Source organism: Carassius gibelio, chromosome B19, assembly GCF_023724105.1.
Source record: "Carassius gibelio isolate Cgi1373 ecotype wild population from Czech Republic chromosome B19, carGib1.2-hapl.c, whole genome shotgun sequence".
NCBI lineage: Eukaryota > Metazoa > Chordata > Actinopteri > Cypriniformes > Cyprinidae > Carassius > Carassius gibelio.
The window spans coordinates 20,928,247-21,409,831 of NC_068414.1; the positions used below are offsets into that span (position 1 = coordinate 20,928,247).

The 481,585-nt window shown below is 36.8% G+C and overlaps 4 protein-coding genes and 2 long non-coding RNA genes across 21 annotated transcripts; 3 read left to right on the top strand and 3 right to left on the bottom strand.

Annotated features, from left to right (window-relative positions):
- Positions 1 to 19,190: 19,190 nt before the first annotated feature.
- Positions 19,191 to 36,958, bottom strand: LOC127979371 (stromal membrane-associated protein 2). 4 transcript variants are annotated; one of them, XM_052584788.1, is made up of 11 exons: positions 36,720 to 36,958; positions 36,370 to 36,610; positions 24,999 to 25,132; positions 24,827 to 24,912; positions 24,599 to 24,677; positions 24,454 to 24,531; positions 24,004 to 24,076; positions 23,796 to 23,923; positions 23,503 to 23,674; positions 23,117 to 23,415; positions 19,191 to 22,228 (listed from the first exon to the last, which is right to left on the bottom strand). In XM_052584788.1, exons 2-11 carry the CDS (start codon positions 36,470 to 36,472, stop codon positions 22,103 to 22,105), a joined length of 1,278 nt encoding a protein of 425 aa, XP_052440748.1. In that variant the 5' UTR covers positions 36,473 to 36,610; positions 36,720 to 36,958; the 3' UTR covers positions 19,191 to 22,102. The 4 variants fall into 4 exon arrangements, with proteins under 4 accessions (XP_052440748.1, XP_052440750.1, XP_052440749.1 ...); XM_052584790.1 differs by having other exon boundaries at positions 24,454 to 24,513; positions 36,370 to 36,957; XM_052584789.1 differs by having other exon boundaries at positions 23,802 to 23,923; positions 36,370 to 36,957.
- Positions 36,959 to 38,174: 1,216 nt separating this feature from the next.
- On the top strand, positions 38,175 to 59,309 carry LOC127979364 (collagen alpha-2(IX) chain-like). Its single transcript, XM_052584772.1, has 32 exons — positions 38,175 to 38,495; positions 39,928 to 40,002; positions 40,997 to 41,032; positions 41,125 to 41,187; positions 41,811 to 41,864; positions 42,631 to 42,666; positions 42,874 to 42,897; positions 43,263 to 43,316; positions 43,515 to 43,568; positions 43,907 to 43,957; positions 44,931 to 44,987; positions 45,268 to 45,321; positions 49,557 to 49,610; positions 49,779 to 49,832; positions 50,598 to 50,651; positions 50,749 to 50,802; positions 50,898 to 50,951; positions 51,041 to 51,094; positions 51,396 to 51,449; positions 51,923 to 51,967; positions 52,109 to 52,162; positions 52,246 to 52,299; positions 52,384 to 52,437; positions 52,599 to 52,670; positions 53,061 to 53,096; positions 53,207 to 53,251; positions 53,343 to 53,375; positions 54,487 to 54,633; positions 55,131 to 55,185; positions 57,666 to 57,854; positions 57,952 to 58,029; positions 58,112 to 59,309. The coding sequence occupies exons 1-32, from the start codon at positions 38,424 to 38,426 to the stop codon at positions 58,315 to 58,317; spliced, it is 2,076 nt and encodes a 691-aa protein (XP_052440732.1). The 5' UTR covers positions 38,175 to 38,423; the 3' UTR covers positions 58,318 to 59,309.
- A 1,153-nt stretch (positions 59,310 to 60,462) lies between these two features.
- On the bottom strand, positions 60,463 to 125,001 carry LOC127979353 (collagen alpha-1(XVI) chain). Of its 8 annotated transcripts, none has more exons than XM_052584729.1 (70): positions 124,669 to 125,001; positions 119,214 to 119,307; positions 115,284 to 115,352; positions 114,096 to 114,213; positions 107,590 to 107,713; positions 105,123 to 105,404; positions 104,520 to 104,600; positions 102,627 to 102,701; positions 99,072 to 99,104; positions 96,647 to 96,703; positions 96,202 to 96,237; positions 95,483 to 95,527; positions 95,304 to 95,342; positions 95,148 to 95,210; positions 94,366 to 94,410; positions 94,136 to 94,231; positions 92,946 to 92,984; positions 92,763 to 92,807; positions 92,469 to 92,504; positions 91,982 to 92,107; positions 91,193 to 91,228; positions 90,035 to 90,070; positions 89,825 to 89,935; positions 89,402 to 89,446; positions 88,870 to 88,905; positions 88,706 to 88,750; positions 87,977 to 88,018; positions 87,767 to 87,898; positions 87,591 to 87,626; positions 87,409 to 87,516; positions 87,015 to 87,137; positions 86,641 to 86,694; positions 86,509 to 86,550; positions 86,344 to 86,379; positions 85,581 to 85,634; positions 85,416 to 85,484; positions 85,063 to 85,116; positions 84,590 to 84,616; positions 83,473 to 83,529; positions 83,282 to 83,323; positions 83,000 to 83,071; positions 82,017 to 82,070; positions 80,332 to 80,373; positions 78,628 to 78,744; positions 78,391 to 78,438; positions 77,224 to 77,301; positions 75,414 to 75,458; positions 74,680 to 74,724; positions 72,966 to 73,019; positions 72,829 to 72,882; positions 72,666 to 72,719; positions 72,130 to 72,174; positions 71,698 to 71,751; positions 71,352 to 71,387; positions 71,091 to 71,153; positions 70,747 to 70,818; positions 70,573 to 70,626; positions 70,360 to 70,404; positions 70,103 to 70,147; positions 69,621 to 69,674; positions 69,034 to 69,087; positions 68,423 to 68,473; positions 68,246 to 68,335; positions 68,109 to 68,144; positions 67,564 to 67,608; positions 64,028 to 64,225; positions 63,610 to 63,673; positions 62,636 to 62,812; positions 62,466 to 62,543; positions 60,463 to 62,382 (listed from the first exon to the last, which is right to left on the bottom strand). In XM_052584729.1, the coding sequence occupies exons 2-70, from the start codon at positions 119,287 to 119,289 to the stop codon at positions 62,186 to 62,188; spliced, it is 4,791 nt and encodes a 1,596-aa protein (XP_052440689.1). In that variant the 5' UTR covers positions 119,290 to 119,307; positions 124,669 to 125,001; the 3' UTR covers positions 60,463 to 62,185. The 8 variants fall into 8 exon arrangements, with proteins under 8 accessions (XP_052440689.1, XP_052440688.1, XP_052440690.1 ...); XM_052584728.1 differs by having other exon boundaries at positions 96,647 to 96,694; positions 104,502 to 104,600; positions 124,669 to 124,996; XM_052584730.1 differs by having other exon boundaries at positions 96,647 to 96,694; positions 124,669 to 124,995.
- Positions 125,002 to 169,736: 44,735 nt separating this feature from the next.
- On the bottom strand, positions 169,737 to 444,482 carry LOC127979355 (adhesion G protein-coupled receptor B2). 6 transcript variants are annotated; one of them, XM_052584742.1, is made up of 33 exons: positions 443,791 to 444,482; positions 366,035 to 366,863; positions 300,906 to 300,986; positions 299,033 to 299,218; positions 284,967 to 285,131; positions 284,217 to 284,381; positions 280,921 to 281,022; positions 278,499 to 278,605; positions 275,917 to 276,111; positions 275,256 to 275,324; positions 266,725 to 266,833; positions 266,445 to 266,591; positions 261,735 to 261,810; positions 259,236 to 259,338; positions 256,085 to 256,128; positions 235,676 to 235,805; positions 220,777 to 220,880; positions 218,698 to 218,800; positions 215,126 to 215,276; positions 210,254 to 210,323; positions 207,727 to 207,793; positions 201,444 to 201,529; positions 197,798 to 197,896; positions 194,962 to 195,133; positions 191,296 to 191,388; positions 188,494 to 188,533; positions 188,369 to 188,383; positions 185,952 to 186,697; positions 181,719 to 181,754; positions 179,576 to 179,689; positions 174,071 to 174,123; positions 172,253 to 172,306; positions 169,737 to 170,467 (listed from the first exon to the last, which is right to left on the bottom strand). In XM_052584742.1, the coding sequence occupies exons 2-33, from the start codon at positions 366,846 to 366,848 to the stop codon at positions 170,416 to 170,418; spliced, it is 4,548 nt and encodes a 1,515-aa protein (XP_052440702.1). In that variant the 5' UTR covers positions 366,849 to 366,863; positions 443,791 to 444,482; the 3' UTR covers positions 169,737 to 170,415. The 6 variants fall into 6 exon arrangements, with proteins under 6 accessions (XP_052440702.1, XP_052440700.1, XP_052440699.1 ...); XM_052584740.1 differs by lacking the exon at positions 174,071 to 174,123 and having other exon boundaries at positions 191,308 to 191,388; XM_052584739.1 differs by lacking the exon at positions 174,071 to 174,123.
- On the top strand, positions 423,238 to 424,327 carry LOC127979396 (uncharacterized). The gene is made up of 3 exons (XR_008158786.1): positions 423,238 to 423,360; positions 423,834 to 424,073; positions 424,233 to 424,327. It is a non-coding gene; the product is annotated as an uncharacterized LOC127979396 (long non-coding RNA).
- Positions 424,411 to 426,013, top strand: LOC127979394 (uncharacterized). The gene is made up of 3 exons (XR_008158784.1): positions 424,411 to 424,461; positions 424,590 to 424,654; positions 425,361 to 426,013. It is a non-coding gene; the product is annotated as an uncharacterized LOC127979394 (long non-coding RNA).
- Positions 444,483 to 481,585: the final 37,103 nt, after the last annotated feature.

A 481,585-nucleotide genomic window follows, 5' to 3' on the forward strand; every position in this document is an offset into this window, starting at 1 on the left:
TTGTGTCTGTTACTCACAGTGCACAAGTCATTTAACCGTTCCCTCACACCACAGGAGCGAGAGAAGTTTTCTCTTAGTATCTCATTGCCTGGCAAAGCTTCTCCTCCCCTCACCCTGTCAGGGAATCTGGCTTGCATTCTGACATTAATGCATCGAGGGGTGTAATTCCAATTTGTTCCAAAGCAACTATTAATTTGCCCATTTCAGGGCCGTGCAGGAGGAACCCCTGTAAGGCCACTGAACCATGAAAGACATTATCTGAAGGGCTCTGTTTCTTTCGTTCTGTTTTTTTGAAGGCAAAGGATTTCTATTGATGCGCATTGATGACACGTCGCCGGTTTCTGCAGCGGTTCGCCCCGGACCCCCTGAAGCTGAGCGCTCAGCATGCAGCGTGCTGAGTGTGTCATTAGGGTTGTAATAATTGCAGCGGGTGTGCTTATGTCAGAGTGGCCTTCTCGTTCAAGACCCCCATGCCCCCTTCTACAATCTGATTACAGCCTCTGCATAATAAAGAGGCCCCTGATGTTGAAGCCATGTTTGCTCTGCATGCATATGTTTAAGCCATGAGAACAAAAAAAACTACCATGTGTAAAAGTATGCGATTACTTTGCTAGATTATGCAATAGTAATATAAATACCAGCTGAAGCAACTTCTCAAAATGACAGTCTGAAGCAAGACATTTTCAATCATTTCTATGGCAGTTCCTTGGTGAGTGCAAGACAACTGTGATATCACAGGTTTAAAAAAAAAGAAAATAATAATAAATAAATTAAATAGTGAAGTACTGCTTGCTAATAAATAGAGGGGCTAATTTATAAATGCTAACCTGCCAAACATATCTAAATATATGCAGATATAGACACATTTCTATTGTTATTATTATAACATTAAAGCTGCTGTAGGTAACTTTTGTAAAAATATATTTTTTACAGATTTGTTAAACCTGTCATGATGTCCTGACAGTAGAATATGAGACAGATAATCTGTGAAAAAATCAAGCTCCTCTGGCTCCTCCCAGTGCTCCTATTGCCATTTGCAGTTAAAGACCACTCCCGGTAAGAAATCAACCAATCAGAGCTGCGGTCCGTAACTTTGTTTGTGTTCAGAATGTAGAAAAATGTATATAATAAGCGAGTACACCATGAATCCATTTTCCAAACCGTGTTTTTAGCTTGTCCTGAATCACTAGGGTACACCTATAATAAGTGTTTATATTCGGACTATTTTAGATTGCTTCGGGGATACCGCGGCGGAGTAACCCAGTACCTTTGTGATTCTTCATAGACATAAACAGAGAGAAGTAGTTCCGGCTACGATGTTCTTCCGCAAGACGCAAGCAGTTCTGTTTATTAACCGCTAGAGCGTCAAAAGTTACCGACTGCAGCTTTAACCAAAATAAAATACTATATATTTCAGCTAGTTGCTATGGCAAAATTTCTCACAATTTATTTTAACAGTAGTACTAATATAAATATACAAAATCATATACACAATCAGCAGGAGATCAAATAAATTTTCCTAATATATTACTGTGGTTAACTTTTGTTTTGGATGTGATGTGATCGGTCTGAAGATCTGTGTAAGATCTTGCCTCATGGGGTAAGGATGATCATGAGAATAGTGAGGGATCACCCCAGAACTACACGGGAGGAGCTTGTTAATGATTTTTAGGCAGTTGGGACCACAGTCACCAAACAAAACAAGGCACATGTACAGGCACGTTTAAAGTTTGCCAGTTAACATGTAAATGATTCAGAGAAGACTTGGGAGAAAGTGGTGTGGTCAGATGTCACCAAAACTGAGCTCTTTGGCATTATCTTGACCCACCATGTTTAGATGGAGAGAAATGCTGACTATGACCCCAAGAACGCCATCCCTACAGTCAAGCACGGAGGTGGAAACATTATGCTTTGGGGCTGTTGTTCTGCTAAGGGTACAGGAAGACTTCACCGCATTGAGGGGCAAATGAACGGGGCCATGTACTGTAAAATCTCGGAGGAGCACCTCCTTCCCTCAGCCAGCCACACTAAAGATGGGTCTGGATGGGTCTCCAAGGTTTACAGTGACCTAAAACATACCGCCAAGGCAACAAAGGAGTGGTACATTCTCAAGAAGAAGCAGATTAGGGTCATGGAGTGTTCTATTCAATCTCCAGACCTCAATCCTGAAGAAAATCTGTGGAGGGAGCTGAAACTTCAAGTTGCCAAATGACAACCAAGAACTCTTAAGGATTTAGAGAGGATCTGTAAAGAGGATTGGATCAAAATCCCTCCTGAGATGTGTGCAAACCTGGTGACCTAGTACAAAAACTTACCTCTTACTCCTGTGAATGCCAACAAGGGTTTCTGCACCAAGTACTATGTCATGTGTTGCTCGGGGATCAAATACTTATTTCATTCACTGAAATGCAAATCAATTTCTAACCTTTATAGGATGTTTTTTGTTTTTTTGTTTTTTTTTTGATGTATGGTTGGTATTCTGTCTCTGTCTGTTTAAATAAACCTACCTGAAATAAAAAAATAAAAAGTTACAGACATTACATTGGGCAAACTTAAAAAATCAGCAGGGGATCAAATTATTATTTATTATTTTCCCCACTATATATATATATATATATATATATATATATATATATATATATATATATATATATATATATAGTGGGGAAAATAATAAATAATAATTTGATAATAAACCTATTTTTTTATTTCAGGTAGGTTTATTTAAACAGTTTATTTATTTAAGTATATTCATAAAATGTATTAAAGTATTAATATTATACTATATATTTAAATGATAGTTTTTTAGATAGTTTTTTGATAGGCCTTAACACTTATTTTTGTAAATAAGTTTTAATTAAAAACTACACAGTCTATCTCTGTTTGTTTTTCTTTTTTTTCTGATCTCTTCCTGACCCCACACACAAACACAAAGTTTTCCCATTAAAATGAGCCGCCATCTGCTAATAACACTGATCTTTGCTCTGAAAGCCTCCACATCATTCTCAGTCTATCAGTCTGCTTCGAATATTTCTGCTGTTTGCTGAGGGAATTAGGACAGTAAAGATTCACTTATGAGGCAGCACGACATTTCGATTGGAGCTCTGAATATCCACAGTTGCTCTCGCTCCTTGTCCCTGGGTTTTAATTGCTCCGGATAACGCTTAAAATAACATCACCTTGGTATCCAAGCACCATGTGGATGACCTTTTCCAGACGATGTAGTGCTGTGACATAGTCATTTTCCAGCCCTTAATGTACTCAGAGAGTACTCTATTTGGAGGGAACGTTCACAGGGTGCTAATCTCTACCTCTCAACACCTCGTTCCACACGCAGTCATTAGGAGAGGGGGGGTCTTAAAAGGGTTCCTGACACACTGGAGTTAGACATGTTAATAACTCTCATTTCAAACTGACTGTGGGAAACACTGTATTGAAGATGACAGTGTAAAATGTAATGTGATTTTCTGTTCTTTAAGGTTTGTAGAGGTTCGGCCTTACATTAAGAAGGTTCTCTCTGTTAAAGCAGATATGACAGCAATAGGAGTGTTTTTAAGCTATTATGTAATTGTGGCTTTGTAAGATGCAAGAAATATAGATTACATCAGTGTTGAATTATTCTGCCACAAGTGAAGTGTACCTCCAAGTCAGACATTCGTTATTAGGACATGGTGCGCATTCACAGATGTCTATGTGTAGATTGAAAAATACATACCATTTCAAGACTATACATTAGAGATCAGTAGTGCTGTCAAACGATTAAATGCATCCAGAATAAAAGTTTTTGTTTACATATGCATTTACTGTATATTTATTAAGCATATACAAAGACACACACATTCAGTATATATTTTGAAGATATTTACATGTATATATTTATGTCATTTGTATTATTTGATTTTTTTATGTTTACAATTATTAATTAAAAATAATTAAAATAAATAATTAATATTTTTGTAAAAATATTTTATATATAAACATTACACATCCATATATTATGCAAACAAAAACTTTGATTTTGGATGTGATTAATCGCGATAAAACAGCATTATATATCAGAGTTTTCTTAGTGTTTATATAATGTTTATGTGTATAATAGTCACACAACAGTAAACGTGTCCTTCTTTCATCTTTGGGGATGATCCTGTTTGCAGTGTAAATGAGTTTGCTTGCGGGTGTTGAATGCTGACCTGAAGGGAAGAACATCCTGTGGAAATCTGAGTTTATGAAAATGTTTGAAAACTCTGACACTTTATGCACCATCCATTGGCAATTATACTTCATTATAATGACGTACTGTATCCTTAAATAACCTACGAAATCTAGATATCATTCAAAAGCAGTGACTAAATATTTTTCATGGCTGCGTTTATTTGGTCAAGATTGCATTTATTAGTGAAATGATTCTTCATAAATCATTCTGATCATTCAATATGCTGATTATCAATATTTGATATTTGTTGTATTTGAAATCTTTTTTTTTTTTTGTCAGAATTCTTTGACGAAAGGTTTAAAAAGAACAGATTTATTTGATACTGAAATCTTTTATAACATTGTCTTTACAGCCACATTTGATCAATGCATCTTTGCTTATGAAATACATAAATAAATACAAATTGAACAGTAGTGTATATAAAATGTTGAACATTATTTCTACGTCTCTATACAAGTACATGATAAATCTATGTTTGCATGTTTACTTTTTCTTGATGTTGCTTGTTTGGGTTACAGCTCGGTTGCATTCTAAACACTTCAAATGTACATGTGCACATTTGCCAAATTAATGGATGTAAAATATACCGATGCTTTTAAAGGGTCATAAATGAATTCAAAGTGAATTACTGAGGTCACTTACAAATCCCTTTCTGAGGTCACACACTGAGATGGCAATAATTGTGGTCATTAATAATGTAACCGATGATGTCGTCTCTGACACAAATCTTTCATTATTGATAATGCAAATGTGATTTTTAATGCCTTGACTTAACCACTATTCTCTATAAAATATTGCTAACACAAGGAAAGTAAGTGTAAGTAAGAAGACTAGCAATGGCATTGCTCTCACAGGTCATCATAAAGACGCAGGTAAGGTCATCCATGAGGTTCTCATATACGACAGATTCTGATTAATCAACAATGACATTTAGTATTGAAATATTCTGCATAATTATGATGGATTGTGTATTTGACCATTATCCGTGGCAACAAGTGCTCTAAACTGTTAGTTTAGTTTCTCTCTTGTATCACCAGTGTCTCTTATAATGAAATATGGGATTACATACAGTGATTTCAACATATATGCACAAAGGACATCTGAGGTGGACATCAGTCAGACAGGGTTATTAAATACTAACACTGTAGCAGTAAAGCATCTCCTCAAATCCCCTCATTGTTGTTCTATCTCATGACCCTGGCTTGTAGTCAAGACGGCAAGGTTTCTGCTGTCCTTGGTCCCTGTAAAATTTACGCCCATATAAAAAGGTAAATACCCTGCGAAGTCTTACTGATATAAGCTACTGATCGTCTCCCTATTACAGTTTTATGGACTGTGTAATTTAGATGGACCCAGCATGGCTTCCTAGAACTCCTTTTGCTCCTCCCAGTCCTCTGCGGAGTCTTTACAGATTGCTGATCTCAAATGCATTATCTCTTACGACACTACACACAGTTTATAGGAGGACATGCATGAAGTCTATTACTGTTTAATCTTAAATGAATGAATAACATTTCCTAGAATTTCCAACTGGGGTACAGATAGGGACTTTTAACTGTAGTGGATATATATTTATTAATCATGAGGTGTCTGTTCCCTACAGGTGCATCAGAATTGTGATAAGAGGTCTTTATACAGCGGCATCCGTGACTTTTTCAAAGCAATAGTGGGAAATGTTGTGATTGCTGTATATCCTTGACTTTAAGTTGGAAAAATAGCCAACTGAGTGTTCCTTTAACACATGACTTTTCCATAAATAATAATAATAATAATTATTATTAATTATATATATATATATATATATATATATATATATATATATATAATCCTTTTTGTTGCTAACTTTTGTTAACAATGCAAGAAAAAAATTGTGACTCAAATGAAATGAATAGAAGATAATATATTTAGTTTTATCTCTTCAGATCAACATTTCTTTAAAATCCTCTTGTCTCTGAACATTTTAGAAATGCAAGAAAATTTGTGGAAAGCACTATGCCGATGTTACACGTCCTGTAGAGGACAGATTGAAAAATGAGTTTTTAACTGTGTGATTAGTCAATAATGGTGGTCAGTCATTGACTGTTAGGCTGTCCATAATTGTCTCAAGCAGGAAACATTGTCTTCTTTGTGTCTCATAAGACAACCGTCTCTCAAGACTCTCATGAGTACAGGAGTCGATTTTCTCCCAAAAGCAAGGACAGAGTTTTCTCACATTTGAGACAGCACTACATAAAACTACACCTTAGCCTCCTTCAGGCCACAGCTGACCGTGCAGCAGTGACACTAGTGAACAGCTCAAGGAGACAACTTCCTTCATGGAAACAAGTTTTTTTTACAAAAGGCACACACAATTCATAAATACACTGGATATTCTTTGAGGTTCAAACTACCAAAAACAATCTTAAGCAAAAGTAGTTTATTGTTTTACAATGATTGATCTGATTTGTATTGTACTGTAAATTAAAAAAAGTGTCAACGGTGAAAATAAATTATGTTTTAAGGACAGATATTCTTATGCAAGTAGTTGCAGATTTAGTTGAAGTCGGATTGTTTTTTAATTTTTCTGTTGTTGTTGTTTTTTTTTCAGTTGGGTTTTAAAACCTTATTTGAATTGCTAATATAGTTTTTGGCAAAAATACAATCTTAGTCAGACGAAACAAGCAAATCATTGAGTAACAAACTGAGGCTGTACGCTGCTGCTTATCTTTAAGCTGAGAGGCACTCACTTTATGCAGAGATGGTATCCTGCTGAGCTCACAATGTGCTGCAAATGCCAGATCTAATGCATTCTGCATCTGTGCCGCATACGACGTAACATTATGCTACTTGCCTCTCATGCTCTCCCTCCTTGTCGTCCATTAAAGCTGTGAGGGGAACATCACTACTCGGGGAAGCATGTAGTGAAGATACCATATGTCAATAATAGAGCCTTTTTTTTTTCTTTTTTTTTTGCATGTGACATGGCTATTTAAATATAAATATATAAACCCTGTTCTTTTTAAACTCAATTTTAACTCAGTAACTCTGGGGTCCAGGTATACAGCACGATGGTTCTAGACTGTTTATGGAAAATTCAAAAGAAAATGTTAATAGTACAAATGCTTAAAAAAAAAAAATCTGAAAAGTGCTCCACATTATAATTTAATTGAAAGTGTTTATTTTCAGGTTTATATATAGGGCTGGGATAAATGATTATTTTTTAAACGATTAATCTAGTGATTCTTTTTTCGATGCATCGTTTAATCTAACGATTAATTTTTTCAGACCGATTCGATTTCGATTATCTCCCCATTAATTGACTACTAAAAATTTATACATGTTGATTTACATATTTGAATGAAAAAAAAACATGAATTCCTTAACATTGCAATATATGTTTATTGCTCTTAAAATTAAAAAAATAAAAGACTGACTAAGAATGCATTACTTCGCACTTGTATAGAGATAGCATTCAATAAAACCTTGAAGCCTTGAAAACACATAGCTTACTGAAACAAGCTTACTGAACACAGGGCCTAGCTTACATTTAAAAAAGTTATTCTTTCAGATGAAAATAACAACAACTTGATGTCTAGCATTCAATAAAAAAGGTCACCCAAAATACTTGTTTAGAGCAATTGAAAGAATACAGTAACCAATGTAAACTTGAGGGCTTAAAGCTAATACAGAGTGCTTTTCCAAAAAAAAAAAAAACACTAACTAAAAAACAGTGGGAGCCAGCAGCCTATCATGGAGAAAAAAAAATCTCAGAATGCTCCACGTGAAACTTTGGTGTTTCGCCCTTTTTCTATCATGTTTAATGATTTTGATTAATACGCACAAGGGAGAGAGAGAGCAAGAAGCGCTCGTGTTGTTGGAAGACTGTGAGTGCCCACTCAGCCGGGGCTCTCTTGTACGTGCCCTGTCAGGCACAGCAGTCATTCTATTCTACATCACTCACCAATCAAATAAGGCTTTGACAGCCGCCAAAAAAAAAGATCAATGCAGAAATCCCCTGGATTGGTTATATAACGTTGGACAGAATGTTGATCCGGCCATCGCGTATATTCAGCGCACATAAGGTAAACGTTTTGCAAACGTTTTTTAGAGAAATAAAAACAGATCGACGAATCGATGCGCATATTTTGCGTCTACGTATTTTTTGCGTCGACGTCATCGATGACCTCAACGCATTGTCCCAGCCCTACTCTAAATGTTATATAAACATAGGTAGAAAAAAATACATTTACAGATATTTTAACAATCTGCTTTGGCTTATAATAACAAAACATTTCATTTAGCATTATTTAATCTTAAACAATTAGATAAAAATATTTATTTAAATAAATACTTTTATAACTTTGGCAACAAAAAGTTGAAAACCTGAATCAGTAGTTCTATTTTTTCATTTTTTGTTTTCAGTTCAAACATTTGTTTGTTGTAAATATTCAACACAAACAAATAATAAATATTTATTGAACACCAAATCAGCATTTTCTAAGACTGGAGTAGCAGCTAAAATAAATTAAATTACATTACAAAACATTTGTAATAATATTTTGCAATATTACTGCTTTTATTGTATCTTTGATCAAATAAATGCAGCCTTGAGCAAAGGACACTTACAAAAACATTTTAAGAATCTTATCGACCCCAAACATTTTAATTTTTAGTTTAATAGTGTGGTACAGTATAAGTCTTTAACTTATGCACTTACAAGTAACTCTGCTTTAAAGTTGCTTTCAAAATCCACCTTCAAAATGTCTCAGAATTTAAGGGGGAACGACTGTCTGGCAGTGTACATGGTTCATACAGTATGTGTACATGTTCCACCGAGAGAAAACGCATTATGCTTTCAATTGCGGATAGTATGAGCATTGAGATGTTGAAACGTTTCCCAAGACTCCTCAGGCCTATATTTGCAGGAATGCTCCATTATAAATGGCCGTGGTGTTCTAACGCTCCCCATGACCTGCCAAGGATAAAGAATCTGTTTACTGTAAATTGCACCCAACTCCCCCCCAAATACCATCTGCCACTTAGAAGGCCGCTGTGTTAGCGCTGGCTAAAAATAGACCTTCTGATTGGCTCCTAAAGGGAAAGAGGCCCACATTACCCAAAACGCTTCTGGATTTGATGGATAACCCGAAAGAACATTGGCATGGGGTCGCCCTCACTGAAGCCGCCTCCATCCAAATCACTTAGCTAATTTTGTTATCCGGGATGAACGGGAAAACAGAAGATAAGCGAATGACAGAAAGAGAACTTTTTTTAATCTCTACAGCGCTCTCTAGGGTGGGTTTGCCAGTCCAGCCACCTGTAATTGGCTTATACTGCCTTCTCTCCAACTCTTGTCACTGTGATTTGCCAGTTTGGTGATATGAGGAGACAGAAGTGCTGCTTCTGTGTCTCTTTGTGTTTGACTTTATGGGCTCTGGTAAAATGTAACAGAGAGCAGAAATGCAGAGGGCGATTCAAACACCATGGCTCCCTGCAGTAATGGCACAAAACACACTGGCGTTTATGAGCGAAGTGAGAGCGCTGCAGTCTTCTTATTTCCTACGAGACTCACTCCCCTACAACATCCATTTACACTCGTCATAATGACTATTTCAATAAATACCCAGATAAAGTCTGTAGGTGTAGCCGTGCTAGCAACTGAGTACTAGAGGAACTCAATATTTGCCAATCCATGCCATCTATGCTGCTACACCTCATCGAATTCCCTAGACATTATGGATAAAACCAAATGCACCATTCACGATGTCCAGAACAACGTATTTTCCCTTAATCGTGAAATAAAGCACATTAACCTCTGTCCAAAACAACACAACTTTAAACTAAGACGAACAAAATACTTTCAAGATAAATCAGACTCCTGCCGCATCTGTAATGGACTGCAGATGGCGGCCGTATCTTCGGCATGGAGATGTGTTTAAAGGTCACCAGTGGTTTTACAAGAGCCGTTAATGTTGCCGCTGCGTTTGAGTGAATTGGCCGATCTGTCAGAGAAGGGCTTGTTTATGAGTGCTTGGTTGCCCCCTCCTGTCCTGCAAGTGCACAGAGCTCATTCCAGCGGCCGTAAAAGTCCACAATTGCTCCGATTCATCAAAGAATTAGCAGGAATGTGACGGCTCTGCCGAGGTGCTCTTAACTGATCCAGGTGCAGATAGCAAGAGGGGGCACGTAAGGTGTTCAAATTAGCAGGAATCTTGACATGACAATAACAGAAAATAGTACAGCAGCACTGGATGATGAAACTAAGCACACTGGAAGATATACTGTAGCATAGATACTGTTCGGAAAAGTTTGGGATCAGTAATACTTGTTTGACATTTGATGAATAAATACAGTAAACCTAATATTATGAAATATTATTGTAATTTAGTTTTCTGCTTGAATATATTTTAAAATGCAATTTCTGCGATGGAAAAGCTGAATTTTTAGCATTATTACTCCAGTCTTCAGTCACATGATCATTCAGAAATCATTATAATATGCTGCTTTGGCACTCAAGAAAAAAAAAAACTGAGCAAACATTGAATTTTTTTGTGGAAAGTTTGCTAAATTGTTGCATGATTAAAAAAAAAAAAACATCAAAAGAACTGAGGCGATTTGAAAAACAATCATTTTGTACTGTCACTTTAGATCAATTCAGTGCATCCTTGATGAGTAAATGTATGACTGATATTATAATCAAACATATTACTGGCCTAGAAGCAAATTGAAAAGCTTGAGATAGAGATAAATGTTTTTGGAGTACAGGAACACTCTGGCACTCTTCTAAAGTCAGTTTAACATCATTACTTTAAATAAAATCACAGCACATAGTTCTTGTTCTAGTTACCTCCTTAGAAAGTCATGGTAAGCATTTTAATAAAAAGTACATTCACTTGTACCTTAAATAGGTTATGAAAGTTTCCTAAATGTGTATTCTCAAAGGATTTGCATTAATGCACTAGCACAGTTCACTTCATTTAACAAAGTTATCCATAACCTGCAAACCAATTAAAGTTTGTTGTGTTTTTTTTTTCTTTTTTCTTTCTTTTTTTTTTTTAAATCTTAAATCAACCTGTTGCACTGATATTTATCCATGGAAACAGCATTGGGCGTTCTGGTTGAAAATACTTTATTTTGAACAATAGCAGCTTGTTCACTAAAGGGCTCATTCACCTGAAAATTACAATTCTGAAGTAATTTATTCTAAGAAAGTTGGTAGCCAAACAGTTTTGGTGACTATATAACATATAATATTCTCAGATTTCTAAAAATATCTTATGTTGGGCAGAAGAAAGTAAGTCATACTGTTTTGGAGCAGTGAGTAAATGATAAAAGAATAGTAATTTTTTTTTTTCCGGATGAACTATCACTTAAATAATATCACACAAGCAAATGTGCTGTTCCTACAGATAAACAGAGAAAAATTGTTAAACTGTGGGATACTGCATTGATAAAACTGTTCGATCTAAGCAACTGAGTACTCACATTTTAAATGAAAGTTACCAGATACAGTATTTTGTTTATTTTTCTAACAAAACCACAGCAGAACCAATGCGTGTCTCTCTAGTGGTGTTTGGTTCTTAAGGGGGGGGGGGGGGGGGGGTGAAATGCTATTTCATGCATACTGAGTTTTTTACACTGTTAAAGAGTTGGATTCCCATGCTAAACATGGACAAAGTTTCAAAAATTAAGTTGTACGTTTGAAGGAGTATTTTTGTTCCCAAAATACTCCTTCCGGTTTGCCACAAGTTTCGGAAAGTTTTTTTCGAGTCTGGCTCTGTGTGACGTTAGATGGAGCGGAATTTCCTTATATGGGTCTTAAGGCACTTCTCCCTGAATAGCGCGCGCTCCCGTATAGCAGAGCAATGAGAGCACAGACATTCACTGATCAGAGCGAGAGCGTCGCGAAATGTCACAAAAGAAGTGTGTTTTTGGTTGCCAGGGCAAGACAACCCTGCACAGATTACCAAAAGAGAAACAGCATTAAGGGACCCGTGGATGGAGTTTATTTTTACAGAGCATCAACGGAGCTGTGCAAGTGTTTTTGTTTGTTCCCTGCATTTCGAAGATGCTTGTTTTACAAACAACGCCCAGTTTGACGCCGGATTTGCATATCGTTTATTTCTTAAGGATGATGCAATCCCAACGAAAAAGGGTCACGATCGTGTGTTGGAACTAGGGATGTCAACGATTAATCGATGATCGATTAATTGTCGATAAGAGATGCAATCGATTAAGGCTATGGATGGTCGGTTAACCGATTCAATGTTGGGCTGCGTGCGGCTCATGCGGACTCAACACGTGCGAGCGGCTGTGAGTGACGGTGACGATATATAAAAGCATCATCATTCATTCACAATGTACAAATTAAGCTTTTAATGTGATTTAAACTTTAAAGTACATTAAAATAGAAACAACATAAAAGTTCTTCAACATTAAATGCAATAGAAATGTAGTTACTAATCATTTCATCAGATAACTGTTTTATATCGTGCGCTTTGCAGGGCTGCGGGACACAGTGACAGGACAGGTAGTCTATTCATTCCTACAACTTGTTAATTCATTCCTACGAATTATTAATGTGGCAATTGTCCATGTTTCATTAATTTTGTTCCCTAAATAACCCATGATTTAAGTGAAATAAGGGAACAAATTAATAAATCGAATGAATTCTTAATTCATGAAATCTTTAATTTCCCTTCCCATGTTTACCACAGTAAGAGATGCGAAAACAGTTATTAAAAGCGAAAGATAATAAAATAAACCTGGGAAATTAGAGGGTTAGACTATGAAGATTTAGGAAAAGAAACAATGCCTAAATATACTGAATTTGTGGAAATTCGTGACCAACCGGCAAACCAGAACAAAGCCGCGTAAATGAAGACTATGGGGTCCAAAAGCATGGTCGCGATCTAACATTTTCCAGTTTACCTATTATTCCTCTAATAAACGAAGCTTTTATACCACACTTGTCATAATCAGATCTTATCATTTCTAAATAAATAATTGCTGGATTCAAAACAGCGATTAATAGGCGCTGTGACCGACACATTCCTGGAGCATTCAGTTTAAATAGACCGTAGTATACCGGTCCACTCTGCTGTTATGCCAAGGACGTTTTTGCTCATATGAAGAGGATCATCTTTTCCGTCTATATGCGAATGCGTGTTAAGTACAAGCCTAGTTTACATTATAAATAATAGTTTAACATTCAAATACATTGCGAATATGGAAACATTTAGATTTGTGCCGAATGAGACATGAGCAATAACCTCCAAATAAATCTAGCCAAAGCCGAGTTCGCTCATCCTCGTCTGCACGCAGGCACTGTCACGATCTAATGCGCTGTATGCCGGATTTTTTAAAATCTGACATTTTCTAGGACAGAATCCAGCAGGATCAAATTAATGTGAGCAACTGTGTTTTGGTGCAGCAGCGCCGATGTAGTTCACTTAATGTGCAGCGCAGTCACACGCGCTCCACATTTCGGATAATGTTATACAATAATGTCAGTTGAAAACATTGCAATTGTGCTTTAAAATACAACGAGCACCACAAAACCATTTAAAGATGCGCGTTCAGCGTTCTCCTTCCGGGATTGGAAACTGTTAACAAAGTAAAATGACCTCAAAAGTATGGCGCGCTCTCTTCATTTTATCAAATGATCATAATCGCATCTATTCATTTTATAATCCTGCTACTAGCATTTTATTCAGACTAAAACCTCTTTAATTCAAGTGAGAAAGCGTTTTGTGTGTGTGTGTGGCTTTTGCACATCCTGTCATACCGCTGACTGCGTGCCTGCAATAGACGCATTTTGCAGTATTATGGTTAACGATTAATCGATTAATTGATCGTTAATTTAAACGACGATCGATCATGGAAATAATCGAAATTTGACATCCCTGGTTGGAACCGCATGCGGTGAGTAAAACTGCTTCAAATATCTCTGCCTCCTTGTTAGTGTGTCCCCTCCCATGCCGGAGACCCGGGTTCGAGCCCCGCTCGGAGCGAGTCGTTGCTGCTCCTGCTCTCGTTCAGTTTCAGCCTCGGGATCTGATTCTGGATCATAAATAAACGGCTGAATCTGACTGTAAGCCATGGTTTGTTTTGGATGATGGTTTTTCCCTCACGGTAATGTCACAGCTTCCACATGCTCTCAACGCAAAATCCTACTGGCACTCGTGATTCTTTAGCTCCACCCACACGTCACGCCTCCAGCCGGTCGTGTTTTTCCGGGAAAAATCGGTACAGACTATCTTTCTCTTATGAATATAATAAAACTAAAGACTTTTTGGAGTTATGAAGGATGCAGTACTACTCTATAGGTACTCAAGATTAACAGGATATTGAGTGAAAAAGAGCATTTCACCCCCCCTTTAAAGGAATCAGGGTTTTTGAATGAATCGTTTGAGCGAATGATTCGATGACTCTTGTCTAAATACCCACAATTTGCAGTCTTGTCAACTTGAAAGCACATGCATGCAACAGAAAGTGTGTACACAAAACAAAATGCCAAACCCTTAAAACACGCGAGACCTTTAGCTGAGATCTTGCCAGATGTCACAGAAACCTTTGCAACGTGAGTTAAGAATAATAATTAGATATTACATATGCTCCTATTGTTCTCTTAATTTGTAAGTCGCTTTTATCCAAAGCGTCTGCTAAATGATTAATGTAAATATAATATATCATTTGGTAGTAAAACATAAAGTGTGAATGTTTTGTACAGTGTTTACAACTGCCTTTTATTGCTTAATTCAAAGCACCACAATCACAAAAGTGTGTAATCTGACTACTGAATAGACATTTCGAAGTTCATTTTAAAATTCAAAGTATTACAATCCAATTTCTTTGCAAGACTATAAGTGTGTCTTACGCCCACCTGAACACTTGGGCCAAATGCGGGAAATATATCATGCAAGTAGACATAGTGTGGGTATTGGTTAAATAAATGAATCAACAACTCACTCATTAAGACCGTCCCTTGTCAACCTTACAAGCGTACCGTTGTAACCTGCAGAAAGAATAACTAAAAAAAAATGCCTCCACTAATGAACAGACTGGCAGCCTGTCTAAAACAAACCCAGGAAAGCGAACTGTTTTATGGAGACGCGTTGAACTGAGTTAACATTACATGATGTGTTATATTGTCAATAATAAGCTGGAGGTCATATGAGTGAGCAATATTTTTTAAATGAAAGCGGTGCTGTTCAGAGAAAGGGAGGCATATTTCGGCGGTCTTGAAGCATTAGGATCCTCTGGAGCTCAGACGACTGTCTATCAGCATCTCATTGCAGTGGTGGGGCTTGTGTTGGATGATTCTGCTTGACTGGCACGCAAAGCCCATCAGTCTCACATCTGAATTGCCCACGATAAGGCTTCATTACCATAAGTTTATTTTCTCCTATTGAGGTGGGCTGTCTGAAACAAAGGCCAGTTGATTATTTCGCTTGATCATTGTACCATTCAAGGCGACCGATTGCAAACGGAAGGGAAACAATGGGTCTTTCCCAGAGGATCCCGGAGGCTGACATGCATACAGTAACAGGACTGGTGACACTGACGCGAGATCAGTACGGCCAGGCCTGACAGTACACCCATGGGACGCACAAGAGCTCAGAGACACTGGATCTGAGCCTGTCAAGGCTGTCTATGGGTTTGAATGGCTGCAGTCCACCGAGGGTTTTGCATTTTAGCAGTCCATCACTGTCAGCAACGTATTTGGCTGCTGGACAACAATATGATTTGTATTATTTGTAATATTATTTGTTACTAATACACTTATGTGTATTGACAAGAAATGGGCGTTTTATGATCATTATACATCACATTAAATTGCCTCAAATTGTTATAAATGCTTTCCGAACTTGTCTTGAATGATGGTGCTTCCAATAGGTGTCTTAACCCTTAACTTAACTTACTGTAAGTGGTTAATACATGCATTTCTAAGACATCTAAATTATCAATGTGATCAAAACTTTGCAGAAAAACCTATTGCATACAGTCTACTACATGCCTTCTGCCCCCTGACTGACAGTTTATACTTCATTAGCGAGTAAAAGACCAATTAGCATTATTCTAAATCTGTCCCACTTCAACTTTTGGTACATGTGACTTTTTGCTGAGTTATTTCTTTTTTATTAACTTTTACTTGTATATTGTTAGTAATATTCCAAGATACATTGGACTGCATATACTGTAAATAACCTTCCTTGATTATCTGCTTTTACAAAAAAAATAAAAAAAAAAAAAATAATAATAATAATAATAATAATAATAATTATTATTATTATTATTATTATTATTATTTTAATTATATATATATTATGCAAGTAGTCTGCTATGCTGTTCAGAATCAGAATTTAAATTATTTTTTATTTTATCTTTTTTTTTTTTTAGCTTCATATTCTCACTGTATCATATAGGTCACAAAAGCACGATCAATCAAACATGATACAAAGTTTAATACAAAAGCAAACTTTTTTTTTTTTGGAGGTTTGAATGGTTTCAAACCGTTTAATTCACAAGGCTAACTATCTTAAACAGCAATATTAGCTTGGTAAAACAGCTTTAAACTAGTATTGCTAGTCAAGAGAGCACTCGCTAGTCTAGCAGCTTGGTCTAAACTGGCCTTTTTAAAGGTCTGCTTGAAAAGGGTTCAGTCCAAATGATTAATATAACCAATTCTAAGCAATGCTTTCATGGTAGTATGTTGGACCAGAGCTGTATATGCATAGAGGATTATGGTACATGAAAATGGGCTTTGAATGGTACAATAGCAACACAGCTAAGAAGGAGAGAAAACGTGGGATTACATGTTGTTTTCTGCCCCTTAATGTGATTTTCTTAATGACAGTTTTACCTTTTTATGCACTTCAGTGAGGACAGTGGCGAGGTTGAGATTAGAGAGAATGCATTTTGCCCCAAAAGCCGATTAGCCTGATTTGAAACAGAGCCAAATTGAGTCTATTCTATTCTCATTCACAAAGACTGGGCAACAAAACGTTAAATATTCAGAGCAAGGCTTTGTGTTACCTAACGTTCTGTGTCTGTTTTCATATTACAGTTGAGCAGATTGTCATAAACCCTCAATACATTCAATGCCTTTAAAGGGAAATCATTAAAAGATGTAGGCTACACTATGGATGGTGGAATTCCATTTGCATTTACAAAACTTAAATTATAAAAGGGAATTTGGTGCCAATTAAACATTTAGCCTCAGTTAGGTGCTTAGAGGTTACCCTTTTTTTAATTCTCTCAAACAATGTAGAATTTGAATTCTGTTGATTTTGACTGCCATCTGGTGGTTTTGCAGGAACACTTTACTCAAATTCTAGGCACTGTTAAACTTCCAGGTAGTTCTACACAGTAAGGTCTGACATCTCAGCGTACTTTGCAATGAAAATATAGTTCTAGGTAGGTCAGAAATAGCCTGGAGATATATTTTGGGTCAAAATGCCGTAGTAGTCTCGTCTTATTTGGTTCAGAGTGTCACCAAATGAGCCTCAGACCCTCACATTTTCTTCTTGTTTCTCAACTGATGCCACATTCTGTGTGCAACATCACTATTAATGTTTGGATATAGCCCTGACCACTGACCACCAAACGTAAATACAGTGCATAGGTAGTTAGGCTACCTAAATTTGCCTGGAAATGATAGAGGAACACCCTCTTTCTCCATTTTTCCAGAAGAATGGCAACACTTGAAAAGCTAATGTTTTGATTTCACAGTAGCCTAGGCCCACAGCTAAATGAGTAGTTCATTGTGTTGTGAAGCACAAGACGTCGTTATAGCAAAGAGGAGAAATGGAGAAGAGATGGACAGAGATAACCGACAGCTGAAGCTAAATGGCAGTATTTTAAAAGACTTCTACTCCAAAGTACTCCATGATTCTTATCAGGAAAAAGTGATTAAAAAGCCTACATTTGAAAGCCAAATGGACGACAAACTCTTACCTTCTTCTACTAATTTCCAACCGACAGAACGTGTCCTGCCCCCTGGTGGTTCTTCTTGCAATAGCAACTATTGAATTTAACTCTGCAGAGCAAAAGTGGGTGTCTATGACATTGTGGGTGTTTTAAAACTGCTGGGTGTTTCTAAATCATGCAATCAAAATGATCCCCTTTACTCAACCCAACCCCTAAACCTACCGTCACAATGACGTCAATAATCAGGTATCATGGTTTTATGAAACCCTGATCATGTAACTCCCATTACTTTCCGGCAGAGACCTATCCTTGAATTTTCAATTCTAAAGCTAAAACTAAAGCTACCTACACTATGTGGACAAAAGTATTGGGACACTCCCTTCTTTAGAACTGAAAAGGGCTCTTCCAAAACAGTGGCAACAAAGATGGAAAGATAATTTATGTATTTAAAAAATTGCATTTCCATCTCTGTTGCATGTTTTGAAAATGTCTAAAATGACTGTTACCCATAAATACAAGTCACTGTTGTTGTTTTTTTCTTTAGTTTTTGGCTCAAGGTCTGCATTTAAAGTCACAACAGAGGCATTAGGACTCTGCTTTCTGCAGACCAGTCAAATTCTTCTCGATCAGTCATTTCTTTTTTAACCTTATCTTATAGTTACTGTCATGTTAGAATTAAAAAAATAAAAATAAATGTCCTGTCTAAACTGTTGCCATAAAATTAGAAACAGTTCACTAGAATGTCATTATATGCTTTAATATTAGATTTTTTAATCTTGGAACTTCCTAAAGTAGTCAACCCTGTTCATTAGAAGGGGGTGCCCTAGTACTTTTGTCCATAAACAAATGATGGACAAATTCTCCACACAGGCAATCACTGCTCTTACTAAAACACTTCATTCACTAATTAACATTCTAACATAAAAAGTTGAATGAGTATATTCCACACCTCCCAAAGAGTTTTTTTTTTTTTCTAGTGTGTGGATGATGATTGTTATTTTATTAATTAATTGCATTTGTGCCACTAAAGAAAATGCACCATATAAAATCACATTGCAACGCTTAATTGCTGTCGAGATGTTTATTTATCATCTTATTTCACATTCAAGCCTTTGTAATATATTTCTGAAAAGGAACTTCGCAAGTAACCGACATACTGTATCTACACATCCACTGTGAGCCACAATGATGGGATCACTTCAGCATAACAGAAACTTACATGAAGTTACATCTTCTCACGTGAGAGTTCATAGAGGAAGAATCTTCAAGACCTCCACAACGTAATGTGGCCAAGATGATGTTTTAGCACCGTTTCACCTAAATTATCGATGAAAACCATTACACAGCTGTTGGAGTCTCTTCCTTGAGTCTGCAAGCGTGTGTGAAAACAAGCCCTCCATATTCCAAAAAGGAAACATTTGATGCATATTAAGAAAACAGCGGTTTTAACATTTATCTCTAGCTTAAAACAAAAGCATTTATTTTATGTATTGAATGAAATGTGCACTGTATACGTAGCAGTTGCATTTTATATAAGACTTCTAGAATGATTTCTTCTCTACAGATTACCGGTGTGCCAAAATTATATATCAAATTCTAAACAGGACCCCAGATTGCACTACATCATTCTTTAAATGACCCGATACTAATCACTCAAACCAGACTGATACATTCAAGTGGAAGGTTGAAAACTGAAAGCAGATGCACTGACGAGATGAATTTAATCAGCAGCAATACTTTTCAGCCCACTGATACAGTCTGACTTCAGTGTGAACGTCTAATGATTGCGGTTTTGGAATGTCTAGCATGCACACAGAGTGATTGTTGTCTAATAATCAAACTTTCTCCATGAACGATTCATGCATACAAGCTGCTATTGCAAAGTGCCATTATCGCAATAGTTTTAAATTAAAGATAAAACCTTAAGACCATATACAGAGGGTAATGTCTCGTTATATCACAAACATGGTTCACGTGTGCCTAATTATGACATAGGAATGGTACCATTTAATCAGCTAATAAACAAACCAAACATTCAAAACCTAAAAAATGCAGTGCAGTTTAAAATTTAAACATTTTGCACAATAAAAAGAACGGCATTCAGCAACAAATGATGTGATACAAACAACCACTGTACATAACAGATGATCACTTATTGGCCAGTAGAGGACAGTGATGTGCAAGACCACAATGACTGAGTGGTTTCAACCCACATATTCACCAAGGTATAAAAAGCATCAGTAATAATAATAGCAAACACATTTTTTTCACATTCAGGTCTACAGTAAAACCAGCAACCAAATATTGTAGAATGTTGAGAAGCCTGGAGCAGTGAACTTCTTTACAAATCACTGTCATTAAGAAAAAAGAACGCTTCCTGGGTAGAACATTTTAAGTCTCTGTGGCTATGACCTGAAAATAAACACAAAAGCCCAGACATGTTTAATGCATGTACATACAACTGTTTAACCCTGAACAAATACACAAACCAGTCTAAGATTGATTTCTGGTCTTGTTGGTATCCAAGCCAGGCTAGCTGCTGTAAGTGCCCTTAAATAGACTAAACCTGTCTGAAACCAGTAAAACAGACCAGCAAACCATCCAAGGCTGTTTATCAGCCGTTTCAGAGGGATCCTAGCTTCTTCTTTTCACATGCTCTAGTTTAAAATAAGATGGTTGCATTTGGTTACTTCAGAAGCAGGTGTTAGGTTCAAACACATGGACTTTGAATGAACTTCACACAGTGGCCATGGTAAACTGCTCTCCGGGCAGCAGTCAGAGTGAAACATTCATTTGGTCTCGGTCCAAACTGCAGCCTCAGTGTCCCAAAATGTTGTTCTCTCCGCCAGAGGCGACCCTGCACTCAGTAACGAGGAGAAAAGCAGTGCACAATACAATCAATGGTGCCATTATACTCTTGAGGTCAAACCGCAATGCTGTGAAACGACAAACAGCAGCACGGATCCATCTAGAACGGACTGTTCTAAAGATCTGTGCCGACTGCTGAGCGTTAATAAATCTTTGGCTGAATGTGAATGTCCTGCTATGAGATGGATGCGAGAACCCTCATCCCCCAAGTCTTTATTTCTCCTGAGTTGAGAGCGAATGTGACAGAAAGCAAAGTCAAAGTGGCTTAGTTGTACCCTGTGCGTTAGAAAGTCGACCATACAAGAGTATCATTGCCGAGCCTGATAGCACAGACACAAAATGGACATTTTCCTCAGCAGTATCAAAGTTTAAGATACTTACGGTCTTAAATGGCTTCTAGCTGTACATTTATGACTGCAAACATGCTTATGATGAGACATAGACTGTTATACACACACACACACACATATATAGATATATATATGATAAAAGTGTTGAAGACATGAAACAAGCTTTGTTAACTGAAACTAAAGATGCTGTCGCATTAGCGTGATTTTGGAGAAAAGCTGTGGGCAAAAAGAGCAATTGTATATCATCAACAGTGAAGTGTGAAGCACAGCTCACACAGAAGTCACACCAAGCAGGTTCCTGTTGGTCAGCGTGGTAAATTCACAAGCAAAATCTGCAAAGGGAACTCAATCGCCCACAAACTCCAGATTCCTAACCAGATTTTGCATGTGAAAATTTGCCTAGAAACGCTAAATGTGCTCGCATCTTAAAGCGGATCAGAGAGAGAACAGAAAACCAAATCTTCAAGCAGATGCAGCAAAAACACATCAATCTAAAACCTCAAAGCTGACATTCGGCTGAGAGGCGAATACACACTCTACATGGCGAATGACACTTCTGTTCTCTCTCTGAGTATGGGACTGTTTGAAGGAAAGCATGAGAATCTGGCTCTGAGAATGAGGGAGGTAGAGACTTCATCTAATCGACTCCCCAAAGTGTTAGCTCCTACAATCTGTTCCCCTTCTGCTGTCAGTCAGTCGTGGTGCCAACCGAGCCCAACCAATACAGACACGCTGTCCCACTCTCATTCTCTCTATGACATCACTTCCACACGTGCGACCCGAGCATTGGATTTGAACCGGGAGCAGCCGCCCCTCCCATGGGCTGCCCGTATCCCATCATGTTACTGGCACCGTAGAAATTGATTCCCGCCATGTGTTGAGTCATCTGTGAGAGAGACAACAGAAACGGTTATTACAGGCAATTAACAGAAAACAACAATAACACTGCCATTTGGTAGATTTCATTTCGTTCTCCTTCATGTTGTTCCAGTGGAACACCAAAAGAGAAACCCTATACCAGTTGTTTTTGTCAATACAGAACAATTAACGGGGACTGAAGCTTTCAAGGAAGCCCTCATGTTCCACAGGGAACTAGGAGACATAAAGAAAAGAGTGAAAAAAAAGTCTCAGAAATGCATTGTAAAAGAGCATCTGCATCTCCATGAGCCACACAACAGCTTCATTTGAGGAACAGATGACATTTAAATGACTATTAACTCAAAAAGTATGTTAACATTTATATGAGTAAGAACAATAATGCTCAAAAATTGGGTGTTTGACTTTTTTTCTTCATATTTGCCAGAAGTCTCATGCTCACTAAGGCTGCAATTATCATCATTTATAAATACAGTAAAAATAAGTATTATTTTGTGGAATATTATTACAATTGCTGTGTATTTTAACCTTTTAAATCATTCCTGTGATGGGAAAGCTGTGCTCAAAAAACATTTCATATTATTCTCAATTGAAAACTACGGTCTACATTCATGATAAATACATGGGAAAAAACTAAATCAAACAAAAAAATAAACAGCACATTCAGTACAGTCCACAGAAGAAAGTAAGTCATACATGACTGGAACAACATGAGGGTGAGTAAATGATGATTGAAACCTAATTAGAAATTTTAAAACGGGTGTTCGTGCAGTAACCAACCCAAAAATGGATTTGAGTTAAACATACATAAAAATGTGTTGGGCTACCACTGTGAACAAAGCGTAGAATATTTGCTGTTTCAAGTCAGCATGGTAATTGTGATTTCAGAGCTTGTCACCTGGCTGATGTTCCACTGCAGCTGTTGGGCCTGCTGTGCTCCATATGCCTGCGGAGGAACTGCTGCCACGCTTCCCATCATCCCGTTCTGCATTCCCATTACGCCCCCCTGCACCCCTGCCATGTACGGAGGTGCAGCTGCCACTCCGGTGTGCGGCATGACACCTGCCTGTCCCAGTATGTTCATCTGTGGAGCCATCATAGGCCCCATCACGCCCTGCTGGGCACCCAGGGCCTGGTATTGGCCGTATCCTGCAGCAGGGACATAGCCCATCTGGGGTGCTCCCATGTACATGCCAGCTAAAACAGAAACCGATAAACATGCATAAACAGCACAAAGGGACAGAAACCATTTCAAATATGCCTTCAGCCTGAATCTAATCTCACCATGAGCAGCCATGTTTGTTTGTGGTGCTGTACTGCTATACAGGGACAAGATTGAGTCCTTAGACATCTTTTTTCCGCTGTCCTCACTTTTGGAGGGAGGATCCAGAAACAGGCTGAGGTTTTCGGGCGCTGATGCTGCTACCCGTCCAGTAGGCATGGATCCTGAGCTAGGCTACAGTGGAGAAAAAAAAAAAAAAAACTTAAACTACTTGGTTGCATTATATGCATGAAACACTCAAATGATAGTTAAAGGACAGTGAGAATGACATGAAAACTCTGGGCTGTTTGAGACCCTTTACCGTGCTCCTGGAGGAGTTTGAGGTGCTTACGGCAGCAGGCAGAGAGCTGAAGAGGTCGAGGGCGGGACTGACTTCAGTGCTCGGTTTGCCATTGGACACGGTAGCTTGAGGAGCAGGGGCATCTGAGAAAGAACGTTTTTTAACACCAGGCATCTAGATTGTGATTGTACTGATGTGTATGGTGTGTTTGTTAGCTTCTTACCTAGTCCTAGTAAGTCATTAACGGACTGTGACTGCTTTGGACTGTTTTTGAATGGTTGTGACTCGTCTTTTTTCTAAAAGACAAACAAACATCATCATGTGTTAACGATGGAAACACCATTTTGTTATTTAAATGAGAGTCGTTCAATCAAGATGTCAATTTGAAAGTCAATTTGGAAGGCTCCTTTAGAAATTTCTAATGGGATTTTAAAATGAACATGTTTTGTGGTTGTGTTCAGTTTATGTATATGGGTATGCAGTGTATGGTTAGAACAAAGCATGAACGTCTCTTCCAATATTATTAACCACAATTGTACTCGGAAATCAAATACTGCTATTCTAAAAACCCAAATAGGAATTCCTAAAGGAATGCATTTTCAATTATTATTTGTATAGTTTATTATAATAAAAATAATACAATTAAAATAAGTCCACAAATGCAGAAACTCACCAGCTTCATCTTTTCAAAAACAACAGGAGCCTCTTTCGTCACTGTCTCACTCTTTTCTTTCTGACAATGTAAAGAAAACTAATTTGATTATTTTACAAAATCAATTTCTAATTACAATTTTTAATTACAACATTTCAGGACTTACCCTGAAGGACTGGATGTCAATGCATTTATCCATATATTTCTTCTTATCATATTTGTCACGGATAAAAATCTCAGCCGCTCTGTAAGGTGTAGCTTAAGGAAACCTTTAACAGGAGGGGAGAAGAAGCTTTAACGTTGCACACACACACACACACACACACACACACACACACACACACACACACACACACACACACACACTGTATATACAGTCAGTGTTAAAGGATACTGGTCTGTCTCAGGGCGCTGGAAGCACTTTGGTAAAAAGGCCTCGTATAGTCGCCGAGCTTTGGCATTCCCCATCTCCTGAACAGACTGAGCACAACACAAACTCATCCATATCAATCAGCCATACACACAGATCACACATAAAAGCAGAAACCTTGATCCACAAAGCTTACCTGTATCTGCTCATGAGTCCACTGGTCCAGGTTTACAGATTTAACTCGTGATATGTGAACGCCAAGATTCCGATGGATTCCTGCACAGCGGATACAAATGAAGATTCCAAGATTCCAGGAAGCCCATCTGGGACCTGATGGACAAAGAAAACTACAGTTTAATCTATTTTTAATGATAAAAATAGTCTAATTAATACTGAAATTCAGGAATTTAATTCAAAAGATCATTACATCTTAAAAAACTAAAATTTTTATCAATCATTGTAGAAGAGCGATTCATTTCCCGGAATGCTCTAATTTATTCAAAAAGTTCTTTGTCACAAAAATTTGACACCAACATTAATTTTTGCAGATGGTGTCACATATCCTTTAAAATTCAACAGGTTCCTCTTCCGGTCATTCCAATACAACTTCCTGTGGGGTGTGGCCAATTCAATTCAAATGCCATTCTGTAGATTGAAAGTGAGCCAGTTCTCAAAATCTGAATTCAGCCCAACCCTGACTGAAGCCATTTAATGAGTCAGTGAAGGAGAGAATGGACAGAAAAACACAGACAGAAGGGAGCGGGAGATAGAGGGAGCCTGCTGAGGAGTGATATTTACATTCTCCTGCTTGGCATTAGAAGAGAAAATAAGCAGCTTCACGCACTGCAATGACTAATCCAGTTTGGGCAGTCATGTGGACACACTGGCACAACGCTGATAACACACACCCACCAGCCCCTGCAGCATCTGTAGTCCTTCCCACTGCTCTTAAATTACAGGTGTATGAAGACACACAGTCATGATAAAGCCCACACTACCTTCAACAAACTCATCTGAATCAGAACCATGCCTCAAGGTGCATATATACGTGCTGTTATCACCATTTTTTTCTACTTCAAACACGTTATGTAACTGTACTCTCTCGAGACATGAGCAAGCTTCAAAGACGATGGCTAAGACAAACATTGAGCTTTTCTTCTGACGCGATATCAGTTTTGGCCAGTAGGTGGCAGGACTACATTAAGTTACAGTTCTGGCTGGTCTCCTGATGTGATGTCACAGAGGATTGTTGTGGCAACAGTTCTGCTTAATTGCTTAGAGTTCTCTGGAACAAGCCCACAGCCTTCTGGGACGGTCATACCTGCTGTTCACACAGCGCACCTGCTGTGCTTATATTCATCTGAGTGGATCTAATCTGACGCATAATAGACAGTTTGCCTCTAACCTTGAGTAAGCATCAATACGACACGCCCATGGGCCGTCCTCTGACAGTCTCGTGCGTACTGCATACAGAACTCAAAAGCACTTTTAAAAATAACAAACTCCAATCAGATTCTGAGGGTTGTGTGGAAGTAACTGGATTTGACAAAGTTTGCTTTGCATTAAATCTTTGGAAAAAAAAAATATATATATTTTGAGTAGGAAAAGAAACAGAATCATTTTAACGATTCTGTTTGTTCAGCAATTCTATGGAATTATTCTTTTAGTAGTTTTATTAGAAAAATAAACAACAGTTTTATTTAGTAAGAATGAATAAAATTCATCAAAAGAAAGAGTAAAAACTTTCATATTTCTAAAAATTGTATATTTTAATAATTAGCATTATAATATATATATATTTTTAATTCTGTTCTTTTGAACTTCCTATTCATCAAAAATAATCTTTTAAAAATGTACAATAGTTTCCACCCAAAATGTTTACCAGCACAACTGTTTCCAATAATAATAATAATAATAATAATAATAATAATAATAATGTGTCTTTGCACCAAATCAGCATATTAATGTTTTCTGAAAGATTGTGTTATACTGAAGATGTAGTAGCTTCTGAAAATTACATTTTGCCATCACAGGAATATATTAAATATATTAAAGTAGAAAACTGTTATTATTAATTATATATATATATATATATATATATATATATATATATATATATATATATATATATATATATATATATATATATATATATATATATATATATATATATATAATATATGTTATAATATTAACAATAATGTGTTACACTATTTTCAGGTGTCCTTGTTACAGTGTAATTATATATTTAAGTACCGGGCAATATTATTTAACTACATGCATCTACTATATGGTTAGGGTTATGCTTGCATGTATATGCATAATTAAGTGTTTTTTTTAATAGTAAGTACATGTAAAGTGTAACAAGGACACCTTAAAATAAAGTGGTATTTAAATTTTTTTGAACAGCGAACAATATGATAGCATATTTTATTCATGAATATCTGTAAAATATTACTGAAAAAAACAGTGTATATTTTTGTCTACATATTATGAATATAGTAAGTGATTCAATGAAAAAGATTCAACTCATGAGAGTCATTTGTTTAGGAAATTGACTATATTGGTTGAATCAATTGAAAAGAACCTTAAAAATAAATTAAATATTCACAAACAGGACTGCAAAATGAATTTTCTAAGTTATATATGTGAAATAAGTTCTTCAAATAAATGAACTAACAAAAGCACCACTGGACTTCTGATTGAGCCATATAACTAACGAACATACATTCATTTATTTATTGCACTATTCTATTATTGTGCTGTTATCTGATGCTATTTCAGATGCACTCACTCCTAAACAGCACATAAAACAAATAAACTGTGGATGGGAGCTTTAAATGTCATTCAGATGGTCTCTTCCTGTTTAAGTGGGCGGAAGTGGACCAGTCTGTATTCTGGAAATCAATGGAGAGGCTAAAAGCGGACCATCTAACCTTGTTTGTTTTCAGTTTCTTTGTACCAGAAAAAACTTGGGAAAGCCAAAATCCAATCATGAAATCGGAGCTCTGATATTTATTCCGCTATAAATGTGTTGATTTGGCCCTTAGAGGAGCACCAGGGCTTGGGTTTACGTCTGCAGTATGCTCACGGTCATCTGAGATTTGGCACAGGCTCTAATGTGAGATGGCCCTGTGCCAGAGGAAAGGGATATTCCCAACGGGACGCATGCTGGTTCACTGCAGCTGTATAAAACACAATTTTGATGAGCTCTTGTGTGCTGTGGGCCTCTTTAGATTACCTATTCATCCTCCACCTACAAATATTCCTCCTCTCTCTCCGTCTCCCGCTGAACCCTGCATGGCTAAGGGGTAATCAGCTTGAGCGGTATTACTGGAGGACGTCAGCTCAAGCACAGAGAGAGAGAGAGAGAGAGAGAGAGAGAGAGAGAGAGAGAGAGAGAGAGAGAGAGAGAGTTTTCATGTGGGATGGAGGACGGACTGAAGAACATGTGCGGCTGTGATAAACAGACATGTGGAGTCAGGCAGGTTTCAGGGTGAAGCACAAAAGAGATGCAGAACTGAACAGATAGATTCGCACAAGCAGATCACACTTATTAGCGTGTTAGAGCGAGAGTCTGAGAAAGGACACACGCCAAGCCACCTGTTTACTAGTGGTACTTGCTAAACCAAACTTCACCATGCTTGTACTCACAGTTTGGGATTTGAACCCAGTGGGAAAATAGACAAGATTCCTTGAATAGGCAGCTTATAGATGAGATGTGTGTTGTTTTCTTTATAATTATTATTATTTATTTTTTATGGTAGGCACAATAGTACAGAGGCAATGCAAGGCAAGTTTATTTGTATAGCACATTTCATACACAATGGTAATTCAAGTGCTTTACATAAAAGGAAGTAAAACTATCATTAAAAATAAATGAATTTAAAACAGTTAAGAATAGAAAATGATTATATATAAAATCGAGTGCAAGGTAGCACAGTGCTTATTCAATAAATGCACAGCTAAACAGATGAGTTTTAAGTCTGGAATTAAACGTGACTAATGTTTTAACACATCTGATATCTTCTGGAAGCTGGTTCTAACTGTGAAGGGCATAATAGCTAAAAGCGGACTCCCCTTGTTTTGTGTATTTCTAACTGACTCGATCCTAATGATCTGAGTGGATCCTGAGTGGAATGAGCATCACAGCTCAATATTCCCTAAATGACCACCACAAGAATCTTCTGTTTTATTAAACGGTGTCCAGTAGCTGGCTAACAGACAAGATTTTATCCCCATATATTTGTTGATAAATACAGGACAAGTATATAAATAAATATAAAAAAACGTATGTTGTACTTGATTTATAAATACATTAAAACATGAAATAGAACACATTATGTACTTTAAATACATTTTTAACCGGCAGCCATATCACCCTGGAGCCCAAGACCGGTTGCCCACTGAAGTTAAGCAGAGCTGAGCCTGGTCAGTACAGGGATGGGACACCTCCTGAGAAAACTAGGTTGCTGCTGGAAGAGGTGCTAGTGAGGCCAGCAGGGGGTGTGTGGGTCCTAGCATCCCAGTGTAGTGATGGGGACACTATACTGTCAACATGCACCATCCTTCGGATGAGACGTTAAACCGAGGTCCTGACTCTCTGTGGTCAGTAAAAATACCAGGATGTCTTTCGAAAAGAGTAGAGGTGTGACCTCGGCATCCTGGCTAAATTCGCCCATTGGCCTCTGACCATCATGGCCTCCCAACAATTCCCACATCCACTCTGTCTCCTCTCCACCAGTAAGCTGGAGTGTGGTGGGCGTTCTGGCGCACTATGGCTGCCGTCACATCATCCAGGTGGATGCTGCACACTGGTGGTGGTACCCCGACAATGTAAAGTGCTTTGCGTGCCTAGAAAAGCGCTATATAAATGTAAGGAATTATTAATAATAATAATAATAATAATAATAATAATAATTATTATTATTATTATTATTATTATTATTTTTATTATTATTATATTATTATTATTATTATTATTATTATATTTAACATATGAATATTATGGGACCAAATTAAATTATATATTCTGCATTCTTACTAATTTTATACATTTATTACAAATAATCATATTTACACACTACTTTTTTATTTTTAATGTAACAAAAAAGTATCTTATGCTAACCGAGCCTGTGTTTATTTTATCAAAATAACAGCAAATCGCGTAAAATATTATCATAAAATTACAAATAATCATTTTTGGTTTTATTAGATTTACATTTATATGTAATTTATTCCTGTGATGAATTTTCACCAGCCTTTACTCCAGTCTTCTATTATTGTCACACGATCCTTCAGAAATTATTCTAATAGGCTGATTTGCTGCTCAAGAAATTTTATTATTGTTATTTTCATCAATGGAGATTTTTTAAATGTATTAGAAAATTACATGAAGTATTCTTTGACAAATAAAAAGTTCAAAAGAAAAACTTTTTCAAAACCTAAACCTTTGAACGGTACTGTATAGTGTAAAATGTTGCTAAAATGGTATGTACTGTAGGCAGATCAAATCAGAGCTACTGGCAGACACCGTTTTTAATATGGAGCCCTGCATTTCCTTGACACAGACTGTTGATCTACAAGAAAGAGTGAACATCTTCCCTCCAGCTCGACAGGAGTCTTTTGTACAGTGTCTGTGTGGAAATGTACAGGGCCGCAAAGCTGTCGTAATGTTGCTGTTAAAGTTACATTAAGATGCTGTGATCTACAATGTGTTCCTCTGACAGACAGCACTCTAGTCTGCCAAAAGAGGGATGCAACAACACACACGCGCGGGAGCGCTCCTGAACCAAACAACAAGAAAGAAGAAACAGAAAACATGGACTTTGGTTGGCCCTGCTGTCAGAGGATGTGTACCAAACAAACATGGGGCCTAACACACAGATAGTGGACATTCTCTTGAATACATAGAAACTAGACAGACCTGTTCAGGATGCATTAGGTGCATTAGTCTCACATCTCAAAACAAGAATCTGAGAAGCTCTAAATGGATCGGCACTAAGAAAAGCATTATGGGGGAATCACAGACCGGGCTGTGAACTAAAGACCCAGTTTCTCCAAATGGCTTGAGGGATTGCTGGTCTGTAACGCTGCCAGTTTTTCTGGGAACCTTAGGGCTTCTCCTATCGCAAAATAACCAGAGGACATGAACTGACTCTGGCACTCTCAGAGCAGATGGGCTTCTTGTTTTATTCAGGATAAAAATTCATTGAAGACAGGCCTTGTTCTTAATTATGTAGACATGAAGTCTGCAGTCTGACTCTCATGCTAATCTCCAAAACCGACGGGACACTTGGAGAACGGGGCCGGTTGTAGCTCTGTTATGATGTCTCTCATTAATTGTAGGACGTCTGCAACACCTAAATATACAACATTACTAACACCAGTTTTTGAACCAAGTGTTAACTCCATATATACCAAATACCATTTTATAAGTGTGCCAAAGCAGTGACCACACAGGTCAGACCCTGGGAATGTGCAGACTACAGGAACTAAAGTTCACATTTCCAGACGCTCTATTTAAATGAGGGCTGCCAAAGGCAATGTGTTATCTTGTCAAAATCATGGTGAATGTGATCTGCAAACATTATTGTGGTCCGAAATTACTGATGCAGATTCTAAAGAAGCCTGCATATACTTCTCCTATAATTTATATATTCATCCTAATTTTGTGAAGATAGATCATATTAAAGGAATAGTTTAATATTTTTTTAGTGCTAAAGGGAAAACCAAAAAAGAAAATCACCCTCATAATTTAACATGTTGTTCCAAACCTGTATGAGTTTCTGTCTTCTGTTGAACACACGCAAAAAAAGACATTTCGAAGAACCAAAATGATGACAGCATCTTCTTTGGATTTTCTTTTAACATTAAAAGTTCGTTGCGTATTTACTTTAATTTCTTGATTGTTTATTTAGCCTCTTAACCAATGTTCCTGGGGTTGCACTTTATTTTACAGCACGTGTACTAACATGTAATTATAGTGTACTTACAGTGTATTTATCTAAGAAAGTTCTGGTAACACAAGGTAACTACAATGGGGTAGGGTTAGATTTAGGGGTAGGTTCAGGGTTAGTACCTAGTTATTACCTAGTTATTGTAATTACTATAATAAGTACATAGTATGTACATGAGGAACAGGACTGTAAAATAAAGTGCTACCGTTCCTGGACTGTAGAGAGTACTAAATACTTACAGTGAAGTGAAGAGCATCATGTGGCAACCATGTGAATAAAAGCCTTTCATTCATTCCTGAGTTGTGCATCAGCTTCTAAAATAACAACTGTATAACTCAAAACTAAATGTTACAAAGAGATAGTGATGCTTCTAGCACATGATGCACGGAATCAACATCTGATATAGCCTATTAAAAATGATCAGAAACATCAAAGAAATGTCTTTGCAAATACATTCAAATGGTATCCTTGTATGTTCTTGTTTATTAGATGCCATTACAACCATTTTCTCACTGGTTTCATTTTCTCACAACAACTAGTTTGTTTAGTTCATGAATTTAGAGCTAAGAGTTGCTGAATGCATCACACTAGAGAATATACATTTTTACAGAACTCAGAAAACGTACCAATTAATTCAATTCACTGCAGTTTCCAGCTAAAATGGCCACTAGTGACAGTAAAACACTTAACATTTTTTACTATTACAACAATTTGTAATTATAGTTCTGATTATTTTGTGTGGTTTCTTTCCCAATAAAACACATAACCAACTCCATTTGATTGGCTTTTCTGAAGTAAAATTGCTCGGGAGCTCACCTAGTACAGCACAAGCCACGATAAAAGAGGTCAAACACTTATGAAAGCAAGCTGAAACAACATGGTGAATATGTTTTTATCTTTATGTTTTTAAGTTTGCTTTTGTTAACACTTGGTTATGTTGGGTTTGAGGTGCTATGCATTTTGTGTTATTTTCAAATGCGAAATATCATTCTAGTGACAATTTACATCTAGTGAGGTTGAACATTTTATTTTGAAAGCGTAGCAAAATGCAAAAGCAAAAAATTTTGAAGACTAAGACACATTTTTCCAATGAGCCCGTGTTGGAACAGAAGTACACTGGCTCCACGGTGAGAGACTGAAAGGGTCTATAAGGGACAGCCATCGTGTCCCCCAGCACCACATCCTCATTCCACTCCAGCCTCCACAGCGATATCTCCATGACAACGGCAGAACAAGAGAATGCAAATGAGCCTCATACCAAGGTGTTCTGGGAGAAAAAGTCACATGTGAAACCACTTCCGCTCTTTGATTTCCGTTTCATTCAGCTGTTTAAACAAAGACTGTCTCCCACATACAAGCAAACTGCCACTAAACAACGAAATAAAGGAACTGAAAGGACCACACACACAATGAGAAAGGATGTAAGTGTAAACGATGACAGACATGAAGATAAGAAACAGTCCTTTAATGAGAGATGCACACAGTTCCAGCTGTTCCAGCAGCTCAACGAATCCATCGTTAAATGCCGGCATCAGTTGAACTCTAGAGATTATTATATCCAGGGGTGCACATAATCTCATAAGAGAACCTGGAGATTTGGTTTGGTCCTCACACTGCATATAGAGAGACCCATTAAATGCTACAATAAAAAATGAATTAATAATAGTTATAATATTATTACACTTTATTTAGTTTTTTAAAAATTAAATAATAGTAAATAAACTAAATAATAGTGTGATAATATCATTAAAAATAAAAAAGGAGTCCTAGTATTAAATATAAATGCATTTATTTTATTGTAAATAAACTTAAAAATAAAATGTTTACTACTTTGTTTTGTATCTTTAAGAAGAATCGCTTTATGTATTCCCCAATTTTAAGTCGCTTTGGAAAAAAGCGTCTAAAAATAAATAAACAAAAGCGTTTCCATCATATTCAAACTTAAAATCAGCAGGCTTTTATTTTGGCGGGTTGCCGGCAAGTAAGTATACACGCTTCTGGATTTAGCGCTGCTGCTGATTAAAGCGCGTCAGTGGATGAATGTCACAGTTTTGTATTGTGCTTTGAAACGGTAGGCCTAGATTTATGCTTTCAGGTTGAGAATAAAACTTATATAGTACAGTTTGTGATCCAAAATGGTAACTGTGCATTAACAGCTGTCAACCATGTATGTACGCAAATGCGCTGTCAGAACATGTTTATATTACGAATTTTTTATTTTGATCATGCATAAGGACCTGCGGACCACTTATGTGCACCCCTGATTATAGCTACTTGTATAACCTCCATGATTGCAGCTCAACTTTAAATTACAGACTGCTGAAAGTGAGCTTCAGCCATAACAGGAAAAAACAAGTACCTAGTTACCACCACACAATGTTGCTAACATAACACGCTTAAAGGAAGCCATCAAAGGAAATCTATACTGTACTTAAACTCCGTTACTGCAGCTTCCTACAACAACAACAACACAATAGCTGCGTCTATTTCTGAATGTGCTTACAATCATTTACCATGGACAAAAATGTGAATTTTGTGCCCTGCAGACAAAACACATGGCAGGGCGGTACCAACACAATACTCTGTCTATCACATGCCACTCTTCAACAATAACAACGATCTTCCCTATGATGCACAACTCTTGTGTGCTGTGGAAACTGTGTAGCCTGTAAAAAGAAACAGGATGATTTCCACACCTTAAACTCTTCAGCACAAGTTGCTCATTAGGTCTTTGAACCACCTGCCCTATTCAGAAGTGTAAAGGCATAGTATCACTACGGCAAAGTGCTATACAGAGAAGCAGTAATGAGTTCAAAAAGCACAAAATGTCAGTTAACCATTAAACACAACTTCCGCCACAGTTGAAACACAAAATACAGCTTGTTTGTTTCTGTGTGATTACATGTGAAAATGACTCTTGCATTGATAATCTAACCTGTTAGCCTTGCTTGACCTCTGCAAGCTGCTGTTTACAAGAATGGATTTTACTGCTTGTAGGATCATTTCCTTTTTTTCAAAGCGAGGAAATGGTGTGGCTGTACTTCCCATGCTTCTCCTCCTACCCCAGGGTAACAATGTTTAGACATATTTGTGTTTCGGAGTATGAAAAAGGGAACAGACATGTTAACCAACCAAGTGGCACTTTCAAAGCAAGAAGTGGAGCATTCAAACAAGCTCAGTACAAGGCAGTACAAGACAGGGAGGGCTGGGAACACAGATTACATCTGACCAATAGCAGCCGGCCACTCAGAACAAGAAGAAGGGCAGAACTGTGTCCCATTAGGGCTGGAGGTCAAACAGGGAAGTCTGCCAACATAAAGTGTTTGAAAGCAGAATCACAGAAGCAGCATAGTTTGGCTAGCACAACTGTTTATGTGTGTACTGTGATTTGTGCAATGTTGTGCAACACAAGATAATGTGAAATTTAACCACAACAGCAATATCCTCTTAGTGCAATCTCAAGCTGAAAACAAAATGTTATTTCAACTCTTTATCCCATGGTCCAATCAATACAGTGGTTATTTAGAAAAAATAAACAAGCAAATAAATAAATAAATCCTGTATCCATTAAGAAAAAAAAAAAAAAGGTTGTGCTGATGCACGAATTAGTTGCAAAAACAGCTGTATTGCACAAGGCCTATTACTTTGACTAGTGTTTTCTTTTGCTTAAAATTGTACCTTGTAGCTGACAAAGTGAGAAGATAAATGCAAAAATCTGCTTTGTTGTTTTGTATGCATGCGCAAAACAACAGGATTTTTTCTGTTGTCTCTTAGTAGACAAGACAAAAAAAATGTCGAGTAACATTTGTTTATGCACCACACCTGAACAGATATTATGTGCATGCGGAAAAATCACACCAGACAAATGGCGATTCATTAACTTGAATCGGTTATTTCAAACAGTTCTTTTCAAACAATTAGTATGAAAACAGGAATTTTCATATTTGGACTTTGTCATCACGTGGTACTTTTTTATGCTATAAAACATTTTAATAAGGCCATAGAGGCATATTCCTGGTTATAATTTTTTTTTTAATTATGTTTTGTTAAATAAATGTGTATATAATTTCATGTGTCCCAATTCAGTCCAGCCAACCAGCTCATAAAAAAAAATATTTTATAGAACGTAAATAATTGCCATTTACTAATGAAGAAATATAATAAGAAAAGTTTTATAAAATACTATTTTTTTAAAAACAACTCGTTTCATATCCTTGTAGATCTACAAGGATATGAAACAAGTTGTTTTAAAAAATAACATTTTACAAAACAGTTCAGCTCTCGTTTAACTTAATGTCAATTTAGTAGCATATCTCTCTCATTACCCTACTGTTGGATATGTCAAGAGACAGTTATTAAAGTGAGCGAGCTGTTTCTGGCTTAAAACTGTCTTACAAGCCTTTCAGGAAACATACAAACCCAGACCGGTTCAACCGATTCATCAAAAAGATCCGATTCATCATCATCACACCCAACCCAACTGATGTAAAACACACAGGGCCTAACCCAAACCTCTCTCACACACACAAACACTGACCATAAACTCAGTTTCTAACTATTTATTTTGTATTTGTTTAATGCAAAGATAAAGTGAAATATGAATCTTACCTTTGGCGTTACAATCAGCGCAAAACTTGTTTTCCTCCAGCGCGAGAAGAGATGTGAGAACAGTCTGATAGCGGTCAATGTCTTTGACTGATTTACCCGTCATCTTCAGAAATCAGTCTCTCACTGATATACCTACTCCGTATTCAATAGTCCAACGCCGCTGAGAAGATGTTCAGATGTCTGTCCGTTAATGAAACACACCGGGAAGTGGATCGCTGTCTGTCACAACCGGCTGCTGCTGCTGCAGATGAAGAGACAAACACACACTAACGTTACTGTACTGCTGGCTTCCGCTAATCATACCAGGAAGAGGAAAATGCATTGAACCACTGCTCATATAAAAACAACACCATATTCCTCGCTGTACATTCGCTGGTCCTTAACAGCCAACTTTCCACCCGCAGTATCAGAGACACATATCGAGTAACCTAACGTTATTACTCTCGCTTAGTCACAGCACTGCATCTGTTGTGCCTACTTCCGGTCGCCAGACATGTGCTGTTTAAAAACATTCAGAGTGTAAAAGACGGCACAACTAAATCCGTCTTTTCATAGACAACTGCGGTCGTGATGTTCGCTGCTCAATGACGTGAATTACAACCTCTTTGTGTAATTTCAAGAATATGGGAAATTGCGCCACCCTGCGGGGAAAAACGACACTGCGAACACAGTGTAACATTCATTCATGGTCGTGTTGTCACGCAGGCATGATGTATTAAGGATAATTAGTAGCTTACTAACAAGTCAAAAGTTAAATTAATCGAATACCCCTCCCCCCCCTTCAATGGTTTTGTATTACTTTCAAACGAAGTAGGGCAGGCTATACAGATTTTAGCAAAAAGGTTGAAAATGTGTTCCCAGTGTATTTTTTATTATTATTATGATCACTGTTTTTTTTTATTGATTCATGTGTTAAAATTAATGAAATAAAAAGATTGTGACAATGATTGTGTTCAGTGATTTTTAGTGTTTACATTTAGTTTAACAGCCCATTACAGATTATTAAAGGATAGATCCCACTGTTAAAGTTCATTCTATATCAGTGTTGTTATCGCTAACAAAAACTGCAGCTAAACACTAGTACAAACATTTTTTTTTGTTAATTGAAATAAAATACAGTACACTTATAAAATTAGATAAGATTTTAAATGCTGCTTAATGAAATAAGAAATCTAATGTCAAGTTACTAAAAAAAAAAAAAAAAAAAAAAAAAAAAAAAAACTGAAAAGAAAAATTCACAAATAGTAGCCTACATAGAAATGTTTAAAACAAATAGATTCAATGACAAAAACATGCAACAAAAATACTAATATTTAAACTAACAATAAAATAGTTGTCATTAGACTTTGTGGACCACTGCTAGTATGCCAGTTGGGTACTGACTTTACGCATTCATTAAAAATCACAAAACTAAATAAAGTATAAAAACACACACGCACAACACACACACACACACACACACACACCGAGTTCAGCTGGTTAACTGTCATATGCAAAAAAAAAAAAAAAGCTGAATGTGTTGTACATTTTATGGCTGCATGTCTAAACTTCCTAATGCAGAACTTAGTATCTGTTTATATAGCCTCAAAAAAAAAAAAAAAAACTGACTGTACACAAACTCAATGACTGGATGTCCAACGTACATATTTAACAATCAACTGAGGTTTTCAGTAATGGGAGGGTGAGAAACATGCAAATGCTGTGTCCAGTCAGCTTTCTAGATCTCTGCTGGATGCATGGACAATCATCAGAAGTCTCCGCCTCCTGCGCTTGTGATGGCTACTCAGGTCTGTCCGGTCCTCAGTGTGCTGGGTTCCCTGAGCTCCCTGAGTTCTCAGGGGCTGGCTGTAGGGCTGGGTTACACCTCTTTCATTCCTCCCCTCAGGACCCTGCCACTGTGTTTTTCTTCCCTGTCCTGGGCAGCACGCACACTTACATACACACACCTTTCTTTTGCCTGGATCCACCATCCTGGGCTGAGAAGCCAGGAGAGAGGGTGGCAAGGTTCGGAGGAAGCGCTGGGACGATTGGTTTTTGAATAGCGATTCTTCACCATGGATAGATTCTTCATCATCTTCAGGAGCCTGGTCCTGTTGCAGGTGCTCTGCCTGGCCTTTTCACAAGTGGTGAGTTTGGCTGCGGTTATCTACTTTTTCTTGCTGCTGGATGATCTTGAGAATGGGATCATGCATCTTGGAGAACATCCGATGGAATGAAATGGGATTCATTGTCAATTGGACTGGATTGCCATTCAAAAGTCAAAATGCCAACAGATAAAGTTCATTTTGATGTAATTTTGGTGCAATTGGTTCATTAGTTTGCTAGATTACCTGCATATTAGAGACTTTTGATCCTCAGAGTTGCAAGACTTTTTTGATCTTCTGAAAGTTTACCCAAGTGGATAATATTGAATTTTACAACATGCAGAAACATGAGGCCTGGTATTTATCAATAGACTATCTTCAGTCAGCATTATCATTTGATTCTGAAAGCTTAAACAATTCAGTTCAGTAAATGAAATGAATAAATGGAAAGCTGCTGAATAAAATATGAAGCTGAAAGTGAACATGAGACAGATAAACAGAGAGAGGAGAAGGCAGAAAAGGAGAGACTACAAAGAGGCCATTGAAAATACCAGAATCTGCTATTCAAACAGACAGGACCTGAAACTGTTCTCAGCAGAATAACACATACTTGTCAGATTTAGAAGGACCACCTCAGCCCAAAGCTTGCATGCAGCTCATATGAATAAAATCCAATAGATGAAAAGAATGTGCATTGGAAAAACAAATGTATCTTTGATGCTGAATGGGGGAGAGAGGAGGGGGGGTTTCTGTGTAAACATTCCCAGCCTCTCTTTTCCCAGCCCAAATACCCGATTGCACAGCCTCTACTTTTAATTTATTTTTCATCATAAGCCTTGTTCTATCTATCAAATTTGAGCATGTAAACATGTCTGAGGCAGTGTTGTTATCGATAACTAATACCAACAAAAGACTTTTTGAGTAACTGATATAAAGCTCAAATGAAATACATTTCAAAAATACAGAAATGTGGCCTAAGCATCGAAGACTAACGAAAAATGAAAAACTGAGATTAACAACAACAACAACAACAACAACAAAATCACATTAACAAAAGCATGTAGAAATGACTAAAATTTAAATTAAAAAGCTAATATATCAAAATATGAATAAATACTATTAAAGTATATTAAATAATAGTAAAATAATACTAGTCTGAGGTCACAAGAAGCATTCTCAAACAATATAGGCTGTATTTGTTTGTTTATTATCCACACTTAGACTTGCATGCTAGAGGAATTCACCTAATTTTGTAAATTGCCAGAAATGCAGCTAATTACCTTATGAATATTAATGAATAATATGACAACATGAATTAATTCTTAACATAACGTTTTAGAATAAATTGCATACATTTGGCTAGTTATGAGAAAGTTATATACAGAATTCTGTTTGGAAGCATCTGTCTGTGCGTTTCAGTAAACAGTCTTTAGTGAGGATTGAACTGAAACTGTATTAATGTGTTTTATTTTAGACCGGTCCACCTGGACCGCAGGGCCCCCCTGGTCCCCCTGGCCCCGCTGGAACTCCTGGTGCCGACGGCATTGATGTGAGTATTGGAGCCGCCTGGCTGCAGCACAGGTCGAGCTGGTACAAAGACAGGCATTGTGCACCTTGTCATGAGCCCTATATTCATCTGCACTACCAAAATCTTGCCAACAGAGGGCGCAAGAAATAAAAACAATCACACAAGAGGGTTCTGTTAGAGGCTGCCTCTTTCCCATACTGAGAGATTGCTACTAGATGTTGGTTATTTGATACAGTTGTGGCCGAGGCTGGATTCAGTATAAAGAAACTCAGGATAAAAAGGTCTGACTGATCCATTGCATGTCAAAAACAGAAACAGGATCCCCATGTTTCTCCATAAGCTCGATTATTTCAGGATATTTAGATTTTGTAGTTATAAATAGTGATAAATGCATAAATACAATTAATCAACACATTATTATAGTGGTTAATGTATATATATATATATATATATATATATATATATATATATATATATATATATATATTTTATACACACACACAATATATATATACTCAGTATATATAAATACACATATGGATGTAATGATTAACCCTGAGCTGGTAGAAAAATGATTAAAATATGTGACGATTATATATATATATATATATATATATATATATATATATATATATATATATATATATATATATATATATATATATATATATATATATATATATATATATATATATATATATATATATATACAGTACACGTACATATATTACGTAAAACAAATGTTTTTTACTTTGGATGCGATTAATTGCAATAAATCGTTTGACAGCACTACTGAAAATACTTTAAATCTAACCATATAAAGAGTTTAGGATGGAGAAGAATCTTGTTTGTTGGTGGAGTTATATGTGTCCTTTTTTACATTTTATTTTTACATATTTCTTTGACATATTAATAGCATATACTATAGACCAATAGATATTTTATTTTATTTTATTTTATTTTATTTTATTTTATCCCAGTTCTCATTGCTCATGTTTTCCCCCTTGATTTACAGGGTGAAAAGGGTCCTCCTGGACCTCCTGGACCAGTGGTAACCACAGATGATATTTATATATTTACACAACCATTCAAAAGTCACACTCAAAAAACTGAGGTGTTTGTCATGTGTGAACCACTTTACAGGGTCAAAAGGGAGAGCCAGGCGAGCCTGGTCCTGATGGATCTCCAGGGGAGGATGGCATTGATGTAAGTGACACCCATAATGAATGAATTACAGTTATGGACTTTCATGAGGTTATAGATCAGTCATAATTTAGTTGGGGGTGAAAAAAAAAAATTGTCATTTGGAGGTGAATAATTATGTACATTTCAGCAACCTCTCATTTAGTTCTCATTTAATAAAAAAACAAAGCAACAGTGGAGCTAAATCTCATTTTGAATAATTACATTTGTTTTATAATGAACAATGGCATTTGAAATCATGTTCTGGTGAAGGTTATTCACACCTTCTCTCTTCAGTGCTGGCATGAGACTGAGAAAGGAGATGTTAGTCCTAGACTTTCTCAGTCACATGCTAGGAAGCAAACATTCCTAATTGGATTTTCTGGTTAATCCGCTCTGGAATGCCAATCCCTGTTTTTGTCTCCCACTAGATTGTGAATCTGAGGAACTATGTATTTTGAAAATGTTTTGGTACTGAATGAGAAAATGCACATGGATCTTCACATATTACTGTAAATGTTCTGCTTATAAATGACCTGCTTAACTCTTCGCATCACCTTAGAGATGACCCAGTGAATGATTCCATATAAATAATTACTGCCTGAGTATTTTTCAGAAGGCTTGTTTTTCTCTTTCTCTTTCTCCAGGGTTTGATTGGGGCTAAGGGTGAGAGGGGCCCTCGTGGTAATCCTGGACCAAAGGTCAGGAAATAATATTTTCTTTTCTTTAAGGATGCAGAGTGCACACACATTCACGCGGATCATCATTTGGCCAACAAACATACATAACATATCAGTTAATGTTTAACCAATGATAATAGAGGGCAAAGACTGAAAACAATTTTATGAATAACATGAATATCATGTCTGCATATTGAGAATATTCTGAATAACATAAAGGGCCCTACGCAAGGCACAGCGTGTTTGCTATTTCCAGTCTGGCGCCGCTCGCATCGTTTAATTAGCAAATGCATTTGCGCCCATTTGTGCGTCCATGGTCCAAAAAAGAGGTGTGTTCAGGCACATTGCTGGCGCATTGCTATAAGGAGCTGAAAATAGACTGCGCCATAGACCAACTCAAACCTGGTCTAAAGTCTGAAGTCAATGGCGCAATATTTTTTGTTATTTAAAGAGTGTGTTGGTAGAAAATGCGCCTCTGAGCGGGTCCACAGTGCGCACTGACTTTGCTTTTTACACAAAGGTATGCGCATCACACAAACATGCCAAATATTAAAAACAAAAAAATTACAGTGTAAAAGAATATTATTGTGTAGGCTAAATAAATATAATGGATAGTCATTGCATGTGTTAGAATTAGGCTACTTATTTGCACCTGCGCAGTGCGCTTTACACTTCGCGTTTTGATTGTTAAAATAGGGCCCATAATCTTTTCAGGCACTGTTATTCTAAAAGTGTATGAAGAATGGAATGCATCTAATTTCGCATTATGTTTTATTGATGTTCACAGGGTCGGCCAGGGCCAGGTGGACCACCAGGGCGACCTGTAAGTGTAAAAAATATGTTATGAATTTGTTGAACAAAAAAATAATGGTGTAAGACCTCCACTTGCCGTTACTCCTACTATTCAACAGGTGATGTTGTAGTACAAAAATAAATTTGAGTATTTCTATAGATGCTGTATACTATATTCTAGTATTAATGCACTACATTCAAGATCTGTTGCTAATAATTTCCTTCTTTTTACGTCTAGGGACCTGGACTGCCTGGACTTCCTGTAAGTAACCCAGTTCATAATCTAGCTTACTTCCTTAATTTGCTTCCTTTGCCTTTCCTATTTTACTTATTTTATTTAGGGCCCAAGCACTCAAGGTTGGCTATATAAGGCCAAATTAATTTGTTTTTCTCCCATGCCGTTTCAGTGAGAATGATTGGTGTACTTTATCTGTTTGCTTAAAAAACATTTTGCATGTACTAAAGGCTTTTGAAGAGCAAGTCTTACGAAATCTTTTGAATCCTTATGGGATCTTAGCCCACTGAGGTTTTGTCTGTTCTTAGATACAACAGCATGCACTTATTAGTGCATTAGAGTAATAAACAAGTATCTAATTTCTAATTTCACTGTTCATTATCTCATTACAGGGAGCAGCAGGCCCCATTGGGCTTCCTGGACAAATTGGGCCTACTGGGCAAAAGGTGGGTCTCACTCAAATATATTTGTTCATAATAACATGGCATTATATAAATCTTTCATGGTTAAGAATGCTGCTCATACTTACTAACTAAGACTGTAGTTTTGAATATTTTAATTATAAAAAAATTGGCAAAATGCCAATGTAATTAAAAGGATCACTGAACTGCTGCCTCCTTGCACTCAAATCTCTCATCCCATAGGGTGACATGGGAAGTCCTGGAGCTCCAGGATTACCCGGACCTTCAGGAAAGCCAGTAAGTCACAGAATGTTTCATTTACTTCACTTTAAAATGTAGTCTTCTCAAGTCATACCACAGAATCCAATTCTCTGTATAAAACTGTAGGGCTGATAATAAATCAGCGTCAGGACAGTGTAAAATGACATCTCATCTCATAACTATTGCAATTCTGGCTGTACGTTTTATTTCATTTTCTGCTTTATTTCATTTCATTTGAAGGCATCCATTTGGGATCTGCTTCAGAACTGTATTACTTCATAATAAACTCTCCAAAACATAGCCTTTTCTTCCCAGGCACCTGTATTTATATAATCTTTTTCAGTTTTCCTTATCTCATTTGGTGTCATTTTCAGGGTCCACCAGGAAAGTTTTTGGGTTTAGAGGAAGGCAGTGCTGACTTCCAGGTAAGGTGATAGTTTCTCTCCAAAACCATGATGTGCCGCAGCTAAATTCCAAAGTATATCTCTGGAAATAAAATAAAACAAAACCATTAGTCAGCTTGAAAAAGAACGATAACATTGATTGCATGCAATAAATAAATAAATAGTATTTGGAGGTACAGTTTTATAAGGGAATAAATCATCTGCATGTGATCAAACAGCAGCATTGTACAAATTTGCAAACTGTAGGACTGCCAAATAAAACTACTGAAAACAACTTCTTAATGCATTTAATTGGTCTTTTTTCACTTGTTATTTTTTTTTTCCCCAGTAAAATATATATTTAAAAAATCCTTGAAATCCCTCAAATCTTTTTACTTTTTCCCAGTAAAACCATATAAACATCCTTAAAATAAGATACATTTTCTTATAAACGTGTTAGGATGATAATAACAATGCTTAAAATAATACGATGCATTTACTTCTTTCTTTTTATATTTGTCCACTATATTTTTAAACAGCCCTTCTCTGTATTTGGTTTCTCTCAGAGTTTGCCCCGTTAGACCTTACACACCCCTTATTGATCTCAGTGTTCATAGATTTTCCTAATGAGCTTCATTAAATGGATGCCATCAAAGGCTTCTGCCCATTAGCACCTCTCTGGATCAAGAAGCAGAGCGGGTCCCATGGCTGTGATCTGCAGCCAGCCTGCCAGGAGTCTGCTCTGCACTGGGGGATCACGTGGCAGACTGGCTGACTGCTTCTCCTCCGGCCTGTGGTGCCCAGCTGGAGCCCTGTTCTGTCTGGATCAATCCTTATCATCCATTTACTGTAATTAGAGGGCTGGTGGTCTGAGATTTTGTAAAAAAAAAAAATAAAAAAAATTTAAGGGGCTTTTTCGCTCAGCTGAACAGATATGACAGCGATTTTTTTTTTTACCTGTGTGAGGTGGAATGTTGCACATTTTTTAATCTGATGTTGCTGATGTGTGTTGTAGTGTCCAACCAACTGTCCACCTGGGCCGAAAGGTCCTCAGGGCCTACAGGGAGTGAAGGTCAGTAATTTAACATTTTGTATTTTTCTCAGATTTCTTTGTTGTGAATTAATGTGACTCAAGCCTTTGGTTAAAAGGCATTTCAAAGGCCTGCAACCACTTTCCGCATGACTGCATTCGCAAAACAAGATTAAAGTGTTACTTAAGCAAATCCTTCCATTATGACTGCACAAGTGTTTTGCATCATAGTTGTGTACATGAAATGATGGATTGACCAATCAACATTTCCAAAACATTTTACAAAATGTAATGATTCATCATGACATTATTTTTCTCACAGGGACATAAAGGTCGCGCTGGGGTATTAGGAGATCCAGGAAGCATCGGAAAAGTGGTATGTTTTTCTTTATGATGATGTTTGTAATAATAATAATAATAATAATAATAATAACAACAATAAAAATGGCACTTTACAATTATTGCACAATACTGCTTAACTACACTAGCTAACATGAACTAACAATTTGCCTCTAATGCATTAATCCTAATGTAATTTTAATGTAATTTTAACATTAACTAATACATTATTAAAAAACAAAAGTTGTATTGTTTTTGCGCAATGAATCAAAGCTAGGATAAACAAACAATTAAAATTTATAGTTTTATTAAAAAACATGAACAAAGATTAAGAAATACTGTAACAAATGAAATGCTCATTGTTGGTTATTATTAGTCACTACATTACACTACACTACATATTTCACTAATCAACAAATGGAACCTTGTTGTAAATTGTTACAACAACATTATTATTATTGTTATTATTACTACTGCTACTACTACTAATAATAATGATAATGATTATATGTAAATTAAAAATGTTGATTGGAACATTCTGTTGTTATTTTGTTGCCTGACTTAACACTAAACATTGTCAATGCTCTATTCATGTAAAAGTCATGTACGGAGAATGTCTCGGTTACATGTGTAACTCTCACTCCCTGAAAGAGGGAATGGAGTTGTCACGTTGGGACCGCTGAAAGGGAATCTCGCCTGAGAGACCAATCCACTTTGAGTGTAACTAAACGAGCCAATTGATATGCGGAATTAGCATCTTTCTGCCACACAGCACGGGTATAAGAGGCAGCAGGTGCACTGCATTCATTCATGTTTTTGCTGAGGAGCCGAGCCGAGTTGAGTCTGCGACCCTGCCGCTCAGCAGTGTTACATGACATGACAAAAATAGGAATCCCTACCAAGGTGCCACTGGTGCTGCCCTCCCAGTGCCCTTTGTAGTCCTCCTAAACTTTTTTATAAGGCAGATGATAGGATCAGGCTCTACACTGAAAAGGTCGACTACTGCTGTTTCTTGAACAAACCAAATGACTTGGATAACACTGGAAAGTGCGCCCTTCCTAGAGAGGGTTGAGTGACATTTACTCATGTGGAGTAACCCAGAAGGGTTCTATTGCATATGGAAGTCTCTGAGATGACACTCTGCTGCATCATCAAGAGACTGCAGAGCGTCTCATAGGCCAAGGTGATGGCATCCACTATCCAGTGGGCCATCCTCTGCTTGGAGACAGCTTTCCCCTTCTGCTGTCCTCCGTAACAGACAAAGAGCTTCTCTGAAGTCCTAAAGCTCTGAATTCTATCCACGTACTGTCACAGTGCATGTACAGGGCAGAGCAAAGCCAGGGCTGGGTCTGGCTCCTCCAAGGGGCAGCACTTGCAGGTTAACCAGAATAGAGAGGTAGGAACCTTGAGCACATAGCACATAGCAACGTCTCAGCGTTGCACTGGAGTCAGCTGGCCCAAACTCAAGGCACGATTCGTTGAATGAAAATGCCTACAGGTGCTCCACCCTCTTGAAATGGAGCCACTAACAGGACCTGCTCCTCGTCCACCCTGATCTTGCGTCTGTGCAAGTAGGCTCACTGTGTGCCAGTGCATCCGTGCTGAGCATTGCCCTCGGTTAGTGAGTAGAACCACTGGCAGTGGGTGGTTTCTGGAGATACAAACAGGTCTACCTGAGTAACTCCAATCTGTCTCCAGATCAGCTGAACAGCCTGGAGGTGGAGTCTCCAGCTCGCTAGAAGTGTAACTCAAGACTGCCTGATTGAACACTCCTGGGATTTGGATGGCATGAAGGGAGAGGAGGAGGAGGCAGGCAAGTTACAACATGCAATGTGAGCAAAAACCACCATGCCAGTTGATATACACAACAGTCGCAGTATTGTCTGTGTGGATCAGTACATCCCTGCCCCGAAAGGCACCCTCTGAGGTGGTTCATGGCAAGTTGAACTGCCAGTATCTTGAGGCAATTGATATCCCAATGCAGTTGGGGACCCCTCGACACACCTGACATTGTATGTGGCTCCTCAGCCAGTGGCAGAGGCATCTGCTAAAACCACTGCATGCCTAGATACCTGTTCCAGTGGCACTACTGCGGGAAGGAATGAAGGATCAGACCACGGGCTGAAGGTTCTGTGACAGGCCGGTGTATTCTGAACCCGGTGAGAGCTGCGTAGCCATGCCCACCTCAGCACTTGGCCATGGAGCCAGTGCTGAAGCAGTCTCATATGGAGCAGACCGAGTGTAACAACTGCAGCGGGTGCAGCCAAATGCCCCAGGAGCCTCTGAAACAATCCCAGTGAGACTGCTGTCCTGCCTGATAAAGTCTTGAGGTAGTTCAGCACGACAGCACGTTTCAGGGTAAAGCGTGATGTCTGGTTGACCGAATCCAGCTCCATTCCAAGAAAAGAGAACATCTGCATTGGCAAGAGTTTGCTCTTTTCCCAGGTGTCTAAGCACCACGTCCCTGTGTGTGCACAACTGATCTCAAGATTGTGCGAGTATGAGCCAGTATTCAAGAGAGTTGAGGATGCAAAAACCCTGTTCTCTCAAGGGATCAAGGGCCAACTCTGTGACTTTGGTGAAGACACGGTGTGACAGAGACAGATCTTGTACTGATATCCCTGACCCTCGAAGGTCAAACACAGATGGATGCACTCAAAAATGCATTTCTGTGTCAACATTTTGAACCCACCACTCTTCTTGGGCACAATGAAGTAAAGACTGTAAAACCCAGTCCTCATATCAGCTGGAGGGACTGGCTTTATTGCATCTTTCGCCAGCAGGACTGCAATTTCCGCATGCAAGACAGATTTTGCTGATGTAAACCAGATGCCCCTGAACTCGGGGGCATGCCGGGTGAATTGAATCACGTATCCGAGTCTGATGGTCTGGCATTTGACGGCTTGATGCAGGGTCTTGAGGTTCACAGCACCTACCTGATTCCACGAATGGGCAGAGGGAGTGCTCTTGGGCAACCCACTGCTGCCGGCTGGCAAAAAGGGAGGAGGGAAGTGATCTTGTGATGCACAGTCAACCACTCTCCTCCTCTTGGGACCCAGAAACTGAGGAAACTCTCTCTTTCTGAAGTTCTGGGTACCACTGGCTGCTGGGCCAGCGGCGTAACAAAAACAAAAAGAAACATTCCAAAAGATGCAATCACCCGTGTTGCTCTTGTAGGGATTGCTCTTTTAGTGCTGAAGCATACATGAGAGCTGATCACTGCATACTCCTGGTGTGGCTGACTGAACATCGGATGATTCCCACAAGACTGTGACCACTGGTACTGTCTGCTGTAATGCCAGCACTCTTTTTCTGCAATCACTCGAAGAGAAGAGCAGTAATGCACCACCACTCAGCTCTGAAGCAGAAAGATGAATGAATGCAGTGCAACTGCTGCCTCTTATACCCGCGCTGTGGTGTGTGGCAGCCAGATGCGAATTCCGCATGCCAGTGTCCAATGGCTTGTTTAGTTACACTCAAAGTGGATTGGTCTCTCTGACAATATTCCCATTTGTCGGTACTGATATGACGTCGAAAGTGACTGACTGAAAGAGAACTAAATGGTATGTACACTGTGTAACCACAGAGGGACGCTTGTGAGCACCTTTCTGAATGATAAAATGACATGAAATGCGTCCCCTTACAGCTTTACACTTCATTAATCGCATATCATAGTTTGTGACACGCAGAGAACAACAAACATAGTGATTGATTGGTAAGGATTAATAAACAATGCTTATTATTAAGCATCCAGATCATGCTTTGAGTTGCCCCAGCATCTCTCCCCTAACACAGCGTCCATCAGCAGAGCAGGATTATGTGTTAATGATGCCCCTCAAGGCATATAACTGCCTCTAATCTGAGGGTGAGTCACAGACAGAACACATTGACCCAGATGAAAGGAAAAAGTGTGCCGGCAGGTACTGAGAAGCTACTGCGCTGTGAATTAATCACATTTAATGAGCCCCACAAGGACATTAGAATGGACTACAGGGTCAGAGTGGATTTACCCATAATGCACAGCACGACTGTCCAAGCTCAAGTCTTTGGGAAGTGTTGACTTTAATATTGATTATCAAATTCATAACTTGCATATCTGAAGTGCATAACCAAAATTGCTGTATATATTAAAAATAATATTAGCAAAAACAACAACAACAACAACAACAACAAACTTCAGAATGACAAACCACATAACATCCCAAAATAAAAGTACACACATTTTTCTTTAGAATGAAAGTATCTGTTTCATCCTTGTATTCTTGTCCTTAGGGTGGAAAGGGTGAAGTGGGCATCTCCGGTGAACAAGGAATACCAGGCCCTCCAGTAATGTATTTATTTCTGTTTTGGTTTGACTTTATATATATTTTAGAATTTAAGCCTCTGTTGCTGTTACATCATGGCAAGTAATTGTACCAGTACCTTTTTTGAAGGTCCTTTAGGAAATCACCTGTGGAATAAAATATCTGCTTCTCTCTACCACAATAACTTTAGGGTCCACAGGGTCTGAGAGGGTATCCAGGAATGGTGGGGCCCAAAGGCGAGACGGTGAGTCATAGTTCTCAAAATATTACTCTTTATCTTTTTATGGATACCCTAAATATGATCTTGACTAGTCTGAGGAGATATATAAAGAGATAAAGAGCGAGTGACAGCATCCATTTTGCTACTGTTAATTGAAACTGAAAAAATATATATTTTTAAATAAGCTGTAATAAAGTAAACTATAAATGTTACATGAAAAACTTACAGAAAAAAAACTAATTAGAAATGAAACTGAAATCATTAGAAATGTAACTGAAATAAATAAGCTGAACAGATATATTAAAAACCACAAAATTATTAAAATGTAAAAAATAAATAAAGGCTGAAATTATATTTGCATAATATCATAATATATAAATAATAATAATAAAATAACTCAGGGAAACAGTCGATCTGTCGCAGAGTGGAAGACATGACTATGAATAATACACATTTCACATACCTGTAACTGAGAATGGGCATTTTTGGTCCATTAAATATGTGGCTAATTTTATTACTCAGTCTTTGTGTGTGAGATGAGATAATAATTTTGCCAGCCATTTTTAAATATATGTGCATATAGCTTATTTTGCTTCTCCACAGAATTGTGCATACGGGTTGATTTGCATGTGGTTTATTATATTATGTAAAACACCCAGTGGAACATAAACAAATAATGCACAACTTTAATTGCATTTGTAGGACAACAAATCTCCTCTTACATGAATTTTTGTTATTTTGTTTTACAATCTGTAAAAGCCTAAAAGTGATTCACAACCTCTTTGACAGGGACCACGTGGTTATAAAGGAATTTTAGGACCAATCGGAATCCCTGGACGCCCTGTAAGTCTGCAAGTCATGTTTGAATACATTTCATATTCATAACAGAAAAAAAAAAAAAAACAAAAAAAAAAAATGATAATCTCATTGTGCATTGCAGGGTGAAGAGGGACCCCAAGGACCACCTGGAGAGCCTGGTGACAAAGGCGACATGGTAAGTATTAGTAATATGATTCACATCTATTCAACCCATCATTAAATTGTCCTTCTACATGTTAATTTATCAAACTTTTGCTGTTATTCTTGTAGGGAGAGCGTGGAGTACGAGGGCCTCAGGGAGTGGTCGGAAAGAAGGGAGAGAACGTAAGTTAAAAGCTAGCTAATTTAAATGCAATTTAACATACGTCTCCTAAATTTATGCTCTTAATCTTGTGATTAATGTTCATTGTCAGGGTCTTCCAGGAATTGATGGAAAAGATGGTAATCCTGGCATCCCAGGAATAAAGGTATGGATGGCTCTTTTTCAGCGCTTAAATCAATTCCCACAGCAGCCATCATTTTTCAGGAAGACACATGACATGTGTAAAGTATAATGCACATTTAGACAGAGTGAGCAAGTCTTCTTTCATCCTTAACTGGCTTATTTTATCAATGTCAGTGACTGGTTAACTTTTCATGATCCTGCTAATTATACACCCAATTACTTGTCAATAAAAAAAAAAATAAATAAATAAATAAAATAATATATATATATATATATATATATATATATATAATGAATACTGTACTGTCCTGTAATATTTTTAGGGAGCCACAGGACAAAATGGAAGACCTGGAGCCCCTGGTCTTCAGGGAGACGCTGTAAGTAGAATTAAATTTTTTCATTATCCTTTCCATATCATATACACAGTAACTGTCAGAATTAGATGTGCTAGGAACCCTTTGCCATCTTCTTCACATCTGTCCATTGTGTCCCCCTTGTTAAATGAGGATAATTAAAGATAAAAAGTAAAAGTTTAGTGTATTTTCTGCCTACAGTCTGAGTGTGACATTCTTGCCCCGACTATTTTGGAGCCTAAACCACCTTGAAATTGCTTCTACTATTAACTATTCATCATCATCAAACATGACTCTCCTGGTGACTTGGGGTAATGGAGCATGCTGGTTATGATACAAAACATCACAACGTACCTGCGCAAGCCATAATACAGGCACCCTCACTAACAGGATGAGTTATTGCAGCCTTGTTCTGATATCAGCACAGAGGACAGACATGAAGGTGGTCTGCAGGGGTCACTCTATTCATTCTTCATGCAATTCTTCATATTTTTTAGGGTTTGCCTGGAATGCCTGGAGCCAAGGGTGAAATTGGAGTTAAGGTGAGATCATGTAGTTATTTTCTGAATGCCTACATGGTTTTTCTGGAACCATAGTTTTTGGATGTCTGTTGATATTATACTATCCATAATTGATTAATTCTGCTCTTTCATAAATGTATTTGTTTTTATTTTTGAGTTTAGGGTGAGACAGGACCCAGAGGCTTGACGGGAATGCAAGGTCTTCCAGGACCTCAAGTATGTCATATCATTCAAGGTCAGTTTTACGCATAATCCAAAAACTTTTCTGGCTTCTCATTATGTTTCCTGTTTTTTTTCAGGGAGAGCCCGGTCCTCCAGGTGAAGCTGGCATGGAGGGAGTCCCAGGACCAAAGGTCATTGGCCATCCTCATTGACAATCCTTTCATTAACACCGAAGGAAATGATCTTTTCTTAAATTTTCACTTCATGTCCAATAGGGGGATAGGGGCGAAAGAGGACCAGTTGGGCCTCCTGGTATTGTTGGCTTGCCTGTAAGTTTCTTTATGATCTTTCAGACTTTTATTTACAGATATTTATTTTTCTGCTATAATCAGGTCAAAGAAACCCTTTTTCTTAGGAAAATATGGGATCCGCACACATGGGATCTGTCTATTTCAATCCTTCACTTCACTCTTCTTTGTTGTACCTGCAGGGCAGTAAGGGGGAGAGGGGACCCATGGGTGTCCCAGGTGCTCAGGGTCTAACTGGTACTAAGGGTGACAAGGTTTGTGACCATATAAACACAGTGACTAATGGTAACTATATTCTTGTTTAAACTGATAGAATGTTGAGGTTTGACCACATGGGGGCAGTCTTCACTCGTGATTGGACTCTTTTCACTAGAGGACATCTATGCACTTAGATAATCCATGTCCATGTTTCCAAATAATACCCCTCAATTCAGTATGACATATCCTCTTTAATGTTTGTTGTCCTTTAATCTACACTATCCTTGCCATTTAAAACATTGAATATTGGTGTAAAAAGCCAGTTGATTTAATGTGCTCGGATAGTTTACAGTAAAATAAGATATTACCAGCAATAAATTCCCGGTGTCTCACCCATTAGGGCTGAAACTGAGAGATATCTGATGTACAATTGCCTCTCTTCACAGGGATTCCAGGGCAAAGTGGGATCAAAGGGAGACGTTGTGAGTACACCCTCAGAAAGATATGTACACATATTTATGGAGTGAAATAGAAAAGATAAAAGCTAACGACTGAAGGTGACATTGATGGATCTCACCTGCTTCTTTCACAGGGTGATCCTGGTGTAGAGGGATTGGCTGGGGAGAAAGGAGAGAAGGTAAATAAGGCTGTAGTCGGATACATTTATTTAATAGAGTGGTTCCAGAGGACTTCTGTTCATCTTTAAATTACATCTCTCCATCTGACAGGGACAATCTGGGGAGCCCGGACCTAAGGGACAGGTAAGGACAGCTTGAAGAACATAGATAATGTTAGGTGAAACACTTAATTTAGTTACTAGATCCAACTTTTGTAGTTTGGTTTACAATGGTGAAGGACAAGACACAAGTTAACTATGTCAGCTTAAAAAAAAAAAAAAAATACTTTATGCCATCCCAGTTTTATGAGCACATTTAAACATGCCCTCTTACATGTAAACTTTTGCCCAAACCTATGGTGTGAGACAGAGACTACTTTTTCGTCCTACAAATGGAAGACGATGAACAGGGCATGTTTACAGCCTTGCTATTGTTAATTAAAATTAATTATTAAAAAAATATATTTTTTTTGTAAACTGAAATAAAGCTGAGATAAATGAAATATAATTAGTATGTAAAAAAGAAAATATGAAACTGAAATAAAATTGAAATAAAAAAGTCAGAATACTACAATTAAGACTAAAATGTAAATAAATGAAATCTAAAAAGAAATATGAAACTGATAAAAATGCCAAAGCACATACAAATAACTAATATGTACTGTAAACTGAAAAAATAATAATAAATATAGTCAATAATACAATTATTAAATATTAAACAAAACCTATTTAAATATATTAACAGAAACAGCATAACAATAATGCTAAAATAACCTTGGTTTGTGAGTCATGTTAAGGAAACCTGTTTGGAAACAATAAACTCATCAATATGAGGTTGCTCAGACTTATTATTCCTCTGCCCAAAATTCTGGCATGCAACAAGGTTTGTGCTACGAGACTCTTGGCTGACTATAAAATGTGCAAAAGCAATTTTTTTAATCATTAATAATCATTATTGGTAACACCTTAGTATAGGGTCCAATTCGCACTATTAAATAGCATTATTAGCATGTCTATTATTAACATATTGGCTGTTTGATAGTACTTATAAAGCACATATTCTGCATGAAAATATTCTACATCCTTAATCCTATCCAATACCTAAACTTAAAAACTACCTTACTAACTATTAATTAGCAGCTAATTAAGAATTTATTGAGGCTAAAGTCTTAGTTAATGGTTTGTTAATATTGAGAATCTGACCTTAAAATAAAGTGTTTCTTTGCATATTTAATAACTGCCTCCTTTATCAACAGCAAGGTGTGACCGGTGATCAAGGGCACAACGGCCCGACCGGAGATCCCGGTAAACCAGGAGACCAGGGTCCTGCAGGCTTACCTGGTCCACGTGGCCTACACGGAGAAAGAGGAGTTCCAGGGATGCCAGGAATACAAGGACGACCTGTGAGTGTTGAACAGCACCAACAATCCCCAATAATCATTTCCGACCTACATTCCCCCAACAAACAATTCAGTTTGCCGGAGAGCAGCATTTTTGCCTCCGATACAACAAAGCCAAAGTTGCACCAGCCAGACAGGTTGCAGTAGCATGCAGCGTTAGAAAAACCCTTGCAGAAAATAGTAAGAACTCTTACTGGTTAGGAACATTGACTTTCTCTTTCACACTATTGAAGGCATAGTTCACCTGAAAATGAAATAATTTAGTCTTTAATTATACATGTATAAATCTCAATTTCATAAACCCTTATGACTGGTTTTGTGATCCAGGGTCACATATGGAAACGAGGAGCTTGGGCATTTTTCTAAATAACTTATTTTGTGTCCTACACATGAAAGAAATTCAGACAGGTTTGGAATGAGAATAGATGATGAAAATGTTTTATTTATTGGGTGTGAATAGGCGGAGAGTGTTTTCCTCATTTTTATGATTTTGTTTTAAGGGTCGTGATGCTACAGATCAGCACATCGTTGACGTGGTCCTGAAGATGCTTCAAGGTGAGTAACAATCATTGTTCTTTCAGTAAACGGTTGCGATCCAGATTGGCTGCAATCAGTGTGTCAGGAAGAGGGCAGCTGTAATCTAGCTAAATCCACACAGTACTTTTCATCCGCTGAAATGTATTAACGTGCATCATCACTCCTCAGGGACAGCTCTCCTGCCAAACACTGCGGACTGAGTCTGCAGCTATTTATCTGCTGTTCAGAATTGACTTGCACAGAGTTCTGTTTTCTCTGGGATTGTCATTCTCTGCTCTCTGGCCTTCTATTTTGCAAGAGAAAGATGGCCTGAACAGGCCAATGATAACCTCTGTTGGCTCCCACCATTTCACAATGTAATCTCTCAACCTTTCAGCCTGAGATTGCAAACATACCTTCGCTTATACATACCCCCACACTCACCTGAACCGAGGGGAAGCATTCCTCTCTCGTTCCCCATTGGAAAATAGATTAGATGTGGGGATTTGGTCACTGTGACAACTGGTCAACCGATGAATGTCCACCTCTGGATTGTTATCTTAATGATATTTACCCAATGCTGCAGGACACCCGGTGAGAAGTGACTGTGTGCTAGGCTAAGCTTCAACACTATTTGCTGGCATTCTTTTCGGGGCCGGCCACTTCCGTCCCACATTTTTGTATTCCGCTGTGCTGCTCTTTCACTGCTGTTCTATGTAAACATGAGCTAGATGGATGTGCTTGACTTCTGCGATCACGTTTAACCTCTTTTGCAGTTTTGTGCATGAGGGGCTGTTCACATAGAATACGTTTTTCCATTTCACTCCCAGTGTGATTCGTAGAATGAATGTATGCACAGAAAACGCACGTACGCCTCTCTTTCAGATGTGAAATCTATGAATAGCAAATGATCTTGAACTTGCGCGCAACTGAATGGTTTCAGCTTTCTGCCTCGACTCCCAATGAATGTCATTAATATGTAAAAGATCGCCAGTCATCATCCAAATCCTTTAATTTAGAACGGCGATCTGCAAGAACAGCTTACATTTCCAAAAATCTGCAGTACTCTCACAAGAAAAAGTGTGTAAGTATGCTCAGATACTGAAATGATGCTATTATTACGTTTCCACGTCAAAGGGAGGTTTTACAAATGTGACCTGGACCACAAAACCATTCATGAGGGGCAATTTTTTAAATAAATTTATAAATAATCTGAAAGCTGAATAAATAGGCTTTCTGTTGATGTGTGGTTTGTTAGGATTAGACAATATTTTGCGATATACAACTATATGAAAATCTTGAATCTGATGGTGCAAAAAATTAAAATATTGAGAAAATCACCTTTAAAGTTGTCCAAATTAAGTTCTTACCAATGCATATTACTAATCAAAAATTTATCTTTGATATATTTACAGTAGGAAATAATAATAAAAAAATCTTCATGGAACATGATCTTTACTTAATATCCAATGATTTTTGGCATAGAAGAAAAATCAATAATTCTGACCTATACAATGTATTTTTGGCTATTGCTACCCCAGCGACTAAAGATCTGTTATGTGGTCCAGGATCACAAATATGAGTGTTGGCGTGGATCCAAGCATGCACACTCTAAGATCAAATCTGTGCGTATGCACTCTTTATGAATGAGGCCCCATGTCTTTCGCAACATCTTCAACTTTTAGATCAACTTTAAAAAAGGACCAGCATTTTCCCCACATTTCACTGCCCATGTCTTACAGTTTTTTTCTTTTTTTTTTTTTTAAACAAATACACGTCATGTGTGAATGGCCCTCAACGCAGCAATCTAAGCTCAATTTAAAAGAACCCATTTTTACATTTCATTGTTTTTCTATTTAAACATGCAGTAGATGGATGTGTTTGACTGCTGTGCTTGAGCCTCGCTCTTATGCAGCTTCTCACGCATGACGAGCTTCAGACCGAATGCGTTTTTCCATTTCAGTGTACTACTTTTCTGTTGTTTTTCAATGTAAACACGTGCCAGATGAATGTTTGATCACTGCTCCCATCTTGAGCATGACATCACATTATAAAAACATGCCACTCAAGTAAAAAAAAAAGTACATTGAAAAGCATATCAAGTCCTTGCGTTTTTCCCCATTTTTAGATTCTAGACCTTGATTTGTTTTCTAATGCCACTGCTCTGCATCTCAAGTTTTTACATTTCACTGAGCTTCTTTTCCATAGTTTTTCTATTTAAGTTTGCGATCAATGGACATTTTTGACTGCATTGCTCATGTCTTTCTCAGTATTGCACAAAACATGGCATTCTAAAAATGCAATGTGCAAGTTAAAAGAGTGTGCATTAAAAAAAAAAAAGAAGGAAAAAAACGTGTCCATGGCTTTGCAGCATCTTATGGACATGATGTTCTAAAAACACAGCATTTATTCTAAAAGAAGTTCATCTGTAAAAACTTGTTTCTTTTCCTTTCAGACACAAAACATATTCTGGGTGAATGACCAACTTATCTAAACCGAATCATTTATTCTTCTGACAGAGAAGTTAGCTGCGGTAGCGGTGAGCTCTAAGAGAGCTGTGCTGGGTGGAGCAGGTGTGATGGGCCCTCCAGGTCCTCCAGGACCACCTGGACCTCCAGGACCTCAGGGTCCTCATGGACTGCCAGGCGGCCGTGGCATTCCTGGCATGATCGGGGGCCCAGGCCAGATAGGAAACACTGGTCTTAAAGGTTAAACAAACCTTCTAAATATAGATGCTGCTCTTGAGAAAATATTGTCAGTCAGCCTCATTACTTTAAACATCATCCTCATGCTTCTATTTTGCAGGGAAGAGGGGTGCAAAGGGAGAGAGAGGAGATCCTGGACGACCACATCCTGGCCAACCGGGACCACCTGGACTGCCAGGTAAGCTCAAAGTCCACCTGTATAGTCCAAGTTGTCCAAAGGCGAACTGGTTTCCTCAGCAGCCAATCCTGTTTTCTCACAGGTCCTCCAGGTCTTGACGGTGTGGCTCGTGACGGTAGGCCAGGCGAGCGAGGACCCCAGGGTGCAGCGGGTGAGCCAGGCCGTCCTGGAAAAGTTGGTCTTCCCGGTCTTCCTGGATATTGTGAAGCAGCTGCATGTTTGGCAGCATCTGCCTACACTTCTCCCAGATTACAAGAGGCGGGAACAGTAAAGGGCCCATCCACTTAAAGCAAGCCCTCTACTGTGGCATAAGAACATCTGGGAGAGAAAGAAAGTGTCAGAAAGAAAGAAAGAAAGGGGGAGAAGCATGGAAAGAGGAGCACACAGGCCTTCTCTTCAATGGGCACACTATGAGGAGGGAGGGAGCAGCTGCTGCTTGATATTGTGAACTTTTAGTATGTATTAGGATTGTTTATATATGATTTAACATCTACGGGAAGGAAGTGTTAAGTTGGCAATGTCAGCCGCTGCTGCTCTCTCCAACCTCACAGTACAAAGAGATGTGAGAACATTGCCAGTGACATCATTGAGGACATTATCACCATGCACCCTGGACTAGAAGAACTGTGAGAATGACATTTGAAACAAAGGTGCCGTTTTTGTTTTTAAAATATTATTTGTTTCATGCATCTGATCCAAACACCTTAAAGATAAAGGATGATGGTGAGAATTTTACATGCCAGGAAATTCCCCTATAATTGAACCAATAAAAAGTATTCAAAGCTACTTTATTAATAGATTCATTTACCTCGTTCTTCAGTGAACATCTTCCCCGGCTTGAGCTGATACTTCATGTGTACATTATGTCCCCGTTTGTATTGTGCCTGTCTCCGCCGTGAAGCAATGCCTTTGATCTGCTCTTGTGAGATGGTGACGTGCTCCCATTAACTTTATCCTCGGTTCCATGCTGTAAATCTTTGTAAATGTGTATTAATTTTGTATGGACAGGGTAGGTTTAGAATATAAAACAGATCCAGAGTTAATGAATTTAATCAACATTCAGGATCAAACTCCAAACAATGCTCAGACTTTCTGGTCAATTAAAAACCTGTATGCCACTTTGAACATTCTGTGTGTTATGTGCTTAGAGAAGAACTGATTATCTTCATTAACAGACTATTTATTGTTCTCTTTTGGTTCGTCTGTAAACACTCAAGTTTTATTACCTGGTTGTTCAGATTTACCCCAATCAATAAAGAGGAACGTTTTGTAAAACTCAATGTTCTTCTGCATCGTGAACATCTGAGAGGAACAACGATTTTAACTTTTGAAGAGGCACTCCCAAATGTCTGAATCGACTTTGCTTGACTATTCTCAAGTTGCGATCATCCCTGTTTCTTGTTCACCTTTTCGTTCCCATTTTCTTACTTCCAGTCAATTTTGCTTTGAATATGCTTTGATACAGAACTCTGTGAACAGCCACTCTTTTCAGTAATGACCTTCTGTGACTTACTCTCTTTGTGGAGTGTCAATGATTTTCTTCTGGACCATTGCTAAGTCAGCATTCTTCTTCATTATTGTCGTTTTTAAAAAACAAGAAATACTCAGAATTTATATTGTAGGGATGGTAATTTATTGAAACTAAAATGTAAATATTCTAATATTTTTAGATACTGGATTTTTGACTTTGATGATCTGTAAGCTCTAATCATCATCATCAAAAAAAAAAAAAAAAAAAAAAAAAACTTTTAAAATGTATTACTTTATATATATTGATTCTAGGATATATAAATATATATTTCACTTTTTGAAATAAGTTACAAAAAAGTTCAGATACTTGAATAATTTAGTTATTATTTAACTGATGAACTGAGATGAGGAATGGGAAGGTCTATCGCATTGCGATGCTGGATGAAAAAAATACCTTAAGTTGAGTATAAAATCAACACACTAGACCAGGGGTTTTTCAATTTTAGGATTATGAATTAGGATCATCCTCATGTGAGGGACCCCATCCTAAAATGTAAAAGCTAAGTAAGTATAAAATATTATTTGGTTGCCTAGACCCAAGTTTGAAAACTGCATCAGATGGTAGAAAACCATAAGTACACCATTTGGGACACAGCTCATGTTTCTCACATTATACTGCTGATTCATATTCTGATCACTATAGGTTACAACATTTTCGCCCCTTTGCAGTATAAGCAATCTTATTTATATTTCCAAACCACCATCCCCACCATCATATATGCTGTTATTCACAAAGTGCTGACAATTTACTGGAAACTCTGTACCCCTGGGCTCAATACTAAGTATTTCAAGACATTTCAGTCATCCTTTGTGAATACAAAACTGTTCCTATTATTACAAACTGAAGATAGATACATAGATATGTTGTTTAGGGACTGACAAATGAACATGTCCATGGAGAACTCTGCTTTCAAAACTTTTATTGCTTCTCTTAAGTTTCTTCAAAGAAAAATTTGCACACAAATGACTTTACTTACAAATAGCGCTATGATGAGATGCATGATGATGGGGGAGATTTTTTTTTTTAAAGCTTGGATAAAAAGAGGTTGAAAGGCCGATCTGTAATTGACATGCTCGTAACGTTCACTTCATGAAAGCTGCATAATTTGAGAAATGTGAATGGCTCTGCTAAGAAACTTTTCAGCTATCCTCCCAATGCAGATATAGAGTCTTTCTCACTGTCTTCACTCTCACTCACAAACACACACACAGACCAAGGGAGCAACAACGAGAGGATAAAGTGCAGAGTGAAAAAGCATCAGACTGGCTGATGCAGCAGAGAATCAGTGAGATGCTGTTTCTGTTATAGATGACTGAGCGATGTTTAGGACAACTAGCAAAGCCTATTTGAGATTAGAGTGTTCTAGAAGCACATGATGGTTCAGCTGCAAGTGGTACAGTATATCAATGGAAATTCAAGTTTAAGAGTCCAGAGTGGTGGAGGAGGAGATGTCATCACAGAACTCATCGAGAGATAGGTGTCACTGAAATGTTCCTATAAAAATAAAATCTCTTTCCGTCCCATGATACATCACAAAATTGCTTTCTAACCCAAAATTGCATATAAAACCTACCTTTACAAAACATCAATTTGTTTAGAGCTTATACAATTATTCCAAAATATCTGAGACGACCATAAAAAGGGCTGCCATGCTGATATCAATTGTTTTTTTTTTAAGTACAAAAAGTCATTACATAAATATGAATATGTACAACACAAGCCCTTGGGGATGTTCATTTCGAATAATTAAAATAGTTAATTAGGTAACTGTGTCTATGCCTAATGATAACCTAAACTATTTAATATTAAACGGCTCACACTGTGGAAGGAATTATTCACTGGAAACAGATGGATATTTATGCCACATTGTCTTTGCTAAAGCAGTTAAATAGCAAAATTAGCAGCTGCCAAAACAACCCCCTCACAAAGATATTATTAAAGAAACATTCCAGATTCAACACAAGCCTGTAGGCATTTTCTGTAGGAAATCTTTTTGGTTCATACCTTATTTAAAAAAAAAAAAAAAATATATATATATATATATTTTTTTTTTCAGAAACTGAGGTATGAGTCAAAATAATTCCTGCATGAATCAACAGCATGCCATGGATAATTTTAACTTGTATTTAATTCAGAATATTGCTTTAATATTTAATAAAGAACCTTGAAGACTGGTGTGAAGTATCGGATGGAAACCAAAATATTTTATAGGGGCTGCAGCAGAAATCAAAAATGTTGATTGCTGAATAAATCTGGGCAACAATAATGACCATCAACAACTTGAATGTCCAGGGATCTGGATGTAAAACACAAACTCAAAAATGATGCAAGTGGAATTATGGGCATGGGTTAAGGCATTCAAGTTCGGGATGTTGCACCAAGTTTTAGTGGTGTAAGTTAATGCTTAGCCATTCTTTACTGGTTCATCAGCAGATGATAACTTATAAATGTCCCCATTGATGGTGAACCAGTGTTTCGGCATTGCATCAAGCGGAAAGGAAATGACATTAATCCTTTGGTTCTCCATGGATCTTCTCAGAAGCCTTAGCAGGTACAGGTAGGTAACTGTGAGAATGTCAATCAATGGGTACCTTCCTCCATCTTTAATTTCTCTTAGACCACTTTCTAGTACATGGGACCTTTGGGAGCTGGGCCCTTGGGATTGTACTCCACAGGCATACTCATACAGTCAGATGGGTGACAACGGCCATCCTTGCCCTTCACTCCAGATGGGCCTGGAGGTCCAGGAACACCGGGGATGCCCTGCTGACCAGAAGGACCTGGTGGTCCCATCTTACCGTAACCAGGAGGACCAGGAACACCTGAGAGAAACAGAAGGAAATGATAATAGAATAAATACCACAAAGTTGACAAAATGACTTCCACTTTAAAATTGGAGTCAGACCTGGAGCACCCGGAGGGCCACTGTCTCCCATCTCTCCTACACCCTTATCTCCTTTCTCTCCCTTTACACCAGGGGCACCTGGGGACACATATGAAAGCATCCATGTGGAAGACTGGGCAAATGGAACATCAGACTGCTGTAGGAAACATTATGACATTAGTTCCTCTTACCGGGTGGACCCATGGGTCCTTGTCTTCCTTCGCGGCCAATCTGCCCGGGCCGGCCCGGTATACCTGCGGGACCTGGCATACCTGGATTACCATCTTTCCCTGGGGGTCCTGGTCGACCAGGGGATGCAACCATCTCCACAGGCATCTGCATTCGGGACATGTAGTAGCCCATACGCTCTGCAGGAAAATCTTTTTCTTTTACAACTGATTTTAACGTGTATTTTAACTTGTATTTAACTCTGATTATTGCTTTAAAAGATAATAAATGGCCTTAAAGACTGATGTGAAGTTTTGTGGTGGGCTGAAGAAGAAATTAAAGGGGTAGTTCTCCCAAAACTGAAAATTTGATGTTTATCTGCTTACCCCATTGCATCCAAGATGTAGGTGACTTTGTTTCTTCAGTAGAACACAAACCAAGATTTTTAACCATTGCAGCCTATCACTCTTATAATGTATACAGCTTATGGCTAAAACATACAATAAAAAAAATAAATAAAAAAAATAAAATCCATACACAAACAAAACCAAATTAAACCCTGTGGCTTGTGACAATACATTGATGTGTAAAGTCACAAAATAATCGGTCTGTGCAAGAGGCGTCTTCTTCTTCTTCTTGCTTTATGGCAGATCGCAGACTTATAAGGCTCTCAACTGAACCATTAGATGCGTTTACATGGACAAGTATTGCTTCCATCAGATTTAATTCATTCTGATTGATGAATCCGAAACATAATGTTTACATGAACGCTGAATAAAGTGATCGGGTTGACATATGCGTTTACATGTCAATAGCTTTTAATAGCTAATAATAGGACATCTTGGATGCCCTGGGGGTAAGCATGTAAACATAAAATTTTCATTTTTGGGTGAACTATCCCTTTAAATCATCTTAAAACACTTTTTCTGTGGAATAAACCATTTAGAAATTAAGTTTTAGTGCTTCCAGATAGGTCTGGTTAAAAAAGTTCTCTCACCGTCAAAGATCTTTATGACCTGCTGCCTGATGAAGGATTTTAAGTCATCATAGTTTACAACAGCCTGGAAAAAATACATACAATGTGAAGTTTAAATAATCATATGTATATATATATATATATATATATATATATATATATATATATATATATATATATATATATATATATATATATATATATATATATATATATACTGTTCTACAAAACAAGATATATTTTCCATCATCCTAATTTATTTATTAAAGGCTCATGTTAAAGATATGGTGGATAAGGAACATAAAAAAACAAACAAACATTGATTCTTAAAGTAGATACAGTTCTACATGATGCTATAGTTGCCATTAACTGTTTCTGTCAGTTAATAAACTCTCTTAACCAGGCTGTGTAGTGTGTATCATCAGTGAAATAGCCTCACATCATTCCCTGGGATTCCTGGTGGTCCGCTGGCACCAGCTGGTCCAGGTGAACCAGGGCTTCCCCTCTCGCCACGAGGTCCGACTGGTCCTATGATCCCTTCTGGTCCTTTGGAGCCAAAACCAAAGCCTCCTCCTGGTGGGCCCGGACGTCCGCGCTCTCCCGGGGGTCCCCTTTGCCCTGCAACTCCTGCTTCGCCCTGGATAGGATCAAAAGAACAGCTGTGATTTACTACACAGGTGATTCTAGGACAATGACCATGGGCTACTCAATGATCCCTGTAATAGCACCGCATAATAGGCTTTATATAGAAATGCATGCTCAGCACTACAGTATACAGTACACAAAATAAAATCTTCACGGTCCATGCCATCTACTTCTTTAATGCTATGGGTGACATGTATGAATACAGTGAATGCTAATGTTTTGGCTTATAGTTTCATTCTTGTTTGCATTCAGATGTGATTTTCTACTTCCTGAAAAGTCCTCTGCTGATTACGTGCAGTATGTTTTTATAACTATTCTTGTAAATTATCTATTGATTAATCAATGCTGTCCAGTCAGGGTAGACTGCAGACGGCTGAGGGGTAGCTTTAATGGCTTGTATTGTAGCTTGTCTTTGCTTTGAAAACTCTGGGGGGGGGGGGGGGGGGGGTCGATGTGACAATACAATGTATTGTATATGCATGGTTCTTTATGTACAACGTATCTTACAATGCATTTTAAGGTTCTGTTCCAATGCACCTTCACTTTTATTCAGATTTAATGAAAAAATTCCATTGTTTCCTTAAATAGGTCCATATTAACCATGTAAACTAACTTCAGCTTACAGTATGCATACAATCGTACAGATATAATAGTAATAATTAGGGATGCACCGAAATTTCGGCCACCGAAAATTTTCGGCCGAAAATGGCCTTTTCGGTTTTCGGCCGATAGACTTTTATCACCGAAACAACACGGCCGAAATGTTGTGATGACGCAAACAGAAACCGCGACCTGCACGTGCACCTGCATAGCAAAGACCACGAGCTCCCCGCGACATTCACTTAACACCAGTGAGAACATTCTCTCTCTTCGTATTCCTTTATTCGCAGCACTAAAGCGTCTCCTAACAAAGAGATTAAGACGGACCACGAAGTAAAAACAAAGAAAAGTACAGTCTTATAGAGTCTGTTAGCACACGTCTCACTGAGATCTTTTCGGATCCTCTGCACTTCATCGCGAATGTGCTTGATCCGCGTTATAAAGACCATTACTTGGATGCGGAAATAAGGCAGCGCGCACGAGAAATGATCCAGGCCGCGCTGGATGCGGAGAACTCGTGTGGAGACGGAGAAGCGCCAAGTGCAGGAGACAGACAGATCAGAGCGCAGAAAAGACGCGTCTCTGCACCAGATGAGTGGCATGCACCATCGCTGTCTGATATGTTCAGTGGAAGTCTGCAAGAAAGTGCCTCAAATAATAATAATACGTTGGCTATTTTGTTCTTATACACACACACAAACATATATACATACATAATATCAGATTGTAGCCATATTTATGCTAGATTTTCTGCTAGATTTCTGCTTTAATTTGATAAAAAATGTTTATTTATGCCCTGTCCCTATTTAAATACACTCTCTCAAATATTTCTCAAATGTCAGGCAGATGACAAGCTCAACTGCTCAATAGCTAGATGGTTATCTGTCTGAAGTCCCCATCCCCAGAAGTGATAACAGTCTTGCCAACTGGAGAAGTAATGCACTTTCTAGTCCTACATAGAAAAATTTCAAATGCACTTCACCTAAATGCACTTTGTTTTTATGAGAGAACTGTTCATTTTAAAACCTTTCTGCAGGCCAGTAGGCCTGTACATTATTATTAAATATACACATGAGTGGGATACATTTTTAGTTTGAATTTTATTTTATACTGTGCATTGTTGCAATGTGCTTAATAAATATTTGCATCATTTGTAATTATGTATTTTTATGTTTTTTTTTTTAAAATAAGTTATGTAATTGTAATTATCTTTGAAACTTTAATATTAATTTATGCAATTGCAATGTCTTAATTTTAGTAAAGTTAGTACACGGTCATAGCAATAAATGCAATGGTACTAATAATTGGCATAATTTCTTTCGGTGTTTCGGTTTCGGTTTTCGGCCTTGGTTTTCTCTTTTTCGGATTTCGGTTTCGGCCAAGAATTTTCATTTCGGTGCATCCCTAGTAATAATACAATAGTAAACTTATTTTACTGTTGTTAGCCCCAGTTTAATGGTTTTTTTTTCTTCTGAATTTATGATATGGCCTGAAAAGAAAAATGCATAAATAAATCTTCAGAAGCACTTCTGGATATTAAATATATATATTTTTTTTCATTTACCAAATCGCACTATTGAATTCAACATAGCTGAGCAGTGATATTTTAGAATTATTACTATGCTATTATTATATTTTATAGTTTTATTTAAGTTTTAGTAGTTTTGTTTTTTATTACTTAATTGTATCTTTTTTATACAATGAAATGAAATATATATATATATATATATATATATATATATATATATATATATATATTTATTTATTTATTTCAGTTTTCGCAACTTTAGTACGTACAGCTATAAAGATATTTTATTTACTTGCAAAGTTAGCATTTCTAACATTCATTTGTTCCATCTAATATCAAATTATTATTATATTTAATTCAAGAAATAATAATAATAGATTTTTTTTAACTAAAATTCATTCCTTATTTAGAAAATGGCCTTAAAAAAAAAAAAGAAAAAAAAAAAAAGGCTTCTTTCTCTTTGCACTTCATATCTACTTTTTTTGTGGATATATATTTAGTCATTGCAGTGTATTGTTATGCTTTTAGTTTACTTATATAAATTACAGTGTTGCGTAATTTTATTGGTTAGAATGCTAATTAATGCTAAAAGTTACATAAAAAAAAAAACTGCCCCCAAATATCTTCAATGTAGCTAGCAACTTTTTGCTCTCGGATTGTAAAGTAGGATATTTTTAATACTTAACAGTTTCAAGTAGCATACCCAACACTAATGTTGCACTTGTAGCAGTCTATATAGAGCAAGTCATCTGTTTACACATTAAAGGGCTTCTGCTAATGGGTCGGGGGAAAAGCACAGCTCTTATCTCATTCACTCCTAAACTTCAGTGTCTGACAATGCTGCCCTGTCTATGACAGATAGAGGCTCTTCTATGGCTTTATTATGGAGCATAATGGTGTCACTATGTAAGCTGAGAGTGGTGTTCAAACAGGCTACTGTGGCAGATGAGGGAAGAAAAAATAAAAGAGTGAAGGCAAAGTGAGGTTAGATAACAAGCTCTTGTGATTGCAGATGGACCCACCTGACAACTTCATTGAACAAATGTAAGCAAAAACTAACAGGATGTGTTGAGCACACTTCGATGGGAGGGGAAAACTCACTCTTATGCCTGAATAAGATGTATCCAAATGCATGTGAAAAGATGTCAGCGTTCAATGATGCAAAGACATTATAACAGAGATGTGAGAACAATGCATCTCACCTTCTGTCCCGATGGACCAGATTCTCCTGGCAGGCCTGGGGCTCCCTGCAGTTACAAATAATTACAGGAGTGAAAACTGGGACAAATAGTAGAAGTTTTGCAGTAATAATCAACGGGTCTATATGAAAACACATTGCTATATCAACCAAAATTTGGTCTTATTTTGATTATGAATGTTTCAATATAATTGGTTTAACTGGATTTTAATAATCCAATTAAGACAAAATTCCCGTTTCAAGAATTCCAAATATGACAGCTGGGAGTTATCTTTGTTATTCAGAAGTCTGTGTTGTGTGAACACCTAATTGAACATAAATAAATAAAGAAAATAAAGAAAATGATGTGAGCCAAATTATACATTTTTTATCTGTGCATGTAAAAGTAATATGAATAATAATAATAATAATAAAGTGCATATAAAATTAATTTATTTGAATTTAATCTTTTTTGAGACTCTTTGGAATTAAGGTTTAATCCGACAGATTTTGAAGTTGCATATTGTGCATAAACATTGTATACAGGAGCAAATCAAAGGAGATACTTACATCTTTACCTGCTGCTCCGTCACTTCCTGGTTCACCCTACAGAAAATAAGACAAGGACAGAAAAAGGTTTAAAAGAATAATTTAATTAGACACTATAAATATTTACTTATAAAAATAAACCAACTTTAGGTACTAACCATCAGCCCTGGATGTCCTGGGAGCCCTGGTGGGCCAGGTAACCCAGACTGTCCTCTCTCTCCTGCCTCACCTTTTTCTCCCTTAATGCCCTGGTTAAGAACAAGAAGATACAGTAAAGAATCCAACAGTTAAAAACATCACTGAGAAATTATTTGTTTTAGAAGACTTTTGCTCACCACTCCAGGTGGCCCAATTGGTCCTGGTGGTCCTGAAGATCCAGCAGCACCCTAGAAATTTCCAGTTTAGTTAAGTGTGTTAATAAGTGTTCATTTATCATATTCTCAAGTGGTTTATTTGTACACTATCATTTAAAAATTTGAGGTCAGTAAAATTTCTTATCAAAAAATTAATACTTTTATTGAGCAAGGATGCATTAAACAGATTAAAAGACAAAGGCATTTAAAATGTTACAAAATATTTATATCTCAAATAAATTATTTTAGAAATTTTTGCTTTTTCTACTCATCAAAGAGTCCTAAAATAACAACTGTTTTGTAAAATTTTTTTTTTTCAACACACCAAATAAGCATAATTGAATGATTTCTGAAGGATCATGTGACACTCAATACTGGAATAATGACCGCTGGAAATTCTAAATACATAGACAAATTCAATTAGAATATGGATATTTTAAATTGTAAAACTGTTTCACAATATTGCTGTTCTCTTTGTCAAATTCTTTGAACTTCTGTCAAATATATAAATAAAAAAATCCTATACCAACCCCAAACTGTTGAGTGGTAATGTAAAAAAAAAGAGTAGATTACAATATATTTTAAATACTCACCATATGTCCTGGAGCTCCAGGTGGTCCTTGTGGTCCAGAAGGACCAGGATCTCCCTTCGATGTGAGTAAAAAAGTTTTTACTTATCAAGACGTTGCAGATTGCAATTTAAAGCACAATGTGAATACTGTAAGTTCTCAACATTGCCATAAAGGAAACCATGTTATATTATATTATAGACATAAGTGTTAACTGTCTTCTAACTAATGGAGCAACCGTTTAAAGAGAATATTCCTGAATGCATTAGATATTATAAGTATGTCTCTTCATCTCAACTCTGTGGATGGTAGATTGCATTGGCTTGGCACCCAAAAGAGCCAACTCTATCTCACTTATGAGTACTGAGGTTTGTTACTGCCACAGTAACATGACAACACATATTAGGTTTGTACAATGGGATCAATCTTTAGTGATATATTGGCCAAGCATTTTCATCCTTCTTGCTTACGAAGTATGGTAATGGTCTAAGGGTGCAGAAAGCTATTTTCAAAGCACTCTTTCATTATCTGAAATCTATAGAGCCTTTGTAAGGAAATCTATAGCACATTTAAAGGTTCAGTGGAAACATATCTAACAGAAGACAGCTTACCTCTAGACCAGGCCTTCCTGCTGCTCCAGCAGGTCCCTGAGGTCCTCTATCTCCCTACAGATAACAATGAAGAGTGGGTGATGTAGATTAAAAGATAAAGAGATATGTAAAAATACAGACTGTTGTGTGCAATTTCTACTTTGCTGGTAGTGCCAAATGGATTTGGAAAAATAATGATTGTTTCCAAAAAGTTTTCCCATTGTTTGGGATAGCAATGGTCTTGTTCCAAACTTACACCACAGACTGAGCTCAGAGTTTGCATGTAGAGTAATTCAAACACATGCACAGAACAATGTGCAAATGCAGTTACTTTTGTAGTTGTCTTTGCTCATTAAGAGAAAGCATTTGAACATCAAAAACATCACAGGCATCAGCTTTAAAGACAGGATCAATGGACATAGTCATTTTTTATTCATTTATGCACTACACATTTCAAATAGAAATAATGACAAGGCTATGAAACCCAAAGAAAAGCCTCGTACTTTCATTCCTGGGAGACCCGTGTGTCCTTTGATGCCCTTGAAACCCTGGAATGAGAAACAGTTATTCAAAAAAGCCTTTTCCAATCAGAGAAAAGTCAAGTCAAGCTCCTCCTTGGAGATGCCTAGTTAAAGTAGACTTTGTTCTTTGTAACAGTCTTTGTTCCAACTGTTGATTTTGGTATTCATGTGTCACTGATAAAATCTACAAAGAACTTGGAAAGTGAAAACGAAGAAATAAAATATGGCTCGGTTAATACCGGCATTCCCCTGGATCCAGCAGGGCCAGGCACTCCTGGTTCACCCTGTTTAATTGCAAGAATAAAACACAGTTAGAAAAAGTAAAAACAGAAAATTAGATAGAAACATAAGAATGATATATTATAAGTATATATTATACACATTATACATTATATACTGTGTGTGTGTGTGTGTGTGTGTGTGTATATAAAGTATTTTTTATCTTCTCTGACCCTTAAACCTGGTTTTCCATCTTTGCCATCAAGTCCTTCCATCCCAGGAGGCCCCTTTAAACAGACAAAATACAAAACAATATGATTACTTTGTGAAAGTTTTAATTGTGTACGGACACTAGAGGCTGAATGTCTGCTATAAAAGGTGTCTATCCAGAGGATTCTGAGACTCACAGGCATGCCTGGGGACCCGGGAGATCCTGGGGGACCTGTAGGTCCCTGTGGGCCCTGAACTCCAGCACCACCCTAAGGGAGTAGATAAAGTAAGGGTGAGTGCATGATAGAGAAGAATCTAAAATCCACAAGTCAAGCAATTTAATGACTACAGCATGGTATGTCAGAGCGCTTGTTTGTGAAAGTGACCATAAGTGATAAAGCATATGAATGCAAATGATGAGTCATTTATCAAATGTCATTGCTCATGTAAGGATGTATTTCCAGCATAAGCGAGGAATGTCACTATGTTGTATAATTTCATTTATCAATGCATGCTCAGGCATTATAGTACTGTCACTTGCCTTCTCAGCTTGTGGCCCTGGAGGGCCCGGAGAACCCGCTTTTCCTGGGAAACCTGGAGGACCCTGGAGACATGAAGGCAACAGTAAGACATCAGGCTTGTTCCATTAGCGTATTCAGAGAAATGAGGCTTATTTCAGAATTAAAGTCATAATTAATTGCATTTTGGAATCCATTTCACTTCTATAATGTGATGTTTTATTGCTGGAATTAGGAAGGGGAAGTTATGACAGAAAGATGACTGATAATGACTGAAGACCCACCGGTTGTCCTGGGAATCCTTGAGATCCTTGGAAGCCCTGTAAACAAAAGATGCAAGAACTGTTGTTATGCGCACTGCATATTGCAATCACAAGAACAAAATGAAGATGTTCCACCTGGGAATTTACTGAGTAAATACACAATTTTATAAATATTTATTTTCCAGAAAAAAAAAAAAAAAACGGGTATATTTTTAGCACACTTCTAAGACACAAACAGAACATCTTGTTTAAACTAGTGTGATATCAACGAATAAGGTATCACAAGAATGTGATATCAAGAGATATGACATATATAGAAACATTAGAGAACAATAATTGTCAATTTATCAGTAACATGCTTTCATACCTGATCTCCCTTTGGTCCCACGGGTCCCGCTGTTCCAGCTTCCCCTTTAGGACCCTGCAAGTCAAGCAAACATACACCAAAAACTGTTTTTAGAACAATGTTGAATCTTCGTAAGAAATACAATCAAAGGAAAGAACAAAAAAAAAAAAAGGTTTTCACAATGAATCTATAAAACGTTTGAAGCTTGTTTGTTTGATCTGAGAGCTATTACTCACAAAAAGAATACAAAAAGGAATCTGGCTTATAACATATATACCGTGCATGATTATCAGCCAGCCATCCAAGATGAACATAAGGGTTTGTTTTGAAAAACCCAGTGATAAAAGACAAAATAGTGAAGTGCAGTCGAGGGTCATGACTTCAGGTAATATATAGAGTCTATATACGTGAAGCAGAAAAAAATAAAGGCATTAAGACTGGATGTTTACTCACTGCAGGGCCCACTGGTCCTTGATAACCTGGAGATCCCGGTGGACCCTATAAATAAAAAATTGCAAAGTTTCAAAAACTGTTTACCAGGTCATTACAAGATTTCCTGTGTGAATGCTGCTGTGTGGCTTGAACCCCTAAAGGAGAGGCAAAATAAAAGGTTGAGGTGGTTTGGAAAGTGTGTATTTTTGTGCAAAAAGTATATCTTTCGATAGTTTGGGGTCAGTACGTGTTTTTTTTTTTTTTTTTTTTTTTTTAAGAATACTTGCCTTCAGCAAAGACACTTTAAATTGATCAAAATTACACTTTTATTTTGTTACAAAATCTTATATTCTAAATAAATGCAGCTCCTTGTTTTCTGTTTTAAAATATTTTCTGTTGTATTCTTTCATAAAATCACTGTTTTTACTGTATTTTGATCAAGTACAATTATTAAAGACAAGTGTCGACAAAGTGTTGACATAAAATAGCCAGATCCCATTAATATTGGACGATCTGGATACTAGAAGTTTAAGACTGTTTAAAGAGGACATTCTTACCGAATCTCCTTTCTGCCCTGAGGTTCCCGGACTACCACGCTCTCCTTTAAGGCCCTGGAAAAACAGCATAATGATTTTAACCCGACAATCAAACATTCACAAAACGTAAATATATGCTTTTTCAGCATCTGGTCAGTTGGACAAGGTGTTTAACACCACTTACTGGAAGTCCAGGTGGTCCATTGGTCCCAGGATAGCCAGGATTTCCTGGTGGACCCTTTGTGAAAATAATAAACGTACCTCAATAATTTAGCAAACTGTCATGGACTCCTTTTTAGTATATATTCTTGAATTACTCACCTGTTCACCTTTCTGTCCTGGAAGTCCATCTGTCCCTCTTTGACCTTGTTGACCCTATGTTTAAAAAAAGACATTAGCGACACAGGCAGCAAAAATGCAAATGAAAGCATTTTATATCTATTTTATAGCTATATCTGTTCTGGAGAAAACTTGTTTTTACAGCCCTCCATTTCACATCATTGTGATATTAACAGCAAAAAAAATAGTTAATACACCTGCCAAAGCCTGGCATTTATTTTCTAAGCGAGGGCTGAAAGTAAGGGAATGAATTAATGAATCCTTCTTTCCTGCCATCTGTATTCCAGGAACAGAGAGATGATGCAGAATTATTGTTTCTATTGTTTTTACGTTTATAGTCATGGAACAAAACATGCCTATTAGCTACTGCATGCATAATGAAAAAGAGAATGGACCTAAGCTGAATCTCATATCGGATAATCCCTCAGTAAATGCATTCTGAGTAGATACAACATTTAACGGTTTACAGATTTTACTTAATCGATTCGATACATTTCCCTAAATGAAGGACATTGCTCTTTAAGCAGTTAACAGAGATCGCAACAGTAACAAAATAATATTCCCAGACAGACTGTTCTCATACTAATAATATTTGACTTTTTCTAAATGCATTGACATTCGTTAAAATCGACAGAAAGAAAAAAAATAAGTACATTTTAAAACATTCTTTATTTATTTTATTTTACTTTTTGAGGATTTTTCAGCATGGTCAAGGACAAATGGATTTCAACATCATAAAGTCTTTCCCTTAAGAAAAATACAACTGCACAAAAAAATACAAATTAATTTAAGAGTTGCCGGCAGCAGTTTTGAAGTCTCAGATCTGCTTCATGGGTGTTAAATCATCAAGTGCATTGCAATGTCTAGCAGGGGGATTTGATCTCACTGGTTTAACTTTAATTTAATTTAAGTATCATTAATGAACGCAGTCTGTTCTAAACTTGCAGCACAGGTTTAGCCAGACCACTCCAACAAACAAAGTTGTGTAATTGTCACAGAGTCAGTGTTTAGACTCTTCAGGAACTTAATAATAACTCACTTACAGTTGCCTCTGCACATTAAATGGAAATAGAAGAGGGAGTATTTGGCTTCATCTTTAAATAAAAAGGAAAAAAGAAAAAAAGTATCCCTCCACTGGCTGTCTCTTTTGCAAATGTCCTTCTGTTGGTTTCCTGAATCTTGCTGACGGCACAGTCTCCACAGCGGTTCGGTTATATATCATTCTATTAGTGGATCAATTCCACAGAAAATTTCAGCTTGGAAAACACTGGCTTACTGTAAATCTTTATTTTCAGTTTTTCCGTGCTAATAGGAAAATAAAAAAAACTGCACAAAATCTATGCTGCTGAGTTTGTTGTTTCAAACAGACTCGATTGAAGCAAATTAAAGAAAGTCAGATAGAGCTCACAAAGCATAAAGCTGGACAACAATAAAATAGAAATCAATTCTTGCTCAGACTCAATTCATCAGTAAGCCCAAACCTCTGCTAAAACATGCCGTTCAAGGCGTTGCAAAAGAACCTGTCAGCAGCACAGACACAATGGCTATGGAGAGATAATTGAACAAGCACCACAGCTTTATTTCTCTGTTATGACATTCATCGGGCGCACGAGAGAAGATGGGCTGGTTTTCTGAGGTAATTAAACATCTACATTGTTTGTCTGAGCTGATCGTGAGTTGGCATGCTTTGACTTACAGATAGTCCAGGAGGCCCTTGAGGACCAGGGAAACCAATATTGCCCTGTAAAAGAATGATAATAAGAGAGCAACAGTTAGAAATCTATTCATCTATAATGGACAAAAACAAGAACCAAACAAACAAAAGCAATCTTGTCACACATGCATCTCAAACATCCTCTTTATTTTGTTCATAGTCATGCAACATGTTTTACTTGGTTTTGAATACTTGGTACTAATAAAGTGTGACAAAACAAAAAGGTTTAATTTCTTTCAAAAAATTTAGATAAAAATCTTCCCCTGCCAGGCAAAAAGTGTTAACTCTCATTTCCTTGTTGAAATTAGGTTAGGCGCTTGTTGGAAACCATTGTGCAATTCTGAGCCAAAACAGTAGGGGCCTCTCTAACCTCACAGCAAAGAGTAAGAAATACCACTGTCCTCCCTTATTGGTCCATTCTTACTGAAAACACTGAACCTAAAAGAAACTGGTTCGTGCAAACTAACACTGCATTGTGGGGTTAAATGTTAGTGACTAGATGAAGGCATGCAGAACAGTTCACTGCTTGCTGTACTTCTGAAACAAGTGCTCAGTATCGGTTTGTCTCTATATGATACAGACTGTACTCTGAAAGCCATCTGGGGTTACTGTCACCCAGTCTCAGTTTATAAGAAAAGAGGGCTAAAAAGGCAATCCTGCCAGAAATGACCTTTTAGAAGACAATCTGAGGCATAACAGGCAAAGTAGAAACTTACCGGGGTTCCAGGAAGACCAGGAGGTCCTCGTTCACCTCTAGGACCCTACAATGAACAGAGACAAGGATAATGTTATATAGCATACAGCATTATAACTATATACTGTGTGTGTGTGTGTGTGTGTGTGTGTGTATATACACACACACACGCACACATGCACATCAGTGATTTGAATCACGATTAATTGCATGGTTTTCTGCAGTTAATAATTTTCCATTTAAAAGTACTGCTATATGAGCAACAGTGCAATAACATTTGGTTTTCAAACACTTTAAACAAATAAGGTGCTTTTTTTACAGAAGTATTTCTTTTTCATAGTAGCAGTTAAAATATTTCTTGTAAATCTCTTCTTGTACAACTTAAAACATTAATGCAATCAAATTAAATATAAAACAAGTAATTTGCCATTGCCTGGGTGTTAACCTTTTTATAGAAAGATTTTATAGTTTGTTATAGAAAAACAAGTTATGCTCAGAGTCCAGAGCCTCGATCATAACATTATAACAGGCATCTTCCTGTCCCATCGCAGCAGAGTACACCGCGGGACAACACATGATGGGTGAGTGCAGGTGGGTAGAGACTCGTGGATGTGCGGGATGCAGGAGAATAAGGGTGTGCTCACACTAGACAATCTTAACTGTTTCCGAGTGCGTTTGACCCCCAAAGCCTGGTTCGTTCGACTAGTGTGATTGCTCCGTGTTGCACTCGGGCATGGTTCATTTAGCCGTCCCTGGCTCGGCTGGAAGAGGTGGGCCAGAGCACGGTTCAGTTATATAGTAAATAGATCACCCCTCCTGTGACCCATGGGTTGTCTGTTTATTCAGAGCCAGTGAGTAAACAGACAAGTTCAGAGCGGTTCAGAGCCAGTGACTTTCATTAAAAAAATAAATAAATAAATAAATAAATTAATCTTAATCAATTAAGAATGTACATTTGTTAATTTGATGCGATTAACTATGAAAAAAATGTGTTACAGTTTACTTATAGCAGTACAATGAACAGCTGACATAGTTTGTTTTTGATAAATTTTGCCAGCCTAAACAGATTTAAAGCCACAAAAGAACAGCTGTGATTACTGAGTGAAAAACCCAGTTGTTTCATTACTGAATAAATCCATGGTATTGAAGGAGTGGGGTGAACAAATCAATCAGTGACCCATTCATGAACAAATCAGTTACTTCAATATTCATTTCTATGCCCATGTAAAACCCATTCATCTCATAGCGTTATTTATGCTATTCGAAGTGCAGTGTAAATGCATTCACACCAACTTTAAAGAGTCTGTGTAAATATACCTACATGCCACTTCAGATGGCCACACTGTAGCTGTATGTGGTGCAGGTTCTATGTTGAATAAAAATGTTTGTTTTGATTCTGTTCTGAAATAAATAGTGGCTGACGACGATGACGAAGACCAGGCTGAAGTCTCTGCCAACTGGTTGCATCAGCAGTGGACTGAATGAACATGAAGTAATCCTACTATGCCTAGCGCCCACATACTTGTCTTCCAGCAAATCAGTTAGGAAAACTGGACAAACATTACATCACCTAATTAATATTCATGAGCCGAGAAGATAAGGTTTTATAAATGTGTCCACCACCTTTTCAGATTATTCCTAAGCCTCCGATAACATAAATCTGGGATAGAACTGGGGGCAGAATAATAGAATTTGAGTGTGCTATATATATATTGGCTTATAATATCATTATAGTATTGTGTTGTTAGCTTTGCAACAGTTAGGATGCAGCAGAGCTCTTGTATCCTCTCGAACAGGCACTGGTAATAATGAAACTCAGCAAGGTCTCTCACCGGCTCTCCTTTGACCCCTGGGTTCCCTGGGAATCCAGGAATCCCTTGTGCACCAACGCACTGCCCACCGTTACCCGTCTAAAAGAATTGAGAAGACATGAAGGGTGGCAATCAGGAAATGCTTAGACAATTCGAAGAGAAACACAAATAATAGCATTTTCTATACCATGACAGTAGCTCCCCTCATGTAAAATATTTACAAAAATGTATTTGAAATGCATTTATTTTGTGGTAAGCGTAATATGAATATATTTACATATTTATGTGCTTATTTAAAATACCCTGCAATTGTACTTTTAGTATACTAAACTGGCATACATAAAGGCAGCTGAATTGAAACAACTAATTTTGTTCTTGATGCACTTAAATTGTGCAGAAGTAGTGCTGAAGTCCAGTATATTTGATTTTACTAAACTGGAAATATTGCAAGCATACTTCAGGTACATTTGCATATAATCTTGCATATACAGACTGAAGACTGATATTATACAGAGCTTGTACAATGCTTATTAATAGTAATATTAGGCATGATATTAAGAAATGTGCATTGTGCAATAAAGAAATACTCCAAATAAAGTTTAATTGTAATTGTATATTAGTATGTTTAAGTGATTTGTAAATAAATGTTAATGAATTTGAAGTATACTTAGTATGAAATTTTTTTTTTTAGTTAAATACATATAAATCAAATATAAATATTAAAAACCTTTGTATAATGCCCTGAATCATTTTTTTTTTTTTTTTAAGTAAAATATTTAGTTAAATGATGTTGTTCATTGTTTTAGACTCATTTATACAGTGTTTTTAATCGTTTAATTCAAGCTGCAACATTTCACCAAATGTTAACTTTACAGTATTAGTATTAATTTAAAATTAATTTTAATTGATCAAATTGAAATGTATTGGTATTTTGAACCTGGTCATCATAATTAAGATCATTCAAAGATTATTTTTGTGCCAGATAGATACAGCTGAATGCAGAATAAAAAAAAAAGAAAAAAAAATGTGATGTGATATATTTATTAACTAAAATAGCTTGAATGTAAATAGCTATGACTGTAGTTTAACTGTTTAACATTATGAGTTAGCTTGTAGCTTGGGATGCTTTCCTATCACTGTTTTATGCAAGTGTAAAAGGAGCGTTAACCAATCGGCCCACAAACTTACAGGCACACTTGGTGTTTCCTCTCTCTGTGGTCTCTGTGTCTCTAGACACTGTAAAGTTGATCATAGAAATTCAGTAGGTTTAGTACTATATGTTCTAGCATGTTCAGAACTACTGTAGAAATCAAACAGCATGCCAAACAGAAAGCATAAAACAAGTGAACACATCAATGTTATCAACACAAACCCACACCCTGTCTAATACCAATTACATCATCATCCATCATTCATCCCTCTCACCCCTTCGCATCCTTCTGAGGGTACAACCCCAGGCTTGCCCTGATCTCCCTTCTCGCCCTTAGCACCAACCACGCCAGGCACACCTGGTAGACCTGTGGAGCAATCGCCACAGCCCTCCTACAGTGAAGCATACACATGACACAAACACATGTGTACTCACTGCAAGAAGCAAATGAACAATAAAACACAGCATCTGCATGCAATTATACAGTAAGTGAATAGTGTTACTGCATTAAAGAGTAAGGAAGTACAGACAGACTGAGGAAGGAACGGGATATTTTGCTAACAGTAAAAACTGTGCTCTCACATTCCAGCTTGATAGAGTAGGAATGCAAGATTCCAAATAATAAATTACCTCAGCTTAAAGAATGTCTCAGACTTTAAAGAAGGTTTCAAAGCCAAAACACTAGGGTTTGCAAAATAAATGATTTTCCAACTCTAAACCAACTCTGACTCGAACAGCAAACATTTATCATTAAGACAAGGGTAAAAAAAGACTTAAAAAAGATTATGTAAAAAATTATGTTTTATGTGTCTTATTATATATATATATATATATATATATATATATATATATATATATATATATATATATATATATATATATATATATATATATATATATATATATCTGACAAAACATCTAAATAAAGTTTTAAACATCTTTAATGCACCTGCCAATTTTTATTTGTATTTTTTTTCAACATCAAACATGATAACATGTTCTAAAACCTTTAATGCTCTAAAATAATTGGTTAGCTCAAACTAATTTATGGCACGAATTATTGTAATTATGCTGCAAAAAATTATATATTAAAACAGCATAAAGCAGGATACAAAGTTTAGTTCAAACATTTGGGGTCAGTAAGAATTTATTTATTTTTAAAATATTTTTTATTTCGCATAAATTTAGCAAAATATTTTTATTTAGCATGAATGCGTTATTGTTTCCACAAAAATATCAAGCAGCACAATTGTTATCGCTGATAATAATAAGAAATGCTTCTTCTGCACCAAATTAATATATTAGAATGATTTCTGAAGCATCATGTGACAATGAAGACTGGAGCAATGGCTGCTGGCTGCTGAAAATTCAGCTTTGGAATTAATTATGTTTTCAAATTTTATTTAAGTAAAAAAAAAATATATATTTCTTTTATGTAATATTTTAAAACATGTCATTTTACTGCATTTTTGATCAAATAAATGCAACACTGTTTAGCATTTGAGACTACAAATTCTTATCAATCCCAAACTTTTGAATGATAGTTTGAATAAATAAATATATTTTTAATAGATTTGCCATGTAAGAATCATAAACTATGTATATACATTAATATGGGTATATACTGTATGTATATGAAATGTGTCAGGTACTCGATTTTATGCAATATGCAACAGTGGGTTTCCTGCTCTATCTCTCTATCCACCACGGGGTTCTTGGCCTCAAAAAGACCCCGCACTAAAAATTCCATCTTCCAAATGAAAATGCATGCATTGCATAGATGACTTGCTGTTGTACGTGTACAATATTGGCGGCAGAATAGAAAAATGAACATTTATTCACATCAATGCTAATGTGTATGTTTCTGTATGCATTGTATTACCAGATAATACCAGTGTTCCCTCGCACATGCATACTAATAATGTCATAGAGAGAGAGATAAGCTGAACACATGCAGTTAATACAGACACGTTGCTTACCTTGTCTGTGGAAGCTGAATCCTGAGGCAGAAAAACTGGAGGCTGAAGATGGAGGAGACAGTCAGACATATTGACTGCATCAAAAACTCTTTTTCTCTTCACAACAACTTAATGATTACCAACAGAAGTTCAGAAGAAAGTGACAATGGTGACACAAAGCAATGTAGTAAACTAAAAGTTATTTTAAAAAGCACTGCTTTGAAAGTAAAGTTATGATCTCATTATGTCACGAATAACAAAAATCTCATTTAAATAATGGAACTATTTTGCATGAAATTATTCAGAAAAAAACTCCTGAATTTAACATGATAAATGATTTCACGTTATGCTACAATTAGTTATTGTGCTGTCATTTCAAAACAGTGTACTGACTAATTGCATCCATAAACATGTAAATTAAAATATAATAAATTACGGTTAAAAATATTGTGCTGTTACTTTCAAACCCTACTTTAAAAAGCATTCGTTTCAGAGCACAAAAGACTTTCAGAAGGATAAAAAATGTAAAACATAAATAAATACTTAATCATTCACCACCCACAATGTGATATGAAACCCTAACGAGTAATGTAACGAGTGCCCAGAGTATTTTAAAGCATTTTTAAAAATTCAACTCAAATTCCATTTAAACTCAAACCAAAATATTTTTATATGCACTTGGCCCTTTTTGTATAGAGGCCTGAAATATTACTCTAACTACGGTTAAAGCAGAGAACTTGACCGAATATGAAAGCGGCTCTCAGATGATCTTAAAGGAAGATACTGATGTGCTTCAAGTACATCATTTCCTCTCACTACTGGCTGGTTTGGGCTCTTCACATCTCAGTAAAGTGGGATCATTCCACCTTACGCCATCTAATTAATCTACTGTTATTATGGTTTTAATATGGAAATTGGTCACCATTTGCACTTTTAGTTTTTTAAAAGAACCCTTTTAATTTCCTAATGTTATTCGTAACTTATTTAATTGAACTATTTAGTGTTTTTGGCGCTTTAGAACATATTTTGTGTATTAATAAACTAGCTTTGGGATTAAGAAGTTCACGGGATCTGTTTATTCGAAAGTCGGTGAACGAGAGTTAAAAGAATAACATGGTTTAGATCTGATTGTGCTCTGGAAGAACTCGGTGGTCGGAGTCTGCTGATAGAAGTGGAGCAAAGCGGCCCGGGACTGAAGTCCAGCCAAATTTCCGCTGCAGGCTGGAAGCCCGGAGCTCTGATTTCAGGATGGGCCTTTAGCCAGCTGAGAAAATATGCGTGCGGAGAGACGGGGCCATTAATGCCAAAATCCTACTTTCAACCAACGATCTAATGGCTCTTTCTGTACGGAACATCACTCACAGTAATGGCCGCCCTAACCGTAACTCAACACAATGGCAGTGTTTACCATCACACAAAGCCTCGGAGACTGTGAGTTAACTCTGAAAGGGTAATAGGACCTTGGCGGCCATAAAGGACAAAAGAGATGCCTCACGGAACGCTGAGACAAGATCCTTGCGTGCTTACTGGTTCCTTTTAGTGTTATAAAAAAGTTGCTGTTGTCTTCGTGAATCACCTCCGTCTCCCCGCACCACGTTAAAGGAGGCCCGACCCGCTCCCCTTCTAACACAGAAGTCGGCCAACTGGGCTCCTTGCTCTGAGTTTATATACTGTAATAAAGCTCCTCCCCCTGTCTGGTTACTCACTGCTTGGCCGGGTGGACCCGGTTTCCCTGGTATGCCATCGTTGCCAGGGATACCCTGTAAGAAGGAACTGAGGTTGAATCGATTCAGGCTCTGGCCACAATCTGGACACCTCCTTCTCCAGCGGGGCAGAGGGAAAGTAGCCAAAGCCCTGGACCCTCTCCTGGTTTGTGTTCCAGCTCGGAGTAGACATTTAAATCTTTTCCTTGCCTTTCTCTGTCTATTTTAATTTTTTTTTTTTTATCTCAGCTCTTCTGAGGCTTGGGAAATCAACACAACACCAGGTTAAAGACCACTCAGTGCTCACGGTGAGATCATACAGAAGGAAATCTGCCAGTTTATCAGGGTGATTTAAATGATGATGGGCTTAAATACCATCATAGTTCCCATTGTGTATTTAAAACATAACTTATAAAGATATCAAATGGACTTGAATGAAATACAGCGACCTCACAGTGAGCTTCTGGATGGTTTTTAAAAAAGAAAAAAGCAGCATGATCCCCAACTACTTATTCAATTAATGTATTAAGATTACATTTAATTCATATTTTTGCGCAGTATTAATGCTTTAGATTTACAATCTACATTAAAATGTACATTTACTTTACATTAACTTTTAAAAGCGCAGGCATTAACAAAGCACATCCCACTGCACTATCCAAAAATCCCAGAAGCCCCTTTAAAGCGTGCACATTTAACAGCAATCTTTTTAATATAGCGCTCTTTTACAAACTAATTTACAATTGCATGACATTACATTTACATTACATTACATTTAATTGATGGCAGCTTTATGTATTAAAGATTATTTGACATATGTTTTAAATGTAAACATTATTGGTGCATTATTATAAAATATGCTTTAGTTCAAGCCCAGAGTTACCCATGCAGGCCTTCCCGATTCAGAAGAACCACAAAGAGAGCAGGATGGAGGAACAGAGAGAAAAAGCAGAGGTACAACCTGATGCCATCTGTTTCATACTCACCTGTGGGCCGGGGATTCCTGTAAAGCCTTGGGGCCCTGGGGGACCTGGAGGGCCTGGTGGTCCAGGAGGCCCCTAATGCATATTAAGGACATTGGTAAAGTCAGAAGATGGTCATTCATTACTCATTAAAAGAGTCACAATCACTCTCAGATTTCTTTTTTATGTCTCTATAAGTACAGTGTGGCACCGAAACCCTATTGCAATTGTTATGTTATTAGTTTTTTATTTTATTTTTAATTTAAGCAGCAGAAGAGAGATAAAGAGTGAAAAGGGATGTGAGACCTGAGGACCAGGCTGCCACCTGCTCTCACCACCTGGGACCCCCTGCAAGAAAAGAGTAATCAAATGCAGCACTGTGAATCACATCACATTTAAAAGGTTGTGTTTAATAGCCCAAATTCTTTGAGTGTTTATGTGTCAGAGTGTGCTAATGTTCTCCTGATTATCAACAATGAAATAAAGCATTAGCTCACAGGTCCGCCAGCTCCAGAGAACATGTTATTCAAACAGTTGCACTCTCCTGGTTCACCCTATGATGCAAAAAAAAAAAAAAAAAAAAAAATGTATGTTTTTTATGTTGCAAGGAGTTTCCTTATTGGAACAAATTATTTGTTTAAATTAAATATATTAAATTTACACAAAAGAGAGCATAACAACTCAGCAAAACTAAGATATAGAACATTTCTGAATATGATACAGAATGTATTTGTTTCTAATAACCATTTTTTCGTTTTTGACAATAACTAAATAACCTTTTAGACTACAAAAAATAAATAAGCATTATATTTTTATTATTAATAAATGAATGCATAGTAATGTATTAAAATAAAATAGTTATAATATAACGCTCTAATGTAATGACATTTGACAATGGAGAAGTATAAATAGCTAAAAAAAATCAATCGTTTTTTTAGTATTATTATGCTGTTAAACTAAATTGAAATAATATGTGTGTGTGGACCATGGGTATTGTAGTTAACCAAAAATGAAACTAAAAAAAAAAAAAAATATATATATATATATATATATATATACACACACACACACACACACACACACACGCACACACACACACACACACACACAAGCATGTTACATTGTGTCTGATGTAGAATTCTATCCTGGCACTCAACAGGAATGACAGAGCACTTCATCACACTTAGGAAGAATATGCATCATTTGATATCAGCTGCCGCTTTCCTCTGTGTTTAGACAAATTAGTCAGGGAGACAACAGAGGACATTAAAGAATGAAGCATTTCCAGGGCTTTTCTATCGAGGTCTCCCTCACACACACTTCCTTTCTCTTTGATACTCTGTGATGTTGTCACATTACAGATGACAGCTGTTTTATTCACCAATTAATAGCCCTGTTTTAGCTCGAGGGCATTTTTTGACTTTTTCAGCACTGTTGAACTCTTCTGTCAGACTTATGCGTCTGTTTGTGTCTCCAGGGTGGACACATCACAGTACGTACAGACGGTCGCTCTAAACATTACTCCTCCTATTCATCGTTCCCTCCACACACGCATTCTCACAGCTTCGGGGAACTAAGAAATCGCCTCCCCAGCTCACTCATCCAGACACTTACCTTGTCACCCTTAGGCCCAGTGGAACCCTGGAAGACAAGGAGAAACACACACACACACAAAGGCTCAGTTAGACAGTGTTATTGTGTGTAACTCTCCAGGGCCAGCAATAAGAGTGTGGATCAGGGAGGAGCAGCGCCAGGTGACGTGATGCAAGCAGACAATGTGTTGCTGTTAGGGATCCAGGCTCTGTCTGTGGCATTGCTCCTCAAGCTCTCTGCGACAAAGCCTCAAGTAAATAACATCCGATGCGAGAACAGACAATGGTAACTTTGTTTTTTTTAATGAGATGAGCTCTGGCAAGACAACACACTCTCACTGCTTTTGTCTCTGCAGTTTAGGAAAGTTCATTTGATGCCATCTCTAGACGGCAGAGCAATGAACAACGGACAATATGCTTGGGTGAATTTGTTAATGACAGATCGCATGTCTTAATATGGGAATAAGCTAAAGAGTTGAGAAAAGCATGACTTACAGGACTTCCATCCTGACCCGGTATCCCAGGCAATCCTTGTGTACCATCTCTACCCTGTGACGCAGAATATATAAATCATTTAGTGCAAGTGCAAGACAAAAAATAAATAAATAAAAATATGTGTTCACTCATTACACTCCCTATTTTCGATGAATTGAAATAATAAACATGACTATGGATAACAGTATACTTAATATGAAATATGCACTGCATCATTTATTATGCAAAAGACATAATCTACATCCATTATGGCATTCAGATATAAAATGTAATGAATAGAGCAAGAATATAAAAACGGCTGCCCCTATGACTGGGAACAAGATTTTTGTCCATGTTTTATCTCAAGTTCTTACCTGGGGTCCAACTTGTCCCATTCCCATTGGCCCCTGTGGCCCTGGTGGTCCCATTTCTCCCTTTGGACCCTATTGATATCATGAAATACATTGGAACAGCAGTGAGGTTTGATCCATTGTGTCTTTTGGACTGAGGAGTACTGTGTTATTGCATTGGTGATCTACCCTTTGTCCCTCTGGTCCAATTGGCCCTGCGGGTCCTTGACGTCCTTCTGGACCCTGTAAGATATACACATGACGGTTTTCATACTTGGTTTCTATATTGAGGGGGTTGTTTTATTTATTATTTAGATTTGTTATTGTGTATCATATACTACTGTTCAAAAGGGTTAGTAAGATTATTTTTTACTTCTTTTTTTTTTAACCTTTTTATTCAGCAAGAATGCTGTAAATTGATCAAAAGACACAGTAAAGACATTTATAATGTCTTAAGATTAACATAACAAATAAATGCTGTTCTTTTGAACTTTCTATTTACCAATAAGTTCTGAAAAAAAAAAATCCAGCACTATTTCAACAGCGATAATAACAAGAAATGCTTCTTAAGCAGCAAATCAGCATATTATAATGATTTCTGAATGATCACGTGACAATGAAAACTGGAGTAATGATGCTAAAAATTCAGCTTTGCCTTCATAGGGATTAAGTACAATATATTCAAATAGAAAAGTTATTTTAAATTCTAATGGTATTATACAACATGACTGTTTTACTGTATTTTTAACCAAATACATGCATATTGGGCTTCAATTTCAAACTTCAAAAACATTTTAAACTCTATACCGACATGAACTTGTGAACAGTGGTGTATGTACCAGATAAAAGTGGACAAGTAAAAATACGGACAATTCAAAGCGAACAACATCTGCAAATTTGCACACTCAGAGGGCCAAATCCATGTGTGAACACAATACTTTTGTGCACTTACAGCAACTCCGGGAAAACCTCTAGGTCCCTGCTCACCCTGAGTGAGAATATCAAAACATTACAAAGAGCTGTTGCATTTAAATAAATATTTAAATGAACATTTCTCTAAAAAATAGTATTAAATGAAAACTGATTTTCTGAGGGATTACAATAGCTGTTCATTCACCTGCAGTCCTGGAAGGCCAATACCTGAAGGCCCAGCATCGCCCTAATAATAAATAAACATAAGCATCACTCCACAGTCAATCTTATCACTCTCGCACACATGCATGCACATTAGTCAGGTGTGTAACTTTACCTGACTGCCTTTGAGCCCTGGAGGTCCCTGAATACCAGGTGGGCCTGGCCGTCCCTATAGAATAAAGATAATATTGTATGATGTGCCCATTTTACACAAGCAGTTCCATTTTTTTAACTCACATAAGCAACCAAAATATAATGTGAATATTTAATTGATATTTCATATTGTTGATCAATGAATTGATCTGTATTGATATCGATTTATCTTTATAACTCTAGCAATCAGTATTAACCATAGAAGTTAACAGCCCTATTTTATTTTCATTTAGCATCTGCTAAGCCAAAATCACAAGTTCAGTTGCTTAGAAAAGTGAACTTCTCCTCGACAAATTGGAGTTAGGATTTGGTTTGTTTTTACAGAAAAACTCGTACCTGTTTGCCTTCTCGCCCCTCGCCTGGCAAACCTGGCTCTCCTCTCTCTCCCTTGGGTCCTGGTAACCCAATAACATTGCCATTTCCTTCAGGGAGTGATGGGCAGCTGACACACGCATCTCCCTGGCGATGTAGACACAGATGCAATGAGAAAAGACAGAAAGCTTTCAAATTGCAAGTGAGCAGGAATCTAGATGGTCAACCATGCTTATATCTGGTAGTTTTTTGCCTGCAATTTAAACACAGTCATATGTAGATGTAATTTATATATAATAAAAGATGTAATTTATTATATCAACATTATGAATGATTGTTAAACCATCCCATGATGGTGCATAATTTACTGCAATGTAATTAATATATGCCCGCATGATTAATTTTTAATTGCAGTGACCTTTTCTCCTTTTAGTCCATTATGGCCATTCCTGCCTGGTTCTCCTTGAGGTCCTTGGGGTCCAGGAGTCCCATCCACACCTGGGTCTCCTTGTAAACCCTGATCACCCTACAAACATAAAAATCATATTTAATGGCTAGAAAAAACCCTATTGCAGAGTAAAAAAAAAAAAAACACCTTACCTTTTCTCCTTTGAAACCTTGAAGACCTGGTGGCCCCTGTTGAGACATCCATTTTGAAAACAAGGTCAGTGTGTTTTGGGCTCCTCAGATGAAACATTTATACACTGATACACTAGAAGCAACACACCACTCTTGGCTTCTCTTATATAAAGTGATCAGAAAATAGTCAGGCTTACCTGTTTGCCCTCTACTCCTTCTCCTGGTGGGCCTGGAGGTCCTGGAAGGCCACGTTCCCCTGTGATCTTTATCGTAGATGGGCCACTTCCAAACTCAGAGCTTGTGCCTTGGCACACGCCACATGATTCTCCCTTAAATAAAAGGCACATTAAAGACATCCACGGTTTCAGTGAATTAGAGAAAAGTACGGAGTGAAAACATTCACTTACCTTTTCACCTTTTGGACCAGTTGCCCCTATACCAGGAACACCCTGTTAAAAAATGACACCACTGGTGAAAATGCACTCTGTCTGTCTGTATATATATATATATATATATATATATATATATATATATATATATTATTTTTTTTTTTTAAACCTGACAGTTTCCTGGCAGTTCACACTAAATTCAGTTAGACATTCGGTCCCACTTTATATTAGGTGGCCTTAACTACTATGTACTTACATAAAAAAAATAAGTACAATGTACTTATTGTGTTCATATTGTATTGTAAAACACTTTTGCTGCTATTGAGGTGGGATAGGGGTAAGGTTAGGGAGAGGGTTGGAGGTATGGGTAAGTTTAAGGGTGGGTTAAGGTGTAAAGTATGGGTCAACAGTGTAATTATAAATGTAATTACAGAAATTAAATACAGATGTAATTACATGTAGTTTATATATATATATATATATATATATATATATATATATATATATATATATATATATATATATATATATATATAAGTACAATGTAAAAACGTGTATGTACACAATAAGTACATTGTACTAAATTATTAATTAAAATGTAAGTACATAGTAGTTAAGGCCACTTAATATAAAGTGGGTCCAGACATTCTTATTATTATCATTATATTTGCCTCTCAACTGTGGTATTTGTGTGTCTCCTGGTGCTGTGAGGTTGCAATCAGAATAACAAGAGTTGAGCTTAATCACCTTCTCTCCTTTATTTCCACTTGATCCTTTTGGACCAGGTTTGCCCTAAAAAACATCAGCATTTGCACATCAATCTAATGCTGAGGTCAGTCATGAATCACAGATGCAAGTTAAAAACTCAAATAATATACAAGAATAATGATAATAAAAAAATGATTGCTTACAGTTTTCCCATCGTTTCCTTTGCTGCCTGCATTACCCTATAACCAGATATGTTTTACACATGAATGTACAATGTATATACACACACACACACACTAGAGACATCCACAGTGGCAACAAAAAGTATTGGACACATAAGACACACTTAAAATGGCATTGAAAAAATGCACTCTAACTTTTCTCAGAGATAACTTTTAGCAATTACTTTTAACCATCTAGTCCCAAGGTCATTTTTAATGGATGTATGAAGTCAGTTTCTATCCACAGAGCTGCCCTAGAGAGCAACTACAGGTGTAGTTCATCACATTAAGTACAGAGGTGTTCCACTAAATTTGACAACCGACTTATTTTTGTGAAATTCTTTGTTTCAATTACCTAAAATAATGACATCCATGAATTTAAGTGTCCAAATACTTTCCAGGGTCACTGAACATGCATATATATATATACCTTTTTATAACAGTGTGTGACCTTAAAACCATTTGAAAATGTAGAAATTCATCATCCTATCGAATACATTTCCATTAGGTTTACCTTTTCCCCTTTTAGTCCAGCAAAGCCACTTGGACCTGGCTCTCCCTGTGCATGCAAATCAAGTAAAAAGAAATAAAAGAAAAAGAAAAGCAGAGCATATCAGTGAATATTCTCTTGTTTAACAGACATGAAATGAAAGCCTTGGCTGCTTAATTCCCCAATCTGTCATTAGAATCATTTTTTAAAAGCATTTGTGCCCGAGGCTTATTTCTGAGCCGAATGTGTATACAGATCAGGGATGTCTGCGGTTATGCATGAGCCAATATATGCATCCCTGCACACTCATACACAACCACTGAAGTGGATATCACAAACTGTTTGCATTGTAATTTACTACACTTCAGGACTTGTGGGAGAAAGCGATGCAGAAGTTTTTAAATGCTGTGTGCTGGATATCAATGTGCATCTCTCCATCACGTTCACCTGCTCTCCTTTCTGCCCAACACCTGGAGCTCCTTTCTCTCCCTTTTGAGCCCGACTCAAAATGCCCGCTGGAATCTCTCCAATGGTAGGGCAACCAGAACACGGTTCACCCTAAGAGAACAAAGTTAATTTTGCTTCAGAACTTCTCCCAGTGTCAAGCAATGCACAAACAGTGTACAGATCTTTCTTGCCAACACTTGGCCGACTCACCTTTTCGCCTCTGGCCCCATCTACTCCTGGCTCTCCCTGTTAATGAATCACAATGCGAAAGACAGTTTGTAAAAATGGCTCAAACCCTAGATGACATTTTTAGTGACTCAGCACTCTTGAATTAAAAAAAAAAAAAAAACTGGCGGTAGTTTAGTCTGGAATACACCGCAGTGTGCTGTAGCTGTCACAACACAGCTGCTGACTTTTAAGAAAAAGCTCTGCAAGAGGAAGCAGCTATTAACATAAAATTAAAAGTCATATTGTGTATTTTGGATTGGTTAATGGTTTTCCAGATACAGATTAAAAAAAGAGCAAAAAACCAAACAAAAAAAACTTCAGTTACTTCCCAGTGCCTTTTGTCCAAAATAAGTTAAAAATGGTCCATTATTTTATTTATTTTTTTATTTTTTTTATCATATGAAGTATTTCTTGATTTAAAAATAAAATGTAAACATTGTTGCATCATATTGTAAACTCTCTTCTTTTTCCAGAAACAAAACAAACTGAAAACTAAGTAGCAACAACGGGTCATTACAGTAGTTTGTGATGTAACAAAGATGAATGGATGACCACATTACGCCCACATGTACATATCAGTGACAGATATTCAGTGTCCTGGCCTGGCCAGTAATAAAATAATGAAGAGGAAGTTGGATACATACTAGCAGTCTGTAGGTTTTTTTTTTTTTAATTTCTCATGTAAAGAGGGTATTTACACTTAAGACTGAAATGTACAGTAGCAAAAACAACCCAATTAATTCTAAGGGTCAGAGAAAGGGTGGAAAATGGTAATGTAAGCTAAATTATGACTACTTTTAGTGAAATAACATCATCATAACATCATAAGTGGACCTCAGGGGAACAAAATAAGATCATAAAAAGAACTACACACACACACATTTTAAAATCTGAGAAAAAAGAAAAAGAAAAAAAAAGTGAAATGTGAAGCTGGCTTCGTGATGTTAAAGTAGCTTTTTTTTTTTTCACCAGATAGAGTGACTAGTAAATGCCTGGTTTATTAGCCATTTAATTTGTATTTTTATAACAGCCCACTTTGTGCTACTATATGTATGGTAGATAATTAATAATTTTACATATGTGTGTGTGTGTTCGTGCTTCTATGCAGTAAGAAACAGTAAGTAAACACTAAAAACGTACCTTCTGTCCTGCTTTGCCATCCAGTCCAGCAAGGCCCTATGTAAATAGAGGCATGCAAGTATCAGAATCAGTCTCTCTAATCATGACACTAACATCATCCTAGCGGACCGCAGCTTCACTGTAAATGTCCCACATTTGCACACTGTCACTTTCTGCATCCCACGCTCTCGCTCTCTGTCCTATAACTACTGTAGGTATGAGGAATAGATTGTGACGGTATTGGAAATCATTACAGAGAAGCGCATTATGGTATGCTGCATAGAATCAGTTTTGTCTGAATTTTTCCCTCTTGCTCTGAAGAAGAGAGAGGAGAAATTTGACTAGGATAAACCGTAGTCATTGAGTCGAATGAAATCTGACACAGAAAGTGGTCTAAACTTTAGTGGGGGGTGCTGGTGGATTTTATGGATGATAGGAGAGACCTGAATGTTCCTGAAGCTATAATGAAGCACGATAGAAGATCTGTTCCAACTGTGAGAGGGTAGTGGTATGGCAACAGCATTTTTCATTCAACACAACAACAGCAGGCGAAAAAAGTTCTCGCTGATTGTTGGCATATTTCATTGAGCTTGGCAAACACAAATATGGCGGGCCAACTGAGGTGAACAGCATTGTCAGCTGGATATTTCGCAATGATTAAGTGTCTACCAGGCACAGATTTGAGTATTGGAAGATAAAAGTAGTTTCAGGATACTACACAGATACATTTAATCAAACATGCTAAACTGTTTTTAGCTTTTTTTGTGATAAACAAGCAGTTTGTGGAGTTGGTTTGGAGAATGAACTCACAGGTGGTCCCTGTTCTCCTTTGCCTGGGGGTCCTGGTTCTCCTTTAGGCCCCTGCTTGCTCTGAACAGCCACAGTATTGCCAGTGGGGTCAAGAGACACCACTGGACATGGTTCACATGAATCTCCCTGAACACGCACACACACACACACACACACACACACAAAAAAAAAAAACATACAATAAATTGTTCCTCTAAAATTGAAAACTGGTTAAAAACTAGCACTCGACTCGGACCCAACCCTATAGTATATAAATAATGCTTAAATACTTAATAATAAAATAACTTTCGTATTATTAGTGAAAGTCATTTGGGTTTGGAACAACATGAGATTAAGCAAATAATGAAACTGTCCCTTTAAAAATAAAATAATTAAAGCAATAACAGTCAAGAATCTGCACTGTGACTTCCTTTGAATTCTGAGGAGACTCATAACAAGCAACAGTTATGTTCATGCAGAATCTGAAACTCAGACTGCTCAGACTTACCTTCTCGCCTTTAGGACCCCAAGGACCTCTCGGACCCTGTCAGTAAAAAAAGCCATGTCATTGGGTATGCATGAAGATTAGAAGCGCAGGAGAAACTCATTGAGTTGCAAATGCTAGTTATGTGCTGATAGCACCAGTGGTAATAAAACTGATTATAGTGCTGATGATAGTAAACACATTTTGTCCCTCACAGTGATCAAGAGAGTGATAGAAAATCAGGATAATTGGCATCTTCTGTCTTAGAAATTCAGCACGTCATCGTTGCACTCTGACATCCCTTTATAGGTCACTTACAGGTTCTCCAGGCTTTCCATCTTCACCATGTATCCCAGAATCCCCCTAGAAATGGAGAGAATGTTATTAGATGTAACACTACACAGCACACACACAAAAGCTAATAGTACATTTTCATTACAGATGAAACACATTTAATAATTCTCTTCACTTTGTGGGTTATAGCAGAAAAACATAACATACTTTCTCTCCTTTAGATCCTGGAGTTCCACCAGGGGGCCCCTGTGAGATAAAAACAATTCTTTAGGAAGTACAAAAAGAGACAAAATAGAACACTAGCACACTCTATAATGCCCAGTATACAATACACTGTGTATGTTGAACACTCCACAGTATGCAACAATAGATGCTTTAACACCATTAGAATACAAAATGTACAGTATATCACATGACATCCAATTGTATGTTAATTATTAATTTATATTATATACATGCCATTGTTCAAAAGGTTGGGGTCGGTGAGATTTTTTATGTGTCTTATGCTCACCAAAGCTGCAATTATTTAATCAAAAACAGTAAAAACTGTAATATTGTGAAACACATTTAGAATTTAAAATAACTGTTTTTTTTATTTTTTTATTTCAGTATTATGTAAAATGTAAATGTATGTAAAACATAACTTATTCCAGTGTGGCAAAGTCGTCAGTCTCAAATGATCCTTCACAAATTATTCTAATATGCTGATTTATTATTACATTTCTTGGTATTACTTTTATTGAAAGTAGCTCTTTAATATTCTTGTGGACACTGTGATACATTTTTTTCATGATTTTTTTTTTGTTGGATTAATGGAAAGTAATATATATATATATATATATATATATATATATATATATATATATATATATTTTTTTTTTTTTTTTTTTATAAATATTTTGTAACATTATTTGTAACAAATTTTACACTGTCAATTTATGCTGAATAAACATTAATTAAAACTTTTGAACACTAGTGTACACCTCAAAGTATCTCAAAATCATATTTATTAGGCTTTTATTAATTTTATTAGACATTTTTATTAAGCATTCATTCATTCATTAATTTTATTAACTATTATTTAATTTTGGTGTACAATATTTTAAGTCAGTCTGATCAAATAATAAGTGACAAAATATAATTTTCAATGAATTGTGATCACTGAAAAAAAAGAAAAAAAGACAGCAACAGTTTTCCTCTGATAAATTTGCAGTTGCAGCTTCAATTTTTTCAGCACTGTTTTTGGACGTTGGCTCTATATTCTAGCCAATAAACTCAAAGACAATACATTAGAGAATGCATCTAAAACCTAACAACTTTAAAATGTATTAAAACCTCAATTTGGAATCTTAAAAAATGGTCTAGAAAGAATGCATTTAAATGAGGAATCTTCCTACTGGTGGTCCTGGCTTTCCAACTCCAGGTGGTCCAGGAGGTCCTGGGCGGCCTGGTTCTCCTGCAAGCCCCTCTGGACCAACTATACCAGGAACTCCCTGTGAATTAATCAACACTGAGAAACACTTGCGATGCACAACACGCACTAAAGATAATGACACCACCAAAACTAGTTCATTTATAGTATCCCAGAAAAACATGAAATAATCCCAAGAGGATTGGTCCGTTTTACCTTTTGTCCTTTAGGGCCCACCACACAAATAGGATTAGCTCGACCCTGTGACAGCCAAGACCGATAAAAGATCATTAGCTTGAGTTCATCTCAAACGCCGGCATTAGCACTATCACACTGCTTATATAGCAACCCTCCAACAGGAATCAAACAAGTCAGTTCACCGATGACTGAAGGCTTAGATAGATAAACAGTTTAAAAGCAAATTCCAAATATCCATTAGTCGGCTCGGCCATATTCACTATCCCCTTAGCATCCTTTGTATACGGAATAGAAAAGATTAAGCATAATGCGACCCGACTATCCATTTAAAAGAATCAATGAGGCTGCATTGATTTGTGGCTCTTTGTTGGCTTATGTAATCTATGCAGCATTAAGAAGATTTAACACCCAAACAGATATCTAATGAGAAGAAAAGGCAGCACTGAGTATATGGGTAAGAGTCTAATGCATAATGCTTTGAGTGCTGTGAATATATGGAGCCACTTTAAACAACATAAAAGGAAAGAGACTCCTGCATCCTTTTAAATTTAAAATGTGTGCACAGAGACATATTATGCATGCTATTCAATTGCTTTTTGAATACACTCCTGCAGCGAGACGATTAAATATATCAACACGTCTGAAGGAGACTCAAGAGGGCACTGGAATATATATATATATATATATATATATATATATATATATATATATATATATATATATATATATATACATATATATATATAAAGTACATAAAGTATGATCATCTTTGACTTGCACATCAAATGCTAGCCACTTACATTTGTGCCTGGATTTCCGGGCAAACCTGTGGCTCCGACTTCTCCTTTCTGTCCTTTGTCGCCCTGAGAATGCGTATGAGAGTGACAGACAGAAATGGAGATAAGCAAGCGGCAAGCTCTAATGCACTTATTAACAGTCATACCATCTTCCTTTACCTTCACTCCTATAGCTTCTCCCCAGTTGGCAGCCAGACCCTGAAACGTACGAGAATGAGAAATGGGTGAATCAATAGCCCGGAATAGTATCAAGATATCCCCTCTGCTTCAGTGAAGCCTGTTGAACACAAATTCGATCGCAAACCTCTCTCTAAGACAAGGGTGGCGCACACACTTACCGACTCTCCCCTCTCTCCTTTTTCCCCTTTAGCACCTTCTAGGCACTGAAACACAGATACAGCATGTCACCAAAGGTTCTAATTCACATTTAAGCTGCAGTAGGTAAGTTTTGTAAAATATAGTTTTTTACATATTTGTTAAACCTGTCATTATGTCCTGACAGTAGAATATGAGACAGATAATCTGTGAAAAAATCAAGCTCCTCTGGCTCCTCTCAGTGGTTCTATTGCCATTTGCAGAAAGTCATCCGCTCCCGGTAAGAAACAACCAATCAGAGCCGAGGTCCGTAACTTTGTTTGTGTTCAAAATTGTATATAATAAGCGAGTACACCATGAATCCATTTTCCAAACCGTGTTTTTGGCTTGTCCTGAATCACTAGGGTACACCTATAATAAGTGTTTATATTCGGACTATTTTAGATTGCTTCGGGGATACCGCGGCGGAGTAACCCAGTACCTTTGTGATTCTTCATAGACATAAACAGAGAGAAGTAGCTCTGGCTACGATGTTCTTCCGCAAGATGCAAGCAGTTCTGTTTATTAACCACTAGAGCGTCAAAAGTTCCCTACCGCAGCTTTAAGTGGAGGCCAAAATATTAGATGAAAGAGGAAACCTGGAAGTGTTTTTTTAAGTATTTATTTTAAAGAGGACAGGTAGTTCAGAACTTCAGATGACCAGTTTAAGGTCATTTTCCAGGCAAAAACCACATTGACTCACTCGTCCAGGAACTCCAGCACCAGTACAGTCCAAACCCTGAGAGGTAAAACAAAATATATTTTTTAACAATTTAAGGAATAATACCACATATAAACATGTGCATTAACATCCCTGACAAACTGTATACAAGCAACAGTCTTGCTTTTTAAATGTTCTGTATCAGCCTCCCTCCCCGCCATCCTCTAGAATCTTAATATCATCTTGAGGCTGGGCTTTTCATTTAAGTTATTAATGTATTAAGAGATTACGCCAATAAAAATGAAACTTTTGAGTAGTCGGCCAAGCTGGATCACTGGCACAGAAGCTAGCTCCTAATGAGGCATTTGTATAAGATGCCAAAATAAACAGCGCTGCAGTCATTTATTCCCAGCAAGCCTGGACTGAGAGTGGGATTTAGCGCACAAACATACTTATTTGGTGTGATTCAGTGTTTGACATTTCTTACCCGTTCTCCCTTCTCTCCTTTGAGGCCTGACTGACCCGCATAGCCCTCCTGAATAACCTGCAATAAAATGAAGAATTCAATGTACTCCATGTATATAGCACAGTGTCATATGAACCCTATGTTGAAAAGACCAGCTTGGATTGAGCCGGTAAGCAAAAAACATTTTTACTGTGCCAAGATTTCAATCTTGTACATGCAAATATGAAACAGAGCATGTGATGTGATAAAAGCACTCATCAACTGTCCGAAAATATCTAGCACTGGACGAAAAAAAACAAACAAACTAATATTTCTGAATGCATTTTGTGCATTAACACTAGTGCATTGATAGCTGCTTCTCATAATGCTCTTGTAAATGTTCCTTCAAAGCATCCTCTGACTTCTGGCCAACCTTTAAACATTCATTCCCAACATGTATCATGGATCCTTGCCAGATTTTTCAAAGACATAAATGCATCTCTTTCCAAGGGCGTGATAACGCAGCACTCATGCACACTCATGCATGCAAATCCTGCTGCCTTCCTACACGGACATTAAACATGCTGCACACACGAAAAGCTGACCGGGAATACCCACACTTGATTCCTCATTGAGCAGTACACAACCTGCGCACTGGAAAACAGAGAAAACCAGGTTGTTCCTATCCATGACATGTCTGCACGATGATTTTTGAAACAGTACTTCGCTCCACTCTTTTTTAAACCAGCTTTTCTTTTGATGTTGTTACATGTGTTGGCCTCCTGGTGGCAGTGCAACATAACATTAATTGGCATGGGAGTGCAGAATCGGGGGCGCGCGCACGAGGACCACGACTGCGTGTCATTTCAGCTTGCCGCAGCCCTCTCACGGGAGACAAAGATCAATAGGAACAGAACACTCCTTACGGCAGTGTTCATCAACGCCTGCTGCAAAGCTATAAGCAAGGGGACACGCAAAGTCAAATACTTATAAATAGCTGTTAGTTTTTAGCGGAAGAGCACAATTAAAACAAAATCCACCACCCGTCGAGTCCTGCTCAGCCAACAGGCGGTTAACGTGCATTGATGTGGTGAGGTAAGAGAGAAGGAGAGGAAGGGGCCCGGCTCTGAGAACGGTTGGCTGACGCGCTGGGCTGATTCATTCTTTCCAGAGGTGCACACAGAAGAAAGCTACATGATGAAAATCAACTCTTTGAGATTTTCACGCACTCGCTCTGTTCGCATGAATGAATGGATTTATGTGCGATCCTATATTCTATTGTTAGAGACCACATCGTTTCAACAGAGTCTTTGTCTATGACCAATTGTGCGCTCAGTGCTGTGGTGGAATATACTGGGTTTAATACAATTTAAGCTCAAACAGCAGCATTAGAGGCATTATATGGCCACATATAATATCAGACATTTTCATTACAAAGCAAACAATCTAGGTTACAGTGAGACACTTACTATATAGTGAATAGGGCTGATCCATAAACATTAAAATAGTCACTGTTCTTTACATATGTGTTTAAAACCTTCAAAATTGTCCCTGTTTACTTCCACAGTTAGTTCCTCATTGCAGTCTTGATTTGTGCTTTTATGTTGTTTCTAGAAAATGGAGGAAGATCAGCTTTTTAATGATTTACAAAATGTGAAATTGATCCCATGACAAAACTGGACACCTGGGGTTGTGTGGTCTTCACAGATGCACAAGGCCCTAAATCCAAATCAGCTTTATGTCTATGTCTAAAATCTATGTGTGCGTGTTCAGCTAATGATTAGATTTTATTTCAGCTTTAGTGGCTAAAAACGTTTCCATCCAACATTGCAATTTTTAATAGTTACGTTTTATTTTAGTTTAATAGTTATAGTTTAACACTGGTTCGCAACAATTTGAGACACGGCCGTTGACCCATTGTTAACTCTGTGAATTAAATGAACACCAAAAAAACAAAAAGAGTCCCACTCACATCCCACTCAAATACTGACATTTTCAGGCTTTGCATTTCATAAAAAAAAAGGTAATAACCTTTTTTTTTCTATGAGTCAAAATATAAGTTGAGTGTTGAGTGGGTGCAGAGAGTGGAAAAGGTGACAAACAGACAAGAGTTTTATGTGGGAAACATGGGTGTTATTCACATATTGTGCTAGAGAATCACATATGCCCACCAAATACAAGTCCCTCTAAATCCAGGTGGTGTAATTTTGCACAATATGCTCTGTTATCAGAAGTAAATGATCTCATGGGTTTGTCAGGGTTAGTGTCAATGTTCTTCCCATTGCAACTCAGCACACAGCAATTTACTTACCAATTACACAGTGAATTTCTACAGCTATTGGGTGAAATCTGCTGGGACCACAATTCTTTTTTGTCATTTTTGAAGCCTTATAATCGGGATTACCTGTTGCTGTTCATGGCAAATATAAATATTTGATTTTATGTTTACTTAATTCAAATAACTTACTTTTTCTGCCAATTCCTTGGATCCAGGAATTTCCTGTAGAACATAAAAAAACTAATAAATGGACAATGTAAGAAATGTTAATGTTATAAACTTAAAAAAGACACAATGAATCCAAAGTAGATACAGATCTAATGCCCATGTTTTCAGCAAACATGAAGATAAATCACATGAGGAATCCTCCTAAATAGGGTCTAGAAATGCCTCTTTACATATTATGCCATCTCTAACTTTGCATGCTTACCTAACAATGTTCTGCTGACTTGTTGTTGGCATATTCAAGTTTTCAAGCTTTATGTAGAATTGTTTGTATTGTCATTTTACAGTTACAGAGTTTTATCAGTATGATCAACAGTGACTTTTAAACTCTTGAAAGAGAGAAAATGGGGAGGAGAACTGGCAGGAACGAAAAGGGGGAAGTGCAGTGAGGAGGGACATGATTTGAAAGAGAACATCGGGGAAAGGCAGAAAAACAAAAGATGTGTAGAGCAGATATGCAAGTAAATCCTCGAGTCATGTCCAAGCAAAGAGAGCAAACACAGAATCGGTAAGGCTAATCAGACTGGAAAGGCAATGAAAAGGAAGGAAAATCATAAAAGCAAGAGTATGACAGAAAAGTGCTCAGTACCAAATCTCCGGTCATACCCGGAGATCCAGGTTAGAAATTGCTGAAAGCACATGCACGCATGCATGCACACAAAATTCTAAAAACAGGGTTCCACAGAGAACACGAAATGGACATGTTGTCCATATAGCTACAGGCTTTCACAGGATGGAAGAGAATTGTGATGACCTGTTCCAAAAACCCTGGTGGAATGAGCACATGAATAATGCAGGAAACTTTGTTTAGCTGCAACCAATTTCTCCCTCCCGGTGAGCTCGACAGAAAAACGGATGTGATGACAGAAGAATGCTGTGCTTTTAAGGGATTTTAATGCGGGGTGGATTAAGGATCTGTGATGGAGGAAGGGGTTAATCCAGAAGTAGACTAATGTTGGCAGCGTCCAACACAGCCTGGAACTCATTACAGTCTGTCGTAAAACACAGACTGCTGTACAAGACAGTAACCTGGGTCAGGGGAAAACATGCAAGCCCTTGTGAATTTTCTTATTTTTTTACATTTTTTTGGCCTGTCTGCGCATATGTATCTTCAACAGATAAATAAAGAAAAGGGACGGAAGTATGACTGTGTCGATCTCACAGCTGTGGAGCCGTCTGATCAAGACTGTATAAGGAAGAATTCCACAAATTTACAAACACATTAACAAAATTACCATAATTTGTGCATGATCTCATGTACACGACACGTCAGCAAAACATGGCAGTTTCTTTATAAGTAATGCAACTGAAAGTATACTGAAGACATATGCTACATAAAAAAAAGAAAAGAAAAAAAGATTTATTTTAAAAAAAGTTAATATATTTTTTTAAATAATCAAAAATATATTTTAATTTTGCATACACTGGAAAATTTAAGTCAGAAGATTTTTTATGAATATAATAAATTAAATAAATTAAATTAAATACATTTAATTTAGACCAAAATAATCATTTATTTGAGAAGAAAAATAACAATTAGACAGTAAGACATTATAAAGATACCTTTCATATAATATATAAATAATTTTTTGTTTAACCCATTTCAATTTTAATTATAAATCAGGGTTTGAATAAATAAATCAGTGTTATTGGGCTAAGAAAAACAAACTTATTTCATTACATATATTTAATGTAAGTTTATTTCTCAAACAAATTCATCTCATTGTAAAGATGTTTGCCTGAAAGTAAAATAACAATAATTTTAAATAATTCATGCAGTGCATAAATTGTGCATTGCTGTCTAAATTCAGGCAATTGCTCAATTTGTCTGGCAAGGTCAAACATTCATTTGTTAGTTCTGCAAACATTTTATCAGAGGGATTAAATGAGCAAATACTGAGACAGGAAGTGGCATTAAGCACAAAAAGTGATACATCTAATGTGTACCAATGGAGCTAATTCCTCTGTCACTATGACAGCTAAGATAAAGAGAGCATTTACACAACGAAACCATTTTAAATCATTTCCACCTCAAATCGCCCACTGTTCTCGTGAGAGAATTTATCCACACAAAGCTGGAGTTGAATGTTGGGGTACGTGTGACTGTGTGTTGATGTAACAAACTGCTTTGAGTGCGTTTGGCTCCAATACAGAGCCCTCTGGATGTAATTATGTCGCATGTGTGAGTGTATATGAAACAATACACGTGGCAAGCGGAGAAGATATGTGACCAGTTGGAGACCAGCTGAAGTACCTTCACCAACCAGCTTTTTATTAGCCTCGCTAATGATCATGACTCACTGCTGCCAGGAGAAACAACAAGAGCAGCCCACACTAACATCACAAATCCTCTTTTCCACAGAGGACAAGTTACTCCCCCCATATACACAGCTAGCATTAGCAGTGAAAATAGCATCCAAATATCTGGTTTAAGTAGAAGTCATTGTTATCTGGAAAAGACTTAGGGTTATTCTTGGGGAAGGCTAAGACACAGAAATGCAAAAAGATGTGATTTTTCAGCAGTCAAATTGTGTTGCTCTACTCCATGCAACATTGATGGATTTTTGTTTATAGTGTTTGGTTGGCTCACAGTGGGATTGTTTTAAAGGGATTGCTCACCCAAAAATTAAAACTCTATAATTTACTTGCCCCATTTTCCTCGATGATTGTTCTTTTTCCATGAAACACGCAGGAGGTATTTAGCCAAATGCCATGATTTTCTCTTTTCCCATAAAATGAAGGTTGATAATAGCAGGCTGCTGTCAAGTAATAAATAAAAAAAGTTTATATATATATATATATTCGAAACGTTGAATATAATATAGTATAATTTAATATAATTTAAATATTTTAAAATATTAAGACATTATATAATGTATTCAATAATTTAATTCATTTTTTTGTGATTTTAATATAGGTCACACTTTATTTTAATGTATAATTAGTATATTCACCTAAGGAGACTGGCAAAGCTATTTTAGGAAGATTATTTCTTTGGGCTTTTGGAGGCTTGCACACAGGAATATGTTCGGTTCGCACCATCTTTTAATTGCTGGTTAATGTGCACAAATGCATTTGATGGATGTCTTTGGTTATCGCATATTTATGTTGCGTTTTAAAATAGAGTGTTGAATAAAAAAATATGGCTTGTTAAAAAACGCATCTTGAGGCTTCTTCAATACGTTCCATTCCATTGCATTCTTTCTGCTTTTGAACACAAGGATGCATGCTCTGTCTACGCCCCCTTAATAGCTCCCACTGAGAGCAAGTACGTGTGTGTCATCAAACACTTCAAACCATCTCAAGATCAGGATCCCACATTGGATAACTAACAACCCCTCTCTCAATTTCTGTGAGATCTTTTAATTAGAGGCCCTTTCAGAGACACTTTCAGTGGCTCATTTTCAAGTGCAGTATCAAGGGCTTTTTTTGCAAATGAATGAGTCAATGGACTGTATTTCAGCATTTCTTCAAATGATTTGCAAAAGATTAGACATTTTTACAGTCAAATGAATGTACCTGAGTGAAGGGATTAGGCGCAAACTCCACCTGGTTCTCTGCGGCTCGTCGACTCTTGGGAGCATCCGGTGGGCACTACAGAAGCACAAAGAGCACAGGTCAAACTGAATTAGGTATAATATAAACGTTAGATTATTATTATTATTTTTACTTTGCAAATAAAATAAAAAGTAATAATAAAAATAAAAATAAAAACACTAACACGAAAACAGCACTGGATTTGATTTAATTTATATTTTATAAAATCCTTCTCATGCACATGTCCTGGTATTGATATAAATGTGTTCTTTCCAGACATCTACAACATAAGACATCTTTTCTTCTGCATCTCAAGATGCAATCGCTGACTCCTCTGCTCTTAAAAAGCCACGTTAGAGCAAATCCATTCAAGGGGGAAATAGTTGCCCTTGTTTCCATTTTAAACACTGCTTGCAGGGAGCTTTGAGCATTCGCCCCAAAACAACAGAACACAAAGAACTTTGCTGGCTTACATTCAGACACACACACACACACACACACACACACACACTATGGTAATCATGTTGATGTTTTAGTCAGATGGTTTTAATATCATTCATACCTTACCTCACAAATACGTAACTAATATGTAAAGGGAATAATATATATATTTTTTTCAGATAAAAAAAAACGGTACTTCTTGCAAGTCACTAATCTGATCCAAAATTGCATCAAATCTCAAAATGCCAGCTCAGAGTTGGCAAGTTTCGCAGGTGACATTTCCTGATCTCTACCTTCTTTACTATTCCAGGCTGTGGGTGGCTGTATGCTTTTCATACAGGCTGAAGTTATCTGCAAGGGACGCATTCCTGCGAGTCTTTTCGATTCAGCAAGCCTTGCCAAAGCTCTGATCAATTCAGAGAGGAGAGACGCACCAAATTCCAAATCCTCAAATAAAGCAGCACTCCCACATTGATGACTCAAGCGCTGTTCCTCCACCACAGCCGTCCCGATGGAGCTTGATCCATCAAGTACAACTACAACAATGATTTTTTTTGACAGAAAGAAGGCATCCATTTCCTCAGCAAAACATGAGCTTTGCCTCCACTGTGATCACTGAAAACATGTGCGAATGTTTCATCAGCTAGGGTGAAATATTACTTGACAATACTGGGAAAAACACTCACCCTCTCAAAAATTCTTCTACCTAAGCTTGAACTGTGGTAGGTTCAAACCTCCAAGCTAAAATTATATAGTTATTCGTGTAATATACATGCATGGGACCATAACATTGTTAACGTACTCACTGTTAACTAATTTCACAGCTATTTCGATGCGAAGTGCTTCGCTTTTAAATAAATCGTTAGCCTCAAAATGTGAATTGTATTTTCTCTCCCTGTCTCACTTTCTATTCGTCCAGATTTAAACATGTTTTCATTTTCATTTACATCAAATTATTTCATGTTTTTTTATTTTATTTCAAATACCGAAAATTATTTAAAATAGTTTGTGAGTAAATTTTTTTAAGGTGAACTATTCCTTTGTCTGAACAAACAACTTAATGTAGTTCAATCGTTTATTTTTATTTTTTTATGTTGATAATGTTAGACTAGCTAATTACTGGACATCGAATAACAGAAGTGAATTGATTCCTTTTTCTTTTTTTCTTTTTTTTAAAATACAACATTTTCTACTTTTTCTTAAAATATTTGTTCATTTCCAGCAAACACTATCCAAATAAGTGTCTTTTTTGTTATGTAGATCTTAAACCCTGCTCTCTACAGTATGTACAGCAATGCCATAAAAAACTATTTGACAGCCCGTAGTGGATGAATACTCATAAATGAATTCACTAGACGAAACGTGTTTGAAACTTCGCATAATGCCATGAATAAAAGCATTTTACAGTGTTTTTACCAGTTCAGACTTTATTACCCGAGCTCCAGGTATCTCACAGCAGGCCTCCTGCATAGCCAGAGAGGGGTCACAATACACCATCACTTGCTGGATGTCAATCTGAAGAAAGATGAAGAGAGAAAGCATATTAAAAGCAGAGCAAGAACAAAGAAAATCTGCTTTTTAAGTGCTGGACCCCCCACTGCTTTACATATGACCACTTACATGATCATTTTGCTAAGTGGTTGGATAACTAACTAAATAATTAGTAATGGATGAAGCTCTATTAGGCAAGCATGGGCTGTTCTTTTCATCTTTTTTTTTTTTTTTCGAGCTGAGAGCTCAGTAGCATTAGCCCTGAAGAGAAGTGCCTGTAGTCTTCCTGTCTCTCATACATCCACAGACACACCCCTGCCACAATTCCCAGGCAGACTGGATGCCAGGGGCAAAACCTGCGGGAAGCCTGCTTATAGGAAACATCTACTTCCGACTTCTCTATTAGCAGTGTAGTGCTCAATTATGAGAGGAGACGGAAGCTTCTGCAGTCTTCATCTAATTGACATCCTTATACGACAAGTCTCTTCCTCTGTAAAAGGTTCACAATACGGCCTCAATATTTGTAGGATCAGCAGAGGTCCTCACCTCCACAGGGCCAGCATCAGTTGCCCTCATACCCAGCAGTGTGTGTCCATTAATGGGTAACTGGCCACGGAGCTCCAGGGGCTTGTTCTCAATGGAGCTGCAGTCCACGTGCAGGGAGGCAGCACCTCTCTGCAGACTCAGAGCCACTTTATGCCAGCGCATGTCCTTCAGGGATTCCACACCGTCTCCTTCGAACACACACCCCACCATGGACCCTTCAGGGTCAGCTCCTCTCGCCCGCAGGGCCAGGTTACCATCTGGACCATTCCAGTCCAGTGACAACTAAAGGAGTGTGATGAACATGGAAAAAGAGAGTTTTATTTAGAAAATGTGATTATGTTGAGGCTGCAGTACAGGGTCCAAAATTAACATTTTGTCATTAGTATATATATATATATATATATATATATATATATATATATATATATATATATATATATATATGTTGTTATTATTTCATGTTTCAAATATTTTTATTAGAGCACATATTCACATCGTTATATTATCTACATCATACACAAGAGTATAATGTATATCCACATAAAAATATGTGCAGTTAGGACCTACTGTCCTCTTTTTGTTTTTAGAACATACAACAATGATAAAAGAAGAACAGAATCAACAGATAGACATACAGAGTACTGAAAAAAACACACCTAAATAATCCCTCTTCCCCACCCTACCCAGCCATGTCCTTCCATCTAAATACTACTATATTATAGTTAGAGGGAAACATTAATTTCCACTGCCTGATGTGAGATCAGAGGTGACCACACTTTTTCAAAGTGTGGGAGTTTATCCATAAGAATATATTTTATTCTCTCTAAGTGGAGAGTGTTAGTAAGATCACTAAGCCATATCTTTGTGGAGGGTGTTTCTTTATTTTTCAATGCATGAGAAGTAGTTTCTTTGTGGTGATGAGACTATAGGACAGGAAGCATCGTTGGTAGTTGTTTAACCTTTTATATCGTCTGAAATTCCTAAAATAATAATGAGTGGATTAGGCTCCAATTGTATTCTGAGTATCCTAGAAATTAAACTGAAGATATTAAACCAAAAGATCTTAACCTTGGGACACAGGACAGCTGTTAAGCAACGTGTCTTCTGCAATAAGGCAGATAGAGGGGATATCTCAAGGTATATTTTGTGTAATCTTTCCTTAGAATAGTGAAGACGATGTAGAATCTTAAAGTGAATTAGGCAGTGTCTAGCATTTTTAGAACATCGATGAGTATGTGTATGTAACATCGACCATTTTGTTTTTATGGAAGTGGAGATCACTGGACTTATATACTGCAAAGTGTCATGTTGTTATTATTTCATAACAATACATTTTTTAGCTGTATATCATGGCAAAAGTACATATAATCTTTTAAGATTAAGATGCTTGTCATAAGGCAAATCTTTTGAAATTCTCTCTCTCTCTCTCTCTCTCTCTCTCTCTCTCTCTCTCTCTATATATATATACAGTATATACATATATGTACATATATATAAATATATATATATATTTTTTTTACTATTTCTTTGACTAGTTTTATTTGCCAATGTCACATTTCTCAGATAATTCTCGCAAAGTGTTAGTATTGGTGTAGCATAATCAAAAACTTGCTTTAAAATTAAATATGTTTTACTAAGTATTCAAGAGCTCTTTCGCATAAACCTATAGTATATTTAAGTCAGAAATGAAAAAAAAAACTCATATATAAAACATATAAAGCAGCATGGCTAGATAACATGAACTATGAAAAAATGTTCAAAAACGTTGTTAATGATAAAGTTCAACATTTGCTAATACATTATTAAGTTCTAAAGTTGTATCTATTAGCATTATTTAATATATCCGAGGCGACATGAACTAACAATGAACAAATGTTTGTGAACCAACATAAAAAAAAGATGAATAAATGCAGTAACAAATGAATTGCTCATTAGTTCATTTTAGTGAATACAGTAAAAAATTGACCTTACTGTTTATTGTTACCATTGAATTTAAAGGAATCAATATAAATGTGATTCAATGACCCACTCACATGTTTTGATACCTGAATGAATCAGTGTTTTGAACAAATTGATTGAGTTAATGATTCAATGACTCATTCACACTTGTTTCAGTCCTGAATTAATCATGCTTTATTGCATTGATTAAATGAATGAATTCAATGACTCACTTACTGTATAAACAGTAACTTGTCTGCACCAACTGGTGTAAAACTGTAATTTCCTTAAAGAGTAACTAAAAATCTTCACCATTTTTTCAAGAATTTCAGTAATTATTGCAATTTTATCAGCTTATATTCATGTTATGGGTAAGTGTGCTGCTATAAGCACTACTCAGTCTGTCAATTTTTTTCCAATATTTTAAAAATAATCAGCAGTTAGGATTTTATGATTTATAATGCAGCTCTTTAATTAGTAGTTCCCAAAGATACAGATCTATGGACTTGAGCGGACAGTGGACACACACCTGAGGATAGCCGTGTTCATCTGATATCTGGAACAGGTAGATGTTATCATTCAAAGATTTCTTCTTCAGAAGCAGGGTGAAGACCAGGGTGAACTCCTCTGGAAGTCCATGAGGAAACACTTGACTGAGAAGACAAGTGTGCGGTAAGACTGCAGTACACGTACAAACAGATGAATGTGGAGCAGCTGGTTGTAAGAGTAAAGCAACAGTCTGAATGCTATCAGAAGAGGGAGTATCTATGTATTAATGGTGCTGTGGATACAGATATATGGATAACCCCTGACACTAATTTTGAAAAGAAATGCAGCTCAGCAAACCTCATCTTCATTCTCAACTTCTATCTCTCTGTAGATAAACAGTTTGCCTGCCTCTTGGTGGGTCAAGGGCAGGCAAACTCCAGGAATGTGTTTACCATCCCAGATCTACACACACACAGACTCTGTACTGGAGTTTATTCACACACAAGTCATGGAGCAACGAGAAGCTGATCATAAACACATAAACATGCATACATAACACACACAACAATGATCGGGTAACGTGTTTGTATCTAAAATGAGATGACAATGATTTATAACAGAGACCGTGAATCCAAAGTAATAGAGGAGGCTAGTGAAGCTACCCTCCTCGAGGAAAAAATGAAATCAGGACTAAACACTAGCACGAGAGAGTGTGTGTGTGAGAGAGGGAGAGAGAGAGAGAGAGAGAGAGAGAGAGAGAGAGAGAGAGAGAGAGAGAGGGAGATTGTACAGGATGAAACTGAGGTATATATTCGTTTCCAAGATTTCTTGTTGATATTGATAATCAAAACTACTTCACTGAAAGGGCCATCATAAATCAAAGATTATTCTTATTTTTTTTAATTATAATTAATAAATTGAATTATTATTCAATATTAGAGTCCCATATAGCAGATCTATATATTGAGAAAAGAGTACATTATTTTTTGTTGGAAAGTAACTAGGAAAGTTCAGTCATTATTATCAATGCCATTTATGGAATTATAGAATTTCGATTGCAGAAATGTATTTATTTTGTTTCATACTATGTGCGACCTAAACAGCCTCATCTGTATAGTGTGTACTATAAAACTGTAGTGTTTTTAGCCAAGTTTAGCGTGTCATGTTGCTCTGTGATGATTATCTCAAGAATAAACTTTGTTTTTAAGTGTTTGGGCATGTTTTAATTGGATTCATCTGCTGAAAGTAAACAATTTTTATATTCTGTTCATATTTCAGTACTGTTACAAATAGCTTTCACACCTTTGACATGTAGTGTGTTTAAAACAATGTCACTTTGAATTCAACGGACCAATCAGAATCTAATAAGTAATATTTTTATACAGACATCTTTGTGTTTATATTAGCAACATTGTATAGGAGCTAATACTGCACCACTCTCCATCAAGCAGTTTTTAATGGACAAATAGCCAACTTGTGTATTTGTGAGTAAGATACACAACCATTCACATATTTTTTTAATGTTATGCATCATGAATTCCATGAGTTCCCTTGTTTTCCCTTACCAAAAAGACATTTATTCACTCCTCATAAATATACTGTACTTAACATGACATTTATGAAAACTTATTATTTATTAATATTGTAAATTCTAAGTATATCTGAGCTATATTCCTAGAATCCTGTTTTCATTGTTATACGTTAGAGGGCGCTAGTACACATCTTCTGTACAGAAAAAAAAAAAAAAAAAAAAAAAAAACACGAGATACTAACACATGTACTGTAACACGATCATCTGCCATGAAACAGCATCAAAGCTGTAATGTTATGGAATAAAATGAAAGATGAAGAGGTAATAATTACAGTCAAGCTTTGGGGTGTTGATTGACTCCATCTACATTTTGATTATCACTATGAATCCAATTCATAGTCTTTGTAAAGTGTTTAAAAAATAATGCATGATGTTAGAATAAAATGTTTTTTTTTTTTTTTTTTTTTTTTACAAGCAGATACCCTGATCTTTCTTTGGATGTTTTTTTATGTTCAGATATTCATACAACAAAATATTTACACATTAAAACATAAATAGGGACATTGTAGTATACTTCAAGTATGATGTAAAGTTCACTTAAAGAAAACTGATATTTGTTTACTTGCTATATAAAGTATACTTAGAAATATACTTGAACTTTACTTAAGTATATTTAATAAAATAAACTTGAAGTATACTACTTTTCGTAAGGGTTCACAAATGACAAAATGTTTATTTGAGCATATAATTATTTCTGAATGATAATGTGACACACTGATGATTAATGTAAGAGCTACTGAAAATTCAATGCAGAAATTCAGCCTTGGTGAGCATAAAAGACTACTTACCAACCCCAAACTTATTTGAGTGGTATTGTATTTAAATAAAACTAAGGGCCATTATATAGTCAACGTGAGCAACACAAGCAAGCAACGCGAGTGACGCGCTACCTTTCATAGTCTAAACAGTGGACACAAGCGTCACGGGCAATGCATGTATGCAACACACCACTCATGCAACAGGGGGTAGTAGAGTTGGATCACGTGATATTCAGATCAAAATGGCAACTGAAAAGGAGTGCATTCTATTGCTGATTTTACATCGGCGGCAACAAAGGCAGAGCAGAGATAGGTGGTGGTGTGTTTTCCCTTTAAATCGAAGAAGAGATCAGGATGGGGAGTTTGTGTCTCTGGGGCTTCCCATGTGAAGCCTGGACGAGGAGAGACATGCCCAGTACTTTAGGATGTTGAAACTTAGCTGCCCCGCACCACTTCTGCACGACACCTTCCACTTTTTTGTGGGCCTTAGTGAATTTGTCATGGGCACTTTTCCAGTCCGTTTTCAACTTATCTAAGGGTTTTCCCATCACGGTTGGAACCTCTCGCCAGGCATTTTCCAATGCTATTTTATTGGAGTGTAATTGCGATGAATGTATACAGAGTCAATCTTTCGTTCGTTATCTCTCTCGGCTCGGTGTTCATCTTCAGTTCTCTCTTCACAGCAGTTCAGTCAGTGTACTGTTTGAGTACATGAATTATTCCGGGATATTGGTTTGTTTGAACTCAGAGGCAGTGTCAGCCAGGTTAATAAAGTTCACAGCTTAAGTCACTTGTGGATTAATGCTTATTGGAGATGTGAATCATTTAAAATGATTCAGTTCGATTTGGTGAACTGGTTCAAGAAGATCCGGTTACATCGAATGATTCGTTCGTGAACCGGATATCATTAAACTGCAGTGCTTTGCTCACAACAGAAATGGAAGAGAAGACAATGCTGAATAAAGTCGTAGTTTTTGCTATTTTTGGACCAAAATGTATTTTCGATGCTTCAAAAAATTCTAACTGACCCTCTGATGTCACATGGACTACTTTGATGATGTTTTTCTTACTTTTCTGGACATTAACAGTATACCGTTCACACACTTTCAATCGAGGGACAGAAAGCTCTCGGACTAAATCTAAAATATCTTAAACTGTGTTCCGAAGATGAACGGAGGTCTTACGGGTTTGGAACGACATGAGGGTGAGTCATTAATGACATAATTTTCATTTTTGTGTGAACTATCCATTTAAAGTACACCCTGTAATTCGAACTATGCATAATATCCCTTACGAAAAAATAACAATGGTTTTATTATAGTAAAACTGTAGTAATCCATGTTTTTTTGGCATGTTGACTACCATTTGTAGAACCACAGATTTACTACAAATACCATAGTTAAACTATGTTTAATATAATAAAACCATGGTTAATTCGTGGTTACCATGGTTTAACTATAGTAACCATGGTTTTTTTGGTTTTATTTGTAGTAAAACTATGGTTAATTTCCGTAAGGGATACTTGAATTAATGTACAATATTGCAATGTCGCCCCCACTGACAATGCATAGTACTGCGTGCATCGACGTGTCGTGTATCAAAAACTAGGATGATACATTTGGCTATGCACCGACGCATAATGGTGGCCGAAGCGATGCGTAGCCTTGCGGATGCGTACCGATGCGTTGACTATTTAACGGCCCTGATATGCTTGAGACCTTTCATCTTCTCTCTCTCTCTCTCTCTCTCTCTCTCTATATATATATATATATATACACTAGGGGTGTAATGGTACACAGAAGTCACGGGTAGGTACATCGTTTTTTTTGGGTCATGGTTCGAAAATGCCCTCACCTATGTTAATTGTAAAGTTCAAAGCTTTTAAATAGCATTTATTTGGTGTCAAGTGAGCAGTTTTAATTAATTAGCTAATTACTTAGAAAAATCACAAAGCATCATTATCAGTATCAGCCACAGCAAACTGCTGATTATCAGTTATTCTTATCAGCCCCCAAATTTTTTTACACTTCTTTTTGGACACAAATACAATAACCTGAGTAAACACACTCAAACCTGCACCCTCCGTCTCGCTCCAAGGTAAGGTGAAATTCAAGATAAAGGAAAGCAAGAGTTAGACAGTTCTATTACAAGCCAAGTCTAAACTAAGAGAATGACTAACACAGAGGTGGCCTAATAATTTAAACCCCATCTGCTGCTATCAAGTATCAGAGACCAGCTGACAAGACTTTACATTAAACTTTATCTCATAGAAAGAGAATGTCGGAGACCATTTATGGAGGAAGAATCCTGTTTTTTCTCCCTTTCAGCAGTAAGCCGGCCAGGCTCTCGCTCTCTGGCTGAGATGAGATTTAGAGCAGGAGAAAAAAGAGCTCAGGTTTCAAATGGGGAAAGCACCTGGGGCTCTGGAAAACCCATTCTTAGAGAGGAACTCCCTGATGATGGGGGGATTTGAGTATGTCTGGGTGTATGTGTATCTTTGCCTTTCATTGAAAAGTTTCAGAAGGTCAAACTGTACAACTTCCAAGTAAAACACAACTATTATTGCAGCTAAAGGAGGTAAATGATAGAATAAGAAAGCATTTTAATAAAAAAAATTTTTTAAATCTGACATTTGTGTATTAACAAGTAAGACCACATTTTGTACCATTGTTCTGATCCTGATCCCTGAAAATAAGTGTTCTCAAGAGACCTCCAACCTAACATCTGGATCCAGATCCCTAACCTTTAAGTAACATTACTTGCAATGCACCATTAGCACCAAGATAAGCTGTGTCAGATCCTCGTGTTTATTTACAACTGCCAAGCAGCTCTCTCTAAAGGGAATGTCAGCCAGAGAACAGCCATCATTTCAAGACGGGGAGATAAACAGCTGCTCAAGCACTATTAGTGACAATAGATCACATGTCCAAACATCTGAAAACAAATGGGTAACTATCCAGGAGGGAGGGAGATAAAGACAACACATTATCTCGTCCATTATGTCCATTATAGCATAATAACGGAGTTTATGCCACTCATAAGTTCTACAGGTTTCAAACTCTCAGTCTTTAGCCCTTTTGGAATTAATTTGTTTTCTAGGTGATGTTTGAATTGCAATTGAACAGATAATTCAGTTTTTAACAATTTTCAAAAATCATGTTCAATTCTGAGTAAAGCAATTGTTCATTTTTAGTTAATTTTCATTCTCCCTATTTTCGAATTAGCGGCAGTTATGCACATATTTCAGATCTGAAAAGCTATTATGAGATCCACAAGTTGTACAATAAGCCTGTACAATAAGAAATCCCGTAACCTTCTCAGAAAAAAAGTAGTCCTGTGCGAATAGGGCTTTTGAAGACTTCCATTTGTGTGTGTGTGAATTCATGACATAGAGTATACGCTGCAGATTGAGGACAGGGCAGGTAAAAAAAACAAAAAAAAAAAAACAACAAAAGAGTATAAAATGGTTATACAGTCCAGAGAGCTTCAATATTACTGCTCTGACCTATTTGACTCAAATGCCATAATTTCTGTTAAGTCTACATGAAAAAAGCATAACAGGAAATTCTAATAAGGAAGCTGTGCAATGCTGTGCAAAGCAATGCAAAATGACTTTCATCCCAACATACAGTAACAGATGAAATAGAACCGTTAGCTTATTTCATTGTCATGTTTCGTCTATGCACGGCTCAGTAAAAGCATTGTCATAAAATGGATTGTTACTCTGGCTTGAGCTCTCACCAAAAGCACTTAAAGTTATTGTTAATAAAACATTTAACAGCGTTTCTGTGTAAAAGCACAAAGCAGAGTGTAATCCGCTGAAATGTTTATTTGCAGCGAGACAGACGTGACTTAAGGAGGAAGTCAAATTATCTCTAGTGACATTATTGCGTTCCTTCATGATGCTAGCATTCTTTAAATGTAAGCCCAAATAACAGTCAACGGACAGGAATTTGAGACTTGTAGTGACCTGCCAGAATACTTCTAGAAGTTCTGCAATTCTGTCTTATTGTACTGTATGTTTTATTGCTTTTAGATACAGGATGAACAGGCTCCATCATCTGAGAGAAAGCTAAAATGTAGTTTTTTTTCTATAATTGACCATGAAGGGTCACAGAGAATTATGGAAAAGAATCCCTCTCTAATAGATACCAAGACAAACAAAAGGGGAAAGGTAAAAAAAATAAAATAAATTACTCTGTAGGTTGGATGAGTTGTACTTTTCCAAGGCGAAGGATGACAGGCCCTCTCGGGTTTCGGATCTTCTTGACCTCGCTGTTCTTCAACAGGGAGAAACTGCGTGCCAGATTGAAACCTGCAGATCATGCAATCAATCCATTTAACCACCCCTCAGGCTAATAAATCAGTGAGCTGCTTGTTGACATGTCCTATGCTGTGTATCAACTCTGCTGTGGCAATTTTCAATTCATGTAAAGCCAAAGGAGGGACCTTAACACTGGGAACATTTATATCTTTCAGCTCATGTACAGAGGCTGTTCCTTAAACTGCCTTAATGGGCAGTTGAGCTTTAATTAAGTGTATTAAAAGGCTTGAATGATTTCAAATGGCAGTACATTCACATAATTATGTAGAGTGAACTTTTTCCCATTTCTTTTGGCTATACTATGCAAAATAATAGGCCAATATGAAGTGCTTTGCGTACAAAGCTCAAGAAAATAGAAGCCAGCTTTGATTATGATGAGAAATGTTTCTTTGGCACCGAATTAGAATATTAGAATGATTTCTTAAGGACTGTGTGACACTAAAGACTGGAGTAAATGGCGGCTCAAAATTCAGCTTTGACATCACACATTTTGGAGCCCCTAAGGGGACATGATGATGCAAATTAAAAAAAGTAAAAAAATGTGTGCTTCCTCCAGAAACTTTGCGTATGCTCGTAAAACCTTTGTGATGGAAGTAATATGAGGTGGAGAGAAAAAAACCTCAGAGAATGAAAAAGCATTTTCCTACCATCTCATATTTTTTGCCACCTTAGAATAATAATAATAAAAAAACTTCATTTTAGAAGTTGTAATATTACTTTACAGTTTTTGTCTACTCATTTACAGTAGCTCAAACCAGTGAACAATAACTTAAATGTTGGTCTGTTGCTCACACAAAGCTATCATATTAAAACACTTGGCATGTAGCGTACATGTAATATGGACTAGTTTTATTGTCTTTTTTAGAACTTGAAAACCTTCCATCACTATTCTTTTCAGTTTATGGAAAAGAGCAGGTTGGACATTCGACTAAATATCTTTCTTTCCTCAGAAGATCAAGAACATCATGTGGTATTGAATAACCTGAGATGAGTAAATGATGACAGATGATGATCGTTTTCATGTTTTTAAGGGAGGGAGGTCTTTTAGCAGCAGTATTTACCTGTAAGGTTGTTTCTGACCGTTTGAGGAAACTTCCATTCTTCTACCTGTATGGACGGACAGCTGACACCTGTAGAAACAGAGAAGCAGTCAAGTTGCAGCAGATTTTGTCCTGCCACCAGTGAAAGGTTTTGCATAAAACAACTTGTACACCCGATCATGAGGAGTCCTGTCAAAACTTGGTCCTGAACATGAGGTGAGCAAGTTGAGGTGATCAAAGATGGTCTGAAGGGAGACAGACACCATCTAAGATATAAATGGGGCTAAAAATAACATGCTCTTGTCTGGAAGAATCACTCTCCCAATCTCACTGCCTGCTGGCAAAGACAGGTGGTCTGACACACTTTCGACTGATGGACAACGTTTGAAAAACACCTAACTTTAAAAAGGTTCAGCCAAAGTACAGTACATCCTATGGTATGATATCCTGTTGAATTCCAACAGTTTGAACTTTTAGCAAGGATGTCACATATCTTCTTTGGCTCACTTGGTGATCGGTGTGTATGCATAAACAAATATACTCAAACTGAATAACAAAGGAAATCTTATCTTGACAACAAATGATCACCATCCATTTTTACTGACAACTGTCATAACTTTTGCCAATAACTATTGTACAACTTGACGTAAACAACTTTTTGAAGAACACGTTGCATTTAAAATCCACTCAAAATATAATTTTGATTCTGTCTATATCTTTCCATGTCTTTTATTTATGATCCACAAACCCTGAAAAGTTCAGTGTAGGACAACGCATTTGAAAAAGAAGACTTTGTCTTTGTGAAGAAGCATGTCAAAGGCGCCTGAGAGAAGAAAAGTTTTTAATCAGCATGGTTTGATTGGCTCAAAGACACGTACATCAGTCAACATGCATTAGCAAGTTACTGCTCTGTATCGAAACTGTCACGTCGATGTTTCAGAGATCAGATGAGTAGGAGAAACTCAAGAAACAACAGAGAGAAGCAGCTCAGAGCTGTCTTGTTGAGCTTCTACTGGCGGAGGGGAGCTGGTGATGGGGTTTCTAACTCGTATTCTTCCCCTGTCAAGTTACAAAGAGTCTTTTTAAATCTACAACACCTGGATCTCTCCTCAGCTAACTCAGCAGATACAGATAGGGAGGAAATGTCTCCAACAAAAACTTCTCTGACAGATAAAGAATTCATTTTGAATTGTTCTCGCATTTTCACTTTTTTGAAATCAGAGAGACTCGGCTAAATCCCTTTTCTTCTCGGTTCTACAAAGCCCCTCTGCTTTCACACGGCAAAAAGGCGGGATTAAGATGCGGAGATGTCAGGGAGGAGATGGGAAAGCTGGAGGCGGCTCTCGCTCCCGAGGCAATGATGGAAAGTTGAATGCAAGGGGAGGAGAGGTGCATTTCAAACGCATGGAGAACAGACACGTCATCATGCAACGCAGACAGGGCTACAGTTTGAAGTGGAGAGAAGATTTCTGAGGTTTTCGGCTAATTCTTTTAATTTAGGGATACGTACCTGTACGGGTTGCTTCACCAGAGGTTCTTAGAAATAAAAAGTCCTTTGCTTGCCAGAAGAACGAAACCTTCATTTTAAAAATGGCAGAAGAAAAAAGTTCTTCACCTTGCCTGGATTCAGTCAAAACGTCTCCTCATTAACATTCACATTATCCTGAAAGCTCATAAAAATGATATACTGCATCCTACTCTTGTTCAGAATCACTACCGCATCCTCTGCTCTATATGTCCCTGATTGAATATTATTTATTGCATGTTTTTAGGTGTCAGAGTTGGCCTGGAGAAACTCATTAAGGAGAAAGTCAATTGGGTAAAGTCATCCTAGAGACCTACCATCCACCCTGTGAAACAAACCCAGGATAATTGGAGCTGGTGGAACGTGTGGAAAGGTTTTTTGGTGGGTTTGTTTGTCAGCTTGTTCAATCATGCATCACTTCTGAGCACAACATGGTGATGAAATGTCAAATGATGCAATCAGACCAGAAATGCACAAGAGAGAAGTCATATGAAAGTCACATAAAAATGTCTGAATATGATATTTACGAATATAGTATTTCCAAACATGCACAAATTAAGTAAAGTGCATTAATTTTGATCTAATGTTGACTTTAAAAATTTACCATGTGTCATCAATTAAATCTCATTCTTAACTAACTGTGGAATATCTGAAAAATAGGTTTAGGCATAAACATACTGTAGGATAGCAGTATAATCATACTCTTAAACTATGCAAGGTTTTTGTCATGAGAAGCACTAATGGGAACAAGGCTCATATTTACACATATCAGTAGAAGAGTGGCTACATTCAGTCAGACTTGCATTATTATTATAATAATAAGATAAAACAGGATTTTTTTGGACGCCCAGCTTGAAAAGAGTCTAACAAGCAAAGGCGCAAAAACAACATGTTCTAAGAGTTTAAAGTGATGAATGATAGAGGACAAGCCCTTACAAAGTTTCAACTGGAGATTCTGCCTCTAAACAAGCAGAACTTCACGTTTCCCAAAATAATTAGAGAACGAGTCAGTTTTGTATGAAGCCAATAGCCAGTAAGCCATTAGTTACAGTACGATGGTCTTCAAAACTCCTGAAACTTTTTTTAAAATGAGCTTAATTACAATGAGAAAACTAAATGTCATTCAAAAAAAGAAAGAAAGAAAAAAGTCTAGTCTCACTGCAATACTGTGGGACCCCCACTTTACTCAGTTCTGCTGTATGAGAACGTAAGGTGGAAAGATGGAAAGGTCCCAAATTTCCATAAGCATATTGTTGGGACACAGCCCTGGCAGTCTAGAGAAAAAGTCATGGCATCACTCTTTAAACACTGAGCCATTTTCCACTGTTCCATGTTCTTTTAGGATATTCAATCCCTTCTTTTTATTTTACGTATATACAGACCTTTTAAAAGTACAAAATGCACTTTGTAAGAAAATGTAATGTAAGAAAAGAAGCAACAATTACTTTGGGTTAACTTAAATTTGTTTATTCTCCTCTGACTAGTCTCCTCTATAAGCACAGACATTCAGCACACAGCAGATGTATTCACAGAAGGCTTCACTAAGCCGAAGCCTAGTGCATTTAGCTAACCAATGATATGTAGTTGGGATTGAATTCAGATTGAACACACACACACACACAATATATATATATATATATATATATATATATATATATATATATATATATATATATATATATATATATATATATATATATTCATGTCGTTCAAAACACATGACTTCATTTCTTTCACGAAACATAAAAAGACATTTTAAAGAATCGTGCTAGTTGCAATTATGATGATGACATTCAATCTTCAATATGTAGAAAAACAACAAAGTATCATAAAAGTGGCCCTACAACTTGAATTCCAAATCTTATAGAGCCAACAAAAAATGATTAATACCTGCTTGTTATGGGTAAGTTCTTTAAGAGAAGCAGTAACACGATTTCTGATCTTTGGCTGACAAACCTGAAAATCTGAATGAATTATCCGTACATCAAACTGGTTCTCAAGTTCAACAGATTTATTCATTTATTCGCAGTGGTTCTCAAGTTCAGTGGATAACCACTTTGATCCCTATATAACAAAACTATGGTTTGATTGGTAAGGACTTGAGACATAGTTCACAAGTTGTATTAAACACTTTTATAGTGCTTTTGAAGCATTATGCTTTCTGAAGTTTGAAATTGTCTCCATGGGGACTAAGAATAAGGCCCAGAACATTTCTTCAAAATGTCTCCTTTTACATTCTATGGAATGACATGAGGATGAGTAAATGATGACAGGATTTTCATTTTTTGGCTGAACTTCCCCTTCAGTGATTATTTAAATATTCATAATGTTATGTTGGCAGTAGTATGAATTAAACATACAGATTCTTAGCTGTTTGAACTAGCCTTTGACTAAGTCATCCTTTGATTTGGAGAACAGGCCCTTACCTTCAGCTAATGCCAGATGACCCCCGTGAACCAAGCAGATGGTGAGAAGCACCAGAGAGGAGCAGACGACCCTCATGACTCCCTCCTTCAGCTCCTAACCATGATAAAAAAGAATAAGTGAACAGGTGAGAAGGAAACAGCAGACAGAGACGAGTGTAAATAATCAGGAAACAGGTGTGTTATGAAATATTGTTATTCGCTTTTTTTCTTCTTTTTTTTATAATTTAATACTATACATCTGCTATAAAAAGAGTTTCTAAATGAATGCTGGAAAGTGTAAAGAGAGCATGAGGGAGCAGTCACAATCAATACAGTGGTTAAAGGAAAGATTAATAATGGTGCCTATTAGGTTGGATGGGTGATTTTTTTAGAGTATAAATTGTGCTAATGATCCAAAGAATTTCCAATAAAGCTTTGTAACCCATGACGTTTGATGATCATCATTACTGTGTCCATCTGTCCCTCTCAGTAACAGTTCCATCTCTCACATACACAGCAACACAATGGTTCGCCACATTGAATGCTAAATATACACTGTAAACTACCTGACACTTATATATATCTAGCTAGTTGTTTTTTTTTTGGTAAAAATATAAATGGTGTAATAATTAAATCAAGGGAGAATTGTTAAAACATACAGCTGATATTAAAAGTAAATATTCTTGTTTGCTGTAAACCGACCGACCCTGTCAATTTAGGACGACTCAACCTTTTTTTTTTTTTTTTTGCTTTTAGTCCAACCGACTTGCCGGTTGTACATTTGCATTAAGACCAACCAATTTTTTTTATATATTTTTTTTACTCTTCAAACAACTAATACAAAAGCAATAAAATAATAAGTATTGTAAATATATAAATTGCCTAGGCCTACATACAAACGAAGGCTACGTTCTTTCTTAAAAAAAAAAAAAAAAAAAAAAAACGTGACGTCATCTGTGTTTACACGGATGTCGCACTATGGCCTGTGCGTTCGCTTCGTCTCATTAACTGTCAGAGTCAACGGTTCGCACTTGGTAATGATGGCTGCGGCTGCAGTAAACAAAATGTTCGCAGTCACTGTTCAAAGTCATATGGGTTCGGTCACCATAATACATCTAAAAATTTCATTAAAACATCTTGACACTGCTTTAACTTGGCTCGAAGTTCTGGAAAAACTGTGGCCAGATCTTTTCCCATCCCTTCTCTCGTCTAGTCTAAAACTTCGAAAATCTATTGCATGAATCGATTGGACCAACCAACACAAGTTTCGAAAACGAAAATAGGAAATTGATTTTAACTGACTTCTATCGGAGCATGTCCATCAACTGCAGCTTCGGACAAACACGCATAACAGCAAATAATACTTCTGCACAGTGTTTCTCTTTTTACCACAGAAGTGTGAATTCTGCCGGTATTCAGATTTGGGCTAGAATCGCCTACGTATGCGATTTTTTTGTTGTTGTTGACATTTCTAATTGTAAACACAGCCATGTTGAAGCCAGCAGTAAATGTTTTGCATTATGGCAGTCCACTCTGCTTATTGTTTTTCGAGAATGTTGCACTCCTGTTTGCCATTGTGCACGTAACTTCACGCCAATAAATCATCAGAAATATTGGTCTTTACCAATATATTGCATCTTTACATTCGTCCTGCCTGTTGTCCGTGGACTTACCTATATTTGGTGTTATCTGCTGTATAAAATGCATCTAGACATGCAAAATAAATTTTACAGTCGATTTAATGAACACTTGTTACTCAAATCAAACAGGATTTTTTTCAAAGTGACGACCCAAGAAAGCAAAGTAAACGGTCTCTCATTTGTAGGTTGCATTGACACCTAGCGGTGGATGCAAGTAAAACAGTATAACAGTACCTAATTTTTTTCTTCTCATCTGAAATTCATGCAATAAACATGTTTTTGACAAAGATTTCAATTTGTTTGTGGTCTATATAGCCTGCATCAAAATGAGGTTTGCAATGATGCGCCGGAGGCACGCAGTCAGTGACGTCACGATATGCTAATTTGTTTAAATTCATACCTATGTAATCACCATCAAAAAATAGACCTACCTACCGACCCTTTAAAAAAAAAAATTACTGTACTGCAAACCAAAATATTTTTAAGGATGGACTTAAAGTAAAAGCTTGGAGGTTGGAGTTTAGATTTTTTTTTATGTTTTTGAAATTAGTTTTGTATAATCACCAAGGATGCATTTATTTGATTGGAAATACAGTAAAACAGTAATATTATGTAACATTATTACAATTTAAAACGACTAATTTATTCCTGTGATGCAAAGCTTAATTTTCAGCATCATTAATTCAGTCTACAGTGTCACACGATCCTTCAGAAATCATTCTAATATGCTCATCTGAGGCTCAAGAAACATGTATTTTATTATCAGTGTTGAAAACAGTTGTGTTCCTTAACGTTTAAGTGTATTTTTCAGGATTCTTTGATGAATAAAAAATTCTAAATAACTTTATCATGTCTTTGCATGTCACTTTTTGATCAAATAACTGCATCCTTGCAGAAAAAAAAAACAAAAACTGTTTCTTATGTGTACTGATGTATTATGTGTATCATGTCAGTGCATATGGAGGGATTCAGCACCTTTAATTGCTTGTATTGTAAAGGAATTATTCTAAATGGCTCAGATATATTTACATGTGTTCACAGAACTAACACCACCTTGCTCCCCTGTTTACAGTCATGCTGCTCACTCAAAATGACCCTCACTGGCATGTCTGGACATGAACCTGTCGGAGTGATGCATTAGTCAGAAAGCCTGAGGGGGCAGGTCTACTCCTCATCCTTTTATGGCTTTCTTGTAAATTTCAGCTCATTGGTGATGTGTGTGCAGGCAACACCTAATCTGCATCCTCCAACTGAGGTCATGGAACCTGTAGGCTCTGTACCAGATGAGACCAAAAGTGAAGTGAAGGTTTCATGTGCAATAATCCCACCCCAGAATATACACTACAACCCGAAGATGAGAAACGCTCTAACTTCTCTCACCGTCCTTCCACATGTCTGTTTGTATCATTCCGATTCAGTTATTTACAAAGCTCCAGCTCGCTTCTCACCGCAAAATCAACAGTGTTCTTGTAAACAAGACAACATCCATTCCAGGTAAGCGAGGCGGTGATACTCCATTACCTGTATTCAATGCCTCTGGGCAATTTCTCATTACCATTCACTTCCACGCACAGGAAAAGGAATGAAAATTAAAGCTTGTGCTTGTTTTGTTCCCTTTTCACTTTGTTTGCTGTGCAGCGAGAACAGCTGGACCACGCAGATAAAGGAAAGAGTCTCCCTTGCGTTCTGCCTTGGCTCAGTGCCCAGCAATCTGAAGTGAATGTCTATAGTCGAAATGACAAAAGCACTAGTTAGTGAATCAAGTATGTGGGCTACAAACGCACAGGGCTGACAATTCACAGTGTTTCAATGAAAGATTGATAGTTACAATCAATCTACGCATGCAAAAACAATAATTCGGGCCCATCTAAGAGAATGGCTAATAAACAAGCGCTTTAATTAGCTATTGTTCAAATGTCTACAGTCATTTTGTTTTGCAGACCGCTGACAGGAAGGAGGCTGTGAAGAGGGAACGTAGTGTGTTGTTTTCATGTCAGAGTCTGAGAGTTCAGGGAAAGAGGGAGCGCTAAACTTCCTCTCTGTCTTCAGAGCGGTGCAAACAAGAAACAAGCCGCATTTTTATGCCTATTTCACATATTTAGTGCTGTCAGTTAATCGCTGGGTTATAAAGATCTCTTAAAATCACTATTTTGGGAAGGCAGGGTGCTAGTAATGTCACTGGTGTGAAGGCCTAATCATATGACGTCATAAACAATGTAAAAGTTCAACAGTAAGTTAGACTGAACCTGGTGCATATACCCAATTTTCGACAGGACACAGCATTTGGTTACAAGAACCTGAGAGCTAGAGAGACACATCAAACACAGGCAGAGAGCAATCCAGAGGGATTTATAATGGGGTCTGTGGCATTTGTAATCATGTCTGTGGCACTGTTTAGCCTTCAATTACAGCTGTTTTGCAATCATTCTCCTCCAAAGGATTTTTTTTTTCTTTGCTACAGCATCTTTCTTTTCATTTAAGGCAGAGACTGTTTGCTTGAAGCTTGGTTTATCAAAGTAGACCTAATTATTTATGGGAAATGTGGCAAATCCAGCAACGGGAATAGTCTGTGTGTGAAAGTTATGCAGCAAACGTCTCTTCATCTCGTCTTCCCCTGCATTAGCAGCAGATGGTTTTATCATCAGATAGAGCATGCATTTTTTTTTCACTCCCACGAGCTGTTTTTTTTTTTTTTAATCCCAGTGTATACCCTTGGCAGACAGTATGCTGAAAAGGTTTGGAAAGAGATTATCAATGAACGGTCTGTGTTTAAAAGCATTTCCAGGGGGCTGCATTAAAGAAGTGTCCTGATTATACTTTGAAAGTTGCATCATTGCTGACAAGCATAATATGAAATGTGTAAATAATATTAATAACAATAAAACAGAAATATCTGAGAGAAGTTTAAGATTGCACAGCTGCAGGGTGCAGATGCATCCCCTCCTCTTCATGCTGACAGCATAACAGGGATGTGATCATATTCCAAACGACGTCACTGTGACACGCAGCTGTCCAGATGCGCGCGTGGAAAGAGCAGCGCGTATTCTGTCCTATTAGCCTACTATAAAATATACTGCAGTGATTTGCATAAAGGTAGAGGCAAATTAAATTTACGTAATATTGTTATTAAATATAATATAACTAAGAGAAACATTAACCCCCCCCCCCATTTATGCTGTTTTAATGGTCCCCTTTTTGTCCCTTTTTTACATTTAACCAGTTCCTCTTTGTTTAAATAGCAAAATACAATTGTTACAATAAATGAACATTTCTCTTTTTATCGTTTGTTTTTGTTAATACAAACACAATACAGATAGCCTATGCAGTAAATTCTAAAACGCAGTGATCTGAACACACGGAGCGCGCGAGTTATAACGCTCTACCGCTGGGGGGCCAAGATCAGGGCAACAAGTCAAAAAGTTTTAACCACAAACCAAAGTGGTAAAAAGTGATAAAAGAAAAAAACATTTGCACTAATTGCATGGGCAATCCGACAGCACGTTACACATTAAAACTGTAATGAAATATGCACCGAAAAACTATTTGAAGAGCACATTTGAATGAAGGAAATAAATTAAATCGGCTATAATATAGGAAAAAACATTCCTGTATTCCCAATAGCATTAACTGATGCTTATATGCATATGCTACAGTATATTGACTAATAAATTATTTCTAAACTATAGCCTAAAATAGGCAAAATATGTCCAGTTTCAGTTGCCTAAATAATAATTAATGGAAACTTAATCTATATAGGCTATCTCCGAGGAGTTTGCAAGGATCCTCGCCGCCGTAAAGACTCCCGATATGTCAGAACCAAAAATACATAATTTTACCTTCTGTGATCGTTAATCCAATGAATTATGGCCACATTAATCCAATGAAAACTCTTTTCAGTGTAATCCAGTTTGCTGAAAGAGCTTCCAAGAGTCGTCTCTTGCGTGGACAAAGTTTTTGCTTGGGAGTTCTCCTTCTCCGACTCCTTTCTCCCCTCCCCTCAGAGCTGTTTTAATAAACTTTCCCCTCACTGTCGTTCATCAATGGGAGAATCTCCAAGATTCGCTTGATGACATCATCAGCTGCTCCGGCGGAGTATGGAAACGCGCCGCGGGCTTTTCTTTCCGTTGCTGCCTCCCACAAGTCCTGCTTTGTTTGATTCCTCCTTTTCAACTATGATTCCACGAGTGAAGAACTTGTCTGAGGTCATGCTAATGCAGACAACGCCGTGGGTAAGACGGGTCATACAGTATGTGACTGAATACCAAAGGCAAAATATGACAAACTACTGCAGCAGTTTTGATGGTAACCATGGTTAAACGGCAATGGGTCGTCTGGTCCTTGTTCTGTTGTTTCAACTTTGGCGGTAAACCATGTGGATTGAATTATCCGCGTTTCCTGTAACTGTACGTTTTTAATAATTGAATCTAGATTACTCTTTTAAATATTCACTATCCATTACTTCATCAAAGAACAATGCAGTGTACACATATCCACACAATATTGGTGAAGCAGTAGGTTAATAATACTCAGAAGACGCTGCATCCAACCACTGGACAGTTTGAATTCTCATTCCATGGGAACTGTGGAGTCATCAAATTCAAAAAGTGTAATAATTTAAAGAATCTTTTTCCATTATAAAGAACATTCTGGGGAACGGAAAGGATATTGCAGTTTGATTGTGGAACTGTCAATGCCAGAGCTTTATCTAAGGGTGACATTTATTAGGCATTAATAATCAATTAGATAAACAATTCATAAATTAACAAACTAAAGCAAGCCACAGTATGAAATTATTTATTTATTTATTTGAAATATGATTATATTACAGACCTAAATAATAATCCTATTATTGCCAGTTATTAAGTTATTCTATTGGTACAGTTCTGGTAAAGGTTAATCAGCACATATAAAATGTGTCCTGATCACTAACGTTTTGCCCATTAGATTAGCTGTATTCTTCTCATAAATGTACATACTCCTTGCATAATCTGTAAGATTTTTAGCATTTTTCTGTTTATTATATTTTTAGTATAGCCTTGAAGAAGTTGCACATAATATTCCCCAAGACTTAATAAATGTATTTTCGTAAATATATTCTTCTTCTTCTTCCTTAATAAATTGAATATTTGCAGCCTTTTGTGACGTTTCCCTCAACTGTAGTGGAGAAGAACTTGAAAATGCAAAGCATGCTGGGAAAGAAATTATTTATTAGTAATGGCTTGATAATGTCAGCTTTAACAACCCAATAGATTTCATTGAAAAAGTTCAATATTGAAGGCTTCTAAACTACTTTCTCATGAGGCTTTTGTCATCTTCTCCAGCTATTTGCATGGAGGGCATAACCTTTGACTTAACCCACTGCATGCCTGCAGCAGTGACAGGAACATCTGGAAAAAATGTGCTTGGCTATCCATGTGCCTCAAGTCTTCCGGACCATAGCAAACATAAGGTATGCAGTCCAAAATCTAGAAATCAGGATGTAACAGAGCATTGGACTGGAGATATCCATAATGTATTGTACTGTAGTTCAGCCCAGTGAGTGATAAGTGCCAGATATTAAATACGAATGCTGCAGCATTGAGTTTTTTAGTTATCCTCACTATATGAAGTCAGACATTCCCCTCTGTGATTTTGCTGTGCTGTTTGGAACGATGATGGACAATCTTGATGTCATCTTGTAAAATATGGATGAGATGATATAAACAATGTTGTAAAAAACACACCCAGGGGGATGCAAACAAGCAGCAGTGGTGCTGGCGCACAGCCAATACATGTTTCATCTGCAGTTAGACCATTAAATAATATGACAGAGAGGAATAGCATTCATATTCAGTCAGGGTTCTACATATCAAAGTTTTTATGATTCCCTGTCTGGCTTTGGCATCGGCTTCCAGCCATGTTCTGTAAAGCAGTAGAGAAAGATATGGGAATAGCTTCCCTCACAGAGGACTCTATGTACGCGAAAGCTTCAAAAATATCCAGAGTTGTCTTCAAATATTTGTAGAACATATCCGTATAGAATGGTGTAAATATAACTAAACTAATATCTGATAACTGTCTTAAAACACTGCTTGCATTGTTTTTAATGCTTTTGAATGGTAGTGTATTATTTTTAATATTTTATTTATTCAGTTGAGATTTGTTGAACATTCAAATTGATCCATGACATTTTATTGGAATGAGAAATGTAATTGGATAAAGAGATAAAAAAGGTCAGGCACAAATTATTCTATGAGGGGTTTGATGGGTTCCAGCTTGATATTCATGATGCTATTTCTAACATTTCTGAAAACTTTTGTGACAGAAAAGTCATTTAGTCTAAGTGTGGCTAATCAACCTCCAGTGAAGAGAAAAGGCTATGAGGAATGTCCTTTTTCCACTTTTTCCACAAGCCTAGGGCACACTGTCAGACTGAATATAGTCTGCATTCATAGTGGGTTGTGTATTCCTGAATTTGAATTGAGGTAGAAAACTTAAGGAAGCAGAATTACAATGAACTAAAGTCATAAAAATGTTTACCTGGAAAAGGAAGGTTATTTAAGGTCTTATCTAAATCAAATCTTGAAGTTGGAAAGTTTTATAGACGTTACAGCCAGTCAGGCAAACAAGAACAGTTTGAAATTTAATTTATAGAAAGCTGCATTGAATCTACAGTACATTCATTTACATTTCACAATTTTTGAGATCAGTGCAGCATATGGGCAATTTAGTAAACTGCTAACAAAAAAAAATTCAAATGCACACTCTAGCCAGAGACCATCTCACACACACACACACACACACACACACACACACACATATATATATATATATATATATATATATATATATATATATATATATATATAAAAGAAAAAAAAAATCTCCACCAAATGCTCTTGGTGGATTCTCAGATAGTATCACACAGAGAAGACAGTGCTCAAGGACTGGGCACACCTACCCAACCACACAATTGGATTTGATTTCAAGGTTCAGCAGAGAGTGACAGATATGAATCATCTAATCTATGAGCTTGAACACCGGCCCTTAGACACATATGAGAGCCTTGTGGAGAGATGCTACATCTGTTTACTTCTGCAACCTCCCTTCATATTTAAAAATTAAAGTACATACTGAATTTCCAGATACAAAAAAAAAAAAAAAAAAAAAAAAAAATACATTTCTGGTGACAACATACATTTATTAAAGTCTTCTATATGAGTGTCAGGTAATTTTGTGTGTCATTACTGTGAAAGCAAATGAGTAAAAGCATTCATTAGTGGAATCTCGTTTATAAGGACAGACTGTCAATAAGTCGTTTTTCACAGCCCTATAAAAAAGCCAAAAACTGTTTTTCATAATGAAGGCAGTGTAGTTTCTACTGTTACACACATTTCCAGCACCAAAAGGAAGTTCTGGCACAGAAAAAATGGGCTCTGCACCAGCCCCTAAAATCTGCTGAACCAGGAACCACTAACGCCACAGGCCAAGGGGCGGATAATCAAGTTTGCTTTAAAAACAGCAACCTAATTTGACAAAGACTGACACAAAACAAGGCTCCTTTCTTTTTTCTATATCCTTATTAATAGGTGTGGTGTTCAAAAGAAAGAAATCTGCTAGATATGTGGATGCATGTTAAAGTGTTTCTTCTCAGTGTTTGACAATATGGCCGACACTTCTGCCACGTCCAATGCCAAAACATTTTTAAAAACATGGCCAACTGACACATATTCAGAGACTTCCCATTTAGGCAGTGAGCAATGGAAAAAAAAAGGGGGAGATGATTATGGAACTTGCTGAGACAGGAGAATATAGTGATGAGTCATGACCACAACAGCCAATGGAGTTTGGAGCACTTACAAATGTTTTTTTAATATATTACATATGGCTGGAAACTCAAACAGTGTCCACAACTGAACCATTGATATATGACATTTTAAAGTTTTATGCTATGGATCAAATTTGAACTAAATTATTTAAATATGAATGTATTGGATAATCTGATTGGAGTTCAAACTGGGTCAGTTATTATAGCAATATAGATTCTGTTCTAATATGTTCTATTTTATTAGTTGTAGATCAAACAGCAGACCTTGCAGAAACCTGGAGTAGATAGATGGGATAGACAGCCTTTTTGGGAATTCCTTGCACACTCACAATTCCAAGTTTTTCCAGACATCCTTCCAAACATACACCGCAAAGCTGATCCTAACACGAATCCTGACTCTTTATGCCAAATGCATTTTCCAGTCAAGATGTAAAACAGTCTTCATTCTTCACAGTCTGTTTTCACTTTTCTTCCAACTTTCATTTTGACATCAACCCCGCAACCATTTTACTAACATAATTTAGCTCCACAAACAACTTCATGCAAACTTTCAAGGACTTTTAAAAGGGCTGTTGTTCTAGGTATGATGATCTTTCAAACTTTTGGAATGCTTTTATTGTGGGATCTCTCTTCCTGAGCACAAAGACGATAATGACCGAATTTAGAGAGAATATAACCACTCTGAATGCCAAAAGTACAGAGATAAACAAATAGTTAGAAACTAGAATTGAAAACAGCATAGAGGAATTGAGTCCCAAATGTGCCACTTTTTCAGCAATATCCTAAATTCGTATAGCTTAAAGTGGGGGTGGAATGCTATTTCATGCATACTGAGTTTTTTACACTGTTAAAGAGTTGGATTTCCATGCTAAACATGGACAAAGTTTCAAAAATTAAGTTGTACGTTTGAAGGAGTATTTCTGTTACAAAAATACTTCTTCCGGTTTGTCACAAGTTTCGGAAAGTTATTTTCGAGTATGGCTCTGTGTGACGTTAGATGGAGCGGAATTTCCTTATATGGGTCCTGACGCACTTCTGCCGGAAGAGCGCGCGCTCCCGTATAGCAGAGCACTTAGAGCACAACAGACTTCACTGATCAGAGCGAGAGCATCGCGAAATGTCACAAAAGGAGTGTGTTTTTGGTTGCCAGGGCAAGACAACCCTGCACAGATTACCAAAGAAAAAACAGCATTAAGGGACCAGTGGATGGAGTTTATTTTTACAGAGCATCAACGGAGTTGCGAAATTGTTTGTTCCCTGCATTTCGAAAATGCTTGTTTTACAAACAAGGCCCAATTTGACGACGGATTTGCGTATCGTTTATTTCTTAAGGATGATGCAATCCCAACGAAAAAGGGTCAGGATTGTGTGTTGGAACCGCAGGCGGTGAGTAAAACTGCTTAAAATATCTCTGCCTCCTTGTTAGTGCGTCCGCCTCCCATCGGAGACCCGGGTTCGAGCACCGCTGGGAGCGAGTCGTTGCTGCTGCTGCTCTCGTTCAGTTTCAGCCTCGGGATCTGATTCTGGATCATAAATAAATGGCTGAATCTGACTGTAAGCCATGGTTTGTTTTGGATGATGTTTTTTTCCTCACGGTAATGTCACAGCTTCCAAACGCTCTCTATGCAAAAGCCTACTGGCGCTCGTGATTCTTTAGCTCCGCCCACACGTCACGCCTCTAGGCGCTCGTGTTTTTCCGGGAAAAATCGGTACAGACTATTTTTCTCTTATGAATATAATAAAACTAAAGACTTTCTGGAGTTATGAAGGATGCAGTACTACTCTATAGGTGCTCAAGATTAACAGGATATTGAGTGAAAACGAGCATTTCACCCCCCTTTTAAGTAGATACTGTTGCCATGTTCTGAATAATGTGGCTGTTTTTGGCTCAAGTAATCACAGCCTTTCTGATTCAGAGTGCATAAAGTGTCCAACATTACACAAGTTTCTTCAGTTAATTAAGAGCCATGTCATTCCAAATAGTAAGACCATCGTTCATCTTCAGAACACAAATTAAGAAATTTTTTATGAAATCCGAGAGCTTTCTGATCCTGCATAGACAGCAACAGAACTATACCACGTTCAAGGTCCAAAAAGTTAGTAAGGACGTCAATAAAATAGTCAATTTGACATCAGTGGTTCAACCTTGATTTTATGAAGCTACTGTAAGAGAAAACTTTTTGTGTGCAAAGAAAACAAAAATAATGACTTTATTCAGTGTTTTTTTTTCTTCCATCTCAGTCTTTAGTCTTTTCCTTGTGCACAAAAAAAGTATTCTTGTAGCTTAATATAATTACGGTCACATCATGGACTATTTTAACAATTTCCTTACTACTTTTCTGAGCCTTGAAAATGGCAGTTCTGTTGCTGTCTATGCAGGGGCAGAAAGTTCTTGTAATCCCCTTTAAGGAATCAGACTCTGCATCCAAAACCATGCTACCTAAGATGTTTAAGCTAAATGGATTCTTGAATGAATGAATAAACAAACAAAAACATACATTTGATAATTAGGTTACATAATAATTGTGGCTACAAAATGAATAGTGCCCAAAATATATCACTCTGATGAAGATTAGTGCACAGGTCGAATCAGTTAAAAAATGCAACGTAATTTATTATTTTTTTTTTTAGCATTTTGTAAAAATGACTTTTGCAGATCGAACCAAAATCAGTGCATGCAATGTCAGGTGCAGTAGATTTCTTTAAAGGACTACAAAGAATGACATGCATGACTAACTGCACTTTTGACTCAGTGACATTGGATTTTCAGAAACCATTTATTATTTAAATTAAACCTTTATAGAAAGTAAACAAATAACACAAAACAATTCTCTGCTTCCAGCACTAGTAGCCTGGACTGGGAATTAATCAATTTTATTTGATGTAAAATGAGAAGAGATCTGGCACTAAAATATTAAGTCTCAACAAAGAAAATGTACCTGCCTTCCACGCTTCTAAAATGTTTGGCCACGTTTTCTTGATTAGATGATACAATTGCTTTGGTTCACTCTGAGTAAAAAAATAAAAAAATAAATAAAAAACTCTGTGGTGGACAGTACTATATACATTATCTTCCATCTGAGCTGCATTTGAGGTGTCTCTTACCACACACCAACTACGCTTTCCAGCAAAACACTAAAACTTGGCTGAAGTGGACTTCTGATGTGGCTCTTTAATTAGCTTGAAGCAGCATAAGCACTAAATCATCTTAAAAAGCAAACCTGCACTTGAAAGAGTTGCTTTGATGCGCCTGAAATATATACCGATGCTTTTGGCTGCCCATGTAATTGAGTTTTAGGGCTGAAGTCATTTGAATGCAATATACAGTACAAACACGCCAAGGGCTATGCGGTATGTAGGTAGCTCATAATCAGATACCTGCATACACACAAAGACATGCTGACAACACAAATTTGATCAAAAGAAAAACAATACAACTGAAAAATGCAAAACATACATAGATATGAAATCAAAAAGACAGTATTTTCTTCTCACTAGAGTCATCCATCCCTGTCCACTGGTCTATAAAACATGCAGTTAGTGTCAAACCAAATCAATAAGAGCATGCCTCAGTGAGTCCAGCATAAATATCCCTCCCCTATGTCCTCTGCCCTGTTCGTTCTGCTCTTATTCCATTACAGTGGCCTAGGCCTGGCGGTGGTGAGCCTTGTGAGAGGATGGTTTTGATAAACACTCAGAATGGAAGACCTGATGAAAGGTGACTTTTCCCAGACCAATGAGCCTTGGGCCCTAAAGGAATGTAATTTTTGATAAATATTTAAATGCAAATGGACGGCAGAAATGTACTCTTTGCTTTTATCATTTTGTCAGGCAGAGCTTCTTGTGTTCTGCTTTTGCTCGGGGTTCGGGGTCTCTCTGGAATAACAGTGGTTGACCTGAAGTGCTTTAGCTCAGTTCACCAATAAATCAAGTAAAGTGAAAGCACTGAAGCGCTCAAGGCTCCTTGTTTTTATGGCACTTGTGCCAAAGAATGGACTCAGGCAAGCTCATGCTTGACAAAGGAATAGTTCATCCTTAAATTAAAATTATGTCATTAACTGTCCTTATGTAGTTTCAGAAAGTTAAGAATGAGATGAGAGGTCATTTTTTCCAAGCAATTACAATGAATGGGAAAGGGAAATAACTGAGGCTTTTATTAAGCTTCAGAAAGCACTCAAACGTACTACCAGTGTAAAAAAAGTGGCCCATATGACTCATCTGTTTTTTGAAGAATCACAAGCTTTGTATGAAAACAGGCAGAAATTCAAATGGTTATTCAAAGAAAATGTAGCTAGTGAATCATTGATCCAGTTCACAAAAATTAATGATTCGCTCACAATTCAGACTTATCTGGCTGTCAAGTTCAACTCAATAATCCATAGCAGTAAATGACTCCCCCCACCCACATGCAGCTATTTTATGGAAGAAAAATTATGACATATGTCTTTGAAACACACACAAACACACACACACACACACACACACACACACACACACACACACACACACTGATTAGCACTAACTGAAACAATAACGCATTGCATTAACAGTGCTTGCATTTTAATGCCTTGTATTTCCAGGGCTTGCCTTTTTAGGTCCTGAAATTTAAAAAAGTTGTTTATTCAAGCTGTGCATATTTAAATCCAAAATATTTCACATACATTTTTATAATTAAAAATTCGATAATTCATATTCACCCTCCAAAATTCACTTCCAAAATATTCAGTCTGTTTAAAAATACGATGTATAATAATCGACATCATTGTATTTGATCATACATCATTTTATTTCACTTTTCAAATTCACTTCCACAAATTCAGTGGTTAAAGGGGTCATATGATGCTGCTAAAAAGAACATTATTTGGTGTAATGAGTCTATGACGTGTTTATGCGGTTATTATTGTCCACGTACTGTACATTTTTGTTTCCCCCCCCCCCCCCCCCCTCCTTCTGAAACGAATTCACTTTTACAAAGCTCATCATTCTGAAAAGTGAGGTGTGCTCTGATTGGCCATCTATCCAGTGCATTGTGATTGGCCGAACACCTCAAGCGTGTGATGGTAATGATGGTAACATACTGTCATGCCCTGTCAGACCGGAGTGACATAAACATAAAACCCAATATAAACGTGATATAAACATGATTTCTGCTGGCGGATTCTACGAAGGAGAGTCCGTTGGGCTTGCAGCAACCACATGAGATGACCCCGGGCTGGACTCGTCCACAGTCAAAGCCGATCCGGAGATCTACAGTGCAGTTTTAGGAGGGTGTGGACGAGTCTTTTATAAAGAATATCTCTTTGGATTTGAGACTTTAGTCTTTTTCAACTTGCACAGATCTTCTTTATACACCAAGAGTTTGTAACATTCCAAAGATAAAGGAAAAATCGCACCATATGACCCCTTTAAAATTCAATAAAGAATTCATCATTGCACATTCGGGATCTGCAGGAATAGCAGTAGAGCACTAATGCATGATCTCAAACTGCTGTCAGGCACTAACCAGCAGGTGGCGCAAGCGGCTGTTGATGAAGACCAAACAACAGGTGGATTAAGACATTCATTCACAAAAACTGATTTGCAGAAATGGAGCAAGCACTAAGTAGAAGATTTGATTATCGGGCCAATATCAGCATGTGGAAAAGCTGATTGTTTATGTCAACATCTTCGCTGTTTCCTATAAACTACATAAGCAGCTTTCTCTACCACAAAAGAGATCACAATGCTATTTTGCCCAACACCAATGTTCAGGTCTAACATTACATCTGAGAAAGACATATATTGCTTTTTTATTTTTAAACAGAGTGAATAATTTGTAAGTGAATTCTGGAAGGTGAATAAGAATTATTACAGTTTTAATTATGAAAAATTTTGAATTGAAATATTTACAGTTTAAATAAAGAACTTTGTTAAATTACAGGAGCTAAAAATGCATGCCCCAGAAATACAAGGCATTAAAATGAAAGCACTGTTAATGCAATGTATTATTATTATTATTATTTTTCAGTTATTGCTATTCAATGTGCTTTTTAGTTTCAAAGACATATTACTTTTCTTCCTTACTATTGGCACCAAAAGACTTTAAATACAGTACATGGGTCATATTGGCCATTTTTATGACACTTTTATAGTGCCTTTGTGTCTTTTTTGAAGCTTGAAAGCTCCATTCACCATTCATTGTATGAAACTGCTACCTCACTAGCAATTGTTTTCAGTGCTTTCACTATTTCTTCCTTCCCATGTTTTTCTTGCATCCTACTATTGTGAAAAATGTTTGAAACTTTGTACTGCCAGCACTTCTCGTGTTATAGCTGCCAAGATGAATCGCTGGCTGTATTTGGATAAAAGTGTCTGCTAAATGAATAAATGTAAATAATCAAAACCAGACTTTTCTCTTTCGAATTCCACAAAAGAAAAGAAGAACTTTTGAATGACACGAGGATGAAAACAATAACAGAATTTCCTTTTTGGGTGAATGATTAGATTAAAAGTTTATAGACTAAACAATGATTTTATTTGTCTCATATAGGGACGGTTTGACAAAAAAATAAAAAGCATTCGAGCCTAGACATCATACTTGTGTGTAAAGGAAGAAAAACTTTGCAGCTGGCAGGAAAGTGACAGAGAGACAGCGAGAGCAGGAGACAGGCAACGAGAGACACAAAGAGGAGCCTTGGGTGATGAGGGCTGATGGGGCAACATGAATGCTCACATCCTCTCTGCATTAGTGTCTGCAGTGGGACTGCGCCAAATGGCAGATGTGGAAAGATCAGTGTGCTGGGAAATTATGCAAATGAAAAGGTGAAGGCTATAACTCACGGATTGATTTAATGCTAAATTATGTGCGGGAATACATGAATGGACTTTGATAAAGCAAGATGCATTCAAAGGTTTTAGCTGAGAGTGTCTTTCTCTGAATTCTTAAAGATCCATTGCACTTGCATCACCCCTAACGTCACGGACACCCACTCTCTTTCTTTTGTTTTACTGTGTGCATTAGTCGACTCCTAAATGATTGCTGCAGTGTTAGGGACAATGTAACACTTAACATTAAATGAGATGTTGCAGACTAGATTAATGCTAGTCATTTTCTTTTATTGCATAAACAGTAGTAGATCTGAAGGAAGTCTGATTGCAGGTGGATCTGGGACACGGGGACCTATATAAGATGCAATGATGCCCTAGTTCCAAAGCAGACACAACAGACACACCTGTCAGCTACTGATCAAAGCTCAATGTAATCACTCTGACATAAGCATACGCTATTGTTGCATTTCCAAAGAATTAGCTGTTGAGTCCCATCTTGAAGAAAAAAAAAAAAAAGCTAGCCCCCTGCTGGTAAATATACATAACCACACTATTCTGATTTCTAACAGTTTGCAAGCTGCAATTATGATACATGAATTTGCAACTGTGATATACAGTAGTCAGAATTATTAGATATTAAGTCACATCATGAGACAGTCAGCTGTGAGATATAGTCGCGATTATGAGATAAAAAGTTCCTTTTGAAGATCAATAGAAAGTCATACTTAGGATACAGTATAAATTCATTTTGTGACAAAGTTGCAATTGTGAGATATGAAGTCATAATTCTGAGATATTGTTACATTGAGACATAACTGAAATTTGTTTTTATTTAATATATTATGACATGAGCAATTGTGAGATACAGTCATAATTATTAAGTCAATACTGCAATTATAATAAATAAAGATGCATTTGTGACATAAATAATAACAAAGTATAGTTATAACTGTGATATAAATTTGCAACAGTGAGATTTAGAAATGATTATGAGATAAGTCACAATGTGATATAAAGTCACAGTTATGACAAAGTTGCTATTATGAGATATACAGTTGCAACTCATAAATAGTCAGATAAATAGTGTGAGATAAAAAGTTGCAGTTATGAGATATGAAGTTGCAACTTTGATATATACTGTAGTCATAATTATGAGATATTAGGTCACATTGTGAGATATAAAGCTGCAGTTAAGAGATATACATCTTAATTGTGAACAGAGTTAGTGAAAAAAAAACATATATATATATATATATATATATATATATATATATATATATATATATATTTATATATATATATATATAGAGAGAGAGAGAGAGAGAGAGAGAGAGAGAGAGAGAGAGAGAGAGAGAGACAGGAACATGCTTCCATATTAATATTATAGTAGTTTTGAGACATGAATGCTAATGCTATTGGTAATATATTTTACAGGCCATCTTGGAGCAGCACATAATAAGGGAAGGAAGCAAGAACAGGAAGAGAGAGCACATGTGTTCCAGATGTTGTTAGCTTGACTCATTCTTATCACAAGAAGAATTTAAACACAAGACACTGTCTGTCACCAAGCTGCTTCACACCACGCTGTCCGCCCCAGACCCTCATGAAAATACGCTCCGTCTGTCTGTGGAACCCAACCCCTGATTTATGAGGCTGTTGTTCTGTTCATTTTCCCGGTGCACCACCAGTTCCAGCGCGAGCGGATTTATGCACTTTATATCTAGATAGAATCCGGGATGCGCACAGGATCAAGGTATTATTGATCGTCTCCCAGCCATTGATCCTATTGAGTGGATAGTTAAGCAGTCGTCCCCTGTGTGGCTCTCGAGATGAACTCGAGTACAAGCTTTATTGAGGAGAGTGGGTGGTCCGCTGTCAAGGGCACCGGCTGAGACTTGAACATTGTAGGAGGTTTAAAAACAACTGTCTTCTCTGAATAAGAAGGAGTTTCTTTAGCTTTGCAACATCCACTCACCAAAAAATACAAGGGAATGTTACAAATGGCAACTTCCAATGTATTTTCATACACACACATGCATGGATCCGATCCTTGACCGGACACATGTAATCATTGGTGTTTCTGCAGCTACTCTCATTTGTAGCCCACTGCTCTGTGGAGGCTTGATCACATTTGACTTTATGATGTTGTATGTGCTCAGCAGGGGGACCTTATTATCTCTGTAACACATTGCTCTATTTTTGTGATCGTGCCTTAACATCCTCTCTCGTTCTTTATCCCTCTCTCGCTCTCCCTCCCTCTCTTGTATCGGAGGGGGTGTGGGTACACGAATAGGATTGCAAGCGCTCAGAAGGGCCTCTGAAGACTTTATGTCCTATGATCTCAGCGTGTATTCCAAACAAGCTAAAGAAGCATAGAGAAAGCAAGTGTGTGGGTTTAGACGAGGGGAGGGAGGACGTGGCAAGCATGAGTGTGTAAACAAACATACGCTTTAACCCTCAGCCAAATGCGCAGGGAGACTCAGCTGAAATGAGAGATCCACAGGGTGACAAGATGATTCTCGAGAGGTTGTGTGCAGATGTTGTTGTCCACAGACACTGGAGAATTTCTGAGTGGTGTGGATTTCAGAGTTTTAAGTGAAAGTGTTTCTCTGCCAGTTGTGACACTTTTGACAAAAGAAAATAATGATTGTTTAAACAAAAAAAAACAAAAACAAAAAAAAAGTTTGTAACAGTAACTGTCTGATATTACACAACAAACGTCTAGTCGCGTCTCAAACTCGCATACCATTAAGACGGCCAGATAGATTTCAGAATTTTGGCTTTTTTTTAATGGGCTAACTATCAAAAAGACATTTAATGCAAATTATGTATTTCCATGGTTTAAAATACAGAAATAAATACACAAATTGGAAGAGATTATATGACAGAGTGATTTGTCTCACCTCATTTAAGAGCTCCAAAATCACATTTACTGTTTGATTATATATATATATATATATATATATATATATATATATATATATATATAATCTAACATAAGCATAAACATTTTGTGTCATATTTATGAATTATTCCAGTTCTTGGATTACAGAGTTCAATGTTTAAACCAAGAACCTTACCAATCCAAAGCTTTAATCACAAAGCTACAAAATAAATGTATAAAGAGTATTTATCATTAGGTACTATACTCAATATGGAAAACCCTTTTTTAGAATTGTGCTCAGTCTTAATGAGCCCTCAAGAGAAGTGAGAAAAAAAAAAACCCTTCTACTTAAAATTTAGACAACAGCCATTCTAGTATAAAACTTTGTAATCGATGAACCATGTTAACCCTCATAAATAAGTAATGTGACCACAATATTTTTATTCATAGAGAGCAAAGGCTTTTTTTGTTACTCTATGTCAGCAGGGGATTTTTAAATTATATATTCTTTAGTCCTAGTCAATTTTCCTGTGTTCCTGCGACTGCTTAATGCATCCAGTGACCAAGTGGCCAATTAATAACGATCATTTTAACAGCTTTTTAGCTTTATAATAGGTTTGAAATGTGTTGTTTATTAAACTGTCACATAAAGACCAAATTTGGCTAATCCTAAATCCTCTCTCACTGTTCATTCTCAAGGAGCCATTGGGGAGGTAGACATTTTGTGCTGTGTGCGCTAGGCAATTAATTTTGGATTCTAGCTTTACCTACAGTATGTAGCTGACACTGCTTTTAAAATGAGTTTCATGAAGTCTCAAATCAGGTTAAAGTATCTTGGCTACTGTAGCACTGTAACACGTAGCATGCGCAGTGAAGGATCAGAGGTATGGGGACTTCTGAAACTGCAGCCTTGAATCTCTGTGCAGCTGTCTGCAGCCTAGATCCGCCTCTCTAGATTAGTGAGGCAACTGAGATGCCTCTTTTCAATTTTTCATGATGTTTACACAGTTTAGTGTTCTTCAGGGAAAGATCAAGGCGATGCTTCCTGTCGTAAGATAGAAATATTTATCACCTAATTTTTGTCTTCCTCTTATGGGTGAGGAAGGATCGAAAAAGAGACCAACTCAAAGAAATACAGAACATCATTTTTAAAAGCTCTACTTAGATCTAGCTGATTCAGCTGTTAAGTTAACCTTAGTCAGTTACCTACTGTAACTTACCATCTGCCTTATTAGTGCACTTCTATAAAGTGTGTACCACTTTATTCATTGCTCTGCATAATTTAGAGAGAATATGCATAGCTTTAAAGCTGAAGTGTGATTTTTTTTTTTCATGCTAAAATGCTTTCATATTATCCCAGCTGGATATCCATGTGTAGGGAGAGACAGGAGCTGGGTGTAACATATCTGTTTAACCATTTAGAAACTAGCTACTGTACAAGAATGAAATCACATCATACGGTACTTTGGCACCAATTTAAAGGGTAGTTCACCCAAAAATGAAAATCCTGTCATTAATTACTCACCCCCAGGTCGTTCCAAACATGTAAGACTTTCATTTATCTTTAGAACATCTTCAAAAATTAAGATTTTTTTTTGCTGAAATCCAAGAGCTTTCTAAACCCTGCATTGACAGCAATGTAAATGACACATTCAAGGCCCAGAAAGGTAGTAACAACATTATTAAAATAGTTTGGAATGACATGAGGGTGAGGAAGTAATGACAGAATTTGGTTGAGCTACCCTTTAAAAGGATTTACAAGTAAAAAACTATTTTGATGTAAAATCAACTTTTCACTTCCAAGATTAAATTTGATTTGTGAATATTTAAGTGAATGTTATATACAGATCTGATGTCAGAAAATAAGCAGATACATTTGTTTAACTCAAAACTTTAGCTAAAATAAAAAAAAAAGACACGTGACACAATTCACGAGTTCACCCTTACATATAATCTGAAGGCGAATAGTAGGCATATTTTGGCATGCTGTCCTGGGGGAGGGGTCCGGGCCCGGAGCACAGCCCGAACCCAAATAACTCCCCCTATCCCCAATTTGGGATAAATAGATTAGAAGTGAGGAGTTGGGGTGGAGGAGGGATGCCGAAAAAACTGTCGTGGGACAGGAGGTAGGAAGACTGGATATATATACGCTTGTGTGCTATTTAAGATGATTAGCTAAATGAGATGCACCTGTGCCAAATTGGATGATTATCTGATTGTGCTCCTCCCGAACCTTGTTAATAAAACCACATTTGTCAGAGCAACTAACATGCACACACTTTTAATTCATTGCCAATGTTTTTAATACTTTTTTCAGCCATTTTTAATTGTTTTTTTCTTGCTTGTTCAAAACAAAATACAATAAATAAAAAATGCATGCACAAAAATGCCATCCACTCGGCACACTAACAACAGCTATTTGTGCTTGATATTAAGTTAGACTTAAAATTTAAAATTAAATTCAAGTTTGAGTTAAATAGTGTAAAATGCACCTTACTGCCCTTTAATTCAGCAAAAAGTTTTCCCTGAAAAGTCATGACCAATCACAATCAACAGCACTATCTCAACAAAATGTGCGTTTAGGGCGGGGCTAACTGTTTGGCTGAGCAATGACCAATAGGGGGAGACATTATATTCTGTTTGGCTCTTCCACTGTTATAAGGATTAAACACTTCACATTTAACTTTTTAACCAAAGTTAAAAACAGTCCAGTCCTCTATGGTCTCTTTAAGTTTCATTACATATTCTGATACAATACCAGAACTCTGCTTAGCTTCTGGTTCATGTCTCCCTATGAAGGATGTGAGGTATGTCTGGACTTTGGATGACCTCTCTTCTCAGTTCTGTTTTGAATAATGATTTATTTATTGAAAATGGTGTTAAAATGCCCCACCATTAGCAGACTTGGCTTTCATAGAATAATGCTAAACTGCGGGAGGTGATTAGCATTCACCCGACTGACAACTTTCCCCTATAGCATATGCTTTCTGACTGTCTCTTTCTTTCTGTTGCCATTTTTTCCCTTCCTCTGCAGTCCTTCCTTATCAGCCAATGTTTAAAATGATAATTGACATTCTCCGACAAGATCAGCAGCGGAAGAAGGAAATAAGGCCATTTAGACCGCAGTCTATTCAAAAAAACACCTGTTGTTCCTCCAGTAATTACACTGCGGTTGAAAAGATCACCATTGCTCATTGAATTCATATCAGATTAAATTGAAGTGGCAGCTGAACTGTCCTTGCTGTTCATCTTCAGTGAAACTCTTCTAATTTAGTTAGCTATTCTTTCGGTCAAGCTTGCTTTTGTTCTCTGTATTCTTATATATATGACCTTTTATGCATTCTCTCAGCTTTTATCATTTACTCCTTTCTATACCCCATTCTCTGTCTCTCTGTTTTCAGATGGTCCACTTTGGTGCATCATTTTCATCATCTGATTGTTTTTCTGTCTTCCCTTCCACTCATCTTTTTAGTGGTGCACGTAGTGTTTTATGTGCTCAGACTGCATGATTGTGATGTTCCATAGCAAACCATCAAACAAAGAGAGATCTGTAATGTGTTTTCCCATGTTGCAGTTCTCCCATACACCACTTGGAGGCAACGTTTACATGGTGGAGCACGTGCGTTCGCCCATCCAACGACTGGATCAGTTCTCTTTGGTCAGCCACACTACGCAGCCAGAAACCCCTAAATCAGGCCAGATGAAAACAGATGCTGGATGGAAATGTCACAAGTGTATCTCGAAACTGCCAGCGCATTAACCTTCTTACCCAGAGTGCCCTGCTCCCCTGAGGCCTTTTCTGAACTCCATTGATTAAAACACTAGCAGGGTATGAGACAAAAGTGCGAGAGAGAGAGAGCGAGAGAGAGAAAAAAGAGTCAAAGTAAGCAAACAAGATCTCACCTTGCTGTCAAAGGAATGAGACAGAAAGGAGGAGGAAGACCTATTTCTGGAAAAAAAATTAAATAAAAGAGTAAGATACTTACTTTATTTAGTCTGTTACCAGCCCTGGTGCTAAAACATGAGCAAAAAAAAACAACAAAAAAAAAAAACAACAAGTGTGGTTTGCATACAGGTTGTTGCATAGGGAAAGAAACAGGAAAAAAGAGGACTGAAATAACCTGATTTTCATTATCATACGCTGAGATTTGTGATGAAATATCTGACAACGCACGTGATTTAACAGGAAGCCTGGTGTCTGAAACCATCATAAATCTTGATGTGTTTTCCTCTGCCGTCAAATTCTTCCTCCCTCCCACATGCACCAAGCAGCGGCTCTGATCTTCAGACCTCTGGCTCCTCTTAGTAATTGAAGCTTCTCCTAAGCAAAACGCATAGAAAGATGTTTTGATATGCACTCCTTTATAATAACTCTCTTGAAACTGTAATTCAGCGTAAATGCTTCTGCAAGGCAGTGGCGGAGTTTCATTTGAACATCAAACATCCTAAAGAGCTTATATAGATCTTAGTCAAGGCAGACATACTGAATTTTATACTAATGAAATCGAGGCTGTGAGGGATTGGCTACAGCTTTTAAAATGGTATGTACAGTATGAGAGTAATATATCATATATTTTTCAATCCCTTTTTAATATTCAAACGTTGTTGAAATAATAACATTTGCGTAACACTTTAGAAAAATGGTCCATTAGTTAATGTTAGTCAATTTATAAATTAACATGAACAAACAATGAACAATACATGTATTACTGTATTTATTAATATCCTTTAATGTTAGTTAATGAAAATACAGTTATCCATTTAGTTCATGCTAATTCACAGTGTATTAACTAATGTTAACAAGCACAACTTTTGACTTGAATAATGCATTAATAAATGTAGAAATTAACATTAACTAAGATTAATAAATGCTGTAGAAGGATTGTATTTGCTTAGATCATGTTAACTAAAGTAGTTAACTAACATTAACTAATGGACCATTATTCTAAAGTGTTACCAACATTTGTTTAAGCCAACTTTAAACACCTATATACACCCATATTAGATAGCATTTTAGAATATTTAATCACGGCAATAAAATATTCAAGAAAATATCACTCATACATATTCAGACAAACAGCACATTTGTATGCAGCAGTTCAATAATCATTAGATTAAAGGGGTAATATGATGCAATTTAAAAGTTTTCTTGGTGCATAAAGAAGATCTGTAAAGTTGCAAATACTAAAGTCTCAAATCCAAATAGATATTCTTTATAAAGGTTAAGTCAACCACACTTACCTAAAACAGCTCGTTCTAACACGCCCCCACGTGTCTACATCATGATGTGGGAAGATTAGCATAACACTGCCCAAATGTTCACACAAAGAAAGAAGGCATAATTTTGATTCTCACTGTAGTATTGTTGTGGCCACTTCTGTTGTTGAGATGATGTGTGTTTCATTACGAAAATGAAACTACTTTGTTTGGCCTTCCAAAAGAGGACAATATCTGCTTCGTCATACCTAGAGCTGATCCGTGTTGGTCACTGAGGAAATACATCAACTTCGTGCTGTGGATCATCGGATTTGGTTTTGAGTTTTGAGCAGTGTAGAGTCCAGACATGGTTTTATGTTTATCTAGCACAATACGCAATGCAACGTGTAAATAGACAGTATAAGTCATTATAATCAGTAATTAAGTCCCCACTGGATGCAACAAAAATGCCTCGTTTATAATGGTTTTTATTGCGTGAAATAGAGAAGATGCGCAAATCCAGTTCATTTTCAGCGTTTATTGGCGCATCTTCTCTATTAACAACGGCTCTGTGTAGTAACAGCTGCTCTATGTAAAATCACGCACCTGATGGAATTAACCGCTGATTAGAGAACCGGCTTTACTGACGAGATGCGCATTAACGATCGACCGATCGTGATCGGAGCACCCCTACTTTAAACGCATAAGCACTTTGTACCAAATACACAACATAATGTACTTTTTAGCAACGTCATATGACCCCCTTTAAAAGTGTAAAGACTGAGTAAAATTAGATTGAAATAATTTAGACATTGACAATTACATTATGTAAGTCAATAAAATGGTAAGGAAAAAATGCCCCAGAGAAAAAAGTCTCAGAGCAACATGCAGTATTAGGTTTGTGAATAAATGAGCATTTTTGAACAAATCAGTTGAAAGAATGATTCAATAATTCAATTAGGGTGTTTTGTGGGCACCTATAGGCTACTGGTATTAAATTGTTGCTAAATTTACAGTTGCAAAATTTCAGTCATTTCTATAGGAATCTGAAAGTTCTGCACATAGATTTTTCTTTGTGTTCAAGTTAGTCATACACGCATACAGAAATTGTCTGTTTATACTTGTAGTTCGGTTTTCTTGGTTCTTTTAAACCAGATTAGAAATTAAATGTAAAAAAGAAGTACTCTTAGTTTTTACACTCATTTTAAACACAGAACTTAAGGATGCAAAACAAAAGGCATAAGGATGGTCACAACCTGATTGTATTCAAATTGGGTTGCATAAAATCTACTAAGTGTAAACACATCTTAAAAGTGAGTTCTGCGTGAGTGGTGCAACATGCTTCGCTATACTATTGATAATGGACAACAGGCCTTTTTGGCCTGCCAATTTCAGTGAATTTTTGTTATTGTGATCAACCCTTATTAATGAGAAAAATGAGACTGAAATTTATCATGGTACATTTGTATAGGTTAATAATTAGGTATCATAAAAGCTGTATTATTGGTTTTCAGTGAGTTTCATGTTATAAAAGTGCACTGATAAACATTTAACCCTGTTTTGGAGGTAAATTGATGACCAGAGCTGTCAGCGTTCTGTCTTGTCATTCTGTGGCTCTGTGACAGTGTGTCATGCAGAGCAGATGTGCGTGAGCTGCTGCAGGTTGAGCTGACTTTAGCACAAGCACAGCAGGGCCCCGCGGGCATTGCTAGCGGTGAATGGACAGGAAAGAATACAGCCCCAGGGAGGGTGTCTGCTGATGGGCATTCTTCATTGTCTGAGTATGGCTCTGTCACCGGGCTATGGTCAGAGAGTTCGGCATTACAGAGTTACATGAATGCTAGTACTGCAGTGCAGCAATAGTGCCTGTTTACCTGAACTGTTTCCTTACTTAGTTTTATAACCACTGTATAAAAAAAGAAAAAAAAAAAGAAAAGAAAAAAAAACTGTTTATTTGATAACTCCTTTAAGGGAATACTGACAAATAATAGTAGATATGATATAATATAAATAGCATTAAAGTACTGTACCATGGCACAATAATGGTACTGTAGTATACTTTAATAAATGGGTAGTTTATATTTAATACTTCAAGATGTGTTATATGTGGGCTATACTCAATCTAAAACTACTTGAATTAATATACATGACAATTTTATTAAATTCCTATTAATTTGGAGTCTACTACATATGTACTTGTACTGTATGTGTATACTGTACTTGTTTATGAAACAAAAATATAAAAATACAGACACAGATATGACAGAGAGGGTTTATTATTGTTATTATTATTGAAAGATGTCTCTTATGCTTACCAAGCCTGCATTTGATTTTAGCATCCGTTATGTTGAAAACCATGCTATTATAAAAAAGTTTTTTTTTTAAACCTAAAAATTCTGGAGAGCAGCTTTTATTTTAAGTTGAAATATTTTGTAACATTATAACTTGTAAATGAAATAGTTTTTTCTTTGAACAGTATACTGTATATTGGGTATATGGTGGTATATGGTAAGACTGTATTAACAATTAAATACCCATGTTACTGTCAGATTACCATAAAACAAAACAAAATCAGGACACCGAATTCTTGAAACTCACAAAAACAATTGTGAAATAATTCACAATTGGGCACATATAATCTTAGATGACAGCACTTGACACTGCTTTGTTTTTTTCTTGGTCCTTTTCTTTATTTTCTCCCGTTCTCTCCTTTCTCATAACTAATGTCTCATCTTCATCAGCTGTCATGCATTGTCATACTCAAATTTCTCTCTTTTCAGGTCTCTCTCTCTTTTTCCCATCAACATTATTGGATCGCTGGCTCTCAGCCACAGTATTAAGCCATAGAGTCCCCCCGGCACTGGAATACAAGGTTTGTCTGCTTGACACTCTATTCCAGGCTTTTGCAGATGTTGAAGCGCTCAGTGTTGAGGGTCTTATGCTGGATGTACATTACCCATGCAGACTGTTAAAAGTTTACAGCTCGATCTACACAATGAACAAATAATAACCCGTTGAACAAATACGAAGCGTAAAATCCCTATAAAGATAAGACCTAAAATCCAGGTTAACAACTAATCCCCTCTCAACTCCGTGACCGGTGAGCTTAAAGCAATGACATACTAATAAATCCCCCAACAGCAAGCGTTGTTTATGTTGGGGGCAATTATGTCAGGCATATATGTAAACCACCAGCACCGTGATAAATTAGATGCTGTGAATAGGTGTCCAAGAATGACACTTTCACCGCCCTTCAGCGCACAACAGCAGCGCTGATGCAGAGCACAACAAGCTTCTGTCACTCGCCGTCAACTGGCTACTTATGGGTGAGGAGGGAGTGGGGTAATTGGGTAAGAGAAAGGGAGAAAGGGACTGGTGGTATAACGAGCACAGGGTGTGGGATATAAATAAGCCTCATTTTGTTTCAGTTTATTTTTGTGCGATTTAATTCCTGGCTCTGCCGAGATGTCTGCAGAGTGACTTATATCCCATCTGGAGGAGGAAAACAGAGTGGGATCCAGGCTTCTGGAGAAATAGAAGAATGACAGATAGAGAAAGAGTTGGCAGTCGGGACACGACGCCATCCACCACAGCTATCAAGGTTAATTCTCTGGCCATTCCAAATCGGACGGATTGTTCCCAATGTGGATTAAGCCATGGACACAATGTGCCCGCTGTATCTCGCTCAGAAGAAAGTAGATGGTAATAAAAGTTTGTTTTAAGGTAGCAGCCCATCTCACACCACGAGTACAGCTTGTGAAGGACTCGCTCTAGTGCTCCTTAATGTTGTACGGCGGCCGTGGCTGCAAGTATAGCTGTGGCACATCGATGCAGGAGAGCATCACTTACTCTGATGGGAAAATCCAGCCAGTGTCACTTGAGGTAAAGAATGCAATAGATCTCAGCAAAACAAATCTAGAAAATTTATCAAAGGGATGAGAGTGAGCTACTTGTGATTCTGTTGTTGCACTAGCGGAGTAATATTAATAGTCAGCCATGTAGAAAACGAATAAAGTAGGAAGAGAAGTTAAAACTATGACTATCTTAGAAATTGTCCATCACCACCCATTATCTCCAGGAGATAGATGTCACGCAGATATGACAGAGAGGCTGATTTAATTTGGTCAACTGCTAACCATGAGTGATGACAACTGCAAGCACATTGGCATTCCTGGTGAAGAGGACTGACTGATGACCCACACAAACTGATGACTGATGGGACACAGAGAGATTTGTTAACACCGAACAGTATTTTACTGAAGGTAATTATAAAACCCAGTGATCCTAGAGAGCATTATTGCTTTCAAAATGCTGTAACATGTCACTTAAAGATGCACAATAAGTCAGAGTGCCACATGTTATTCAACCATTTAAGTCTGGTTGAAGAAAGATGTGGTTTATAGCAGTGATTGCCAACATGCATATTTCAGAGGATTAAATTAATCAATCTGTAATTCCTTGTAACATTAATTTTATATTTTATAAATATTGATTTTATTTATTTATTAATAACAAAGGTCCTGTAACAGCCCTCTGAATGTGTCTTTGCTCTGGCCACCTTATAATTTTGCCCTTGGCCTTAAGAATTCAAGCCAAAATATTTAATTTTTTTCTGATGAGAAATAGTGTGCCTCTTAAATAGGGTCTAGCAATTCCAGTGGAAATTATAAAAGCATTTCGAATACCAAAACTTAAAGAATGTCTCGATTGTAGTTTTATGATTGATGCCAAGTGATTAAAACATAAGATACAGCCCAGTACCTGCTTAACATCTTCTGAGCTTTAATCAGTTTTTAATCAGGCACTTGTTTTAGAGAGAAGCAAAAAGTTATTCACACAGTGGGATTAAAGACAGCAATTCATTTTCCATAATTGTGATAATAACTCTCTTTCACAGCAGCTTACACACCGGTATCACTGAAGTAGATGATTCAACCCTCGAAATAGACCAAGTACTTTTCACTTAAAGCTGAAAAGGATCAGAAATGGACCACCCGAATGACATGATACCCTTGTCTGTTTGTGTATGGAGTGTGTGTATGTGTGCTGTATCCATGTGACTGCTGAAGTGGAACGGTAGTGAATAAGAAAAGAGAAAGGTCACTCCCAGCCTCTCTGTAGAAAGCATCTAACTCTCACTCTCTGAAAGACTGTGAGTGATGTCTTCGCCCCAGCCCAGTGACCATGCTCAAAAGAATGAACATACTCACACATTCAAAGACACACTCACATATGAAATTTATATCCTTGAGTCTCTTAGTCCGTGGTGATTACAGACTAGATATAAAAGTTGCTCTATGTCAATGTTTATATTAGGGATTGGCATGAGTATTTAAGTATGCAAATGTGAAAGCAACAATCGAACATGAAAACGATGATTGTGTGATCTGATTGTACAGATAAAAATGATAATTTTGCCATCACGATCATAGCCCAATCCCATCACTTATTCAATTAATAATTTTACTGGGTATTCTAAAGGAAACCAAAATCCTTAGTTTATATGATTGACAGAAGACGCCAGCCATTATCCCATACTGTCCCTCACACACAAAACAGCAGCATACATCCGCAGACAATAGAGGAAATACAGAATATGAAACATTCAGACATAAATTATATTCTTTTTCACTGGCTGTAATTATGTTATGTTGGTCATAACCATAGGAAAGCAAGATAAATAATTTAAGTGTGTTTGTGTGTGTGTGTGTGTGTGTGTGTGTGTGTGTGTTTTGGTGTATTGAACTCAAATCATTCATATTATTCTGAAGTGCAGTTAATTGATTTTAGTTAATAATTCAGTTATGCAGATTCATTATTATAAATATTTCAGTATCAGTATTTCCTCATCTCATTCAGTGATATCAGTATTTCCTCATCTATCCATCTGTGTGAGACAACATAAGGCATTCTATTCATTCATATATATATATGGATGAGTAAAATGCCTTATGTTGTATTGCAAGTCTTGTGAAGATCCATGGAGAGATATGATGATAGATAAATGATAGATGATGATAGAGCACAATTTTCCAGTTTTCGGTTTCTCTTTCCGCGCTGACAACATTCTGTCAGTTTCTGTGTGAGAATTCTCTTGACATTGTGCTGATGCTGAAAACATACACTGACTGAATACTCACTACACTGTCAACACAAACTGATTCAGCTTCACTTGTTAAATGACATCATGGACAATCAGTCCTAAAAATCGAAAAGATTGAAAGATTTATATATATATATATATATATATATATATATATATACAGTATATGTATATGTGGAGGTGTTAGGGAATAAAAAACAAAACAAAATAAAATAAATCATAATTTAAACAGAATGCGAGCTATTTATGCACCAGTACAATTCTGGTCTGCTAAACAAATGGTGCAGATCAGGTGCATTTGTAACTTCCCATTGGTTCAGTGCAACCAAGAAATGAGCATCCCAATAAAATGTAGCACAATGTGATCATCTGCTTGAAGATCCTTATATCCACAAAGTGCAGATCTCATCAAGCATGTCCGGACAATCATATATGATAAAGCATAACGACATCTCATTTCGTAATTAAAAGGCCATTTTCTTTATCTCCATGACTTCTAGGATGAAATGTAGCACTCTAGTCTCAATCAGGGGAATGGCACTTGATGAGCAGAGATACTTGGTCTACGGATGAATCCGTGAAGCCGCATTAGAGAGGCCATGTTCATTATCATTAGAGTCTCGCACCGCTGTGGTCTGCTTTGCTCCAGTTCCTCCTTTTCGCGAAAGCAATTCGCTCCCCATATCTGAGCCATATTAGAACAAAAGAGGCAATCAGGATAGAGGAGAAGAAAAGCCCAATTTTCTCCTGGCTAATTAAAGTAAAGGAAGACAAGATGAAGGGCAGTGCCCCCGGCATCCCTGTGCAAACTGAAGGACCCTTAAAGGCTGCTCTTTTATGTGTCTGGAAATTGGGCGCCACTTTTTTTTCAAAGACAAATCTCCAGAGAAAAAGAAAGAAAGGGGATTAGAGAGACAGAGGAGGTGTTCACGTCTTTTGATAGCAAGACAGGAGACCTTCTACATCTATACATTATAGAAGCATGAAAACAATTACAAGAGTGATATATTACATTCTGAAAGAAACCTGACTTCAAATCAACTGACTGTGGAAATGTTTTGAATGGAAATTATATGCAGTACAATTATAAGGGGGCTTTAACGGCAGAGCTTTTGCCACAAAACCAAGTCTGTTCTGAACAATTGGAATGAACGCAATCTGCGTTTCTCAGAAATTCACAGTGTGACCCATGTTGATGAGAATATACTGCAAAAAAGTCATATGCTTAAAATAAAAATATTTAATTTTTTTTTTTTTTTTTTTTTTTGTCCCAGAGTAATATATGAATAAACTTCTCTAAAATTCAGTAATTGCTTTGTGTTTATGACAAGCAAATTTGACTGGTATTAAGTCTTCTAATTTTATATTATACTAAACAAAAATCAACCAAATTTATTGAGGTTTGTTCTAAAAAAAAAATAAAAAAAATAAAATAAAGATCCCTATGGATAATGTCTGGTCCAAACATTTCATATTATTAATATATGTTACATATATTTGATATCTTAATTTAAATTAAGATTGAAAATGGACTTGCTATGTATTGAAAAATATAATAAGATCTACAAATATAATGTAGAAATTATGAACAAGTGTCTATGGTTTCGTCTACATGTTTGCATAACAATGCACCTTCATGTTCAACCCTGCAACTGTAAGCATGCATGCAGATGTTTCTGAAGATGTTCTGACATTTAAATGTATTCAGTTGTTTATTTGTGGAAATGCTGAATTACTACATTTTATGCTACTGTAGGGAGCCACTTCTGTTTTCCATGGCAACTGGCAGAGCCCACACTATCACTGACATTATCTGCTCTCACACAGTCACAGAGCTGCAGCTAAAGAGATTTAGATGTGTCGCCTTGTTCCCTTGGTAAAGGAGCCTATAATGCTAGACTGCAGAAATGTACTCGGCAAACTACTCTCAAAAGAATCACCACATTTCATCAGATTTTAATTATTTATTCAATACAGGAGGCACATTTTCATAGAGAAGCATGCTGAAAATACTGTAATTGATGCTTATAGGATTACAAAAAAGTGAAGAGAGAAGAATAAAGTGAGGTAATTATATAGGCATTAAATGTAAACAGAACCATGATGGTTCAGCGACTGCCATTACGGTGCCTTCAAAATTTTACCATCATTGGCTCACCCTCTTGTCATTTCAAACATGTAAGGTTTTCATCCTTCTTTTTATACTTTAACAGTATGTCTGCCGGACTGACAATTCAAAAGACAAGATGGTGAGTATATGAGATCTATTTTTCATGTAAACTATCCCTTTAAGAAGATTCTTGGTTTGATTTTTGATGCTCAGGATTGGGTTGACTTTTTGTCATTCCTTAGTAGATACAGTATGAAAGGCTCTCATCTTTAAAAGTGGAATAATTCATAAGCATTAATGCTGGAGTGTGTGTGGGGAGAAGTCTGACCCTACGGAATAAGTGGTGGCAGATGATAAATGATGGAGTAAAAGTGCAGCAGTATAATGAAGACACAACAAACAGAAAGAAAAATGAACTGAATGAATAGAATGAGCAGAGTTCAAATGATAGTGTAAAAATATATGAGGCAAGGGAAAAGTTTACAAAGCAAAAGGTCAAGTTTTTGTTTTCCAGTAAACATATCAAAACATCTAAATTTACCTCAGGCAAAATAAAACCTTTTTCCAAGGAAAAAGTATGAATATGAAAAGGTAAAAATATGAATATGAAAAAAATGACTTCATGATATCTTCTCTCACAACATATTATTAGTTCTTCTTGTTTTAAAGGTTCACTCACATTACGACATTTTAGAGCAACTGAAAAAAAAAAAAACACATTAAAAAATTCAGCCATAATTAATCTTTTTTACAAACCAAAGCATTCAAAAACAGGGAGGTTACTGATATAAAGTGAGCTGTGTTCAGAGGGTCTTGTAATCACAACATTGCAGCCCCCATGAGTCAAGTTCAAGTTTAAGTTCAAGTTGAGCTTTATTTGTCATTGTTTCATGTGTGGAAATACAGTGGAACGAAATATTGTGCCTCGCAGATGAATTAAACAATGAATTAAGACAGTATAAACCTATACACACCTAACCTACTGACAGATTTTGACTATACATATACTATATATAAATGTTTACCTATACATAAGCTAAAAAAATACAGACTTTACAAATGCTTCACATAATTACTGTACCTATACACAACTAACCTGCTGACAGATTTTGACTAAAAAATATCATATATAAATGTTGACCTATACATAAACAAAAAAAATACAAACTATACATATGCTACACATAAACACTACCTACCGTCCTGTTTCAGAGGAGGACGGGGTGATTTGAGTTTAGGGCTCTTACAGTCTGGGGGAAAAAGCTGTTGAGCAGTCTAGTGAAGCGGGCTCTGTTGCTCTGGTACTGTCTTCCCGAAGGTGGGAGCTGGAAGAGACTGTGGGAGGGATGGGTGGGGTCCTTCACGATACTGTTGGATTCGCTGGAGCATCGTGTGAGGAAAATGTCCAGGATGGAGGGGAGAGGGGCAACGATGATCTTTGCAGCTGTGTTCACTTTCCGCTGGAGGGTCTTGCGGTCTGCTGCACTACAGTTCCCGTACCAAACAGTGATGCAGCTGGTCAGCATATTGCCCCTGTAGAATGTGGTTAGGATGGGTGGAGAGAGACTTACCCTTTTAAGCTGGCGGACAACCTGTAGGTGTTTGAGTGATATAGTGTTGGTGGTCCAGGTGAGGTCCTCTGTGATGAGCACTCCCAGGAATTTAGTGCTGCTGACTCTCTCCACAGTCGAGCAGTCAAGTCAGAGTTTCTCCTGAAGTCCATCACAACCTCCTTTGTCTTCTCCACATTGAGGGACAGGTTGTTAGTGCCACACCATTAAGCCGGCTTTGGCACTTCCTCTCTGTAGTGCGATTCATCACTGTTGCTGATGAGACCTTCCACAGATGTGTCATCCGCGAACTTGATGATGTGGTTGGAGCAGGGCCGTAGCTTGGGTTTGTGGGGCCCCGGTGCAGGATATACTGGTGGGCCCTGTTTGAAATTGTGTTCATGCAGTTCAATTGGTAGAGCATTGTGCTATCAAGCGTAAGGTTGGGGGTTCGATTGCCCCTGGAACACATGATAGGTAAACATTTATAGCCTGAATGCATTGTAAGTCGCTTTGGATAAAAGCGTCTGCTAAATGCATACATTTAATTTAATTTAATTTAAATTGTTTAATTTGTATGTTTGTTCTATGTATTTATTTGTGCTATTTACACAATATTTAAGTTTTTTTTTTCAAGTTTGTAGGTGTCCAGGTAAAGAAACCAAATAATCAAATGTAAAATAGCACTGCATAGTCTTCAATGTAAAATAAAATATGAAGTCAAACCAAAATTTATTCAGACACCTTCAACATTTTTTACATTATCAGTTTATTTGCTATAGTTTAGAAATTGGTAATATAAAATAACAAAGTTAAACGGTGCCATAACAAATTCATCTTGATAAATTTGATAGAAAGGTATGTAATGGATTACAATCAACCAAAACTTCAGACACCTGTTAGTTTGACAATATTTACACAACTATCGATACTTTGTTGAACATTTACTAAGCAATGCTTAATTTTGTTCAGTTTGTGTTGTCAAAAGATTGCATTAGCAGTTAAAAAAATAAATAAAAATAAAATAAATGGTCCCACCTAGTGATCAACTGTAAAAAAATAAAAGAAATCCCTCTTCCCAACAGGGAAAACCTCCAGCAATCAAGAATTTCTCACACACACAAACACTATAATTTGCTGTTATACTCCATATAACTCCATATACAAGCCAGAAACTAAGCCTTTTTTTTTTTTTTTTTTTTGCATAGGCCTATCTAAAGGGTTAATGGACCACTTAGTGATCAACTGTAAATATAACAAATTTGACCTCTCCCCAAAAGGGTAACCCACAAACAATCAAGAATGCATGATTAAATGGTGTCATGGCTTTGCAGTGAAAAACTGTCATTATAATGAAAATCAAGGGGGCAAAAACAGCCACCAACAATAAATGGGGGAGACAAAATTAAAACCTAATGCTGCAAAAAAAAAAAAAAAAAAAAAAAAAAAAATTCAGGCATAAAAGCCAATCTTATGACTAATCTTTGACATGCCCAAGAATGTGATAAAAGGTGAAAAAAAAATGTCCAGTCCACAATCACTTTTTATATTGAAAATATGTCATTTTTTTGTGGTTAACCAGCATATGATGTTTTTTTTTAACAGGGTGGACAAAAACACATGACAAAATAACAGATTTTTATGGAAAAATAAGAGTAAGGGCAGTAAGGACAACAGTGCAACCTGTACCAGTCGGAGAAATGAATGGTATGGAGAGGGATGTGGTGACAAAGAAAGATGAGGGGGGAAGAGCGAAGAGGAAAGCAGAGGGCAGAACCAGCAGGAGAGAGCAGGAGAAAAGGGAAAAAGCAATGGATAGATGGGGTGGATTGTGTGCAAAAGTGTGATGCTGAGTTTGGCTGGCTTACAGACCCTCTCCATAATTCATCTGAGTTCTCTTCCTGGCTGAGCCTACAGGCTGTCTGCCACTCAACCCAAGAGCATCTTTTAATTAATGTGAGGTGGGGACTCAGAAATCCCCAAAACCCTCAGTTTCTCCTGGATAAGCCTGCAAGGGCTCTCTCTTTTGTCAGCTATTTTCCTAAGACACCCTGTTTTAATGTTTGTATGAGTAATAATGATGATCTGTGTGTGGCACATGCAGTTTCCCAAGTGTGTGTTCCATGTTCATACAAGCCTCATTTATAAATGACCATTCTATTCTTATGAACAATTAAGTACAATTAAAAGTCCATTTAAAGGCCCTATTAAAATCAAATTGGAGTTTTGTGGCTTTTAGTTCATGTCTATTAACTTTTGAGGTCATCTATAGTACCATTCAAAAGTTCAGTTTTAGTAAGATTTTAAGCAAGGACGCATTAAACTTATGGACAGTGGCAGTAAAGACATTTCGGTCACACTTTATTTTAGGGTCCAATTCTCACTATTAACTAACCATTAACTATGACTTTTGCCTCAATTAACCCCTTATTTGCGGCTTATTAATAGTTTATAAAGTAGTTGTTAAGTTTAGGGTATTGGGTAGGATTATGGATGTCATGCATTATATGTACTTTATAAGCACTAATAAACAGCCAATATGTTAATAATAGACATGCTAATAAGCAAGTAGTTATTAGTGTGAATTGGACCCTATACTAAAGTGTTACCCTTTAAGGTTCTTCAAAGAATCCTGAAAAAATAAGAAAGTATCACGGTTACCACAGAAACGTTACTGTTTTCATCAAGGATAATCATAAGAAATGTTTCTTGAGCACCAAATCAACATATTAGAAAGTTTTCTAAAGGATCATGTGATAATGAAGACTGCAGTAATAATGAGTGATGAAAATTCAGCTTTGCCATCACATAAATAAATTCTATTTCAAAATGTATTCATATGGAAAACAGTTATGTTATAAAATATATTACTGATTTTACTGAAATGTTGTTCATATAAATGCATTTAAAATGCATTGCTCTTCCAGGAAAATCGATTGAAAATCTTGATGACTCATTCTGCAATACAAAGATATTTCTCCAATGGAATTCTCTCCAGAATAAGAATGCCCTACCCCCAGATACCATGGTATCTCCATCAGGGTCAACTCAAAATTGAATCACGCTGAATCAAGAATCACTTTAAAATCAAATCATGCACGCAAGAATCGAAATTGATTCATGAGATCGGTTGAGCCTCCTGCTTCTAATAGGTGGGTGGTTATTCTCCTAGGTAGCTTGCTGAAATATAATGATGGATTCAGAGCTCTGGTCCATTTGACTTGATTGTGTCCAATCAAATAATCTGGCTCCGGGGCCGTGTGATTGGAGCAAATCAGTCAGTCATTAGCCAGGCAATCAGCTCAAATGCCTCCTTTCCCATGGGATCCCCACATCGGCCATTCTGAGAGGGAGTAAGGATGGGAAAGAAGGGGAGCAGAAAACAACAGCCCTGTTCAATCACAGCGCTAATCAGATTTCTATTTACCTTCTATGTCTCTTCTTTTTTACTCTTTCACACTGAAATGTCTCCACATCTGGGTGCTCTTCTCTTCTCTTCTCTTCTCTTCTCTTCTCTTCTCTTCTCTTCTCTTGTGATGTATGGCCCCTGTCAGAGATGGAATCAATGGGATGGTGGTTGTTTTAATTTAGCAGAGCGCTGAGAGGATACTGATTCTGGCAGTCAGAGAAGAGGAATGGCAGTGGCCTTTCACCATCTGTTTTTACTTTCCCTCCCTGTTTCACGCATTGATCAACATCCAGCACTCGCAGCGCCTGCTTAACCTGCTTGGTGTAGGTGGCAACGCACAAACTACTGCCATCTTTGGCACTGGTGCTCATTAACACCGTTAATCTGTGTGTTTATGTAGAAGACTTCAAGGTAAGGCTTGATACGGATCCACTTTTAGCTTGACACCGTCTCACACCGAACCTATCCTCGTCATTTTCATCATCTTGATTAATGTTATTCATTCCTCTCTATACTGTGTGACTGCAGGGCGCCTGTCTGGAAATTCATCCACTGGTAATAGCAATGACAGATAACAGCAGGAATAAAGAGGGACGGAGTCTATATGCTCATAAACTGCAAAAGATTGTACAGCTATAAATTAAGACTGCAGTCATAACTTATCATTCTGACCATCAAAGCTAGTGAGCTCCCTCAACAGGCAGCATTTTAATGCATCATAACAATGCTCCTGAATGTAATTATGCTGCCTACTTTTAGCCTAATTTTAAATCAGCACTGCATTCTTCATGCAGAAGGCTATTCCAGAATGAAATATGACAAATGCAGTGAAAAAATAAATCAATGACCATAATGCAATTATTATTATTCTAACAATACAGTATATATATATATATATATATATATATATATATATATATATATATATATATATATATATATATATATATATATATATATATATATATATATATATATATATATATTCTGCCTTCTACCAAGATTTACAAATAAGTAGTAATTGGATTTTTTTTTCCCAAAATCCCCCAAAGTGTATATATGCATGTTTATGAGAGTATTATATTTATTTCCTGAGGCCTGTATTAAAATTAACAGATGAGGAAATTGTCTAGATTTGTCTGCATGGATTTTCTGCCTCTGTAGAATGTTTCAAATCAATCACTTAGGCAGCATCCTAGATGACATGGATCTTCATATGTAGGCACCAGGAAGAGAAGCAGCTCACTAGCTCTTGAAAGAGTGTTTAATTGCTGTTTAAATAGTTGACAGGGGCCTTGTGATGTAAATTTGATATCGGCACACCGTGTGAGGAAGAGAGCAATGAGGAAACAGGAATGGCGAAGGGTTAATGGAAGCATGCATGGAGACTCCCTGTGGTCCTGGAGAGCTCTTCCTGTGTAGCCCACGGGCAAGAGATGAAGAAAAAGCATTAACCGTTCTCTCAGTCTTTCACATGGGATCTGCCTCATTTACAGCCACGTACATCGTTCCTAAAAATGACACGAACCAAAGAGCCGAAATGAGGAACAAAGAACCTGAGATGGAGGGTGATAAAAGGAAAGGTGAGGCACATATGGGGATTTTCAAGCATGTTTTATATAGTGCGCAACTGCCGAGAGTGTGGGAAACGGATCTCTCCTGGGCTCTTTAAGGATAATAGGACCATCTTCAACCTGCCACGTTTCCTCTTCACACATACTTTTTCATCGACTCATACATTCTCTCTCACTCTATTCTCTTTCGCTCTAATAGGCCAATCTGTCCTTCTCTTGCTCGGCCGCCTGGACTGCTCTTTGAGTCGCGAGTAGTTTTGATGAGAGAGGCCACTGACCCTGAACTGATCTGAGACACACTCTAGTTGACTGGTCATTTCCCGGCCTGTACTGGGAAAAGGTGACAGGGGTCGATCTGTCTGCTTCATGACCAGTGCGGGACAATACACAGCCCTCACCTTATAACCATGGACTTTAATCTGTAGCTTACGGTGAGGCAAAGGTTAATTGATCCAGAGCTGGGATTGCAGCTCCGTCAGCAGAGGAGAACTGTGCCAATAAATAATCCTAAGCAAGCCATTTGTCATCATTTCTAAAAGGTCAAAATGTCCCTCCTTCCTCTCAGGGTGGATAACTAAATAAAATAGAATTCTTTATTATTTTAAATAAGTTATGTGTTTTAAGTTAAAATCCCTTCAGCAGACCTTGACCTCTTGGCTCATTGATCAGTATGCATGTGTGATTGTGCCGCATTCAACATTTTTTGAGAAATGCGTTGAAGGTAATGGCCCAATGGGAGAGATGTTTGATATGCTACTGACCGTATGGTGATTTATTCTCTCATAGACAAAGTATTGAAGATGGACAGGGAGGGGAGCGGAGGGGTATAGTCTGACATTTCAAGCTCAATGGCCGCTACAGGCGAAAAAATTTCATAATCCTCAGCCTACGGAATCTGTCAAAGTCAAGAAGAGTTTTCAGAAAGGTGGAGAAAGTTACGCAATAATCTGTTCATTAGCTAAACACCATCTCTCCATATTGTTCCTAACTCTATTTTGTGACCACGCATATACCCACATATGGTTTCAGTTGGACATCTTACATAAATATACACACACATATTTCAATACAATATCAAAAACTTTGCTGCCAGTTGTGAAACTTGATTCATCATTAAATTCTGTGATCTCTCTATAGGCTACAGAAAGTAAAGCCCAAGACACACTGCAGATGATGATACCTTACTTGCATGCTATGACTCGCATTACTATAGAAGAATAGAAAATCATCAGCATGCTAGAGTGGTAGTAGAGACAAAAAATAAATAAATAATAATAATTAATCACACTTTAGCAGTTGTAGTTTTTATGTTATAGCATTTTTATGTTTTAGCGCCATGTCGCATTGATTTCATACCACATTTTTATTGGCTGGTCAGTGGTTCGTAGCACTGTGCGATGATATAAAAAAACAGTTGGTTATGTCTGTGAAGGTAAACAGCTGGAAAATAATTTGCATGGTTATATTAGATCTGTGTATTCAGAGTCGCTCATGCTAAAGGTGTTCCCCATAGTGTTCGACGCAGCTCGAGTTCCTGAAGAGGAAAAAAGAAAATATCAGTCAAAAGAAAAGTGTATGTCAGCAGTTGTAGGCGGGGCCTGCAAAGTGTGATGTCACATTCTATGGATTGTTCTGAGACATTGCTTATGACTTATGGATATTTAAAAACACATTTATGTTCAAACAACGTGTAAAAGTGAATTTTGCATAACTGGCACCCTTTACACAATATTTACAATATAAAAAAATAGGAGAATGAATGACTAAATGAATAAACAAACTAATAAATGAATAAGATCTATAACGTATATATGCTGTTTTTCCTCAATGCAGTATTTACAATATTTAAAAATGCAGGAGAGGACTTAGTAAAAAAAAAAGACTAGTGTAAATTTCAGAGTGTTGTTATAGCAGACAAAAGTGTTCCAGAGAGAAAGAGAGAGAGAGAGAGAGAGAGAGAGAGAGAGAGAGAGGAGACAGGGTTTTAAAGATGGAAACTAAAATCCATCTTTATATGAAAAGAGAAATAAGGCATATGAAAAGAGAAATAAAGACTAAAAAGAAAGATAGACAAAAGCTAAAGGGAAGGTTAAGACAGCATGATTCAAACAACTGTCACCTTCTATCCTTAGATGATAGTTTCACATTAATATTGAATTTAATTTAATGCAAAACACTTAAAATATCCAAAAGGAGATGTGCAGGTTGCAGCTAAATTTCTCCTAACCTGCACTCGCCTTTCTGGTATCTTCAGCTGTTATATATTGCAGTGGTTACTTTGAGTAATTTTAATATCACAGTCTTCTGAAGAATGAAAAAAATTTGAAGCTGCACTCAAAGGGCCCTTTGAAATGGCATCATTAAATGGTTATAGCCCGAGGCACTCACTTTACAAGAGTATTCATTGTTAGCCTCCTGTGAATGGGAATCTACTACGGATTTACAGTGCACTTGATCACTACATTGCTGACTTCTAAGATAGTTCTTACGAAAGCACACATACAAAAAAACCTGGTGATCATCACAAGTGCCAATAACCGTAATCCTGCCATTTTCAAGAGCGACTTACAGTGGGGAATTATGCGCAAGCAGAGAATCACTAATGGATTTCTTGAAGGAACATACATGGCTTAAACCAGCACTTTTCCAGGTAAGGAGGGAAGTAAACAGGTTTAACTGGTGTTCACCTATTACCTATGACTTGTTCTCGAATCCTGACCTGACACTGCATGCATGGAAATAACTCCTGCAAACCAAATACTATTTTCTAAATCTAGCAGATTCATTGGTGACCATTAGTTTACTGTTCTGATTCAAATTTAATATAAAAATAATCACCCCCCCCCATCAAAAAAACAAAACAAAACAAAGAGTACTTGCATGTTGTTGCTGTTCTTCACACAGTCTTGACATAGATTTACAGCAGGCTATATGCTTCACACAAGGGCAAAAAGTACAGTATATAGCATATATGTCTTTAATCAGATGCACATTTATTTTGTAAAAATCTGATTTATAGGATAACCTGTGATGCTTATGTCTAAGCTGAAGCTTTTTGTTAACCATAGATCTTGTTAGCCTCTGTTCTCATTATCATGTTCAAACAGTGCCAGGCAGAGAGGTTCCTAAAGTTCTGACTTAAATTACACCATCCACATGGAATCCACATGGAATCCATTGAACTGAACATTGAAAACACACTGCTTAAGAACCCCACTCAAATCTTACTTTAAATATTTGTCTTTGTCTTCTTTTTAAAATTGTGAATAATTGGAGCTTGTCCAATCTCAACTAATACAAGTTTTGAGATTTGTAGTACTGAAGGCTGAAAACTGTTCCATCTCTCAGGTTTGCAGTACAAACAAACAAACAGACAAACAAACAAAAAATAAAAATACTCTCATCATTTACTTACCCTCGTACGTCCCATATATATATGACTTTCTTTCTTCCGTGGAACACAGAAACTATTAGCAAAGCAATCCATCTCAGTGAGTCCATATACAAAGCAGGTGAATGGGTCCCTCAAAGTTGACACTTCAAAAACCCTGGTAATCCGTATGCCTCCAGTTGATGAATCAGTGTCTTCTGAAGTGGAACAATTTTGAACTTCCAGAAAACTGTCAGCACATTGTGAACCTTGTGAAAAATGATGACAATTATGACAAGTCCGTGGTTTTCCCGCAGAATTGAGCTACTTTTATAATGTTGTTTTCTGAGTCAAGCGAAACCTGATTTTGATAACCATTTTCCCTCGGAATTCGAATGGGTTCATTTTGAGTATCAATTATGTTGTCTTTTGCAGACCTGGCAACCCTATTGATTGGAAGCACAGATGACCATCACTTCGCACAAGGGTTTCAAAACTTGATCACGCTTCACACTTTGGAATTCTATTATATGGTTTTGGAAACCATATCTTGGTGTCAGGACTCGTCATGTCCACATTAGTTTTCATTTTCAGCATGGGTAAAGAGGGGAAAAGTGTCATCACAGCAACACCTGCTGCCGTGAGACCACACAAATGAGGAAAAGCTGCAGAGGTTTTCTTAGGATCTCACACTCCCCAGCTTAACCTTGACTTTCAGCAGGAAGCAAACCAGCCGCCCTGTTTCAATATATCAAAACCACAGGGCCTGAATTTATGCTTATAAATTAGGCTTAATAAAGCAAAGTGTCACTGCTCTGTTTTTTGTTTTTGTTTTTTTTGTTCAGCTGATGAGAGAATCAACTGTGCCATCAACCATGGCTGGCCTTCTGAATAACATTAATGTTCCACAGGAATGATTTTGTGAGGACCGCCGATGTGACACTGTGATAAAATGGCAGAGAGAACAGATGCCATTACGTTATGAGTCTGAAATACCGAGACATTCAGTGGGATAACTGAAGAAGCCGCAAGAGAGTAATTGATACAATTACTGAGGTACTCTTGGGTTTATATCTGCACACTGTAGGAGATACAGAAGATTACAACAGTGGAAATGATAGCGTGACTATGACAAAGATGCACATCATATGTCTCTCAGCCAAGTCTGAAAACTGTTATTTGCGTTCAACCATAAGCTGATGCTTGTGCGTTGTCTGTGTGCTCAGGTTCCATTGCTAGACATCTGTGGATGCCCTGTTGTTTCTTCTGCCACCACTAGCTCCAGTCAGGGGAGCGGCTTGCTTGGCATCCAAAGATAGCTCTGAATGGGCCAAGCCCTCAGGCTCCCAGTCCCTGCCTGACTGCCTGAAAGTCACTGTGAATTATGCATCAAATTTCTGAGATTTGCCCTTCTCCTCTATGCAAAAATAACAGTGGAGAGTGCTCAGAGGCAGACCTACACAATGTTCAGTGAAAATTAGAGACACAAAGAAAAAGGTTTTGAAGACAAGAAAAAAAAAAAATGATGAGCAGAAGCAAAGTAACCAAAGTGTGTGCATGTGCATATACAGTATATGGTCACAATGACACAAGATTATGCTTTACAAAGATAATATGGTAGACTTTTTAAAATGAGGATGCTTAGTGAGCATTATATAGCAGTATAATAATAATAATAGTAATAATAATAATAATAATATTATATATATATATATGTGTGTGTGTGTGTGTGTGTGTGTGTGTGTGTAGGGAAAATGTTATTGTAATTTTAAATAACTTGTCTGTTTTAATTTGTTATACAATACAATAAATACAATCTGTTCCTGTGATGGCAAAACTGAATTTTCAGCAGTCATTTCTACAGTCTTCAGTGTCACAATATCTTTCAGAGATTTTTTTAATGTGCTGCACTGGTGCACAAATATTTCTTGATATCTTACTTCCTAATATTTTGTGGAAACGCAATACATATTTTTCAGTATTCTGATGAATAGAAAGTTCAAAAGAACAGCATTTATTTTAAATATATATATTTTTTGTAACATTGTTAAGGTCTTAACTATTATTTATGATCAATGTAATCCATCATCGCAAAATAAAGGTATTCATTTCTTTAAATAAATACAGATCTCAATGCATCTTCCACCTTTGTGACCACTAAATAACAAATGCTCAGAAAACATCACAGAGGACATAAAAGTAACGGACACTGTGGTGCTGTTTAATGTAAGATATCTGAGTTGTTGTTTGTTCCAGATTTGTTCGCTGAGGCACTTACTTCCTTTTTTAGAAAAAGCAGAATGCATTTATTTTGTCTCTTGTATGAAAGCTGAGCTGTAAAAATAAAATAAAAATAAAACACGCAAAAAAATTCCTGTTAGAGGAGCACAAGAAAAAACCCTGGCCTTATTTAAGAAGACAGCTAATTTGTTTTGGCCTCTTAAAGTTATGGTTGGGTCACTTAGACAAGCATGGAATCCAGACAGCATCATTAAAAAATCATGGTTTTTGTTGCAGAAGAGAAATGCACATTCATTGTCTTCCTCAAAAAAACATTCCACTAAAACGTGGACTACTAGAACAATGAGTACCACGGGCTTTGAATATCTTTAACACAAAACAACTGCCATGATTATGCTTCGAAAACATTGTGATTGTTCATTGCAAAGCAGTGTGTGAAGGGATTCAATGCGAGTTCCCTTGAATACTTAAATCTATTCAAATTCTTGCTCAAAGGGAAATGTATGGATCCAGCAGAGCGTACATACCATTACTATCCTCTGATGAGTACATATACACACATCGTGCCTGCATAACACAAAGCTTTTTTCCTGTCGACAGCATGTGAGCATACTGGTATGGATGTGTTTTTGTCTTGCCATCGGGATGGAACTGGTGCTGCTCTTGCTGGGTGAAGTATGTGCCGTTCCCTGAGGCAGAGTGGTCCTGAAAGCATATTCTTTCATCCAGGGCCACCCTTCAGGCATCCAGAAGAGGAAAATCATCTAGTTAATGCCAGGATGAAATCCTTCCACACATGAAACATGCATTTTCTGCATGTTTGGGGGGATGCCTTGCATCCCAGCTGCTTCAAAAGACAGAGGAGAAATGCTGCTTCTGAGGGCTGAGAGGACATTTTGCATGCCTGTAGGGATCACATTACATTATTCATATACAGTATATAGAAGACCGGGGCTAGTTGTCACATTTTTACTCCAGTGAGTTTTTCCAGATTATTTATGTTTTCATTTATTTTAAACCAATATGCCTTCTCTGAAAGCACATCAAATCACAAATTGTGGCTACAAACAAGAAAAAAAGAAAAAATATAACAACAACAACAACAACAAAAACAGTCCCAATGGTGGGACTATAGTTGTCACAATGGAACCTGCCATTAGTAAGGTTTATTATCACATATATTTGCACATATAGAGAAAAAGAAAAAAGAAAAGTCAGACCAGCCAGTATCAAGTATAGGCTATTGCATAGATTTAATAAAATATAATAAAAACATGTAATAAAGCAGCTAGACTTTTAAACAAATATAATTTTGAACTATTAATAAAACAGTAAAAACTTGTGCCAACTTATCCATATCTTGACATTTAAAATAAATATCTTTGTCCTCAGAACATAATTCAAACTTTAATTTTTATTCTACTTTCATTATAAAATATCTGACTGAAAACCTTATATGAGGGCCAGAAATTCCCTTCGTTGTTTTCCTGCAGTTATACGTTGCTTTGTATAATAGCGTCTGCTAAATAAATAAATGTATGTAAATGTAAAATTCATTTTGTTGAAAAAGCTGTAGCTGGATACAGCTAAATGAAAAAGAAAAAGAAAAAAAAAATCAATGCAGTCTGCGAAGGTACTCACAAATAAATGGTGACCATGGGCTTTAAAAATATGACTCAGAAACCTTATTGAAGACATAACATGATCTTTCCAATGTCATGGTATCTAAAGAAAACAGTGCCAGGTGAGTTAATGCCTCAATTTGCCTCATTTGATAGAGGTCAAAACCCTAAATAACAAAAAAATAGCAAAATGGCTCTCAAGGCCCGATTTCGGTTAAATTAGATGTGAAAAACTGACACTGAGCGAAAAGCTACACCTTAAGGAATAACAAGCTAACAGGACATTCCTCTTGAAGCTTCGTTTGGAGAGGCCATGGCTGCTATTAGCAGACAACTGTGCAGGAGGCAGAGTAGAACATCTCATTACATGAACACAAACCTTCCACTGCTGAAGAGAGCAACCTTTCCACTCGTCCCACTCCCACATAGTCATGGAGAGCCCCAAAGACCATGTTCAAAGCCAACGCATTAGATCACTCGCAGGTATTGCACATCGAATTGATAGCACAGAGGCTTGATGTGCTTCAAGTGGCTGCCCATTGGACAGTAAGCCAATTGCATTTACGGTGAAGCAATCGACCAAAGCGGCCCTCAGCGGAGAAGCGATGCACAAGCTCTTGCAGTTCAACTGTAGAGACGAGGGGATAAAGCTGGCAATCTTTGTGCTTTCCAAGGGGCCTCTGAATATTTGCATTTGTGCACAACAGAGAATTCACAGTGATTATCTTCTTCCAGAAAACAATCAGGGACAAATATGGTCTGATGACAAGCATTGGAATAATCTGACGAGCTCTTATCAGGAGACAGACCGTTTGAAATGGACCGCTGGCTAATTGCCATTGTTCTGGAACAGAGCTCTGATCACTGGGCTAAATTGTGGCGACCTCAAGGAAGATTTATTCCGTCAGTATCGCCAAGGCCTTGATTGTTTCTTTTCTCCCAGGTTATTTTCTTTACAATAAATTGATTGCGAAACCACAGCATCAAGCATCATGATTACAGCCTCCTTTCACAATAACTGATGATTAAAACCAGTATGAATTTTAATAATGAGACAAGTCAGTTGGGTTTCGTACCTGTGGGCATACAGAGCACACAGTAGACACCTGCATATTTACTACCAAAAAGACAAGAAGCTTCAAAGTATTCAGACCTTCATTACCACAGAAATCTTGGTACAACCAATCATACCTGAACAATATCCTTCTGAGCTGACAGCAGAAGTTTCAAGACTCTGTAAATATAATAAAAGGATTTAGAGAACAACAACAACAAAACACCTGTTTTTGAAGTTTTGTACCCTAGTTAAAAAAGTCATATTTAAAAAAAAATATATTTCACATTAAGTATAGTTTTAAAATTTATTTTTAAAACTTATTTCACATTACGTATAGTTCAAATCTATTAACATGTTTACTGACATATAGCTCATTAAAAAAAATCAATAATTAATATCAAGCCTAATGTCACTATTGTTTTAATTTTACTATTGATGAGGAGTGTATGACCTTTGAATAATATCAGTCTTTAAATGCAAGATATTTAAAGTGATACGGAGGTATACTTTTGATATACTTCAATCAGATATACTTCAGTATATATTTATTTGGAATTCAACTCTACTTTTGCAAAATTAGAGTGCGTTTAGTACAAAATTAGTTGTTCCAATTTATCAGACTTTTAAATATTATACTTAGCATGCAACAAATGTGTTTCAAATACTTTTTAGTATGTTCACCAAAGAATATTTCAGTAAACAGTTCCTAAAAGAACCATTATTTTCTTACTGAGGAGAATATTTAATTAATTTAAGGAAGCTTTGTCCACTTGTGCAGGAGAAAAGTTCTAAGAATGTTAATGGTTCTTCATGGAACCACAGATAGCAATGAAGAAAGAATATTTATTTATATATATATATATATATATATATATATATATATATATATATATATATATGTGTGTGTGTGTGTGTGTGTGTGTGTGTGTGTGTGGAGAAATCAACATTTATACAGCATAATATGAATTTTGGAGGGAGAAAAAAAAGTGTTACAACCCACCCCATGTACTTTGACAGCAGCATTGAGGGATAAGCTTTCAAAACAACTTTAATTTGCAGCAGATAAAAGTGGAAAATGTATATCAAAGTTAAAGATTAATAGTGCAAACAACAGTGGATTACAAAGTAAAATATGTGACAGCCATTCTCTCCTAATTGGGTTTTACCAATGGGATTATGACACACGAGGAGGAAAAAACCCTTCGAGGGCATTCATCAGTTTGAAAATTTATTTTCATATAAAAAGACACTCTATGAAAACAGTAGAGGACTACTTTGTACAATCTTATGTATAAAAAAAACTTAAACGGTGCAAGGAGGATTCTCTGTGATAGCCATCTTCTTGAGCCAATGGGATTGTGTGTGCTGGAAGGGGGAGGATCCAAAAGTTTCAAACATGTCAAGCCATGAAGAAAACATCCTGCAGATCAGGAAAATCCAAGCAAACATCTTCAATCTTCAATACATCCACACTCAGCTGTTCATTTTTTTTCTACGTGAAGATCATCCTCCTCACAATGCACATATTCAAAATACATATCTCATAAATTGTATGTGACTGTAAGGCCATTCTCAATACCCCGCCCCCCACCTCCTTTTTTTAAAGAGCAATACATAAATCTGTTCAAAACATAGTTAGTTTAGTGGGATTCTGGAGCGTAATTCTCCAGCTTCAGTAAGAAGGACTCTGTAAACATCTATGAAAAACCCAACACTCATATACAGAGAAGGAAATAGAGTGGAATGACAAAAGGTTGAAACAGTCGATGTCTGCATCAGACAAAAGAGCAACAAAAACCAAACAGGCACTGTAAACGAAGCAGGGTTTGCGTACAGCTGCGTGGTTGCGAACTTTATAACAAAACAGTCGAATCATCTGTGTGGTTTATCATACTGATCTTTTCAGTCAAGGTTACAGTTCCCTCACTTCCTTTCACCAAATCCTTTATCTACAGTCCAAACATTCCAAATTTTAAAATTCATATTATAAATATTTAGTTCCGGTTCTCAAACTTGATTAGCTTGTGTTCCAAGAGTGCTGTACAGTCCAGCTGGCTTTGTACTTTTCCAGTTTTTGTATCTTAGCTTTCTTTAGGAATTTAATTAATTAGTGGGTAAAAAAAAAAAGGGGGTAACATTTTTCGGAAAGAAAACTTCTTGTTTACTGAACTGTTAAAAGTAATATCACAAACACACTACAGTATTGAATATCCATTGAATATTCAGTCTTTCTTGACTGCGGGTGAGAAGGGAGACGAAAAACTAGTTTGAATTGCTGCGTTTGGACATATATTTCATGGGGACCAAGGCAGCCCATGTTCCCTATTAGAGCAGATTACTTGCAAAGGTTGAAATGGCATGCTCTAGTCTTGCCATCTGTGCCTATATGATATGCTGACTTCAGGGATCTTTGAGCAGATGAAATTTGTGCCAAGTAAGAAAATGTCAGAACAAATCATTATTCCCCCAAGATAATTACCACAACTCTCTCTTCCCCCTTCGCCATCTCGTTTTCGCTTTGCGAGTCTCCATGTGGAGTTACATCAGCCAACACAACTAATGAACGGGTTATAAAGAGAAGCGGGTTAGCAAAGATGACCTCTGCAGTCTGCTTAGCATTAAACCAACTGTCAAACTCTACAGTCGAAGTGCAGAACTAAATCCGAATCATTTCAGAATAACTGGCGGAGTCACTGGTCTTCAAACGTAAACATCACAAAGAAGTACTTTTTGCAAGAGCAGACATGTAGCGCAATATTAAGATGGAGACGAAATGTGGAAACTTAGCACCACCTTTGTGTTGGTTCAAAATGGAAACGTTCTCAGCTGGAAGTGTGTCTCTTACTGGATAAGCCCATTCTGGAACACCAAAGCTTCTTATGACTGGAATGTGGATTCTTTTGGTTGTTTTGTGTAAGATGGAGCAAAAATGCTTCCCTGGTGTGAGAACGAATGCAAATTTGACAATGAATCGCACATACTGTATAGCACACTTTTTTTTTTTCTGTTAAGCATTTTGCAAAACTTAAAACACAATCACACAGCAGTATGACCTACTTTCGCCCATAAAATGATACCTGAAGTTTCGGTTTATATATATATATATATATATATATATATATATATATATATATATATATATATATATATATATATATAATAAAAAGATGGACAAGCAATCTAACAGAAAAAAAGTACAGTTCATCTGATGCAGAGGGGAAAAAAAGCAGAGGATGGCACATATTAACGAATACTTGCAAAACTTCCCCTCCCTCTTCCCCGAAAAACAAAGCAAGAAAAAGGGAAACTGAACTTGAATCATCCAAGGAATGAGAAGACAGAAAGGAGGAAAAAAACCCTAAGGGGTCATTAAACTGTGTGCGAATCATCAGTACTGATTTTCTTTTCTCTATAAAAAGAAGGGTGCATTTAAATTCCCAAATCATCAAACGGGAGAAAGAGGATCCTTTCTGGATTAAAATCAAGACATTTCAGAAACAGTGTTTTTTTTTTTTTTGTTTTTTTTAACCATACTCTCCTGGCCCCACGCTTTCATTTAATGTCTCTGTGTGAAAATATAGAATAGAGCACTCTTCATCTCTGGTCTGTCCTCACACCTGTAAACAAGTACAGAATCCTTTAGAACACGTCTTGCTGAAGATCACTGACAGCGCGAGTACGTAAGAGGGTTTAGTTGTCTCTCAGTTTGCTGTAGGTGTGTGTTCTCTTCACACTTCAGTCTGGAAGTCTCCTTCGGATGTGTCAGGTGTGTTGGCAGAGGATGTGTCCCAGGGTTTACCGCGTAACTCCAGTCTGTCCTTATGTTCGCTGGAGCCACACGTCTGCTCAGGGATCATGGTCTTAAAGCTGTCCCAGGATCGCTGGTCATCTGTGGTGGACTTGTCCTGAATAAGCACATACACAGAAGAAAATTCAAATTAAATCCAGAGCATAAACACTGCTTACCTCCTTTAACCTAAACCATTCTCTGACAAAAAGTGTCCCTGCTGAAAAACCAGGTAAGGCTGGTTTTAGCTGCTCATCCAGACTGGTCGTATCAGGCTGGTTTTAGAGTTTGACCACTTTTTTAGCTGGTCAGGCTGGCCTTGGCTAAAACCAGCTTGGTCGGGCTGGAAGACAGCTAAAATCAGCTACTTCCAGCTTAAACCAGGTTTTATGCTGTTTTTTTTTTTTCAGCAGCGATATTAAGCCTAATTTCTACATTTTTTTTTTTTCTATTTCAAATAAATGCTGATCAAAGTTTCTATTCATCAAAAAAATCCCTAAATAACTGAATCAATAAATTAAGCAGCTCAACTGTTTTCAACATTGGTAATAGATATTTTTGGGTATTACAAATATAAAACATGAACATTAATATACATTTATACATTTTAACAATACATTTAATTTTACAATGCTAGTATCACAATATTACTCTTATCTACAGTATTCTGGTAGAAACCATCACAACCATGGTCATTTTTAGACATGCAAAGAGCATCAGACTGAAAAACAAAATTGTATTTAATCTGGAATGTTACTAATGGAAATGTGCTCTGGCATGTGTAATTCACATTTAATGTGTCTGAATGCATATTTCAACAGCAGCATAAAGACTAAATGGCTTTATCGTCTTGCTACATTATTACTTGTCTATACAACATATGGAGCGACCCACTCATCAGCATTAGTGGTGGTCTGTGCTGCGTTTTATGCCCGGCTATTCCAGGTGTTCATTACTTCAGATGGCCAGAAAACATACACTCTCCATCCCATTGAGGCTAATGGTGTATCCAACAGCTATAAGGCCTTTTAATGGAAGGTAAATTGCATTATACAGTAGGGATTAATCTAATCACACAGGGACTGATAAAAATTGAGAGCCTAGCCACTCGAAGGAGCTCTATTGAGACCTAACAAATTTATCTTGCAGTTCCCCTCCTCTCAAATCTATACCCGGCTTCCCCAAAAACGAGATGTATGAACCTGCATATTTTGAAACGTTTGAGGCGATCAATTCAAGGGTTGCCGTCAGCTCATCACCCGCTGATTGCATGCGTGACGGATCGGGAAGATTGGAAAACCCCATGTAAATGACTCGTCTGAGGTATGACTGAGCATAAGTTTCTCTGCCTTCCTCTTGTCTGTGTTTGTAAAGGAGGAGGCTTAAACTAAAGCTGTGTGGGTGGGTTTACCATGGAAATGGAAATATGAACACAAACACACATATGTGCAAACTCACAGGTGCACATTACGACAATATTTAGAGTAGAGAGCAAACTGGACATCTTTTCTTTTGGCTCTCATTCACAACCTAAAAAATAAATACATCTTGAGTTTGTAGGCTCATGTAAGCAAGTTTCCATCCACAAGGGGGCGATAGCAGCCTGATTATAATTCATCCAATTTAACTGTCTGACAGTTGGTAAAATGGATACAAAAAGCATAATCTGGCAGCCAATTTGCATGCTAAACGCTGAAGAAGGAACATTTTGTCGAGCAGAAGTGTTGTTAATGCTGAAGAGGAGAGCGACTTTATTCCTAAGAGAATGCTAACGCGATTGTGCTGCTTTTGAGTATTTCTTTTCCCCTCCATCTCTCTTCCTCCCGATCACTTCGCTCCCAACAACCCTCCTTCACTTCCTTTAGCTTTCTCCATCTTTCCTTGTCAGGCCTTTTCTACTTACACTCGAAGAATTCTTTTCACCTCCGGCAGACGAAATGCTCCATCGCTTTTCCCTCTGTTGCAATAAAAAATGAGGATGGGAGGAAAGAAAAATAAAGGAAGAGAGACACACACAGAGAGAGAGAGAGAGAGAGAGAGAGAGAGAGAGAGAGAGACAGACAGAGCGAGAGAGTGAAAGAGAGAAAAGGAGGGGGATCACAGTCACTGAACATGTCTGGGGGGAAGCGATGTTTGTTTGAATTTTTGTTACCTTGATGGAAGAATCTATGGATTCAATTTGGGAGGCAAGTGCACTCCTCTCCTATATATTTCTTTTGCACAAAGACAGACAGAGACAACTTAAATGGCTAAAGCACTATGCTCATGAGAGGCGACTGCTGACTTCAGCAGATATGAACCACGTCGAGCATGTCTGTACTGAAACACTGCGGTAGAGGAAGAGGAAACTTAGCACTGCATGCTAAAGAGAAGGCAGTTCTGTGATGATTTGCAGGAAGAAAAATGGACATGCAGACATAAACACTTTATTAAACCTGCTGCCTACCATCTAAGGCAGTATGCTAACTGAAACAGAACCTTATTAGTGATCTTTGAACCGCTGTATACAGTATAACTCTACATGTGGTGACTTAGCATGTCGTTAAGAATAAGCATGTTGCTAAAATAGCTAATCTGAAAAAGATTTCAGTGCCAAATTAAGTACATACATTTTCTTATTCTTTTTGACTCCACGTTTATCATTTTAACATGCTGCTAAGCTAACACCACAGTAAAATAGCTCATTTAAACTCATTTAATTTAATTGAATTTTCATTATTCTGGATAGATTTTGGTATTTTAACATGTTGCTATGCTAACAGTTGACTATAATAACTATTTTTGGTCAACTAATTTCAGTAAAATATTTATAAACTAAACTAATTAAACTAATTAATTATTTTGGGTACAATTTATCATTTTAACATGTTGCTTTGCTAACAACACAATAATATATAAACTATTATGAGATTTGATTTATTGCTTCGCAAGGGATATGTATCATGCTGCCTCAGAAATGATCCAAAATGATAAATATAAGGAGGACCTTACCATTCGATTTGATTTCACATAGGGAGTGCCCCCAAAATCCCCTTAAAATGCTGTCTTGGTAGGCAGCTCGCTACATTTTTGAGCTTTTCTGTCATTACTCATTTTGTAGCTAGTCCCTATGGAGGAGTCTCATAGATGTTAACAATGGATGTCACTCCCTCACCCTCCCTTCTCTTCCTCTCTTTTCTGAAAGTAGTGATGGGCAGGAATTACATCAGCAAGAATACATACAGTCTGCATGACCCTAGACCACTGATGAGATAACAGGAAAATGATAGTAGGCCTACTGTATTATTCAAATCACTCCCTTTTTTACCCAAGAAAAAAAAATCACCAATGAATGTTTTTACAAAGTTAAACAACTGTATAACCTCTTCTACACATAGACACTCTTTGGATTTGACGAGAACTATTAATATGGGTGCGGAGACAGCAAGGAAGGTACAGCAGCACAGCAGTGACCACAACCTACAGTCTGTGTCCACTACACAAATGAGAATGCACAGGTCAGCGAAGAAGTCAGCTGTTGCACAATGAAGCAAAGGAAAGATGTGAAAGGAGCAGTGTCTACAGCAGCAGGGCAGCGGGAGAGAGCAAGTTTAGTCGCTGTGGGAGTTCTGCACTGGTCTAGAAGTTTCTATGGAGACTATAGGGTGGAAAGGACAAAAAGAAACACTCTCTGTGACTCTATGGCTCAAACACGGATGAGATTTTTTTTTCTTTCTGTTACCTTTTCTCTGTTTGTCGCCCCTTGGGTCTGCTGACTGCCTGGCTACAGTCAAACTATGACAGAAAACATGTAGGTTCAAACCAAAGAAAGACAAAGACAGGCAGCAGTGCATTATGAAAAAAAAAAGCAACAATACACAAAATAAGCAATAACGAAAAGATAAAAATGTATAGTGGATCGAGTAAAACAGTGTGGGTATGCAACACAGAACAAGAAGCAGGATAAAACAAAAAGGCCTTTGTCAGAGATGAGTGTCTGGGGCGAATTCACTAAACAATTTTAATTTTGCCATTTTGGGAGCGGTTATTCATCAAAAGATAATCAAATGATAGAGAAGAGCATTTTAACTGGCTATATATCTAATTTTAGCATTTTAAAGCCAGTTCAAGCGTCTGGATCGGAGCAATGTACTAAAGTACGCCAGATAGCAGTAGTCCACCACACCGTCCACAATTTGACAATGAAAACCTTTTCAAAAGATACAATAATGTCATGCAAATTACACTGACCGCATTTTTTAGCTGTTTGCATTACATTTTAATTAGCATAATTGTATACCTGATTTGCATAATTGCTTTAATGAATGTGCTGAAACAACACAGGCAGAATTGTGCAATTTTAGTCAGTTCTCCCCTCTACATTTATACACAAAATATATATTCAGTGAGCTTTGGGGTCTCCCACCCAGAATAAAAGGCCAGAATTATGGGATAATGTCCAGATTAGGCTGTTTGTTTCTTAACTCCTGGAGCGTTAAATATAATCGGATAACCACAATAAATGTTGATATATACGGTCACCTTCAGTGCATACATGATCTCTGAGTTTCCTCCATTATAAAGTCATACATTATGTATAAAGGATAATGCGCTAAAAGCCTTATCTGGTCTCTCTGCTATGACAGCCATTGCTGAGTTATACTGCATTATGTCAGCTCTGCTAATAGTCTGTAATCTATTCTACTCAGTTCAATGTTAGAAAAAAACACAAAAGGGCAAAATAGACACAAAACTGTCAAAAGAATGAATATTATCCCTTCTATGCAATGATTCATATATAAGCTGAACTACAATACAGCAAGAAGAGAGTCCTACATGGTGAAATCCGCAGACATGTCTCACTAATTATGTCTTAATTGGCACAGACTGCAAATTAGCATTTTTTTGCCGTGTGTGTATGTGTATGAGTGTGTAAGAGTCCCAACCCTAGCTTTAAGCCTCTTCATTAAGCTGTTTGATGGTGCATCTGTGTCAAGTTCGGTCAACACCATACTCCGTAAAGAAAATATCATTTTGGGCCTAATTTTGTGTGGACAAAAGGCAAATACAAGATGGCAAAAAATTGGTTATTCGATAAATACCCGAGAGGAATAAAGCTCTAGTAAATGAGGAAACCATTATGGGAAAAAATCGACAAGGGTGAAAACATACTTCGTCTTCACTGTAGCAAACAGTCTCAAAAACCTGAACTTCACAGTTGGGCTAACAATAATTCAACTCAACTGCAGGGAAACAGTTTCAACGAGGCATAACCAAACACGCTAAGAATAGGTAAACACTCACAGATGCACACTAATGCATACTTATAATCACACACACTGTGTGAGTACTGATAGCTGTTCAGAGCTTAACCTTTAAAGCATGACAATTACAATTTTAGATTCATGAGACCACTCTACGACTGATACTATATATTATCAGTGCTATAGAGTTCTGAAAGTTTTAATGAGCCATTTATACTAGAAAGCAGTTTGAATAGTGCTTGTTGATAGGGGTCACAGAATGTAATCATGCTTTGGATTAAACTTTCTAATTGCAGATAAAGGCCTTTAACACCTAGCTGTAATTTAAGTAGGTGAATTGACACATATTTTAGCTGCAATTATATATATATATATATATATATATATATATATATATATATATATATTTTTTTTTTTTTTTAAATAGCAATTTTTCCAGAGTTAGCCATAACGTATTTTACTTGAAGACTTTAGTATATTCTTGTCTCTGCACTTAAATATTTCCTTTTAAAAAGCTGCAGTTGTAATTCTTCCCAGGGTTGTGACAAAAAAAAAAAAAAAAAAAAAAAGACAATAAAATATGATTTTGTATGTAAAAACATTTCATAGTTTATTGTGAAATTGAATGCATTTACTATTACACTGTGATATATATATGGCAATAATAATAATAATAACAATAATAATAATAATAATAATAATAATAATAATAATAATCTTCCCTTAATCCTCCTCCTTCCAAAGTTCAGTGTTTTTTTCCCCCAAACTGTATCACCATTTAAAAGAAGAAAAATTCATAGACGTTTAGTAAATTATTTAAAGCATCAGTCATGTCCATTGCATGCATTATGTGGGTTATGTGCCTTAATTTAATACTTTAGGTTGAGGGTTTGTTCAAGTATTACATTATTGCTTACTTGGTGCATGTATTCATGATGTTTACGCTTTCGTAAAAAAGTCAGTGGGTGTAAGAGCAGAAGTTTTCAACTTATACATATTTCAAGAGCCAGACTGTTGCCTTCCTCTGCTCTCAAGTTTCCCGCTGTGTTCATTTGTAGGATCCCCATTAGCATGAATAGATTGAACACAGGCTAGCAGTCCTTCATCCATTTGGGACCATATGGGGTGCCTCCGCTACAGCTATCAGCCCAGCCAGCATCTTCACTTAGAGGTTAACTTCCTTTCAAACTGCATCAAGCTCCATTCGCACTAACACAAGCAATTTAACGGACTGCAAGTGACTAAGGCGCCACCACTGTCCCTATAGAAAAAGAAGATGAAGAGAACCCGTGGTACAAACGAGAGATTGAAGTCAGCGTATGTAGGAGGGAAATAGAGAGAGAAAGACGATTAGAAGAAATGGACAGTGTCTGGAAGGGGCCATTTGGATGTGTTAGAGACCCCACTAAGCTCACTTTCCTCACAAGCTGTTAGAATGATCCAATGGGATAAAAGGAAATTCTAGAATAAGACAGTAGAGAAAAATGGCTTAGATTTTTCCCGAATGTGCACTCATCTCTTTAACGGCCCCCACACACACACACCAGACGCACTTCTAATATCATCAGCATCACATTGCCGCTGGAGAAGTATGTGTTTACTTACCGTGTACAATAGGGTTATTTGCACTTTAATGCAGATTTGTGGCCAAATTAAGTTTTATGCGTTTATGATCTTTTAAAACACATTTTGATAAATTTAACTGAAAGTTTTTGTGGTTTATAAGGGTTTATATGTATGGGTTGGTTTAAAATAAAAGTTTAAAGGGTTTAAAACAGCACTGGTACTATTACAAGCACGATGTCAACGCAAGGCTGTGTGATTTACAACAGTACACCACAACATTGCAGGGAATGTTCCACGCTGAGTTAACACAATCTAATGTTAAAAAAAACAACAAACACCTAACATTTAGTCCTCTACACCTCCTAGACTCCACAAAGTGAGGGTTTACACTGCACCAATGAGCGCCTTCATAAATCAGGGGCTGGGAATACTGGGTCTGGCTGACATGCTTACGTTGGCTCTCTTTGTAAACGAAGCTCATTCTCCGTGTTAAAGGCTCAGATTGTCGTGGTGGAGGTGGAGGAGGAACCTGTGAAGTCGGCCGGATTGTTAGAGGGGTTTAGAGACCACTGGCATGGCAGTTTTTTTTTATATTGTTTTAGCACAGATTTGTTGTTATGATGTTATAGTTTTTGAGGTAGATGTGGTTTCATGAGGTAGAGTGGTTTTAGGGAAAGCTGTGTAATGTTGAATGGTTATGAATCCAGCAGGATCCTGTAAAGTGCACTTATGTTTTTTTTTAGATTACATTTATCACCATGCATTGAAAACCACTTCTTTATGAAGGAATTATGAATAATACGTGGAAAACCACTCTCGCGTTGGTCTTGACCTAAAGAAGAAATCCAAATAATTGATTGTCTTAGGCACTGAGTTATTATAATAATTTCAAATGTGCAATTTCATTTTTTCAAACTCTCGGGCACACCATTATCTCTGTACTTACAGCATTGTCAACATAATCAAACCTGTGGAATGAAATCAACAGAATTTTATGCTGTAAGCTGGAAACTTTTCCATTGGGCATCGAAAGGCGAATGCTAAAAGCATCACGACTCATCATCAGTACTGTCAGAAGAACTCTGTAGTGTCATTTGAAACGCATTTAGAAAGCATTCGATCCTCTATAATGTGAGAACATGAACCTCTAATCTAATGCTTGTCTGAAGTAATCCAGTAGTGTTGTGTCAAGACTTTTTTGACTGGGGTGGCTCATGTAGGTTAGAGACTCATTGTCTAGAAAAATACTACATGTATCTTCACTGATAACTTAAGAGATAGCTTGAATTTTGGAGTAACCAATCAAATCACTCCAGTGGCCAGGACCACCCCAGGACATGCCTCTAGTTAAAAGTAATGCAGTACAAGGATCTAATGGGCTGGAATAGTAGGCTGCAGACAGAATGATCCAAATGAAAAGTGAGTGAGCATGTGGCAAATGCCACCAAAGTATACACTTGTCGCAAATTGCAGGCAGGTAATTTTCCACAGGGCATTTGTTTTGAAATCTTAATGACAAAAGCCTCTGGACGCTGGCGCGTGGATGTTTGCAATGCTTCTTCCGCTAATAGAACATTAAATATTCAGCAGTCTAGCTAATGCAAAGATGAACAGTCAGCTCTTTCCAGGGGAAGCAGATAGGAGACAGTGCTGCAGTGGGCAGGTGTACTTTGAGAAGCTTAATGGGAAGAGACTAAATATGATCCAACTATTAATATTGTATTAATTAGCTTACAAAACACAAGGCTTGGAGAAATGGAAAGTAGTGCATGTGCTGATAAAGATGAGTTTTTCAAACACCAGGTGCATTTCAAACGACCTTTTTTTTCTAACTTAAATTCAAGTATTACAATACAAACTCTTCATTCCCCATTCTTTCTTTCTTTCTTTTTTTTTTTTAAAGGGATAGTTCACCCAAAAATGAAAATTTTGTCTTCATTTATCACCCTCATGTCGTTCCAAACATGTACATTTATGCTTTTCTTTCTTCTGTGAAACATAAGATATTTATAAAAAAAAAAACAACAACAAAAAGTTATTGCCCATACATTTAAGTCCTACAGATTTAAAACAACATGAGAGTGAATAAATGATGATAGAATTTCATTTTTCATTTATCATATCCATTTTATTAAAAGGAATTAACGACATTAATACACCATTAAAACAGGAATTTCCTCCAGTAACAAATTATTTACAGAATTATTATCAGTAATTAATGTGTAAGATAACTATTTAGAGTTCCAGTTACAATTGCAGCATTGCATGTGTGAGCATAGTATTACTTTAGCGAGTTTATGACGCAATTACGCAGGAATTTTAGAAAACACATGGCGGGTTTATTTCACTTGAAGTGAAGGATTTGACTGTGTCAGGGATGGGTATTAGTGTGGGCTCACAGGTTAGAGGGGTCTTACCTTAAAGGAGGACATGGCAGGGTCCCTGTTATACCTGTCTATGGTGTGGAACTTGGTGGAGTGGTTGAGTTCATGGTAGAGCTCTGAGTGTCTTTTACGAGTGTGCATCACTTTCTGTAAGGAAGGGGAAAACAACAAAAACAAACAAAAAGAAACAAAAGCAAAAATAAGAAAGGGCAGGCCAGGGAAGAGCTGGGTCAGTGGCTACTGGTGTTAAACTGCAAAACTAGGGTCACTTTGAACACGCATCCTCTCGGAGGGTGGTGTTCTGGTTGTGTAGTAAAACGGATCGGTTTTGATGACTATTAAACAATGGTAAAGCTCTCTGGTCAGTATCATTTCATACTGACAGATACTTCCACCAATTGGAGGTGGTTGGAAGCTGGCTGGGCTGTTTTGTAGTCACAGCTGGTGTTCACGCAGAGCTGACATGGAGCTCCAACCCTGCGAATGTGAGCGTCCATGTACTTGGGTTGATTTCTGAGAAATAATGGAATTTGGAGTATTTTGCCTTTTTTTATAAATGGTTACTGCATATAACCAAGACTCGTTTATTTTAGGGCTGCCAAAGTTAAGTATATGAATTTATAAAATGTTTACATTTTATGGCATTTAATGTAGCACATACACCTGTTTAACTTCATTATGCTCAGTGTGATTTTTTCTTGTCAAAATATGATTACTTGGACACAAAGACAACAATCCAGCCTGACCACAAAAATAGTGCTACAAATGCCAAACCAGCAAACATATCATGGTTGTAAGACTGACTGCTTTTTTTCTCACCAGAGCAATACCTATTTTAGTTAAATCTTATTTAATTTTTGTTTTCGAGAGGAATTTAATGAATTAAAACTACACGGACTAAAATAGTATGCATTTACAATGATATTTCAGCTAATTAAATTTTTGAAATGAATCCTTGTGACAAAAACAAATGATTATCTAAATCATTTAAACTTATTTTAATCTACAGTCAACCTTAAATGTTTATCAGGACAGGAGGGAGATCTCATGCAGCACTGACTAGGATGGGAAAGGTTATGGAGCTCTAAAAGCATCTGAATGCGTTAGTAACAAGACATACCTCTGTTTGAGAAGAAGCCTCCATACTGGAGAGCAAATATCCAGTCATAACTTAAGCTTTCAAATATAATTGAAGAGACACTTGTTTAAAAGCACACTAGTGGGTTCTGGAGAAAATGTATTGGGATGTTTTAGACTGGAGATTTGCTGGATCCTGCCAGTTGATCATTCCATGGAGGTGCCCCCCAGGCTGCCTCAGTCATACACGTGCAGTCTCTACTCGTCTCATTATGCCGTCTATCTCTTTCACACACAATAATGCCATTCACTCAACACTTACAGAGCTCTACACTGGTTCAGTGTTTCTGCAGCCTTGATACTTCTGTACTCGGAAACATATTCTACTTGTGTCATTAGACACCACATTTTGTGAAGACATGTCAAATATGTCATATGGTAAACAGGGTGACCAGATTTCTAAAATGCTAAATTGATTTCTGAATTTACTGACCATTGCTACGTAGTACCTAACCTATATTTGAACTGCAGCAATGCTGTAAATAACAACTATTCATCAACTTTACATCTATTTGTACTTTACGCCAATACTGTTTACATTAACTTTAAATCTAATGTCAAACTCATGACATTGGCCCACCTTAACACCCATGGTTTAGGCCAAACATTGACTCAACTGATCTTCTACAGCTCAGTCAGGACAGTACTAAATAAATAACATACCATTGTTATAATCCCTCCTGTGTTGTTATATTCATTAACATCTTTCATATTCCACCAGGGGGATGTAAACTTTTGAGCAGAACCACACAAAGGCATATACACACTCAATTAAGTTAATGCATGTATCTCAAATGGCAATATTTGGTCACCCTATTTTTAAGCAATGCAGTAAAGCCTAAAAAAAACAAGGCATGTGAAACACTAAGCAGTTTTGCCATGGATAGGTCTGTTGCTAATACTAAATGCATGATGGGGGAAACAAGCACCAGAGCAGCAACTATCACTTGCTCCTGTATGAGTCCAGTGAAAAATCTCTAGATAATGTTGGACAGAAGCACAAACAATAGCCTGAGGATAGATGGGGATGGGGTCTTACCTCAAAGTCCAGCTCAGAGTACCGTACTCTTTTCCTCTGGGGGAAGGGGGAGGGGGAGAGAAGACACCATCAATCACAACTGCACATCTTTCAGCCCCAAGTAAACTGGCGCCCATGACACAACTGCCTCATGCAGGTGCAGTGAGCATATAATACCCCTCAGCGGACTGAAGTGCTTTTCCAGTGGCTGTTTTATGTTTGGATTGAAACCGAACTTCACCGTAAACACAGGAAAGGTGTATTTGCCATTCAACAACAAATGTGTGCATGGTGGGCATCTTACAGCATAAGAAAAGTGCAAAAACAATGTCTATGTAAAAAAATAAATAAATACATTAATGTGTACTTTTCAAATCATACCTGAAACTGGTTTCATCTACTACAGTATATTAAATGACATAATTTTTAGGATATTTAACTAGCATCTTTATGTAGGTCAAAGAAAAAATCAAACAGGCCAGATTGGGCCACTGGTTGGATAGGCCTTGGATAGGATTTTCCTGCATAAAACAGCATAAGTGATGATGATATGAGCCTTTGATGTATTAAATAAATAAATAAAGACTCTGTCTGCATATAATGTAAACAGCAGAAGCGGTGGTATGTTTAAAAAATGGCATAATATTTTATAAATGTCTCGAGTCTGTAAACATCTCTAATCCTCTGTAAACACCAAAACCACTTGCTCGGTAGGAACTTGCTTAGTTTTGACAAAATTTGTTTGTACTTCTGCAGTTTGCACAGTAGTATGCAGGGTCTCAAATTAACTTAATGCTCCTCTTGGTCCAACAGGCAGTAAATGTTTGTTATAGGCCCATGAATCTGTATTTTCATTACTTTTTTATTAAAGAACAACTTAACAGATTGTCAACCGGCTTTGTGTTGTTGCAGTGTTGGTAGAATAAATGAACAATGGGTAGGCTACTCTTTCTGCATATGTTACCTGCACATAGTTTCTTTTCCCTATTCCAAAGGTAAAAACCTGTTTGAAAATCCTTTATGAACATATATTTGTCCATGGGATTCCTTAGCTACCTCTACCTCTGAGCACATTAATGATCTAATATTGCATTGCCATTGTCACTGTAGCAAAATCAGCCAATCTGTATCTCAATGACATGACAACTGTCACAAAAATGTGAAGACCTATTGCGGTAAGGACTTTTTTCCTCACATTTCCATTTTTTTTGGCAAAACACACAATGTTGCCACATGGACTTCTGTAGAAAATCATTTCTGATCTAATATATTAATTCTATAATATATAAACATATAATATGTTACTTTCCTGTTGTTTTTGAAGCTTAAAATTTCATATAAGAGACAGTCTATAATAAATATAGTTTAAATTCTTCGGAACACTCTAACAAATACAGTAAACCAATAGTGTCAGTACACATTGTGGTGATTTGTCACAAGCTCAGACACACAGAACACAAATCAGTTAAGACCCGGGCCTATGTTACTATGCCACTCACCAAGGGAGGATGATCTCAATGTTTACTTTGTTTAAAGTGTGAGAAGTTAGTTGTTGGCAAAGGTACTTCAGGTGTCACTGGGTGAGAGAGGTGAGAGTAAACCAAAGCACTGCAGACCCCTCCAGGGTTCAAGCCCTATAAAATATCAATACTTCGGTACCTTTCCCTGAGTGGTCCAACTTTATGACTCCAAACCTGAGTCAGTGAGTTCTTTAGAAGAAAAGTGAAGTTAAAAAACTGGTAAAATGCAGCCTTTCCAACATGATGACTGATATGAAAGTAATATACATAATGGTGTATACTCTAATAACCTGTGGATGCATTTACAGGCACTTATGAGTAAGTGTGTGAGGCACAGAGAGATGGAGAATGAATGAGAAAACAGAAACAGTGTATTTTATAGGTGGTCATCTTAAAGCATTAATTTGATTTTTAAAGTCAACATGAAATTAATATTTTGCTTCCATAATATGATTAATTTCAGAGTGAATATGATATTGAAGGATGAACAAAAATAAATAATAGTTCTCTTCAATAAAGGGAAATACAAGATGATCAATTAGCATGTAAAGAACTTTGGATGTACGATACACAATAAAGCACTATATAAAATGCATTGTTCATTCATTCATTTGGTCCCAAACTAACTAGGCTTTATAAAAAAAGATGAATGTATGGAATATTTTAATCTGCCTTACTTATATCCCTTTTGTTGTATTATTATTAGTAGTATATTTTATACTTGTGTGTGTGTGTGTGTGTGTGATTTATTTGATAAAAAGGATAGAAAACATTAAATCACAAATCACTGTTTAAAATGAAAGAAAAAAAAGTTTTCAATTAGTTTGACTTCCTGAGACCATGCTTAAGCACCTCTGCTTGTTGATCATTTGCAGTTTCAAACCCCATTTGGTTGGTAAGAAGAGCTGAAAAAATAAAAACTACACATTTTATGTTGACTTTTAAGTTTGACAACTGACTTTAGTTAGAAATTCATGCCCCAGCCCCAAGAACTATGTGTAGGAGACAGAGGGAAGGATTTGTGTCCGTTAATGAAGGAGTGCAGGCTCTCTCAGGCACTTCCTCTGGCTGTTTCTCTCTCACCATCTGCTGTTTCTCCTTGTGGGGCTGTAGTGTAATTATAGAGAGAAGAGCAACTGCACACACACACACACATATATACACACCGATGCAGTCACTAAGTTGTGTAACATCATGTTGACAGGGGACTCTGGGTATAGAAGGCACACCTGAATGGATTCTTGTGACAGACTGATGTGAGAGTTGCTAGATGATCAGTATGTATGGTGTCTCAGGGACTACAGATGATGCAGTGTCATCCGGCCCCCGAAATGAAAGGAGACATTAGTAATAAGATAATTCAGCCTCTGTATTTCTCACTTGTAACACCTTTAAAGGGGTCATATGATGTTGCTCAAAATAACATATTTATAACATGTTTATGCGGTTTAGGGTAAAAATATATATATATATATATTTCACATACTGTACATTACTGTTGCACCTATATGCCCTGCCTTACTGAAACGCAGTTTGATTTTCACAAAGCTCATCGCTTTGAAAAGCGAGTTGTATGCTGATTGGTCAACTATCCAGTGTGTTGTGATTGACCGAATGCCTCAAGCGGAAATGTTACGCCCCTTACTATACTGTGATGCCTGGTGTGAAGAGATAAAAACGATAAAACCCATTACGAACGAGGCATTTGTTGCATTCAGTGGGGACATAATTATGGATCATAATGACTTATACTGTCTTTTTACAAGTTGCGTTGCATTCTGTGCTGCGTAAACATAAAACCATGTCTGCATTTGTGATCGGAGAAATGACAAACAACAAGTGATATTCTACACTACACAAAACGCACGATTGAATCATCAGTGGCGAATTATTTCAATATGAAAAAAATACTTATAGACTGTGAGTCAGAAGTGACTTAACTTATATAATGAACATCTCTTTGAGTTCAAGACTTTGGTCTTTGCAACTTTAGGGATCTCATCTATGCATGAACAGCTTGTAACACTCCAAAGAGGAAGGAAAACTTGCAATTGCATCATATGACCCCTTTAAAGTATTCACCTCCATGTTATTCCAAACCTGACTTACAGTATGTTCTTCAGCTGAAAACAAAATATGTTATTTTGGAAAGCAAATGGGGTCTAGTGTTGTTTTGGACCCCAGTGACTTCAAAAGATCCTCTTTTGTGTTTCACAGAGGAAAGTCAAACATGTTGGGAATGATGTGAACAATGACAATTTTCATTTTGAGAGATCTAGTAAGAAACTCTATGTTGCTAGGTTAGGAATGTACACTTTGTGTGTTTGGGTTGGTGTGTTTCTCAATCACTACATTCATCCTAGTTTTTTCGAACTGACATTTACCTGTGTAAGGTCCAGGCACTCAGCCCAAGGAAGGTATCCGGTGCTGGGTGAAGGTTTCCTGCGTGTTCGGTGAAATGATCAAAGACGCTCAAAAATGATGAAAGACCGAACACGCAGGAAACCTTCATCCAGCACCAGATACCTTCCTTGGGCTGAGTGCCTGGACCTTACACCTGCCATAATGATACTTTGTGCTATGTGGTCCCCAGTTCCCTTTTCCTGGCAAGAATGCTAAGAGAGTACAACACTATTGTGCTCCTAGGTTGTACACCAAAACTGCAAACTGCAGGTGGTGTCCATGATGCTTCTGGATTTAAAAAGAATGAACCCCTTTTTTAACCCTTACTTACTTCCAAAGATCCAGCCGAGAGGCTGGTGTTGGTGCTGCCCAGGTTGCGGGGAAGGGTTCTGGTGCGCTCCACTGTCCCCGAGGTGAGGATCTGCCGGACAGAGGGACGATTCTGCTTGACCTGCATGGTGTGGGTGTTGGTGTGGGAATGCGTGTGCCCGGTGTGGGCTGGCAACTGTTTGAGTGTGCCATAGGAGCGGTTTAGGTTCATGCTGATGTGGTCCACAGCTGCAAAGTCTGCAGGGTATGCTTCACTCTCTGCTGGATGCAGAGTCAGGGGTGAAGGGGGTGGAGGAAAGGGAGGGTCATCTACTGTAATGTTCAGGGGCTTCCCCTCATCCTGGGTTGGAGGAGGGGGCTTGAGACTGACTGTCCGACGTGGCAACACCATGTAGTCCCCTTCCCCACCAACACCACCAGCTGAATCCTGGGTGGAAGAAGGGTTTGGTCGGGGCCAACCCAGCCCGCTCTCTGTGCACAAGTAGATGGGTCCAGATCGTTGATGCTGACCTTGCTGCTCCACATTAACCTCCTTCTTTAGTGGCTGCTCGCTTAGCTCATTCAACGGACCCAAAGGAGGTACCTGCACCAGGAGATTAGGAGGTGGGATGTTCCCAGGCAGGCTGCTGAAATTAACGCCTTCCTGGTGAGCTGACAACTTTGGGTCATCCTCATCGTCCAGGGAGATGCGGGATAGAGTGCCAGTTATGGTAGCAGGGTTACAGGTGTTTACCTCCTTAAAAATGACTGAGGTAGAAAGGAGAAAGTAAGAGAGAAAGAGAACAGATAGACAGAAGTGGGGAGGAGGAAAAGAGACAGAAACAGAGGTCGAGTGCACATGATCACACAGATGGACAGTGAGGCAAAGAACCAAGAGAGAAATAGATCATAACAAATTTGGATGCCAAAACAGTACATGACAGAAAAGGAAAGGGGTGGGATGGAAGATGGTTACGAAGCAGTTCCCAAAGGTACAGAGCCCAGATGTTTTGGAGAGAGGTTGAAGCAGTGACAATAAGCAAGGTTGATTTGAGTGGGTGCAGAGAGAATGTGATCGGTGGAGGGAATGATGGGGAAAGAGACAAAAGAAAATGAGCTCAGTTACAGTGCGTGGAAATGGAGTGTGTCAGTGCACAGGTCAAAAGAGAAGCTAAAGGTAAGGCAATGAGGGCAGGAAAGGACAAACATTTTCAGGCAGGTGAATTATTATCCAGGAATCTTGGCATGCAGAAGTTGGATGGTTGCAAATGTTGGTGCCCCAGAGGTGTTACAGTAGCAGTTCACTTGAATTAGGTAGGGTTAGGAAGGAAAGCCATGCACAAATCAGCTCCTCTAAGAGAAAAACCATGAGCCGTAATGGCCTACCGGTTTTATACATCATTAATAAGGTCACATTTAACAGCCAACACAACTCAGTACAAAATTTGAAAGAAAAGAAATTAATACAAAACAAGTGCATATATTTAAAATAACATACAAAATTTGATAAAAAGGAACCTTCCTTTGATTTTGTCTTAATTTGAATGGTATAAGGTTGATATTACAGTAACGGTAGTTTATAATCCACAAAACCTTTATTTTTCTCCCCTAAAACCTATACATTTCAGGTTACAGACAAAGATAAGTTTGGATGTTAATAAACCTACCATGTCAACACTGCAGCACAGCCTTTTTCATTATAAAGTGAAACTAGTAGCATGATCAAGTTGGTTGAGTGTTAAAACTAAACCTGCCAATTACAGTTCTTGGAACTTGACATTCCAAGCTGAAATTAAAAGGATTGTTCACCCAGAAATTAAAATTCTCTCATTATAACTCACTTTCATGTCATTCCAAACCCTTAAGACCATTCAACGTTCATCGAAAAACACACATTAAGATATTTTTGACAGAAATCCAAGAGCTTTCTGACCCTGCATAGACAGCAACGCAACTACCAAGTTAAAGGCACAGAAAGGTAGTAAGGACATCGTTAAAATAATCTATGTGACATAATCGATTAAACTGTAATTTTACAAAGCTACGAAAAAACTTTTTGTGCGCAAAGAAATCAAAAATAACAAATTTATTAAATTCTTCTGTCACATGGACTACTTTAATGATGTCCTTAACTATGTTTCTGGGCCTGGGAACATTTCTGTAATATTGCTGTCTATTCAGGGTCAGAAAGCTCTTGGCTTTCATCAAAAGAGTCTTTATTTGTGAACAAAGATCTTACGGGTTTGGAACGACATGAGGGTGAGTAATTAATGACAGAATTTTCATTTTTGGGTGAACAATCCAATTAAGGCTCTAGCATCCCAAAAGTATATAAGGATATGGCAATCAATTTGTTTATGCAAAACAATAAAATGCTGTAGTCTAACTAACAAAAATGACACACAAACAGAAATGTTCTAACTTAAGATTGAGACTTACATGGATGTCCTCTTTCTGCAAGTTAGGGGGAGACAATGATGTGCAGGGTTAAGTGCAAGAATTAGAGAGCAAAGAGGTAGGACAGCGGTAATGAAAGAAAAATCGGAGGTCCCAGAAGTACTTACCTGTTTGACACGCTAAGTCCACATCTTTTTCAAAGTCCGTCTGCGTAAGTGAATATAGGACAGAGAAGAGATAACTTCAGCTTGTTACAAACAGAATGCTGCCCACAAGTGAACAAAACTTACTGAGACCCATTCTTAATCAATTACTTTTGGGTCATACAATTTATGTATGATGAAGGGTGGAGCTAATCTGTTGCAACCAGTATGTGGTGTTTAAAGAGTCCATCAAAAATAAACACATTGTTAATTTTAGCAATCATCCCGCTGTGTTTCGACAAAGTACTGGTTTAATGCAACACATCTGTAACACCTCTACAGTAAATAGCAGATCCCTTGGCACCAGCACTAATTACAATGAACCAAAGTGAACAAAAATTATCATACCACAGTCTGACACAGCTGGGCTTGACTTTCCAAAAAAAAAAAAAACTGATATTATTTTCATGAAAAAAGGGGAGGACTCTTAAAAAAAAGTACAATACAATGGACACAAACTGAGTCCCTCAGGGTAAACCAAAAATGTCCATCCCAGAGCAGCTCAACTCCAGGCCCTCATTGAAATGCAGTGTTGGCTATTGCTGCCAAAAGAATTTACTCTCAAAGGAGTTCAAAACAAAGCTTTAGTCAGGGCATTACACAATGGTACAATTTTAGAACGTCCTAGTGAGGGCAACCTGTTTGTATACCTATGCGTGTTGAAGTAAAAAAAAAGAAAAAAAAAAAGAACAAGACATGAGACAAGAAAAGAGACCTGTGACTATGCAAAAATTTTACTTCACAGCCATGGAATCTAAGCAGTTACTTTGCATTAAATAACTTGTTCACAGCCAACCACTTCTCTAAATAGCTGGCTAAAATGCTCATGCTATGCTGTCAGCTACACTCTAAAATGGACAGCACTAACTCTAAAGCAAACACGTGCAATAAAGCACATTTCAGAGACGTACGGTCATGTGATTGTGCTCCAAGACAACGCTCTGGCTCTGGTGGAGAACGTGGGCATGGTTGTGGTTAAGCGTATGCATGTGGTTGTGGCTCAAGGTGTGGGTGTGGTTCTTGTCGAGGGTGTGGTTAAGAGTATGGACATGGTTGTGGTCGAGATTGTGAGCATGGTTGTGATTGAGAAGGTGGCTATGGTTTAAAGTCTGAGTGTGGTTCTGGTGGAGAATGTGGGTGTGGTTATGGTTATGTCCATGATTGTGATTGGCCAAGGCTAGAGGGTGGGCAGGGCAGGTTTGGTGGCAGCCTTTGCAGCACCCAGGTGAATATCGGAGCGAGCCACACTGCTCCTGACTGTAGAGGCTCGGACGGTGTGGGCCCCTCTGCCGGCAAAGAGGCAGAATGGAGAAAAAGGTAGGGAGAGAGAAAAAGTGAGGGGTGAGTTGAAGGAAGGAAGGCGATAGGTGCAGCAGACCTTCAGGGGCGGTGATCCCTCTAAGCCAAACTGATCCACACACACACTTGGAGAGTTTCTGCTGTAGTTACCATGGTTACATGCAAGTCTAGTCTTTGAAATTACTGCAAGGCACAGGGCAAAGGGCTTAAAAACTATATGAAAATACCCAATAAAGTTATAAGTGCCAAGTATTTTACTAACATTCTTTACTGCTTTTTATTATTTAATATAATTACTGTTAATTTTATTCAAAACTAACTGACCTTTCAAAAAAACAAAAAAAAAAATCTCAGGTGTCCCCAGATTGTGTTTGTGAAGTTGTAGCTCAAAATACCCCACAGGACATTTATTGTATCATTTTGCAAACTGAGTGGAAACAGAAACTCACTGTTTTCATGCATGTGTCTAAAAGCATATGAGCTGCTGCTCATAATAGGGCTGTGCCTTTACAGCTCGTTCCTCAGATGTTCTGCTAAAAAAATCTTTCTGGTTTTGATTTATCAGGTCTATTGCACAGAAATCATGTGTTTTAAAGACATATCAGTTTAAACATCTGATAAATTTTTTTTTTATTTATTTTTTATTTTTTGAGGGCACATGTACAGAAAGCGGCTGTCACATGGCATGTGAGTACTAAACTAAGTTCTCTTTCATGTCTTATTGCACGTGAACCGTCAAATACATATAAATTGCAAAAAAACAGTCGGTTATGCCTATGAAGATAAACAGCATATTTTTATTTGATCTGCATTTTAAGTGTAAGCAACATAATATACAGTATCTATCCTGCTGTCTACGCTGTTAATATGACCCAAAAAATAAAAAGAAACAAAAAAAACTGACCTGAAAACTTCTGTATAACTTCTATATTCTATATAACTTTGACATAAAGTACTTTTTATACTATCTTTTTATACGTGAAGATAAACATGGCAGATTGTGTGCTGCTCACACATCGTAGGTGTGGCTTGTAAAATGTGACGTCACATTTTACAGATTCTGCGAACAGCTTGTTTTGAGACACTGCTTATGATTTATGGGGATTAAAAAAAGGAGTGGGTGGATTTTTATGATTATAGGGTGGTTGTGTACACACACTGCCAACACACATTATGTACCAACAACACGTAAAAGTTAATTTTGCATAATCGGTCCCCTTTAAGTCTCTAACTGAATACAGGTCGCATACCTGTAACTTTCACCTAATACTAGAAATTACACAAAATGGCTTTCCCAAATGAAACAAGCTTTATCTAGCAACCTTCTCTAGAATAGTCACCTGCTCCGATTTACAAAACAAATCCGATTTGAAATACAGTCACCCAGTACCCCGTGATGTTTAAAAGTGGAGAAGCAGACCGTCTGAGAGTCCCATGTGAGATGAGATGGAATGGAATGCTATTCACCATGATCTGCACCTGGCCGTTCTTGCAGGAGTCTGGAGAGTTTTCACTGTCGTCTTTGCACCCACCCATCCTGCAGCGCACTGCATCCTGTACCTGAGGTGGGAAGACATGGGATACAACCAGAGTGACTCGCAGAGATCGTTTAAATCTAAAAACTAGGGAATAATAATATAAAGCAAACAAACAAATATGACATCATCATTATTTCAAGCCTTTCTAGGGCTGTTCATAACAGCAAAATATGGTTGCCAGTCCTGTTTCTGTTCATACACAGCTCAGGTATGAAAGAGAGCTGGACCATATTATATAACAAAAGTTACCCAATAAAATTTAAGGAGGCATTTTTAAACATTTTTAAAGTGAGTACAGTTAGTATGCGCATGAATGAAACCACAGTTGACAGCTGTCCATCAAGCGTGTTCTTTGCTGGTGTCAATCACTAATGTTAGAGTTGTCAGCCTCTCCCGGTTTCTGAAAAATGGCAGAAAATGAGGTATTGTGTGGTCGAAGAGCGAAAACAAAAGAAGGTTCCGGCAGAGGGAATACTAAGAAAAGAAAACAGGAACGTTGTCAACACAGATCCGAGAAGATAAAGAAACAGTGCGAGTGTCCTAAAATGCAGACTAAAACATTTTAAAATGAGTATTAAATATTATAATAGATATTTTTCTATCTTTCATTTTGATTCTAGATTTTTTTTTATTATTATACTCAATCACCGTATAACATGTAGACTGTTAGTGATTCTGAAGACGGTGACATCATTATTAGAAAAAAAGAATAGGAGGGGTGAATATCCATCCTGTGTGAATGCTAACATCAAACTAATAATGATAGCAAATATCCTAAAGACACTAGCAGCTTCTTTATCTCTTCTTTATCTATCAGTTTAATCTAGTTATTGTAGTAATCTACAGAGGGTGTCTGTATGTGAGTTCTCATAAAACTTTGATGTTATTTTATATTACTGAGTGAAAAACATTGCAGTGAGCCTGTTTGCATTTCCACAGGAGTTTACATAACTGCAGACGCACCGGCTCTACAACAATAGAGAGGAAGACACTCCCTTTAATCAAAAAAAAAAAAAAAAGAAAAGAAAAGAAAAAAAGACAATGTGATAGGCTGTTTCCCCTGACGACAGTGTAGCCGTAGCAACGGGATGCCACTTATTTGCATACAGATTTATGGCCAAAACGCCTACGGAATGACCAAGTGAAATCACAGTGTTTCCTAACTGGGAAGATCAGAGCTTTATTTTATTTTTTTGCCAACAAAAGACATAACAGATATAACCGAGATTTTCTTAGACTGTCTGGAGGCCCCTCTCAGCTGAATCAATCACACTAGGACAGAGCTAAATACAGATATTAACTGAGAATGATTGCTCGAAAAGAGTGTACAAATATTTCTTTATTGCACTAAATTAGCATATAAAAATGATTTCTATGAAAGATCATGCTGCTGGAAATTCATCTTAAATTTTAAAATACATTCAAATAGAAAACTATAGTGATTTAAAATATTAATCATATTTCACAATATTCCTGTTTTTAATGTATTTTGCTTGAACTCAGACATGATCTAGACAAAATCCCATCTAAAGTGTTCACTGGAGACATATTTGAGACGTTCATTCTACAACATGTTGTACATGTCCCAAGAGGTTGATCTGCCACAACCTTTACGGTTTGCAAAGGTTACGCGCTGAACAAATGACACTTTAATCTACTTGCGTCCTCCGAATAGCATCAAGCATATTCTGTTGAAACACTTTATTTATTGACTGCACATTCTCTGCACTGTTTAGTAAATCCCTTCTCTTTCTATTCAACTGAGCATGAGTTATCATGCTGCAACACTATTCAGCCGCCTAGACCAGAATCTGTAATCAGTCTGCTCCCCTCACCGCAACTAAAATTACGATGTGCAGAAACGCTAGGCTGTTTCGCAAGACAGAGCGGGAGACGGTCTCATTCTCAGAGCTTGTTTATGGATGACTGTCTGCCGAGACAAAGCTGCAGACGTATCAGAATGACACCCGATGGCATGGCTTCTAGACTCTCTCTATCTTCATAAACGCATGAGAACAAACTATTCCCACAAACATCCTCCTCTCATTAGCCTGTGCTAATCATCAATGCGGCCTTTCCATTGTTGACTCTTCCATTTCAAAGTGTACTTCGCACATCAAACTGCATCTAGCGCAAGGATCCGGTGCACAAACTACATTCCACTCTCTTGTTTTGCTGAAGCTATTAGGGATTACATCAAAGCTTGCCAGGGATTTTCATATATTTACAAAAATAATACCAGGATTTATTTTACTCTAATCCTTCAGTTTTGCGATATTGATTTAACATATACGGCTTAGCGATTTAGAACTGATTTTTTCTCTCCCTCCTTAAACTCCAGCAGCATATTTTGATTTACCCGGTGTGTGAAAGTCAGCCAAGATTCAGTACATGCTGGAGAGTTGAAACTGTCACATCTTGGCTACAGACCCACAACAATGTGACTATAGTTTGATCCATCAGTTGATTTATTTATGGCCGGTCAGAGCAAACCATTATTACGTGAAAGCAGGCCATGCTATTTCAAAAAACTGATTGCATCAATGGTCCAAGCCAAGATTTATTCCTAAGTGGGCATTAAAATAATGGACTGAAATAAAAGTACTCCTCCAATCTCCATTTAAATACACCTCTGACTGTCCTCTAAGACTGGCAGTATAAAAGTGAAACTTTTATTTCTAATTGTTATAAGATATATATATTGTTATGGCCAATCATATGCACATAATATAGTTATCTAAAATAGTGTTTCTCAAACTCTTTGATGCCAGAGGCTCAGAATCTCTAAATATGCAATAATGAGCTCAGTCTGCAGGTAGAGATGGAGCCGGCAAGAGAAAAGGTGAAGACTGGGGAGCAACGGCGCTGTTTGGACAACATGATTTTGATGACTTCATTAAGTTTTGTTTTATAGAAAACTATTTTTAAAAGATTTTCGTTTTGTATAAATTGTATCTTAATTTTGATCAATGTTTTATCAATCAATTGCCCATATTTAATAAATAATAAGCAAATATATATAGCAGACAATGTAATAAGGCGATCTTGCATTGCATGTGAACTGGAGTGCGCCGAAACTCAGTTTGACCCTCACAGATTTGAGAAATATAGGCTATATATTACAGCAAGCTTGAAATGTCCACTTTTAACCGAAAATATTAAAATCAAAAAATAAATAGGCTACTCTCTGATTATGCAATCAATATAAAATATGCATTTTTCTCTGGTGTTCATGGCGAGTCCGAATCGTCAACTTCATCTTTGCATTGACACAGAAAACACCAGTTTATTACTAACCATCTTATCAAAGTGTTTTCAAATGTCAAGAACAGTCGTGAAAAGTATTATCAAGAAATTTCTAAGAGACCCACATAGTGGAGAACAGAGGGTGCAAGATTTCAAAAACTTGAAAAGGGCATCTTTTTCGCTGTGGGTGATGACCCTGTATACAAGTTACCCACCCAAGACAATTCTGACCCAGTAAAAACACTTGGACTTATTAAGAACTTTATCTTTTATAATTGTGACTCTTCTTAGAATTTCTACACAGATAACTGGATCATTGCCGGTTGCATCATTGATGTTGCCCACTGACCTCTCGGCGCATTGCACAGTGCACTGTGATGATGACGAATCCCTGGACTGAGTCAAAGACGGCAAAGAGCACCTGGAAGAGGGTTGATCGGCGGTCTGTGATGGCCAGCACAGCTGACATCCATGTGAGTGCCAACAGAGGGAGAACCACACAAGAGCTCCATAACGACGCCCTGTGCAGAAAGAACACAGAGCAACATGCAGTTCATCCTCCATGCAGCGAGGTGGCGACATCACTGCACCTGGAATCATTAGCAATCAGATATTATCATGATTTGAGTTGAGTTATGGGGGTGTTGATGAGGTTTAGAAACCAGCTCTGCACCACAGGCATTTAACTGAGTGTCAATACAGCGCAAATGTACAATATACTTAAGGAGTCATTAGAGTCACAGTAATTAGAAACCTGATATCACAGACCTAGTGACTGCTACATTTTATGTATGCAACATGGTATTGAAAGAGTATTTCAAAAAAGAAAAGAAAAACTGTAGCAGATTTCCAATTTACAGATAAAAAAAAGTTAAAGAAAATTGTATATAATTATTTTAGATCGTAAGTTCAAAAGAACTTTTAAAAAATTGAACTTATCCCATAAATCAATAAAATCATAATAATATTATGATTATGATATCAAAATAAAACTGTATTTTGTAATTTATTGCTGTTTTATATTTTATTCATAGTATATTGAATTAATATACCAAGTTAAAATATCAACACTTAAAATAAATAAATAAATAAATATATATATATATATATATATATATATATATATATGTATTACATAAAATTTACAATTTTTCTATTTTTATTTAATGTATTTTCACAAAATTAATGACATGTCACAAATATTTTGGATTAATTAAATGCATCTTATAAATTAATAAAATGAATAATATCAAATTCTGTAGTTTATGTATTTTTTCAATTTACTGTTGTTTGAAATTCAATCCATTGTGTATTACATTACTAAGTTAACAGTAACACTTTAAAAAAAAAAAACATTTTGCATTTACATTTCCTCCATATGTAGCAGATTTACAAGTTTTTTTGTATTTATTTATTTATTTTTAATAATTTGATGATTTTATTTTGCAGGAAACTAATTTTAAAATGGACCATTTTCATAAGGGAATGACAACGTGATCATGCAGAAGACATAATAATACTAATACTAATACTAATAATCATTTTCTTTTTTCCTTCAATGAACAGATACATACTCAATCCAGTTAGGACACACACTCACTTTATTTGCAAAACAGGCAAAATATTGCTGTTCATAATGCTGAGCGCACATACTAACATGCCCTGATGAATTTCCAACATGTTGCTAATCCTACCGGAGTGTTTTGGTTCTGCATCACGCAGAGCCTATTTAGATAAATATCAGGTGTCAGTAAGGACTGTCCGCCTGAGCTCAGCCAAGCAAGGGCTCACCGCAGCTGGGCATCAATTTAACATCTTCACGCTGCACTGACTCAGTCCCTGCATATGACTGCGATGGGATGGACATTAGCAATGAGACAGAGGAAGAGATTTGATTCTATGCAAATCTTCAGTGTGATTTCTAATGCTCATGTAAGAACAATGCAGACAAGATTGGGCTGGTAAACGTGAAACAGTGTGCCCTCCCCTAACTAACTGTGGAGAAAGAGCGTGGGGTTGGGATGGAGCAGGAACACCGACATCAAAGAAAATGAGGTAATTGGTGGGATTATGTGAACATAGTCCTCCAAACTTCCTTTTGGAAGTCCTCTTTATTAAATTCTATGAATGGAAGTTGTTTTATGGCACCACATACACATGCCCCATATTTATACTCAGATAGCGGAGACAGAAAAGCAGACAACAAGGACAAGATGAGGAAAAACAAAATGACAAAGAGAAAAAGGAACAGAGAAGCGATATCATTCATTTCATTATCATTTCAATGACATGACTCCCTCCAACAAATAGCAGAGAAGAGTCCAATTTATCCAAAGCCAAAAGAGTCAGAGGTGGCCCTTGATCCACGCTCTGGTTCTTTACCTCTTCAAAGAGCACTACCCTCCATGTTTGTGTGTATGTGCATGTATTTGTGTTTTCGAAATGGCTGTCAATTTAACACATTCCTTTTACTTAATAATAATAATAATAATAATAATAATAATAATAATAATAATAAATTTTAATTAATTTATTAATGATATATACAAATATAATTAATATTTAATAAAATGACAGGGTCTTTATTTATTTTTGTATTTTTATTTTTTGCATGGATTTTCCTATCATTAGAACAATTTGGTACAGTAAGTACCACTTCCATGCTTTTGCAAAGTAAATAAACTTCCTCTTTTGTATGTAAACACGTGCTAGACAGACATCTTTGATCACTGCGTTTGTGTCTTGCATATGACACGGTGTCCTAAAAATGCTCAAATTTAAAAAAAGCTACCCTTAAAAAAAAAAAACGCATCTCGAGAACTTGTGTTTTTCCCCTTCCACCGCCAACGCCTTGCATTTTTTTTAAACGAAACCGTGTTCTGTGTTAATGGGCCCCAAGTCTGTCTCGGACACTTTTATAATTCAAAATACATTGCACTGAACAGTGGTTTATGTACACTTATATTTGACAGATAAACAATATATTGATTTCCAAAGCCATCTTTGCTATATCTTTTTAATGATTTGCAAAAGAAAATTATGTAGTCTGCAGACAGGAGGGTGGCTCTTTGAAGAGTTTCTGTTTCTTACTGTCAGTGTTGGGCTCTAGAGATAGAAAAAGAGAGAAAAGAAAGCCACAGAGAAAGAAAGAAAGAGATAAAGAGAGAATATGGAATGAGACTAACATGGCACTGCTGGCGGTAGAGCTGGACAGGGCGGTACTGGAGATCACGCCGCACTTGGAGCATTTCAGGAGCAGCCTGTTACGCGCTTCCAACGGCGGACTTCAGGACCCAATACAGACACACACACACACACACACACACACACACACACACACACACACACACACACACACACACACACACACACACAACGCACACACACATTTATATATATATATATATATATATATATATATATATATATATATATATATATATATATATATATATATATATATATATATATATATATATATTCATACGGGAATATATAGAAGTAGGGAGGTAAAGAGGAATATATATATAAAAAAAAAAACCTCATAAATATCCATCCACACACACACACACAAACGCCACAAAGGTAAAAGGTTTGAATGTAGGATGTAGGGGAATTGAGAATGGAGTGATAATGACAAAACACACACATAAGGAAAGGGAACACAAAATACAAAATAGAGAGGAAAAAAGAAAGAGAAAGAGAAAATTAAAGTAATGCCAAGAAAACAGCATCAAGCAATGATCAACAGCAATGACAGTGAGATCTGTAATGAATGTCACAGCGTGAAAGTAGCTCGCGTGTGTGTGAACGAGAGAGAGAGACGATGATGGCAGGCAAATGAGAAAATGGAGAGAAACACAGTAGAATGCGACCACAGATCATTAACAATCAGCAGATGAGGCAGATGGGAGCTGCAAAGACTAACCTACTTCAGCTGCTCGCTGAAGTGTGTGAGTGTATTAGAGGAGTATTTGTGTGTGAAAACAGGAGAACGGCTGCTGTGGAGAGAAGAATAGTCTCTCGCTGTCGACACACACACACACCTGATACCACCCATGACCCCCTGATTTATGTAAACATTGTTAGAAAGCAGATCAGCATGTCCAGGTTGGTCTCCCTCAGGTCATTAACCAGGAAGTTCAGTTTTTAATGAACCCTGTTACAATCCCCTTCAGCTTTACGAGTAAGAGTCTGAGATGCAAAAGTGGCAAAAAAATGTAAAGGACATTTAATATATATTTTTTTAATCAGGAACAATGGATTATGTATGTGTGAATATGTGAATACAAATGTATTTTGTCTTGTGCCACTGGGAGATTTTCCCACTTTGTTTTAAGTGAAGAAATGTTTAAATTAAGTGAGATTTATGCTAAAACCAACTGAATTGGAAAAATACAAGTTACACCTATATTCGTGATATATTCTTGGGACGTCTTGGGAAATTCCATTTTTTTGGTAAATTATTCTTGTTTTAAGGTCCAGGCTGGGACTTTACATTGACTACATTGTTACAAAAATAATAATACAAATAAATAAATGAAACTCTATTTCACATGAATTCTGTTCTTTTGAACTTTCAATACATCATAGAATCCAATTGTGTACATTGCTGTCTTGGTGCCAGCCAATCACTGCATTGCTGATCATGGTTTCAAGTATGGCTATATCTACCCTTTTTAATGAACATGACAACAGAAAGTCATTTTAGACAACATAATCTAGACATTTTCTTATAATCTGCTAACTTGTTTGAAGAGCCAAATTATCTAGAGATCAGTTATCAGGATTAAAACATCTGTCAAATCATCTCAGATGTATTAAGCAAGGTATGAAGAACAGACCCCAGCACTTCAGCATTGATAATAACAATAAATTTGAAATTAAGACAAACATTTTGTTTTGGCTAAATGGAATTCATTTGTCCAGTGCTTTATAGCTTTAGTGAACAGACATCCTACACTTGACCCAAACTCGACAGTTAAATAAACTCGCTTAACTGTATGGAGAGTAAATAAAATACACAAAACCAGTACATGCATATACTTTATCTCATTTGGTTTTAATTTAGTGTAGGTTCTGATATGCTGATTTAAAGTGTAAAGTCATGTCACATACTTGGAGAAAGTGCTCTGAATATCAGAAATATGGAAATGAAGGGCACTCGGGATCAGCCATTAAGAGAAGAAGCAGCTTATTACAACTGTGGACTTGTGTTTCATTTGCACACACAGCCTTAAAACACAGAAAGCATGATGCTAAATTTAGTTTAGTATTTAATTTACTAAAAAAGACTGTTCAGGAAATATGTCCACCACCTCAATGATAATAATGATAATAATAATAAAGGATTGTGAATAAAATATGATTAAGGTTTCTTGCTAAGGGGGTTTTGCACTTGCAATGCGGTTGCTTATTGGCCCACTTCCAATGATCTGATACTGTGGTCTCTAGATATGGCCTGGGTCCCTCCTTGAGGTCTATTTTATCGCCCGCCAGGTGTAGTCAGATTGCTTTAAAAATTAGTTGGACATAAGGAAACATTCATGCACAATGTCCTAAAACCTACTGTAAATATGAGCAATGAACAATGATGTTTGCTGAACTAAAAAATCATTGCAAAAGCATATGCACTGTATGTGAAAGACAGCATGAGACAGTGTGTGAATATGAAAATGAATGAATTTAAACTCTAGGGCATTTTTATATCAAAGCCACTATCTTAAAAATCCCATAGTTAGCCATTGCAACTCCCAATATGCATACATCTCCGCTCTACATAAACATTACAGAAGAAAAAGGTGGAAAAAAGACAAATCAATTAGGGCAAAATTGCAGAATGTACTCTTGCCTGGAGGGATTACAAATAGCCAGTCATTGGATTAGCTCAGATCTCTGATTAGCCTCTCATTCAATTAGTAAGACCCACAGTTTCCTGCCAAGACGTCGGTGTGGTGGTCCACCAAAGCAATGCCACATATCTAAATGACAGTTTTACAGCGTACACTCAATGCGGAGAGGCTATTGGTAGCTATTAGATGCACTAATTCAGTTGCACTGTGAGCATTAAGGCTGCCTCATGCCTTCAGTATAGAACTAGTGAAAACATGTTCATGCATGACAATGAGCTTGACAGGAGTTGAACCGTGAGCTCATTTTAAACAATGTAGAGCACTTATCTTTGCTTAAAAATGGGGGTTTCTGATGTAGCCTTAGTTTAATTAAAGACGAAGGGCTGGGGGAATGCTCTTGAAGTTCCCAGGTAGGGGATTCATGGAGCGCAATGGGAATATTCAATCTCTCAGTGCGATTTAGCCTCTCGTTTGAGGTGAGGGATGTGGGGGTCCACTCATTAACACAAGTGTTTAATGGATCGCTCTGCTTTGTGTCCAATCAAACAAAGGCAAAACAGAACAAACGTTTTAAAAGCACAAGGGCTCTTTGATCCTGTCAGTATATGCAGTTACATGAACAATGAATATACACTTAGCTAATGACAGAGCTATCAGAGGACTAGACTGAGGTTAGCGGGCCAGCAAATCAATACAAGTCCATTAATGAAGCTGTCATATCTTGGCTTTCAGTCTGATGTTTTTCAACTTTTAGTGGGTGTGTGTGTGTGTGTGTTTGTTTGTGTGAGAGCGAGAGAGAGCGAGAGATAGAAAATGAGTGACAGAATGAGAAAGAGAGAGAGTGCATGGGTAATTTATTTCACCCATACAAATACTTGACAAGATATTTTCAAACCTTCGGCTAGTGGTAAATGAGTGACTTGGTACAAATCCAGAAATAGATGAGTATCACATAGTCATCATTTTGCCCTTCACTTACCCTGCTCTCTGCTTCTTGGATTTGTCTGAGATACCATCTCTAGACATGAGCTTGTTGAAGACCACTATCCCAATCAGCATGTTCACCTGCAGGAAAGAGATAGAAGGTGTGTTATTTGTTTTGTTAGAACCATCATGATTCATGTGGTGAGAGCAATGTTGTTTGTTAGCAAAAGGGTTCTGCTCCATTCAGAACTGAAACAAGGATGCCTTTTAAACTCAAACAGACAGACAGACAGACAGACAGGCAGACAGACAGACAGACAGACAGACAGACAGACAGACAGACAGACAGACAGACAGACAGGCAGACAGGCAGACAGATAGATAGAACGAAAGACAGACAGACAGACAGAAATCTAAGTGGAATAAAATTATTTAGTACTTTTGGCCAGAATTTAATATAGATAAACTCAGGGTAGTGTGACAATAAAGCATTGTTGCATGGTGACATTTAACCCTGGAGCATTTATAGCAGTGGCTCTCTAACAGCGTGTGACAGGTGTTGTAGATTTAAGTCTGGAAGCAAATGAGCAGGTGGGATCATGAAGGAACAGTAATGCCCCCATGTCTCTCACCCACTCTCTCTCTCTCAGCAGATTGTTGTCCAGTCCGCTTCAGCCAGCTGCCCACTGGACAGCACTGAAGAGGAGCTTAGACAAAGGCCATAGAAAGACCACACACACACACACACACACACACACACACGTGCCACTGACACAGGATTTGAGCCAAGCCTATACTCTTTATCTTGTATTACAACAGGAGGGCATATGGTTGTAGGTCACAAGACTGACAATCTCTTCCTGTTAACTGACACCTGACTGCTTTATACCAGCACATGAACAGTGACCACAGCAGCTGCATTCAACTTTGTTAAAGCAGCAGTCTATTGCACAAAAAAAAAAAACAACAACAACAACAAAAAAAAAAAACACCTGTACTGGATTTGATTTGAAACCCATAATAACATGCATTTAGTACAATGTTGTTATGATGCTTACACTGCTAAGCTTAAGTGGAACACATACTGTACAGTCCCTCCAGAAAAGCGCAGATTTTTTGGTGATTGTTGCGGGAAAAAATCCTTGATTTTGCGGTACGTTTTCTAAAAAAATGCGATGGAATATGCGGGATATTTTTGCAATTTTATGCAATGAAATTGTGTGAACTTGCAAAAACTGCAGTTTGATGAAAAAGAGAAAAAAAGGTGATTCCTAGAGCTGTAGTCAAGTCCGGCTTTGTCGAGTCCAAGTCAAGTCCAAGTCCAGGACTAGTCGAGACCGAGTCAAGACCGAGTCCAAAGAGGTTCGAGTCCAAGTCAAGTCCAAGTCCAAAAGTTTCGAGTCCAAGTCCAAGACCGAGTCCAAATGAAAGAAAAAAGGGTCCTCTTCAAGACCACATACTTAACTTCTGATAATGTTTGTGATGCGAGAGAAAGCATATCTCCTATTCTAAGAAAATCATTTTACATTATTATTTGTAATGATCAAAAAGCATGTGCAAAGTAACAACTCTGTAGGACAGGGGTCTCCAAACTACATCCTGGATGGCCAATGTCCTGAAAAGTTTAGCTCCAACTGGCCTTAAAACACCTTGAAGATTAGTGTGTCTAGTAAAAGCTTGATTAGGTTCAAGTGTGTATAATTAGGGTTAAAGCTAACAGGGGCGTTAAACAAGATCCTGGGCCCTATGCATAGGCAGTCCTGATGGGCCCCCATGCCCCCCACCCATGAAAATATCCAGGTAAAAAATATATATTTCAGATTCATACTTTTCAAGGGCCCTCTCTTCCTTTGGGGCCTTGCTAATGAGTACTGGTTTTACCCCCAGTCCGACCCTGGGAGCTAAACTTGGATAAACAAACAAAGTTTGGAACTGTAAGGTCAAATAATTTTTATGTACTTTATTTTTTGTTGACATTATATCTGTGGTCAAAATGTATATGACTATGCCTAATTGGCACAGTGCACAGACACACGCAAAGCTCGGGATATGACAAATGCGCGCAGCAAGGCTAGAATGGATACGTTTGGCTCTACTGGACATGCGCACATAAATACAGCGAAATTTTTGTCATACTGTGCTAGTGCTTGCATAGACTACTCGGCGCTGTTGGAAACAATCGACTACTCCAGCATGCATTAACCATAATGCATACAAAGTGTTTGCAAGTGCGACGTGAATTTTAGAATTACAATATTGCGTGGAGCTGTTACTATATGACCTTATCTATGTTGCATGTAAAAATAAAATATGTAATGTAATAATTAGGGTTGTGCCTGAAGCCGAATACCTTATTCGGAATGGCACGAATAATGGCTTAAAAAACGAATGACGCTCAAGGAATAATTTTGCCTGAATACTCGGCTGAAGCTGACACAGTCTGGTGTTTGCTAGATAACAGGTGAGCCAGGGCATCAGCGCCAGAAGTGAATGAATGTAAACTTTATGAGTGAAAAGATCGCAAATCAAACACCGCATTGTTGTCGCCTCTCTGTTTATCTCTCAGAAATCAGAGCGTTGCAAGAGGAATTTTACCTATAATAATACATCATAGCTACACGTTATATTATTTGTATATATTTAAAAGGCATATATTGAAAGCTTAGGCTACCATGATACGAATGAATGGAATAAGAACAGCGCGCTCGCCAATCAAACAGCCGCGCTGCGCGTCTCAGTCTCTCAAAAACCAAACCAGTTCTCTCTCAAGAGTAGGCTAATAATCAGCTTCGATACGGATACATTGTCTACTTGTCCTACATGTTTGCATCTTTACCTTTTGCTGGTTTGCGCGGCACACACACATTTGTTTAGTGAAGTTCATTAACATTAAGACTCGCTCAAAGTGTTCTGCGTAATGAGAATGTGTGCATTGAATAGATTCAGTCGTGTTCAAATGATCACTAAACGTTTGTCATGACATCTCTCTGCTTGCATGATAAATATTATTTTAGAAATTAATAATTATTTCAGTTTAACACGACATACTTGTTCAGTGATAACTACGAAAAAATATATAAAAAGTCATAACAGTCTTGTCAAGTAACTGTACGATGTTGTATCCGAATGCAGATAGGAAAAATTTTGTGATTGTTACAGATACAAATACTGGCTGTTACATGAAAATGTAAATATGTAATGTCATATATAAAGTTTTTAAAATTTACATATGTAATTGTTGCATAACGCTATACATTAATACGCGTTTATTGATAAAAAAAAGGCTATCTAGGTGTAGACGTGAATAAAACACAATCTAACAGGTAGAAAATTAAATTGGAAACATCTAAACTTTTCAGGTCGCAGTAAGTGCACCACTGGTCATGCACATCCTTTCCCGGAACAATACTGAAAGCTAAGGCAAGATGGAGAAACAGATTATCATAGTTGTACAAGGATAGCCATTTTTTAAATGAATCTATTAGCAGAGCTACTGAAAGTGATTTTAAGTGCTGGAATTCCATTTATTCTTTGCTGAAACTTCTGCGTCATCATGGAGAGCGGGTCATGGTTGCCCAGCAACAGCAGACGCCACTGGAGCGCAAGCGCAGGCTACTGAGTGCTTTGGAAATAAGGAGAGCGGCGCGCCACACGTTTTCAGTCGTGACATCATTCAAATGTGGTTTTGTTTTGAAGGAGAAATTTTTTATTTTATTTTTTTGCTGGACTCGGTCGAGACCAACTAGAAGACTTGGCGAGTCCAATGGCCAAGTCCGAGACAAGTCCGAGTGCAAATGCAACGAGTCCGAGACAAGTCCGAGACGACAGAAAAATGTCTCGAGTCCGGACTCGAGTCCAAGACCGGACTCGAGTACTACAGCCCTAGTGATTCCTCCAACACCTTTTTCTCATTAGGCTACTACCTTAATTACTTATTACCTCCTATGATAAGCAAGCATATTAAATCACAGAATATTTAAGTTGCAATCTCTTACTGCAACGTAAATTATTTTACATACTACTAATATAATTACAACTGTAAGTTTTTGGTACTGTTCTGTAACAAAAAAAGTGCAATCTTACAACTGTAAAGTTGCATCAACTTCTGAATGAAACTACAACAGTGTTAGTAGCCTAGTGAGAAGGGTGTGGGGGGAATCACCTTTTTTTCTCTATTTCATCAGTTTTCGCAAGTTCTTGCAATATAATTTGGCTCCACTGTCATGTAACAAATCGGGAAACTGCTTCGCGCTTTCTTTTGAGCTTATTTTTGTTGGCAAATAAGAATGATTTGCACGCTTCAAGTTTCACCCTGGTTTCACCACGGGGTTTGCAGATGATGTTCACATCACGTAATTACGTCACTTCATAAGATTCCCATGGCAATCGGAGGAAAATGGCGCTTAACGCGTGTGAAGTAAACATTTTTCAACTTTCTGCTAATATATATGTGAGTTTTTTTGCAACGAAAATACAGGGATTATGAAATCATGCCAGCCCCGCATATTTTGCTTTCGGAAATCTGCAATTTATGTGGCAAAAGAGCGGTGTATTTGAAAAAAATAAATATGCGGCCTTTGGCTGATTATGCATTAAATCAGGCGATCGCATAATCGCGTTTTTCTGGAGGGACTGACTGTAGGTAATATTAAGTTAATACTGTAGGTTAACATTTAGATTTGTAAGAAAAAAAATGGTAACACTATAATACATTTAATTATGGACAAGTTAATTTACAGCTATCATTTAAATGTTTGGGGTTAGTAAGATTTCTGTTTAAAAAAGCCTCTTATGCTCACCTAAGCTGCATTTATTTGATAAAAAATATAGTAAAAAGACTAATATTAAATAGTATTTCAGTTTAAAATAACTGTTTTCTATTTTAATATTTTAAGATGTATTTTTTATATAAATTTAGAACTTTACTTAATTCTTCAGTGTCATATTATCAAGATATTATTGTGATCCACAGCTGTGTTTTTGTTTAGTGATAGTTGCTCACGAGTCCCTTGTTGGTCCTGAACAGTTAAGCTGTCTGCTATTCTTCAAAAACATCCTTCAGGTCCCACAAATTATTTGTTTTTCCAGCATTTTTGTGTATTTGAACCCTTTCCAACAATGACTGTAGGATTCTGAGATCGATCTGAGGACAACTGAGGGACTCATGTGCAGCTATTACAGAAGGTTCAGACACTTACTGATGCTCCAGAAGGAAAAACAATGCATTAAGAGCCAGGGGTTTAAACTTTTAATGAGAATTGAGATGTGTAAATATTTCTTATTTTGCCTAAACATCATATTTTTTTTTTCATTTAGTCCTGCCCTTCAGAGACTAGATAATTATATAGTTACATGTTTTCCAGAAGTCAAAATAATTTAAATTAACCCTGATCTTCAAATTCAAAATGTTTTCACCTACCAGCTCTTAATGCATTGTTTCTCCTTACTGACCCCAGAGTTTTGAATGGTACTGCATTTTGTTCATAATACATTTACCGCAATTTGTATTCATTTATCAACATTTTATAAATTAGATGTTGAGATAAATAAATAAATAAATAAATAAATACTCTAAAAGTATTATTCATTGTTAATTCATGTTAGCTTTTCTGTTAAGTAATGTTTTACCCAATTGTTATTGAAAAATATATTTTGAGATGAAACAATAATCATCTGGACCCAAAAAAGACCCCTGTTGAAAAACCCTGCACTGAATGAACACTCAGCCTGTTCATTCTGCTTTGGAGAGCATACCAAGTCCACCATCCAACCTACCAAGTCTAACATGTTTACGAGTGCTGTTGGTATTCCCATCATGCGAGGCGCTAGCTTAGACAATAGGTCTTCCGTTTTACTATTTGCTAGAGGCAAGATTAATTATTTTTCCATTAATTAGATTTGCCTCTCCAAGGAGGGAGCCAGCATCTCCAGATGCCCAAATCTCATTTGCAGTTGTTTGTTTGAGTGGGCCGCTTCACGACACCACCAAGAAACAAACAACGCAAATCACATCTGACCATGAAAAACAATGCAAACATCTCACAGAAAACACACAGCACCTGAAACTGGGGCTTGTGGATGATACACACACACACACACACACACACACACACTTTGGTTGCTTTGGGCTAAGCTCATCAAGTTCACTCGTGAATTTTAACCTGACACACACTGATGAAAAATACACACATTTGAAATGAGGCAGGCCTCAACTCTAATCTCATTCGTGATTTTTCTCTTCGACTGCCGGCCTGATATATTTAAAATGCATATTAAAGTGGGTGGAGCTCATGTTGGTTAAATCTAGCCAATGAAAATGCAGAAAGTCTGAAACCTACCAGTACAATGACAGCAGCGGGGCCGACAAATGCATACAGCAGCCCTCCTTCCAGAGACAACCAACAACTGAAGATGAGAGAAAGAAAGAGATACAGTGAAATATAAACACTGCAAATCACAAGCCAGAGTTGAGAAAATCTTCATCTTACTACTTGATTACTGGAAATGTCATATTGTTAAAGTGCTTTCATTGCAGAGACCAAATAAAAGACAGATACAGATATTGCCTGTTAAAATTCTTCACAAACATGCAGCTTAACAAAAGCTGGAAGGTCATACTTTATAGATGAGCATTTTTAATCATGATTTTAATAGAGCTATTTCAATATTTGCAAATGTTCTGGTCAAGTGCAATCAAACAGATTTCAATTTATTTTGTATTCTGGAGTCCTTGTGAAATGTCCTCTGCGAAAAGATCATAGACGTATGCTCTCAATCATGCATACGTCTGTAGAGAAGAGAGCCTGTGAAGTAAGCAGGCTGTTACTGAGCCCGGCGGTGAGGTTATCTGAGGCTGCTGACTTCTTGGCAGTGTTTCCAAAATGTGTCCTTTGGTTTGAGGGGAATCCATGTGTCAGACGTATCCAGTTAATGCGCTCAAAGGCCACCATTGTTTTCAGCTTTTAGTCAGGGAGCCCCCTGGTTGAAATCAATTGCTTAGCAGTGCAGTAAAGACAGAAACCATTATATACAGAGCAGCAGAAAATGGCCACCACTTTGTGGGAATCCATATGAACAGAGGAAGTAAAAGACTTTCTGAGGACTCTCTGACCCTAGATTATTGTTAAAAATAATTCCAAAGTAGAAGGCCAACATTAGGCAGCATACACTCACAAAAACACCACATTTCTTGTGTTTGTCTGTGCATCAAAGATGAAATCATATCCGTTGGTAAAACCTTGGCTATTTTCAGACTTGGATTTGGATTTCAAATATATATATTTTGGTCACACTTCGACACGTTCCACTTTGGTCCAATTCAGCTTTTACCTAAAATAAAACTAAAATAAAAATAAAAAAATAAATCCTGATTTGCTCCTTTGTTAAGTTTAGATACTGTGTAAGATTAGGGATGTAGAATATGGTCATGCAGAATATCTCTATACTTAACTATAACCTATTATTTGTTCATTATTCTCTTGAAATGAAAATTAATTATGATATTTTGATAAAAAAAAAATAATAATATATATATATATATATATATATATATATATATATATATATATATATATATATCAAATTCATCTTTCTTAGAATTGTGAAATTCTATATAGTGGAATCAAATGTGTCATATATATTGCAATAAATGTAAAACGCGATTTTCTTCAGTTTCACTTACAATATTTTTTTAGGCTTGTCATTTATGCTAAATGTTTATTTTATTATTCTTGTTCTGCTCTGAATACTAGTAAACTTAAAGGGTCTACGTCACGATGTGGGAAGATTTGCATAACACTGCCCAAATGTTCATGCAAAGAAAGAAGCCATAACTTTGATTCTAGCTGTTGCCTCTGGTGCCATGTTATGAAGATGCTGTTTCGTTTGTTAAAGAGAAAACACTTTGTTTGGCCTTCCAAAAGAGAACCCAACTAGAAATCAGTGGTTAAGTTGTATTTACAACACCGTTCCAGAACAGTTCAACCCAAATATTCAGATGTGTGCAGCACATTTAATGGAGGACATTTTCCTGATCCTGGGAGAGTAGAATACAATGCCGGCTGATCTGACTCACAGTCTGTAAGTATGTTTACATATTTAAAGGATTTGCCACTCATGATTCAAACGCGAGTTTTGAGCAGTGTAGAGTAGAGCTTGTTGTTTGTCGTTTCTCAGATCACAAATGCAGACATGGGTTTATGTCTAAGCGGTGCGATGCCACACAACGTGTAAAAATACAGTATAAGTCATTATAATCAGTAAGTATGTCCCCACTGGATGAAAAACAGCTTGTTTGTTATGGGTTTCATTGTTTTTGGTCTTGTTGCGTTACATCACGCGAGCACACCTCACTTCTCAGACCGATGAGCCTTGTAAAAAACAGTGTGTTTCAGAAAGCCGAGGCATATGAGAATAATCTACAGTATGTGGAAAATAATGTGTTTTTGAACCTTAATCTGCTTAAACACATTTCATTACACCAAATACACAAAATAATGTTCTTTTTAGCAACATATGACCCCTTTAAATGATTAATTTTGTAGTGAGGGGAATTCAATGCATTTTTATAGTGGTTGTTTTGTTTTATTTACCAGTATTTTAAATTATTCTGAATGTAATTTACAGAAAATCCAAAATTACCCACTACCCATTTTACCAAGTACTCTGTGATCATACAAAATTACTATACTATATAAATATATTGATGTATTTTAGATGTACTGTAGGTACTTCTGTATTTATTTTAACATCCAGAGACTTGACTGAATCTTGACATAATGTAACCCTCAAAACAGAACCAGAACAATGTTTTAATGTTACATATATGCGTTCTTTAAGAAACTGTGCTGCATCAGTGATACTTACTAACTTGGCGTGCCGTAACCTCTGGCCCGGGTAAAACCCACAGATACAGCGACCACAAGGGCTGGAAGACCTGAAAGATAAAGCTTATGATAAGAAAAGAGGGAAAATACAACCCACTGAAATTGAAAAGTTTTTTAAATTAGTATTTTAATGCAAAATGTAGTGGCAAAGTTGATTGAATTTATTCACTAATAAAGAATATTGAGTTGAAATTCTGAAAAAAAAATTAAATAAAATTGGCAATTTGAATATTGACATGCAGTGAAAGTTAAGAGATTTTATACATTTAGCCTGCAAGATAAAATTGCACATCACGTATAATAACAGAGGACAAGCACTGCTAAAAGGAAAGTTAAGAACAGAAAATGCGACCTAGAATTTTTTATTTTTTCAGAACCATTAATGGCAAATGGCCAGAGGCTGGAGGGGAAGTTAGCTGAAGTAATCTCCTCTCACACTGGTGACTTTCTGTAGCTTGTGCCCTTTTCATGGACAAATGCACATGGCATACAGGTACACCATTCCCCCTGTGCGCAGTGCCCTCCCAGACCCCAGACAAGCTACTTTAGCAGAGAGCAATTCCCATGGGTCTCAGTGTATGTATCTTTTTTCATGAGGCCGAAGAGTAGCAGTGTAAACGTTCCTGTCTGTGTTCTCTAAAAGCGCTCCACAGGGCAAGTACACAGAGCAAGCACTGTGACCCTCTTATAGAAAAACTGAGAATGCTAGCTGAAACCAAAAAGCTTTAATGACGTATAGTATAATGACATTAAATGCACATTACTGTGTTTTGCTTCAGGAGTTAGTTTTCAAATGCATATGTTTCAAATGTTTCAGTTCAGAATTCCAAGGGCACAAAGTGTAAAATAACATGGTCAGTACAGCCAATTTGTTTTAATTAAAGAGCAGGTCATATGGGCTTTTGAAAAATATATCTTTGGCAATTTATAACATAGCAATTAAAATGGAAACAATCTGCAAAGGTGTTAATCAAAAAAATGCATGATAAATAAAGATGTTTTCTCTCAAAAGGAATCGCCTAAACAAGTCATCATATTTTCAAATCTTTTGCCTGTAACCAGTATATGTCACTTGGTAACACATTTGCATAATCCCCGCCTGCCCACAAAATACAAACAGAGTCTGACCTGCCCATAAACACTTCTGTTATTAGTGTGTTTACATCAAGATGAGATAACTCTGTGTTCAAGGATACCACAGAAATACAATTCAAACTTTTTGTTGTGTGCTGTCATTTAACTGAGGACTGCTTCTCTATTCTTGGCTTTTCATCTTTGTTGGCTTCTAATCTTCTTTGTTTCTGACTAACAAGCATCTCCAAACCACAACCTGTAAGTACGATTGATAGGTTGTGTGTACAATATCAGCTGAGCGCTCAAAATGTCAAATTTTTGTGCCAATGTGTGATGTATACCTAGTGCAGCTTTAGGTTTCCATGTAAAGCACAATATTACTATTATTCTTACTGAAGTAGTTCTGATAATTCGCTGTGAACCTAAGAATGTGTCGATTTATGTAGACTGACATTGCTCTAATTACTTCATGTAAAAATAAAGAATGTAGTGAAGCACACATTTTATAATCATATTGAAATTTCCTGTTTATTTTGCGGCACTGGCAGTTATAGTGTTAATGCGGGAGATACGAACGGATGTTAGGCTGGTCCACCTGTGATACAGCTGTCCTGGATTATAAATTAAGACCGCGTCTTTTGTCTGTTGTTCTTAGAATATTAAAGTAGACATATTTTGGTATACAATCTGTATTGTTTCATCAGTTACTCACGTTAGCACTTTGCTAACGTACCCCTCATTATCATTTTAAGTGTTCACAGTTTAGCAGATAAACTTTAGCTGTGGGCATGATTCACTTGAATAAGTGTTTTTGTATTTTCAGTCATTATTGTAAGAATGGATTGGCGCACTATATTATTGTTTTTTTTTTTTTTAAAGTAAATTGTCAATAGCAGTGCTTGTAGAGAAGGCTTATGGAAGGGAGGGGTTTGCTCCGAACTTGCTTGGAACGAATATTTTCGAAATCAGTGGCAAATGCCTCTAATATTAAATGTATTCTGACTTTAATTACAATGTTTTCTGACTTAAACTTTATATATACATGTTTATATAGAGAGTGATAAAAGAAAAAAATGAAAGAATGAATGTGACATGCAGTAAGATTATGTAAGATTATATAATTATATATAATATTATACAATTGTTTATAATATTATATATAATATATTATTATATATATATAATATTAATATTATATATATATATATATATATATATATATATATATATTTGTATTTTCTTTGCAAGATTCTATATAATATAAAATGTTCATGAATGTAACCCCCCCCCCCCCCAAAAAAAAGGTAAAAAAAATAATAATAATAAAAAAAATTAAAATAATTAAAAAAAAAACCCCTGCATTTTACTGTTTAGTATACGACAGTAAACACTATCTAACCATTAGGCCACGGGAAGTCGTGGCCTAATGGTTAGAGGGTTGGACTCCCAATCGAAGGGTTGTGAGTTCTAGTCTTGGGCTGGACGGAATTGTGGGTGGGGGGAGTGCCTGTACAGTTCTCTCTCCACCTTCAATACCACGACTTAGGTGCCCTTGAGCAAGGCATCGAACCCCCAACTGCTCCCCGGGCGCTGCAGCATAAATGGCTGCCCACTGCTCCGGGTGTGTGCTCACAGTGTGTGTGTGCATTTCGGATGGGTTAAATGCAGAGGACAAATTCTGAGTATGGGTCACCATACTTGGCTGAATGTCACTTCACTTTTCACTTTCACACTTTTATCATAGCTAAAGACCTTTTCAGAATGATGTTTCCCATCTTAAGACTGAGGAAGGTGTACTTATTGGTCCTTGATTACACTTACATGTACAGGGACCTTTACTTTGTAAAATCCCATCCTCCCTCTCCTCCCGGTGTGTGTGAGGGCTTCCTGGCCTCTCCTGCTGGTGTCATCCCTATTGTGTTTGCCATCACAGTCAGGGAGGCCAGCTTTAACTCATGTGCTAATTAGACCTATCCATTCTTCTCGCTCTATGTCTGTGTGCCACGTCCACACATAATGAGCTGTCCTCTGAAATATTCATGTAATTAACAATGCTCTGATTAACTCTGGAAATTAAAGGCAATTAGAAAAACTCCGGTTTAGAGAACAGGATTGAAAGACGTAGGAAGGGAGGGGATGAACGGGATCCAAATGTGGCTCTGGAGGAAGCAGCGCACAATGAAGGAACATGAGTTTGCTCTGGATTCAAGCTGTGATCCTTTCATACTGTAACCTGCGGGGGGAGGGAGGGTCAAAGTTTGGATAGCTAGAATAGTCAGTTGGCTCCTTCTGGTCAATTCTGTAAACATACTACACTATGTGGGCAAAATAATGTTTCTTTGTGGATGGCCATTCAAAAGGAGCTGTATGTTGTAATAATTAACTTTTCCAGCAGCATAAAAAAAAAAAAAAAAAATATATATATATATATATATATATATATATATATATATATATATATATATATATATATATATATATATATATATATATATATATATATATATATATATAAACTGAGACACAAACAGAAATCTTAAAAATATCAAATCTTTATATAAATGTAATATAATATAATTAGGGCTGGTAAATTATTATTATTTTTTAATCTAATTAATTACAGGATGTGGTGATTAATTAATCAAATTAATTGCACATAAAATTTGTTGAATTTACTCTGAAAAGATAATTTAACATTTGCACTCGTGTGATATTGCACTTAGCCTACTTCTTGTGTAATATTTCTTAACTTTGTGAAGTAAATATGAGACAAAATTTCAAACAGGGGCATTTTGCCCCATATCTTGAATTTAGGGATATTCTCTAGGCTCCATCACACAGTAAGTTGTTGCCCTGCCTCATATTAGTTATCGATCGACTTTATGAAATGGCAGATGATCCACATAGGTCTGGGGCAGGGCAAGTGCGTTAAATGCGTTAATAATTTTAACGCATAATTTTTCTCCATAATTAATTAATCTAATTAGCATGTTAAATTACCAGCCCTAAATATAATATATCTTACAACAGACAGGGTATAATGCAGGCAAAAATAAATAAATAAATGTGTCACTGGTGAAACACACACACAAACGTTCCACTGTTATTTATTTAACCAGTAAGTTCTGACAAAGAGCCCAGTCACATTAGATAGATAGATAGATAGATAGATAGATAGATAGATAGATAGATAGATAGATAGATAGATAGATAGATAGATAGATAGATAGATAGATAGATAGATAGATAGATAGATAGATAGATAGATAGATAGATAGATAGATAGATAGATAGATAGATAGATAGATTTTGAGTAACATGAGTGATACTTTTTGGACATCCAAGTTAGAAATCTACCACTTCCCTGAGGGCGACAATGATATTCCACAATATCTGTAAAGGGCATCTATGAATTAATGGAACTGATAGTGGATCAATAAGTTACAAAAGAAGTATGCGTTTTCTACTGCAAGTGCTTGAATGTCCTTTCAGATCCCACCAGTGTTAAGATGGCTGCACACAATGCATTTCTAATCAACCATCAGGCATCTATGTTTTGTAATACAGAAGTAACATTGAGCTTCTGTGGCATGCTTATGGTGTGTCATTGGGCTCCACTAAAGCACATAGACATTGCAGATAATCTGATGTGACTGAATTGATAAGAGCTGGCATGTTATACTCCTATGGATTAAAAAAAAAACTGAAGCTGAAGCATTACAATAACATCACTTTTGACCTTCAATGTTAGTTTCTGGTGTGTGTGCGGGTGTCCTACCCCAGCCCAGGCACAGGAAACGCTTGCGAATGAGGCGGGACCTCATCTTGCCAATCACAGCCAGGTAGGACTGCCATGCCTCTGTCAGCACCCAGCAGAAAGAGGCCAGAAAGAAGAAGTGCAAAAAGGCAGCAGTAACAGTGCACAGTCCCTAGAGACAAAAGAGAGAAGAAGAAAGTAAATGGGAGTAAGAAATGATGAAAAAGATGTGAGAGAAAGCAGAGGAAGCAAACAGAGGTGCAAATGGCTCCCAGCTGTACGTTATTGAAGCCGAGAGAGAGAGAGAGAGAGAGAGAGAGAGAGAGAGAGAGAGAGAGAGAGAGAGAGAGATGAAGTGATTGAGAAGGAGAAGTGGGAACGAGCAGTGGACATTAACGAAAGTCCATTTGGAGAGAAAGTGACTTGGTTCAACTGTGGTTTGAAAATGAGCTCTAACTACGAATCCTGTCTAGGCTTTTTTTCCTCGAGACACTACTTAAAAAGTGAAAATGGGTTAGTTACAAGTTGAATAGTATCTCAGGAAAAATGGCAGGCTGGAATTAAAGAAAAGTGTGATTTAAGTAAGCGGCGAAAGCAAATGAGTAGCGGTAAGCAGAGTATCTCGCTGACGTTTTATACAATAATGAGGTGCATATTCTAATGCTAAACACCGGCCTGCTCAGCAAATGACCCAGGAAATGAGAAGGATTTCACACCATTTATGGTTTCCGAAATTAGCCTTATCTGTACTTTCTTAAACTAATGCCGAATATGAGAATTTACTGAAGTATTAAGTCTGGGTCGAGGGGGAAGGGGTCCTCCTTGCGGTTTTCTTTGCAGCTAAGAGTGACAGGTTGGATTTGAATGGCAGCACTTATTTCTCAGGTACCTCTGTAGTGTTCCTCATTGAGAATGTCACAGCTGACATAAAGCTGAGCCTCTTGCACCTTCCATGTGTCTGTCTGCAGCACGTGCCTGCCTGACTTTCTCAAATTATATCGTGGCCATTTACATGTCATGACAGGCTGGAAAGAGAACAAACAGCAGTTACCTGTACCACAGACAGACGAGTATCTCTATGGAGTCTGGGATCCAAGGTTAAGTGACATTCAGAACTCAATAATTATTCTTTTTTTATGGTACCCTCATTACATGTTACATGCACTTACTACATTAATGCATAATTACATGCAAGTAACCCTAAACCAAACTCGAATCCTAACTCTAAGCATATAGTGCAGTAGGTGGCCAACCAGAATGTGCTTTCTACCGCCGTGAATGCTGCTGCCACCGCGGCTGCAAAGTGCATTTGCAACTTTTGACCGCTGAGTGTCACTTTAACCAGAAGTTATCAAACAAACGAATCAAAGCACATTTAAGAAGCCGTCAGCTTTGCCTTCCTGTTGTGTTACATTTGACTGCTGCAGTCGTCAGAAAATTAAAGAAAAACACTGTAGTTAAAATATTTAAATTGCAAAATGTGAAACTGCAATCTTATTCGCAGCATTTTATTATTATTTTTACAATAATATCTAACCTAACCTGTTTTGTATCTGTATTATTTAATGTAAAAGAGATTTATTAAAACAATCAAAATCAACGAATTGGAGCGGCATCAGCTGTTAGATCATTTTAAAATGTCAAATAGCCTTTAATTTACAGGTTATAACTGTATCTGCCTCGGTTGTAGACTTGTGAAGATTTTTATTTTTAATGTGGATCCCATACTGTAACTTAAAATAAAAGTGCTCTATTACTATTTATATTCAAGTTTTTGTACTGAAAATTATTAATGTGCATGCATGACAAGGAGGCGCCCTCGCGATCATTTGTTTATTAATAAATAATTCAAATGTCTCCTTTTTCACAATTATTAGGCCACATCTGCCTGTGCTTAATGCATGTGCTTGAGCGCGGAATATATTAAGGTTCATTATGGATTAGACTGTGTTAATTTAATATAAACGTGCGATTCGTTGAATAATGACAAATGAATGACTAGTAACAAAAAAAATCTTACGACGGGGCAGACCTATCAAATAGCTTCAAGACATCTCTGTTAAAGTTTTTAAAGCATTTTACACGTGTTTGCATAAACTCTGCTTTCAGAACGGTCCGTAATGGAAAGATGCCTTTGTATTGATTTTTACTCTGAAATACAAAAACGAAAATTTAAATAAAATTTATATTTTATGTTTATGAATGGTCAACCCTTCTACATTCTGCAGATATTGTTTGGGATTTAGAAAAAAACAAAAACAAAGATATGGTTCAGTGTATTGGTAATGATTGCATTCTGTGAGAAATTATATTTCAGGTTTTGACTAAATTAAATCATGAAATCGCCCAATAATGAAACTAAAAATAATTATGATGTCTTGGGACAGTTTCTTATTACTACAATATATTTTTACATTTGTATTGCCAAAACAACTGCAGCGTTGCAATTAAACTGAAGAACTGAAAATAGTACAAAGCAGCAAAGGCTTTAAGGTTAGAACAAAAGTTTTAGTCTTTATGTCAGATGCGCGTCTCTTTCGCCAGATTCTTTGTCTCTCTTTCAGAAACGCCTTATCTCTGCTGAGATAAAACAAACCATATTATATTGTATGTAATACTCTGTAGGCCTATGCAGTTGCAAAACTTGCAAAAGCTAAACCAAACGAGGCATTTGTCTTAAAACCAGTCTGATCTCACTGCAATTCATACATATTTTACGAGGTGGATAATTCATATGAATTTGTATGACCTCTTTCATATAAATTCCTACGATTTGTGCTAAATCGTACAGACACTCGGACTAAACCTGTTCTGCAAGTCATCAGGCCCTCATCAGGCACTGTCCATATGAAAGAGCAAGAGATTCACACCTTTATTTTTCAACCCCCACAAGCTATACAAGAACTACCCCCAAACCCCAACCCCCTCCAGCTCTCTCTTTATATATATCAGGCCCGGATTGGCTAATTGGGAGCACCGGAAGGATTCCTGGTGGGCAAGTCTGTTTTTTTTTTGGCTGCGAGGGTCATATGTTGTCATGCTGCTGGGTTGAAATATGCTACCTGCACTCACAGCAGCCCTATATTATTTTTTGAGATAGTTGAGATAGTGAATTGGTGGGGTTTTCTTAATTGTGATCCAAAATCATCACAATTTAAAGAGCCAAACTACTTCAGTCTGTGTGCATTGAATTTATTTAATACACAAGTTTTGCAATTTAAGTTGAATTACTGAAATGAACTTTTCCACAGCATTGTAATTTATTGAGATGTACCTATATATATATATACATACATATATATATATATATATATATATATATATATATATATATATATATATATATATATATATATATATATACAAAAAAAACAACTACATAGGGGCTACTTCCATAAACACAAAAGTAATATTTATTTAGTTTAATGAGTTAATTTAATAAATTCATGATGGAAGGAAATATAATTCCCCAGAATACTCTAATATCTTCAAAATGGAGCAAAACATAAAAGAAACAAGATGTGAACCTAAAAAGTTGTTCTTTCTCAGCTCTTTCTCTCATACACATGAGAGAAACACACACACATACTCACCTTACTGAGAGTTTGGGACTGTCCCACCAGTATCAGCACATTGGAGGCCAGTATGGACAGACAGAAGTTCACCAAGATGATGGACCTCTCTGAACGTATGTACCTAAGAACCAAAGAAAGACAAGAAAATCACATGCTGACAACTTTAACAGCAACATTGTGCGGGTATTATGCCATTTTTATCTTAACAAAAACTTGATATACAGGCTTATGACATAAAATGTGTGGGACTCGTTTATCAAAATCATTTATTATTTCTTCACTTCATTGAACACTGACAACTAGAGCAGCATCCAAGATGACCTATAGATGAACTCCAAAACAGCTTTCTTGCACACAAGCATCATCCACTATTTGAGTTCTGGCCAGATCTGCTCAAGAGGACAATGACAGCGTCTCCTGGATCAGTGGTCTGAGTGATAGGGGAGGCCTGTGATAAGCTCTCTGATGTGGCAGGCGCACTAATCTTGGACAGAGGAAATACTTTCTCACCTGCTACTCAGGAATTATGGTATAAGGGCCAAAAACGGGCAATTCTAGAATTTTCATTTCATTTCAGATTGTAGTGACAGTAGCTTAATTTGTACACAGAAAGGAAACTCAAATAGCAGAAAGTGATATCTTATGTGTTTTCTTTATTTTACAAAAGCACAATATTTTGTTTTTATTGTAAGTGTACACAAATAAAAGCAGATCATTATACAGTGATGCATTATTAATAAGATATTAAGTGTTTAAAGTTGATTCTGCTGTTATAAGGAAACAGTTGAAGTGATCGCTCTGGCGTGCATGCGTGCACACACCCACACACACACAAACACACACACACACACACACACACACACACACACACACACACACACACACACACACACACACACACACACACACACACACACACACACACACACAAAACACACATCAGTTCCAGCATTGCTAAATTGACAGCACAGTTGGTCCTTTATCAAAGTAAAATACAGTGAGCCAAACAACAGCACACCTGCCTCTGTGTCACCGCAACTGAACGCAACTGAAGTACAAAGCCTATTATTTACATAATAAATAATAGTTTAGCATTCGGATAAGTTACATCGCAAATATGAAAATATTATGGAATATTTGGATTTGTGCCAAATGAGAGAGGTAGGTTATATGAGCACAAAGATCCATTTCGCAAACAGTTGAGTGCACAATCCTTTAAAGTAAACTTCTTTGTCAGTCTGTGAGAGACGCATTCAGAGTTAGCACATGGTCACAGTCTAGTGGGCTTTGTTTTCTAGTTTGCAACTCACGGCATTCGCTGTTCTTCTGCTGGCACTTCTGGATTGGGGGTGAATTGCCTGTTCTCATTGTAAGGCCAACTGAGATGTCCGTACCTTGACGGTTCGGTATGAATACATCATTCCACCCCTAATATATATATATATATATATATATATATATATATATATATATATATATATATATATATATATATATATATATATATATATATATATATATATATATATATATATATATATATATATATATATATACTTTTGTTTAAAAAAATCGGATATATAATAAAAATAATTCAAGGACATATTTGAGTCATTCTTCTGAGGAGATAAATACTTGACTAAGGACTTGACAATGTGTTGGCTCTTTTCTGGACAGGGTGTTAGCTGATCATGTGACTGTCCTGGGCCATCTGCCACACTGAGCTGTCAGCAACCATGCTAGCCTTCACTAGCACTCTCCACATAATCCTGTCCTTCCACAGACAGCTCCCACCATCCCTTATTTGTTCCCAATTATTGCTAATTGCAGTTTTGGCCCACTGTAGATCTACCCCATGCCAGCTGCTCTAACCCAGCCGGGGCAACCCCATGTGGGAATCTACAGTCTGAAAAATGCATCTTTTAGAGTGTAAGTGTACCTGTGAGAGCACTGGGAACTAATCAAGTAATAGTGCAAAAATAGCACATAATATCCTATTATCAGCAGAGGACTGGAAGCTATGTTCAAAAAGGGTCTTCTGAAGGTCTGTGTTGTGTTGCTTGCTGTGGGTTAATGAAGGGTTTTTGCTGAACTCACCTCCAAAAGGCAGCGTAGATGAGCAGCAGAATGAGTAGAGCCGTACAGGATATGCCACATCCCACCATGAGGGGCACAGACGGCATACTGGAGGGCCCCATACCCTGGAAAGATTCAATGGAGAGAAAGAAGATTATTGTGAGATGTTTATGGTAAATGTATGGGATAACATACAGTCAGTTGGTTTTATTTATATATATATATATATATATATATATATATATATATATATATATATATATATATATATATATATATATATATATAAAATGACCAGGTGACATTATGTTAATAAAATGGCTACTTACCAAGTTAATAAATAAATGAATAAATGAACCGTTTCAAAGCAAATTTATGCTCCACTTCACTTGGCTAAAGTTGCTAACTGGGACAAGCTTTAAACAGCATGATTTTCAGCTAAAATATTTTGAATACATATGTGACACTGCAAAAGAGTAAATATTATAATATACATTACTAATAAATATATAGGCAACACTATTGTTTAAAATAAAATTATTGCTTATATTTTACAAGGATCCCTTTAATTGTTCAAAACTGTCAGTTGATAAAAAAGATTTAGATGCTGATATTAGATTTCAGATATTAGATGCTGAGCATTATTCGTCAAAGAATCTTGATTAAAAAAAAAAAAAAAAAGGTTTCCATAAAAACATTAGCCAGCACAATAATTTTCAACATTGATAATAAGAAGATTTCTAAAGGACCATATGACACTGAAGACTGAAAATTCAACTTTGTCATAATAAAATAAAACAAAACATTATTTAAAACAGTAATATGTAACATTATTACTGTTTTTACCCTGTATTAATCTGTAATCAGAAGACTTCAAATAAAAATACAGGGAAAGGCTACTGTCCCTAAACTATTAAACGCTAGTGTGTGTGTGTGTGTGAATGCAGGAATGTATGTCATAACTGCAGAGAGAGAAATAAGACACTGTAAACACTTGACATTCAGCTGCATGTTGGGTGAAGGATAAAAAGAAGAGGGAAAAAAAAACTGAGGGGCAGTAGAGAGAGGATTACATTCTGTTCAGGTTAAAGCTAAAGGCCAAGGGTCTTCTTTCTGAACAGCCTCATGCTTCCCTATCTTCTTTTATGCTCCTGGGTTCATTTTCTCTGTTTCACATCAGGTCAAAGCTGGATTCTCTTCTTAAAGTGGGCATTCTAGCTCCATCAGCCCATTAACACTTGCGACCCCTTTGCCCCAGCTTATTAGGCATCTCTGCCGAGAGAAGGGTTACTATGGGTGAACACATGCCTCATGTTTCTGGATTAACCCTCTTACTCAGCCCTACCACCAAGTATTATGGGTAGATCTGTGCAACCTCATATTACCACTGAGATGAATGTTCAGGGTTCAATTTAATGTCATATGCACAAGTGCAACATGCAAATGCAAAGAAGTCTTAAATACACAAAATAAAATAAAATAGCAATGCCATTCAGCTTTCTCTCCAGTCTGGAAGGAATAATAGTGTTAAATGTGATGCTGTAATAAATAAAGAACAAAGAAAAATTTGCCATTAGTGCCTTCCTGTTGAGTCAGTGCAGCATGAAGATCCCAAGAAATTGCCTTTTCACTGGACGTGTTACATTGTGAACTACAGGGGGTCTAATCACTCAGACTGCATCGTGTTAATGCGCCCCATCACCAGCTTTTCACAGCACATCAATATGGTGGATCAGTCTGTAATCATTTTACAGGTCACAGTATTTTTCTTTGCAACTAGAAAAATATCATAATCATAGAGTAGTGAGAAATCCCTACTGCCTTCATTTGTCCGTTTCTGTGACTATGCCGCATAAGACTGTGGTACACAAAGATTAGGACAATTGTGTTTATTTTTTATGTTACTACTCCTGATAGACTACTCATGAAGGTCATGCCTAGACCAAAGCATAAAACCACACTTCTTTTTTGAATATTATGTGCTGCTTTTGGGAGATGCTAATAATTCTGTGGAAATCTGTAGAGCTTTCTACCATCTGCTGGTTGGCATGATTAAAGTCTTCCGCATTCAGGGGCACAACATCAGGGTATACTTTCATAACCCTTAATGTTAGATCACAAAATGTATTTTCTTGATCTGAATAGGCACAGCATTTATTTAAAAGTAAGATGTTCAAAGTTAGGGCAACTAATTTGCTTTAGAATATGCTTTAATCAGGACACATGGAATTTACAATTAAACAAAGGTTATCTTTTTTTGCATTTTCTGTTCTGTGAAAATTTGCAAAGCTTATTAAGCAGGCACATATTCTGCGTCGGCCTACCTTTTAAAATCAGTCAATTTTAAAAGTCTACTGGTGATAAATGTTAATCTCTGTGGTGAAAGTTTATTGGTGTGATTCACAATGCACTGTCAATTCAACTCGGTTGCTATCATCGTAAACAAATTATTTAATTTATTACACAGAACTATGGAAGCAAATTTTTTATTGCATAATAAAAATATAAAAATTACAGTTGTGATTTTTACTGTGGCAGAAAAAAAAAAGAATTCTGAGAAAATAGAATCTCAGTGAAAAAAAAAAAAAAAACAGTATTGGTGATGTCAACTCCAAATACACTGAAAAGAAGTCTGAACTGTGAGACGATAACTAAGAATTCTGAGGGGGGAAATTGTCAAAATTGCGAGATGTAAGTTTGCAATTTTGAGAAGGAAATAAGCTTCCATACTAAATAGTGATTCAATAAATAAGCTTTTAAAATACATTCTTCTAGATTATTAAGATAAAACAAATAGAAAAAAAAAAGTATCTTAATTGAATCCCTAACAAGTGTAGCTCACTGACTCGGAGCAGTCTCACACCACTTCATCTGCTCCTGCATCTAGTGTCCCTGTGGATACATTCTTCCTCTTCAGGTTCTTGGAATAGGAAGCACAGGCAGATGATCTGTCTGGCAGTCAGTTGTGATAGTGGTGTGGCAGTAATCAAGAGTGTTCTTACAGGGCGGGAGGCATGCTGGTAATATTTCTGAAGAAATGTCTGCAAGGTTTGCATGATTAAAGTCTCCTGCAACCAGGGACACAGCATCAGGGTGGGTGCTGTCATAGCTGTTAAAGGCACAGTTCACTCAAAAATGAACATGCTGTCATCATTTGCTCATGTCGTTTGACTATCTTTCTCTGAAACATAAAAGATGATATTTTGAGAAATGCCTCAGTGTGTTTTTCCAATATAGTAACCAAAACTTAATGGTTAGCAACATTTTGTACATTGTAAGTCAATGATGACAACATTTTCATTTTAAACTGAACTTACTGATCTGATTGGAGTAGAATATAGATTGCATACATGATGTTTGCAATCTTCCTGTTCCTGCGGCTCAGTGGTAGAGCATTGCATTAGCAGTGCAAAAGGTTGTAGGTTTAATTCCCAGGGAACACACGCACTGATAAAAAAATAAATAAATGTGTAGCCTGAATAAACTGTACGTCGCTTTGGATTAAAGCGTCTGCTTAAATGCATACATGTAAATATAATGATGTCAAATGAAAGCCCTGTAGAAATGCTGTTATTTAACTGCTAGATTCCATGTTGGAATGACAACAAAGTGAGAACATGACAAGAGACGTGCCACCTTTCAATCCATGTGATCCATCAAACTGCACAGCTTCAGTTCTATTAGAGGTCAGCTAGGGCTTGTTGAGACAGAATCTAGCAATATGTGATGTCCAGCTAAAGGCTTAACCTCTCTGCACGTTTGTTCATCTCATTCTTCACAGACTTCATGCTGAACAGAAGGACTCTCACATATGTGACCCTGGACCACAAAAACAGTCTTAAGTGTCAATTTTTTCGAAATTGAGACTTCTACATTATATGACAGCTGAATAAATAACCTTTTCATCGATGTATGGTTTGTTAGGATAAAATAATATTTGGTCGAGATACAACTATCTGAACATCTGGAATCTGAGGGTGCAAAAAAATTTAAATATTGAGAAAATCACCTTTAAATTTGTCCACATGAATTCTTAGCAATGCACATTACTATTTAAAAATGAAGTTTTTATATTTTTTACGGTAGGAAATTTGCTAAATATTTTCATGGAACATGATCTTTACTTAATGTCGTAATGATTTTTTGCATTAAAAGAAAAATCTATCATTTTGACCCATAAAATGTATACCTCAGTGACTTGAGGGTTTTGTGGTCCAGGGTCAAATATGGAGTCAAGAATAGTCCACCACGATAATTCTTTCAAACTAGACCGTATAAATCATATAGTGTTGTTCAAAAGTCTGAGATAATTAGTTAAAATGCTTCCCAGTTTACTAAAAAAAAACAAACAAACAAAATATATAAGTAAATAAATAAATTAAAAATAAATAAATACAAATTAAGGGATAGTTCACCCAAAAATAAAGCTTCCAAGAGCCAGAATTTTTCATTTTATTTTATTTTTTATATTAAAACTCTGATTGTATTCATCTGTAAAAAGAAAGTTTCATACACATATAGAATGGCTTGAGGGTGAGTAAATTATGGGGCTATTTTCATTTTTGAGTAAACTATCCCTTTAACCGGATACATATACTATAGTACACCAACACAAAACCGTTTTTCATTCAAAATGTTATTTGTGTCTGAAGAGCATCTTGTGTTCTAAGCATATGAAAATTCACCTCAAATCACGTTCAGTGTTGTAAATTAGCTTTTTAGGTTAACCACCAAAAATATACCACCATAGATATTCAGACCCCAATGTATATGATTCAATAGCCACTATGAGGTCAAAGGCAGTCATAAATATTGGTGAAATGGCCGGCGTGGGTCGACATGCAACAAACTATCAGTTGTTAACTCTCCAGTGTTTCTCCACAGGTCTGTTTCCATATTCAAAAGCCTCTCTTTATGTCGCCTTTTAAAAAACACAAATCTTTAGATTTCCAATCAGGCCTTCACTGTGACTTAAACACTTGACATGATGGATTTAAAACGGCATGGTGGAGACTCAAATAAATAACATCAACTGTTCTTTAGACAGAGAGCTTGTGAAATGGCCACAGGTTTGCGTTTATAAAGCTTGCAGCTGTTTAGAACAAGCTGTGAATTGGCTTGAATATGAAGTCCTCATTCATGCACTTACAGCTCAATTGGCCTCCTGGTGTGGACCGGTCAGGCTTCCACACAAAGCGTTTATGACTAAACAGCCTTTGTGAACAAAGATCCCTAGAGCTTGTGTGGGTTGTGATGTTGGCCTTCCAACAGTGCATACTGTGCATATCTATGTGTGCACATCTGTTCTCTGTAAACCTGTGTGAGTGTCTGTGGGCAAAGGAAAGGTAGGCAAGGGAAAAAGAGGCGATAAAACAGCTTAGAGAGTGGGAGAGAGCTCAGAGCGGGTGGAGGTATAGCAGCAGTGTTTTACTGAAACTGGCAGGTGCAGGTGGAACAGGTGGCATTGGAAGAGGTGTTGCCAACCTTCACTCTCCTCTTTTGCTTAGCCTATTGTCCCTGGCATATTAATTGCCAACATTATGCCTCTGCCGGCTTCGGTTTGGCAATTTTAAACATTTTAGTAAGCCAGCAGCCTGAAAAATAACTAGAGATGTTGTCCTTCTCAGAGAAATGCCATTGGCAGTGTAGATGGGAGGATTGCTCCTGATGTCAAATTGAAAACACTGAAGTGCTAGGGTTGTATGTACAGAATATTAGCCTCTGTGAGAATAGAGCACAACAGCTGGGTGTTGAAACAAAAATCACTTTCATTTTCTCCAAATTGAAAAAGTTTAAATTTGGGTTGGTGAGATAAAAATAAATAAAAAAATAAAATAATAATCAATATCAAAATATAGAAAAAGCAATAGTGTGAAAAATTATTATAATTTAGAATAACTCTTTTGTGTGTTTGTGTGTTAATCTCTTTTAAAATGTAATTTATCCTTCGATGGCGAAGCTGAATTTTCAGCAGTGATTTCCAGTCTTCAATATGCTTGCTAAAACTGTGGTAATCTATTATAATTATTTGATGAATAGAAAGCTCAAAAGAAAATAATTTATTTGAAACAGAACAGAAATCTTTTTAATTTCACTTTTGATCAATTTTATTTTTGCTAAATAAAAGTTGAAACAAATAATATATATATAATGAAATAAAAAATAAAATCTTACCAACCCCAATAATTGCTAGTGTGATTCCAACTTAAAAAAGGGGGAAAAAGAAAATATGTTCAATAGCAAAATTCCCAGTAAAAATTAACTCCCTAAACTCTCAAACTGTTTAAACATTCATAAATACTCATATATTTTGCAATCAAGTTTGAATATAAATATATTTTTTATACTAAATCAATATTCAATATATATATATATATATATATATATATATATATATATATATATATATATATATATATATATATATATATATATATATATATATAAATCAATATTTTCACATTGTACAATTGGTTTTCATGAGATTATGTCATTCCCAAGGATTCATGGAATGCACAGTTCATTGTCTCCAGAGTAAATTTCCACATCTTTATTTGTATGCGTCAAATCAAAATCTCAGCTGGCTGGTTTTGTTCATGGCTCTGAACTCTTTATTGAAGAAAAATGATTTAGAAAAATACTTTGGTAACCTAGGTTGCTGAAATTACATGAGGTCTCTGTAACGCTCCATCAAAATGAGTGAAACAGAAAGAGAGTATCCTTTCTTTGGCAACTTTAGCAGAGGCCTAATTTCCAATTCACCACCACATCTCCAACAGATGTGTGAACGCTACACAGCATGAGGTGACTACAGCATAAAAACAACCAAAACTAATGAATGGAAAGGCAGAGTCTCACAAACAAAAGAGAGATGTAAATCAAGTAACTTTTATTTTATTTTAAACACAATGAAGAAGAAGAAGAAGAAGTAGAAGGAAAAGAAAAAAAACATTTGTAATTATTATTGCTCTATAGTAGATTACTAGGGACAGCTTCTCATCCTTCAGCTGATGCAACAGTGCAACAACATGAATCAGTCTACACTGAACTGTAGATGCCGCGTGTCATGCATGACCCTACAATTATAATGTTACAAAATAATTTTATTTTAAACAAATACTTTTCTTTTGAACTTTCTGTACATCAAAGAATCCTGAAAAAGATGCCACACAAATATTAAGCAGCACATATGTTTGCATCATTGAAAATAAGACATGTTTCTTCAGCACCCAATCAGAATATTAGAATGATTTCTGTAGGATCATGTGACACTGAAAACTGGAGATACTAGTGATGAAAATTCATCTTTGCAGTCACAGGAATAACATGTATATATATAAAAAAAAAAAAAAAAGTTATACATACATACATACATACATACACATGCACACACACACACATATTTATATATACACACACACACACACACACACACACACACACACAGTGAGATTAATCTAGATTAAAAAATAATAATCTATGCCCACCAATAATATATATATATATATATATATATATATATATATATATATATATATATATATATATATATATATATATATATATATATATATTTTTTTTTTTTTTATTTTTTTTTACTGTATATTTGATTAAATAATGCAGCTTTTGTGAGCATAAGAGACATCTTTCAAAGACAATAACAACAAAAGCAAATCTCATTTATCCCAAAGTATACATTAGGTTAGAAACAAAATATAATTTATATTAGCAGGTTAGAGAGCAGACATTACGAGCTGAAATTATTTACCTACATCAAACAAAACTAAAAATTAAAGTTAACACATTATTTTTATGGTCTTCCAATACACATTCTACTGACTATAAGAAAGTATAATGTCAACTGATTCTACTAACCCTAATATAACAGTCTACTAATGCGCTACTAATTATCGAATTAGAGTTAGTCAACATGTAGTTGTAAATACAACAGAATGCCTAGAGGAGACAATCACGATAAAATGTACCCTTTCATTTCATTTAAGACAAACAGAGAAAATAAAGTGGCTGGACTATAAACTGCAAGCATACAAGACACCAGGCTGCTTTGTTCATTTGTTTTGAGCAAAATAGATCATCAATAGTTCAATCAGATCATTTACTAAAAGCACTAAACTACAAACGAATGCTTCTCCATGATACTCACACACAAGAAATCAGCCTCCTTCTCCCATCTGAGCCACACACACATCTTTTTAACTCAAAAGTGGTCCTACTTGTCTCTCAAATGCTCACTTTCAATCCGACTCCATCGTTCCGGTGATATGGGGTGAGATTTAATCACAAATGTCACCCACTGAGGGGTTATATGATCATTTGCCATGTCCACAGAGGACCTGCTGAGGTGAAACCTGTTCCCATTCATGGGCCTGCAGCCCTAAGCGGCTGTACCATAAGACTTGTCCTAAAAAACATATGCCACAGCTCCCATTGGCTCTGAAAGCCATAGAAGGCACGCAAATTACATAGGGAATTACAGGCCGTCTATCCCAGCACACCCTAGGGCAGAGTGACGCTCCTCAGCAAATAAGAGTCATGTCTATTTTCAGCCCAGGCACTTTAACCTACTTCTCCAGCCTCACGGGCTGCAGAGCCACCATTTATCCCTGATCTCTCCTCGTCCCGTTCCTTCTCGCGCCGCAATAACTCATTATGACAATAAGAAATGCACTTAGCAGAACCAGGGAGTGAGGACATGGGAAAACAAGAAAAACCTTACACAAACTTAGACTGCATTAATCAAACAGTTGAAAGTCTCCGAGGCGTATTGTTCCCGTGTCTAAGACCTTCGAGACAAAACCTCGATCCACTGTTTGGATGCGTGTCGCAACACTCCAGCTGATTTGCCCAGTACATACCCACATCAGTAGAGACCGAGTGCCATTTTAGTACATGCTAACGCTGTCCTTCAAGTTCCCTGGACATTTGTTATCTTTGTAGTTGGGAGTGAATTGCAGAGTAGCGGGACTGTTTGTTAGGGAGTCTAAAGAACAAAACAGGGCGCTGATCAATCATCAGCCTTCAAACTTTCCAGGAGCTTCCCAAACCAGGACGACCCAAGAGCTTGCTTGGGTGTCGCTAAGTGGTTAGCACTGCATTATACGAAGATTTGCTGTAGACTAAAGCAGTTTACATCCTGTAATTGGGAATTAAATGAACAAGCAAGAAGGGACAGTTCTCCTAACGAAAATGAACTGGGATGTGTATCGCCCAGGAGAGCAGATATACTTATTACTGTGTGAGGAATCGTATCACCTCAGCGGGGACTTCCACTAGGCTGTGTGCTAATGAGAAACATGGCTAGCATCTTAGCAATTGTGCCGTGTTACAGTGGAGAATGAGCATTTCACTGCGAGAGACTGTGCATTTATTAGCATTTGCCTCTTTGGTAGTGTTGGCAAAACTCCTCAGGTTTTATTTCACTCATCTCTTTGGAGTGTAATGGTTAAAAATCTGGGCTGGTAATCAAAAGGTTGAGGGTTCAGATGTTGTAGTAATTAATTAGTGGTCATATTCATTAATATCTTTTCTTTTACAAGATGAACCAGCATTATACTAATGTAACACATAGAACTAGATTCTAAAATTCCTAAAGGAACTACTGTACCAATTCTGGCATCAGAAAACAGTGAAAGTGTTTAAGTTCTTCATAAAAAGAAATAAACATAAAACATTTTTGTCAATTGAAATATAGATGAAATAACAAAAAATATAATACTAGATGGACATTTTTAAATAATTGAAAATTTGAAATATTGCATTGGCATCTACCTCGGCATCGACCAATTAAAATTCAAAATGCAAATACAATGACGATTTAAATTTGAATGGTGAACATTCTTTTAATGTACATCAAAGGGAACTTTTTACATTTTCATTTTAGATTTCTCAAAAATAACTACATCACACCTAAGACTGAAGTTGCCTGATGTTTAACTAATTGCAGGGAATAAATTATTATATATATAATATATTTGGCAATACGTGCAAAAGACAAAAACATAGGGTGAGATATACTAGACCCTATGAAATCCCGTACGGGACGGTTAAAGTTAAACCATGTGGAATGGATAACCTGTAGACATAATATTTATCTCAACAATACATGTATTTGTTTGTGCTTCTGTTTATCTGTATACAGGGCTAAGAATATTGGTCAGCAAGCCTGAGGCAGATCGCGTTGCTCTAGAGATTCCCTGATACTGAGAGAAAGACCTCCGTCATTCATTCAACCAGACAGCGAGAACCTTAGCATGCAGGGCAGGTAGGCCTACTTGTTCAAAATGGATGCATGCGTGTCTGTGTTAAAGTGGGCAATAACACCAAACCTTAGTGTGCTCCGTCATGTGTGTCTTTGTCTGCGCTTGAGTGCCTCTAGTTTAATCCTGTGTGACGATGAATCAGTTGCATGGGAAAACCGACAGGCGACAAATTATTATGGCCTAAAGAAGCTGCTATCTTTTCTGTCCCAACAACTCCCATCATCCATCACTGAGTAACTGATCAGCACTGAGTTATTATGTATACTATGAGGCTAGGATGATAACCAATGGAAGCCTTTGAGCTTGTAGTCACTACATAAATAAATGCTCTGTTTTAAATAAAACAGACCTCTAACCTTGGTAAATAGCAGTGTTTTCACTCTTTGGGATAGACAGCAGGGGATAAACAGGATCAGTGGGTGATAGCAGCTATACTAAAGAAGGCCTGTAATGACAGCCACTTTCCACCCTCCCTCTCCTCTCGATTAAACATGAAGGCTAATCCATCCATGTATCTATGTCTTATTTGCTATTAAACATTTGAGCTTTCCCACTTCCTCCATTTAGTCTTGAGGACAGGGGCTAGAGCTGTCACGGTATCTTAATTGTGCCTCACGATATGATATCCACTAAACTATTGTGAAACCATTAACAATGATTTTGCCTTAATAAACTCCTAATTTGCTGATTATCAATAGTTAGTAGGGTCGTTTTTTTAAGTTTAGGTATAGAGTAGGATTAAGGAAGTAGAATATGGTTGTGGCGAGTGGGGCGGGGCCGAGAGGCGTGGGAACGAGGAGTGAGGCCAGGTGTAGTGATTGGAGATGAGCTACACCTGCGCCCCACCGCCAGTATCGAGTCCCACGTAGGAGATGGAAGGATATAAAACTGGAGTGACGACCGTGAAGGACGAGAGAGGACCAGGCCTGGGATATTATTTTATCCACTGTAACGATAAAGACTTCCTATTCATCTGGAAGAAGGAGGCGGGAACCGGCGCACAATCAAAACATAATTTTAATAATTCAAAAGATAAACAAAACAGCGCGTCAGCCCCTCACGGCGACTGACGCGCACAAATAAAAAGCAAACAAATAAAATAATATCCCAGGCCTGGTCCTCTCTCGTCCTTCACGGTTGTCACTCCAGTTTTATATCCTTCCATCTCCTACGTGGGACTCGATACGGGAGGTGGGGCGCAGGTGTAGCTCATCTCCAATCACTACACCTGGCCTCACTCCTCGTTCCCACGCCTCTCGGCCCCGCCCCACTCGCCACAATGGTCATACACGATATGTACTTTATTATTACTAATAAACAGCCAATATGTTACGCCAAAACATCCCTTTAAAAAGTTCCTAAGACAGTATAATTGAAATGCAGTTTCCATCACGTCTGACTCTCGTCTAGTGCTCAACTACAAAGCCCAAGAGCAGACTTGATCTGTAATACTGAGAAGATACCAGAGCCTTGGGAGGGCAGAAAGCTCACAGCAAAACAAAATGAATGTGTTCAGACCCCTGGATATCTGTCAGAGCAGCTGTTGTACTTCACAGGGCCCTATTCCGAACTTTTCCATCGGAGGTTTACAGATTCAAAAAAGGAAGAAAACAAATTAGCTCTGTTCTGAAGTGAGCCGTTTTGACATCAGAACTCTGCCTTTTAACCAAAAGTTGAGAAACATTTTCCATCAGTATGATCACTCATACTGCACACAAGTAGCTCTCAAGTAGCTGCAAAAGAAACTTCATTAACAGTAGAATTTGTGGTTAGCGTGTTGCTATAACGACAATGCACTAAAGCAAAACAAGCACATACCCAATCTATATATTCTATTAACATCTTTAAGAACTGAATAAAACACATTCCACTCAAAGTTTCTGAAGTGCATTCTGGCATTGTGGGAGGATATGTGTGAAAAATTGAGGTGTCTTAGAAGCAATCGCAGTTTTGAAAGCTTTACTTTGAAAACATCTTTTGCATTTAAAGTGCATTTACAAGGCTTAGAAATGCTGGCTAGATAGACAGCACACTAGATTTTGGAACACAGCAACAGTGTCTGGTTTAAGGATTTTTTTTTTAGAGCGTTAAGCTGCTTGAGAACATTAAAATCTCTGATGGAGATGTGATGACCCATGCAGAGTCAGGCTAATGGGTGGAGACTGTTTGCTAATAGTGTCGATTACTCTGCTCTTCCAAATGTCACCAGGCACTCCTGCAAAAGCCAATAGCCAGGCGCTGACGTCATAATGAGGGACAAAAATTGATAAATGTCGATTAGGAAGCATTGACCTACAGCTTTAGGTCTGGGTGACAGATATGAGCCGAGCATTATAATTGCATTTCTGCTTGTCACTCTTCTATTCTCTGAGGACGCAACGTATTCAGAAATGGCACAGCATATTTTAAGAACAGTGACATTTTAGAAAACTTTACTACAGAAAACCATTATAAAATGTATAACTGGTCGAAAGTGACAGTAATGTGTATAGTTTTACAAGATTTTTATACTTCGAATGTTCCTGTCTGTGTGCATCAATGAATTCTGAAAAAAAAAAAAAAAAAAAAAACATTTGTTTCACTGCATACCCAAAGCACTAGACACACTTTAGTGTCCCATTATTATACTCTATTAGTAAACATGACTTCTGACTTTAAAATGTTTTGTCCTCCACTTTTCCCTCTTTTTATTTTAGTATTCCTTTAACTCTGCAGTTTTTAGGACTGACATTGCATCCACCTTGCCTCCCTGTACCCAAAGCACAATGCCCCTGCCTGTGCAGTATTGTGCCTAATGGGCAGTCCTGCTCTCTCTCTCTCTCTCTCTCTCGATCTCTGCATGTGTGTGTCTGCTTGGCACGCTGTCTTTAGCCAGTGTCAGTGGTGCTGGCAGCCAGCAGTGTGTGGTCCAGCTCCTGTGTGACTCTGACTCGCCTCTGGCGCTACTCTCTTCGCCCCACATGGCTCATTCCTCAGGGCTATTCTCCATCTCCCAGCATCCCCTTCGCCTGCCATGCATATCAATCATTTTAATGGGGGTGCTTTCAGTCGAAAAAACACTCGGCTAAACTAAACTGGGTCAGTATCCTTTCAATGGTGACGCAGTTGAGGGGAGGGGAGGAAGGAAACGGGAAAACGAACAAGAGGGACAGAAAGATAAATATGTAGATAGAGACATGGACAGATATATCTATAGAGAGAGAGGGAAAGAGAGAGATATACAGGACACACAGTCCTAGAACATCGAGGTCTGAGCAGCTGCTGGGCCTCTCACTTCCATTAAGTGAAAAGAGGGCAGAGGGTCAATATAACAAGCGGCAGCACGAGTCATTAACCTGGATAGCTAAAAGCCACATCACCGATACAACGCTTAGTGTCTAGTCCACTCAGAGGTGACACATATCTAGCATGGACTCCAAATATTAGTTTGTCCTGTAAAATAAATAAGATTTCAATTTCATATTTCATATTTCAATTTCAGGTGTGTAATCTAAGGAGTTTTCTACATTTGGCATCAATGCTGCATTTATTTGATGAAAAATAAAATGAAAACAGCAACAATGAAGTAAGAAATTGTAATACATTAATACATTAATTTGTATTTTAATACACAAGTAATTTTTTTTTTTTTATAAAATAATATTAATAATAATAATTTCTAGCATCATTGCTTCAGTCTTCAGGGTCAAATAATCCTTCAGAAATCATTACAATAAGTTTATTTGGAGCTCAAGTAACATTTCTTATTCTTATTATCAGTGTTTAAATCTGTTGTATAGCCTTATATTTTTGTGGAAACTGTGATAACCCCCCACCCCCCGCCCCTCAGGATTATTTAGGATGAATAGAAAGTCCAAAAGACCAGAATTTCTTTCAAACAGAAATTTTTGCAACATTATAAACTTGTTATTGCCAATTTTGATTAGTTTAACTGATCCTAGATGAATGAAAATATTAATATTTTAAATTAAATAATTGTAATTATTTTTATTTTAATTTAATTTTAATTTAATATTTTAAAGTATATATGTAATTGTCTGAAGTTTTAAAACGGCACCATATTTCTTTTTCATTTTTACTTGGTAAATTATTATCACTTCCCATTCCTCCCCTGATGGCTCACACTTTGATAAACACTGCTTTATTGAGATTAATATTCATAATCACAGAAAAACAACAACATTGCTGTGCATCAGTGCCTTTAAACTATACCTGGGAGAAATCCCAAGCTAGACAAACCCTGACGCATAATGCATACCATGATATATTAAACACCTGGTCCACCATCTGCTTCTGTACGATACCCTCACATTATGGAGGTAAGTTCACATCGAATGTCACAGCAACAGTGCAGACGGTCACAATGTTACGCCCCTACCTTTAAACAAAATAATTACCCAAGAACACGGTTTCTGATCTTTCTTTAGCTACAGCATCTAGCATATGTGGAACAGACAGGATAATGACCTTCTAGAAAGCAACCGAACACTCCAAACAATGTTAGACAACAATATTCTCGATGTATGGCAGCATATGTTATGCATACGACAAATTTCACAGAGGTCTCGGTCAGCTAGGCCCTGTCCCAAGTAGATGCTGTGGGGTGAAGTGAGGTGTGGAGAAGTAAAGATAGCACTCACCGGTTCTTTAGCTTTCTGCGCTAACACTGCAAAGGTGGACAGCTTGCTGCACAGACATTTGGTGTGGGAGACTGCCGGCGATGGGAGCGTTTGGCAGCTCTCTGCGTCCCAGTTTTCTTCGCCAGCCTCTCTGTTGATAGGGTATAGCGACAACACACACACAAACACACACACAGAAAGGATGAATTAATTGGGTCATTCCATGAGAGAGAACAGGAGAGACCGTAGTGAGTTGTACGGTGCCATGAGAACTAGTCGATGACAACCCCACTCCAAACGCTCTCATCCACAACGGCCCTCAAGTTCACTGGCTTTGCTATTATAATGGACCATCTAGACTTTCTGCAAATATCTGCTTGTCATAAACACTTTCAGGGTCTCATGGCTGTCATACGTACCTTCCATTATCCTCTTACTCAAAGTGTTCTCAGTATGTTCTCAAAATGTCTAGCAGAAGCACTCCAATTCTCATCGCTTATCTTTTACACATTATTACTATAATTATAATCGTGTGATTGTTAAATCCTTCTTTCATTTATCCATTAACAAGTCATCTTTATTTTATAGTATGCCTATATTTACGCTACCATCCAAAGGTTTAGGGTCAATGAGCTTTTACTTTTATTAAGGAAGGACACATAAAATTGATCAAGAGTGACGGTAAAGACATTCATAATGTTACAAAAGTTTTCCAACACTAAAACAAACTACATTTGAAAATATACTACAATCGAAAACAGTTATTTAAAATGGCAATAATATTTGACAGTGTTTTTACTGTATTACTAATCAAATAAATGCATACTTCTTTCAAAAACATGTTCACATTTTACCCAGCCCAAACATTTTAATGGTAGTGTATATATATGTGCAAATATATATATTTACACCATCTGTTTCAAATGGTTTATTCATTTATTTATTTTATTATTATTATTATTATTTATTTTTTTTACATACAAGCTTCCAAATGGGACACTGTGAACTTAATACTCCCACATATGCGCATTTTATAAGTTTAGGGAAGAAATAATGGGAATGGAGGAGGGGGAGTTTTAAAACCTTTGTTAAATGTAAACTGTAAAGCTTCATGTTGATCCTCAGATTAAACTCAATGCTGAGGCCAGATGGTCGGACTAAGAGGAGCTTCTAATTATGGATTTAGTGAATAGTGTACAACAAAAAGCACAACTGATCAAATGTGTGTAACATTCGGTTTACACAACTAAAAATTCAAGTTCAAAGCCTAGTCAAGTTAGATACATAAGTGGTGGGTCATTTTCCAGCAGTAAGAGTAATGCTGTGCTCTTTGCTAGTAACCAAAAATGGTCCATGAATCATCACCATTGTGCCCTTGAGCAAGACACCTACTTAAGTCAACATGAAATCAAAATTCAGAAATTTCTTGTGAGCAATTCATCACTTCATGTTATTCCACAGGAGCAAACACTTAAGCAAATGGCAATCTGTCATGCTGACTTTACAAAGTTACAATGAATGAATCTTTCAAGTGTACAATGAATAAGTGAATTTCATCTACTTCCAAGCAATGATTTGTACTGTAAGGAATAATAGCCTTTTCAGTTCTCTGAGGTCTCTCTTTTGTATTTGACCCCTTTAGAGATTTTCAAATTCTCAAATAGCCTTGGTTGGGACAATACCATTTATATATCAATACACGCTGATGTCGCAAATACATCTGAAAGATACCCGAGGACACAGTGAGCTGCTGAAGGAAAGGTACACAATCCAAATTGTCTTAAATGTGAGATGTGATGTATATTAAGTGTGCGGTTTAAAGAAGCCTGCCAGATGTGTATACTGCATAATTTGAGACCAGAGTTTTACGGTTGTATCCTTTTTTGTAAATTCACATGAGTATTTATATTTTTCAGAAATGGTATCTGTTAAACTTCACAGACTTTAATGAATGAGCACAGATGTGCATTTGCACATTAAACAGACAGAGCACAGAATAGAATGGATAGCACAATAATTCCGACTGAAATATATATCTTACTAAAAATATTTTACCTTCAAAAGTGGAAGCTCTTAAAATCTCTATAAACTACAGTACAAAGATTGCCTTTCTGAAGTTAAAGTCATACTTTCTCCAATAACTAAGATGAATAATGAAAAAAAATATAAGCTATTTGTTTTTTTTTCTCCCCGGTGTACTGAAAACATACCAATCCAAGGGTATGTACCGAAACAGTAATTTTTGTGTGCCATTATATCCCTAGGTGGTATCCCGAGGTGGTACTGTATATTATTACAATTTATTTATTTTTATCCTGGTACTTTTATTTTATGGAGTAAAAGAAGCAGGTATATTATTATGAATATCTTGAGTTTATGAGACTGTAAAGTCTACACAAGCAGCAAAAATAGAGATGAATCCCAACTTCAACTTATAATTACAAGAATAGGAAAGGAATTCCCGAGATTCATTAAAGCAAGTCTGTATACATAAATAGTTATTTCTTGTAATTATTCATGACTACATTGATAACTATGTTATGTTCCCTTAAAGTCAAAATTGTTTAATCAAACATTTTAGGACAAATTCACTAAATAGTTGCATCACTTTTGTGTGCAATATTTCTGTTTAAAACGCTGCATCTTAATTACTAACAAGCCAGATTTCAGTTTAAGTCAATGTCTTTTTTTTCAGTGCAAACTTTCTATGCAAATTAGGCCTGATATAGATTGTGAGCTATATTCACTTTCAATTTGCCTGGCACAATTTACACTAAGCTATTACCACCTGTGGTATTTTGTTTAAAAGACGTGTTTGTGTAGATTTTCAAGCCGTCAAGTCAGCAGTGATTCATCAAATGATGAACAATGACGGAGAGGCGCATTATAATTAGGCATTTATCCAGGCTTGTGATTTAGATTGCATTTTTAAACATTTTAAAGTGTCAATTCAGGCTTCTGGATCACAGTGCAGTGATGCTGGACAGATCTAGTAAAGAATGGCAAATTGCAGTAGTCTGCTGCATGCTTCACAACCTAGTCCCACAACTGCATGATAGGAACATGCAAATTTCATTGGGCTTCAGCTAATCAATTAGAAAACAATACTATAAGTGTGAGTAATTAATTCCTTGTGCAAGAGTTTTGTGAAATATCAGTCAAACCTATGCAGAAGCAATGCAAGAGCACATCTGCATTCTCTACATTTTCATCTCTTTCTCTCCCCCCCCCCCCTCTCTCTCATAAACATGCATCATTCTTTTCTCCAACACATATGCTCCCACAGCTAGAGCTCAATAAATAAAAACCTACCTAATGCAATCTAAGTGCAATCTTTCTCTTGCCTTGATCTGCAGATTGACACTTCAGAGGATCTGAGGCAACTCCCATTCAAAGTCTCTCTGACGCCAGCAGAAACAAAGATGAGCCGACCGACACGTGAATGGAATTCTGGGTATTTCTAGTGGGGCTAGGATCAAGCACAGAGCATCAGGTGCAAACCTCCCGGGGATATTAATCAACAGCAGGTGAACAGGAGCAGGTGTGATAAGAGATACAGGGCTTTGTGAAATATCATCTAAAACATTGTTTGGCAGGCGAGACGGATACTTTGCTTAGATCAGAAAACATCCAATTACTGAGCTCTCAGAATGAGACAGCTATGCTGTCCGGACAACATAATTTACCACCCTTAAGGATATTATCTCTTTATGCAAGATTATACCTGCTGGAAAGATATTGTTTTGAATGATGGTTTCCAGTATGGGATGGCTTTTTAAATTTAATTTAAAGTACTATGTAAATCCCATACTATATAAATATATGTTAACCATTCAGTGGCATGGGGAAACTGTGATCTATGTGTAAATTGCTAAAAATTGTTGTTTTAAAAATCCACTCAAATGATATATGACATATGAGATGAAAATAAAGGCATGTGCATACAAAAGGTCAATCACTCTACCTTTCCTTGAAAGTAATGTTTAAAGTTTTAGAGACTTCAATGATATAATCACATTAGAAAATGAAAAAATGTTGTGGGTAAAGAGGTCCTTTGTCTATGTTATTGTATGAAGCACAGCTCACAGAAGCAATTTTCAAACCAAACAGATTTAGCACAACCAACTTGAACCTGATTGCAAAACCTGTTTGGGTAAATCTTTCGTCCTCGCATTAAATAACAGATCACATGGAATCCTATTGAGATGACTGGGTTTCACCTATGAACATTAACCAAACAACAGTGAATCTGACAATACCTTAAGGTTTTTTTCTGCATATACTGATTATTTAAAAAAATAAACCAGCATTGATAAATATACTGTAAAAGGTGGGACTTGCCCCAGTCACCCTTATATCAACATACCACATGGCTTTAGACTGTGAGATCATCAATGAACCAAAAAGTGAATGCAGGTACCATGAACCAAATTCCAGCAGGACTAATCACCCCCCAAAACCATCCAACCAAAAAACCTTTGCATATTTCCAACACAATTCTATCCACAATTAAACTCCCACACAAGCGTAACCTCCATAGCGATTCCTATGCTTCAAAAATCATCAGAAAAAGCACATGGGCACACTTGTGTACCTACCCTCCCTCTTTACACTATTAGCCAGCATGGTAGACAAACTCTGTTTACCTTTTCATTTCTCCCTATGAGGTTTTTCTCTCAATAGCTCAGTAGGCATTTTCACTATTACGCTGCCAATCTGTCATATGCACAAAAGCAAATATACATGCTAAAAGCAAGGTCAAACATGGTAACATTTGGAGAATGAAATGCCACAGCAGTCATTTTTCACCCTTTGGTATGTGAGTACGGCTCCATTATTTAATTAGCACATGCTGTGATAGGTTTAATAAACCAGCAGCATGCCCTCTTCCCCATCAATGGCCCGGCCAGTGTTTGTGTTTAGGTCTCTGATTAAATGACCAGATCGGCCGTGACAGTAGTCTGGGGGGGATCAGATTACAGAACAGACCAAATTGACTTTGTCCCCTTTTGTTTTTAATATCCACTACAAGATGAGCTGCCTCAAACCACAGGATGAAAACATGAGATAAACGCTGGTAAAAGATATCCAGCTGTGGTGTATTATAGCAGCCATCATCTTGACGAAGGGAGGCGGTTAAGTTGGACTCGCGTCTACAGTGAAGGTTGAAAATACACCTTAAACAAACAAATTAAACATGGATTCTGACAGTTAATCCATGTGAGGAACAGTTTTATTTCGGGAAGGCAATTAATTCTAATCTGGTTATAGGCACCTGCGTTATGAGCTCAATATGCCCTATATGATTACAGTGAAAGGGTGTTCAGAGAAGAATTATGGGAGTGTTAAAAATAATTTATAGAGTTTAAAATGCTGAAAACAGGGGGAAAACACTGTGAGAAAGAAAAATGAGAAAGTGATCTGAAAGGGAGGAAGCAAGAGAGGAAAAAGACTGATAATTAGCTCTGGAAGTATAAAGGAAAGGAAATATTACATGACAAGCCGAATCCACTCAATCTGGCATATCAATTTTACTACAAAACAGAAGAATTTTCTGGAACTTAGTACATGTAAGACCATTCATAACCAATGTTTAGTGATATATTTAGGGAATTTCTGATTGAGAAAAGAAACTGAGCTAGTTGTGGGAGCAAGTGTAGATCTCTAGCCACAAGTCTCAGCCTGATATCCTGGAAAAACAACTGCATGATTTTGAGTATTATATGGCTTTTATCTGACAGTTCAATAAACAAGAATGTATTGCTGGGAAACATTTAGACACAATATTGCCAAGTCATGTTTTTGCACTGCAAATGAAAATAGTTACAAAGCTACAACAGCACCAAGCAACACACAGTTTCAAAAATGTCGAAACTGTCAAAACCTCAAACAGTTTCAAAAACTAAAAAAAAAAAAAAAAAAATGCTTATACAATTAGAATTTTCATGAATCAGTGTTCAAAAGAAATGTCTGAACAGACAAACCTATGTCCAGAGATGTATAGTAACGAAGTAGAACTACTTCACTACTGTACTTAAGTACTAAAAGGCGGTATCTGTACTTTACTAGAGTATTATTTTTTTCTCCTACTTCCACTTTTACTTCGGTACATATTTTCGCTGAGTTTAATACTTTTACTCCGATATTTTTTTTATGTGCTGCATCGTTACTCGTTACAATTATAATAATGTTACGAATCATTCCATTACAAACCACTGCCAGAACTGTAGATGGCATGTTTGATGAAGCTGGCATATCATTGAGCGAATCAAGCGAGACTGCGCGTGCTGACTGAACTGCTGTGTAGATAGAGATGAACACCGAGCCGAGCCAGATAATGACTCGTTCACGAGTCAAGAACCGGTTGCATCGGTTTCGGTTGACCAGTAACGTTAGTTCTTTCTGACAGTTCGATTCAATAAACCAGTTGAAGAAAACAGTTCACCGATTCTTTTGCGCTCGATGCAATGGCGTTATTGGCGTTGACTGCACATGGGCTCATAACATTAACACAGAATCAGTTCAGAATCAATCACCAAAAGAATCAGTTCGGTTCCAGACGCTCTGTGTGTCGGTTTGCTTCACGCTAAATCACACATGCGCAGTATCATCAGCTCCTCGGTTCACGAATCGGACAGAAACAGTTCTTGACTCGTGAACGAGTCATTATCTGGCTCGGCTCGGTGTTCATCTTCAGTTCTCTCTTCACATCAGTTCAGTCAGTGTACTGTTTGAGTCAATGAATTACTCCGGGATATTGGTTTGTTTTAACTCAGAGGGAGTGTCAGACACATTAAACAAGTTAACAGCTTAATTCATCTGTGGATTAATGAGTATTGGACACGCGAACTGTTTAAAACGATTCAGTTCGATTTGATGGACTGTTTAAAAAAGATCCGGTTACATCGAATGATTCGTTCATGAACCGGATATTACAAACTGCTTTGTTTTAAACTGTCTTACAACAGACACGGAAGAGAAGACAATGCTGAATAAAGTCTAGTTTTTGCTATTTTTGGACCAAAATGTATTTTCGATGCTTCAAAAAATTCTAAATGACCCTCTGATGTCTTAAGGGTTTGAAACAACATGAGGGTAAGTTATTAATGACATCATTTTGCAAATTGGTCTAACTAACCCTAGTAACTGTTTTTTGTTTACAAGAAGTTACAGTCAAAGGAATTGTGATTGTCCTTTAGGTTAATCATTTGAAATAGTAAAAACAATATGTTCAAACTTTTGACTACTTTCTTTAATAGCTACATAACACAATACTTCTACTTTTACTTTCAGTACTTGAGTAGTAAATTTTAAAATAGACTACTTGCAATACTTAAGTACAAAAAATGTTGAATACTTTAGTACTTCTACTTAAGTGTGGTGCTTAAAGAGCACTTCTACTTCTACTCAAGTCACTTTTTTGATAGAGCACTTGTACTTTTACTCAAGTATGGTTCTCTAGTACTTTATACATCTCTGCCTATGTCTCACTAAATCTCAATTTATGAATGAATCAGCGTTTTTTAACGAATCGGTTAAATTAATCAATCTTATATGTCACTTGTCACCATGAGGATGTATTGTGGTTTAACACCCTGATTTCTCATTAAGTTCTTTCAAAGTATCTGGACTAAGTTATTTACAATTTAATAGCTCTATACTTGTACTGCATGTCAAACAAATTATTATTTTAGTAGAAACATCTGAGACAACATTGAAACTTACTCATATCTGCAAAACTAAAACTATCTCTGAGCAATCCTTCTTTTTTTCCATCTAGGCATGTTGCCTCAGATATATACAACAGATACTGAAGCATTGAGAGTAAAATGTTTTCACCCAAGTATGAAAGACCATGTCCTTGTCCCCAGAACTAGAAACACATATAATGCTTTTGATTCAGTGTTGCAATCATATCGGAATGCATGGAAAGGGCTTGTCATTGGCTTTTCATCTTTACTTTCCTGACCATAATTGTTAAGCTTCTTTAAAGAGATCAGCCTTCCTCCCGATGCTCTGATGGGAATGATTCCAGGCAGGTTAGCAATGCTTGTGACTAGCGGCCCTGCACAACAGCTTCGTCAAACAACATCCAAGATGAAATTCTCTGAGGTAATGACCACAGTAAAGCATTAAGAACATTGCTCCTTCATGACTTTACCAAATAATGGATAGAGAACTAAAAATAGCCCACAATATCAAAAGAATGACGATGTAGCCAGCTAATCCAGAGAAAGAACTTCACAGCCAACTCAAGCAAGCCACAGGCACCTCAGCAGATCTTACTTCCCTTTTACATGCCACAGTTACCAAGAGTTTGATATCCTGACTATCTGACAAAGAGGTTCTTAATATTTCATATAATAATGCATTCATTAATATAGCACTCGATTAAAATGATTTAAAACACTAATGATGTCCAACATTCAATCCAGCAAAAGATTTGATTTACAAACTATCCAGTCTACTCATCATAATTATTTATTTTCATTGGTTAAAAAGACTATTAAATATGTATGTACTCACCACAGTGGTGTAGTCTAACTCCACACAGATGCTATATGTAAGCAGACAGACGCTTGCTGAGATTCAATCTGCTGGTGTTTCGATTGACACACTAACACTGTCCCCTGGCCTGGAAGCCACTCCCACAACACACACACACACACACACACTTGACTTCCGCCACACACACTCTAAACCACCAGAAGAGGTATGGGGTTATTTCCGCATCAGGTGTTTTGAATCTAAATATAGAACGCTGAATCTTTATTGACTCACAGGCAAACTCAAATATACTTACTCATTGAAGAATAGCCCGGAAAGCTCACCTAACTTGTGTGTAATGATATGAGCAGGAAGCAAAGAGAAGATTACGTCGGGAGGAACAAATGAAAAGAGGGAGAGTGGCCCGGTGTAGAGATGTAGGTCTAGCCATGGTAAGACAGATAATGGCGCATGAAGCTGCTCTCGCGGCGAGATGGATTCCACATTATCCCAGTTCAGCTCATTTTAACCATAAGATGCTTATGTCTCACTTTATTACAGGGGGGAAGGGGGGTAACCAGGGGTCGTGCAGGTTGCGATATCACAGTGAGGAGGGGAGAGATCCATCCGCCCAGATATTTTGCTAAGATAAAAATCCCTGTAAGCCAAATGGCTCCAGGAATCACTATTAAGTTGCTGTGATTATTTTTTCGTGGTGTCATAAAAACAGAAGCTGTTCTAGCAGCTGATCTACAGTCCATTGAGTGGGAGAAAGTCTGAGTCATGGCATCGTTAGAGAGAGAGCTCCATGCTTTATTTCAGATAATGAGCGGGTGCACAGAGAGTTCAGGAGTCTGCAAAGCAGACATGCCAAAAACATCCCACAATGACTTTATCCTGCCGTATACAAATATACATATATAGCAGCTTTACAGTGACCTGAAAGATATCTGTGACACAGTTGTAATGGGTTCTCTGCCATCTGAACAGATATTATCTAAATTCTGTGCATGATACACATTATTAGTATATCTTTATGCATGGTAGGCTAGTAAATATATATACACATATATTAAAATACATATTGTTCAGGAACTATTTAATACTACATACATATGTATTATATTATTATTTATATTTCTATCATATCAACTCTAGGAGGATTTGGCATGGTTATGTACTGTACATGACAATGAAAATGAAAATTCTGTCATTACTCACCCTCATGTTGTTCCAAACCCGTAAGACTATTGTTGAGTATTGTGTATCTTCGAAACACAAATTAAGATATTTTTTTGATGAAATCTTAGGGCTCCCTGACCCTCGCATAGACAGCAAGGGAACTATCACATTCAAGGTCCCTCAGATTTCATAAAAAATATATTAAATTGTGTTCATTGCATATTCCTTTTTATTTATTTCCATTATGGTGCCACTTATTTATTTCAACTTTAGAGTTCACAGTCTTTGCTGCTATACATTTATTCATATGAATGTCTATCAACTAGATGTCAATGGCTTTAGTTATTAGTAAAATAAGTGAGTAAATCAGAGGGGATAATATATTACCTAAAAAAATGCTTTTAGATTGAAAAAAAAAATTAAAAAATAAATCATGTTTTGTTGAAATGACAAATTTAGTTGAACTAAACACAAGAGTCGCTAAATTCTGTCAGACTGAAGTAGAAAAGAGCCCTGTGTATGTGTGGCTAGTAGCTGCATGCTTTCACATGGCAGTGGAGTGTGGTGGCCTAAGGGTGATGGATGGCAGTGGTGTGGATTAGAAGCTGGATTAAAGCATCCATCCCATACCTACTCAAAAAAAGGTTGTTGGGATCAGCATCCTGTTATTTACCCGGTCACTCCACTCCCTCTGGCATGAGCCCTGCCCCAATAAGCAGCATGGGATTCTAGGTCAAAGAGAGAGAGCTGCTAGTGGCAAGGTTGAATTCCCAGGCTCAGCCTCCACAATCTGGAAAAATGGAATGCTTACTGTGTAATGAATGTGCATGTTACCATACAGGGTTACTGAAACCTGTAGTAAACTGTGAGTTCCAGTAGCTGTGACTATGTCAATACTCTGTCACCCCAACAAGGAAAAATTTGCATTTAAAAATTAAATTGACTGCAAAGGTAATGTTAGGAAACACCAACTATGCCAACTGAAGTCTAATGATCTGGACTGCACTGGCCAAATAAATTAAAGCAGTATGTTAAATTATAAGTCACAAGTATAAATTTGGAAGTTATGTTTCTCATGATTGCACCAGCAATCCAGCATCCCATAATGGGCACTGGTATCCAAAACATAACATGATGGTACTTTACTTTATGTTGTTTCATAGTTTGGTGTACTACAATTGCAAAATGTGTATGATAGAGTTGATATGTCCAAGTGTTGACCATAAGTAAATAATCTAACAAGTTCACAAGTATCTCATGACCCACATTGTTCTCAGCACACTTGCTTAGTAAACATCGCATGTACTAACAGATGATACGATGGTGTTTTTGAAGCAAGACTGAATGCAAATCTCTGTGTATGTGGGGCATTATGATGGACTCAACTTATTTCTGTTCATTTGCTAACTCTAGACTTCATTGCAGAACATTTCTCATTTAAACAGAGGTAGGGCTTTAGAAGACAGATGGCATGGACATATGGACGTTTAAAACATTGAACTGTAAACACGATGCCATGGCCAGCATAATGTCCTGCAGTTGCCTGAGCAGAGAGAAACATTTTAAAATAAACACGTGTAGTGGGCCATTGGGTAGGTGTGTGAGGTTTTCATGCCAACTTCCAGTGTAATCTTTTAAATCGAATACTCACAGATTCAGAAAGACACAATGAGTTGATGTGGGGCATGTGCTCACACACAGTGAGAAGTGAAGCGGATGTTTTTGGAGATGAACCCTGCAAAAATAATGATTTCTCAACTCAAGCTGTGCTAATGTCTCACAAAGAACCCTAGATGAACAAATAATTACTTTCCTGTCTTATCATCTGTGGGCTGTGACTTCTTTATTATTATTATTTTTTTTTTCTTTTGTACATTTGAAAGCCATCCAAATACAGCATATGCTCACATCTAATGTTGAATGCATGTAAATTATACTGCAAAATAATCTAATTGGATAAGAGAATGATCTTGCAATTCAATCACTAGTCTATTAGACTATTAGCATCAAGTCTAGTCTGCTTTGCAGGTCATTGTAGCCAAGTAAGATTTCATGTCACCAGGGTTTGATGTATGGTGAGTTTATCAAAGCTATGTGGGAAACAACATTGCATTTGATTATTTTGTGTTTAATGTTAATGTTTATTTAAATTCTGATTCAATTCAAATGCTAATTAGTGCTTAAAGACCCTAAATATCTCTGTGTGAAACCATCCTATTGACTTGACCTGATTCAGCACCACGGACAGCAACATGCAGTGCTGCAGGGAAATGTGTCTGTGACTATGTCTGAATGTACTGAAGCAAGGCTTAGAATGATGACTGTGGAAATGTGCTTTAGTTTAATGCAACTCCTACACAGCAAATTAACTGAAATAACCCTGAACGATGGTGACATGTCTTGCCTCTTCTTCTTGCAAATGAGGAAACAGAAGGGAAAAGGGGAAGTTCTATATGAGTAATCTATAATCAGCCTCATTTGGATTGAAACTGTGAGGTGGAAAATAAATAAATATGCATATCACACTATAAAATACAAGCATATACAGTACTGTGAAGAAAAAATATAGACTTTTTTAAATGTGTTTTTGAACATAGTAGTCTCTTACAAATGTCTCTCATCATGACCAAGGATGCATTTATTTGATAAAAAAGACTTTATAGTGAAATATTACAGAATTATAGTGAAATATTACTACAGTTTAAAATAACTAATTCAATTTTATGTATTTTGTTCCTTTTAATGGCAAAGGTGAATTTCCAGCAGCTATAACTATAATCTCCAGTGTCACAAAATAATTCAAAAATAATTCTAATATGCTGATTTGGGGGAAAGTATTAATCTCTTGCTCTCTTTCTCTCTCAAAAATAAAATAAAATAAAATAAAATAAATACTGACCCTTAACTTATGAATGATAGTTTTGTCACTGGTTCAACCAATGGTGTCACTTTGGGGGTAAGGCTATCTGTTAATCTAAAATTAAAGGAAACTGGTTTAAAAACAATCAATATTTTAGCAATTTTGCATAACTGCACACATAAGCTTTAAGCTAAAACATACTGTCCTTGGAATACAAACATAATGAATATATTATGATTTTTGCAAAGCTTCTAATTTTTTCTGGTCTCTTTCCACATCAGCCTCAGGGATTCAGAGTTCTGCACTTTACAAAATGACAGAAGAAAGCCAAGGGATGTGAATAACTGGAGTAAACAAAAGCGCCTTTGTAGGACATATTCTCCTTGCTGCTCTCTTGAGCTGTTTCCAGTTTACCAGGGTAAAAACAGATTAAAGAAACAGACCCTGGTCCCTCAGGAGCCCCTTTAAGCCTCACAGACCCTATACCTCTGCTGCTGCCCACATCCTACAGCCAAAGAGGAGGAAAGAGGCAGAAAAGAGTGGCAAAGGAGGAGGAATACTGAGAGAGAACAGAAAGGGTCACACACAAACATGTACAGAACCGATGCCCTTTCTCTCATTACCCTGGCACTAAATAGGCGATAAGAAACCACGTGAGTGCACTGTTGTAGCTTTTTTCTTCATGGAAGCAACAACACAATTGTCTCTAAGAAGTCTGTCTAGAATCTGCAGTTTTCTTCTGCTTATGCTTGTTTAGCCCTAGCAGCCTCAGCAGCAAGACCAATTCAAACACAAAAAAAAAAAAAAACAATTCCAAAGAGAGAGAGAGAGAGAGAGAGAGAGAGAGAGAGAGAGAATATTATTACTCTATCTTTCAAGTTTTTCACAACCAAAAAGACAGAAACTTAGTAATTCCGTACACTATAAGAAACTGAGAGGAAGATGTTAAAGGTGCCATAGAATGCCAAAATAACTTTTATAAGGTGTTTGAACACAGTTGTGTGGCTGCAGGAGGAGACTGGAAGGATACAAAAGAGGAGCGACGACAGTGAAGGACGAGAAAGGACCAGGCTTTTATTTTGTGTTTTGTTTTTGTTTGTGCACGACAGTCGTCCGCGAGGGGCTGTTGCCCTGTTTTATGTTTATTTTATTATTAAAGAGTTGTTTGATTGTCCCCCGAATCCCGCCTCCTCCTTTCCGATGATTATGAAGTTTTATATTATTACAGACTGTATAACAGGTCCTATAGAGATAGAGAGAGGTCGACCGATTGATCGGCCAATTTTTGGCATTTTAAATTAATCGGCATGAGGCTGGAAAGTCATTTGTATGTGAAAGTAGAAACACGTTCAATTCAGACATAACTTCTGAGCTGATTATAACATGCACATTAACTTATCGTGCAATATCCAATATCGAATATAACAATATCTTAATGTCATCGCTCGTGGCCAGCACACTATTTTAAGCAGTTAGGAGCAGCAGGCTGTGTAATATTTCCCCCCTTTTGTTATCGTTATGTCTATTTGACTTTGACTGTGTTTCCTATACATTGAGTTATTTGTGACGGCTTGACATTATTTCAAAACTGACCACCACAAATACATTTCCCAAAAGGCTTATATTTCATTGAATAAAATGCATGCTTCACAATTCAAAATTAAAATGCAGCTCGGGTGTTTTTATTTGAATGTATCTTTGAAATTAACTGAATGTTTTCAAGCTTCAATGTCATTTTAAATTATGTCTCTCCTGTAATGCCTGATAAAGTAACGTTCGTGAACAGCACTTATTTGATTACAGCCGTTACTGGGGAAACCGCTATTTCTCCGCTCCAACTCGCCTCCTGCTGGCAGATAATTAATTTGCAGCCAGTGGGAAACACTGGTGTCTGTCAGTAAATATAAACAAAAAGCATGCTTCAGAATAGTTTTGAGAAGTTTAAGTTTTGAGCCATGTATGATTACTCTAAATTGGACTAATACTTCTATTACTATCTTGTACCCTGCAATATTTTGCTCAAACTCACTTTTATGAGATGAAAAAAAAGATAAGAAAGAAAATCGGTATCATATATCGGCCATCGGCTGGCTTGATTTCTAAATATCTGTATCGGCAAGTGAAACATCCATATCGGTCGAGCTTTCTCTCTCTCTCCTTCTCCCTCTCCCACTCTTAATACACACACACTCTGTTTTGTACTCTATTTGTGGAAAGCTGAACATCCCCCCCCCCCCCCCAAAAAAAAAAAAAATGTATATAACTTCTATCACCAACATCTAAAACTCTATCTATAGCTCTATTTATTTTTCTTTTTTTTATCATTATTATTAAGGAAAAAAACTTCCTATGTGTATTGCGATAGACAAACCGGGACTTGTCACATCACTTATGTATTGTTGCTCTTATTTTGGGTTGATTGCTTTTATAGTCCTAATTTGTAATTTGATTTGGATAAAAGCACCTGCCAAATGATTACATTTAAATGCCACTTAAACTGCTCCAATATTAGACATTTAGGTCAGAAATGTATGTGTGTGTGTGTGTGTGTGTGTGTGTGTGTGTGTGTGTTTGGGGACACATGCTCCTCATCTCATGTGAAGTGCTAAAAGCTCTGTCCTTTTCATGGGGAGCGACCAAAGGCTTCCTACAGGACTGAAAAGGGCACAATAACCTGCTGGCAATTAGCAATTAGCTTTAGCTGATAAAGAGAGAGACAGAGAGAAAAAGAGGGACTGGAAGAAACACACAGAGAGACAGAACAACAAAGAGGAACAGTGACAGAAAAGGAGAGAGGACCAGGCTGATTCAACAGATGAAACAAGACAGGAAAAAGGACGAATAAAGGCAAAATCACCATAGAGTGAAGAAGAGAACTTCAAGGCCACAGGGAAGAGAAATGGAGGAAAGGAGAGCTGAGGGAGGGAGATCGGGGGGAGGTAAGGCAGCTGGAAGGAAAGGTGGCATTAAGATGAAAGAAAGCATGCAGAGACCAGTTGCACTTCAAACGAAGGTCAGGAAGCAAAACACAGCAATGTACGGAGAGGAGAGAAAGAGTAAGAAGGGTAATTAAGAGTGAGCGAGAGAGAGAGAGACAGATACAGAATGTGGACAGTTAAAGGCAACCGAGACAAGAAGAACCTGTGTGAATATGTGTTTGAGTTTGTTAACGTTATATTACATTATCTCTCTGGAATCTGTGGATTCTTATTGGTCAATAGTAAGATTCTGTCATCAAATATCTTGTGCAGTGACCTGTAAACTGTACATTTGTCCATGGCAGCTAAATTCCTATACTGTGTTAGTTTGATGTCTCACATGGCTTTCCACGGTGTCTTTCTTCTCAAACAATACAGTCATTTTAACTTTGGTATTTTAGTTACATTTATTTACATGTTTGGATTAGAGCATGTTAAGTACAAAGTTGGATAAAGTACATCCAAGTTGCTCGTTATCACAAACTAAACCCCTTCAGGAAGACGCAAGAGCTGATTAGCCTGCCTTTGATGATGTACAATATTCACTTTTATGTGCACTAAAAAAAAAATACTATATTAGAAAATATAAATTTCGTCAATTTAGGAAACGAAAATAAAAATTGGTCCCACTTTATATTAGGTGGCCTTAACAACTATGTACTTACATAAAAAAAAATAAATAAGTAAAATGTACTTATTGTGTTCATATTGTTCATATACACTTTTGCTGCTATTGAGGTGGGATAGGGGTAAGGTTAGGGAGAGGGTTGGAGGTATGGGTAAGTTTAAGGGTGGGTTAAGGTGTAAAGTATGGGTCAACAGTGTAATTATAAATGTAATTACAGAAATTAAATACATATGTAATTACATGTCGTTTTTTTTTTATATATATATAAGTACAATGTAAAAACATGTCTGTACACAATAAGTACATTGTACTAAATTATTAATTAAAATGTAAGTACATAGTAGTTAAGGCCATTTAATATAAAGTGGGTCCGAAAAATTCCCTTCCAGTATTCTTTCCTTTTATGCCATTTAAGTACCAATTATATAAAAAAATTAAAATGTAGTAATTTTAGGAAAAATAAATCAAAATCAGAGATTTTAGAATTTTAAAAAAAATTCAATTGTGCCATCTAATACACAACTTACTTTTTTATTTTAAATAGAAATTACATTATAAAAATATTTTATTAATATACTATTGAAACACAATTTTTTTTTAAGGATTTTAAGAAATTAACATTTTTATTTAGCAGGGACATATTCAATGGATTAAAACGGAGTAAAAACTTTTACATCAGTTACAAAATTAACTAATTCAGATATATTATTTCATTTAGAATTTTCTAATATCAAAGAATCCTGAAAAAAAAAATAATCTTTTCCACAAAAATATTAAGCAGCACATCTGTTTTCAACATTCATGTCCAAGAGGAAATGTTTCCTCAACACCAAATGAATATAAAGTATTAATAATGATTATGAAGGATCATGTGACAGATCATGTGACACTGAAGACTGGCGCAATGGCTGCTGAAAATTCAGCTTGGTCTCAAAGAATTAAATTACTTTTTAAAATATATTCAAATATAAAACAGCTATTATAAATTGTAATAGCATTTCACAATAATACTGTTTGCACTGTATTTTAATCAAATATGTGAAGCCTCAATGAGCATAGGTCTTGACATCTTTCCAACCTTAAATATATCTATACTCAGGAAAATACCATATAATAAGTTTCAGCTTTCTTATAACTGCTTAGATGTGTCAGTCAACCAGGCTGAGCTAATAAATATGCCAAAACCATGTTGGCCCCTCTAGGCAAATGAGCAAAGACCAATTCTGAACAACATCAATACCCATTAGCCCATGTACTGTAACATCAACTTGCTCTGTTCACAAACATCAGCAGCACATGTCCTAACTGCATGCAATTTGATCCTCCACATGCAAACTAATTCCACACAGCTTCACTCAAAACAAATTAACTGATAACAAATAAAGCGCGGACTGATTTTGATAGCCCCCTGTATCCATTCACACACGCCACAGCTGCACGACCGCACTTCCGTGAAAACATCACTCAGCCTCTGTGCACACATTTATATAGTACATCCATTACGTTATCATAATCAAAAGCAATTTGTTGCTTAGTGCTATGCTTTTTTTGCCAGCAGTGATTAAAATGGCCCCATGGAGGTTTAGATTTGGGTTGGAGGGATTAAATGTGATTTAATGTGATTGTACTAGAGTAAAGCCCAGGCAGTTGTGAGCTATGGAAGAAAGAAAATAAAACATTAAAAGGGAAACTCTGGTAAGGTCATTCTGTACATAAAAGAGAATTTATGATTATAAGCCACGCACAGTGCAAAGTTCATGCAGACTTAGGCTTTTTTTTTTTTTTTTTTTACACTCTCAGTAAGTTCGCCAAGCTCTCTGAGATGTTTTTGAAGACTTTGGCCACAAAAAAACTTTTGTGAATGAATAAATGTAATAATAAAAACTGGATTAAGAGTCACCGGGAAATGTCAGATCTAAGATTTTACTGTGAATGCTTTTTTAAGTTTTGCAAATATCTGGAATCACTCACTGGGAATTTCCTTTTTCAAACATTTAGGGTTAGGGTTATCAAATATTGTCCCTTTCTTTCAGGATGATACTTTTTGACTTTTCATGATCATACCAAACTGATTATAGTTTTTTTTAAACATTAAGATCTAAAACACACACACACACGCACACACATGCACGCACGCACATGTACACACATACATGTACATCACAGATAAACGGGTTTTTAATGCATCTCTACTTAGGGTAAAACAGATGCTACTTCAATTACATAGTCTAATTTGACTTCATTACGCCAAATAAACATGAAGTAAAAAAATATTAAATAAGGTAAAACAATTTTGAAATTCACATTACCATTTTTGCACATATCTCTGTTCTCTGCATCCTCGAACATAGAAGCCATAGAGTCAATCTCAACAGAGCACGAGGGGTAAAGTACATGTAAAAACTTGCAAATATTAAGAACAATTCTCTCCCGACACACTTCAGCTAATCGTGGAAATTGAACCTGCGTCAGACAGTGATGGTTGCTTTAAATGGATTCACTGAAAAAAAAAGCAGACTGCACAGTTTTCACTTGATTATGCACAGGCAAAGTGCAATAACTACAGCGAGCTGGAAGCAATTAGAAATCATTCTATTGTGGTACAAGAGACAACAATAAAAGAGGAGGCGAGAGAAAAAAAAGATCGTAATCTTGAAAAGTCTGATGCTGGGAATTGTTTAAATGAACAGATAATTGCATGAGAAAAAAAAAAAAAAGCAGCGCCAACACAAACAGATCTATATTGAAAGACAAAAAAACATACCTATGAAGTCTAAAGGCCTGTAATTTTCTCTTCTATACGGTACAGTATCAATCTCCCGCCTTAAGCGTCTGATAATGAATAAAGGGCAATGAATCCACCGGATGGGCTTTAGGATTGATTTTGCCATGTTTGGGTTTATAATATAACGATAAAAATCTCTATATCTCACCACTTTTTAATCACAGTAGCGCATTCATCTCGGAATGATTTGGAATGTAATTTGGTGGGAGAGGTAATCAGGTTTTGCGTTAATTGACTTTGCGGCCTGCAGATAGAAGGGTTTTTCTGCTTCAGTAATTACCATCCGCCACTCTCTTGTCTAGGCTGCCTGTTGCTGTGCCGACCACCTCCCGGTGCGTATTAATGATGCGTGAGGTGTTGCTGTGCCAGTGGGGAGCTACACAAAAGGAAATACTAGCGCAGCTGAGCGCGCAGGACACACCAGATTCTAGCGTTTCCACAGGTGCTTCATGCACAGCTGCCATCAAAATCAACAAAGTCTGTAGCACAGACAGCTTAGTTTATTCAAAACCGTGACCCTTTGACTTCGTTGTGCTGTCGCTCACTTTAAAGGCGTCTAGTTATGGTGACCAAAGTTCCCGGAGGTCAAACTTCGCCAGCAGTCTCTTTCACTCATTGTCAGTGAATGACTGTATCTCATTGTCAGCGTGAATGCATCTTCAGTGTAGACGCGTGTCTTTGTGCCTTGCGTCTCTTTTTGTCCTTTTCTCTCTCACCTTATTTGTGATGCTTCAAAACCTCTTTGTATCGCTCCTCCCTGATATAAACAGACTCAGAGCGCAGATGTTTTCCGACGCAAATACAAACAGAGCGTGAACTAGAATACATGCGGCACTCTCAAAGCTCCTAAATAAACAGGCACAAAGACGCAACCAAAGCATATCAACAGACATGATTACGTCATGAAGATGCAGTCGAAATAATAATAATTAAAAAAAACATTTTTTTTTTTTTTTTTACATCTAGGCTGAGAGATGCTTGTTACGAGCTCTGCCAGTAGGGGGAGTAGTTTTGAAAACATGAAAGCACAATTTACTGTAGACTGTGTTCACTTTATAGGGAACTACTACAGAGTGAAACAGGATAAAGCATGTTATTTCATAACCAGAGATCCCCCAGGAAAAGCAACATTGTTTAGATTTTTGAAGACAATGCGGTAATAAAGCTCCTGCCGTGATGGCTGACAGGTTTTTGGATGGGATCGATTCACTAGACAATCAGATCATGAGATTGAATGCATTGTGTTTTGAAAACTGGGAATTGGGTGTCAAATACTCACTTTAACGCATGAGGTGAGAAGAATGATGCAAATTTCAGCTCACTAATTCAATTAATGTACTGTCAAAGGCTTCTGATTATTAATGAGTCTGCAAATGCAAACACTGATGTCAAAATGCTCTCAACTGGGTTGAATAAATATAAAATGAGATCTGAAATATGGCATGTGTGTGTGTGTGTGTGTGTGTGTGTGTGTGTGTGTGTGTGTGTCGGATGCAGATTTGTGACTTACGGGTTTCCGTAGTCCCAGACAACACACTGAGGATCCGTTGTGCCCTGAAAGAAAAACAGAAAAAGTTAGGAATGACTCCAAAACAAGACAAAACAAATAGTGTCGCATTGCAGAACAGCAGAAAGGAATAATATACTGCATGTGTGGGATGTGTGGGAGAACATATGTGACTTTTACTGATTTATTTAACAACATATTCAAACCAGGTGGCATCTGCAAACACACAACACTGGGAATGTATTAGAAACATATGTTTCACATGTTTCAATTGATTTATTTATCTATCTATTTATTATTACTTTTTTTGTGAAATGTTTAGCTTAAAATAAGGTGTAACATATTCCTGCCACTCGGATAAATAATATGTATAATATTTATTTTAATATTATAATATAAACATTATAATATAAATCTAATATAAATATAAATCTAATATAAATATATTCATTTGACCAGGGCCCCTGGTAGAAGACATACTGTATCTCAGTTGGACCTTCCTGGTTAAATAAATACATAATATAATATTTTAAGTGTGACAACATTTTCCAGTTTTGGGGGTAGCCAAATTATGTATTTGCTAAATTATATATTTTTTCTTGCAATTATTAAGGGGAAAAAATACAGATTTTTTTATATATATATATATATATATATATATATATATATATATATATATATATATATATATATATATATATATATATATATATATATATATATATATATATTCTTGAGCCCAGAGTGTGAATATAATCGTGAATCATAAAAACAAAGCAAAAAAAAAAAAAAACCCAAAGGTTAATTCTAGCTTCATTGATTTTGTGAGAGTCTGCAATGATGCCCTATTTTTATGCCCAGTGTGAGGCTCTAATCAGGGTTCAGTGGTGCATGGCTGAATGAACAGCTCATTATTGATTCATCAACAAATCAGCTGCTATAATTGACTAATCTGTTTCAGCTAAAGTTATGCCTGTTATGTCTTTTCAGGAAGAAGAGTCCCACACGGGATCTCATGACCTGAACAACGATCACCTATGACCTTCAGGGGTACAACGGACTCCCACTAGGCCTTTCAGATTCAGAGGGCAATTGTATCTTGTTATAAGGTCTCAGTGAGGTTGTATACTTCCAATGAAGATGGATTCAGCGCGATACAGATGCCATACAGGATTTTTAAACATTTCATTGCCCCCAAGTGGTTAAACAATGCTACATACTGGATTGGATCAAATGATTGAAACACATTTTGATAGCTGACACCAAGTAATAAGTGTCTGAATGACAGATGGTTGACACATTCCTCTCCGGTGGGTTTCAGGACAGAATAGCAGGCTGATGAGTCCAGAAACACTCACACAGGTGTTCGATAATTGTGATATGTCTGCTAAGACCAGTTTTAAGTGTCCAGTATGGACTTGTGCCATTAGATTGGCTCGAATGTACTTATCAGCAGCACATACAGATGGCATTGGTACTCTCAGTTATAATGAGAACAAATGACCGGAGCCGTTTTGTCATCGCAGGTGGTAAACAAAACCAACAAAACATGCAATTGAATACATCATTTCAATTTGAAACTGACAGCCGGACGCGTTTTGGACATCGGTGATCAATAACCGGTGTAGACGCCAGAAAGCCCATGTTAAGACTGATGAATTGGGAGGATAGCCGGCCAATGACACAGCTGGAGTGCACTGCCTCCATTTCCCAGAATCCTCTGGGGGTCAGGAAGGCTCAGAGCAGCTGTCCACAAAGAGAGGACAAGTCCCAACACACAGCCTTAGATTCCCCTCACGCTGTGTCCCAAACATCTGCGGCCGGGGCTCTGCTGGACAATCTGGGCACTGACCCCTGCCAAGGTCTTTCATACGCAGATGGGACTCACCCAGGACCATGGCTGAGCGGGGCACGACCTCGGTACGAGGGGAACGCCGAACGCGCGCATAGAAAACATTCACGAATCACATCCACTCCAGCATTCCCAAAACTCACGCCTCTATGGAGGAGACAGCAGGTAAAGGTTGCCATGACGACTAGGGGAATATCACAATGGCAGTGTTCTTTGTGCAGCTGATGTCTGCAGTGATGCACAATCCAATCTGCAGGTTTCGCATTTTGCATAAATCCTTGCGGCTGCATTTTTATTACATTTTTTTTTTTCCACATAAAATATTGAGGGGCTTTATGTGCCGTACTTTATGTCCTGTGTATTTATGGATTGTTAAAGATGTTCTATTCATAACAGGGGATTATTAATAGAGGGTCATTTTAACAGAAATGTATTTCGTGCCTGATTATGGTGTTCAAACAGGCTTACTGTACTAGAAGTCTGTGCTCACTGCATCCGAGGCAGTTTGTCAGTATATAAGGAGGCAGAAACTATGTGAAATGAAAGTTCGTTAACACTTTTTAGTACAGGGATCAGTTCTCACTAGTTGCTTATCAGCATGTCTATTATTAACACATTTGCTGTTTATTAGCACATATTGTGCATGACCCTATTCTACATCCCTAATCCTATCCAAACCCTTAACAACTACCTTAATAACTTTTAATAAGCATCAAATTAGGAGTTTATTGAGGCAAATGTTGTAGTTAATGATTTGTAAAATAAAGTGTGACGAAAATGCTGAACATATGTGAAAATATTCCTCTATTCTGAATACACTACCATTCATAATGTAAGTTCATTGGGTCTGTAAGAATTTTTAAAACAGATAAACACCCATATTCTGCAAGGATGCATTAAATTGATCAAAAGTTACAGTAAAGACTGCTGTAACTTTAAACTTACAGCAGCACACTGTTATCAATGTTAAGTATTTATTTATGAGAATTTTTGATATTTAAGTTTTGTTTTTTTTTTTTTGTTTTTTTTTTTTGTAAATGATTTCTGAAGGATCACTTGACACTGAAGACTGGAGGAATGACTGCTTAAAATTCAGCTTTGTCATCACAGGAATAAATTACATTTAAAAACATTAAAATTGGAAACCAATATGTATTAATATTGTTAACATTCCACAATATTACTCTTTTTACTGCATTTTAATCAAATAAATGCAGTCTTGCTGAGCTAAATATGCATATTTTGTTGAGGCATTTGAAATTAAAGCCTGTTAAAACATAAATAAAAGTATAAAGTACTTACATTGAGCAAAGGGGCGAGTTCCACTGATACCAAGGGCTCGGTGGGCTTGGGTAAGGGACGCACCGTCACAGTCAGAATCTTCGAGCTGATCACGAATGGATCTCTGTCAGGAAGGAACATAGAGAGAGTTAGATCCAAAACTGACTACATTTCACATCTACCAATAGTATCAAGGCTGGGCAACATTCAGAATTTAAGAACTGGCTCTCTTCAAGATTGAATTGGCCACAGACACAGAATGCTCAATTGGAAATGGAATTGAAATGACAAAATTGTGAAATTCAAAATGCCAATTCAAAGATATTCAACACAGTCACACAACAGAGAATGTTGATTAGTTGACAAATTGTCATGAAACAATTAGTTCATTTAAAAATATTGCTAATTCTACATATTAATCTCCAGACACTTTTTTTTTTTTTTTTTACTGATTACACATGCGACCCTATACCACAAAATCAGTCATAAGGGTATTATTTTTTCTTTTATTGCAATTTTTTATCATCTGAAAGTTGAATTAATAAGCTTTTCATTGATTTATGGTTTGTTAGGATAGGACAATATTTGTCTGATTATTATTATTATTTTTTTTTTATGTAGAATAAGGTCAAATAGAATAAGGCATTAATATGTTCTTAATTAGCATTAATAGATGGCTAATAATCTAGTAATATGCATGCTAATAAGCAACTAATAGGTGTTACCTATTCTAAAGTATTACCAAAAAGAGTAAAAAAATAATAAAATAATAAATAATATAAAAAAAAAAAATAATGTACACTTACTGCAGTGAATATATTTCATCTGAAATCTGAATGGCTCACAACCCTGGCAGGTATTCCATGACAGAGCATGATACAATGGCTGAGTGCCACCGTGTGACTGTGTGTGTGTGTGTGTTAAATCCATTGGCAGAGCTATTTTAGACCATACTGTGCTAAGCAAATCCATCTATTTTTGGTGTGTGTGTGTTTGTGTGTGTTACGGAGAGAGATAAAACTTATCGAGTTGGGTCACAGGGAGTTACATTCTGTCACAAACAAATCGTGCAGGTTAGCTCCCCATGGGGCAGCGAGATCAAGGATGTGTGCTCTGGGCAGAAAATTAATGAGAAACAACAGCAAAAGCAGACCAAAAACAAACAAATAGCCTTGATCCCATACATATTCAACGAGCTCCGTCACAATCAACCTCTCTGAGGAGCAATGACCTGGATACCCGTGCCTCTAACACGGCTCACAATAGAAAGAGACAGAAGCAAACACAAGCAGCGGTTGTCGGCACACTCGTGTGTCTCTCGTCAGGGTTGAGGACTCTGACATGCTCAGTGAGTTTGGACAGTGAACTACAGACCCCAGCAGGGCTTGAGCAGAAGAAGAGACGTCTCTACATACCCCCCAGTGTCAGCTGCACGAATCAGCTTAATTACATTTATCTCCTTTCTCTCGATACAGACAGGCTCTCGGTAGTGGATACTCTGAGGGCAATGGCAACACAGTTACATGGAATATCTAAAAGTGTAGTCTCACGCTATCCCCAACTGTGCACGGCATGATTATTTTTTGTAAGTGTTCTTTATGTCCACACTCAGAGTACAAATGATGTGTGACATTATGAATATGAACAAAGTGCATGTATGTAAAAAAATGTCCTTGTAAAACCTGAGCTACTATATGAGATTTAAAATACTGAAGTATTTTACATTTTCTCAGTGATATACATATTTTTTATAACATTTTGTTTTTATTTTGAGAAATAGTAGTAATAGTAATAGTAATTTTGTTAACTAAAAAATTGCACATGTACAGGGAATAAATGCATTACATTATAAATAGATGAATTAATTCATATATAAAAAAAAAAAAAAACCCTTTGTATTAAAATAAATATGATTACTAGACCACATACTCAAATTTAATATGAAGAGAAATCTAAATCACATAATAAAAAAAATAAATAAATAAAAAAACGTTTTTTTTTTTTTTTTTTCCTGTGTAAATCTCTGTGAGAACAGCTGAGTTTGTTTGATAAGGTTTAGGCACAACATCAGAACATCATGTGATCAGCTGGAGCAGGACGAGGAGGTATTCTAGGAATAGACAGCACTGTATGTCCATTTTAGGCTGCTGTTTAAAACTAAAGGTGTGAAGACAGTGTGGCAGCACAATGAGCCTACAAAAGGGTGGCAAACTTTACCGGATTAACCACGGTTAATCCTGTACAAAGCACTATGAACTCTTGACCTCACATCAGAATATAAAGGGTACGGTCAAGACCTCCAAATAAGCATCTTAGTCATATAAGCTCATTTCTACACAGGCTTAAGTTCCACTTTCATTCTTTGGAGCAGTTTCAATTTTGATAATTGTCCATTGTCTCTGCCAGCTGGTGTCGATCATATGCAGAGAAACAGAAACGTGTTGTCCTTGAAAGTGCTATCAAAAATGTATTAAAACACACAAACAAATGCATTCACACATACTCAAACACTGGACTTACTTTGGTGGGGGCATTATGAGGCCGAGGGTGCGGTACAGGATCGCTCCGATGACAAAATACGGTGTGTCGTCTGATTCTACGGGACAGAAAGGGTTAAAGTGTCAAAATCTAAATTTCCCAGATCAAATCTCCAAAGGAATCGAACCATAAAAAGAAGGGAAAATCTATGGGCAAACTGCATTTTCAAATAAGTTTAAGTATTTAATATAATATTCATGTTATTTTATTTTAGCTTTTGTATTTTTAAATACATTAATACATAAGGAAATCATTGAACCTTGATCTATATGCTTAAAATCAAATATGAAGGGAAAAAAATCACATCACACCACACGATGATATGGAGCTCCGAAAACATAAAGCAGAATATGAAATGTGACATTTCAAATATAACTTTCTCATTTAAGTGTTTAATCTATTTCTTTTTACATTAATACATAGAAGGAAAAAAAAAACTGAGCATCATGTCACTGATCCACATCCTCATATTCATATATGAAGGAAAAACACACATCTCAATTTTATGATCATAATATGCAGCTCCAGCTGAAGGAACCTAAAACACAAAGCACACTATAAAGGAAGAGTATTTAAGAAAACTCTTAGAGAGAGTCAGTACAAAGCCTGACATTTAAAAGACACAGAAAGGAGGGGATTCATAGAGATATGACACCGATTGTGTTCCCAGGCCATCTGTCCACTCCTCCCCACTGGCTCCATAGATCAGATTCAGCAGCACACTTCTCTGTGCTTTTCATAGCATTTGTTTTGTTCTCTCCTCTGCACGAGTGCCTTGCCTCCACATGAACCTCATCATCTGTTCTTTTCTGAAACGCTATTTATCAAATACCTCTTTTTTCTCCATCCCTCCTCAGTCTCATCCAATTCTTCTTCTCCTCGAAACGCTGTGAGCCTCCAGAGAGACTCGTCCCTGAATAAATGCCATCATATTTCACATATGGAGGACATGCTTCGGACACTAAATGAAAGTGATACAGTAATTGGTGTTGTAACGGGCCTAAAGTCCACATTTCATTGCTCTGTTGTTCTCATGCGGCCCTGAAAGTCCTCACAGTTATTCAAAGTTCATCGAGAGATGGAAAATGAACATTTAGCCCTGTTCTAAGGCACTTCAGAGGCTCTGATTTTACTGCAAATTTCATGAACAGAAACTCGGCCAAGCATGGCTGAATCACTGTTGCAATTTCCACTGACATTATGAAATTTTAGGTTTAATAATTTAGCTTGAATAGAGCTTGTTGAAATCACTGAACACAATATGCATACTCTCTGATGCAAAAGAATAGGCATGTCACAAAGTACGAGTGAATAACGTAATCTCATTAGCATATATTTGTTCAGTACCTCTGCAAAGTTGTTTATGGTTTAGAGTCTTAGAACATCTATTAAATGTTTAACAGTTTTTTTGAATACTGTATTTAACATGATAATGCATATTTATTGTGAAAATAAATTTTCATATCTATCTATCTATCTATCTATCTATCTATCTATCTATCTATCTATCTATCTATCTATCTATCTATCTATCTATCTTTTTAACGATTTGTTCTATGATTTATGATCTATATTTTGTATATAATTAAGATTTTTTTTAATTTTCTGTTTCATTTGAGGTTTTAGTTATTGTTATGTGTTGTCATATTTTATTCAGATTTCATATTTTGTATCTATTTTATTAGTTTTAATGATTTTAATACTTAAGCATTAAAGTTTATATATATATATATATATATATATATATATATATATATATATATATATATATATATATATATAAATATATATATATATATATATATATATATATATATATATATATTATTACATGATAATATCTTAAGTTGTTTTGTCTTTAGTACAATAAAAAAAAAAAAAAAAAACTTTTTTATGGTAGTTCTATTTTTGTACCATTATGTGCTAAAAATAACTAATTTCATGTCTAATTTAATGCCCCAAATCTCAAAAGACTAACAAAACAGACTCTTTTAGCTCTGTTTTCTGTCAAAGGAGGAATAAATAGAGTCGTGCCTCGACCCTTCACTGAGAACATGGATGTCACAGGACAAACGCGGTGACTCATCCAGCAATACTGCAGTTCTCATCAGACTCAGCAAATCAAATCCCAGTCAGCTCCAGAGCGCTTCTGACTGCATGTTAAACTATGAGTTAATAGATAACAATCACACAGCAAGCCCTGTTGCTCTGCTCTGAATGGAGCCTGACTTCTATCTTCCCTCTATTCTCTGAGCTATCACTTCAACAATGCTATTTTAAGAAAGGGCCCTGATGAACCTTTCCTTTTTCAATAGAAAACCGTTCTGGACAAAGCTCTGCCCAGGGATCCATCTTATCTCTGATGGCAGGGGGCAGAATGGGGAGTGTGTCGAGACAGGCAGTGTTTGTTATTTCCTGCTGGGCGGTCCTGCACGGGCAGGCAGGTCTGTAATGGTTTAGCCTGGAGTTGTTGAGACCCTCAACGAGACACTAGCAATAATGGTCATTTCTTGTTTGATGTCCGTTTGTTTCGTTCTCATTTCATTCAGCATTCTCCTCAGCCTTCAAACCAGCTCTTCCCTGCCCACATCCTGTGTTTCCATTCTCTCAGGCAGAATATCTCTCGTTTTCCCCCTGTCTTTAGAAGTCTTAGGACTGAGTGCCTGTCATGCTGGCAGATCACTATGATTTCATTGGCCCATTTATTCTTCCTATTCTCTCAAGCATGTTCTCTGTCTCTTCCCAAACCACTGACTGATTGAATTCAGTTCTTGTCCGCAGTCAGCTAAACATGACTGTATGTGCCACAGCTTAATGCTGCTAAGAATTGTAAACACAGAGTTTGATTATTTATCTGAGAATGGGAGTTCGTCTGACCATGTACATACAGAAAACCACAATTGACGGCCATCTTGGTAGCTAATTTCATTGCAGGAAATGGGTATATAATTACAGCTCCTATATCTACTTGAATGAGGAACGATGTTTGAATAGCATGTGGCAAATTAGCAATAAAATCTAAAGACAATGGAGCAATAAAATTTGCTCAAATCGTGCTAACAAAATATTTCACAGGATGGTCTTATTATTACAGAAGCTGACATGGATGCAGAGAAAATATGAAATAGGAGAAGAAATTTGTTCAATTTCAACGTTAGATTTGTGTTCGGTTGCAAAAAAAAAAAAACACGACTTTTCCATTCCCCTGAGAAACATAATATTTTCTCTGAAAACGTTTCCGCATGATCATAAAAAACTGGTAATGGTAATACTATGAGGAGGAAAGCATTTCTTTTTTTGCCATTCCTTAACTCCTGTTTTCAAGTAAATTGAGGTACAATTATGACCCAAAAGTTGCAGCCAGGACTGTTTTGACAGAAAAAAAACAACGCTTAATGCAATTTAATTAGCTAACAATAATAAATAGCCATATTATTATATATAGTCTTATATATATATATATATATATATATATATATATATATATATATATATATATATATATAAATAATGTATAGTCTTACATAACTTAAACGAATAGTTCACCCCAACCAAAAAAGTTTGAAACACAAAATAATATTTTTTTTTTTTAGAATTTTTAAGAACCAAACAGTTGTTGGTCCCCACTGACTTCCATAGTAGGGAAATAAATGCTATGGAAGTCAATGGGGACCATTAGCTTCTTTGATTACCAGCATTCTCCAAAATATCTTCTTTTATGTTCAACATAAGAAAGAAACATATACAGGTTTGAAACAACATGAGGGTGAATAAATAATGGCAACAGTTCTATCCCTTTAAGCTCCTCAACTTTTAAAAGAAAGGCTCCCATTTCCCATATCTTCTGTTGTTGACATTTACATTTCTCAAATTAAATCTCCTGGCACAAGCTCTGTCTGTCATACTGTAGAAGACTTGCATAGATGGACAGACCGTCTGACTGTGAAATGCTTTTATCCTCCAAACTCACTAACAAAACTACACAAGGTAAAATACTATATAATCCAGACTACATAAATATGTGTGCAATCAATAAGAAAATAGTCTGTGCTAACCACAATGCATTCTGTGCAGTGAATAGATGGCTGCCAAGAGCATGAAATCATCAAAACTCAATTTAACAATTCAAACGATTTTGAAACTGTATTTGGTTGCTGCTAGACATCCAATGTAAAGTCTGTTGAGCATCACTGATTTTGGTGACTCATTCCCGCATTTTAATGCGGATTCAATGCTCAGACCCTGGCAGTGCATACGCGTTCTGGGAGGGATGGCAAAAGTACAGGAGAAAGATGTTTAAAAACCTTAAATGTGAAAGAGAAGAGAGTCACATAACATGCTAGGATACTAGAGCAGTACACATAAGTAGCAGAACCCTGACGGGACACTCAGAACCACTGCTGATACCAAAGGATCTCATTAATAACAATGATGAAGCTGCACGCAGAGATTCAGTGCAACTCACATACTTTTACCACAAAAACAACATGATAATTGAAAACACAACCCACACAATAGTGTATATTAACACGTTGTATATATCACATTTAGGCACAACTAAAACTCTTTGCCTCTGTCTTGGATAACAGTAAAAAAAGTGGCAAGATTATACAAATATTTCAAGCTAGAGTCAAACCTGCAAGAACTCTATCACTCAACATGCACTAACCCGACACATTTTATATCACTTACCATCAGAAGACAGGGTGAAGACTTCTTTGGGGATGAAGAGTTTGTCATCTGCAGAACGTGCCCAGTCTTTCATCCCTCTCCTCCCCTTCATGGGGAAATTGATGTCACTGGAAACAGCTGAAACTGGTTCTCGCTGGATGGTGATTACTGACAGAACCAGAGAAAGACAGAATAACAGTATTGAAGGTTCAAATATTAAACTCCTTATGGATGTTCCTTTAAGTTATGTGCATTGCAGGCCAACATGAGCTTTTTTTTACTGGATGCCATGGGAACTTACTGAGGTTGTTGGTGACAACCAGAAAGCTCTGGAATGGCTTTTGAGCCTCTCCAATTAGATGAATGAAATCTTCCACAACTCGCATCAGTAACATAGAACCCGGAGAGACCTAAAAGGAAGTTACACGATCACAAAAATACACATATAAAAAGAAGAAATTAGATTTGGTTCAATTTTGGGTATGATTTCTAAAACAAACTACATTTAAAAGTTTTGGGCCAATAATACGTTTATTCATCAAGGATGCATTCAATTGATCAAACGTGGAAGTGAACATGTTTAATAATAATAATAATAATAATAATAATAAATATATATATATATATATATATATATATATATATATATATATATATATATATATATATATATATATATATATATATATATATATATTAGTGCTGTCAAAATTAGCGCGTTAACGCATTCGATTAATTTGAAATATTTAACGCGTTAAAAAAAAATAACGCAATTAACGCGGTTGCAGTTTTTTTTTTTATTTCCAGTTGTGGCCTATGTGTGTTCAACGTGCAAAGAAATATGGATAAGACCAAGGAAGGACTTTTAGACGGAAAGTTTCAGTATAAAACTCTGCCGGATTACTCTTCAATCTGCCACAAGAAACAGCAACATTAAAATCATGAACTCAAATGTCATTGTTTAAAAAAAAAAAAAACAATGACTGTAACAGTGCGTAAATCAGACCTTTCTGTAACGCTAACGTTAATAAGCTTAAACGAAAATAAGGAAATAATTGTGTAGCGGAGTATTTTTTGTACACAGTGCCGCGAACTGTCAATCACTCATGTGCGCGTGCATCACTGTCCTCCTCAGCTGCAGCAACTTGCGGTCTGTCTCTTCATCAAGCTTTAAATCAAAAAGGGGACAAAAAGATCATATTGTCTTTGTGCATAGGCTATAGATTAATTAGATAAATGAATATCTAAATTTGTGCCTTGCCGTCTACGGTATTTTTTTAGAACTTAGAAAAAAGATGCTGCAGCCAATGAACAGCCAGCGGGGGGCTGCAGGACGACTCAACCTCCGCAGACAGTTTTTAATGTTTATCAGACAATAAATACTCAAGATTTTGCTTTAGTATAACTCACAACGAGTTTCACACACCTTCTCCGGCCACGTTGAGTTGTTGACACTTAACAGTGGGAAAGCGACACATGCGCTATTCACTTGTATAACTTAAGGGTGAATGGGTAATGTAGTTTCTGCTCTGGGTGGGATGAATTAGGAAGCTTGCATTGTGAAGGGCGCTCTGAAAATCGGCAGTGCAGGTAAAAGATTAAAACCTCTATTAAAACAGATGTCCAAATGAGCGTACCGGTACGCTACAAGCACGTTCTGGGCGCACGGAGAGGTGGCGGTACGCTCAAGAGCTATATTTGGAAGTGGCGGTACTGAGTACCAGTGCATACTGGCCCACTTAAAGCACTGGCAATGACTATACTTTGGAATTTTTTTGCAGTCCACTTAGAATTCAACATAACAGAAATCATTTTTGTTTTTTATTGGCATTGATTGTTTTGAAATTCAAATGGTACTTACATGCCTGTGTTTTTATTTCTGTAATAAATATGGCTTTCAAGCCAACAGTTAATTTGGAGGATATTGATGGTTTATTGCAGGTATGTTGTTTACATGAGAAAATCTGTGTTACAAGTTAAACAAAAATTCCAATAAACAATCAATACTTGCAAGTGATTTTGTAAATCTGATTGAATCTTTCAACCTGGTGCAATGGGTAAATAGCCATACTCACAATCAAGGCCATACATTAGACCTGGTTCTAACCCATAATCTGCAAATTGAAGATGTAAAGGTTTTTGGGTAATTTTTTTTTTCTGATCATATGCTTATCACATTTAATACTTCTACTACCATCCAACCTGTATTTATAAAAGACTCCTTGGGTTGGTCAGGGCGATTACATGCTATTTTACTGTGCTATTCAAAACCAAGTGCAATCTCTTAAGGCTGGAATCTTCTCTGCCGCTTTTAGGTGTTAATGAGCACTGGTCTCTTCTAAAATAAACATGTGTCAGTATTATGGACTGTATTGCACCGCTAAGATCTAGAACATAAATCCAAAATGAATCCCTGGTAAAATGAATTGACTCGCTCCCTCAGAAGACAATGTAAGCAGACAGAGAGAAGATGGAAAAAGAGCAAGCTCAAATCCTCTATGAATCCTTCAGAGATTCGTTATCTGAGTTTCAGAAAGCTGCAAGTGATGCAAAAAATACTTATTTCTCTAACATCATTAGGGGTAATGCTAATAAACTGAAATTCTGGTTTTCCATCATAAACTCTGTTGTTTATCCATTGAATAGTTTATACCAACAGTCCCCACTGATTCCCTGTGAGGAGTTTTTATATTTCTTCAGTCAAAAGATCATTGATCAATGTTCCCGATTCCATCAGGGGCTACAGGGAGTTTCAGCCTGTTACCTGGAACGCATCTTTTGTGTGAACGATATGATGCTTAGTCATTTGTTAAATCGGGTGTAGACTGTACATCTTTGAGTACATTTGATTAACAAAAGCTTGCTTGGGGGCTCTTGCCCAAAAGAGTTTAAACATGCTGTGGTGACTCCCAGATTGAAACGGCCAAATCTGGCCCCCGATGATATGAAGAATTATAGACCTATTTTTTTATTTTTTATATAATTATTGCCTTTTGTCTCGATAATTTTAGAAAAGTAGTTTTACTACAATTACTGTCATTCATAAATGTACACTCTGTAGTAAAAATGTTTCAGTCTGGGTTTAAAGTAGCCCATAGCATAGAATCGGCTGTTGAAAGTGATAAATTATATTTTTCTAGCTCAAGTTTTTTAGTGCTGCTGGATCTCAGTGCAGCATTTGACATGATTGACCATAATATCCTTATCTCTTGTCTGGAACACAGAGTAGGTTTAAAATACATGGTCTTGAAATGGTTTAAATCCTTCGTCAGTGATAGATATTTTTCAGGCAATAATTTGACTTAAAAAAAAAAAAAAATCTTTTAGTGGGTGTGCCACAAGGGTCTATTTTATCTCCCACACTTTTTTCTTTGTATTTGTTCCCACTCTGTAGCATTTTTAGAAAGCATGGAGTATCATTCCATTGTTTCGCCGATGATACTCAACAGTATTTGCCACTAAGGCGCCCAACAAAATCTTTCGATTCTCTGTTAGATTGCCTAAACTATGTTAAAAACTGGATGGCATTTTTTTTTTTATGTCAAACAAAGACAAAACAGAGGTCATTGTATTTTGCCAGTCAAATAAATTTCCCAATGTCCTTTTTTAGATTCAAGCAGGTTGGCACTGTACTGTAAAACGTTGGTAGGAAATTTAGGTTTCATAATTGAGCATGAATGAAAAATTGAAAAGCAAATCAATTTGGTGGTGCGGGCCTACTTTTATCATCTGCATCTTTTAGCAGTAACTAAACCTTTCTTATCAGATGCAGACCTTGACAGAATCTTTCATACTTTTGTTTTATCTCGTCTTGATTTTTTTAATTCTCTGTATGTTTGTATCTCGGCTGGATCTCTGACACACCTGAAATCTGTGCAAAAGGTGGCGAGGCTTTTAAAGAGGGTCAATAAATCTTCCATTACACCAGTTTTAGCAAATTTACAGTGGCTTCCCTTTATTTTTAGAATCAAATATACGATTTTAATGTTTGTATATAAAGCTTTAAATAATAAGGCCCCTATGTACCTTATAGTCTGTTGATTCCTTATAATCCCATTAGAGCAGTACAGTCCGAAAACCAAAAACTACTTATAGTTCCAAGGACAAACCGCCTTTTGCAGTTATGGGACCAAGCTTATGGAATGAGTTACCTTTATCTATTAGATCTGCTACATCCTTATCAGTATTCAGGAACCTGCTGAAAGCTAACTTAGTTCTGGCAGCCTACAATAGCCAAACTTGTATGGGGCAAATGTGGTGCCTTTGATGTTTGATTGGTTAATATGTGTATCTTTTATTACAGCTTTAAAAAAAAAATCATACACACACATATGTGTGTGTGAACTGTATGTGTACACAGACAGACAGACAGACAGACAGACAGACAGATGGATAGATGGATAGAACGCTCATAATTATCAGACAAACACCCACTAAATGCCCCACTTATTGCAAAGAACTAAACTTTGACTAATAACTGTCAACAGTAAAACACCGTTTGTTGCTGAAAGAAAGAAACAAAATACTAAATAAATAAATAAATAAATAAATGCTGTCTTCAAATATTCTTTTATTTTATTTTCAGTGCAATTTTTACAGTCAAATTGTAATAGTTTATGTTGCAGCCGCGAGACGATGATGGAAAATAAGCATCCACGTGTGAGATGAGGCACAGCATGCTGTCATCCCTTTGCTCTCCACTCTGTCATGTTTATACATTGGCATCAGGTTTTAATTCACTAGCCCTTTGTTGCAGAAAACAGCGTGTCAGTTGCACATTTCACTGTCAAGTTCATCTTTACATGGGGCCCATTTATCAATCGAATTGGAATTTTACTCTCCCTTCCCCATGCATGAAAAAAAAAGAAAAAGAAGAAAAAAAAAAGCCATTTGTGAGGAATTTTGTGTTGCTCCATGCCATAGGGGACTCCATTTATAGTATTTATTCACTTCTGGTTTGCATTAGCTTTGAATTAATCCCAAATTAAACGTATTGTAATATGTGGCAGATGGTGATTTTATATGCATCCAGACAAAGACAAAGCAGATTGCTGCTTGTTGTTTGTTTCAAAATAAATTGGAGAGGAACTGACATAATTCTTCCCAACCAGACTTCTGGTATCTTTCACAAAATGACCTGATTTCCTTAGTCTGAGGAAAATATGCTAGTTGACTGAAAACCTTTATGTTGGAGGTTGAGTTTGGTTGTCTCTGGTCATTCTGATTGGTAAATTGTGACTTCTGTGAAATATATGTATGCATATTTTTCAGTAGTATGAAAGTTTAAGTATAATGATTGTTGTCCCTGACAGCCAATCCTCAATCCAATCCGCACAGTGTTAGGGACAAGAGTTTCTACGGTACTACCATGGTACCATATGCAAAAAACACAGTATTAATGTGGTATTGTGTAAAAAAGCATGTTAATAACACAATATTCTTAAGTATTAGCTACCATAGTTTGTATTCATATTATATTTATATTCATAGAATCCCTATTATTAAAGCTTTTGCATAAATGCATGCCCAAACAACATGGTATCTCATTGAAATGTACCGATAAATGTACCATGATCCTCTTGAATGATTACCATATTAATTTAACATTATTTAGCAAAGATACAATGGTTGTATTATCATATGTACTTTGAGACTCTCTTGAAACACAACTGTTTTATTATTGTATTAATATTTATTCAGTATGCAAACTCCAGACGGTGTGGCAAAGCTCTGTTACTGAAGGGCAGCAAGACTAAGACAATCGCAAACACATGAACAACGATATACTGTACATTCACTAACAGACATACAGTATTAACAGTGAGAGGCTATGCTGTGTGAACCTGAACAAGGGTCATGTTTATGTAAAATGATGCTACTGTTTTCAGAAACTCACTGTGACTGAAAATTAAAATTGGCACAACAAATATATATATATATATATATATATATATATATATATATATATATATATATATATATATATATATATATATATATATATATATATATATATATATATATATATATAGGCTCAGATAAAACTTTAGACATTTTCTCTTCAACTAGGCAAATTATCCCCTTTTAGAGTCAAAATTAAATCAGCATCATCCCTGTTTACTTCCGTGAATGTTCCTGCTCTTACTGTGATTGATTAATCGTTTTAAGTTATTCGAAAAAGACTGAATTTGTGTAAACTGAAAAAATAAATAAAAATAATTTTATATATATATATATATATATATATATATATATATATATATATATATATATATATATATATATATATATATATATATATATATAAATGCCATTTCAGAAAGGACACAATAAACTAAAAAAATAAATAAAAATAATATATATATATATATATATATATATATATATATATATATATATATATATATATATATATATATATATATATATATATATATATATATATATATATATATATATATATATATATGCTAATTCAGAAAGGATACAATAAACAATATACATTTATAATGCCACAAAATATTTCTATTCTATATAAAAATAAAAAGCATTACGGTTTCCACAAAAAAATATTAAGTAGCACAACTGCTTCAACACTAATAATAATAATACATATTTATTGAGCAGTAAATCAGCTTGTAAATTTAGCTTTGCCATTTTACAAAAGGAAACAATCATTTTATTTATTTATTTATTTGTTTGTTTGTTTTTAATTACATGTATCTTTGGGGAGCACAATAATTATAATAATAATAATAATAATAATAATAATAATAATAAATGCTACTTACTACTACTGCTACATTACTATTAATAGTAATAATAAAAATGAATAAATACATTTTCACATAATTTCCAAACTTTCACCACTTTTATTCTCACTGTCCCTATCTGTCATTGTTGTATAAATGGCTTCCTTGTAGTTTTACGCTGGGAAAAGTATTTTAAGATAAGCATGAAACACTTCCCCTTTAATATTCAGCCAGACAGAACGAGCATTGAGGGCACGTGGTGAACACTCCAGCAGGCTCACAGGAGATGATGATTATTTACAGAGCAGGGAGAGCAGGAGGTGTGTCAAAGATTTGCCTGCTCAACTGTGCTTTTACACAAAAATCTGGCTCAGTCACGCTGAGTAAAGCACCTGGCGCCCAAAAACTTACACAAACATAAACGCTCACTGGAGTCACGAACATGTGCCGCACAGACCTTGCACTGTATGTGACCATTAGTCACCATTACCTCCACATATCCCATGTCTATCATTTAAAAAGAACTTCACTTGCACATGTACAGTATGAATGAACCTTAATGCATTTGGACAGGAAGCGACATCAGGGACTACAGTGCACTATAATGGCTGCACAGTGCATTATGGGAGCAGAAAGCATTAGGCACTCATTTTGGCATATAAATGGCACATCTGTATTGCGCAATAATGTATTTTTAATATGAATACAAGCATATTTTGGATGTTTGACAGGTGGCATATATTTAGCATAAAATAAAATAAAAACTGTAATATTGAAAAAAAAAAAAAACAATTTAAAAGAATATTTTTCTATTTAAATTTATTTAAAAATGTTATTTATTCCAGTGATGCAATGTCGAATTTTCAGCAGCCATTATTCTGGCTTTCATCAGAACATCATCAAATCATCCATCAGAAATCATCAAATATGCTATTTTAATTCTGAAAACAATTGTGCTTAACTTTAACACCAAATTCCTTAACTTAAGCAAATGTTTTGTGTTTTAAACGAAACGCACCAGTGTAAAATATGCCTAAGATTCTGTGATGAATAGAAAGTTCATTAAGTCTTTTTCACATTATAATAGCAAAATAGCATAAAAATATCTCAGGACCACTTTAGTACAGGGACCAATTCTCACTATTAACTAGTTGCTTATTAGCATGCCTATTGTTAACATATTGGCTGATTATTAGTAATTATAAAGCAAATATTCTGACCATATTCTAGACCCACAATCTTGCATAATACCTACATTTAACAACTACCTTACTTACTATTAATAAGCAGCAAATTAGGAATTTACTGAGGCAAAAGGCATAGTTAATGGTCTGTCAATAGCAAGATCCTTAAAATAAAGTGTGACCGATATCTCCTCAACAAGAACTCAAACATATTCATAGCACAAATAGTTAGATGTCAAATCCATGCCTCTAAATATGAGCAATAATAGCACGCTTTCCTTAGCAAGCGCAACTACAAATTGGTAATAAAGTAAGACTTATTTAAAGATCTTCTGCTATTTCGCTCATAAAGATTGAAACAAGAACGAATGTATTTGGCAACCCTGACATGATGCGAACTAGAACTCTGGACTGTAAGGCGTAACCATGGCATAATGTGTCAGTAATCCGACATTACCAGAAAACGTGTATGCTCTTGAGTGAGTCAGAATATGATCTCAGGCCTCAGGGCATGAGTGGGTCTTTCACCAGAAAAAAAAAAAAAAAATAAGGCTTCATGGATGGTTGAGTTGAGGAAAGTTTATTACCATGCAGAAGTGTCCTGGCTTGACATCTAAGTCACCATGGACCTCACTGCAGAGCATCTACAGTCAAATAGTGTCTAATGGAGCGGTGTAATGCAAAGAGGCAGCTCTAACAGCACATCCCTTTCCCAACACACTTCACAGTCGGCTTCTATTACATCCAAAGCCAGTCTGACTACAGCTGTTGTTAATCTGCGAGATCAGACCTGGCTTTGATGACACAGCTCTGTCTGAAGGGAAATTAAAATGGAACAGATATGTATAGCTGTGCTCTTTGGACGGTCTTGCGAGAGGCGAGGAAGGATATTTTACCTGATGAGCGTCTTCCCACTTCTCAAGGTTTTCAATGTCCAACATTAAGCTGACAATCTGGAAGAATTTCTGAAAAACAAAAAAAACAAAAACAGTAAAAGACAAAATGATGGATGTGTATCTGTTACTCTACACTGCAAACACACACACAAACCTAATATATATATATATATATATATATATATATATATATATATATATATATATATATATATATATATATATATATATATATATATATATATATATATATATATATACCTTAAAAAAATTCTGAGAAATGTCAGATAGATTTTATTCAAATAAAATTTTAATTACACTGAATTCATTCTTTTTAAATATAATTTTTCTTCTTGTTTCAAGCATGATATTTTGGAAAAATATATTACATTGAAAAATGCAATATGTAATTATGAAGTTGACATGTCAAGCACTGATCTAAAGCTGTTTAACATAAATAACATTGTATAGCCTTGGATTATGCTTGCGTGGTATGTATATTCTCTTTATTTACAGAAAATATGTTAAAATCTGTACAAACAGTGGAAAACACTGGAAGAAATAAAGCCTGTTCACAATTTGTGTCATCTACCCATTTATTACTTGTACCTCTATACACACACACACACACACACACACACACACAGAGGCAAACACACACCTGCACGTCGTCAGGAGCTGGGATGTAGGTTGCTCGCTTGAAGGTGTCCGTCACATTTCGGAGAATCTCCACGGAGAATAAGAGGTCGCCGCTATAATAATTCTTACGGGACATTAACTCCAGGAGACTCCTCACGATCTGAGACATGCCCTCCCCTGCCAGGGTCCTCTGACCCTTCGCAAGATGTTCTCGCAACTACAGGAGAAGAGAGAAAAAAAAACAAACAAACCTTATTTTAAGCACAGACACTGATAAATAAATCTCAGTAATAACCACAGAAGCATGAAGTTGCAGCCAGGGTTTATAAATAAAACCAGAGAGATACCACATTAAATCCGCAGACCTGGAATTTGTATGCATTTCATCCACCGATTTTAAAGGGAAAATCTCTGGAATCTTGTTCATTTTAAAATGGGATTATATGCTAAACTATTTTTAGCTGAAATAATAATTAATAAGAGAAAATATATGAACAAGCATGTGAAAAATAACACCCATACAGGCCTAACCACCAACGCACCAATATACTTGTGTTGTATTCGTTTTAAACAGCTCATAAAGAGAATAAATAAGCACCTTGAAATGTAGATGCAGATTTAAAGGTAAGCAAGAGTGCAGAAGAACACGCTGGCTTTGAAGCTGAAAAAACATTGATTCGGGTCTGAAGCAAAGCGAAAGCAGTTTGAAAGTATCGACAGCCGCCTTAATCTACTTCCCATCTATAGTCGACCAAGCTGTGAGCATAACAAAGTGAAAACAACTTCTCTCTTAGTAAATCAACTAGCAGAGTTCATGTTTGCAGTCAAACGCCAGCAGACGAAGTGTTGACTGTCTAATGACAGTACTGTGAGTGCAGGAGGTGGCAGACAAAGGCAATCAAAGCTAATTAAGCATTGTCTGATTATAATGAAGGGTTTGTGGTTAACAGCACAATCAACCCCGGCACATCACGCCTCGGTCGAGACCGAATTTAAACCCACTCGACATTATGAACTCAAAGTCAAAGGTTGTGGCTAAAGAATTAGAGCGCATGAAGGCAGGCCGTTGAATCTGTTAGGAAGTAATCAATCACTATCGAAACACAACAAGCGATAGAAAGTACATAATCAGGATGAAAGCTTTGAGATTTGTGTTGTTGCTTTTCAAGCTTTGAAGCATTTATGGTAGAGATTATTATAAAGAAAGCTTTCCCAGGTAGGGGTTTTCATTTTCTTTGTGTGTGTAATAATGAGTAGGGATCCGAAAGTGGAATTGACTCTTTTTAGTGTTTTGCTGAGTGGTCATTGCCTTTATTATCATTTGTGGAAAGTGACAACAGCAATGTTCTCTCCAGCACACGCGGTCCTTTAAATACACTCCAATCTATCACTTTTCCATGGCTTGTTATCCGCTCTAGTGACACCACCAAACAAAATGCAAACAAATGCATCCTTGCATCTGATATGCATTCACTGATGTACAACTACAAATCTGGTGTATTAAACTTGTATTATTTAATATTCAGCTGCTCATCCATGCTATCAACTGAGCTAATAAATTCAGGGTCGGACAGTAGCAGATGGAAGTTTTCAAATAAAATGTCACAAATTGAGTTGAGCAACAGAATTTGCCCCATGTATGATTACTCCTTTAAATCACTGTGTAAACCGCATTCATCCGTCCTTTTGTCTTGTTTTCCAGTAAAAATGTCCAAGCATCCTTGAAATAATAAATAAATAAATAAAACAGGCACTACAAAAAAATAAAACTTTAAACTAAACTAAGCTAAGCTAAGATAAACTAGACTCGACTAAACTAAACTAAATGTACTGTTAAGTAAATCTGCATGAAATATTATGACCTGTTTTCAAGGTGATACATCTTACATTTTATAACTACACATTAGTTTAATTTATTTAGCATTTTAATAATAATAATAATAACAGCACTGTTTGTACTATTAATGCAAATATGTATGTAATTAAATTTAAATTAAAAATGTATTTAATAATAATAACAACAAACGTATATTCTTATTTGTATTATATTAAAATGTATCATTATTCTTATTAGTAGTAGTAGTAGTGGTAGCATTGCAGCAAAGTTATATTATTATTACAACTAGTAGAAACATTATTAATATTATTAATACAAAATTGTTAATTATATGTATCATTAAATGCATTATTATTATTATTATTATTATTATTATTATTATTATTAACAGTAGTGTAGTTAATAACAACAGTAATAAACAATGTATTTTAGTTAATTTAACAACAATTTTTGATGTAAATATTATTATTACATAATGTTTTATCTATCTATCTATCTATCTATCTATCTATCTATCTATCTATCTATCTATCTATCTATCTATCTATCTATCTATCTATTATATAATTCAAAATTAGCTCTGAAAACAAGTATTATCTTATGTATGAAAATATGGAATACTCTAATACAGAGCCAATTTCTAAATAAGTCACACAAACTATTTATCAAAATGGTGTAAGATTGCTAAATAATGTGCATAAATTTTTATTCATAATCAAACTTTTTTTTGTGACCTCACAGCACGTCATCCACTTCCATGTACTTACAGATAAATGTAAATATCTATATTCAAGTGAGACACATCGGGCGAAGCTCGGAGGACCCCAGTAAGCAACTCCATTAGCGTCCAGCAAACAACGACGACTAGCAGATCCTACAGGGACAGGGAGGAAAAAACAGATCATTATCACCACTGGGCACAAGTAATAACAACATGTCAAGGTTTGACAGACACGTGCAGTGATGTTCACACGCTTCATTTAAAAGACTTCACTGGGACGCGGCATACGATAATGTCTGGGATAATGTCTGTTCTGAGTATTGTGTTGAGTCATTTTACACTGCTGTAATCTCAGTTTTGCTTAAAGATTTCTGTCACTTGCATCATTCAGATCAAGGCCAATAAGACTCGACCGTGGCCTCACCCCCGGTACCCTTGCTGTGATAAAAATGGGCCTGAAAATCACACAGGGAATGCAGGCAGACGTGGAAACATAGCCCGGAAAAGTCAAGCGAATCGTTCTCTGCAGGAATTGGTTTTTCTTTTGGGGGTTAGTGTGCATGAAAGTCCGTGCTGGCCGGGATGTGGAGTTATGGAGGATATAGATTACAGCTAGCTGTTGACCTCATTCAACACTCTGCTCTGCGCTCCCACTTCAAAGACATCATTTATTAGGTCTTTCTGTTTTTATTAGGTAAAAATCACTGAGCGCCTTGGGTGTCTTTCTTCACTACTATCTGAGAATTATTGCACGCTGTACTCAAAGGGCATAAATAACCCCCAAAAACTCTGCCACTGCGCTGGGAAGGGTTAGAAACTCATGAGCCAATTGGAAGAGTGCAGAACACTCAATATATAACATTCACAAAACTTGACTGTAATCATGTACAAAACAACAACATGTTAGTGAGTGACATTAAATCTACAGCCTCGCTGTAAAAAAAGAAAGAAAGAAATGTGCTTTTTGTTGGATCCAATGTAAGCTCTGCGGCAGCATCTGACATTTCAACCAGTCAAAATCTCGAAAAAGACTTGATATCAGTTATATTAACTTTCTGTGGCGGCACATATTGGGCTGTAAACATCCTCATTAAGTTTTCTCTCATACACCACTAATTCATCTCAGTGGGCTTAAGAACTGAATGCTGATTAACTGTGTGGAAACCAACTTATTTTGAGTCCGTTGTGCGATGTTGGTTTTGGAAGCTGAGTGACTGCATCGTTGATGGAGTTTTATAATGTGGTTTAACCGATCATAAAATCTTTTAATAAAGCTGCGTCACAGTGTGAGAAGAAACAAATGTATCAGAGATTACATTAGATATGGCGTCTTTGGCTGTGGCCAAAACAACATTAGATTGTAGTTTCAGAGTTTTATGTGATGTAGGCGGTGGCGTACACTCTGAAGCTAATGAAGCTCGGATCATTAACTTTTCTTGATCGGTTTTAATTTAATAGTAATTTGTCACTTAGCTGACATTTTTATTCAGGCCAATGTACAATAAAGCTTTTTAGAGGAACGGTCGTCCTTAAGCAAGCTGGGGTTCAGCTAAAGTGTACAATGGTCATGAAGTAGTCCTTATACAGAAACTGCAAACTTTTGATTACTGGCCTAGATAGAGACTGAACCAGCAATTACTAAATCAAGATGACGGTTATTAGTGAATAATGATTAAAAGGCAAAGTTCAATCAAAAATTAAAAGTACACCATGATTTACTCACCCTCGAGCACCCTAGATTTATGACATTCTTCTTTTAGATGAATACAATCAGAGTTATATTTAAAAAATGTCCTGGCCCTTCCAAGATTTCAAAGCCCAAAAAAGTACATCCATCCACTATAAAACGTGTTCCACACTGTTCTGGGAGCTTAACAAACACCTTTAGAAGCAAATCGATGCATTTGTTTTAGAAAAAATATGCATGTTTAAAACTTCATAAACCGTAATTTCTACAAAACAAGGATTTGTAAAAAAAAAAACAAAAAAATAAAATAAAATAAAAAATGTCTGAGGATTTCGATATAAACCAAGAAGAGACTGGTTTTCCTTTGCTGTAAACAAAACTTGGTTTTGAGACTAGCTTATTTTCACCAGAGCTTACGCTATGGCTACTTCCTATGCCATCTGCTTGAAAGTCACCCTCTCATGAATGCAACTACAAAATGATAGATATTACAGCTTATATGTGGATATTACATATGGATATTTGTCTCTTCACTTCAGAGGGCCTTTATTAACCCCTGGGGTCATGTGGAGTACTTTTATGATGGATGGATGCACCATTTACTGCTATTTTAAGGAGACATTTTTTAATATAACTCCAATTGCATTCGTCTGAAAGAAGAAAGTCTACAATGTCTTGAGGGTGAGTAAATCATGGGGTAATTTTCATGTTTGGGTGAACTATCCCTTTAAATTAATGATATCAATTGGCAATGCATTGGCATTAACAGTGAATGACGTACCAGTGGCATTAGATGGACACTTGTTGTATACCGTCTCTCCGGCTGAGGCTCTCTTCCACGCCATGGCTAATTGGTACTCATCTTTACATATTTCATGAGGTGCTGCACACAGGATGAACCAAAAGTAAGAGATTAACCAGTGAAAAAAAAAGACTAGGATACATGTACAATCTACATTAAATATAAAGCCTATTGATGATTAACTGATTGCTCTCACACACACACACACACACACAGAGACAGACAGACAGAAATAATTTAGTTAAGTTTGTGTCTCTAGATATTGCACTGAAACAAGGACAAAAAAAAAAACTGATTAAGAAAACTCTGTGAAGATCAGCGACAGATACAGCGAGATCTACAACAACAAACATCCCTCTCCAGCTTCCATTCAAAAGATTCTTCAGAACAGAGAACAACCCAGGGGTGAGATACAGAAGGGGACTGGTTTGAAAGCTGAGAGAGATGGAGAACGCAACCCTACCCTTTTCATCTAAACATAATACACCCCGACAAAGCTATTGGACAGATTTTTGTCTTTAAGTTTCTGGTGCCATCAAAGCCCTGTGCCCGATATAAGCTCTGCGGCAATGTCTGACATTTATTTAATCTATAGCCTCCCAAAGCTGAAGTCAACGGCATGCTTATTAAAATCTGCTGTTTGCTGTGCTGCCTGACATGCTGACAAATCACACATAGCAGCACTTTGAACAATTCCCTTCTGTCAAGAATGACCCCTCTCGATAGAAAGAGAGAAGAAATGGAAACAAAGGAGAAGAGAGAGTGTTAAATATGGAAAAAGAAAGGGAATGAATGAGAGAGGCCTACAGGAAAACAGACTGATTAAAGGGAAAGGGAGAAAAAAGAAAGAAAGACTGAAGTAAAGGGCCTTTTTACAAATAGGGTACAAATTAGGGTCTGAAAGTCATATTTTTTTTTTAAAACATCAGTGAAAGCTTCATAGTATATTGACCTTCAACCTCAGAAGAGAATAGGCCAGGGATCCTCAAATCTAGACCTCGAGATCCACTTTCTTGCAGAGTTTCGCTCTAACCCTAATCAAACACACCTGAGCATGCTAATCAATGCCAATTAATGTTTTTGGGATCATTAGAGAATCGCAGACAGGTGAGGTTGATCAGGGTTGGAGCTAAACACTGCTGTCAATTGGACCTCCAGGGCAAGATTTGAGGAAGGGGGGAATAGGCCATGGACCTATGGAGCCAGAAGAGTCTCAGTATAGATAAATGCACACACTACATTCACATATGCACACACAGGATTCATAGATGCACACACATGATTCATAAATACACACACAAGATGCACAAATGCACACAAAATTCACAAATGCACACACAAAATTTAAAAAGCACAGAAGATTCACAAATGCATACAAAATTCAGAAATGCACACAAAAATCAGAAATACACACACAATTCAGAAATGCAAACAACATTTACAAATGCACTCAAGATTCACAAATGCACAGGACAAGATTCAGAAATGTATTTCTGATGCACACACACACATATATCTTGATTCACAAACTGCTTGCGGTCTGTGAACTTCACTGCATTTGTGTGTGAATTTTGAGACTCCTCTGACTTGGCTTGACACACAAATGCTTTTTTTTAAACAAGGAATGATCAGCAACCAATCAGATATCTCCCTTGTTTGAGCCAATCACAAGAATGCACCCCATGTGGGGGGATTGTTTACTTATAAGCCAATCACATGAACCTGTTCACACAGCAATTGTATTAAATTGTATGAAAATACAGATGTTTAGATTACAATTCAGGTTTATTTTTTATTATTTTTTACTAAATATAAATTTAAAAATGTCTCAATACATATAGCCCAGTGACTGCAGAAAAAAAGTTAACCATGTATTCATAAATTTGCAATAGGCAATTATTTCATTTTATTGAAATATTTTAATGAAAGTAAAAAAAAAAAAAAATGTTTAAACCTTTTTGAATATTTAAATATATCTAAATATTCTTTTGGATGCAATATAGAAGTCACTTTAATTATAATATTCAGTCCCTACATGAAGAGAGAGTCAGTGGTCCGCTGCGAGAGGAAAGTGGCTCTCTGGCTGCGAAAAGTGGGTCTCCGGCTGTCGTTCGCTTAGGAAAGTGAGTTGATCGCTGCGTGAGGAAAGTGAATCGTTCGCTCAACTTCGCTGCTTGAGGAAAGTGAATCGTTCGCTGAGGGAAGTGAGTCGTTCGCTGCGTGACTCGTGAGGAAAGTGAATCGTTCGCTGAGGAAAGTGAGTCGTTTGCTGCGTGACTCGTGAGGAAAGTGAATCGTTCGCTGAGGAAAGTGAGTCGCTCGCTGGGTGAGGAAAGTGAATCGTTCGCTGAGGAAAGTGAGTCGTTCGCTGCGTGACTCGTGAGGAAAGTGAATCGTTCGCTGAGGAAAGTGAGTCGCTCGCTGGGTGAGGAAAGTGAGTCGTTCGCTGAGGAAAGTGAGTCGTTCGCTGCGTGACTCGTGAGGACAGTGAATCGTTCGCTGAGGAAAGTGAGTCGCTCGCTGGGTGAGGAAAGTGAGTCGTTCGCTGCGTGACTCGTGAGGAAAGTGAGTCGCTCGCTGGGTGAGGAAAGTGAGTCGTTCGCTGCGTGACTCGTGAGGAAAGTGAGTCGTTCGCTGCGCAAAGTGAGTCGCCGGCTGTGTGAGGTAAGTGAGTCGTTCGCTGAGGAAAGGGAGTCGTTCGCTGCGTGAGGAAAGTGAGTCGTTCGCTGATTGGCTTATAAGTAAACAATGTCAAGGGAGTCTCAAAATTCACACACAAATGCAGTGAAGTTCACAGACCGCAAGCAGTTTGTAAATCAAGATATATGTGTGTGTGCATCAGAAATACATTTCTGAATCTTGTCCTGTGCATTTGTGAATCTTGAGTGCATTTGTAAATGTTATTTGCATTTCTAAATTGTGTGTGTATTTCTGAATTTTGTGTGCATTTCTGAATTTTGTATGCATTTGTGAATCTTCTGTGCTTTTTAAATTTTGTGTGTGCATTTGTGAATTTTGTGTGCATTTGTGTATCCTGTGTGTATTTATGAATTATGTGTGTGCATGTATGAATCCTATGTGTGCATATGTGACTGTAGTGTGTGCATTTATCTTTATTGAGATTCTTCTGGCTCCATATGGACCTTTACACCTCTTTGAGGCATAATGATAATAGCTTTGTATAAGAAATCAGAGTTGAACAAATCAGAAGGGAAGAAAAATAGAAGGACCAAAATGATTTTTTTTGTTTTGTTTTTTCGATCATGAACACATACCTGGGCACTTCTTGTCATTGCATGAGCGCACTTCCTCTCCAGAGCCATCGCAAGGGTAACCCTGGATCCCTGTGCCTTCACACATACGGAACCGCCGCTGCCAACCTGAGTCACAGGTCTTGGAGCACAAGCTCCAGTGATTCCAAGCACCCCAGTTGCCTCCACCTGCACAGGAACAAGAAAACAAGGAACAGGAGATATAATTACAATCATTGACCATCTACACAATTCAGTTTTAATACTCTTGACTGGAATTGACACAGTAAAAACAAAAAACAAATGTTAAATGACTGTATATCTGTATATATATATACTAAAAGTTTAGCAAAAAATTAAATGGATGAAATGAAATGTAAACAGAAAATATAAGAAGAAATGACATCAGTAACACTGTTCAGCCAATCAGATTTGAGGACCGGAACTAACTGTTGCATAAAACATGAAAAAGCACTTAAAAACGAAGTGACAACAATATTAAGCTGCAGTGTGAATGTGGTCATAAAGCACCTGCATGAAGCTAATTTGCGCTTGTTAATTATTATCAGGGGTGCTAACTAGCATATGCTGACACAGCAGCATATCTGTGGAACAAGTTGAGCGGTGCGGACCGGTAAATCTCTGTGGTTTGGTACCACAGACAATTTAGAATGTTCGCTGCAATTAATTAGACCATGACAGCAAACAAATTGCAGCTGTGCACATAAACTACCTGTCGATTTAAGACTGTAAGCCCACCAGAGAGTAACTTACCCCCACAGGACGGATTGGTGCACTCACGAGTTTCTGCATGTGGCCCCTTGCACTCCGCCCAGCCATGAACTGAAACGCTGCAGCGCCGCTGCCTCTGCTGAGTTCCAGAGCCACAGGAAACAGAGCACTGAGACCAGGCCGCCCAGTCCAACCACTGGCCCTCCACTGCAAACACCACCACAGGGAGAAGTAGAGAGAGAGAGAGATGCAGAGGTAAGAACAGAATAAGGCAGTACGGAAGTGGAGGAAGGACAGGAAAGAAAAGGACAAAAAGTGAGGGACAGAAACAAACAGAGAGCAGGCGGTCGAAGGTACGGACAGGAAGACGGGGTACAGCAAGGGTCTGTGTTTGTCTATAGCATGTGAGTTTGTAAGTTCTTACTTACCCTGATACAAACCTGTGAGATCACTTCAACAAACCGATTTTTGATACCGATTAGTGATGATTAAATGATTTTTCCAATTCAGTGCACTTTTCTTTCTGGTTTCTTCTCATTTAAATGCACTAAAACGAAACACTAAAACTTAATACAATTAGGGTTAAAATGTATCCTAATTTTTAATTAAACTAAATTTTTAACCCTAAAATGTATACAAAGAGATTAAAAAAAAAAATTACAAAATGGCAAAACACAACAGAATTACTAACGCTTTAAATAAAACTAATACACAGATACACAGATATAGATAGATAGATAGATAGATAGATAGATAGATAGATAGATAGATAGATAGATAGATAGATAGATAGATAGATAGATAGATAGATAGATAGATAGATTTGTATTTATTTATTTTTTAAGGATAACTTCATCACTGGACATTAAATTAGAATTCATTCTATTAGAATAAACGAATAAAAATGCATATTAAAGGTGATCCATGTAACACATTCATTTCATGAAAATTGTATTCTAATGGGTTTCAGAGAACAGTAGAGAAAAGAAAAGACTAATTTTGTTTAATTAATTAAAGAGAGATGGACTACTGATACAAACCTAAAAGCACAGGAAGTTAAATAGAGGCTTGATAACATTAGCGCTAAAATGTCACTTTGATGATAATAATTTTAGTTAAGACTGTTGCATATTACAAATGTTTCAGCCTTTAATTTCTGAAAAAAAAAAAAAAGTAAGAAGTAATAATTAAAAAAAGATCTACTGATTACTATTCATTGTTTTTCTATGTATAAAAGACAGCAAGGACATTACGTAACTTACATTAATTTTATAAAGTAGATTAACTGTGGATATCAATAGAGCATATGCAAACACAAGAGTACAGGTTCTGCCTGTGGTCATCTCAACTACAACAACAACAAAACAAAACAAAAAAAACAATCTGAGATCTTTTGCATAATGAATGAAAACGAGATCAATGTGCAGTGACTATTTCTTGCTTGATTAATGAGATTCATGCTTTCTGGTGAAGTTCAAAGTGAATAAATAGTACGCAGGGGGCATGGCGCTTAGGAAGCCCATGCCACTAATCCACTCTTTTTGTTGAAGCATTTATGAATTTCTGCAGTGTTTATGGAGAAAGAAAAAAGAAAGGTTTGTAAATGTTTCACATCTCATATCCCCAGAGACTTTGAAAACATTAGAAGGACTACATGCCTCGATGGACACATATTCAGCATGTAATTCTTATGCTTAAACTTCATCCATCAAATGATGCCATTAATCTTATGGCGTTATGTTTATATAATGAATGCTTTCTAGTATGCACTATCTATTTCACAGTAGGGGTGATGTTACGTCTTTTGACTTTCTGCAGCAATTTCAGGATCTATGCATATTAACCTCTAATATCGCTTTTATCTTATTTAAATGTGGGGGTTGGGGGTAGATATTCATATTTCATCCAAGTGTCTCTCGATATGATTGATGGTATGAACTGAAATCAAATTATCTCTCAATCTAATGGATTCTAAGGAAGACAGAGCACATGATGAACGAAAATGCTGTCACCTTTGCTCTGTCAAAGCAGATGTTCGTCAAACTGAGAAAAAATGTACCGTGTAACATAACTTCAAGGTAGCCACAAGAGCAAACTAAAATTGTACTTAAGGGAGTGATGTACTGTAGTACACACAGACAGATGAGTAGCATATATATATACAGACACATAAATACACAACTGCGTAAATGCATGCTATCATAAAATATGATGCAGTATGTATATAATGGTAATATAATGGTTTAATGGTATAAAATAAAAATAAAAAAACTCTTTAAATGTTGACAGAACGACATATCGCAAAATCAGATGCAGCTGCATTCTCAGTTTGAGATCATGGAGGATTTATGTCTCAAAGCAAGAACATGATAAATAATAACCATATTCTAAAGCCTCACAAACTCAATAACCATGGATAAATGTGGCCTGTCTGTCTGTGCCTCCATGAGAGTATTGGACTCATCATCGCTCATAAAATCAGCAGCCAATGAGGAGAGAGATCCCGCATTTTGTGGTTGCCAGGAGAGACATCAGCTGCAGCTGAAACCCAACAAACACAGCTGAGCATTTATAGCATCTCGCTTTTCTTCACAACAACACAAAGGGAAAGGCAGAGAGAAATCAACTGTATAATTAAAGTAATAACACCGACTTCAGCACATCAAATGGATACTTTGAGTATCCCTCACTTGTAATTCATACACACAAACAAACAGATGCATCTGAGAGTTCAGAGTTGTTGCTAGGAGTTCTGGGCCTTGTTCCTTTACTTTATTTGATTTGATTTCTTATGGCTTGTGGTTTCTCTAAAATCTGTTTTAGCTGAATTACATAAACTGATGAGCTCATATGGCTGCAGTAAATCAAACGGGAGGTTCGGTGATGGTTTATTAGCTTGCTCTGACATGTTCAGCAAGTTGCATTTTAACCTGAGTTTGATGAATATATAGACACGCTGCTGATGCAGTGGACTGTAATAAACTGCTAGTGCATTTGTCCATTAAAGCAAAAAATATATTTTTTTCACGGAACAGCAAATATTTTAATAAACATTTTTCGAGGCGACGACATGAAAAATGAACTGTATTTGAAATAATTTGCTTATCTGTAACTGAGAACATGACTTTTGTTTTCATATTGTGCCTCACATTTTACCCAATTTATTTATTTATTTAAATAAACACATAAAAAAGCACATCTTTTATACAGGTATATAACACTGTCAGGAAACATTGCTCGAGACACTTTTAAAATTATTATCACTACTGAAAATAGTTTTTGTTGCTTAATATTTTTATGGAAATCTTGATGACTATGATTCAAAACTCTAGGTAAGAAAAAAAAATTATTCAGCAGGGACACATTAACATGTAAAGATATGTATAACACCTATATTACCAAATATTTTGTAATAAATATAATAATAAAAGCTGTTTATTTGAAACCGTGTCTCTTACCCATCTCTAATCAAACAAGAACAAAATTAATTAATAGGAGTAACTTACAATAATGATCCGATGACTAGGCCGGAACTGAAATTGCTCACATTTACAGATTGCAGAGATGCAAACCATCACTGTAATCATATTCCCAAATACAGCTGAAGTAATGTGGGAGTGAACACGCCAATGTTTACACCGTCTCCGTTTAGATTCACACTAACCGTCCTGTACTGTGAACGGGAGAAGGTATATTAAGTTGAGTGTAGTGTTAAATTATATCAGCAGATTACACGTCAGTAGCCATTCGTGAATGCAATTTGAATATGAGGCGGATGAGATGTTTTTACACATGGGCGCCTCTCAGTAGGTGAGGACAGGTGGAAAAATTTGCTCTCTGACAGGTTGTAATCACTGTCAGTCAAAAAGCGCTCGGCCGGACTGGCCCAGCTGTTCATTTGTGCCTCCTCAAATAAAAGACAATCACAGTGATTGGCTGTCACCCTTAACCCTTCAACTGTCAGCCTAATGGAGGTCTTCAACTCCAGGCAGGAGCGACTGTTCAAACTGAAAATGAATTGAAATGTAACAGACAAATGATTTATTGCTCATCTCAGTGGGGTAATAACTCATTTTGGATCCCGCTGGTTGAGACCGGAGCGCATGGTGGAGAAGAAACAACAAACCCCAGCATGCACGGACACGTGTGATTGGTTCATCTGCGATTCCGATTAGCTTAACTCGAGCCGAGCCCCCATTTGAGTAAGACTTCAGCTCAAAAAAAAAATGTATAATTGAGACTGGCATAATGAATGAATGAATGAAATCCAGGAGAAACTACGAGGCACGGCTGCAGAAAGAGAACGCAGACGACACAGAACTCAGGCGCCGCCTTCAGACTGAGACGGGACAGGAGGAGTGAGAGAGAGACCGACGAGAAACAAGCAGACTGGGGTGAACCTAGAGGCAGTGAGGATGGCACACAGGAAGGAAAGGGAAAGGTCAGTTAGAAGAAAACGTGAAAAGACAGACAAGGCATGAGACGACATACAACATGGAAAAAGGGCAAAGAATAAGGAAGTTGGAAGAGTCCAGAGCATAGAGCACACCGGGTCTCATTCACCAACTGCAGATGCATATAAATACATGCACAAAATAAATACGTTTACTCAAACCACATAGACTCTATTTTTATCGTTGATGTGTTATAAAATTACAAAATTGTTATAACTATTCCTATATTATATTATATTATACACTGAATATTTTATACAATAATAACCACACAAAAAAAACTATGTGCATTTTATTTTGATCTATGATTTTTCAAGCAAGTCTTTTCTACACACCTTTGCAATTATTAGTGCATGAGACTCATTGTGATAAAAGTGTAAAGGCAGAGCATACTGTGAGATTGAGTGAGAGAAGAGAAGAGAGAGCATACTGGCAGATGAGGGAATGGAGATTAGTACTAACCGGGGCACACAGCTATATTGCAGAGTTTGGTTTGCACCTCGGGCCCTCCACAGCCCTTGCTTCCATGCTGGGGGAGCACACAGATCCTGCTCCGGGTCCGAGTGCCACGGCCACACGTGACTGAGCACAGGCTCCACGAAGACCACTCCTCCCACAGCCCATGCACTGCAAACACCAACAAAACCAGCAATGGGGATGAGGGAAGATGAAGGTGGGCCGGAGGGTCCTTTAGTAGCCAGAATCAGCACACGGGGACACAAAGAGGTGAAACCCTGCCCAGCTGAAGGATAAAACCAGGAATGCCACCAACAGACTGGGCCTCAACCGTGAAACGCCAGAGCGGATGAAGCCTTCAGATCAAGGGTTGAGGGCAGAGAAGGAAATGAAAATGAAACAGCATGTATAACATGAATGAGACCTCACTTATTCGTAAGAAGGCGCACAAAAGTGCAAAAGATCAAGGCATGGGTAGAGCAAAACTAGATGAAATGCACCGTTTGATCGTGAAACGTGTCCGATTGATTATGTTCCTGCTGAGAGGATTTCAATGAGATTGTGTCCCTGAAGGATTCTTTGACTATCAATAAAAGCGATATGTGTTCCATTTCGTTTTATGTTGAGTGACTTCCGAAATAAGTATTCCCTAGATGTATTCTTCAACTCTTTTAATAGAAGTCATATGGAGATCTTGAACTTTCAGGTATGACTCCGATTCCAGCTCTGTTCCAAAACCGAATGAGCTGCTTACACAGGGAACTGCCTTCAGAGACCTCATAAATAATTATTTTGGAACATTTGGGCCATGCAAAAAGAGGAATCAGCACACAATTGTTTTTAACTCAGGCAATAATTTAAAGCATTTTTTTAGTGATACATTTTCATATTTAATTGACAATCAAATTCAAATAACATATATATATGAAATAACCCCCATATAGAATACATATGAATCACCCCATAGCAGATCTATATAGCTATATATAGATACACCTGGAGCTGGGGAAGCTGGAGGGTTTCTGATACATGCTGCAACTGCTACAGGAAGCACTAGCCAAGTATTTGAATGTTGAGCAGCAAACTCACTGGCTGCTGATACAAAAAGAACCAATCATTTGTGCCATGTGATGATGATGTAATGACATCAGATTGAAAATGCATTCGAAAACTCCAAAATGATGCCATCGGAGACAGCATTCCAGGGCAGGAAGGCATCAAGGCACGTCCGAATCCAAAATCTGCTTTACTCCCTGTCTACGGAGGTACCTTCTTCTGATGGAATTTTGAAGGCAGCAAAGATGTATCCTTCACTGCCTTTGATATCCCACAATCCTGTGCATTCCATTCTGTGACTGTTGAGCTAAAAAATAAAGATGGCATCTGAACGTTGTGTTTGGTGGTCAGTTTGTGTGTAAAAAAAAATCATTTTAGTAGTATACATGTCTTTCTACACACTTAATTTAAGTAATGTGAGAGAAATTATATAAATATACAGTACACACAATTTGGTTTGAAACAGTCAGTTTAATTTTATTTAAATGTTGAAAATGGACTAGTCCCAATGCATTCTGGGTTTACCACTGCAAAGAAAGGTAATGCTGTCTGTAAAATTCATACCTATAAAAATGTAACATATTTTGCATTGGAAGCAAGCACTTATGATTTCTTAAATTTATTGCTATGAAGGCAGCTTACTGGGTTATAAAGTAACTAACTTTTGGAACAAACATATGACTGTGGGCTTGATGAGATGTTATGGCTGAGGGTGTGAGTGACCTTTGACTGACCACTGCAGTGTGACAACCACAAAACCACCCAAAGTGAGCCTTAACTCTCTTCCCCTTTTGTTTCCTCTACAGTGACCAACTGTAGGGATCTTTGGAAACTGAAGAGCAGACATCCTTACAAAACCAACAAGGTAGTCAGCATTTCATTATCTGAGTTGCCAAAGAAAGAGTGAGGATTTTTTTGCTGTGTGGAGTGACAGTAAAAACAGACGACAAACTTTATAATATAAGGCAAGATACACATGAAAAACTGAAAATGGTGAGAAAGACTGAAAAGAGTGATTCAGGTGAGGACGGAAAGAAAAATGGATCCTGACAGGGGATGGAAGGAAAGAGCATTGGCCAGAATTTGGAGTAAGGGGCAAAAGAAAGAGTAAGTAAAAGAGACAGGGAAGGAGATTTTGGAGAGGGCTTTTGGAAAGAGCGAGGGAGAGATTGTAAGGCCTCCTCAGTGCAGAGCAGGGATGTACTGTGAATTATGCATGCTGATAAATAATTGATAGCGCTCTGTAGTGCAAAGCTCAAAGGAGCCATGGCTCAGCTGCACATACCTCACGAAGATTAAAAAAGAGCTTCCATGAAGTGAATGAGAGAGTGGCTGGACAAGTAGAGAAATAGAGGTACTCGTTGCTCAAACAACTTGGACAAAAAAAAAAAAAAGCTGACTTTCAGTCACCTTCTGCCCTCTTCAGCAGAAAAAAAATTAGACAACTAGTAACAAAAATCACATTTATAGATTTAAACCTCTAATTATCTTCTGCAATTAAGCCAAAACTCATGATCTGCTGACCAAAAAATAGGTTACAGGTGTAGGATCGAATGGGGTTGTGGACGATAATACTGTAAAAGCAAATCTAATTATGCATAGTAGTTTAGGATTCATTTAAATAAATAAATAAATTAAATTAAATTAATAAACAGGCTAAGCATTTACCCAAACTTTTAATTAAATTTGGCAACAGCAAAAAAAAAAAGTTTATTTAAACGTTTTTTTTTTTTTTTTTTATATATATATATTTCCATATTGAATACAATTTAAGTATGTGACCAATTACATGCTTATTTAATAAGCACAACCATACAGCACACAACATTTGGGTCAGTAATCAGTTTACAAGCATTTATAACTACAGTATTTAACCTAGAAATGTCCATATAAAATTACAAAAAATGTATGTATGCTGTGTAAAATAAAATACAATCAAATTAAATTAAATATAAATAATAATATGTAATAAAATATATAAAGATACATTCATAAATATAAAAACAAAATGTAACATTTATATCTAATTCCAGAAGGAAAACCAGTTGAAAACCACTGATTTATAATAATTCATGTTTGAAGGATCTTATACTGTTTAGTTTTAGGATTAAAAATTAACTTTGAACTCCTCCATGGCTAGCAAGTCACTGGCAGTCTATTCTTGCCTGGACTTCCAAGTGCTCTTTCATTGGTAGTTTTAGGCTGATGACGCTGTTGATTGCGAGCTGTAAAGGGTGAAACGTGAGGCTAGGATAACAGCACTGATTTTGTGTGGCATGGGGAGAGGTTGAATACTGGGCTGATGTGCCTGCAGTGCTCATTGCTTCTCTGTAGACCACATTACATACTGCCGCATCCATCAAATCACTGTCTGTGCTGTCTCATGCAGAGACCCAGAGCCTGTCTATCCATTCCCCGCAAAAGGTGGTGATTCTTTCCATGGTGGAGGAAGCGAGAGAGAAATGTAAAAACAGGTACACACTGACCACCAGACCACAGTCAGGAAAAAAAAAGCAGCAAAAAAAGCAGAGGGCTTTGATGATGAAAGGCAGAGAAGCATACTAGACAGAGAGAAATAAATAAACAGGCACAGAAAGAGATGTGGCTGTGAACCGGGCATGCGGGGCAGACAACAATCCTCAAACCAATAGATCAATGTCCCCTCAGAGCATTTCTAGAACAGCAGCAAACTCTGTTCTGTGGCTCCACAGGCTGCAGGCATTGTTTAGTGTTGTTTACATGTCATAAATATTATTTATATCATTTAAGACCAACAGCGATTGCAGTTATAACTGATGCAGTTACCCTTTAAAAAGCTGCTATGAATAAGCAATCCTTAAATAGACATAGTCTGATGCATCACTAGATTTAAAGGGCAAAAACAAATGCATAGCACCACCTGTTGGCTAATAGATGCAATTGCCCCTTTTGCCCTGAGATTCATTGAATGCAGTGGTTTCAATGTTTTTTTTTTTTTTTTTTTTTTTTTTTCAGGAACCAGATTTGATATTGCACACCACATGTGTTGACTAAATGAGCACAGAGACACTTTAATAAAATCATATATTATAATACTGTATGTTCCCAAAACAATATTCAAAATCAAAATCTATTTTTTTTTTATAAAAATATACACAGTAGACACAAAGACATAATTTTTGTTATTACTATTATTATTATTATTTAATTTTCACCCATGTCATTCAACCTGTCCATGTTGGCTTCTGCCTAATTTGGCTGCTTCTACTAAGTGACAGATGATTTTATGGCAAAACGCTGTAGAGTTGATTGGATGCCCAGGCTTTGACGTCAACAACAAAAGCATTGTCTCCCCCTTCTTAGAAGTTGATTAACCTGTTTATTTTACTATACTAAATATACTCTATTATAATATACAGGTGGATCTCGATAAATTAGAACGTCGTGGAAAAGATCATTTCATTAATTCAACTCAAATTGTGAAACTCATGTATTAAATTAATTCAGTGCACACAGACTGTCTTTGGTTCTTTGAATGATTATGGCTTACATTTAACAAAAAGCCACCAATTCACTATCTTAACAAATTTGAATACTTCATGAGACCAATATAAAAAAAATACATATATAATAATAATTGTGAATTGTTGGCCTTCTGGAAAGAATGTTCATTTACTGTACATGTACTCGATATTTGGTAGGGGCTTCTTTTATTTTAATTTCTGCCTCAAAGCGGCGTGGCATGAAGGTGATCAGTTTGTGGCACTGCTGAGGTGGTCTGGAAGCCCAGGTTTTTTTTTTACAGTGGCCTTTAGCTCATCTGCATTTGTTGGTCTCTTGTTTCTCATTTTCCTCTTGACAATAGCCCATAGATTCTCTGGGGTTCAGATCTGGTGAGTTTGCTGGCCAATCAAGCACACCTTCACCATGGTCATTTAACCAACTTTTGGTGCTTTTGGCAGTGTGGACATGTGCCAAATCCTGCTGGAAAATGAAATCAGCATCTTTAGAAAGCTGGTCAGCAGAAGGAAGCATGAAGTGCTCCAAGATTTATACGACAGGAATACGACAACTGTATAGCTGATTGACATGTAACCATATTCAAATTTGTTGTGATAGTGAATTGGTGAGTTTTTGTTAAATGTGAGCCAAAATCATCACAATTAAAAGAACCAAAGACTTAAACTACTTCAGTCTGTGTGCATTACATTTATTTAATACACAAGTTTCACAATTTGAGTTGAATTACTGAAATAAATTAACTTTTCCACGACATTCTAATTTATTGAGAAGCACCTGTATCATATTGTTAGTTGCATTTTGCCCTATTATAAGAGACAAGCCAGTTGTAAACTGGAAATGTAACATCTACAGAATGGCAATCAGTTATTACAGATGAATAAATGTATGCAAAAAATAAATAAAATAAAAATAAATAAATAATAATAATAATAATAATAATAATAATAATAATAATAATAATAATAATAATAATTATTATTATTATTATTATTATTATTATTATTATTATTATTATTACATTTTGTGAGGTCATTAAATTACCAATAGAAAAAGATGACTACTGGGTATATTGTCAAGCACCAAAGTCACATTAGAATGAACAATAAGATAACAGTTGCATTTAAACTAGAGCTGTGTTCCCAAGTAAGCAACCACATCGCCTACAATCCTGCATGAACAGCATTAATATGCTGCTTTATTTATTTGAGTATTCTATTCAATTTCACAAAGGGCTCACAACTTTAAAAATATGACCAGGCTCTGAAGACACAAAAAATAAAATAAAAAAAATAACAGCCGAAATAACAATCAAAAGTAGCAGTAAAAAATAAAATGCAATACTAATTAAATAAATACATCCACCAGAAATTTACTTAAACATAGCTTCCCCATTTGACTCTAGGTTTTATGAGTCATTTTACCTGTCTGAGATAATTGCATCAGATTTCATTTATCAGTAGAGCTGCAAGCTTTGAATAGTTCCTTCATTAAAGTTGAGCAGATTGAGTTTGGCCTAGCATTGCTCTGCTCCGCTGCCCAGACACAATGACATGCTGCAGCGCTAGACACATCCTCAAACACACTGAGGGGAATTTCTTAAGGCTATCATGAAAAGATTAATTTAGATTTTGGGTTTCATTGGGACCAAGGTTTAGCATTGCAGATGACTTGTGATCTTGCCATGGAAACCTTTTGACTGATATCTTTGCCTTTGTTTGGAGAAGAAAACCACATTCTTTCATGTTCGTTACAGAAGAGATCAGGGCTAGTTGCCATGACTGCTATTTATAGTAGTTTTGGGGTAAAGGTCCAGGCTTTTCAGTAGCAGTGGTTTTGTATGTGTTAAAAATTTATTCATTTGAACTACTTTTTGTGATTTCAGTCCTCTGAACAAAAAATGTAATACCATTTATTTTGTATTAGTTGTTGGGTAACAAATAGTCAAACTAACACCATTCAAACAAGGATCAACCAGGTTCTGAAGGTAGATTTTTAAGATGTTGTCACGTTTAAATTTGCTTGAGAAATCAGTTTGTTAAATTTATTGTATTGCCTTTATCGCTAATTGTTTTTTTTTTCGTAATTGTTTTTGTGTAAAACTTTTACTGAAAAGCCTAAATATACTGCTTAATGGCAGCTTCCATTCCACATTTGGCGCTATACAAAAGGTCAACTGCACACATTTTTTCTTCAAAAGTATGTCAGCTGACAGCTCTTTTTGAGATGTGTCGATACATGAAACAACGTATTACCTAGAAATGCAGTCAAACAATCCAATCTTAAAGCTTACATGGTAAAACATACCATACCATTACTGAGAAAGCAAAAGAGAACACAATTCAAGAATTCACAGTGTTAATTCTGATGGAAACAGCTATCGATGGCTTGTGTCCACAAATTAGACTGAGCTCTAGATTGGGATTAGCTAATGAGCAAACAGAGGGCAATTTAAGACTGCAGCCAGAATGGCTGTTATTTTAAAAGTACCTATTTTATTTGAAGGCTGTGCTTGATCAATTTTGAATAATAGCTCTCCTCCAAACTAAATAAACCTGGCCTGCATAATTGCTTCCGCAAATCAATTAACTTCTGTTTGAACAAAAGCCAAAAGAAGGACCAAGGGACTTCCATTGAGCGTTAAACTCTGCTGAAGCTATGCTAGCTCAGGCTAATCTCAAAGACACTCGGTCCCTTTTCGTCAGTGTGCATCCCTGTTAAACACTTACTGTGGATTGAAAGTAATCTATGAACACATGCACGCACACACATGAGGCTCTGCTCTGGTTCACATTGTCTTTCTCTGCCAAATTTTGTGTCCCTTTAGTAAACATTGCCTGCCTGCTTATGTTGTCAGCAAAAATAGTATAAAATTCTCAAAAAAGTTAACAGCAAGCATCTCGCATTCTAATTTCTGGCCATTTTTTACCTTTTTATTGCCACATAGATCTCTATAATCAGCTTTTCTGTCCTATAGCATAACAAAAATATATGCATTCCAAAGGTTTGTATGTCTAAACATAATGTCACTCATATCTGAGCTTCATCGATCACTGTTTAGAATCAATAATCGACAGGCAGATATTTCCAGGAGAAACCCTTCACTAGGAGTCTTCCTCGCTTGGCTGAGATCATCTGCCGCTGTCCTTAAATCATGTCCTAAAGCACTGATCCGCACTCTTGGAGCGACTGAAAAATGCCCAATTCTGAACATGGCAACCATCTCATCAATGCTGAATATCAGAACTCAGGCTGAATGCACAAGTGGGAGGTAAATTGAGTTATGTTATGTTATGTTATGTTATGTTATGTATAACTGTTTTACATAAATATAGTATTAACACACAGAAGGACTTAAACAGCTGATGATATGCTACAATGGTCAATCTATATATGCCTTGTAAGCATAAAGCTTCGCATGTTCTACTCAGAGTTTAAAGACAAAGCAGGAAAATTTAAAAAGCCCCTGGTGAAATCATTTGGGGTTTTAACTGTAGACATTCATTAAATCTCCTTCAATCTCCAAAACAATACAAATGAGGGGGAAAAAAAAAAGAAAAAGAAGAAGAGGGAATGATAATATTCAAACAGGTTTGTGGATTGGGAAATGTTTCAAGCCATAGTATATTACCTGTTGTGCTATGTGTTTAATATAGTTTAGTCTATTAAATGAACACCACTGTTCAAAAGTTTGAGGTCAGTAAGATTTTTATGTATATAGGCTACACAAATATAAAAAAAGTAATGATGGATAGTCATTGCATGTATTAGAATTAGGCTACCTATTTGCAATTCAGCCTATTACTAATAATGATCAATGAAAGTGGCTAATCAATTGAACAATCATACTATATATATATATTTGCTCATCGCGCTGAGCTTTGGTGGATTCCTGCATGTCCTGCAGAAATGCGCCATGGCACACCGTTTTTTTCCGTTGTTAAAATAGCAAAAGTGGATTTGGACACACTCTGAGTGCATCTGAGCCTTACACTTGTGTTTAGATCATTAAAATAGGGCACACAGTCTGTCTGGAACGAACACATACAAGCTGAGTTATACAAACAGTGAAAAGTCCCTGTTGTATAATGTGAATTGAAGCACCTCTTGAATGCTGAACTAACCAATCAGCATCCAGGACTGCAAATGTCCATTCAACAGTGTTTTTAACATGCCGATACTCATTTTATCAAAAACCAATGTGCAGACGTGCAAAAAATAAAATAAAATAAATACGAGTGAGACTTATCTCACCTGAATCACACAACCTTGATGCACATCAATCTCAAGTATGCATACTCAAGTACATGGACAAAAAAGACTGAACAGCTTGATTTATATCAATGCAGTACAGAGTGTCAATTGTACGCAGTTCCACAATAGATACTCAACAAAAATGCAGTGTGTGTGATGCACATGTACTTCAAGCATGCAGTGGAGGGAGGCAATGTGTGTGCCATGCAAAATAAATAATACTAACTAATTCATCTAATAGCTGTAGATTCTTCTCATGCACTGGCCAATAATACTTACAAAGCAAAAGTGAACATTCAGCTAATGTTTAATTATATTTGACCTGCTCATGCAGAGTGTGAGAAAGTGTGAATGTGTAGATGGGCATCCAAAAGCATGGAGGTACTCTACCTGCTTGATGCTGCGGCTCACCTGGGCAGGTGGCAGTGTTGTTGCAGAGTCGGGTTTCCCTCAGCGGGCCGCTGCAGAGGGTCCCGTATGGAGAGGACACACATGAGCGAGAACGAACCTGCCAACCCTGCCCACACGTCAGTGAACACACACTCCACTGAGACCACTCCTCCGCTGCTGGGTCACCTACAAAACACAAGACGGAGAGAAAATAAAATCTTTAAATTCTTGACCCAGACTCAAACCACAGACTTTAACGTTAGTTCTGAAGAGTTATGTGACCCTACTATGTCAATACATTCCTGTAAATAAATTAGAACAGCTCTTCCAGGAATGTTTATTTATTTCTTAAGCATTCAGGAAAACCTCCAACAATCCATAACTTGTCTTCAGCAATTTAAAAGGTTTTGCAAGGTCAGCGGCAGCTGGAGCCGACCCATCAGCTTAGGCTGAACGTGATGGGTGGGAATACGGCACGTAAAGTTCCCTTGTCATTTTTTTGTCATTTTTGAAAGCCGTGTCCTTAGATAGAGGGGACATCATGAAGTGAATGGGCAAATCGAATTAATTGCATGTCTTGTAATCGTATTACATCTTCATTTGCATGTGGTGAGCCAGAGCTTAGCCTTATTTGTGGAGCAGATGGGTGGAGAATAGCGTTTAGGGGGCTGATGGGGACAGGGGTGCCAACGGGAGTTTGTGCACATACGTTTTCTATCACAGACATGGAGGCTGAAGAGTAGAAAAAAAGATGCCAATTACTTCAACAGATTTATTAGTAATTTTTAATAGTAAATACCATTTCAGGTAACACTTCAGTATAGAGACCAATTCTCACTAGTAACAAGTAGCTTACTATCATGCATAGTACTAGCATATTGGTTGTTTATTTGTACTTATACATTCTATATTCTATATTATATTTGTATAGCATATATTCTGCATGACCATATCCTACATCCCTAATCCTACACAATACCAAAATTTTAAAACTACCTTAAAAACAATTAATAAGCAGTAATTAGCAGTTTATTGAGGTAAAAGTCATACTTCATCGTTAGTTAATAGTGGGAACCTGACCTTAAAATAATGTCTGACCCAGTTTTAAAACAAAAATGTAACAATTACAAAAGAGTTGTGAATTATTTATATATAATATGTGACCCTGGACTACAAAACCAGTTATGAGGGTCTTTTTTTTTTTTACTGAGATTTATAAATCATAATAATAAGCATAAATAAGCTTTCCACTGATGTATGGTTTGTTAGGATAATGATCTTTATTTAATATCCTAATGATTTTTAATGATGAAAAATCAATCATTTTGACCCCATACAAAGTATTGTTGGCTATTGGCTACAAATATTCCTGTGCAACTTTTGACTGCTTTTGTGGTCCATGGTCACATATGTATATTTATATGAATTATTTCAATGTTGAAATGTGTGCATGTAAGTGTAATTTATTCCTTCAATGTCACATGGTCCTTCAGGAATTTGGTGCACAAACCACTTTTGATGATTAATATTTTTGAAAGTAGTACTTTTATTCAGCATGGACATCATGACTTCATTAAGTGACACTAAACACATTTATAATATTACAAAAGGTTTGTAAATTGTTTTCATCACTGATGATAATAAAAAAATCATTATTATGCACTGAGCACCAATAATGTTTAATAATAACTTAGCAGCAAATGAAACACTGAAGACTGGACTATTTTCCTTTTTAATTAAAACATGCATGCTTACATAACCTATAGGAGTTGCTATTTTCAGACTTTTTTTTCTCTCTCTTGAAAAACATCAAAGCACTGTCCATGGTTCTGAAATGCAATTCGACTTAATAATGAAAGGAGATGGGACTCACCTGTCTGGGCCTGAAACACACCTGGCTGGTCAGCTGATCGTGGCCTTTGTGTCTTCACCTTCTGCTCATCATCATCAGGTTCTAGACAGACATATGACAAAGAAAAAAATATATATATTATAAAGAAATAGGATAAGACAGGCCATGTATGAGCTATAGAGGATTTATTATTTATATAATAATTTATTATTATAAGTGGTGTCAACAGGAATATGATACATGAATATATCTTATGTACTCATATATTTAATAACAATAACAATATAACAAAAATACAATATAAGGCATGTAGGGTCACAATTTTTTTTGTTTTTTTCTTGTTTTTATATGCTTCAAATGTGACTCATAAATCTCACTACATTCTAGTCAGAATATGCTGCTACACATGTGTCTTTATTAGTATGGAACTGACGCATACGTTTATACAATCACAAATTCTAAAGCCCACACATACTATTAGCACTGTTTTACATTTACACAATAATGTAATACATCTCTCCACCGAGCTTCGCCTTGCCCTTGAATGAAATGTAAATCTCACCATTGTGTGAGGAACATTTTAAGTGTGCTGCTACAAACCTCATCTTGTAGCAGCTCCTGAGTAAACCTACGTAAGCCAACAGAGACCCTTCACCAAAGTGTTTGCTATATCTGGCCTAGTCCTCGGGCACATGAAATCCCTCATAATGTGAATACACACTCATGAGAGCATATATTTCAACTCCTCCTCGCTCTGATGAGGCTACCTGTCCCCAAAAAAGTGAAGTTTTGTGGAAACTGGCTAATTCCTTGTCTACTTTGCTGAATGTAAGTCTTTACGTTCAGTGTATAGTGTCATGAGTGCCTGAACAAACCAAATTAATCCGAGGGATTAACTCTTTTTGACACCTCATCCTAAAACTGTAGTGTTTCTAATTCAAGTTGCACCGACAATTTATTTCTTCTTATTCTTCTTCTTAAAAAAAAAAAAAAAAAAAAAAAAAAAAACAGGTTTTTTTTTTTTTTTTGAGAAGTATGGAAGCTTGTTTCTGCCAAATTATATGTATATATATAATTTGTAACTTGTAACTGTATGATTTTTTTTTTTTTTTGCAAGATGTAAACTCAGAATTCAAAGAAAGAAAGGTCAGAATTGCAAGATAAATATATATATTATGTGTGTGTGTGTGTGTGTAAATTAGGAATTGTGAGATGTACGCTCAGAATTGCAAAAAAAGTCAGATTTTGGTCTTGCAATTATTTTTTGTCAGAAATGCAAGTATACATCTCACAATTATGAGTGTACATGTTAATTAAATCTAAAGTTGCCTTTTTATTAATACTTTTTAAAATCTAGTTGTGGGAACAGGCTTCCATGTGCACAGGAAAAAACTAAAAACAAAAAAGAATGTAAAAAATGCTGGTGAGTACACATGTTCAAACTAATGTTAATGAACCAGCGTTAAATATAAATGAGGGTGGGAGTGTCCAAAGTAATTAGCATACAACATATCCAAACCATCTCCTTATAAGGGCCTCTACACAACCTCTCCTGTGCTGCAGTTATATAAAAATATGTCTACAATTACACATGGAGACCAGTTTGTGTGTGTGTGTGTGTGTGTGTGTGTGTGTTTTACTCTCTCTCTCTCTTTCTCTCTCTTAAATGTTTGCACTCTTTAACATTGACTTTGTTTGTCTCTAATGTATAGAGTGCCCAGTACACTCATTCAGCGTGCAGCACTCTCTTCTCTGGAGCTGATTGGTCGACTTGACCTTTTGCTCCGAATATGTGAAAAGATGAGTTGCGTGGGTTGCTAATACATTCCACCAGCATATGCAGGAAAAGAGGATTTCCATAAGATGTAGCAGGAAGAACCATAGGAAGAAAACACTAGAAAACAAGTGGATTCTCTTAGGGCTCTTTCTAAATTACCACGAGCATTTATGGGTGCTTAGAATAATTCAAAATCATAAAGCAGACCCTCAGCATGAACTGAGAGAAAGAAAAAAAAGGGATCATGATTTATACTTCACTGATTCCCAATGCTAAATTCATCGTTATCAAGATGCGAAGAATGAAGCACCCCACAGACTGTGTTTACGTTTCCATTATTTTGATGCGAAAAGTAGTTTACATGTCAGTGCAGACAGGATTTTAAATGCAGATACTACTGTAAAGATTCCAATGAATTTGAATAATGTAGGGCAAAGAAACATTTGACCTGCATTTAAATCTGAATGCTTCAAAAATAGATTATAAACAAGGAAAAGTTTAAGCTATATAATGCTTTTAATATAAAGATTTGTAATACATATTTTCAAAAGACAGAATGGAAAAGTGTGACTCTTGAAACTAGCTTTACCTTGACACTGTGTTATAAAAATACAAAGCTTAGGAAAAGACACTCCCAAAACATTGTGATAGACAACACAGACATCAATTTGAATGTGTATGGATGTAGCACTGGTGTTTAAAGGACAACTTCTCCCTGAATGAAAATTTGTCCAGCTTCTACTCAACCTCGAAGTATCCTAGGTCTATTCAACTTTCCTTTTTCAGAATATTCCAATCGGAGTTATATAAAAAATTGTCCTTGCGGTTTTTAAGCCTTTCAATGGGGGAAAAGCGGGTGTTTGTTGTCAACCGTTCAGAAGACGTGAAATAAATTGCGACCATCATTATTAAAACGTCCCTCACACAGTTCCATGGGCTGAATAAAGGCCCCCTGTAGCGAATCCATGCATTTTTGTAAGATATATTTCCAGATTTCAAATGTACTAAACACTTTTTTCTCACTTCTGCTGACTGTGGGGTACCAAAAGACGAGAAGAGTTTTTTTATCGCATGTCCATATCGCACAGCCCTAATGTAAACACAAACTTTTATTTGGATGCGATTTATCACAATTAATCTTTTGACAGCACTAATTCAAATGTTTATGTATATACATCTAAATATATTTCATTTTATACATTACATTTATATACATAAATATAATAAATTATATATATTGTGGTAGAAGCTGTACACTAGAACCTAAAGATTGAACTAGAACCTAAGTTGGTTAGAAAACAAGAAAACAAAGAGACAAAAGAAACTGTGAGAGGAAAATCATATAGTACTGCATAAGAAAGGGAGACAGGCATTTATTAGTAAAGGGAAATGCATCATATACATTGGAGCACATGGGATGGATGGATACTCTAGAGACTTCTCCCTGTTGGCTCAGTCAAACAGACCTGATTACCAGCGCTCCCTGCAGGGCCTGTGTTAATATGCTTATGATAGCTCAGACGCGCACGCAGACGATCACACTAATTTACTCTGTCACGGAAAAGACAATAGTGGTGTCAGGAAAGGCGGGGGTTTGTTCTGCTTGCTTTTTTGTATCTCACTCCTACGCTCTGCCTCTCCTCTGCGTCTGTTGTTCTACGTCGGGTCTACGACACTGTCTCCATTCGGCGGTGAGGGTGAAGAGAGCGGTTTGGTAAGATAGAGATGGAATAAATGCGTCTTTTATCTTCAAATCAGACACAGATTCTGGGTTGAAGTATAGCCTATGACCTTTTTTTATGTCTTTGATTTCTCAATTTCCTCACAATAACATCTCTATTAGCCACCACCCGTCTCCTTCCTGCCGCATTTCACAGAGTGTCCAGCCTGCATCCAATAACATCCACATGTTGAGAAGGAAACAGCCCACGCTTCATTAGTCTTCATCTTGACCGTGCTTCAGAGTAAACTGAGTCATCATACAGTGCCTTTCACAATTTAAAGCAATAGTAGTGTTTTCTTTTTCTTTTCTTTTTTTTTATTTACTCAGTCATATGGTACGTTGTTCCAAACCTACATGACTTTCTTTCTTATGTGTAACATTACAGAGAATGGAGTTTTAAGCTGTAAACTACTATCTTATGGTCACCAAGGCTGCATTTATTTAATCAAAATACAGTTAAAAGAATTTTACAAATGATACTGTAATTAAAAACTAATTTCTCCAGAGTTTTTACATGATCCTTCAGGAATTATTCTCATATACTAACATTTCTTTCATTAATGCATCCTTGAATAAAATTAATAATAATAATAAAACATTTGAAATCCTTTTAATGCACTTCAAATGCCTTTTCTTTTACAGTAGAAGAGATGCTCAATCTATATATGTAACTGTACAAACCTCAGTTTCTTCTCTGAGTCGATATTTTATTCTCAAGCTGAAACTCAGTCATGTGGTAAAGCAGGATTCTCTAGAGAAGACTGCAGCAGTGGGGTGTGTAACCTGTCTAAGAGTCCAGTATGCTAAACAGATGTTCGTCATCCTGGGACGTCTTCTGTACATTTCCCCTTGAGAGCCAACTGTACTTAATTCCACCTTCCGGTGTGTGTGTGTGCACATGTATCTGACGCTAAAACTTTAAGCACTAAATGAGAGGTTGAATTATGTTTCCGCCACTCTCACAGCTTGTTCTTGGAAGCCGGAAATGAATTTAAGCGGTTAGCTCAAACTTAAGCCATTTAATTAAACAGCCTGGCGGTGTGTCTATATTACTCACTTGGGTTCAAGAAAAGCACAGTGTGCTGAACAGCCGCACGCATCCATCCTAAACAATCAATACTGAGCTTGGATATTTAAAGATGCTACACAACACTCATCAGTTAAGGCAACATTAGACATGGGACACAATGAAATCTCGGTTAGCAATATCGACCAGTTTTTCATATTAGGTTAAAATAATGTTCTACACCAATAAGTCAATAATTATTTTTACAAATGTAGCTGATTCATTTTAAATGTCTGATAATATTAAGATATACTACTTTGACCAAATACAGTAAAAATAAATAATCACACCCTGAAAACCATTAAATGGAGTAAATTTAGGCAGCAGAAAATTATCATGTACAAAATGTACTGTAAAAATAGATATTAATTTTAAGATTTGCGAAATTTTACATTATCTGTGTTTTTAAGGATTAAGTTTGTGTTATGTGCAAAAAAAAAAAAAAAAAAAAACACTCCAAAGACGTGTGTGTGTGTGTGTGTGTGTGTGTGTGTGTGTGTGCGTGCGTGTGCATCTATGTCACATATAAATATTTTTTTTATTATTTATTGTATTTAGAAGTGGTGGGTTAATTAAAATACTAATTCAATTAACAATTCCATAAAAAAATTATAGATAGATAGATAGATAGATAGATAGATAGATAGATAGATAGATAGATAGATAGATAGATAGATAGATAGATAGATAGATAGATAGATAGATAGATAGATAGATGTTCTATCCAGCTGTTTTTCAACACACAAAAATGTGTCCTATTCATAAAACATCCAAAGAAACATCCTTTCTGGCAGGTGAGCCTGATTTTGAAAGCACATACTTCTGCACATCCCTATTTTAGTGCACAAAAGAGTTTGTTTGTGTATCTTGGTAATGCTTTGTGAAAAGTACATCTCAAAGTAAACTAAAACACTTAGCTTTGAAACAAACCGCAGCGAGGCACCATACCAGCCAGCCAGACATAAAACAGATGTAGCAGAAGAAAAATCGGCAGCAGCATTAGCAAGAGAATCTATCAGCACGGCAGCGATGCATCTCCAGCAGACGCATGACACCCCTCAGCCTGCCTCTCCACAGCAACATCAACAACTTTAAAACCCCAACAATTCACTCCACATCCTTCCTCTCCAGCTCTCCCATGCTCTGCAGAGTTCTGTGAGAGGCGAATACGACCTGTCCATCAGCCTCCAGTAGGGGTGGACAGTTATTATAACAAGCATCTGTCCATTCTCAACTGTCATGAAGGTACAAACAGAAAGTAAAAAAAATACAAAAGCTTTCATACAGGACACTGTGCTGGGCCTCCCCCATAAAACAATTATGACCGGAACTCAGAGTGATGCAATGGGATTTAGAGTTAGACAGGCGGTAGAAACAAGCATAAAGAATCAATAGGGATATACAGTATTGTTCAAAATAATAGCAGTACAATGTGACTAACCAGAATAATCAAGGTTTTTCGTATATTTTTTTATTGCTACGTGGCAAACAAGTTACCAGTAGGTTCAGTAGATTCTCAGAAAACAAATGAGACCCAGCATTCATGATATGCACGCTCTTAAGGCTGTGCAATTGGGCAATTAGTTGAATTAGTTGAAAGGGGTGTGTTCAAAAAAATAGCAGTGTGGCATTCAATCACTGAGGTCATCAATTTTGTGAAGAAACAGGTGTGAATCAGGCCCCTATTTAAGGATGAAGCCAACACTTGTTGAACATGCATTTGAAAGCTGAGGAAAATGGGTCGTTCAAGACATTGTTCAGAAGAACAGCGTACTTTGATTAAAAAGTTGATTAGAGAGGGGAAAACCTATAAAGAGGTGCAAAAAATGATAGGCTGTTCAGCTAAAATGATCTCCAATGCCTTAAAATGGAGAGCAAAACCAGAGAGACGTGGAAGAAAACGGAAGACAACCATCAAAATGGATAGAAGAATAACCAGAATGGCAAAGGCTCAGCCAATGATCACCTCCAGGATGATCAAAGACAGTCTGGAGTTACCTGTAAGTACTGTGACAGTTAGAAGACGTCTGTGTGAAGCTAATCTATTTTCAAGAATCCCCCGCAAAGTCCCTCTGTTAAAAAAAAGGGATGTGCAGAAGAGGTTACAATTTGCCAAAGAACACATCAACTGGCCTAAAGAGAAATGGAGGAACATTTTGTGGACTGATGAGAGTAAAATTGTTCTTTTTGGGTCCAAGGGCCACAGGCAGTTTGTGAGACGACCCCCAAACTCTGAATTCAAGCCACAGTACACAGTGAAGACAGTGAAGCATGGAGGTGCAAGCATCATGATATGGGCATGTTTCTCCTACTATGGTGTTGGGCCTATTTATCGCATACCAGGGATCATGGATCAGTTTGCATATGTTAAAATACTTGAAGAGGTCATGTTGCCCTATGCTGAAGAGGACATGCCCTTGAAATGGTTGTTTCAACAAGACAATGACCCAAAACACACTAGTAAACGGGCAAAGTCTTGGTTCTAAACCAACAAAATTAATGTTATGGAGTGGCCAGCCCAATCTCCAGACCTTAATCCAATTGAGAACTTGTGGGGTGATATCAAAAATGCTGTTTCTGAAGCAAAACCAAGAAATGTGAATGAATTGTGGAATGTTGTTAAAGAATCATGGAGTGGAATAACAGCTGAGAGGTGCCACAAGTTGGTTGACTCCATGCCACACAGATGTCAAGCAGTTTTAAAAAACTGTGGTCATACAACTAAATATTAGTTTAGTGATTCACAGGATTGCTAATTCCCAGAAAAAAAAAATGTTTGTACAAAATAGTTTTGAGTTTGTACAGTCAAAGGTAGACACTGCTATTTTTTTGAACACACCCCTTTCAACTAATTGCCCAATTGCACAGCCTTAAGAGCGTGCATATCATGAATGCTGGGTCTTGTTTGTTTTCTGACAATCTACTGAACCTACTGGTAACTTGTTTGCCACGTAGCAATAAAAATTATACTAAAAACCTTGATTATTCTGGTTAGTCACATTGTACTGCTATTATTTTGAACAATACTGTATATATATATATATATATATATATATATATATATATATATATATATATATATATATATATATATATATATATATATAAAAGTAAACTTTTAGATAACTGCCCTTTTTTGTGTTCCTTTGAGCTTTCAATAGCATATACTGTAAAATGAATAATTCACTCAGAAATGCTTTTCACTGGGATTCTTGATATTCGCACTTCCTCACCTCATGCATCAGAGTTCTTGATAGAGGAAGCACAAACTGTTCTTTTGACTGTTCAATGAATCAGTTAGTGCACTTCACAAAACAGGTCTATATGGTACATTCAAAAATCTGAATGATTTGGTTCTTGGTTAATCAGCTGAATCACTAAATGATTGAGTTACAGGAGTTAATAACTTGTTGGAAAGAAAGGTAATTGAGAATAACAATGTACATTCAGGACTGTTTCTCTCACGAAGCTATTAAGAGGACTCTAAGCAGAGGGTATGATTCATATGAACCACTTCTGTGATACGTTTATGGTGTTTCTGTGTCCTTTTTGAAGCTAGATAGTTTCAATGCTCCTTCAATGCAAATGCATGAAAATGCTACCAGGACATTCTTCAAAACAGCTTGAATCTTAAACAGAAGAAAGAAAGTCATACAGGTGTGGAATGACATACATTCTATTATTATTTGGTATAGGTCAGTGAGTTTGACTGTCAACATGATAAAACCTAAATGTTTCTATGTGCTTTTGTGTATGCATTATCGTTTTTTTCATTTTAATGTGGGTGATTTATTTATTTATTTTACTCCACTTACTATGATTACTATGTGGTGCCTAAGTGTGTGTGTGTTCATATATCCTTGATGTGGTGATTCTATCTGACTCAGTGAGCCACACAAAAGAAAGTGATTTATGCGTCTTCATGCCCACATCTCTCTCCTCTGTCTGGCCATGTTTTATGCACACGTCCCCAAACCCTGATTGTATACACAAGTGCATGTGCACACAGGGCTATTTATGACTATACACTGCAACATTTGTGACCTACTCGGCACAATTATAGGTGTGTGTTTATTTATGTATGTATCTCCTTGTCAAATTGATGTGGTCAGGGCCAAGTCTCCAATGTGACTTCTGGATTTGCTATTGTAAAAAAATAAAAAAAAATCTGTGTGTGCTGTACAGTATATGCATTAAGGAGGTCTATAATAGGCAGCTGACAGGGGAAAATAATAACAATGATCTGATATTATATTCCCGGCATATGTCGATGATGTCAGTGCTGATATAACTGACTATTGTCCAGTATTAAAACCCACAATGCAATTTTCTTAAAAAATAAAATAAAATCATTTTGAGATTACATTTACACAATCACATTTAACTAAGTGCTATTAAATTGTTAGATGACAGTGGAGGTAATCTAAATCTAAATACACATTTTGGGGAAATGAGCATGCAATTAAAAATGCATTTTGTAAAATATCCATATTGGAGAATAAAAAAAAAAAAAAAAAAAAAAAAATAAATATATATATATATATATATATATATATATATATATATATATATATATATATATATATATATATATATATATATACTATGAAAATGACTAACAGAAACATTTTTATTAAACTCAAAATATTGCTTGCAAAACTGCTATTTAAATCAGATCAAACAGATATTCTGAACAGCATTTAATAGACAAAACGCTGTTTGGATTCAGTTACAAAACGCAGGTATTGAGCTAGCTATGCTAACCTGTGATAATCTATACACTTCCACTACAGTTACATATGAATGAGACACTTGGGGTTAGTGACTCAAGTAAAACTCTCTCTTTCTATTCTCCCAGTAGGTGTTCTTCTTATTAACATCACTTCCTTCCTTATCTGAGACTGCAGTAACATGCTGGGACTCTACCTTCCAGGCTGCTGCAGGGTGAAGTCAGGTATGAATGTAAGAAATATCTGTAGGGCCTTTAAGTAAACATGCCTTAATAAGAGCCCAAAAAGTTGGATGGCAATTTACAGTACATATAGATACAGAGATAAGAGAGAGTGAGAGGATGGAGAGAAACAAGAGTAGAGTAAAACTTTTCATTCCGACAAAGGCTGAAGCTAAGAAAGATGATTTGGTGGATTGCCAGTTTGAGCCTAAGTCATTCTTTGTTGTTTGCAAGGCCAGGATTTAGACACAAAGATGAGCCAGGAAGTGCAGAAGAAAAAGAAACGAGCCGCAAAACATGCAAGGAGAAAAACAAAGAAGTAAAAAAAAAAGATGCATAAGGCATGATGACAGCTGTGTTGGGGAAGACGGATTTCATCCACACCGAGAGCCAGGCATTGCGGGAGACCCACAGAGACACAAATCCAAATGTGTCAGAGCGTGTAGGTGTGCATGTGTGTGTGAGAGATGGATTACGTGGTTGTGATGTGATGTTAACGGTGGGAAACCATGTGGAGGTTTGTGTGTTCTCATCCCAGTCGATTCCTTCAATGCGAGTGTTTGGATGCAAGATAAGAACTCACATGAATATGCAGATTCACTGCGGTGTGTGTGGTGTGAGTGTGCATATTGTTTTTCATGTTTTTATTCAGGCATTTCATTCTGAAACCAGCAAATGCAATAATCATATTCTCACTATTTATTTCTACTCAAATCTTTTCGCCTCCCCTGAAATATAAAATAGCTCAAGGTGTTGAAGATTGAAGGACGAAAAGTACACAAGATACATGATGGAACTTTCTTACAGACAAAGATACAGACAAAGCATACATTTTCATATTGTTCATTATAACGTTGTGATGCCTAAATTTACTAGTAGCATGAACGATTAAATCAATCATGCTAGTAGTAAATTTAGGCATCACAACATTACAATGAACAATTTGAAAATGTATGGAAAATGGATCTCCATTTTGAGATTTGCTATTTCACTCTTAAATATATAGGTTACAAACAGGTGGGTCTCACTATTTTGGTGAATGAATTCATGAAATGTGGATAAATTAAATTTTTATTTCCACGATGTTGCATTTCGAACTAAAGTAACTAAATGACAGTAGAAAATCTTGGGTAATTATGTGCTTTGTTCAAAGTTAAACGTGTCTAATGTGATTTTGAATATCATTTTGTGACCTTTATAGCCATACTCAAAGCAACAACAGATAGTTTACCTCAGTTCTTGAAAATAAATGTAAGCAAAAAAAAAATTTTAGCTGGAAACAGGTTGGTAGAAACATGTTTCAACAATCCTGCCAATCACAATGAGTTCACTCTTTCAACAACTCCTCCAACATCTCCACTCCATAGTTAGGTCCAGAGAGAACATGTTCAAGCCCTTCTATATGGACAGCATGTCAACCCTGTCAACCCTCACCACATGCCCTCATATAGATTACATGAACCCCATTCCATTAATAAATCATTTCCACCAGGGGGACCTGTCCAAGAGCCTTTGAACTGAACACATACAGGGTTGCATGGCTACCCTATTGTATTAGTCATCCAGGTAGTTGTTCTAGTTGAAAGGCCAACATTTATCTATTCAAAGAAACAAAAGTACCAATATCTACACAGTCAAATTAAAATGAAAAAACATCTATATCATCGACAGGTTAAATCATTGCGTTCAACCACAAATCAGAGTCTTTTAGACACAAGCTGAAGCAATAGTTAAAGAGGGTCACATTCAGACAAATGAGGGTCCTTCAAAAACTGGCAAGTAATCTTTATCCTCTAATTGAGGGGATTTACAGGTAGCAGACATTTGCGTAGAGTGCACTGTGAGGCATGTGGAAAGATTTGAAGTTCACTAGAAAAAGATGATCATATGAATGACTTCCTCATTCAACAGCACTTCAAAATAGTAAACAGAAATATATAAATCTCTCAGAGAATGCAGACGATTTGAACAAAACCAAGTCTGGCGACTATATGAAAGAAATGAGAAATAATATTTGATGTTTGAATGAACAGTATGTATCATGCTATAGGTTACGATAATGTCGGTTTTCTGTTTACTCATTTCGGTCAAACGAAGCACGGCGATCCCTTCAATGCGGTTATACTGTTTTCTTTCTCAAGTAAAGCAGTGTGTGTGCATGGTTGTAAACACGTAAGATCAATATTAACTGCTCCCGTTGGACTTGACAGTGCATCAGAAATAATACACTACATCACAAAAGGCCCGGACTGTTGAACTGTTTGACGACTTAGTCTTTGATAGGCTTTCCACACACACACACCACTGAGCTCTCCAGTGAAGTAAATGGCCTTTTAGTTTGCAGATCTGCCTCTTTCCACATTACTCTACCTCCATCCTCCCTTTAGTATTCTTCATTTCTCTTCTTTTTTGACTTCCAGTTTTCACTTCCAAACCCTGCATGCACTGCCAGTTTAAAGACCATTCTGGCAGTACTTCTATTAACACGAGGGAGTAATGTATTTAAATGTGCCCTAAATAGTTTCCAGCATGTAATTACATTAATAAAATATTTAATTACTGTATTAGCTGAAGTTAAAGAGTGTACTTTGTTTCTGAAAATGAAGGGATGTGAAAAAGGTAATATTACTCAAATTAATGATAAAGAATTGCTAATAACAATAAATAGATAAATAAATAAATGATGCAACTGCATATGCATATGCACAAGGTCAAATGAACCTCTTGATCAAAATTGCCATTTAAGTGAGTTATGTAAACAATCTATTTGCCTAAACACATTAGACCAATCACCATCTATTAAAATTGAATGTTAAAATGAATCAAACAATAGTACTGTCATAAAGAGAACACTTGCTTTTCCTAATTTATTTGCAATTATTTATTACTGTATTGCACACTGACAATTACTTAAAAAATGTTTCATTCATTGACTGCTACTTAAAGTCTACACCTTTGGTTTAATTACTTAATATTTATATTCGTATTTAACTTTGTTGTTAGTTAGAGTTTGCTATGGTATCTAAACTAGTTTTGAACTGTTAGATTTCACTGGATTGGTATAGACTGAAATTCTGGTATCATGGCAATACTATTTTGCACAAAAGCTTTTCAAACTTTCTCTCAGACCTGTTTGTGTAGCTCCACATTTAAAAGCTTTCAGTCAGAGCTCCCTTTACCGTGCAGATCACTTTCCTTTTCTGAGAGAAACAGCGCAACAAAAGCGAGCACACTTGCTGTGATTTTACAAACTATCTCAGGTCACTCTTTGTCTTCCAGACAGGCTGCAGTAAAGCTGTTTGGATCCTCTCAGCCAAGGTTTGATTAGTGTGTGCAGGTCTGAATACATCTAAGGAAATCTGAATACGGCCAAGGAAATGATCTGTCCTTCCTTAAGATTTAATAATGCCTACAACACAATACAGCTTCTGCATTTCAACAAATTTCGAGTAAATGCAATAAATATGGCAAGATGCAAGTGCAACTAGTCCATTTTTTTTTTTTTTTTTTGTTGTGGTTATGGTATTGATTCTCTCTACTCTTTTTCTTTCTGCTTTCTCTTTGAACACTATGGCCTGGACTCAGCTTTTGGAAAAAAAAAAAAAAACTGATTTGACCCAGCAAATCTAGGCATTATTGAAGCGATGACTATTTGATGGCTATCCTGTACATAAAAGCAGTTTCTGGAAAATACGTACTGGCTTTTTCTAAAACATGCTGCTTACAGCTTCAACAAAAAATCCTAGAATTCAAAAGTGGTTTTGTGTCTGAATGACAGAAAGTGCTTTGAAACCTGGAAAAGTGGCTGCTGACAACAGATACAAAAAGAAGCATCAACCACAAACAAAATAAATACTTTTAACCTGAAAAAAAAAAGAAAAAAAAAAAGAAAAAACATTTTTCCCGTTTCCTGTTAAGTATATATACAGAGAGCTATAAATAAGCCAATATAACAAGGTATGTTTGAGTAAAATTGACTTTTTTGTTTTATTTTATTAACCACTGATAGCATTTCTTCCGATTTTCAGATAGAAGTATTGTAATTTATAGAAATTTTACAGAAAATGACAACTAGTCAGAATAACAAAAATGGCATTAACGAATAAATAATAAAAAAAAAAAAAAAAAAAAAAAAATATAAGAGTTATATATATGTAAGAGTTATATAAACCTTACTGATCAAATTTCAATAATTAGCAGGTCAGCTCAAGATCTGGATTTCCATCTCTACTAACAGGGCATGTGGCATAACCAGAGGAGGTCACATGATACACTGTCATGGAAACCATGGAATGCCACCACCTGGATAAGAACTTCATACATGCCAGGTTTGGAAATTCACAGCGTTTGTTAACATAAGCTAGAAGAAGTCAAACAGGCTGCATTCACATAGTCAGAGTAACAACTGTATTTACTAACAGGTGACTTCTAGTTGTGTTAATACAACAGCCTACAGGAACAACTAAAATGTACTCTATATACAGTCAAAACCAAAAATTATTCAGACACCAGATATAATTTGTATTTATTTTACTATTATTATTTATATATTTTACTAGAGTGCAGGACACTATAGTTAATTTATGTGAGTGAGGATAGCAAAATAAAGTGAACTGTAACACAGTACACCCAGACAGTGGAATACCAGTAAAATGTGGGATCATGTTTTGCTCAAGTGTTTTGGTTTGTCTGTATAGAAATAAACAATATCAGGGACTTTTTATATTTGTGTGATGGCTGTAAATAACACCAATAACTATAGGAACAGTGATTTAAATAAATAATATTTTATTTTACTTGAGTGTAAAGTACAACATTTGGTATATGCATAGTGACTGGACTTTGTGATAGGTTTAGTTTGGGTATGAACAAAAATATAATTTCACCATCCAGGCTAGAGTTCAAAAGTCAGTATGTTTTTGAAAGAAGCACTTTATGACCAAGTCTGCTTTTATTTTAATCAAAATACAGTAAAAACTGCAATATTGTGAAATATTATTACAATTTAAAATGGTTTTCTATTTTAATATCTCTTAAAATGTAATAGATTCCTTTGATGAAATTATCAATGTTAAACTGATAAAACAATGCTGCTTAGTATTTATTGCAAAAAATAGTGATACTTATTTTTAGGATTCTTAAGTTGCAGAATTTGTTTGCGACATAAATCTTTTAAATATCTTTATAAGATTTATAAATATCTTATATGTTATAAATAATATAAATATTAACCAAATTGGATCAAGTTAATGCATTCTGGATACATAAAAAAGTAATTTACACACACAACACATACTTTAACCGGGATGAATGTGAACAGAACTGTATTTAGCAGTCTAACAGAATTATCCGCTGTTTTCTATTATGTGAACAAAGAGAAATGTGTTAAAGATAAATGTGTGGGCAAAGTCATCTAGTTAATGTTTACTTACTAAATCAAATGTGCAAAAAAAAAAAAAAAAAAAAGCCAAGTCTGTGACTCCAAAAATGTGTGACTGAAAATAACGGTGGAGGCTGTGTGTTTGTGATTATTAACATTATATGAACATTCTACATCATACTCATGCACATCCAAAGTCAAGTGCACAGATGTGCATCTGTTTTAAGGGGATGTCATTTAGAGGTCACAGTAAAATTGAAAGTACTCATTCAGACCTTTTATTACCCTTCATAGTTTCAACAGTTTAAATGTCACAGCATATACTGTATATCCACAACATTCAAGTGTCCAATCTTCCCTTCTCTTTGGAGTGCTCTAGCGAGAAAAGCAGCAATAAACAGCACATTTGAAACCTGCGTTTAGGTCCAGGACTGGAAAGAAGTGAAATAAAACACTGACCATAAAAGCGGACAGTCTCCTCGGAAATGTTGCTTCTGCAAATGTCTTATTTTCTGCTGCCTAAACGCTGTGTTTATCAACCTTTCATCGGTAGCAATCATAACCCTTTCTCTCTCTTACTAGCCCTTGTCTCTTTCTCTCTTACTGTTTCTAGAATTCAGCCATCAATTCCCATCAACCTGACAGGAACAGTTTGCACATCACTGAGGAATATGTATTCAAGGCAGTGGTGAGTCACTGAGAAGGATTGTGAAAGTCTGGTCTGGTCACACAAGATTTCAGAAATGTATTTTTTTTTACAGGGAAACCAACATCAACATGGGCAACAGGATATTATGCCATTATGTCATTATATATATATATATATATATATATATATATATATATATATATATATATATATATATATATATATATACACACACACACACACACACACAGATATATAAAACAGTGAAGTGAACACCATTCTGAAGTAAGATTTTTTTAAATGTTTTTGAAAAAAGTCTCTAATGCTCATCAAGGCTCAATTTATTTAATAAAATTACAGTAAAATTTCTCCAGCATTACATTATCCTTCAGAAATCATTGTAAGATACTGAGTTGGTGCTATTTTTTTTATTTATTTATTTTTTACCAATTTTGAAAACAGCTGTGTTTCTGTGGAAACCGTGATACCTTTTTCAGGATTCTTTGATGATTATAGAGTTCAGAATTCAGAGAAGAACTGAAATATTTTAAAATAGACACTTTACTCTGCATTTTAATCAATTCATTGCATACTTGCTGAATAACTAATATTATTTTTCTTTTTTTCTTTTTTAATCTGACCCTAGTCTTTTAAACAAGACAACTGAGCTCATAATATAAAACATTTCTTATGATGGTACAAACCAAACTCTGTTTTGTATGAATGACAGTTTACTACATTTAGTCATCATATATAAAACGTTCATATTATTCCATAACTGTAAGACTCTTTTTTTTCTTTTGTGGAATGTACATGATATTTGGAGAATGAAAATCAAATTTTATCCTCATAATGGAAGTATACACAAACGTGAGAGTGAGAGAGTAATTTAGTATGCCATAAATGCCACTTTCACCCACAATAGTTTGACTTACCAGTGATAAAACCCCTCACCTCACATACTGAACATTTGGAACAGCCAACAAATAGAGATTTGGTTATCTACTGATTCACAGCAACTAACAAGACATCCCAGTCGATGTCTGTGCTTCTCTCAATCTAATCTGTTCATATGCGTGGTAGGAGTCTTCAATGCCAGTATCAAAACAAACGATACGATCAATACAATTTCATATCAAGCGGCATATTTCCAATATCTGCAATACGTGGTTCTCAGAGCTGTGCAATGAGAACATGCTCAAAACTCAGTGGAGTCAAATTGGCAGGATGTAACGATATGAAATATGGCCTGACAAGCATTCTGGGAAATAGAGGGTGCCCGGTCTGGTTAGGAGTGTGGGGATGACTCTGAGACAGCTGAAGTCAGAAGATGTCACAGAGTGGCAGACATGTCCAGTCTGCTGCTGGCTAAGGCCGTCCATTCCCTCCTCTGCCAGGAAACATGATTGTCATATTGGACCAATCATTCTGGCTCTGATGTTCCATCAGCTCTGGTTGGCTGAAGACAAATCATCAAGGCAGTCGGTGAAGCCCTGGCCTGCCATAAAACATCCATTTCGTTCAATAAAAGCAGACAGCAAGATGCTATCTTGGAGTGTACTCAAGGACTGACATTGGATCCTTGGAAAAAAGTTGCAAATAAAACAAGCATGTAAGTTAGACGAACTGGGCAGAAGAGAGGAGAATGATGAAAAGAAAAGTGGAAAGCATTATGAAACCAAAATTACATGTTGCGTCACTTTATGAAAGCAAAAAATCGTTTGGCATTCACAAAAATGTCTTTTTCGAAAAAATAAATAGTCTTATTTATGAAAGGATGCATTAAATTGATCAAAAAAGTGACAGTAAAGACTTTCAGATTGTTACAAAAAAAAAAAAAAAATTTCAAATAAATAATGTTTTCCTCCCTTTTCTATTCAAAGAACAACAGACAAAATACAGGCAAATATTAACAAACAAAACCGTTTTCGATATCGATAATTGAGTTTCAACAGTTTCAAAGCAGCTTCCCTAACACTGGTGGAGATAACATTTTTTACACTTAAATATCGAGTATAAATATTCAGTATTATGCTGAAAACAAGACCGAAGACAGAGTGGTGAGGAAGAAAGGCAAATGCGATGGATGGGATGGCAATGCTACAGATTGAGTTTCTGCATATGCTAAAGCACTCTAAATCTTTCAGGTTAGAGTTATATGGATGAGATGTGTATTTTCCATGATGCAGTGTTGTTTACGGGCCGGATGATTTGTAGCTTATTGCTTAGACTGTTTTTTTCCAGCGAGTGCAAGAATGATAGCATGGCCGCTTCACAAGATCACACACATTCAAAACCGTGCCCTAGATTCAGTGACAGTCTCCATGGCCACCGGTACTTCCTACTTGGCCCGAACTGTACCTGGGCATTGTACCTGACAGGTGTAAAAATAACATGCGGTCTGACGCACACTGTGAGGGATCGATCCTCTTAGCTCAATCGCTCCCTGTCCCCTTTTCCCAATCCTCTCCTACGCCAATGTCCACTGAGATCCACGCAGGAGACATACAAAGGAACACTCTCCCCACGTCTCTGCAAACATGCCAGCACCTGGCGGCTTTATAGCGACATGATAGCAACAGGGAACATTTCAAACTCCACACACAATAAATCTTTAAACACAAATGCCCATATGGCTTCTGAATCCTTGAGCTCCTGCAGAGAAATGACAAAAACAAACAATAACCATTCCCGTTCCAGCAAAACTCCTGAAAACAACAACTTTAATTAAAACATTTCTTTTCCCGAACAATCAGCCTCTCCTGTCCTACATAATTATATTTCAAAGGAAATAAGATACGGATTAAGGGATAATTTTACTCGCTGATATTTTATTGTAATTAAAAAATAAAAAAAATAAAAAAATCACAATTAAATGCTGAGCATGGATAAGTCTTCAGGGCATAATGGTTTATTCCAATTAATATATATATATATATATATATATATATATATATATATATATATATATATATATATATATATATATATATATATATATATATATATTCATTGGTGTCTCTTTATTTTTATCTTGACTAAAGTAATGCTTGCATATGTCTTAGCATTAAAGTGCACAAGGAGTTTTATTTATTTAAATTCACTTATGCTCACCAAAGCTGCATTTATCTGATTTAAATTACAGTAAAAATTTAAATATGATAAAATATTAATACCATTTAAAATAAATGTTTTCCACTACTCCAATCCTTCAGATCCTTCAGAGATCATTTAATATGCCAATTTCTTGCTTATCAATTTTGAAAAGCAGCTTAATGTTTCTAATATTTCTGAAACAATATATTTTTTTTTATATATTTTTCATGATGAATAGAATGTCCTTAATCTTACTGATCCCAAATTTCTGAACAGTAGTGCAACTACATTACTATAAATTAACATTTTTAACTTTCTAGAAAATGTGTTACAGCATGAGTGTAAGGTACATGGACCAGTTAGTCTTGTTGATGGATAATTTTTATATCAAATTTTATGAGTCGGATTAAGAAAGTACAGGGATTGTTCAAACAAGAATACGAATTAATAGCCTGACAAATGAATGAGCACCTTTCAAGAGAAAAGGCAATTGTAAAGGCAGCTGCAAGTACGTTGCCTAGACACACAACCGTACGAGTAGCTCACTCATCTCCTTCATCTTCTGCCTCTTTAATCTGTTTAAAAGAAGCCAGCCACATTGAGCCTCTGTCTCCATAAAACTTGCATCATCATTTGATATTCATCCCAGCAATCTTCAAAAACACATTAGCCTCGGCTGAAGGCAGGGCCCGCTTGTTTCACCCTTCTCTCAAGACGTTTCTCTAAGAAACAGAATCCTTTCTATCGTTCCGCTTTTTATCTCTCGTTCTCTTCTTTTCTTTTAGCGGTTTTCTATGTTTTACCATTATTAGTGTTAGACTTTGACCCTGAGAATATTTCTCATGTTGGAGCAGAGAGGATATCTATTAATAAAATAATGCCACGGAGTTGGTCTTGACCGCACCAGTCGTGTTATGCATTATAGACGACAACCCTGCTTTATTTGCCTCCTAACGCCAGAGATGCACAAAGCTATAACCAAGCACAAACACATCAATCTTTACAATTTCAATGGGCTACCTAGTGCAGGTTACATCAAACCAAGGTCAAATGGATTCCAAGATGATGAGCTTGTTTCCAGGGCTCTCTGGGAAATAGGCTCCCTTTAACTTGTCCTTGCTCGCTTTCCCACATATCGGACGCTATAAATTTATGGCAGTTTATGGTGGCTCTGAATAGCTGTTGAAGTGCAGTTTGCCTTCTTCAGGTGTCTAGACAGTGGAAGTAAAAAAAAAAACTTAAATGGCAGGAAGGGAAAGAACAGTTTGAGAAAACCGCAGTGTAGCTTGTCACTCAAAAAGTAAAAAAAAAAAAAAAATCATATCTTATCAGAAAGAAAATGTCAATCCTTTCCATTTAAATAAAATCTGTAAGTTATGTAATTTAACAGCATTTTATCTTGTTATGTTCAGGTGAATATGTAAGGTACTGCAAGAGCTTCATTGTGAGCCTCAATTTTCTGTGCAAGCGAAGCTGATAATGCAGAAAAACTGAGAACTGCGTTTTTGAATACCTCAAAGAGCAAATATATTGATACGTACTGTAGTCCGTCTGATCACCCTACAGCTGACTTGTAGGAAACACAGCTAAGTTTCACCCCTCAACACTTTCATTCTTGCATTCAAAAGTCCACCACCACACATCAACAATGTTCGCATAGCACATACAAAGCGGATTCGCCCTTCAAAAAGCGGCAACGAATTCTAACAGTGAATTCGTCATGTTAAAGGTGAGAAACAATTCGACAAGACAAGACATTTTTGATCTATATTTTAAAGAGCTTTTTCAGCATGGGGCGCAAGCGTTCCTGCATGTATGATTTGTTTCAGAGGCAATCGATGAGCTTTGCAATTCTCTCTGTTGTACTCCACCGGCACACATGATTGATTTGGCTTGCTGTGATCCAATGACATGGGATCTAATCTACTCATCTGCACTCTCCACCTGAGCTAAGGACATCCTGCAGTGCAGGAGAGCGAAAAGAACAGTGGAGACAAAGAGAATCAAAGAGCGGTGCCTTGACCATGCTGACATTACAATATGTAAAGCAGAGGAAGCCACAGAAACCCTGGACACGGATAGGCACATGTACTCAAATGCTTGGAATAAGATATGAAATTAAATGCGCTAAACAATCAAAAACCACATGGTTAAAACTACATGCAAGCTACTATCAGAAAGTAAAGTTCATACATTTTGAGGCTTTTAACTTATTTATCTGGCTGCTAGATAAAAAATTGAAATGCTGTGGGGTAACAGGCCCTTGAAAGATTATTAATTATGCAAATGTCTGTAATTGTGTGGGAAAATGTGAGCGGTCAGAGTATCTGTCCAGATGAGGAGTGTAAATGTTTTTTTCTCCACTTTTTCTTTCTCTACCTCTCATCTTTTTAGTCACTCGCTTGTTTGTACTGGAGCAACACTAATGTCTTTACCTCGTTTCATCACTCTATCTACTCTCATACTTCTACCTATCCACAGCAAACCATTACCATTTGTTCAGGTTTCCACAAGGTAGTAGAAAGCAACTTAATAGTTTTAATGAAAAGCTGGGTGAATTTAGTCAGGCAGCCTGTGGGGTCTTGACCTAGGAGGTTCTAAATCAGTCAGCGAGGCCTCACGGGTTGGCAACGTCCAAACTACTCCTGACACCGCTGCCAGTGTGTCTATAATACAGTTAAATGGCCTACTTATCGCTGGTGAGAAATACACAAGGAGAGTGTGCTCTGGCTCCATTTGTCAGGTGAATTCCACTTCATCTGTGGACAACAGGCTCTAAAGGCATTCAACACTGCAATGTCCACACAGCTTTACTGCTGAGGAATGGTAACCACTCAAATATTCATTCCTGTTGTGATAGATTAAAAACTGCCTCTTCAACTTCTCTCCCAGTGTAATACTGCTTCATTAGGCCTTAATGTGATAGTTCACCTAAAAAATACACACCCCCAAATCATTCCAAACCTTCTGTGGAAGGATTTGTGAAGAATAAGTCTATATAAGTCTCCAGTCTTCATTTATTGTAACTGCAAGTCAAGTAAGAATGAAACATGTACATTCATTAAAATATCTACTTTCAGGTTCAGGTTTGGGACAAAAATGTAAGTGCATGTGAAAGAGCAACAAGTACATTTCTCAAAATATCTACTTTTTGTTTCACAAATGAATGTAAGTACTAGGTTTGAAACTATGTACAGTACTCACAAGTCAGTCAGTCAAACAGGTTTGGAACAACATGAGTAAATAATTGAATTTTCACACTAAAATCAAAGCAATATATAACAGTATGTACTTCCAAGAAAATAACATTCTCCTGTCATCGTTCTGTTGTAACAATTGATTGATCGTTTTTGACAGTTGTTTGATGGAACATCAAAAAGAGATGTGACAGCTGGAAAGAGATGCTCCCTGTATTTGCACATCTTGCTCAGGAAGGCCGTACATCAAGTGGACCTGATGACAAATGTGGTGTGATGGGGCTTGTTTCCAATGCTCTAGAATGCAGAAGTACAGTTGTGGGTTGTTGGTAAGCCAGATCATAGTAAGTGCTTCTTTTTTATACATTAAATTATTTCTCTGCTGGTAATCATTTGTGTACGGTTAAACTGATTTTAACTGATGTGTGGCGGGAGTGTGTTCTCGCTGAAGTTGTCATACAGTCACTTTGATCAATCATCTGAATCAAATGAGGAACTAAAACAATCACCAGCCTCTACAGACCAAGAGCCTGTTGTTTGTACAGGAATTACAGAGTTATTTGAATTTAATTGTTAACGATTTGACAATACTGGAGCGTTACGATATTCAAACCTCATCTTGGAGTTGATCACATAGCATGACTATATTGCACCAGAGGTGATACTGAATGTCTGTCTCATTCTATTCTTTTAAGAACTCACTTTTTTTTTTTTTTTTATGCTAAACTCTATATAGATAATGTAATCAAATCAGAAGCAAGGCTCAGCTCTTCCTCGATTCCATATTGTGCTGAAAACAGACAAACATGCTCATCACCTGCATGAAAAAAAGGAAAGAAACCCAATCTGTTACTCCTTCATTACTTTGCGGTTGGGGTAGCTTCATGTATTGTGGCCATGCAGGTTGCAGTAGAACAAATGTCTAAATAGACCGAATTTATAGGAATGTGAAGACACAAAAGCTTCCTTCGAACAGTTGTTTAGTTGGTGATTATTATGTATTCTTATATGAATACCATTTACTTTAGACCACCAAAGTAAAGGCTGCTAAAAATTCAGGAATAAATTACATTTGAAAATATATTAAAACACAAAAATGCTATATTATTCCACAATATTTATTTTATTTAAAATATTTTATAGATATATTACAGCATTGGTAAATAATAATTGGAAATCATCATCAAGAAAGAGGTAAATGCCAAGACAGATCATGAAAAAGTTATACTAAGTTATACTAAAAGTTATACTTTGTCATTGACCCCATAAAAAAAAAAAAAAATGAATAAAGTCTGCAGATGTCTTAAAAATATTCTTTATTGACATCAGTGGATCCACAAATAATATTTACCATCCATGGAACCTTTTAATTCCACAAAATGTTGTTTCCAATGAGAAAAAAAAGTTTCTTTAGATTATTCAAATGCTATTCACACTAAGAAAAAAAAAGTTATTTTAAGAACTGTTAATTGAAAGGTTCTTTAGGGAAACCTTTAGGAAAAAGAACTGGGTTCTTCTATGGCATCGCTGTGAAAACCCCCTTTTGGAACCTTGAGTGTACATCAATGCATTATACACTAGAATTTATTACAATGTCAAAACAAAATGTTGCCAGACTACTGCATATCCACATTTGACTCTGGTCTTTTCCAGAAGCACACTTGCACTGCTGCTGATCTTTTGCAAAGCTTGCTATTTCAGCAAGGGGACTCATAGATTGCGGTGCTCAGACGTCAAGCACTCTGATGCAGTGTGTCTAGCTGTTAAGCTCAGGGCTCTGCTGAGATGCTGCTGATGCCCTGCTCAATATTCTGGATGTTGCCAGTAGGTTGGAGCCGGCTGGGTCCTAGAGACCTGGCTGAGAGCTGCAGGCTCTGGCTCTGGGCCTTTGGCGTGGGCCTCTATGGGTGCTAGCGTAGCCTGGCTAAACGAGGCCCAGCGCTCCTCATTACCACCCTAGTTCACCCACACAGCATGTACAAGACGGACCGAGCCTCATCCACACAAGCCTGCCGTGTCTGGCTGGACATAGGGTTCCCTTGACAGTTACGAGGTCCAGTTGTCGTTATTGGAGATGTCGTGGACTAATGAGCCATGCAAAGAGAGGGATTGGGGTCTAGATGTGGGGTTGAGTGTTTTGGTGAGTCAGTGAGATGAGTAAGGGTTAGTGGGAAGAACAGAGGAGGGCATGCTGGGTTAAAACTCCTCCTCACAGTTGGAAAAAGAAGATAAGAGCAGAGCTTGACTCAGTCCCTTGTTGCAGCTACTGACTATCAGCGTACACAGAAAAAAGAGCCAACTGAAATGTTCATTAACATATTCTTTTTTTCTCATAGAAATAGTTGAGCCAAAATCATTTACTCACACATTTTCTCATCTTACTGGAATAAAAAAGGCAGAATATTAATGCTGCTATTAGCAATACGATGGAAATGAATAGAAATCTATTTAAGACATTGATCATTTATGTTATTTGCATATGGGTATATTAAAATTTAGCATGTTGCAACAGGTTACAGAACACTCTAACCATTTATCATCAATCATTTTTGGGGCTTCAAACTTACAGTACAAAACTTGAATACAGAACACAATGGTATTTTGATTTACCTATATTGTAAAAGCTTTAGAGCTCTAAGCCACCATTTAGGCTCATTGTGTGGAAAACAGCAAAATCAACTTCATTTGTGTTTCAAGACAATACAAGTTCAAAATAATACAATTTTGGAGAAGCATGAATGTAAATGAAGACAGATGAATCTCCTTTAACCGAGGACAATAGCAGGTTGTGTTGTGAGGCATATTTCATGAGCACCAAATCAGCATAGTTGAATGATTTCTGAAGGACACCAAAGACTGAAATAATGGCTACTGGGTGGGGATTACATTTTAAAATACTGCATATTAAAATTGATCAAATAAATAATAAAATATGTCCTTCAAAAATATGAGTAAAAAAATCTGATCCCGTTGCACTGTGGCAAGAAACATATCTACTGAACAATATAGAACATTTCCTGTTAGCTTATCTTTGTATAATAAAAACTGCTCATCCTAAAGCCGTTCAATATTTTACAATCATTTAATGACTTTGACAATCTTTATACATTATGTTGTTGAAAGATACTCCAGGTTAATGAACTATTCATATGTGCTGAAAGACTAATCTTATAGCTCCTAAATGAGCAGGTGATTCATTTGACGTGTTTTAATACAGTCGCTATCAGTAATATTAAAAGTTGCGCCGGAGCCTCTGGGCCAAACAAATCCATCTCACTCTGTCCCTGTGTATCTGTGCATGTGCATTTACTTATAAGGTACCATTATGACACTTCATTTGTGCCTCCCACTGGTGTCTAGGGTCTTGAATCCAGACAGTCTCTCACGTCCCTGCAGCAGTGCAGCCTGTTCTGCGCAGGGTTATTCACTGAGCTCATCAAAGGGGACATGCTGACGAGGCGGACCTGTCCAATCAATGAGGCCTTTAGGAAGTTCACCCCTATCTCACTTTCTGCTGTCTTCACTAAACACACGGTAATGTGCACTGACCCATCAAGCTTTTTACTAAGGATGAACAAAACAAATTTTTCAAACTAACACTTTTCAATGTAATATTTGCCCGGCCTCAAAATTAATACATTTTCTTAAAGTGCATTACAACGATATGGTGCCAAAATTTACTTTAAATTTACTTTAGCATTTAAACCAATACATTTTAGTTTGCTATTATTTATTCAAAATAAATATCATCGTTATTAACATATCATTATTGTAATATATGTGCATGCCTATTGGGAACTGTCTAACAGCTCAAGCACAGTACAATGTCACCACAACAAATAAAGCACTGCTGCAAAAAAAGAAAAGAAAGAAAGAAAGAAAGAAAGAAAGAAAGAAAGAAAGAAAGAAAGAAAGAAAGAAAGAAAGAAAGAAAGAAAGAAACTGTGGCGAGTGGGGCGGGGCCGAGAGCCGTGGGAACGGAGCGAGGCCAGTGGAGTGTTTGGAAAAGATCGACACCTGCTCGACCCACCAGCCTCGAGTCCCACGGAGGCGATGGAAGGATATAAAACAGGAGCGACGACAGTGAATGACGAGAGATGGTCCTGGATTTTATTTTATGTTTTGATTTTGTTTGTGAGCGGCAGTTGTCCGTGAGGGGCTGCCGCGCTGTGTTGTATTTATTTTGATTATTAAAGTCATTTTGATTGTCTGCCGGTTTCCGCCTCCTTCTTCCCGTAATTAAGAAGTTGTAATGCGTTACAGAAAGATCACGACAGAACGCTAGATAGAAAGATATACATAATTATAGAAAGATCGACAGATCAATGATATTACGATATTACGATATTACGATAGATAGATAGATAGATAGATAGATAGATAGATAGATAGATAGATAGATAGATCTCATTTAAAAAAAAAAGTAGATTGACAGAATGATGACCTTTCAAATCAACTAGTCATTTATCAACTGGCTAGCCTATCATCGGGACCCATCCCTACTCACTATCTGGCTGTTATTTTCTGATGATGTTCTGGACTGACAGATGCTTCTGCAGCTCTCGTCTAGTAATGATGTTTGCTGTGGGAGCTTCCAGGGTGCTTTAGGGGTAATTGGAAGGGATGAGGTGGGCCGTTAATGGCTGTTTGTCAGAACTACACACCAATTACAAGATGAATGGGTGACACATGAGACACAGGCCCTTCTCACAGGGTCTGCATGTGGAAGGCCAAGTACAGGTCTCTTTCGTGAGGATAGCTGGCAATCAGTTAGAGACTCATCCATCAGTAGCAAAGGGGTTAATTGAATTCACAGCCCACAGAACAAGGACAACCAATGAATCATTTAAGGCGTATCAAACGACCATTCCATGAATGTTGTATGCAAAGGGTGTCGAAAACGAATGCATATACCGGTGTATGACAGAACCTTTGTTTTCAATGAGACTATGCCTTCATTTGAGATAAAGAGGACTCCGATATTCCACATTTACAAGCCCAGTACGTCGACACCTTCCTCGGCCAACATCATCCATGAATTCTTTACTACCACATAAAATGTTCAAATTGAAAAGCTATACAGGAGGTCTTTGATCCCTGAGGCAGGTTTCAGGAAAACAAAGAAAAACAGCTTCTCTTCTGTGCCAAGCCCACAAATCCTTGTCTGAGTAACCGGTGGAGTGTGACAGCGCTCTTATAATTGCTGAAATGCCAATAAATCCTTACATTGCTTTATTTCCAGAGGGAATTAAATGGGATACCGTCCTGTCTGTCCGACGGAAAAAGTGCAACGCTTTCTTATTTCAGCGCACCTCACAAACTTTTACGGCTCTCTCTCTCTCACACAATAGCCCTCAGGTGGAGGAATAACATGCGCTGTTAGATATTGTCTCCAACATCCTCTCAGCATCTCTTTATGCATTCTCTCTAGAGGAGATAAAAAGATTTCATTTCCTAGTGTTCTGTTCTTCAGCTCACTAAATTAACCCTTGCTCCGCTCATCCATGTGGCTTCTCTATGAGTTCTTCTGCCTCCTGCAGTGTCTTTCCTTCCTTTTGTTACTCATCTTCTGGAGCATTTGTGGTGTCATGATTTGCTTTTGTCTTGCGGTCTTGTTTTCGTCAAGGTCTCCAGAGCCTGCATCATAATTGTATATTTTAAACATCCACATTCTCTCAAACTGAAGAGCATTAAAGGGTTAGTTCACCCAATAATCAAAATTGTGTCATTAATAACTCACCCTCATGTCGTTCCAAACCCGTGAGACCTCCGTTCATCTTCGGAACACAGTTTAAGATGTTTTAGATTTAGTCCAAGAAGTCTCTGTCCCTCCATTGAAACTGTGTTTACGGTATACTGTCTGTTATGAGATTTCACAACACTGCAGTTTAGTTATATACGGTTTGCTTGAAGAAGAAGGCTTGAATCAAGGGCAATCATCGCCAATGACGTCATTACGTCGAGCGCAAAAGAACCGGTGAATTGTTTTCTTCAACCGGTTTATTGAATTGAACGGTCCGAAAGAAGTACTGGGCCAGCACCACATCACTCTCCTTCTTGGTCAAATAGCCCTTGATGCCTTCAGTGTGACTTCATAGTCATGAAAATAAAGAAAACTCTTTGAAAGTGAAGGTGTGTCCAAACTTTTGGTCTGTACTGTATATATAAATACAATATATAACAGTACAGTCAAAATAAATTTTGAAGACTTGCCCTTTTTTTTATGTTTTCACTATTAATGAGCATTGATGCTTCATGAAATCACCATAAAGTGAGCCATATGTTTTCATAAACTAAATTCAAAGTCTTCAAGTACAAGCATTGTGCATTGTGCACGAAAAAAAACAACAACAACTTTTCATTCAGCATTCGTATTTACTTTAAAATTAGCATTTCTTTCTGGCTACTATACATAGGTTTCTGTGTTAGTTATTAGTACTTCTGATTGGGTTGAGGCTAGGATTTTGCACATTTGAAGTGAAAGTGCTTGATGAATATATATATATATATATATATATATATATATATATATATATATATATATATATATATATATATATTAGAGTTGGGGTACTCGAACTTGGACTCGGACTCGAGTCCGGACTCGAGTCCAATTTTGAATGAACTCGGACTTGTCACGCACTCGGGTGAATTTGTACTCGGACTTGACACGGACTTGAACATTTTGGACTCGGAAAATATTCCGAGTACAGTCGAGTCCACGTCATGTAAAACCAGCATAAAATTGAAATGATAAATTAATGAATGTCTCCCCTTCTGTCATTTTACTGCACCACACCGGCAGGCAGAAGTCTCATGCTTGCAGACGAAACACACGCACCACTCACTGGATATCAGTGTGGATTAGTGATGGGAAGTTCGATTCTTTTCCGCGAACCGGTTCTTTCGGACGGTTTGATTCAATAAACCGGTTGAAAAAAAACAGTTCACCGGATACATAATCCATTGCGATGTATTTGTTATTAAATGAACTTACGTTTTGTCAGATTGCCCTTCATTAAAGCCCTCGGTTTACCCGCACTCATTACATTAGCACAAAATCAGTTCAGAATCAATCACCAAAAGAATCAGTTCGGTTCAGACGCGCTGTGAGTCAGTCTGCTTCATGCTGAATCACGAATGCGCAGTATTATCAGCTCCTCGGTTCTCGAATCGGACGCGTCCGAAAGAAACGGTTTTCGGTTCAGTTTACTGATGATCTGAAAACTGATACAACCGGTTCTTGACTCGAGAACGAGAATCGCTCAAAACCCGGGTAGGAAAATCTGACAGGGTAGGATAAAATGTCAGGACACCGGCACATGCTGCAGTTCAGTATCATCAGCTGCTCTACTCTTGTTCATGTTCTGTTTACTACAAACTCAGTTTGTGAATCTGTCATCATTAACTACAAATACAGTAAAGATATTTCATAAATCATCCCTTATTCATATTAAACATGGAGTCTTTAGAGTCTTAATAATTGTCCAACTTCCCTGAAAACCCCTTTGGCCCATACATAATCTACAATATACAGATTAGAAACATGTAGCCCCTATCCTAAAAAAAAAACGTATATATATATATATATATATATATATATATATATATATATATATATATATATATATATATATATATATATATATATATATATATAGATAGATATAGTTTTATCACACTTTCCGATGTTTAACAAAATACTTGAAAAATTACACGCATGCGCAGTATCATCAGTTCATCGGTTCTCAAATCGGACGCCTCCGAAAGAAACGGTTTTCGGTTCAGTGTACTGGTGATCCGAAAACCGATGCAACCGAGTACCAAAGACAGCAGCAGCAACCAACAGATGCTGCACAGCTCAGCATTGCAGGATTTGCAAGACCAGAACTGACCAAACAAGCAATGCAACTTTATGATGCAAGTTCTCCAAGACAACAAGAAATTCATAATGTCATCATTAAGGATCTCCTCATTGGCTGCACTTTACCTCTGTCAAATGTGGGGGAGAGGCATTAAATAACTGAAATGTCATCTTTAACTGGAGGACAATATAGTGTGATACAATAATAAAATAGGTTCATTTGTATTTTCATGCACTTGTAATACAATAAAACCTTTGAAACCTTTTTTGATAGGAAACTAGTTCTGTTGACATAAAATAAAAATGTTCAATGGCAATGACTAGATGTAACAGTGGTATTTTTTTTTATTACATTTTTATATTGCCATTGGTTTAATGGGTTGAAAGGTTAAAATATTAATAGAATGTAAAAATGTACAATACCAATTTATAATCTTTTTTAATTTAATTACTTTCTGGACTCGGGCGGACTCGACTCGGACTCGGCCTTTAAGAACTCGGACTTGAGTCCAACTCGAACCCTTTTGGACTCGGACTCGGACTTGGACTCGATGTTTGTGGACTTGGTCTTGACTCGTACTCGACAAAGGTGGACTCGGACCCAACTCTAATATATATATATATATATATATATATATATATATATATATATATATATATATATATATATATATATATATACTATGAGCAGTGTTTTGAATAACGCCGTTTAAAAGAACAACATTAGATAACGACGTTATTTTTTCAGTAACGGGGTAATCTAACTAATTACTTTTCCTGTCGTTACAACGCCATTAACATTACTGGACGTAAAATGCAGTGCTCACACAGCGAGTAAGGAGGTGGGTTAATAACGAGATAAGCGATTATGATTGGTTAAGGCAGAGTCATGTGTTTCATGATAGCCAATCAGAGCCAGTGTTTTTACGCCAGCAGCGCCAAACACACACACGCGCGCGCACGCACGCAACAGCTAAACAGAGATTCGCAGCAGAGATGGCGCGTCAGGAGCAATCCGATGAAAAGTTGGCATTTTCAAGGTGGGAATATGCACTACTTCAAATTCAAAGGCAAGAACGTGCATGTAATGTGTACATGTAATGTGTGACACACGCATCTACAAAGCTAGTGGCCAAAAACACTTTTCTTACAAAGATAATACTTGAAGTGCAGAATAAGACTCTTGCTGTCTTTTGACGTGCAATACATATCGAACGAAAGTTAAAAAAATTTTTTTTTTAAAGAAATACAATTATTTGACATGAAGCAACTTTTTTTTTTTTTTTTTTTGCAGTAACGCAAATAGTTACTTTCCCTGGTAATGAGTTACTTTTATTATAGAGTAATTCAGTTACTAACTCAGTTACTTTTTGGAACAAGTAGTGAGTAACTATAACAAATTACTTTTTTAAAGTAACGTTCCCAACAGTGACTATGAGTGGAAAAGATTCACTCAGTATCGTTATGTTTATCTTTTGACCAAGATGGCTTTTAGAGACTTTTGCATCGGAACTCTTCATATGATCAAAGTTTATTTATTTAATTTATTTATTTAATTGTGTTATCATTTTAAATGAATCAGTTCATCTGCTTTTTCATAAGGGAATCTGATTAAGTATTTATATATAACGTTATACAGACCACTTTCACGATCCTTTTATAGTGCATTTTCATGCTTTTTTGTAGTATAAAAGTTTTATTCTTATTTTTTTTTTCTTTAATGCACAAAAAAAGAAGATAAAGTCACACTGCTGAACAACGTTAGGATGAGTAAATGATGACAGACTTTTCTTTTTTTGGGTTTCCACTACTCTTTTAAAGAGAAACTGTTTTAGTTTTCTATAAGAACAGTTCATTTTTCACAGATAGTGAGGTTTGTGAACACACACACATTCTCTCTTCCTCTCTCTGACTATCATGCTTTCTGACCCTCGTCAGCAGGAGGGCCGTCACTGTGGCAGAGCACCAAGTGCACTAATCTTTGCTGGAAATGCAGAGGAGCGATTGGCCTCCCAACTCAGCCAATCTATCCTTGGATCTGGGCCAGTACCCCACTCTCTCTTAAAGCCATCCCCCCTCATGAGCAGGTGGCACATGGTACCTTCAGAATATTCCGGTCACGTTCCTTCTTCCTGCCTGAGGACTGCTATATACTTTCAGTCTCTCCCTGTCTCATTCCCTCTGTGCATTGTTCTCCTGACATGTGAGAAATACAAATATAAGAATGCATTTAAAAATAAATTTTGCATGCATACACATATATATATGTCCAAATAATGAAAACCAATGTGGTCCAAAACAGCCTCAAACTCATTGTTCCACAAAACAAAGTCATGCAGGTTTGGAACGACATGAAAAAGGGTAAACGATGACAGCATTTTCAATTTGGGTGAATTATCCCTTTAAGAAAACCACTTTGGATTCTCAGTCACTGGCTTATTCCACAATACTGTTTTAAAAAGCGCTAGAGGGAATCTTCTCTGCCTGTTACCATCAAACATTACAATGCCGCCTCCTCCTCCTCCTCCTCCTCCTGCCAGGCCCACCCTCAGTTAGTAGAAACATTATCCATTTTTACTCACTCTTGGATTTAGTAAGGTTACCGCCTAAAGCACTCATCTATCTAGGTTATATGTTTTGATGCATTCTGTGCTTTGTTTTGCATTGTTTATTGTAACTGCTCTGTATCGGAGTTTTTACGTAGTTGAGGTTCATGCATTCTTTATTTGATGTCACTGCTGTTTCGCACCTGCATTTTCCCCTGAGGGTTCAGCAAACAGTTCTCTAGCAATCTATCTATTTATTTAAAAATGCACCGAGCCAGTAAGAGATGGAAAACTACATGGAGATGCACATACTGTACACACTAAATGACCCCCTCTCTCCCTCTCTTGCTTTTGCACACATAAAACGTATCAAATCCATGCCAAAATAATTACCTCATGTTCACCCACACAACATATCCCTACTTGCTTCTGTTCCAAGAGAGATGTGAACCCCGGGGAGATAAAGTACACACATCAAAAAGTCAGCACTTGAAAAAAAAGAGTCTGTTTTTTCGCAGTGCCTTCAGACACAAAACATGCTCATCTCTTAAATCCACGGCCTCAATTACTTGACCTGCAAAACAAACCCAGAACAAAGTGAAAAACAATCATTTATTTGTCTAAGGGTTCACACAATTAAAAGAGTCATTTCTCAAGACTTCAAAGGAAACAGATACTCTCATAACAGACATAACGTCTGAAGCAAATTTAAAACAAACATGCAGAATAAAGCTGTCGATGCCAACTAATTAAAAAATGCTCTGATTATTTTTCTCCGAAAATTCAATATGCCTACATTTTATAAACAAACTAACACTTATTTTTAAAAGTTTGTGGTCAGAAGAATTGTTGAATAAAGTGGTTATTTTTGTTTTCTTTGCATACAAATTGATTCTTGTAGCTTCCAAAAAAATAAGGTTGAACCACTGATGCCACATGGCCGGAAAGCTCTCAGATTTCATCAAAAATGTTTTAATTTGTGCTCCAAAGATGAACAAAGGTCTTATGGATTTGGAATGACATGAGGGTGAGTAATAAATGACACGATTTTCATTTTTGGGTGAACTAGCCCAGTGGTTCCCAAAGTAGGGGTCGCGACCCCACGGTGGGTCGCGGGACCCGGGCGCAGGGGTCGCGAGATGATTTCGATATAGGCTTTATATATTTTTGTTTCAATTAATTTAACTCTTTCGCATCGCACGTACGATCACACCGGTGTGATCAGTCTAGGCTAGTCCCTGGAGCGTAACTGTTACGACCACACCGGTCAGTGCATGACGTGAAATTCAAATGTGCTCTCGCGAGTTGGCTGGCGCTGAGCCAGAGACAAGTGCGCTCAGAGCTGTCATCACAACTTTTCAGTGTTTTCAACCACATAAAGTTTATTTTAGGTTTCAGACATATAAGTACTAGAAAAAACAATACATTTAGAGTTTGTAAAATACACACTGATGTCAAAGGAAGAGGCAATAATAATCTTTTTCATTATAATTAGACACATTTTATTCATATCAGATACACATTGTGTAAGTAACTTTAAAGTTTACTCCATTATTCTCCCAGTTCACCAGCCACTTACTTTTATGTATTTCGGGAGAAGTGGATGAATTCACGTGTTGTAAATCCAACAGATCTGATTCTCTGAACTGCGTCTGCGGCACAAACTAAGATGGCGGCGCCCATCGCGCATACAGCTCAACTAACGCGATCGTTATAAAGGTGTTTAAACAACAAAACACTTCCACTTGCATATATTTGACAATCGGAATATCAGCTATTTCATGCCATATCTAACAAATTTGTTAATATTTTGAATAAAAAAGGAAAAATGACAAAAGCAGATCATTCATTCAGCTCTGTTGTTGCTGCGGTATGTCACGTGACAAGCAATGACGCGTCACCATGGAAAGCATAAAGTGACACATCTAGCGGATTAGCATGAGTGTGTGTGTGTGTGTGTGTGTGTGTGTGTGTGTGTGTGTGTGTGCGTGTGCGTGTGCGTGTGCGTGTGCGTGTGCGCGTACGCGTGTGAGCAGCTCAGACTTACTCGACTGGTTCCTGATGGCAGAATAATGAACGAGTTCAACCCAACATAGCTGCACAGTTACTTTCTGAGAGAGAACAGGTGGATATCGAGCAGCTCATGCAGACTTGTAACACTGATTTTGCACGCAGAACAATAAAATATAACTTCGTGTGCTTTGAGACTGGGCATAAAATCGATTTGCTGTACATTTCACGCGACGAGAGGTGTTTTTTTTTTTTTTGGGGGGGGGGGGGGGGGGTCGCGGGGCAGCAGCGCATTTATCATGGGGTCGCGGGCTAAAAAGTTTGGGAACCCCTGAACTAGCCTATGCCTTTAATTAAAGAGACACGATAACAGACAAAAGGCAAAGTGAGTAAATGTGTGCAATGTTTGAGGCTGAGGTTTAGACTTTGTTCTGAATAACACCGGCATTAAATTGCCTCTAAATGCCAACATGAGCCCAGCTACCACAATCTGTTCACACATACAGATTCACTTGTCACATTCATCTGTACCATTATGAACAGGCACAGATGAATGATGGCTGTGGCATGTGTCGTCTGCCCATGTACAGTGTTGTGGTGTAATCCTTCGGTCCTGCCCACTGTGGTGCCAGAACTGACACATACCCTCTGTGTTTAGGATACACACCCTGCCACTAGCAATATCCACAGGCTCTGCATGCACACAAACAAACACGGATGTCCTTCACCCATCTCTGCTCTAGTTTACAGTTTGCAATCACTTGCATAGGACTGTGCAATTCTGACACAATTAAATTACATCCCCACTATAAAGAAATAAACCATCCTGTTTCGATATAGGATAACACACTGAAATAGCTGCATATTTGCAATGCCAAAGTGTTGGAAACTACGCTGCAAGTAGTATATAAGTATTTATTATACTGCCTAATTGAAAAAGCAAAATAAAAGAGTTGAGTAGGGCTGTCCGTTAATAAACAAATAGTCTCTAATTATTTTTAAATGCAAGAACAATTCATTTGTGCACTGCTTGCCATTGGTGAATTTTGGCAGGGCAGGCTGCCTGTAGTAGCTTAAGGGTAACATGATTACAAGTTTTTGTATGTTTGTTTTTTTATTAAATTAATTATTTTTAATTAATCTGTGTGCAAATGCAAATAAGTGCAAGCCCAATTTAAAATACTTGTAAAAAATACATGAAAATAATTGCGCTAAGAAAATCAGCATAAAAAAGAAAAAAGAAAAACCTTATTAATAACTATACTATTTTACTATCTGCAGGTATGCATGTATTTATATATTTTGAAGAACATGTTGACCACTATAATTAGATTGTAAAAATGGTAAAACGAATCATATTTCTGTACATATCCGCTAAAGAAACAAGTTTATTCTATAAAGTCACTTAGCTTAAAAGCATTTGCTAAATGAATGTAAATGTAAGTGAATAATCACACAGCCACACAAACACATGCCAGTGATGGAAATGTTTCATAAAATGAGCACAACAGTGAAACAGACCTCAAAACAAGCACCAAAAACAGTTGTGAGCTCAGCGTTTGAAGATATTTCTGCCTCTGTCATTACTTCACAGTAAATTAGCCAAACCCTGGGAACAGAGGCCAAATCCACCTCCATCTTTCTTTTTTTTTTTATTCTGTAGTCGTGATATGGTATATATATTTTTTTTTTATTTTTTATAGCAAGCCCGTGCTGCTCTGTGTGCTGTCTCCGAAGATGCTGTCTTTTTCTTTCCCTTCACCCTGCGGGGGCGGAAATGCTCAGGGAGCCTATTTTCTTTTTCTTTTCTTTTTTTTTTTTTTTCCCTGGCTATGCTGTCGCCTCACCCTGCTTTCACATTAGAAATCACTCTATTAAAGTGGACTTTTACAGGACATTAGAAGACAAGGATTCCAGGTATACTTCTCTAGTGATACTGACCCCAGCTCCAATTTACATTACTAAATTCAATTAAGAGCTGATGCCTGGTGAGCAAGCACTGGAGGCACTGGAGATGGTAAGGCCACCTGCGGTCTCACAGACAGGATTATTATCCTTGAAGTTTTAAAAAAGGGGTAAATGAACAAATCATGTTGAGCGAATTATCATAATTTCTCCTGTAGATCATATCCTGATTCTGTGGGTTGTAAAGCTGACAGTGGTCTTAAAAACGTCTCTCTATACTCGATTTGTGTTTCAACCTCAAAAGTCTTCAGGTTCAGTCATATTAAAGGAAGAGTTCAGGCAAAAATCTACATTTCTGTCATATTTCAGTCATCTCTCTCTCTCTCTCTCTCTCTCTCTCTCTCTCTCTGTGTGTGAAACACAAAAAGAGTTTTCAATGCTATCTAAATGATTAGTGACCGCTGCAAACAACCAATATTTATTTCATGTTTCACATGTTCTCAGCAGACTTGCAATATAGTGATATGGAGCACTTACTGCATATATAAGTCATATGGAACACTTTGTTTAACATCCTCAGGTTCACCTCCACTTTTATTTAATAGAAAGGTGCAGCCCAAAATGTTTCTAAACTTTTCCTTTTTTATTTTGCTGAAGAACTAAAGTCAAACAGGTTGAGTAAGGGGGAGTAAATGATGCTCCAAGGTAATTATAGTTAACTGAAACTAAAATCGAAAAAGATAACTAATGACTAAAACAACATAATAAAAAAATGCTACTTGAAATAAAACATAAATAAATAAATATCTCAATGACGCTAAAATAACATTGGCTGATTATGACTATACAATCTAAGCGCATAACTCTGACAAACAATGTAAAAGAAAACAGCCCTCCTTTTTCTTGTTTTCTCTCTCTATTTTTTTTTTCCACAGAGGAAGAACAAACAGCACCTGTTCATTATATTAAAAGCTTCTGCTATGTAGCTCTTGTTCTGTACTGAGGATATAAAGGAGTCTTTCAGAGAGGGAGAAATTATTTTTTCTCTGATATCTCTAAGAACCATAATGTACCTCAGCTCAAGCACTACCATTAAATAAAATAAGAGCTAAAAAAAAAAAAAAAAAAAAAAAAAAAAAACTGTCCTACTTTCATAGAGCCTCCACATTTATGAACATTTGAATGGCTATTAAAACATTTCAATGCCTATTAATTACTCTATTTATATGCGTGGGCTGAATATGATGTGGTCATTACTAGTAGCTTTATTTTTAATAGAAAACAATATATATATGCGCATGCGCTGCTAATAGCGCCGAGCTCGGGCGCTACTGTGGAGGGAGGAGCTTCAGTGAACGAGAAATATGAGCTTAGTAGCAACGTACCTTCTGTGATGTCCCTGATGCGCGGGTCGGGGTGGGTAAAGAAATGTAACTTTATTTGCGGGCTGGGGCGGGCCAAATTATTTCCTAAACGCAGGACCCGCGGGTTGAAAAAAAAAAAAACCCGACTATAGGCTGCACGTGTGAGCACAAGTGATACTGTGGCCGCCAGTCCATGGCTGGTAGAAAAATATGACGCTCAATAAAGATGACGCTCATTTTTTTCTCCTCTGAAAGAAAAGGTTGCACAACTGACAGAAATTCTGAATAAGTTAAAATATCTGAGATATTGCTGCTAAATTTTATTTGCTTTTTTTTACTTGAATGCCATTGCTTAAATTGATATTATTTATCTTTTGACATTTAATCTTCTGAGTTCAGAAACATTGTTTAATATAATCGCTGTTCATATTTTTTATTCAAAGTTCAGAATCAAGATAAATGTATTATTTGTATGTTTCTTATGATAACTGAGATAATGCTGCTAAATGTATTTTTTCTTTACCTTGAATGTCATTGCTCTATTTTATTTTTTTATATTTTTATATTTCATATTTTGTTCAAATGTTTAATATATCTGCTGTTCATATGTTCATTTATTAGTGTGTTATATGATTAGAATGTTGTCCCGGTTTTAAAATAAAGCACATCAATGATATTTGAGAATGCATTTTCCCTTTACAGGAAAAGTATCGAAAAAGTATCGAAATCGAAATCCTTGACTCGGTATCGGTATCGAAACAATAATTTTGGTATCTTGACAACACTAATATATATATATATATATATATATATATATATATATATATATATATATATATCTATATATATATATATATATATATATATATATCTATATATATATATATATATATATATGTATGTCTGTATGTATATATGTATATATATATATATATATATATATATATATATATATATATATATATATAAATGTATATATATAACGTGATGCTTTTCCATCGTGGCAGTGAAAATAGTTTGTGCAATGAATTTACTTAATAAAATTACTTTTATTTAAAAGATAAAGAAAAGACATGGTCAGATTTTTAAATAAGCATATAACCTTCCATTGATAATAATCTATAACAGACTCAAGAAACATACTGAATTTTAAACTGAAAGTGTTTATGTGACATACTGTACAGTATCTGCAAAGCTACAGTGTGCACAAGCAAATATTAGCACAGTGTTGAGAGGAAGGGAGTTGTGCATTTGATATTATGATAAATAGCCCTGTCTGTCAAGAGTAGCAGTGGCTAGCAAACAAATTGGAGGGAAAATTTCACTTAACGTCAGTGCAGATGAACATAAATGAGGCCCATGGACATGGCCCCCTGGACCCTCGCCTCTGAAGGACATGGGCCGCTCCGGCCCTGCCAGGGTGTTCCTGTGACAGACAGTCCAGATATAGGAGGTTCTGGAGTCTGGCAGCTTAGAGAATGCTGGCACAATTCAGCCAAAGATGGACAAAAAAAAAAGAGTTTGTGTGGGCTGAGGGTTGAGGCGGGGTGTTGACAGGACATGGATATGTGTGTGGGAGTGTATGTCAGAGAGGCAGTTGAACAGAAAATGAAACGACCGGCTATCACATCAATCGTAACCTGTTTGCATGCTAACCTGACCCTAGAATGAGTTCTGCAGTCTGTCAATCCATTTGTCATTTTGTTGCTAAATCACTCAAGATTGATGTTACCTTCCCTCTCCGTCTCTCTCTCTCTTTCCCTTTCGATGTCTTTGTCTTGCTACCTCACTGGCTCTAACTCTGTTCCAAAACCTCCATCGGCAGCATTTAAGGCACTCCTGACGTGAAATCTAATCCAAAAGGTAGGCAACTTAATTATGTTTAATTATGCAAGATATCTTGTTTTAGCCCAGCTCTAGGCAGCATTAAATGTACCTTTCGAGAAGGCAATTTCAGAATGAAGTAGGAGTGGAAAAATATACATGATGCCAAACGAGGAGAGAACAGTCTTGGTTATGAAGCTACTTCATTAAAACACCTAATTAAAACTCAATTATATTTCATTTAATTCAAACATTCAAATCATCCAGTAGTGAATACTAACAATATTGTTACGTTTTAACCCAATATTTTGATGTTCTGTGGATCATGCTTTTAGTCTAACAACATATTAATGCCAACTCAATGAAAATCAATATTGTGTTTGACCTTCCAGGGCTAAACCCATTTCAAGGAAAGTCAGTTTACTTAGCGGCCATATTTGCAACTTCGGGCAGTGCATTTTCATTACCCTTCAAACTGCGCAAATTGAAAATATGCCCAATAGAAACACGCTAATTCTGCAAAAACTATGCTATATTGCAAAAAAAAAAAAAAAAAAAGGTTGAATAAGTTGGTTCTTCCGGCAATTTGAAAAAGAAATATTTAGCAAAACTGCAATTGAAACATTTTTATTTTATTTTTTGCATTTGCAGGTCACCTGGCATATGTGAAAATCATGTGATCATTCTTTAATGTAATATAACCTCCAAAAAACACCTCATACGTCGCTGCACTCAAGTATAAGAAGCTTTTATCTGCCATTAATGCTTGGATAACCCCACATTTACACTGCACATGCCTGCGGCTCTTTATGCCTTTGATGTGGCCAATCTACTAACATGCGATATGCATAAATCTACTAACATCCGTCACCATGACTTATCGCAAGAAGAAAAAATTATCTTTTAGTCATATAGCATGGGTTAATGGAAACACATTTCTAAAATATTGCAAATCTGTAACAAAAATACAGCTACTGACTGTTTCAGTGAGAACTAAGTGGCAGTTGGGTATTTGATTAGATGGAGAACAATTCAAACCAAGGACTATAATGATAGCATTCTAATGCTGTTATTAATGGAGTTATTAGAAAGAGAGCAAGAGCGACAGAGACACACAAAGAGAGAAAGGGCTTGTGTGAATTAGGCTAACTTACCTCTTTGCGTCTCTAAACAGCACTGTCTCCTCGCTAGTGAGAAATGTCATGTGTAGCCTTTAAGATGCTACACTATATATGCTAACTGTAACTGATAAAATCTTCAGGCCAGCACTAACAACACCTTTTGTGCAAACTGCGTGACCGTTATTACAGCTTTACTATGCGAAGTTATATGGAACTGTAATGCGGTCAGGACAGCTGCCTGGAACTACGTTCGCCGTGCGTTTCCCAGAAAATAATTGCACACCTCAGAACGTTCGTCGGCCAATCAGATTCAAGCATTCAACGGCCTCGTAGTATAAAATATAATATTAATCAATTAAGTTGTTTATACATTCAAAACACTTTTGCAGTGTTTATATGTTGTTTATTACTGCGTACAATTTATTAAAATAGATGTTTAATTCCATAAAGTACAAGCTGATCTCAAAATGCACCCATAATTTTTTTTTTGATTTAGTGTTTTTCAGTTGAATAAAATAGTACTCTCCCTATATATTTTATTCTCAAGGATTTCTTTAAAAAAAAAAAAAGGTCTATAAATCTCGTCTCGTTCTCGTGAACTCACTCGCATGTCTCGTCTCATGGGATAAGTGTCTCGTCACACCTCTACCGTTAACATATTCTCACTGAAAAACAAAAGCTATTTGAATAAGAATAATAATAACAGAAAAGGAAAAAGGTAATGATAAACCACCCACCTTTTCTCTAAATCAATCTCCTAGCATTGTTTCTCTGTGTCTATGACAGTCAGCGTGACTTCATGCATCTGAAACCTATTTAAAGTGCTGTAATGGTGAAAAACAGACTGCAATGTGTTAGCAACATGTCTCCAGGTGTAATGAGGGTGTTGAGGATCTCGCTGTGAGCATCAGAATAACATCAGATAAACAGCTCCTGTCACTCTGGCACCTGACAAATGACTCCACGCTCTGCTGGAACACTGATAGCTTTTACACAGACTCAGTAAATCGGCACTGGTGTCAGACATCAAGATGGAGGAACGTCATTGGCTGAAGGATCTGGGGGTGTTGTTGCAAATCAAAATTAGGAAGCTATATAGAAATAATGATCGTGTCGAAGCTGTGGCCCAGTGATTAGCATACATTGAGCGGTGATGCACGCATGAGCGATAGTTTTGAAAATAAAAAGTGATAAATATCTAATAAATAAATAAAAATAATAAAGAGCATAACTGTGTAGATAGCATAACATAACATAATAAAATTGGATGTGTGTCTTATCCGCTTCGTGCATCAGGTTTTAGAGTTGTAAATCAAAGAAATAAAAAGGGAAATCACTCACTACTCTGCTTGCTGATTAACTTTTATAGCTTGAAATAAAGATTAATCAATATTCAATATAGTTCATGCACATAGAGTTTATAGTTTATAAGACTGTTTTAATTTCACTTAAAGGAAAGCTGTTATATTTTTCAAATGTATATGTTCTTCATTATTAAATATTCAATTATATTTTTAGTTATTGCATAGCTTTTAATTATACTGTTATGTTGAATAGCTATAAAGGACAGTTATTTTAGGTTTGAAAAAATAAAGAAAATTAAATAAAGTACGTAATTGTGTAGTTCTGTGAGGTATACACAAATATACAATGTAACGTAATATAATAATATTATATAAAATAGACAAATCAAAAATATAAATATAATTCAATATAATTGTAGAATAGATTTCTAAACAAAAATACATAGATCAATTATAGATTTCTTTTTATTATTATTATTTTTCTTCCCTGGACATGAATGTCAAAATATTTTAGGAAAAGGCCCATAAGAGTCATTAAAACTGTGCCCCATTTTGGGGTAGAGAAGAGTATGAAATGTTTTATTTGTCTCTTTCATCACACACACATAAAATACTGTAACTATTCTTAAAAAAGTAAAGTAATAAAAAAATGTGTCTACCCACCAGTTCAGCAACTGAACTGTCATACAGTATCACACAGAGATAAAACTGTGATTCCTTTCAAAACATGACAACAGAAAACACACAAACAGAGAACGGTCGGTCTAACTGTAAAAAAAAATAAAAATAAAAAATAAACTAGGACTACCATTGTGTAAGACAAAACCATGCCCATGCTCTGTTTTTCTGCTTCAGTCTCCCTTTCCTCTTCTACCTCTCACATCTGTCTCCCATGGCTCTCATAGACATATTCCTGCTCATGGACACTGTCTAAAGGTCCCAGCGGACTACAGTACCCTCTGAGAGTTGTCCCTGTCCCCCTTGTCACCAATTTATGTCTGCGGGCTGACACTGGCGTGCATTGGGAGCAGGCCTATATCCCCCCAAGCACCATGCCTCAGTCTCATTTAGGATTTCACATGTCTCTGTGCTTACAGCATTGAGGGAAGAACATGACCTAGACAAAGACACACCAACAAAGGCAAAAAAGGGATAGAGGGGAAAGGAACACTGCTATATTGTCTTAATATCAAACAAAAAGAAAACAGACCACCACTTCAATTAATCTGAAATGTTTGGGTTCAGATGGGGTTGATCAGTATTCCAATTTTCTTGCCATAAGAGTACCAGAAAAAGTGGCTTGTCAGTATATTTCAAGTTTTACAATAGCTTTCAGTAAAGCAAAGATTTACTTCTAGAATAGCTCTCCTTGTTCATGACAGAAAAGCCAAGATTTAAAATTTGACAACTTCTCATTCTTTAGATCCAATAAATTGGCCGATCTTGTATGAATGATTCAATCAAATGGGAATGGTTCGTTCAAATCACAGTGTTTCATTCTGAAGGCTGTGCCCTCTGAAGGTTGCATATGTCATTGAAGTTATCTCATTTTAGAAAAGTAACCACTATAAAACTGATTGTTATTCCTTGTCAGGTGCAAATTACTGTATGTTTTTTCTTTCTTTCTTTCTTTCTCTTCTGATATGTATGCAGCTGACAAGAAATCAGACAAAGAGACTGATTCAATCCGGATGCAGTGGTTAACAGCTCACTTGAAGATTTTCCATTTTTAGTAATTTGCATCTATTTCTTGTACAGTTAGTTAGTGTTATCATATGACAACATAAATTCTAGAATATAACACATGGGCTGTATGGACCAAATTTACATCTCATTTGAAGCTTGAAAGCTTTCACTTTTCTATGCAACACAAAAAGAAAATCAAGTAAAAGAAGCTAATATAGATCCATTAAAATGCAAATAAGATGTCTAGGTGGAGACTGAATGGCACATAACTGTGACTCTATGAATTCACCGGAGAGCATGACTGACGCTATGGAATCATGCAAACCCCCAGTCAACATGCCTTCTCTATTCATCTGTCACCCTCTCTACCATTAACACCAATTTCAAGTATGATGCATTATATCCTACGCATCACATCCTACACCACATGCTCCAGGCAGTTACCTGAACTTACTCAATTGTCCACTTTCCCAGATGCATTGTAGGAAGCTACGGTGTAACACGAAGAGTTGGCAAGCATTGACAATGGATGTCTTACGGCGACGGGAGAGGTTTGGGGAAATTGAGATCTCTGGGGCGTTTGGTAGCATGATGTCCTCGTACATCTTCTTGCTTATAATTTTCCACACCTGCATCATTACAACCCAAATGGCAGTGGAGTAATGGAGAGAAGCAAGATGAGATGTTCAAGGGGACACAAGGGCTTTGTGTGTGTGTGTGTGTGTGTGTTACCTGAACCCAAAATACCTTGCTCTCCTCTTTCTTCTTAACTTTTCTGAAAGTCAAAAATCTGCTCACCCTTATTCAGAGAGTAAAGAGAATGATCTCTAGGGCTTTGGTGCACCATTGCTTCTCTTTCTAGAATGTTGTACCATCCCTACCCTGTTTTTCAACTCCTATGGGCAGGGACTCTGGGGAGGGATGTGGTTTCGGGTTTTTCCGAAGTTAACAGAAACACACGGGACAGGCCTAGCCATTCTAATGAAGCCATCTCCCAATTGTCTTTCCAGACATGTAGTGCAGCTGCCATGTGGGATGTGATCAATTCTTTTATCATTCCCCCAAGAAGGCCTTAAGATAGACAGCATGAGGCTATAAGTATTGATTAAGCCACAGGGTAGACACTCAGACACATAGTAACAAGCTGAAGGTTGCTGAATACCGAACTCTCAACCGTAACGAGACATTGTTAAGGGACAACCCATTATATATCAGTAACTGTGCTGGTACCAACCTACCCAACTATAATCCAGAGGGATCCAATTTGTATCACGCCGAGAGTTTCAACATGCCAATTTCACCTGGTTTAGTATGATTTTTATAGATTGACAATATCAATTTGGCTATCTCACAGAAGATTTAATTCTTATATAACTCTAACCAGAGAGAAAAGCACAAGAGGGTTCGTTGTAAAGTAGAAGATGACTATGCCACTCAATATAGTCTCAGAACATTGCTTTTCTAAAACACTCTTCTAGCAGATGTAATGCAATCTGAACTGTAAATAGCCAGACTATATATAAAATGCATATACACAAACAACTTGTATACCTGTATGTGGGTGTTTCTTTAACTTCAGGCAATTTTAAACACCATTAACTTTTTTTTTTTTTTTACTCAAAACATTTTACTAATTGTATTTTAATAGTTTAAAGGGTGAAATATAGTAAATCATAAATAAGTATTTGTTAATTGATTTGATCAAATAATCAACAGTGCCAATTACAATAATGCTTGAGATCATAAACATAAAATAATCACTAGAAAAAGTTTTTAGTATGTCCATCATGATGTACCTTTCAATTCACAGGTTTTTTTTATTTTATTTTTTCTAAAACACATTAAAGTAATTTCCATTAGTGCAATTTCTTTCACATACTGTTATCAAACAGTACACGATTTGAGATGTTGTGCATGTTCATGACTTTCAAAAAAATAAATAATAATAATAATAATAATAATAATAATTACATTAATCTGATGTATGTGTACCTTTTGTGTACAATTTTGGGTAGCAGACAAATTAAATAAATTAGTGACATTTTGAAAGGCATGTTTTTAGATACAGGATCACAAATGTCTATAGCCTAAGAAACACCTATATACACAAATAGGCATTTGTTTACTGAAGTCAACACGAGTATACTCCGACACTGAAGGTCCCTGCTATTCTACCAAATAACAAAACCACATTAAAGTCAAGACAAGTAATCCCACCCCCTGGCTACTACTCCATCAGTATAGCGAACACTATTAAATAATGTCTTAAGAAGTCCTACTGAGCACACACCTCACTGCCTGAATGAATAAGTTACTTAGCAAACTCCCAACTTTATCACCTATTACAAGGGCAGACCCTCTGGAGCAACCTGAGATTAAGTGTCAATGACAATGGTGATGGTTTATTAATTTTTTTTTTTACAGTGATAAAATCCAAATCCTGGTGATAATGTAGTCACAACTTCTCCAAACAACATAGATTATGTACCTATGCGCAGCATAAAGTGGCCATTTTTGCCATGAGTGATTGAAAACCCTTCACCCTGAAGTCCTTCACCACAGTCTATGTGTAGTGATGGCCGGTTGCCAGAGGTGGCCTCCAACCCTGAGCTCTCTAATCATGTATGCATCAGAATTTAGAGGAGAGTGGACTGTAGCTAGAAAGCAAGTCGCTAAGAATGAAGGCAGCACATAAAAGACCTCAGTGCTTTGCCACCAGCCAAAGAGACGGTGAGATGGAACTGATGGACCCGGAATACTAATCCCGTTACCAAAGCAATCAAAAGGGACCTGTCTCTCTCCATTTCGCTCTCTTCGCCTCACTCCATATCTTTCTCTCGGTCTCTCCTCCTTGCCCTCCCCCATTCATCTGCTCCATTTAAAACAGTCTCTTGACACTGACCCATGGAATAACAATCACCCAAGGCTGATCTGGCGGACACGGCAATCAAGAAACAGACGAACACATGCCACACTACTATCATTAACTAAAGTGATTGCTAGCATGAATGAAAGACATGTTTCTGATGGAACAAACAGTACTCTTGAGGGCTGTCTAAACGGTACTTTACCTGGTGGCCAGATTACTTGTATGTCTCAATTAAAAGAGAAAAAGTTCTGACAATGTCAATTTAGTAGACCAAATCATTAAAAAACATTAAAACATTATTATTCTTTTATTTTTATTTTTTTTTTTTGCAGGTAACTAATATGTCTGTAATGCCTCACTACCTGTCTAGAGTCTCCTCACCTGCTAGAAGATAAAACAAATTGTATATTATATTATATTATATTATATTATATTATATTATATTATATTATATTATATTATATTATATTATAGTGGGAAGTTGTGGCCTAATGGTTAGAGAGTCAAAAGTTTGTGAGTTCGAGTCTCGGGCCGGCAGGAATTGTGGGTGGGGGGGAGTGCATGTACAGTTCTCTCTCCACCTTCAATACCACGACTTAGGTGCCCTTGAGCAAGGCATCGAACCCCGAACTGCTCCCCTTGGCTGAATGTCACGTCACTTTCACTTTCGTCACTTAATAACACCATATTGATAATACAGTACAAGTAGGGGTGGGCTATGGGACCAAAACTGTATATCATGACATGAGTCATTTTATTTCACGGTAATGATATACACTCACTGGCCACTTTATTAGGTACACCTTGCTAATACTGGGTTGGTCCCCCTTTAGCCTTCAGAACTGCCTTAATTCATAATGGCATAGATACAACAAGGTGTTGGATACATTCCTCAGAGATTTTGGTCCATATTGACATGATAGCATCACAAAGTTGCTGCAGATTTGTTGGCTGCACACCCATGATGTGAATCATCCATTCTATCACATCCCAAAGCTGCTCTATTGAATTGAGATCTGGTGACTGTGGAGGCCATTTGAGTAAAGTGAACTCATTGTCATGTTCAAGAAACCAGTCTGAGATGATTTGTGACATGGTGCATTATTCTGCTGGAAATAGCCATCAGAAGATGGGTACAATGTAGTCATAAAGGGATGGACATGGTCAGCAACAATGCTCAGGTAGGCCATGGCATTTAAACAATGCTCAATTTGTACTAAGAGGCCCAAAGTGTGCCAAGAAAATATTCCCCACACCATTACACCACCAGCCTGAACCGTTGAGACAAGCCAGGATGGATCCATGCTTTCATATTCTTTACGTCAAATTCTGACCCCACCATCTGAATGTTGCAGCAGAAATTGAGACCCATCAGTCCAGGCAAAGTTTGTTTGTTCAATTTTGGTGAGCCTGTGCGAATTATAGCCTCTGTTCTCTGTTCTTAGCTGACAGGAGCGGCACCCGGTGTGGTCTTCTGCTGCTGTAGCCCATCTGCCTCAAGGTTCGACATGTTGTGCGTTCAGTGATGGTATTCCGTATACCTTGGTTGTAACGAGTGGTTATTTGAGGTACTGTTGCCTCAGGACAAAAAAAAAATACAAAAAATAAATAAATAAAAAAACACATGTAAACTAAACCAAGTAAATAAGAAATGCTACATAAATTATTCAATGTGTAAATAAAATACTGTATATATTTCTTCTTATTCAAGTTACAATAGTGATTAAGTCAAGAGTAGTGAGAGACTTTCTCTCTTTTGTTGTTTGATTTACATGAATGACAGACAGCGGGAATATTAGACTGCTGTCACTTTAAGAGCTGCCTGGATCCAACTACACGTGTTGTCTTATTCTTGTGTTTGCTTTTTTGACTTTCAAAGAGAGGCATTTTGACACATGGGCATCCACGTGTGTTCATTTAACCATTCAAGATCTATAAAGCAGCAAAACAAACTATAAAATAGATAAAAAAAATTAAAAAAAAAATTAACTATTCAATACCCCTGTGCTCTATTAGCACCATCTTCACATGCATGTGCCTCTCTAACAGCTCTTAGAAACGGTCTCTTAGACAGCACGAGTGTATCTCGAGTGGTTGTCATAATTCTACTGATTAATCGTGTCTTGCAATACATCACCCTCCCTTAAGTACAAGTCAAAAATAAATTAAATACATGTAGTTGGGGGGAAATAAGACATTTGTGAACATGGTGCAAAATGGTTTTGATGACCTGAGACCAAACTTAATGTATATAAAAAACAAACCAAAACATCAAGTGAAAAAAAGAAAAAAAAAGAAAAACATTGCAAAGTAAATAAATACATAAATAAACGAACAACATAAAAACATGGCAGCTTTGCCATTTTTCAAATAAATTTAATTTCATGAACTTGCAGATAAAGAGCTTGAATTGGCTACTTAGCATCACCATACAGAATTACAAAAATAATAGCTGTTTTCAAATGCCACAGTTATATAATTATTGGAGGTCCCATTTGAGCTCTAACACGTTAGAGATACAAAATCTGTTCTGCCTGTGTTGTGTCTACCCCCCACCCCCATTTTTTTCTCCCCCCAATAATTCCTTGTCCCCTCTCAACCATTGATAGATTAATTTATATGTATTACATACAGTGCTTTAACAACTGTCCACATGGAATAAACCTTAGAACTTCTGGCGCTTCCTGCAGTGGTCAATAAAGTAGTTCGGCCACTTCCCCTCATCCTTACCAGATCTCATTACTATCCTCTTCCTTCTCTGTTCCCATTAATCCACACACACACAGCCTCATGGGTGTATTTGAATCATGAGCTCCGGGACTGGTGTCCCCTGACGGATTACAGCTCCATACTGTGGATGAGATAAATGATAACTTCCCTATCTCAGAGAAAAGTAAATTAAAGTCAGCCGCAGCACTCGCCCTCCCCATACACACTCAGGGCAAACTTCTTCATTCACCAACTCCTGACGAAGGACACCCAGACAAAACACCCACAACAGAGAGAGAAAAAAAAAGGAAAAATATAGTTAATATAAATATATAAAATCATAGTTCTATGCACCTGGTTAAGCTCTCTATACACATGCACACAACAAGGATTTAAACACACCTGGATGTTATCTAAATCAGCCATTCGGTACAGAGGATTAGCTAGGGAATATTGTTGCTATCTCATTTCCAGGTGCAATGACCACAGGAGTCAAACAGTATTTTAATACAAGAAAGAAGGGTAGGCAATGAGACAAGGGGTAATAATAATGTTAACACAAAGCATAATGAACACAAAGCCATCAGTGTCCATTTACAAAAGCAGAAAATGCTTTAGACACAGCAGTTGAGCTTTTTTAAATAAACCACTCTATAAACAAGCAAAGATGCTTTATGCTTCGACTTTGTTTGCACTACTATATTGAAGTAATAAATTATGTAAAAATAAATATAAATATTTGATTAATACTAAAAATATATAAATGTTTGTCTGAAATTATAGATGGAGAAAAAGCTTTAATTAAAAAAAGGACTGGGTTCAGTACTTAATGTTTAAATGTGGATTTCAATTTCCACAGTTTCACACTGTCAGACACTGGAGAAGCTGTCAAACTAGTCATGCAAACAGTTGTTTCTGTGTCTTTGTGTTGTGACTGGCAGATCTTGACTTGACATTCTAAAGCCAAACATTCATTTAAATCACTATGAACCACATGAAAATACTCGTCCTCCCTGTATATGGAAAACAATTGTTTTCTACAGAAAAAAGGGGTGATTTTAAGTGTTGATTAGAGTTGCTCTAAGGGTGGCCTTCCATCTGTTGTGTGCTCTGGCACACCTCGCCCCAGGTGGAGAGTGACATCTCTTTGTGACCCATATAATTGGCTCTTTACCACCTTGATCATATCTCTTGAGGAAAAGAGAGAGAGGTGAGTCTCGGAGAGAGCAAGACAAGAAACATCTGTTGTGCTCCTCTGCTTCTGATGCAAAACCAAATGTAACTAAAGGAGCAAGCTAACAAGGAGAGGCTATCAGACACAACACTGAATTCACTGTGGCATGGCGGATAGGGGAAATTTTTTGTGGAATATGCAGATTTGAATTGGTGTAAAGTCAAGAAATATATAAATTACTGTAAGTTTTTACCAGTAGGTGGCAGTGTGTATGTCAAACCGAATGGGATCCTCAAATTTTTAAATGCCTTACAGTATCAAAAACCTTTGAAAAACCTTTGACACACATGGTTTCAATACGATCTCCGCCAAATTTGGGGATTAAACCAATGAAAGCTGTTTTGTGCAAAATTCAAAATAGCGAGTAATGTAGCCAGGAAGAATTTGAACCCCCAGGTTGACGACATTTCATAGGCAATGCAGTTCAAACTGTGAAACTGTAGATGCTGCTAGAGGGCACAAGACACTGACACCGACACTGCACTAGGGATATTGAGAGTAATCCTAATCACGTTGCCAAATATCACACCTTTTTTGCATACGGTTCTAGGGGTTGCTAGAGACTCCCGGCCAGAAGAATAATAACCTTCTCTGCTTAGGCTTAGCCCCCTAAAAAAATGACAAACTTGGAAAAACAGGAAATATCTACACTTGGAAGAACAGGGACAGACCAAGTGGACAGACATTGTATCTAAAAACAGTCCGGCTAGATTATCAATACTACAGACCCCATGGCTGAATTCTGTCAGGTTTTAAGAGCACAGAGATCCACTCTCAGGTCCCACAGGGCTCGGCTCAGGACAGGGCTCTAATTAACAGTGGTGCTGTTTCGCACAGGAAAAAGTGGGGGCGCACAAGAGACCCTTTACAGTCCCTTGAGTTGAACCCGATTTCACACATTAATGAGGATTGTGACTGATTCAGGCTGCAGCAGTAATTGGTGCCCAATGGGAAGTTGTGCATCTAGGTGCATCTTGTGTGCTGCACAGTCAGCATGCATGCAAGCAATAAAGCCACAATACAATAACATGCCTGTTTCATGGGTTGACCTTAGCTACCAATGCCATTGATTCAATCACAGGGATGTGCTAAACAACACTTATTCAGAGGGTTAGTAGCAACATATATTTTATTATGTATTGTGAAGAACATCTGAGTGAAATGGATTATTGAACCAAAAAAAGAAAAGAAAAAAGCATTGGTTGTTGACTGGATAGAGACAGGTTTGAATTAGGGCTGGGCGATATATCTAACGATATGATCATGCGCATTTAATCAGTAAAGATGCTTTCGTGATCACCGCTAAAATCGCCATCACCTGCTAGTAATTGGAGCATTTAATAGACAGAGCCGTAGATCGCTGACAATCAGTGATCACGGAAGGAGCTTTACTGATTAGATGCGCATGATCATATCGTTAGATATATCGCCCAGCCCTAATTTGAATGGGAGTTCCTGTGTTTGTAGGAAAAGGGGTGAGGTTAAGCGGGATACATGAGTTTAGAATAAGGTCTTTAAGATTTGTTTGGAAAAAACGGATCCTTTTAAGATTCCAAGACACCCACTTTGAAAAGCATTTTTTGCATTTCTTAGGGAGTTTGGGGCATTCACAAGGAATGTCATTTACACTTTAGCTAATAGCTAACCACAGCATGAATTAGCATACATCACTATCCTATAAATAAGCTAGTCATTGTCAGTCGTTGAGATACATTGATAGGACATCAATAGTATTTTGAAGATTATTTTTTCATAGTACATTTTGTAATAGTATTTTGCAGTATAGTAATGGTATTTCTCTTTCACAAAAAATTGTCTTTTACAACTAGCCAGACTGGTTCTTGCTGATCAGAGAAGAAGGCATATGTCCGTATGTTCTGAATCTGAGAGCGTTTGCAACTGCAGTCTGGTCTAAAAAGCTCAGTGTGAAACCCAAACAAATCCTGGTCCAAACAAGACCCGCTGCCAAAGACGGTGGGTATGGTTTTCTGATTCAGAGTATGGAGTGTTGTACAGCGACAGCTTGAGGTGTGTGGGTCTTCTGCTCCTCAAACCCAAGCTTGTTGAACAAGCATGACCGGGAATAAGAGCCTCATACATAAAGCAGATTGCTCGGTGTACCACAAGAGCCAAAGACGAAGTGTAATTTCCTTTTCAGAGGTACAAAAACATCTTAATTTTAGAAAATGTTGCAAACATTGTAATTTTTTTTTTTTACCGCTGATTTCTGAAGGCATTGGTTTGTATGATTTAATGTTATGATTAAATTAATAGTAGTAATACACCAGCTGAAGTGTGACTTCTACCTCAGAGGCAGGGAACACTTACAGCTAGGCATATTACATTAGTACTATTTTACACTGCTGATTGTTACTCTAATTTTAAAGACACTGGAAGTATTGAGAATACTCTTGGTTTAGCAAAAAAATCCATGTATTGAAGAGCGTAGAAGAAAAGGACCACAAAGAAAGCTAGATAACACCCCATGTGAGTCAGACCTCTGATAGTACACCAAAGGCTCTCTGAAAATAATCATACAATAAGACCAGGACCCTACAGGGCTTCATCAACCTCTCTCTCTCTCTCTCTCTCTCTCTCTCTCTCTCCTTTTATCTGTTTTTCTTCCTCTGTGACTCTGCCCAAAATCTTCAAAGTGAATAGGAGAGAACAACCACATTGCCTCTGAATTTCAGAGAGACTGCTTTCACACACCTGGCCGTGTGTTCAAAATATGTGCATGCATGTGGGTACAGCGTATGCATACTGCATTGGTTATTGTTCTGTGTGAGCTGCAGCAGAGCGCGGTGACTTTAATGATTAACGACGGTTCTCCGTTGGGCCCCTGCACACCGCCCAAACCTCTTTTATGCTACCAAAAATAGACAAAGTGCAGCGCCACTTTTAATGACAACCTCTTCTGATCGATGCTCCTCTCATGCATGGAAGCAACACAAAGACAAGTCTTTCAACCAGACAGCCTCGCCGCATGGGGAGGAGGTTTTCGGAGGGCCCGCTTTTGAAGATTTGGACAGGCCTTTTTCCTCCCACTGTGCATGGAAACAGTGATGGGCAGGCACTCGGTTGCAGGAGTGAGCACAGCCTATAGCGGACCTAGAGCTGGATGGAGAAAACGTGAAGGAACAGGAGTTTCATGTTTCTTTTATAGTGCAGCGCTTGTGTTTTACTCTGAAATATTTCTGAGGAGGCATTGGAAGCTTGAAAGTCCTCTTGTAGTGAGAAATGGTTTGAAGTGAACAACTCGCAATGAGATATTCTGGGTTTGAGAAAGTCTAGTACAAAAGCGGCATAGAACAATGGATTTCTCAACAAATCAACTCAAGAAGATCCAGTAGCATATACCTTGCTTTCTCAGGCCATGCACGGTAAGTCAAAAATTGATCGGCAAGTTCCATTTGAGCTGGAACTGATGAGCCAATCATCAGTTGCTAATTGACAACAAATTGACCAGAATACATCACAAGTGCACCTTGTACCTTAAATTGACAAAGGCCTGTTGGGAGTTTGAAGTGGTCTCAATAGTGTCTTCATTTTCTTTTACCTGATGGCGGTAGGATAACCATTATCCTCCTCATCATGTGACGTCCAAGCCAATTGGATAATTCATGGGCGGAGATTATAAATGTTTGGCTGAACTGCCCCACCGTACTTCCCCTGTCAGAACCTAGTTCTTCAGAGAAGTTATTTGCTCCAACCTGTTTTCCTTTTGATTTATTATTTATCAATGTTCCTTAACCATTGGATTGTTATTTTCTTTTGTTTATTTAATCCCTAGACATTACATTTTTGTAACAGGTTATGTTATATTGAATAAATAATCCTGCTAATCAAACAAGTATGTTTGAACCTCTTTATGTGATGGTCGGGAATGAGCTGGCCGTGACATTAGAGAAATAGAGAGATTTAGACTTTGAAGGAATGTTCTGGTTTCAGTACTTAGCAAAACTAAATTGGCACAATGTTGATAAGCAGAAATGTTAATTTTAGATTGTCCTGAATAAAAAAAAAAAAAAAAAAAAAAAAAAACTGGGTTACCGGGAGGCAGGGATGTCAAAATACTCACTGTTTCCAAATATAGCCAAGATGCAAACAATATGAGTGTTACTGTGATTTAAATCACTGCAAAATCACTTGCTGACCTTTTCAGTTAATGGTATCTTTGTTCAAATAACAATGAAATGCCTCAAATCCTAAAATTAAGTTTCAACAGAACAAATGAAGTGCTTTCATAAAATGTATTTCTACTTTCATATGCTCAAAACTGTTGCCTGTTTACTTTCTTTGTAAGTCTGTCACCATAACATTCAAAAAAATAGAAAGAAAAACAAAGTAAGCTGTACTGAACTTGGAATATTTCTTTAGAGGCATTTGTAAGAGGAAAATAGTACAAGGTGCATGGGGAGGCAAAAACCTAATATTCAAAGAAGTACAATATGATAATACTTCAACTGACCACCTGTCCTTTCTGGACACAGAGTCCTGACTGCTCTAGGGGACTGTCAACTGGCTAGCTTTCCTCACATTTGTCACACCAGACAGACGGGTCAGTCTTACCTCATAGATCAGATTAACCAAGCAATTGAAGCTTCTTTAAACAGCTCTGAATGTGTGGGAAACAAATTCAAAGAAGAGAACAAGAACAAGTCAGTGTTCCCTTGGGATTTTCCATTTTCCAAGACTACCTGCAGTTCTTTTTGCTTGGAAGAGCTTATTTTCCTGGATGAAGGGGCTGTTGCTTTCGATGCTTTCGTTTGCTATTTTGTATGGATGTAGGGTATTTAACTATGATATATTATGTCTGCACAATGAAGTGAAATTACACTCCTGTCTATCAGCACACCATCAATGAGGCCTAGAAATGAAGACGGATAAAAGGAGCATGATCCTAGCCTATTAACGGTGAAGATCTACCATCTCTGAACAAACTTCGACTGTTTGATGTAAGAATTAGCACAATAAGCTGAAAGATGAAGATATTAGGATATAGGTCACGTAACCAGGGAAAGTGTCTTACAGGTGTCTAACCAGGGAGTACTGTTTTACACACACGTGACATGTTTTCACATTTAGAATTGATTAGACTCTTATAGAAATAAGAGTGGTAAATATGCAAGTTTTAATAATAAAAATGTAGAAAAATAGACAATATAGCATGATACAAAACCCTTGAAGCATTTGTTGCATGTTACTGAAAAAAAAAAAAAAAAAATGTTGGCCAATGAATTTCCATGAGTTTTCCACAACCATTCCAGGTATGTTCAATTCTAGATAAGAAATAAATGAATAAATAAATAAAATAAAAAAAAGGCTAACAAATAAAAGAAAAGTATGACTTGCACGCTATTTATTACACACAACTTCATAAAGAAATTATGAAATATTTTAGAAAATGACCTGGACATGGAAATAGTTTTTTTTTTTAATTGAATGTTTACAGAGGATTCTTATATTTAAAACAAGAATGTCTGTCTAATGAAACCATTATTTATTCTGATAAGGTGGCAAAAAATACCAAATATGTCTAAAATATCTGCATTTACATTCAGCGAAACGCTACTTCTTCCAAATGAAGGCATTTTGAAAATCTCCTGACAACACTAGCCAATTGATGCAGGTTTATCCTGAATCCAATTAAGTAAAATAAAACGTCTGTGCAAGACGATTAAAGTATTGTATCAATTCTAAAATAAAAAACCATGGGTTATGAAAAAAGAGACTTTTATGTTTGGAGCTTTTCCATGACCGTGGGACGACTTTTTAAAAAACTTTTTAAAAAGTGGAAGGGAAAAAGCAAGCCAAACTAAGGATTAGAACACCTGGCTAAAAGGTGTAAGAGACAGCAGCAACGACCCTGATCTTAACCTACTGGCTCTCTTGGTCAAGGGGAACCATGTTTGGACAGAAGGCCGGTCTCGGATCACGGAGCGGCCCTCTTCCTCCACCCCTGCAGTTCAGATCAGCAGCGAATCCAGAAGTGAGAGGACTCTTCCATCCATCATAATCACACTGCCGCTGCTCACAAACGTCTAACAACAACACTGCAGCCTCAGCTCCAGATAATATACTGTTCACACATCTACACAAATACTACTGTACCTGCAGACAGACTTTCAATAAGCAAGCAAATACTCTAAATAAACGCTAATACTGTATCTATATATGGCAACCACACCTGATAAACTGATAAGAAATGTTGCAGATTTCTACAGACTTTAAATGGTCGATCATGTTAGGTTTAGTACATTTAAAGATTTCTATTTAGATAATTTAATTATTAAATCTATAATTTAAAAATGCATTAAATACTTATTATATATCATTAAATGTAGATTATTTCAAAACGACTTCAGTTACAAAAACATTCATTCTCTCTTGGCACAAGCATACACAGAAGCACACTTATTATTCAGAATAGACCGAGTTATATTGATTCAAGGTCTCGAGTCCAAATAGAGAGTCAGAAAGTGTGCAGCTATGAGCGTGTGTGGGCACTGAAGTTAATAAAACTAGTCAGACTAGCATTCAGTCCATCTTCTTTCTTTTAATAGCAGCTGTATAAAGTTGCTAGCTACCCGTATTTCTAGCAGACAGAGTACCAATCTCTACGAAGCTATACCAGTGCTTTGGGAAAATGAATTGTTACACAAGTGGTGAAAGAGTAGCTATTTGAATTATTTCAGATATGTTTTTCCTAAATCATTTACATTTAACTATATTGAGGCTGAGAACTGAGAACAGGCCCACTTGCAGCTCTAAGCAGTATGGTAGTCCTTCGAACTCAATAGTCACATCAATTTTTTCCATGAATTTCTCAGACAAAAAGGTCTATTGTCAATTGTTTAGTAATGCATAAAGCACAGCTTACCTAAACATACATACAAAGCACCTTCTGCTGGTCAGTGACACATGTATATGACCAGCTTGATCCTTTTGCGAAATCCTTTTGCCCTCACATAGAATTCAAAATTGTGTGGATACTATTTACATTACTGGAACTCACCCATAAAAATTTGCCAAACCGTGGTAAATTTAAAGAGTGGGCCAAACTCACGATTAGGTGTGCCATGCCCTCACTACTCAGATTTAAATAGTGCCACAGTTAAACTAAATGTACCTAATGCTTGAAAAGAATACGTAGCTAATTACACAACAATGAAGCTACAAAACAATGACTCATTGGAAATGAATCATCTAGATAAAACGATTCACTAAAATGACTCAAACTTCAGAAGACTAGATAAGGAGGACACTATAGGAAGTCAATTTTATTCACACATGCACATTGTTTCAAAGCAGCTTGACAGAAAATCATTATGTCAGTGTTTATAATACATTAATATATTCATGCCTTATGTTTCCATTTAGCAGATTACAACTTACATTTGTAATAATATAATAAAATCAAATTTAGGATTTGTTATATAGTACATATTGGTTTATGTAAGTGTATAAGGATTTGTCCACATCCAACTTTATATACAATATAAAGCTGTGAAATAGTTAACATTTTTGTGAAGAAGTAAACTATTTTGCTACATTGTTAATAGTGTATTACCTGTCAAATCTATACTATATGAGGGAATACATACTATTGTACTAGTAAACATGTAGCCCTAGGAATGCTAACAGCTACCATAGTTAGGGATGACACAATGAATGAAAAATCAACTATTTGACAAATAATTGTGAGTTCCAGAACCAATGCTTATATTTTACTCCTGTCTGAATCCTACACTGACATCACAATTGCCAAAGAAGTATTTTAAGAATTCAGAGAAACACACCCAGATGAATTCATAATAATAGAGTCTAATGATGTCTTTCATGCTTCATATAACCTCTGTTATATTTCACCTTGTATTCATTACCCTTTCCGTATGTCAATGATGTAACAGTCAGTGCGCTCGAATGCCAGCTGGGAAGAAAAAAAATGCAGCATAATCAAAACTCAAAGAAAGACTCAATATTCCCCTCAGACCAACAAGAGATGTAGAGTTTAAACAATTCTGAGAAACATCAGGAAATCAACACAAAAATCTGCAGCTCAAACATTGACCCATAGTGGCTTCTCTACATGTACAGTGACATTCAAATAATTATTTGTTTTTAAGTTTTTGCATATTTATCACACACAAATGATTCAGATCATCAAACTAATTTTAATTTTACACAAAGATAGCCTGAGTAAATACAGAATGCAGTTTTGAAATGATGATTTCATTTATTAAGGAAAAAACGCTGTGCGACCCTACCTGGCACTACGTGAAAAAGTGATTGCCCCCTAAATCGAATAACTGGTTTTGCCACCCTTTGCAGCAACAACTGCAATCAAGCATTTATGATAACTGGTCTTTCACATCGCTGTGGAGGAATTTCTTCCCATTCTTCTTTGCAGATTTGTTTTAATTCAGCCACATTGGAGGGTTTTCAAGCATGAACATTAAGGTCATGCCACAGCATCTCAATCAGATTTAAGTCTGGACTCTGACTTGGCCACTCCAAAACCTTAATTGTGTTTTCTTAAGCCTTTCAGAGGTGCACTTGCTGGTGTATTTGGGATCATTGGTGTGCCTGACAGTAAACAGGCCTTGGTGTGGCTAGTCATTAAATAACGTGGTTAATCACAGTTCTTTAATGATTTAACAGGAGGGGGCATTTAATCTTCCACGTAGGGCCAGGTAGGTTTGGACAGCATTTGTCCTTTAATAAATGATAAGACTAGATTAGATTCAATCAAAATTATCATTTAATTATCATTGTGTATTTACCTGCATTATCTTCTATATATATATATATATATATATATATATATATATATATATATATATATATATATATATATATATATTTGTCTAATTCAGCAAACCAGTGGCTGTATACTGTATTTCTGATGACAAATAGCAGGGGGTTACAACCTTTACAGAACATAGGGACCAAACCAGTCACTCAACACAACACAAAGACATTTCTTTTATTTTGTTTTAAGCTAAGCTTTTATAGCAAGAACCTTATAGCATAAGCACAATATAAAAAAAAAAAAAAATCAAAATAAAAGAAAATATCTGTTATTAAATGAACAATTAATTACCCATTCCATTTATTGTCAGAATGAGGATTGAATATTTAATAATTAGACTAATGTTAGGGAAATAACATTTAAAATGAGAAATAAACTAATATTTGTGACAAAGACACATTGGTGTCATTAAAATGGTGATTGGGAGATTTATTTATTTATTTTATCACAAAAATAAATCACACTGTGAACTGAATTTGCTACAATTCTCAAAAAGTTCAAAAAGGCAAGAAACTTCATATATCTTCTCCACAGGGTCCCTAAAGTACCTTGTTGAAAACTCCAGACAAATAGAAAGGCTATAAACTAAAACTAAAAGACATTACTAACAACTTCAGCCTACAAACGCTTCTGTATATGCGTTTCTAATAATTCCTGTAATTTAGTCAAATTAAATTGGACATTCACTAAATATATCTGTGCGGTACATACACATACACTAGAGATCGGAAAATATTAAACATTTGCTGTTTATGTGGAACAGACAGGGACCTCCAGTAAAGCACAACACAATGCCAAAAATAATGGATATAATCATGTGTTTTTATCAACATTAACTCAAGCACAATAGATAATGCAGCATGGCGACCTGGATTCTTCTGCCTGCAAGCTGATGTTTAAGCTACAACACTAGCATAACAGCGTTTGGATTATTTTTTGCCTTCGCCAACCTAATCTCAATGCTGTGGCACATGGAGGAGCAAGAAGTTCCATGTTCACATGGGCTTTGAGCGTAGGGATTGTCTCTGATTCAGAGATGAGCAAGAAATACTCAGGCCTGAAGACAATTAAATAATTAGTCCAATTAAGCCTTTAGATAACACGCCTGTAATTAAATCATTTGCACACCAAGGGATGGTGACAGTTCACAGAAACAAATTTAGTCTGTGGTTGGTTCATCTCCCATCCAAACAACAAGATTTAATTACAGTTCAATATACACAGATTATGGTAGAAAATGTACCACCCGCAGATCTCTGATGAAGGCCCAGCAGAATGTGAAGAAGATTGTCTTTTACAAAACTGTACTAAAACAAGGGGATTTGAAACAGGTTAAATAAGAGGCAAAATGTGCATTCCTTTGGCTGAAATTTTCAGTTGCTAACAAAAAAAACTGGTACATTTGTGTATCAGGTGCACTTAGTAATTTTCATTTGTGTTGTGACAACAATAAATGAGTACTAAGGTAAAATAAAATGAGTATTCGTTTGGTCATGAAAAGACCAACTACATGTAAAAATAAAAAGCTTTTATTGTGTGACAGCTCTGAAGATATGATGGAAATACATGTGAAAATACATGATTGTTTGAATAATATTTCCAATGGTTTAGTCAATACTATTTCCAGCATTTTTTTTTTCTTTCAGTGTGTTAATCATATTTTTACAGAAATCAACTCATTACTATAAAACATTAATAAGGTAAAACTTAAAGTGCACTTTTTTTATTTTTAAACCTATTCCACAGATTTCAATAGATTTGCTCTTACTATATATATATATATATATATATATATATATATATATATATATATATATATATATATATGTATATTTATATATACATATATACAGTATTGTTCAAAATAATAGCAGTACAATGTGACTAACCAGAATAATCAAGGTTTTTAGTATATTTTTTATTGCTACGTGGCAAACAAGTTACCAGTAGGTTCAGTAGATTGTCAGAAAACAAACAAGACCCAGCATTCATGATATGCACGCTCTTAAGGCTGTGCAATTGGGCAATTAGTTGAAAGGGGTGTGTTCAAAAAAATAGCAGTGTCTACCTTTGACTGTACAAACTCAAAACTATTTTGTACAAACATTTTTTTTTCTGGGATTTAGCAATCCTGTGAATCACTAAACTAATATTTAGTTGTATGACCACAGTTTTTTAAAACTGCTTGACATCTGTGTGGCATGGAGTCAACCAACTTGTGGCACCTCTCAGCTGTTATTCCACTCCATGATTCTTTAACAACATTCCACAATTCATTCACATTTCTTGGTTTTGCTTCAGAAACAGCATTTTTGATATCACCCCACAAGTTCTCAATTGGATTAAGGTCTGGAGATTGGGCTGGCCACTTCATAACATTAATTTTGTTGGTTTGGAACCAAGACTTTGCCCGTTTACTAGTGTGTTTTGGGTCATTGTCTTGTTGAAACAACCATTTCAAGGGCATGTCCTCTTCAGCATAGGGCAACATGACCTCTTCAAGTATTTTAACATATGCAAACTGATCCATGATCCCTGGTATGAGATAAATAGGCCCAACACCATAGTAGGAGAAACATGCCCATATCATGATGCTTGCACCTCCATGCTTCACTGTCTTCACTGTGTACTGTGGCTTGAATTCAGAGTTTGGGGGTCGTCTCACAAACTGCCTGTGGCCCTTGGACCCAAAAAGAACAATTTTACTCTCATCAGTCCACAAAATGTTCCTCCATTTCTCTTTAGGCCAGTTGATGTGTTCTTTGGCAAATTGTAACCTCTTCTGCACATGCCTTTTATTTAACAGAGGGACTTTGCGGGGGATTCTTGAAAATAGATTAGCTTCACACAGACGTCTTCTAACTGTCACAGTACTTACAGGTAACTCCAGACTGTCTTTGATCATCCTGGAGGTGATCATTGGCTGAGCCTTTGCCATTCTGGTTATTCTTCTATCCATTTTGATGGTTGTCTTCCGTTTTCTTCCACGTCTCTCTGGTTTTGCTCTCCATTTTAAGGCATTGGAGATCATTTTAGCTGAACAGCCTATCATTTTTTGCACCTCTTTATAGGTTTTCCCCTCTCTAATCAACTTTTTAATCAAAGTACGCTGTTCTTCTGAACAATGTCTTGAACGACCCATTTTCCTCAGCTTTCAAATGCATGTTCAACAAGTGTTGGCTTCATCCTTAAATAGGGGCCACCTGATTCACACCTGTTTCTTCACAAAATTGATGACCTCAGTGATTGAATGCCACACTGCTATTTTTTTGAACACACCCCTTTCAACTAATTCAACTAATTGCCCAATTGCACAGCCTTAAGAGCGTGCATATCATGAATGCTGGGTCTCATTTGTTTTCTGAGAATCTACTGAACCTACTGGTAACTTGTTTGCCACGTAGCAATAAAAAAATATACGAAAAACCTTGATTATTCTGGTTAGTCACATTGTACTGCTATTATTTTGAACAATACTGTATATATATATATATATATATATATATATATATATATATATATATATATATATATATATATATATATATGTGCAGAATCCTTGTGAGTGTAATTATCACAGCCACCTTATTTTTAACACAAGAACGGGTTCAGCCATCTGTAACTTGAACATGCAAGGCTTCAGGTGTCCTTTGTTTCCAGTTATTTTTAGCTGTAAAAAGGGCTTGTTGTGCTGTTTGATACTGTGAACTTGATATCATTTTAAATTACTGTCATAATTATAAACACACTGACTTATAGCACAACTGGTTTTATATTCGTTTGTTATTTCATAGTTATTTACCCATAGTAGCTAATGAAGTCTCACACATTCACAGAAAATAACTAGCTTACTTCTGCATTGCAAAATTAGGTGGATTATTACACTGCATAGTAGTTAAGAGACCTATATTCCTGAGTGCTCTCATTTCCTGCAACTTGTTATGATTTTGAATCATTTGCAATGACTGTGCAGGATGCGATATATATTCTCTATTCCAGAGTGGCCTAATTATGGAAAACAATCTCCCACTATACACCTAAAAATACTGTCAACATCTTTCCAGAGAAGAACTCTCCATGCTTGAAATTGGCTGGTGTCAGTGATATCAGCCTTGAGGAGAAGGCCGTTTAATGTGCAGTCTTTGTGGACACAGGAGAAGGCTGCATCTCTGTAACAGGCATATTGGCAGTGTCCTCCTGTCTGGCACAGCCAATCAGCATGCTGACTCAAGGGAGGATAAAACTCAGTGTGGCTTTAGGAAAAGGCTCCAGGAAAAGCCCGGCTGAAGCATGTGCGCACATACATGTCCTCTCATTCTCACTTTCCCCTTCTAGTCACTTCTTTTTCGGCATCAATAACACACTTTCTGACTCTCTGTGTCTCTCAATCAGAAATGTTTCTATATGCGACATGACGTCTATCAATGGCATTAATTGCCTATGATCTGGTAACCTATAGCTTATATCAGGGCAGGTGTAAAAAAAAAAAAAAAAAAAAAAAATACAAATTAAACAGCAGGGACCAGATGGAAAATTTCACCTGAATAATGGCAAGAAATAAATATATATTTAAAAATCATCAACAAGGCCCATGCTTGATCTGCCCTCTGCCTCTATATCCACCGACAATCCAGAAGCAACAACACAAAACGACGTCAGCAAAAGTGACAAGTGACGGTCTTGAGACGTATACCATTTTAAATCTGGTCAAACGGTGTAATACATCGACAAGCAATACATCCCTACAAGGCATGTCTGAGGTTGCATTGTTTGATACGTGAGTACCATTGATTTTGCATTGTTTTACACAACTTATCTGTGTCGGCTTTTGTTTGAATATTCTTGCGTGTCATCTTCGCTTGCTTCCGTGGTTGTCCTTATGCCAGGTTTGTGTACGTACGTGTGGGGCGGAGATATCAAAATGGGGCGAGGTCCTGTTGGGCTATGGGTGTGTTTGTTTTGGTGCGTTCAAATATTTTCAAATATGATCATGCTTGCTGTGATTATGAGCTTATAATCGCGTTATTTAGATCAAAGTATTGCATTGGCAGGAGGTAAAGTTTAATCCCAATATTGCCAAAATATCATTAAAATCGCATAATGAGGGTGCATGTAAACACACTGAATGCATTGCCTTTTTTCAGTGGTTCAATGACTTACTCATTTCTGAAAGAATTGGTGTCTTTGAATAAATCAGATGAACAAATGATTCAGGCAATTTCATAACACGTGCAGAATTCAGAACTACATACTAGCATGCTACTCCTACTATTTTTATTTTTGTGAAAAGAAAAGAGATGTTCAGCAACAGACAACTTGTTTTATTTCTGAATGAAGCAGTGGTTCAGTGAATTAATGACTTGTTTTCTCCTGAGTGAATCAATGTATTGAATCAATCGGTTTAGTGATTATTAGAGTGATTATTGGTTTAATGAGTCATTATAATACAGTCATTTGCTACTACTGGCTTAACAATATATCTTGCAGAAAGAGTCCCTGAAATCAGACTTTACAGACAAGGAGAACTGATTCAGTTCAAAGGGCTGCACTAAATATCAGAGCTCTTGAATCGCTGCTCAGCCAATCAGATTTGAGGACCAGACCTAATCTTGCATAATAAAACACAACATTTTCAGATTCTACTGATAGATCACTTGTCACGAGAAGCTTTTCGAGTCACACCCAGTTAGAACACAGTGTAGAAGATTAAGTAGCACACATTTGGAGGTGACGCCTCCCCACCCAGTAACAGCAGGACCAAACAGTGTAGCCAAGGGGAGTCAGTGATTACTATTTTATCACAAACACTTATCCTGATTGGAGACACTTCCAAGCACTTTAAAGTTACTTTCCCTTTTGTAATTAGAGGCTAATAATTGAAATATAAGATGAGCCCTCAAATCAAATCAAATCAAGCTGAAAGTGAAACACTTTGCTTGTGATCCAAAACGAGCCCATGGTTACCCAATCAAAGTAGCTTGTAAAACAGCGTAATTGATTTTAATGGAGCAGGCTGTAAATGAAACCGCTAACAGCTGGTCAGAAGGAAGCTTGGCTTACCTTGCCGGACATCTCTGGGTGCTATAGCGATGCCATTCTTTGAATGCAGCTGTGTCACACAACAGTCGTCGGGTGGGGACTGCAACACACTCACGCTGGGGTCTAAAGAGTGGTTATGGGGCGCAGTGGGCAGCAAGGAGACCGGAGGGGCCGTGTTGGGACAAACACATCCTGTCTGGGTGATACTGCAGCTCTCGGTTTCCCAGCCTGAGCCGACATGCAAGCACTCCTCAAACCATCGGCACAGGACTCCACACGTAAACTGACTCGAATTCTCATTATTAATGAGCAGAACCTCTACGAGCCGGAAGTCCAGAGTTTCCGCCGACAAGGGGGCTTGGCCCTCGGACGTCCCATCTCTGTTGTCACCGTCTTTGTTGGGATGAGTGGTCAGGCACAACTGCACAAAGTTCTTATCGAACTGCAGGAAGGTGTGGGGTCCTGGGACCATGCAAAGCTCGACAGCTTCAGGGTCCGAGGGGAAGGTGGGCTGGTCTGGGGGGCCACAGGTCTGGTTTGAGAGGTAGTGGTCCAGAGGCAGCACCAGCGGGGAAAAAGCTAAACACGCGCCGGCATGGCGATTGAAGCGGAAATAGAGCGAGTACTTGGTGGGGTCAGGGTTCTCCACAGTCCAGGAGCATCCAGATGTCAGAGCCGACGGCCTGGGAAAGAGGTCCCTGAGCGAGAAGGAGCCGTATAAGACCCCAGTCACCAGAGAGGAGCAGGGGGCGGCCTGACCCAGCGGCTCCACGGCCCAGGACAGTGCAAAAAGGGATGACAGCACAGACAGACAGAGATGACCAGCAGTGTTCATCCTATGTCATTTGTCCTGAGGGGGGAGAAAGAAATATAGATGAGTGATCCAAACACCATTTCAGTGAGGTCAAACAACTAATTAATTTCTTCTGTCAAACGCGTCTTTGATTGGTCAGATCATATCTTGCTCATTTTTCTTCAAAAAATATTTTGATATATTGCTATGCATTGCATACAGCTTGAAAGCAGCTGAACAGTTTAAACAAAACCAAGATAGTTAAGACATAGATAAACAACACACACACAGACATGTTGAAAAAATGTTGAAAATTCACACATTTTACTGTCATGAAAAAATGACTAGTATTATTTACTTTTTGAGTAATTGTACATATAACTGTATCGTCCCATGTTGCTTATAATGTAGGATTTTGTTTCAATTTGGGTTCTTCTGAAAACTATATTTAACAAAGGACAGCAGCTATTTACTCAAGGGCCTGCTATGATGAGAGCACATAGTAGTGGATACTGTTTGCACCAAATAAAAATAGCAATTATTGCATCTTGTTTACACCAAGTGCAAATATAATTAAATGTTATTTGCACAAAGTATGAAGAAGCTGAATGTGCTATTTGCGCTAAAATTTTAATATTTGAGCAAAGCTAGGTGGTTTTAACAGAAATAGCCTCTGACAACAGAATATGTATTTGACTTAACATTTGTTTTTATTAAAAAATGTAATCAAAATACAATGTCTGCTGGATTATGTTTAATTGATGGCCATGCAAGTAAAAAACTGTAGCCATAGAGACCTTCACACACATGCATGGAAACACAGGACCCAGAAAGTTCTGTGTTGGATCATGTTTCAACTTTTCAAATCTATGAATTTGCATAAATAACAACTGGGGATCAAAGTGTCACAAATTGACCCTCTTGTCAAAGAACACAAAGCAAAAATATGTACTATGTATAAAAATCTCATGCATTTAGCATAACCAGCAAAAACATGACACCTCCATAAACAATCATACAAAACATATAAGAAATCATTCATTTTCTACTTGGATGATTGTCCAAGCACAGCATAAACACATGCCAAATCCATAATAAAACCCATTGCTGATCATTTAATTATTAATGATCAGTCATCCCAGCCTGCAAATAACAGGTTTATTACAGTTAACTAAAACAGAAACAATAATAAAAGCTATTATTAATTAATTCATTTTTATTTATTTGTTACTAAAAACTGAAATTAATATAATAATAATAATAATAATAATAATAATAATAATAATAATAATAATAATAATAACAACTATTATAAATTACAAAAACAAAATAACAAAAATCTTACAATGAAAACAGAAAAAAAAAATATAGTACCTCGGTCATGCTAAAATAACACTGCTAAATGTTATAATCTGATTTGTGTAAAACTGTTGGTAAAACAAAAGAGAAGGGGAGCTCTGTAGGGGGGATTGCAAGAAGGGCAACACAATGTTATTTGAATATTAGATTCATTAACAGATTTACATCACTAATCCTGTTTTATCTGTCTGCAGAGACACTGCAGAGTGTCAAAAACAAACAGCAAGAGAGAACGGGAATGACAACAGAAAACCCGAGACAGGAGAAAACAGAGCTCGATGGGGAGGAGCGGTCGTGTCACATATCGGGCCATTTAAGCTCTCTGACAGCATTAATGAAGTGGAAAGTTTTCCTGTAAATCAGCCCCTTCGGTCTTGATTCCCCGCCTGCCAGAGCTCCTCACGCCAGCCTTTTTCCACAGCTGTGTTTGCGAGCACCAATTCAGCCTCTCCTGAGCCGGCGCTCACTTTTCATGCAGTCCGACCGCCCCTCTGGCACGATCCCTTTGTCTTAATTACATGTGGTTAGTGGGTCACATTAATGGCATGCAGTCAGCTGCGGTGGGATGTCCTTCATTTGGAGGGCCTTCAGGTTTCAGTACACTCCCACCTGGATCAATGGGTGGAAATCTCTGACTTTCCTCCTCCTTTTTGCCTCTTTGTAATTCTGTCTCACCCTTCCTCTCCTCCTTCACACTCTCACTCACAGCAGACTTGTAAATCATTTCAGGGCTGTGTGTTCTCTCTGTGAAGGTCGCAATCCTATTCACAAAGACACAAAATGGACACGCATACTTTTCTCCGATGTCTGAAAATCCCTGACGGATGTGCTGAGAAGACTGATGACTCTTCTATGGAGGGTTTAGCCCTTCAACTAATCTGCCACACTCTCATGCACACATGCATCCTTTAGTTACCCACTGTGACACATTTATAGGTCTTTGAGTTTTTGATTAATAGGATGTGTCACATGATATGACAAATCTTTTTTTGTTGTTGTTGATTTTTTTATCCTATTATATATATATATATATATATATATACAGTATATATATATATAAATAAATTCAATTCAGAGATACAATGACTTAACACACCACTTATGTGATAAGCACGTCTTTAATTTCTGAATTATAATTAATTTACTTTTTTGGAGGATAAATTCCAGCATGAGGAAGGAAGGTGAACTGTGCTAATAAAAATATTTCAATGATTTAAGTTAATGTGGTGTGTGACATTATATTTTCTGTTTGGCCATGATGTCAAAAATATCAAGGTGATACACGGTAATAGTCTTGACATTGCAATGGGGGGGGTGCAAACTCATAAAAAAAAAAAAAAAACCCTTAATTCATGTTTAAATGTTCCCACCTTTACTAGTATTGTCATCTTGAAGAAAAGAAAAGAAATGTAAAATAATGTATATTTATTTAATAATAAATGTCTTTTTTTTTATACATTTTTTTGATATTCCAGTTATCACATACGCTTGATTGCAGTTGTTGCTGCAGAGGGTGGCACAACCACTTATTAGATTTAGGGAGCAATTACTTTTTCACATAGTGCCAGTCAGGTTTAGACAAGTTCTTTTCCCTTAATAAATTAAATCATTATATTTTAAATCTACATTTTGTATTTATTTGGGTTATTTCTGTGTAATTCAAAAATTTGTTTGATGATCAGAATCATTCAAATGTGACAAATATGCAAAAAAAAAAAAAAAAAAAAAAAAAAACCTTTTCACACCACTGTGTGTGTGTGTGTGTGTGTGTGTGTGTGTGTGTGTGTGTGTGTGTGCTGGAATCAGTCTCTGGCAGTGAAGCGAGTTAAATGGACCTAAGAATTGGCTCTGGAGAGGGGCTTTTAGACAAGGCAGATGAAAACACGAGAGTTTAAAGTGGATACATCTTTCATTCAATGAGAGGTTCCTGACTCAAGCTTATTATGAGATGGCTGGAATAAAGGGTTTACATGAACAAAATGGCACAAACAAATTATTCTACCAAGAAATGAATACATACTGCAGATGAATTGGCACAGAGAAGCGAGTTGCACTCCATTTCACAGAAGCTTATAGCTTCTACTGAAAAATGCTTATCTGATCATGCGTTTGCTTATTTACTTATTGATTTATTTTGTGGGATTACTGTTATGAAGAACAGATTGTATTTACTTATTTATTTATTTTTGTCACTGGCTATTTTAAACTGCAGGGTGCAGACAGGCCATATCTGAATGTTTGTATACATATGACACTAATCTGAGTCGTGTGAACAAATCCTTTCAAATCCGATTTGCTCTACTTTCATATGTGGTCCTGGATTGGATACATTTCTGATTTGAGTCTAAATCGTCACACCAGAATTCATGTGTTTGTTGTACAACAAAACTACCCTGTGGATTTCATTCAATGCCAGCAGCGCCTGTCTTAAAAAAGAAATTGTAGAAATCATGGGAAAGCAGAGATGGCAAGATAACAATTTTAATTGATATTGGAGGAGACGCTTGAGTTAGGCAAAACCTAAGGGAATATATCACAATCGAGCTGTGTTAGCACATAAGTGTTGCAACTTCCAGGGCTGGAGTTGATGCTGTAAAATGTGAGAGCAATTTTAGGGGCCCAAATGCCCAGTGCCCAAAATACTTAAACGAAGTACAGGTGCATCTCAATAAATTAGAATGTCTTGGAAAAAAGTTCATTTATTTCAGTAATTCAACTCAAATTGTGAAACTTGTGTATTAAATACAAAATAATTAAGTAATTAACATTCTTTCCAGAAGGCCAACAATTCACTACAAATTTTCATTATTATTTTTTTTTTTCTTAATTAGTCTTATGGAGTATTCTAATTGGTGGGTTTTTGTTAAATGTGAGCCAAAATCATCACAATTAAAAAAGCCAGACTTAAACCTCTTCAATCTCTGTGTACGAAATTTATTTAATACACGAGTTTCACAATTTGAGTTGAATTACTGAAATGAATGAACTTTTCCACGACATTGTAATTTATTGATATGCACCTGCATGTGTGTGTGTGCATATATATATATATATATATATATATATATATATATATATATATATATATATATTGGGATAATCTGGTCACCGTTTTTTTAAGGTCCTCAACTTCGACTTTTGCCTCAATAAATAATAATAAACAAATGTAAATTTTAAAAAAATTATTTTTTTTAAATTTAAAGTAAATTATCAGGATTTATTTTTTTATTCTGAAAGTCAATATGTCCTTTAACAGATGGCTACATCCAAAAAAAAAAATATATATATACTAAAAAACTCTCCCAAGTATTATATGTAGACATCTGATAATAAAAGCTTTTTAAATAAGTGCCATGGTCATCCTAGGAGGTTTTTTTATTTTTTTTATTTTTGGTGGACTGTTATAAACCCTAGACTGTAAGAGAACCTTGACATTACAGCACCTAGACTCAGAGACACACTCCGTATTATTGGACTTTGCTTGAAATTGTCAAAGAACTTCAAAACTTACACTATAATACCATTCGTTTAACTAATTGTAAGCCAGCTGTCTGTTCACATTAATAATAGATGCAGGTCACCAAATGTGAGCCGTCGAAGCAAAAATAACATTAAGGCCTTTAATATCAACACAGCCACCATTTATCATACAGTAATGTATACTTTATTCTTGTGATGTCTACGTTCATGCATTTCTGTGTACATGGTTATTTTATTTTTTTACAAATGAAGACTTGTTTGAATGATTTCTTGCCAATATCCCTGTTCATTCAGTACACCAGTAAGCAGCTGTCAGTAACATCAGCAGAGCAGCACAAAGAAATCAAACACTAAAACACCTCGGAGAAAAAAAAGAGATCTTAACCTCTTTTAAAGAAGATCTTTAGAGATGCAGGGATGGCTTAGATTTTTATGAAGTATGTATTTTTATTTTTATTTATTTTTTATGTTATGATACTATCTCAATTTAAAGAATGCAAGATTTGGCTAGAACATATTTAAAGGCACGTTTCTCTTTTGGGTTAATTTCTTCCCATACTGGCCTTCGTTTGTTTGATCTACGCATCCAGCCTGACATAGCAACAACCAATAGCATTACTTTGGGGTGGGGCTATATGTTTATCCAGCCAATCACATATCATTTTAAGAAACTGGTTTGAAAAAGTTTTTAAAATGCTTTGATTTGATGATGCTTTGATACAGAAATAACACACCTTTAAAGAACAGCATCTAATCTTGATTTTACTCTTTGCTTATTCGCGTTTAAAAAAATAATAATAAACTAATGAAAGGAGAAGATAAAAAAGAACATAACTCCAGAATGGCTTCCTGAAATATTTTTTTGTCAGCTACTCATCCTGTCATATTACCAGTATTTATGGTTGGCTCCAACACTGTCAAATGACTTCAAAGCTGCTCTTTACACAATAGCAAAGCTTTTGCAACTCAGTGTACTTTTATGTTCAGGTCAGGTAAGCCAGCTCATTAAGTCCAGATCCCCAGGGTAGAAAATCATACACCGACACACAAAAACACACACCCTCACAAACAATTACATAGCTGTTAGGCTGAACCAGCCATGTGTCATTACAGATGAGAGCAGCATCTTGACATTTGTAAATCCATCTTCAGTGTACATGTACAAGATCCATCTGAGCATTTGATTGATGGATACAAGGATTCCCAGCTAACCTTGGGGTCGTGTAGGACCGGAGGAGGAGAGCCAGTCCGTTCAGGGAGTATTAAAGGCCCAGTAGTGGGTCCTAAAGCAAGCTAATGTAATGCTATAATGACCTTTCAGATCCAGGAGAGCATGGTGGATATGCAGTAAAAGCAAGGTTAGATTGAGGGCAGTGGGCACATATGTTGCCTTAGGGTGTGACGTCCAAAGGTCTAGGCAAGACTCCATTTGAGGTTTGAAGGACAAAATATGTACTTGGGTATAGTAGACTTAGCAGAAGTGAAGAGAAATTACCAGATGTTCTGGTGATTTTTTTTTTTTTTTAATTTGTTTAATTCCCATCAGGAAAAGGATGATACTGTATCTTTTGGAGAGTGTAGATCATTTTTCTTCAACACCTTTACTTGTTTGGCCATGTCATGTACCAAATGGTTAAAATGGTTCAGATTCCTCTTTAAATAACTGCATCGATTGGTTATTCTAGATATCTGCTATTGGACTCAAAAGTCCTAAATGTGAAAAATGTCACATTTTACATACTAAGTAGGGGTGTAACGATTCACTCGTTTTCTCGATGCATCGATTACAAATCTTGAAACATGATTTTTGAATCGTGAATCGCCGATCTTGGACAGTAATTGATTCAAAATGCTAAGAATCGAATGAATCGCGATTTCTATAGCGATTCAATGCTTTCAAAATGTATACACATTAAATTACTACACGCACGAATTAATGGAGACCTTGAAGAGTGTTCGTGAATCGTGCCTCTTATCTGTCCTTCACGCGCTCCACTGTTTACCGCCTGATGAGACTGTCACAGGATTGCGCTAGCGCTCAGATCGTCTCTGACGCAGCTGACGTGTGATCTATAGGACTCGTGGCCAGTAATGATAACGTGAAATAGTTTTACTTTTCTGTAGTTTGTCAATGGCTCTCTGCATTTTACCGACGGAGTTACCGGAGCCATCGACAGCTGTATTTATTGCATTTATTATTTTTATTATTATTATTATTATATAGGCTACATACATAAAATGATTGTATCTGACATTTCTGTCACTTCTGAAATGATGGCTAGGCCCCTGGCGTGACAAAATGTTAGCTTATACATAATACTCTTTAAGCTCTTTTTTAAAAACTTGACTTACATACATTTTTACGTATGCCATGTCGCATCATTAAACTAGCATTTAACAATGGACAAAAGTTTTTTTTTTTTTTTTTTTTCTAACCTATGGTTCTCTAACCATAAATGCTACTGTAATTTGCCCCCTGACTAAGCATTTAAAAAATTTAGTAGAAGCATTTAAACAATCCCGTGAATGCACTTAAAGAATGCAGAATCGAATAGTTATAATCAAATCGAATCGAATTTAATTGTGAATCAAATCAAATTGAATCGTTCTAAATTTGCAAAAATCGTTCTTGAATCGAATCAAAAACCTATTAATCATAATCGAATCGCTACCTTGCCAAAGATTCACAGCCCTAATACTAAGCTATCGCTTCATCATTAGACTGCAATCAAATACATAATTGACAGCCAACTATTCAGCATTCCCTCTGCAGTAAATCAATGGAAAGTACACTGTAAAACAGTATTATCACTTCTATTCTCAATGGCAGGCTTATTTTATAATACACAATCATGTGTATTTGTTAGATGTTTTCTTCAAGTTACCTTATTGAAGGTATTGGCATATTTGTATTTATTTATTTACTTTTATTTTTTCATTTTCTTTCAGTTCATGCATTCTCAGGGAATCAAACCCATGACCTTTGTTTGAGCTACAAGAAAGTCTGAATATGTTTTAACTATTATTTTTAAAAGGGGGGTGAAATGCTCGTTTTCACTCAATATCCTGTTAATCTTGAGTACCTATAGAGTAGTACTGCATCCTTCATAACTCCAAAAAGTATTTAGTTTTATTATATTCATAAGAGAAAGATAGTATGTACCGATTTTTCCCGGAAAAACACGAGCGCCTGAGACGTGACGTGTGGGCGGAGCTAAAGAATCACGAGCGCCAGTTGCGTTGAGAGCGTTTGGAAGCTGTGACAGCTGTGAAGGCTGAAACTGAACGAGAGCAGCAGCAGCAAGGACTCGCTCCGAGCGGGGCTCGAACCCGGGTCTCCGATGGGAGGCGGACGCACTAACAAGGAGGCAGAGATATTTGAAGCAGTTTTACTCACCGCCTGTGGTTCCAACACACAATCGTGACCCTTTTTCGTTGGGATTGCATCATCCTTAAGAAATAAACGATATGCAAATCCGTCGTTAAACTGGGATTTGTTTGTAAAACAAGCATTTTCGAAATGCAGGGAACAAACACAAACACTTGCACAACTCCGTTGATGCTCTGTAAAAATAAACTCCATCCACTGGTCCCTTAATGCTGTTTTTTCTTTGGTAATCTGTGCAGGGTTGTCTTGCCCTGGCAACCAAAAACACACTTATTTTGTGACATTTCGCGACGCTCTCGCTCTGATCAGTGAAGTCTGTTGTGCTCTGAGTGCTGTGCCATACGGGAGCGCGCGCTCTTCCGGCAGACGTGCCCTCAGTCAGGACCCATATAAGGAAATTCCGCTCCATCTAACGTCACACAGAGCCATACTCGAAAAAAACTTTCCGAAACTTGTGACAAACCGGAAGGAGTATTTTTGGAACAGAAATACTCCTTCAAACGTACAACTTAATTTTTGAAACTTTGTCCATGTTTAGCATGGGAATCCAACTCTTTAACAGTGTAAAAAACTCAGTATGCATGAAATAGCATTTCACCCCCCCTTTAAAGTCTGCTATACAAATGTTAACACTTACATGTATGTCTCTCATTTGAGCTACCATGTTTTGCATACTGGTCTAATGAGGTAATGTCAGTTTCAGATTTACCCACCAATATAAACAATAATGTTAATAAATAAATAAATAAATAAAATCAGTAAAACAGCATCTTTGGGCAGAATAAAGTACAGTGCAAACCAGAGTTCATGACAATTATCATAAGAATGGCTCTGTGAGACTTAATGCCTTGCAAATTAGTAAGTTTTCTCAAATCAATTTCAAGTTCACAGTATGTTATACCACAGACTGGCCCGAACATTATTAGACAAAAGTATAAAGCTATATGCCACCACAACCCACAGAGTCAGAGTAATCATAACTAATGCACTTTAAATGTGTTAAAGTCAGAGGTTAAAGGTCAAAAACATAATCTAGAGGTTCTGTCTTCACAGTTTTGGGTCAGTGTTGACCTGCTGGCCTAGTAAAACCCTGACCTATTTCTACAGCCCTAAGTGTAAAAGCCCTCGGCTTTGAGACACCGTGCAGAAAAACTGAATGTTCTGCTTCACTAACCAGGACACCTAGTGAGAGACCTGACCCTCGTTTTTGTTTCTGATTCATCAGGTTCTATCTACACACCTCGGGGATGGGATTACGAATGAAAGATACCAACTTTCTCTCAGGCCACGATGCCCCAAAACTCCAAAGTAGTAGATAGCTCTGGGTTTTCAGGGGTACAGCACTGAATAGGTTTTTCTTCCATCTCCCATTTCATGGCTAAAGTCAGCATCATTACCTTGTTGATGCAGTGACATAATAAAAGAAAAAAAAAAGAACTGTAACAATAATACAGTAATACAGATATTCATCAATCTATTTTATTTTTATGATTTACTGATTGTCCAAGCAACCCAAAGTATGTCTGCATGTCTATTTATTTACAAACACCTTAAAATTTGAGATCAATCTGTCTGTCTGTTTGTCTATCATATTGAATATCAATTGATATTTATGAAAATAATTAATGTTTATATATATCTTAAATACTTCATATCTATCTATCTACCTATCTATCTATCTATCTATCTATCTATCTATCTATCTATCTATCTATATATATATATATATATATATATATATATATATATATATATATATATATATATATACATTTGATATAATTTTATTTTCACTGTAATACTTTCCAGCATTTTCAAGAATATCAGTCATATTATATAGAAAATATGATTATGCCTCTCACAGAGTGTCACTGTGGTCGGGGGCTGGCCAACATCAGAGCTCTCTTTCATTGGCATGCTTACACTCCCCATTAGACCTGCCCTGCTTTAGCCATTGATTTATTCATCCACACTGCAGGGGGCTAATAAGCAGCAAAAGCAGAAAGAACAGGGTTTCATTTTCCAGGGACAGAGGAGATATTGAGGCAATTACAACAGTGTACCATTAACCATTGAAGGTCACCAACTGCTGCCTAAATGACATTAGATAAAAAGATGACACTTCAGTGGAAATATTATGTAAATGTTACATCATACAAAAAAATGGCAGAAAATGGCATGTGGGTGATGCATTATCTTGCTGCATTGTGTGACATCTTTCAATATGAATATCCACGTTGAGCTGAATTGATTGAGACTGGCTGATAACCGATCGATGGCCTGCAAGCCGACAGGAAGTGTGATAAATGTGAGGAGGTCAGCAATCGGCACGATAAGCTTCCTGCGATCTCTCGTATGGATGCCAGTAGATAAACCTTAACAGGGACACCAACTGAGTCATAAGTCATAAGAAATCTAAATTCTCAAAACTTTTTAATATATGTTTGATCTTATTGTGAAAGATCTCTCTTTTTTTTCTTTCTTTTTTTTTTTTTTTGTGGCACACAGAGAACATTTAGGATGAATGTTTGGCTTGTTGTTTGGTCTCCCTGTATAAAAAAGATAGATGGCAGGTTTTAGAAGGTTTAAAGTAGTCTCCCAACTTATCAAAGCTGGATTTCAGCTGTTCTCCCAGTCTGACTAGGACCAAATCTTAATGCACGCTTTCCACAAACTATCAATTCTCGATGGATAAAATCAAATCATGTCCTACTTTTTCTCTTCGAATATCCTTTTTCACTTGAAAATTTTATGTTACAGAAAATAAAACACTCATACTGACACTGTTTTTCCACTCTTTGCAATATACTTGAGAAAAATAAGACATATCAAGCAAAGGTATTTAAACAAAACGAAAACAAACTTTCCAGACAGCATTTACAGTAACACGAGAGCAAAAGGTTAAATTAAATAAAATAAATTAAAAAGGGATCAAGAAGGGAAAATATATAAAATTGACATGCGAGAAGTAGTAACCATGGCAACATCACAGAGATTTTATTTTAGTTGAGTTTGAGGGCTGAGGGCTTTTGGGGGCTTTCTGCAGTTGTTTTCGTCTAACCAGCTTCTCGGGAGACCCTTAAAGAGCATTCCTGAACACAGAACAAATGTGCTACACCCAGCCACAGTTACCAGCTTCAATGAGAAACTACTCACACATCACTTTATAAATGATTCATGTGACCGATAAAAATAAGTTGCAAAGTAACATGACAATGCTCTGAGTAGTGCTGGGTTGTGGCAACTATAATCGATACAAGGATGTATATTACGATGACAAAAACTGAGATACATATCTTTGTATGATTATATCACCTCTGCCGTAAGATAAAATATCAAGCTAGGCTTTTTCTCCCTAGTATGGACTTGGCTCTAGGTGTATGTGTTTCTATAGCCATTGTGAGTTATGTGATAAAAGGAACACTTCCATGCCTATGGGGCATCGTGACAAATTCATAAGCTTTGAGAGGGACGTTTATTTAAGGTAAGGGAGAACAAGCCAGTGACATGTTGTGTGTGATTTCTCTGCAAGACAGCGGGAGTTCAAACAGCAGTCACAGCAAGCTGACAGCCGCCCCCCTCGCCAACCCTCAACCCTTCTATAATTTATTGATGTGTGGTGCCCTGTTTGTGCAGCAGGACATTGGAAAGACTTTTCTTTTTCCAGAATGCCGTGAAACAACTCATGGACAAGCATTAGAATGAGATAAGGGCCAGGTTCTCATGGCAGCAACATACGGTTGTCAGTCCTGTATTTGAGTTCTTAATACGGTTATGTTCACACACAGTACAGTTACTATTAAGACTCACAGACGCATTATTTCTACGTCAATTCTACGTGGACCGCAAGCACTATGATTGTTCTGCTAGAACCCCTCCCTCCGTATGTACTTGAGTTTTGAGTGTGTTTATTTGCATTTTAAGATATTTTAAAGCTTCTCTGATGAGCCGCTTCTTCTTCAGCTTTTGCCGTGGTACTGCGGGTCATTGCAGCAACATGCCCGTGATACTGCATACTAGAGGTTTGCATGTGTACTGCACATCGACGCAGATAACGATGCAGAAGTGTAAATGAAAACTGAGCATAGCCTATGGCATAGGTATGACGCAGAAGTATAAATTAGCCTTAACGGTACACGTATTTACACGTAAAATGTTCGGTATGGGTCTTTTGGTTTGGTACGCATGCATACCAAATTTTTGGCATTTTTTTCAGTACAATTCAGACAATACATGCCGTTTTGACGCTCTTTGATGTGGCAAGAAAGATTGCTGTAAATACCTCAGAAATGGCTCAGCACGGAGTGCAAGTGAGCGTGATTATACCTTAACGGATATAAACAAAAAGATAAAATAATTCATAAATTAATCATGTATAAATGCAAAACAGCTTCAAATTATATAACACTTTATAAAGTAAAAAAAACAATATTATAAAATTGACAGTTCTGACTTATGAGTACATTCTGAAAGGATGATCCACATTAGAAGCTTCATAAAATAGAAGATCTTTACAAAATATGAATGCATTCAATTGTTGCTTGGCAACCATAAACATCTAAATTGCACTTTGCATTTCAAGCCTTAATAAACAGCTCTTCCTCATCTCTCTCGACATGTCCCACTCTGTATTTTTGCATTACTTCTTTTCTTTCTTCAGCACTCTCACATGTGAATAATGAAAAGCAGTCCTGCCTAGTGATAGCTTCACAAAAACATCTACCACAGCATAAGCACTTTATATATTTTTAATCTCACATGGTATACACCATCACTCCACCCAGCCTTAATGCATACACTACAACAGACCGTAATCTGGGTAGGAACATGCGCTGGCAAACACAAAAGACTACATTTGAAGTTACACACTCAGACACATGCAGAAAGGATTTGGCACATCAATAATTCAAATGGATCCTGAAACAGGCCGTTTGAGCTCCTCTAATCTGCCGACTGTGAGGCTGTTCGCTCTTGTCGTCTCCTCTTTCATCACCCAGACTCTGCCATAATGCTGCCATTAACCAAGTGGCACCTGCAAAGTCTGAGACTTATATCAAAAGCACTATTCAGAAAGGATTACTTTTCCAAATTGCGACAGAGTTCAAATGAACACAGGGCATTTCCTGTGCTCATTTGAAACAGAATTGAGATCTCTGTAGTTATTAAGGAAATCGGAGCGTCTGTTGACACTCTGATGTACATGATAAAACACACTGAAAGAGTTAAGGTGAGGATTATATTTGACCCTCCCAGTACACCCTTCATAAAATAAAATTAAATCACAAATTTCTGTGAAATATTAATGTATCTGTTTCAAGTAAACCCTGAAAGATACACATTTAGAAAAAAAAAAAAAATATTTATCCGCTAGTCTTGTCCAAATAAATATCTATGAACAGCTGAATAAATAAATAAATAAAAATACAATTAACAAAGCATGTCTGTGAGACACAAATTTATCTGACCTTCTCATGTGAAATTAGTTATGTTTAAATAAATAGATAAAAATAGCTGAATAAAAAATAAATAATAAATAAATAAACGCTAAAAAGCATGTCTTTGAAAATTCAAATTTATCTGACCCCCTCAAGGTACACTTACTCTATCCAGACAAGAGCTCACCAGCGATTGGGCGTCGGTAGGTTTGGTATATCATTTAAATTTTGTGAATAATTTCAAAAATATTTAAACAAATGTGCTGGAAATGCTTCATGAGACTCTTTATCCACCTCTCTCCATCTGCGGTAGGTCATACCTGTGCGTCTGACCCTACATGAACCTTGTGTCAGTGTCCGTGTGCCAACCCTATGCCCCCGAACCTTTTTTCACACTGGCGAGGGCTGAAATGTCACCATCTGTTAGCTCCAAACATGCACTGAGACAAAGTTCCCTCTTAGCAGAGGCCTAATGGAGCAGCTGGACAGAAAAGAAAAAAAAGAGGTCTCCATCTCCCCTCAGCAAAGTGTGAATATTTATTAGTATGAGTCTCTTTTCCGCACCCATGTTCATTCGCAGCCCTGTTATACATCCCCTCTGCTGGTCTCTGCAGTGATGGGCTTCTCTTTAAATGTTAGGAGGTGGCCCTAACTTCAGCTCCAACACATTGATCTCCAATGACCCAATTAATCTCAGCTACACACCAGAACTCATCAGATGCATTTTCCATGGCAAGCAACACATTCCTTATACATTTATGGCACACATACTACATCAAACGAACGTTCCCTACATGATTGATATCTAATTTTGTGATACACAGCTTGCATACTTCAAAGAGTTAATATTTAGTATATAATTACATTTTTGCAGGGACATGCAGTCAATGTAAGCTGTGAATACCCAAGCCATTTGAGAAAATGAGTTCAGGCACAGGAAAATTTAATATAACTATAAATTAATATCTGTGATTTGAGGTGTAACATTAGTGTCAAATAATGAAATCTCAATATATGCATGCAGCTTTTTGTAAACTATTTATTTGACAAACTAAGGCAATTTTCTGCACTTGCAAGAATTGTAATTGTTGTTTGGTTTGTTGGCATTATGGTGATTTCATATGAGGGAACAAAATTTGTTTACAATTGATTGTCCAAGCAGAAAAATGTGCTAGATTTCGATTACCAAATATCACATTGTAACTGATGCAAAACTAAAGGGGTGATCAAACTACACTTCCCGTTCATGACATCTATGCATAGCATGTAAAACAAAAGGTTGTTGCATTCCAAGGTTCAAATTTGTTGAACATTGGCCTGTGAATTTGTATCAAATGAAACCATGCGACCAATTGTAGAATGATCTGTCATGGCTTTTCGCCAGGAGATTGACTGACAAGCAATCTGGCCTATCATAATGCTGAATCTGCCAATTTGTTTGTCAAAGCCAAACAGAAGAATATAGTTACATCGATGGATGAAAAATGGTATGTATTCATGTCTTTTCACATTTGAAACAAGATACCTTATGATGTTTATTCATGTATATTTCATGCTATAACTAGTAAAAAGAAAGATCGGTTAACGAGCCACTTGAACTGAGGCACTACAGCAATTTGTCACGGCACATTAAAGAGCCACATACTGATGGTTTTTGTTCAAATTTCTTAAAAATGGCAAAATTTGAAAGCTGAGACTTTGTTGTAAAGTAACCTGCTCTGTCTCGTCTGTCGGCACATTGTCTGTGTTCTCTTTGCTCCTCTTTTTTTAAGATTTTTTTATTTTTTTTTTTAATTACATTTTATGCCTTTATTTTGATAGGACAGTAAGTGACAGGAAATTATGCGGGAGAGAGAGTGGGGGCGGGATCGGGAAAGGTCCATGAGCCGGGACTCGAACTCGGGACACCCGAGTCACAAGGCTATCAGTGCCAACCTCAATGTATATTTCAAAGCAAGTGAACATGGTGCATGGTGGGAGAGCGTCATGATTTGTTGGACACTGCGACAGTAACTAAGAGGGGCAGGACTTTGTGAATGGTCAACTGAAAAGACACTGTATTTGGCAACATGCTTCAGAAAACTAATCAAAGTGAGAATTTCTGAGGATTTTTTATTGTTCCATCTTTTTTTTTTTATTTGTCACCTCTAATAAATCAATATATTAGATAGCATAAGAAGTCACAGCTTACCAATGCATTTTAGTGCACTAAATGAATTGTATCCTGCAAAACAATCTAGCAGACATTTTCCCTTGATATACATTCCAAAAAGATTCTTTAGCATCAAATTATGTCGAGTCCGTGCAAGGTCTCAGAGAGACACTATTAGGATAGTCAAACACCATAAAAGATAAAGCACCCTTACAGTACAGCGCTGACAATTTTGTATGCATCTGCAACTCATTTTGACAGGCCGGGTGAAAACATCTTCATTTGAGACTCAGTGTCTTCACCAGCTCCATCTCAGGCCATTGAGAAAAACAAAAAGAGGCTTGGCAATCACATGGAGCAGTGTGCAGTGTGTTGACAGCTTTAGATTAAAGCAAAATCTATTTGGACGAGGGAGTGCCATGAACATATCCCCACCGTGTGGACGGGCCATGCGGCCTGCCTGAGACTTTAGGCTCTCTAAATGCTGCAATCTCATTTGCAAGCCAGAGCGGAGACTGCGTCAATCCTTTCATGGGCAAAAGCTTCTAACAGGACACTGATCAAATGAGTGTGCATGAAGAGGATGTCACAAGGGATGTAATCTTTAAGAACAGGGTCGAAAAAACACTCAATTAGAAAAAGGGCAGGCCAGGTTAAGTCTTCCAAGTAGTTTTCCAAGTCCAACTTTTGAACCAGGATAAAACATAAAAATGTCTTCAATGCAGAACATTCGTGAGAAAGAACAAGAACAAAATGAGAAATAATGGTGGCCCATGAGGTATTTTTTCTGTTGAGGATATTAATGTTTTATTCAGCAAGAGCACAATAAATTGATCAAAAATATATTTTAAATAAATGCTTTTCTACTGAACATTCAATTCATCAAAGAACCTTGAAAAAAGTGTCAATGTTCCCTCAAAAATATTAAGCAGCACAGCTGTTTTCAACACTGGTAATAATAAATGTTTCTTGAATACCAAATCAGCATATTAGATTTCTGAAACATCATGTGACACTGAAGACTGGAGTTATGATCCTGACAATTCAGCTTTTCAATCACAGGAACAAATTCCATTTTAAAACATTCAAATAGAAACTGTTCTTTTTTTTTTTTTTATTGTAACTATTTCACATTATTATTATTCTTTATATTATAGAGATCAAACATTTAAATGACATGTTTTACATGTTTTTTTTTTTTTTTTTCATTCATGCTAAACACATTTTAGAGGAGGTTCTGATGAACCACTGGCATAAATGTAGTCAGTAAAGTGAATTAGCTGTATACTCCAGTTGGACTATGACTACGCACAGATTTTAAATTACAAGTACTGGTGCATTGATGGTCTGTCAGATGCGCAAAATCTTCCAGATGGAGATGAGATGCACCGATTCTACACGTCTATCGAGGAATGCTGTGTGCTGCCCCGCAAGTGTCATTACATTGTGATTGGCATGACCGCGCAAATGGAAGCATTCCAGTCAGAGTCCAGGGGGAGAGAAGGAGAGTGAGAGCTTCTTTCCACAACACTCAATCACCAAACTCATCCTCCAACTAGCAATCTCAGTCAATGAGAGAGAAACAAAACAACAAAAAAAGTCCAAGCCACAACACACTGAGAAAGAGAGAGGCTGCTTGCATTAGGACTAAATTAAAACTCCAAATTAGAGTAGCAAGTGGAGAAAGTGCTTCATTTAGCAAGATGGAATAAAGTGTATGCAAGAGAGAGAGAGCGAGGAGAAATAAAGATTAAAGGGGTCGAGGAGGAGTAGAAGAAATTAAATAAAACCCCTTAGAGGGGACTTCACTGCGATGTTATTGGTTTTTCCTCAGTTTTTTCTATTGTAACTGGACAAAAGAAAAAAGCTAATGACACAGACTGTTTCTCTTAGTCCATTCAGCCCATCTCAAATGCAATTAAATGTGAGAAAAATTGCAATAGAAACCTTCAAACTTTACATGCAGATATTGTATGCTCTATGTGACCCTTAAATGAAATAAAATCGAACAAAATTTTAAAGCACACACGCACATACATTTGACTTGAGGTTTTAAGCTAAACTGTGCATATTTAATTAATCTGTTGACAAAGGTTAAACAACATTCATTAACTGTGTTGAATTCCAAAGCAACTTTCTTTTGTTCCTGCTGAATTCGAAATGGCTAAGATCATTTTCTGACCCTCCATACACAGCAAATAAACTACCACATTCAAGGCCCAAAACGTTAGTAAAGACATCGATAAAATAGTCCATGTGACATCATTAGTACAAACTAAAAAATTATGAAGCTACAAGAATACTTTTTGCATGTACAAAGAAAACAAAACATTTATTTCATTCAACAATTTCTTCTCTTCCATGTCAGTCTTTGACGCATATTCACGAGAGCACCGTTACGGTTTGGAATGATAGGACGGTAAGTAAGTAATTACAGTTTTTGGGTGAACTAACGATTTAATTTTTTTTTTAAGTTGACTACTAAAAATGTCTTTGTATGGTTTAATCTAAAGTTGCTGCTATCTCATAACCTTCTCTCCGCTATTTTGATGCTGTTCTTTTTCAATCTCTTTAGTTTTTTTTCTGCTACTGTGAAACAACAGCCTGTGCATTCAAAGTACAAGGTTACGAAAATTGAGTGGTGCATAATACACATGTACTATTCTGAAATTTGTACACCAAATGTTCTGTTATTTGATGGCAGCTTTTATACCTCAATGAAGAGTGAAGCATATGTCACACGCAGTCCACAAAACCGTTTGGAGCAGCTTCGGTGGAGGACAATGACTGGATCCAAACCAACAGATGACACAGCTCATATCTGCATCTTTGCAGGTTACCAAATCCACACATGATGACCTGCAACATGCTGTATATGTCCAGTGCAGAGCAACTCGCTCACACTGTATAAGATGATAGACAACTAGATCCAGTGCAGTTTCATTCACACAGCAGGGTTTTGCTGAATATTTACAAAAAGTCGGAGTTCAAATGAGTGAAAGCCACCACATTAATCACTCAAATACAGAACTGACAACTGTATTCTGCTACTGTGTGAATGTGGCCTATAAAAAGAATGTTTATAAGGCTATTGTGCCTACATGCTGCATAAATGTGCCCTTCGTTTCCTGATTTCTCAAAAAAAAAAAAAGAAAAAAAAAAAAAGCACACAGTGGCACTCATTAAATATTTGCTTGCTTTTTCTCTCTTGAAATTGGTTATAAATCATTAGATGGTGACATTATGGTGCATTGAAAGCCTGTTTGAAACCTTAGGAGGTGCTTTCATACACAAATGCCTATTTAGTTTTTAACTGACTGGGCAGTGAGGCCTTGGGTTTCGTACACAGTGACAGTCATGGGCATCGCTAGACCATTTTTAGGGGGGCTATAGCCCTAAATAGATTGATTTTTCAATCTGCAATAACATTTTGTATTTGTACAGTAAACAGGTTGTGTGTCTGAGATCATGAAGATCTGAATTTGGCTTATTCAGTACTCAAATGTTATGCCTATATGTGCAATACAGTTGAATGATGCAATAAGTTTAGTATGCAAACCCCTATTAATCAAACCTTTTTTATATCTTATCATATATAATGCTTCCCTAAATTGAAAATCTCAGAATCACCCCTGGTAACAGTATGAGTCAGAATGAAATTTCCCAGAATGCACTATGTGCAGTGGCTGCCCGCCTCACTGCCACGTGTCTTTGATCTGCTGTAGGAGTAATTATTTATATTGCTTTGTTGGTTCATTTATTTCTTCCCTAAACAGCCAGCCCCGTCCCCTCTCTCTGTGTGCTGTGGTTCTGGGTGCTGCTGACGCTGCAGGTATGTGTTGTATATTTGATCTGCTGTAGGAAGCGAGGAGATCAGATCAATGGCTGCTGCATCATCCAGACAACAGCTCAGCGGCATTCAAATGAGAAGACCCACAGAGATAGTGAGGGGAGGGAAAGAAATGGAGGTAGACACATGAAACAAGTAGGAGAATGTGTACAGGTTCTCCTATAAGTTTGCAAACTTTATGTACCTGTTCCTAAAACTAGCAAGATATGCTGTCTACCTTATACTGAATCTTGCTGTAATTGAACCGCACAGCTGACCGATCTATCTGTGAATCCGAAATCGGCAACTATAAGTAGGGTCTAAATTTGAATTTTAACTAACAATGCAACTGTTAAAAATTGGTGTTTTGTGAATATTGGCAGTATGAATGAAATTCAGAAGTACTATATTCACCATGTTGTTACTGTCATGTGACCTACCAGCGTCAGTTGTGCCATATATACAGCGGGTAAAATAAGTATTGAACATGCCACCATTTTTCTAAGTAAATGTTCCCAAAGCCCCTTGACATTAAATCTTCACCAGATGTCCATACATACATAGAAATAAAAACAACAAATAAATTCGGAAATGATGTTATGTGTAATTAAATGGAATGACATAGGGAACATATATTGAACAGGCTTACTGAAATTTATTTTATACTTTGTACAAAAGCCTTTGTCGGTAAAGACATGCTTCGTGCATTGCTCGGGTGTGATTTTGGCCCATTCTTCCAAAGAAACACAAACAATTCTTCAAATATTGAAGATTCCGTGGGCTTCTTCTAGGAACTCTAATCTTAGTTCTTTCCATAGATTTTCTATTGGATTCAAGTCAGGTGATTGGCTGGGCCATTCTAGCGGATTTATTTTCTTTCTCTGAAACCAACTGTGTTTGGGATTATTGTCTTTCTGAAATGTCAATCCTCGTTTCATCGTCATCATCCTGGTTGGTGTTGGGGCTGAAGCAGCTAATATTAATTTCCACTGACAAGGGGCATGATTACTTTCTAATTACTGATTGGCTTTATGTGCCTTTTTTTCTTTTTTCATGTGTTCAATACTTTTCCCAGTGTATTTCCATTTTATTACACATCATTTATTTTGTCTTGTTTGCATGTTACTGACATCTGTTAAAAATTTCAGGTCAACAGCACCTTTATAAATATATTTACTAAGAAAAAAGGTGATGTGTTCAATACTTATTTTTCCCGCTGTATATATATATATATATATGTGTGTGGTATGTATATATATACACACACACACACACATACACACAATCTCATTAAAAAAGATACAAAAACCTCATTAATATTCAATTAACCTCAAATTAACCTTGATACAATGTATTGTGGGATTGTCTAGTCTGTGAAGGATACTGTACATGCGTGCTTTAAAATTGGTCAAACTAAAGTATTGTACAACACAGCACACTGCTGTATACCTGTCTGGTGAAGCTGGTTGTCCAAGGCAGTCTTTGTTTACACTAGTGTCTGGTGGAGACAGCAGCATCCCAGTGTATGGTGAAATACTGTGAATTGTTTGAAGGCAAAAATGTGTAAACACCCCGTGTATGTATGGGTAAAACACAAATTTCTTACTGCTCTCAATGGCTTGTGCATCTCTGGCCTCCTTGTTGGACCTACATGAATGTAGAGAGAGCAGATGCGGTGCCCTTTGCCCTTTCTATCTCTACTTCACTGACATCCTGCAGTGATTATCAAGAACAAAGAGATGTTTCACTTCCCAGGTCACCTCACCAGGGCTGCAGGTCATCAAAGATGTCACAGTCAAGGAGGATATGCAAAACTTGTCAGAGTTCAAGCTTGGTATCAAAAACATGCACGGTGCTTGAGAGGCTGACCTGAGAGCAGAATAACTGATGTCAGATCACTCAAGACATCCTTTCCAAAAGTAACCACTGAAAAAGCATCATGAAATGCTCACCCATAAATCATGACAAGAGATATCAAGTGAGTGCTCAAAAACTTCACCCACCGCGAGGCAGCTGCCATAAACAAAGATGATGCATAGAGCCTCAGGACAGTCTGGAGTTTTGAACAATATCAGAGTAAATATAACATTAAACACACTAGAAAAGACTGCGCGTTATTTTGCATCATTCACCATGCTATATTGATGGCCTAGCAGTTACATTGTGTGCTAAAATCTGGAGAAAGCCTTTTGTTGTCTTTCCAATTCCTGACAGCAGTTGATCACATAGTGCAAGACAAAAGTGTATACCAGTATGATATACCAAAGTTTATAAATCCACCATCTTTGCTCACTTTTAATGCCAAAGACCTTAGCAGTAAATGTCATATTACCAATCACACTGAAACTAAATTAATACCCCCCCCCCCATTTATTACAAAGAAAGAAAGAAAGAAAGTCTAATACATCTTCATATATAAAAAATGTATATTTTATATGCACAACATTAGCAATTATTTATATATATATATATATATATATATATCTTTATATATTTTTTTCATGATTCAACAATAAGTGAGTTAGTGAAAAGTGACATACAGCCAAGTACGGTGACCCATACTTGAATTTCAGAATTTGCGCTCTGCATTTAACCCATCAAAAGTGAACACACACACACACACACCATGAACACACACACAGAGCAGTGGGCAGCCATTTATGTTGTGGCGCCCAGGGAGCAGTTGGGGGTTTGGTGCCTTGCTCAAGGGCACCTCAGTTGTGGTATTGCCAGCCCGAGACTCGAACCCACAACGTTAAGGTCAGAAGTCAAACTCTCTAACCATTATGCCACGACTTCCCCAACTTTCTTATTTTATAATAAAAAAGAGACTGCAAAAATGTCATCCACAGGCGACGCAAAATCCATTGCTGACTGAAAAGAACACAAAGACTTGTCTCACATTTGCCCAAAAAATATCTCGATTATCTTCCAGTCTTTTGGACAAATATTCTGTGGATTGATGAGACAAATGTTTCACTTTTATTACCTTTTTTTGTGTGTCCCGTTAGATCTGTCATAAAACCAACACAGCATTTTATAAAAAGAACATCATACCAACAGTCAAATGTATTGGTGTTCGTGTGATTTGGGCTATGCAGCAGGACAATGATCCCAAACACACCAGCAAGTCCATCTCTGAATGGCTTAAGAAAAACTAAATTAAGGTTTTGGAGTGTCCAAGTCGAAGTCCGGACTTAAATCTGCTGTAGAATGATCTTAAACAGTCTATGCATGCTTAAAAACCCTCCAATGTGGCTGAATTAAAACAATTCTGCAAAGAAGAGTGGGCCAAAATTGCTTCACAGTGAAAGGAGTGAAAGACTGTTGCCAGTTATCGCAAATGCTTGATTGCAATTGTTGCTGCAAAGGGTGGTTACACGGTAAAACCAGTTATTATATTTAGGGGCAATTACTTTTTTATGCAGGGCGCCATGTTTGGAAATATTTTTCCCTTAATAAATTAAATCACTCTTTTAAAACTGCATTTTGTATTTACTCAGGCTTTCTTTGTGTAACATAAACTTTTGTTTGATGATCTGAATCTTTAAAAATAAATAAATAAATAAAAAACAGGAAAGAGGCAAAAAAAAAAAAACTTTTCACGGCACTTTATACCATACTGATACTCAGCATTAACACTAATAAATTAATTTCAATTTTATAATGACAATTTTGATTTGAGTCAACACTTATTAGATACTGAACTTACTTAAATTTAACAATAAAAGCTAATATTTTGTATCCATTTCCAATAATTTCCTGTCCTCTTTCAAATATTAACAGAAAGCCGCTGTGCAAAATGTCATTCAATCACACTGCAACAAAATGTCTGTCAAGACTCTTCTATATTGATCTCACAGCCTTACACTCCTTCTGCTGTAGCTCGTAGGTCTGGACACCATGGGCTTTTGATATTTTCTTTCTTTCTTAAATCTTTGGATGCTATTGTTGACTGACAGATGTTTGCTTACTGAGACTGGCAGAAAAAAAAAAAAAAAAAAGGTGGTCCCAATGTATTTTTGAGAACTTGCATAAATATGTGTGTGCAAAAAAGTAAAACAAATTCCCTTGTTAATTAATAAATAGTATAAGTAATAATAGTAAGGGTATAAAACATAACCCAATCTTATATATGCTATGCAATCTGGTATAGCTCAGCCATAACAAATCAGCTTGAGCCCTTCTAAACCACAATTCCTCCTCTGGCCTGACAACTGTAGAGAGAATCACAATCCAGACTGATGGATGTTGAAGCAGAAAAACTAATTGTTAAGTCTTGATTCATTCTTGACCCTTTGTCTAATTTTAGGACAGTAAAGAGTGGAAGACGTAACTAGGCAGGCAACTGCAGAGTTCTGCATGAAACAACTGACTCAGCTTGGACCCATACTGAAACATCTCTATGAACTCTATTATTAAAAAGCTTTGTTTGACATTCACACCAGTTCATCACACCTGACTGGCTGACTTCCAGATCAGGAGGTTACTGCAGCTCTGACTGCTCACAGTAAGATGAAAAACAGCAGGGTTTGACTGGAGAACATGCTCATCTTTCACAGTCTTCCTCTCCATGTGACATCCATACCTCTTCTCAATGTGTCGCCACGAGGTTGAATAACCTAAACGGCACCTCCACCAAGGCAGGTACTCCAGGCTTAATTAGATCTCTTTGACAGGGTTACACCACTTGCTGAGTTGAGACATAAAAAAAATAAAAATAATAATTGTATTGCAAGTTAAGCTAATTTAGATTTACTTTATCAAATTAGACGCCGGAAAAATACTGAATAAAAGTCCCTGAACCTCAACAGGCAATGAAGATGCTTTGGATGAAGGTTGACGCAGATTTAGTACACTTGAACACGTACAATAACACATGCTTGATTGCCCCATTTTCAGTTCCCAAAGGTGAATGCTCAAAAACGTTGCAGACCACAAGCCTCACTACGATTTGGTGATATTAACAGTAAAAGAGTAAGCAAAATTATTCCCACCAGAAAAGCCAGTGCCATTCAGTAGTTGCCACATGTATATGATAATATCTGAAGCTATCTGTTAGCATTCCCTCAGCTACCACATCTCTTACCAAAGTTTTGTGATTTGAAATTCATTTTTGCTCTTAAGTTAAAGGAATATTCCTGGTTTGGTAAATTATAAGTTCAGTCAACAGCTTTTGTGGAATGATGATTTTTCTTTAAAAAAATCGGTGTTGAAATGCTGTCGAAATGTTGAATCGGTGTGTGGGTTTTCAGCACGAGTGAGAGCTCTGATTGGATGCTCAGTTTAGCCAGTTGAGTCACTGACTAAGAATTAAAGTGAAAGTGATGAAAACAAGCACGTAAATGAAGGCGGTGGAGATAGAAGGCTGCTTAAATGTTATGTGATCTTTCCCAATCATTATAAAACACTAATGTTTTCACAACATGAGTCAACGTTATCAACGTTATCAATGTTATCAACGTTATCAACATTACTGATATTCAAAATTCTAAGAAAGCTCTGCTCGGTTTGAGTTTTATATATTTATGTTTCATATATTACCTTGTATATCTTAGTCTCGGTTTCTCTTTTTCAATGACGAACATATGCTATTGATAGCTGCTGATATAGACAGTTAATTCCTCTCACTCATCCAGAACGCACATGTTAGTTTGCTGTCGGCTGTAGTGTGTTCAAGTGCAGCTTTTTGGTACCTCCTGTAGCTAGTAATTCCTTTGCTTCTTCTTGTTGCCCTGCTATGTTTTATCGGTTCAAACTTCTTTAACTTTCTACCTAAATATAGTTGGTATATTTATAAAAATAGCTGATCAATTGAAGCCATCGGATTCTCCTCTTGATGTTTTTCCATCAAGACTGATCAAACAAACTTTTGATGTAGTAAGAGCTAGCATTTTATCAATAATAAATAGCTGCCTTGTATCAGGGACTGTTCCTGCATCTTTCAAGTATGCTGTGGTACAACCTTTAAAGGGACATTATGTAAGTTTTTGCCGCTAGAGGGCAGGTATTCAAAACAAACAAAGAAACAAAGTTATAGTTAGGCTGTGACTGATTGTGGAATCATGGAAGTCATTGTCTTCATCCCCACAGCCGATGCAATCCGATGGGACTTGGTTAGAAATCATGGTAATGGATGAGCTAATGATTTATTAATGTAGTAGATTGAAGAAGGGTAATGCCGAAAGCTATCGAAGTGAAAAGAGGCCGCTGAACGAGTGTGACACAAGGTTCGAAAGCAGCAGAGCTTTTATTATGCAACAGTCGACCACTTCCTCTCCTTCAGGTCATGAGTGTAAAGCATGTGTAAATCAGCACTGTTTTAAAATCACACTAAATTCATTTTAAAGTTATGTTATAATGCTACTCTGTGTGGTCGTCACCTGTCTAATAAAACGCATAACATAATAAAGCATCTTTGGTGTTTCCATTTCCGGAATTTGAGGGTGTATGACGTCATTGGCAGGCGACACAATGACATTATGGACACGGTCTGTGTCACTAGTTAAAATGGCTTATTTCTCTGGATTTAAACATTCTTCAAAACATTTGGGATAATGTAATAACAAACGTCAGCTAAATATATAACTCTATTCTAGTTGTTTTTGCATGTTTTAATAAAAAAATCTTACATATTGTGATTAATTAAAAATACTAAAGGGCTATTTCAAACTGCCTTTTTTAATCAAAGGTGCTGGAGAAAGATGTTCTTATTCAACTTCAGTCTTTTTTGAATAAGAATTTGTTATGTGAAGTTTTCCAGGTAGGTTTTAGGGAACATCACAGTATAGAGTCTGCACTCTTGAAGGTTCTCAATGTTTTGCTAGCAGTAGACTCTGGTGATACAGCAATTTTGGTGCTAATTTACATTAGTGCAGTTTTTGACACCATAGACCATGAAATATTTCTTGCTTGACTTAAGGATTTCTGTTACTGTATTAAACTGGTTTAACCCTCTGGGGACGGATTAGGCGGTACCGCCCAAAATGGCATACTTTTACAAATGTGTAGTTATCTCAAAAACTATTAATGCTAGAGAGATGCGGGTTTTTTTGCCGTCTTCCTCAGATTCCACTGAAAACAGCGGTATCCAGTTTGTATATTAAACACTTCCCTTATTGCGCAATACCACTGCGTAAACAGGCCAATGAAAACGATTGTGCTAGGCAGATTCAACACGCAACAGCCAATGGAAAAATTGCCGCTGGGAGGAGTCTTTTTCTAACCCAATCAGAGGAAGGTTATGTCTTCTAGCGATTCAGAGGACTCTGTAGCTCTGCTGTAGCCTTGTAAAAGCTGGCTGGACTAAAGTAAAAGACATGTAATCAATAAGCGTTCAGAGAATCAGCATCAGGGTGGATAAAGCAGAACGCGATCGGAGTGTTACAGAGAGCGATCGGAGTATTAGCGAGCACAAAGAGCTAAATTCGAGCGATCGGAGAATCAGCATCACGTGGAGAAAGCAGAAAGTGATCGGAGTGTTGGCGAGCACAAAGAGATAAATTCGTGAGAGATACAGCATTATTACAGAATTGTTTTATCAAAATGGCAAGCAGTAAAAGATTTACGGAAGAACAAGCTCTGGAACAATTACTGGAAAGGCCTGGAGAGGCCTTGCTTTGCTCACTGGCATGCCTAGGACTGTTTTTTAAAAAAGTTAATTATTTAATTGTTCTTTACACATTTGATTAAACAATAACACATTTCTGTCAAGCGAAGAGTTTGAAAAAATATATTTTCTTTGTTCAAAAACTGTTCTATATTGTGTGTTTTTCAGTAATAAATGACAAAAATCTAATTTTCGTTTTTGAAATTCTCTAGTTTATTGTAAAATGTTTCACTCATACTTCCTTTATATAAACATATTGCATGCATGCTTATGGTAGCTTAGGGTCTTCTGAATCCATAGATACCAAACACAGGGTGTTTCATCTCCTTTACATATGATTTATAAGCCCAAATATAAAAATAGAGAAAACAGACCAAAAAGGGCTTAGTCCCAAAAATAAAAAAAACGCCTAGGACTGTTTGTAAATAAAGTTAATTATTTAATTGATCTTTACACATTTGATTGAACATTAACCCATTTCTGTCAAGCAAAGAGTTTGAAAAATATATTTTTGGGTCAAAAACTTTTAACTATTGTTGTGTGAGGTAGGATTTTCAGTAATAAATGACAAAAATCTCATTTTCGTCTTTGAAATTCTCTAGTTTATTGTACAATTTATCACTCATACTTCCTTTATAGACATATTGCATGCATGCTTATGGTAGCTTAGGGTCTTCTGAATCCATTGATACCAAATACATGGTGGTCCATCCTCATTACATATGGTTTATAAGCCGAAATGTAAAAATAGAGAAAACGGACCTAAAAGGGCTTAGTCCCCTAAGGGTTAAGTCCTATCTAACTAATAAAAGCTTTTGAGTTACCCTGGGGAAATTTTCATCATCTGCCTCTCTTACATGTGGGATCCCGCATGGTTCCATTTTGGGACCAATCTTGTTTTAATTTAATATGCTGCCAAGTGGATCTATTTTTGGTAAACGTGATATTTTGTTTCATTGCTATGCTGATGATACGCAGTTGTATTTACCAGTAAAGAAGGCAGGCATGTTTTAGAACCTCTACTTGCACGCTTAAAGGACTTGAAAACATGTTTGGCTGTGAATTTACTGCACCTAAATGAAAGTAAAACTGAGACTATTGTTTTTGCACACTCCAATGCAGCTGGATCTACTAATATTGATTTAGAATCTTTATCTATCCATGATAAATCCATGCAAAAAAAGTAATAATTTTATAATAAAAATAATAAAAATAATTTTTGATGATGCATTGAAATTTGATAAATATATCAATAGTATGTTTCGGTCTAGCTTTTTTCAACTAAGAACACTGGCATAGATGAACCCCTTTGCGTTCAACCATCGCGGACGGCCCAAGTTATTGTTTCAGTTTCACAGCACATTAAATATCACTCCCTTACTCGATCTGGACAAAATGTGCATCAATGGAAAGTTTAAAGATTCTAGCTTCAATATTTGACCAATGTTTTCATAAAACATTGTTGCAGTGACAGTTATTTAGTAATTTATATCAGGAGTGCAAAATAATAAATCCGTATTATGCCACATTTTGAATAGAAATTCTCACTGAACAGCGTCAATAAGGATTTATAGACCAAATATGCATATATATGGATATATATTTACTGATGTTTACTTCATATTTCTTCAGAAAGAATCATAATTTCTATTCATTTTCCACTGATTCAAGCAATCTGATGATAAATATCAGTTTTTATCCTTTTGTGATTTTGAAAGAGTGATGCATGCTTTTGTGTCTTCTCGTCTGGACTACTGTAGTTCCCTGTATGTAGGGATTAGTCAGTCTACCCTGTCATGACTACAATTTGTCCAGAATGCCACTGCAAGGTTGTTAACAGTTTCTCAGAAATTGGACCATATCACTCCCTTTTTGTCATCTTTACATTGGTTGGTTCGTTATGGAATTGATTTTTTCAAATCATTAAATGGCCTTGCACAATCTTATATTTCTGATGTGTTGCAACTGTACTGTCCATCAAGATCTCTTAGGTCCTCTGACCGAAAACTCTTGTTTGTTCTTAGGTCGGGACGCAAACTGTTTTGGGGGACCGTGCTTTTGCAGTATTTGCCCGAGGCTTTGGAACAGTTTGCCTTTACACATAAGAACTCCCTCCACTTTGGTGCCATTTAAGTCCCTTTTAAAGACTCATTTATTCTCATAGGTTTATTTACCCCCCACCCCCCACCCCCACCCCTCTCCTCTTTTATGCATACTGAGTTTTTTACACTTTTAAAGAGTTGGATTCCCATGCTAAACATGGACAAAGTTTCAAAATTTAAGTTCTATGTTTGAAGGAGTATTTTTGTTCCAAAAATACCTCTTCCGGTTTGTCACAAGTTTCGGAAAGTTTTTTTCGAGTATGGGTCTGTGTGACGTTAGATGGAGCGGAATTTCCTTATATGGGTCCTAAGGGCACTTCTGCCGGAAGAGCGCGCGCTCCCGTAGAGCAGAGCACAGCAGAGACATTCACTGAGCAGAGCGAAAGCGAATTGTCACAAAAGAAGTGTGTTTTTGGTTGCCAGGGCAAGACAACCCTGCACAGATTGCCAAAAAAAAAAAAAAAACAGCATTAAGGGACCAGTGGATGGAGTTTATTTTTACAGAGCATCAACGGAGTTGTGCAAGTGTTTGTGTTTGTTCCCTGAATTTCGAAGATGCCTGTTTTACAAACAAGGCCCAGTTTGACGCCGGATTTGCATATTGTTTATTTCTTAAGGATAATGCAGTCCCAACGAAAAAGGGTCACGATCGTGTGTTGGAACCGCAGGCGGTGAGTAAAACTGCTTCAAATATCTCTGTGTTGTTAACTTAGCTATAGGCGCGTAAGCACATCAAGTACATGCGATGTTGGCATCAAATTGCACTTTCCACATGTACACCTTAAAAAAAAAAGACGACGACACAAAGTGGAACTTAGTCATTTTCCAAAACCGCTAAGCAAATATATACAGTTTTAATACATACCACATAGAGACGTCGTTGCTGATGCTGCTCTTGTTACATTTCAGCCTCTGGATCTGTTTCTGGACCATAAATATACGCGGACAGCTTCCAAACCCTCTCAACGCAAAAGCCTACTGGCGCTCGTGTTTTTTCCGGGAAAAATCGGTACAGACTATCTTTCTCTTATAAATATAATAAAACTAAAGACTTTTTGGAGTTATGAAGGATGCAGTACTACTCTATAGGTACTCAAGATTAATAGGATATTGAGTGAAAACGAGCATTTCACCCCACCCTTTTACAAAATGCTGCTCAGTGACATGTTGTTGGAATGCTGAATGTTGTTTTATGTTGAATGTATTCTCTGTGCAGTGTAAGTGATGTGTATATATTGTTTGTTTATCTATGTTTTTTTTTAGAATCTGTAAATCAAATTGGTCAGCTTTCTGTTGCTTTTAATAATGCTTTAGAGATAAATTGCCTTGACTTGCCTAATTTTAAATAAAGGAGGGGAAAGTCAAAATTATTTAAGTGGAAATCATCATTGTGCCACAAATGCTGTCAGTTAAGCTTAACTTGTATTGAACCCAGAATATTCCTTTAGGAGTGACAGCCAAAATATGAATGAACATTTAAATTTAAATTAAATTAAATTAAATTTAAGCATTTTATCCAAAGCGACTTACAGTGCATTCAGGCTATCAATTATTACCAACCATGTGTTCCCAGGGAATCTAACCCCTGACCTTGCGCTTCATAAAGCAGTGCTCTACCAATTGAGCTACAGGAACACTATATTAACTATATTAACACATAAATTCAATTATGAAATATAAAGGTCCCTGAACAACAAAAAGAGAACAGCAGCACTTTATGTAAAAGTTGATGCAGAGGTAGTCCATGTAAACATACACGTTATTCCTTCATTTCTGATTCCAAAGGTGAAGCAAAGTCATCCCCAGTCAGAAATTATACTGAAACAGAACAGCTTAAATTGTCAAGGTTGCCTGGGAGCCAATAGCTATGGTGATCCATCAACTCGGAGACACATGGAGAGACAGACAGAAAGAAAAAGAATGGTGAAAGATAGATGCAAAAAAAAAAAATAGGAGGAGAGCAGCTGGGCTGTGACAGGCATGCTGGTGACCTCTGGTTGAATTTACAGCAGCACTTCAATCCATAAGCACACAACAATGTAGACAAAAGATAAAGCAAGAGAAGCCTTTGAGGGGTGGTGTCGCACCATGTTGCAAGGATCGCATCGATATGGCCCTGTCCCAGGCTTATTCAACATGTAAAAATGGCTCTTCAGACACAATGCTCACCATTGATGATCAAACCCCTTCACAGGTGGCCGGTAAATCCTGCAAGTGCTGATAATTACATCTGTCCCGCATTTCATAACTCTGTCATGTCAAAAGAGCGATTGGAGAACCAGACTCTCAATATCACTCCTTCCCACAGAACATGTTCGGGCAATGAAAACAGTGTCCTCTGTGGGCAACAAATAAGTGAAAGGAAATGGGCGCCCATTTGCCGTGCCACCTGCAAGCATTTAAATTGGATATTACTGGAGGCGAGTGTATCATGTCGTCTTGTACTGACAATGACAGGGACAGCCTGGATTTTAATACGCCGGGCCCGGCTTACTTTCCAATAATGGAGCCTTTGCCTGGGGCCCATCTGTAAAACGCGTGATCCTGAGATCTGGAGAGAGGAGAGTCTCACCTGAGAAGAGACAAAACAATGGGGAAGGAGTTGTGTAGAATCTGTGGCAGTTTTTCTCTTCCAGAAGCCCCTGGGCATATAAACAGTGTTATAATTAGCAATGACATTAAGAACTTAATGCGCATTTGTGGAGATTAAATCAATTAATTTAAATACGATAGTAGTAGGTTCATTTCTTCCTGTGTGTGTGCATTTTATGTCTTTGTAACTCCCCTTACACACTCTGGTGATGTTAGATGAAGCAAGTGTGTGTAGTTAGCTAAACATAGGGGCTCAGTTTAGCTAAATTTGACAAAAACTACTTTGGAGGGAGTCATTTTTAAGCTTTAAGTTTAAAAACAAAGCTCTCATTTATGGCTATTTTTAAAGAAATAGTTCACCCAAATATGAATATTCTGTCATTTGTCATGTCATATGAGGGTGAGTAAATGATGACAGAATGAGCATAATTTGTATACTGTACATTATATATATATATATATATATATATATATATATATATATATATATAGAGAGAGAGAGAGAGAGAGAGAGAGAGAGAGAGAGAGAGAGAGAGAGAGAGAGAGAGAGAGAGAGAATTTAGATAATACATTTAAATAAATAAAACTACAATAACGTTGTTTAACAGTCAAGTGCACATACATGTGCTGGACAAAAGCTTGCACAAGATACATGAAGACAGCATTAAGTTGCCTTTAAAATGTCAATCAACCAAGATAGGAACATAAGGAGGCTCATGCTTGGGTCAAACCTCCAATTGGACAGCAAGCACACAAGTACACACTGAGAGCACAGTCACTGATTAGGAGCTGAAGAGAGAAAGTACAAACGCAGGCTGAGAAAACTGGACACACAGAGAAAATGCTTTTAATTCAAAACCAAACAGCTGAAAACAGCTCAGCTTCCACCCTCTCTGTTTAGCTATTGACCCTCACACTTAGGTTCTTACACTAGCAACAGCCTGAGAAAAACCAATAAATACAACCTCATACTAAAATAAGGATAATAACAACATTGTTTTAATGCTTGCAAGAATGATGGATGCATGCACAAAAAAGAAGAGACCAAAGGATACACACATTGTTCCAGTTATAATGGATTATATGCCCATTCCTTTTGTCTCTATTATCAGTTTTACTGACTAAATGCTGCAGCCCTAAAAGAGTTTGTATTGTAATTAGATTTTGCCTTAAAGTTTAGTACAGATGAAATGGTTTTAGTTTAAATGGTGCTTATAATGTTTATAATTGTAGTTCACATTAAGATGTTTCTTACATTCTTTTTTTTTTTTGACTGCTAATGTAAATAAAAAAAAGATCCTAACAAGAAACCCAATTTCATCAGTAACTGTTATACAAAATATGATTTAGACTTCATTTGTTAAAGTCTGCCAGCCACATGCCTGTCTCTCCTGTGATGAGCATTTATACATCATTTACATATTTTTGCATACAGTCCTAAAAATAAATCTCACACAATTGCCACATTCCAACTGCATTCATTTAAAATTAGTTTAATAATTCTACATATAAAAAATAGTTTATTATTTGCTTATTATGGTTAACTACTAAAATAACACTGTCTCCCTGCATGTTAGGCATTGACACTGAGAGACACAAGCCTAATTTAAAATTTGCAAAATACCTGGTAATATTCTCTATCATGACCTATTATTTTGTTCTCAACACTCAACCTCGGGGACATAACTTTCCTCTCAGTAACCTTTAAACAAACCACTTCTAAAATTATAATGATTATGCAAAAAACATAGATTGTGCTTTCAAGAAACATGTCATTAGGGGTTTTGGTGACATTTATTTTCTAAAAGCATAAGTCACCAAGCGCACTAGACACTGCAGTGTTTTTTTTTTTTTTTTTGGCAACAGCAGACTGAAACAGGGTCAAGGCTACATTTGTGAGCTCAATAGATCTCAAAGTGGCACACACTGAAAATGCAATTAAACTCTTATGTGTCATGACAACTATATCCCTTCAATGAGCTGAAAGGGCATGTTTCTTTAAAGACATATCCACCTTCATCTTGACCTGGGCTTTGACCTGGAATGTATAGAGCGCACTCTCTTGCTGACTCTGACCGTCAGTGGCCCACTGCTGGGCATGTGGGAGGTCAAGAGATCAGAGCGAGGTGGACATTCCCTCGCTACCTCACAGATCTGTTCTAGCATCTGCCTGGACTCTCTGAGCAGGCGAACACTCACTGTAATTGACTTCCCTGCAGTCTTCTCCTGTCAAACAAATAGCCTGACCATTGCTACCCCAGAGAGCTCTTCCGTGTCATAATCGATGGTGCTAGCATTGCATTAGTCCATCTCCTCTCCACTCTGCCTCTGCAGCAGGGTGTTTAACTGCAGAGTTCACTGACTGTCTCATGACACATGTGCGCACACACACACACACACACACACACACACACACACAGACGGATGCTACAAAACAAATATAAGCTCTGATAGGCAAGAAGTATAAAATAAACTGACTAAAATCAATTAGGTTGCAGCTACGATTAAATGATTATCAAAAATGTATAAAATCCTAGACCAGCAATAACCAAGACACAAAGTGAAATCAAAATGTTGACTAAATAAACAACTGGTCTTATTGTACAGAATTTATCTGTGTACCTGTGGCTCAAGTGGTAGAGCATTGAGTTAGCAGCGCAAGTTTGTGGGTTCGATTCCCAGCGAACAAATGTTAGGTAAAAACTGTTAGCTTGCATGCACTGTAAGTCGCTTTGGATAAAAGTGTCTGCTAAATGCATAAATTCAAATTTATACATGATCGAATTTCAATGTGCTTTTGATGCTGACATTCCATATGATATTATATAATATCATGACATATCAAAAATGTATATAGACTTTACATACCATTAAGACAACAAACAAAAAAGTGTTTGAGTGAAATTAAATAGTTTCAAATTATTTATTATATTATGTGTTTATTATATTATTTACATATATACACAAATATACATACAGTGCCTTCAACTATTATTGGCACCCTTGGAAAACATGAGCAAAGGAGGCTTTAAAAATAAATGTATATTGATCTTTCATTCAAAACATTCTCAAAAGTTTAACCTATCATTGAAGTAAAACAATTGAAATTGAATTGAGTTTTCTCCTATACACCTGATAAAAGATCAGAAACCATTCCTTCATACAGAATCTCATCATATCTTTCAGATTTACAGCTCCATGTTGGTGCTTCTTCTCTTCAGTTCACTCATTTTCTATAGGGTTCAGGTCAGCTGACTTGGACAGCCAAGCTTTATTTGTGCTCAGTGACTGATTTTTGTGTTGATTTTAAATATTTATTTTGTATTATTGTCCTGATGGAACATCCAACCACAGCCCATCATACAATTTCTAACAGAGGCAGTCAGGTTTAGATTATTATTATTATTTTTTTTTTTTTGGTATTTGATTGAATACATTATGCCATGTATCTGAACATGACGTCCAGGACCTCCAGCAGTAAAACAGGCCCAAAACATTAAAGATCCAGCAGTATATTTAACCCTGGACATGGGGTGCTATTTATCCCTGTTTGTACTAACCCCATCTGGTGGGTTTGCTGCTCAAAAGGTTTTTTTTTTTTTTTTTTTTTTTTTTTTTTTTTTTTTATCTGACCATAGAAGCAAGTGCCATTTGTAGTTCCAGTCATGTCTGACAACTGAATATCCTGGAGTTTTATTTTTGGAAAAGCAAGGAGTATTTATCTTGAAACCCTCCTGAACAACATGTGGTGATGCAGGGCTGTTTGCTACATATATATTTTAGGCTTTCTGACTCAACTAATCTCTGCAATTCTCCAGCTGTGAGCCTTGAAGAGTCTTTGGCCACTCAAACTCTCCTCCTTACTGTGCATTAAGACGATATAGATGCATGTCCTCTTCCTGACAGATTTGTAACATCTTTAGTTGATTGGAACTTCTTAATTATTGCCCTGATGGTGGAAATGGGGGTTTTCAATTCTTCAGGTATTTTTTATTTTATTTTTTTACTGCCACTTTCTATTTTGCAAAGCTCAATAATCTTTTCTGTTCTGCACATCAGAACAACATTCTTTGGTTTTGCTCCTTGTAATGGATGATTAAGGGAATTTGGCCTTGTGTTCCTCATATTTCTAATCCTGTGGAACAGAAAGTCATGGCTAGATAATTTCATTGTGCTAAATATATATATATATATAAATTTTGGTGTGCTAAAAAAAAAAAATACTTCAGCGGTAATATACTTCAGAGTGCCAATAATTGTTGCCAACATTAATTGGAGAAAAACAATTAGGCCTATTTCAGGCCTATTTCAGATTTTCTCCCCCCCTTTCAATTGGTTTACTTTAATGATAAATTCAAATTTTGTGCATTTTATTTGAACGAAAGATCAGTCCAGATTTATTTTCACAGCCGCCTTTGCTCATATTTACCAAGGGTGCTGATGGATGGATGGATGGAGTTTATAAATATTTATTATAACAATTTTATTTAAAAAATATTTCAAATTAATAAAAACAAATCACTCTTAAAATTAGTATTATAACTGCTAAATATTAAAAAATATATATATATTATTAGTATTATATTTATACATTTTAATGAGGCAGACAACCCCAAACAATCCTATAAAAGGCCCCCGTGATAGTCTGTGAAGCATTCAGCCATTGAAGCCTACTTCATATTCATATCATATCCAATCCGACACATCTTGGACGAGCCCTCATGAATATGCACACTCATTCTCTAATCCCCACCTTTCTCTCTGCTTTTATGAAAAAGGCCTGGAGAGAGCTGCGTGAATTAATTGCAGGGAAACTGGTGAAGACAAAATAAGATCCAATTAGAAGTGTGATGAAACACATGTGGCAAACGGACAGATATGTCCCGTCTGCCAAACAAAAACAACAACAGGCCCGTTAATTGAAATGGTAGAGATTCAAACGTGAAGGCCCTCCTGATAGATGCGTGTGAACGTTCGTTCTAATTGAAGAGTTGCATGTCTCACCCCTCAGGTTAAGAACAACAGGAAGACTTGTACTTGCTACATATGGCTGGTTTAGATCAGAGCAGATTAGATTATATATATATTATCTAATTATATAAGTTATATCATTAAGCATTATTATCTCAATTAATATAAATTGATAACACACACACACGCAACATTTTATTAGGTGATTTGAACTGCTATGTACTTACATCAACAAAACAACGATGTAACTACAGGAATTAATTTCAAATGTAACTACATGAAGTTTAAATGTAGAAGTGTCACTACAAGTGTCTATATAAATTGCCAAACCCTTTTCCCCCTCTGTAAAGTAAACGAAAGCCATTAAATACCAAAAATGCTTTGTGAAACAGGTTTTCCATTGGGTTTTCATCTATGTTCTCTGAAGAACAGAGTGTTACACTGAGACAAATCCAGTAACCAAAAAGGGATGTGTTATTTGGTGTTTGCCAAGCTGGGAAATAAAATGAGAAAATGTCACATTGAGAAGAGGGAAAACAGACAATACTGAGGTAGAGGACACACCATTTGGCTCCCCTCAGATAAACATGCCTGTAAAGTGGCATGTATGCAGATTCTAGATGATGCTGCCACCTCAAGCCCTTGAGTGTGTTTGTGTTGGTGCTGTTAACTCTACTGCAGTGGTTCTCAATTCTAGTTCTCACACCCCCTCTGCTCTGCATATTTTGTATGTTTCTCTTATGGCTTCAGACGTTCATTCTATATGAACGTAAGTGCCCTGCGAAGTGCACATCACAGGATATTCCGCCATGATCTCAGTTCGAAGTGAACTGAGTGTACTTTATAAGTTCTGTTCAAAGTGCATTGAAATATTAGAGCCGTGAATTAAAATGGATTATTTACAGAGGTATGTGATGTCACAAATCCTTGAATGAATGCTTTGAAGTGAGGTAAACTTCAACAGATTTCCCCTGCTCAGGGAGTAGGGAGCAATGAACACTGCGTAGAGACCATGTCAATGGGAACACAGTTCATGCATGCAGCTTCTTACAAGCTGATTTTCTGAATCAGGTGTGTTAACAAAAAGAGACGTACAAAATGTGCAGAGCATGCGGTCGCGAGGACTGGGATTGAGAACCGTTGCTCCGCTGCATCCATTCACACCCGCTTCCTGTCATCTACTATGTTCTCTTGGAGTTTCGACACCATGTGGCAGAAATGGAGCACAACGATGCTTTCAATCTTCTATAAAAAAATGATAATTCAAGATGTATTTTTGTTTTCTGAAATGCAGCTAGCTGGAGAAATCCAAAACAACAATTAAAATAATGTTGCTTTATAGACCATTTAATTTTTCCTCAAAAGTACTAAAAGACTCATTAATGAAATCATTAAGAAGCAGGAAGGATCGTTCAGGGAATTGGACTCAGAATAATTCCCCCTCCATACAATTCCCATCCCTAGTCATTTCATCCACATGTTGAAATGCCATTCAGCCTTTTCATTGTACCTCCTCTTCTTCTCTCTCTGTGATGAACTTCATAAAAACAAGGAGCACATTCATCTTCATCTCCATTATATTTGGAATATGATTACTTCAGCCATTGAACCTAATCATGGTCTCGGTGCCCTCCATTTCTGAAGGTGCAAATAAGACCCAGCTATGATCAGCAATGTCTGACACGTAGTCTATGAAAGGTCTTTTAGTCTATTAAAAAATTCTATGGTACCCAGGTTTTTAACAGTTTTTCCAGGGTATTGTTAAATCCTCTGGAGCTTAACTAGAATATCTGAGGTATGGAGATGATTAATGCTTTATTGTCATGTATCTATATATTTGTTTTTAAGTTGCTTAATGGCCTACAGGGCTCCACAATAAGGATTTTTTTTTTCAATAATAAAAATAATCAATTTAAAATACACTTATAATAATTGACCTATCGCTAAGCCCCACCCCTCTTAGTTACTGTAGCAAACCTGGATTATCAAACTGAGTTCCTAACAGTCTTAACATTTTGATACAGATTTTGAACATTTTGGACACTGAAGGACCACCATTCAAGTGGGACTTAAATATGCCATGGAGGGATATAGAAAAGATTTTAAAATAAATATTGTGGTTATTAATTTGGAAGCAAGGGGAAAAGTTTCACGTTACGGTCGTCACGATCACAGATTATTATTATTTTTTGGATCAACACTGTTCATGTACTGCAGAGTAAGATTATATAAACGTATATTTAACTAGTTTAATATGAAGACACTGTGAAATGTAGACCTTTGTTTGGGTGTTTTTGCCCTGCATTGTTCAAGAAGCTAGAACGGTTTGCTATTAAGGTTTGTACATTAGCATGGACTCACAAACTTTAACAATAGCTAGTTTTAACCATAGATACCTTGCAATATGCCATTCATGTTCTGCTTGAGGAGATGAAACCCTAACTTAATGTATGACAACCAGAAAATCAACATTTTTGTCTTCAGGGATTGAGAGTAAATGCTTAGGGACATTTTGCTCCATTTTGTTTGGGTTTAGGAAACAGAATAAAATAAATTCTGTTGCCTATCCTCTCAGGATAGCTGGAATCAGTGTTACAAGTTTTTTTTCTTCTGAAGCATAAACCCCATGAAAACTATGCAAGCTTAAGATATTCCAATGTTTCTCTGTTTCTCAATGAAACCTAAAGATGTCTGAGTTCCACTCCCCGTGCAACAGATACTCAGCTGCAATTGGCTCATCTGCAAGGGCTTACCGATACGTCAACTGCATTAAAATGTTCTAGTATTTTTTGTTTTGTTTTGCTATAATATCTGGAAATGAGAATGCAGCTTCACATTATCTCCAATGGTAAAATGATGGCATATTATGAAATCATTTACTGATAAGTTCACAATCAGCCCATTTTAATTGATACTTCCATGACATTATTTCAAGAAGTCATTCTCAGAATTTCAGTGTTTCATTTAAAATGTAAAAAATAAATTTATAAATAAAATACATTAGCAGACTTTATGTTCTAAAACTGCTCAGTACACTCACTGAAAATAAATAAATAATAATAAAAAATGCAAGGTGTAAAAACAGAACTAAAAAATATGTCCAGCAACCTGCCTGAGACCAACAAAACCTGGGCTATAATCATAAGCATCAATTCAACATAAACAGTGGATATTTATGAAGAAACTTCAAAAGAAAAAGTTTTGTGCCCAAACTTTTCACTTCACTTGCAGAGTGGAGCACATGCAAAAGAAATTCCAAATACATCGTGGATCAAGCTTTGCGATGTACAGTATGAATAACTCAAAGGAAAAGCCAGTCTGAAACCCAAGATCTGCTGGAGTCAGAGGCCACAAGAAAGGCAGAGGATGACAAAGAAGCATTCCCTTGAGCAGGCAAGCATGTGCGAAATGCAGCATTTATTATTCATGTGGAGATTTCAGAAGTTAAGGACAGAGGAGAGACAGGTGTGCTCAAGCCTTCTCCCACAGGACTTCAAAGGGTCCAGAAGATGAGAGGACGAAGAGGAGAAGAAATAAGTCCTACTTTAAAAACACAGTATAACTAGATTTAAAAAAAAAAAAAAAACCTTCAAGGTCAAAGAAACAAAGTACAAAAAAAAGTTTAAAGGAATGTTGTTTAATCTGAATTTGTAACTCCCTCAACCCTGTGCCACCTCGATCCTTCCTCACTTTCAAATAGCAGTCAGGCAGCTTATTAGATGAGAAGAAATGACCTCTGCTCATTTCTCCCCCTGTGGTGGCACTGACAGAAGATTGCACAGAGCCAAATCAGTACTTTATTCACATTTTTCCTTCTTCTTCTTTTTTTTTTTTTTCTAAATAGCTCATCAAGCAAAAACACTTATCCTGGCAACTGCCCGCAGAGAGATGAGCAAGAGAAGGTTGTGCCCACTTCTGCTCAGCATGCTTTTAAGAAGAACTAAAGCTCTACTAAGACATGTTCAAATTCAGTCCCTATGCAATGCTCACAAAATTCAGCATACACTAAAACAAAACCAGGATTGCCGCTAATGAGGTCTAAAGTAATTTGTTATTCACTTTTATTTCATGAAGTCAAGCCAAAACATTCTGATAAATATATTTGTATCCCGAAGAAGAATTAATCAACAATGATCACATTTTAGTTAATAAAAATCATTTGTTGAGTTTTTATTTTTATTTTATTATTATTTTTTTTTTAACAAGCAAGCAAGCAATATATATATATATATATATATATTTACGACAATTCCTGCAGCATTTCAATATCGTAGGTATATTCTGCATGGCAATGTTTCTCGCAAACTGATTACAGAAGACAGTTTTATAGTTTTAAAAGACTTTAATAACCAAAAATGATATGCTACCTGTAGTTTATTTACAACTGATGCATCTTTAACAGTGTTTGTCATTGACTGATTTTAAGTAATGATTTGTGAGCTGTAAATGCCGCACTAAATCACAAACAAGTTCAGCTTATATGTTATAAGTTACAACTGCATAAAATTGAAGGGAAAAATGTCACCCAGTGAAACACACATGCACACGGTGTCATTTCTGGTGCCTGCTTCTGTGTGTGTGTGATATATGGCAGTTGCCAGCCCAATGTCGCAGTATACCTGTGGCTATGGCTATTCAGGTTTCAATCCGCAGCCCAATTATTCATTCGCTCTTTGATTTATGAGGACTCAGCGCCAACCACGAGCTCATTTCCTTAAACACCATCGGCCCATCGCACCATGCTTCACACTGCAAAGTCACATCCTCCAGAGCCACAGGAGTCTCAGCCACCCAAAGACCAGCAGATTTATGTTCACTAAACATGCAGCTCTCAACAGAAAGAAGTCACGTGTCCTAGCTGCTAGGCAAAAAATAAAACACAGAGCATTTCACTCAATTCCTCATCAGCCATACTCTTCTTTGGACATGAACAGGATATAATTAGTAGAGATGTAAAAAGACACCTTTAAGGTTACTGGCAATTATGGGGGACAGATTGTTATTAAAAAGACATGGAAATCCATAGATCTCACAGAAATTATGTATAGCCTTTCTATATGAAATGGATGAGCTCCAGCATACTGATGTGAGTGTGACGAGGGAAACCTATCAAGGTCCTGCTCTTTTGAAGATTAAGACATTCCGTGCTCTGTTGTCTTGGTGACATTAATGCGATCTTCATCCTTGCTGTCGTGATTGAGGTTTAACACTGTGGTATTCATGAACTGTGGCACATTCATTGAAAGTGTGAAAGATGAAAAAACAAGATGGAGGCATGAGGCGGCTCTATCAGAATTCAGATTCTGGAGGAAAAATATTTCTGATATGAATTGAAAAAAAAGAAAAGAAAAAGGAATATGATGATCTCCTTTTCCAGGGACCCTAAAATCTATATGAAGGAAATATAGTATGGCTGCCAGTTCAATAAAATAACTCATTGATCCAGTTTCCAGTCTTTATAAAGCACACATTTTAATAACATTTTAATACATTGAAATAATGATATAATATAAATGTATTAATTTACTGTATTATTTATTAGCATTCATTTATATTTGTATTCATTTAAACAATATTTTTCTCTACAGAATCCTACAAGCAGTACCAAACCAAACCAAACTTACCAAAACGAAACATATTAGAATGGTACAACAAAACAGTCTCTGACATCTAAACAAAGGATAAAATTTGGTGTTGCACAACAAAACATTCAGAAACTAGGTGAACAGTGTTTCACATGGCAATTAGCCTAAAACATTGCACATTTTAGCAAGACTGGATTGATGTACTGACCAAACACAATCCAGGCCTTGAGCCATCCATTTTATTCCTCTAAATAACCATGTAACGTGTTGAGAGTGGATTCATACAAATTAAGATGCTTCACCTGCAGTGCTAAAGTACACTGCGAGCTCATCATAAATGAATTATCCAATCATGAAGGTCTATGAGTGCAGGGTTTGGCTTCATCCTGTCAACGTCTACATCCCAAGGTCTCACAGATGCTACTGTGCATACTGAAATCATCTGCTTTGACCTCAACACATACAAAAAAAGAAATGTCTCTCTGAAGAGTGCCATGAGCATCAGCTGTCAAACTCACTCTCGTACCTTTGTTGTCCTCTGAACAACTGCAGAAGGTTCTTTTCACCTTCAAAATCCCTCACTTTTAATTAGATGCTCTTTATGCCAAACAACACATTGTTATTGTATTCCATTGTATCACTTAACGTTTCACTGCTAATTCATTGCTGTGAAACTGCCATGAAGCCAAAAAGAAAGAACCAACTAGCACATGTACGTGTGTGTACAGTGTGCAGATGGAAAACAGCTTGGTGAAACATTAAACAGAACTGCGACTGTCCCTGCAAAAGAAAGCACTACTGCTTTGCCTCCCTGCCGTACAAGCGCACACTGGGAGGCCAAATTAATGCAGGGCTGCAGCTCCACTACAAAGGGAAGAGATTTGTCAATGTTGTATAATTTGCCTAATCTTGATATAAGAATGTGTTCTTCAATGCAAAGCATGGGCTTTAACTTTATTAAAAGCATTCAGCGGAAAGCTGAGGTTAATAGTAATGTTTCTAACTTGAGTCTCACTTGGACTGCGTGCAGCTGTTTTTATGAATATTAATAAGACTGCTTTGATTGACATGCACCATCTGTCCTGACAGCTGACTTTTAATGGTATTGTAGCACACTGAATCAATTTGAGCATGTGAATCAACCAGCCCATGAGTTAGCAATTATCAGCAAATTATCACAGGTGAACACCTAATGCAAATAAAAATAATTACTCCGCTAATACAAAGTTCTCTATTAGTTTAGTAGCCATCTTGAAAACAGCTAGACTGTCTTTGTCTTTGTATATGTGTATTAACCCTTGTGGATTGTTCAAATTCACTTCCCTTTCGAGTTGTTCGGGATGAAAACATCCACTCAATTAAACTGCTGTAAAACTGTATCAGATTCATATTTTTTCTCAATTTTTTTTGCATAAATTTGTTAATCAACCTCAGTCCTTTTCAAAACTACCAAATGTTTTTAAAAAATCCAAGATTTTAACTCTTTAATTGTCAAGTTCATAAATTATGTCACTGATTTGGGGGGAAAAAACACAAAAAATGACATTTTCAATATAAAAGTAATTGTGGCTGGATTTTCTTTTTACTTTTAATTTGCTGTTATACTCCATATATAAGCCAGAAACCAAGCCTTTTTTTGCACAGGCCTATTTAAAGGGTTAATGGTACCACCTAGTGATCAACTGTAAAAATATATTTTTTTACCTCTTCCCAAAAGGGAAAACCACAAACAATCAAGAATGCATGATAATATGGTGTCATTGCTTTGCAATCAAAAAATGTCATTATAATGGAAGTCAATGGGGCAAAAACAGCCACCAACAACAAATAAGGGAGAAAAATTTAAATCTAATGCTTCACAAAAACTAACAATGCATCAAAGCCAATCTTGTTACTAATCTTTGACATGCCCAAGACTGTGATAAAAGGTAAAAGGATATCCAGTCACAATCACTTTTTATATTGAAAATATGTAATTGTGTGTGTGTTTTTTTTTTTTTTTTTTTTTTTTCAAATCGGTGACATCATTTATGAACTTGGTAATTAAAAAGTTAAAATCGTGGAATTTTTTTTACAAATTTGGTAGTTTTGATCAGGACTGAGGTTGATTAATAGATTTCTGCAAAAAAAAAAAAAGAAAATTGAAAAAAATATTTATCTGATACATTTTTACAGCAGTTTAATTGAGTGGATGTTTTCATCCACGAACATCCCGAAAGGGTAGTGAATTTGCCCAGAGTGTACCGTTGAGTTTTTGAAAAATTTCAATTTCCCAAAATATGGGTCAAAATAAGATTTGTCACCAAAAATCATTCCATTAGCTCAAACACAGAGAAAGTTGTGGCCAAAATAAAACTCAACTTTACCCCCTAGTGGACGAAAACGTCCCCAACAACCCACAAGGGTTAAGTATACAGCACTATTCACTAAGTGCAACTGCAGACTTAAATGAGCACTATGGACTGATTAAATATTCTCTTTTTTTTATAGGCAATAATTGTATGTGCACTGATCTCTTCCAGTTTACCAAACAGGTTGACGGTGTTGTCTTGAAATTACAGTGATACATCAGTTCAGGTTTTATGTTGTCTTTGCATTTTAAAAGTTTTCTGTAAAAACTGCAGAAAGCATGAGAAATATGCAGGTAATCATTAGATCTGATACAGCTACTTCTTAGCTGTCTCTGCTCCTAGACCACAGCTTAATTTGTGCTATTCTTCTTAGCTAATGTTCATTCTGTCCTTGCTCAAACAGGTGATAAATCTTTTATCGCCCACCAAAGAATGGTAAATATTACATTTAAAATTACTACAATTCACGACTTTAATTAGCACCAGATATGAATTAATTACTCTAGGTTAGTCGCAAGCTGAAATAATTCCTCCCTTGAGAGTCCCTGGAAGCAGAGCGGAGATGAGGTGGCATGGATCTCCACAGCAGCCTTCACCCAATATTGTAGTAAATCCAATACAAACAGTTTCTTGAAACTCGCCATTGTGAATATCACTTCAAAGAGATTGTGATTGATACTGGGTAAACAGGTGTGCAAGGGGCTACAATGGTTGTATAGATGCACTCTGTAGGCCCGGTCCCCAAGGGAACCCACTGGCAGAGGCTCACAGCTGGCAAGCTAACATTTCCAAACAGCAGCTGGGAGTGGCTCAAGAGGCCAGCCGCATTAAACAGGAAGCTAGTTTTTAATTATGAGTGGCTGTTCTGGCTGCCTGTCCAAGTGTAAAAAGCAAATACTCCTGTGAAAAGCTGTGTTGTTTTAGTTTCCTTATTCTTCTTCCAAATGGAATAAGTAGTGCAACAACCAGTACAATTTACATTGAGCCATCTTATCAGATTCAGCCTTTGCGGTGACATGTCGCCACTCTTCACCTTGTAGGGTGAGTTTCTCCTAACACACATCACTCTGCGTTTCTCCCTTGGGCTGTTTGACCTCCTTTAAAAACAAAGTGGCTGGAACACATTGGGAACAGAGCGGGACAGTCTCCTTCCCTGTCAGTGTGCAGGGACTGCCAGTATGCCTCTACAAATAGCCCTCCGCTGCAGTTGGCATGTGTACTGGTGCTGTCTCTGCTACACCCATCACTATGCTGTGCTAATAATGTGCTTGAAAGCAATGGCTTTGGGCAAAGCGGTCTCACTGGATCCCATCTGGGTCATGGCAGCGATCTTAAAAGCCACCATCCTGGACATAAAGCAGACCTTCAAAGCCTTGACCTATGTGGACAGTTGGACACATGGTCTCTGGTTCTCTGGGACTCAATTACACCAGCTATCCCAAAAGGGATTTGGGCTCAATGTCAAAGCCCCACCAGATCTATGATCTGTCAGTCTCCTGGCAGGATGAAACTTTGATGAAGAGCTGACATGGCAGCACTTAAATGGCACTTCCACTAATTTAGACATGCCAGATTTGCATGAGTTTATGCTCTTGATTGGGTGTTTTGGACCCTAGACCCCATAAGTGAGATGAGGTGTCCTTTACTTGTGCAAGCCTTAACCGAAGGGCACACTTTTTTGCCTGACGATTAAGCCTAGAACTTTCTTAGATAGTGAACTCTGAGAGAGAGAGAGAGAGAGAGAGAGAGAGAGGGGGGGGGGGGGGGGGAGTGTTAGAGATTTCTCAGTAAAGATGTATGCAACTCAATATACTAAAATAAAAAAATGTGCAAAAATCCCCTTTAGGGGAAGAATAGCTTGTCACTGGTGTAGTATCCTATGGGATTTCTCTTATTTACCCCTAAAAGGTTCATAGTTGTACTGTACCTTAAGGGTACATATAATCACCCTAAGGTACATGCACCTTTTAGTGGCATATAAGGTGTAAAGTTGATCCTTTAAAGCAACTGTACCAGTGACCGTCTGTTGTACCCCTAAATGTACTATTTTTGCACACCTTTTGAAAATTTATTTGGCTCCCCATTCTACACTCTATAAAACAAATTGTTCTAAATAGCACTAAAGGGTTCAATGGATTTTGACCATAGGGGGACAACTTCAAGAGCCATAGAGAACCTACCTTTAAAGATCCTATATAGCACCTTTGTCAATGGGTGCTGTGTAGAACCATAAAAGGAACCTCATTCTTCTCAGATTTTAGATATGTTACTCCACTCTTATATGTACAGGGGTTAAAGCAAAAAAGGGGGCAGGGTGGGGCAGGGCAGCACATGCAAAGCATGCAATGACTGTGGCAACTTTAACATTTGAAAGGATACTATGGCAAACGGCACAGTAAGTAGCCTACATTCAATACAAACATAGATGGTACAGACATCAGCATTTAGCTTTTGTTTTTGAAATGGGTTGAAACTACATAGAACTGGCCTTAAATGAAAACATTGTGTAACCATGTGAAATTAAAGGCAACAACTGCATAGTTCTACAATCCAAACAACACAATAAACACACATGCAATAAGATCTTTCTTAATCAGCATTCAGTATTTTTTTTTTAGTTTTTAAATGTGGTTTAGAAAGAATGTCTTTACCAGTGAGACTAAATAAAGTTTTACGATATATAAATTATTCCAAAAAAATGTTAAAATCAAATAATGTTGGTGCGAATAAAACAAAGATGCAAAGTGTTTCATTCGTCCAATAAAAAAAAAAAAGAAAAAAAAAGAAAAATAGGGTAATGATTCACATCTATATTTTTTTTTACTTGAGCCAATGAAAAATAAATAACTATTGTCTCAAGTTTAAAATATATATATATATATATATATATATATATATATATATATATATATAGATGTGAATCATAACCCTATTTTTTTTTAATTGGATTGAATTTTTTAATTGGATGAATAAAACACTTTCTTTCAGTGTGCTACATCAGGTGATTTTTAAATCAAATTAAGTAAATGTAATTGTAAGGTAAAATAAAATAATCAACCTATACAGAACTGACGTTCTTCTGGCTTTTCTGGCTTTTCAAACGTGTATGCATGTTCTACTTTAGAAAAAAAAAAAAAAAAAAAAAAAAAAACCTACAATTTAGTCTGTTTCGTTTCTCATCCAACACTCGAGAAATTGAGCTGAACATCCCTTCACTGTCTCCGCTTGTGCAGGGCGCGGACAGGTACAGTACGCTCGCGCAACTTCAGTGAGCGCAGGAAAGGCTATTTGCACACCAGTTCATTAACGGCTGTTAGCTTCCTGTTATCTGTGCCTCAGACATGTAGGTCTGCACTTCCAGTGCTGAATGGCTGCCCTTGTCCTGCGCTCAGATTTCAAAATACTTCCAGACAGATGTTATGATAGCAAATTATTACAATGTTTTCTGTGCACATGGGCGCACTTCCAGAAAAATCGTCCGAAAAAAGACCAAAAATCGTCTAATAGCCAATTGCGTATTTTAAGCAAAAACCGTCTAGTTCCGATTTATGGCCAGTCAACCGGTGCATCCCTACTTTGTATGGCAGTGAACCAAAGAACCACAGAAGAACCGCTTCTTTTTTCTTTTCTTTTTTTTTTGTATGTGTGTGTGTGTGTGTGTGTATTTAGACAGACCACTTTCCATCCATTCTCCAAACTGCTTGTTCTATGTAAAGTTGTATAGCTAGACAGAACTGTAGATCAGTTATTGATTATCTAGACATTTAAGGGTAAAAGGGTAAAAAAGGGCAACTATTGATGGTGTCCAGCCAGCCATTTTTAAAGAAAAATTCACAAACACAGATGAAGAAAAATCAGAGGGAGTCGGTGTGCATGACCGTGTCTCTCAGTGGGAGAGCAGTAACAGTCCCACTAGCTTCCTGCTGGGTTAATGGTTCTACTGATTCTCAGACAAATTCTGACATGTTTGAATTAATTGTTTGCAGTCTCTAGGCTGTGCTCCCATGGGCTTGGTGGTGACCAAAAAGCTTATTCTTCCCTTGAAGAACAAGTCATTGCACCACTCAGATCTAATCCAAACTTTGTTCTCAGTAAAACCAAAGCTACATACCAAACTGCCCATTTGTATCTATGAAAAAAACTCAGCAACCAAGAGTTCCATGAACTTATACTTTCTAAACTACATCCATCAAAGCCAATCACAAACATTTACAAGGTGAAGTTACAGCAAAACTTCTTATTTCAACAAACCTTGAAAGAGAATCAAAAATACACACAAATGACTATTTAAGTGCAAACAGATGGAAGTTGTGAAATCTGTACCATTAAATTCAGTTGTTTTGAGTTGGGTCATGGGGTGACGCCTTTAGAATGAACAAGTTACAACAGAGTGAAGCTAATGCTGGACCATATCCAGAGCAATTACCGATGGTCATCACCTGTTCAGCATCTTTCTCATCTGTCCTCTCCTCTTTAAACAAAACAAAGCCCCCCAACATTTGAATGGCAGCTTTAAAAAAACAGACCCTTTATAGATGAATGGAGCAGTGAGGGAATTGGCCTGCCAACCAAACTCCCGCATTCATCAGTCTTATCCACGCAGGAATCAAACAGATGATGCACAATATTAGGCTTCAGAAACCCCAGCTCTCAAACCAACACATTTCAGAAACAAAAAACGGCCCATTGTAAATGGATTCATTAACTGCACATAACAACACCTGACACAATGCTACAACTATTATAAATGACAGTGATATACAGCAAGAAGTCTGCCTAAATGTTTTGCAGACTCCAGATGTGGCATATGTGGATGGAATATGTATGGGCAGGAAAAGCAAACATGAAATTAAGAGGCAAGCATGTTGCCATTTTTCACTACTTGATTTTAAATGCATGTAAGGATCGCAACACTAGATTTTCTGGTTTGGGAGGGGGGGGGGGGGGGGGGGGCGTATCCACTGCACTAACCTCAGCTTAAGCATTAGTTTGCACGTTCTGTGACTTCGTAATGAGGATATCTATAGGACGAAAGAGTCTGCTTCAAACATGAAGAGGATTCCAGTGATGGTGTTAAACAAACTGTCTGAGCTTGACACTACGGCGGCATGCTAAGAAGGTTGTCAAAGCAATTCACAGCTGCTAAATAGAGTATTAGCTTTTCAATTCAGACTAATCAGCTTTACAGAGGTGATATCTGAGGTGTCAGTCCAATATTCCTATAGCATCCACTCTGTAGATGTGTTTGCAAACAAATTCAAGAGCTCTCCCAATGATGCATATGCCAAATTGCATACATTGAGAATTGTATGCAGTTGAGAGAATTAATTCAAATATGGTTGGTATTGTGGTCTTGTGTCGCAATGTCTTTTGGAAAGACTGCCATCAAATGAACGCAGATCAGAGTTATTGGTCATGCTTAACACTGCCATGGATCCTTCTCCTGAGAGCACAGGGATAAATCTGATATGCCTCACAAACCTCTGTCTAATGGCTGTTTCTGGTCTTTTTCTCATACTCGAAGTCTTTTATTCCTGTCGTGGTATTAAGCTACTCCCAGATAAAAGTCTGCCGAAGAGTGGATCAATACCTATATTCTCCATGTTTGCTTTGAAAATCTGACACTATTCGATAGTTTTAATCTGCCCTCGGGGTGTTAGCCATGCAAATTTGCTGTGAAAAAAAATCACCTTAAATCAATAAGAGCCAGACTTCTACTATTCATAAGCAGGGACTCATGAATATCAAGTGAAACGAAGGGCTGAAATAGCAAAGAGAGTCAAAAGCAATCTAATATCTAATGTTTTGTTAACAGTTGAATCAATATGTCATATTCCATTCTATAAATCTCACCAAAGTTTGTTAAATAAGAGTAATAAAGTTAGGGTCAGTATAAATTGTTATAGCTTCAGAATGAATGACTTTAATCAACAAGTCTAAATAATGCAGTTGCTCCATCACTGGTGTCAGTTCGATGCACTCCGTGAGGAAATACGGTCTACATAACCTGCAGCTCTGAACTCAAACCATGGACTAATTATAATGAAGTAAATAACTGAATGACCTGTTTATTATGACCTTTTTTAAAATCATGAAAATAACGTGGAATTGCTAATTTATGCTAATCATATATTCTTGATAAAGTACTAACTGTGTGACAAGTGCGGTATGTGCTATAGAATTTAGCCTCCAGTGGCTAACACAACATTAACAAAGTTTTGCACTGCATTTCAATTCAAAAGAGCACACATTCATAACCCCAGCAGGGGTTTGCATTAAAAATTGAAAAGATCAGTTCACCCAAATATAAAAATGTATTCACGTCATTTAAAAAAAAAAAAAAAAAAACATAAGTCTTTCTTCTATGAAAAATAAACTAAAAAAAAAAAAATTAGCAGTTTGTATTGTACAGTACAAGTATGTGTTACCTTATCAGAGTGGGAATCAAGGCTTCATTGGGACAGCATTCTTGCAATGCACTTGTTTCGGAGAAGTGAAATTCTACAACATTTTGAGATGCTCTTTGGTTTCCAGCTGCGATAACTAATGTGTTCACCCACAGAATCAGACACTGCAGCATTTATGTAATGCATTCCCCTTTATGAATTATGATACAGCTTGGTTTGTTGGTTCATTGGGTCAGATTGCTTTCAAACCACAAGTGAACCACTCCAGAGTTTGTTTTTTAACTGCCCCTCGTTCAGTCCCGAATGAGTCAGGTGTGAAAATGCCCTAAAATTACAGACGTAATGGATATAATAACAAAGGAATATATATATATATATATATATATATATATATATATATATATATATATATATGTATATATATTTATAATAACAATAATCATTTTCATAATTAAGGTTAATTGTAAACATGATTAAACTGTCTGTTGTAATTTTTAAATGTTTTTTTTTTTTTTTTTTTTTTTTTTTTTTCAGAAATTCAGTCAGATCACAGATGAATTTAGGCCTATGTTTTTTTTTTTCCTAGTGCAATTTCTCTGCTTCAAGCACTATGATGCATAGTTTGCAGATGCTGGGCTCATTCAAACAGGGGAAAGAGTCAGTAAAAGCAGAGCCACTGTAGACAGAGGTCTGGAACCTATGAATAAGGTATGCGGTGTCAATCCTAAAAATCACAAATCATGTCATCTCACTCTCCCTCCTGTGGTTTAAGCCCTACTTTCCAGTTTTGCGTTATTTCAATTCCTGGCTTAAAATATTTTTTTCTGCATGGCTGAGCGAGACCGATATCCTTCTTGACATATGACCAGAACTAATTTCCACAGCAGTATGTATAACGTTTTAATGAGATTTTGTTGGATATTGATCGAAAATTGATGTTTTGGATGGAGGTGTCATATGAATAACACACACAGCACTTGACACAGTTTTTCTCTTGTGCAAAGGGGGGCTAATCCTGTCTTTTAGACTGACATTCATAGTTAAATCGGTGCATAGGGCAGAAAGTTTGTTGAAATGGGAGCACAATAACTGCAAGTGATTGGCATTCAAACACTAAGTGAGACCCATTAGATTGATTCAGTCTTGCGTGATATGGTATGAAGGGCGTATTACATCTGACTCTTCACATTATGGTCCATAAAATAAAAGTCATTTAATGACTATCATATTGAATGTCATTTAGTGTGCTAAATCTTGCACTTAGAAATTCTGATCCTCTAACAGACACTGAAAATGAATTGAGAGATTTTTATTTTGCAGTTTGACTGAATCATTTCACAGGGTCAATTGTCAACTCCTGGTGCAATACGTTTCATCAAGCCATCAGAAACTGAAACGGATGTCAATTATGTTCCTCACTGGAATTCCCAGTATTTAAAGGGATAGCACTCCCAGAAATGATAATTCTGTATAGTTCCAAACCTGTATGACTTTTTTTTCCTACTGTGGAACACAGAATATATTCTGAAAAATTAAAAGGTATTTTTCTAAATACCTTCTTTTGTGTTTCACAGAAGAAAAAAAGTCATACAGATGTTGTAACAACATACAGATGAATAAATGATGACAGAACTTCAATATTGGGTAACCTATTCTTTCAAAGCCAGACTATTCTCCCTGTTTACTATTCATAAATGTTTTCAGAGTATTCCTTAAGGAGATCATACTGTATATATACTGTAAATGTCTATTTTCGCGGAACAAAAAGGCCCCTAGGGATGCACCAATATTAAAAAGTCCTACAGATAATTATTTTCATGGTGTTGCTGATAACCAATAATAGGCAGATATTTAACATTTTATACTACTGTTTAATTATCAAAATCAAATTAATTCAACTGAATAAAAACAACTATACTTCAATTATTTAATGAAATGCTTCAAGTAAATGTAATTATTATAATATAATACAATATACTTATTTTGAGATTTGCTAATGGTTAGCCTACATTTAGCAGTATTAATGCATTTGCCATTTTAAACATCAACTTTCAGTGATCATCAACAACAGCAAAGTAATCCAAATGTTAATATTGACACAATTTAATCTCTAAATCTCTAATACCAATACAGAGTATAGTGTATCTCCAGAGTTCATGTCATTCATGTTGCGTTAAAGAACTTCTAAACCAACTCTTGCTTTATCCACAAAAGCTCACAACCAACAGTGCAGAAATCATAATGGACAAGATAACACACTTTACCTGAAGGGTTGAGACCAAATATGCCCCTGGCTGTTCTTGTAATGGGCTCCAAAGTGGTTAACATCCTCTTTGTGCACTTCTTGTGCCATTAAAAGGTAATCTAGGTCACAGCCCTAAAGCCTGAGCCAAAACTCTAAAGTAAAAGACAACATATGGTTTACTGTGCATCAACCGAGGCTGTGCAACATTAAAAACTCCTTCAGATTCGGAGGTAGCTACTGCACAAAGACTTTCTTTAATGGTATGTTATTTTACGATCGTTGCATGTCAGATTGTGCAGCATGACCCCAGAGAGATCTTGTGTAACGGCTGAGGGACTGCACGATATCAACTGTCTTTCATGTCACGCTGTACGGTACAAATCTTAGCAAACTGCGGACACAACCGACAGCATTGACTGGGCAGTCTAAGGTTGTTCTGACATCCTCATTGACACGTGAAATTAAAATGGGACTGCAAATGGAAACCCCTGCAAGCACTTGCAGTAATGTCTGCAAAGTTTTGCCTGGAAAATAAGAGAAAATCTAAGTGTCTACAGACGGTGACAATGAAAGAGGGAAACTGTGAACTGCTTGTTCTTTAGGGTGATGTTGATTATTTTTTTTTTTTAACATATATCATGGATGGATGGTCAAATGGATGGATAGAAAGACACATAGACAGATAGTTGAGCAGTCATAGTTAAGCATGTAACACCAAACGATCTAAGACTGCCAATTTTGCTCTAAAAACAAACTAATTTTAATTGCCCAATGCAGTCTCAGACAGTGAAATCACTAGAAAAATCTAAGTGTGCAGCCGACTGAGGACAAAAAAGTAGCAGTATTTAAATGACTCTTTTCTAAATTTGAGCAAAACATTCAGAAGTCTAAAAGCTCAGAGCACTGCAAGGCTGATGTTTCCTCTGCTCATAATAGCATTATAAGTGCAATGACTGGAGGTGGGAAGGTGTACTCTTTAATTTGCTCTCAAGTCTAGACATAAATCCATACACAAAATAAGTCGTCTGAAAATCTTGTTAAACCGCATGCAATAAAAGTGGACAGCCAGACCGGCCTGACAGGTGTGAGTGCAGTTGTATAAACTCAAACTGACTCAAACTCAACTCTGAGAGCTTTTTTGGTACCAAAGAGCTAATCATTTAGAGGACTGCCACAGGCGAGCACTTCCAGCAAAGTGGATTTCTCACAGCATCATCAAAAACAGCATTAAAGTCGAGTTACGAATAAAATGCACAACCCCCAATTAAGAGCCGATTTAATTCTCCTCAGGTCCAGAAGCTATTCTGCTCATGAATGTGGCTCATCCAACATCTGCCTTTCTGCCGCCCAAGGGTGGATACTGAACTGCAGGTTAGACAACAAAACACATCCTCTCTTTGTAAGTACATGTGGTTGAGAGTTTAGGAATATAAAGAATGACATCTATTCAGAAACAGCAGCGGCAATTCAAAGTGATGTGAATCTAATAATGCAGAGATTTACAGCGCACTTGAGCCAATCCTGAGATGAATCACTACTACTATGTATAAAATGTTCTTGATAAACTACATTTCTGTTTAATTTCACTTCTGTACACCAAGTAATTTATTTTTCGACAATGGATAGTTCACCAAAAAAAAAAAAAAAAAAAACTAATAATAATAATTTAAATAGAATTATTTTTCACAAATGACTAAAATCAAGCAAGTGATTAGCAAACTAGATTAGTTCAACATTGATCAGTTACGTTAAACTCTGGTATTGTTTAGCTGGATGGATGTAATGCAGTTGGCGATATGCCATAAGATGCATATAAATGTAATGAGTGTAATGAGCAAAGTTGGCTGCCTATTTTTTTTTTTTTTTTTTATCGTACAACTATTACAGTTAATAGATCAGAGCTGTAGAATATGTTCAGCAACATCAGAGTTAATGAGGGGTGAGTCCGAAATGAGGTATCTAACAGATTGGCTATTCTGTGCAGCTTCATTCATTCGCTTAAATCTCTGGATATGGTTTATATCATAAATGTAAAAAAAAAAAAAAAAAACATGAGAGGAATTTGGCCTGGGCCCCCTTTCTGATCAGGGCAATTAAAACCTTACATTGGCTCCCCTGTTGCCTTTGCGACATGATAAGTGATATAACACAAAATTTCTCCAAATCAGCTCTGATTAAGAAATATATTTTCAGCAATTTTTTGATTGAGCTACTCCTTTAACAGTGTTGAGACAGAGATTTTATCAGCATGACCACTTACTTAGTCGCATCAGCAGGGCAAACAATTGCATTTTATGATTTCATAAAGTAACTTAAACAGTACATTTACCTAAAATAGATGTAAATGCAATGATGCACATATTTAATGATGCTCTAACACAACTTTGTCACACAACCCGTACAGTTGGGTACAATATATGACCATTTAGTCACATCCTGTCTTATCTAAATCTAATCACATCAAGTTGTTTCAGTTTCTTATGCTCTCTAAAAAATCCCTGGTATCACAAATTTCACCCTTGTGCATCACACCCATTTCATATTTCATTTGATCGGCTAGGCATGACAGAATGCACAGTTCTTCTTTACAAAAGATCAAACTGTCAAGTTTTGACATTAGTATACTTTTCTACAATTCCGTTATAAAAGTCCCTTCCTTACAGCATTTCTACTTACAGTAATGCTTTGAGAAACTTTTGCTAGCCTAAGGGAGAGAAAGAGAGATACGTCTAATCATGCTCTCTGATATTACCTGGGCTCCAGCCAGTCAATGATTACATCAAGTAGCACATACAAAATGACTGCACTCTAAAAAACGCTGGGTTGTTTTTTCAACCCAAATGCTGGGTTGAGGCCGTTGGATAGGACTTTGGGATGTTTTAACCCAAGTTTGGGTTGAAAATAACTCTCTTTTTTAACCCAGCGAGGCTGGGTTGAGGACACGGACGTGAAGGAGAGCACGCACGTCACGTCAAAATCGTACGTCTCCAGTGCGAGCAGCCGCCATTTTCTCAGCGTGATAGAAGCGAGAAGCGAGTGAAAGACTATGGTAAGTAAATATTCAAAATGTAAAGTTATCTTTTATTGTTTACCCGGTTGTATGAAAGGATGAAGGTTTTATGAAAGGCGGAAACAAAGGAGCTTAACGTTATATATATATATATATATATATATATATATATACAAAAAAAAAAAGGACGCGGTTTTCGCCTCGGACACGGAGGTCTTAACTGCCTCATGTAACGTTACTGAACGGAGGATGTACTTTTAATATAACGTCCGTGAATGTATTTTGTCATATTTACATAAGATTTTACATTATCTGTACTTTTTGAGGCGTTAACAGACGGTTATGGTCACGGTTACGCTCATGTGAATGTCTTTTTTTTCGCGGTTAAACTGAATGTGTGTTTGTCTCTTAAAGGAAACGGCATTGTGTAGTAAAGACTAGCATAATTATTTTGAGGCTGTTGAAGTGGTTACTGTTAAAAGTATGTTTTACATGTAATATTTCTTGTCGAGCTCCTGTCTTCATTGTCCTCGCGCTGAGCGTTAAAGACACAGAAGCTGTTTGTGTGAGGAGTCACAGACCTGTGTGAGGATGAGGAGGAGGTGTTCTTCTGAAGAGAGGGACAGACGGTTTAAGGAGAGTAAACTTCAGAATAACATCAAGTTATCTTTATTTTTACTAAGACTAAAATGTTTTTTTTTTTTAGATGTTGAAATCCAGAGACAAGATAACTTCATTCTTTTGAGACTGATGTGAGTTAAATTATTATTACTTTTTTTTTTAGAAAATTAATGTTTCTGTTGTGTCCTGTCTGTTAACTTCACATTTTGATGCAAAAACAGTGTGATTTTATATATGTATGTATGTATATGTTAATATTTTATTGAAACCATTGATATCCCTCTTTGCAGAACTCAAACTAACTGGAGTTAAGGACACACAAGTCTGCTTGTGTGAGGAGGTGGTTTTCTCAGCTTCTTCTGAAGAGAGGGAAAGATCGTTTAAGGCAAGTAAACTTCATAATTTCATGTTATCAGTTGTTGTTGTGTTTTACTAAGAGTAAAATAATGTTTGTTTTTTTGTTTTTGTAGATGTTAAAAGCAAGAGACATGGGAGAGCATCATTCCTTTGAGATTTTATGTAAGTTATTTTTAGAAAATAAATTTTTCTGTTGTCTCCTGCCAGTTTACTTCACATTTTGATGCAACAACAGTGTGATTACGTGCTCATTTCATTAAGACCATTGATGTCTGTGTTTTTTATTGCAGAACTCAAACCAACTTTGGAGTTGTCTGATTTGGAGAGTCATTATTCTTGGTCTTCGCTCTTAAAGGTAAAGTTCACACAAAAAATCATTTACTTGCCCTCAAGTCATTCCAAACCTATAAGACTTTTGTCTGTCTTTACAACATAAATTAATATATTTTTAGTTTTCTCATAATATTTGTTAATCCATTTATAGTTTAGATAATCAGTATTTTCAAGCTTCATAAATATAGAGTTATTGTAGAAGTAAATTCTGATATTTATATATGAATACATCTTAAATTATATGATAGCAAACATGTATGTTCAAAATAAAATACTGGTCTCCCAGACCAGCAATGGAGGACACAAAAAGAGAATATTAAATGTATTCATATGTTTTCCAAAAAATGAGCAGAGTTTGTATGAGTCTGGAAAAACATGGGGAGAGTAAATTATGAACATTTTAATTATTTGGTGAACTAACGGTTTGAAGAGCAGCCCTCCATGTACATGAATATTGTGAGGTATGTGAATGTCATGTCTGTTTTAATGTTTCGGTAAAGAAGCTTTCTGAAAGCAATATTTATTCAAACAATATCGCATGTCCTCACACTAGTGCTGCCATTATAGCATTCTGGAGCGCTGTGGTGGACTGAGACATTAAACAACCGCACAAAGTGTTGAAACTTTAAAACCGATTATTTACCTATCCTTACGGATGTGAATACACCTCTACCTGAAAATGGATAGTTTAATTAAATGTTTAATTTTTTCAAATGTGTTTCTCTTAGGCCACTGATGAAGAACAGGCGGTGACTGGGATGAATCCTGGTCAGAGAGGAGAATCTTCTTTCCCCTAAACAGCACTGGTTTTAAAGGAGGACGCTGCCCTGGATGATGTAGAAGATGTCACATGCTGTGCTGATGGGGTTTCTTCATGATTACATCAGTTATGCTAAAGAGATCATGAAAATTGACCGTGATGCATGATCTGTATTCATGGACTATGAAACAAACTGTAAGTGTATAATTTGTAAAAAAAAAAAAAAAAAAAGTTAAATGCTTTTTCTGTGTTGTTTAGTAGAAGAGTTTACACTCTATCATTCATACACCTGCTCACATTCTTTCACACACACACACACATGCGTCTGTTAAATGTTATAATATCAAAGTTAATGTTGTGATTTATTTGTGTACTGTCATGCCAGAATAGTTGGAAAAAAACCTAACTAATTGTAAATTTATTGTATGTGTTTTCGTATATTTTTATACAATATATACAATTGAACAAAGTCCAATTTGATCTTAAGTTATATTCATCAAATGTTCAATGCTTTATGAACTCTGTAGCTGTTAATGCCATCCTTTTCTGCATTTCTTCTAACATGTTACTTTTTGACTTTTCTCTTGTTTTTAATAAATATTTTCCTTTTGATAATTATTATTTGTGTGTAAAAGTGATATTTAAAATGAACAACATTTGTAGGTTTAATGCCTAGCTCAATTTGGGTTAATTTTAACGTAGAAATGCATTGTTTCCCCACATGGCTGCACTCTGCGAGTTTATTTTCTGCCAGCAGGAGGCGCTAAGAGCGGGAGAGGTAGGTTTCTCCGGTAACGGCTGCAGAGCGGTGCTGAGCTCACAAACGCTGCCTTATCAAGCACATGCGAAATGATATCGAACATTTTCTAAATACAGTAGTTTTCCTTCTGAAATACAGTGATAAAAAACACCCGCTCTGGTTTTTGAAACCCTGCAATATAGTCATTTTAAACCATAAAAAAGGCAACCCAGCAGGCTGGGTTAAATATGATAACCCAACTGGTTGGGTTAAAACAACCCAGCGCTGGGTTCGTCCCTTTTTGACCCAGCGCTGGGTTGTCAAAATAACCCAAATTGGGTTGTTTTCAACCCAGCAGTTTTTAGAGTGTGTCCTTATTTTAAAAAGGAGTGACCAGTCCCAGCCACCAGATATTATTAAAACAATTTATCTTGTACCGATCCTGGCTAAAACCGTATTCTTATTGCCAGAAATCTATTGCATTACATAAACTGTTGCTTGATCACAGGGGAGCCAGTCTGGGAAGAGAAATATGCATTAGAGCAACTCTGGCACAATGTCTGTCTTTCACAGAGGACTATTCCCTGGAAGCAGGAGCTGTGCTCTTTATTTACACATTTTTTTAACTCTACCCATGCGAATTTGCCAAGAAATCTATCAATCAGCGACAGATGATGGGGTGGGACAATGCTTGTCTGTGAGATGCCTTGCTTAGCAGCCCTGAGAAAATTCTTTGTTCTCTGGCCTAATGCTGGAGGCCATAATTAGTCAAGCTGCAGATGAGCCGAAGAACAGTCATTGGGGCTAGAGAGATGGTCCTCGCCGTCTGTATTGAGTAGTTTCACTCTTTCAAGGGAAGTACGCCACACAGGCACAAATGGGAAAATGAAAGTCAGCACCTCATAATACAACCGAAGCTGATGCCTTTATATTTCACAGCATAAGCTGCTTCTCAATTCAGAGACTTTTCCTTTATGCTTGCATCTTAGAATATCAATATATATTCAAATGTTTCCAAAAATCCTGTAGAAGTCAGTGGATGTTAAAGGTCAGACATCCAAATACCTTTAACGTTCAGACTTGTAGATCTACAAAACAAAGCTGACTTTCCATACATCTCATCCATTAATCTGGCAAAAAAAGATGATGGCAGAAGGACGAAGGGACAGTAAAAGACGGAGTATTGAAAGAAACAAAACCTAAGGAAGCTTATAAGACAAATGTTTCCTTTGGGATCACAGCACTTGGATGGCCACCGCATGGATGCGTGGTGATTTAATCCAGAGACATAGCACTTGCACTTTGGAATGGAATAGAAAGTAAAACACATATCCTTATCTGACTCGTCATTCATTGAACATCCACCTCCCCTGAGAAGCCTTTGAGTCAGGAGCAACCAAAAGCCATTACGCAGTCACACTATATAGCTAGATGAAAACAACGCTTACAGCGCCAGGCTTTTGACAAAAGCACAAAGCCTGAAAATGTTTATATTCTCGTTTTTAGAAGACCTGTGTAGGAAGGAGCGGTGTTTGACATGCGAAAGTTGAAAGGGCCGACAATTCCCACGCAAATTGATATCTGGATTTATTTTTATCTTCCCTTACATATAGAAGTACACATGCTTTCGTTTATCAGACTATGTTCAGAATGAAATACTAGCTTAATTTGTGGTGAATACTACATAGTATGTACTGGCTGCAACAAGATTTATTGAGTATGGGGGCAGTCATGGGCTAATGGTTAGAGAGTCTGACTTGTAACCCAAATGTTGTGGGTTCAAGTCTCAGGTCCGGCAGGAATTGTCAATGCCATGACTGAGGTCAGACCCTTGAGCAAGGCATCAATCCCCCAAGTGCTCCCTGGGGTTTAGAAAGAAATTTTACAAAAGATTATATTAAATATTCTATTAGAATATTAGAATATCTATTCTATTAAATATGCAACAAGATTCAATATTTTTATTTGTCACATACACAATTATATAGAGCAAATATAACCAGCAGTGAAATGCGAGTAGAAATGATTAAAATAAATGATTTTCTTTTGTATTTTCTGTTGAGAAAATTCTGAGAAAACTCATGGGTTCAACACAAATAAGTGCCAAATAATCATTAGAATGATTTCTGAAGGATCATGTGACATGGAAGACTGAAGTAATGGTTGCTGTTTAGTTTTCAAATTTCAGTTTTCCCATCAAAGCAATAAAGAACATTTTAAAATATAGTTTTTATTATTAAAAATATATATATTTTTTGACATTTTTAATCTATTTTTGATCAAATAAATGCAGCCTTGGTGAGCATAAGGAACTTCTTTCAAAAACATCTTTACCAACCCCACACTTGTTAATTTCTCCTCTTCTCTAGCTTGCTTCCTAATCTAATTGCCTAAGAAAACTGGCATTCTATATTATAAACAGTGTGGGCTCTTTAGCAAATTGCTTTTGTTTCTCTTTTGTAAGTTGTTTTGGATAACTGCGTCTGCTAATGCATGTATTTGTGAATTAATTGTTTAAATGACCAGACATGACACTATATGAATACTAAAATCACAAATAAAATAGCAATACCAATCTTTCTACAGTATTAGAGTTACCTTGGTAGATGAACACTGTCTTTGGTAAAGAGAGGCAGCTAAAATGCGTGTGAGCACATGCTCTGTACTACGCCTCGAAGTAACACAGCTGTGCATATAAACTGCCAAGTGCACATCTTGGTCAAAATTGACGAACTAAAAAGAAAAAAACTTTCTAAAAATCTACAAATCGCCACGAGAGTGTGTTGGAGCTTTCCGTTAGGTCTTGCAGTGTCAAAACAGCACAGTAGACTTGCTTGCATTCACCATGTGACCCTGTTTCATTCTGCACAATTCCCACTGTGACATTTTTCTCCCTTTCACCTTCCTACACATTCTGGTTATTTATTTTCCATAAAAGCCTTACCAAAGCAATGCCAAGCCCAGTGTTTTATCACCATAATATTTAGAGCAACTCACTCACCAACTTGGTGTCATAATAGCATCACTGTTTAACTGGTTTGCAGCAGGCTGTAACAGGATGACATGGCTACCCTTGGGTGTCAAGTTACAGAAATTAATTGCATATGGATAAAAGTGAAAGTTAAATCCTTTATCAGCTAGGCATAATAACAGCAAAAGGAGAGGTCTGACAGATGTCATCTCCACTGAGCTTCGAGCATTGCTTTACATGCAAGCATGTGCTGGTAGATTATTAGGAAACTAATGTGTCACAATATGGCAACTGAGAAAACCCCTTGGGGAAACCACAGCCAGGGCAGAGGTCAAAACTGATTTAATGAAACGATCTTAAATTAAATTCATGATTTGAATACAACTGTGTATTTACATTTTTTTTTTCATAAACAATTCACTAAACGCAATACGATTTTTTTTATTATTAACTCATAAGTGTCAGCACAAGATATACTGCTCTGAGACTGCATAAAAACACTATATTAATTAATTATGCACATCTTGTCATTTTCTGAACCCATGGGGGGGAGGGGTTGGGGTGCACACATAGCATAAAATGGTATCGGTCAGGATTTAGACCGTATCATAGTACTGAGACTGCTCTCTTTAGAGTTACATATTACCAGCTCTTATCATCTGATCGTGGTTGTATTTCTCTATTAGTGCTGTTGGATCTTAGTGCTGCGTTTGACACTATTGACCACAACATTATTTTGCATAGACTAGAACACTTTGTTGGCATTAATGAAAGTGCATTAGCATGGTTTAAATCGTAATTATATGACCACCATCATTTCGTAGTAGTGAATGAAGAGGTATTATATCAATCACAAGTACAGTATGGAGTACCTCAAGGCTCAGTACTAGGGCCATTACTCTTCACGCTTTACATGTTACCCTTGGGAGATATCATCAGGAAACACTGTGTTAGCTTTCACTGTTATGCTGATGATACTCAGCTCTATATTTCGTTGTGGCCCGGCCAAACATACCAATTTGAAAAACTAACGGAATGCCTAAAAAAATGGATGACGAGTAATTTCTTGCTGCTAAATTCTGAAAAAAACAGAGGTGTTAATTATAGGATCTTAAACTCTGCATGTAATAACCTAGAATTCTGTCTAAGACTTGATGGCTGCTCTGTCAATTCTACATCATCAGTTAGGAACCTAGGTGTGCTATTTGATAGCAATCTTTCCCTATAAAGCCATGTTTCTAGCATTTGTAAAACTGCATTTTTTCCATCTCAAAAAATATATCTAAATTACGGCCTATGATCTCAATGTCAAATGCAGAAATGTTAATCCATGCATTTATTAACTCAAGGTTAGATTATTTTCATGCTTTATTGGGTGGTGTTTTGCACTGTTGGTAAACAAACTCCAGGTAGTCCAAAATGCAGCTGCTAGAGTACTTACTAGAACCAGGAAGTATGACCATATTAGCCCTGTTTTGTCCACACTTCACTGGCTTCCTATTAAACATCGTAAAGATTTAAAAATCCTGCTTATTACTTATAAAGCCCTGAATGGTTTAGCACCTCAGTACTTGAATGAGCTCTTGGTACATTATAAACCCACACGTCTGCAGTGCTCTCAAAACACAGACAATTTGATAATACCTAGAATATCAAAATCAACGGCGGGCAGCAAATCCTTTTCTTATTTGGCGCCTAAACTCTGGACTAAACTACCTAACATTGTTCGGGAGGCAGACACACTCTTTAACCTGGCTTACACATAACACACTAATATGCTTTTAATATCCAAATCTGTTAAAGGATTTTTAGGCTGCATTAAATAGGTAAATTGGAACCGGGAACACTTCCCATAACACCCGATGTACTTGCTACATCATTAGAAGAATGACATCTACGCTAATATTAGTCTGTTTCTCTCTTATTCCGAGGTCACCGTAGCCACCAGGTCCAGTCTGTATCCAAGTTAGAGGGTCACTGCAGCCACCCGGATCCAGCACTTATCCAGACCACATGGTGGAATCAGCACCTAGAAAGGACCCTGAAAGACAGCGGAGACCAGGACAACAAGAGCCCCAGATACAGATCCCCTGTAAAGACCTAGGGTCTAATTTATAAAACTCTCCGTAGATTTCATCCTAAAACTTGACGTAGGCACAAAAGCTAGATTTTGCGTATGCCCAAAAGTTTTCAGATTTATAAAATGCAATTTCTATGCCCATTTTGTGCATACGCAGGGTTTATAAATGAGACCCCTGGTCTTAGAAGACCACCGGGACAAGACCACAGGAAACAGATGATTCTTCTGCCAATCTGAAATGGCTGCAACCTGGAATTGAACTGCTGGTTTCGTCTGGTCAGAGGAGAACTGGCCCCCCAACTGAGCCTGGTTTCTCCCAAGGTTTTTATCTCCATTCTGTTATCAATAGAGTTTTGGTTCCTTGCCACTGTCGCCTCTGGCTTGCTTAGTTGGGGTCACCTCATTTACAGCAATATCATTGCCTTGATTGCAAATGATTGCACAGATACTATTTAAACTGAACTGAGATGATGACATCACTGAATTCAATGATGAACTGCCTTTAACTGTCATTTTGCACCATTGACGCACTGTTTTCCTAATTAATGTTGTCTTTCCAGATGTGTAAGCTGCCCATGGCACACGCACTCATGCAACACCATACCATCAGAGATGCAGGCTTCTGAACTGAGCGCTGATAACACCTTGGGTTGTCCTTGTCCTCTTTAGTCCGGATGTCATGGCGTCCCAGTTTAACAAAAAGAACATCAAATTTTGATTTGTCTGACCACAGTCCATTTTAAATGAGCCTAGGCCTAGAGAAAACGCCTGCACTTCTGGATCATGTTTAGATATGGCTTCTTTTTTGACCTATAGAGTTTTAGCTGGCAACGGCGAATGGCATGGTGGATTGTGTTCACTGACAATGTTTTTTGCAAGTATTCCTAACCCCATGTTTTCCATTACAGTAGCATTCCTGTATGTGACGCAGTTCCGTCTAAGGGCCTAAAGATCATGGACATCCAGTATGGTTTTCCGAACTTGACCCTTACGCACAGACATAGCTCCAGATTCTCTGAATCATGGATGATATTATGCACTGTAGATGATGATAACTTCAAACTCTTTAAAATTTTTCATATGAAACTCCTTTCTGATATTGCTCCACTATTTTCCGCCGCAGCATTGGGGGAATTGGTGATCCACTGCCCATCTTGACTTCTGAGAGACATTGCCATTCAGAGAGGCTCTTTTTATACCCAATCATGTTGCCAATTGACCTAACAAGTTGCAAATTGGTCCTCCAGCTGTTCCTTATATTTACATTTAACTTATTGCTACCTGTCCCAACTTTTTTTAGAATGAGTAGCTCTCATGAAATCCAAAATGAGCCAATATTTGGCATGACATTTCAAAATGTATCGCTTTCAACATTTGATATGTTATCTATATTCTATTGTGAATAAAATAAAAGTTTATGAGATTTAAAAATTATTCCATTCCTTTTTTACTCACAATTGAGGTTGGACATCAAAACTTAAAGACTAAATATACTGCATGTTGTTTGACTATTTAAATGCAAGTATTGTCTTTTTGGTAACTACATTAGTACATGCCAGTGTGCTGTTGCTAACTAGCACTTATCTATAAAAAATTGAATGAATTTGCTAATAATGGAAGCAAGTTATATATAAGTGTCATTGTGATGAGTGGGGTGGGATCACGAAAGCGAGGCATGGCTCTAAGCACCATCCCACTTGTCATAAAAATGTTTTAAGTATTCTTAACTTATCGGGTTTTACAGTGTATATTTGCATTCCCAGGGCCTCAATATGACATGCTGAATTGGTCTCCAAGGCATTTTTTTCTGAAATAACAGAACTGCAAAGTTTCTGTGGCACAGACTCATTAATAAACCGACAGATTAATAAACTATTTCGGACATGAAATTAATATGTATGCCACAGTGGAGGAAGATGAGATGGTTTGTTCATTACATCATATATTAACATAAAGCATCCTGGGAACCTGCCATCTAATCATAGTACAGTACTCTCCAGTGAGCTGTTACCAGTGATGTTGCAACATGAAATCTGTCGCTACACTACCTCTGTGCACAACTTTTGCTGAATTGGTATTTCATAATCTTCAAGTATGTTGATATGGACAGTAGACACTTAAAATGTCATTTTCAGTAGTGCCAAGTGCACACTACAAGACTTACCAGTTATTCATTATACTGACACTACAAGTTTAGTGATGTTTTGGTCACATATTGTAGTTCTGATCCTGAAAATAAATCTTCTCAATCAAGTTCATGTGCATAACAATGTGATAATTTATTCTACAATTCAAACAAACACTAAGGGTGATTTTTGTCATTGACTGGAAACAAATATGGTAAAAATAAAAAAAAATAAAAAGACATAAAACAATGGGTAAGGATTTGCATGTTGAAATTTATAAACAGATTTAAACATTTTAAATGTATTCAGTTTGTAAAAACTGCTCTTAATGCAATTTCAAATCCAGTTTCCGATCAATACTGACTAGTTTCTGAAAAAAATATTGAATGTTTTAAGGTTCTGGCTTGATTGCAGTTTCTGGAACTTGATCTGAATGTAGTTTTTGCAATATGATTTGTTGAATGTGGTTTTTAAAATCCAGTTTTAATGCGGTATGCATTCTGGTTTGATTTAAGTTTGAAATCAGTCATAGCACCTGGGACTACAGCTACAGCGCATCTCAAAAGTGTGCACAACATAAAAGTGTCAGTGACTGGTGCATGCTGAGAGCTGTCTACAATTTGGGCATTTTGGTTGCAACCTAGTTTGAGATAAAATTAAATTGGCAAGACATTAAAATAAAAAAGAACAGTAGAACAGGTTTGATTTAAGACTCCACGCTCTGGATCTACTCCATCTAATTCCTTTGGACTGCATGTGATTCATATCGATGTAGTCAAACTAATGTCTGGTCACAGTTGCCGGTGAGCATTAAGAGACAGATCTGCTGATTGCACCTCTTCGATGCTAAAGCACTTCTTCTCACTCTGACGTATCAGCCTCATATTCCTAGCTTGATGATCTGATAATCATTATAGCCACACTGGAGGAAATCAAGAGAGGCAGGAACAAAAAAAGACTGAGAATGAAGCAGAGAATGACTGACTAACAGCGACATCACACTGAGATTGGTGATATGAAGCTTTGAGCAGAAGCCAGAAATGTGGGAGATGATAACACTATGCCTGCTGTGAAATACATGATTGAGTTCACTTGTTGGCAGTGTTTATACAATTGAACCATATAAACAAACAACAAATATGAAATTCATAACCAAGATAATAAACAACTTTAGAATGTCATAAAGAAAAATTAAAGATTAACCATTCAAAGACCCTTTAAGGAAAGTCCAGTGTTAGTGAAACAAGACGGTGACTGTGTTCACCTTGAGTGACTCAGATCGGATTCAGATTATTGCAACATCAGCAATTTCCACTTAGCACATACTTTTTTTTTTTTTTTTTACCATGGTTTCCATCTGAAATTACCAATTAGTTTTTAGATCTATGAGTAAAACAAGACATTTTAATTTACAACATAACTAAGAGTTTGTTTAGACCTCAAACCTTGACGATGCTGTGTTTTTTTCTGAAATGTTTCTACATGACTACAGTTACCAGAAAAGTGTGAATTTACATGCTTGATGTACTGGATAAAGTATTATAGCCCTTATACATCAATCTGTAAGCAAACTTAAAGTACAGCTTGATGTAATTTATGTTGTAGACTCAATGTACAACAGTCCTTTCTAGTAATTTTGACCATACAATGCTGATAAGTCAATGACCCTAGAAACTGCTTAAAAATCTAAATTATTTTTTTAGGGAATCCATTGTGTACTAGCCTTGCAGTCGGCCAAGAAACTGATGTCAAGACTGAACTGCTGTACAGCAGAAGACTTAATAATAATGTAATAATAAACTTTTATGCAGCACTCTTGCTAATTAATTCTTTCCTAATCCTGTTCATATGAGTCCAATACTTTATACATCGCTACAAAATCGCTAACTAGCCATGTAAAAGCAGTTGAGATCATTAGCATTGTGGTCTTCCCACGCACAATAAATGATCTCTGTGACAGAGGTTTCACAGAAGGCTACTGCGAATATGCATAAAAGACTCTTGGTTACAGTAGGAAGGAAGATAAAACCTGTGCAGTGTAGTTGAAGCTCAGCCCATGCTGCTAGTCTGCAAACACATTAGCGTAATTGTCACAGGGCCTTCCAAGATCCAATCAGATTATTGCAAGCCAAATGCTTATTACTTAGTACAAGACCTCTGAAATTTAACAACATGATGATGATGATATTGCTTCGACAGTGCATATGAACTTTTTACACAGGCCACATCAGAGTTCTACTGAAAACTCTTTGTACAAACACACAGTCTGTGTCGACTGCCAGTATCTTGCACTACACAGCATTCTGTGTACATTTAATTACTGAGAGTGGTTGCTGTGAAAATGCTTTACAGGACAAACAGTTTATCAAAGCATCATTTACTTTGGCTCCAGGGACATGTTCATGCATGTACACGGGATTCACTTCTGCTTGATCTTAACAAACTGCCATTCATATGTACATGCCATTGCTTAGGCTAAATAAGCATTTAGGGAACTGCTGACACTAACCAAAATATTAAAGCAGAAAGAAGCAAGAGTCCAAGCCACTCGGAGAAGGTGAAGTGGCCAGACATGCACTTTAGATTTAGGAGAACCATTCATTAAATTAATAAATAATTTAAAAAATGCAAACAATCTTAAAAATAAAGGTTCTTTATTGGCATCCATTCCATTAAAAACATTTAATATCCTTGGAACGGTTTCTAAATCTAAAAGGTTCTTTAGAATATCTTTAAAATATTATTTTCACTAAGAAAAACGGCTCTTTTAAGAACTGTTCTCTGGGGAACCCAAATGTTTTCTTTCTATGGAATCACTGCAAAAGCCTTCTTTTGCATCCTATATTTTTAGCAAAAGGGATATTTGTGAACCCCTGGAGATGGCACGTAATAAGCAAACTGTAAAGAGAACCCGGTAAGATTCAAGAGTGTTTTGTCCCTCACTAAATGGGAACTATAAAGCTAAATAAACAGCTCAACACAAACAGTGGATAAGTCCTAAGCAATGCAGAGTCAACAAGTGGGAACAAATCAGATAAATCCAAATATAACATCCTGACACTAGAGGAATAGAAGACTTTAGTTTGTTTCCACCTAAAAATAAAATTTAATAAAAAATATATATATATTTGTTTTAATTTGGGCAACTTTATATCTCCTATTTTTGACTTTATATTTTATAACGTAACAATGTACATACTATATGGACAACAATTAATACATTATACTGACATCAGAGTTTTAAATGTGGTTGGTTACAACTCGACACACACTTCATCTTGCTAATGAGATAATAGTGCTTTTGTGGCTCTAAACTAGTACAATATGTTACCCATGTCATAGTTAGAGCATGGTGACAGGAATTGCCTGAAGAATTACTGTCATTTATGACATAATAGCACTTCAGGCAAACCTTCTTCTGTCTTTATGAGATAAATGCCTTTAGCTCATATTACAAATCAAAATGTTTGTTTTCTACTGTATATCCTCCAGCCATTAATTTCCTGCATCAGCTATGATAAGTGAAACAAATGTGACTTCAGTAATAAATCTATAACAAATTACAATTTGATATATAAAAAACCTTATTAATTCCAGTTTGTCAAATCATCCAGTGATCCGAAAAGAAAACAGTTAAAATAGTTGCTATTTAAACAGCTTGTTTTTTAATGGTAAGTGATTTTCTGTTCGCCTTAATTGGAGATTTGTTCATTCTTAAATCTGATTACCGTTGATTCGTTTTGAACAGCAGCTGTCTTGCTTGAAAATATCAATCTACAGCTCAACCTTTTTTGTTATTTTTTGCCTGTTCATACTTCTCTTTAATGCACTTTCAGATCGCATCAGCTGCTCAACTGCTTGTTCTCTTTGCTCTGCACTCATTGCCAGTCAAGTGTTCAAACCGTTTGAGTAATACAGACAAAATCTAATAAGTAAAAAAAAAAGAAAAAAAAAAAAAAAAATACAGTAATGAATCAGAGCGTGTCGACTGACAAATACCAATGATAAAGCGGCCTTTTATGACAACCGGCTATAGAGCTGTCAGGAAGTGAAATTCAGAGCTTGGCGTCAAACACAAAATGAGAGATTGAGTTTGAACGTAAAAATACAGTGAGGGGAAAAAAGCCATCAAGACCTTATGTCGCTTCAAAGTCTCAGAGGTTCTCCCTTACAACGGCACAGTGGCTTAGAGACAAAGAATCAATACAATTTCTCTCTTTTTTCTCTCTTAGATGAACATAATGGAGAAAAGAAAAACAAAAAAAACCTTACATAAAAGCAAATATTGCTGCCGGGCAGCATGCTGCAACTGCAGAGTGCACCGCTACATGTCCCAGAGTCACTGGAGGACTGAGAAAGTTGATGATGGCTCCAAATGGTTGACCAGAGGACAACAAGGATAGATACTTGAATCAAAAACCCGTCACATCAGCGTTTATATCATAAAGGAATAAGTTTATATCATAAAGGAATAAGTTCACCCGAAAATTACAATTCTGTCATCCTGTTTTGTTCTTTGCAACTCAAGTTATTTTCGAAAAATGTGTCTTGGTTCATGCTGTAAGTGCTGTTTTTCCTCAAAGTTGTTTTAGCCATTATTGATGTTTAATGTGTGCACAAAACAGTTACAAAAATATACAAAATTGCAGATGACATTAGGGTACAAGTAAATTATGACAGATGTTTCATCTCTGTGTGAACTATCCCTTTAAATAGTTACTTTGGCTGCCATATACTTTTTTTAAAACAGCAATTAATTTGGTAACACAAGAGCATTCGAGTCATTTTCAACAAATCGACTCAGCTTTAAGGGCCCTGCACACAAAATGGCCCTCTACAAATATTGACACATGAAGATGGGCAGAAGCCAGAGGCTCCCTGTTGATCGCAGCATCTGTGCCTCAAAATGCAGACTTCCAGCATTACAGCACAACATGAACAAAGGAAACCAAACTAGATTTGGCTTTCCTGAATGATCACATTTCTGGGGCCGAGAGCTGATAACAGATAAAGGCAGCTGTGCTGGAGGACGACAGACAGGATAGCCCGCCGAAACACAGACAAGAGGCTAAAGCGCATTTGTCAGGTGGTATTGCTCACCACGGCTTTCCCAGCCGGTGAATGTGAGGTGACAGTGTTTGCAAGAATTAAAACATCATGCCTTATCTCACTGCCTAAACCTGATACATCATATTTTCAGTGAGGCAGCACATATACACATACAAGAGGGGTTGGGCTAAAGCGGAAATGGGAGGGGTATTTTCTTAAACAATGTGATGGCCAGGGACCACTCAACCAGGCAAGACCAAGCTGTTGCCTGGCTCACGGTCCATATGCAGATCTCTACACCCCTTCACATGCAAGAGACGATGAGGCGCATCAGTCTCTCTTACATGATCACGCAGATCCGGCACAGCCAGTGATTTTGGATCTTGCATAGGGATGCACCAGTGTTCAATCATTTTTTAATGGATGATAGCCAATAAACGTCTGATTTCAAAATGTGATACAACGTTATTTGAACTTAATACAAAAAAAAAAAAAAAAAAAAAAAAAAAAAAAAATAATAATAATAATAATAATAATAATAATAATAGGATAGGATACTAAATTAAAATATCCAAAATGAAAAACATTAATTTTAAAAGTTGCAAGTTAATTTATGCATCACAACAATATGATTTACAGTTAGATGATGGCAAAGGTAATCCAAATGCAAAAAAAAAAGGTTAAATAGGCCTGCATAATTAAATATCTATTTAATGCTAATATTTTTATAACCAAAAAAACAAAAAAAAAACATTTTAGTTTATATATTAGCCGATTACTCTCCAAAGGGGTAAAAATAGGCTAAAACAAATAATATATGGGTAACACTTTAGGTTTAATTTGTTAACATGAATGAGCAATGAACAGTTCTCCACGGCATTTATTAATCTTAATGTTAATTTACTAACATTTTTAAAATCAAAAGTTTTGTTTGTAAACATTAATTTTTTTATGCACTGTGAACTAACATGAACAACCTTATTTTTATTAACTAACATTAAGGTTAATTAGTGCTATAAAAATATATTGCTCAGGTCATATTAACAAATATAAGTTTTACCAATATGCAATGTTTTTTTTTTTTTTTTTTTTTTTATTAAATGTGCTGAAAAGAATGAACAACTTTATGTACACTTGATAAATTAATTTGATTACAGTAAGTGCAAATACAATAAATAAAAATATGCCAGTAATAGTACTTTAAGCAAGAAGGAAGAAATTAATTGTACGGGACAGTGTGTACAGGAGTGGGCAGCTGTGGAATTAAAACTCCATGTTTTCATAATTGATTAGTCATTCGGTTGTCTAAACAAGAACAGTGTCTGAGTTCAGGAAAAAAAATATAATATTCCTGCATCATGCCTACCAGACCCTAATCAGACATGTTTCAGACACTATTGTACAGTAAGTGCAGCTCTTCAATAAAGCCATTCAACAAATAACTATAACCTTGTACTGAACAAAGCTACCAAAGTCCTCATGAGAAAGGTTCAATACACATAGAGGCAAAAAACCACTTATGCGCATCCCGGATGCAGAATGACATGCTTCAATGTAATCTCAGCGCTTGGGCTCATGGGATTTCCCTTGCTCAGCATTCAAAAGTTCATAACTGATAGATCAGAAATACTGTCTGTGCCCAACACCTAGTTTACTGCACCCAGCAGTCTTTTGAGTTTTTATTGTGCTAAAATTATTTATAAAAGCATTCATCTGCAGTATTCTGACAGACACCCGGGAGTTAATTCCACACCATAAAGAATCAGACAGACTACGCTGAATATAATATACTTCAATCATTCCATAAAACCTCAGATGCAAACAAATGGGTTCTGCATTAGGGTTTTACCATGTTAAAATGCTAGCATACTAAAGTATAACTGCTAAAATGATTGCGGATATCTACGTAATGAGAGAGAGAGAGAGAGAGAGAGAGAGAGAGAGACCTCTGCTGTGCATTTTCAGCAAAGTTAAAATATGATTTTAATTTATTTTACACATCTTTTTTTTTTTTTTTTTTTTTTGCCAAGTTGGATCATTTCTATACAACTCATTTTAAATATTTTAAATAAAACTCATCTTGCAGCTTGGAAGTGTGCAGAGTCTCCTAGGTTTGGAATCATCGTATTAAAGGAAACATTACCGTACATGTTCACGCTGTTCATTTTCATCTAGCAGTACATGAGAGACCTAATTCAATCCTTGTTATCACACAGCTACAGGTTCAGTACAGTACAGTGAATCCAACTGCATTGCATGCCAGGCATAAATAGACATAAACTGATCAACTTAGCATAAATGCCTCTCTCGCACATCACACTAAAGGTATTATCCCCAGCAGCCTGTAGACCGGTTTTATTTCTCATTAATTAGCCAAGCTTAACCCTTAAAGGGTGTCTGTATACTGGGAGACTTTTGAAAGACTGAAAGGGGGAACAGTGAGTGAGGGAGCAGGCCTAGTTTCAGAGTAAAATTATTTAAAAAGAAAAAGTTCCTGCAAGTATTCAGGACAAACAAACTATGGTGTCAACTTGCCATCTTTATCTAATAGCGCTTTTCCACTGCGTGGTACGACTCACCTCGGAACAGCATGGTTTGTGTTTCAACTGCGGTTTAGTATCGTTTTATAGTGGGCGGGATTATTCACAAGTCATTATAGTTGCACCGCCTCTACTGCCACAACTCCTAAAAAAACTCTGGATCGGCTCCTCTGCTTTCAATGAGAGGAACGTTAAATCTAGTGGTTCTTTTGTGTTTGTGTCACAAGTTCACTGAAGCAGGTAAGTGTCGAATCTCTCCGGCCAATCTGTGATCAACAGAGTTTACAAGTCACGTTTTGGTAACGGAACAGTTCACTTGGAATCTCACTAAAGAAAGTATCAGGTACTGTACTCAGTGGAAAACCGTGAGCCATACCAAACCAAACCATGCAGTTGAAAACCGCCATAAAAGTAACATGGCAACATGCTGTGAGAAGGCCAATGACCTTGAGGTAAATGTTCCCATCCTTTACCACAGGTGTACAAGGCACCCCCACAGCATAGAGGGGCCCCTCATGGCGTTATGAGCCAATTATAGTTAAACTTGTCTATCTACAACATTTTTCTCTGGATAGGAGCCAAATCAAGCTGTGTGAATTCACTTATTTTTAATGTGGCATAGAGTCAGCATTGAGGCATTCACAGTAGGGCTGCACGATGTGTTGTTTAAGCATCGATATCGCGATGTACAAATCCACGATAGGCACATCGCAGGATGTGCGATGTATGCTGTCGTAGTTGACCCGTTATTGATTAACTGTATGGGCCAAAGAGCGCCCATTCTAGTCAATGCTAGTGTTTACACCGGCCGCGACGCGGCGCGTTTCAGAAGCTTCCCAGAAGCGGCTTTCCGCGCCGCTTCGCTAAATATAGGCGCCTAGTCTATTTTTGACGGACACGCGTCCAAATCGCACCGGAAATACAAAATAAAAGTCAAAAATCCCTGTCAATTTCAAAATAAACACCGTGCAGACTCCCAAACCTATTGCATGTATATTGGCAATATATCCTTGGTAGGAGACAAGAAATGGACGACGAGAGATTCATTCTGGAATCAGAAAAACACGTCGGACAGGCAAATCACGTGGTCTCACGCATCCAGTCGCTCCGCTTCTGATATGCTGACGGTGTGAGTTGGCACCGCGAGGAGGACGGAATAAAACCTTGTCGCAGCCGTAATGCGCCGCACACGTGTTCAGTGTAAATGAGGGGTCAGAGAGAGAGCAGAGTGTGCGCGCAAAGCGAGCCCCGGCCGCACGCTCATGTGTTCAAACAACAGGAGCGCTGTCTTGCTCTCTCTCCCTCGCACATATTAATCAATTGTAACGTTGGTGTCGATGTTTAAATCATTTAAAATGAGAATGTAAGTGTGCTCACCCCATTTTTGTTTGTAAGAAAAAGATTTGATTTCATATCGCAATATATATCGCAGAAAAATAAAATATTGCAATGTAAATTTTTCCCAATATCGTGCAGCCCTAATTCACACACAATCACAATTGGTGCAAACAAAGTATCACACACTCCAATGTTGATTTCTAAGAATGTTACTTTGAATTTGGACATGCTTCAGCGCAGCAAATTTACAAGTTCATGACAAATAATAATAATAATAATAATAATAATAATAATAAACATAATGGGATTGTTCAAAGTATCATGTTTGCAATACTATCTCACGTTGACCTAATTTTTAAAGTAAGAGCGGGTGCATTTTTGTAACATTTCTTACACAAATATAGCTGTTTACTACACTTTTTTTTACATTTTATTATTCTTATAATTTACACATATCTGCTGATTTAACAGATGTATGGCACATTTACAGATAATAGCTTCATGTCTTAAAAAAAGGTGGATAAATTTAAAAAAAAAGCTCGTAATCGACGTCACAGCTTGTGGGTGGGGCCTCGTGACCAGTGGGGCCATGTTCGTGCCTTAAAGGGTTAATGCACATGCCGTGTGGTCTTCATTCCATAACAGACTCTTACATCAAAGGACGTCTACTCTTTTAAAATCTACTTAAAGTGGTGGTATCTGAAGAGAAATGTTAATTCAGATCAGGGTATTAGCGCGTAATATATTATCGTTTGTTGCTCCAGAACAAACGGCGCTGAAAGAGCTGCTGTGAAGACGCGTTCAACAGATGGGCGACTGCTCTTCCTCACGGCCGCAGACCTGTACGGAAACAAATCTTGCTTTGATTAATTAGCATAAAGCCTGGTCGGGAATGCTAATTGAAAGACAGCTGCATTGGCTTATTGACTAAACGATTATCAGTGTGTCGGTTACTGATAGAAACCGAATTCTATTTTAAGTTGCGGCGTTAAAGGCAACTACAGCGGGCGCCAAATCACAGTTGTATCACCTTCAAATAACATTACAGTCGCGCGGTGACAGTAGAGACGGTGTTTAAACGTCGATATGAACATACAGCTGTAGGAGAAAACGAGACGCAACCTTCAACAATGTTTCTACTCATAGTTTTCCAGTGAGACTTACACTGATTGATAATGTCACTCAAGGCAAGCTCCCCATGAACGTGATCTGGTTGGTATAAAAATACATTTTCTCTGCAAGTTTATGGTCGCGGCATGAATAGGATAGGAAACGGAGACCTTGATCCTGAATGTTTTTTTTTTTTTTTTTCTTAATGCTGCTTATAAGGATAAACTTGATTATGAGGAGAGAGGTAAAAATGAGACCTGGTCCAAATTCACAGACGATACTTTTACATACGGCCATTCCAACTTAAAAGCATCAAGTAAATGTATTCCGAGTGGTCGGTCTATCATAATACGCTAGTCTTTTTAGACCATTCAAATGCACAGATTGCGAAGCAACGCAGTAACAGTTATAACATGAATATATCAAAAAAGAAGAAATGACATACCTTGTCTCTGTCAGCAGTAGTTATTCTATATTCCCCGATTTGTTCCGTAGATGCAAATACAATTTGCCATCCATGACACGACTCAGTTTGAGATTGAGTATCTTTTTACCACAATCTACCCTCCCAAAAACGAATCCGAGTATCTTCGGAGGATGAGGAAATAAAATAACTGAAAAGGGCTGATAGGCTACTAAATGACATTAGAACAGAATGGGAGAAAGGACGAACCGAATCAAAGAAAAAAGTAGCGAAAATAAAGAAGGGAAACAAGAGAAATACGATAAAAAAATAAAATGCGGTAGAAAACGAATGGACTTTAGTTCACAAACTGAGGGCTCCAGTAATTCCACGCTGCGTCTCTGTATTCCAAACGCACTGAGTGCGCTCTGCAACGGGGAACGCCGATCTATCCGTTTATTCCCAATCTGCTGCGGTTTTACTTCCAGGACTTCAACTTGCAGTAGCATCACTTACACTGAACGTTCGTGTGAAGATATATTTGCCTTCTCTACCTTTCGGCTTCGACAGAACCCTTTCCATGCATTGGCATCCGAGCTCTCGGTAAAGAACAGCCGCACTCAGTCAGGCGTCTGGATGCCCGCATTCACTGTAGCAGCGAGGAGGATAGAGGCGCGTTCACGCTCTTTTTTTCCTCAAGGGAGCGGGACGCGCGCGCTGCTCACCTACGTCAGCCGGCGCGTGCTCCAAATAGAACGCTGGTGAAGTTCGTTCCGAATTCTCATTTGGCGATTCGATGTCGCAGCTCCGGATATGATATCATGTCATCATGAATTGGGGTTTTGCTTTCTTTCTGCCTGCAGGTTGGAAGTGTCGTCAAAAGAATAAGAGAGTGACTAGACCGCTTGACACCAAATGAACCAAACACAAGTAGCCTATATGACTTGTGGTACATTTCACGTCCCCCGTTTTTTTTCTATAGGTCTAAATGTTTCATGGGTACAATAGTTTCTGAAACTATGCATGGGCTTTTTGACAAACTGCGGTAGGCTATCGAAGAGACACCAACAATATTATTAAATGTTGAAGCATTAAAAAATATTGAAATGGCACTTCACAAGTTACAAAACTCAGCACTCTGGCATGGAATGATACAGCCTTTTAAGTCCGTGTAGTAAGCTCACTTGGTGCATCAGTCAGCTTGGTCTGTAATAACCAGTATGTCTTAAGCAAAATCAGACTCTTTCATTTTGTACTGAATGAATCATGATCGTATTTGAATCCACAGTTACTGTTTATTTTATTAAATGAACTGATTACAAAAGCAAGTATGGGTAAGATAAACTACAAAAAGAGACCGGAGAGACTACATGGAATCAACATGGCTGCTGCAAAACAAGAAGTCCTGGCCTAAAAGAGCCATTTAGGAATTGTCTTTATTTATTTATTTATTTGTGTGTGTGTGTGTGTGTAACTTTAGGGCTATTTCCAAGTTACCTGCTGATTTACCTGGGTTAGAACTTTGGTCTCCTTCATATGTTTCTTGTTGTCAGATAAGAGTCTCTTTTGGTAAAAAAAATAAATAAATAATAATAATAATAAAGAACTGACTTCTAGATCACTGGAAATCATAAGTTGTCTTGGATGTACTGCCTGTATAAATTCTTCCTAGAGAGATCAATAATATTGAAGTCCACTCAAAAACCTTAATATTTATTTCTTGAAGTAGCATACTGTATAATAGTAGTATAGCTGATTTTGGTTGTGGATTGCAGTCTGTATAATTTTTTATTATTTCCCCTCATGAGACATTACTTTTGGGGAGTTGATTATACTTTGTGGAATACTTCTTCTGCTGGCATAAAAACATGCATATCGTTATTGTAGCCAAATATTACATTTTCATTTTATCTGATCTGACAATGCTAATTCGCATGTATTTTTCGAGGTGGCTAATTTGTACGAATTTATATGACCTCACTTGTACGATTTTGTATTATTTTTATAGAGCTCAGTGACGGGTAGGTTTTGTCATTCAAACAAATTTATACGAATTGTGCAGCTCATAAAGAGCAATAAACATTCAAGAGCAATAAACATTTGTTTATTTAGAATTTAATTTCCATCTCCACTTTAATTTTGTGAGCAGGCTTTAGTGCACCACTTTAATAAGTGCTTGTGAGGATCACTTTGAACTTGAAAAGGACAAAAAAAGCAAAAAGTATTCATGTATATTTTTCTTATTGTAATTTTTCTTGTTGTTTTTAAATTACTTATCTGTGCACTATTATTATTTTAATTAATGTGCTCTTTAATCAAAATAATTCCCCTCCCTCTTGCAACAAAATGTAAAATCTTTCCAGTGTTTTTTTTTTTTTTCTTTCTTTTTTTTTGAGAAACCACTTTACTCGTATAGGGAAGAAAAGACGACCATAGCTTAAACAATCGTTTAATGCCAGCTTTAACTCTTTGTAACTTTTTACTGTAACTTTATAGTATTTTTACTGTGCACCTGTGGAAGCACCACTGTCACCAACATGGGGTCCATACCCTGAAGTTTATCTATTAACTGCTTCAATCATCTGGATTCTGTCAGACTAGGTGAATAGAGGTTGTGTTTTTGTGCTTACCCATTGCTTGACGTGATACACGTTACATAGGCAGTGGCAGAGTTATTGGCACTATTATACTGATGCTTCATAAAAGCCTATATTCCAAAAGTTTGTCTTGATGAATTGTGTTAATGTCAGTAGATTTCACCATATTTACAGCTGAGCTTTTGACTGTATATGTATTGTATTTTGTACATTATATGTTTAGTAAAGAGATTGCAGGTTCCGTGTATATAATGTTTGTGCCAATAACGCAGCACAGTGGACTGATTCACCACTACAACGCTACCCTCTGCTAAATCATCCTGCAAGTCTTTTGCAGCCATATGGGGGTTTTAGTTTGAGTCCCAGACCAGTCTAGTTTTATTGAAGTTATTTTTTTTCTTGGTGTTCAGATTTTGCCCTGAATTTACCCCTAACTTGTACAGTACTTCTCACACTGACATCTTAGATATTGAACATTGCAAATACCAAGCATCTCCATATATTTTCATAACCTTCCCCTTGCTTTACATGACTCAATTATCTTTTCTCCTTTTATTTTTATTTTTTTTTCCTCTTCTGATTCTCAGTCAGCTGAAGCCTGTGGCTGTTAAGTGTAAACACCTTGAGGGGTTTGAAGAGTGAGATCATTATTATATAAGCTTTGGAACTATCATCACCTCACTTACATCTAGGCCTTAGATTTTCAGAGAATTAACCTAGCCCTAAGAGGTTAACCCTAACCCTAAGGGTGCCAAAACCGTTGCATATTAAAGGGGTGGTTTATTGTTATTTCACTTTTTTCATGTTAGTTAACGTGTAATCTTGCTGTTTGAGCATAAACAATATCTGCAAAGTTATTGAGCTGAAATTTCAATACAAACTAAGATATTGTCTTTTAAAATCCTGGCAGTTTAATGCCTACAAAAACACCTGTTAGGGACTACAACAGGTTTCTGGGTTTGTGATGTAACAAACCCAGATAAACCCTGCCTTAAGGAAAAGGCAGCAAAGGAGGCGAGGCCATGCTGCGCTGCTTAAGAGAAGAGGAAGAGAAAACTAGAGGTGCCTGTAAAAATCGTGATTCATATATGAATCACAATTATGTATTCTAATGATTCTAATGGATTCACAAGTTTCGAAATCAATGTTCTTGAAATGCTTCTTAATACTGTTCCTCACATCCCCCTGCTCTGCACACACTCTGCATCTCTCTCTCTCTCTCTCTCTCTCTCTCTCTCTCTCTCTCTCTCTCTCTCTCTCTAATAAGTAAATAATAAGTGTTTTTTTTTTTTTTACACAGCATACTCAAAAGCTGTATAATAGTATTAGAATTGGAGTGGATGTTGGAGCTGAAGTACATCTTTTAAGTTGAGCTAACATTCATTGCACAGACATATTTTCGGTTGTTGTGTGTGTGTTTTTTTTTTTAAAGAACTATACAGTCTATGCCAGCATGAATGGTCATTAGGGGTTTATAAATCAGAAATGAAGAAAATAAAATCTGTGTGACATTTTATTTGTATTTTTCTTGTCACAGCACAATATTTGAGATCCATAGCATCTGACAATTTGATGTTAGTAGGTAAATCACTTCTTGTTTGGAGTTCACAATAAGCACAGTTGATGTGAGAAGCCGAACCTTGTGGTGCATGAAAAGATAGATTTCTCCCTGGCCTTGACTATTCTATTTGCTTCTGTTATATGCCATGGAGAAGAACAGAGGCTGAGAAAACAAAGCACTGATTAATGGACTGATGGAACAGAACAAGAATACAGTTGTTTCTTAATTGACACTGTGGTAATTCTCCTTTGGTCTGTATAATTTGAAATGCCTGCCATGTGAATTTTATAAACCACTGTGCTGATTTTCCTTTTCTAAATTATCTGCTAAACAGTGGTTTGCATGGTTAAATATAGGAATGCACAATATTGGGTTCATATTAGTGGAGCTGATGTGTGTTGTTCTAACCAAGTTCAAGTTCAATATTTATTTATTTATTTATATATTCAGTATCAGTTGAGATATGTTGTCTTAACCCCCACCCCCCCACCCCTTTAATATCCTTCATCATATAAATCTTTAAAAACACTAATAATTTACCATTGTTAAGTGTAATGTTTAGCAAATCTTAAGACGATTATGAATTTTTCATACTTTTATTTAATTTGATTTCTAAATTCACTTGTGAAAACGTTTTTTTTTTTTTTTTTCTGGGTGGGGGGAAATATATATATATATATATATATATATATAAATATATATATATATATATATATATATATAAAAATATATATATATATATATATATATATATATATATATATATATATATATATATATATATATATAATGTTGTATGCTGTAATATTTTCGATTGTGTATGTTGTAATTGTTGGTTGATACTAGAGAATTTAAAATTAATAATTTTAAATAAATGTTAAGAGTTCAATCTGTGAGCAAACACTTAAAATGTATTTCAGTTTTAAATTCTGCTCCCCACATTCCCCCTTGCATTTTCAAGGACACACACACATCTGTGACAAAATGTATTAATAAGTGCTGACGTGATAAACCGAGCTTTTAAAACAGCATATCAAATTGACTGCATGTTAGCAGATAAGTTAAATCGCATGCTTTTCATCTTACATCTCTTCCCATTTTTACTGACTATTTTATCTGTGCTTTTCTTCTCATCTCACACATCTCCCCCAGCATTCATTCCTGAACTATAATTTGGTGCTCTTTATTTTTTAATTTAGAAATGTCAGAATTTAGGGCAGGTGGTGGGTTGTGACTAAATGTGAAAATGAAAAATGGCCTCCTAGTGGAAAATCATGAGGCATTACAAAAATGCCACATATTCATCTCACATCCTCACCTTCCTGTGATGCAGAGCTCTCTCTTTTCTCGGTCTCTGTGTGTCTCCATCTCTCTTTTCGCACGCCCCCAAACACAATCCATTGGAATGCTTTGTTGGAGTCGGGAGCCCAGCAGCCCGTGGTTTATCTCGAGTGGAATGCTGATAAAATACGACAATTATGATGATTTTCCTTTGCAGCATGATTTCATTCATTGAAGGGAGGTGAAGTCATCTTTAATGGCTACCTGAGTAAATTAAGTCAGACTCAACATTCTCACCTGCTCCACAAGGGCTGTATAAATCACAGCTTCAATGCACTTGTGAGCAAACAGAGAAAGGGTGAAAAAAGAGTACATTTTTAAATGTATGCATATTTACGTTTGTGCAAACCATTACTATGTGTTGTCATGCTAGGCAGCATGCACAGTAAATCTGCAAGGCCTTTTCCTACATAGAAGGGATGGTTAGCCCAGTGTCAAGCTGTTTGTTATTACCAGCTTCATTTGAGAACATGGGGAGGAATGATTTCCCAAATTCTGGTTTAAAAGTATCTAAAAAAATATGGCAACAACTCTAAACATTTCCCCTGGGCGCTGAATTACGCACCTGACTTGCAACAAATATATATATTCACTTGTTACATGAAATGCCCAGATACAGTCAAGTTTTACCCTAGCAGTGGTACACTTAGTAAACATCTGGCGATGCCACCCACACTTCAGAGTGCAGCATTTACATGGTTATGTAAATACGTGCTACATGCTTTTTTCTTAATAACACAACAAAATCGACCGTGGTGAAAAATAAACAGCTGTTAAAAAAGCATCGGATAATAGCAAGTTGTGCATATGTTTGCATGAGCTCTACAATTCATGTTTTTATATATAGCAAGCAGCTTAACAGTATTAAACATAAACAATGTATCAGATGTTGACTTCAATTAGACGTATGACTTCATTCTGTTTTCTGTTAAGCAGCTTTCCAGTGTGTTGAAGTTTTTGTTTGCCTCGATCAGACCTTGACATGGGGCAATTAGACCATTAGAATTAGGCAATTAGAATTTTTTAAAGCATAACTTAAAGAAAGCGTACGAGAAAATAATGCAATTTTAGCAAGGATAAGACAAAAAGAGGTGTCAGTAAAAGAGAAAGGGGGCAGGTCCCATCAGCATAAGAGGCTTTTTTGTCCAGAAAATCTTGAAACTGTACAGTAGATAAAAAAAATCGCATAAACACATCTTTGCACAGGTGTTGCCCAGCCTTATTTTTCTTCCCCCAGACCAGCAATACAAACTTCAGACTATGCAGACCTTTTAGCAAACACTGTCTATCTCTGGACTCACCTGCTCCAGATCCGAGAAGATTGAGATAGTGAAGTGAGAAAACCTGTACAAACCGTCAAACATAGTTGTCACATTGAATAAAAGCACCAGATTCCTTGCCTAGCTACTCTACTGAGAAAAAAAAGTGTACTTCAGCGTCTTTCACCCACCTCCATCGGTATTCCGCCTCACATCATATCCCCTGTTACATGTCAGATTAGAGTGGAACAGCACAGTCTGAGATCAGCCTTCTGCCCTTAGACCCTTTTTGGCTGCTAACAAAATGGCTGTTGACTTAAGCTATTTGTGAATATTGAGACACAGCATAGACATCATGCTCAATATAAAAATTTCCAAAAGTGGTACCCACTTTTTCTTTTTTTTTTATCATCTCAGAAGTAAGCTATTTTCTTTGAATGTGTGATATTTCACATTTATTAGCCACTCCAGGTAAATCATTAAGAATCACAAACTGCAGTGAATTGTAAAACTACAACCACTGTGTTTATGTTAATAAAATAATATGAGACCAAATACCAGTCTACAATAAAGAGCAGCATAACAGACAGGTACAGGAAAAATAACCCTGCAAATAAGCAAATAACCCTGAAAGCCTTACATTCAAATTACAAATGGCCATACCCGGTGTTAAAAAATAAGTTGGATTCTCCAAAGACTCACAAACAGATCTCTAAAAAAATGCCTTAGTGCTGTGTGTGATCAAAACCAGCCTTGAAGCAATAATAATAATAAAAAAAAATGGACCCACTTTATATTAAGTGGCCTTAACTACTATGTACTTACATTTTAACTAATAATTTAGTACAATGTACGTAATGTGTACATACATGTTTTGACATTGGACTTATCGTTAAAAAACAACAACATGTATTTACATCTGTATTTAATTTCTGTAATTACATTTATAATTACACTGTTGACCCATACTTTTCACCTTAACCCACCCTTAAACTTACCCATACCTCCAACCCTCTCCCTAACCTTACCCCTATCCCACCTCAATAGCAGCAAAAGTGTTTTACAATACAATATGAACACAGTAAGTACATTGTACTTATTTTTTTATGTAAGTACATAGTAGTTAAGGCCACCTAATATAAAGTGGGACCAAAAAAACTATTCAATATGAATCAGATTTTTTTTTTTTGTTCTGAGAGGTTTCATTCCTGTCAGTCGGTCCATAATCTTATTTCACGTGACTTAAACACCAAATGGTTTCTTATATTTGTGATTTTTGTCATATCTCAAACCGTCTGCAATCATTCAGTGGTTTTCAAACTGTGAACTGAGACTTAAACACATTATCATAAAATAATTGTTGCCACAATAAGTTAGTTTGTGTTGATTAATTAGCCTATTAATTAAAAAATTTTGTCAATTATAATTATTTTATTTATTTTGCTCTTTTTTAGATGTTTTTTTTTTCTCAATTTTAATACATTAAAATGATTTAAATATGACAAAATCTTCAGAGAGCAACAGTGCAGGGCCAAGTTTGAATGACTAATTAATCAACACACACGTTTATGTATATTATTGTGGTGTATTCATTTTATGAACATTTTATTTTATTCTTATTTATTTTTTTGTCTCAGAGACTTTTATTATTAATATTATTATTTATAATTGTGCATCAGTGTATATAAATACAATGTCAGTAACTTCCAAAACAGAATGCCTCGAGTTGCAAATCAACAGAACCCAGTAAAAAAAAAAAAATAATACCCAAAAAGTCTCCTACTGCTAAAGCTATTTTATGACACAAAATGAATTGCTTGTTTTGTTTGATATTCTCATCACTGCACTTTTCCATGTCTACTCAGGTAGACAGGTAATGGCACTGGCATCAAATGGAGCAGAATAAAACACGTGTTTGACTTGGAACGGAATCAAATCAGCCAGGCCACTTATCACATTACCGGCCTCTCTCTTGTCCTTGGAGCCATGAATTTGCACTCCATCAAAGAGCTCATACAGAATGAGTTTGCCTTTGTAAATAGTGAAACACACCCACACCTCCTCCCCTTCCATGGCAACATCCTCCCCAGTCTTCCCCCTAAACTCCCTCCTCCTATCTGCACTTCTTTCCCTTCTTTTAGCTCTCTGGCAGGTCATTTGCAATGCTAAGCATCAGTTGGCAGTCGTGTTTGAGAGGGTAAGAGGAAATGGGCAGAGCCTTCCCCAACATCAGGCTAATCATTTTATCTCTGCTTTTCATTGCTGCATAATAAGTGTTTTACTGGGGATTAGTGAAATAATGTATACATGAGCTGTTGTTTTTGTATCTTTGGACCCCTGTGCTTCATTCCGCCACTGTTCCACCAGCTTATGTAATTTAGCTAACAAAAGGGGTCAGGCAGAGAGAAGGATGAGGAGGAGAATATCAACGAGGCCACCAACCGCACAGTCATGGTAACCCTCTCCCTCGTTCTCACTTAGGATCGAGCGAGATATGCTGTTGGAAAAGAAAAAAAAAAACGGAGGAAAAATCATGCTAAGCACAAACTGTTCTTTTTTTAACTTGTGCATTAAATGTGTAATATTTGTTTATAATAACTTTTCTATTGGTGTGGATGAACAAAATTCAAAGAGATCTTTTCGCTGTTTCAAACATGTGGCACTTTACACATAAAGGGACAGTTTACACAAATAATAATAATAATCTCATCGTATTTTAAGAGCAAATAAGGACAGAAGTTCAGTGTGCTCAATAGATCTGTACTTTATTTAAAGAACATGCCAAATTTTCAATTAACAAAGCATCTTTCTATAGCAATTTTTGAAACCGATTTAAAAGTTAAAGGGTTAGTTCACCCAAATATTAAAATTAAGTCATTAATGACTCACCCTCATGTCGTTACAAACCCAACAAGACCTCAGTTCATCTTCGGAACACAGTGTAAGATATTTAAGATTTAGTCCGAGAGCTTTCTGTCCCTCCATTGAAAATGTATGTACGGTATACTGTCCATGTCCAGAAAGGTAATAAAAACGTCATCAAAGTAGCACATGTGACATCAGATGGTCAGTTACAATTTGTCGAAGCATCGAAAATACATTTCGGTCCAAAAATGACAAAAATTGCCACTTTATTTAGCATTGTCTTCTCTTCCGGGTCTGTTTTGAGCACATTCACAACACTGCAGTGATGCTGCTGACATACGACGCTGCTGACGTGTTATCTTTGTTATTGGGCGCACCAGAAAACACGTCAGCAGTGTCGTACGTCAACAGCGTCATGAACGCACTCAACAGACCCCGAAGAGTAATTATTAGTAGATGTGCTATACTTTTATTATTTGGAAACCAATATCTTATGTCCTGTAGATGGATTTTTTCCTCTCTGAACTGTTTCTCAAGCACATTCTCTCATCAAGCGTGTTCTCTCATCACTGCTGCTATGTAAAAAAGACACGTCGCAACACTACGGAAATCAAGGCATGTCCTGATTTTCACATAGAATATTAGATTAGCATGGCTTTCTGTCTGAACCAGAGAAATGAAAGTGATCTATCGGTACAATACTGAATTAAGCCATTGCATTGTTTTGCATTCTAATAGGGATTAATTGTATTGCATAGCTATGGCATATGTATCTTTAATGTATCGTATCATTGGTTTTGCAATGAGGTGTGTATCATATCGGCATCAGAAATGCACATCCCTAAAAGGCACTATAAGCATGTTAACTGTTCAGAACTTCCACAAGAAACAACCTCTATTTCTATAGCAATATATTTACCTGTCAGTCAGAAGCACAGCAAGATTGGAATCTGTTTTCAAGTTGTTTTGAAGCTCTCTGCTCCCTCCAGCGATGAAAATCTTGCTCTCTCGTTTTTTTTTTTGGTCACATAGGTTTTTGGTCTCTTTATTTTCCTGTCACTCTATTTCCCTCAGGATGTTATGACGCATTTCACATCCTCCAAACACACACACACACACACACACACACACACACACACACACACACACACAAACACACACACATATGAAGAGTGCCTGTTGTGAATGTGTAAAATGACTGACAGACAGAAAGTGCTGCAAAAGTCTGATTGACTGAAAAAAGAATCTGACAGCAGTGCTTTATTTTACAGAGGTGTGGCTTTATTTGTCAAACTGGACCTAGCTTTTCTCCATCCTTAGCAAATGGAGTGTTAACACCATTTTGCTACCAATGTGTTAACATTATCAATATGGACAAAGACGGGAAGCTGCTGCATGTGTGAATAACTGAAACAGGAAAGGCAGTTTCAGCAATTTTACTGCAATTTAACAGGTTTCATCTGTGAAGATGTCTCACGATTACTACTTAACAGTTTAACAGCCTCATCTGGTGCAATGACACGTATCAATCAATTATTGAAAAATGCATAAGTGAGAAGAAAGGGCTGTATTGATCTAGTCCATGTCTGATCAAAAACAACATGCTCTTTTACCCTGTGTTACAGATGGCAGTATCCGAGGTTACTGTGTCAATCTTGTATAGTGTGTGCACCCAGTATGTGAAAGAGGAAAGCTTTGGTTCAAAGCAAAGAGAATTAATTTATGAGCTACGATTATCCCTTTATTATAAAGTAAGTTACAGTGAATAATTGTTTGTTATCAGCATTGGGTTCATGCAAACAGAATCAGGTTCTGCTCATACATCACCAGCCATGTGTTCTAGAGCAGAGCATAAATTCAGGCAAAATAGCTATTCTTTACTTTTATTCGTGAGACAAATTTATTTAAATAGATTTATTACAAAAGTGCAATTAATCACACTGTGATAATGCTGACCAAAGCAAGTGATTAATAGCATCACTTAAAAATAGCAAATCATTGGAGTCAATATCTCCCATGTGGCAGGACTATGACCTGCTATCAGCTGAGTTGTTTGTTAAAAGAAGGTTTCATAATGCTAATTTACTGTGTAAACTTGTAATGCTTTTATTTATACACAATACTGTGGGTACAGATGCTTTTTGAAGTTACCTCATCATATTTATTTTCGCTTGGTTGCAATGCAGCCTGAAATCATTTCCCCTTGGCTGGGCAAGATGTTCTGCTTTGGTGAACGGGTCAGAATGGTGTATACCTATTGGAATACTATCATCACAATTACAAAAGTTGTCAGGGGAAAATTTTTACTATTGGCGAAAATAAAGACAGGGTAGGATGTCCTGCATGTCTCCCGCCCAATATAACTTGGCTCTCATGAGGCCAGGACTCATTACCACTTTTCACCTGAGGCTTATAAGGTTCCATTGATTCTGTGACATCACTGATTAAAATCAATGCAGCGTTCCCTGTGTCCCTGACTGGCTTCTGTGCCCTGAGGTGGACCTACAGTCGGAATTCTGTTATGATGTACCTTTTTCCCCACAGGATTTAGGGGAGGTTGTTGTACTCTTTTTACATGCACTCTCAAAAACCTGTGACATGCTCAAAAGCACACAAGCTATTAATTTTGAGGTAGCAACCAATGATTACATGAACAGTTCTGCAGTTGTTGTTTTTTTTTTTTTAATTCAAATTGTGATAGGAATCAGATTTTTTTTTTTTTTGTTAGCTGGTTTGAATCACCAGTCTGGTTACATATTCACACAATGATGTCACATATGTGCAAAGCTACAATAAAAGCACCCAAAATAATGTGAAAAATGGATGTTTTACATGTCTAAGGAATATAAAGTGATATAAAGTCTTAATCAACTCACCTTTTACTAGAACCATGAGGAACCATAAAGAAGCTTACATTTCAACCTTTATTCAAGTATCCTTTCAACATCATTATAAATTGCCTTGAAACTACTGCCATTGGATCACTTTTATAATCTCCATTAAGCTTTATTTATTATTTTTCAAAACTGTTCAGCAAAACATTTTGCTGGGTGATTGTCATGTGCTGGCCCCTTTACAAAGGAGTGTACCAGCAGTAACCTTTGGCGCTCCTCCCACTGACCAGATGTCGATCCCTGCATCAGAGGGTGAGCCGGAGCTGTCTAGTGGGGAAGATCTCGGTGTGCTACTGTCCTCTGGGACTGTAGCAGTGCCTGAATTGGATCCGTAAATAACAGCTATGCATTCCTGGGTGGCTGTAGGGGTAGTGCTCAAGTGGAGACTTCCACCTTGTCCCATGCACTCTAGGTTAGATGATTGATTCTTCAGGGGATTTTCTGTGCTGGTTCTTAGTGCCCCACCTTGGTGCCTTTCTTCCCAGAGGTGTATGAGGAGTTCACCAGGTCATGGACAGTACTTTTTACTGCCAGAAACTGATCTGCTGGTTCCTCCTCCCTCATCACCCTCGACGTTGGTGCACCTAGAGGATATATAAGGGTCCCCCTCGTGCAGCGGTCATTTACGATGCAATTGTGTCCTAATATTGCCTCCTACCAGCATGGTAAACCGTGCCTCCCCTCCCGGGGCTGTAGGTACCTGTCTGGCCAGCGATGCTTATACAGTATGGCCTGTTGAGAAGCTTCCTCAGCCTGACATGCTACGGCATTACTGCAGGTTATTCAGGCTAAATCGCTGAGGGACCTGCACAAGGGTGGTCAAGATCCAGAAGTTCTAAAAGTGCTCTGAACCAAAGCTGATCTCGCACTCCGAGCTACGAAGGTCACTGCAAGTTCTCCAGGAGTGTCACCTCTGGTTGTGTCTGGTCTTATGCACTTATGCACAGCAGCCTCAAGCAAGTGGCACCATGGAGTTGGGCGTAGGCAGGGTTCAAGGGCATCATCAAAGGCCCTACTCGTGCACTCTCTGCCAAACCCTGGAACCAGGTATGTGTTGCACTGCACACTCAGAACACCCTTTTCAGGTCACTGCGTTCCACCTCACTGCTCCACCGTGAGTATGTTGGTGGTCCTGCTGGTCTAGCTTGTGTGGTGTCTAGGTACCAGGCTAGCCATACCTCCCACACAACAGACCCTAGCTGTGGTTTGCGACTGAAGGACAAACATATAAGTACCAGGCTGCCCCTGTTGCCTCGTGTGCTCAGAAAAGTTGCAGAGAGAGAGAACAGGGCATTCCCATTCTCAATTAGCTCGTCGACTGGCTCCTATTAGGTAACTCTCAGGATCAGTTGTGCAAACAAAGGGACTTGGTGATCTCGCACCTCAGCCAGTTGGGCCTTCAGGTCAACTGGGAAAGGAGCAAAATCTCCTTGGAGAGGATCTATTTTCTTGGTATGTTGTTGGATTCAGTTGAGCACGCCTCATGCAAGGATGTGCTCACTCAGCGTTGAACAACATTGAATGGTGTTGGACAGCGGTCCTACTAAAACCTTTTCAGATGTATGCGTTTCCTCCAATGAGCCTTCAAAATGGGATGTGGAGGTTCTAGGTCACCTAACACAAGAAGTAGCTGACACCATCACTTCGGCGAGAGCACCGTCTACAAGAACACCATCTTTACACTTTAAAGTGGAACCTGTTAGTCAAGTGGTGTTCTTCTCACCGAGAAGAAATCCTGTAATGTCTGATCAGAGTCGTGCTGTCCTTTCTGCAGCAGATGTTGGGGCAAAGGCTGTCTTAAAGTCTACGTGGCTGAGATTGGTGCCAATCATGACCCCGTGGAAGGGAAGTAATTGGGCAAGCATGACCTAATCTTCAGTCTCCTTAGGCAGGCCAGTAGGTTAAGTCCTCCACGGCCCCCCTCTATATCTTCTTGGGACCTGTCTCTAGTGCTCAGAGCACTACAGCAGGGCCCATCTAAGCCTTTGCAGACGGTCGAGCTGTCAATGCTGTCAAAGTCTGCTCTTGCTCCATCAAGAGGTTAGGGGACTTGCACACATTTTGAAAGTGAAAGTGACATGACATACAGCCAAGTATGGTGACCCATCCAAAGTGCACACACACAACGTGAACACACACCGAGAGCAGTGGCCATTTATGCTGCGGCACCCGGGGAGTAGTTGGGGGTTTGGTTCCTTGTTCAAGGACAGTCGTGGTAATCCTGAGGCCCCAGCCTGTCTATGTGCCCAAGGTTCCCACTACTCCCTTCAGGGATCAGGTGGTGAACCTGCAAGTGGTGCCCCCGGAGGAGGCAGACCCAGCCTTAGCTTTGCACTGTACCACCTTATCATTAGGATTCTATGTAGACCAGACACAAAGCTTCAGGACCTCAGACCAGCTCTTTGTCTGTCATCGAGGCCGACAGAAGGTCCATGTTTCCCCAGCAGACTCCTACCATTTTGCAAGAAGGTTATCACCTTTAATGGATATTTATATGTGTAAGTGCTTCCAAAACCTCCTTCAGGAAGAATAAAGCTTCCACAACATTCCTGTTCCAAATGGTAAGGGTATGTTTTACCAGTGCTATCCAGTCTTACTGAGTGGGTAGTGCCATAGCAGCAATAGCTGGTCTTCTTGTGGTAAACCCTGGTCTACAAAGTAAGGGCACAGGAGGCTTCCACAGGTCACTGGAAGGGGCAGTGGCTACGGCCCTTTGGTAGAGATTCATCCAACGTGACATCGAGAGTGACTGACTGAAAGGGAACTTCTCAGTTACATATCGTCCCCTTGGAATTATAAGGTTCTATCTGCGTTCTGAGTAGTTTTGAGATATTGAGCTTTAAAGTTTTTGTGTTCCATAGATTTCTGTAGATAGAACCTTTTTGTTTTTTCAATAAAAAATCCCAAAATGTACACAATTTAAATAAAACACATAATGTAAATAAATTGTCACAGAATAAGAATATGTGAATAACTCAATTTTGACAAAAATGTCAGATAGAACCTTATAATTCCAAGGGGACGATATGGTAATCCTTGTTCCCTGAAGCATGTCATGTCCCGTCGCCATAGATTCTGTACCACCGCTGAGTGGCCTTGTTACAGGCTCGGCTCCTCAGTGAAAATCTAAATATGCACTGCACCTGCTGCCTACTTCATACTCATTCTATGATCAGCAGCATTCAGATGCAATAATCACATGCCAATGTACATTGGGTCGTTTAGTTTACACTCAAAGTAGATCGGTCTCTCTAAAGCCCCTTTCACACTGCAATATTGCCGGAACATTGCCGGGTCGCCTTCTGTGTGAAAGCAAACACGTCCCGGGATTGATTCCGGCATTGAACCCGCGTCGGGGACCTAGACCTAGTCAAAGTGGTGATGCGCGATATCGCGCAACTCTTTTAACGTCAGTTTTGAAGGAAGATCAACGTTCGCGATGAAAAAATATCTGCAAACTGTAATGAAGCAGAGATCAGTTAGTTCCTCACTTTCCGCGCTGACACAGAGATCGTTCGCTTGCTTCAGTGAAAGCATAACGTTCCTAACGTTTTCGACTTGTACATTACACGTCACGCCCTGATGTCACATGTCGTTACGGGATCTTTACGGGTTGTGTGTGAAAGCATGCACATATCCTGGGTAATCACTGGCAGTGTGAAAGTGCAAAATCTAGCGACCTTGCAGCAATTGCCGGAACACTTTACCTGTGTATTTGCCGGAATGGTAGTGTGAAAGGGGCTTAAGCAAGATCCCAATTTGTCAGTCATCCGATGTGGCATCTCCATTCCCTACTTCAGGGAATGAGGGTTACCATATGTAACCGAGATGTTCATCTAGTTTATTAAAAATAATCTGTTCAAAAGAATGATTGATTGCTGAATTGGACATCACTGGTTTCCAATAGACAGAATCTGTACTTGCATGAATGGGAATATCCATCTTCCTAAAATTCTGATACGCTAGTGATCTTGGACTTTATCCTGACAACTATTGAATATATTTTATTTGATTTTAAACATTCTGTAATTGTGCAAAACTCATATATGGATGGATGGATAGATAGATATGATAGAAAAAAATGCTTATCAAGCCTTCATTCATTTGATCACAAAAACAGCAAAACAGTAGTATTGGTGATTGTTTTTTGGGACCCTGGACCACAAAACCAATCTTGAGTATCACGGGTATATTTGTAGCAATAGCCAAAAATACACTGTATGGGTCAAAATGATCGATTTTTCTTTTACACCAGAAATCGTTAGGATATTAAACTTTTGAGCGGTACAGTCCCACATATGGGATTCTTATTTGCGTGCCCCTGGGAGTACAGTCCCACATATGGGATTTAGAATGTACACTGCTCTTGTCATATTATCACAACTGTGCTTTGTTATTAACCACTTAATGCATATTTTAGGTTTCAGACATTTAAATACACATATAAATACTAGTAAAACAATACATTTAGAGTTTAAAAAAATACGTACGTATGTCTATGGAAGCAACAATAATAATTCAAATTTAATTTGCAGATGTTTTTTTATTCATATCAGATACACATATTGTGAGTAACTATAACGTTCACTCTATTCTTCACCCCGTTCCCAATGCACTTAATGCTTGTATTTTGGGAGAAATTTATGAATTTACTTGCGGTAAATCCGACTGACAGGATCTCGCATTACAGTTAATAATCAAATCTTTTAGAATGATTTTTAAATGAGAAAACACATTTACACAAATTCATGAACTTATGAATCAGAATATCAGATTGTTCATGACATGGTATGTAAGTTTGTGAATATTTTAAATAAAAAAGGAAAAACTAAATAAAAGTGATCCATCTGTCATACAGTGTTATTGTAGGTGCCGTGTGTCAGGTGACAAGCCTGACACACATTGCCAGTAAGGGAAACGTTCTAAAATAACGGTAGTCTTGAACTCACACTGGGGGGACCGCTAGAATATTTTAAACTCACCACTGAAAAGGTTAAATAAATACACTGTTCTGTGAGAATATTTTTTCAATTTCCTACCTTAAGTATATTCAATTGTTTGATTAGTAATATGCAATGCTAAGGATTTAGTTTGGACAGCTTAAATGCAATTTTCTCAATATTTAGATTTGTTTTGCACACTGAGATTTCAGATGTTCAAATACAAACCCCATTCCAAAAATTTGGACATTTTATTTCAGCTACTTTCCAAAGCAACATTTCTTATTTCAATTTTATTTAACATGATGTAATAAAATAACTAAAACTAAATCTGAAATAAAATGAAAAACTATCTTAACATATTAAAAATAAACTCAACAGAATTACAAAAAACATATAATAGTATCTCAATGATGCTAAAATTATTTGGAACTTCAATCTTAGAATTGACGATCATCATTTTGGGTCGTCAGTGGAAAGACGCTTCATGAATGCTGCTGTGTAAATCTCTGTAAAAGCAAGTTTCAATCTGAATTAAAAGATTGATTGACAGCCTGTGCCTATCCAGGTGGAACAAATTTGATGTGCTTTAAAATGTCCCTGTTGTCCATGGAATGGTGTGTGTGTGCCCTTTATCAGAGCTCATTCATAGCAAGAGTATTATCAGGTGATGTATGATGGAGATAAGATTGCATGTGTGTGTAAAGCCTTGCAAAGATAAAAGGAACCTCTTCTGTGCAACCTCTGCAGTGACAGGTTCACTATCATTGAATCTGAATGTAAAAAAAAAAAAAAAAAAACACCTATCGTATTTGAAACATGTGCATTTTATGGCTTTGAAACTGATGCAGGTCATAATGCGTAAGCAAATGGCATGCTAATCAAGTAAGCAGAGGAAAAGAGGTTTTATCTGTGGCTCATACACTGCTGGATGGATGTAGCTTTATCTGGGTCACCTAAAGCCAATGTTAAATCCACTTGGGCTTACCCTCAGCCTGAGAAAGAGTTTGAATAAGTGAAGAAAGCAGTGTGCTCACAGATGTTAAAAACTCACACCAAGACACTCAAAATGGTAGTCTGCACTGTACTTTAGAATGTATCTGTTATATATATGCTTGAAAAAGAATCTAAATATGTGTAACTTTACAAGCTATTTTTATTTTGTGTTGTTAAGAATCCTTCATATACAGCACCAACAGCTTATGCATTAGCAGTCAGTTTATTAATACATGCAGCTGAAGTTTCTTTCATGCTTTCTGTGTATCGTTCTGTTGTTGTTCCATAACAGCTCAACACCTCAATCTCCTTCCTTCCATCTGTCCATCCAGCGTACTCTTTTTTTCCTCATTTATCAGTAAATTTTTGTTCGTCAATTCAGACAGATAAAAGATAAAAATACAACAAATTTATTTAATACATTGACAATTTACAATATTACATTTTTGCATTTAAATAATCAGAAATACTACTAGTGAATATGAGGATATATTTAGTTCCAAATCATAAAAAATGGCTTTCTTAAAAATAATCCCATCTTTGATTCTATGAAGAAGGTTTAACATCATTGGAACCTTTCCAGTTCCAAGTTTCTTCAGGTTATTACAGTTGGTATTTACATTAGGAAAGAAGTGTCCATTTGAGAACTGTTCACTGAAAGGTTCTTTGGGGAACCCAAATGTTTCTTCTATTTCATCACTGTGAAAAACTATTTTCGGAACCTTTATTTTTAAAGCAGAACTATGTAACTTTTTCATATTCAAAATTTGCTAAATGTATATAATGAGCAAGTACATCATGAATTTTATCTTCAAAACCATGTTTTTTTTCTTTCTTTTTTCTTTTTTTTTTTCTTATTCCGAAATACTATGGTAACTTCTAATAAGTGCTTATGTTGGACTTTATGGCCCTGTTTGGGTCGTCTCCACTGTGGAATGTGGTTAGAATGTTCTTCCAAAGGATGCATGCAGTTCTGTTTATTAACTGCTAGACCGCAAAAGTTGCATAGTGCAGCTTTAAGACTATAAATGAGTACTTGGTAACTATTAAAATGCATGCTACTTATTTTCTTGTGCTCAACATTTTTACTGTCATAACAGCCAGCCATAGTTTGGAGTGTGATATTTGTCTCTTTGTGATTAACTGCAGCTGAAGTGTTCCCTGAAGTCTCTTATCACCTCTTGATCATACACAGAATGACCTTTAGCATGCAGGAGGTTGAATGTCAAGTGTGAGAATGATTTGAACAAACAGTGTCAAAACAGCAAGTCTTTACCCTAGAGGACTCTTTCAGTCACACAGAGAACATCTCCGTTTCTTTGACGGTCAGACATCAGTAGGTCACGCAGAGGAGTCCGTATGGATGCTATGTATGTGTGTGTGTGTTAGATGTCAGAAGGCAGAACCAGTAGTCGCACAAGGCCTATTGCTGTTATAATAGAGGATGTTCACATGGTGACCTCTAATGATGTGTTAACAGATGTCTGCAAGAATCTGCCATCAACAACCTGTGTTTCAGATGTGTTAGCACACATGTTCTAGACAGAATCTTGCCTTTGTGTAAGAGACAGTGTTATTTTTAAAGTAATCTGCTTATATTTTTACATTTTATCTACCAGGTTTAATTTTGATGTATGTATTTATTTATTTATATTCAGTAATTTTGTTCATTTGTAATTATTTATTTTTTGCAATTATAAATGTTACGTTTATTTATATTTAGTTAACTTTCGTTTATTTTCTGTTTTAGTAAATTTACTTCAACTTTATTTATGTATCTTATTTTATGCATATTCTTAATGCTGAACATAAGCCATGTTGTGGCATCTTTTCCTGAAGACGAATGCATAACTGAAATGACAAATTTGGTTTTAAGTCTTTTCAGTGTGACGAAGGCTAAAGTTTTTGGGGTCTTAGCTTTAATTAAATCAATGAGTCATCCTTTTACCGCAGCAACCTTTTTCATTAAAACAATTAACCTTTGATATTAAAGTGTAAGTGAGCATTTGAGGGGGGACAAAACATTAAAACTTACTCAAACCCTTCAGCACTCTTGTCTTCATTGTTTTTTTTTGATTGAGTATTAGCTCTCACAGAGCTCTTGTGACTTGACTGTCCTGGTTTGGCCTAATCTTAGTATCAGCTCCATGCTAAAGTCAAGAAGTGATCAGAGCACACAGCACATGATTCCCAGATCTTTAGCCAGATTTTTACCAGCTGCATTTGAATGCTTCTCACAAGTTTTCACAGAGATGTTGATTCTGTGTTGAAATCGACTGTTTCCTTCACTGTATCTCCAAGCACTGTGTACAGTTTATCAGTGTCGCATGATCGAGGGACGCGTGGCTACTTAGTATGCAGCGCTCTGGTCGGCTCTAGCTGATATCAGAATTCAATGAAGATGTACGCCGCAAAGATGAACGCAGACGAGCTGAACCATGGCCGTAACCCCGGAAATGCTTTGAAGTATTCTTCGACAAACCGGATGCTTATAAACAAGCGCTCACTGATTCTGAAGACGATCTGAGTGACGATGAAAGCGGCATAATAAGACTGTATAATATCCCTAATCTACAACTGAGCGAAGATGACGACGAGGAAGAATGTATTGGACTGGCGTCAGATGAGTTGGACCGTAAGATATCAGAGGCTATATCGATAGTAACATTTGATGGGGAAAAAGACAGAGAAATGGGGAAAATCCGTAACATTTAGAGGCAAACAGACGCACAGTGCAAACTTCGGATCTGAAAGAATACTTTTCTGTTTCTTATGGGGTGAGTTTCATAAACATCAAAGTTTGTCGTTTTGTGTTCATTCTAAGAACACGTACATGTTATCTGATGTTTAGTCCACGTTTAGACCTTCCCATATCTACCTGTTGTTATTAGCTAGCTCATCGGTTATCACAAAATCCTGTTAAAAAAGTCCTAATGCTACACAATGAAATCAATTCACCAAGTTGTATGTAGAAAACCAGCAAATAACAAATAAAATTAGCATCAATATGTACTTTTTGTTTACATAAACATTAAAATAATAACATTAAAAATGATGGCCACATTTTAAAGATTAAAGATTTTTTATAAAAAGATAAAACTCACATATTTCAGCCTCTAAATCATTTTTATAAAAGTCAAAAAAGATAAATTACTGACATTTACAATGCATATTCTCCTTTATTATTAATAGTATGCGGTCCGATTTTTCCCGTTGTGTCTGTCGTTGCTATGCAGGGGGTATGGCTTATCGAAATGAGATGTAAATGAGCCCCACTGTCACTCGCACTGTCACACAATCTTTAAAGGCTATTTTCTGGTTTTTGAGGTTTTTTGAGTGCCTCAAAATGCCCCAGAACCGACTTGTGTCCCTACTTTCCGTGATTGGTCACATATATATAGTCTTTGTTTCTGTTCTTTTACTCATGCTGTGGTAAGTACAAATGAAACAAGAACTTGTGTTTTTACATTCGACCAGCTTTCATTTTTCACAGCCTTCAACTCATCTTCATTCTTGCTTTATTAAAATAAATGCATTTGATGATGTTGTTTTAATTAAGTAAAGTGCAGTCTTGGGACTCAAGTAAGATGGTGTCATTTAACTGCATATTAATGAATTGCATTGCATTGTTTTAGCACTCAATAGCATAGCAGACATGACTAGCAAATTTGTGTTGTACAAAATTTTCATGTAGCTATTTGGTTACACCAGTCTTCTTTGTTATTGTATGACCATTCAATTCATAATTGCTGCTATGACTGCTAGAAAATATTTCAAAAAAGCATTTCATTTAATGTTTTATTTTTTATTTTGTTTTTAAACGTGGCAGTAAAGCAAGTGTGCTAGCAATATGCTAGTTTTGTAAATAAGGAACAAATATGCCTAATTTACAGAATAGGCTTTCATTGTGCTTTTTCCGCACTTACTGTAATACCATCCTAAATGTAGCAAAAAGAGCCACATAAAATAACACTTATATATATATATATATATATATATATTTATTTTTTGCTACTGGAACAATTGGAATCATAATAAAATATATAACTATGACGACTTCCACTTGTAAGAACCATGGAAACGTTTTGCACTGAAATACTCCATGCTTTTGCACAACTGAATTTGTTAAATTTGTTGAAGTACCAAAAAAATTTAACAACCATATAGAGGGCAGAACGTCAAACGATACCTCTGACTGGCTGTGGGAGGAGCAGTCCATCCACAACACTCTCATTTTGCATTGCATAGTGGTTTCCATGATTAGCCATCAGGTTAGGTTTTATAGGGCCCATACAAAAAAAAAAAAAAAAAGAAAAAAAAAGGTGCTTCATTATCGGTCCATTAGGGAAGGAGAAACAGATGGAGAAGAGACATCAGCGAGCTTGAGGGAATCAGGAACAGGAGTGAACTGGAGCATGGTGAGAGGAGAAGAGCTTGAAACCAAATCCCATAACACGACTGGAACAATGCAATGTGAAGAAAGCCAGGGGGAATTCTGCATGATGTCAATTTCCACAGAGCATGTGCACTTTCCCTGATTGCAAGGCTATAAGAACAGAATTTAGATGGAAGTCCCCCTCTTTCCAAATCACTTCTGAATGCTTTTCTCCAGTTCAATGAAAACCCATGCTTTTATCAATCTGAAACACCTGGAAATGGAAGCGAGTAGTTCCCAGTCAGACCTGCTTCATGCGTCTTGAGTCACATCTATGAAACATGGTGTAGCACCTCCACTCAACAATTCTGGAAGGAGTTCCTTTCTTGTAGAGCTTGGGGTGAGCTGGATGTTCAGAGGGTTACACAACACTGAAGAAATTGAAAAGCTATTTTTTGCTGGCCTCATGGCTTAGTGGAGCTCAGTGAAAACATTCAGTGATAAGCAAAAATACTGATAAGGATGACTCAGCATGTTATTGAAATTCACTGTTCTTGACCTTTGAGCACACAACATAACGAAATATTTCAGTGCATTAGCTACAAATGTGCTTTTCAGAATAATGGAATGACAAGAAAAAATAAATATAAATAAAGCAATATTCAGGGTTCAGTACAAGTTAAGATGAATCCATTTTGTAGCATAACCACAAATATATGTTAATAATAATAATAATAATAATAATTAAATTTCCAAGGTTACAGTAAAGCATTCACATTGACAATGAATGGTAATTTTCCAGAGATGTATAAAGTACTAGAGACCAATACTTGAGTAAAAGTACAAGTGCTCTATCAAAAAAGTGACTTGAGTAGAAGTTGAAGTGCTCTTTAAGCACCACACTTAAGTAGAAGTACTAAAGTATTCAAAAATTTTTGTACTTAAGTATTGCAAGTAGTCTATTTTAAAATGTACTACTCAAGTACTGAAAGTAAAAGTAGAAGTATTGTGTTATGTAGCTATTAAAGAAAGTAGTCAAAAGTTTGAACATATTGTTTTTATTATTTCAAATGATTAACCTAAAGGACAATCACAATTCCTTTGACTGTAACTTCTTGTAAACAAAAAACGGTTACTAGGGTTAGTTAGCCCAATTTGCAAAATGATGTCATTAATAACTTACCCTCATGTTGTTTCAAACCCGTAAGACATCAGAGGGTCATTTAGAATTTTTTGAAGCATTGAAAATACATTTTGGTCCAAAAATAGCAAAAACTACGACTTTATTCAGCATTGTCTTCTCTTCCGTGTCTGTTGTAAGACAGTTAAAAACAAAGCAGTTTGTGATATCTGGTTCGCGAATGAATCATTCGATGTAACCGGATCTTTTTGAAACAGTCCACCAAATCGAATTGAATCGTTTTAAACAGTTCGCGTCTCCAATACGCATTAATCCAAAGATGAATTAAACTGTTAACTTGTTTAATGTGTCTGAAACTCTCTCTGAGTTAAAACAAACCAATATCCCGGAGTAATTCATTGAGTCAAACAGTACACTGACTGAACTGCTGTGAAGAGAGAACTGAAGATGAACACCGAGCCGAGCCAGATAATGACTCGTTCATGAGTCAAGAACCGTTTCTGTCAGACGCGTCTGATTCGTGAACCGAGGAGCTGATGATACTGCGCATGTGTGATTTAGCGTGAAGCAAACTGACACACAGAGCGTCTGAACCGAACTGATTCTTTTGGTGATTGATTCTGAACTGATTCTGTGTTAATGTTATGAGCCCAGGTGCAGTAAACGCCAATGACGCCATTGCATCGAGCGCAAAATAATCGGTGAACTGTTTTCTTCAACTGGTTTATTGAATCGAACTGTCAGAAAGAACTAACGTTACTGGTCATCCGAGAACCGATGCAACCGGTTCTTGACTCGTGAACGAGTCATTATCTGGCTCGGCTCAGTGTTCATTTCTCTCTTCACAGCAGTTCAGTCAGCACGCGCAGTCTTCTTAATCGCTTGTTTCGCTCAATGATGTGCCAGCTTCATCAAATCTGCCATCTACAGTTCTGGCAGTGGTTTGTAATGGAATGATTCGTAACATTATTATAATTGTAACGAGTAACGATGCAGCACATAAAAAAAATATCGGAGTAAAAGTATTAAACTCAGCGAAAATATGTACCGAAGTAAAAGTGGAAGTAGGAGAAAAAAATAATACTCCAGTAAAGTACAGATACCGCCTTTTAGTACTTAAGTGCAGTAGTGAAGTAGTTCTACTTCGTTACTATACATCTCTGTAATTTTCTGAGAAATTAATTTTACAAAAGCACTAACATTATTTTTTTTGTTTTAAGACTGGAGTATTATTTGAGATATGAAGCTTATTCTGCCATTTTTTATTCAGTTGTTTTGTGGTTATATATATATATATATATATCTATATATATATATATATCTATATCTATATCTATATATGTATATATATATATATATATATATATATATATATATATATATATATATATATATATATATATATATGTGTGTGTGTGTGTGTGTGTGCGTGTGTGTGGGGGGGGGGTGCTTAATGTTGATATATATTAGGAGAGCAGGGGCGATCAAGTTTACGCCACAGATGCAGTGAAGTAAGATTAAATTGGACTAATCAACCTTGAATATTCCTTAAAAAGGTCACAAAAATTTGCTTTCCGCCACATAGAAAAGCTTTTATAGTATCCATACAGCGAAACTGAACTGAATTTATTTAGGTGCATGTCGACACAAGAGTGTCACTGGATGTGACAAACTCCAACCCTTTTGGATTCAATCCTAATGAACCTTGCCAATACATACAAAGAAACAGACTCAGAAACACTTCTTATCTCTGTAATGTTCACCACAGGTGGCACTTTAATACCTAGTGTCAATCAAAGAGCCCTTATCTACAGGCATAATGGAGACCAGACATCAGCACCTTCATCAAGCCAGACATAGTGGAGCTTGTAAAAGCTGGAGCAGAATGGAGGCGTGGATAGCACTCATGCTCCGAATGCTCACAAAAAGACCATTACAACAAAGTCCCTGTTTGATTTCAGAGATGGCTTGATTCTTTTATATCAGCTGAGAGTAAATGTCTAAGTTTGTGTGATTGTGGAACTATGTTACTACTGGGTCAGTACTCGTATTCAAGATATTTTGAGAGCTGTAGCTTTTTTTAAAATTAAGATGCCTGTCTTGTAGGGGTGGGCAATATGGAAAAAATATAACTTTTTTTATTTTTTTAAATATCCCGATTCACAATTTTATCACTATTCTTTGTTTTTGTTTTTATCAAGAGCAGTGAGTGATTTTTCTCTTTGTGTTTTGTTGTTTTATTAATGTCAAAGGAATAGTTGACCAAAAAATAACAATTCTGTCCGCTGTCTGTGAATTTTGTCATAATGTTTTATTTTTATATCACAATTTACTCACTGAAAATTTCTTTTAAAACTGAATGAGTTTCTTTCTTCTTCTGAAAAATAAATGCTATTTTGAGGAACGTCGAAAGCCAAACAGTTGCTGGTCCACAGTGACTTCTGCGGGATATTTTTGTTACTGTCAAATTCAATGTGGACCAGCAACTGTTTGGTTACCCACATTCTTCAAAATACATTCTTTTGTGTTCAGCACAAAAAAAAAAAAAAAGGAAAAAGGAAAGAAATGAATACAGGTTTGGCATAACGTTACAGTGAGAAAATGACAAATGAAATTTTAGGGTGATCAATCACTTTAATGACAGTAGGCTACATGTTTAATAGGCCTACTGCCCCTTTAAGACTTGCATGTATCTAATATACAGACACTTATGAGTTTTTCTCTCAACTGTTTTCTTTTAGTTTTAGACATAACCAAATGAATCTACATGTAAACCTTGTGTGTTTTGTTAGCATTAGCACAAAAATCAGGCACTGTTTGACAGGCTATAGTGCACGGGGTTGGGGTGTATGCAGCGCTCAGAAAAAGCATAAGTCAGACCAGCGCACAAATGAAATATTTAAAAGCACATGCAAATAATGAGAGAGTAATTCTACTGCTGAGTTAATACTGTGAATACATGTGGTGTTGTACAGTATATGACTGTGGAGCCAGAACTGCAGCTGATAGAATGTGTTGTAGCACAATACTACGATATTTTTTCAAAAGCAGATCATGGAGACATTTTTATCATCCATGACCAAAAATTAATCATATCGCACACCCCTACTGTCTTGTATTTTAAAGAATACAAACAAGACTTTAGGAAATATGTTTTGCTCAAGTTATATCTATCTATATCAAACAAATAAGAATTTATTATTATTATTACACCTATATTAATGCTTAGTGGGGGATTCAGAGTAAACTTACATGACGATGTCAAGTATAAACTTTTGTAATTTGATCAAACATTATGGAATGTTTTAGACCAAAACATCCAGCTAATACCACAAAACAATAAAATGCATTGATAATACTTACTGATCCTTGTGTTTTGGCTTTCACTTCAGATTTATGTCAATATCTGGATGACAATGTCATTAAAAGAACCCCAATAATAAAAATTGATTGACAATTTACTCAGCTTCAGGCCATCCAATATGCAAATAAAGTAAGTTTGCTTCTTCATTGGAACAGATTTAAAGAAATATAACAATACACCACATACTAACCAACGGATCATCTGCAGTGAATGGGTGCTGTCAGAATGAAAGTCCAAATTGCTAATAAAAGTATCAAGATAATCAACAAATAATGCATATGACTCCAGTTTATCGATTAATGTTTTGTGAGGAGAAAAGATAATGAGAAAATTAAATTACAAAAAATTACTAGATAACTAAAAATCTCATTCTGATGGCACCCATTCACTACAGCATATAGTGAGAAACTGATGTGATGCTAAATTTCTCAAAATCCATTACAAATAAAGGAACACATACATATCTGATGGCTTAATGAGTATATTTTCAGCAAATGTACATTTTGGATGAACCCTCCGTTAAGGACCTGCTTAATGTATCACAATAATCTGTCATGTCATCGCGTTCATGATCAGACGTACCGCTGTATCTTATTTGCGTGTATTTAATGTGATGAAGACATATTATGTTCGCATTCACGGTGCTGGTTCATGTTCAGAGCATGAGAGAATATGAAATATGTTTACATAAATTTGAAACACTCGTGCTCCGGATATGAACTATGATCTGCACAGCGAGTGTTGTTAAACACTTTGCAGAGTTCAGCACAGAAACCGCTCTCTGCATTCTCCACATGTTGTTACATATTAAATATTGGTACGGTCATGCTTACAGAAATGAACTGACAGTGCAGAAGCTCTTTCATGAGATTTGAATTCTCCACTGTAATACAACCTCATGCATAATTCAGTGCAGTGATTGAATCATAAGAGTTAATCCTAAGGAATAATACAGAGAAAAGCCCGGAAAACTGATGCCGCAGACATGTGCTCCTTTAACCTTGCTTTTTGAACCGGAAAAATGAAATTGCTTCAAAAAATTACAAAATAACCACTTTTACCTCAATAACAGACTGATAAAACTGTTTTCACTGATGTGTAATCTGTTCATATATGTTAACACACACACACACACACACACAAATGTTTAGGGTTTCATGACACTTGAATCTACTTCCTCTCTGCACTTTCCCTCTACTCTGCTTATTTCCTTAATCTAGCTTTCACTGTATTAATATTGTTGGCTCTGTGGCAAATTCCTTACATCCTTTATGTTCCTCTATTGTCTCTTTGGATAAAAGCATCAGCTAAAGGCAAATGTAAAAATTGTGTTTAATATTTCATGTGTGCAAAATAAGATTATGATGGGGGTTTGAAAATGCACCACACAACAGGAATGACCCTATTAATGTTTCATGTACATAACCAGTACATGTGGTAATAGCATGTTGGCTTTCCTCCATCTGTTTTGTCTGGTTGCCTTTGAGAAAACATCATTGTTTCCTCAGCCAGAGGCCTTTGTTTTGAGCATGGAGAGAGGCCACTAATTGAGTGAGAAGTGCTGCGTGTGTGTTTGTTTCTGCTAAGATCGTGAGAGCTGGGTAATTTACATCTGTCAAAAGCTTGCCTATGAACACAGACCTGACGTAACCCCTTCATCTCTCCCTGTCATCAGCACTAGTCTAATTAGATCAACAACATTAAGAGTCTGCTAATATGAATCAAGATGATTCCTTTCGTTTTGATGTATGCTGATTCACTCGGCTGCCCCTGTGTTCTCTTTTAATGAAACCCGCTATTTATTCTCCCTAAACACGCCAAACACAATATTCATTAGCAGCACAATGTACCTGCAGGCTTCTTCAGTTTACAAGTGCTGTCTTTTATTAATGAAATAAATGTCTATTTTTTTATATGTATATACATATAAATAATGATCTATGTGCACTCAGTATTGGCTTAATAGGAGTGGATGCATAATAGATTTGCTTACATGGCAGAACAAGGGAAGAGGCACCACACTTACAGACATGTCATGCCTCTTTAATGCAGCTACCTTCTCATTTCCATGACAGCTTCTTGCTTTGAAACTTCTAGAGGGTGCAATTCATGCCCTCATTAGCACAGCCGAGTAAATATTCCTTGTTTAAACACATTATGTTGCTTGTATCTCTTTCAAAACATTTATTTCAGTGGAAAAATAATACGCCTTTGAGCTATGGTTCATCTAATGTTTTAACGTCCCTCTCTTTTGTTTGCCTGATGACACTGAAGTCACAGGTATTTTTTTTACTCTTTTAGTGGCTCATTACTAAAGCAGATCATAACCACAGATGGAAGATGGATTAACACACCGCTTGTTAGTTATTGTCTCCATACCAGCAGGGGGCCCTGATTAACTGCAGAAATTCATATTTTTCATATTTGTTATATATTTACATAGAAAAAGGGGAATTTATTCATTTATTTATTTTATCAAATTGCTATTTATGATTGGAATGCACCAATATTAAAACGATGAAGGGTTTGATAAGCTGATATTTTCACATTATCGACAATAAATAAGTGGTTTATATTATTATTGTGTTATTAATCTTTTTTTTTATAACTATAAACAATTTTTAATGCGATAAGAATTTAGGCATCTAAATAGTATAATGTACATTATGAACAACGGATATTCATTTGAGATTCATATTGTATATTAATTTAAATATATACAATTATATATATATATATATATATATATATATATATATATATATATATATATATATATATATATATATATATAATACAAATATACAATTAATTTATATAAACCAATGGACACGATGTGCATATCAAAGTGTATTATGTTTATTACAGTATATCAATAGCTTATTGGAGTCACACAAATGTAAACACCTTCTGTTCTGTTCTTGCTTTTTTATTGCCATAATGTGTCCTGTGTTAAGAGCCCACGAGACATCTGTGCCAAGGGCATGTCAGCGGCATAATCTGTCTCTGGCTTTAGCAGGAAAGCAGAAACAACCAGTCACAAGAGCACATGTCTGCGTTCCTGTGAAGAAATATTCAGATGGGATTAGTTTTATACGGGTAGGTGGGGTCATGTAATAATTACCAACACTTGTGTGTGATTGTAATACCATCCAAGTGAGCCCTGTCAGTAATTTTCTGCGGTTTTACAGACTGTGCACCCCACTGCCTGTAATGGTTACAGCGTCTTTTACCTTCTATAAATGTCATGAAGAAATGAGCACAGGTAAAAGCAATTTCATACGAATGGACATGCTGGTAAAAGCCTGGGAGTCTCCATGGCCAGTGTCTAGCCTCTAGGCCATGTAGCTATAATTGTCTATCAGGCACTCCAAGTCTCTCAAGTGGACACTGACCAATGAGAAGATGCTAGAAAATGAAAAGATGCACTTCGCAGCTTCTCACAGAGACAACACTCGCCGCTGAGTATTGATTTATGGGGTTTTCTAAAGTTTACCATATTTTTACTTTATCAACCAACAATATATTTTTTTCTTAGGTAAAAGGCTCACATATACACAATAAACACACACACACACACACACACACACAATGACCAAACCACAATTAATTCACAAAAACACCTCTAAAATAAATAAACCCAGAATACAAGATCCTGACAAAACTACAAAACTGCCTGGCCTTAGAATAGAAATTGCAGTAGGAATGAAAGTAATACTATGAGCCTTCCTTCTGGCCAATGGAGTTCTTAACTGACAACCTGATAGGAGAAGTTTAAAGAAACAATGTTATTGTTTCTTTAAACTCTATAAATCTCTAAATAAATCTTTTAAATCTCTATAAAGCACCGTTACAGAGATTTAAAAATTTAGTCTGTGAGTACCCATTCATTTAAGATGATTTAGATTCATTTTAGTCTGATTACTCTTGATATTAGTTTTTTTTCTTGGTTTCAGCTGAAAGCAATTTAAACCAAGAAACAATATTAACAGCATTTATATGATCTTTTCTAAATGCCTTCACTGTCACATTTAACCAATTTTAATGCATCCTATACTATATAAAAGTAAAACCATTTTTCTTTTTTTTTAAAGTTCTGACCCCAAACTACTCTATATTCATTTATAATGTCTATATTATATTATTATTGTTTGAAACTTAATCTCAGTGACTCCAAATATAAAAGAGAAACAACATTTAACATATATAATATAAAAGCAACATTAGAACAAGACTAAAAACACATTTATCTGTCTTAAACAACATTACATATGCACATAATTTGGTAATCTGTACAAAATTATTAGTTAATAAGGACCATTTTCTCTTTACATTTTAAACACTCTCTTTTCATATTAACAAAAGACTTAATTCTTTACACAGCTGGGTAGAATTAATTCACTTTGCTTCCCCACAGTTTACGCCAGTTTTAGTCAAATTCATTAGTGAACACTTGTGAATCTCTGTTGGGGATTGGCCTTTCTGTGCCTTTGAGTAAACCACTTAACCTCCCTTCAATAATTATCCACTCACTTAAGACAAGTCATTATTTAAATGCTGCTCACAGCAAAAAGGCCCTGAATAGACTACAGGGGGCTAATTTGAGAATAGGGGACATGTAAGTGGCGGATGAAAACTTCCCCGCGATTAAGGATGATTTTGCCACAAATGAAGCGAGCCCGGCTGATGTACCAACTCCCCAGTAAGGCTCCGAAAGCCTTTTTTCCTCAAAAGGCCCTTGAAAGGTTTGATGTGTAATGAATTGAGTTTGGTGGATTAATTTAATTGAGTTTTAGGCCTCTTAATTTGGTTCAAAATTAAGGCAACACAAAATAACGATGAGTTCAAAAAGGGAGAATTCCTTTAGATTGGGCCTCCGGGTTCCGGTTCCATTGAAAAATTAACGGCTCAATGTGACTGAATGAAAAGCAGTTCCCGGGCCTCCTCTCTTGCCAACGTTAAGGAACATGGATTAAAGAGGTCTATACGTGTGTCTTTCCGCCTTAATGTCATTCCCCTCAAACTTCTTTCCTCCTTTCCTCTTCTAATTTAATTCCGCTAAAATCCAATCAGAATCATTTGACATTAAAATGAAGTCTCAGAGGAAAAAGGAGTGAAAGAACTGCGGAGAAGCCAGCAAAAGGAGGATAACGCTCATTCCGTTTCATCCACCCCAGACTCTTTTCATTAGGACTCTACAGTTAGGAGCAAAACGGTCGGGGCGGCAGTGTGACGTGCCTGAGGCCTGGAGTGTATGACAAGCCAGCCTAATGAAAAGTCTCAGTCACAGCAGCAGGCTGACACAGCGACCCTGCATATAATTATGTCTTGCATAATAAATATCCACGCATACACTTTCATACTCTGTGAGTCTCGATTACAATGGTTGGCCTGAATATTCTTGGTTCAGAGAGAGAGAGAGAGAGAGAGGTCTGTGGTTTATTTTGATTGTCCCGGTTTGGTTAGTTATAGCTCCACTTGCTCGTTTTTGCTTGGATTGTGGTGAATAAGTTAAGCGCGGTGACAGTGCCTGAACGGTGCGAGAACATAATCAGGTAGGCAGACGTATCGTATTACTCACACTTTCACAGGAAAATAATTTACACGTCTAACATTTCATGCTAATGCGTGTGATTTACATCCCTACTCCTGCTGAGCGCGGAGTTCGTGACTCAGTAACACACGGTTGTTCATCTCTTATGAATTATAGAGGATTCCACGGTAAAAGTGTTGTAACCCACTTTTTAATGATCTGTTTCTTTTTCTCTGTTTTGGGGGAATTTTCTGTGCAGTTGTGGATTAGGAGGGACAGTTGTTTGTCTGCGAGAGGGTGTGAATGATGGGAAGTGTGAGTGCGTGTGAGTGAGGTCTATCCTTGCCATCTGGGCTAAAATAATCTGATCAGTTCAAGGCTCTGTGAAGAGCAAATCATGGTGTGTGTGTGTGTGTGTGTGTGTGTGTACTGTCAATATGCATTTATTCAACTTAAAACATTCTCAACACACATAAGCAAAACATTCATGTTCTTTATGCAAATTATGTGTAGTTGAAAAAGAAAGTAAAGGCATCATTTTACAGTAAGGTTTTTTTATGGTAACATTAGTTAATGCATGAACAAACCACGAACAATAGTTTTTATAGCTTTTAATATTAGAGCTTTATCTCATCAACTTTTTATCTCTATTTTATTCAGTGGGATGCTTTTTTTTCTCCTTTTCCCAATGTATTTCAGTCTATATAATCTATAATGCAATAACTAATGTATATGTATATTAAATTCACAATGCATTAATGTAATTTTTTATACAATGTTTAAAATTAAATTATTCCATTATGCATTATGCTAATTAATTCATTCATTCAAGATTAATAAAAACTGTAAAAATATTGTTCTTTTTTTATGTTTTTACATTTTATTTTATTTTATTTTTAGCGTAAATATTGTGTACCTTATGGTAAAATGTTTTACAAAAAAGAAAAAAAGAATAATATCTCACAAATATAGTTTCCAATTATAGCAATAATAACTGACAAAATATTACACCTCCGATGTGATCAATAGGTCATTTGACACAGAAGTTAATCATCAGGCAACAGTTTCTATGACTAATTGCTTTTCCTCTGTTTCTGAGGGCCAAAGGTGGAGATGAAGTCTCTTCAACAGTGAGTAAAAGGCATCTAGCATCATACGCCCACACGTTTTCATTTACCATGCAAAATAAAAGCATGAGGTAAGGCATTTGCATACTATTTTTTTAAATGATCCTCAAACATAATAATAATAATAATAATAACTTGTGACTTTTAATCTGCTAAAGTTGTGGTGATTTGCAGCACAACACTTGCTGCCACTTGTGTGGGATGAACGACTGCCAGTCAACAATTATTGGCACCTGTCATAAGTGATTTAATACTATATAATGCCAGTTGTGGGAGTGAAATGTCATCAATTTGCAATTGTGAATCCCTTAATATACAATTTAAATATATGTACATGAATAATATGTTATTCTATATCATACGTACTGTACATATCTCATGTAGGTGTACATGATTCTGAAGTTGCTGTTTTTTTTGAACATCTATATTTTTGAAATATTTTTAAATGAGAAATGACTTTTGCACTTTTAAGTCTCTGTGTCATTTTTCTAATTAAGTCACCTCTCTTAATGATTAGTTGCTCACTTCAGTATTACGCACGTTAGATTTAATAAAATCCCTAAAAAAAAAAAAAAAAAAATGTGGTTGTCAGTCTCCTTTATACCCGGATTTTATAACTCAGAATAGGAGCGACAACTGCATTTAGCTGCAGGCCGTCTGTGGTCACTCATTACATACTCAGACTGCGTGCAGATCATAAAAGGATCTGTTTAATGAACTGAACTGGGATGAAGAATGTTCCGAAATTCAAGTAGAAACTTCCTCTGTCTCTGTGCTCATGTAATATTCAGGTCTTTTCTGGGCTGCTATTAAAATGCGTCCAGTGTGAAGCCAACAGTTTAGACCGGGGGAGAGCTGCCCGTTCAGTTCCCCACCCCTGTCTCTTTTCCTCAACCTGCCTGGCTTCATTCACGCTCTGCAACCCCACTCGGTCAGCCATTCATTCTCCTAAAGTACACAAGCCCGCTCTAACACACTCCGATACACTACCCCTTTCCCTTGTCAAAGCCTGCTGTTGTCTTATACACTCTATCTGTCTCTCTCTCTCACACATCCTTCATTTGGCCTCTTTCTGGGTCATCAACCTCAAAGCCAGCAGTCTGTTAATGTTATTAAAAATATATCACCAGATGCTAAGGCCCATCTTTCAGCCCACTTGATCTGTAGTTTTCATCATATTTCTAGCCTCCCACATGAGCAGGGCTTCTCTACCAAAGCCTCTGTCACCTGTGAGCTGAAAGAGTTTCAAGATGAACAGTATCTGCAAGTCAGCGGTTCTAAATTCACATTAAACCACGGCTTCATGTTTTTTTTTTGTTTTTTTTTTTTGCTCTAATTTATTTATGGTTTTGTGCTATTATTGGTAGATTTAGCATGATAGTTATAGGAATCTATCCCCTGAAGTGATTGATTATTGAACTGTGATGTACCTGTAGCAAACCAAGGGCTGTTTCAAACCACGTTCCTGGGACAGACTTTGGGAAACTACAGCTTTAAGGAGAAAATACTCAGCTATGGTGTTGATTAATGAGTTGGCACATGGTTTGTCTAAAAGCATATGAAAGCATATGAAAAACACCTCATAGACAGTTAAACAACATAAAACATAAAAAATAAATGATGTTAACTACAGGGGGACTTTAAAGATTTTATCAAGGGACCAAACATTTAATGAAAAACATATATATATATATATATACAGTACAGACCAAAAGTTTGAACACACCTTTTCATTCAAAGAGTTTTCTTTATTTTCATGACTATGAAAATTGTAGAGTCACACTGAAGGCATCAAAACTATGAATTAACACATGTGGAATTATATATGGAATTATATACATAACAAAAAAGTGTGAAACAACTGAAAATATGTCATAATCTAGGTTCTTCAAAACAGCCGCCTTTTGCTTTGATCACTGCTTTGCACACTCTTGGCATTCTCTTGATGAGCTTCAAGAGGTAGTCACCTGAAATGCTCTTCCAACAGTCTTGAAGGAGTTCCCCGAGAGATGCTTAGCACTTGTTGGCCTTTTTGCCTTCTGTCTGTGGTCCAGCTCACCCCTAAACCATCTCGATTGGGTTCAGATCCGTATGGAGCCAGTCACAAGAATGCACCCCACGTGGGGGATTGTTTACTTATAAGCCAATCAGCGAACGACTCACTTTCCTCACGCAGCGAACGACTCACTTACCTCACACAGCCGGCGACTCACTTTGCGCAGCCAGCGACCCACTTTGCGCAGCGAACGACTCACTTTCCTCACGAGTCACGCAGCGAACGACTCACTTTTCTCACCCAGCGAGCGACTCACTTTCCTCACGAGTCACGCAGCGAACGACTCACTTTCCTCACCCAGCGAGCGACTCACTTTCCTCAGCGAACGATTCACTTTCCTCACGAGTCACGCAGCGAACGACTCACTTTCCTCACCCAGCGAACGACTCACTTTCCTCAACGAACGATTCACTTTCCTCGAGCAGCGAAGTTGAGCGAACGATTCACTTTCCTCACGCAGCGATCAACTCACTTTCCTAAGCGAACGACAGCCGGAGACCCATTTTTCGCAGCCAGAGAGCCACTTTCCTCTCGCAGCGGACCACTGACTCTCTCTTCATGTAGGGACTGAATATTATAATTAAAGTGACTTCTATATTGCATCCAAAAGAATATTTAGATATATTTAAATATTCAAAAAGGTTTAAACATTTTTTTTTTTTTTTACTTTCATTAAAATATTTCAATAAAATGAAATAATTGCCTATTGCAAATTTATGAATCCATGGTTAACTTTTTTTCTGCAGTCACTGGGCTATATGTATTGAGACATTTTTAAATTTATATTTAGTAAAAAATAATAAAAAATAAACCTGAATTGTAATCTAAACATCTGTATTTTCATACAATTTAATACAATTGCTGTGTGAACACGTTCATGTGATTGGCTTATAAGTAAACAATCCCCCCCACATGGGGTGCATTCTTGTGATTGGCTAAAAGAAGGGAGATATCTGATTGGTTGCTGATCATTCCCTTTTTAAAAAAAAGCATTTGTGTGTCGAGCCAAGTCAGGGGAGTCTCAAAATTCACACACAAATGCAGTGAAGTTCACAGACCGCAAGCAGTTTGTGAATCAAGATATATGTATGTGTGCATCAGAAATACATTTGTGAATCTTATCCTGTGCATTTGTGAATCTTGAGTGCATTTGTAAATGTTGTTTGCATTTCTGAATTGTGTGTGTATTTCTGAATTTTGTATGCATTTGTGAATCTTCTGTGCTTTTTACATTTTGTGTGTGCATTTGTGAATTTTGTGCGCATTTGTGCATCTTGTGTGTGTATTTATGAATCATGTGTGTGCATCTATGAATCCTGTGTGTGCATATGTGAATGTTGTGTGTGCATTTATCTTTATTGAGACTCTTCTGGCTCCATAGATCCGGTGACTGTGGAGGCCAGGTTATCTGGCGCAGCACTCCATCACTCTCCTTCTTGGTCAAATAGCCCTTGATGCCTTCAGTGTGACTCTACAATTTTCATAGTCATGAAAACAAGGAAAACTCTTTGAATGAGAAGGTGTGTCCAAGCTTTTGGTCTGTACTGTGTGTACGTACACTAATGTTCAAAAGTTCAAGTGAGTCCTGATCAAAACGGCATCAAAACGGTTTACAACATTGATATCAGAAAAACATTTAAGATAGCATATTAGATTTGCTGCTCAAGAGACATTTCTTCTTTTTCTATTTCTATGAACAATTCCCTATTATAATTCTATAATTTCTGAAATATCATGTAATACTACAAACTGGAGCAATAACCGCTCATATAGTGTTGAAAATTTACT

What these genes read in the sequence shown, in the direction of transcription:
- LOC127979371 (XM_052584788.1), bottom strand. Translation starts at nt 36,472, where the DNA reads ATGACGGGTAAATCAGTCAAAGACATTGACCGCTATCAGACTGTTCTC. An exon ending in CAGCGCCCTGAGACAGACCA is followed by an intron (nt 24,678 to 24,826) that starts GTATCCTTTAAC and finishes TACACCTTACAG; the next exon opens with AGCGGCTGAGATTTTTATCC. An exon ending in AACAAACATGGCTGCTCATG is followed by an intron (nt 23,416 to 23,502) that starts GTGAGATTAGAT and finishes TTTCTGTTTTAG; the next exon opens with CTGGCATGTACATGGGAGCA.
- LOC127979364 (XM_052584772.1), top strand. Translation starts at nt 38,424, where the DNA reads ATGGATAGATTCTTCATCATCTTCAGGAGCCTGGTCCTGTTGCAGGTG. An exon ending in CTGGTACTAAGGGTGACAAG is followed by an intron (nt 52,671 to 53,060) that starts GTTTGTGACCAT and finishes CTCTCTTCACAG; the next exon opens with GGATTCCAGGGCAAAGTGGG. An exon ending in GGTCCTGAAGATGCTTCAAG is followed by an intron (nt 55,186 to 57,665) that starts GTGAGTAACAAT and finishes TTCTTCTGACAG; the next exon opens with AGAAGTTAGCTGCGGTAGCG.
- LOC127979353 (XM_052584727.1), bottom strand. Translation starts at nt 119,289, where the DNA reads ATGAGGGTCGTCTGCTCCTCTCTGGTGCTTCTCACCATCTGCTTGGTT. An exon ending in ATGGACTAAAAGGAGAAAAG is followed by an intron (nt 87,138 to 87,408) that starts GTCACTGCAATT and finishes CTACATCGCCAG; the next exon opens with GGAGATGCGTGTGTCAGCTG. An exon ending in GGTCATAAAGATCTTTGACG is followed by an intron (nt 62,813 to 63,609) that starts GTGAGAGAACTT and finishes ATTTTCCTGCAG; the next exon opens with AGCGTATGGGCTACTACATG.
- LOC127979355 (XM_052584739.1), bottom strand. Translation starts at nt 366,848, where the DNA reads ATGAACACTGCTGGTCATCTCTGTCTGTCTGTGCTGTCATCCCTTTTT. An exon ending in CAGCTCCTGACGACGTGCAG is followed by an intron (nt 275,325 to 275,916) that starts GTGTGTGTTTGC and finishes TTTGTTTTTCAG; the next exon opens with AAATTCTTCCAGATTGTCAG. An exon ending in CTTCACCCTGTCTTCTGATG is followed by an intron (nt 261,811 to 266,444) that starts GTAAGTGATATA and finishes TCTGTCCCGTAG; the next exon opens with AATCAGACGACACACCGTAT.